General features: G+C 41.6%; 2 protein-coding genes, 1 long non-coding RNA gene and 2 pseudogenes across 8 annotated transcripts; 4 read left to right on the top strand and 1 right to left on the bottom strand.

The window, feature by feature from the left end:
* The first annotated feature begins 143,176 nt into the window (after positions 1 to 143,176).
* On the top strand, positions 143,177 to 390,443 carry pcdh15b (protocadherin-related 15b). The gene is made up of 37 exons (XM_088323283.1): positions 143,177 to 143,224; positions 143,310 to 143,367; positions 159,316 to 159,475; positions 193,595 to 193,609; positions 193,770 to 193,835; positions 209,418 to 209,578; positions 209,679 to 209,834; positions 219,741 to 219,860; positions 224,049 to 224,159; positions 229,038 to 229,208; positions 236,244 to 236,352; positions 245,760 to 245,872; positions 249,443 to 249,649; positions 256,190 to 256,324; positions 261,336 to 261,485; positions 261,563 to 261,654; positions 261,940 to 262,041; positions 282,596 to 282,728; positions 285,044 to 285,123; positions 286,608 to 286,701; positions 295,529 to 295,657; positions 311,745 to 311,864; positions 311,938 to 312,123; positions 312,202 to 312,438; positions 313,102 to 313,218; positions 320,165 to 320,305; positions 323,601 to 323,713; positions 350,407 to 350,516; positions 352,965 to 353,105; positions 364,392 to 364,519; positions 372,887 to 373,117; positions 374,328 to 374,416; positions 377,144 to 377,320; positions 377,388 to 377,606; positions 378,508 to 378,516; positions 379,814 to 379,924; positions 388,243 to 390,443. The coding sequence occupies exons 1-37, from the start codon at positions 143,190 to 143,192 to the stop codon at positions 389,786 to 389,788; spliced, it is 6,072 nt and encodes a 2,023-aa protein (XP_088179409.1). The 5' UTR covers positions 143,177 to 143,189; the 3' UTR covers positions 389,789 to 390,443.
* Positions 390,444 to 416,093: 25,650 nt separating this feature from the next.
* LOC148347849 (uncharacterized) lies at positions 416,094 to 425,842 on the top strand. Its single transcript, XR_015847840.1, has 3 exons — positions 416,094 to 416,232; positions 423,076 to 423,187; positions 425,473 to 425,842. It is a non-coding gene; the product is annotated as an uncharacterized LOC148347849 (long non-coding RNA).
* Positions 425,462 to 556,966, bottom strand: plce1 (phospholipase C, epsilon 1). 6 transcript variants are annotated; one of them, XM_088323056.1, is made up of 46 exons: positions 556,858 to 556,966; positions 539,287 to 539,510; positions 538,486 to 539,000; positions 536,369 to 536,719; positions 533,647 to 533,856; positions 491,516 to 491,706; positions 488,604 to 488,749; positions 468,886 to 469,043; positions 467,570 to 467,737; positions 458,248 to 458,393; positions 458,022 to 458,169; positions 456,489 to 456,599; positions 456,325 to 456,434; positions 454,917 to 455,030; positions 453,288 to 453,329; positions 451,296 to 451,424; positions 451,074 to 451,210; positions 448,993 to 449,099; positions 448,789 to 448,913; positions 448,475 to 448,619; positions 448,247 to 448,411; positions 448,072 to 448,186; positions 447,838 to 447,997; positions 447,651 to 447,773; positions 447,448 to 447,584; positions 447,143 to 447,381; positions 445,440 to 445,501; positions 445,204 to 445,369; positions 444,608 to 444,715; positions 444,407 to 444,523; positions 443,394 to 443,552; positions 442,126 to 442,261; positions 441,934 to 441,975; positions 438,567 to 438,685; positions 438,373 to 438,490; positions 436,416 to 436,553; positions 434,618 to 434,887; positions 434,381 to 434,547; positions 432,673 to 432,934; positions 432,490 to 432,608; positions 432,288 to 432,416; positions 432,025 to 432,222; positions 430,679 to 430,870; positions 430,403 to 430,615; positions 428,795 to 428,998; positions 425,462 to 425,605 (listed from the first exon to the last, which is right to left on the bottom strand). In XM_088323056.1, exons 3-45 carry the CDS (start codon positions 538,993 to 538,995, stop codon positions 428,834 to 428,836), a joined length of 6,867 nt encoding a protein of 2,288 aa, XP_088179182.1. In that variant the 5' UTR covers positions 538,996 to 539,000; positions 539,287 to 539,510; positions 556,858 to 556,966; the 3' UTR covers positions 425,462 to 425,605; positions 428,795 to 428,833. The 6 variants fall into 6 exon arrangements, with proteins under 6 accessions (XP_088179182.1, XP_088179185.1, XP_088179184.1 ...); XM_088323057.1 differs by lacking the exon at positions 425,462 to 425,605 and adding an exon at positions 425,651 to 426,385; XM_088323059.1 differs by lacking the exon at positions 441,934 to 441,975.
* LOC148347848 (U2 spliceosomal RNA) lies at positions 522,458 to 522,577 on the top strand (annotated as a pseudogene).
* Positions 522,810 to 522,974, top strand: LOC148347847 (U2 spliceosomal RNA; annotated as a pseudogene).
* Positions 556,967 to 564,918: the final 7,952 nt, after the last annotated feature.

The raw sequence follows: 564,918 nt of genomic DNA, 5'->3' as shown, positions 1-564,918 counted from the left end.
AAAAAATCCCTTTCTTGTGTCTATAGACAGACAGAAACAAAACAAGCACACAACAGGACAAAAATAAACTAAACAGGACAACGCAAAACCCAAAACCCAAACCCGTGTCCTTGATGGATCCGCTTGAGGAATCTCCTCGGCCATAAAATCCAGACGGGCTGCCAATAATCACGCGACGCCGAGACCTCCACAAAGGAGAGAACGCCAACTGTGTTATTATTATTATTATTATTATTTTTTTTGCAGGGGACTCAAGGTGAATGCAAATGTCTGTCCGTGTCCTGACTTGCTAAATGGCATCCGTCTCTTCCAATGTCGGGACTACCGGAACAGGAGGAGAACCCAAATGCGTGAAAAGCAGGTCCGTGTTACAACCTGTACTACAATTTGACAGTTTTTGCTCATGAAGTCACAAAAAAAAACTGTTTTCCTCCAGAATGTTTATTTCTAACTGTGGTGGCGCTGTTTCAAGTACAAGTACCTAATTTATCCTTACTCTTAAGGCCCAAATGGTACTAGTACACAAATGTGCCAGACACCCAAAGAACAGATTTACAGACTCCAGAAGTTGTCATGATTATTGCTTTGGATCACCTGATTGGTTCCCTGTTCTTTTTGAGTCCCGTCCTGTCACTCTCTGGTTGTCAGTCCGTCTACGAACCTCTGTTGTTACAAGGCAAAGCCTTTTTTGACCCTGACTCCCGTCTGTCCCGTTTTGGCACCCGTTTTTCCACCTGTCCGTCCCTGATCTTCCCGTTTGTCTCCAGCGATGACCCGTTTTTGATCCCCGACCACGTCTGCTCTCCCGTCCCGGCTTACGACCCGTTTTTGACCCCGACTCCCATCTGTCCCTTTTTTTCCACCCACTTTTCCACCTGTCCGTCCCTGATCTCCCTGTTTGTCTTCGGCGATGACCCGTTTTTCATCTGCTCTCCCGTCCCGTCTTACAACCCGTTTCTGACCCCGACTCCAATCTGTCCCGTTTTGGCACCAGTTTTTCCACCTGTCCGTCCCTGATCTCCCCGTTTGTCTCCGACAATGACCCGTTTTTGATCATGACCACATTTTTGCTCTCCTGTCCCGGCTTACGACCCGTTTTTGACCCCGACTCCCGTCTGTCCCGTTTTTGCACCCGTTTTTCCACCTGTCCGTCCCTGATCTCCCCGTTTGTCTCCGGCGATGACCCGTTTTTGATCCCCGACCATGTCTGCTCTCCCGTCCCGGCTTACGACCCGTTTTTGACCCCGACTCCCGTCTGTCCCGTTTTTGCACCCGTTTTTCCACCTTTCTGTCCCTGATCTCCCCATTTGTTTCCGGCGATGACCCGTTTTTGATCCCGAACAACGTCTGCTCTCCCGTCGCGGCTTATGACCCGTTTTTGACCCCGACCTCGGCTGCTTTTCAATCCTGGCTTACGACTCGTCTCTGGCCCCCACCACGTTTTTGCTCTCCTGTTGGCCTGTTTTTCCGTCCCTGACACCGCCATCGCTCGCTGCAGAAGATCCACTTCCGTATTCAAATCACAATCTGATTGCGAGAGCGACTTGCTTCCCGCGTCTAGCGAGCACCGAATGGCGAGAGCTACCCTTCCTCTCTCTACCTCAATAAACTTGTGAGAAACGTTACGCGATTGGGTCTCCCCTTTGTTCTGGACGTGACACAAACAAACCAGCCCAATACACGGACAACAGCCACAGCAACGGCAAATCTCAAGGAGGAACTAAGAAAACCAACAGAAAAACAAAAAACCTAACATGAGCAGATAGAGTAAATAGTGTCACGGTTGCCATGTCACCCAATTGGCCCCGCCCGTGTGGCGCCAGCTGCGGCTCTTTGAAAGATTGGCTTCCCTTCTATTCAAGCATAGTGCTCTCACTCACCCTTTGTCAGTTCGTCAAAAAACCTCTGCCCTGCAAGACGTGGGTTTTGACTCTGTCCGGTTTCCTGCCTGTGTTTCCTGTCCGGTATCATTCCCGTCTATTTTTGTCCTGTTTATTTTCGATCTCCGGTTTTGTTCCCGTCTAGTTTGTCCCATTTAATTTCGATATCCAGTTTCGATATCAATCCTGTCTGTCCCGTCCTGTCCGGTATCGACCCCATCCGTCCCGTATCTGCTCGGCCTCTGGCTTCCTGACATTCCACGCCAGACTGCTGCCCCTATGTGCATGACTGCCCCATTTCCCGTAAAATAAAAGCTTGTGTGAGAAACGTCACGCATTTGGGTTCTCCTCCAGTTCCAGTTCCCGTTGAAGAAGGTGGCTCCCTACACATGAGACACCTGAATTTATAATTGTAAAAGGAACAAAATAGATGAAACAGGACAGAGTCAAAACCCACGCCTTGCGGGGCTGAGGTTCGTTGACGGACTGACAAAGGAACAGTGAGAGCACTGAGCTTAAACAGACGGAAAGCCAATCTGTTAACCAGCCGCAGCTGGCGCCACACGGGCGGGGCCAATTGGGCGCCATGGCAACCGTGACAAGATTTCCGTTTCGGTAAAAGTTTTCCACTTGTGGTTCTTGTTTTTTTTTACATAGAATTTGACCTTGCAAGGAGAACAGGAGAGGACTGTGCCCAAAAAATAATCCAAAAAAGAAAATTCCAAGCTGTTCCCCAACGTTCTCCCCCGCATGAGTTTGTAGCCAGGCGGTATCGGTGCTTTCCTTCCATGCCAATTGCAGCATGCCTTTCCCCTCATCAACATATTTTGTTACCCGAGTTCCTGACAACGCACGGCTCACCGTCCCCGAAGAGACCGGTGCCATTTACCGAGTCGGGAGACGAAAACACATTGGCATTCACCTTGAGTCCTCTGCAAAATAATATAAAAGTGACGCCGTTGGTGTTCTCTCCTTGATGGAGCTCTTAGTGATTATCGGCATTGTTGGGCAAGGAATGAGGTACAGGCATTGTTCCCTCTAAGCTGCGTGTGTGCGCAATTGGGCACTACCCTGAGCTTTTTCCACGCACAAGAAAATCTAGCCAGCTCACAAAAATCAAGGGCTCGAAATCGCTAATTAAATAAGTCAAAGTTATAGTGCATGAAGGTAAAAATACATATTTTGAAGTCAAGGTCGAAGTAGAACGAAGTTGAGTAAAGTCAGTAGAGTTTTTCGAGAACCGGCTTCTTCGGCTCGGCTCACTAAAAAGAACCGGCTCTTTCGGGTCCGAAACGGCTCTTCGGGTTGTTTTTGCTTCTTTCATCCCAACATGACCAACTATGATGTAAACTCATGCACAAAATGACTTAAAGTAAGAGGGGAATAGAACAAAAAAGAAAAAAAATACCAAAATGAAAAAGTAGTGAAAAGCTGAGGAAAAAAGGAAACAAAAGGAAGAGAAAAAAAGAAGGAAAAATTTTAAAAAAAGCCAGAAAAAAAGAAAAGAAAGAAACAAAAAAAAAAAAGTAAATAGAGAACAAAAAGAAAAAAGGAACAGGTATGAAAAAAAAACACAATGAGATTTTAAATATGTTGATGAGGGGAAAGGCATGTTGCAATTGGCATGGAAGGAAAGCACGGATACCGCCTGGCTACAAACTCATGCGGGGGAGAACGTTGGGAACAGCTAGGGATTTTCTTATTTTGAGGATAAGCGGTGTAGATAATGGATGCATAGATGGATGGGTTCGGAAAAGAGGTCGGCACCGGGACTCAGACGGGAAACAGGGCAGGATTGAGTCAAGAGTCAAAAAGGGCTTGCCTAGCGTGTAGCTGAGGTTGGCAGACGGACTGACAACCGGTGACAGGAAGACGGGGGTTTAAAACCAGGTGCCCCGCATCAGTAATCATGACAGTTATCAGTTAATGCGATTAATTATTCGCCAAGTGTTGCGCAATAGGGAACCTTCTTTCAAGGAATCTATTACTTCTTAAAGATGGCTTCAAACAAACCTAGAAAAGACACCGGCGTTGGGTAGGGTTACTTTAACTGGATTACTTTCTTATTACTTATGGATGACTCCAATACCAAATATGCTAATAAAAGACAAACCAAAATAAATAGGAATCAAATGATGACTCACAACACGTGGTAAGCTTTCTCTCCTGGCTTTGATCTCTTGGATCTCCAGGAAAACGAACATAAAATGCCACAGAAACAAAATGAAAATGGAAGTTCTTCTATTACAATATACCACTTGGAAACGCGACCTTCATTTTTGCATAACCCAAAATAAATGTCCATACATGATGCATAATACAGCAACAAATACACATATTTATTCAATGCGTGGTCTATTAAGTCAGACTACCGGGGACATGGCAACAATTTCAAGCGTTTACAAGCACTTTGTCCCAAATTCAAGCCATTTTCAATCCGTGAAAACACATTAAACTACCAACTATTTCCAGGATTTCAAGCACCCATACGAACCCTGATTAGAATCAATGCAAAATGAACTCTTCGCAGTTATTATTATCAGGGTTGGGTAGGGTTACTTTCACTAGATTACTTTCAATGACTTTTGGATGACTCCAATACCAATTATGCTAATAAAAGACAAAAGAAACTAAATATGAATCCAATGATGACTCACAACACGTGGTAAGCTTTCTCTCCTGGCTTTGATCTCTTTGATTTCCGGCAAAACGGACATCAAATGCAACAGAAACAAAATCATTTTTGCCGTTCCATGTATTCCGTTACCCCCCAAGGCTGCACAAAATGTAGTCATTTGATTCATATTTAGTTTCTTTTGTCTTTTATTAGCATATTTGGTATTGGAGTAATCCAAAAGTCATTGAAAGTAATCCAGTTAAAGTAACCCTAGCCAACCCTGCGGATCGACTCGGATTCCCCCCGGCTAAACAGTAATCGATAGGTCGACAGGTTCAAAACAACACGGCTACCGGATATTCACGTCGTATCGATGTCACCGACCGAAAACGACAACAAAAAAAAGACGTAAAAGTGATGAAAAACACAAGATTAAAAAGAAGAATATCGCGATTATCTTGAAAGGAATTCTTGGCCGGATTACTTTGTAAATCAATGTGGCTACTGTTAGGAAATAAATATTAACATTGTATCGTTTACCAAATTATTCGAATTCGTTATCTGACTCCATTAACCAAACACGACCTGCATTCTCCTAACAATGCATGCTCATTTCTTGATGGGAAAATATGGACAAGAGACCGGCATTTCCACACGGGACAGAATTAATCTCATCTCATCTCATTAGCTGCACCGCTTATCCTCGGTAGGGTCACGGGGGTGCTGGAGCCCATCCCAGCAATCATCGGGCAGTGGGCAGGGGACACCCTGAACTGGTTGCCAGCCAATCGCAGGGCACACAGTGACAGACAACTCGCTCGCTCATTCACACGTAGGGACAACTTGGACCGGCCAATCCACCTGAAATGTGGGAGGAAAACCCACCCAAGCACAGGGAGAACATACAAACTCCGCACAGGAAGTCCGGTAGATTACTTTGATCTAATAGTGAATTCCAAATATTACTTTATTTCATTGTCACAGTTACCATGTGGCACCATCTGAGGCACAGATTGGCTTTCCGTCCATTTAAGCTCAGTGCTCTCACTCTTCCTTTGTCAGTCCATCAACGAACCTCTGCCCTGCAAGACGTGGGTTTTGACTCAGTCCTGTTTCCTGTTGCTATATCCTGTCCAGTATTGTTCCCGTTTATTTTGTCCTGTTTAATATCGGTTTCCAGTTTCGTTCCCGTCTGGTTTGTCCTGTTTAATTTCGATATCCTGTTTTGATATCAATCCAGTCTGTCCCGTTGTTTAATATCGGTTTGCAGTTTCGTTCCTGTCTAGTTTGTCCTGTTTAATTTCAATATCCTGTTTTGATATCAATCGCGTCTGTCCCGTTGTCTAATATCGGTTTCCAGTTTCTTTCCCGTCTGGTTTATCCTGTTTAATTTCGTAATCCTGTTTTGATATCAATCCTGTCTGTCCCGTTGTTTAATATCAGTTTCCAGTTTTGTTCCCGTCAAGTTTGTCCTGTTTAATTTCGATATGCTGTTTTGATATCAATCCTGTCTGTCCCGTTGTTTAATATCGGTTTCTAGTTTCGTTACCGTCTAGTTTGTCCTGTTTATTTTCGATAACCTGTTTTGATATTAATAGTGTCCGTCCCGTTGTTTAATATCGGTTTCCAGTTTCGTTCCCGTCTAGTTTGTCCTGTTTAATTTCGATATCGTGTTTTGATATCAATCGTGTCCGTCCCGTTGTTTAATATCGGTTTCTAGTTTCGTTCCTGTCAAGTTTATCCTGTTAAATTTCAATATCCTGTTTTGATATCAATCCTGTCCGTCTCGTTGTTTAATATCGGTTTCTAGTTTCGTTCCCGTCTAGTTTGTCCTGTTTAATTTCGATATCGTGTTTTGATATCAATCGTGTCCGTCCCGTTGTTTAATATCGGTTTCTAGTTTCGTTACCGTCTAGTTTGTCCTGTTTATTTTCGATAACCTGTTTTGATATTAATAGTGTCCGTCCCGTTGTTTAATATCGGTTTCCAGTTTCGTTCCCGTCTAGTTTGTCCTGTTTAATTTCGATATCGTGTTTTGATATCAATCGTGTCTGTCCCGTTGTTTAATATCGGTTTCTAGTTTCGTTCCCGTCAAGTTTATCCTGTTTAATTTCAATATCCTGTTTTGATATCAATCCTGTCCGTCTCGTTGTTTAATATCGGTTTCTAGTTTCGTTCCCGTCTAGTTTGTCCTGTTTATTTTCGATATCCATCCTGTCTGTCCCGTTGTTTAATATCGGTTTCCAGTTTCGTTCCCGTCTAGTTTGTCCTGTTTAATTTCGATATCGTGTTTTGATATCAATCGTGTCTGTCCCGTTGTTTAATATCGGTTTCTAGTTTCGTTCCTGTCAAGTTTATCCTGTTTAATTTCAATATCCTGTTTTGATATCAATCCCGTCTGTTCCGTTGTGTAATATCAGTTTCCAGTTTCGTTCCAGTCTAATTTGTCCTTTTTTTCGATATCCTGTTTCTTTATCTGTCTGTCCCGTCCTGTCCAGTATCAACCCCATTTGTCCGATATCAACTCAGGCAATTGGTATTGATCTCGTTAGCTATTGGCTTCCTATCATTCCACGCCAGACTGCTGCCTAACGTGCACGACTCCCCATTTCCCGTAAAATCAATGGCTTGTGTGAGAAACGAAACGCGTTTGGGTCCTGACCCTGTTCTGGTAGAGTATGAAAAGGGGATAGAGTGAACTCGTAATTATTGCCCCAGACTTTAGCACACTTTGTTGAATATGGTTTAAAGGCTTACCAAAAAGATACAGTTCGGAAAAGGGTCTCATTCGGATGTTTTGCCGTAATAAAGAGGACGACGCAAGTTCATCCTTTCTTTCGTCGTCTGATTCACATCACGAGCGGGGAAAGGACAACAAGCGTGCAATTGGATGAGATTTATAGCGTGCGGCGCTTCTCAATAACAAACATGGCCGTCGGCGCGCCGCTCTCAGACAATTACATGCTACACGGTCACGATACGCGTTCTCTACGTTCGTCATGTCTGGGTCCTGTTTCCAGTAATTGAAAAGAGCCTACGATGGGTAACGTGTTACTTCCAACACTGACAATGATCACATTATGTCATGAATCGGAACAGGATTAGAACCCAAATGCGTGACGTTTCTCACACAAGCCTTTATTTTATGGGAAATGGGGAGTCATGCACGTTAGGCAGCGGTCTGGCGTGGAATGACAGAAAGCCAGAGGCCGACGAGATCGATACCAATTGCCCGAGTAGATATCGGACTGATAGGGTCGATACCGGACAGGACAGGACAGATTGATATCAGGCACTGAAGACTGGAGTCCGATAACAAGCAGGACGAGACAGACGGAAATGATACCAGATATTGGAGATCGATAACAAACAGAACAAAATAGCCGGGAACGAAACTGGAGATCGATATTAAACAGGACAAAAATAGACGGGAATGATACCGGAAAGGAAACACGGGCAGGAAACCGGACAGAGTCAAAACCCACGGGTGCAGAGGTTTTGTTGACGGACTGACAAAGGGTGAGTGAGCGCATTGAGCTTAAATAGAAAGGAGGCCAGTCTGTCAACGAGCCGCAGCTGGCGCCACACGGGTGGGGCCGATTGGGCGCCATGGCAACCGTGACAGGACGGAACATACAGGATTGATATCAAAACTGGATATCGAAATTAAACAGGATAAACCAGACGGGAATGAAACTGAAGATCGATATTAAAGAGGACAAAATAGACAGGAAACCAGCAAGAAACCGGACAGAGTCAAAACCCACGTCTTGCGGGTGCAGAGGTTTTGTTGACGGACTGACAAAGGGTGAGTGAGCGCATTGAGCTTAAATAGAAGGGAGGCCAGTCCGTCAACGAGCCGCAGCTGGCGCCACACGGGTGGGGCCAATTGGGCGCCATGGCAACCGTGACAGGACGGGTCATACAGGATTGATATCGAAATTAAACAGGACAAACCAGACAGGAACAAAATTGAAGATCGATATTGAACAGGACAAAATAGACAGGACAGGAAACGCAAACAGGAAACCGGACAGAGTCTAAACCCATGTCTTGCGGGAGCAGAGGTTCGTTGATGGACTGATAAAGGGTGAGTGAGAGGACAGAGCTTAAATAGAAGGGAAGCCAATTTGTCAAGCTTGTGTGGGCCAATTGGGCGCCCTGGCAACCATGACACAAAGAGTCTCAAAGAAGGACTTGAATAACTTCTCCGTGGAGCGATCTAATCCCCAATCCACCTGTCACGATTACCGATGCGAGGCATCCGCCTCGGACACTGATTGGCTGTTTATTTCTTTTCAAACCCTCTGTCTTCCTGTCACCCTTTGTCGGTCCGTCTGCAAACCTCAGCTTCCGCTAGGCAAGCCTTTTCGACCTTGAATTTCTCCCGTCCCGATTTTCGCGTGATTCCCGGCTCCGACCCCTTTCCTGAACTCGTTTTTGCTCCCCCGCGCGCAAGTGGGTCCTGTCTCTGTTTCTGGTCTATGACACAACCTAATATAGAAGAACACCGACCTGGCCGACAACCACGGAACTCGAATGAACTCATCTGAGCCGAAAATGATGCAAGCGCCTTTCCAGGCGCGGCTCCTGTCAGATTTACACGTCACGCCGACACGCCGGCTATAAAAATGCGTAATTACGTGCCAAAAACTGATGCAAGCTCATTTAAAAAAGAAGAGGATCTATAGTGAGTCAGGGATGAGGAACTGTCTCAGCACAGAGTTTGCAAAATGCAGTTTTCTTAGTGAGGAAGTAGACTTCCAACAGGAGCCAGAACCGTCCTCTAGACCAGGGGTGTCCAACTCGTTTTAACTCGGGGGCCACACCATAGAACAAACATTCTGTCGGGGGCCGGACGAGTAGATTCAAGAGACAGAAAAAGAGAGATAAAGAAATGAGAGAAAGAGGGAGGGAAAAGGAGAGAGGGCGGGACAAAGAGAGAAAAAGAGGGAGAGAGCGTGAGAAACAAAAGAGATAAAAAGTCGTGAGAGAGGGGGGAAAAGAAAGGGAGAGGAAGAAAGAAATCCAAAGAGAAATAGAAAGACAGACGGAGAGAAAAGAGAAAAGAAAGTGCGAAGGGTATGAAGAGAGAAAGAGAGAAAAGGAAAAAAGGAAGTTAGAGCAAAAGAGGTTGAAAGACACAGAGAAAGAGAAAAAGAGAGACATAGAGAGAGAGAGACACACAGACAGAGAGACACAGACAGAGAGAGAGACAGAGACAGACAGAGACACAGAGAGACAGACAGACACAGAGAGACAGAGACACAGAGACAGACAGACACAGAGACACAGAGACAGACAGACACAGAGGCACAGAGACAGAGAGAGAGAGAGAGAGAGAAGGAGAGAGCGTGAGAAACAAAGGAGATAAAAAGAAGTCGTGAGAGAGGGGGAAAAGAAAGGGAGAGGAAGAAAGAAATCCAAAGAGAAATAGAAAGACAGAAGGAGAGAAAAGAGAAAAGAAAGTGCAAATGGTATGAAGAGAGAAAGAGAGAAAAGGAAAAAAGGAAGTTAGAGCAAAAGAGGTTGAAAGACACACAGAGAGAGACACAGACAGAGAGACAGAGACAGAGAGAGACAGAGACAGACAGAGAGAGAGAGACAGACAGGCACAGAGACAGACGGACACAGAGACACAGAGACACAGAGACAGAGAGACACAGAGACAGAGACAGAGAGAGAGAGAGACAGACCAAGAGAGACAGAGACAGACAGACAGACAGACACAGAGACACAGAGAGAGTACAATGTTGGCAACAAATGCAACACAAACTTTTTCTTCTTTTTCCCTGTTTTTTCTAAAAAACATATAATCCCTTTTAAAAAAATCTCATTGTGTTTATTTTTTCCTAGCTGTCCCTTTTTGTTTTTGTTCTTTATTTACTTTTTTCCTTTGTTTCTTTTTCTTTTTTTTCTTTTTTTTCCTTTTTTTTCTCATCCTTTTGTTTCTTTTTTTCTCAGCTTTTCACTTCTTTTTCATCTTGGTATTTTTTTCTTTTTTTGTTCTATTCACCCTTCCTTTAAGTCATTCTGTGCATAATTTTACATCATATTTGGTCGTATAGGGATGAAAGAAGCAAAAACAACCCGAAGAGCCGTTTAGGACCCGAAAGAGCCGGTTCCTTTTAGTGAGCCGAGCCGAAGAAGCCGGTTCTCGAAAAGCTCTACTAACTTTACTCAACTTCGTTCTCCTTCGACTCGACTTCAAAATACCGCATTTAGGACACAACGTCAGGGGAACCCGTGTATTTTTATCTTCATGCACTGTAACTTTGACTTGAGTCGCTTCTTAATTAGTCATTTGGAGCCCTGATTTTTGTGCGCTAGCTAGATTTTCTTGTGCGCTGAGAATGTGCGGGCATTCGAGTAAATCGAGTTTGAGACCCCTGACATAGTCAAATAGAGACCAACACAAGCTTCGCAATCCAATCAAGAAAGCCTTTGTGTCTGCAGATGGAACCACTTAAGAGGACCTTATAGGAAAGGAAAATATGACGCAGAACAAGAGAAAAAAAACCCTCCACTGCAACAATTGCCTATTCAACGGAGGTGTTGATTTACAAGTACTGGCCGCGTTTTGTTTTTCGCGTCTTTTTTCGTGCGATGAGATTCAGGAACACAGCTGGTCAAGATGTGGACGTGATTTATGAGGTTTGTTTTTTTCCCCAGCCTATAAAGATTTGAGACAAATCATTTGGATGCACTGTCAAACTAAACCTGAAATAAAGGTTTTACAGATATATATTCAGGGTTGGGTAGGGTTACTTTAACTGGATTACTTTCAATGACTTTTGGATTACTCCGATACCAAATATGCTAATAAAAGACAAGAGAAAACTAAATATGAATCAAATGATGACTCACAACACGTGGTAAGCTTTCTCTCCTGGCTTTGATCTCTTTGATCTCCGGCAAAACTAACATAAAATGCAGGGTTGGGCATGGTTACTTTAACTTGATTACTTTCAATTACTTATAAATGAAATCCATGCACTGCTGTAAATTAGGCTTAAACGTACTCGCTCAAAAGTGTGTATTTCTAATCAGCTGAATGGCCCCTTTAAGCATCGATACATAGAATTAGCAAGATGAGGGATTACCTATCACTCATTCTATAGTTTGGAGCTGAGGTCATAGTTTTGGGAGTAAAGAGTTACATTTACCCCGTTACATTTACCTGAGTGAGTTTTGAGACATTTCATTCTTCTAGGAGTAGTTCCAAGATACCACTTGGAAACGCTACCTTCATTTTTGCATAACCCAAAATAAATGTCCATACATGATGCATAATACAGCAAGAAATACACATATTTATTCAATGCGTGGTCTATTAAGTCAGACTACCGGGAAACATGGCTACAATTTCAAGCAATTACAAGCACTTTGACCCAAATTCAAGCCATTTTCAATCCGTGAAAACACATTAAACGACCAATTTTTTCCAGGATTTCAAGTACCCATACGAACCCTGATTAGAATCAATGCAAAATGAACTCTAGATTATATTGATTTGGATCAGATACTAATTTGGTAGTCCCCGGCAGAGAGATATGACAAATTTAGTTTTCTTACATTAACTTATAAATGAAATCCATGCACTGCTGTAAAGTAGGCTTAAACGTACTTGCTCAAAAGTGTGTATTTCTAATCAGCTGAATGGCCCCTTTAAGCATTGATACATAGAATTAGCAAGATGGAGGATTACCTATCACTAATTCTATAGTTTGGAGCTGAGGTCATAGTTTTGGGAGTAAAGAGTTACATTTACCCCGTTACATTTACCTGAGTGACTTTTGAGACATTTCATTCTTCTAGGAGTAGTTCCGCTCTCCTGGCTTTGATCTCTGGCAAAACGAACATAAAATGCGACAGAAACAAAATGAAAATCAATCCAAACATCATTTTTGCCGTTCCGTGTGTTCCGTTACTCCCCAAGCCTGCACAAAATGGAGTCATTTTATTCATATTTAGTTCCTTTTGTCTTTTTTTAGCATATTTGGTATCGGAGTAATCCAAAAGTCACTGAAAGTAATCCAGTTAAAGTAACCCTACCCCACCCTGTATATATCCATTGACGACTATGAACCTCAAAACGATTGTCTTTTGCTAGCTTGATGCTGACAAACATTGCTAACTCCGAAGACGGGAATTTGAAGAGCTTGAAGATGAAATGCTATTTAATATCAAGTGTTTTTACATTCCAGAAACAAATGGAAGCCCAATTGCTCATTTTCTTATTTTACCTACTTGTCTTCCCTAGCGAGTGATGGCGGTGTCAGGGACGGAAAAACGAATCAGTAGTCAGAACTGGGAGACCAAAGCGTGGTCGGAGGCAAGTCGTAAGCCAAAATAGGAGAGAAGACGTCGTCAGGGACAAAACGAGGTCGAAAGCCGGGACAGGAGAGCAGACGTGGTCAGGATAAAAAAACGGGTCGAAGCTGGGGACAGACGGGAGCAAAAAACGGGACAGGCGGGAGTCAGGGTCGAAAAAAGGCTTGCTTAGTATTCACTGAGGTTCGCAGACGGACTGACAATAGGAGACAGACGGGACTGGGTTTAAGTCAGGACAGGGAGCCGATCAGAACCTGCGGCGGTTGGAGCCAAATGACTTTTGAGACATATTAAAAAGGTTCTTGTGTTTAAACTAATAAATAGCTAGAATGCTAAAAAATTGAATTGGTTCCTTCCTTGGAAAGAAAGATAGACGAATACATCACGGCGGCGCAGTGGTTAGCGCATGTGCGGCACAGTTCATGTCTTGGGAACCTCCTGCGCGGGTTCAAATCCAGCTACCGGACTTCCTGTGCGGAGTTTGTATGTTCTCCCCGTGCTTGCGTGGGTTTCCTCCAGGCACTCGGGTTTCCTCCCACATTCCAAAAACATGCATGTCAGGTGAATTGGCCGGTCCAAATTGTCCCTAGGTGCGAATGAGCGAGTGAGTTGTCCGTCCCCGTGTGCCTTGCGATTGGCTGGCAATCAGTTCAGGGTGTCCCCCGCCCACTGCCCGATGATTGCTGGGACGGGCTCCAGCACCCCCGCGACCCTACTGAGGATAAGCGGTGTAGCTAATGAGATGAGATGAGTTGTCAGGACCAAAACGGAAACAGGACCCACTTGCGTTATGTTTCTCAACTGGGACAGGTACACCGCGGTTACAGCTATCATAAAATCATTTATTCAAAAACTTGATTAAAACAACTTATTTAGAGGGCCGAGAATTCTTTCATAGCATGCAAAAAATGGATTTTTATTTGCCCTTGCACCAAAACAGTTTGTTGTGAAATATTTTCTCGGTTTACCTCGTGGGAACTAGAGGAGTCTCGGCCTTCTGGAGAAACAAATCCTAGTCTGTATTCTCAACCCGAGGCCTTTTGGTGTTCAGTCACTTATCTTAAGTGGAGACAGCTAGCGGCATTTCTCCTTGTCGGGGTTTCAATGTAAATCTCTTGAATTTCTGTCTCAAAGTTATTAGCTTGTTTTTATATTACTAAATATAAAAACAATGTTTCTCATACACACACACACATATAAAGTACCGTATTTTCCGCACTATAAGGCGCACCGGGTTATAGGGCGCACCCCCAAAAAATAGTTTTCGGTCCTATATCTTCCATAGATAAGGCGCACCGGATTATAAGGCGCTACAATGGGAACGTCGACACGTCACTCAAATGCATCGTTCCATCATTCGGAAGGTTAAAGTCTTGGGATTCAAGAAATGCCAACCATTCCTTAGTTTCTATTTTCTTTTTCGCTTGCAACTTCACTGTGCATATGACAATAAACACTTGGAATTGAGTTGAATTTAAAAATAGACACTCCGTTCCATCCATTATCTGCACCGCTTATCACAGAAACATCGAGTTTCATGGTCCTCTTATATCCGTGAGTGTAGTAAACCCAGGAGAGTAAAATATTTACAAATACAGTACAGAATAGTAAAATACTGTTTTCTCTATGCCGTCAACCCAACATGCTATTCACATTCATCTTTTTCGGCCAATCGCAGGCTTTGTTTCGCCCCTTTAGCCTATGCGAGCCTGTAAATGATAAAAAGGATTCCGAGGCTCCGAATAACTTTAGCCAATAGCGATCGATTCAAATGATGATTGACACATTGGTTAGCCAATGAAACGCCGGTATATAAATCCCAGCATACACCGCGGACGACTTCGCCTTCGGGGGAAAAAACTAGTCGGCGGCTGCAAGTTAGTTGGAAAACTTTGCAATTTTAAAAAACTTTAACCTTCCGAATGATATTTGGAACGATGGTGCGCCTTATAGTGCGGAAAAATACGGTACTCCAAGAGCAATCAGTCCAATGCGTCTCAGCCGGTGTCAATGGGCAGGGCCAGCTGGGCACCATGACAATCGTGCAGGACATGACAATTACTGTATTTTACGGACTTTGCGACTTAATATCGATCCAAATAAAAGGCGCACTGTATTATAAGGCGCATGGTCAGCTTTTGAAAAAAATAAAGGCTTTTAGGTGCGCCTAATAGTGCGGAAAATACGGTACTATTGTTGTTATTATCATTGGTGTATTTTATAGCTTCTTACTACCCCTTTTCGAACATATTATGTAACATTATTTTGTCGTTGAGTTATTGTTTTTGTTCTGTTTTTATTTTGATGTTCGAATAAAGTTTTCATTCATTCGTCCATTCATACAAAGGATGAAGCGAGAGCCTGGGAGAGGCCGGTTTTGTGGCAGCCGCCATTAGCCTGGGTAGAAGCAACCGTGATGACCTCTCCTTCGGTAGAAGGACTGAGAAATCTATTCTAGATCGTCTAACCTGCCTTTTGTGTGTGTGTGTGATTATATCCTAGATATATTCTAGGTTTTAAAGAAAAAGGTGGATGGACTCTGGGGAAATTAGGGGTTCCGTTTCTGCCCTCGGGTTCAATTTAGCATCCAATCCAAGTAGAAAGTGGAATGTGAATGGCCTTAATCAGAAGAAGAAGGCTAAATTAAACACTATGTTTCCAAGGGGAAAAACCTTTAGAGGTTCATTTATTTTATCCAAATACTGAAAACAGAAAAGAGCTGAAGCCTATTTTGTCAGGACCGGAAAAGGAAACAGAACCCACTCGCGTAACGTTACTCACAGGTTTATTGGGGAGAAGGGAATGGAGCGCAAACACGATCCGGAGATCGCTGGTCACGTTGAGTAGGTTGCTCTGACGGGCGATGACGGTGTCGGGAACGGAAAAAAACGGGTCAGTAGCTGGTGTAGAAGAGCAAAAAAATTATTCGGGAGAACAGACGTGGTCGAGATCAAAAGAGGTCTTAATTCGGGACGGGAGAGCAAACGTGGTCGAGATTAAAACAGATCGCAGCGAGAGACAAACAGGAGCAACAAACAGGACAGGTGAAAAAGGGCTTGCTGTGTAAGATTCGCAGACGGACTGACAAAAGGGGACTGACTAGACAGAGGTTAAATACTGACAGGGAGCCAATCTGTCAACAAGCTCAAGCAGGTGCCACCCGGGTGGGGCTAATTGGGCGCCATGGCAACCGTGACATGCAGGCGGGGCCAATTGGGCGCCATTGGTAACCGTGACATATTTAAACCCATGCAAAGACAGAGAGTTGGTATTTTCTATGTTTGGTATTTTTAGTATCGCTCTAATCAGTGTGTCCGTGACTTTTGTTTGAAATAAGATAACATCAGGATGGGTTCTCAATGTTCTCTGGTTGATTAATGGTAGTCGGCAATTAGCAGAGCTTTCAGCCGCTCTGCCCCTCGTCTCTGGAACTCATTGCCGCCTGACCTTTGGAATTCTGCGGCCTTGTTCACCTTCAAACCCGGACTCAAGACTCACCTCTTCAGACTTGCCTATTCTTGATCATATGCCTCACACACTGTCCCTTTTTAACTATGATTAGTTTTATTGGCTATTCATTAATTGCTTGTTTTTGTCATGATTACAGATTTGAATCACCTGTCGCAGGTTCTGATTGGCTCCCTGTCACTATTTTAACCCAGTCCTGTCTGTCTCCTGTTGTCAGTCCGTCTGCGAACCTCAGTGTATACAAGGCAAGCCTTTTTTCGCTGACTCCCACCTGTCCCGTTTTTTGCTCCCGTTTGTCTCCGTCTACAACCCGTTTTGATCACGACCACGTCTGCTCTCCCGTCCTGACTTATGACCCGTTTTTGATCCCAACTACGTCTACTCTCCCGTCCCAAATTCCGACCCGTTTCTGACCCCCACCACGTCTTTTGGCTCTCCTGTCCCGGCTGTCGACCTGTTTTTCTGTCCCCGACACCGCCATCGATCGCTACGGAAGATCCATTTCCGTATTTGGATCACAATCCGAGTGCGAGAGCGACTTGCTTCCCTTCTTTCAATAAAATTGTGAGAAAACGTTACGCGATTGGGTCTACCCCGTGTGCTGGTCGTGACAGTTTTACTCTTGTTTTACTTTTCGTTTATTGTTTTGTCCTGCTCATATGTACACCGACCTTGGGTGTCCCAAAAGGCGCTTCGAAATACACTGTATTATTATTATTAGTAGTATTACAGCTACATCGGGTACTCTGCTAGTGTTACCTAGTTTTGGCGACGAAATATATAAAACTGCAAGTCATTGACAAGATGCAGCTCTTTTTTTTCTCTTGTGCTTCTCTCAGAATCGTCTCAAGGTCACATAAAACAACAGGCCCAAATTTGAAATAAGAGAAAGAGGGAGGGAAAGGGGGAGAGGGCGGGACAAAGAAAGAAAAAGAGAGCGAGGGAGAGAGCGTGAGAAACAAAAGAGAAAAAGTCATGAGAGAGGGGGAAAAGAAAGGGAGAGGAAGAAAGAAATCCAAAGAGAAATAGAAAGACAGAAGGAGAGAAAAGAGAAAAGAAAGTGCGAAGGATAGGAAGATCGAGAGAGAAAAGGAAAAAACGAAGTTAGAGCAAAAGAAGTTAAAAAGACACAGAGAGAGAAAGAGAAAAAGAGAGGCACGGAGAGTGAAAGAGATAGAGACAGAGAGTGGGAGAAAAGGGGTGGAAAAGACAGAGAGAGAGAGAGAGAAAGAGAGAGAGAAATAGCAAGACAGAAGGAGAGAAAAGAGAAAAGAAAGCGCAAAGGGTAGGAAGAGAGAAAGAGAAAAGAGAGAAAAGGAAAAAAACGAAGTTAGAGCAAAAGAAGTTAAAAAGACACTGAGAGAGAAAGAGAAAAAGAGAGGCACGGAGAGTGAAAGAGATAGAGACAGAGAGTGGGAGAAAAGGGGTGGAAAAGACAGAGAGAGAGAGAGAGAGAAAGAGAGAGAGAAAGAGCAAGACAGAAGGAGAGAAAAGAGAAAAGAAAGCGCAAAGGGTAGGAAGAGAGAAAGAAAAAAAAGAGAGAAAAGGAAAAAAGGAAGTTCGAGCAAAAGAAGTTAAACAGACACAGAGAGAGAAGAAGACAAAGAGCAACAAATGAAGAGAAAAAGAGAGACAGAGTGAGAGAAAAAGGCTGGAAAAGAGAGTGATAGAGAGAGAGAGAGAGAGAGAGAGAGAGAGAGAGAGAGAGAGAGAGAGAGAGAGAGAGAGAGAGAGAGAGAGAGAGAGAGAGAGAGAGAGAGAGAAAGAAATACAATCACAGTGTTTATGTTCTAGGACCCTGGCTTTGGCAACATCAAGTTGCCATATTTCAACCTGCAGCTTGTTTTTCTCTTGCGCTTCTCTGAGTGTCGTCTGGCGGGCCGGATTCCATCCCTCAGCGGGCCTGATTTGGCCCGCGAGCCGCCTTTTTGACAACAGTGGTTTATAAAGACGCATGATTTATGAATCTTGAGTGAATGGCGGTATTTGTTGATTTCTCCTCATTATGACAGTAATATGTAACTTACATTTTCAGGTACGGGAAATTCTTGTTAGGGTCTGGCAGTCCTCCCACCACCAGAGGGCGCTGGTTCGCGTTTTAAACTGATCACACACCTGTGCTTAATCATCTTGAACCCTTTAAAAAGGGCGGTTTTGTTTGGGAATCTCTGTTGAGTGATTGCCATTGTTTCCTGTTTTCTTCTTTGTGTCATTTACACTTTAATGCCAGTTTTGTTTGTTACTTTGTTACTTCCATTTTCTGGTTACCAGGTTTTTGCTTTTTGACATTTTGCTGTTTTGTGCTTACTTGATTGTTTGATTCAATGGTCATGTTAATAAACATGGGCTCACTGCACAAATATGACAGGAAAAGCAACGTATATCATTCCCTGTTTAAAGTTTTCTTTCATTGTTAAAAAAATAATTAAAAATTCTTATTGCATTCGCTGTTTTTATCAGTTTTTGATGAATGTCAAACATTTTCACGAAAGTATTCATTGTGGCTATGATTCTAAGTTCTTAAAAGTTCAACAAAAACAAAATGATTACTCAACAAATTCATTGAGTGGCTAAGTGTTTATTGATGTGTGATTATATCTCCGGTCGTGTTCAATCAGCCAAGACAATCACGATTACCCATTAGTCAAATGCAAACTGTGTGTGTGGTCCTACCAAATTTTTAGTCCAAAAGAACTTGGAGTATCCTTGACAGACGATGGGGTGCTGTCTGGGCGGTATTTAAAGATTGGTTCTCATGCTGAAGAGTGAAACGAAAAAAAAAACAAATATTTACATGTTTGCATTCGTATACGCTGGTTAAAAATGTTTATCTATGGGACTGAAATGGTCTCATAGACCCATGTCAAAAGCTTACGCACGTACTGCTCAAATGCTTTCATGTACACTGCTCAAAGGTTTGCATTCATATACGCAGGTTAAAAACGTTCATCTATGGTATTGAAATGGTCTCATAGACCCATGTCAAAAGCTTACACACGTACTGGTCCAATGCTGTCGCAGACACTGATCCAATTTGCTCACTTTCACTACTGAAATGGTCTTAAACCAATTTCAAAAGGATACACACACACACACACAGCTCAAATGCTTTCATATACACTGCTCAAAGGTTTGCATTCATATACAAAGGCTAATGACCTTAATCTATGGTACTGAAATGGTCTCATAGCCCCGTGAAAAGCTTACATGTGTACTGCTCAGACGCTTTCATGTACACTGCTCAAATGTTTACATTTGTATAGGCAAGTCAAATGCATTCATTTATAGTGCTTAAATAGTCCCATAACCCTATGTCAAAAGCTTACAAACGTACTGGTCAAATGCAGTCCCAGACACTGATTAAATTTGCTCACTTTTACTACTGAAATGGTCTTAAACCAATGTCAAAAGTGTACACACAGGCACAGCTCAAATGCTTTCATATATACTGCTCAAAGGTTTGCATTCGTATACACAGGTTAAACACGTTCATCTATGGTACTGAAACGGTCTCATTGACCCATGTCAAAAGCTTACACACGTACCAGTCAAATGCTTTCATGTACACTGCTCAAAGGTTTACATTTGTATAGGCAAGTCAAATGCATTCATTTATAGTACTTAAATAGTCTCACAACCCTATGTCAAAAGCTTACACACAAACTGGTCAAATGCGGTCCAAGACACTGATTAAATTTGCTGACTTTTACTACTGAAATGGTCTTAAACCAATTTCAAAAGCTTACACACATGCACAGCTCAAATGCTTTCATATATACTGCTCAAAGGTTCGCATTCGTATACGCATGTTAAACACGTTTATCTATGGTACTGAAATGGTCTCATAGACCCATGTCAAAAGCTTACACACGTACTGCTCAAATGCTTTCATGTACACTGCTCAAATGTTTACATTTGTTTAGGCAAGTCAAATGCATTCATTTATAGTACTTACATAGTCTCATAACCCTATGTCAAAAGCTTAGACACGTACTGGTCAAATGCTGTCGCAGACACTAGTCAATTTCGTTCACTTTTACGACTAAAATTGTCTCAAACACATTTCAAAAGCGTAGACACACACAGCTCAAATGCTTTCATAAACACTGCTCTAAGGTTTGCATTCGTAGACGCAGGTTAAACACGTTCATCTATGGTACTGAAATAGTCTCATAGCTCCGTGAAAAGCTTACATGTGTACTGCTCAGACACTTTCATGTACACTGCTCAAATGTTTACATTTGTATAGGCAAGTCAAATGCATTCATTTATAGTACTTAAATAGTCTCATAACCCTATGTCAAAAGCTTACACACAAACTGGTCAAATGCGGTCCAAGACACTGATCTATGGTACTGAAATGGTCTCATATACCCATGTCTAAAGCTTCCACAAGCACTGCTCTAATGCTTTCATGTACACTGCTCAAATGTTTACGTTTTTTTAGGCAACTGAAATGCATTAATTTATAGTACTTAAATAGTCTCATAACCATATGTCAAAAGCTTAGACACAAACTGGTCTAATGCTGTCGCAGACACTGATCCAATTTGCTCACTTTCACCACTGAAATGGTCTTAAACCAATTTCAAACGCTTACACACACATACACAGCTCAAATGCTTTCATATATACTGCTCAAAGGTTTGCATTCGTATACACAGGTTAAACACGTTTATCTATGGTACTGAAATGGTCTCATAGACCCATGTCAAAAGCTTACACACGTACTGCTCAAAGGTTTACATTTGTATAGGCAAGTCAAATGCATTCATTTATAGTACTTAAATAGTCTCATAACCCTATGGCAAAAGCTTAGACACTTACTGGTCCAATGCTGTCGTAGACACTGATCAAATTTGCTCACTTTCACTACTGAAATGGTCTTAAACCAATTTCAAAAGTGTACACACACACACACACACACACACACAGCTCAAATGCTTTCATAAACACTGCTCAAAGGTTTGCATTCGTATACGCAGGTTAACCACGTTTATCTATGGTACTTTAATGGTCTCATAGACCCATGTCAATGTCAAAAGCTTACACACGTACTGCTCAAATGCTTTCATGTACACTGCTCAAATGTTTACATTTGTATAGGCAACTGAAATGCATTCATTTATAGTACTTGAATAGTCTCATAACCCTATGTCAAAAGCTTACACACGTATTGGTCAAATGTTGTTGCAGACACTAATCAAATTTGTTCACTTTTAGGACTAACATTGTCTCAAACACATTTCAAAAGCGTAGACACACACACCGCTCAAATGCTTTCATAAACACCGCTCAAAGGCTTGTGTTGGTATACACAGGTCAGACACGTTTATTGGTCAAATGCTTTACTCAGAAGCTCTCATTCATTTAAGTGTCACTCGTTCATTCACATTACTGAGATGCATGTATAGATATCGGGGACATATACGTTTTCACAAACGCTGGTAAAAAATTTGTTCTCATAGAGAAAAATATGAAAAAACAATTGATTGGTTAGGCGTATATAACTGCACTTCATCTCACAAAGTCACTTTAATGTATGAGATCCTTTCGGGTGCAAATCCATGAAGTTGCAAAATTGTGAGTACCCCGCGTTATAACCAGGGATCACTTCACATCTCACGGGCCAAGCACAAATCAGCTATGTTTTTAATCAATAACCGCACAAACTAATGCCTTTTAATTCGTAGTTGTAGTTCCGCAATCAATACAAGCTTTAATTATTAAGTAAGTGGAGAGATGTGCATTAACATCCCTGGTGGTGCTTAAATAATTTAATTCCGCTGTGTGAGAGAGTAAAACAGGAAAATTAATCCTTGAATTGTAAAGTACCTGCAGGATTACTAGTTTTTGGAAAATGTGTTATTATTTTTTCTGTCATATACAATATTCCTTTGCCATAATAAAATAAAATAAAACAAAAACATTTTAGGAATAAAGCTATGTCAGGATTCCCACGGATCCATAAAGTGTCACGACCAGAACAGCAGTAGAACCCAGATGCGTAACGTTACTCACAAGTTGATGTCACGAAGCGGAACGGGACTGTCTTGAAACGGGTCGGGCAAAGGAGAGTTCCAAAAGGCGCGTTTAAGAACCCGTAGAAGTAATCAGGAAAATGCAGGTCGGCCAGTGTCAAGGGGCGGGGCCAATTGGGCGCCATGGCAACCGTGACAATATATTCATCCCGGAGCGCCACATCTAATGTTTCTGTCATGAAACGGAACGGGACCGTCTTGAAACGGGTCGGGAAGCAGGAAGACGGAACTCATCTGCGTAGACGATCCGTCACTTTAATTGAGAAAGAAAAATTGTCCGACACACAAACGGACCGAAAACAAAACAAAGCAGGCTCAAATGCGGGCAAAACTACAGACTAGGCATTTAACAGGATTAAACAGAAGTTGCAGGAATCTCTCAGAATGTTACAATCAGGAAAATGCAGGTCAGCCGGTGTCAAGGGGCGAGGCCAATTGGGCGCCATGACAACCGAGCAGGACATGACAGTTGATTGACAGTTAGATGCGGGAAGAGAGTAGCTAACGAGATCGGAACGTGTTCCGAATGCGGAAGTAGATCTTCCGGAGCGGGAGATCATAGTGTGGTTAGACAGAAAAACAGGCCGTTAGCCGGGTCGGGAGACCAGAACGTGGTCGGGGTCAAAAACGGGTCGTTAGCCGGGACGGGAGATCAAAACGTCGTCTGCGGACCATGCCTGAAAAGTGGACCTTTAATGACATTTGGCTGTCCAACAAAAATATTTCGCCATAGCTTAAAGCTGTGCCGGGTACTGTGAGCAGGCACAAAGTATTGTATGCAAGAAAATTTTGTTTTTGTCTTTTTTTTCTGTGCATAAGACAACTATTAGTCATTCTCTAAATACAAATCAACCCATTATGTTTAGCAAAAGAGTAACACTGCACATCACCCTGAAAACACCATCCTCACTGTCAAACATGGTGCTGACCAATGCAAAGGTGTCAAGGCAAAGTCCAGACCTCAATCCTATAAAGCTTTTGTGGAAATATCTGAAATTTTGTGTGTTTTAGCGCAATATATTGTCACGGTTGTCATGGCGCCCAATTGGTTCCCGCCGTATGGTGCCAAGTTCAGTCACGGTTGCCAGGGTGCCCAATTGGCCCCGCTTATGGACACAAGCTGAAACACGTTGACAGAATGCTCCCTGACTACTTAAACGCTGTCTTGTGAGTCACATTTTGTGGGAGCGTCTGCAAAACCCCAGCTAAAATCCCCGTTTTGCCTGTGTTTTTGCTCTTGTTTTGCCAAACCCTGTGAATCCCCGTTTTTGCCCGTGTTTTGCTCCTGTTTTGTTCTCGCCCCGACCTGTTTGATTTTAACCACGTCCTCGGTCCAATCAATCACCGCCATACTTTTGCAAGACGCTGTAGTAACTCTTCATGCCGAGACCTTGATGTCACGGTTGCCATGGCGCCCAATCGGCCCCGCCCGTGTGGCGCCAGCTGCGGCTCATTAACAGATTGGCTATCTGTCTTTTTAAGCTCAGAGCTCTCATTTTTCATTTCTCAATCCGTCAATCAACCTCTGCCCCGCAAGACGCTGGATCTGACTCGGTCCTGTTTTCCTGTTGGTGTTTCCTGTCCGGTATTGTTCCTGTTTATTTTGTCCTGTTAAATAACGGTTTCCTGTTTTGTTACCGTCTATTTTTGTCCTGTTCATCATTCTCTCCAGTTTTCGTTCCCGTCTAGTTTGTCCTCTTTATTTTTGACATCCTCGCCCCGACCTGTTTGATTTTGACCACTTCCTCGGCCCAATCAATCCACTTTCGCGACCCCCGAATCGAGTGTGCGCTCATTCCTCTTATCCCCAATAAACTGTGAGTATCGTTACGCGAGTGGGTTCTGCTTCCTGTTTCCTGTCCTGGTCCTGACACATATAATATTGAATATGTCTGTTTACTTGTCACAATTGTGTCTCACATGTTTTTGATTCCAAAGACATGCATTTCAGGTGGATTGGCCGGTCCAAAATTGTCCCTAGGTGTGAATGAGCGAGCGAGTTGTCTGTCCCTGTGTGCCCTGCGATTGGTTGGCAACCAGTTCAGGGTGTCCCCTGCCCACTGCCCGATGGTTGCTGGGATGGGCTCCAGCACCCCCGCGACCCTACTAAGGATAAGCGGTGCAGCTAATGATGTTTTTGATTCTTAGAAAATATTTTTCGTCAAAGTTTGAATCCTGAAATATGGTTATACGTGTCACGACCAGAACGGAATCAGGACCCAAATGCGTAGCGTCAACCACAAGTTTATTGCTAGAAAGCTATCTGGTGCTCGCTGGACGCGGGAAGCAAGATGCTCACGCAATCGGATCGTGTTCGGGATACAGAAGTGGATCTTCTGATGCGGGAGATGGCGGTGTCAGGGACGGAAAAACAGGTCGATAGCCGGGACAGGAGGGAAAGAACGTGGTCGGGATCAAAAACGGGTCGTAGGATGGGAGAGCAAACGTGGTCGCGATCAAAAATAGGTTAGAGCCGGAGACAAACGGGAAGATCAGGAACGGATGGTTGCAAAAACGGGAGTCAGAGTCAAAAGGCTTGCCTAGTAACAACAGAGGTTTGCTGACGGGCTGACAACAGGCGAGTGAAAGGACTGGGCTTAAAAAGGACTGGGAACCATGTCAAAGTTCATAGGGCGGCCAATCCTTCTGCAAGCCACTCCATATAGTTTCCCCCTCAATATTTTGCAATCTTCCATGCTAGCGAAACGCAAACCTCAACCACTAAATTTAAATTCCCATTTCCTTCAACAAAACACTATAATGTAGGTCAGGACACCAGTCTGGAAGTTCACAAACACGCCGAAAACGATTTGCATTCCCTCGGCACTTCCTGCCAAGCGCATGTATAATTTCACTGTTAAGCCACGTTGGCCTCCAAAAAGCAAATTTGGGCGCCATTTTATGCCGATTTACACCCGAGTGAAACCAAATATTCTCGTCACGCGTCGCCACGGGGTCAGCGCCTCCCTCCGGTCTCTTTTCCATTCTTTGACGTCCCTGGAGGTTTAACTGTGGGGCCCGGGAATAAAAGTTTACAAAGATGCCTCTACTTATGAATTTCTTTCCTTCTGGGAGTAGCTTTGTAAGTAGGGACGCCTTTTGAATGTAAAGGCGCTCATCCGTTCCAAGCCCAGCAAAAGTACCGTATTTTCCGCACTATGAGGCGCACCTAAAAGCCTTTATTTTTTTCAAAAGCTGACCATGCGCCTTATAGTACAGTGCGCCTTATTTATGGATCAACATTAAGTTTTCCAACTAACTTGCAGCCCCCGACTAGATTTCCCCCCGAACGCCAAGTCGTACGCGGCGTATGCTGGGATTTATTTACCGGCGTTTCATTGGCTAACCAATGTGTCAATCATCATTTGAATCGATCACTATTGGCTAAAGTTATTCGGAGGTCAAGAGGCGGATCCTTTTTATCATTTACAGGCTGCCATTGGCTTAAACGGCGAAACAAAGCCTGCAATTGGCCGAAAAAGATGAATGCGTATAGCACGTGGCTGACGGCACACAGAAAGCATTTTTTTTCTATTCTGTATTTGTAATTATTTTATTCTCCTGGATTTACTAAACTCACGGATATAAGATGACCATGGCTGCACATTATTATGAACACAACGACTTCGGTGAGCTACTCCGGGTTTTATATTGTCCCTGTATCTTGTTTCAGACTGAACTCGATGTTTCTGTGATAAGCGGTGCAGATAATGGATGGAATGTCTATTTTTAAATTCAACTCAATTCCAAGTGTTTATTGTCATATGCACAGTAAAGTTGCGAGCGAAAACGAAAATAGAAACTAAGGAATGGTTGGCATTTCTTGAATCCCAAGACTTTAACCTTCCGAATGATGGAACGATGCATTTGAGTGACATCGTACGGACACCGCATCCGCACGTGTCTACGACACGTATTTCCTACTTTGCAAGCTTTGGGAATGTTAAGGGGGTAATCAGTTGGACTGAACTATCTGACTGTTTTGTCCACGTTCCCATTGTAGCGCCTTATAATCCGGTGCGTCTTATGTATGTCAAAAATAGGACCAAAAAACTATTTTTTCTGGGTGCGCCCTATAACCCGGTGCGCCTTATAGTGCGGAAAATACAGTAACTGGACTGAGGTTCAGGCTGATGGTATGTATTTTTTTAATAAATAAGAAAAGCGCATCAGAACATGAGATTAGATTACCGCACAATAAACAAAACAAAGAATTTAAATAATAAAAATATGAATTCACATTATAATTGGTCCTTAGAGGTTTCTTCCCCGCCTCTGGCGTTTCTTGAAAAACTGATCCAATGACGTCTGCTTCAACCGGCTTTTGACAATCTGTACCTGTACTGTCAACACTTTTTCTAATTGATACATTTCCAAAAATTCAAACTGAATTTTGCCAAAATGTCTTTAATTTGGGCTGATGTGATGATAACTGCTTCTTGTCTCTAAACTCCCCCTGCACGGTGATGTCTTTTCATACCTTTCTAATATCTCTTTGTGATATGCATCACCTGTGCCTGCTCCTTTGGCGGCAACTGCCTCGGACTCTGATTGGCTCTCTGTCCCTTTTTAAACCCGCTCCTATCTGTCCCCTTTTGTCAGTCCGTCTGCGAACCTCAGTTAACACTAGGCAAGCCATTTTCGACCCTGACCCCCACCTGTTTTTTGCTCCTGTCTGTCCCCCGTTTTTTTTATCCTGACCACGTCTACTCTCCCGTCCCGGCTTTCGACCTCTTTTTGTTCCCAACCACGTCTACTCGCCTTTCCTGGCTTCCAACCCCGACCACGTTTTTGCTCCCCTGTCCCGGCTACTGACCCGTTTTTCCGTTCCCGACATCGCCATACTTTTGCAAGACGCTGTATTAACTCGTCATGCAGAGAGCTTGATGTCACGGTTGCCATGGCGCCCAATTGGCCCCGCCCGTGTGGCGCCAGCTGCGGCTCATTAACAGATTGGCTTTCTGTTTTTTTAAGCTCAGTGCTCTCATTTTTCATTTGTCAATCCGTCAACGAACCTCTGTTTCCTTAAGACGCTGGTTCTGACTCGGTCCTGTTTTCTTGTTGGTGTTTCCTGTCCGGTATTGTTCCTGTTTATTTTGTCCTGTTAAATAACGGTTTCCTGTTTTGTTACCGTCTATTTTTGTCCTGTTCATTATTCTCTCCAGTTTTCGTTCCCGTCTAGTTTGTCCTCTTTATTTTTGATATCCTGTTTCATTATTTATCCTTCCGTCAACGAACCTCTGCCCCACAAGACGTGGATTTTGACTCAGTCCTGTTTCCTGTTGGTATTCTCTGTCCGGTATTGTTCCCGTTTATTTTTTCTCCTGTTTATTGTTCTCGCCAGTTTTGTTCCAGTCTAGTTTGTCCTGCTTATTTTCAATATCCTGTTTCATTATTATTCCTGTCTCTCCGTCCTGTCCGGTATCGACCCCATTTGTCTGATATCTACTCAGGCAATTGGTATCAATCTTGTCAGCCTCTGGCTTCCTGGCTTCGTGCACGACTCCCCATTTCCCGTAAAACAAAAGGCTTGTGTGAGAAACGTCACGCGTTTGGGTCCTGATCCTGTTCCGGTTCTTGACACTTAAAGGACTGCCATTGAATTGTTCATATTTGTCTACATACCTTGAGATCAATTATAGGTAAATATTCAGTGAAGGTCAAGAAGTCTCAACAGGCTTGTTTTTCTCCAATTTTGCCCTACTCATAGATTTCATCGACATTCTTCATCCTCCTTTAAAAATTTTCGAGAGGCGTCGAATTAAAATGGGGGAAGACACCCCGCAGGGATGATTTAAGACCCCTTTCCACATCAAGTGGACTCCACCATCCAAGACTTTCCTGAAAAACAGAAAAATAAACATGCGTTCACTTGTAAGCAGCCTACTGGTTTCTCTTATAATTTCGACATTGTCGTGTGAAAAAAAAAATCTGAAATTCGGCTCTCTAGGTTTGTTTTTTTCCCTTTAAAGGGGCACTGTGAACTATATGACCACGCCAAAACAGGTCAGTAGCCGGGACAGGAGAGCAAAAACGTGGTCGGGGTCGGAAGCGATTCGTAAGCCAGGAAAGGAAATTAGACGTGGTCAGGATCGAAAACGGATCGAAGCCGGGGACAGACGGGAGCAAAAAACAGGTGGCAGTCAGGGTCGAAAAAGGCTTGCCTACTGTTAACTGAGGTTCACAGACGGACTGACAACAGGGGAAAGATAGGAGGGGGTTTGAATAGGGACAGGGAGCCAATCAGAGTCCAAAGCAGTTGGCGCCAAAGAATCAGGCACAGGTGATTCCCATCAACAATCACGATTAAACGATTAAAAGGAAAGAAAATGTAATAAAGAGAAACAAATGATAAAGAATAAAATCAAAATCACAAAAAAGAAAGCAGAGATAAACAAAGAAAAAAGAAAAAGAAAATGCAGGGAAAAAATGGAAATCAAAAAGAGAAAAAAGAACAACAGATAACGATAAAATCCCTGAAAAAACATGGTTTTCAGTGGAGGTTGGCTCCTAATAGATATAAGTATAGAAGTATAAAGTTTGTTTAAGCTTCCATTTCCTTTTTATTTTTTACTGTCTGTCACACAACACCTATTTAACACCCACTCTTCTTTTCGCTGTTTTCGGCTCCTGGATAAAATCTGTCATTATTCAAAAGCAATTCCAGAACAACTGTCTTTTCTCAAATTGTCCAGTCGCTTACTGATATTGGCTTTTTATCTTCCCAGTTGTCCTCAAGTCGTCTAAAAGCCTGTCCGAGAAATTGGGTTTTTGTTTTTTCCCTCGATGGTAATAAATCTCCCGTGTTTAAGCTAGCCCACCGGAAGCTAATCATCTCAATGGCATTTTTAGTACTTTTAGAGATGAATAGTACCACCATTAATCTCTCCATCTTTTCTCTCATGTTTTTCAATCCTGAGATTCCGCAGGGCTCACTGCTGGGCACCTTTAATATTTCAACAAGCCTGACTCTGGGACCTTCATCGTACATTTCTAATTCATGCCGCGGCAATCTCGTGTCAACTTTGCCGGCTTACTGGGGTGATGACGGCTAATAGGAGACTTTTTGGGGTTTTGCTTTGCTGATTTATAGTGTTTTCTGGATTTTGTCAGGACCAGAACGGAGACAGGACCCAATTGAATTTCTCACAAGTTTTATTGGAAAGAAGAGAAAAAGCTGCGCCCACGATCCGGTGTTCGCTCGGCACAGGAAGCAAGTCGCTCTCATACATGGAAGAGGATCTTCTGTAGCGAGCGATGGCGGTGTCAGGGGCGGAAAACTAGTCGGTAGCCGGGACTGCGAGAGCAAGACGTGGTCAGGGTCGGAAACGAGTCGTAAGCCAGAACGGGAGAGTAGACGTAGTCAGGGACAAAATGGGTCGTGTAAGCCCGGACGGGAGAGCAGACATGGTCAGGATCACAACAGGTTATAGCCGGAGACAAACGGGAGCAAAAACGGGACAAGTGGGAGTCAGGGTCGAAAAAAGCTTCGCAGACGGACTGACACATGGAAATTGACAGGACTGGGTTTAAATAGCGGGGAAGCCCATCCGTCAACGAGCCGCAGCTGATGCCACACGGGCAGGGCCGATTGGGCGCCATGGCAACCCCTCAGTCTGTTCGTTCAAGATCTGAACCAACAGCCCGATGGTAGTATTTCAAAAGACGGTTACTAGCAATGTCCTCCAGGCTGGGCAGGGGGCAGCCGGTGATCCTTTGGTCTGTGTTTTATTATAACCATTTGTAAGGCTGTCTTGTCCAAAGGGGAGCATCCTGCTCATTGTGTCAGGACCAAAACGGACACAGGACCCACTTGCGTTACGTTTCGCCCAAGTTTTATTAAAGGAAAGAGGAAGCCGGTGTTCGCTGGGCGCGGGAAGCAAGTTGTCTCTTACTTGGATTGTGATCCGAACACGGAAGTGGATCTTCCGTAGCGAGCGAAGCCGGTGTCAGGGACGGAAAACAGGTCGATAGCCGGGACAGTAGAGTAAAAACGTGGTCGGGGTCAGAAACGGGTCGTAAGCTGGGACGGGAGAGTAGACGTAGTCGGGGACAAAAATAAGTCATAAGCTGGGACGGGAGAACAGACGTGGTCAGGAGCCAATAAAGGTCGTAGCCGGAGACAGACTGGAGCAAAAACGGGACAGGTGGGAGTCAGGGTGGAAAAAAAGGCTTGCCTAGTGTTCACTGAGGTTGGCAGACGGGAGAGGAGTAGTGGTCAGGATCAAAAACGGGTCAAAGCCGGAGACAAACGGGACTAAAAACGGGACCGGCGGGAGTCAGGGTCTAAAAAGGCTTGCCTTGTATAAACAGAGGTTCGCAGACGAACTCACATCAGGGGATTGACAGGACTAGGTTTAAATACAGGGAGCCAATCAGAGTCTGAGTCAGGAGCAGGCACAGGTGATTCATATCGGTAATCATGACACATTGTTGGATTAGCATGACATTTATGCTAACAATTCAATAGCTTTCCCTTTTCATCGACACGTCTGGAGGGTTGACGCAAACTTTGCCAATTCTGCGAATTTCGGCCATGCTTTTACATCTTGGTTTCAAAATCCCCCCCAAAAATCTTTAGCTTTGTCATTTTTGGGGAAGTTTGACTTTCAAACACGCCAGCGAGACAGGAAAGGGAAACCATGATGAAACCCGAGTGAAACGTTCAAGGCTTCCCCAGCAAAGGAATGACAAACGTCACTCACTCCTCAAAGAGAGTCTTTGTAAAAGCGTGTCTGACGGAGAAGTCATAAAAGGCACTTGAAAAGTGACAAGATCCCGGCTCTACGGGGGTCACGGCAGAAACTTGAGCGATGTCGGAGAAAAATTGAGGCCAACGGCGCCGTTCTGAAGAACTCTGAAGACGCTTTTTGCTTCTTAACCCTTTATTGACCGGAGTTTTGGGGTTATTTTGGCCCTTTTTCCCCCGAACTGTTATGATTACCGATATGAATCACCTGTGCCCGCTGTCCGTTGGTCAGTCCGGCAGCGAACCTCAGTTAACTCTAGGCAAGCCTTTTTCAACCCTGATTCCCACCTGTTTTTGCTCCGGTCTGTTCCCCGGTTTCGACCTGTTTTTATATCCTGTCCACGTCTACTCTCCCGTCCCGGATTTCGACCTCTTTTTGTCCCTGACCACATGTACTCTCCTTTCCTGGCTACCGACCACGTTTTTGCTCCTGTCCCGGCTACTGATCCGTTTTCCGTTCCCGACACCGCCATCGCTCGCCACGGAAGATCCACTTCCATGGTCAGAGCGACCTGCATCCCGCGTCCAGCAATCACCGGATCGTGAGCGCAACCCTCCGGTCTGTTCCCCGGCTTCGACCTGCTTTTGATCCTGTCCACGTCTACTCTCCCGTCCCGGATTTCGACCTCTTTTTGTCCCTGACCACGTCTACTCTCCTTTCTTGGCTACGGACCCCGACCACGTTTTTGCTCCACGGGGGTCACGGCAGAAACTTGAGCGATGTCGGAGAAAAATTGAGGCTAACGGCGCCGTTCTGAAGAACTCTGACGCTTGTTACTTCTTTTGCTTCTTCCTTTGGCACCAATTGCCCGTTGGTCAGTCCGGCAGCGAACCTCAGTTAACTCTAGGCAAGCCTTTTCCAACCCTGATTCCCACCTGTTTTTGCTCCGGTCTGTTCCCCGGTTTCGACCTGTTTTTATATCCTGTCCACGTCTACTCTCCCGTCCCAGATTCCAACCTCTTTTTGTCCCTGACCACGTCTACTCTCCTTTCCTGGCTACCGACCACGTTTTTGCTCCTGTCCCGGCTCCTGACCCGTTTTCCGTTCCCGACACCGCTCGCCACAGAAGATCCACTTCCGTGGTCAGAGCGACCTGCTTCCCGCGTCCAGCAATCACCGGATCGTGAGTGCAACCCTTTCTCTTTCTTCCAATAAAACTTGTGAAAAACGCAACGGCAAGTGGTTCCTGTCTCCGTTCTGGTCCTGACACGAACAACCCAAACTTAAATATCTGGCAACATATACCATAGCTATGTGCTAAGAAAGTAGTAAAAGTCCTAGAATTATTCTTTATACGAAGCAAATTCGCCACTAGAGGGTGCAAGGTTTTAACATTTGTTAAACTGAAATCTGGCTCCAAAGACACTTCAAATGTTTTGTCCAAACCCTTACAGTTGGAGCATGCCCAAAAGTTGGAGAAGTTATTGAGCCGAGTATCGTCCACATATTAATTTATTAGCCGAATCAAAGAGTAAAATTCATCGTATCTTTCTTCCTTGTCAATTACAATAGTGTGTCGAAAGAGAGCGACGGGGGTATGACACATGGCGATGAAATGTTAACGCCCCATGACCAAGCCTCTGGCTGATTGGTCCGCACCATCGTCGATTCAAATTTCCCAACCATAATGGAAGAATTGGAGAAGGGTGCTAGGTCATCGCCCTACCCCCCCAGGCGAGGTGTTAAATCATTATCTTCATAAACGGAAACCAAAGACACATTCCAAAGCAAAGTGGTTTAGACACCCTTCTTAAGAAATGCACACTAGGCTGAGGTCAAACTTAGGACAAGTATTTTTGAGTATAAGTGGAATAAAACAGCGGATGAAATAGTATATAACTTCCAGGGCGATAGCGATTCGAGGAAGAACTTACTACATTAATTTGAGTTTTATTTTTTTATTTTTTTTGCAATTAATTCCGAAAAGAGTCATTTATTCGAAAGGAATGAGAACAAAACAGAATGCTAATGTTTGATATAACATACACTAGGATTTATTGACACATAAAATCATTGCCAAGAAGATGGAGCGGTGTTAGTGAATTGGAGAGTGGACTGCTTATGGTAGCGGGAGTACTTGAGTAAGATTACTGTAATTAAAAAAGGAACTGTATTCTCTTTGATGATTATAATTAAAGAGATACACTCGTACAGGCAATTCCACTCGAATTAACCACCCATGAAGCAAAACAGCATGTGTTTAATTTGAAACCGTCACCTTGAAGCGCAGCGTCTGGGGTCAAAATTCATGTTATGGCCATTGGACTTACTGATGGGGGCCGCATTCACTACAATTGGGGCAGGGGGTTGATTGCTTCTTTGAGTAGGCAGTCCCATTTTTAAAGGGCCATTGACGTTCAATTGCAATCAGTAATGGCGTAAACACAACATATATTGTATTCATGGAGCATATCTATCATTTCCTCATGATGAATTAGTAGCCATGAATGTTTTAATTACTGTAAAGTAGGCTTAAACGTATTTACTCAAGGTGTGTATTTCTAATCAGTTTGATGTTCCCTTTTGGCGTCTCTTAGTGTTCCTGTCTTTGTTTAAAGGTGTGATATTAAACAACGGACGGACGGGATTGATATTAAAACAGGATATTGAAATTAAACAGGACAAACTAGACGGGAACGAAACTGGAAACTGATATTAAACAGGACAAATTAAACGGGAACAATACCGGACAGGAAATACCAACAGGAAACGGGACTGAGTTAAAACGCACGGCAGAGGTTCGTTGACGGGCTGACAAATGAAGCGTGACAAGACTATATAAATAGCAGTGAAGCCAATCTATCAATGAGCCGCAGCTGGCGCCACACAGACGGGGCCAATTGGGCGCCGTGGCAACCGTGACAGCCAAGACGACAAGTTTCTCCTACCGAGATTTTCTTTTTCACTTTCCTCAAGCTATCTCATTAAATGTGCTTGAAAGTTACCCTCAGCCGTTCAGGTAGCACACTCCCATTACTCCTAGTAAAGTTTTGTTGTTGTTGAAGGATTTAATGCATTTGACTATAAAAAAATGTATATGATTGAATACAAGTTACTTTAATTGAGTGCAATGAAGATTTTCAACGAGTAGGCTTAAGTTCAATGACAGGTCACGCTGATCCGAATGCGGAATGTTTTGTCTAGTTCCGTTGATAACGGGACTCTGACGCAGGACGGCAGGCATTGTTCGTAAAAGTTGTTTTGGTTAATTCCAGACATCGCGGCGCTCTTCTCCGAGATGATGGAGCCCCCTGCTTTTTACCCTCTACACCTCCGACTGCTCACCGACCCACCTCACAAACACAATTGTTAAGTTCGCCGACGATACCACCTTGATCGGCCTCATCTCTGAAGGGGACGAGGCGGCGTACAGGGATGAGGTGGAGTCACTGACAACGTGGTGTTCGAAAAACTACCTCATACTGAACACCACAACAACAAAAGAACTGATACTGGCACGCCCATGGGAGGAGCCGGCACACCAGCTTGCGGAAAAAGGTGGGCCGAGAGAAGGAAGAGAGGAGATCGAGAGAGGAGGTTTGACAGAGACTCGAGCGACACTAATTCGGCTAAATCGGCCATGTATTCGATGGAGTTCACTTGGGGGCTGATGAGGGGGGTGAGGGACAAACAGAGTTGGTGGATACAACCGAAATGTTTGTTGTTTGATTTTACGTTACACATAGTCCAGTGTTTTGCTCTGTCCACATATTGAATGGATTTGGGAGTACAGTCCATAAACATGCCCGATTAAAGTCGCCGTCGACGCTAAAGCTCCGTTGGGGTGTGCAAGCTGCTTTTTATTGATAGCAGCGGGCAGGAGATTTAGCGCTATGCTAACGTTAGCATCCGGTTAGCGGTGGAAAGTAAACAGCAAACACAAAGACCACAGTTAACTCTCCCGGTGCATAGAAGTGTCTGCACGATACTGCTAGAACAGGGATGTCAAACTCATTTTAACTCGGGGGGCCACACGATGGAACAAACGTTCTCTCGGGGGCCGGACTAGTAGATTAGAGAGAAAGAAACAAGAGAGGAAGAGAAAAAGAAAGAGGGTGGGACAAAGAAAGAGAGAGAGAGAGAGAGAGAGAGAGAGAGAGAGAGAGAGAGAAAAAGAGAGAGGGAAAGAGAGAACGTGAGAAACAAAACAGATACAAAGAGAAATAGTGAGAGAAGGGAAGAGAAAGAAAGAAAAATAGAAAGAGAGAAAAGAGAAGGAGAGAAAGAGAAAAGGGGAGAAAGAGAGGAGGGTAAAGCAAGATAGAAAGAGAGAAAAAGAAAAAAGAGAGAGCAAAATAAGGTATTAAGACACAGTGAGAGAAAGAGACAAAGAGGAGAGAGAGAGAGAGAGAGAGAGAAAGAGGGAGAAAAGACAAAGAGGAGAGGGAGAGAGAGAGAGAGAAAGAGACAAAGAGGAGAGAGCGAGAGAGAGAGAGAGAGAGAGAGAGAGAAAAAAGAGAGAGGGAAAGCGAGAGACAGAAAGAGAGAACGTGAGAAACAAAACAGATACAAAGAGAAATAGAAAGAGAGAAAAGAGAACGAGAGAAAAGAGAAGGAGAGAAAGAGAAAAGGGGAGAAAGAGAGGAGGGTAAAGCAAGATAGAAAGAGAGAAAAAGAAAAAAGAGAGAGCAAAATAAGGTATAAAGACACAGTGAGAGAAAGAGACAAAGAGGAGAGAGAGAGAGAGAGAAAGAGACAAAGAGGAGAGGGAGAGAGAGAGAGAGAAAGAGACAAAGAGGAGAGAGAGAGAGAGAGAGAGAGATAAAAAAGAGAGAGGGAAAGCGAGAGACAGAAAGAGAGAACGTGAGAAACAAAACAGATACAAAGAGAAATAGTGAGAGAAGGGAAGAGAAAGAAAGAAAAATAGAAAGAGAGAAAAGAGAACGAGAGAAAAGAGAAGGAGAGAAAGAGAAAAGGGGAGAAAGAGAGGAGGGTAAAGCAAGATAGAAAGAGAGAAAAAGAAAAAAGAGAGAGCAAAATAAGGTATTAAGACACAGTGAGAGAAAGAGACAAAGAGGAGAGAGAGAGAAAGAGGGAGAAAGAGACAAAGAGGAGAGGGAGAGAGAGAGAGAGAGAAAGAGACAAAGAGGAGAGAGAGAGAGAGATAAATACATACAAGTACATCGTCTTTGTGAGAGGCACCTGGCTTTGGCAACATTAAGTGGACCTATTTCAAACTTCAGCTTGTTTTTCTCTTGCGCTTCCCTCCGCGTTGTCTCGCGGGCCGGGTTCAATCCATTAGCGGGCCTGATCTGGCCCGCGGGCCGCCCGTTTGACACCCCCGTGCTAGAAACTAATTCCTAACATTGTTAAATAAACGTCCCTCTATTGAGGTTTGATCTGCATTTGGGTCCGTCTGACAAATGATATCGCAATCAGTAACAGCCGAAACCGATTTCATTTGTTCATTAGACAATGCTATCCGGGATGTCTTAATCAACACGGTTCATTGAATGCAACATTAGCAAACTACCGGCGAGTAAATAATCGAATCTCTTCTGTTACGACGAGCAAAAAAAACGAACTATGTCGGGATAACTCATCAAAGAAAATCTGATGAGATTGACTTTTGATACCGGCGTGCGTTGGAGTTCAGGGCCCGGTCAGATCCTAGGAATGCGGAGGTGTGATCCGACTCTAATTGCACTAGCGAATAATAAAGAAAGCGATTCAACAAGGGGACGGATGTGTCCCACTTCAGGTGATTCATCACGCAATTAGACAAGACGGGAAGGAAAGGGACGAGGGTTGCGTTAATGCATGTCTAATGAGCCAGGCCGTGCCGTGATAAATCGCTGCGCGGGCGTCCGGACCCTCGTGCCATAAACTCGGCTTGTTAGGTAAAGCGATTCGTTTCGACTCGCTCGCACTTACCCACTGACACGACTGCTTCAGGCGTTACGATCGCGTGATTCAAATTTAAACAACAAATTTTTTTTTGATTCGACTGGTATTTTATTCCACAGCTTATTCACACCTTGAGTAAATACGTTTAAGCCTACTTTACAGTAATTAAAACATTCATGGCTACTAATTCATGAGGAAATGATAATGATGCTCCATGATTACAATATGTGTTGTGTTTCTGCCATTACTAATTGCAATTGAACGTGGCCCTTTAAAAATGGGACAGCGCCAGTCTCTTTTTGACTGCCTACTGGACGAAGCAATCAAAGAAACTGCTCCAACTAATGCATTTGACATCCAATTGGGTAAAAACCCATAGAACTTTTAACAAGCACTATCCATCCAGTAAGGTCCTGATTCCTTCCCCTCCTATTGAAAGTCTGTACTCTCATTCCGTCAGCCAACCTCCGCACTTGCAAGGCAAGCTTTTTTTTTACTCTGGCTCCCGTTCTGTTCCCGACCTGTCCTATATCCTGTATCGATCCCCTGTCCCTGGCTTCCCGATCGTCTCCGATTACCTGACTTGTTCCGATCTCAGACCACGCTCCGATCTCCTGTCCCGGCTGCTCGACTCGTTTCGGTCCCCCGACCACGATCCGATCGTGTAGGCTTCCTGCTTCTCCTGTGATGGCCGAATCGCTGGCGTTTGTTTTCCTCCGCTTCCTCAATAAAGCTTGGTGTGAAACGTTACGCGTTTGGGTCTACCGTCTGTTCGGGTTCTGGAAAACTAAAAGTTCACATCAGGGGTGTCAAACTCATTTGAACTCAAGGGCCACGCGAGAGAACAAACATTCTGTCGGGGGCCGGACTAGTAGATTAAAGAGAAAGAAAAAGAGAGATAAAGAAATAAGAGAAAGAGGGAGGGAAAAGGAGAGAGGGCGGGACAAAGAAAGAAAAAGAGAGGGAGGGGGAGAGCGTGAGAAACAAAAGATAAAAAGTCATGAGAGAGGGGGAAAAGAAAAGGAGAGGAAGAAATAAATCCAAAGAGAAATAGAAAAACAGAAGGAGAGAAAAGAGAAAAGAAAGTGCGAAGGGTATGAAGAGAGAAAGAGAAAAGAGAGAAAAGGAAGTTAGAGCAAAAGAAGTTAAAAAGACACAGAGAGAGAAAGAGTAAAAGAGAGGCACGGAGAGTGAAAGAGATATAGACAGAGAGTGGGAGAAAAGGGGTGGAAAAGAGAGAGAGAGAGAGAAAGAGAGAAAGAGAGAGAGAAATAGCAAGAGAGAAGGAGAGAAAAGAGAAAAGAAAGCGCGAAGGGTAGGAAGAGAGAAAGAGAAAAAAGGAAAAAAGGAAGTTAGAGCAAAAGAGGTTAAAAGACAGAGAGAGAAAGAGACAAAAAGCAACAAAGGAAGAGAAAAAGACACAGAGAGTGAAAGAGACAGAGACATAGTGGGAGAAAAGGGGCGGAAAGGAAGAGAGAGAGAGAGAGAGAGAGAGAGAGAGAGAGAGAGAGAGAGAGAGAGAGAGAGAGAGAGAGAGAGAGAGAGAGAGAGAGAGAGAGAGAGAGAGAGAGAGAGAAATAAATACAAGTACAGTGTCTTTGTTCAAGGCACCTAGCATTGGCAACATCAAGTGGACCTATTTCAACCTGCAGCTTGTTTTTCTCCTGCGCTTCTCTGAGTGTTGCCTCGCCGGCCGGATTCAATCCCTTAGCGGGCCTGATCTGGCCCGCGGGCCGCCTGTTTCCATAATCTAGGGTGACCAATTTTCACGACAATTTTCTAGTTTTTCGAACAGAGCTGCAAATTCCACACGTGGTGAAAAACTACTAAAACAAAGTTAGCTTGTAAAAACATAAATGGGTGGTTGTTTTTGTGCCGTTATCAAGGATTTCTGGGACTGATCCAGGACCATCTGCTCGTTTCCAAAATCTGTTATCACTTATTCATCGCACAGCCCTAAAATATTATCTCCCGTCTCCATTGCCTTTAACGCTAAATAGATATTTCTCCGACGGAGATGGTTCCCATGGCGACCGCTTTTGTTGTTGACATACGATATAAAAGTTATTTGCTTTTTTTTGATTTCCCAATAGAGCGGAAAATAAGACAGGAGATGTGGATTTTGGAGAGCAGGAAATGAAGTTAGGTAGAGAGGAGGGGAAAAAAAAAGACGATCGAGAAAAGCGAAGTGGGAGCACTGACGAGCGTAGAAAGTAGAAAACGGCGATTGTCGTCGGAGGGAAAATTAATTGGATGAAACGCGGTGGGTACTAGGCAGCACGGCGGCGCAGTTCATGTCATGGAAACCTGTCGTGGGTTCAAATCCAGCTCCAGACTTCCTGTGCGGAGTTTGTATGTTCTCCCCGTGCTTGCGTGGGTTTCCTCCGGGCACTCCGGTTTCCTCGCACGTTCCAAAAACATGCATTTCGGGTGAATTAGCCCGTCCAAATTGTCCCTAGGTGTGAATGAGCGAGTGAATTGTCTGTCCCCGTGTGCCCTGCGATTGGCTGGCAACCAGTTCAGGGTGTCCCCTGCCCACTGCCCGGAGATGGCTGGGATGGGCTCCAGCCCCCCCCGCGACCCTAATGAGGATAAGCGGTACGGCTAATGAGATGAGGGACGAGATGAGACGGTGGGTGCTTGTTTTTCATGCCGGGAGCTTGAAGACGGTGCCAAGTGGATTGTTTATGCATCCGCCCGGCCGGTCCTCCACCCAACCCTGCATCCATCTGTCCCTTTTTGGCCGTCCCTTCCTTCTTTCTCCTTTGGGTAAAAAGGAGCACATTTTGATTGTTGTTTCTTTGCTTTCTTGGTCTCTGGGAATTCTCCTGCAAGATGTTGTTTATCACTCGGACTTGGCCTCGCCGAGATGAAAAGTAGAGGGGAAATCGAGAATCACATACACTGGTACTTCTATTTAGAAATGTCTCTATAGAAAAAAAGTTTCAGGTTACAAAAGAAATGATTTCCTCTCGTTACAAACACGTTTCAGGATACAAAGTAAAGGATTTTATACAATTGACTATTTTCAGGAATTTAACTATTAAAATGTACCGTTTACCAAATTGTTCGAATTAGTTATCTGACTCCATTAACCAACATCAGGGTTGGGTATTTTGTCATTTTATTCATATTTAGTTTATTTTGTCTTTCATTAGCATTTTTGGTATTGGAGTAATCCAAAAGGAATTGAAAGTAATCAAGTTAAAGTAACCCTACCCAACCCTGCACAACATACATTCTGTCCTAACAATGCGTGCTCGTTTCTTTTGGGAAAATATGGACAAGAGACCGGCATTTCCACACGAGGGCAGATTTAATTTCTTAAAGTATTTAACTAAGTGAACGGCATCGAATTAGCCGAATAAGTGCCGCTCGAGTCTTCGTCGAGCCTCTTCTCGATTCTCCCTCGATGTTCTGAAGTTCTCCCAGCCCACGCCATTTTTCGCAAGCCGGCGCGCCGGCTCCACCCATGGGCTGGTCAGGAAAACCCCCCACGTGGGCTCCACAGCTCCACCACCTCGCCTCGATGTCTGAAATGGTCAATACATCAGAGCGCTTATCAGAACAACTTCTCCAAACAATGCCTGCCTTCTGCCTCAGAATTCTGTTCATTGTACTCGATAAATGTAACTTGTATTATAAAACCCTTTATAGTAAAATGTATAAAATCCTTCACTAGAAAGGATTTTATACGATCGACTACAAGTTACATGTATTCAGTTTAATGTAATAAAGATATTCATTGACAGGGCAGGCTGTGTGGAATGCCTAAATGGAAGTTGTTTTGTCTAGGACACTTATGATAAGGCCTGGATGTGCTGACGCAGGACGACCAGAGATGTTGGGCACAAATCAACTGCCTTGGCACGCCCATGGGAGGAGCCGACACGCCAGCATGAGGGGAGAAGATAACCAATAAGAGAAAGCTAAAGTTAGCTGCAGAGGGCACATAACCAATAGAGGAATAGTAGGATGTCTTTGCTTTGTTTTTTTTGTTTTCATGTTTACATTTAGATCTGCTGTTAGGAATAATAAAAATCCGCCCCCGTGTGGTCCTTCCTGGTCATTTCTCTCTCAAAATACAAGCGTGCATAATTGTTGGATGAATGTAGGGCGTGTTCGGTTCATGGAGTCAGATACCTATTTCAAACCATTTGGTAAACGGTACATTTTGATAGTTAAATCCCAACAAAAGTCAAAAATATAATGTAGTAGCTGCTGCCTTCAGCGCTCCCAGAATTCTACCCGGCAATCTAGTGCCAATTTCGTAAATCCCAGCATGCTTTTCGTGTCCCTTTTTCCGCTCCACTATGACCCCACAAAAGACATGGGGAAAAGAAGAGGAAGAGACTTTTTCTGGCCATCAGAACAAAGGGAGGGAGTTTGTTTGGCAGAGGTGAGCAGGTACATGGGCGTAGTAGGCGAGCAAAATCGTGGTTAGGGTCGGGAGCGAGTCGTAAGCCAAGAAAGGAGAGTAGACATGGTCGGGGACAAAAGAGATCGAAAGCCGGGACGGGAGAGTAGACGTGGTCAGAATCAAAAAACGGGTCCGAAGCCGGGGGGACAGACATGAACAGGTGCGAGTCAGGGTCGAAAAGGCTTACCTAGTGTTCACCGAGGTTCGCAGACGGACTGACAAAAGGTGATAGGGGTGGGTTTAAATAGGGACAGGGAGCCAATCAGAGTCCGAGGCAGTCGGCTTATTCTAACCTCCCTTTTCTCTCGAGACTGACACAAACTGGAATAAATTATCAAGCGGAGCCCGTAAGCTCAAGTGCAAGCAATTACCTTCAGAATAGAGCTGTTGACGACGTGACATTTAGTGGCGTGTCCAAGATGCCGGAGCTTGGCCCCTCTTATCTTGAGTGAGTAATGGGTGCCCCGTCCGTCTCAGAGACAAGTCCTCGTGAGACCCGAGACGTGTCCAGTCTTTAATAAGGACAACTTTTAGAATAGGGCTGCAACTCCATCCATCCATCCATTATCCGCTTATCCTCAGTAGGGTCGCGGGGGTGCTGGAGCCCTATCCCAGCTATCGTAAGGCAGTGGGCAGAGGACACCCTGAACTGCTTGCCAGCCAATCACACACAGGGACAGACAATTCTCTCTCGTTCACACCTAGGGACAATTTGGACCGGCCAATTCACCTGAAATGCATGTTTTTGGGATGTTGGAGGAAACCCACGCAAGCACGGGGAGAACATGCAAACTCCACACAGCAGGTTCAATCTCATGACCTCAGAACTGTGCCGCACATGCGCTAACCACTGCTCCACCGTGCTGTAGGGCTGCCACTATCAGCTTTATTACATTTTCTTATGGAACTGAGTGTCTAAAGTACATTTGCTTGGTATTATGCGCGCTGCATTTGCATACACGGCCAATTTTCCCTTTTTTAAATTTTCTTTTTAGTTTATCTCTCTCACACAGTGGACATGCACCTATGATGAAAATGTACGACCCCTCCATGATTTCTAAGTGGGAGGAATGGCATAATAACAGGGTGTTCAAATTGGCATGGTTATCATGGCGCCCAATTGGCCCACCCGTGTGTCGCCTGCTGCGGCTCGTTGACAGATTGGATTCCCTTACATTTAAGCTCAGTGCTCTCACTCACCCTTTGTCAGTCCGTCAACGAACCTCTGCCCCGCAAGACGTGGGTCTTGACTCTGTCCGGTTCCCTGCCTGTACGGTATTGTTCCTGTCCTGTTTAATATCGATCTCCTGGTTCGTTCCCGTTTAGTGTATCCTGTTTAATTTTGGTGTTCAGTTTTGTTATCAATCCTGTCTGTCCTCTCCTGTCCAGAGTTTTGTCCCGGTCCTGTTTCCTGTTGGCATTTCCTGTCTGGTATGGTTCCCGGTTTTTTTTGTCCTGTTTAATATCAGTTTCCAGTTTCGTTCCCGTCTATTTTGGTCCTGTTTATTATTCTCTCCAGTTTTCGTTCCCCTTTAGTTTGTCCTGTTTGATCCCCATTTCCCGTAAAATAAAAGCTTGTGTGAGAACGTCACGCATTTGGGTTCCTGACTCTGTCCGGTTCCCTGCCTGTGTTTCCTGTCCGGTATTGTTCCTGTCTATTTTGTCCTGTTTAATATCCATCTCCTGGTTCGTTCCTGTCTAGTTTATCCTGTTTAATTTTGATATTCAGTTTTGTTATCAATCCTGTCTGTCCCGTCCTGTCCAGAGTTTTGACTCGGTCCTGTTTACTGTTCAATATCGGTTTCCAGTTTCGTTCCCGTCTATTTTGGTCCTGTTCATTATTCTCTCCAGTTTTCGTTCCCATTTAGTTTGTCCTGTTTGATTTTGATATCCTGTTTCTATATCATTCTTGTCCGTCCCGTCCTGCCCAGTATCAACCCCATCTGTCCTATATCAACTTGGGCAGTTGGAATCTGTCTCTGGCTTCCTGTCCTTCAACGCCAGACTGCTGCCTAACGTGCATGACTCTCCATTTCCCGTAAAATAAAAGCTTGTGTGAGAACGTCACGCATTTGGGTTCCTGACTCTGTCCGGTTCCCTGCCTGTGTTTCTTATCTGGTATTTTTCCTGTCTATTTTGTCCTGTTTAATATCGATCTCCTGGTTCGTTTCCGTCTAGTTTATCCTGTTTAATTTTGATATTCAGTTTTGTTATCAATCCTGTATGTCCCGTCCCGTCCAGAGTTTTGACTCGGTCCTGTTTACTGTTCAATATCGGTTTTCAGTTTCGTTCCCGTCTATTTTGGTCCTGTTTATTATTCTCTCCAGTTTTCGTTCCCATTTAGTTTGTCCTGTTTGATTTTGATATCCTGTTTCTATATCATTCTTGTCCGTCCCGTCCTGCCCAGTATCAACCCCATCTGTCCTATATCAACTTGGACAGTTGGAATCGGTCTCCGGTTTCCTTCAACTCCAGACCGCTGCCTAACGTGCATGACTCCCCATTTCCCGTCAAATAAAAGCTTGTGTGAGAACGTCACGCATTTGGGTTCTTGACTCTGTCCGGTTCCCTGCCTGTGTTTCCTGTCCGGTATTGTTCCTGTCTATTTTGTCCTGTTTAATATCGATCTCCTGGTTCATTCCCGTCTAGTGTATCCTGTTTAATTTTGGTGTTCAGTTTTGTTATCAATCCTGTCTGTCCTGTCCTGTCCAGAGTTTTGACCCGGTCCTGTTTCCTGTTGGCATTTCCTGTCTGGTATTGTTCCCGTTTATTTTTGTCCTGTTCAATATCGGTTTCCAGTTTTGTTTCGGTCCTGTTTATTATTCTCTCCAGTTTTCGTTCCCGTTTAGTTTGTCCTGTTTTATTTTGACATCCTGTTTCATTATGTATCCTGTCCGTCCCGTCCTGTCCGATATCTACTCGGGCAATTGGTATCGATCTCGTCGGCCTCTGGCTTCCTGTCATTCCACGCCAGACTACTGCCAAACGTGCATGACTCCCCATTTCCCATAAAATAAAAGGCTTGTGTGAGAAATGGCACGCGTTTGGGTCCTGATCCGGTTCTGGTTCATGACACAAATACTTATTGTCTTCACTGTATATGGCTTTTCAGTCTTGCAGATCGATTGCAGTGATTTCAAAACTCTTTCCATTGTTTTATTTCACATTCGTCACTTAAACACCTCCGGGCTTGGGCGGCTGACAGCTAAATTCCATTTTCTTGCATAGTTACTCTCTCAGATGATGCGTGCCGTTTTAATTCCGCTTATGTTCCCGACCACGCTTCGTCAAGCGGAGGCTTGTCCAGGAGCCACCACGTACGGGCGAACAAATGAAAGCGCCGACAAAAGAAATGAAGCCGGTGATGCGAAGAAGGGTGACGGTGTTCATTTGTTGCTTTTCTCCATTTTATTACTGCCTCACCTCCAGTATGCTGGATCAATTGCCATAAGAACGTGTAATACTGGCGTGTCGGAATGAGCCAAAAGTAAGCAGGGTGAATCAAATGAACTAAGAGTGGGGTTCTGTATTCTGCAGCTTGTGGCCCTTTCGTGGTGTCGTAGTAGTTCCGTGCAGGGTTGGGTAGGGTTACTTGAACTGGATTACTTTCAATGACTTTTGGATGACTTCAATACCAAATATGCTCATAAAAGACAAAAGAAACTAAATATGAATGAAATGATGACTCACAACACGTGGTAAGCTTTCTCTCCTGGCTCTGATCTCTTTGATTCTGTTACTCCCCAAGCCTGCACAAAATTCAGTCATTTGATTAACTGAAAAAGACTAACTCCAATCCCAAGGTTAGGTCCCAGGACCAGTACAGGAAACAGGACCCACTCGCTTAACGTTAATCACAACGATGGCGGTGTCGGGAACGGAAAAAAAGTCGAAAACCAGGAGAGGAGAGTAGACGTGGTCGAGATCGAAAACGGATCGTAATTCGGGGCGGGAGAACAGACGAGGTCGAGATCAAAACAGGAGCAAAAACACAGGACAGGCGAAAAAGAGCTTGCCGTGTAAAAACAGAGATTCGCAGACGGACCGACAAAAGGGGAGTGACAGGACAAAATAGGATAAACAACTGAACATATGTTCCAGGAAATAACATGCGAGTGTCACAACCCAGATCGGAAACAGGACCCACTCGCGTAACGATTCTCACAGTTTTATTAGGAAGAAGGGAAAGGAGTCGGGTGGTCGCGGGGAGCATGTCGCTTTGAACGCGGAAGTGGGACTTCCGTGGCGAGCCGTGTCGGGAATGAAAAAAAAACGGGACAGTAAATAAAGGAGCAAAAACGTGATCGGGATCGGAAACAAGTTAAAAGCCAGGAGAGGAGAGTAGACGTGGTCGAGATCAAAAAACGGATCGTTATTCGGGCAGAGAACAGACGTGGTGGAGATCAAAACAGGTCGTCATTTGGGACGGGAGAGCAGATGTGGTCGAGATCAAAACAGATCATAAAGGGAGACAAACAGGAGCAAAAAACAGGGCATGCGAAAAAGGGCTTGCCGTGTAAAAACGGAGATTCGCAGACGGACCGACAAAGGGGAGTGACAGGAAAAAACAGGATAAAAACTGAACATGTTCCAGGAAATATCATGCGTGTCACAACCCAGATCGGAAACAGGACCCACTCGCGTAACGTTTCTCACAGTTTTATTGGGAAGAAGGGAAAGGAGTCGGGTGGTCGCGGGGATCATGTCACTCCGAACGCGGAAGTGGGACTTCTGTGGTGAGCGGTGTCGGGAACGGAAAAAACGGGACAGTAGCCGGGATAGAAGAGCAAAAATGTGATCGGGATTGGAAACAAGTCAAAAACCAGGAGAGGAGAGTAGATGTGGTCGAGATCAAAAAATGGATCGTTATTCGGGAAGAGAGGACGGACGTGGTCGAGATCAAAACAGGTCGTCATTTGGGACGGGAGAGCAGACGTGGTCGAGATCAAAACAGGAGAGACAAACAATAGCAAAAAACAGGGCATGCTAAAAAGGGCTTGCCGTGTAAAAACGGAGATTCGCAGATGGACCGACAAAAAAGTGACAGGACAAAAGAGGATAAAAAACTGAACATATATTCCAGGATATAACATGCGAGTGTCACAACCCAGATCGGAAACAGAACCCACTCGTGTAACGTTTCTCATAGTTTTATTGGGAAGAAGGGAAAGGAGTCGGGTGGTCGCGGGAAGCATGTCGCTTTGAACGCGGAAGTGGGACTTCCCTGGCGAGCCGTGTCGGGAACGGAAAAAAACGGGACAGTAGCCGGGATAGAAGAGCAAAAACGTGATCGGGATCGGAAACAGGTCAAAAGACAGGAGAGTAGAGTAGACGTGGTCGAGATCAAAACAGGTCGTTATTCGGGACGGGAGAGCAGACATGGTCGAGATCAAAACAGATCGTAACGGGAGACAAACAGGAGCGAAAAAAGGGCTTGCTGTATAAAAACAGATTCACGGACGGACCAACAAAAGGGGATTGACAGGACAGTTTAAATACTGACACGAGCCAACCTGTTACCAAGCTTCAGCTGGTGCCACACGGGCGGGGCCAATTGGGCGCCATGGCAACCGTGACAGTGAGACAAAATCTACAAAAGAAAGGAACTTAATATCAAATTTTATATTGTGCTGACATAGAAAAAAAACGGAGATTCGTATATGGACCGACAAAAGGGGACTTACAGGACAGAGTTCAAATACTGACAGGGAGCCAATCTGTCAACAAGCTGCAGCTGGCGCCATGGCAACCGTGACAAAAATCAAATCAATGGATTGCCACGTTTTGTGGAAACATTTTTGAAAACGGTCAGAATAAACCTGCCGATGCATTGAAATATTGTAACGCAGTCTCAAATTCAACCACCTGCTTCAAGGTTTTGACTCTACTCTACTCTTAGAGTCTGCAGCATCGTTTTTTCCATTCATCCAGCACTTCATTGGGAGTAATGGTCCTAAAACCAACCTTCGTTTTAACGCCCACCTTCACAGTAGCATGCTGGGAAAAAACAGTCTGTTCAAATTTCTACTAATTCCTTATAACACAGCACACTATCAGCCTCACAGCATGACGTGGAGCTCTTTCCTGCCACGTTCGTTTCTTATTTTACCGTGAAATAGAAACCGGGACACGCAGTGTTCTAGTTTGCCCGCGTCCCTGCGTCCTAGACGCATCATTTTTGCTTGGGACGCAACGTTTTTGACAAAAAATTGTCATTCTTACCCGATGACTTTTTGTTTTTGTCCCCAACTACGTCTACTCTCCCGTTCTGGCTTACGACCCGCTTCCGACACCGACCAAGCCTTGCTCTCTCTGTCCCGGCTACCGACCTGTTTTTTTCCGTCCCTGACACTGCCATCGCTCGCCACAGAAGATCCACTTCCGCGATCACAATCTGAGTACGAGAGCGACTTCCCGGATCGTTGGCGCAGCCCTTTCTCTTTCCTCCAAGAAAACTTGTGAGAAATGTAACGCTATTGGGTCCTGTTTCCGTTCTGGTCCTGACACAAAGGGTCACAAAACAACAAGATATCCAGACAAAGCTTAAACTAACACGATTAAAACCAGAAAAAAAGACCAAAATGGAAAGGCAAGTTACAAACAAACAAATGGGCACTTCTTCCAGGAGCAAATCACCCTCACTCCTCCTGAGTCCTCACAAATATAAAATGAAAATCTGGGGAAAATTAAGTTTATTTTTCGGTTTGGGATGAATACCTAGAGTAGAGTTGGTTTTTTTAAGCCCAATCTTACCTCTACTCGATCCTAACACCATCTCCAAAACTGATGCTAACCCTGGAGCTAACCTTGATGCCATTGGCATTGTCAAATCAACTCGTTTGACACCAAATTGTCATTACTACCCGATTACTTTTTTTTTTTAAACAAAGATTTACCGCACTCCAAACATTTCGGTGTTGTTTTGGTCTCGCGCCGATCTCGGCAAACGAAATCTCGTTGCTTTGAGATGACGTCATTGTTTTGGTGGTTGTCGAGTAAAAGAGAAGATTTCTTCTTTCCACTCTTCCATAAAGGGCAGATTTATTCAAAGTAAAAAAGTTGTCTTAAGCACAGATTGTCTGCAGGTCATCCAATGTAAACATGAGCCTCCTAGTTGCTTCTCTGATTAGTTTTTTCCTAGTTTGGGCTGAAAGTTTAGAGTTATAGCGTCATGATTACTGATGCGAAGTACCTGTGCCCGTTCCTTTGGCGCCAACTCTTCACACTGATTGGCTCCCTGTCACTATTTAAACCAACTCTTTTCTGTCTCCTGTTGTCAGTCCGTCTGTGAACCTCAGTTTACGCTAGGCAATTTTTGTGACCCTGACTTCTGTTTTGGCTCCCGTCTGTTTACCGGCTTCGACCCATTGTCTGATCTCGACCACGTTTTTGCTCCCCTGTCCCGGCTATTGACCTGTTTTTTCCTCGCCATTGCTCGCTACAGAAATACCACTTCCGTGTTTAGAGCAACCTGCTCCCCGCAACCAGCAATCACCGGATAGGGTGTGCAATCCTTTCCCCTCTTCCAATAAAACTAAGAGAAACATACACAAGTATTGTGCGGCAGTAGCTCAGGAGGTAGAGCGCTCGTCTTAGGATCAAGGGATCCCAGTTCGAATCCCGGCTCGTCCGTGTTACATGTCAAAGTGTCCTTGGGTAAGACACTGAACCCCTAATACCCCCAATAAGCAGGTTAGCTCCTTACATGGCTGCAAGGCCGCTATTGGGAAATGTGGAGCACATTGTAAAGCGCTTTGGGAAGTCATAGACTTGAAAAGCGCTATATAAATGCAGATCATCATAAACATACACAAGTGGGTCCTGTCTCTGTCCTGGTTTTGACATACAGCCAGGTTTTGGTAGGTTTGCAGTAGTTTTAGACTCTCTCCATTTTGGTATTGCTCGTACAGTACTCCTGGAGATGTGTGAATGTTGCAGAGACTTCTTGTAGCCCATCACATAAGCAAGTGCATTTTAAAGCAGGATGTAATGACATAGTGTCAAGAACCGGAACAGGAGGAGGACCCAGATGCGTGACGTTTCTCACACAAGCTTTAATTGACGGGAAATGGGGCAGTCATGCACGTTAACCCAAAACGCCAGTGATTCGGCAATCGTTGGGCAGAAGACGTAAGTGTGGAATGACAGGAACACAGAGGCGGATGAGATCGATACCAATTGCACGAGCAGATATCGGACGGATGGGGTCGATACAGGACGGGACTGACAGGATTGATATCAGGCACTGGAGACTGGAGTCCGATAACAAGCAGGACAAAATAGACGGAATCGATACCAGACACTGGAGATAGAAATTAAACAGGACAAACTAGACTGGAACGCTACCAGACACTAGAGATCGATAACAAACAGAACAAAATAGCCGGGAACGAAACTGGAGATCGATATTAAACAGAACAAAATAGACGGGAACGATACCGGACAGGAAACACAAGCAGGAAAGCGGACAGAGTCAAAACCCACGTCTTGCGAGTGCAGAGGTTCGTTGACGGACTGACAACAGGCGTGTGAAAGGACTGATCTTAAGTAGGACAGGGAACCAATTATATTCTGTTTGTCATTGTTAGTCATTTAGGCCAATATTGGGTCATTCGGAAGTCATGGAACTCCCAAAATGAATAAACGGCTGTTTTATTATTTTCTGAGGTAAAGCATTTTCGTGACACATCTTTAACATCTTTGAACGACAGCAAGGCATAACATTTTACTTTTCCTCCATTTAGTCAACACGCAAAAAAACGTCTGATACTGTTATGGTAAATTAAACGTTAGTGCAATCGCAATATAGTGACACTCCTAATGTGCAAAAACAATAACAAGTGCAAAACAATAACAATAAAGCAATAATATACTAACTGTTAAACGTAAACAGCTCATCCTCATGGTTCTTCCACTTCCGCAACATATATTCATTAATGTTAAACTCTCTTGCTGCTGCTCTATTTCCGTGTTCTACTGCGTGACTGATCGCCTTGAGTTTAAACCAGGGGTGTCAAACATGCGGCCCGCGGGCCAGATCAGGCCCGCTAAGGGATGCAATCCGGCCCACGGGACAATGCTCGGAGAAGCGGAGGAGAAAAATGAGCTGCAGGTTGAAAAATATGCACTTGCCAAAGGCAGGTGCCTCTCACAAATGCTGTACTTGTATTTCTTTCTTTTTTATCTCTCTCACTCTCACTCACTGTTCCACCCTTTTCCTCTCACTCGCTATCTACCTCTCTTTCAGTGTTTTTTCCTTTTCCCCCTCTTTCTCCATTGCTTTCCTCTTCTCTCTTTCTCCCCTTCTCTCTTTCTTTCCTTCTCTTTTCTCTCCTTCCCTCTTTCTCTTGTTCTATTTCTCTTTCTCTCTTTTTCTTTCTCCCTCTCTCATTATTTCTCTTTTTATCTATTTTGTTTCTCATTCTCTCTCTTTCTCCCTTTCTCCTTTTTCTCTCTTTCTTTGTCCCTTTCTCTCTTTCTTTGTCCCACCCTCTACTTTTCTCTCCTTTTCTTTCTCTCATTTCTTTGTCTCTTTTTTCTTTCACTCTAATCTACTAGTCCGGCCCCCGACAGAATGTTTGTTCTTTTGTGTGGCCCCCGAGGTAAAATGAGTTTGACACCCCTGGTTTAAACTATGCGTATAAGCGTGTCTCTTAATAGGAGCCATTTCAGGGTCTTTATACAAACGCACAAATAAAAAAGTATCGTTGTTTAAGATTTCCCAGTATGCACAGCGCACTTCTTCTACGCGAAAAATTGAGTCGGTGGCTGCTTCGCTTAGTTGCGAGACCTTGCAATTCAATATTGATCCATATATAAGGCGCACCGGATTATAAGGCGCATAGTCAGCTTTTAAAAAACAAAAAAATTATGTGCGCCATATAGTGCGGAAAATACGGTAATTCTAATTGAATATTTAGTTTTAAAATTTTGTAAAATAATGTTATTTCTAATTTTAATTGAATATTTTTCATTATTATTAATTTTTGGGAAGGCAGCTATGGTAACCACTATACCACCAGTGCCACAATTTTTTATTTTTTTTTATTACCAGCTCGGTGGCCTTGGGGGTATGGCGCCCGCCCCGAGACTGGGAGGTTGTGGTTCAAGCCTCGGCCGAGTCATACCTAAGACTTAAACATTGGTTCCCGTTGCCTCCCTGCTTGGCGTTCAGCATTAGGGGTTGGAATTGGGGGGTTTGGTCACCTAATGACACCCAACACCTCAGTTGGGTTGAGCGAGGGGGCTGGGAATCCCCTCCTCTAAATCAATTTCCCAAAAAGAGTCTGAAATGACTCTAGCCACCTCCCACTAGGGGGATATGGCTGTGGTATATATATATATTAGATATATATATATCTATTTAGATATATATATATATTTTTTTAATATTTTTTGATATTTTTAATTTTGGAATATGTTTTAGACCCGCGAAGCTCCGAACCCGCGAAAGTGGAACCGCGAACTAGCGAGGTTCCACTGTATTTGCAACACTTTCCACTTTGTACTAAAACATATTTTTCATGTATCTGCAAACAGTTGCCCGGTTGAATTGACCCGTTCGGAACATTTTGAAGAAATAGAATTCATATTTTCAACGGTTTGACATGATTGGGTCAAAATGACCTGAGAAGATTGTGGAAAAACAGCACAACAGGAGTGTTAACTGCAAATGATAGAAGTGCCGGACTAGGAGATGACTTCTCATCTCATCTCATCAGCTGCACCGCTTATCCTCAGTAGGGTCGCGGGGATGCTGGAGCCCAGCCTAGCAATCATCGGGCAGTGGGCAGGGGACACCCTGGACTGATTGCCAGCCAATCGCAGGGCTAGGAGATGACTTATAATCTTATCTCATCTCATTAGCTGTACCGCTTATCCTCACTTATCCTCAATTAGGGTCGCGGGGAGCTGGAGCCCATCCCAGCCATCTCCGGGCTGAACGAAAAATGAGGGGCGGAACAAACGCGGGGTGCCGAGTTTAAGTGGGGACCGCTAAAGGTGAGGGACAGACAAGGAAAGAAGAGGGGGTAAAAAGTTGGTTAAAGAAAAAGGAGTTGCGTGAGTAAATGTCTTCATCTGATATATTTTTCCCACCCTTAACTTTGGACCGGATCGGAGGCTGGAGGCAGGAAGGGAGAACTCATTCGCGTTAACGATCAGATACTTTTATTAAGGAAATAAAAGTCGTCCAACACTCAGGGACAAAACAAAACAAAAACAGGCTTACAGGCAAACAGGAACTAAGACTAGGGATACTCACAAAACAGGCTTTTACTCAAAACGTGCAAACACAGGTTTCCTCCGAACCAAACAAAACAGTACAGAGCAAAACAGAACAGAAAATGCAGAACAGAAAATGCAATGAACCAGCAACCCGCAATACCCACAACCCACCCTTAAGAAGCCCACACGCAAATTAGACGATCTGCTCCAGCCGGTGCCCAGGGGGCGGGGCCAGCCGGTCGCCACGGCGACCATGCTGGACATGACACCGGACTCTGCGGGTCTGCATCAAACCTTAAGTACCGGTATCATTTTCCATTAATTTTGCCGGCTGTGATTTTTGGACTGTGTACTTTTATGAAGGTCATTCCGTTTCAATTGTGGGACTTGAAGTCGGGTTTGGGTTCATTTTGTGTTACATGTTTAAATGTGGGCGCATGCGGCTTATATACAGGTGCGGCTTGTGTATGTACAATATCGGTTTTCCTCTTACAATGTGGTGGGTGCGGCTTATAATCAGGTGCGCTCTATAGTCCGGATTTTACGGTACTAATAATCTGCTTATGAGGTAGTACAGTGAAATATTTGACATCACTTCATTTTCAAACATTTACGACGGTGTCATGGCCAGCATGGTCGCCGTGGCGATCGGCTGGCCCTGCCCCCTGGGCACCAGCTGAAGCAGATCGCCTAATTTGCGCTTTTGCTTCTTAAGGGTGGGTTGTGGGTATTGCGGGGGCTGGTTCATTACGTTTTCTGTTCTACATTTTCCGTTCTGTTTTGCTCTGTCCTGTTTTGTTTGAGTCGGAAGAAACCTGTGTTTTCACGTTTTGAGTTAAAACCTGTTTTGTGAGTATTCCCTGGTCTTAGTTCCTGTTTGCCTGTAAGCCTGTTTTTGTTTTGTTTGTCCCTGAGAGTTGGACGACTTTTATTTTGCTAAATAGAAGTACCGTATTTTCCGCACTATAAGGCGCACCGGGTTATAGGGCGCACCCCCAAAAAATAGTTTTTGGCCCTATATCTTCCATAGGTAAGGCGCACCGGATTATAAGGCGCTACAATGGGAACGTGGACAAAGCAGTCAGATGATTCAGTCCAACTGATTACCCCCTTAACATTCCCAAAGCTTGCAAAGAAGCAAATACGTGTCGTAGACACGTGCGGATGCGGTGTCCGTACGATGTCACTCAAATGCATCGTTCCATCATTCGGAAGGTTAAAGTCTTGGGATTCAAGAAATAATAATATAATAATAATAATAATTTCCTTGTATTGTCATTCTGTGTAACAATGTACACAAATGCCAACCATTCCTTAGTTTCTATTTTCTTTTTCGCTCGCAACTTTACTGTGCATATGACGATAAACACTTGGAATTGAGTTGAATTCACTCAACTCATCACAGCAACATCAAGATCGTTCTAAAACAAGATACCGGGAAAATATAAAGCCGCATAGCTCACCTAAGTTCTCACGTTCAATAATGATACGCAATCATGGTCTTCTTACAACCGTGAGTGAAGTAAATCCAGACTAATGAAACATGTTTCTTTATGGCGTACTTTAGCAAGCTTGCTAAGCTTGCTACGCCATTGCTAAACTCGGCCAATTGCAGGGTTTGTTTTGGCCATATAGCCAATCCGAGGCTCCGAATAACTTCAGCCAATAGTGATCGATTTAACAGATGATTGACACATCTTTTTCGGCCAATTGCAGGGTTTGCTTCGGCCCTCTAGCCAATCCGAGGCTCTGAATAACTTCAGCCAATAGCGATCAATTCAACGGACGATTGACACATCTTTTTCGGCCAATTGCAGGGTTTGTTTTGGTGCTCTAGCCAATCCGAGGCTCCGAATAACTTCAGCCAATAGCGATCGATTTAACAGATGATTGACACATCTTTTTCGGCCAATTGCAGGGTTTGCTTCGGCCCTCTAGCCAATCCGAGGCTCCGAATAACTTCAGCCAATAGCGATCGATTTAACGGATGATTGACACATCTTTTTCGGCCAATTGCAGGGTTTGTTTCGGCCCTTTAGCCTATCCGAGGCTCCAAATAACTTCAGCCAATAGCGATCGATTCAACGGATGATTGACACATCTTTTTCGGCCAATTGCAGGGTTTGTTTCGGCGCTCTAGCCAATCCGAGGCTCCGAATAACTTCAGCCAATAGCGATCGATTCAACGGATGATTGATACATCTTTTTCGGCCAATTGCAGGGTTTGTTTTGGTGCTCTAGCCAATCCGAGGCTCCGAATAACTTCAGCCAATAGCGATCGATTTAACGGATGATTGACACATCTTTTTCGGCCAATTGCAGACGGACGGCGTGCTTAGGAACGTTTTTAGAAATAAAAGTGTGCCTTGGTTCAAAAAGGGTTGAAAAACACGGAGTTCTACCATTAAAATGTCTGTCCATGTTTTATATTTGGACCGGATATTAAAAAAATGTCTTTAATCTCGGTGTGGCAAGAAAATCTGACGCTCGACGACGAATAGGTTGCTGACCCCTGATCTTCTTAAAGTAAACCAGTTAGCGATGGTGTCTCATGTGTGTTTTACTGATGGCGGCTGTCATGTGGCGAAGCTCAGGTTACTGTCACGGGGGATTAGACCCCGCAACCGTTTTTTTTCACTAATAGGATTTGTCAGAGAGGGGCAACTTTGAACCTTTGTGTGTGTGCGTGGACAGTGCACCAACGTGGTCACAGACAACCAGTGTTCCCTCTAAGCTGCTCGCACATTCTCAGCGCACAAGAAAATCTAGCCGGCTCACAAAAATCAGGGCTCGAAATTGCTAATTAAGAAGAAGTCAAAGTTACAGTGCATGAAGGTCAAAATACACGGGTTTCCCTGACGTTGTGTCCCAAATGCGGTATTTTGAAGTCGAGTCGAGGTAAAAAGAAGTTGAGTAAAGTTAGTAGAGTTTTTAGAGAACCGGCTTCTTCGGCTCGGCTCACTGAAAGGAACCGGCTCTTTTGGGTCCTAAACGGCTCTTCGGGTTGTTTTTGCTTCTTTCATCCCAACATGACCAAATATGATGTTAAATGATGCACAAAATGACTTAAAGGAAGGGGGGAATAGAACAAAAAAGAAAAAAAGTACCAAAATGAAAAAGTAGTGAAAAGCTGAGAAAAAAAGAAACTAAAGGAAGAGAAAAAAAAGAAGGAAAAATGTAGAAAAAAGCCAGAAAAAAAGAAAAGAAAGAAATGTAGGTAAAAAGTAAATAGAGAACAAAAAGAAAAAAGTAACAGCTCGGAAAAAATAAACACAATGAGATTTTTTGGGGAGGAATTTAAAAAGAAGCAGAAAAAGTTTGTGTTGCATTCAAATCATTTCCAATGATATCAAGTGAATCTTGTTGCCAACATTGTACTTCCACTCAAAAATGTGATTAATAAATGTCAGGTTTAACCCAACAGATGTAAACAAAACCTATATACAAAAAAGACACAGAGAACGTGAGTTTAAACTTACTTGCAAGGAGAAATGGCCATAGTCTACATAATGTAGACTTCTGGACACTCTAAAAAATTCTTATGCTCCTTGCCTTTTTATTGTGTTCGGAAGGCCCTAATTTACATAAGGTCTCTTCTGCTAAAGGAAGGGGGAGTGACAAAACAAACAGTTGAAACCTGTTTATACGATAACATGTTATCTATAGTAAACGAAACTAGGTGAGCCTGCGGTCAGAGAGGTCCCTTATCTCGCCGCAGATAAGGTGTCGGCTGTTTAGTGAACATCCTGTTTCCTCCTTCTCCAAACACAAGCAAGAAAGGCACACAGTATGCAAAGAAGATAATGCAACAGTAGAATAACATATTTACAGTTTAAATCCATCAAAGTAGAGTTCTGGTTCTTACAACCGACTCAATAAGCCCCCCAAAATGTTAATATTATGCGACAAAATATATCAGTGTGTGTAGCGAGTGTGGGACTTTCCATGTTATAATCCTCTGACGGTAAACTGTGCATCTGTCAAACCCAGTGAGGGATCAGGGGATCCTTTAAGAGCATCAAGTGTCAAAAAATAGACATATCTACTGCTAGCATGCATGTAGGGTCCGTAATGGTGCTTCAACTCCTCGAAAATTGGGTTTTTAAAGGTTAAAATTTTGGCCAAAGTGCTTGTAAATGCTTGAAATTCACTTTCAGGGTTGGGTAGGGTTACTTTAACTGGTTTACTGATTTCCCCCTATGTTTGCGGGGATTATAATTCACGCGTTTGTTACCTCCCGTCTCGATGACTGTAATGCACTACTCTCCGGTCTCCCGAAGTCCAGAATCAAGAGTCTTCAGCTGGTACGAAATGCTGCAGCGAGGCTATTAAATAGGACAAAACAAGTCACGCCGATTTTGGCTAACTTGCATTGGCTCCCTGTTAGCCTAAAATGTGATTTCAAGGTTCTATTCGTATTATACAAAATCATACATGGACTTGCTTCCTCATATCTTTCAGATCTGATTTTGAGTTTTTCCTTGCCCTCATGTTGGTTCCAGATCAGGGGATGGTATAATAATAGTCTGAAAAAAATTGTTTGTGTAATAACCTGTGAAGCCCTTTGAGACTCTTTGTGATTAAGGGCTATACAAATAAAAATGACTTGAACGACTTTTGGATTAGCAGCACGGCGGCGCAGTGGTTAGCGCATGTGCGGAACAGTTCATGTCTTGGGAACCTCCTGCGTGGGTTCAAATCCAGCTCCAGACTTCCTGTGCGGAGTTTGTATGTTCTCCCCGTGCTTGCGTGGGTTTCCTCCGGGCACTCCGGTTTCCTCCCACATTCCGAAAACATGCATTTCAGGTGAATTGGCCGGTCCAAATTGTCCCTAGGTGTGAATGAGCGAGTGAGTTGTCTGTCCCCATGTGCCCTGCGATTGGCTGGCAACCAGTTCAGGGTGTCCCCTGCCCACTGCCCGATGATTGCTGGGATGGGCTCCAGCACCCCCGCAACCCTACTGAGGATAAGCGGTGCAGCTAATGAGATGAGATGAGACTTTTGGATGACTCCAATACCAAATATGCTAATAAAAGACAATATAAACTAAATAGGAATAAAATGATGACTCACAACACGTGGTAAGCTTTCTCTCCTGGCTTTGATCTCTTTGATGTCCGGCAAAATTAACATCAAATGCGACAGAAACAAAATGAAAATAAATCCAAACAGTTAGCCAACATCATTTTTGCCGTTCCGTGTATTCCGTTACTCCCCAAGCCTGCACAAAATTTAGTCATTTTAACTGTTAGCAAGTAGCTGTTAGCATAATTTGTAAGCAAGAATCAGTTAGCATTGACCAATCAGCGTTTAGAGCTAGCATGAGTAAGCATAGCATCAGTCAATCCCAGAAAATATTTGGGCTGGCTGTGCCAGCCCAACTCATCACTGACAGTCTTCACAGCTAGCATGAGTTAGCATAGCATCAGCCAATCCCAGCAAAAATGAGAATTTTTCTTTCATTTTTGTCTTTTTTTTTTTCTTAAATTCGTTTATTTTATTTCCTTTTTTGGTCCCTTTTCCCTACTTTTTCCTTTTATTCGTGTTGTGTTTTTTTCCTGATTATTTTATTTCATCTTCACTATTTTTTTCTTTTTCTTTTTTGTCTTTCTTTGAAAGGCTGGGTAAGGGTGTTTTAGTCTTTCTTGGACTCTTTTCGTTTACTACAGCGACATCTAGTGGACAAATATAAAACACTGTCACTGAAACAACAGCGGAATGTGTTAATCAGCACTGCTTTTGTGGAAAACCCCATTTGTCCCAACCTCACCCGGTTCCTAGATTCCAGGACCCTCAACTCAAATGAGTTTGAGACCCCTGAGTTAGACATTTATTATGGGCCATTCAAGAAATTAAGGTTGTGTTTTCCAATAGTAAATTGTAATAGGGAAAACACAGATTAGTGAAGAAACGGATGTCTTCGTATCTAGATTACCAGAGGCAGCAGTCGTGGTCCAAGAGGCAGGAAAGGGGGCAGTGATCCGCTGAACTCACTTAGGCAAAGGCCAGAATCCAAGGTTTCCGCAGGCGGTACTCTTGGTCAGGAGAGGTGGCAAAGAATCAGTACTCCAGAGAAAACAAGACTGTGATAAAAGGGGTTACGACGTGGCAAAATAGGCAACAATTTAACACTGAGCGGAGGAAACAGAGGGTTTAACAAGTGAAGAGGGAGAGGTGTGATTGGAGGGTAATTAGGACACGCAACAGCAGGGGTGGGGTGGAACTAGGAGGTAAGGACAAGCGGGAGAGAGAAAGAGAAAGAAAACTGATTGAAGGACTCTGACACTGGAATTGTAAGCTACACATCACTGTCCTTTTTCCTTCATTTAATGGTACCAGAAAATGTGTAAAATTGGCTTTAAAATTTCTTATAAAAGTGCTTGAATTTTGACCATATTAAAGGTGTAGGAACCCTGTGTGCGCGTCCCTGATTTAATGAAAAAAATTAGCATTTTCTTTCAAGAGTTACGCTCCGGGAAGATCCAATGCTTATTATCGACGTTGATTGGGATAATCACTACTTTGTCATTCATTGCGCTTGATTAGATTCTAATGAGGCCTAATCAAAATTTTTATCTGAGAGATTTTCAAAGAACCTATAAGACACTTTTTCAGCATGTGGGCTACTTAGAAAAAGACCAAGTGAGAAAAAAAACATCCGTATTAGTAGATACTTAAATAATATCAAATATGTTTAATAAAGGATTTTATACATTTGACTATAAAGGATTTTATACCATTGAATACAAGTTACATTTATTGAGTGCAATAAGGATTGTCACCGAGTAGGCTATAGTTCAATCGAAAAAACATCGGTTATTTGCGTGATCTTGAATGAAAAATGTAATCAATACTCAGAAACAGATTTTGGGCATGTTTTTGGGGTTGTTCAGTCACGCTGTTCCGAATGCAGAATATTTTGACTAGGAAATTTTGATAACAGGACTCTGACAAAGGACGGCAGGCGTTGTTTAGAGGACAAGGCCCTGATGACGTAGAAACGCTCGGTGTTGTTTTGAGTTTTCCGGACACAGTGACGCCCAGGGGGGGGCTTCCTTGGCACGCCCATGGGAGGAGTGGAGACGCCATCTTGCGGGGAGACGTGGGCCGAGAGGAGAAAGCTAGAGGACTTCAGAGAAGGCTACACAGAGACTCAAGCGACAATAATTCGGCTAATTCGGCCATATTCGATGGAGTTCACTTAGTTAAATTGCTAATGAAATTAAATCTTGTTTATTTTTCCATCAAGAAACGAGCGCGCATTGTTGGGTGAATATTGTTTGTGTTTGGTTAATGGAGTCTGATAACTAATTCGAACAATTTGGTAAACGATACAATTTAATATTTAATTCCTAACATTAATCATAATAAAAATATCTACCAGACGAAATTAAATACCCTGTACTCAAACCACGCAAATAAAAAATTGGTGGTTAATAATCAAAATTCCAACATATACCTAAATAGTTACTTAATTAACAGTATATTGATAAACAGTTTAGGTCTGGTGCTTCCTCTTCCACCAGAGGGCGCCTAATGGGTTTGAAATTGGTGCGTTCTACCACCACACACCGGTTCTCAATTATCCTAAGCCTTCATTGTCACGAACCAGGACAGGAAACAGGTAAAGAACCCACTCGCGTAACGTTGCTCACAACCGGCCGCAGCTGTCACCACACGGGCGGGGCCAATTGGGCACCATGGCAACCGTGACACACATGGGCGTGGTCAATTGAGCACCGCCCATGGACACCAGCTGAAACGCGTTGACAGATTGCTCCCTGACTACTTAAACGCTGTCTTGTGAGTCGCCTGGTGTCGGAGCGTCTGCCAAACTCCTGCTAAACTCTTTTTGTTTTTTTGTAAACAAAATCATGCGGTTTACTCCTTCCTGGGGTAACACACTAAATGATGAAAATAACAAAATATTTTGTAATTCAGCATGCTGCAGAGAGTATCTTGTCACTGTTGAGGTTCTTGTCTTTTTGTGAGTCTCTTCGTCATTGTCATGATTACTGATTCGGGGAACCTGCGGCTGATTGGTTCCCTGACTCTTTTTAAACCCCCGTCTTCCAAGAGGAAGCTGTCAGACCGTCTGCAAACCTATGCTTTCAGCTAGGCAAGCTCTGTACTATCCGACATTTTCCTGCCCTGTTTACTCCTGCCTGATACCTGTTGCCGACCTGTTTCTGGACCCGTTTCTGCTTTTGCTCCTCCGTCCCGGCCATCGACTTGTCTTGGCCTGTTTCCTGCCTGATCCCTGTTGCCGGCTTGTTTCTGGACCCGTTTCTGTTTTGCTCCTCCATCCCGGCCATCGACTTGTTTTGCCCTGTTTCCTGCCTGATAGCTGTTGCCGACCTCTTTTCTGGACCCGTTTCTGTTTTGCTCCTCCGTCACGGCCATCGACTTGTTTTGCCCCGTTTCCTGCCTGATACCTGTTCCCGACCTGTTTCTGGATCTGTTTCTGTTTATGCTCCTCTGTCCCGGCCATTGACTTGTTTTGCCCTGTTTCCTGCCTGATACCTGTTGCCGACCTGTTTCTGGACCCGTTTCTGCTTTTGCTCCTCCGTCCTGGCCATCGACTTGTTTTGCCCTGTTTCCTGCCTGATACCTGTTGCCAACCTGTTTCTGGACCCGTTTCTGCTTTTGCTCCTCCGTCCCGGCCATCGACTTGTCTTGGCCTGTTTCCTGCCTGATCCCTGTTGCCGGCTTGTTTCTGGACCCGTTTCTGTTTTGCTCCTCCATCCCGGCCATCGACTTGTTTTGCCCTGTTTCCTGCCTGATAGCTGTTGCCGACCTCTTTTCTGGACCCGTTTCTGTTTTGCTCCTCCGTCACGGCCATCGACTTGTTTTGCCCCGTTTCCTGCCTGATACCTGTTCCCGACCTGTTTCTGGACCTGTTTCTGTTTATGCTCCTCCGTCCCGGCCATTGACTTGTTTTGCCCTGTTTCCTGCCTGATATCTGTTTCTGGACCCGTTTCTGCTTTTGCTCCTCTGTCCTGGCCATTGACTTGTTTTGCCCTGTTTCCTGCCTGATACCTGTTGCCGACCTGTTTCTGGACCCGTTTCTGCTTTTGCTCCTCCGTCCCGGCCATCGGCTTGTTTTGCCCTGTTTCCTGCCTGATACCTGTTTCTGGACCCGTTTCTGCTTTTGCTCCCCCGTCCTGGCCATCGACTTGTTTTGCCCTGTTTCCTGCCTGATAGCTGTTGCCGACCTCTTTTCTGGACCCGTTTCTGTTTTGCTCCTCCGTCACGGCCATCGACTTGTTTTGCCCCGTTTCCTGCCTGATACCTGTTCCCGACCTGTTTCTGGACCTGTTTCTGTTTATGCTCCTCCGTCCCGGCCATTGACTTGTTTTGCCCTGTTTCCTGCCTGATATCTGTTTCTGGACCCGTTTCTGCTTTTGCTCCTCTGTCCTGGCCATTGACTTGTTTTGCCCTGTTTCCTGCCTGATACCTGTTGCCGACCTGTTTCTGGACCCGTTTCTGCTTTTGCTCCTCCGTCCCGGCCATCGGCTTGTTTTGCCCTGTTTCCTGCCTGATACCTGTTTCTGGACCCGTTTCTGCTTTTGCTCCTCCGTCCCGGCCATCGGCTTGTTTTGCCCTGTTTCCTGCCTGATACCTGTTTCTGGACCCGTTTCTGTTTTGCTCCTCCGTCACGGCCATCGACTTGTTTTGCCCCGTTTCCTGCCTGATACCTGTTCCCGACCTGTTTCTGGACCTGTTTCTGTTTATGCTCCTCCGTCCCGGCCATTGACTTGTTTTGCCCTGTTTCCTGCCTGATATCTGTTTCTGGACCCGTTTCTGCTTTTGCTCCTCCGTCCCGGCCATCGGCTTGTTTTGCCCTGTTTCCTGCCTGATACCTGTTTCTGGACCCGTTTCTGCTTTTGCTCCCCCGTCCTGGCCATCGACTTGTTTTGCCCTGTTTCCTGCCTGATATCTGTTGCCGACCTCTTTTCTGGACCCGTTTCTGTTTTGCTCCTCCGTCCCGGCCATCGACTCGTTTTGCCCTGTTTCCTGCCTGATCCCTGTTGCCGACCTGTTTCTGGACCCGTTTCTGTTTTGCTCCCCCGTCCCGGCCTTCGACCTGTTTTCTCGCTGTGACCGACGATCATCGGATCGTGGATGCAAGCACTGCTCTCTTTTTTAATAAAAACTGATTAAAACGAACGCTATTTTGGTCCTGTCTCCGTTCCTGGTCCGTGACAGTCATTTCCAATGCAGACTCCATCGCTTCCGGTCCCGGTTGAGAGTTGAGCCTCGCTGATCGATTCCTATTACGCGGCTCACCTCTGACATGTTCAATCTTGTTTTTGCTGCGGCAGTTATTATCCCTCTGCTCTTTTCTTTTTCTTCCGCTCTCTTCAGTTTGTAAAATTCATCGTTTAAAGATCGCTCGTCGTACTCTCGGAGACTCCCCGGGCGGTGGCGGTGGGAAGCATACGATAAAAAAAAAAAAAAAAAAATGGATTTTTCTTTACGAGCAACAGATGAGGTTTCTTGTTTGGGTTTGGGACATTGATGCGGTCTAAGAAATTCTTGCATTCGATTATTTTCGAATTGGAGGCGGTTTTAGGTTCAGAGCTTTGGGGATGCTGAGCACCGAAGGCGAAAGGCATTTTTGAGTCTGGACCAGACCGTGTCATGAACCAGAACAGGATCAGGACCCAAACGCGTGACGTTTCTCACACAAGCCTTTTATTTTACGGGAAATGGGGAAATGGGGAGTCATGCACGTTAAGCAGCAGTCTGCCGTAAAATGATAGGAAAGGAAGCCAGAGGCTGACGAGATTGATACCAATTGCCCGAGTAGATAGCGGACTGTGGGGTTCGATACCGGACAGGACGGGACAGACAGGATGATAATGAATCAGGATTTCGAAAATAAACAGGACAAACTAGACAGGAACAAAAACTGGAGAGAATAATAAACAGGACAAAAATAGACGGGATGGAAACTGGAAACCGATATTAAACAGGACAAAAATAAACGGGAACAATACCGGACAGGGAATACCAACAGGAAACAGACCGAGTAAAAACCCTGACGGACTGACAAAGGAAGAATGAGAGTACTGAGCTTAAATAGACGGCTTTCCATCTGTCAATGAGCCGCAGCTGGCGCCACACGGGCGGGGCCAATTGGGCGCCATGGCAACCGTGACAGACCGAGTATTCGGACTTTGGAAAAAAAAGAGCTAGAGAGAAGCAATGCGGTTGAGGACACTTATTACAAAGTTTTGATTCAAGACAATATCAGAGTGCACTCTGGACCAATCGATGAAAGGTATCGAAATTTGGTTTGGTCCCTCTCTTAAAGGAGAAAGACGTGAATTATGCAAAACCTAAAAATGAAACTCTAACAAGCTCTCCGGGGAATTCGGATTCCGAGATAAAAGGAAAAGACTTGTGTTAAAACTGCACACAGCTAGATTGTGAAGGTTGTATATTAAGATAATGGTGGAAGACCATTGCTGGGAAGGTACTGCTACGAAAGGATGCAGTAAGTAAATGCTTTATTTAAATATGTGGATGAACATAATCAGATTATTTGAGTTGTTATAAATGTACTCATAAATATTATGGTGACAACATACTCTGTGACCTATTTGAATAACATTCCCTCTCTGGGGGCTCTTTAAAGAGCTACAGAGACCAACACTGCACCATCCATCTATCCCCTGATCTGAAACCGACATGAGGGCAAGGGAAAACTCAAAAACCTCAACATGAGGAAAATGAAGAAACCTTGAGAAGGGGATTGCACATGAGGTATTCAGTGTGTGGCTAGTTAAAAACATTTTATTTTCATTTTACTTAATGTGAATCAGGATTAGCGTTTGTGGGGCACACATTGAACCTTGCTGTGCGGAGTTTGCATGTTCTCCCCGTGCTTGCATGAGTTTCATGCATTTTAGGTTAATTGGCCGGTCAAAATTGTCCCTAGGTGTGATTGAACGAGCGAATTGTCTGTCCCTGTGTGCCCTGTGACTGGCGGCCAACCAGTACAGGGTGTCCCCTGCCCACTGCCCCAAGCTAGCTGGGGTGGGCTCCAGCACCCCTGTGACCCTACTGAGGATAAGCGGTGCAGATGATGGATGGATGGAAGGATGGATGGATGGATGAAAATAATAGGATAGCATGGCGGAGCAATGGTTAGCGCGTGTGCAGCACAGTTCTGAGGTCGAACCTTACTATGGGGAGTTTGCATGTTCTCCCCGTGCTTGCGTGGGCTTTCTCCGGGCTCTCCGGTTTCCTCCCACATCCCAAAAACATGCATTTCAGGTTGTTTGGCCGAACAAAATTGTCCCTAGGTGTGAATGGCTGGTAACCAGTTGAGGGTGTCCCCTGCCCACTGCCTGAAGACAGCTGAGATGGGCTCCAGCACCCCCGCGATCCTACTGAGGATAAGCGGTGCAGATAATGGATGAATGAATGGATATTGGGAGGGAAAATAGTTGTTCAACATACTCTCACCGTAGTCCCCTAGTCGAGTGAAAGAGGAGCCGGGGAGTAGTGCTAGGAATCAAGTGGACTGAACCATTTCAAGGCAGCGGTGTTGTTCAGATTTTCAGTTTTTTTACCTTTTACTTTTTATTTATTTTTTTCATCATATTTAAGCCTGTCTTTTATTAAGGGAAAGATACTTGTATTCTAATTTTTTTTTTGGGGGGGGGGGGGGGAGCTTGGGCTGATGACTGAACAACCCCAAAAACATGCCCAAAATCTGTTTCTGAGTATTGATTACATTTTTCATTGAAGATCACGCAAATAACCAATGTTTTTTCCATCTTGAAGCAAGGTTGGGTCAAGTCTCCAAGAGCTTGAATAGTTTATTTTACCAACTCAACATTCTTTGAATATACATTCATACATTATTTCATTCTTGGTCAAATACAGACCTCACAATCCTGAGGCAACGCGATGATGTGCATTTCTAGCATAGTGACCCTTCTCAGACGGTTCAAGTTTGTTCGTTAGCGGGTTTCTTTCCATAATTTATCCGCAAGCACTGCAAAAAATATAGAAAACTGAGGAAACAAAATGAGTAAATTATTGATTGTATATTTTTTTGTTAGATAATGATTCCTAGTTGCTTTGAGGACTTCTATTACAATGAAACAAAAGAAGAAATAAACTGAATATTCTGGGCTTGTCCACGGGACAAAGTGTTTCCCAAACAAGCGTCGACATAATGGCTGACCGTCAATCTTATAGGAAAGGGTCGTGGTTAGACAGATACAGGGTTGGGTAGGGTTACTTTAACTGGATTACTTTCAATTACTTTTGGATTACTCTAACACCAAATATGCTAATAAAAAACAAAAGAAAGTAAATATGAATAAAATGACTCAATTTTGTGCAGGCTTGGGGAGTAATGGAACACATGGAACGGCAAAAATGATGTTTGGATTTATTTTCATTTTGTTTCTGTTCGTTTTGCCGGAGATCAAAGAGATCAAAGCCAGGAGAGAAAGTTTACCACGTGTTGTGAGTCATCATTTGTTTCATATTTAGTTTCTTTTGTCTTTTATTAGCATATTTGGTATTGGAGTCATCCAAAAGTCATTGAAAGCAATCCAGTTAAAGTAACCCAACCCATTTCTGTGGCATTTTGTTAGTTTTGCCGGAGATCAAAGAGATCAAAGCCAGGAGAGCAAGCTTACCACGTGTTGTGAGTGATACTTTTATTCATATTTAGTTTATTTTGTCTTTTATTAGCATATTTGGTATTGGAGTAATCCAAAAGTCATTGAAAGTAATCCAGTTAAAGTAACCCAACCCATTTCTGTGGCATTTTATGTTCGTTTTGCCGGAGATCAAAGAGATCAAAGAGATCAAAGCCAGGAGAGCAAGCTTACCACGTGTTGTGAGTCATCATTATGCAACATTATCTTCTTTAAACTCTCTTTTTTCATTCTTTGACTTTAAATCTTCGTTTTAGGGTTCTGTAAATTTGTCTTCAACAGCGCATGCTTTTGTATCGGGTGGAGAAGACCCCCGTGGCTAATTTTTTCACTCGGCACTCCACTTGAAATTCATGGATCCCCGCGCTGATTGTATGATTACCAAACCAAACGAGCTGGCTAATTGCTCCGAGGGATCTTAATGAAAGTTCTAATTGAAAACATAGCATCTCTGACGGAAGGGGGGGAAATAACCTAGCTTAAGCTAACGCGCTATGCTATTTAGCATCCGTCGCCCGTGCAAAAACTGCCCGTTTTGAATTTCTTCCCCGTATTATCTTCATAACCGAGATGGCGCCGATGACCGCGGCAGAAAACGAATTTGAAATCGATGGGCATCGACCTTGCACGGGAATGAAGGACAAAAGAGAAACTCCGGTCTTGCTCACTAATAGAAGACTAACTTCATCACGGAGGCAGACCGGGAGAGAAATTTGAAAAAGAAATCTGATTACATATATTCGTTTAAAATTGAGCGTCGGAGCAGAAGAAAGACGTGGAAAAAAAAAGACGAGTTTTGAGGTCTCGTCGGCCCGTTTCTAAATCGCTGCCGGTTCTTCAAGGGCGTTTTTGATTGTGTTTTTAATTCCTTATTTTTGTGGAAGGTCAGGTTGTTTGTGTTCGATGTGATGCCGCATTCCGAGTGAATAAAAAAAATACATTCTGTGGATTTAACAAAGAAAGTTATGAGCGACTTAAAGATTTATGATGTTTGTTTTTTTTGTCATTGAATTTTTGCATGGGATCGGTTACTGTGCATTTGGGGGTGTCAAACTCATTTGAACTCGGGGGCCACACGATAGAACAAACATTATGTCGGGGGGCCGGACTAGTAGATTAAAGAGAAAGAAAAAGAGAGAGAAATAAAAGAAAGAGGGAGGGAAAAGGAGAGAGAGGGCGGGACGAAGAAAGAAAAAGAGAGAGAGGGAGAGACAAAAGATAAAAAGTCGTGAGAGAGGGAGAAAAGAAAGGGAGAGGAAGAACGAAATCCAAAGATAATAGAAAGACAGAAGGAGAGAAAAGAGAAAAAGCGCAAAGGGTATAAAGAGAGAAAGAGACAAAGAGCAACAAAGGGAGAGAAAAAGAGACACAGAAAGTGAAAGAGAGAGAAAAGGGGTGGAAAGGAGAGAGAGAGAGAGAGAGAGAGAGAGAGAGAGAGAGAGAGAGAGAGAGAGAGAGAGAGAGAGACAGACAGAGAGAAATACAAGTACAGTGTCTTTGTGAGAGAAACCTGGCTTTGGCAACATCAAGTTGACATATTTCAACCTGCAGCTTGTTTTTCTCCTGCGCTTCTCTGAGTGTTGTCTGGCGGGCCGGATTAAATCCCTTAGCGGGCCTGATCTGGCCCGCGGGCCGCCTGTTTGACACCTGTGCCTTGAGGTTTGTTGTATTCGGTACTCTTTCTTCCTTGCCGATTATAATCGTGTGGAGAAAGAGGACGAGGTTCTTATCACCCATGCTGATGAAATGTTCACCCCCCATGACCAAGCCTCTGGCTGATTGGTCGCACGGTGTCGATGCAAATTTCCCAATAGTCCTTTGAAGCTTGGGAGAAGGGTGATCGGTCATAACCCTACCCCCCAGGCGAGGTGATAAGTCATTGTTATCTGCACAGACTGAAACCAAAGACGCATTCCGAAGCAAAGGCGGATTACGACACCCTTCTGAAGAATTGCACTAAAGGCTGAGGTCAAACTTAGGACAAGTATTTTTGAGTATAAGTGGAGTAAAACAGCGTATAAAGTATATATAACTTCATCATCAACGCTTCTGTCACTCGAAATGGAGCAAGGGTAGCAACGAGTCTAGAAAAGAGGTCGGCAACAGGTATCAGGCGGGAAACAGGGCAAAACGGGTCAATGGCCGGGACGGAGGAACAAGGCAAAAACGGGTCTGTAAAAGGTATCAGGCAGGAGAAAACAGGGCAGGAGAATGTCTGATAGTACAGGGATTGCCTAGCTGAAAGCGTAGGTTCGCAGACGGTCTGACAGCTTCCTCTTGGAAGACGGCGGTTTAAAAAGAGTCAGGGAACCAATCAGAGACCAGGGCTGTTGGCGTCAACAGGGCAGTCGCAGGTGCCCCGAATCAGCAATCATGAAAAATGTCTTCAGCTATTTACCTTTCTTTTGTTTTTACTTCTTTTACAAAAGTTATATTCAGTCAATTTCACTTTGCACTGTCATTTCCTACAGCCATTAATCCGTAGCTCTTTTTGCCTGGAATATTCTGTAGTAAAATGTCATCAGAATTGTTCATCTCCAGTTCATATAATTGAACACACGAACCAACAGACTTGATTTTTCTATTAATTGCTAATCTTACATCTCATGCTATCTAGCATATCCCATTTAGTCAGAATTTTATGATTTTTTTGATACCGGAAAAAGACACACTCGTTAAAGTGTTTTGTCGCGGTTACCATGGCGCCCAATTGGCCCAGCTACGGCTCAGTAACAGATTGGCTTTCCATCTTTTTAAGCTCAGTGCGCTCTCTTACTTTTTCAGTCCGTCAACAAACCTCTGTCCCGCAAGACGTGGGTTCTGACTCGGTTCTGTTTTCCTGGATTACCACATGTGAGGTCCTTTCTCAAGGTTTCTCTTTTTCCCTCACACTGAGGTTTTTGAGTTGTTCCTTGCCCGCATGCTGGTTTAAGATCAGGTCATTGTGCAATTGTGTAATTGTAATCCTGTGCAGTCCTTTGAGACATTTTTTTGATTAAGGGCGTCATAAAAAAATGTGACTTGACTTGACTGTTGGTATTTCCAGTCCGGTATTGTTCCCGTTTATTTTTGTCCTGTTTAATATCGGTTTCCAGTTTCGTTCCCGCCTGTTTTTGTCCTGTTTATTATTCACTCCAGTTTTCGTTCCCGTCTTGTCTGTCCCGTTTATTTTCGATATCCTGTTTCATTATCTATCCTGTCTGTCTGTCTGTCCCGTCCTGTCCGGTATCGACCCCATATGTCCGATATCAACTCGGGCAATTGGAATCGTTCTCGTCGGTCTCTGGCTTCCTGGCTTTCCACGCCAGACCGCTGTCTAACTTGCATGACTCCCCATTTCCCGTGAAATAAAAGGCTTGTGTGAGAAACGTTACGCGATTGGGTCCTGATCAGTGTTCTCTCTAAGCTGCGCGCGTGCGCAATTGCGCACTGCTCGCTCATTCTCAGCGCACAAGAAAATCTAGCCAGCGCACAAAAAATCAGGGTTCGAAATTGATAATTAAGAAGCGACTTAAGTCAAAGTTGCAGTGCATGAAGATAAAAATACACGGGTTCCCCTGACGTTGTGTCCTAAATGCGGTATTTTGAAGACGAGTCGAAGTAGAACGAAGTTGAGTAAAGTTAGTAGAGTTTGTCGAGAACCGGCTTCTTCGGCTCGGCTCACTAAAAGAAACCGGCTCTTTCGGGTCCTAAACGGCTCTTCGGGTTGTTTTTGCTTCTTTCATCCCAACATGACCAAATATTATGTAAAATTATGCACAAAATGACTTAAAAGAAAAAATACACTGGTTCCCCTGACGTTGTGTCCTAAATGCGGTATTTTGAAGTCGAGTCGAAGTCGAACGAAGTTGAGTAATTTTAGTACAGTTTGTCGAGAACTGGCTTCTTCGGCTCGGCTCACTAAAAGGAACCGGCTCTTTCGGGTCCTAAACGGCTCTTCAGGGTTGTTTTTGCTTCTTTCATCCCAACATGACCAAATATGATGTAAAATGATGCATAAAATGACTTAAAGGGAGGGGGGAATAGAACAAACAAGAAAAAAAATACCAAAATGAAAAAGTAGTGAAAAGCTGAGAAAAAAAGAAACAAAAGGAAGAGAAAAAAAGAACGAAAAATGTAGAAAAAAGCCAGAAAAAAAGAAAAAAAAGAACAAAAAGAAAAAAGTAACAGCTCGGAAAAAATAAACACAATGAGATTTTTTTAAAGGAATTTAAAAAAAAGTAGAGAAAAAAAACACGGAAAAAAGAAGAAAACGTTTGTGTTGCATTCAAATAATTTCTAATGATATCAAGTGATTAAGTACAGTTCTTTATCTTACAACCGACTCAATAAGCCCCCAAAAATGTGAATATTATGCGACAAAATATATCAGGAAATAAAAAGAAATGGATATCTTGTGAAATAATTGTAAGAACAAACGACGTTTGTAGGCAATAGTACATGAGTCAATTCATTCAAAAGAGAAAAATAATTTAGAATTGCCGGAAACTCAGCAAAATGTAACGTGATGTCAAGTTTTGGACATGTTTGATTATGACTCAGTTGCCTCACTTGGGATTGCCGTTCCTCACTGCTGTTTCAAGCGTTGCTCACCGACTTTGTGTGAACGCTTAGACCCGTAAGGAAAATGACAGGGAACACTGGTCCTGATCCTGTTCCGGTTCTAGACATGTTTCGCATATGCCGCCGAATTTCGTCTGATTGTAGGTGTGATCTTGTTGAAAGGCTAACAAAAAAAAAAAGAAGAAAATGCTACCATGGTATATTTGCTCTTCCGGAACACGCGAACCACGATAATGAATCGACACAATAGCGCTAAGTGAATCCAGCATCGCCCTCAGTCACAATTTCCACCTTTCATTTAGCATCCGCCACCTCGCTCTTCGCAAAGCAAGATATGAATTTAACGATTTGTCAGTACGTCTTTTCGCCCTCTGGATTCCTTCGCTCTTTTTTTTTTAGTCTTTTCCTCTGCGCCTGCCTATTCCATTCTCTCATGTGATAGACAGCTAACGCGGGCAATGCTAGATGATATCAGGGAATAGCGTATTTTCTCAGAGAGCGGTTGTTCGACCGGGGAAATGGACTTCTAATTAGCGGGCAGACACCGATACATCGTTTTCATAGTTCGACTCAATCGTTGTCACTGTTTCCTTCTTCTTATCACTAATAAACCCATTATTCTGGACAGAAAAAGGAAATAAAACCAATGAAATCCCAATAAAGAAAGATGTTGTCCCTTTGACCGAACTGAAAGAGATTGAGCAGAATATTATTGCCATCTAGTCCTAAGTAGCTGGTCGTTTTTTCTTCTTCTTAGCATTATTTGGCAACGGCATGAATGGCTATAGACGACGAAATTGTGATGAAGATAAGACCAATTTGTTGAATCGTCTCATACGCGTTCAAAGAATGCAGGAATCAAAATGACATAAGAGGGAGTTCTTTTTTATTGATACACAATTTCAACAAGAGACTCAGCGAATCAAAGATATGCGTGTGTCTTTATAGTTTTCAACATAGCACGTGTACCCGGTTTGGCCCCGTCCCTTTTCACGCCTGAAGGCGTACATGCCCAGGGTTCCGTCCTTATTTGGAAGTGTTTTTAAGTTTATACCAGTTTATGTCACCTTGCCCTTTGCCGTTATCTGTTGTCCTCCCTTAAGGAGGATTGTTTATACTAATTCGTCCGCCGAGACCTTCCCGAGATGTAAACAACATTTCTCCCAACTGTAAGCAAGTCTTTCTACATTTCTTTCTAAATGTATGCAAATCTATTCTACAAATGCAAGTTTATTTTCTACAACACTTGACGGCTATAATCATCAAAGATCCATTTTAGCTTTAGAAGTCAATGATCCATTTTAGCTAGGCTGCAATCTTCGGCTAAAGATGACAAAGATCCATTTTAGTAAGGATGGCTTTGTAAGAGCTGTAAGAATTGAGTGAATTGGATGTTGAAGAGAAGTTGTGGAATGCATTAGTAGGCTATACGCTAAACATGTTAAGAACCAGAACAGGATCAGGACCCAATCGCGTAACGTTTCTCACACAAGCCTTTTATTTTATGGGAAATGGGGAGTCATGCACGTTAGACGGCGGTCTGGCAGGGAAAGACAGGAAGCCAGAGACCGACGAGATCGATTCCAATTGCCGGAGTTGATATCGGACAGACGGGGTCGATACCGGACAAGACGGGACAGACAGGATATCGAAAATAAACAGGACAAATAATTCGGGAACGAAAACTGGAGAGATTAATAAACAGGGTTGGGTAAGGTTACTTTTAACTGGGTTACTTTCAATTACAGTATACGCTAAGCAAGCCTTTTGACCCTGACTCACTCCTGTTTTGGCTCCCGTCTGTTTCCCGACTTCGACCCATTTTCTGATCACGACCACGTTTTTGGCTCCCCTGTACTGACCTGTTTTTTCCCGCTTCCGACACCACCATTGCTCGCCACGGAAGTACAACTTCCACCTCTAGAAAAACCTGCTCCCCGCGACCAGTGATCACTGGATCGTGTGTGCAATCCTTTCCCTTCTTCCCCATAAAACGGAGAGAAATTTACGCAAGTGGGTTCTGTTTCTGTTCTGGTCTTGACATCTTCCCAATCAGCCAGTAAAACGAAAAGTGCAGAGAATTATCTAACCTCACAGCTCGTTTTGAATATATCTTTTCAACAGTTGTTTGAAATCTATCAATTTTTTACTCCGAAGTGAGAGGGCGTATGAGAAAACAGTCCTATTGATTCTACATGAAACACTGGCAGTTAACCAAAAGAGCAAAGGATTTCCATTAAAAAGGGAACTGATCGAGGGGCGAGATATGTTGGAGTGGCGTAAAACCGGCGACGCGATAAAGATGATTGACGGCTTCGGATAGGAGGAGATTCGCGTTTCAGCACTCGTACAGGTAGATCCAGGTAATTAGATATTCAAAAGAAGGAAACGAAGCAAGAATCTCGCACGGGGTGTTTAAATGTTCGCATTAAAATCGAGTTATTTATCACCTGTGCAGGATAAGAGAATATGCAGTGCCTGGCAAAAAGTAGTACTTTTTGACCCATTGCCATACTTCAGGCTTTAAACTTAAAGATAAAAAACTGAACATATGTTCCAGGAAATAACATGCGAGTGTCACAACCCGGATCGGAAACAGGACCCACTCGCGAACGTCGGGAACGGAAAAAACGGGACAGTAGCCGGGATGGAAGAGCAAAAACGTGATCGGAAACAAGTCAAAAGCCAGGAGAGGAGAGTAGACGTGGTCGAGATCAAAAAACGGATCGTTATTCGGGAAGAGAGAACAGACGTGGTCGAGATCAAAACAGGTCGTCATTCGGGACGGGAGAGCAGACGGGGTCGAGATCAAAACAGAGCGTAGCGGGAGACAAACAGGAGCAAAAACACAGGACAGGCGAAAAAGGGCTTGCCGTGTAAAATCAGAGATTCGCAGACGGACCGACAAAAGGGGACTGACAGGACAAAATAGGATAAACAACTGAACATATGTTCCAGGAAATAACATGCGAGTGTCACGACCCAGATCGGAAACAGGACCCACTCGCGTAACGTTTCTCACAGTTTTATTGGGAAGAAGGGAAAGTAGTGCACACACGATCGGGTGGTCGCGGGGAGCGGGTCGCTCTGAACGCGGAAGTGGGACTACCGTAGCGAGCGGTGTCTGAAACGGAAAAAACGGGACAGTAGCCGGGATGGAAGAGCAAAAACGTGATCGGGATCGGAAACAAGTCAAAAGCCAGTAGAGGAGAGTAGACGTGGTCAAGATAAAAAAACGGATTGTTATTCGGGAAGAGAGAACAGACGTGGTCGAGATCAAAACAGGTCGTCATTCGGGACGGAAGAGCAGACGTGGTCGAGATCAAAACAGATTGTAACGGGAGACAAACAGGAGCAAAAAACAGGGCATGCGAAAAAGGGCTTGCCGTGTAAAAACAGATTCGCAGACGGACCGACAAAAGGGGACTGACAGGACAATTTAAATACTGACAGGGAGCCAACCTGTCAACAAGCTTCAGCTGGTGCCACACGGGCGGGGCCAATTGGGCGCCATGGCAACCGTGCCACACGAGCGGGGCCGGTTGGGTGCCATGGCAACCGTGACAGTGAGACAAAATCTACAAAAGGAAGGAACTTAATAACAAATCTTATATTGTGCTGACATAGAAAAAAATAGAAGAGAAGATTTTGCAAAACTATTGCCCCCCACAGCCCAGGTCTTTTTAGGTTTGTCTCCATAAATCATGCAAATCTTAAAACAGATATTAGCCAACTATTCCTTAAAAACGACTTAAGTTCCTAAATGTACTAACTATCTTCTCAGTCTCTGCTGAAGAAAGGAAAACTCAGGACATGATGCTGGCTCCCCCATGTTTGACAGTGGAAATCATTTTTGGGATAATGTGGTGTTTGTCACGGTTGCTATGGCGCCCAATTGACCCTGCCCGTGTGGCACCAGCTGCAGCTTGTTGACAGATTGGCTCCCTGTCAGTATTTAAACTCTCTCCTGTCAGTCCCCTTTTGTCGGTCCGTCTGCGAATCTGTTTTTACACGGCAAGCCCTTTTTCGCCTGTCCTGCTTTTTGGCTCCTGTTTGTCTCCCGCTAGGATCTGTTTTGATTCTCGACCACGTCTGCTCTCCCGTCCCGAATAAACACCAAACAAGCCTTTTTATGGTATTCTTTCAGAAAGGGCTTTCTTCTTGCCACTCCTCCATAAAGGACAAATGTATCCAGAATTTGACTTACAGTTGTCTAATGCTATATTGTCCCACCTCACCTGTGTATGCCTGCAGGTTATCTAATGTGATAATGCCCCTCTTGGTCGCTTTTCTGAATAGTTGTTGTTTGGGCCGAAGGTTTAGAAGGAAGGGGATGGTTTTATGCTGTCTCAATTATGCTCCGGGAGATGTGTGAAGGTTGCTAAATCTTCGTTTCCTATTCCTGCTTTTAACTTCCTTTATACCCAGGGTTGGGTAGGGTTACTTTAACTGGATTACTTTCAATGACTTTTGGATTACTCCAATACCAAATATGCTAATACAAGACAAAAGAAACTAAATATGAATAAAATTACTGAATTTTGTGCAGGCTTGGGGAGTAACGGAATACATGGAACGGCAAAAATGATGTTGGCAAGCTGTTTGGATTTATTTTCATTTTGTTTCTGTGGCATTTTATGTTCGTTTTGCCGGAGATCAAAGAGATCAAAGCCAGGAGAGAAAGCTTACCACGTGTTGTGAGTCATCATTTGATTCCTATTTAGTTTCTTTTGTCTTTTATTAGCATATTTGGTATTGGAGTAATCCAAAAGTCATTGAAAGTAATCCAGTTCAAGTAACCCTACCCAACCCTGATAATAATAACTGCTAAGAGTTCATTTTGCATTGATTCTAATCAGGGTTTGTATGGGTGCTTGAAATCCTGGAAAAATGTGGTCGTTTAATGTGTTTTCACGGATTGAAAATGGCTTGAATTTGGGACAAAGTGCTTGTAAACGCTTTAAATTGTTGCCATGTCCCCGGTAGTCTGACTTAATAGACCACGCATTGATTAAATATGTGTATTTGTTGCTGTATTATGCATCATGTATGGACATTTATTTTGGGTTATGCAAAAACGAAGGTAGCGTTTCCAAGCGGTATATTCTAATAGAAGAACTTCCTTCCATTTTCATTTTGTTTCTGTGGCATTTGATGTTCGTTTTGCCGTAGATCAAAGAGATCAAAGCCAGGAGAGTAAGCTTACCACGTGTTGTGAGTCATCATTGGATTCATATTGAGTTTCTTTTGTCTTTTATTAGCATATTTGGTATTTGAGTCATCCAAAAGTCATTGAAAGTAATCCAGTTAAAGTAACCCTACCCAACCCGGTCTATAGTACACAATTTATTTCTGTCTCGCTCAAATCGGACTGGAGCGGAATGTATTAATAATGTGCTGAGATGGTATTGTTATTTGTCATCGGCAGGGAAGGAGGAAAAAAAAAAAAGTGACAGAAGAATGCGTGGGAGGAGACAAAACATTTTAGGAACGCAAAACAATGTTGGCCTAAAAACTAAAAAAGATCTGACGGCCCGAGAGGTTATTTCACACAAAGAAACACAAAAACACACAACAGCAACACACGAGGCAGCAACTCTTAAGAGGAAAAAAATGCAAGATGCATCAATTATTCTGCAGTCAAACATATAAAACCCTTTGCATCAATTATTCGTGACGATAATAATTTTCGTGGATTTTTTTGAAACAGAACAATATATCCTACCCGACAAATATTTACTTGTGCTGTGCAAAAAAAACAAATAAGAAATAAACAACTGATTTCAAATCATGTGTAACAAAGAATTCCGTGCTTCTAGCATGCTCTTCGTGTCTCCGTCCTGGTTCGGAGTTCAGAGACGAGGGAGAAAGCAGGGTGGAGGATGCCGCCCAAATTAAAAACAATATAGCAAAATTCCATGAAGTTTCAAATGAATTAAAAAAAAAGTTAGGCTATCGCTACGTCTGTCTCGCATTTTTGACGGATTGTCAAAAGCCGGCAAAAGCAGACATCATTGGATCACTTTTTCAAGAAACGTGAGGTAAAAAGGTCAATAATTATTTTTTAATTTCCTTTATTCTCCTTATTTCAACCCAGTCCTTTCACTCTCCTGTTGTCAGTCCGTCTGCGAACCTCTGTTGATACAAGGCAAGTCTTTTTTTTTTGCATTATGTTTATTGTGCAGTAATCTAATTTTAACATTTATTTTCATGATCTGATGCTCTTTGATGATTTACTGGAACGGTGTCATGATAACTCATCGCACTCACCTGTGCCCGCTAGATTGATTCCCCTCCTATTTATACTCCAGTCACTCCTGGTCAGTCCGTCAACGAACCTCTGCATACGCAAGGCAAGCGCTTTGACTCGGTCCTGTTTCCTGTTGCTACTTCCTGTCCAGTATTGTTCCCGTTTATTTGGTCCTGTTGAATATCGGTTTCCAGTTTCGTTCTTGTCTAGTTTGTCCTGTTTATTTTCGATATCCTGTTTTGATACCAATGCTGTCCGTCCCGTCCTGTCCGGTATCGACCCCATCCGTCCGATATCTGCTCGGGCAATTGGTATCGATCTCGTCAGCCTCTGGCTTCCTATTCCAAGCTAGACTCCTGCCTAACGTGCATGACTCCCCATTTCCCGTAAAATAACAGGCTCGTGTGAGAAACGTCACGCATTTGGGTTCTCCTCCTATTGTGGTTCATGACAATGCTCCTCTTGAAATATTCATATAACAAACCTGGGTCTCTTTGTGGTATTTTGCGGCATATTAAGACAAAATATTAGCTTTGAGTCTTATTCTCAAAATTGTGTTATTATATTTCCGGAGGCAGACAAATCAATATTGGATCTCATTAGTATGTGAAACCGCTGGAACAGGTACAGCCTGTCTTCGCATTCTTCCCTCCATCCCGAAGAGTCCCATAATGATTTTTTAGTATTTTTTCTTATTTTTTCTGCGTTTTGTTTTCTACTTTTTTTTAAAATTCCTTTGAAAAAAAATCTCATTCTGTTTATTTTTTCAGAGCTGTTACTTTTGTATCAACAGAGGTTCGCAGATGGACTGACAACAGGAGAGTGAAAGGACTGGGTTGAAATAAGGAGAATAAAGGAAATTAAAAAATAATAATTGACCTTTTTACCTCACCTTTTAAAAAACTGATGTCTGCTTTTGCCAGCTTTTTCTATTTACTTTTTTCCTTTGTTTCTTTCTTTTCTTTTTTTCTGTCTTTTTTCTAAATTTTTCCTTCTTTTTTCTCTTCCTTTTGTTTCTTTTTTTCTCAGCTTTTCACTCCTTTTTCATTTTGGTATTTTTTTCTTTTTTGTTCTCTTCCCCCCTTCCTTTAAGTCATTTTGTGCATCATTGTACATAATATTTGGTCATGTTGGGATTAAAGAAGCAAAAACAACCAGAAGAGCCGTTTGGGACCCGACAGTAATAACACTCCAGGACTGTATTTCTTTATGTTAAAGTCAATCATTATTAAGACTATTTCGTGGCCATATTTACCCAAATAAAATACATATATATTGTTAAAATCTAATCATAGCAAGAGCAGATTTCACTCACGTCCTCCATGATCTTGAAGAAGGGAAAGAGACCCCGCCCACAACGTGGGCGTAATTATTATACTTCAGGGAGAAACAGTACACATGAACATTTCACAATAAAAGAATATAAGATTGACAAACGCACAAGAGATGCAATTAGACTGATTATTGAAACGTTACTTCACGTGTGTGTGTGTGAAAGATTGTTTTTATATTTAGTAATATAAAAACAAGCTAATTACCTTGAGACAGAAATTTAAGAGATTTTAAATTGAAAACCTGACACTTTATAACGCACTGGATGCCAGCCGACGGTTCAGTTTCAACTCCCAAAAATGTTTTGGTTTATTTACCCTCGCCAAACAAATCTTCTGCAAACGTTTTTAAGACTTTAGCAAACTGTCGATGGTATTTCTGGAGTGTCAAGCCTCCAAATCGGGAACGATGGCGTAACCCGAGAGCGCCCACGTCGGAGAGCCCTACCTCGGTTTAACCTCCCGACTCCGAACAGTCAATATTACAACAATTACCAGCAACGCGCAAAATGTCAATACGTGACATTTTGCGGAGGTCAGTCTCCGAAAATCAAAACTAAAATGACGTTACCCGGGGCGATGATGACCTTTTGCGCTTGAATGGAAAGAGAAAATTGTAGTTTTTTTTTTCCACGATCGAACTTACGGCTTTTTATTGTTATTGTCGAAATGGATCCGGCAGTGAGGATATCGTATCATTTGTACTGAGGCAATATCGGACTGCAGTTATTTGTGTAATCCTACAAAGTTGTTATCCTGACCCAGCAGGAAAGGATTGAGTAAAAAATGTCTGTTCTTGAAAGGTAGACAATTTGTACTGGATACCGATTAACATTTTTTATTTTGTTTGGATATTATTTTCTTTATTTTTTACCTGTTTCTTTCTGTCAAGACCAGAACGGTGACAGGCAATGGTCCCTCAATCGCGCACTGCCCGCACATTCTCAGCGCACAAGAAAATCTAGCCAGCTCACAAAAATCAGGGCTTGAAATTGCTAATGAAGAAGCGACTTAAGTCAAAGTTACAGTGCATGACGGTCAAAATACACGGGTTACCCTGACGTGTCATAAATGCGGTATTTTGAAGTCGAGTCGAAGTAGAACGAAGTTGAGTAAAGTCAGTAGAGTTTGTCGAGAACCGGCTTCTTCGGCTCGGCTCACTAAAAGGAACCGGCTCTTTCGGGTCCCAAACGGCTCTTCAGGTTGTTTTTGCTTCTTTAATCCCTACATGACCAAATATGATGTAAAATGATGCTCAAAATAACTTAAAGGAAGGGGGGAAAATAGAACAAAAAAGACAAAAATACCAAAATGAAAAAGTCGTGAAAAGCTGAGAAAAAATGAAACGAAAGGAAGAGAAAAAAGACAGAAAAAAAGAAAAGAAAGAAACAAAGAAAAAAAAGTAAATAGAGATCAAAAAGAAAAAAGAGAAAAGCTAGGAAAAAAATAAACACAATGAGATTTTTTAAAGGAATAAAAAAAATAGAAAAAAAACAGGGAAAAAGAAGAAAAAGTCCGTGTCGCATTCAAATAATTTCCAATAATACCAAGTCAATTTTGTTGCCAAAATTGTACTTCCACTAAAAAATGTGATTAAGTAGAGTTCTGTATCTTGCAACTGACTCAATAAGCCCCCCAAAATGTTAGTATTATGCAACAAAAGATATCAGGAAAAAAAAGAAATGGAAATCTTGTGAAAGAATTGTAAAAACAAATGACGTTTGTAGGCAATCGCACATGAGTCAATTCATTCAAAAGTGAAAAATCATTTTGCATTGCCGGAAAGACTTCCCAAAGCGCTTTACAACGTGCTTCACATTTCCCAATAGCGGCCGTGCAGCCATGTAAGGCACTAACCTGCTTATTGGGGGCATTAGGGGCTCAGTGTCTTACCCAAGGACACTTCGACATGTAACACGGAGGAGCCGGGATTCCAACTGCGGTTTCTTGATCCCAAGACGAGCGCTCTACCTCCTGAGCCACCGCCGCCCCGTAAAAAAATGCCAATAGCGGCCGTGCAGACATGTAAGGCGCTAACCTGCTTATTGGGGGCATTGGGGGTTCAGTGTCTTACCCAAGGACACTTCGACATGTAGCACGGAGGAGCCGGGATTCGAACTGCGATTTCTTAATCCCAAGACGAGCGCTCTACATCCTGAGCCACTTGTAATTGTGGTATATTCTGTTGCTTTTGGTGCATGGATGTACTGCCCTATATCGCTCGGAAAATGCTGGTTTAATAGTTTTCCCAAGAGCCAAGAAGAAATCAGCAGGTTTGACCACCAGTTTATGCACCCTACACTAAAACTAAGCTACCGTATTTTCCGCACTCTAAGGCGCACCTAAAAGCCTTTATTTTTTTCAAAAGCTGACCATGCGCCTTATAATACAGTGCGCCTTATATATGGATCAATATTAAATCGCAAAGATTTCCAACTAACTTGCAGCCGCCGACTCGATTTTCCCCCGAAGGCGAAGTCGTCCGCGGTGTATACTGGGCTTTATATACAGGCGTTTCATTGGCTAACCAATGTGTCAATCATCATTTGAATCGATCACTATTGGCTAAAGTTATTCGGAGGTCAAGAGGCGGATCCTTTTTATCATTTACAGGCTGGCATTGGCTTAAACGGCAAAACAAAGCCTGCAATTGGCCGAAAAAGATGAATGCGTATAGCACGTGGCTGACGGCACACAGAAAGCATTTTTTTCTATTCTGTATTCGTAAATATGTTATTCTCCTGGATTTACTGCACTCACGGATATAAGAGGACATTGGCTGCACATTATTATGAACACAACGACTTCGGTGAGCTACTCCGGGTTTTATATTGTCCCTGTATCTTGTTTCAGACTGAACTCGATGTTTCTGTGATAAGCGGTGCAGATAATGGATGGAATGGAGTGTCTATTTTTAAATTCAACTCAATTCCAAGTGTTTATTGTCATAAGCACGGTAAAGTTGCGAGCGAAAAAGAAAATAGAAACTAAGGAATGGTTGGCATTTCTTGAATCCCGAGACTTTAACCTTCCGAATGATGGAACGATGCATTTGAGTGACATCGTACGGACACCGCATCCGCACGTGTTCTCGACACATATTTGCGTCTTTGCAAGCTATGGGAATGTTAAGGGGGGAATAAGTTGGACTGAACTATCTGACTGTTTTGTCGACGTTCCCATTGTAGCACCTTATAATCCGGTGCGCCTTATGTATGTCAAATATAGGACCAAAAAATATTTTTTCGGGGTGCGCCCTATAACCCGGTGCGCCTTATAGTGCGGAAAATACGGTAGTTGTCAAAATGGATCGCTAAGAAAAAGCAATGTCATCCTTGAGTAGACAATGACTTTCCTCAAGACTTTTCAGGTCAACACAAAGACAAAAAGTGACAATGGCCGACGTTTGCCTGAAAAAGAAAAGAATTTTCATCGTATGCAGCGAAAATCGCTTCTCGGGGAACAAAGGTCAAATTTTTGTTTTTGTCGCGCGTTTATTGTTCTTGGGAAAGCTACCGGGAACCGGAGACATGAATAAAACATGTTTTTGCACACAAACACTGCGAAGTAGCTAGCGTGTTATTTGGAAAAGTGATTGACGCATGTTAATGGCGTGTAGTGTTTGATGTCAGCCTCTCGTTTGATGTTATAAAAAGCGAAGAAAACTCAAAAACCTGGAGAGAATTCAATTTGGGTTCAAACTTCCATCCATCTATCCATTATCTGCGCTGGTTATCCTCAGTAGGGTCACGGGGGTGCTGGAGCCCATCCCAGTTACCTTCGGGACACCCTGAACTGGTTTTTGGAATGTGGGAGGAAACCGGAGTGCCCTGAGGAAACCCACGCAAGCACAAGGAGAACATGCAAACTCCACACAGGAAGGTTTGATCTCATGACCTCAGAACTGTGCTGCACACACGCTAACCATTGCTCCGCTATGCTATTCTAGTATTTCCATCCATCCATCCATCCATTATCTGCACCGCTTATCATCAGTAGGGTCACGGGGGTGCTGGAGCCCATCCCAGCTATCTTGGGGCAGTGGGCAGGGGACACCCTGAACTGGTTGCCACCCAATCTTAGGGCACACAGGGACAGAGAATTCGCTCGCTCATTCACACCGAAGGACAATTTTGGACCGGCCAATTAACCTAACATGCATAAAACCCGCGCAAGCACGGGGAGAACATGCAAACTCCACACAGGAGGTTCGATTTCATGACCTCAGAACTGTCTCATACAAGTGCTAACCACTGTCTGGAGTCAGATATCAGACAAGACGAGACAGACGGGATCGATATTGGATACTGGAGACTGGAGTCAGATATCAGACAGGACGAGACAGATGGGATCGATACCGGAGACTGGCGCAAGATATCAGACAGGATGAGATAGACGGAATCGATACTGTATACTGGAGACTGGCACAAAATATCAGACAGGATGAGACAGGCGGGATCGATATCGGATACTGGAGACTGGAGCAAGATATCAGACAGGACGAGATAGACGGGATCCATATCAGATACTGGAGTCTGGAGTCAGATCTCAGACAGGATGAGATAGATGGGATCCATACCACATACTGGAGTCAGATATCAGACAGGACGAGACGGACGGGATCGATACCGTATACTGGAGACTGGCACAAGATATCAGACAAGATGAGACAGACGGGATCGATACTGGATATTGGAGATTGCCGCAAGATATCAGACAGGACGAGATAGACGGGATCCATATCAGATACTGGAGTCTAGAGTCAGATCTCAGACAGGATGAGATGGATGGGATCCATACCATATACTGGAGTCAGATATCAGACAGGACGAGAAGGACGGGATCGATACCGTATACTGGAGACTGGCACAAGATATCAGACAAGATGAGACAGACGGGATCGATACTGGATACTGGAGACTGCCGCAAGATATCAGACAGGATGAGACAGGTGGAATCGATATCTGATACTGGAGTCTGGAGTCAGATATCAGACAGGACGAGACAGACGGGATCGATACAGGATACATAAGCCGATACTGCACAGACGGAATCGATACCGGACAGGATGAGACAGACTGGATCTATACCAGACAGAGTCAAAATACACGTCTTGCTGGTGCAGAGGTTTGTTGACGGACTGACAAAGGGTGAGTGAGAGGACTGAGCTTAAATAGGAGGGAAGCCCATCGGGCAACGAGTCGTAACTGGCACCAAACTGAGGGCAACCGTGACATGGAGTGCCATGTCCAATCTCAATGCATACAACGTTTCACTACTCTGATATCCAAGTTTTTGTCCGCCTTCTAAAAAGACAAGACACATGAGTCTTTATTATGCAGCTAAGCAAGTGTAAAATTGACTTTTAGCCGGTATGCGGGCACACTGACTAATGCCGGTCGGAGTCTGCGGGATGAGTGAGTGTGAAAAATGAGAAATAAACGTGTTATTTTCTCTTTATGGAGAAAGAGAGATGCTGGAAGGGCGAGCAAAATGCTCATTATTTGGATGTATCATTTGAGAGGATCGGACAGTTCAAACAAATTCAAACGAATGTGCTCGTCGAGTTCCTCTGCTCGCCTCTCCGGAGGATTTTACAAGGAGAGTGTGCTGTGCATTCCTCCATATGTAGAAATAAACGAGTACCGTAAATTCCGGACTATAGAGCGCACCTGATTATAAGCCGCACCCACCACATTTTAAGAGGAAAACCGATTTTGTACATACACAAGCCGCACCTGTATATAGGCCGCATGCGAACCCAAACCCGACTTTAAGTCCCGCGATTGAAACTAAACGTCCTTCATTAAAGTACACAGTCCAAAAATCACAGCCGGCGAAATGAACGGAAAAGGATACCGGTACTTAAGGTTTGATGCAGACCTGCAGAGTCCGGGTCCCGTTGAAAGTAATCCAAGGAAAAAAGTGTATATTTCCAAAGGTAAGGGTGGGAAAAAATATATATCCACTATTTCCGCCGCGTCCACAAACAGGTTTTGTCTGTTCCTCACCTTTACCCCACTTCCCGTCACCCCGCGTTTGTTCCGCCCCTCCTTTTTCATTCGCCCGTGCAAAACATATCCGAATAAGTGTCTAAAATAAATGCATTACAAAAATAAACAAACTAAATATGAATCAAATGATGACTCACAACACGTGGTGAGCTTTCTCTCCTGGCTTTGATCTCTTTGATCTCCGGCAAAACGAACATAAAATGCGACAGAAACAAAATGAACATAAATCCAAACAGCTTGCCGACATCATTTTTGCCGTTCCGTGTGTTCGGTTACTCCCCAAGCCTGCACAAAATTGAGTCATTTTATTCATCTTTATTTTCTTTTGTCTTTTATTAGCATATTTGGTATTGGAGTAATCCAAAAGTAACTGAAAGTAATCCAGTTAAAGTAACCCTACCCAACCCTGTTTGCCAGATTACTAAGTACCAAAGACTACTCTTGCTTGATTCCTGCCTGCCTTCTGTTTTTGACCTGTTTCCGTTCCAAGTTTTCGACCTGCTCTCCCGCCTTGGCCATAGACCTGCCTGCTAAGCTTTACCGATTCCACCTACCTGTCACGGAACTGCCATTCCGTCCGAAGCGGCTGATGACCGACAAACGACGCAATTGGGTCCGAGATTCCGTCCTGGTTCATGACAGAATTAGTCGGATTAGTGTCATCGGAGTCTCTGGGGAGCCCTCTCTTCAAGTCCTACAGCCTTCTCCTCCAGGCCCACGTCTTTCCGCAAGATGGTGTCCCGGCTCCTCCCGTGGGCGTGCCAGGGGACTCCACCAGAGTCAGAGTCCTGTTATGAAAATTCCTGAGTCATTTTATTCATATTTAGTTTCTTTTGTCTTCTATTAGCATATTTGTTATTGGAGTCATCCAAAAGTAACTGAAAGTAATCCAGTTAAAGTAATCCCTACCCAATGCTCCTTCCTTTCTTCAGGTTCTCAGGTAATACAAGTTGAATTCTGCCAGGACGGGTGTCCCCCGAATCCTCAATTAAATTTGAGCTTTTGAGTCTTTGAAGTATCTCCGGCTCCCGTTCAAAGACACGGCTCATCGCCAGGGAGCCGCTTGGCTGTATGCCGACTGCTCTCCAACTTCAATTGCCACTTGTTCAATTTCGATTTGTTTTTTGTCTTACTGAGATTTGATTTGATCCTAATCTGTCGTTTCAGTCGCACGTGAAAACTATTACTAGAATAGCTTTCTACAGTCGGATGCGGAAATTATAATCCATGCGTTTGTTACCTCCAGTCTCGATTACTGTAATGCGCTACTCTCTGGTCTCCCGAAGTCTAGAATCAAGTCTCTTCAGCTGGTACAAAATGTCGCAGCGAGGCTTTTAACTAGGACCAAAAAGTACGATCACATAACACCAATTTTGGTTAACCTGCATTGGCTCCCAGTTAACCTTAGATGTGATTTCAAGGTTCTCTTAGTATTATACAAAATCATACATGAACTTCCTCCCTCTTATCTTTCGGATCTGACTTGACTTACCACCTCCGTAATATTGCGAAGATTCGTTCAATGCTGTCCCAATCACATGCAGAGGTTTTAATTCATGCGTTTATTACTTCTCGGCTCGATGACTGTAATGTATACATCGAGTTCGGTCTGAAACAAGATACAGGGATAATATATAGCCCGAGTAGCTCACCGAAGTCGTTGTGTTCAATAATAATGTGCAACCATCCGTGAGTGTAGTAAATCCAGAAGAATAAAATATTTACAAATACAGTATAGTAAAAAATGTTTTCTCTATGCCGTAGTGCAACCCAACGTGTGATTCGAATTCATCTTTTTCAGCCAATTGCAGGCTTTGTTTTGCCGTTTAAGCCAATGCCAGCCTGTAAATGATAAAAAGGATCCGCCCCTTGACCTCCGAATAACTTTAGCCAATAGTGATCGATTCAACTGATGATTGACGCATCTTTTTCGGCCAATTGCAGGCTTTGTTTTGCCGTTGAAGCCAATGCCAGCCTGTAAATGATAAAAAGGATCCGCCCCCTTTAGTGATCGATTCAAATGATGATTGACACATTGGTTAGCCAATGAAACGCCGGTAAATGAATCCCAGCATACACCGCGGCTGCTGCATCAGTTGGAAGACTTTGCGACTTAATATTGATCCATATATAAGGCGCACTGTATTATAAGGCGCATGGTCAGCTTTTGAAAAAAAATAAAGGCTTTTAGGTGCGCCTTATAGTGCGGAAAATACGGTAATTGATCAAACATTTGAGGGTATTTGTTTTGGGCGAGAACGTGAAGATGAGAGAGCTGTCCATGCACGAAAAGCTTCGAAGAGGAGCGAGGATGGAAAAATCGATTGGAGCTACAATTAGGGATGTCCTGGGGGGAAAAAAGAAAGAAATTACTGGTGGAATGAGCAGCACTGCAGAAAGTTCTGCTCGAAATGAAATAAGCAGTCATTATTCCGAATCCAGTGCCTATCCGGTCTGTATTGTTAACGATACCGTACTGTAATCATTGAGCAGGTTCCATTGTATCTCCAGGGCCTTCCTACTCATTAAAAGAGCCACCCCTGCTTGACACGGTTGCCATGGCGCCCAATCGGCCCCGCCCATGTGGCGCCGGCTGCAGCTTGTTGACGGATTGGCTTCCCCACTATTTAAACCGGGGGTGTCAAACTCATTTGAACTAGGGGGGCCACGCGATAGAACAAACATTCTGTCGGGGGCCGGACGAGTAAATGAAAGAGAAAGAAAAGGAGGGATAAAGAAATAAGAGAAAGAGGGAGGGGAAAGGAGAGAGGAAGGGACAAAGAAAGAAAAAGAGAGAAAGAGAGAGCGTGAGAAACAAAAGATGAAAAGTTGTAAGAGAGGGGGAAAAGAAAGGGAGAGGAAGAAAGAAATCCAAAGAGAAATAGGAAGACAGAAGGAGAGAAAAGAGAAAAAGAAAGCACAAAGGGTAGGAAGAGAGAAAGAGAGAAGAGAGAAAAGGAAAAAAGAAATTTAGAGCAAAAGAAATTAAAAAGACACAGAGAGAGAGAAAGAGACAGGGAAAAGGAGAGGGGCGGGACAAAGAAAGAAAAAGAGGGAGAAGGAGGGAGAGTGAGAAACAAAAGATGAAAAGTTGTAAGAGGGGGGAAAAGAAAGGGAGAGGAAGAAAGAAATCCAAAGAGAAATAGAAAGACAGAAGGAGAGAAAAGAGAAAAAAAAGCGCGAAGGGTAGGAAGAGAGAAAGAGAAAAGAGAGTAAAGGAAAAAAGGAAGTTAGAGCAAAATAAGTTAAAAAGACACAGAAAGAGAAAGAGACAAAGAGCAACAAAGGAAGAGAAAAAGAGAGACACAGAGAGTGAAAGAGACAGAGACAGAGTGGGAGAAGAGGGGTGGAAAAGAAAGAGAGAGAGAGAGAGATAAATACAAGTATAGTGTCTTTGTTCCAGGCACCTAGCATTGGCAACATCAAGTTGACATATTTCAACCTGCAGCTTGTTTTTCTCCTGCGCTTCTCTGAGTGTTGTCTCGCAGGCCGGATTCAATCCCTTAGCGGGCCTGATCTGGCCCGCGGGCCGCCTGTTTGACTCCTGTAATTTAAACACTGTCCTGTCAATCCCCTTTGGTCAGTCCGTCTGCGAATCTCCGTGTGTTCAAGGCAAGCCTTTTTCGACCCTGACTCCCACCTGTCCCGTTTTGCTCCCGTTCGTCTCCGGCTACGACCCGTTTTGATCCCGATCACTGGTTTCGTGTTATGCTCTCTCGTCTTGGCTCACGACTCGTTTCCGACCCCGATCACGTCTGCTCTCCCGTTCTGGCTTACGACTCGCTTACGACCCCGACCACGTTTTTTCTCTCCTGTCCCAGCTAACGACTCGTTTTTTTCTGTCCCGACACCGCCATCGCTCGCCACAGAAGATCCACTACCTTGTTCGGATCACAGGTCGAGGACGAGAGCGACTTGCTTTATGCGTCCAGCCAACTTCGAAGGGTGGCCCCACCCCTTCCTTGTACCTTCAATAGAACTTGTGGTAAACGTCTCTCTCTCTCTCTCTTCCACACCTCTTCTCCCTCCCACTCTCTGTCTCTTTCACACTCTGTGTCTCTCTTTTTCTCTTCCTTCGTTGCTCTTTGTCTCTTTCTCTCTCTCTGTGTCTTTTTAATTTATTTTGCTCTAAATTTCTTTTTTCCTTTTCTCTCTTCTCTCTCTCTCTTCCTACCCTTTGCGCTTTCTTTTTCTCTTTTCTCTCCTTCTGTCTTCCTATTTCTCTTTGGATTTCTTTCTTCCTCTCCCTTTCTTTTTCCCCTCTCTCATGACTTCTCTTTTTTATCTTTTTTTGTTTCTCACGCTCTCTTCTTCTCTCTCTCTTTCTCTTCTACACCTTTTCTCACTCTCCCACTCCGTCTCTTTCACTTTCTGTGACTCTCTTTCTCCTCCTTTGTTGCTCTTTGTTTGTTTCTCTCCCTGTGTCTTTTTAACTTATTTTGCTCTAACTTCCTTTTTTCCTTTTCTCTCTTTTCTCTTTCTCTCTTCCTACCCTTCGTGCTTCCTTTTCTCTTTTCTCTCCTTCTGTCTTTCTATTTCTCTTTGGATTTCTTTCTTCCTCCCCCTTTCTTTTCCGCCTCTCTTACGACTTTTTATCTTTTGTTTCTCACGCTCTCTCCCTCTCTCTCTCTTTTTCTTTCTTTGTCCCGCCCTCTTTCCTTTTCCCTCCCTTTCTCTTATTTCTTTATCTCTCTTTTTCTTTCTCTTGAATCTACTCGTCCGGCCCCCGACAGAATGTTTGTTCGTGTGGCCCCCGAGTTCAAATGAGTTTGCCACCCCTCTCTTTCCACAGGTAGTTTGCGCGAGAAGTTTTGTCAAAGCAAAGGAAGGCTAACGCGACCGCACTCGCTAATGAAGACGATCCCGACGGCAATGGAAGCAATGTTTGCTCTATTAGCATTGTGAAGACTGCGCTCCCATGAATTAAGCTCTCCCATCCCCTGCACCCCCAGCGCACACACTTGATCCGAGATTGGGTTCGACTCCTTAACATCTCTGGTCGGTTGGTTTCCCCTCTAGATCAGGGGTGTCAAACTCACACGATAGAACAAATATTCTGTCGGGGGCCGGAGTAGTAGATTTAAGAGAAAGAAAAAGAGAGATAAAGAAATAGGAGAAAGAGGGAGGGACAAAGAGAGAGGGCAGGAGAAAGAAAGAAAAACAGAGGGAGAGAGAGAGTGTGAGAAACAAAAGATAAAAAGTCCTAAGAGAGGGGGAAAAGTAAGGGAGAGGAAGAAAGAAATCCCAAGAGAAATAGAAAGACAGAAGGAGAGAAAAGAGAAAAGAAAGTGCGAAGGGTAGGAAGAGAGAAAGAGAAAAGAGAGAAAAGGAAAAAAGTGAAAGACACAAAGAGCAACAAAGGAAGAGGAAAAGAGAGACACAGAGAGTGAAAGAGACAGAGTGGGAGGAAAGGAGTGGAAAAGAGAGAGAGGGAGAGAGTGTGAGAAACAAAAGATAAAAAGTCGTGAGAGGGGAAATAGAAAGGGAGAAGAAGAAAGAAATCCAAAGAGAAATGGAAGGAGAGAAAAGAGAAAAGAAAGCGCAAAGGGTATAAAGAGAGAAAGAGAAAAGAGAGAAAAGGGAAAAAGAAAGTTAGAGAAAAAGAGGTTAAAAGACACAGAGAGAAAAAGAGACAAAGAGCAACAAAGGAAGAGAAAAAGAGAGACACAGAGAGTGAAAGAGACAGGGTGGGTGAAAAGGAGTGGAAAAGAGAGAGAGATAGAGAGAAAGCGTGAGAAACAAAAGAGATAAAAAGTCGTGAGAGAGGGGAAAAGAAAGGGAGAGGAAGAAAGAAATCCAAAGTGAAATAGAAAAACAGAAGGAGAGAAAAGAGAAAAGAAAGCGCAAAGGGTAGGAAGAGAGGAAGAGAAAAGAGAGAAAAGGAAAAAAGGAAGTTGAAGCAAAAGAAGTTAAAAAGACACAGAGAGAGATCCCAAACCGAAAAATAAACTTAATTTTCCCCAGATTTTCATTTTATATTTGTGAGGACTCAGGAGGAGTGAGGGTGATTTGCTCCTGGAAGAAGTGCCCATTTGTTTGTTTGTAACTTGCCTTTCCATTTTGGTCTTTTTTTCTGGTTTTAATCGTGTTAGGTTAAGCTTTGTCTGGATATTTTGTTGTTTTGTGACCCTTTTTCCAGGACAGGAACGGAAACAGGACCCAATAGCGTTGTATTTCTTGCAAGTTTTATTGGAGGAAAGAGAAAGGGCTGCGCCCACGATCCGGTGTTCGCTCTTGTACTCGGATTGTGATCCGAACGCAAAAGTGGATCTTCCGTAGCGAGTGATGGCGGTGTCAGGGCCGGAAAAAAACAGGTCGGTAGCCGGGACAGGGAGAGCAAGGCTTGGTCGGGGTCGGGAGCGAGTGGTAAGCCAGAACAGGAGCAGGGACAAAAAGAGGTAGTACGCTGGGACGGGAGATCAGACGTGGTCAGGATCAAAACAGGTCGAAGCCGGAGACATACGGGAGCAAGAAACGGGGCTGGTAGGAGTCAGGGTCGAAAAAGTATATACTGAGGTTCGCAGACGGACTGACAACAGGGGACTGACAAGACTGGGTTTTCAGCAAGGTTTGCCCTCAGAGGTGTGTAGATTCCAGAAGGCTTTTGCTCCAGGGGTTCGCCCTGCTCGCTTATCCAATCAGAAGGCGTAGGAGCGAAGGAGAGAGAGTCTCGACTGCATCTGAGCCTAAATAACCGTCCCGTCGAATAAATAACAATACTGATACCGATATCCACCTGGTTTTCCGATTATTATTCAACCTCTACTTTGAACTCCCTTGGGCATTGTTACCCATACTGATGAGAGTAAATATTTAAAAAAAAACTTCAAACAACACACCCCCACTATCTTTTAAATGGTATTTCCTGCAGAACATTTGTTGGGGAAGGTCATAAAACTACGTACTAGAAAATAATATGCGTGATATTACAGCTATTGCTTTGCGGATACCCGTTCCGCTCGACATCTACATCTATCTAAGTGACGTCCGGTGCACGTTTGCCAAAGATTCATTTGAAGAGTCGTAAAGATTAGCATGCTAATCACATGACCTTTGCAGAGTCAATCAAAAGGATTTGATATTTTAAGAGGCGCTAAGCCGCTAATAACCACGGCGGCGCTTTCAAAGTGATATGTGCGCCCTCTTCGCCGTTCTTGGTGTCTTTGATGACTCAACAATGAGGGAAATTACCACAAATGAAGACAATTGAGTCGATGACATCAATTTTTATGATTATGTATTGTGGGAAAGGCAAAACATGATTGGCTGATGAGCTTGTTGACCGTCATCCTGATTTCTGATGTCTTTTGTGTTTATTTTTTGGCGTGTAAATATATTTAAAACTGCCTCGGACTCTGATTGGCTCCCTGTCCCTATTTGAACCCACTCGTATCCGTCCCCTTTTGTCAGTCCGTCTGCAAACCTCAGTTAACACTAGGCAAGCTTTTTCGACCCTGACTCCCACCTGTCCCGTTTTTGCTCCCGTCTGTATCAAGCTACGACCCGTTTTGATTCTGACAACGTCTGCTCCCCCGTTCGGACTTACGACCCGTTTCTGACCCCGACCACGTCTGCTCTCCCGTCCCGACTTACGACCCGTTTTTGATCCCAACACCGTCTGCTCTCCCGTCCCAGCTTACGACCCGTTTCTGGCCCCGACCACGTTTTTAGTCTCCTGTCCGGCTATCTTTGTTTTTCCGTCCTTGACACCGCCATCGCTCGCAACGGAAGATCCGCTTCCGTGTTCGGATCACAACCTGAGTATGAGAGCGACTTGCTACCTGTCATGTCCTGCACGGTCGTCATGGCATCCAGGGCGTGTAAATATATATAAAACTGCCTCGGACTCCGATTGGCTCCCTGTCCCTATTTGAACCCACTCGTATCCGTCCCCTTTTGTCAGTCCGTCTGCAAACCTCAGTTAACACTAGGCAAGCTTTGTCGACCCTGACTCCCACCTGTCCCGTTTTTGCTCCCATCTGTATCAAGCTACGACCCGTTTTGATTCTGACAACGTCTGCTCCCCCGTTCGGACTTACGACACGTTTTTGATCCCGACCACGTCTGCTCTCTCGTCCCAGGTTACGACCCGTTTCTGACCCCGACCAAGTCTGCTCTCCCGTCCCGACTTACGACCAGTTTTTGATCCCAACACTGTCTGCTCTCCCGTCCCAGCTTACGACCCGTTTCTGGCCCCGACCACGTTTTTGGTCTCCTGTTTTTCCGTCCTCGACACCGCCATCGCTCGCCACGGAAGATCCGCTTCCGTGTTCGGATCACAAACTGAGTACGAGAGCGACTTGCTACCTGTCATGTCCTGCACAGTCATCATGGCATCCAGGGCGTGTAAATGTATATAAAACTGCCTCGGACTCCGATTGGCTCCCTGTCCCTATTTGAACCCACTCGTATCTGTCCCCTTTTGTCAGTCCGTCTGCAAACCTCAGTTAACACTAGGCAAGCTTTGTCGACCCTGACTCCCACCTGTCCCGTTTTTGCTCCCGTCTGTATCAAGCTACGACCCGTTTTGATTCTGACAACGTCTGCTCCCCCGTTCGGACTTACGACACGTTTTTGATCCCGACCACGTCTGCTCTCTCGTCCCAGGTTATGACCCGTTTCTGACCCTGACCACGTCTGCTCTCCCGTCCCGACTTACGACCCGTTTTTGATCCCAACACTGTCTGCTCTCCCGTCCCAGCTTACGACCCGTTTCTGGCCCCGACCACGTTTTTGGTCTCCTGTCCGGCTATCTTTGTTTTTCCGTCCTTGACACCGCCATCGCTCGCCACGGAAGATCCGCTTCCGTGTTCGGATCACAAACTGAGTACGAGAGCGACTTGCTACCTGTCATGTCCTGCACGGTCGTCATGGCATCCAGGGCGTGTAAATATATATAAAACTACCTCGGACTTCGATTGGCTCCCTGTCCCTATTTGAACCCACTCGTATCTGTCCCCTTTTGTCAGTCCGTCTGCAAACCTCAGTTAACACTAGGCAAGCTTTGTCGACCCTGACTCCCACCTGTCCCGTTTTTGCTCCTGTCTGTATTAAGCTACGACCCGTTTTGATTCTGACAACGTCTGCTCCCCCGTTTGGACTTACGTCCCGTTTTTGATCCCGACCACGTCTGCTCTCTCGTCCCGGCTTACAACCCGTTTCTGACCCCGACCACGTTTTTGGTCTCCAGTTTTTCCGTCCTCGACACCGCCATCGCTCGCCACAGAAGATCCGCTTCCATGTTCGGATCACAACCTGAGTACGAGAGCGACTTGCTACCTGTCATGTCCTGCACGGTCATCATGGCATCCAGGGCGTGTAAATATATATAAAACTGCGTCCGACTCTGTCTCCCTGTCCCTATTTGAACCCACTCGTATCTGTCCCCTTTTGTCAGTCCGTCTGCAAACCTCAGTTAACACTAGGCAAGCTTTGTCGACCCTGACTCCCACCTGTCCCGTTTTTGCTCCCGTCTGTATCAAGCTACGACCCGTTTTGATTCTGACAACGTCTGCTCCCCCGTTCGGACTTACGACCCGTTTTTGATCCCGACCACGTCTGCTCTCCCGTCCCGACTTACGACCCGTTTTTGATCCCGACCACGTCTGCTCTCCCGTCCCGGCTTACGACCCGTTTCTGACCCCGACCACGTCTGCTCTCTCGTCCCAGGTTACGACCCGTTTCTGGCCCCGACCACGTTTTTGGTCTCCTGTCCCGGCTATCGACCTGTTTTTCCGTCCTTGACACCGCCATCGCTCGCTACAGAAGATACGCTTCCGTGTTCGGATCACAATCCGAGTATGAGAGCGACTTGCTTCCCGCACCTAGCAAATGCCGGATCGTGGGCGCAGCCCTTCATCTTTCCTTTAATAAAACTTAACGCAATTGGGTCCTGTTTCCGTTCTGGTGGTCCTGACAAAAACAAGTACTATTATGAAGATAGTCTGACCTACAGTGCCTAGCAAAATGATTGGCCCATCAAGACTTTTTGTCATTTTGCCACATTTTAGGCTTTAGACCTAAAGCTAAACTGTTTTTTGTTTCCTAAAATCAAAAACATGTGATACACTATAGTGACATCGAACCGAATCATTTCAAAAAACAAAAAAAAACTGAAAAGTAGATGTTGCAAAAATATTGCCCCCCTGTTCCCTCAACTGACTCCAGAAGTTCCCTGATCACTTCTAAATAATCCAATGTCCACCAAAATGACTAATAACTACATACTGACCAGACCTGTGTTTCTTTAAGTCTCAGTTTAATTGCCTCTGCTTTATAATGGGCTAAGTGGTCTGTGAAAGGAAACACTGGAGAACAGAGTGCATTAAGACCAAAGAACGTGTCAGGACCAGAACAGAGACAGGACCCATTTGCGTTGCGTTTCTCACAAGTTTTATTGGAAGAAAGAGAAAGGGTTGCACCCACGATCTGATGATTGCTGGATGCGGGAAGCAGGTTGCTCTGATACTCGTGGAGCTTCCGTGGCGAGCGATGGCGGTGTCGGAGACGGAAAAACGGGTCAGTAGCCGGGACAGGAGAGCAAAAACGTGGTCGGGGACAAAAAGAGGTCCCACTTCCGCGTTCAGAGCAACCTGCTTCCGGTGACCAGAGATAAACAGGTGCACTGAGAGAAACGTAACGCAAGTGGGTCCTGTTTCCGTTCCTGTCTTGACATTGTACATAATTTAAATACAATTTTGGTTTCTTAAAATGAGAAAAAAAATATTAATTCTGTTTGTGTTAATGAGAAAAAATATGATAATGATCACAGTGATGGTGAGAATAGTGAATGAAAAATACATAATTTTTGTCAGGACCAGAACAGAAACAGGACCCAATTGCGTTACGTTTCCTAAGTTTTATTAAAGGAAAGAGGAAGGGCTGCGCCCACGATCCGGTGTTCGCTAGGCGCGGGAAGCTAGCCGCTCTCGTAGTCGGATTGTGATCCGAACACGGAAGCGGATCTTCCGTGGCGAGGGGACGGAAACACTGGTCGAAAGCCGGGACAGGAGAGCAAAAAAACATGGTCGGGGTCAGAAACGGGTCGTAAGTCAGGATGGGAAAGTAAACGTGGTCGGGATCAAAAACGGGTCGCAAGCCGGGACCGGAGGGTTGTAGTGGTCAGGATTAAAAACAGGTCAAAGCCAGGACGGGAGAGTTGTAGTGGTCAGGATCAAAAACGGGTCGAAGCCGGAGACAGATGGGAGCAAAAACGGGAAGGGTGGGAGTGAGGGTCAGAAAAGGCTTGCCTAGTATTCACTGAGGTTCGCAGACGGACTGACATCAGGAGACAGACAGGACTGGGTTCAAATACTGACAAGGAGCCAATCAGAACCTTGGAAATCTCGCTTTCCGTAAATTTTAGACTTGTTACTCGGGGTTTGTCTCCTTGGAAGTTTTTGTCTTTCATTTTCTTAAGGGAATACACAAACTCAATCGCAAGTTGATTTTCTCAGCTTAATGAAGGTTTATTTACAAAAGTCGACTTAAAACTTTTTGCCTTTTGCTCAAAGCCTTTGAGTTTTTTCACTTTCGACCCGTGGGAACGGACGGTTCTTTTGTGTTGTTGTTTTTGTTTTTTTTGTTTTTTGTCGTCAAACATTCATTAAGATGAATCCTTGCCGACTTTTAACGGGCAGCCACAGAAATCGGCTGAAGCACTTTCAATTATTTTTAAAAAATGTCGCTTTTCGGATGGATAAGTTCAAGGTCGGAGCCTAATCGCAGCCGAGAGCTCGTGACTGCCCCCTACAGGACTGGAGAATATTTGTTTAAAGAAACTTCATTTATCGAAACAACAATATGGATTTGAATGATAAGCCAAACGACGTGGATATAATCAACCAATCTAAATGTATTTCATTCTTTTTTTATTTTTTTCAAGTCTTTCTAAAAAATTGATCCAGGTTTCTGACCCAGAGTACGTGTAAATTGTGTCTCCCATGCTTTTTCTATCACGAAGCTGGTCGGGAAGCAGGAAGTCAGAACTCGTTTGCGTAGACGATCTGTCGCTTTGAGAAAGAAAAGTTGTCCGAGACACAAACGGACCGAAAACAAAACAAAGCAGGCCTAAATGCAGGCAAAACTACAGACTAGCCATTTACAACAAGCAAAACAAGAATAAACAGGTATCAACAAGTTTTCAACAAGGGTAAACAATGATCTGGCAAAGGGCAGTTCCAAAAGGAGTAATCAGGAAATGCAGGTCAGCCGGTGTCAAGGGGCGGGGCCAATTGGGCGCCGTGGCAACCGTGACAATATATTCATCCCGGAGCGCCACATCTATTGTTTCTGTCATGAAACGGAACGGGACTGTCTTGAAAAGGGTCAGGAAGCAGGAAGTCGGAACTCGTTTGCGTAGGCGATCTGTCACTTTCATTGAGAAAAAAATTTTGTCCGACACACAAACGGACCGATAACAAAACAAAGCAGGCTCAAATGCGGGCAAAACTACAGACTAGGCATTTAACAGGATTACCGTAAAAGATAGAAATAGAGCGCACCTGATTATAAGCCGCACGGACTCCATTTTGCGGGCATTATTGGTTTAGTCCTTACACAAGCCGCACCTGCCCACGTTATAACATGAAGAAAAATCAAAAGCTTATCCCAAATTTGACTGGGTGCCGCGACTGTAACTTTAAATATAGTATACAATCCAAACACCACAATCGGCAACATGAACGGAAAATGATACCGGTACTTAAGGTTTGATGCAGACCTGCAGAGTCCGGGTCCCGTTGAAAGCAATCCAATGAAAAAAATGTATATTTCCAAAGTTAAGGGTGGGAAAAATATATACCGGTATCCACTATTGTTCGCTGCAACAACAAACAGATTTAACTCAGCTTCACCCCACTTCCCGTCAGCCCGCGTTTGCTCCGCCCCTTCTTTTTGATTCGCTCGTAGAAAACATATCAGAATAAGTCTCTGAAATAAATACATTACAAAGAAAAAGAAATCCAAGTACAGTGTCTTTGTTCGAGTCACCTGGCTTTGGCAACATCAAGCTGACATCAACCTGCAGCTTGTTTTTCTCTTGCGCTTCTCTGAGTGTTGTCTCGCGGGCCGGATTCAATCCCTTAGCGGGCCTGAACCGGCCCGCGGGCCGCCTGTTTGACGCCTGTGCTCTAAACCATCTATGTATACAGTATATGTTGCTTTCCTTATAAGGGTTTCAGAAAAGTCTTCATTTTTTTATAGCGCCCAGCATATCTTAGTTTGTTTTTCTCCAATATGGCTTTTTCAACATTTTGGGTTGTCAACCTTTGACGAACAGGGTTGGGTAGGGTTACTTGAACTGGATTACTTTCGATTACTTTTGGATTACTCCAATACCAAATATGCTCATAAAAGACATAATAATAACTGTGAAGAGTTCATTTTGCATTGATTCTAATCAGGGTTCGTATGGGTGCTTGAAATCCTGGAAAAATGTGGTCGTTTAATGTGTTTTCACGGATTGAAAATGGCTTGAATTTGGGACAAAGTGCTTGTCAACGCTTGAAATTGTTGCCATGTTTCCCGGTAGTCTGACTTAATAGACCACGCACTGAATAAATATGTATATTTGTTGCTGTATTATGCATTATGTATGGACATTTATTTTGGGTTATGCAAAAATGAAGGTCGCGTTTCCAAGCGGTATATTGTAATAGAAGAAGTTCCTTCCATTTTCATTTTGTTTCTGTGGCATTTGATGATCGTTTTGCCGGAGATCCAAGAGATCAAAGCCAGGAGAGAAAGCTTACCACGTGTTGTGAGTCATCATTTGATTCCTATTTAGTTTCTTTTGTCTTTTATGAGCATATTTGCTATCGGAGTAATCCAAAAGTCATTGAAAGTAATCCAGTTAAAGTAACCCTACCCAACCCTGATAGTACTTAATACAGAGAAAATTCATTTCATTCCAGGGATGTTTTCCTTTGTTCCGTGTTAGTCCCAACACTGATGCTAAACAAAAAGAAAAAAATATTTTCATTTTGTTTCTGTGGCATTTTATGATCGTTTTGCCGGAGATCCAAGAGATCAAAGCCAGGAGAGAAAGCTTACCACGTGTTGTGAGTCATCATTGTATTCCTATTTAGTTTCTTTTGTCTTTTATGAGCATATTTGGTATTGGAGTCATCCAAAAGTCATTGAAAGTAATCCAGTAAAAGTAATCCTACCCAACCCTGCTGACGAAACCAAACATAGCAGTTTTCTTTTCACACTTTTTCCCTTTTAAACAGTTGAATAGTTCCCCTCCAGGGGGCGCCTTTTCTAGAAGCACTTAGGCCTACCACTTCCTACTGAGTCACTCCGCAGTTTCCCCGGAATAACTCTATCGGCTTTTTTGTGTTTGGAAAAAAGGAAAAAGGCTTGAATAGAAAAGTGGAAAAAGCCCACCCACTAGGTTTGGTTTTGAGTTTTTCTTTTTTTCATAAAAGACTTTCGGACGAATCTATGTTTCTTCATCAATACTTCACACTTTTGTGTGTTTTCCGTCGCCTTAATCATCGTTAGAAGCATTTACACCACACGTGTCAAAAAGGCGGCCCGCGGGCCGGATCAGGCCCGCTAAGGGATTGAATCCGGCCCTTGAGACAACACTCAGAGAAGCGCAAGAGAAAAACAAGCTGCAGGTTGAAATAGGTGCCTTGAACAAAGACACTGTACTTGTATTCATTTCTCTCTCTCTCTCTTTCTTTTCCACCCCTTTCCTCCCACTCTGTCTCTTTCCCTCTCTGTGTCTCTCTTCTTCGCATCCTTTGTTGCTCTTTGTCTCTTTCACTCTCTGTGTCTTTTAACCTCTTTTGCTCTAACTTCCTTTTTTCCTTTTCTCTCTTTTCTCTTTCTCTCTTCCTACCCTTCACAATTTCTTTCCTCTTTTCTCTCCTTCTGTCTTTTTATTTCTCCTTGGATTTTTTTCTTCCTCTCCCTTTCTTTTCCCCTCTCTGACGACTTTTTTCTTTTGTTTCTCACACTCTCTCCCTCTCTCTCTCTCTCTTTTCCACTCCTTTTCTCCCACTCTGTCTCTTTCACTCTTTGTGTCTCTCTTTTTCTCTTCCTTTGTTGCTCTTTGTCTCTTAACCTCTTTTGCTCTAACTTCCTTTTTACCTTTTCTCTCTTTTCTCTTTCTCTCTTCCTACCCTTCACGCTTTCTTTCCTCTTTTCTCTCCTTCTGTCTTTCTATTTCTCTTTGGATTTCTTTCTTCCTCCCCCTTTCTTTTCCGCCTCTCTTACGACTTTTTATCTTTTGTTTCTCACGCTCTCTCCCTCTCCCTCTCTTTTTCTTTCTTTGTCCCGCCCTCTCTCCTTTTCCCTCCCTCTTTCTCTTATTTCTTTATCTCTCTTTTTCTTTTTTTTATATCTACTAGCCCGGCCCCCGACAGAATGTTTGTTCTATCGTGTGGCCCCTGAGTTCAAATGAGTTTGACACCCCTGATTTACACACAGATGCGTGTTCGTGTGTAACATATAATTTTCAGAGAGTGGATTTTTTTTTATTCTAATACGAAAACACATACTGTAACATTAGCAGTACTACTGTCAGGACCAGGACAGGGAACAGAACCCACTCGCGTAACGTTACTCACAGTTTATTGGGGAGAAGATAAAGTGGGGCCAATTAGGCACCCTGGCAACTGTTACAGAAGCTGGCGCCACGCGGCAGGGCCCATTTGGGCGCCCTGGCAACCGTACATATATATAGTCGTTTTTTTTTACATTAGAGTATTATGTATTGGTATTTTTTTTAAGTATTTCAGTAGAAGTATAATTGATGTATTTCCAAAACAGATTTTTTTTTTTTTGGTAGTATTTCGATCATAGTATGTTTGTCATATGTCCGTAGTATTTTTGCAATTTTACTGTAGTTGTCTTTTTGTCGTACTTTCGGATTAATCATCCTGTAGTAGTATTTTGTAATATAGGGTTTCTGTAGTAGTATTTTTGGAGTAATTCTATACTATTTTTTGATATTCAGAATTAAAGCAAAATAATTGATGAGGTTGCTGTTTTTAGACACTGTATTTGATAGTTATTGCAGTTATTGCGTAGTATTTTTGGAGTATTTTTGTAGAAGTATTTTTGAGTGGACACACAGTTTTTGGCACTGTAGTTTTGTTTAAGTGATATTTCCATAGGAGAATTAATGTAATTTGCAGTATTTATGTTGGAAACCTCTTGTAGTAGTGTTTTGTAGTAATATTTATAAAGTAGTTTTTTACATTATGTATTTTTTTTAGTATTTCAGTAGAAGTATAATTGATGTATTTCCAAAACATATTTGTTTTTGTAGTATATCGATCATAGTATTTTTGTCATATGTCCGTAGTATTTTTGCAATTTTACTGTAGTAGTATTTTGTAATATAGGGTTTCTGTAGTAGTATTTTTGGAGTAGTTCTATACTATTTTTTGATATTCAGAATTAAAGCAAAATAATTGATGAGGTTGCTGTTTTTAGACACTGTATTTGATAGTTATTGCAGTTATTGCGTAGTATTTTTGGAGTATTTTTGTAGAAGTATTTTTGAGTGGACACACAAAGTTTTTGGCACTGTAGTTTTGTTTAAGTGATATTTCCATAGGAGAATTTTTGTAGTATCGCATTAGGTGTAATTTGCAGTATTTATGATGTAAACCTCTTGTAGTAGTGTTTTGTAGTAATATTTATATAGTAGTTTTTTTTACATTATATATTGGGCATTTCAGTAGAAGATCATAGTATTTTTGTCATATCTCTTTAGTATTTTTGCAATTTTACTGTAGTTTGTAGTACTTTCAGAGTAAATAATTCTGTAGTAGTATTATGGATTATAGTGTTTCAGTAGTATTTTTGGAGTAATTCTATACTATGTTTTCAGAATTAAAGCACAATAATTGATGAGGTTGCTGTTTTTAGTCACTGTATTTGAAGGTTGTTGCGTAGTATTTTTTTGAGTAGTATTTTGAGAAGTATTTTTGAATGTTGGCCCCCAAAAAAATGAACCACTTTTGGGAGCCCCCTAGTGGTTGCAGGGCCCTAAGCGTACGCAGGTATTGTATAGTACCCCTAAAAAAATCGAACACGTATGTTTTATCTATCAGTACATGTTCATACATAACACAGTGTGTAGGAAAAAAACGGGACGACGTTAATTTAAAGCCGTACACACACATATATACCGGCGTTGTATATGTACCCATTCTCTGGTAAACAGCCTGTGGCACAGTGCCGCCATTACCTCTTGCTCTCATTAGGGAAGAAATGTGGAGCATAAGTCAGCCCTGAGGGCCGGCTCTCTTCCAAAACTCAACAAACTTTGTAGGATCCAACATGACTCAAAAACAATAAAACAAACCTCGGAAAGCAAGCGGGACGGGAAAACACCGTCCGAATGTTTGTTATGGTCAGGGTTGGGTTGGGTTACTTTAACTGGATTACTTTCAATGACTTTTAGATTATTCCAATAGCAAATATGCTCATAAAAGACAAAAGAAACTCAATATGAATCAAATGATGACTCACAACACGTGGTAAGCTTTCTCTCCTGGCTTTGATCTCTTTGATCTACGGCAAAACGAACATCAAATGCCACAGAAACAAAATGAAAATGGAAGTTCTTCTATTACAATATACCACTTGGAAACGCGACCTTCATTTTTGCATAACCCAAAATAAATGTCCGTACATGATGCATAATACAGCAAGAAATACACATATTGATTCAATGCGTGGTCTATTAAGTCAGACTACCAGGAAACATGGCAACAATTTCAAGCGTTTACAAGCACTTTGTCCCAAATTCAAGCCATTTTCAATCCGTGAAAACACATTAAACGACCAAATTTTTCCAGGATTTCAAGCACCCATACAAACCCTGATTAGAATCAATGCAAAATGAACTCTTAGCAGTTATTATTATCAGGGTTGGGTAGGATTACTTTTACTGGATTACTTTCTGTTACTTTTGGATAACTCCAATAGCAAATATGCTAATAAAAGACAAAAGAAACTCAATATGAATCAAATGATGACTCACAACACGTGGTAAGCTTTCTCTCCTGGCTTTGATCTCTTTGATCTCCGGCAAAACGAACAGCAAATGCCACAGAAACAAAATGAAAATGGAAGGAAGTTCTTCTATTACGATATACCACTTGGAAATGCGACCTTCATTTTTGCATAACCCAAAATAAATGTCCGTACATGATGCATAATACAGCAACAAATACACATATTGATTCAATGCGTGGTCTATTAAGTCAGACTACCGGGAAACATGGCAACAATTTCAAGCGTTTACAAGCACTTTGTCCCAAATTCAAGCCATTTTCAATCCGTGAAAACACATTAAACGACCAAATTTTTCCAGGATTTCAAGTACCGTATTTTCTGCACTATAAGGCGCACCGGGTTATAGGGCGCACCCCGAAAAAATAGTTTTTGGTCCTATTTTTGACATACATAAGACGCACCGGATTATAAGGCACTACAATGGGAACGTCGACAAAACAGTCAGATAGTTCAGTCCAACTTATTCCCCCCTTAACATTCCCAAAGCTTGCAAAGACGCAAATACGTGTCGAGAACACGTGCGGATGCGGTGTCCGTACGATGTCACTCAAATGCATCGTTCCATCATTCGGAAGGTTAAAGTCTCGGGATTCAAGAAATGCTAACCATTCCTTAGTATCTATTTTCTTTTTCGTTCGCAACTTTACCGTGCATATGACAATAAACACTTGGAATCGAGTTGAATTTAAAAATAGACACTCCATTCCATCCATTATCTGCACCGCTTATCACAGAAACATCGAGTTCAGTCTGAAACAAGATACTGGGACAATATAAAACCCGGAGTAGCTCACCGAAGTCGTTGTGTTCATAATAATGTGCAGCCAATGTCCTCTTATATCCGTGAGGGTAGTAAATCCAGGAGAATACAATATTTACAAATACAGAATAGAAAAAAATGCTTTCTCTATGCCGTCAGCCACATGCTATACACATTCATCTTTTTCGGCCAATTGCAGGCTTTGTTTCGCCGTTTAAGCCAATGGCAGCCTGTAAATGATAAAAAGGATCCGCCCCTTGACCTCCGAATAACTTTAGCCAATAGTGATCGATTCAACTGATGATTGACACATCTTTTTCGGCCAATTGCAGGCTTTGTTTGCCGTTTAGGCCAATGGCAGCCTGTAAATGATGAAAAGGATCCGCCCCTTGACCTCCGAATAACTTTAGCCAATAGTGATCGATTCAAATGATGATTGACACATTGGTTAGCCAATGAAACGCCGGTAAATAAAACCCAAGCCTGCACAAAATTTAGTAATTGTATTCATATTTATTTTCTTTTGTATTTTATTAGCATATTTGGTATTGGAGTAATCCAAAAGTCATTGAAAGTAATCAAGTGAAAGTAACCCTACCCAACCCTGCTTATTGTTCTACTTGATCAAGGTGCTTCTATTTTGACTATTGAACACCTGCAAAGAAGATTGCTTAAAGCCCCAGTGTGTAATAATTGACCAATAGGTGGCACTGCATTGTCTAATGAGGAAAAAAAAGAAAATTTCTAATGAGCACTGTGTAGCAGCAAGTCCAAGACAATCATGGCAGTAACTTCTATGTAAAAAAATGTAAAATTTCTGCACCTATAATTTCATAAAAATTACCATTGGTATGATTGTTTTGACCCATTTTGACCATTGAACACCTGCAAAGACGAACCTCCTGTTTGGAGTTTGCATGTTCTCCCCGTGCTTGCGTGGGTTTCCATGCATATCAGGTTAATTGGCCGGTCCAAATTGTCCCTAGGTGTGAATGAGCGAGCGAGTTGTCCGTCTCTCTGTGCCCTGCGATTGCCTGGCAACCAGTTCAGGTTGTCCCCTGCCCACTGCCCGGATATGGCTGGGATGGGCTCCAGCACCCCCGCAACCCTACTGAGGATAAGCGGTGCAGTTAATGGATGGATGGATGGTTGTTTGTGTAGTTTTTTACCAAATTATTCGAATTAGTTATCTGACTCCATTAACCAAACATAAACTTCATTCACCCAACAATGCATGCTCTTTTCTTTTCGGGAAAGTATGGGAAAGAGACCGGCATTTCCACACGGGCGCAGATTTATTTTCTTAAAGTATTTAACTAAGTGAATTCCATCGAATTAGCCGAATTATTGTCAAATTAATCGAATTAGTCTTCGTCGGGCCTCCCTCTCGATCGATCTCCTTATTCTGAAGTTCTTCTGCCCACGTCTTTTCACAAGCCGGCGTGTCGGCCACCCCCATGGGCGGGCCAGGAGATCCCCATGTGGCCTCCACCTAGTCTCCTCGATATCTGGACCGGTGCGTCACGAAGGCCCCTCTTGCGCCGGGAAGTGCTGATTATGGAAGTGCTGATTATCAAATCAGGGCCAGAACTAAACAAAACATTCGCATTTGGAACTTTTGGTCTTGACAGCCTGTTAAAGCTTAGCTCAGTAATATGACTCATTTAATGAAATATTCATCTTGTTTTGTGAAGATCTGCACTTTTAAAAAAGAAAGTGGATTGAGAAAGTACTATTGAATAAATATTTAGTTTCCGTGATGACAGTTAAGCTACAGCCACACCTGCCTCCCCTGACTTGATATTATAACCTTAAATAACAGGACCAGAACGGAGACAGGACCCACTCTCTTAGTTTTTTGGGAAGAAGGAAAAGGATAATATACACAATCCGTAGATCATTGGTTGCGGGAAGCAGGTTGCTCAGACTCCCAAGTGGTATTTCCGTGGCGAGCGATGGCGGTGTCAGGAACAGAAAAAAACGTGTCAGGAGCCAGGACGGGAGAGCAAAAAACGTGGTCGGGATCAGAAAATGGAGCCGGGAATCAGACGGAAAACAGGGCAGGAGAGAGTCAGGGTTGAAAGGCTTACCTAGCGTGAGCTGAGGTTCGCAGACGGACTGACAACCGGCTCAAATAACGTCCAGCCTTTCGATTCCAGAACCAGAACGGAGACAGGACCCACTTGCATGCGTTTCTCTTAGTTTATTGGGAAGAAAGGAAAGGATAGTATACACGATCCGTAGATCAGCTGGTTGCGGGAAGCAGGTTCCTCAGATTCTCAAGTGGTATTTCCGTGGCGAGCGATGGCGGTGTCAGGAACAGAAAAAACGGGTCAGGAGCCAGGACGGGAGAGCAAAAAACATGGTCGAGATCAGAAAATGGAGCCGGGAAACAGAACAGGAGAGAGTCAGGGTTGAAAAGCTTGCCTAGTGTGAGCTGAGGTTCGCAGACGGACTGACAACCAGTGACAGGAAGACGGGGGTATAAAAAGTGTCAGGTAGCCAATCAGCGTCCGAGGCAGTATCTATCCCTATGTTACTGCGGTGTACCTGTCCCACCAAATATCCACATTCACGCTTGTCTGGATGATGAGGTTTTTATTACAGTTGCTGCAAATGAATGAGTCACAACATTAGCTTTTCTGCTGGCTTTGATCTCTTTGATTTCAGTAGCAGTTCCCTCTGAAAACTGCCCAACAAAGCATATCAAAGAGCTTTCTTTTCAATTTACATAAAATAGATTTTAGAATATCACAATACATTTTTACATCCATTTTAACAAGATACTTTTAACAAGAGATCGTATAGTGTTTTTTTAACGATTACAATGAATTCAACATATTTTTCTTTAGTCTGAATTTTAACCAACATCATCCTTTTTATATATATGAGAAAATAGAAATAATAACAATAAAGAGTATAAAAACGGGTACAATTTACCTGCAAATGAATGAGTCACAACACAAAACGTGGTAAGCTTCTCTGCTGGCTTTAATCTCTATAAGGGGAATTAGCATTTTAGCACAACATGCAACGCCCGGCAAAACTAACATAAAAGGCGACGGAAACGAAACGAAAATAAATCCAAACAGCTTGACAACATCAATCACATTGACTGCCAAAAACCCTTACCCTCCTGTCGCAAATTCTAAAGCCAAACCAAACCTTACCCCATGGACTCATCATTGCAGGACACTTACACAGAAACTATACAACATATTTCAGCAGGAATTTCAATAAAACAAAAGTTATTATTACACCTATAGCTGTCATTTCACACAGCAACCACCAGGGTGGTCTTTCTTCCCCTTTCTCTTAAACATTCCCTCATTCTTATCAGAAGGAAATTGGCCTCCCTCACACACTGCGCCATTGTTTGATGAGAATGATGAAGGAGAGCACGTCTGCAGTTGCACACAATATTTAACAAAGTCCCCGCGGGGGCAATTTTATTTCGATTAAGAGAAAACCTTTTTGAAAAGGGAACAATGCAGCTTTTCATTCCGAAAAGAATACTTTTGAAGCTTGGATTCTTGGACGTGAACTCGGGGCAAAATGGACCAACTGCCTAAATTTTCTCTTCGTTCCATTCAAAACGCAGAGTTTATGAGACTTTTGAGGAGAAAATATCATGTTTACCTGATCTGTGGCCGGGACGGGGAGCAAAAATCGTAGTCAAGTTCAGAAAATTGAGACGGGAAACAGAACAGGAGAGAGTCAGGGTCGAAAGGCTTGCCTAGCGTGAGCTGAGGTTCGCAGACGGACTGACAACCGGCTCAAATGACGTCCAGCCTTTCGATGTCAGGACCAGAACAGAGACAGGACCCACTTGCGTACGTTTCTCTCAGTTTTATTGTCATGTTCAGCATGGTCGCCGTGGCGACCGGCTGGCCCCGCCCCCTTGGCACCGGCTGTAGCAGATTTTTTAATTTGCATGTGTGCTTCTTAAGGGCGGGTTTTGGGGATTGCCAGTGCATTATTCTGTTCTGTTTGACTTGAGGAAACCTGTACTTGCCCCTTCTGAGTAAAAGCCTGTTTTGTGAGTATTCCTAGTCTGAGTTCCTGTTTGCCTGTAAGCCTGTTTTTGTTTGTGTCCCTGAGTGTTGGACGACTTTTATTTCCTTAATAAAAGTAACTGATCGTTAACGCGGATGAGTTCACCCTTCCTGCCTCCTGCCTCCGATCTGGTCCGGTCTCGTGACAAGAAGATAAAGGAACAAAGAAGATAAAGGTTTTAATTTACACAATGTTTACACAAGAAAGTGTGGGCATGTAGGATGTCATTGTTACAAAATGGGTTGAACATATCGTGACAACAAAATTGGACGTGGCACTCCAGTTTTACATTTAACAGTGAGGATAAAAGAAAACAAAGAAGTGTCATGTCCAGCATGGTCGCCGTGGCGACCGGCTGGCCCCGCCCCCTTGGCACCGGCTGTAGCAGATTTTCTAATTTGCGTGTGTGCTTCTTAAGGGTGGGTTTTGGGGATTGCCGGTGGCGGGTTCATTGCATTACTTTGCATTATTCAGTTCTGTTTGACTTGAGGAAACCTGTACTTGCCCGTTCTGAGTAAAAGCCTGTTTTGTGAGTATTCCTAGTCTGAGTTCCTGTTTGCCTGTAAGCCTGTTTTTGTTTTTGTCCCTGAGTGTTGGATGACTTTTATTTCCTTAATAAAAGTAACTGCTAAATGTATTGCACCCTGGTCATCCTGGATGGGGTATTCTGAGGCCCCTTCTCAAGGTTTCTTATTTTCTTTTCTTTCTTTTCTTTTCTTATTTAGTTTTTGAGTTTTCCCTTGCCCGCATGTCGGTTTAAGATCAGGGGATGGTGTCCTTTGAGAGCCACTGTACCTCACACGAGTTTGATCCATAGGCTTCGGTTAAATTCCTGCTTCAATCTTGACAAAAAAAGAGACAAAAATCGTAAAGATAGAGGGCGGTATTGTGCCAAAACAATAAATGCAAACTACCGTTAAATTCAAAGAAGAAGAGTAAGACCATCTGTTCTGTTTGAGACTCAGTCACAGAAATTTGATCCCCCAGGGCTTCAGTTTAATTCCTGCTTCATTCTAGACAAAAAAACAGAAAAAAAATCCATAATTATAGGGGGTAGTATTGCACCAAAAAAATAAATGCAAACTACTGTTAAATTCAAAGAAGAAGAAGAAGAAGAGGAAGAACATCTGTTCTGTTTGAGACACAGAAATGTGATCCCCCAGGGCTTCAGTTAAATTCCTGCTTCATTATGGACAAAAAAAAAAGAGAAAAAGAAAATCCATAACGATAGGGGGCAGTATTGCACCAAAAGAATAAATGCAAACTACCGTTAAATTTAAAGAAGAAGAAGAACAGCTGTTCTGTTTGAGACTCAGTCACAGAAATTTGATCCCCCAGTGCTTCAGTTAAATTCCTGCTTCATTATGAACAAATAAAAACAGAAAAAATCCACTGTAGGGGGCAGTACTGCACCAAAAGAATAAATGCAAACTACCGTTAAATTCAAAGAAGAAGAAGAAGAAGAAGAAGATCTGTTTTGTTTGAGACTCAGTCACACAAGTTTGATCCCCAAGCTTTACATAAACTTCAGGACAAAAATGAGATAAAAAAATCCGTAACGATAGAGGGCAGTATTGCACCGAAACGATAAATGCCAACTACCGTTAAATTCAAAGAAGAAGAAAAAAATGCAGCTTCACTTGGGAGTGAGTAGGAAGAGTTTGATCCCAGTTTATATAAAACTCCTGCTTCATTCTGGACAAAACAAGAGGCCAAAATCCGTAATGAATAGGGGGCAGTATTGCGCCAAAACAATAAATGCCAACTGCCGTTAAATTCAAAGAAGAAGAAGAAATTCTGCTCCACTTGAGAGTGAGTCACACAAATTTGATCCCAGTTTCAATTAAATTCCTGCTTCATTCTTGAAAAAAAGAGAGACCAAAATCCTAATGATAGAGGGCAGTATTGCGCCAAAACAATAAATGCCAACTGCCGTTAAATTCAAAGAAGAAGAAGAAATTCTGCTTCACTTGAGAGCGAGTCACACAAATTTGATCCCAGTTTCAATTAAATTCCTGCTTCATTCTTGAAAAAAAGAGAGACCAAAATCCTAATGATAGAGGGCAGTATTGCGACAAAACAATAAATGCCAACGGCCGTTAAATTCAAAGAAGAAGAAGAAATTCTGCTTCACTTGAGAGTAAGTCACGCAAATTTGATCCCAGTTTCAATTAAATTCCTGCTTCATTCTTGAAAAAAAGAGAGACCAAAATCCTAATGATAGAGGGCGGTATTGCGCCAAAACAATAAATGCCAACTGGCGTTAAATTCAAAGAAGAAGAAGAAATTCTGCTTCACTTGAGAGTAAGTCACACAAATTTGATCCCAGTTTCAATTAAATTCCTGCTTCATTCTGGACAAAACAAGACGCCAAAATCCGTAATAAATAGGGGGCAGTATTGCGCCAAAACAATAAATGCCAACTGCCGTTAAATTCAAAGAAGAAGAAGAAATTCTGCTCCACTTGAGAGCGAGTCACACAAATTTGATCCCAGTTTCAATTAAATTCCTGCTTCATTCTTGAAAAAAAGAGCGACCAAAATCATAATGATAGAGGGCGGTATTGCGCCAAAATGATAAATTCCAACTGCTGTTAAATCCAAAGAAGAAGAAGAAGAAGAAGAAGAAAATGTGCTTTCCTTGAGTCACAAAAGTTTGATCCCCAGGCTCCAGTTAAACTACTTCATTCTGGACCAAAAAAGACAAAAAAATCTGTAATGATAGAGGGCAGTATTGCGCCAAAATGATAAATTCCAACTGCTATTAAATTCAACGAAGAAGAAGAAGAAGAAGGAACATGTGCTTTCCTTGTGTCACAAAAGTTTGATCCCCAGGCTCCTGCTGCATTCTGCTCATAAAAGGACTTTGGGACTTATTTTAACAGAAAAGAAGACAACTTAACATTAAAGCAGTGAGGTATGTCTATTTTGTTTTGTCAAATTTGTAAAAAATTGGACTTTTTACCAGTGTGCATGAAAAAAATTGAAATATTGATACAAAATACTTGAAATGTGTACTATGAAGAGGGTCTTGAACTAATGTTGGGCAATAATAGGATTTTTGGTATCGATCCGATACTTTTTGCTTGTAAATATCAAGATCAATGAATCATGGTACCCCCTTGAGTATGATAATTATGATTAAAACAGCAATACAGACTTTACTGTGTCAATAAATTAATATACATATTTCTATTACAACTGTTTCTGAACAAAATTCCAGCGAGTCATGTCGAAAAAAGCAACAATGTAAGGAAAATACAATAACAAAGTCAACATGACAACTAAAATACCTTCTGTTGCATAATATTTCTAAAATGAAGTGCAAACAGTATAAACAAAACAATGTAAATAACCTAAAATATTTCTATTCCAACTGTTTCTGAACAAAATTTGAGTGAGTCATACCGAAAAAAAAAGCAACAATGTAAGGAAAATACAATAACAAAGTCAACATGTCAACTAGAATACCTTCTGTTACATAATATTTTGAAAATGAAGTGCAAACAGTATAAACAAAATAATGTAAACAACTTAAAATATTTCTATTACAACTGTTTCTGAACAAAATTCGAGCGAGTCATGCCGAAAAAAGCAACAATGTAAGGAAAATACAACAATAACAAAGTCAACATGTCAACTAGAATACAATCTGTTGCATAATGGAAACAGATAGATAGATAGATACTGTAGAGATAGGTAGATAGATACTGTAGAGATGGATCGATAGATAGAAAGATAGATACTGTAGAGATAGATAGAGATAGCTACTGTAGAGGTAGATAGATAGATAGATAGATAGATACTGTAGAGAGAGAGAGACATAGAAAGATACTGTAGAGAGAGAGAGACATAGAAAGATACTGTAGAGAGAGAGAGACATAGAAAGATACTGTAGAGAGAGATAGATAGAAAGATACTGTAGAGAGAGATAGATAGATAGATAGAAAGATACTGTAGAGAGAGAGAGATAGATAGAAAGATACTGTAGAGAGAGATAGATAGATAGAGATAGATACTGTAGAGGTAGATAAATAGAGATAGATACTGTAGAGGTAGATAAATAGAGATAGATACTGTAGAGGTAGATAGATAGATAGCTACTGTAGAGGTAGATATATAGATACTGTAGAGATAGATAGATAGATACTGTAGAGATAGATAGATAGACAGATAGATAGGTAGATCGATACTGTAGAGATAGATACTGTAGAGATACATAGATAGATAGACAGATAGATAGATACTGTAGAGATACATAGATAGATAGACAGATAGATAGATACTGTAGAGATACATAGACAGATAGATAGATACTGTAGAGATACATAGATAGACAGATAGATACTGTAGAGATACATAGATAGACAGATAGATACTGTAGAGATACATAGATAGACAGATAGATACTGTAGAGATACATAGATAGACGGATAGATAAATACTGTAGAGATAAATAGATAGATAGAAAGAGATAGATAGATATAGATAATATAGAGATATATAGATAGATAGATACTGTAGAGATAGATAGACAGATACTGTAGAGATAGATAGATGGATAGAGATAGATAATGTAGATATATAAATAGATAGATCGATAGATTTATAGATAGATCGATACTGTAGAGAGATATTGTAGAGATAGATACTGTAGAGATAGATAGACAGATAGATAGATACTGTAGAGATAGATACTGAATAGATAGATAGACAGATAGATATATACTGTAGAGATAGATTGATAGATAGAGATCAATACTGTAGAGATAGATATTGTAGAGATAGATGCTGTAGAGATAGATACATCGGAAGGTTACTGTAAGTAGTAAATAGGTTCATTTCCATAACGCCAAATCACGTCTGCATTTCCAAGCATGAGAACAGGGGCCTTATTTTCACGGTTTCCGGGCCCTTCGTCTCGGAGCCTCGCCTCGCCCGCACCGTTAAAACCTATCGGGGCGAAAGAAGAAAATGAATCTTCCTTTCACAGATCGTAACTCCTTCGCCATTCTCTCCATTTTTTGCCGCTACGTTCTTCCAAATCGTCGGCCGAGTAGATTTCACAGTTCTTTAGGTTAAATGGGGTGCAAATTGTTAAAAAGGTCACGGCGGGGGTTTTATGAATGCGTTCCTAGGAAATTACGACTCCGGAATAAAGAAATCGTTCGGAGACTGATCTAACTCGTGACATTATATTAAAGGGGTGTGAGAGAGAAAGAAAATGTAAGGAAGAAAGACAGGGATAGAAACAACTCGAGATGAAAGAGAGAAACCGAAAAAGAGACCAAGATAATTAAAAAGGTAGAAAAAGAGAGAAAGAGTAGAAGAGGAAGAAGGGATGAGAAAAAGAAAAAAGGAAGGAAGGGAGAAAGAAAGACAGAGATAGAAAGAAATAAGGAAGAAAAAGAGATAAACTGAAAAGAGACAAAAGATTAAAAAGATAGAAAAAGAAAGAAAGGTAGAGAGAGAGAGAATATAAGAGTAAAAGAGGAAGAAAGGGGTGTGAAAAAGAAAAAAAAGAGAGAAAGAATGACAGAGATAGAAACAAATAGAGATAAAAGAGAAAAACAGAAAGAGAGAGAGAGAAAAGATTAAAAAGATAGAAAAAGAAAGAAAAAAAGATGTGAAAGAGAAAGAAAAAAGTAGGGGAGGAAGAAAGATAGAGATAGAAACAAATGGAGATAAAAGAAAAAAACTGAAAAAGAGAATAAGATAATCAAAAACGTAGGGAGAGAGAGAGAGAGAATAGAAGAGAAAAAAAGGGATGTGAAAGAGAAAAAAAAAGTAAGGGAGGAAGAAACATAGAGATAGAAAGGAATAAATAGAAAAAGGAGATAAACCAAAAAGAGACAAAGAATTAAAAACATAGGGAAAGAAAGGTAGAAAGAGAGAACATAGAAGAGTAAAAGAGGGGAAAAGGAGTGTGAAAGAGAAAGAAAATGTAAGAGAGAAAGAAAGACAGGGATAGAAACAAATTGAGTTAAAAAAGAGAAACTGAAAAAGGCTAAGATAATTAAAAAGGTAGAAAGAGAGAGTCAAAGAAAAAAGGGATATGAAAGAGAATGGAAAAAGTAAGCGAGAAAGAAAGACAGAGATAGAAAGAAATTAAGACAAAAAAGAGATAAACCGAAAAGAGACAAGGAATAAAAAGTATGGAAAAAGAAAGGTAGAGAGAAAAGGAAAATTGAAGAATGAAAGAGGGAAAAAGGGGTTTCAAAAGAGAAAGAAAAAGTAAGAGAGAAAGAAAGACAGAGATAGAAACAGAGATAAAAAAAGAAACCGAAAAAGAGACTAAGATAACTAAAAATATAGAGCGAGAAAGAAAGGTAGAAAGAGAGTGCGAGTTAACGAGAAAAAAAGGAGAGAGAAATATCGAGAAAAAAGACCGATAAATAGAGAAAGATTGAAAGAAAGAAAGAAAAAGAAGAGAAAAAGAGAAAAGGATAGAGAAAGAGGGAGAAAGTGAGAGAGAGAAAAAAAAAATAGAGCATAGGAACAAATCTTACATCCATGAATCTTAATTTAATGTCGAGCCTCCGAAGGGATCTCCAGCTTATTCACCGGTTCCATGCTTTTAATTGACTATTCCTGCCCCGGTGAGGTTTTCTTCTATCCTCTGAGCTGGAAGGGGTGTCTGGATTTCCAACAAAACAAACCTCCTTGTGTTTCCATAATGAGCTGGCTGATCTTTTGCTCGCCATTCCCGGAGCTCAATAGGATTTTGTTGGTAATTCCCGCAGCAGAGACGGGACCAGATGGACACACTGTCCTGGGGGCGCTCTCATTGGACTGCCCCCAAGTTGGCCCTGCAGCTTCACTCGCTCGGAGTTTTCTCAGCCTATTGAGGACATCATCTGACTTCCGATTGGTTGGGAGACTGTTTTTAAGCTGTTCCTATGGTAAGGTTGAGAAAGTTTCATTTCAAGAATGGTGGTTATCAAGTGTAAAAACCAGAACCTGGACTTTTTCACCATGTTTGACAGGGGTCCACCTCTTGCCACTCTTCCACAAATAGCAGCTTTATGAAGAATAAGACTAAAAGTGTTCCAATGCACACACCTCAGCTGTGTATGTCTTGCAGATAATCCAATGTCCTAACGGGTCTCTTGGTTGCCTCACTGATTAGTTATCTCCTTGTTTGGGCCACAAGTTTAGAGGGACGGCCAAGTCTTGGCAGGTTTGCAGTGGTTTTATGCTTTTTCGCACAGTATTTTGGGGGACGAGTCAATGTTGCAAAATCCTGTATCGCATTCCAGCTTTGAATTTTTCACACAATTCTATCCTGGGCTGGTTAGTGTGTTCTTTGCTCTTCATAATGGTGTCGTTTCAGAGGCATTTCATCAAGTTAATGACGCACAAGTGTACTCTGTTTAGATAGATAGATAGATACTTTTCATCCCAGTAGAGCTATCCAAAGCTACCCTGGTTTCAGTTAGACAGAGACACGAAAGCCTGCGGGAAGCGGAGAGGAGGTGGACTCGCTATCTACGTGAACACGAGGCGGTGTAACCCTGGGCACAAAGATTTCCATCTGCCGCAGGGACGTCGGACTTTTGGACTAGCGTGTGATGTCATCCACTCCGCTGTTGCTAAACTACAACACAGCACCCTGAAGCCATCCTGTTAATCTGTTAATAAACAACCAAGGAGACTGCTGGAAGTGTGAATTTGTTATTGTCAGTCATTTAGATTGACATTGGAGCATTCAGAAGTCATTCGGGAACTTCTGAAGGTCAGTTGGCTGAGCTGAGAGAACAGGGGCCAAGATTTTTGCATTACTTTCCAGTTTTATGAAGCTATAAATTTAATATAAAAGGTTGAAATAATTTAGTTAAACATTTAGGATTGTGTCTCATGTGTTGATTCTTAGAAAATCCTGATTCTTAGTTTTTTAGCTTTAAGTTCGAAGCCTGAAATGTGGATTTCAGGACCAGAGCAGAGACAGGACCCACTTGCGTACGTTACTCTCAGTTTTATTTGGGAAGAAGGGAAAGGATTGCACACACGATCTGGTGATCACTGGTCGCGGGAAGCAGGTCGCTCTGAACGTGGAAGTGGCACTTCCGTGGCGAGCGATGGCGGTGTCGGGAGCAAAAAAAACCGGGTCGGTAGCTGGGACAGGAGAGCAAAAAACGTGGTCAGGATCAGAAAACGGTCAAAGCAGACGGGAGCCAAAACAGGAGTGAGTCAGGGTCGAAAAGCTTGCCTAGCGTGAACTGAGGTTCGCAGACGGACTGACAACAGGTGACAGATAGACCAGGATTGGCGCCGAAGGAGCGGGCACAGGTGCCTCGCATCATTAATCATAACAGTGGAAACATGACAATAAGATGGGGGCGATACTATCCCGCGGCACTGTTAATAGCGATTCCTGACTTCAGAAATTTGTTACTCGGCGCACAAAAATCAGGGCTCGAAATTACTAATTAAGAAGTGTCTTAAGTCAAAGTTACAGTGCATGAAGGTAACGTCGTTGTGTCCTAAATGCGGTATTTTGAAGTCGAGTCGTAGTAGAACGAAGTTGAGTCAAGTTAGTAGAGTTTGTCGAGAACCGGCTTTTTCGGCTCGGCTCACTAAAAGGAACCGGCTCTTTTGGGTCCTGAACGGCTCTTCAGGTTGTTTTTGCTTCTTTCATCCCAACATGACCAAAAATTATGTACAATTATGCACAAAATGACTTAAAAGAAGGGGGGAATAGAACAAAAAAGAAAAAAAACACCAAAATGAAAAAGTCGTGAAAAGCTGAGAAAAAAAGAAACAAAAGGAAAAAAAAAAGAAGGAAAAAAAGAAAAGAAAGAACTGTAGGAAAAAAGTAAATAGAGAACAAAAACAAAGTAATAGCTGGGAAAAAATAAACACAGTGAGATTTTTTTTAAAATAATTAAAAAAAAAAAGTTTTAAAAAAAAAAGCATGAAAAAAAGAAATGACTTATGACTTAGTTGCCACACTTGGGATTGCCGCTGCTCACTGTTGTTTCAAGCGTTGCTCCTCGACTTTGTGTGAACGCTCAGACCCGTAAGGAAAATTCCAGGGAACATTGCTCGGCGGAATTTTTACTGCAATCCCCAGAACAGATGGATGGACGAATAGTGATTAGACTGCTTGGGCTCACTAGCGCCATCCATCACATGGCAAGTTTGACATGAAATTATAAAATAAAGAAAGCAATATCTCGGAGCAGATGGTCTTCTTTGGGCTATTACTCATTCCATCACAATTTACTGGCAGCAGAAATAGTGACACATCCCTGTTAGCCTGCGGAGCACCTTTTGTTTTTTTCCCCCCCTTCGCAGCTTCAACCGGTTATTATTATTATTAATAGACGGCGGGACATTTTTCATCTATTCATTGTTACTCTGCGACTATAACTCAGTTAATATGCTAATAAAGCACACGTTTTACTGGCCGTTTGCCAAAAATGATCTGACGCGCTGCCAAAATCTCCTCCAGTAAAAAAAAAGAAAAAAAAAGAATTAACTACCCAATAGGCTTTACGCTGGCTCGAAATGCAAAGTTGTATGAAATAGACTGATTAATAAAACAACGCGGCGATAAAATAGGCCACGTCCCGGCGTCGAAGCAACTGCCCTTGTCATTTGCCGTGTACCTGTTACCAGTTTTATGACAGTTGAGTTTAAACGACCCTAAAAAGCCGCCGTGCAAAAAACTGCCGACTCTGCGCTTTGCTTTTAATGGGGATTCCGCTTAAAACCTGTATCCGAGTCGAGTCATGGTTATTTGCATAGGCCTTAATCACGAGAAGTCTCAAAGGGCTCTACAGACTACTATGAACCCATCCCCTGATCTAAAAAACTCAAATAATGAACAGACAGTAAACAGTCAACACGAAGTATAGGTAGTACCGTATTTTCCGCACTATAAGGGGCACCTAAAAGCCTTTATTTTTTTCAGTGCGCCTTATATATAGATCAATATTAAGTCGCAAAGTCTTGCAACTAAGGCAGCAGCCGCCGACTAGATTTTCCCCCGAAGGCAAAGTAGTCCGCGGTGTATGCTGGGATTTATTTACCGGCGTTTCATTTCCTAACCAATGTGTCAATCATCATTTGAATCGGTCACTATTGGCTAAAGTTATTCGGAGGTAAAGGGGGCGGATCCTTTTTATCATTTACAGGCTGGCATAGGCTAAAGCGACAAAACAAAGCCTGCATTGGCCGAAAAATGAATGTGAATAGCAAGTCTGGTTGTTTACGGCATAGAGGAAACAATTTTTACCATTCTGTATTTGTAAATATTTTACTCTCCTGGATTTACTACACTCACTGATATAAGAGGACCATGGTTGCACATTATTATTGAACACAACGACTTTGGTGAGCTACTCCGGCTATATATTTTCCCTGTATGTATGTATCTTGTTTCAGACTGAAATCGATGTTTCTGTGATAAGCGGTGCAGATAATGGATGGAATGGAGTGTCTATTTTTAAATTCAACTCGATTCCAAGTGTTTATTATCATATGCACAGTCAAGTTGCGAGCGAAAAAGAAAATAGAAACTAAGGAATGGTTGGCATTTCTTGAATCCCAAGACTTTAACCTTCCGAATGATGGAACGATGCATTTGAGTGACATCGTACGGACACCGCATCCGCACGTGTTCTCGACACGTATTTGCTTCTTTGCAAGCTTTGGGAATGTTAAGGGGGTAATCAGTTGGACTGAACTATCTGACTGTTTTGTCCACGTTCCCATTGTAGCGCCTTATAATCCAGTGCGTCTTATGTATGTCAAAAATAGGACCAAAAACTCTTTTTTTCGGGGTGCGCCCTATAACCCGGTGCGCCTTATAGTGCGGAAAATAAGGTATTTTTAATGGGAAAAATGATTTCGGTGATCTAACAAATCGGTTCTCGAACAGGGTTCTGGAACGGATTATGGTCGAGAACCGAGGTTCCGCTGTATCTTCTCCCACTCATGTAATGGTCAAGCCCCCTTCGCCCCAGGAGAGAACGAATCATAGAGCTGTGTCTTCCCTCACTCTCTCTCTCTCTCTCTTTTTCTCTCCCTCCCCTTTTGCTTCACTCCCTCCCCCACTGCCTTCTAGCTCCGGTTTCCCAACCAGAAGAGGAGGTGTCCTGTTGCTTGCTCAGCTCCCCTCCAAAACAATTCGACTCTCTTCGTTGTGAAAAGCGTCTGCCCAGTTTCTCCAAAGACCCCCCCCTGTCACGCAACCCCCCTGGATGACTTGCGTGGATGTTATATCCCGGATTTTGTCCACCCGGAGCGGCTGACGACGCGCGGGAAAGTGGATGTTAACCTCATGGCTGCGACAAGGAGAATGACGAGGTAAAATATGCGAAAGTATTTTCGTATAAGTCGCACCGGGTGAAGTGTCGCGACGGGGGAGCTGTCCGCGGTGCTGAAAACAGCCTCGCGGCTCATCAGACGCGAGATGACTTGTTTAGAATTCATTTTTTTTGCTTCATTAACTTCCCCGGACAAGTTTGCGGGGCGAACGCACACTCGGTTTTCTCCCACGAGGGCACATGTGTGCGTTTTCAACAAGTAGGCGAGCGGGCAAGCCGGTTACCTAACGGCAGCCGGTGTCTTGGATTAGGGAGGAAGGGAGAGTCATCCGATTAGCTAAACGAAGGCAAGCTGTCACCACGGGAGAAAGCCAAAGGTTACTGGTACATGTGTGTAAAAAACATGGGCGTGCTACTGGTAGTGATTGGTCGCTACTTCATTTAAAAATTAACTCCAGATTACGAACACCCAAGAGGAGCACAATATTCTCAACGTAACTATCGAGTTACAAATTACCGTGTACGCCTGCATAGAAGCCAATCATCTTAAACTGTTTAAAAATAGTCACATAATGAAATAAATGGAAGAACATGTGTACACCAATCTGTGGTGGCAGTGAAGTCTTTATATTTCTTGGCTTGTGCCATCTTGGGACCTTGCAACCCAACACTTAAGTTCAAAGTCTGAAATGTGGATTTCAGGACCAGAGCAGAGACAGGACCCACTTGCATACATTTCTCTGTTTTATTTGCGAAGAAGGGAAAGGATTACACACACGATCCGGTGATCACTGGTCGCGGGGAGCAGGTCGCTCTTAACGTGGAAGTGGCACTTCCGTGGCGAGCGATGGCGGTGTCGGGAGCAAAAAAAAAAAAAACGGGTCAGTATCTGGGACAGGAGAGCAAAAAACGTGGTCGGGATCAGAAAACGGTCAAACAGACGGGAGCCAAAACAAATAACCGTGTATGCCTGCATAGAAGCCAATCATCTTAAAGTGTTTTAAAATAGTCACATAATGAAATAAATGAAATAAATGGTGTACACCAATCTGTGGTGGCAGTGAAGTATTTATATTTCTTGGCTTGTGCCATCTTGGGACCTTGCAACCCAACACTTAGGCGAGAGAGTCCATATCCAACTTGTCCTTGGGCTTCAAACCACTCAAAGTGCTCCTTCTCCGTTTCTGGGAACTGTCAAGGATGTTTTATTTTTTCATTCTTCGGATGACAGCCAAACAATTTGGAAAGCTCATTTTTAACCCCGAATCCAAACTTGATGAATCAGCATCTCATTTCTCTCTGTCACTATCTCTACATAGGGGCTAGGTGGTGATAGTCAGAAATCTAAACCACTGGTAATTGATTTGATATTTATCCATTTGATTATCTTCTCCCCTCACATTATAGTCAAGCTTTTTTAGCTCCAGGAGAGAACAAATCATAAAGCTGTACAGTCAGACGTCTTTTTTCTCGAGACATGATGTATTGCAAAAATTCTATGGATACAATTATCAAAATTCACTTTTACTGTAGATCATGTGATTCGGGTTGCCTCATTTAGGTACCGTAAATTCCGGACTATAGAGCGCACCTGATTATAACCCGCACCCATCACATTTTATGGGGGAAACCGATTTTGTCCATTCAAAAGCTGCACCTGTATATAAGCCGCATGCACCCACATCAATCAAACACGAAATTAATCCAAGCCAAACTTCAAGTCCTGCGATTGAATCTAAATGTCCCTCATTGAAGCACACAGTCTAAATATCACAGCCGGCAAAATGAGCGCAAAACGATATAGGTACTTAAAATTTGCTGCAGACCTGCAGATTCTGGGTGCCCGTTGATAGTATTCCAAGGAAAAAAAGTGTATATTTCCAAAGGTAAGAGTGGGAAAAATACATATCCATTTTTGTCCGCCGTGTCCACAGAAACTCACCTTTACCGGTCCCCACTTTCCCATCAGCGTTGGCGTTTGCTCCGCCCCTCTTTTTTAATTTGCTCGTGCAGAATAAGTGTCTTAAATAAATACATTACAAAAATATACATTTGCTAATACATATTACACATATTTACAAAGAAAGACGGTACATCGAGAGAGTTTTCAAAGCTTTAATAATAATAATATAACTTTCATCCTTAACTGTGCCTTTGGGAGGTAGCCTCACGCTACTAAAAAGACGCTCGCACACCTACAAATTAATCTGTTAAAGCCGTAATCGTAAGAATTGCAGCAGACCATCCGCTTTTTCCTTCTTGGTAAAGACATCTAAGTTGTCTTTCTCAATATTGAAAATAAATTTTATCATAATATCAATACATCCCAGTAATATGCCCGTTAGCTTTTAACATAGTGGCTGCGTCATGAGCCTTATTTTGTGCAATTTGCACGATGAGGGTATGTTTACGCTCATAAATTGTGATATTCCTCGGCATTTATATTCCACCGGTCTAAATCTTACCTCTCATACTCGAGCGCCGCTGGCGGCCTGTTAGAAAAATGACATAAATTGGCCGCATCTCTGAATAAGCCGCAGGGTTGAACGCTTGGGGAAAAAAGTAGCGGTTTATAGTCCGGAATTTACGGTACTTTGTTGTTAAGTCAAGTCAAGTCATTTTTATTTGTGACGCCCTAAATCACGAAGAGTCTCAAAGGGCTTCACAGATTATTACACAGACTATTTTCCATCCGACGAGAAGAGTAGGTTATTCATATGCTATGGAGTAGAAGTGCGTTTTAAGCTTAGATTTAAACATTTCCACTGAGGTTGCAGATCGGATCTCAGGGGGAAGAGCATTCCACAGCACTGGTGGAGAACGCTCTCGAACCAACAGAACACTTCTTTGCTCTTGGGATCACCAGAAGACCGGCACTCTCAGATCGTAGGCTTCGGACCGGGACATGGGGGCAAATCAGATCCGAAAGATAAGAGGGAGCAAGTCCATGTATGATTTTGTATAATACTAAGAGAACCTTGAAATCACATCTAAGGCTAACTGGGAGCCAATGCAGGTTAGCCAAAATCGGTGTTATGTGATCGGACTTTTTTGTCCTAGTTAAAAGCCTCGCTGCGGCGTTGTTCACATATAAACCATGCCATCCGTTGTTTACTGGGAACATACAACAAAATATAAGCTGACCCCCTGATTTGAGTATCTTGTAGTTGTAAATTTGGCTCGGATGTGAGTATATACAGTAGTAATAATATCCGCATGAGGAAAAATCCGGGCTTTTTTATATTCCGTGAGACAGCGTTCCAGGAAAGTGTGAAACCCAACATTGGTTTATAAAAGTTGTTGGCGTCACTTTGGGAATGGCTAAGCTAGTCGGCTAAATAATTGATTATCATTCAAATTGAGTGCCGTGATCGATTAGATCAATTTAGATTGAGGGCAAAACACATCAACAGAGTGTGGTTCTTGATGAGTTGATTCAGTAATCTCAAAGAATTGCGATTGTATACTGACTGATTTAATCTGACACTCTAAAAACAACAATAACCCGATTTGGACCGACCCAATACGTGGATTTATTCAACTAATTTTGCTGTTATGAAGAAAACCTTCCTCATTTTTTTTTTAAATAACTAAAATAGAACTCCTACTGGATTGGATTGCATTGTGGTACGTTTATAGTTTAGAAGATGCTCAAAATACATGAATACATTTTGAATTTGCAAGAACGGGACTGTCCAATAAAAAACCTTCATCTGCTTTAAAGGTCCTTCCCCTAAGATGTCTCATCTCATCTCATTAGCTACACCGCTTATCCTCAGTAGGGTCGCGGGGGTGCTGGAGCCCATCCCAGCAAGCAGTGGGCAGGGGACACCCTGAACTGGTTGCCAGCCAATCGCAGGGCACACAGGGACAGACAACTCACTCGCTCATTCACACCTAGGGACAATTTTGACCGGCCAATTCACCTGAAATGCATGTTTTTGGAACGTGGGAGGAAACCGGAGTGCCCGGAGGAAACCCACGCAAGCACGGGGAGAACATACAAACTCCGCACAGGAAGTCTGGAGCTGGATTTGAACCCACGCAGGAGGTTCCCAAGACATGAACTGTGCCGCACATGCGCTAACCACTGCGCCGCCGTGCTGTCCCCCTAAGATGTATTCTTATTAAATTCTCTAGGTTACAAAAACAGAAAAACTCTAAAGGGTGTGGAATTGACTGCAACATTGGGCGATCGGGAAAATGATCTATATCAGGATAACCGATGTAATGCACCTGTGCTCTCTCCTTTGGTGTCAACTGCCTTGGACTCTGATTGGTTAAATGTCCCTATTTAAAGCCTCTCCTTTCTGTCAGCCGTTGTCAGTCCGTCTGCAAACCTCAGGGAATACTAGGCAAGCCTTTTCGACCCTGACTCCCGCCTGTCCTGTTTTTTCTCCCGTCTGTCTACGGCCCGTGTTGATCTTGACCACGTCTGCTCTCCCGTCCCGATTTACGACCCGTTTCCGATCCCGACCACGTCTGCTCTCCCGTCCCGGCTATCGACCTGTTTTTCCGTCCCCGACACCGCCATCGCTCGCCTTCCGAGAAAGTAACAAACTGGCATCCTATGCAATCTCCTTTGCGGGAATTTAATATTGAAAACAGAAACAGAATACAGTATCTATCAAACAAGGGAAAAGGATCATACTGTACAAAACAACTACAGAGCATAGATCAGTTTATTAATAGCAAGGTTGTTCCTTTTTTCAGCATGTTTGTGAGTGTTTGCTTGTATTTGTTGAAATGTCCATACAGTTTTGGCTATTTTAGCGCATTTTCAACTTGAAAAGTCAAGAAACAGGTAGAGGTTAAAGGCAGGTGTAGTAATATGTGTTGCTATGTGATAGTCCATCCATCCATTATCTGCACCGCTTATCCTCAGTAGGGTCTCTGGGGTGCTGGAGCCCATGCCAGGTATCTTTGGGCAGGGGCAGGGGACACAGGGACAGACAATTTGCTCATTCACACCTAGGGATAATTTGGACCAGCCGATCAACCTGACATGCATGTTTTTGGAATGTGGGAGGAAACCCACGCAAGCACGGGGAGAACATGCAAACTCCACACAGGAAAGTTCAATCTCATGACCTCAGAACTGTGCCACACACGCGCTAACCACTGCCCCACCGTGCTACCCTCATATGATAGTCATTAATTTCAAACCCCTGCTCAAAAAATTGTCATTTGGTCCAAAAGAACTACGGAAACATTTTTATTACTACTTTTATTTACTTTCCTCTGAAAATTTTGTTAATTTGTACCAAAAACTTGTAGTTTCCTAAAAAAAAAAAAACAGGAAGTTGGATCAAATTGATCCAAGTGATAGATTGGCCATTTTTACCCTTTTTTTTTTTTTTACAGGCCTGTTTGGATTAAATTAGGTGGAAAATCAATCATTCATTCATTCATTCATTCATTCATTGATCCATGGATTGAAACCTACTACTGGTTAAATGCTCAAGTGCCCTGCGATTGGCTGGCAACCAGTTCAGGGTGTCCCCTACCCACTGCCCGGAGATAGCTGGGATGGGCTCCAGCAATCCCGCGACCCTACTGTTGATAAGCGGTACAGATAATGGATGGATAAATGCTCCGGTAAAACGATCATTTGTAGCTCAATCAACTCAGAGGATGATATCGATCGATGAATCAAGTTTTTTTTAAATATTTTGTGTGTCAACCATATAAATAGAATGATGGAAGAGAAACAAATTGAGTTTTAATTAGAGATTGATGACCAGATTCAACCACTGATTGGATAAATATGGAAGAAGGTTAGTCCGTATAAATGACTCATTGAGCCCGTGTGTTGCATTGGCAGGTTTAGTGATTAATTCCGCACCCCCATGTTTTGGACTGAACAGATTGACAGAGAGCTGGATATGAATTTTAAATAATGGATTACAGTAATTGAATATTGTTTCATTGGCTGAGGGAGATCGGAATGATGGACAGTCGGGATTAGTAATCTGGCGAGACATGCAATTTATCAGTAATGCAGTACCAGGGTGGGGTAGGGTTACTTTAACTTGATTACTTTCAATGACTTTTGGATGACTCCAATACCAAATATGCTAATAAAAGACAAAAGAAACTAAATATGAATCAAATGATGACTCACAACACGTGGTAAGCTTTCTCTCCTGGCTTTGATCTCTTTGATCTCCGGCAAAACGAACAGCAAATGCCACAGAAACCAAATGAAAATGGAAGTTCTTCTATTACAATATACCGCTTGGAAACGCTACCTTCATTTTTGCATAACCCAAAATAAATGTCCATACATGATGCATAATACAGCAACAAATACACATATTTATTCAATGCGTGGTCTATTAAGTCAGACTACCGGGAAACATGGCAACAATTTCAGGCGTTTACAAGCACTTTGTCCCAAATTCAAGCCATTTTCAATCCGTGAAAACACATTAAACGACCAAATTTTTCCAGGATTTCAAGTACCCATACGAACCCTGATTAGAATCAATGCAAAATGAACTCTTAGCAGTTGTTATTATCAGGGTTGGGTAGGGTTACTTTAACTTGATTACTTTTAATGACTTTTGGATGACTCCAATAGCAAATATGCTAATAAAAGACAAAAGAAACTCAATATGACTAAAATGACAAAATTTTGTGCAGGCTTGGAGTAACGGAATACATGGAAAATGATGTTGGCAAGCTGTTTGGATTGATTTTCACTTTGTTTCTGTCACAGCAAGGAGAGAAAGCTAACCACGTGTTGTGAGTCCTCATTGGATTCATATTTAGTTTCTTCTGTCTTTTATTAGCATATTTGGTATTGGAGTCATCCAAAAGTCATTGAAAGTAATCCAGTTAAAGTAACCCTACCCAACCCTGGAGTGTAGCATGGGCATCCTAGCTGGAAAACAGGTGAGACAAAAGCTTGAAGCCTTACCTGGTACCCTGTCAAATGTGATCTCAATCTGATAAACAGATCATGTATTTCACACATCATTCCAAGGAAACAACCAGATTATGGCACTGTGTATTTTATTTTGGCCATTTTTTTTTCTGAAATTTTGCAAGAGTTGTAAATGTTTGACTTCTCTTTTCGCATCTCTATCACTATTGTGCACACTTGCACATATTTATGGTGCGTAAAAATAATGAAAACGTCATGATTACTGATGTGAATCACCTGTGCCCGCTCATTTGGCGTCAACCCCCGCGGGTTCTGATTGGCTCCCTGTCCCCTGTTGTCAGTCCGTCTGCTAACCTCCGTTTACACTAGGCAAGCCTTTATTTCCATTTATTCCGTTACTCCCCAAGCCTGCACAAAATGCAGTCATTTGATTCCTATTTAGTTTCTTTTGTCTTTTATAAGCATATTTGGTATTGGAGTAATCCAAAAGGAATCGAAAGTAATCAAGTTAAAGTAACCCTACCCAACCCTGTACTGTACTCACTTCATATTGCATGACGATAAGAGGTGGAACTGATTATGGTGGCTAGAATAAAACCTCATCACGTTTATAAACATTGGATCTCGTGGTATGCTTATTCAGTTGTATCGATTCCAATCCAATTTTATAATATTCCTTTTAAAAAATGTTGATATGTCGCAGGTTTTATGTACTTTATATGTGCCCGAGAGTAAGATATTTAGAGGTGTGGTCTTCAATAAGCCTGTGGCTTCAATCTGTCATCCTGTTTGATGAAGGAGCACTATGTATTACCGTAAATTCCGGACTATAAGCCGCTACTTTTTTCCCTAACTTTCAACCCTGCGGCTTATTTAGTGATCCGGCCAATTTATGTCATTTTTCTAGCGGCGCTCGAGTGTTGCTACCATTAACTGCCCTGTCAAAGCTATATTATTATTATGAAAGCTTTGAAAACTCTCTCGGTGTACCGTCTTTTTTTGTAAATATGTGTAACCTGTGTATAATATGTATTTGCAACTGTATGTTTTTGTCATGTATTTATTTGAGACACTTATTCTCATATGTTTTGCACGGGTGAATGAAAAAGGAGGGGCGGAACAAACGCGGGGTGCCGAGTTTAAGTGGGGACCGCTAAAGGTGAGGGACAGACAAGGAAAGAAGAGGGGTTAAAAAGTTGGTTAAAGAAAAAGGAGTTGCGTGAGTAAATGTGTTCATCTGATATATTTTTCCCACCCTTACCTAAGGAAATATACACTTTTTTTCCTTGGATTGCTTTCAACGGGACCCGGACTCTGCAGGTCTGCATCAAACCGGTATCATTTTCCGTTCATTTTGCCGGCTGTGATTTTTGGACTGTGGACTTTAATGAAGGACATTTAGTTTCAATCGCGGGACTTGAAGTCGGGTTTGGGTTAATTTTTTGTTTGTGTAACATGTTTAAATGTGGGCGCATGCGGCTTATATACAGGTGCGGCTTGTGTATGTACAAAATCGGTTTTCCTCTTAAAATGTGGTGGGTGCGGCTTATAATCAGGTGCGCTCTATAGTCCGGAATTTACGGTATTTGCCAACTAAATGTCGCTCTATTGTGTAGTGCAACCAACAACGATTGCTACAAAGCACAAGAAATAATACAAACTCTGTTGACCAAAACGTAAGAATGTTCTTATTTTTTCACACAAGTGTCATTGTCAAAAACTCAAGATCGGGCAAAAACACAATGCAGAAGGATATAAGTACAACAAATCCTTGTCTTTTATTAGAGCAGTGTTCGTCACAAGGATATGCAGGCGGCGAGGCAATGTTATCCAAAACACCAGCGGCAAACGAGTTTAACCAAATAGACCGGTGAAAAGGTTGAGGTCCAGTGAGTCCAAGCAGCAAAGTCGACAGACCAAAACTTCATTAGGAGATGGTTAGATAAGAGTGTTTGTAACATTAGAAATGCCACAAACTAGTAATAATGCACTGGGGCGGAGTACTAGTAAGGGAAATGGGACGAGTTGTTATAGGAGGGAAAACGCGCTTAAATCGAGACGATGACAAAAGCTCCTGGGAAGGGAATCGAACTCGGAAGTGAGTGACCAAATACGGTGACGTTGAGAGAGAGAGGGTTAAAAGATAGAGAAGGGGTGAGAGGGGGAAAAAAGAGAAAACACAGAAAAACATAACTCAGAGTGCAAGATCGTTTCAATCGTTTTTAGGGGTTCCACTCACGGCAAGGAACAGAAACTCTTGACCGGAACTCTGCAAATGTCAGATCTTGTGGAAATCTTATAAGCAGTCAATTGTCAGGACCAGGACAGGAAACAGGAAGCAGAACCCACTCGCGTAACGTACTCACAGTTTATTGAGGAGAAGAGAAAGGAGCGCAAACACGACCCGGAGATCGTTGGTCCCGGGGAGTAGATTGCTCGGAACGCGGAAGTGGTCAAAATCAAACAGATTGTGGCGAGAGCAAAACAGGAGAAAAACACGGGAAAAACGGAGATTCTCAGGGCTTGACGTGTCAAAACAGAGTTTTGCAGACAAAAGGCGACTCACAGGACAGCGTTTAAGTAATGCTAGGGAGCAATCTGTCAACGCGTTTCAGCTGGTGTCCATGGGCGGGGCCAATTGGGCGCCCTGGCAACCGTGACAGATTCTGGCGCCACTCGGCCGGGGTCAATTAACCCTGACAGCCAATGGCAAACCTGGGACATCATCACAACGTGTATCGTGAGTAGGGGGGGTAGGACAATCTAGGGCACAGGTGTCAAACAGGCGGCCCGCGGGCCAAATCAGGCCCGCTAAGGGATTGAATGCGGCCCGCGAGACAACACTCAGAGAAGCGCAAGAGAAAAACAAGCTGCAGGTTGAAATATGTCCACTTGATGTTGCCAAAGCCAGGTGCCTCTCACAAAGACACTGTACTTGTATTTGTTTCGCTCTCTCTGTCTCTCTGTGTCTCTGTGTCTCTGTGTCTCTGTGTCTCTGTGTCTCTGTCTCTCTGTCTCTGTCTCTGTTTTTCTCTCTCTGTCTCTGTTTTTCTCTCTCTGTCTCTGTTTTTCTGTCTCTGTCTCTGTTTTTCTGTCTCTGTCTTTGTTTTTCTGTCTCTGTTTTTTGTCTCTGTTTTTCTGTCTGTTTTTTGTCTCTCTCTCTCTGTCTCTGTTTTTCTCTCTCTCTCTGTCTCTGTTTTTCTCTCTCTCTCTGTCTCTGTTTTTCTCTCTCTCTCTGTCTCTGTTTTTCTCTCTCTGTCTCTCTCTCTGTCTCTGTCTCTCTGTCTCTGTCTCTCTGTCTCTGTCTCTGTCTCACTGTCTCTGTCTCACTGTCTCTGTCTCACTGTCTCTGTCTCTGTCTCTCTGTCTCTGTCTCTCTGTCTCTCTGTCTCTCTGTCTCTCTCTCTCTCTGTCTCTCTCTGTCTGTCTCTCTCTGTCTCTCTCTCTCTGTCTCTCTCTCTGTCTCTTTCACTCTGTTTTTCTCTTCCTTTTTTGCTCTTTGTCTCTCTTCTCTCCTTCTGTCCTTCTATTTCTCTTTGGATTTCTTTCTTCCTCTCCCTTTCTTTTCCCCCTCTCTCAGTTTTTATAATTTGTTTCTCACGCTCTCTCCCTCTCTTTCTTTCTTTGTCCCGCCCTCTCTCCTTTTCCCTCCCTCTTTCTCCTATTTCTTTATCTCTTTTTCTTTCTCTTTAATCTACTAGTCCGGCCCCCTACAGAATGATTGTTCTATCGTGCGGCCCCCGAGTTACAATGAGTTTGACACCCCTGATCTAGGGGAATGCGTTTGTCCAAATTGGGACACGTCCAACTCTCAGCGAGCTAAAAGCCGGTTGGTCACGCTGGATGACAAAAGCGGCAGGTTTTAGGTTTAAATAGCGGCTGACGCTAAAGTGCTTAGACTGACAGTTCGGCCCACCAAAGAAAAACAACGAGAATACTCGAGTGCATTTCCAGTCATGTCCTGATCGGAGAAGAAAATCAACTTGGACTGGATAGAGAAATGATGTTTGTATTTTGAAATGAAGTTTTCATAAAGTGATCGATTTGCAGAATAGTCACCAACTCGTTCGATATAGAGTAGTGGTTCTAAACGGTTAGGAAAAATACACGGGTTCCCCTGACGTTGTGTCCTAAATGCGGTATTTTGAAGTCGAGTCGAAGGAGAACGAAGTTGAGTAAAGTTAGTAGAGTTTGTCGGGGAACCGGCTTCTTCGGCCCGGCTCACTAAAAGGAACCGGCTCTTTTGGGTCCTAAACGGCTCTTCGGGTTGTTTTTGCTTCTTTCATCCCAACATGACCAAATATGATGTAAAATGATGCACAAAATGACTTAAAAGCAGGGGGGAATAGAACAAAAAAAGAAAAAAATACCAAAATGAAAAAGGAGTGAAAAGCTGAGGAAAAAAGGAAACAAAAGGAAGAGAAAAATGAAGGAAAAATTTAGAAAAAAGCTAGAAAAAAAGAAGAAGAAATGTAGGAAAAAAGTAAATAGAGAACAAAAAGAAAAAAAGTAACAGCTCGGAAAAAATAAACACAATGAGATTTTTTTTAAAGGAATTTTTTAAAAAGTCGGAAAAAAAACACGGAAAAAAGAAGAAAAAGTTTGCATTTAAATAATTTCCAATTTTATCAAGTGAATCTTGTTGCCAACATTGTACTTCCACAAAAAAATGTGATGAAGTACAGTTCTGTATCTTACAACCGACTCAATAAGCCCCCAAAAATGTTAATATTATGCAACAAAATATATCAAGAAATAAAAAGAAATGGATATCTTGTGAAAGAATTGTAAGAACAAACGACGTTTGTAGGAAATGGTACATGAGTCAATTCATTCAAAAGAGAAAAATCATTTTGCATTGCCGGAAACGCAGCAAAATGTCACTTGATGTCAAGTTTTGGACATGTTTGATATGATTTAGTTGCCACACTTGGGATTACCGTTGCTCACTGTTGTTTCAAGCGTTGCTCACCGACTTTGTGTGAACGCTCAGACCCCTGGAAAATTTCAGGGAACATTGGTTAGGACCCACGATCCCTGTCTAGTTCCAAGCTACAACCCAAGTCAGGAAAGCGTTTCCACTTCCAGAATGTATCCTATAAATGGATTGAGTAGTTGAAGGGTGTATACATCAGTGTTCTGGTTTGCCCTGCGTCCTACACGCATCATTTTTGCTGGGGACGCATCGTCTCAAATCGACGTCTGTCCCCGGGACGCAACTTTTTTGACACCAGATTGTCATTTTTTGACAAAGATTTACCGCACTCCAAACTTTTCGTTAGGCAGATCCGCCATTGTTGTTTTGGTCTCGCGGTTCGAGTTTTCGTCTGCACGCCGATCTCCAGTTCGAGTTGTGTAGTGAAAGTCTGTTTCTTTTTAGAGAACCGGCTTTTTCGGCTCAACTCATTCAAGAGAGCCGGCTCTCCAACGGCTCACTTGCTTTGATGCATTATATTCGAATGATGATGTTGTATAAAGAAGTTAAGTAAAAAAGGAAGTATAAAAGGAGAAAATGAAAAAAAGACAGGTTTGTGGTTATCCCTTCAATCGGTATATTACCGACAATAATTTGATGCAGAAAATGAATTCATAATTTGATGATTAAAACGGAATGAATATATAGATTTTTATTATATATTTGTCGCCGATTCACAATTTCAACCTGGATAAGACTAAATTTTGGGGACCCATAGATCTCTGTTGGGACCCATAGATTTTTGAGCAGACTCATCACTTTTGTTTTATTGTGATTGTTACAAAATGGGTTGAACATATTGTGACAACGAAATTGGACGTGGTACTCCAGGTTCACATTTTACAGTGAGGATAGAAGAGAACAAAGAAGATAAAGGAACAAAGAAGATGTTTGTATTGTCCTTGTTGCAGGCTTTGTTTTTCTCCAGAGGGGGTGAGGGACAGACAGAGATGGTCGGATCCAGCTAAGTGGGGGGGAGCTCTGTACGTATGTTTGATGTTAGTACAAAGTCACGACCACTCAAACACAAAGCCTTCGCTAACCTGCCCCCGGGATACCATTTGCTGTCCGCTGTCTGCTCAGAACACAATGCACTATACAATGAAATTGTTGGGAATTAAATATGAAAATGTACCGTTTACTAAATTGTTCGAATTAGTTATCTGACTCCATTAACCAAACACAACTTACAAATAAAAAGAATTTAGTGAAACAATGCGCGCTCGTTTCTTGATGGAAAAGATGAACAAGAAAAGCCGACATTTTTCACACATGGGCAGATTTAATTTCCTAAACAATTTAACTAAGTGTACTCCAATAAATATGGCCGAAGTAGTCGAATTAGTGTCGTTGGAGTCCCTCTTCAAATCCTCTCGCTTCTCCTCTCGGCCCACGTCTTTCCGCAAGATGTTGTGCCGGCTCCTCCCATGGACGTGCCAATGAAGCCCCCACGTGAGCTCCGCCACTTCGCCTGTCTGGAACACTCAAAACAGCAGAGAGCGTTTCTCATAACAATGCCTGCCGTCCTCCGTCATCAGGGCCTTTCTGCGTCGTCGGATGTGCTGACTATCTCATCAGCCATTCCTTTAAACCACAGGTGTCAAACAGGCGGCCCGCGGGCCAAATCAGGCCCGCTAAGGGATTGAATCCAGCCCGCGAGACAACACTCAGAGAAGCGCAAGAGAAAAACGAGTCAAAGCCAGGTGCCTCTGACAAGGACACTGTACTTGTATTTCTCTCTCTCTCTGTCTCTCTGTCTCTCTGTCTTTCTGTCTCTCTGTCTTTCTGTCTTTCTGTCTTTCTGTCTCTCTCTGTCTCTGTCTGTCTCTCTGTCTGTCTCTGTCTGTCTCTGTCTCTGTCTCTGTCTCTCTCTCTGTCTCTGTCTCTGTCTCTGTCTCACCCGTTTTCTCCTTCTCTGTCTCTATCTCTTTCCCTCTGTGTCTTTAAACCTCTTTTGCTCTAACTTCCTTTTTTCCTTTTCTCTCTTTTCTTTTTCTCTCTTCAAACCCTTCGCGCTTTCTTTTCTCTTTTCCCTCCTGCTGTCTTTCTATTTCTCTTTGGCTTTCTTTTCCCCCTCTCTCACGAGTTTTCATCTTTTGTTTCTCACGCTCTCTCCCTTTCTCTCTTTTTCTTTCTTTATCCCGCCCTCTCTCCATTTCCCTCCCTCTTTCTCTTATTTCTTTATCTCTCTTTTTCTTTCTCTTTAATCTACTAGTCCGGCCCCCGACAGAATGTTTGTTCTACCGTGTGGCCCCCGAGTTAAAATGAGTTTGACACCCCTGCTTTAAACAATATTCTCCACTAGGTTGCACTGACCTCGCACCGCAGCCCCGCCAGTAAATATCTTTTGCATTAAATGTAATTTATATTCGATTGTACAAAATCCTTTACAGTCAAACGTATAAAATCCTTCAACATCAACGACAATAAAGACAATTCGGACAAAGTAGCGAGGAGTCTTTGTCTATATATAAAAGTTTATCAACTGGTTCTTTATTTCGCAAATAAATTAGATTTAGGCTACACATTGCGTAGCCCCAGCCTTAATGGACAGATTTCACAATTAGCATATGCAATTCGAGTCCCATAGCAACAGGCCACTTATCACAGCGCTAACATTCCGAAGAACAACATGGGGCTAATTATCCATGTAGCCTTTCCAAATTTTTCACTAATGAAACCAGATCCCTCGATAGCTCTTGAGATAGCCTAATTTGCCCGAAACGTCATATTCACGAAGCGGTAAAATCGAAGAAAATCGATCTTGGGTTTTTTCAGGCGTTCATTTTTAAGGCCGTCAAAAGCAGAAAGAGGGTGTTAGGCATGGGGGTGATTAACTCGTCTTTGAGAGAGGATGGTGCTGAAAAGATGTGCAAAGCTGGACTTAAATATTTTCCTTCCAGGGTTCTTGCACCTTTTCCGAGATCAAATTCAAGCACTTTACAAAAAATTTCAAAACAATTTTTCTAGTAGTATTAAGACATCTGGTTTTTAATATCTTCTGTAAATCGGAAATTCACGGTATATGTTTTTGAGACAAATCTCTCCTCATGAGAGTAATATGTAGCTTACATTTTCAGTTTGTTGGGAATTAAATATTAAAATGTATCGTTTACCAAAACGTTCGAATGAGTTATCTCACTCCAATAACCAAACACTACCTACATTCACCCAACAATGCGCGCTCATTTCTTGATGGGAAAAATGAACAAGAGAAGTTGACATTTTTCACACGGGGGCATATTTAATTTCATTAACAATTGAACTAAGTGAACTCCACCGAATACGGCCGAATTAGTGTCGCTCGGGTCTCTGGGTATCAGATTAATATGGGATATTAATCTCTGGCTGATATGAGAGTCAAGGAAGATGCAGATTTGATATCAACAGGAGGCCCCCAGTTACCGCGGGGAGAAAAACGGACCCACTCCTCTGAATGACTCCTCTTTCTCACCGTGGCCCGGTGACGCGATTCTTTTTATTAGAAGAAGTCAAGCAGTTGTAAAAACATACCCTGGTGAGTTTCCTGTACCCTTCAAAATAAAGACTGAAAGTATGCGTGTTTTCGAACAGAATCATAAAAAAAGAGTACAAAAATAGAGAACAAGTAATAAAAAACAGCATGAAAGCAAGTATATTCCATCAGAGCCATTTGTAACGTGAGTAATTGAGAAAATTACAAATAACTAAATGTAATGTACCTTACACTGGGAAACCCTCTGTTCAAGTTCTCTTCTCCGCCCACGTCTTTCCGCAAGTTGGGTTGCCGGCTCCTCCCATGGAGATCAAAGAGATCAAAGCCAGGAGAGAAAGGTTACCACGCATTGTGACTCATCATTTGATTCCTATTTAGTTTCTTTTGTCTTTTATTAGCATATTTGGTATTGGAGTAATCAAAATGTAATTGAAAGTAATCCCGTTAAAGTAACCCTACCCAACCCTGCTGGTAACTTGTTTGGCACGTAACAAAAAATATATACTAAAAACCAAGATACTGGTATAATATCGATCCAATCCATATCCATATGTAGATCGACCCTTAATAGGAACCCACATAATGCGTTTTAAGTACCGTAAATTCCGGACGATGGAGCGCACCTGATTATAAGCCGCACCCACCACATTTTAAGAGGAAAACCGATTTTGTACCTACACAAGCCGCACCTGTATATAAGCCGCATGCGCCCACATTAAAAAATGTAACACAAACACAAAATTAACCCAAACCCGACTTTGAGTCCCGCGATTGAAACTGAATGCCCTTCATTAAAGTACACATCCGGCATAATGAATGGAAAATGATACCGGTACTTAAGGTTTGATGCAGACCTGCAGAGTCCGGGTCCCGTTGAAAGTAATCCAAGGAAAAAAGTGTATATTTCCAAAGGTAAGGGTGAGAAAAATATATATCCACTATTGACCGCCGCATCCACAAACATGTCTCGCGTTTACTCCACTTACCGTCAGCCCCCGTGGTTTTCGCCTCTTCTTTTTGATTCGCCCGTACAAGACATATCAGGATAAGCCTCTAAAATAAATACATTAGAAAATATACAGTTGCAAATACATATTATACATGGTTGCACATATATACAAAGAAAGACGGTACACTGAGAGAGTTTTCGAAGCTTTATAAATAATAATATAACTTTCATCCCAAACGGTGCCTGTGACATGTAGCAACACGCTAGCAACACGCTCGCTACACAGTAAACGGGTCTGGTAAAAAAACATACCGTACTTGTAAAAATCACGGTAAACCGGTAAACCGTCCTCATCTTCCTCTACCGAACTGTGAGTGAACTGCAGCATGCTTACTCCGAGTGCATTTTTATTGCGGCGGGGGACTTTAACCAGGCCAATATGAAAACAGTTCTCCCGCATTTCCATCAGCATGTAAACTTTGCTACAAGAGGTAGGAACACATTAGACCTGGCCTACACAAACATCAAAGGTGCATATAAAGCAGCCCCCCGCCCCCATCTTGGCTCATCAGATCACCTTTCTATTATGCTAATTCCAGCATACAAGCCCCTGCTGACCAGAGAAAAACCTACAGTGAAGCAGGTGAGGGTGTGGTCTGAGGGGGCAATGGAGGCACTACAGGACTGCTTTGATTGCACTGATTGGGACATGTTTAAATCGGCTGCCACTTACAACAACAAAATAAATATAGATGAGTACGCCATTTCTGTGTCAGCCTACATCAGTAAATGCGCAGAAGACGTCAGCAATAACAAAACTATATGCACCCGTGCCAATCAGAAGCCCTGGATGACTGCTGAAATACGAAAACAACTAAAAGTACGGAACCTTGCCTTTAGATCTGGTGACAAGGAGGCGCTGTTATCAGCGAGGGCTAACCTGAACCGGGCTATCAGACTAGCAAAGCGAACGCACAGTCAAAAAATCCAGGAACGTTTCCTCAGCACAACCAACACCAGGGATATGTGGAAAGGCATTCAGGCCATCACCAGTTACAAGTCAACCACCGCCCCAGTGCAGAACACTAGCATGGACTTTCTGAATGACCTCAACAAATTCTTTGGAAGGTTCGAGGCACAAAACGGCACCCCTGCAGCGAAAGCGGTTCCAAATCAGGGCGAAAGAGCACTCCACCTGGACTCATCTGACGTGAGGAAGACCCTGAGAAGGGTCAACACAAGGAAGGCTCCAGGCCCGGACAACATTCCGGGGCGGGTACTTAGGGAGTGCGCCGATCAGCTGGCTTGTGTACTAACAGACATTTTCAACACCTCGCTAGACCAAGCCAAAGTACCATCATGCTTCAAATTTGCCAACATCATCCCAGTGCCAAAGAAACCCCAGATCTTATCACTCAACGATTACCGGCCCGTTGCACTGACTCCTATCATAATGAAGTGCTTTGAGAGACTGGTTAAAGAGCACATCACCTCCAGTCTCCCCTCCTCATTCGACCCCTTTCAGTTTGCCTACAGGACAAACCGCTCCACCAGGGATGCCATCTCCTCTGCGCTTCACCTGAGCCTGACACATCTAGAGGAGAAGAACACCCATGTGCGGATGCTGTTCCTGGACTTCAGTTCAGCATTCAACACCATCATCCCACAACATCTGGTAGACAAGATGAGACTCCTGGGTTTCAACACCCCCCTGCGGAACTGGCTGCTGGACTTCCTCTGTGACAGACCCCAATCAGTGCGGATAGGTCAGAACAGTTCAGATGTCATCTACCTCAGCACGGGCTCCCCCCAAGGCTGCGTCCTAAGCCCCTTGCTGTTCACCTTGATGACACACGACTGCGTCCCTAGGTCCGCCACAAACCACATCGTGAAGTATGCTGACGACACAACAGTGGTGGGCCTCATCAGGGATGACAACGACCTGGCCTACAGAGAGGAGGTGGAGCAGTTGGTGGGCTGGTGCAGGGACAACAGCCATCATGGACTGTTCACTCTGCTAGCCTCTGGGAAGAGGTACTGCAGTGTGCGGTGCAGGACCACCAGGCTCCGCAATAGTCTAGTCCCCCTGGCCATTAGACTGTTAAATGGTCAATCTAACATATAGTTAACTTAAATCTAAACGGCTGCTAATCTGACTTTTGCACTACTGGCAGTTTTTTTTTTATAGCTTGCCACTCCTTGCACATTGCTCTCTGCACTATTGTAATTACAGCGTTATTGTTACAGTGTTAATGTTACTGTGTACCTGACTTGTTAACCTGACTGCCCATTTTGCACATCTGGTTAGCTACTCTTCTTGCACTATCGGCACTATGGTAAAATACTATACGTAGCCAAAATACAATACAACATTATTTATATCTGTACATTCAAGGAAACTGTGGGGGTCAGATGCATCGACATTTCGTTCTGTATACACGTGTACTAGAATGACAATAAAAGTAGATCTGATCTCTGATCTGATCTGATGTGCTGCGTCATGTGCCTTTCTTTTAGCATTTTGCATGATGAGGGTAAGTTTACGCTAATTTAATTTATGCACAAGCTAAGAAGTTGCAGTCTTCCTCGGCGCATATATTCCACCGGTCTAAATCTTACCTTTTGTACTCGAGCGCCGCTGGCGGCCGTTAGAAAAATGACATAGATTGGCCGCATCACTGAATAAGCCGCAGGGCTGAACGTTTGGGAAAAAAGTAGCGGCTTATAGTCCGGAATTTACGGTAATTCAGGAGACATTTAATAAATGTGACTAATGGAAGCCCGTGTCTGTCCCCAGCCACTTCATGCTAAATACAGTAAATAGATGACATTAACATGAATACGATTTCCTCACTTCCTGCTCAAGCGCTTTCACAAAGCTCTTAGGCAAAAGCGGACTGAATTTACCGCGAAGCGAAACGTTGTTCAAGGCTCCACTGGAGTGACGTTTTCATTTGCATCCGGATTCATTATGCTAATGCTATTTTTTTTTTTCTAATCGCTACATCTTGTTTTTGTAACCCCCCCCGAACCCCTTCCTCCCAAGAGAGACTCAAGTCCATTGATCTATGCTCGTCCCGAGCCAAAAGGAGAACAAATGACGAGTAAATGTCGTCCATTTGCTGATTGCTAAGACTAGAAAACCGGGAACTCATCCATCTCCTTTGTAGGACAGTCTACTTTGTTTGGGATTTTTCTTTTTTTTTTTTTTAACGTCTGCCCGGACCCCCGGGGCGTGCATTTTTATGTCGGGCGTACTTTTTAAAAGAAGGGAGAAAAAATCAAACATTTGCTTTATTCCCATTTCAAAATCTTCGTTCGTTTTGGAAATATCTGTATTTCGGTTTGTTTGGCAATTTGCATACTCGGCAGCCAATCGGAAGCCTGCATCTAATAACTTCCTGCTTCCGCACTTTCCCGAGCCTTATAAGGTTGCGCAATTGCATATCATTTTCCAAAGTAGACGCACAGAGAACACAAGAAAAATGGAGAAGTGGTTAGGAATCAAGCCAAAACCTCAGCCCCAGAAGAAAGATTCAAAAGAAGCTAACACAATTGATGACGCTACAAAACGTAAACGTACATTAAAAGCATCATGAAAAGATGAGTTACATACTGATGGCAGATGGAAATTGGAAAAAAAAATGGAGAAGTGGTTAGGAATCAAGCCAAAACCTCAGCCCAAGAGGAAATATTCAAAAGAAGCTAACACAATTGATGACGCTACGGTAACTTATTGTCACGAGTTTCAGACACTGTCTAGAGTATTCAATGATAAAAGTCAAGTCCCATTTAATGGTTTTGCCCTTGATCACAAGATGTCTTAAAGGATTGCACAGGTTACAATGAGACCATCCCCTGATCTTAAACCGACATGCCGGCAAGGAAAAACTCAAAAACTTCAGAATGAAGGAAAGAGGAAACCTTGAGAAGGGGCCACACTCTCTTTCTCTCTTTCTCTCTATCCCTCTATCTATCTATCTATCTATCTATCTATCTATCTATCTATCTATCTATCTCTACAGTATCTATCTATCTATCTCTACAGTATCTATCTGTCTATCTATCTATCTATCTATCTATCTCTACAGTATCTATCTATCTCTACAGTATCTATCTGTCTATCTATCTATCTATCTATCTCTACAGTATCTATCTCTACAGTATCTATCTATCTATCTCTACAGTATCTCTCTATCTATCTATCTATCTCTACAGTATCTCTCTATCTATATCTATCTCTCTCATTTAGCAGATAAACAGTACACAGAACATAATCAACATCAATAAAATAAAACAATTGGTAAAATGTTGAAATTTGTCCAAAAATTCCATAACAGCAAAGACTCAGCTTCCCATTGATGCAAGAGTTGACATGCTTCAGGTCCAGACGCTGGTACCTTGAATCATCTTAAATGGTCCTTCGCCCTCATATCACCACAAACCAGGCAGTCGGAAAAAGACAGGACAATACAAAATATTTGGTGGGCATCAATCGTAAGCCATTGAATAGAAGTGGGTCTTAAGTCTAGATTTGAAAACTCCCACTTAGGTTGTGGACCTTATCTCCAGAGCATTCCACAGCACTGGGGCACTGGATGGAGAACGCTCTGGAGCCTGCAGACTTCTTCTTGGCTCTTGGAGTCAAAAGTAGACTGGCAGGTCCTGAGCACAGGCTCTGTGCAGGAACGTAGGGGGAAATCAAATAGGAGCGATAAGACTGGACAAGTCTCACATTTATATGCTAGCTTGACAATCTTAAAGTCACATCCTAAGCGGACTGGGAGCCAGTGCAAAATAGCTAATATAAGAGTAATGTGCTTAAACGTTTTTGTCTTAGTCAAAAGTCTCACTGCCGCATTTTGGGACCAGAAAGCAATACTTTACAGTAATTCAGCAGGGAAGTAATAAACGCATGAATTATAATTTCGGCACCCGATTGAGACGGTATCGAGCAAATAACAATATTGATTTGAATACTGAACAAAAATAAACAAACTATACATATCATGAGACTCACCTAGAAGAAACTGATACGATTGTTCGCCATTTTGCAACTAAGGGTACCCCAAAAGACCAAAAACCTTGTGCTGGACCAAAAACAGTGCAGCTAGGTCACTTTTGAGTCTATGCATCGTATTTTCTGCACTATAAAACGGTCCAGAGTATAAGTCGCACCAGTGAGAAAATGCATTCCTTTCAAATTAGTGTCTCACGTGTTGTTGATTCATAGGAAATATTTTCCGTTTTTTACCTATATGGCAAAAATTTATGGGGGCCAATACTTTTGCAAGGCACTGTCTGTTTTTTTTTTTGTGTTGTCATAATTAAAGTCATGGTGCTTTAACTCCGAGTAAAAGCTTTGCCTGACTTTTTATTGAACCGAATACTCCTTATTTGCATAAAATAATTACAAAAAGTGAAATAAAATTGAAAAAAATACAATTTACTAGTCAAAAAACACTTTTAATGATAACCTTTATGTCAATACGCCCGAGGACTACTTTCCCAATGTGTTTTTCAATTTTTCGGGACAATTCGGTGCCCTCGGAGTGCCTGACTCACATACTAATAAGCGACTCAAGTGCCCGACACTCGTTTTCTCTTTTTTTGCATTTAAAACGTGTTTAAAGGTCCGTTTCGCTAATCAAAGGCTTCGTGGTACAAAGTCGTAAGCTGTCTTCTTGTCTACGCTGGCTTGTTTTACTCGGACGTTGTTTGCCTTCCGATTGTCGGACGATTACACGTCAATTAAAGGGAGGTATGTGTATTTTTTCAGTGCCTACTAGGAGTAAAACCACTTTATTCGTTTAAAAAATAATAATAATAATTTGAATAATAATCGAAAGTACTATTACCGTAAATTCCGGACAATAGAGCGCACCTGATTATAAGCCGCATCCACCACTTTTTGAGTGATTTGACACTTTTGTACTTACACAAGCCGCACCCCTGTATAAGCCGCGGGCACCCGCAGTAAAGCTTGCGACAGTCACAAGTTTAACCAAAGCTTGCAACACACAATTGTAACGGGGTTTTGTAGAGAGTTATTTTTTTATATTCTTTATCAATTATCCATTATCGGTCAAATCTAATACACTGCAAAGCCAAGAGGCCGAGACACTTGTTCCCAGCCAAGAGGCTGAGTCAAGGTCCCAGCAATACAGGGCCGATGCGTGGAGTGGTCAGAGCAAGCTCTTATTCCTTCTCCCAATTGCAAAAAATCAACTGAGCTTGTCATTGGGGGGGTGATTTTGTAAGGTTTATTGTTTTATATTCTTTATCAATTATCCCTTATCCGTTATCGGTCAAATCATAATACGCTACAAAGCCAAGATCCTAGCCTCGAAGCCTTGCTGCGATCATTGCGAATGCACCGCTCCCGGAAGTATTACTGCAATACCAGGCCGATGCGTGGAGTAGACAGAGCAAGGACATCACAAGTAGAAAATGATACCCGTAATTAAGGTATAATGCAGACTTGTAAAGTCGGGGTCCCGTTGAGAGTAATCCAAGGAAACAAAATGTATATTTCCAAATTTAAGAGTGGGAAAAATATATATCCACTATTGTCCGCTGCGACGACAGACAGATCTACCGGTAACTCAGCCTTACCACATTTCCCATCAGCCCGCGTCTGCTCCGCCCCTTATTTTTGATTCGTCCGTAGAACACATAACAGAATAAATCTCCTCATTATCAGAACGTACCTTGACTTTACAGAAAGTATATGCTAAATCTTAGAGATTGCAGTTTTTCTTGGCGCACATATTCTACTGGTCTTAATCTTACCTTTTAAACTCCTGCGCCAGCGGCCGTTAGAAAAATTCCATAAATTAGCCGCTCCATTGAATAAGCCGCAGGGCTGAACATTTGGGAAAAAAGTAGCGGCTTATAGTCCGGAATTTACGATACATAAAAGTGCATTTTTTAAATACTGGTAAAAATAAGAGATTTGTTGCGGTTTGGTCATTTTGAGTCTCGGTAGTTTGTATTTGTCCTTGTGCGTTTAAGCACACTTACTCGATTGCACTGCACAATACAGCTCCATCTAGTGGTCAAATAGTATACTGTGTTCTTGTGCCGACTGGATATCGTCATTGTCATGTGAAGAGAGATTGAATTGAATAATAAGCAATAAACTATCTTTTATACACGCATTTTTTAGATAGTCGTAGGCTCAGATAATTTCTGGTCATCTTGCTGCTACGGTTAATCTATCGTTTACCAAATTGTTCGAATTAGTCATCTGACTCCATTAACCAAACACAAACTTTAAGAGATTGGCATTTCCACACGGGGTCAGATTTATTTTCTTTAAGTATTTAACTAAGTGAATTCCATCGAATTAGCCAAATTAGTGTCTCTCTTCGTCAGGCCTCTCTTTCGATTGTCCCTCTCATGATCTCCTGAAGTTCTTCTTCCCACGTCTTTTCACACTCCTCCCATGGGCGTGCCGACTCCTCCCATGGGCGGGCCAGGGAAAAGCCCGACACGTGGGCTCCACGTCTCCGATGTCTGTCATAATAAACTTTCTTTTATATACACATTTTTTAAATATTCGTAGGCTCACATAATTTCTAGTCATCTTGCTGCTACGGTTACCCCCCAAAAAAACAAAAGCTTGATAAACAGAGAAAAAAACTTTGCTTTTTGGTCACTGAGTTTCTGTAGTTTGTATTCTTCCTTGTGCTTTCTAGCACTTGTTTTCAGTTGCAGTCAAAGTTACAGTGCCTGAAGGTAAAAATACACGGGTTCCCCTGACGCTGTGTTCTAAATGCGGTATTTTGAAGTCAATGTCGAAGGAGAACGAAGTTGAGTAAAGTCAGTAGAGTTTTTCGAGAACCGGCTTCTTCTGCTCGGCTCACTAGAGAGAACCGAATTTTTTTTTGCATTTAAACTCAGCAAAATGTAACGTGATGTGAAATTTTGGACATGTTTAATAATGACTTAGTTGCCACACTTGGGATTGCCGTTGCTCACTGTTGTTTCAAGCGTTGCTCACAGACTTTGTGTGAACGCTCAGACTTCTGGAAAATGACAGGGAACATTGTCTACGAAACCCTGATAACTTTCAAATTATACTCGGATACTAAAAACCACAATGGCCTAGAAAATTATGTTAACTGATGTTTAAGTTTGTTTATTATGGAATAATATTCCTGACTGTTTTAAATTCATATTAATTTCATTTTTTTTTTTTAAAGTAAATTGTATTCAATAAATATTCATCCTGTTCAGCCCATGACCAAAGGTGTGGTTTGAGTTATGGCCCTCTGTATAATTGAGTTTGACACCCCTGCAGTAGACTGTTTATAAATCGGGAAGGGGACACGAAGAGCATGCCGGGATTCACACATACGCATCGGGTGGCCAGGTAGAACAGCGAGTGGGAGCGTGACCTGTACTGTATATTTGACTTTGTATCCTGAAACGCCTTTGTAACTAGAGACTGTTCACAGAGCTGGAAGGGGACACGAAGAGCATGCCGGGATTCACACATACGCATCGGGTGGCCAGGTAGAACAGCGAGTGGGAGCGTGACCTGTACTGTATTTTTGACTTTGTATCCTGAAACGCCTTTGTAACTAGAGGCAGTATTTTTCAGTTCAGGTATTTTCTAACCTGGAACTTCTATATCTATGTATATTTCAGTCCCTAAAAAATACAATTCCATTTGATATTCCGAAATTTTCGCTGCCCGTGTCTCGTTTCCCAACAGCCCGTGCTCAAGATTGGATTTACATTCGACAAAAACAACCAAGTTAATTGTTTCTAACGAGATTATGCGCCCGCCGGCCAAAACACAGCCGGGAATCTGCATATCTGGCAACCCGAGCCGGAGAAACGGCAGCGGGGAAAATCAGACTAACTCTTTCTCGGGTCTCGAGACAATCTCTCCCATTCTCTCGTGCCGATTTCTATTTACGGGCTAAAACGAAGACGTTGAAAGTTCGCTCGGTCGATCCGGTGAAGCAATTAAGAAGTTGTGCCTACCCCAGACTTTACCCCCTTAAAATCTATGAAATAGGTCAACTGTTTTCGTCGGGCTACCTTTTGAAAAAAAGTTTACGAGTGCTCTTGAATCCTGACGGGAGATTAAATGAGCAGAGTTTTTAATCCATTGTGGTAAAAAGTTGCAAGCGGATGCCCCAGTTTAGATATCTTAAGTAGCTTTCTCTCTAATCAGCGAATCCCCAAAAACATTCTCAGTCCTGGACCCAAATAAGAAGGAATTAGTCGATACAAACTAATGCATGATTCGACGACGACTAAGGACCAGTCCAAACCTTGAAGATGTAGCTTAGAATGTAAAAATCGGAGGGGTTCTACTTACACAGCAATTACCAACCAAAGTGTTTAATGTATTAATTGTATCTTAGCCGAATAAGAAATTCCATTTTTTTATACATTAGTCAAGGTTAAAACTTGAAATTGTAATAAGATAAAGAAAGGAGGATTACATGTTTAAATTAAGATGGCGTGTGAGCATAATAAATCAGCAATAAGCAAAGTGAAACTTTATAAACCAAAAGGTACAATGTGTCATTATGAAGTCAGGGAAGTAGAAAAAGGGAGGCAAGCTCGCGACCAGACCTCCCGGCACCAAAGCGAAGGCCATCTTGATTAATACGGACAATGAGGATACAATTGTTTTATGTATTCATTGTATCTTAGCCGAATAAGAAATTCCCTTTTTTTATACATTAGTCAAGGTTAAAACTTGAAATTGTAATAAGATAAAGAAAGGAGGATCACATGTTCAAATGAAGATGGCGTGTGAGCATAATATATCAGCAATAAGCAAAGTGAAACTTTATAAACCAAAAGGTACAATGTGTCACTATGAAGTCAGGGAAGTAGAAAAAGGGAGGCAAGCTCGCGACCAGACCTCCCGGCACCAAAGCGAAGGCCATCTTGATTAATACGGACAATAAGGATACAATTGTTTTATGTATTTATTGTATCTTAGCCGAATAAGGCATTCCAATATTTTATATATTCGTCAAGGTTAAAACTTTGTATTAAGAGAAAAAAAGGAACACACTCTGAGTCAGAATTGAGGTTTTTGATAGCCCTTCCATCAGAGGCGCGTCCCACCTGAGCTCCCCCCAGGTCTGCTTCCGAGATCGGCTCAGGAAGGTATCACACACACCTAATAGCTAGAGACAAATTGGTGGAAAACATAAGCATAAAACAACACATCTGATTGGTGTAAACGAGGTCACATGACTACATGAAACAAATCTGAATTGGTTTAGACAGAAATCACACGTTTGAATGAAGTGCTGGTCGCTAGATGGCGTGTGAGCATAATATATTAGCAATAAGCAAAGTGAAACTTTATAAACCAAAAGGTACAATGTGTCACTATGAAGTCAGGGAAGTAAAATAAGGGAGGCAAGCTCGCGACCAGACCTCCCGACACCAAAGCGAAGGCCATCTTGATGAATACTTAGCGGACAATGAGGATACAATTGTTTCAAGAATACAAACAGCACCTGGATATGATGTTTGGCTTCGATAAGGTACTTTTGATAATAAAATCATAGGCAAGCACATACAAACTACAATTCCCCTTTTAATATTTGCTATTTTTCCAGTAATCAGTCAAATATGTATGTAATATACTAATTATTTGTTTGTGTTGTCGCACAGTATATTTAATAACTTATTTTGTTTAATAAAGTTTTTTTTAGGATCACACTGCAAAAAAATAATCAAATGAAACAAATACCATGAAAATATTGCATAGAATGTTGCTGTTTATTGATTTAATTTACAAAAAAAATAATTGGGAACATAGTAAAAAATGTTTTTGTTCTATTAGCAGATATCTTTTTAGCTAACATGTCTAGCAATCTTCGCAGTCCCTACTGAAGAAGTGCAATTCTAGAGCAGGATGCTACCACTACCATGCTTGACAGTGGGGTTTCAGATTGATTTGCAGTGTCACTCTACCAGACGTAACGTTTTGCATTCAGCCCAAAAATGTTACTTTTTGTCTCATCTCAGAGTACGACTAATAGGTGTCTTATGCACAGATATTCCTATCCTAGCTGTGTATGGCTGCCTGTCATCCAGTGTAGTAAGGCACCTCTTGGTTGCTTCTCCAATTAGTTTTCTCCTTGTTTTGGCCGAAAGTTTAGAGGGAAAGCCAGTCTTAGTCAGTTTGCATTTTGATACGATGGCTTGCATAGTACTGAGATGGGTAAAATGCCATTCCTGCTTTGAAGGTTTCCATTATCTTATCTCGGACCTGGCGTCTTTGGCCCTCAAAATGTCCACTTTTTTTTTCCTAGCCTAGTACAGAACAGGATCGAACATCCTGTGTGGAGTTTGCATGTTCTCCCTGTGCTTGCGTGGGTTACCTCCGGGCACTCCGGTTTCCTCCCACATTCCAAAAACATGCATGTTAGGTTAATTGGCCGGTCCAAATCGTCCCTAGGTGTTACTGAGCAAGCCAATTGTTTGTCTCTATGTGCCCTTTGATTGTCCCCTGCCCACTGCCCGAAGATAGCTGGGATGGGCTCCAGCACCCCGCGACCCTACTGAGGATAAGCGGTGCAGATAATGGTTGGATGGATGGATAGTACAGAACAGGTGCGTTTTAACTGAGACTTAATGACCCAAAGTTGCTCTCTGTCATTGCTTGTCATTTAGGTCGACATTGGATCATTCAGAAGTCAAATTTTGAAGTTATTCAGCTGTGCTGAGCAGGGGTCCAATGTTTTTGCAACACTGTTTTTTTCATTGTAAACAGAATTTAAAATTTAGATTCACTTCACGATTGTGTCTCAGGTGTGTTTTAACTGAGACTTCATGACCCAAAGTTGCTTTCTGTCATTGCTTGTCATTTAGGTCGACATTGGATCATTCAGAAGTCAAATTTTGAAGTCAGCTGAACTGAGCGGGGGTTTGACATTTTTGCAACACCGTTTTTTTCATTGTAAATAGAATTTAAAATTTAGATTCACTTCACGATTGTGTCTCAGGTGCGTTTTAACTGAGACTTCATGACCCAAAGCTGCTTTCTGTCATTTAGGTCGACTTTGGATCATTCAGAAGTCAAATTTTGAAGTCAGCAACACTTACATTTCAGTTTTTTTCATTGTAAACAGAATTTAAAATTTAGATTCACTTCACAATTGTATCTCAGGTGCGTTTTAACTGAGACTTAATGACCCAAAGTTGCTTTCTGTCATTGCTTGTCATTTAGGTCGACATTGGATCATTCAGAAGTCAAATTTTGAAGTCAGTCAGCTGAACTGAGCGGGGGTCCGATGATTTTGCAACACTGTTTTTTTTCATTGTAAATATGATTTCAAATTTAGATTCACTTCACGATTGTATCTCAGGAGCGTTTTAACTGAGACTTCATGACCCAAAGTTGTTTTCTGTCATTTATGTTGACATTGGATCGTTCAGAAGTCAAATTTTGAAGTCAGCAACACTTACATTTCAGTTTTTTTCATTGTAAACAGAATTTGAAATTTAGATTCACTTCACGATTGTATCTCAGGTGCGTTTTAACTGAGACTTCATGACCCAAAGTTGCTCTCTGTCATAGTTTGTCATTTAGGTCGACATTGGATCCTTCAGAAGTCAAATTTTGAAGTCAGCAACACTTACATTTCAGTTTTTTTCATTGTAAACAGAATTTAAAATTTAGATTCATTTCACGATTGTATCTCAGGTGCGTTTTAACTGAGACTTAATGACCCAAAGTTGCTTTCTGTCATTGCTTGTCATTTAGGCCGACATTGGATCATTCAGAAGTCAAATTTTGAAGTCATTCAGCTGAGCTGAGCGGGGGTTCGTTGTTTTTGCAACACCGTTTTTTTCATTGTAAATAGAATTTAAAATTTAGATTCACTTCACGATTGTGTCTCAGGTGCGTTTTAACTGAGACTTCATGACCCAAAGCTGCTTTCTGTCATTTAGGTCGACTTTGGATCATTCAGAAGTCAAATTTTGAAGTCAGCAACACTTACATTTCAGTTTTTTTCATTGTAAACAGAATTTGAAATTTAGATTCACTTCACGATTGTATCTCAGGTGCGTTTTAACTGAGACTTCATGACCCAAAGTTGCTCTCTGTCATAGTTTGTCATTTAGGTCGACATTGGATCATTCAGAAGTCAAATTTTGAAGTCAGCAACACTTACATTTCAGTTTTTTTCATTGTAAACAGAATTTGAAATTTAGATTCACTTCACGATTGTATCTCAGGTGCGTTTTAACTGAGACTTCATGACCCAAAGTTGCTCTCTGTCATAGTTTGTCATTTAGGTCGACATTGGATCCTTCAGAAGTCAAATTTTGAAGTCAGCAACACTTACCTTTCAGTTTTTTTCATTGTAAACAGAATCTAAAATTTAGATTCACTTCACAATTGTGTCTCAGGAGCGTTTTAACTGAGACTTCATGACCCAAAGTTGTTTTCTGTCATTTATGTTGACATTGGATCCTTCAGAAGTCAAATTTTGAAGTCAGCAACACTTACATTTCAGTTTTTTTCATTGTAAACAGAATTTAAAATTTAGATTCACTTCACGATTGTGTCTCACATGTTGTTGATTCTTAGAAAAGTTCTGAGGTCATGAGATCGAACCTCGTGTGTGGAGTTTGCATGTTCTCCCTGTGCGTACGTGGGTGTCCTCCGGGCACTCCGGTTTTCCTCCCACATTCCAAAACATGCATGTCAGGTTAATTGGCCAGATGGATGGATGGATAGTACAGAACAGGTGCGTTTTAACTGAGACTTAATGACCCAAAGCTGCTTTCTGTCATTGCTTGTCATTTAGGTCGACATTGGATCCTTCAGAAGTCAAATTTTGAATTCAGCAACACTTTTCAGTTTTTTTCATTGTAAACAGAATTTGAAATTTAGATTCACTCCACGATTGTCTCTCACATGTTGTTGATTCTTAGAAAAGTTCAGTTTTGAATCTTAAAGTTTGAAGACACGAGAAAATAGAACGCTTTGTAAAGCCTTTCTTTTTTTTCCTTTTTTTAATAAACACCGAATTGAACTTTTACTCGCACGCGTGTAACCGTCAGCGAGGATTTCCAATCTAGATAGTAGGAAAAGCAATAAAACACAGACTTTTTCTTTTTACTTCATCGGAGAATAAATCGACGTTTATCTCGACGGGCAATTGTGCTAGCGAGAAGCGACAACACCTCGTTCCTCAGTGCGTTAGCGCCGTTAAGTCTTGCCCCCGCGGCGTCGTGTTTTTGTATGCGCCAGGGAGATTACAGTGCCGACTTCAAAGTGCATCCTGGTGTTGAGCCAGGTCAGCGTGTTTACACAGGGGAATGTGTAGTGACAAATACACACGCTAGGAAAAATTCCTTACTCCAAATACGAATGGCCCCCGAGTGCATTGCTCTTATCGTCGGTCCCAGCGAGTGAGGCCAGGCATTTAATCGGGGTCAACCTGCCTCTCCGGGCAACAGACTTCTTCCCCAAAAATATTTTCCCTTCCTCTTGAGACTGAGAAATTGCTTGATTTTTTTCGGACTTATTTACAAGTATCGGCATGACCGTAAATACATTCTTATTAAAAGGCGATGTGTCAGTGTTCCAGTCCCTGCAGTAGAAATGATAATAAATGAGGAGATGTAAGGGTGTTTAGGGGATGATTGATCTCATTACTTCCCCTTACAACTTGCTACTTTGTCTTACCCCTTTTGTCATGAACCGGAACGGGATCGGGACCCAAATGCGTGACGTTACTCACATAAGCCTTTTATTTTACGGGAATTGGGGAGTCATGCACGTTAGGAAGGAGTCTGGTGTGGAATGATAGGGAGCCAGAGACCGACGAGCAGTGTTCCCTCTAAGCTGCGCGCAATTGCGCACTGCTCGCACAGTCTCAGCGCACAAGAACACAAGAAACTAAGGAATGGTTGGCATTTCTTGAATCCCAAGACCTTCCGTATGATGATGATTTTGTCCACGTTCCCATTGTAGCGCCTTATAATCCGGTGCGTCTTATGTATGTCAAATATAGGACCAAATACTATTTTTTTTCGGGATGCGCCCTATAACCCGGTGCGCCTTATAGTGCGGAAAATACGGTAATTAGCCTGATGTTTGAAACGTGACTTTATGTGTGTGTGTGTGAGAAAGATTGTTTTTATATTTAGGAATATAAAAACAAGTTCTTTTCATTGCATTGAATTCTGAGAAATCATTCCAAGAAAATCACAATGACCAAATGCTAGTGAGGTATTTCCAAACGCTGTGTCACTCCTGGAATATAGGTTTTAAGTGTGAAACGGAGACAGAAATCTTATTTTGTTGAGCGAACTTGGTAAAAAGCAAAGCAGTGATGCAAAACACAGCATTGAAGTGGACAGTAAACGGCATCTGGCATGAAATGGTCGAAAGTATCGCCAGCTAGGTTCATCGTAAAGCGCAGAATTACACATCGGACCCCCGGAAAAAGGACTTTAATGAAATAAAGCACAGGTGTCAAACAGGCGGCCCGCGGGCCAGATCAGGCCCGCTAAGGAATTGAATCCGGCCCGCGAGACAACACTCAGAGAAGCGCAAGAGAAAAACAAGCTACAGGTTGAAATATGTCAACTCGATGTTGCCAAAGCCAGGTGCCTCGAACAAAGACACTGTACTTGTATTTATTTTTCTCTCTCTCTCGCTCTCGCTCTCTCTCTCTCTCATTCTTGTCTCTCTCTCTCTCTCTCTCTCTCATTCTTGTCTCTCTCTCTCTCTCTCTCTCTCATTCTTGTCTCTCTCTCTCTCTCTCTCTCATTCTTGTCTCCTCCTCTCTCTCATTCTTGTCTCCCTCTCTCTCTCTCTCTCTCTTTTCCTCCCCTTTTCTCATACTCTCCGTCTCTGTCTCTTTCACTCTTTTTCTATTCCTTTGTTGCACTTTTTTTTTCTCTCTCTGTGTCCTTTTAACTTATTTTGCTCCAACTTCCTTCTTTCCTTTTCTCTCGTTTCTCTTTCTCTCTTCCTACCCTTTCGCGCTTTCTTTTCTCTTTTCTCTCCCTCTGTTTTTCTATTTCTCTTTGGATTTCTTTCTTCCTCTCCCTTTCTTTTCCCCCTCTCTCCTGACTTTTTATCTCTTTTCTTTCTCACGCTCTCTCCATCTCTCTTTTTCTTTCTTTGTCCCGCCCTCTCTCCTTTTCCCTCCCTCTTTCTCTTATTTGTTTATCTCTTTTTCTTTCTTTTTAATCTACTAGTCCGGCCCCCGACAGAATGTTTGTTCTATCGTGTGGCCCCCGAGTTCAAATGAGTTTGACACCCCCGAGATAAAGACAGATTTGTTCCTCTGCAGGGCAGTAAGAATTCCGTCCATACATTACTGCCTGACTCTCTTTGACTCTGTGGTTTTTCGTTTTTTGCTCCCTCTCCGGTCGTAAAAGCGCCACTTCTTCACGCCGAGGCAAACGCGCAGCCAATTATTTTCACAACGTCATCAATTATTAGCGCGCAATCTCTGCCTTCCAGTTCTCCCCGGTGTCATGAATATCAGAGAGAGTTGTCAGTCTCTTTGTTGCTTTCGTCTGCCCACGCTCTTGACTTGAAGTTTGTCCGAATCAAAAAGACGCTCTGTTGCTATTGTGTGTTTGTTGTGTCCTCTCTTGCATTTCAATTGAAATTGGGAGGTTTTTTTGCCCGTTTCGGTCGAATGCGTACCAGTGAGGTGCAGTCAGAGGAGAATATTTACTGTCATTGTTTAACTCGGGGGCCACACGATAGAACAAACATTCTGTCGGGGGCCGGACCAGTAGATGCAAGAGAAAGAAAAAGAGAGATAAAGAAATGAGAGAAAGAGGGAGGGAAAAGGAGAGAGGGCAGGACAAAGAAAGAAAAAGAGAGAGAGGGAGAGAGTGTGTGAAACAAAAGATAAAAAGTCCGTGAGAGGGGGGGGAAAGAAATGGAGAGGAAGAAAGAAATCCGAAGAGAAATAGAAAGACAGAAGGAGAGAAAGGAGAAAAGAAAGCGCAAAAGGGTAGGAAGGGAGAAAGAGAAGAGAGAGAAAAGGAAAAAAAGGAAGTTAGAGCAAAAGAGGTTAAAAGACACAGATAAAGAGACAGAGCAACAAAGGAAGAGAAAAAGACACAGAGAGTGAAAGAGACAGAGTGGGAGAAAAGGGGGGAGAGAGAGAGGGGGGGGCTGGTCAAAGAAAGAAAAAGAGAGGGAGGGAAAGAGCGTGTGAAACAAAAAATAAAAATTCATGAGAGAGGGGGAAAGGAAAGGGAAAGGAAGAAAGAAATCCAAAGAGAAATAGAGAGACAGAAGGAGAGAAAAGAGAAAATAAACCGCGAAGGGTATGAAGAGAGAAAGAGAAAAGAGAGAAATGGAAAAAAGGAAGTTAGAGCAAAAGAGGTTAAAAGACACAGATAAAGAGACAAAGAGCAACAAAGGAAGAGAAAAAGACACAGAGTGAAAGAGACAGAGTGGGTGAAAAGAGGGGAGAGAGAGAGGGGGGGGAGAGCTGGACAAAGAAAGAAAAAGAGAGAGAGGGAGAGAGCGTGTGAAACAAAAGATAAAAAGTTGTGAGAGAGGGGGAAGGGAAAGAGAGAGGAAGAAATAAATCCAAGGGCATGAAGAGAAAAAGAGAGAAAGGGAAAAAAGGAAGTTAGAGCACAATAGGTTGAAAGACACAGGGAAAGAGAAAAGGAGCAACAAAGGAAGAGAAAAAGAGAGACACAGAGTGAAAGAGACAGAGTGGGGGGAAAAGGGGTGGAAAAGAGAGGGAGAGAGAGAGAGAGCGTGTGAACCAAAAGATAAAACCTCGTGAGAGAGGGGGAAAAGAAAGGGAGAGGAAGAAAGTAATCTAAAAAGAAATAGACAGAAGGAGAGAGACGAAAAAAGAAAGCGCAAAGGGTATGAAGAGAGAAAGAGAAAAGAGAGAAAAGGAAAAAAGGAAGCAAAGGAGCAACAAAGGAAGAGAAAAAGAGAGACAGAGAGAGTAGATCACAGGTGTCAAACAGGCGGCCCGCGGGCCAAATCAGGCCCGCTAAGGGATTGAATGCAGCCCGCGAGACAACACTCAGAGAAGCGCAAGAGAAAAACAAGCTGCAGGTTGAAATATGTCCACTTGATGTTGCCAAAGCCAGGTGCCTCTCACAAAGACACTGTCCTTGTATTTGTTTCGCTCGCTCTCTCTCTGTCTCTGTCTCTGTCTCTCTGTCTCTGTTTTTCTCTCTCTGTCTCTGTTTTTTTCTCTCTGTCTCTGTTTTTCTCTGTCTCTGTTTTTCTGTCTGTTTTTGTCTCTCTCTCTCTGTCTTTGTTTTTCTCTCTGTCTCTGTCTCTGTTTTTCTCTCTGTCTCTGTTTTTCTCTCTGTCTCTGTCTCTCTGTCTCTCTGTCTCTGTCTCTGTCTCTGTCTGTCTCTCTCTCTCTGTCTCTCTGTCTCTGTCTCTGTCTCTCTCTCTGTCTCTTTCACTCTGTCTCTTTCACTCTGTTTTTCTCTTCCTTTTTTGCTCTTTGTCTCTCTTCTCTCCTTCTGTCCTTCTATTTCTCTTTGGATTTCTTTCTTCCTCTCCCTTTCTTTTCCCCCTCTCTCATGACTTTTTATCTCTTGTTTCTCAAGCTCTCTCTCTCCCTCTCTTTTTCTTTCTTTGTCCCGCCCTCTCTCCTTTTCCCTCCCTCTTTCTCCTATTTCTTTATCTCTTTTTCTTTCTCTTTAATCTACTAGTCCGGCCCCCGACAGAATGATTGTTCTATCGTGCGGCCCCCGAGTTACAATGAGTTTGACACCCCTGGAGTAGATGATCCTGAGTTTTTCCCAGCCTTTTACAATGCTCCGATTTATACCCCAGTGGAGGTTGATACCGGTATTGGCAGCAGCAAGACGCGTGCCAGACTGCCGCCTGCTCGAGGGCAGTGTGTCAAGCCCGCCTGGCGGGAATAGGAATTAGTTCATCCACCAATTAGCTCGCCGGGCAAATGGCTTCATGCCATCACGGTTGACAAAATACTAACTCACAAGTCTGGAAGTGTAAATATGATTACCATCTGACTTAACCGCGTAATGTTCCTGTAAAATCCGCCTGGAATCCCGATCCAAGACGTACCCGAAGTAAATTTGGAGATAATGGTGTCATGATTGCCAATTCGGGACACCTGTGACTGCCCAATGGGCGCCAACCGGCCATGAGAACTGATTGGCTCCCTGTCTCCTTTTAAACCCCCGGCTTTCAAGAGGACGCCGTCAGATCGTTGTGCGAACTGTTGCTCCCAGCTCAGGAAGCGCTCACGTTTAGACTCTGTTCCTGCCCTGTTTTTCTCTGCCTGATACCCGCTGCCAACCTGTTTCCTGTTTTCGTTCCCGTTCTGGGAAAAAAAAAGACGTGGGTTTTGACTCTGTCCGGTTTCCTGCCTGTGTTTCCTGTCCGGTGTCATTCCCGTCTATTTTTGTCCTGTTTATTATTCTCTCCAGTTTTCGTTCCCGTCTAGTTTGTCCTGTTTAATTTTGATATCCTGTTTCAATATCAATCCTGTCTGTCCCGTCCTGTCCGGTATCGACCCTATCCGTCCGATATCTGCTCGGGCAATTGGTATCGATCACATAGGCCTCTGACTTCCTGTCATTCCACGCCAGACTGCTGCCTAACGTGCATGACTCCCCATTTCCCGTAAAATAAAAGGGATGTGTGAGAAACGTCACGCATTTGGGTTCTACCGCTGTTACGGTTCATGACATCTATATGTTTAACTGTATCAAGATAATTTTTAGTCAAAAAGCTGTTGATCGTCCATTTTTATGTAAAACAAAGTATAAATCAAACCCACACCTCGTGGCGGCCCATTTCCGTTCCCATTTTTGTGCCTGTTGTGCTGGGTCTTCTGGGAAAAAAAAAGACGTGGGTTTTGACTCTGTCCGGTTTCCTGCCTGTGTTTCCTGTCCGGTGTCATTCCCGTCTATTTTTGTCCTGTTTATTATTCTCTCCAGTTTTCGTTCCCGTCTAGTTTGTCCTGTTTAATATCGATATCCCGTTTCGATATCAATCCTGTCTGTCCCGTCCTGTCCGGTATCGACCCCATCTGTCCGATATCTGCTCGGGCAATTGGTATCGATCACGTCGGCCTCTGACTTCCTGTCATTCCACGCCAGACTGCTGCCTAACGTACATGACTCCCCATTTCCCGTAAAATAAAAGTCATGTGTGAGAAACGTCACGCATTTGGGTTCTACCGCTGTTACGGTTCATGACATCTATATGTTTAACTGTATCAAGATAATTTTTAGTCAAAAAGCTGTTGATCGTCCATTTTTATGGAAAACAAAGTATAAATCAAACCCACACCTCGTGGCGGCCCATTTCCGTTCCCATTTTTGTGCCTGTTGTGCTGGGGCTTCTGGGAAAAAAAAAGACGTGGGTTTTGACTCTGTCCGGTTTCCTGCCTGTGTTTCCTGTCCGGTGTCATTCCCGTCTATTTTTGTCCTGTTTATTATTCTCTCCAGTTTTCGTTCCCGTCTAGTTTGTCCTGTTTAATATCGATATCCCGTTTCGATATCAATCCTGTCTGTCCCGTCCTGTCCGGTATCGACCCCATCTGTCCGATATCTGCTCGGGCAATTGGTATCGATCACGTCGGCCTCTGACTTCCTGTCATTCCACGCCAGACTGCTGCCTAACGTACATGACTCCCCATTTCCCGTAAAATAAAAGTCATGTGTGAGAAACGTCACGCATTTGGGTTCTACCTCTGTTCCGGTTCATGACATTTATATGTTTAACTGTATTAAGATAATTTTTAGTCAAAAAGCTGTTAATCGTCCATTTTTATGTAAAACAAAGTATAAATCAAACCGACACCTTGTGGCGGCCCATTTCCGTTCCTATTTTTGTGCCTGTTGTGCTGGGGCTTCTGGGAAAAAAAAAGACGTGGGTTTTGACTCCGTCCGGTTTCCTGCCTGTATTTCCTGTCCGGTGTCATTCCCGTCTATTTTTGTCCTGTTTATTATTCTCTCCAGTTTTCGTTCCCGTCTAGTTTGTCCTGTTTAATTTCGATATCCTGTTTCAATATCAATCCTGTCTGTCCCGTCCTGTCCGGTATCGACCCCATCTGTCCGATATCTGCTCGGGCAATTGGTATCGATCACGTCGGCCTCTGACTTCCTGTCATTCCACGCCAGACTGCTGCCTAACGTACATGACTCCCCATTTCCCGTAAAATAAAAGTCATGTGTGAGAAACGTCACGCATTTGGGTTCTACCTCTGTTCCGGTTCATGACATCTATATGTTTAACTGTATCAAGATAATTTTTTGTCAAAAAGCTGTTGATCGTCCATTTTTATGTAAAACAAAGTATAAATCAAACCGACACCTTGTGGCGGCCCGTTTCCGTTCCCATTTTTGTGCCTGTTGTGCTGGGGCTTCTGGGAAAAAAAAAGACGTGGGTTTTGACTCCGTCCGGTTTCCTACCGGTGTTTCCTGTCCGGTGTCATTCCCGTCTATTTTTGTCCTGTTTATTATTCTCTCCAGTTTTCGTTCCCGTCTAGTTTGTCCTGTTAAATTTCGATATCCTATTTCGATATCAAACCTGTCCGTCCCGTCCTGTCCTGTATCGACCCCATCCGTCCGATATCTGCTCGGGCAATTGGTATCGATCACGTCGGCCTCTGGCTTCTTGTCATTCCACGCCAGACTCTTGCCTAACGTACATGACTCCACATTTCCCGTAAAATAAAAGGCATGTGTGAGAAACGTCACGCATTTGGGTTCTACCGCTGTTACGGTTCATGACATCTATATGTTTAACTGTATCAAGATAATTTTTAGTCAAAAAGCTGTTAATCGTCCATTTTTATGGAAAACAAAGTATAAATCAAACAGACACCTTGTGGCGGCCCGTTTCCGTTCCCATTTTTGTGGCTGTTGTGCTGGGGCTTCTGGGAAAAAAACAAAGAACAAAGGAGGGGTCCTTCGAGGCAGTCACGTGGAAATCTCACAAATTGCTAGAATGATTCGTCGGCACTCGAAACCGCGTCGCCGCAACAAGTGTCTGCTCTGTTGACACGTTGCCAATTTGTTTCCCGGCTGTTGAAAATATTCCAATTACGGCTCGAGTGCTACAAAACGGGGGAAAAGTTAATGATGAGATATGATAGCAAGAAAGCTATTAAATAAAAGTACTTTTACTCCTTTTACACTTCCTGATTTCTGTATTTGTTTGCATTTTATCACTCACAGCGTTTTCAGATCGGTCTTTTTATGTTATCGGTTCAGATTCGATGAGGTTGATGTCACCTTATAGTCAACCAATGAGAACAAGGTATGGTCCCTGTCTGTCTGCTGATAAAACCCAAGACCCCAAACATATCCTGTCTCACACTCTGTGTGAATGTCCCCATGTTTAAACTCATGATTCAGCTGTCTCTCGCGACAGGAACTGCATAAGAAGGCGAAACAAACAATGACTAACACATTTGGCCGGTGTCCTTCTTGCAAGAAGACAAAAAAATGTTACTCCTATCCAAACTCAGACTTCTGTCTTTTTATTTCACATTTGGGCGGACTGAACCTAAGTAATAGAGGTTTGGATCCCACATAGATTATCAAACCAATTTGAATATCACTCAGACAACCTGTAAAAATACAAAATGTGGTTTTGAAATATTGATTTCAATTGTAAAGTCTCAAAAATTAAAACCTGGCCTTTTGTGTTATAATAATTGCCCCCTGAGGCTAATAGGAAGTTGGGTCTCCTTTTGCAGCGATAACAGAAATCAAACATTTGAAATAATTCGTTTTTCACAAGGCTGTATAGCAGGGGTGTCAAACTCATTTTAACTTAGGGGCCACACGTTGGAACTAACATTGTCTCAGGGGCCGGAAGGGTAGATTAGAGAGAAAGAAGAAAAGAGAAAGAAATAAGAGAAAGAGAGGGAGAGAGAAGTATAGACGGTAGGTAGGACAAAGAAAGAGAGAAAAAAGCGCGAGAGGGAGAGAGAGAGAAAGCATGAAATACAAGAGATAAAAAGAGAAATAGAAAGAGAAGGGAAAAAAGAGAAATAGAGCAAAAGAGAGAAGTAGAGAAAGGAGAAGGAAAGAAAGACAGAAGGAAAAAGAGAAAAGGAAAAAAGGAAGAGAGCAAAAGAAGGTAAAAAGACCAAGAGGAACAAAGAAAGAAAAAGAGAGACAGAGAAAGTGAAAGAGAGAGAGAAAGAGTGAAAAAATGGGAGGAAGAGAGAGAGAGAAAAAGAGAAAGAAAGAAATACAAGTACAGTGCCTTTGTTCGAGGCACCTGGCTTTGGCAACATCAAGTTGACATATTTCAACCTGCTGCTTGTTTTTCTCTTGCACTTCTCCGAGTGTTGTCTCGACTCAATCCCTTAGCGGGCCTGATCTGGCCCGCGGGCCGCCTGTTTGACACCCGTGCTGTATAGGATTTTTTTTGCCCACTCTTCTTTGCAAAATCGTTGGAGGGTTTTCCAGCATGAACTGCCCTTTTAAGGTCACCCCGCAGCATCTCATTTGGATTTGAATCTGGACCTAGACTTGGTCACTCTAGAACCTTCATTTAGTTTTCAGAGGTGGTCTTGCTGTTGTCTTCAGGATTGTTGTCCTGCCGCATGATCCAACTGATGTCATTCTCCTTCTGGGTCTTCCGGTAAACATCAGAAGTCTTTATTCTGTTAACCACAGCGAGTAGTCCTGGACCTGGGGCAGGAAAGTAGCCCCAGGCTGACTCCACCCTAGGACAGACACTGGGCAAAAATGACATCCATGGGAGAGTTCCCAGGCACAAACCACTGATGTTCAACAGTACACAAAGAGGTTTGCCAAAAAGCATCTTGATTATCCTCAAAACTTCTGTGGACTGATGAGTAGTAACATTATGCTTACAGTAAAGCATGGAAGCGGCAGTAGGATGGTCTGTGTCAAGCACCAGGACGGAATCTCGGACCCAATTGCGTTTGTTTTAAAGGAATCTTTATTGGATTGAGCTGACAGAGCTTGCTTTGGAAGCCGATGGTTGTCGGTCGCTAGCAGCGTTGGACGGAATGGCAGCTCCGTGTCAGGTAGGCAGAATCGATACGGCTTAGCGGCTAGGTCGATGGCCAGGGCAGGAGAGCAGGTCGTAATCGTGGGGCAGAAACAGGTCGATACCGAAGGCGGGCAGGAATCAAACAGGAAAGGTCTTTGGTACTGGAATCTGGCAAAACACACAGAGAGACACAAGTACGGTCTGACACCCTCCTCTGGCCGCTGACAGCTTAAGAGGAGAGTGCCAGCCAATCAGAGAGATTGCCACAGGTGTCTTCATTTTGGCAATCATGACAGTCTGGGGATCCAACTTTTCGATATTTTTTTTGTTAGCATAATATAAAATGTTGTTTTCTTTTCATTATTCTGGCTCCGATGTTGTTGATTTTTTTTTTTTATGTTTGAGTTTTAAGCCTGAAATCTGACAATATGTATAATACTTTAGCAGGGAACTGTAGATGTATGACTGTATATCTTTCCCTTTTACAGTCGGGCAGTGGGCAGAAAACGGGGATGAAGATGGCCGCCATGCGCTTAAAAGGACCCCTGTCCCAAGCCGGGGTCAAATGTCCCGGGAAGACGGGAAGGAGACACATTTATATGCTGCTATTGCTGCTGCTATCGTCTACTCTGGGCCAAGACACTGACGGTAATTGATTCATTAATTTATCTCTGAAATATAATTTGTTCTTATTGGTTGATGATGACTGCTTTAGAGTGCCCCGTTGTTGGAAAAATGGTGAGGAAAACAAATCATTAGAGCAGGGGTCCCTAATGTGGTACTCGTGAAGACCAGGTAGCCCCATAAGAACACCTGTGCCGCCTGCATGTGTGAGAAACGTCACGCATTTGGGTTCTCCTCTTATGCCGGTTCTTGACATATTCCCGCTTCTTGATTTGGGTCGCATTTACTCAGACCAGTTAAGAACAACCGCCTTAGAGTGCCTCGTTGTCGGTGTCGATAGGCAAATGAGTTATTTTTTGTCAGCACCAGAACGGAAACAGGACCCAGTTTTATTGAAGGAAAAAAGGAATCCGGTCGTCGCTGGACGCGGGAAGCAAGTCACTCTCGTACTCGGATTGCGCTCCGAACGCGGAAGTGGATCTTCCATAGCGAGCGATGGTGGTGTCAGGGAGGGAAAAACGGGTCGGTAGCCGGGACAGAAGAGCAAGGCGTGGTCGGGGTCGGAAACAGGTCGTAAGCCAGGTCGGGAGAGTAGACTTAGTCGGGGGACAAAAAGAGATCATAAGCCAGGACGGGAGAATAGACGTGTTCAGGAGCAAAACAGGTCGTAGCCAGAGACAGACTGGAGCAAAAACGGGACAGGTGGGAGTCAGGGTCGAAAAAGACTTGCTTAGTATTCTCAGAGGTTTGCAGACGCGTTACGTTTCTCACAAGTTTTATTGGAGGAAAGAGAAAAGGCTGCTCCCACGATCCGGTGTTCGCTGGACGCGGGAAGCAGGTCGCTCTCGTACTCTGATTGTGCTCCGGAAGCGGAAAAGGGTCTTCCAGAGCGAGCGATGGTGGTGTCAGGGACGGAAAAAACGGGTCGGTAGCCGGGACTAGGAGAGCAAGGCGTGGTCGGGGTCGGAAACAAGTCGTAAGCCGGGACGGGAGAGTGGATGTAGTCGGGGGACAAAAAGAGATCGTAAGCCGGGACGGGAGAATACACATCTTCAGGAGCAAAACGGGTCGTAGACAGAGTCAGGGTTGAAAAAGGCTTGCCTAGTATTCACTGAGGTTCAGAGACAGACTGACCACAGGGGATTGACAGGACTGGGTTCAAATAGCGACAGGGAGCCAATCAGAACCCGAGCAGTTGGCGCCAAATGAGCGGGCACAGGTGAAGTCGTAAGCCGGGACGGGAGAATAGACGTCTTCAGGAGCAAAACAGGTCGTAGCCGGAGACAGACAGGAGCAAAAACGGGACAGGTGGGAGTTGGAGTCGAAAAAGGCTTGCCTAGTATTCACAGAGGTTTGCAGACGGACTGACAACAGGGGATTGACAGGACTGAGTTCAAATAGTGACACGGAGCCCCGGCGGGTGGCGCCAAATAAGCCGGCACAGCCGAGTCACATCATGAAAATGTTCTATATTTAACACACCTTCATTTACTCAAATTGGAAGTCAAAAGTTGAATTTGAAAGAAGTGTGTTTAAAATAAATGAATGATTTTGAGCCCAAGAGAAGCGATTGCCTGTGGCGCCGGTAAAGCTCGGCCATTTGCTAGAACATTAATATCACATTTATCGGCGGGTCCTTCAGATTTATCCGCTTGGCATTTAGCCGACACGAGTGCGCTGATATTCAGCTCCAAGAGAGCATCGAACGCACTCGTGTGTGCGCGGCCGGGGTTTTTTTTTTTTTTTTTTTCAGACGTTTCATTTCTTTTCTCTCTATCCATTAATTCTAAAGCACTATGATAGCGCCAGCCACCTCGATTTACTTTCTCTTGACGGGGCCTGAATTCTCAGGATAACCTAAATACAGTGCTGCACTTGACAGGTCTTTTATACAGAAACGGAAAGTTGTCCGGGTGAACTTTTTTGTCGAGGTATTCGGCTCGCAAATTGGCCGAGTTGGCAAAAGTGAAGAAGAGTTGAGCAGGGAAGACACCGGCTATCGATTCCGGGGGGGGGGTTCGAATTCATGGGGGGGAACAACTAATATTACCCCCCAAAAGCCCACCCAGCAAAAGCTTACATCGGGTTTCATTATTCTAGTTTCGTTTTTCCCCTTGATTACCTTTTTAAATTCCTGGGTGTGCACATCGACGACGACCTCTCCTGGTCTGCAAACACCAGAGCGGTGGTAGGGAAGGCCCAGCAGCGACTCAATTTCCTGAGAGTGCTCAGGAAAAACCATCTAAAACAGCAGCTGCAGGTGTCCTTTTACAAAGCCACCGTGGAGAGCATTCTAACATACTTTATTACGGCGTGGTATGCTGGGTGCACAGCAGCAGATAGGAAAACGCTCCAGAGGGTCATCAAAACCTGCTTTTAACAAAGGGTAAAAAAGAAAAAATATGCTTAAAAAATCATAAAAATATGTAAGGTTTCCAACAAAAAACGTGCTAAGTATAGCCAGAATCTAGAGTAGTTTTGCATTGATTTAGCAGAAGGTGTAGAGGAGGGAGGGAGTTCAGAGTCCTGATGAAAGAAGCTGTCCTTGAGCCTGCTGGTTCTGGCTCTGAAACTCTCTAGTCGTTTCCCCGATGGCAGCAGGTTGAGGATTTTGTGCGATGGGTGGGTGGGGTTACTCTAACTTGATCAAGTTAAAGTAACCCTACCCAACCCTGCATGTGCTAATGAAAGAGAGATAGCTATATAGAGAGAGAAACAGAGATATATATAAAGAGAGAGACTGAGATAAATAGAGAGGGATAGGGATAAAACGATACATATAGAGAGAGATAGAGAGAAACACAGGTATAGAGAGAGAAGGAGAGACATTGAAATGGCACGGTAAAAAAAGGATTTTTCTTTTTAAAGCGCATTTTTACCTCAAATGTAAACATTTTCCGTTGCGCGCCACTTTGTATCGAGGCTTTACGGTACCGCTCCTCCTCCTCTGCTCTGTATGACCGCGCAGCGGCGAGGAGAAGAGGGGAGATCTGAGGTTTAACCCAGCCAAAGAAACACCAGCGCCCGATAATTGAAAAAATCTCGTTCTTTCCAGCCAGCGTGGCCAGATGACTGTGCAAAAAATGACCATGCTGTTTGTGCATTGTGCCTCGCAGATCAAGTGTTAAACGTCATTACGAGATGAAACATCAACATGAATTCAAGGACTAGTCTGACAAGGCGGATACATTAAAACGCGCCTTAAGGATTGTTTGTTGGTCATTACTTTTGAGTTCTTTGAGTTCTGATATGAATTACTAATCCCAAGAAAACTGCGTGCTTGGTCCAGGCGATTGAGCAGTTCTCTGAGTTCCTGTTTTTCTCCTCAGCGGAGGTTAGTGATGTGGTCCCCCCCAATGCTGACGACCTTCATATTGGTGTAGGGCTTAGGTCATGGTCCTCTCCAGGAAGTTCAGTTGGAGAGAAAATGGAGCCGTGTATCACACCGACTGTCTTCTGAAACTATGCTCCAATGTTTGAGTAGGGCATACAAACTTATTTGGTTCCTCAAGCTCAAATTAATGATGCTGGTCAGGACCTTTCTAGCTAATGAGCAGTTAGCTATCCAGGAACCTTATCATAGTCGAAGGTCATGGTAGTTATTTCTGTTGCACTTTGCACAACTTGGTGCATCTTATTCCGCTCTACATTTTAGTGGAATTCAATAAAAGCAGCCGCAGTGGTGTCGACTATGTCACGGTTGCCATGGCGCCCAATTGGCCCCGCCCATGTGGCGCCAGCTGCAGCTCATTAACAGATTGGCTTTCCGTCTTTTTAAGCTCAGTGCGCTCTCTCTTACTTTGTCGGTCCGTCAACGAACCTCTGCCCTGCAAGACGTGGGTTCTGACTCGGTCCTGTTTTCCTGTTGGTATTTCCAGTCCGTATTGTTCCCGTTTATTTTTGTCCTGTTTACTATCGGTTTCCAGTTTCGTTCCCGTCTATTTTTGTCCTGTTGATTATTCTCTCCAGTTTTCGTTCCCGTCTTGTTTGTCCTGTTTATTTTCGATATCCTGTTTCATTATCTATCCTGTTTGTCCGTCCTTTCCTGTTATCAACTCGGGCAAATGGAATCGATCTCGTCGGTCTTTGGCTTCCTGCCTAACGTGCATGACTCCCCATTTCCCGTGAAATAAAAGGCTTGTGTGAGAATGTCACGCGTTTGGGTCCTGATCCTGTTCTGGTTCCTGACAGCCTATGCAGCTCTAACTTCACAGGAATTCTTAATCGGGTGCAGGAATTCACCAGAGCAGCGGAGCATTTGCCGTTCCACGCCGCAGGGCCCATTGTGCGGTTTGCCTCGGGATTATACGTAGCCAATCGAGGCAATAAATAGCATTTTAGTTTTTCGGTTACAACGATTTCCGGTGAGAAAAAAACAAATCGTGCTAAATTGGTTCAGAGTTGACGTGTGTGAATCCTCACACACCAGCTTCATTAAAAATGTACCAGTACTGGCGTCATTACGGGACCGGAAAATGTGGAAAAAATATCATTTCTCGGCCAATTAAAGGATAGTACTCCGGCTCATCGTACACGAGGGCCTGAAACTGCTGGGAACATTCTGGAACTGCGGCTCATTAAGGCAAAATCTCAGCGCTCGGGTTGAAATGAGGAAAGTGCCGGCTGCCTCGTTACAATGCAGTTGTGATTTAAGGTACGCGTTCATGTCGTTTCACAAAAATGCTCGGAACTCAAAACGTACCCTCCCAAATCCCGACTGACTGTGATGTAATTGCCGATATTGAGTGGTGGCCTCCCCATAATGAAAAAGGAATGCATATTTTTAGGGGTAGGGTTACTTTAACTTGATTACTTTCAATCACTTTTGGATTACTCCAATAGCAAATATGCTAATAAAAGACAAAATAAACTAAATATGAATCAAATGACTCCATTTTGTGCAGGCTTGGGGAGTAACGGAACACACGGAACGGCAAAAATGATGTTGGATTTATTTTCATTTTGTTTCTGTCGCATTTGATGTTCGTTTTGCCGGAGATCAAAGAGATCAAAGCCAGGAGAGAAAGCTTACCATGTGTTGTGAGTCATCATTTTAGTCATATTTAGTTCCTTTTGTCTTTTATGAGCATATTTGGTATTGGAGTCATCCAAAAGTCTTTGAAAGTAATCCAGTTAAAGTAACCCTACCCAACCCTAAGCACATTATATGCTCCTCGTGGGAATACAGTATTTACCGTAAATTCCGGACTATAGAGCGCACCTGATTATAAGCCGTACCCACCACATTTTAAGAGGAAAACCGATTTTGTACATACACAAGCCGCATCTGTATATAAGCCGCATGCGCCCACATTCAAACATGTAACACAAAATGAACCCAAACCCGACTTCAAGTCCCGCGATTGAAACTAAATGTCCTTTATTAAAGTCCACAGTCCAAAAATCGCAGCCGGCAAAATGAACAGAAAATGATACCGATACTTAAGGTTTGGTGCAGACCTGCAGAGTCCGGGTCCCGTGGAAAGTAATCCAAGGAAAAAAGTGTATATTTCCAAAGGTAAGGGTGGGAAAAATATATCAGATGAACACATTTACTCACGCAACTCTTTTTTTCTTTAACCAACTTCTTCTTTCCTTGTTTGTCCCTCACCTTTAGCAGTCCCCACTTGAACTCGGCACCCCACGTTTGTTCCGCCCCTCATTTTTAGTTCACTCGTGCAAATCAGAATAAGTGTCTAAAATAAATACAAACAAATACATTACAAAAATATACAGTTGCAAATACATATTATACATGGGTTACACATATTTACAAAGAAAGACGGTACACCGAGAGAGTTTTCAAAGCTTTAATAATAATAATATAGCTTTGACAGGGCAGTTAATGGTAGCATCATTCGAGCGCCGCTGGCGGCCGTTAGAAAAATGACATAAATTGGCCGCATCACTGAATAAGCCGCAGGGTTGAAAGTTAGGGGAAAAAGTAGCGGCTTATAGTCCGGAATTTACGGTAATAGTATTTGTGGTTGGTAAACTCGCAAAAAACAGGCTTTATATTGGCAATCTCTACTATCATCATCTATACGTAATATAGAATAGAATAGAATATGCCTTTATTGTCATTGTTACAACATGGGATATGCTGTGACAACGAAATTGGACGACTCCAGTTCCACATTTACAGTGAGGATAAGGAAACAAAGAGATAAAGGAACAAAGAACTAACTGTCTTTGTTGTAAGTAGGCTTTGTTTTCCTTAGGAGGGGGGGTGAGGGGGTTGAGGAACAAACAGAGTTGGTGGATACAACCGGAATGTTTGATATTTGATCTTTCATTACACATAGTCCAGTGTTTTTCCCTAATTGCTCAGTCCACATATTGAATGGATTTGGGAGTACAGTCCATAAGCATGCCCGATTAAATGAAAATATTTTTTTTTCAGTAGGGCTGCCTGTGCTGCGCCTCAGCTCTAATTGAATACAACTAAAATATGGAGCGAAAAAAAGCAACAAGTTGAGGAAATAGCAAAACAAAGAACGAACATGACCTTTGAATATAATGAGGTTCCCGTATAACAAACTACTCATTAGCTATTAAGGCCCACTAACTGACTAGCCTCATTAATTGGAGCTTGCCGATATTAATATTGTATGATATGATAAACAGTCTTCTGTCTTTTCAGTCAAATGAGATCCATTACTTGATCCAATGACGCTTAAATTTAAAGAAAAAAGTTTGCATTTCACCCAGAGCGATATAGCGGGTCGGACCAAATAAGCATGTCCTCTACACTCTTCACCTTTCGTGCTTTATTTTGCCACCTTTTTATTTTTTTTAATTTTTTTTTTGTACTATCAATATTTGAACTGAACTGAACAATAACACTAAACAAAAATGTGTAAACCAGGGGTGTCAAACTCATTTTAACTCGGGGGCCACACGATAGAACAAAAATTCTGTTGGGGGCCGGACTAGTAGATTAAAGAGAAGGGAAGAGAAAAGAAAGAAAGAAAGAGAGAGAATGAGAAAGAGAAAAAGAAAGAGAAAAAGAAAGAGAAAAAGAAAAAGATAGAGAAAGAGAGGACGAAAGAAGAGAAAGAAAGAAAGAAAGAAGGGAAAGAAAGAAAGAAGAGAATGAAAGAAGAGAAAGAAAGAAAAGAAAGAAAGAAGAGAAAGAAAAAGGAGAAAGAAAGAAGATAAAGAAAAGAAAAAAAGAGAAAGAAAAGAAAGAAGAGAAAGAAAGAAGCGAAAGAAGAGAAAGAAAAGAAAAAAAGAGAAAGAAAAGAAAGAAGAGAAAGAAAGAAGCGAAAGAAGAGAAAGAAAAGAAAAAAAGAGAAAGAAAAGAAAGAAGAGAAAGAAAGAAGCGAAAGAGAGAAAGAAAGAAAGAGAAAGAAGAGAAAGAAAAGAAAAAACAAAGAGAAAGAAAGAAGAGAAAGAAAGAAGAGAAAGAGAGAAAGAAAGAAAGAGAAAGAAGAGAAAGAAGAGAAAGAAAGAAAGAAGAGAATGAAAGAAGAGAAAGAAAGAAAAGAAAGAATAAGAGAAAGAAAAGGAGAAAGAAAGATAAAGAAGATAAAGAAAAGAAAAAAGAGAAAGAAAGAAAGAAGAGAAAGAAAGAAGAGAAAGAAAGAAGAGAAAGAAAGAAGAGAAAGAAAGAAGAGAAAGAAAGAAGAGAAAGAAAGAAGAGAAACAAAGAAGAGAAAGAAAAGAAGAGAAAGAAAGAAGAGAAAGAAAGAAGAGAAAGAAAAGAAAGAAAAGAAAGAAGAGAAAGGAAGAGAGAGAGAAATAAATACAAGTACAGTGCCTTTGTGAGAGGCACCTGGCTTTCTCAACATCATGTTGACATAGTTCAACCTGCAGCTTGTTTTTCTCTTGCGCTTCTCTGAGCCTTGTCTCGCGGGCCGGATTCAATCCCTTAGCGGGCCTGATCTGGCCCGCGGGCCGCCTCTTTGACACCTGTGGTGTAAACGGATGGATGGACTGATGGGTGGATCCATCTATCTCTCTGTCTCTCGGTTTCTTTTTTGCTCTTTATCTCATTAGCACATATGCTCCTCATAGGAAGACGGTATTTAGTAGTGATTGTGGTTGGTAAACGTGCAAAAATAGGGTTTATAAAAGCAATCTTTCGATATTTAATGTCATGGAATAATATATTAGATAATACATTTTAAAATAACATTACACAGATCTCATCTCATCTCATTAGCTGCACCGCTTATCCTCAGTAGGGTCGCGGGGGTACTGGAGCCCGTCCCAGCAATCATCGGGCAGTGGGCGGGGGACACCCTGAACGGGTTGCCAGCCAATCGCAGGGCACACGGGGACGGACAACTCACTCGCCCATTCACACCTAGGGACAATTTGGACCGGCCAATTCACCTGACATGCATGTTTTTGGAATGTGGGAGGAAACCGGAGCGCCCGGAGGAAACCCACGCAAGCACGGGGAGAACATACAAACTCCGCACAGGAAGTCTGGAGCTGGATTTGAACCCACGCAGGAGGTTTCCATGACACGAACTGTGCCGCACATGCGCTAACCACTGCGCCGCCGTGCTGCCCATTATATTATATTCATTCATATCAGAACTCAAAGAACTCAAAGTAATAACGTCGATTTTTTTTTATCAACACCTAGAGGCAAATTCGTTTACTGATTGCAGTAAACAATCATTTGTTTCAACCCTCACGATTTTCAAAATTCAAGCCAGAAAAATCCCTACATATGTTAAAAATATTGACTTTTCAGTATAACAAATGAACTGCAAATTACAATAAGAAACTAATCAGTTTAAAAATAAAAGCTATTCGTTACTTACTCATTAGCTAGTAAGACCCTAATTCCCACTGACTCTTCAAAAGAATGACTTCAATAATTGGAGCTCGCATATCCAATTAATTTGTATGTGCTCAACTCGAAAAATAGTGCGTCTCTTCAGTCAAATGAGATCCATTACTTGATTTAATGTTATAAATTAGTGGAGTGACACAAATTGTGATGAAATATAAAAAAAAAAACTAAGTTTGATTCCGCCTATTACCTGGAGCAATAACAACACTGAAAATGTGTAAATGGGTGGATGGAAGGATGGATCTCTTGGCCTCCCGGTTTTTTAACCCCCGACCAGTGTTCCCCCTAAGCTGTGCGCAATTGCGCACTGCTCGCACATTCTCAGTGCACAAGAAAATCTAGCCAGCGCACAAAAATCAGGGCTCAAAATTACTCATTAAGAAAGGACTTAAGTCAAAGTTACAGTGCATGAAGGTAAAAACACACGGGTTCCCCTGACGTTGTGTCCTAAATGTGGTATTTTGAAGTCGAGTCGAAGTAGAACGAAGTTGAGTCAAGTTAGTAGAGTTTGTCGAGAACCGGCTTCTTCGGCTCGGCTCACTAAAAGGAACCGGCCCCTTCGGGTCCTAAACGGCTGTTCAGGTTGTTTTTGCTTCTTCCATCCCTATATGACCAAATATGATGTAAAATTATGCACACAATGACTTAAAGGAAGGGGGGGAATAGGACAAAAAAGAAAAAAAAACAAAATGAAAAAGTAGTCAAAAGCTGAGAAAAAAAAAACAAAAGGAAGAGGAATAAAGAAGGAAAAATTTATAAAAAAAAAAGCCAGGAAAAAAAGAAATGTAGGAAAAAAGTAAATGGAGAACTAATCTAAAAGTGATCCTTGAACTAATCTATGTGCCACAAAAACAAAACCTTGTGAACAAGTGAACCTAGCTAGCACCTCCAAACCGCTAATCCACAAACTCTTCACCGGGCGGCAAAAGTCGTAGACCCCGGAGTTGACTCGTAGACTCAAGACTTGAATAGCGTTAGCAATAAGCATCTGCGCTTTTGGAAGCGCCATTGTTTACTAAGCGCACGACGAGCTTGGCTCGCCGGTGTCGCCGGCTGTCAATTACCGCAAGCGTGAAGCGTCACCTGTTTGCCAGCCGGTGCCGCCGCCGGGGAATCGTACGTGACAGACTTTCGAAAATCTTTTTGTTCCTGGATCCTCACAAGGATAGCCTGGCAAATTGTTGCTGAAAGTTGACTATGCACACTAAACGACCAACCCGATGCCGTATTTTCCGCACTATAAGGCGCACCGGGTTATAGGGCGCACCCCGAAAAAATCGTTTTTGGGCCTATATTTGACATACATTAGGCGCACCGGATTATAAGGCGCTACAATGGGAACGTGGACAAAACAGTCAGATGATTCAGTCCAACTGATTACCCCCTTAACATTCCCAAAGCTTGCAAAGATGCAAATACGTGTCTCAGACATATACGGAAACAGTGTCCGTACGATGTCACTCAAATGCATCGTTCCATCATTCCGAAGGGTAAAGTCTTGGGATTCAAGAAATGCCAACCATTCCTTAGTATCTATTTTCTTTTTCGCTCGCAACTTTACCGTGCATATGACAATAAACACTTGGAATTGAGTTGAATTTAAAAATAGACACTCCATTGCATCCATTATCTGCACCGCTTATCACAGAAACATCGAGTTCAGTCTGAAACAAGATACAGGGACAATATAAAACCCAGGGTAGCTCACCGAAGTCGTTGTGTTCATAATAATGTGCAGCCAATGTCCTCTTATATCCGTGAGGGTAGTAAATCCAGGAGAATACAATATTTACAAATACAGAAGAGAAAAAAATGCTTTATCTATGCCGTCAGCCACATGCTATACGCATTCATCTTTTTCGGCCAATTGCAGGCTTTATTTCGCCGTTTCAGCCAATGCCAGCCTGTAAATGATAAAAAGGATCCGCCCCTTGACCTCAGAATAACTTGAGCCAATAGTGATCGATTCAAATGATGATTGACACATTGGTTAGCCAATGAAACGCCGGTAAATAAATCCCAGCATACACCGCGTACGACATGGCGTTCGGGGGAAAATCGAGTCGGCGGGTGCAAGTTAGTTGGAAAACTTTGCCATTTAATATTGATCCATAAATAAGGCGCACTGTATTATAAGGCGCATGCTCAGCTTTTGAAAAAAATAAAGGCCTTTAGGTGCGCCTTATAGTGCGGAAAATACGGTAACCTCTACTTGGTTTGAAATTGTTGCGATTTGATACGGTTTGGGTAAGTGTGGTGCGATTCAATGACAATAAAGGTATATTCTATTCTATCTATGTAGGCTGCTTTTCAACCAAAAACGAGTGCTAAATGCACAAGGAAGAATACAAACTATGGGGACTCAAAGTGACCAAAACATAAGCAAATGTTACCCTCAATTTTTTGGCCTTTTTTTTCACAGTCACACTGGATTTCTTCTGGGAAGAAAATCAAAACTTGGCTATAAACAAGGTGTACGAACCCTGGAATTGGTTATTAAGTAATCCAGGTGGTAAAAAAAGTACTTTTTAAATGAAGTACCTACAAACTAAGCATTTGGTTTCCAGTTTTTGCGCCCAACACTGTTCACCAACCAGGGTTGGGTAGGGTTACTTTAACTGGATTACTTTCAATGACTTTTGGATGACTCCAATACCAAATATGCTCATAAAAGACAAAAGAAACTAAATAGGAATCAAATGATGACTCACAACACATGGTAAGCTTTCTCTCCTGGCTTTGATCTTTTTGATTTCCAGCAAAACGAACATAAAATGCGACAGAAACAAAATGAAAATGGAAGGAAGTTCTTCTATTAGAATATACCGCTTGGAAACGCTACCTTCATTTTTGCATAACCCAAAATAAATGTCCATACATGATGCATAATACAGCAAGAAATACACATATTTATTCAATGCGCGGTTTATTAAGTCAAACTACCGGGAAACATGGCAACAATTTCAAGCGTTTTTAAGCACTTTGTCCCAAATTCAAGCCATTTTCAATCCGTGAAAACACATTAAACGACCAAATTTTTCCAGGATTTCAAGTACCCATACGAACCCTGATTAGAATCAATGCAAAATGAACTCTTAGCAGTTATTATTATCAGGGTTGGGTAGGGTTACTTTCATGGGATTACTTTCAATTACTGTTGGATGACTCCAATATCAAATATGCTAATAAAAGACAAAATAAACTAAATATGACTAAAATAATGACTCACAACACGTGGTAAGCTTTCTCTCCTGACTTTGATCTCTTTGATCTCCGGCAAAACGAACATCAAATGCCACAGAAACAAAATGAAAATGGAAATCCAAACATCATTTTTGCCGTTTCGTGTATTCCGTTACTCCCCAAGCCTGCACAAAATTTAGTTATCTTATTCATATTTAGTTTCTTTTGTCTTTTTTTTGCATATTTGGTATTGGAGTAATCCAAAAGTAATCAAGTTAAAGTAACCCTATCCAACCCTGTTCACTTATATCTCAACTATTACAAGATATACAGGGTTGGGTAGGGTTACTTTAACTTTTTTTTCAGAGCTGTTACTTTTTTCTTTTTGTTCTCTATTTACTTTTTTTCCTTTGTTTCTTTCTTTTCCTTTTTCCCGTTTTTTTCTGGATGTTTCCTTCTTTTTTCTTTTCCTTTTGTTTCTTTTTTTCTCAGCTTTTCACTACTTTTTCATTTTGATATTTTTTTTCTTTTTTTTCTATTTCCCCCCCTTCCTCTAAGTCATTTTGTGCACAATTTTACATCATATTTAGTCGTGTCGGGATTAAAGAAGCAAAAACAACCCGAAGAGCCGTTTGGGACCCGAAAGAGCCGGTTCTCTTTAGTGAGCCGAGCCGAAGAAGCCGGTTCCCGACAAACTCTACTGACTTTACTCAACTTCGTTCTACTTCGACTCGACTTCAAAATACCGCATTTAGGAAACAGCGTCAGGGGAACCTGTGTATTTTTACCTTCATGCACTGTAGCTTTGACTTAATTCGCTTCTTAATAAGCAATTTCGAGCCCTGATTTTTGTGAGCTGGCTAGATTTTCTTGTGCGAACAAAAACAAGGAACGATTCGAGGTTACCGATACCGGCACCGGAGAGTATCCGACGTGACCCGCAGACAAGTGTTAGGACGCCGCTGCTGTTGTTGACAAATCCAACACTAAGCCCCTCGACGGGGGTCGGCCTTCGGCCGGCGTCTGATTGGGCCCCGCCGACACTCACAGGGACAGGGAGCCCGACGAATGGATAAGCCGGCACGGTGGCAGAGTGGGATGTGCTGCTGATTTTGTGAGCGCTCAGGTCAACATGCCGTCGCCTCCGGAGACGCATCAATCCAACACAAGGTCGCACAGTCTCTTGTCGCCCAACCTTTCCTTTTTCTGTAAATCCCAGGACTTACCGATTAACTCACTCGATGCCAAACTTTTCCATCATTTGGGAAGTTCTGGTATCAGAATTGTTATTTAGTTATATAGTGTTAGGAATTAAATATTAAAATGTACCGTTTACCAAATTAATCGAGTTATCTGACTCCATTAACCAAACACAACCTACATTCACCTAACAATGCGCGTTCATTCTTGATGGTAAAATGAACAAGAGACCGGCATTTCCACACGGGGGCGGATTTATTTTCTTTAAGTATTTAACTAAGTGAATTCCATCGAATTAGCCGAATTAGTGTCTCTCTTTGTCGAGGGTCTCTCTCGATTGTCCCTCTCATGATCTCCGGTTCTTCTTCCCACGTCTTTTCAAGTTTTTATTCATTCATTCAAATTGTTGACTAGTCGACTTAAAAATGACGTGACACTGGTTTCTGGTGGCTCTGCCATTGCATTTCTTCTTGCCTCGTGATAGACAGCAGCTGACTTTAGTTTGTATGGCGTTTCTCGTTTCTTGATGGAAAAATTAACATTGGCATATTTACCTGGAGGCAGATTTAATTTCTTAAACAATTTAACTAAGTGAACTCCATCGAATTAGCCGAATTAGTGTCGCTCAAATCTCTGTCAAGCCTCCTCTCTCGATCTTCTTCTTTCTCTCGGCCCACATTTTTACACAAGCTGGTGTGCCGGCTCCTCCCATGGGCGTGCCAGGAAAGCCCCAACGTGGGGTCCACCATCTCGGGGAAAAGCGTCCCAATATCTGAAAATCTCATAACAAATCAACAAAATTTAATTTCTAATTTCTTCAGTGTCTGTAATAAGTCGAAACATAACACAGGAAGTGGTAACAACGGCAATAATTCCGGCACGAAAACACGGCGGAGATATTCTTCAGAACACCGCGAAGGCAAGGAAAACACGCGTGTTGAAGCAATTGATTCGACAAAAGAAAATAAACAAAAGAATACTAGCAAGAAAAGGACTTTTCTGCAAAAATGGATTAAATTATATTCCTGGTGACGCTATGAGGAGGATGATAATGGATTGGACTTTGAGAAAGCATTACAACTATGGCGAGACAGCAAACCACAAAGAATATATGAACTGAAAAATTTGAAGTAATAACTGCAAACCTTTTTTTCTTTTTTCCGTGTTTTTTTTCCTACTTTTTTTAAAAATTCCTTTAAAAAAATCTCATTGTGTTTATTTTTTCCGAGCTGTTACTTTTTTTCTTTTTGTCCTCTATTTACTTTTTTTCCTACATTTCTTTCTTTTCTTTTTTTCTGGCTTTTTATCTAAAATTTTCCTTCTTTTTTTCTCTTCCTTTTGTTTCTTTTTTTCTCAGCTTTTCACTACTTTTTCATTTTGGTACTTTTTTTCTTTTTTGTTCTATCCCCCCTTCCTTTAAGTCATTTTGTGCATAATTTTACATCATATTTGGTCATGTTGGGATGAAAGAAGCAAAAACAACCCCAAGAGCCGTTTAGGACCCGAAAGAGCCGATTTCTTTTTAGTGAGCCGAGCCAAAGAAGCCGGTTCTCGACAAACTCTACTAACTTTACTCAACTTCGTTCTCCTTCGACTCGACTTCAAAATACCGCATTTAGGACACAACGTCAGGGGAACCCGTGTATTTTGACCTTCATGCACTGTAACTTTGACTTCTTCTTAATTCGCAATTTTGAGCCCTGATTTTTGTGCGCTGGCTAGATTTTCTTGTGGGCTGAGAATGTGCGAGCAGCTTAGAGGGAACACTGGTTGGAACCCATAGATTTTTGAGCATGCGAGTCCCTGGGACCCATCACTTTTCACAGGTTAAATCAACACTGCCTTTGTTTTAATTAAAGAGTCAGAATCCCTGGTCCGCACCAGTTCTGAGCCAGCTCCAAATACTTCATATTTAACCCCACAGGATTTAAAATGGAGGAAAAAAGCAGCGTCGAGGTTTACTCGCCCGATGGTATCCGACCCCTCCCCCTGTCCTCCACGGCTGAGTGGAGAAGGGACGGACGGTCGGATTGCACAGAAAAATGATGGATGGCTGGCAGGCCAGCCGGCGAGAGGAATTGGACCTCGGGGAGCGTTTGAGAAAAGTGTACCTGCTGATGGAGGCTTAAAAAGGACATGACACGAGACAGGACATGAGAACTTTTCCAAGGGAAAACTTGAAGAGGATAGAGAAAAACCAAAGATATTTCCACCTCGTAGTCTGATAATAACTGGGGAAATTTGCTTGTTTGTAGCATATTTGTGGTGCTGAGTTCCTTGGAGGCACAGGTGTGAAACAGGCGGCCCGCGGGCCAGATCAGGCCCGCTAAGGGATTGAATCCGGCCCGCGAGACAACACTCAGAGAAGCGCAAGAGAAAAACAAGCTGCAGGTTGAAATAGGTCAACTTGATGTTGCCAATGCTAGGTGCCTCGAACAAAGACACTGTACTTGTACTTATCTCTCTCTCTCTCTGTCTGTCTGTCTGTCTGTCTGTCTGTCTTTTTGTCTGTCTGTCTTTTTGTCTGTCTGTCTGTCTGTCTGTCTTTTTGTCTGTCTGTCTGTCTTTTTGTCTGTCTGTCTGTCTGTCTGTCTGTCTGTCTGTCTTTTTGTCTGTCTTTTTGTCTGTCTGTCTGTCTGTCTGTCTGTCTGTCTTTTCTTTCTTTTCTTTTCTTTTCTTTTCTTTCTTTCTTTTCTTTTCCTTTCTTTCTTTTCTTTTCCTTTCTTTTATTTTCTTTTCTTTTCCTTTCTTTTATTTTCTTTCTTTTCCTTTCTTTCTTTCTTTTCTTTTCTTTCTTTCTTTTCTTTTCCTTTCTTTTATTTTCTTTTATTTTCTTTTATTTTCTTTTCTTTTCTTTCCTTTTCTTTCTTTCTTCACCCCTTTTCTCCCACTCTGTCTCTTTCACTCTCCGTGTCTCTTTTTCTCCTACTTTGTTGCTCTTTGTCTCTTTCTCTGTGTCTTTTAACCTCTTGGGGGAGGCAGTGGCTCAGGAGGTAGAGCGCTCGTCTTGGGATCAAGAGATCGCAGTTCAAATCCCGGCTCCTCCGTGTTACATGTCGAAGTGTCCTTGGGTAAGACACTGAACCCCTAATGCCCCCAATAAACAGGGTAGTGCCTTACATGGCTGTAGGGCTGCTATTGGGAAATGTGAAGCATATTGTAAAGCGCTTTGGGAAGTCTTGACTTGAAAAGCGCTATAGAAATGCAAATCATTTCATTTCATTTTCTCTTTTGCTCTAACTTTTTTCCTTTTCACTCTTTTCTCTTTCTCTCTTCATACCCTTTGCGATTTCTTTTCTCTTTTCTTTCCTTCTGTCTTTCTATTTCTCTTTGGATTTCTTTCTTCCTCTCCCTTTCTTTTCCCCCTCTCTCACGACTTTTTATCTTTTGTTTCTCACGCTCTCCCCCTCTTTCTCTTTTTCTTTCTTTGTCCCGCACTCTCTCCTTTTCCCTGTCTCTTTCTCGTCTCTGTGTCTTTTAACCTCTTTCGCTCTAACTTCCTTTTTTCCTTTTCTCTCTTTTCTCTTTCTCTCTTGATACGCTTTGCACTTTCTTTTCTCTTTTCTTTCCTTCTGTCTTTCTATTTCTCTTTGGATTTCTTTCTTCCTCTCCCTTTCTTTTCCCCTTTTGTTTCTCACGCTCTCTCTCTTTTTCTTTCTTTGTCCCGCCTTCTCTCCCTTCCCCTCCCTCTTTCTCTTATTTTTTTATCTCTTTTTCTTTCTCTTTAATCTACTAGTCCGGTCCCGACAGAATGTTTGTTTGTTTCTTTTAACCTCTTTCGCTCTAACTTCCTTTTTTCCTTTTCTCTCTTTTTTCTTTCTCTCTTCATACCCTTTGCGCTTTCTTTTCTCTTTTCTTTCCTTCTGTCTTTTTATTTCTCTTTAGATTTCTTTCTTCCTCTCCCTTTCTTTTCCCCTTTTGTTTCTCATGCTCTCTCCCTCTCTCTCTTTTTCTTTCTTTGTCCCGCCCTCTCTCCTTTTCCCTCCCTCTTTCTCTTATTTCTTTATCTCTTTTTGGTTTAAGGGTGATAGTGTGGTCAGATCATTTGTCTCATTATGGTTCTTAGCATAATCATTTCAAAACATCCTGCCCCCCCCTCACACCTTTGAATCTTAATTCCCCATTCAGTCTTTTCAAATGCATTTTAACGACATGGCCAAAAATTGCAAAGCGTGTCGATGACTCATCCGTCTCCGTCCGATTTTCTGCCTTCCGAATATCGATCCTTGCGTCTTTGTACCTGGTTTTTTTTCAATAATCGACGTTTGAATTAGGAATTAAATATTAAAAATGTACCGTTTACCAAATTGTTCGAATTAGAGACCGGCATTTCCACACGTAGGCATAATTTTAATTTATTAAATAATTTCACTAAGTGAACTCCATCGAATTAGCCGAATTAGTGTCGCTCGAGTCTCTGTCAAGCCTCCTTTCTCGATCTTCTCTATCTTCTTACTATCCCTCGGCCCACGTTTTTTCCCGCAAGCTGGCGTGCCGGCTCCACCCATGGGCGTGCCAGGAAAGCCCCCTCGCCTCGATGTCTGAAAAACTCATAACACAGAGCGCGTAGCCTAGATGGTAGTGTGCCCGCTTTGAGACTGGGAGGTCGCTGGTTCGCGCCTCGGCCGAGTCATACCTAATTGGTAAAATGGCGGCGCCCTCTGTTGGCTGCGGCTGCATCGGCTCGCTACAACGGGTCAGGTGTATCGACATTTCGTTCTGTGTACATTGTTACAAAGAATGACAATACAAAGGAAATTATTATTATTATTATTATCAAAACAAGGCCTGACGTCCTTCGTCAGAGTCCTGTTATCAAAATTCCCCAGCCAAAACATTCCGCATTTGGAACGGCGTGACCTGTCATTGAACTTAAACCTTCTCTGTGAAAATCTTCATTGCATTCAATAAATGTAACTGTCATGTCCCGCGCGGTTGTCATGGCGCCCAGCTGGCCCCGCCCCTTGACACCGGCTGAGACGCATTGGACTGATTGCTCTTGGAGTACTTAAACGCTCCTTTTGGGACTGCCCGTGCCCAGATCATTGTTTAACACTCGTTGAAACCCTGTTCATTAGTAATGCCTAGTTTGGAATTTTGATTGCCTTTGAACCGGTTTTGTTTTGGTTTTGGTCCGTTGCTTCCCGGTCCGTTTCGTGACAGTAACTTGTATTTAATCGTATAAAATCCTTTATAGTAAAATGTATAAAATCCTTCAACTTCAATTCCGTGTTTCACGCCATCATTCCGGAGATCCTGGTGGAAAAACTCTCCCACCTGGGGCTCTCCTCCTCCATCTGTAGATGTTTTATGGACTTTCTCTCCAACCGCCCGCAGGCTGTGAAACTGAGCCACCATGTCTCTTCCTGCATCCTCTATATGAATGTGTGCTGGGCCCTCTACTGTTCACCCTGTATACCTTGGACTGTTCACCAATCTATCTTCAAACACGATTGTAAAGTCCGCTGACGACACCACCTTGGTCAGACTCATCTCTGATGGGGATGAGACGACATATAGGAAGGAAGTAGAGAAACTTGATGACATGGTGTTAAAAAAGTAAACTACTGTATTTTCCGCACGATAAGGCGCACCGGGTTATAGGGCGCACCCCCAAAAAATAGTCTTTTGTCCGATATTTTCCATACATAAGGCGCACCGGACTATAAGGTGGTACAATGGGAACGTCGACAAAACAGTCAGATAGTTCAGTCAAACTGATTCCCCCCTTAACATTCCCAAAGCTTGCAAAGTAGCAAATACGTGTCGTAGACACTTGCGGATGCGGTATCCGTACGATGTCACCAAACAAACATTTCTTAGTTTCCATTTTATTTTTTGCTGGCAACTGTGTGGACAGCAAAGTAAGAATTTTATTGTGCAGGGAAACGGGGTTCTTTACTGTGCATATGACAATAAACACTTTGAATTGAATTTAGTTTAAAGATAGACTCATCACAGAAACATCAAAATCTAAAATATAAAGCCACATAGCTCACCTAAGTTCTCTTGCAGCCATCACATTCAATAATGATACCTAACCATGGTCTTCTTACAACCGTGAGTGTAGTAAATCCAGGAGAGTAAAATATTTACAAATACAGAATAGTAAAACATTTTTTCTCTATGCCGTAGTGCAACCCAACGTATGATTCACATTCATCTTTTTCGGCCAATCGCAGGCTTTGTTTCGCCCCTTTAGCCTATGCGAGCCTGTAAATGATAAACTTCCGAATGACTTTAGCCAATAGTGACTGATTGATGATTGACAAATTGGTTAGGAAATGAAACGACGGTATATAAATCCCAGCAATACACTGCGGATGACCTCGCCTTCGGGGAAAAATCTAGTCGGCGGCTGATTGCTTTAGTTGCGACTTAATATTGATCCATATATAAGGCGCACTGTATTATAAGGCGCATGGTCAGCTTTTGAAAAAAATAAAGGCTTTTAGGTGCGCCTTATAGTGTGGGAAAATACGGTAATTCTTGACACCACAAAATCCAAGAAAGTCCTACATGATTTCTGGAAAGCAATTACCAACCCAGCCCTAGAGTTCAAACTCCTGGGCATTCACATTTCCGATGACCTCTCCTGGTCTGTTATCACAAAGTCTTTGCTAGGGAAGGCCTAGCAGCAACTCCACTCCCTGAGGGTTCTCAGGAGGAACAACCTGAAACCGAAGCTACTAGTGTCCTTTTACAAATCCGCAGTAGGGAGAATGATGGCATACGGCCTGACCTTGAAGGAAAAACATACAGAGTAAACAACACAGCCCAGAAGATCATTAACTGTTCTCTGCCCAGTCTAGAGAACATTGCTGCATTGCCATACAGCAGCAGAGCCATCAAGGTTTTAAAAGAAATTCCCGGCCAGCATCTCTTTGATCTGTTGCCCTCTGTAACAAGGACAAACAGCAGTGTTCTGGTTTGCCTGCGTCCTAGACGCATCATTTTTGCTAGGGAAGCATAGCCTGGTGTGGAATCTTCTGAAGTTTTGGAAGATCTAAACCTAGACCTTAAAAAATATTGGTACATATTTCCTCAATATTCGGTTGATTTTTCATTTCTATTTGTCACCTTTTTCAGAATACTGTGCTTTGAGGGGAAGTCTTGGAGTAACACACTGCCCAATCGGTCTTTCACCTCTTCTAGTTTGTTCCCTACATAAGTCTTCTGAGAGTCTAAAATACGCAAGAACAGCCAAAGATCTGTAAAGATATGTGCTGAAATTCACAAGTTTGCGCACACACTTCAATATATAAATACAGTCACAAACAAATAAATGAAGCATTAAGGCGATGAGAACCGATCAAAGGTCCGTGTAAAACGGTAATTAAACAGAGCGTGTTTATTTCTCAAAAACAAGACTTAAAAACAGATGGCATCGCATGCTGATGAAACCAACAAATTCCCCCCCAAAATCCCAGGGTCAGACACAACAGGCTGCTGCTCTGCTGAACTGGACCGATTCCCAAAAAAATCCGCTTTTAATAGGTGGAGTGTCCGACTATACTCGATTCAACCCGGGCCCAATTCAAACGCAAAGGGTGAAAATGATTAAAGGATGTATTAATTCAATTGGAATTCTATGTAACCGCGGTGTACTTGTCCCACCAAAGATCCACATTCACGCTGGACTGGATGATGAGGTTTTTATTACAGTTACTGCAAATGAATGAGTCACAACATTAGCTTTTCTGCTGGCTTTGATTTCTTTGATCTCAGTAGCAGTTCCCTCTGAAAACTGTCCAACAAAGCATATCAAAGAGCTTTCTTTTCAATTTACATAAAATGGATTTTAGAATATCACAATACATTTTTACATCCATTTCAACAAGATACTTTTAACAAGAGATCGTATAGTGGATTTTTAACGTTTACAATGAATTCAACATATTTTTCGTTAGTCTGAATTTTAACCAACATCATCCTTTTTAATGTATATGAGAAAATAGAAATAAAAACAATAATGAGTATAAAAACGGGTACAATTTACCTGCAAATGAATGAGTCACAACATTAGCTTTTCTGCTGGCTTTGATCGCTTTGATCTCTACAAGGGGAATTACATTTTAGTAAAACAGAAACAAAACGAAAATAAATCCAAACAGCTTGACAATATCTATCACATTACTGTGCATGTTAAGAGATTTGTCAGCTGGGGTTATACTGTTTAAAATTAACTTTTGTGGAGCACCAAAAAATGTGTCTTACCAGTAGCAGTTCCCTCTGAAAACTGCCAACAAACCCCGCCTCCCGGTCACATGTCAAAAGCCAAAACCAAACTCCACCCCATACCAGCAGGTGGCACTGTTGGACTCATCCTTGCAGGACACTTACCAAAAACTATACACATATTTCAGCAGGAATTTCAATAAAACAAAAGTTATTATTACACCCGTTACATATATTTACTTTCATTGATATATGTTTTGAGACATTGTATGCAACAAAATGAGACATGGCATTGGAGGGTAAACATAGTAAAGATATCTCATCTCATTAGCCATACCGCTGATCCTCATTAGGGTCGCGGGGGGGCTGGAGCCCATCCCAGCCATCTCCGGGCAGTGGGCAGGGGACACCCTGAACTGGTTGCCAGCCAGTCGCAGGGCACACAGGGACAGACAGCTCATTCGCTCATTCACACATAGGGACGATTTAGGCCAATTCACCTGAAATGCATGTTTTTGGAATTTGGGAGGAAACCCACGCAAGCACGGGGAGAACATACAAACTCCGCACAGGAAGTCTGGAGCTGGATTTGAACCCACGCAGTAGGTTCCCATGACATGAACTGTGCCGCACAAGCGCTAACCACTGCGCCGCCGTGCTGCCCGAACCTGTATTTATATTCCTAGATATAAAAACAATCTCTCTCACACACACACACATACATATAGTCACGTTTCATTTCATTTTTCATGTCTATACGTTTTTCCTTTTATTGTGAAATCACGCTTATGTATGACTCCATTTCCTGTTTATATCTCATCTCATCTCATTAGCCGTACCGCTTATCCTCATTAGGGTCGCGGGGGGGCTGGAGCCCATCCCAGCCATCTCCGGGCAGTGGGCAGGGGACACCCTGAACTGGTTGCCAGCCAATCGCAGGGCACACAGGGACAGACAACTCATTCGCTCATTCACACCTAGGTACAATTTGGACCGGCCAATTCACCTGAAATGCATGTCTTTGGAATGTGGGAGGAAACCGGAGTGCCCGGAGGAAACCCACGCAAGCACGGGGAGAACATACAAACTCCGCACAGGAAGTCTGGAGCTGGATTTGAACACATGACAGGTTCCTTCCTGTTTATGTGTTAAGTCAAAATAAACCACACCTCCTGACCGGAAGTAGCCAGTTCTGTCGGAGAGATTTTGGCGGGATGGCCTCCCGACAGTGCTCTCTCCTTCGCAAGGGAGATTTTATAACTTAATGACTGATTTCATCTGAGTAATTGTGCCAACAGAGAGTTTATATAATATATAGCTTTAACACATGCTCAAAAATCTATGGGTCCCAACAGAGATCTATGGGTCCCCAAAATTTAGTCTTATCGAGGTTGAAATTGTAAATCGGCGACAAATATATAAATAACTATAAATCTATCTATTCATTTAGTTTTAATAATCACACTTATGGGTAATACAAAGCAGTTATCACTTCAGATTTTTCAGTTCACAAAAATAGTGTACATTATACAAAATAATATTGCTGAAATGTTAGTCTATATATTCATGCAGTTTTAATCACTTCAGATTTTTCAGTTCATATATTCTTTGTGGTTTGCTGTCCCGCCACAGTTGTAATGCCTTCTCAAGGTCCAATTGCAGCAACGGAATTTCCATAGCTAATTTGTGGTTTTCATTGTCGTTGTGCCGATCCAATGTGCTTTTCTGAAAGTTCGAATTGCGAAATGATTTATGCGATCCAGTTTTTTTGTCACGCTGGGTGCATGCATCACAGTACATGTAGCCTCCATTATCATCCTCCTCATAGCGTAACCGGGAATATAATTGAGTCCATTTTGGCAGGAAAGTCCTTTTCTTGCTAGGAGTATTCTTTTGTTTATCTTTCGTCGAATCGTTCGCTTCAACACATGTGTTTTCCTTGCCTCCGCGGTCTTCTGAAGAATTTCTCTGCCGTTTTTTCGTGCCGCAATTATTGCCGTTGTTACCCCTTTCTGTATTATCTTTCGACTTATTACCGACACTGAAGAAATGACCAATTTTTTGTTGATTTGCACCTAATACCAACTGTTTTTACGGAGGCATACTTCTCTTTCACTCGACAACCGCCAAACAACGACGTCATCTCGAAGCAACGAGATGTCGTTTTCTGAGATCGGCACGAGACCAAAACAACAATGGCGGATCTGCCTGACGAAAAGTTTGGAGTGCGGTAAATCTTTGTTAAAAAAAAAAAGTAATCGGGTAATAATACTGCTAACCCCGTTGACTCATGACTGAGTTTGTGTACTGAAAGATGGTCTTGGTCAACCAGATGCTTCACTGAGTCATGGTCCTATCATGTATATTTTATGGTAACGGGAGTGTCTTTGTGTTGAATGTCCACCGGACTGTGTAATGTTTGGCTGGTGTCCATTGGTTTGGTCGTCATGGTTACCCCTCACTGTCTTCTCCGTGTCTTAACCTAGAGCTCCTTGACTGTCATTCATGGAATAAAGTGCCTTGCAAAATGATCCAAAGAATTTGTTGACATAGTGACATATTTCAGGCTTCAAACTTAGATTAAAAAAAAATCTGCAACATATAAACCACAATCCTAAAAGGAAAACAAATGTATTCCAAATTGTATATTGTGCTAACAAATAAAAAATGAAAAGTAGGTGTTGCAAAAATACATTAAAAAAATCCCCAGAAAATAGACCCAGAGCATGATGCTTCCACCACCATGTTTGACAGTGAGGATGGTGTTTTCAGGGTGATGTGCAGTTTTACTCATACGCCAAACATACATGGTCATAAGCACATGGTTTCACATGTTATTCGTGTCTCCCATGTTGCTTCTTGCAAACGCCAAACGCACCTTTTTTACGGTATTCTTTCAGAAAGGGCTTTCATCTTTCCACTCTTATATAAATAGAATATGTATGCAGAGTATGACTAATAGTTGACTTATGCAAAGAATGTCCCACCTCCGCTGTGTATGCCTGAGGTCATTCAATTTGATCATGGGCCTTTTGGCTGCTTCCCAGATTAGTTTTCTCCGTGTTTTAGCTGAAAGTTTAGAGTTATAGCCAGGTCTTGGTAGGTTTGCAGTGGTTTTATGCTCTTTCCATTTTAATATCATTGCACGCTCAGTGCTCCAGGAGACGTGTAAATTCTTGTATCCCTTCCCTGCTTTGAACTTTTCCGCAACTTTATCCCGGACCTGCTTGTTGCATTTCTTGATACTGCTGTCTGTTCTCTAGTGTCTATTTTCATAAACCCATGGGCTCATCCAAGGGAAGGTGCCTAGTAACTGAAACTTAATGACACACAGGTACACTATGTTTGTCGTTTTTGGTCATTTAGTTAGATATTGGATCATTCAGAAATCATCAGGGATCTTCTGGAGTCAGTTGGCTGAGCTGAGGGAACAGGGGTACTGTTGTGGAATGTGGATAATAACTAATGATGAGGATGGAGGCATCTGGTGAAGGTCGTGGGATGACGCTGTTGAAAGAGGTCACAAGCTGATATGCTGAGGGAGCCGGGGCGGACGACCTTCACGAGATATCTTAACTTTATTTGAGAACACTTATAAAGACCGATATTGAACGTCTGGAACTTTGAACGTGTCCCGAATGCAATAAAGCACGTTCCCTTTTTGCCATATCTCCTCTCTGCGTATTTTTTGGCAAATGCAATAAAGCACGTTGCCTTTTTGCCATATCTCCTCTCTGCGTATTTTTTGGCGGATGCAATAAAGCACGTTCCCTTTTCGCCATATCTCCTCTCTGCATATTTTTTGGCGAATGCAATAAAGCACGTTCCCTTTTCGCCATATCTTCTCTCTGCGTATGTTTTGGGGCGACGCCCGACGCAGTCCCTCTAAAATACTGCCCACACATTTATCATTAGTTATTATCCACATTCCGCAACAGTATACATATTTTTCCAACACTAACTTTTCTGTGTTTTCGTTGTAAATATAGTATAAACTGTTTTAAATAACAGTTGTCACACATGTTGATTCTTAGGAAATGTTTTCAGTTGTTTAGCTCCATGATGGAAGCCTGAAATGTGGCAATCTTTGCTTAATATTAGCTACACCTTGAGAACACGGCCTCATTCTCTTCACGTCTGCATAGCGTTTCATCAGCCTGACAGAAAGCTGGCATCAGATGGATTTATTCAATTTGCTCGCACAAAGTCATTCCGCTGATTATTTTTTTGGGGATGCGGCGAAGTCTCCAGTAGTTCACAAACTGAGGGAATAAGCATAATCTTCTCGGGATGGTGAAATGAGTGATGAGGCAGCGCATGCAGATTGTGTTTTTCAACATGTGATCATTGAAAGTGGACAATTACGAAAAACAGACACTTCTAGAGTCGAGCAGTTCCATTGAAGTTTTTATTCGATATATTTCAGGCAAAAATTAGGTAAAAGGCAAAGCTGGTTGATTTTCAACAATCACTTTTGTGCTACAAGGTTGGGGGCTTTGACAAAAACCAAACTTAAGAAGTAGTGGAAAAACCCCTACTTCACACCGGCCCGTAAATTCCGGACTATAGAGCGCACCTGATTATAAGCCGCACCCACCACATTCTAAGAGGATAACCGCTTTTGTACTTACACAAGCTGCACCTGTATATAAGCCGCATGCGCCCACATTAATACATGCAACACAATCACATATAAATCATGTATATTTTATGGTAACGGGAGTGACTTTGTGTTGAATGTCCACCGGACTGTGTAATATTTTGCTGGGGTCCATTGGTTTAGTCGTCATGGTTACCCCTCACTGTCACTGGGGAAATATATATATCCACTGTTGTCAGCCGCGACAACAAACACGTCTCACCTTTACTCCACTTCCCGTCAGCCCGCGTTTGTTTCGCCTCTTCTTTCTTATTCGCCCGTGGAAAACATATCAGAATAAGTCTCTAAAATAAATACATTACAAAAATGTACAGTTGCAAATACATATTATACACGGTTACACATATGTACAAAGAAAGACGGTACACCGAGAAAGTTTTCAAAGCTTTAATAATAATATTCTAACTTTCATCCCAAACCGTGCCTGTGAAGGGTAGCAAAACGCTACTAGCAACACGCTCGCAACACTGTAAATGGATATGTTAAAAAAAAGCATACCGTACATGTATAAATTACGGTAAACTGTCCCCATCTTCCGCCTTACAACTGACCTCGTCAAAGTCGTCTTCCTCCAGTATGGGAAAGAGACATCGTCAGATGGACGTCGTCCCACGCTCCCTTATTCAAAAACACGCTAGCAACACGCTCGCATAGTAAAGTTTACGTACTGTAGCTGCATTTCGCTTGAAATCTGCGTCATGTGCCTTTCTTTTTACAATTTGCATGATGAGGATATGTCTACGCTAATTTAATTTGTGCACAAGCTAAGAAGTTGCAGTCTTCCTCGGTGCATATATTCCACCGGTCTAAATCTTACCTTTTGTACTTATAGTCCGGAATTTCCGGTATATAAGAGAAGGAGTCAGAAATGACTGAAATAATCGAAAGGTTATGAATAAAGAAATCATGAAATAACAAAACAAAATCTCCATAAGTGTTATAGGTCTTGAGTAATTCATCAATATAGCACAATCAAAATCGGTTATCCCTGAAGGTTTTTAAACCGCCAATCGTTTTAGGCCACGGTGTCTAATGTCGGCGGAAAATAGCATGGGCGTTTGAAGATTCTCCGTGAATAAAAAAAAGGCAGTGCGAGGGGCCCGCTCCTCTCCACTTTAATTAATAGCGTTTCTGCTTTTATAGAGCTCTCAAAAGTTTCTGCATCGTTTGAAAACTCTGCCATTTTTTTTCTTTTTCCGATAGTTAAAGTGAAACCAATTACCTGCGGGTCAAACTTTGGACTTCTACTTTCTAAACTTTGAAATGAATCGTAGCATCACTCTCTGAACATTTCGAGACGGGACAACTACGAGTGGGCGGATCGATCCTAATATTGATATTATTGATACTGAGGAAGTCCTTGGATCGTTTTGACACTGTTGTCCTGGGATTGATACTTCCTGTTTGAACAATCACATAATTAATCATTTTAGTGAGTATAAGTGTCAAATTGTTTTTACGCTTTATTTGTATCACTGACTTTATTTTCAAAGTATTGTGATATGGAAGGTATTTAAATTGCCCTGTCGACATTTTTATCCAGTATTTGTATGAACTCTACATTCCAGCTTTTTTGGGGGGTTTGACTCTCATACTTTCAGTTGATTTAACAAAAGTATCTCATTTTTTAAGGGGTTTAAGCATTTATTTTTTACATCACATTGGCACGGTTGCCATGGCGCCCAATTGGCCCTGCCCGTGTGGCACCAGCTGCGGCTCGTTGACAGATTGCCTTCCCCTCTTTTTAATCTCAGTGATTTTACTCTTTGTCAGTCCGTACTGTCATGAATCGGAACAGGATCAGAACCCAAATGCGTGATGTTTCTCACACAAGCCTTTTATTTTACGGGAAACGGGGAGTCATGCACGTTAGGCAGCAGTCTGGCGTGGAAAGACAGGAAGCCAGAGACCGACCGGACCGATACCGATTGCCCGAGCAGATATCGGACAGAAGGGGTTGACAGGACAGGACAGGACAGGACCGAGAGGATTGATATTGAAACAGGATATCGAAATTAAACAGGACAAACTAGACGGGAACAAAAACTGGAGAGAATAATAAACAGGACAAAAATAGACGAGAATGATGCCGGACAGGACTTATAGCAGAATTTGTTCACCTTTTAAAAAAAAAATTAAATACCCACAATACCAAAACGACCTCTAGTACAGTATATACTTCTTGACCCCCCCAAAATTGATATAATAAATAGCCACATACTAAAAGAAGTTGATACCGAAAATATTTAGGTTTGAAAGACTCATTACTCCTCGCCTTGCCGACGGTTCGGATCCCGCGAATCCCGAATAACCAGACTGAGGGATAGCTTTTTCCCCAGAGCTGTAAACACAAAAAAACAGCATTTTGGAGTACAGTTTTAAGTGCAATATCTTGGTTTTAATTGCAATATCCCGATTGTAAGTGCAATATCCAGTTCTAGGTGCAATAACCCGGTTTCAAGTGCAATATCCCGGGTTATAAGTGTAATATTCAGGGTTGAAAGTGCAATTTCCCAGTTATAAGTGCAATATCCCAGGTTTTAAGTGCAATATCCTGGGTTGTAAGTGCAGCAACTCGGTTCCAAGTGCAATACCCGGGTTCCAAGTGCAATATCCCGGGTTCCATATGCAATTTTCCAGTTGTAATAGCAATATCCCGGTTCTAAGTGCAATTTCCCAGGTTGTAAGTGCAATATCCTGGGCTGTAAGTGCAATACCCCATAGCTTTTCCCCCAGAGCTGTAAACACAAAAAAACACAATTTTAGAGTACGGTTTTAATTGCAATATCCCGGTTTCAAGTGCAATATATTGGGTTCCAAGTGCAATATTCGGGGTTCCAAGTGCAATATTCGGGGTTCCAAGTGCAATATCTCGGGTTCCAAGTGCAATACCCAGGTTCCAAGTGCAATATCCGGGTTCCAAGTGCAATATCCGGGTTCCAAGTGCAATATCCGGGTTCCAAGTGCAATATCCGGGTTCCAAGTGCAATATCCGGGTTCCAAGTGCAATATCCGGGTTCCAAGTGCAATATCTCGGGTTCCAAGTGCAATACCCCGGGTTCCAAGTGCAATACCCCGGGTTCCAAGTGCAATACCCCGGATTCTAAGCGCAATATCCTGGGTTGTAAGTGCAATACCCCGGGTTGTAAGTGCAATACCCCGGGTTCTAGGTGCAATACCCCAGGTTGTAGGTGCAATATCCCGGGTTACAAGTGCAATATCACGGGTTCCAAGCGCAATATCCCGGTTCCAAGTGCCATATCCCGGGTTCCAAGTGCAATATCACGGGTTCCAAGTGCAATATCCCGGGTTCCAAGTGCAATATCCCGGGTTCTAAGTGCAATACCCCGGGTTCTAAGTGCAATACCCCGGGTTCCAAGTGCAATATCCCGGGTTCCAAGTGCAATACCCAGAGTTCCAAGTGCAATACCCCGGGTTCTAAGTGCAATACCCTGGGTTCCAAGTGCAATATCCCTGGTTCTAAGTGCTATACGCCGGGTTCTAAGTGCAGTATCCCAGCCGTGTTTCATTTATATTTTCGATGTGAATATTTTATTTAAGAGGTGAATTATATTTCACCATTTCTTACTTTTTTTTCTAAATCATAAACATTGCCAACTGGAGTGCAACCAAAATAATGATGCAGCAACATAATGATAATCAATGTTCTTTTGATACCAAAATTCCAAGTATCGCCCGTCCCGACGATAACACAGTGCTAAATCCACCCCGGCTATTATAAAGAATCATTAAGTTTCTTGTTTGAGTACAAGGGGTGATAATCATCACTGCAATAATCTCCTGGGTGTGCACATCTCCGACGACCTCTGCAAACACCAGAGCGGTGGTAGGGAAGGCCCAGCAGCGACTGCATTTCCTGAGAGTTCTCAGGAAAAATCATCTAAAACAGCAGCTGCAGATGTCCTTTTACAAAGCCACAGTGGAGAGCATTCTAACATACTGCATTACGGTGTAGTCTGCTGGGTGCACGGCAGCATATAGGAAAACGCTCCAGGGGGTCATCAACACAGCCCAGAAAATCGTCGGTTGCTCTCTGCCCAGTCTGGAGGACATTACCTGCTCTTGCTACCTCAGCAGAGCAGAAAACATCATCAAGGACTTTTCTCACCCCGGCCCCCACCTCTTTGACCTGCTGCCTTCCGGCAAGCGCTACAGGTCACACAAAACAAAAACAGACTCAGAAACCGTTTCTTCCCAAGAGCCATTACCACCCTGAACACACACCGCACAAAAAAACTGAAAACTCTTGCAAACACACTACCTTATTGTTTTATAACCTTATCTTCTCTGTTCCTTATCTTCTGGGTTTCTTTACCTCACTGTGAATGTGTGAAACTGGAGTGTCATGCCCAATTTCGTTGTCACAACATGTTAACCCATTTTGTAACAATGACAATAAAGGTATATTCTATTCTATTCTTGGGAGGATTTCCAGAAGTTAATTCCACTGTCATGGCCAGATAACCTGCATGATTCAGTTCGGCGCCGATTGCATCACCCATGATCTCATCTTCCTTGTATTACTCTGGGCTGATTTGGCCCATCTTTCCCCTCCGAACAAGATGCAAATTTTCCAATCACGCCCGGCTTTTATGATATTCGTCCTTTCCAGGAAGTAACTGTGATCTCATTGTGTCCGACCGTCACTTTAGATTACAACCACGGCTGATACGCTTCTATTCAATGTCATGGGAAGGCCTGCAGACGCCGAGAAGAGCGGCAGGTAAAAGCTGGTGAAGGAATGAGAAAAAGGGGAGAAGCAGACGAGCAAAAAAAAAAATGAACACAGTATATTCCAATAGTCCGGTGCTTCTCAATTACGGTAGTTTCTCTAATGCCCCCCTTAGAAGAAGAAATCCTCTCCCTCCCCGTTTATTATTTCTCCCAAAAACTGGCCAAACGAGAAAAGGCGAGAGGAAGACGAGCAAAATAATATTAAAAAAACACAGTATCTTCCAATAGTCTGCTGCTTCTCAATTAGTTTTTATCATGCCCCCCTTAGAAGAAGAAATCCTCTCCCCCTGCCCACGTATTACTTCTCCAAAACTGGCCGAACGAGGAAAGGCAAAAGGAAGACAAGCAAAAAATGAAACAATAAACACAGTATCTTCCAATAGTGCAGGCTTCTCAATTAGTTTCTCTCATGCCCCCCCTCAGAAGAAGAAATCCTCCCCCTCCCTGTGTATTATTTCTCTATAAAACTGGATGAACAAGAAAAGGGGAGAGGAAGACGAACAAAAGACATATAAAATGAACACAATATTTTCCAATAGCTTCTCTATTAGTTTGTCTCCCGCTCCCCCTCAGAAGAAGAAATCCTCTCTCCCTCCCCGCGTATTATTTCTCTATAAAACTGGACGAACGAGAAAAGGCAAAAGGAAGACGAGCAAAAAATAAAGATAAACACAGTATCTTCCAATAGCCTGCTGTTTCTTAATTAGTTTCTCTCACGCCCCCCCTCAGAAGAAGAAATCCTCTCCCTCTTTGCACATTATTTCTCTATAAAACTGGACAAATGAGAAAAAGCGAGAGGAAGAAAGCAAAAAAATAAACACAGTATCCAAACACACAGAGAGAGAGAGAGAGAGAGAATAAAAAAGAGAGAGAGAAACAAAAAAAGAGCGAGAGAATAAAAGAGAGAGATAGAGAAAAACAATAAAAGAGAGAGAGAGAATAAAAAGAGAGAGAGAGAGAGAGAGAGAGAGAGAGAGAGAGAGAGAGAGAGAGAGAGAGAGAGAGAGAGAGAGAGAGAGAGAGAGAGAAACAATAAAAGAGAGAGAGAGAAAACAATGGTGGTGCAAATCCTGGAGTTCTTTGGGGCTGCCAGTCCCTCCCATAGATTTCAGATATCTGCCTCTATCAAAAGGGAAACGATCATACGCCAAACTGGGCTTAGAACCTTGCCAGTTCGCACAACCCACCGCACATCAAGAAATCACCATCATAAAAAGTCGTGGTTATATTTTCCGTCGCGGTTATTGATATTTCTTTCAACCCAACTGCTGTCTGCTCAGGTGCTTTAGCCGTCCGTCATGGTGCTAAAGACGAAAGGGGGCGTGGTCTTTCAGTGAATATAGAGGCACTGGAGCGCAACCGCACTCCCAAACAAAGACCAGATGGTCCCGCTAACTAGCGCGCTATTGCTACATGCGCAATTACCAAAGCTGGAAAGGAGCGGGACCAAAAAAAAACCCTTCCGGCGTTTAAACTTCGAGTGTCGGTTGACTGAACAAACCAAATACGCTTTTTGCCATGTCTGCCATCTTGCCTCCAAAGCTAAAACTAAGGAATGAGTTCAAAACCAGCTAATGACTTTCACATTCCATCCCAAACTTTTGTCATGGAGACGTTTTTAAGATTGATTTCCAACTCTGGTTTTATTTTATTCAAGTTTAAAGGGACAGTGTGTATTATTATTTTTTTAATTATTGATTTATATAATAAGCAAAAATATATGAACTATCTTGTGAACGTGTCAAGAACAGGATCAGGACCCAAACGCGTGACGTTTCTCACACAAGCCTTTTATTTTACGGGAAAAGGGGAGTCATGCACGTTTGGCAGCGGTCTGGCGTGGAATGACAGGAAGCCAGAGGCCGATGAGATCGATACCCATTGCCCGAGCAGATATCAGACAGATGGGGTCGATACCGGACAGGACAGACAGGATTGATAATGAAACAGGACATCGAAATGAAACAGGAGAAACTAAACGGGAATGAAAACTGGGGAGAATAATAAACAGGACAAAAATAGACGGGAACAACACCGGACAGGAAATATAGGCAGGAAACTGGGAACGAAAACTGAAGGAAAGAATTAAAAGAAGGACAAAAATAGACAGGAACGAAACTGGAAACCGATGTTAAACAGGACAAAATATACGGGAACAATACCGGACAGGAAATACCAACAGGAAACAGGACGATTCAAAACCCACGTCTTGCGGGGCAGAGGTTCGTTGACAGATTGACAATCTCATGGTTGGGTAGGGTTACTTTAACTGGATTACTTTCAATGACTTTTGGATGACTCCAATACCAAATATGCTAATAAAAGACAAAAGAAACTGAATATGAATCAAATGATGACTCACAACACATGGTAAGCTTTCTCTCCTGGCTTTGATCTCTTTGATCTCCGGCAAAACGAACATAAAATGCCACAGAAACAAAATGAAAATGAATCCAAACACCTTGCCAACATCATTTTTGCTGTTCCGTGTATTCCGTTCCTCCCCAAGCCTGCACAAAATTGAGTCATTTGATTCATATTATTGGAGTATTGGAGTAATCCAAAAGTCATTGAAAGTAATCCAGTTAAAGTAACCCTACCCAACCCTGTTCACTTATATCTCATGGTTGGGTAGGGTTACTTTAACTGGATTACTTTCAATGACTTTTGGATGACTCCGATACCAAATATGCTAATAAAAGACAAAAAAAACCTAAATATGAATCAAATGATGACTCACAACACGTTGTAAGCTTTCTCTCCTGGCTTTGATCTCCGGCAAAACGAACATAAAATGCGACAGAAACAAAATGAAAATCAATCCAAACAGCTTGCCAACATCTTTTTTGCCATTCCATGTGTTCCGTTACTCCCCAAGCCTGCACAAAAATGAGTCATTTGATTCATATTATTGGAGTAATCCAAAGGTAATTGAAAGTAATCCAGTTAAAGTAACCCTACCCAACCCTGAGTAGGTTTACACGACATGTATTTTTGATTTTAAATGGGTAGCATTAAAAAAAAAAGCATTTTGATTGTTTTGACATGTCTGGACTTCACTACCGGGAAAAAAAACGGGTCGGTTTTGTGTCCCGAAGCGCCTTTGAATGTTACCGAATGTCCCTGGGACTCCTGCTCGGGTGCAAATGGTTTCACAGCAGTCCCTCTTTTTTCCTTTCAAAGAAATGAATGCCGAGTATAGATCCAGGTGAAAACATGTCAGGCGGTCAATGACGCCTCAGAGTGCACTTCTCCTCGAAAGCTCTAAGGCGCTCGCTGCCCTTGCGATTGATTCCTAATTTGCAAAACCCTTTCTTTCCTTTCCTCCCCCGTGGTGGTGGGTCGTCTGCTGCAGACTGGCAATATGAGGGTGAGAACTATTTCCGCTTTCCTCCTCGTGTTTGTGAGCTTCCGTATACCCTGCGACAGTTGCTTGAAACGCTGGATGGTGTGTGTTAGCCCCTTGCTCGATTTCACAAGATGGAAGCCTCGATGATGCTCACCGTCCTGTTTTTGTCTCTGTCTTGCAGAATGTAAACTCTCGCGATCGGGTCCTCCCGCCACCATCGTGGCCATCGACGAAGAGAGCCCCAACGGTAATGTCCGCCCTCCAAGATCGGTGTCTGAAACTCGTGACAAAAAGTTAGCGGACACCAGGACACCCATCCATCCATTATCTGCACCGCTTATCCTCAGTAGGGTCGCGGGGATGCTGGAGCAGGGCACACAGGGACAGACAATTCGCTCGCTCATTCACCCCTAGGGATGATTTTTGTTAGGCCAATCAAGCTGACATGCATGTTTTTGGAATGTGGGAGGAAACCGGAGTGCCCGGAGGAAACTCACGCAAGCACGGGGAGAACATGCAAACTCCGCACAGGAAGGTTGGTAGCTGGATTTGAACCCATGACCTCAGAACTGTGCCGCACAAGCGCTAACCACCGCGCCGCCGTGCTGCCCACCAGGACACCCGTTGTTGCAAATTATTGAGGATTGATGATCAGAATATATAACAGAACAAAACTTTAAATTTAAGTTTATTATCAATCTACTTGTAACATTCATTGCATGTATATGACATGCCATCAGTATGTACCTGGTTTGACTCATCTTCATTCGTGCAATGTTTGCGTTGCCTAGTCCGTTATAAGCCACGTGAACTCTTCTTTCCATGATGCTTTTAATGTATGTTTACATTTTGTAGCGTCATAAATTGTGTTAGCTTCTTTTGAATCTTTCTTCTTGGGGCTGAGGTTTTGGCTTGATTCATAACCACTTCTCCATTTTTCTTGTGTTCTCTGTGCGTCTACTTTGGGAAATGATATGCAATTGCGCAACCTTATAAGGCTCAGGAAAGTCCGGAAGCACGTGATGAAGATAAGACCAATTTGTTGAAGAAGATAAATCGTCTTATACGTGTTCAAAGATTGCAGGATTAAAATGACGTCAGAGGGAGCTTTTTATTGATACACAATTTCAACAAGAAACTCAGCGAATCTCAGATATGCGTGGGTCTTTATAGTTTCAACATAGCACGTGTACCCGGTTTGGCCCCGTCCCTTTCACGCTACACCCTTTCACGCTACACCCTTTCACGTGTACATGCCCAGGGTTCCGTCCTTATTTGGAAGTGTTTTTAAGTTTATGCCAGTTTTTGTCACCTTGCCTTTTGCCGTTATCTCTTGGCCTCCCTTAAGGAGGATTGTTTATACTAATTTGTCCGCCGAGACCTTCCCCCAAAATGTAAGCAACATTTCTCCCAACTGTACGCAAGTCTTTCTACATGTCAGCAAGTCTCCTGAACAAATGTATGCAAATCTATTCTACAAATGCAAGTTTATATTCTACAACACACGAAGTTATTCGATACAGGCTTCTGATTGGCTGCAGAGGATGCAACTTGCTAGACGAACCAAAATTCCGAAATTTACAAACCGAACGAAGATTTCGAAATCGGAATAAAGCAAAGGTTTGTTTTGCAAATAAATCTTTTTTTTTTAAAAGTTGACGGCCACCTGGGCGGTTGTACGCCGGAAGTAAAAGATGCACGCCCCAGGCGTCCGGGCAGACGTTATTTCAGACACTGCCAAAATCCTTGAAAGAGTCGTCTCCGCCAAACCTCATGCTCATCTCACTGCCAACAATTTATTTGAACCCTTTTGGTGACAAGAAAGGAACTGCACTTAAAATCACAAAAAACTTCCTCACTGCAGCTGATTTCGGTTTACTATCCGTTCTCACTTTCCTCACCTTTGAAACCATTTCCCAACCTGTTCTTCTTAACAGAATCTCTTCACACAGCTTACTCCACCCACCCCTCTCTCCAATAGTTCCATTTGTACCTCACAGGCTGCAATCAATTCATTCAACTCAAGTTCTTCTCCTTTAACCTATCTCCAGTCACCCTAGGTGTGCCCCAGGGCTCTGTCCTGAGGCCCCTTCTTTTTATAACCTCCCTACTTTTCCAACATGTCCTTCCACTGCTTCGCGGATGACACCCAACTCTACCTTTTCGTACAAACCCAACTCCACCACCCTACCTCACCTTCTGCCTATTTGAAATCACGGTTCACTGTCAACTTCTTAAAACTAAACGGCAATAAAATGGAATTACTTCTCAATGGCACCAAATCCACCCTTTCTAAAGTTGACACCTCTCGTTTTTCCCTCCCTTTTAGCTCATCCTCGATAGTACTCTCCTTCAACTCTCTTAAAAATACCATCATCCAATCAGCTTACTTTCACCTGTGCTCCATCAACCGTCTTTGCTCCTCCTTCACCCCCACACCACCGCTATCATTACCATCATTATCAAGGATGAACCCTTAATAATACGGTGACTTTTCGTATCGCTCCGATTCAAGTAAATACAAGGTAGTAGGGTAGCTCTAAAATGTCATGATCATTGAAAAATTTAACCATTCCGTTTTTCTCAACTAGGTGGGTCGGGACTCGGGAACAAAAAGTGGGGCACGGACCCTGATTCCAACGAGTTGTGGACCTTAACCTTGGCAAAATAATAAAAATAAGAAAAAACAAAAGGGTCAATTACACTCCTTAGAAATAGACGGCCATAAACACTTGTTCATTCTCTTCTACTTGTTCTTTCAATTGGCATGTTTGAGAGGAACCACATCTCATTTTTTGTAATTTTTTGGGTTTTATTTCCTTTTTCTGAAAAATCGAGTTGATTGGGAAAAACGAAATTTGTGTACAGGTGTCTGCCATTGAAGGCTTTTGTGAGAAATGTCACGTTGTTGGGTCCTGATCCTGTTCCGGTTCTTAACACGTTCACATGATAGTTCATATATTTTTGCTTATTATATAAAGCTGGAAGGTACAGATGGTTTCAAAAACTTATATATTAATCTGTATTATCTATATAATGAAATTATTATTCATGTTTCAGGACAAAAAGTGACTTGATACTCGTCAAGGCAGTTTTTCAGTGTAGCATGAAAATGGTGAAAGTCAGAAAAGGCCTGTTTCAATCACAGTGCAAACGCCAACCCAAACCCCCAGGCCAGAAGATGGCGTCAGCGAGCAAGTGAGTTCCAAATTCAGTAGAGTAGCTTCAAGCGAGAAGTTTTTTTAAGATAAGCCTTCGCCAAACATTTTGGCAAACGCTGAGAGGAGTTCTTGACCTTTTGGCAGCTGCCAATCGGAAAGCCGGGCAAGGCCATGCTCATTAATATTCATGAGGTCTTGGCTAGCTATGCTGTTGCTGCAGGCCTGACTCTACTCCAGAATTTCAGCTCAGGAGGGGAGAACGGCAAAATCGTCCTGTTCCGCCTGTATCCCTTGACAAGAAGTTCTTGACCAACCATAAGAATATTTATTCAATTGCCTAGCGAAAGTATTAAACCCCCTCCAGAACGTTTTTTTCATATTGCTATATCAGACTCACCTTTATTGTCATTATACTGCTTGGAGACTCATGCTACAGTATGAATTCTCATGAAAAGAAAAATATAAAGTGTTCGCCTCAAATATAAAGTATTCACTACCAGTGTTCCCTCTAAGCTGCGCGCGTGCGCAATTGCGCACTGCTCGCACATTCTCAGCGCACAAGAAAATCTAGTCAGCGCACAAAATTCAGGGCTCAAAATTACTAATTAAGAAGCGATTTAAGTCAAAGTTTCAGAGCATGAAGGTAAAAATACACGGGTTCCCCTGACGTTGTGTCCTAAATGCGGTATTTTAAAGTCGAGTCGAAGTAGAACGAAGTTGAGTAAAGTTAGTAGAGTTTGTCGAGAACCGGCTTCTTCGGCTCGACTCACCTAAAGGAACCGGCTCTTTCGGGTCTTAAACGGCTCTTCGGGTTGTTTTTGCTTCTTTAATCCCAGCATGACCAAATATTATGTAAAATGATGCTCAAAATGACTTAAAGGAAGGGGGGAATAGAACAAAAAAGAAAAAAATACCTAAATGAAAAAGTAGTGAATATCTGAGAAAAAAAGAAACAAAAGGATGAGAAAAAAAGAAGGAAAAAAGCCAGAAAAAAAGAAAAGAAAGAAATGTGGGAAAAATAAACACAATGAGATTTTTTTTAAAGGAATTTTTAAAAAAAGTTGAAAAAAAACCATGGAAAAAAGAAGAAAAAGTTTGTGTTGCATTCAAATAATTTCCAACATTGTACTTCCACTAAAAAATGTGATTAAATACAGTTGTGTATCGTGCAACCGACTCAATAAGCCCCCAAAAATGTTGTTATTATGCCACAAAAGATACCAGGAAAAAAAAAGGACATTTTGTGAAAGAATTGTAAAAACAAACGACGTTTGTAGGCAATCGTACATGAGTCAATTCATTCAAAAGTGAAAAAGAATTTTGCATTGCCGGAAACTCAGCAAAATGTAACTTGATGTCAAGTTTTGAACATGTTTGCTCATGACTTAATTGCCACACTTGGGATTGCCGTTGCTCACTGTTGTTTCAAGCGTTGCTCACCAACTTTGTGTGAACGCTCAGACCCTTGCAAAATGACAGGGAACATTGTCAGGCTCTCTGTTTTTTTTTTTCAATGCAGGCATTGTATTCCCACTAAAATGTGTTTGATGAAAGACCATCTTTGTCAATAAACACAAAAAAACGAATCCAAAAAGCTTACGAGTGTAAACAGCTCAAAGGCTTACTAGGCCTGTCACTGTCGTCCTGCGTGTTGGGATATCGCGAAAAAGCAAACCCGCAGGCTCTGCAGTTTTTTCCTCATTTGTGCGCACGTTGCGTCTCTGCAGCAAAATAGATTTCACTCAAAATGACTGCGGTAGATCAAATGAATATATTTATTACGCCCTCCACGGATATAATGCTAATGGTGTAGCCACGCCGCTACGACTACGTTTTACAGACGAGTACATGCTTTCCCGCCTGACGGTTGACCAATAATATACCCACATTGGTTATCTATTTATAAAACACGGAAATTGGGTGAGCTTTAAAACAATAATGGATAGTTTTGGAGGTGATGGACCCATGCGGGGGAGGCGTGAACTGCTCAAAAAGAGAGGTGGTGTTTAATACCAAGGGCGGCAGTGGCTCAGGAGGTAGAGCGCTGTAAAGCTGACTGTTTTTGGATGTGTATTTCTCAGACTTCTATGCTATGGAATTTATGTTTTTACATTTAGGAATATGAAAACCATCATCACTCACACACACATGGTCACGTTTCAAAGATGAGTCTAATTCCATGTTCTTTGTAAATACGTTTCTCAATCGTATTTCCTTTTATTGTGAAGTCGCGCTTGTGTGTGACTTCATTTCCTGTTCATCTGTCAAGAAAATCAACGCCTACTGAGCGATTGGGGGGTGTTCGGCCGAGGATTGTGGGAAGATGGCTGCTCGGTCGTCCACACTCCATTCGCGAGGAAAGTTAAAACCTAAATGAGTGTTTTCATCTGAGTAATTCTGCCAACAGAGAGTTTATATCTTATATAACTCTCACAAGCGCTCGTCTTGGGATCAAGAGATCGCAGTTCGAATTCCGGCTCCTCCATGTTACATGTGGAAGTGTCCTTGGGTAAGACACTGAACCCCTAATACCCCCAATAAGCAGGTTAGCGCCTTACATGGCTGCACGGCCGCTATTGGGAAATGTGAAGCACACTGTAAAGCGCTTTGGGAAGTCTTGACTTGAAAAGCGCTATATAAATGCAGATCTCATCATTAGCTGCACCGCTTATCCTCAGTAGGGTCGCGGGGGAAGTGCTGGAGCCCATCCCAGCAATCATCGGGAAGTGGGCAGGGGACACCCTGAACTGGTTGCCAGCCAATCACAGGGCACACAGGGACAGACAACTCGCTCGCTCATTCACACCTAGTGACAATTTGGACCGGCCAATCCACCTGAAATGCAAGTCTTTGGAATGTGGGAGGAAACCGGAGTGCCCGGAGGAAACCCACGCAAGCACGGAGAGAACATACAAACTCCGCACAGAAAGTCCGGTAGCTGGATTTGAACCCACACAGGAGGTTCCCAAGACCTTAGAACTGTGCAACACACGCGCTAACCACTTGTTCAATAACAAAGAGGAGTAACAAAGTCACAAAAAAGGGTTGACAAAACAACAAAACGTCCCAAAAAACAAATCTGGCAAAGATCAACCCGCAAACCAAGACCGAAAGCAGAAATTGAAAAAGCAAGGAACAAAGTAACAAACTAACAAGTGGACACTAAACCACTGACAGAATATCCAAACAAGAAACCAGAAACAAGTACAGTGGAACCTCGGTTCTCGACCATAATCCGTTCCAGAACCCTGTTCGAAAATAGATTTGTTCCAACACCGAAATCATTTTTCCCATTACAAATAATGTAAATCGTTTTAATCCGTTTCAACGCCCTGAATGTTTATCTTTGTTTACCTTCAAGACACAAATAACATAAATGTAACCCAGGCTAATCGTACGTTCGCGTTAGCGTAATCTTCCGTACGAAAGATTAAGCTAACATGAACGTGTAAAAATAAAACAAAGGATAAAGAAAATAATTATAGGATTTTTTACCTTTGTGGTGGTCAGCAGAAGGCGCAGAGGGATGGAGGAGGAAGGAAAATGATTGGTTGGAAGGAGAGTCCCCTTCCATAAAAACTTCAGGGAGCTCTTCTGTCTGAGGGGTGCTCACACCTTCAAATCTATTTGCTACAGGATGTTCTTTTCTCTTAAAATATCTATCCAATGACACTTGCTTCTGCCTTCTTTTTAGCACTTTTCGGAAGTGGTTCATGACAGTGTCGTTAAAGTCATGATGACTCTGGTGGCTGCAGCTTCATCGGTGTGGTGAAATTCTGTAACTCGGCCCATTTGCTACACATTTGTTTCATCTCGGACGTCCCCTAGTGTATTGGAGGTGCAATTGCACCTGAGAAAATGACAAGGAGTAAAAAAATGTGATGTGATATCTATCTATCTAGACATGTATCTATCTGTCTATCTATCTATCTATCTATCTATCTATCTATCTCTTTCTCTGTCTGTCTGTCTGTCTGTCTGTCTGTCTGTCTGTCTGTCTGTCTGTCTGTCTCTCTCTTTGTCTCTGTCTCCTTTTCTCTCTCTCTCTCTCTCTCTCGACATCTAGACATCTATCTATCTGTCTATCTATCTCTATCTATCTATCTCTCTTTCTATCTCTATCTAGACATCTATCTCTCTTTCTATCTCTATCTAGACATCTATCTATCTTTCTTTCTTTCTCTATCTGTCTGTCTGTCTGTCTCTAAAAAAATGTGATGTGAAACATCCACCCCGGGATTCGAACTCCGATTTTTGTTCGGACAACGAAGCAAGAATTTCTCGAATTTTTTTGTCCGAACTGAGAGTCTTTCGAAAACCGAGGTTCCACTGCAGAGGACAATAAGCAACATTGTGCACAGTAAGCATTTATACCTCTCTATGAGGTAGCGTGTTCGCAGTATGAGGTGGTGTGTTTGAAGTATGAGGTAATGTGTTTGCAGGTATTCCTCCTTAGAGAGCATTTGTAGAGTTTCAGTTTTTGTGCAGTGTGTGTTTAGCGTGGGGAAGGAACTATCTCGGAGTCTGTTTGTTTTTGTTTTGTGTGACCTGATGCATTTGCCGGAGGGCAGCAGGTCAAACAGGTGGTGGCCAATGATTCTCTGGGATGTGTTGATGACGAGGTGTTCTGTTCAAAATGTCCTCATAAAGGGTGGGGATGATAAGGGATAGGTGAATGGATATTGGACACATCTGTGTCCAGTTCCAAAGCCACCACTTCTCACTTAAGGGCCGGATATCAGCTAGATAGATAGGACCCACTTGCGTTGCGTTTCTCACAAGTTTTTATTGGAAGGAAGAGAAAGGGCCGCGCCACGATCCGGTGTTCGCTGGACGCAAGAAGCAAGTCGCTCTGGTACTCGGATTGTGCTCCGAACGCAGAAGTGCATCTTCCGTGGCGAGCGATGGCGGTGTAAGGGACAGAAAAAAGCGGGTCGGTAGCCGGGACTGGAGAGCAAGGAGTGGTCAGAAGCGAGTCATAAGCCAGAACGGGAGAGTAAACGTAGTCGGGGGACAAAAAGAGATCGTAAGCCGGGACGGGAGAACAGACGTGGTCAGGAGCAAAACAGGTCGTAGCCGGAGATAGACTGGTGTCAGGGTCGAAAAATTCACTGAGGTTCGCAGACGGACTGACCACAGGGGAATGACAGGACTGGGTTCAAATAGTGACAGGGAGCCAATCAGAACCGGTGGCGGTTGGCGCCAAATGAGTGGGCACAGGTGATACACATCGGTAATCACGACAGTTCTATTTAGATTGATCTAAATATAATTTGCAGATATTTTAGAATTGAAACCTTGTGTATTTTTATACGCATACATGGTCGGGGTCGTAAGCGAGTCGCAAGCCAGGAAAGGAGAGTGGACGTTTTCGGGGACAAAAAGAGGGCGGAAGCCGGGACGGGAGAACAGACGTGGTCAGGAGCAAAACGGGTCGTAGACGGAGTCAGGGTTGAAAAAGCCTTGCCTAGTATTTACTGAGGTTCGCAGACGGACTGACCACAGGGGATTGACAGGACTGGGTTCAAATAGTGACAGGGAGCCAATTAGAAAACCCGCGGCGGTTGGCGCCAAATAATTGGGCACAGGTGATACACATCGGTAATCACGACAGTTCTATTTAGATTGATCTAAATATAATTTGCAGATGTTTTAGAATTGAAACCTTGTGTATTTTTATACGCATCCATGGTCGGGGTTGGAAGCGAGTCGTAAGCCAGGAAAGGAGAGTAGACGTGGTCGGGGACAAAAAGAGGGCGGAAGCCGGGACGGGAGGGCAGACGGAGTCAGGATCAAAAACGGGTCAGACGGGAGCAGAAAACGGGACAGGTGGGAGTCAGGGTCGAAAAAGGCTTGCTTAGTGTTCACTGAGGTTCGCAGACGGACTGACAAAAGGGGACGGATAGGACCGGGTTCAAAAACTGATCGGGAGCCAATCAAAACCCGCGCCAAAAGAGCGGGCACAGCGGAGTCACATCAGTAATCATGATGAAGTATTTTTTTTTTACATTTTCATTAAACCGAATGAAAAAGTCTGACGGGTCCATAATTTGTCCACCTCTTCTTTTGTTCTGCTTTTATTTTGTAGAATCGGATTTAATTAGTATTTCTTAGAGGGGCAGAAGTTTCAAAGCTCGGACTGTAAAACAAAAAATCTTAAAAATCTTGGCTTTATTTACTAATTGCAAAATAAACCGGCTTAAAAAGATAAGCAGAATTCCCTACGACCAAAAACATCAATTTGACCTGAAATCTAAATGCAAGAATTTAATTATTGAGAGAATACAACGACCCAAATTACTAATTCCCGTCTTTATATTTGAGGCAGCCTTTTAGCGCTTTTCTGCACTTTAACTAGAAAAAAAACTTCTTTGTGAGTTAATGCGACAAGCGGGAAGTAGAAAACGAAACGGATCGTAACCTTAATTAATGTATTCACTCAGACCGACTGTTAATCATTTTAGCACGCGATGGAAGGCTCCATTAAGACAATAAATACCTTTTGAATTCCACGTGAACTTTAGGTTGAGAAACTAATTAGCCGAAAAATTAATCTGCTTCTCTGCGCGTGAATGAATAATAACTACGGGTGCATTTTTTTCTTTTTTTGCAATATTGATGTATTTCAGTCATTAACTTACATCTTGATGCAAATACACACGCTTATATTGTTGTGAGGATTTCCGTCATGGTAGTGTACTGCTCACAAATAGCACATAGTTTCCTGTCCTGGCTGCTAGAAAGTCCTTTGGTTTCCTGTCCCGGCGAAGAGGAGAAAGCCCCTAGGCCGCACCTGATTTCCTGTCTCTGCAGTGAAGGGCGAGGACGTTCAGCCGTCTTGTTGCTGCGGCCTTTGCATTTGTTTTTCTTTTGGGCTTCAACATCCACTACACAGTATCATCTCCAAACAGAAGAGCAGTTTCCGCGACAGACTACTGTCACAGTCTTGTTCCATGAACAGAATGAGGAGATCATTTCTTCCTCATGCCATGAGGCTCTTTAACTCCACCCGGGGGAGTAGAAGCCCACATTAAACCCCACATTTGTATCTTACCCTATTTTTATGACAGTATGTATTTTTTGTAACACTATTTAAATGCTCTTTATTAACATGCTATATTGGGTATTTTTTGTATTCTATTTCTTTTGTTTTATCATTTTATTTTTCAACACAAGGATACTGCTGGAAGTGTGAATTTCCCTATGGGGATGAAGAAAGTATCTACTATCTATCTATCTATCTAGACATCTAGACATCTATCTATCTAGACATCTATCTATATATCTAGACATATATCTATCTGTCTATCTCTATCTACCTATCTATCTCTATCTATCTATCTATCTATATCTATCTCTCTGTCTGTCTCTCTCTCTCTCTGTCTCTGTTTCTGTCTCTCTCTCTCTCTCTCTCTCTCTCTCTCTGTCTCTGTCTCTGTTTTTCTCTTTCTCTCTCTCTCTCTCTATCTAGACATCTATCTATCCGTCTATCTATCTCTGTCTGTCTGTCTATCTATCTCTATCTATCTAGACATCTCTATCTATCTATCTCTATCTATCTGTCTATCCATCTCTCTCTCTCTCTCTCCCTCTCCCCCCCACCCCTTTTCTCCCACTCTGTCTCTTTTTTTCTCTTCCTTTGTTGGTCTTTGTCTCTTTCTCTCTCTGTGTCTTTCAACCTCTTTTGCTCTAACTTCCTGTTTTCCTTTTCTCTTCCCCTCTTCATACCCTTTGCACTTTCTTTTCTCTTTTCTCTCCTTCTGTCTTTCTATTTCTCTTTGGATTTCTTTCTTCCTCTCCCTTTCTTTTCCCCCGTTCTCATGACTTTTTATCTTTTGTTTTTCACGCTCTCTCCCTCTCTCTCTTTTTCTTTCTTTGTCCTGCCCTCTCTCCTGTTCCCTCCCTCTTTCTCTTATTTCTTTATCTCTTTTTCTTTCTCTTTCATCTACTAGTCCGGGTCCCCCACAGAATGTTTGTTCTATCGTGTGGCCCCCGAGTTCAAATGAGTTTGACACCCCTGTTCTAGAGGTAGGTGAGAAAGCAAGGGGGGCAATATTTACGCAACACCTACTTTTCAGTCTTTTTTCATTGCGAATCGTGGCAAAATGACCACGTATGCGTGACTGACTACCGGATTAAAATGAGCCACTCGTAGAAACGGAGAATAACATCTAGCGAGTAAAACAACCGTGACGATAGAATAACAAGCAGCCGCTGCAATTGGAACACGAGATATAATAACGGTGTTTTTAAAGGCTTGAGGGCGATGCACTGATGTGTCATTTTTACAGAACATTAGCTTTACCGAAAGAGACAACACAGCTGGGGTGGCAGTCAGGTACGGCGCACACAGCAAATGTGGTCAGGTAGGCATTTTTGGGGTTCTGCTCGAGGGAATATCAGTGGGGATTTTGGTCTCCGATATAATTGTTGCTATTGATACGTTTGTTATCATGGCAACCGTGACAGAAGTAGATTCAGTCACACAGGTATACAACAAAATCTATCATGGTGAACCAAAATGGAGAAAAATCTTAATTGCAAAAATGCATTGATTTAAATGGAAGAGTGGATTTATTGGTAGGTCACGCGTCCAAGGGTTAACAATGCAAGACACCAGCTACGACAATGGGTCTCTGAATACTTGCTGGACAGCAAATATATTTTCAAGTAATTCTCACTTGAAATTGCATTTCGGTTCCTGAGCTTGTTTTTCTCTTGCGTCTCTCTGAGTGTTGTTGTCTCGCGGGCCGGATTATATCCTAGAGGGCCTGATCTGGCCCGCAGGCCGCTTGTTTGACACCTGTGCTCTAGAAGTTCCCTGATGACTTCTAAATGATCCAACGTTGACCTAAATCACTAACAATGACAGTGTGTACTTCTGAGTCATTAAGTCTCCTTTTAAATGCACCTGTACGGACCGCATTATAACAGTATTACGAAGTTCAAGAAACACACCAGGCAGGTCCGAGATAAAGTTATAGAAAAGTTCGAAGCAGGAATGGGATACAAACATTTTTGAAACATTTACACACCTCCCGGAGCACTGTGCAACAATATCAAAATTGAGAGAGCAAAAAAACACTACCTGACCTGGTTGTTGTCAGGAACCGGAACCTGATCAGGACCCAAATGCGTGACGCTTCTCACACAAGCCTTTTATTTTACGGGAAATGGGGAGTCATGCACGTTAGGCAGCAGTCTGTCATGGAATGACAGGAAGCCAGACCGACGAGGTCGATACCAATTGCCCGAGTAGCAATCGGACAGATGGGGTCGATACTGGACAGGACGGGACAGACAGAATTGATATTGAAACAGGATAGCGAAATTAAACAGGACAAACTAGACGGGAACGAAAACTGGAGAGAATAATAAACAGGACAAAAATAGACAGGAACGATCCCAGTCAGGAAATGCAGGCAGGAAATCGGGCTGACAAAGGGTGAGTGAGAGCACTGAGCTTAAATAGAAGGAAAGCCGATCTGTACACGAGCCGCAGCTGGCGGCACACGGGCGGGGCCAATTGGGCGCCATGGCAACCGTGACATGTTATCAAAAAATCTTACTGTCTTTTTCGCTAACAGTATACTTAGCTAACACAAACAGACACGTCAGGTTTAAAATAAGCCATACCTATTTACTGTTTACCTTTGTCTGAGTCTTCCCTTGCCCTCATGTAGGTTTTAGATCAGGTGATGGTGTCATAATAGTCTGTAATTTGCAATAATCTGTGGTTTGTGCAGCCATTTGAGACTCTTTGTGATTAGGGCCAAAAACCCCCCAAAAAATCATTGATTTAAATGAAAGAGTCTATGTATTGGTAGGTCAAGCGTCCAAGAGTTAACAATGCAAGACACCAGGTACAATAATAGTCAGTGGTCTGTACGGTCGTTTGAGACTCCTTGTGATTAGGGCCAAAACAGATAAACAGGACTTGACTATTGTACCTTCAGATTTGGCAAGGATTGTGGTTGTTTCCCTGTCTTTGCAAGAATCTGGGGGAAAACACTATCTGTGAATTATGAAGTAAAATCAGTCACACAGGTAAAGCTCACCAATGACAACAAAATGTATCATCTCGGAACAGAAATGAAAAATATCTTCATTGCAAAAAAATCATTGATTTAAATGGAACAGTCTATGTATTCGTAGGTCAAGCGTCCAAGGGTTAACAATGCAAGACACCAGGTACAATAATAGTCAGTGGTCTGTACGGCCGTTTGAGACTCCTTGTGATTCAGGGCCAAAATCGATAAACAGGACTTGACTATTGTATCTTCAGATTTGGCAAGGATTGTGATCGTTTCCCTGTGTTCACAAGAATCTGGAGAAAAACCTTCAGACACCACCAGACCACATCGACTGAACCACTGTGAATTTTTGAATCTCATTTCAGACGTAATAAAAACTATTTTACAAAACTTACCCCCCCTTGTCCCTGCACGTATTTTCCGAGGCAATGAATCACGACGGCCATTTGATGGCGGTTTCCATGGGAGCCTCGAAGGTGCCGTTGCCAAGTTTTGTGTTGGATATTAGATTGGGCAGATGTTGGACGTGGAAGGGGGTCAAGAAATCAAGGATTTCATCACCCCAGTCAGTCGGACTGCCAACGCTATAAAGTGCATATATTAGAGGTGATGCAAATGCTTTTGGGTCATTCATTTTGGGCGATAGCAGATCGATACCGGACAGCAAGGGACAGACGGGATTGATATCAAAACTGAATATCGAAATTAAACAGGACAACCTAGACAGCAACAAAACTGGAAACCAAATTGAACAGGACAAAAATAGACGGGAACAATACTGGAGAGGAAACACATGCAGGAAACTGGACAGAGTCTAAACCCAGAGGTTTGTTGACGGACTGACAAAGGGAGATTGTGAGCACTGAGCTTAAATAGAAGGGAAGCCAATCTGTCAACGAGCCGCAGCTGGCGCCACACGGGCGGGGCCAATTGGGCGTTATGGCAACCGTGACAGAAGTAGATTCAGTCACACAGGTAAACCTCACCAAATACAACAAAATCTATCATGGTGAACCAAAATGGAGAACAATCTTAATTGCAGATTTATGTAGGTCATGCGTCCAAGGGTTAACAATGCAAGACACCAGCTACGATAATGGGTCTCTGAATACTTGCTTGACAGCAAATATATTTTCAAGTAATTCTCACTTGAAATCGCATTTCGGTTCCTGGAGGGGGCACTTATGGGCGATTATTTTTTCATCTTTTAGCTGATGACTACTTCTCCGAGCTTCTTGTGAAAATAATTTGCTGCAAGTTAAGAGACTATAAGACGACCGATGCAAATACGGTCTGAGTCAGTGTTTTTCAACCGGTGGCTCTGGACCCAGAAGAGGGTCGCACAGCTGTTTTCAGTCATTTGCCTTTGCAGAAAAAACGCAAAGAAGAAGAACAAACACAGGGTCAACTACACTCCTAATAGGTAGGCCGCGCTAATGCCCTGCTCGAATTCTTTCCTGCTCAGTCAATCGCTGTTATGCCAATTGCTTTTGAGAGGGAACACATCTCACTTTCGTGTGATTTTGTCCGTTTTCTTTCCTTTCTATGCCCATCGTAATGGGTCTCAAGAAAGTTACATATAAGGGGAAGAACAAGTGGAAAACAATGACAACAACGATGGAGGCGAAGAACGGAATTATTGCGAAGTATCCAAATTATACACGCGTGTCTGTAGTTGACCTGCGGCTGGAAGTTACAGTATAGCATACATATGTCATGATTACAGATGCGGGGCACCTGAGGCTACCCCATTGGCGCCAACAGCCACGGACCCTGATTGGCTGTTGGACTCTTTTTAAACTCCCGCCTTCCTGAAAACACTCATCAGATCGTCTGCGAACCAATGCTACCCGCTAGACAAGCTTTTGTGACTCTACGACTCTATCCTGCCCTGTGTTCTGTCTGATTCCTGTTGCCGACCTCTTTTCTGGACCCGTTTATCCGACTCGATCCTGCCCCGTGTTCTGTCTGATTCCCGTTGCCGACCTCTTTTCTGGATCCGTTTATTCGACTCGATCCTGCCCCGTGTTCTGTCTGATTCCCGTTGCCGACCTCTTCTCTGGACCCGTTTATCCGACTCGATCCTGCCCCGTGTTCTGTCTGATTCCCGTTGCCGACCTCTTTTCTGGCCCCGTTTATCCGACTCGATCCTGCCCCGTGTTTTGTCTGACTCCCCTTGCTGACCTCTTTTCTGGACCCTTTTATCCGACTCGATCCTGCCCCGTGTTCTGTCTGATTCCTGTTGCCGACGTCTTTTCAGGACCCGTTTATCCGACTCGATCCTGCCCTGTGTTCTGTCTGATTCCCGTTGCCGACCTCTTTTCTGGACCCATTTGTCCGACTCTATCCTGCCCTGTGTTCTGTCTGATTCCTGTCGCCGACCTCTTTTCTGGACCTGTTTATCCGAATCTATCCTGTCCTGTGTTCTGTCTGATTCCTGTTGCCGACCTCTTTCTGGACCCGTTTATGTTTTGCTCCTCCGGATCGTGGATGCAAGTCCTGTTCTCTTTCTTAATAAAAACTGAGTAAAACGAACGCAATTGGGTCCTGTCTCCGTTCCTGGTTTGTGACAACAGATGACACGCAACAATGTTGAATACACCTTTAATATACATCCACATGGTTTTTCTTCAGGAACGTTGTTGGTGGAGAACATGCAAATCAACGGTGTGGCGGAGGGTCCGGACCAAACCATCTCCTTGGCTCTGAGGGACAATCACAACCACTGGGTCATCCTGGACCCTTCCAAAAAAGCCCTATACCTCAACAGCACTGGACGTGTTCTCGACAGAGATGTAAGAACTGTTTTTGGTGCTGATCCAGAACATTGTTTTGTATAACTGAAAAACCTGAATCCAACAGAAAAATATGCTTCCGTCTCCTTTTATACTGCAGCCTCCGTCGTACATCCAGTCCATCGTGGTCCAGGTTCAGTGTACCAACGAGCTGGTCGGCACCGTGATCCTTCACGAGGTCCGGATCGTGGTACGCGATAGAAACGACAACAAGCCGCGTTTCCAGCAGCCCAGATACTACGTTGCTGTGAACGAGGTAACATGACGACCATTTTTTAGCTAACGGTGTTTTACCTGACACATATCGGGGACGGCACGGGTCACGAACTGCTATTTTGTTGCTGATTACATCGAAGGGCTACCAGTTTGATATACAGTGCATCCGGAAAGTATTCACAGCGCTTCACTTTTTCCACATTTTGTTATGTTACAGCCTCATTCCAAATTGTATTAATTTAGTCTCTTATCTCCAAATTCTACACAAAATACTCCATTATGACAATGTGAAAAAGTTTTTTGCATGTGCATGTCAGAGCACAAACACCAAGCATGAAGTCAAAAGAACTGTCTCGATTGGAAAATAGAGTTGAGTGTCATCTGCATAGCAATGGGACTTAATAGTATGCTTGAGAATAATATGACCTAACGGAAGTATATGAAGTATATGAATGCTAAAAAAGAAGGGGACCGGGTACTGAGCCCTGCGGGATGCCTGCAAACAGGTCGATAGAGCAAAAACGTGGTCGGGGTCAGAAATGAGTCGTAAGCCGGGACGGGAGAGCAGATGTAGTCAGGATCAAAAACGGGTCGTAAGTCGGGATGTGAGAGCAGACGTGGTCAGGATCAAAACGAGTCGTAGCCGGAGACAGACGGGAGCAAAGACAGGACAGGTGGGAGTCAGAGTCGAAAAAGGCTTGTCTAGTATACACTGAGGTTCGCAGACTGACTGACAACAGGGGATTGACAGGCCTGAGTTCAAATAGTGACAGGGAGCCAATCAGAACCCGCGGTGGTTGGTGGCCAATGAGCGGGCACCCAGTAATCATGACAGATACAGTATCATCAATCAGTTCTTCTGAGGGATATTAATTAAAGCGTCAATAACTTTGAAACGTCGGAATACCCCAAACTATCACAATATTGAAGGATTTTATACATTTTACTCTAAAGGATTTTATACGATTAAATACAAGTTACATTTATCGAGTGCAATGAAGATTTTCACCGAGTGGGCTTCAGGTCACGCTGTTCCAAATTCGGAATGTTTTGGCTGGGGAATTTTTATAACAGGACTCTGACGAAGGACGTCAGGCATTTTTTTGATAGACGCTCGATGTTGTCTTGAGTTTCTCGAGACATCGAGGCGAGTGTGGACCCCACGTGGGGGCTTTCATTGGCACGCCCATGGGAGGAGCCGGCACACCAGCTTGCCGGCAGAGGAAGAGAAGCAGAAGATCGAGAGAGGAGGCCAGAGGAGGAGCAAAACATAAACGGGTCCAGAAAAGGGGTCGGCAACGAGCAACACTAATTCGGCTAATATTCGATGAAGTTCACTTAGCTAAATTGTTTAAGAAATGAAATCTGCCTCCGTGTGAAAATGTCGGCTATTCTTGTCCATCTTTTGCCATCAAGAAACAAGCGCGCATTGCATTCTAATATTTGGATGAAAACTCCTCCAAAATTTGGAAAGTTGAACCATCTCCACAAACAAAACTCAGTTTTAAGTTGACTTTTCCCCGTCACGCCAGAATGAAGCCAATCCCCGATGAGCTGGGATCGATTCCACTTCACCTAATGTCGACGAGCGATAACGGAAAATATTGGCCGGGTGGATTTTGTTCCACTTTGGAGGGTTTCATAAGCGTCCAAAAGACGGGTCCACAAACGAGTGGCTCGGAGGGCCCCCCCGGAATAGTCTTTGAAATGCCAAACCTGTTGTTCTGGTGCTCTCGGGAGTCCGCGAAGCATCATTTAAAAGGTCCAACTGGACGGGGACGGCGTGTTGGCGGAGAATATCTCATTATGCAGTTTTCCTCAGCCTGTCCAACTCAATCTGTCCTCTGGAGCCCTCTCTTTCTCTCCCCTCGGTCCGTCGGCATCCATTTTTTCTCTGCGGCTCTTCTTCATACCCTCGCCAACTCACCTCTGGCATTTCTACATCCTGTCACCTTTCCTCAACCTCGCTGCCCTTCCTCTGACACACTTGATATACTTCCCACTGTCCTGGTCTTCCTCCGCCTCATCAGTGCCAACAAAATTCGCCCTCTGCCGCATCATTAGGAGGCTTCATTATTAGAATATGCATCGGAGATTTAACGGGTCCGTGCCGGGTGGAGGTACAATAGCGCTCAAAAGTTAGAAAGGTCCTTATTTTTGAAGGGAAAACACAATCGTCTTCAATAATGATGACATGAAGATAATCAGAAATACACCCAATACATTGATAGATAGATACCATAGATACCATCAATAGATAGATACCATAGATGCACAGATAGATAGATACCATAGATAGATACCATAGATCAATAGATAGATCAGTATATCTATCTATCAATAGATAGATAGACTGACTGACAGACGGACTGACAGTCATAAATAGATAGATGGATAGATAGATAGATACACTGACTGACTGACAGACTGACGGTCGGGGATAGATAGATAGATACCATAGATACCATAGATGGATACCGTAGATACACAGATAGATAGATACCATAGATAGATAGATAGATAGATACCATAGATCAATACCATAGATCGAAAGATAGATAGACTGACAGACTGACAGTCAGAGACAGACAGATAGATTGACAGTCTGACAGTCAGAGATAGATAGATACCATATATACCATAGATACAGTAGATACCATAGATGGATAGATACCATAGATCTACAGATGAATAGATACCATAGATAGATACCATAGATAGATAGATAGATAGATACCATAGATCAATACCATAGATCGAAAGATAGATAGATAGACTGAGAGACAGACAGTCAGAGATAGATAGATAGATAGATAGTTTGACAGTCTGACAGTCAGAGATAGATAGATACCATACGTATATACCATAGATACAGTAGATACCATGGATGGATAGATACCATAGATAGATACCATAGATAGATACCATAGATAGATACCATAGATAGATACCATAGATCGATACCATAGATAGATAGATAGATAGATATACTGACTGACAGTCAGAGATAGATAGATAGATAGATACCATAGATGGATACCGTAGATACACAGATAGATAGATACCATAGATAGATAGATAGATACCGTAGATCAATACCATAGATCGAAAGATAGATAGACTGACAGACTGACAGTCAGAGACAGACAGATAGATTGACAGTCTGACAGTCAGAGATAGATAGATACCATATATACCATAGATACAGTAGATACCATAGATGGATAGATACCATAGATCTACAGATAAATAGATACCATAGATAGATACCATAGATAGATAGATAGATACCATAGATCAATACCATAGATCGAAAGATAGATAGATAGACTAAGAGACTGACAGTCAGAGATAGATAGATAGATAGATAGTTTGACAGTCTGACAGTCAGAGATAGATAGATACCATACGTATATACCATAGATACAGTAGATACCATGGATGGATAGATACCATAGATCTACAGATAGATAGATACCATAGATAGATACCATAGATCGATACCATAGATAGATAGATAGATAGATATACTGACTGACAGTCAGAGATAGATAGATAGATAGATAGATAGATAGATAGATAGATATACTGACTGACAGTCAGAGATAGATAGATGGAACGATGGATGGATGGATAGATAGATAGATAGATAGATCGATACACTGAGTGACTGACAGACTGACAGTTAGCGATAGATAGATAGGTAGATAGATAGATAGATACTTTATTCATCTCCATAGGGAAACTCACACTTCCAGCAGTATCCTTTTGTCGTTTATTAACAGATTAACAGGCTGGCCTCGGGGTGCTGTGTTGTAGTTTAGCAACACCGGTATGGATGACGTCACACGCTAGGCCAAAAGTTCAACGTCCCTGCAGCAGATGGAAATCTTTGTGCCCAGGGTTACACCACCTCGTGTTCACGTAGATAGCGAGTCCGCCTCCTCTCCGCTTCCCGCAGGCTTTTGTGTCTCTGTCCGTCCTAACAGCTCTGAAGCCGGGTAGCTCCACTTTAGCGTCCGCGATGCTAGACGTGAACCACGTTTCCGTAAAACACGGCAAACTGCACTCCCTGTACGCTTTGATGTTTTTCCCCTGCACAGCTAGTTTGTCTGTCTTATTTGGCAGAGAGTTCACATTTATCATGATTCCGAACGATACCAAAGGCTTATAGCGCCGCTAGCCGCTTAGCCTTCACCTAAGCTCCGACTCTGCATCCACCATTGGGCCCCCTCATCACGCCGGCACGAGAATCCTTCTTGGCAAGGAGTTGATTCCTCGAATGAACGCATTTTTGTGTGTTAAAACCCATAACCATAGGATAAAAAAAGCAATCCAAAGTGTAGTTGTCAAACGGGACGAAAAACACTGAAGATAGAAGCAGACACTTAAAACAATAAATCACAAAAAGAGCGAAATAACAAGGAGCTGCTGGAAAGGCTGCCGCTCGCTATCATGTCATGAATAAGGGCTATACAAATAAACATGACTTGACAGGTGTATAGAGGCCAAATTCCAGCAACCAACACTCCAGTGTTCAAATAGTACATCGTTAGAACCAATGTTCCCTCTAACCTGCGTGTGTGCGCAATTAGGCACTACCCAGAGCTTTTCCGCGCACAAGAAAATCTAGCCAGCTCACAAAAATCAGGGCTCGAAATTGATATTTAAGAAGCTAATTTAGTTAAAGTTACAGTGCATGAAGGTAAAAATACACGGGTTCCCCTGACGCTGTGTTCGAAATGCGGTGTCGAAGTAGAAAGAAGTTGAGTAAAGTCGGTAGAGTTTTTCGAGAACCGGCTTCTTCGGCTCGGCTCAGTAAAAAGAACCGGCTCTTTCGGGTCCCAAACGGCTCTTCAGGTTGTTTTTGCTTCTTTAATCCCTACACGACCAAATATTATGTAAAATTGTGCACAAAATGACTTGAAGTAAGGGGGGGGGGGGAAATAGAACAAAAAAGAAAAGATACAAAATGAAAGTAAAAAGCTGAGGTAGAGAGAGAGAGAGAGTGAGTGAAAGAGGAAGAGAAAGAAATACAAGTACAGCGTTTGTGAGAGGCATCTGGCTTTGGTAACATCAAGTGGACATTTTTCAACATGCAGCTCGTTTTTCTCTTGCGCTTCTCCCAGCGTTTTCTCGCGGGCCGGATTTAATCCCCTAGCGGGCCTGATCTGGTGCCGGGCCGCGGGTTTGACACCCCTGATCTACAGTGAAGAGGTGACTCGAAATGCTGGACTTCAAGGCAGGGAGGCAAAGAAAAACCTGTATCTGAGCCTGGCCAAAATATGGGAGATGATAATGGGCAAAAGAACACAGATAAATAAATGTGTGACTTTTTCCTGGAAAAATCACAAATTGTCTGGATGACCCCAAACATTTGAGACTGTCCCTTCTCAAGGTTTCTTCATTTTCGTCATGTTGAGGTTTTTGAGTTTTTTCTTGCCCTCATGTCGGTTTTAGATCAGGGGATGGTGTCATAATAGTCTGTGGTTTGCAATAATCCGTGGTCTGTGCATCCCTTTGAGACTCTTTGTTATTAAGGGCGTCACAAATAAACATGACCTGAGGTTTTTGAGTTTTTCCTTGCACTCATGTAGGTTTTTAGATCAGGGGACGGAGTCATAATAGTCTGTAGTTTGCAATAGTCTGTGGTCTGTGCAGCTTTTTAAGACTGTCCCTTCTCAAGGTTTCTTCATTGTCTTCATTCTGAGGTTTTGAGTTTTTCCTTGCCCTTATGTAGGTTTCAGATCAGGGGATGGTGTCATAATAGTCTGTAGTTCGCAATAGTCTGTGGTCTGTGCATCCATTTGAGAAAGTCCCTTCTCAAGGTTTTTTAATTTTCCTCATGTTGAGGTTTTTGCGTTTTTCCTTGCCCTCATGTCGGTTTTAGATCAGGGGATGGGGTCATAATAGTCTGTAGTTCGCAATAGTCTGTGGTCTGTGCAAATTTTTGAGACTGCTCCTTCTCAAAGTTTGTTCATTTTCCTCATGTTAAGGTTTTTGAGTTTTTCCTTGCCCTCATGTAGGTTTTAGATCGGGGGATGGTGTCATAATACTCTGTGGTTTGCAATAATCTGTGGTCTGTGCATCCATTTGAGACTGTCCCTTCTCAAGGTTTCTTCATTTTCCTCGTGTTGAGGTTTTTTTGAGTTTTTCCTTGCCCTCATGTACGAGAACATCCCCCAAGGAGTCGATTGCGTTATTCTTGAAGTTTTAGGCGAGAGGTTAAGATTTTCACAAGGCGTATCTTTAAACCGATCCCCCGTCCGCTATAACGACAGCGATCATAATTATGCAGGACATGAAAAATGGCGTCGCCAAATATACTTTATCTCACATGTTCATCGTACTGTTTGGAGATTACATTCGCATCCTGGCAGGCATCTCCAAAACTTTTGGCTGCTAGAAACAAAAACAAAACAAAACAAAAAAAAAAGAAAAATGTAGCATGGAAAATCATTGTTGGCAACATTTTAGCTTTCATGTTCTGTGGCAAGTGTTCAGCTGGAGCAGACTGTTTTATTCAAATTCTCTGGGAAGAGAGTTCCCCTGCTGGGCTCTCAATTAAAACATTGGAAAGTAATAGATATAAACAAATAAACTTGTCATTTTGTTGAATTAGTTGGTGTATTCTGTCCCCTTTTGTCAGTCCGTCTGTGAACCTCAGTTAACACTACGAAAGCCTTCTTGGACCCTGACTCCCACCTGTTTCTTTGCTCCCGTCTGTCCCCCGGCTTTGACCCGTTTTTGATCCTGACCACGTCTACTCTCCCGTCTCAGCTTTCGACCTCTTTTGTCCCCAACCACGTATACTGTCCTTCCCTGACTTGCGACTCGCTTCCGACCCCGACCTTTTTTTGCTCTCCTGTCCCGGCTCCTGACCCGTTTTTCCGTTTTTGACACCGCAATCGCTCGCCACGGATGATCCATGTTCAGAGCGACCTGCTTCCTGTGTCCATCAATCACCGGATCGTGGGCGCAACCCTATCTCTTTCTTCCAATAAAACTCGTGAGAAACGCAACGCAAGTGGGTCCTGTCTCCGCTCTGGTCCTGACAGTTGTTACTATTATGTTGTATATTTTGTACATTATCATTGAGGTTAAAATGGAGTTAGCCAACCACTTAAGTATCTACCTTTTATAAGGCACTTAGAGTTGATATTTATAAATCATAGGCTACTGTATGTACTTGCATATAAGCCTACATCGCTCATTAGCTGAACCTTTAAAACTGCATTTAAAAAACTTCATATTTAAAGAGAAACATACCGTAAATATTAATAGAACGTGTACTTAAACAACAATATCTGAAGGGGCTGAACATGACTGGTTATGACATAAACAAAACTTAAGTCAGTGGAAACAGTGAATCATGTCACGGTTGCCATGGCGCCCAATTGGCCCGCCCGTGTGGCACCAGCTGCGGCTCATTGACAGATTGGCTTTCCGTCTATTTAAGCTCAGTGCTCTCACTCTTCCTTTGTTAGTCCATCAAAGAACCTCTGCCCGCAAGACGTGGGTTTTGACTCTGTCCGGTTTCCTGTTGGTATTTCCTGTCCGGCATTGTTCCCGTGTATTTTGTCCTGTTTGATTTCGATATCCTGTTTTGATATCAATCTTGTGTGTCCTGTCCTGTCCAGTATCAATCCCATCTGTCTGATATCTGCTCGGGCAATTGGGATCGATCTCGTCGGCCTCTGGCTTCCTATCATTTCACACCAGACTGCTGTTTAATTTCGTTTCCAGTTTTGTTTCAGTCTATTTTTGTCCTGTTTATTATTTTCTCCAGTTTTTGTTCCCGTTTAGTTTGTCCTGTTTATTTTCTATATCCTGTTTCATATTTTATTTAAGCTCAATGCTCTCACTCTTCCTTTGTTAGTCCATCAACGAACTTCTGCCCGCAAGATGTGGCTTTTGACTCTGTCCGGTTTCCTGTTGGTATTTCCTGTCCGGTATTGTTCCCGTTTATTTTGTCCTGTTTAATATCGGTTTCCAGTTTTGTTCCCGTCTAGTTTGTCCTGTTTAATTTCGATATCCTGTTTGGATATCAATCTTGTCTGTCCCGTCCTGTCCCAGTATCAACCCCATCTGTCTGATATCTGCTCGGGCAATTGGGATCGATCTCGTCGGCCTCCGGCTTCCTATCATTTCACACCAGACTGCTGTTTAATTTCGGTTTCCAGTTTTGTTTGTCTATTTTTGTCCTGTTTATTATTCTCTCCAGTTTTTGTTCCCGTTTAGTTTGTCCTGTTTATTTTCTATATCCTGTTTCATATTTTATTTAAGCTCAATGCTCTCACTCTTCCTTTGTTAGTCCATCAACGAACTTCTGCCCGCAAGACGTGGCTTTTGACTCTCTCCGGTTTCCTGTTGGTATTTCCTGTCCGGTATTGTTCCCGTTTATTTTGTCCTCTTTAATATCGGTTTACAGTTTTGTTCCCGTCTAGTTTGTCCTGTTTAATTTCGATATCCTGTTTGGATATCAATCTTGTCTGTCCCGTCCTGTCCAGTATCAACCCCATCTGTCTAAAATCTGCTCGGGCAATTGGGATCGATCTCGTCGGCCTCTGGCTTCCTATCATTTCACGCCAGACTGCTGTTTAATTTCGTTTCCAGTTTTGTTTCCGTCTATTTTTGTCCTGTTTATTATTGTCTCCAGTTTTTGTTCCCGTTTAGTTTGTCCTGTTTATTTTCGATATCCTGTTTCATTATCTATCCTGTCGGTCCCTTCCTATTCAGTATCGACCCCATCCGTCTGATATCTGCTTGGGCAATTGGGATCGATCTCGTCGGCCTCTGGCCTCCTATCATTTCACGCCAGACTGCTGTTTAATTTCGTTTCCAGTTTTGTTTCAGTCTATTTTTGTCCTGTTTATTATTGTCTCCAGTTTTTGTTCTTGTTTAGTTTGTCCTGTTTATTTTTTATATCCTGTTTCATAATCTATCCTGTCTGTCCCTTCCTGTCCAGTATCGACCCCATCTGTTTGATATCAACTCGGGCAATTGGTATCGTTCTCGTCAGCCTCTGGCTTCCTATCATTTCATGCCAGAATGCTGTTTAATTTCGGTTTCCAGTTTCCATCCTGTCTATTTTTGTCCTGTTTATTATTCTCTCCAGTTTTTGTTCCCGTTTAGTTGGTCCTGTTTATTTTTGATATCCTGTTTCATTATCTATCCTGTCTGTCCGTCCTGTCCGATATCAACTGGGGCAGTTGAAATCGGTCTCGTCGGCCTCTGGCTTACTATCATTTCACGCCAGACTGCTTCCTAACGTGCATGACTCCCCGTTTCCCGTAAAACAAAAGGCTTGTGTGAGTAACGTCACGCGTTTGGGTCCCGATCCTGTTCGAGATGATAGATTTTGTTGTCAGTGGTGAATTAATATAATATAATAATATAATTATATTAAATATAAAAGGAGACTGTGTAGAGAGAGTCCACTCTTTTCAAATTTCTGGGTGTCCGACGACCTCTCCTGGTCTGCAAACACCAGAGCGGTGGTAGGGAAGGCCCAGCAGTGACTACATTTCCTGAGAGTGCTCAGGAAAAATCATCTAAAACAGCATAGCCATTTAATTTCCACCCTAATTCGACAATGTCCATTTGGTGTCACTCTCGTGTAAACCCTAACGTGTCATGAAATTATATCAAAATCCCTCAAAAACATGAGTTCAAACCTTTACTCGAAAAACAAAAGATTATCATCCAAATCAAATGTGTTTATAAACATCATCTGCCCTCATTATGAAAACCAAAATGAACAAAGGCTGGCTAAAAATGGCTTTCCTTAAAGTCAGATATTATTAGCCCCGAAACGGATTCATCTTCTTCGTCAACTCTTGCTAATGTATTAATAAAAAAACACCAACTACATGAAGAAGGTTTGTCCTAGCTTAGACCAGGAGGAGCTGTCAAAGGTCTACCAGAATTGTCTCCTGTGTTTCAGTTAACTCCGGTGGGCACCACCATCTTCTCGGGCTTCTCGGGCAACAATGGAGCGACCGACATTGACGATGGTCCGAACGGACAGATCGAATACACCATCCAGTACAACCCCATTGACCCGGTGAGTTGACGTCCATTTTATATGCCGTAAAAATATCATTTGATATCGTTTTTAACACATTCCATGCCATAATGCCTAGATTTGTTGTCAGAAGCGTGGTCCATAATTGACAAAAGTATATAATACATTGTTGTTGTTTTTTTTTAACTATAATAAACGGTTGAGTACATCTTATCAGTAAGTATCAAGCCTCTGGGAATGAAATGAAATGATCTGCATTTATAAGACTTCCCAAAGCGCTTTACAGTGTGCTTTACATTTCCCAATAGGCGCTGACCTGCTTATTAGGGGCTTTAGGGGTTCAGTGTCTTACCCAAGGACACTTCGAGAATGTAACACGGAGGATTCGAACTGCGATCTCTTGATCCCAAGACGAGCGCTCTACCTCCTGAGCCACTGCCGCCCCTAATGAAATGATTTGCATTTATATAGCGCTTTTCAAGTCAAGACTTCCCAAAGCGCTTTACAGTGTGCTTCACATTTCCCAATAGCGGCCGTGCAGCCATGTAAGGCGCTAACCTGCTTATTGGGGGCGTTAGGGGTTCAGTGTCTTACCCAAGGACACTTCGACATGTAACACGGAGGAGCCGGGATTCGAACTGCGATCTCTTGATCCCAAGACGAGTGCTCTACCTCCTGAGCCACTGCCGCCCCTAATAAACAGGACAGACTAAACGGGAACAGAATGATTTCTGTGTTTAAAATTACAATAAGTTTGGCTGGAGTGGTTTTCTTTGTCCACACATCAAGAAAGCCCCCACTGTCTACTGTTGCTTCCTGTATCCAGCAATTGAGTGTGTGTAGGTGGCCCCACGTACCAACTAGTGTCATTATTACTGATGTGACTCAGCTGTGCCCACACATTTGGCACCACCCGCCTGGGGTTCTGATTGGCTCCCTGTCACTATTTGAACTCGGTCCTGTCAATCCCCTGTTGTCAGTCCATCTGCGAACCTCAGTGTAAACTAGGCAATCCTTTTTCGACCCTGTCTCCCGCCTGTCCCTATTTTACTCCCGTCTGGGACCCGTTTTTGATCCAGACCACGTCTGCTCTCCTGTTCTGGCTTACGACTCGTTTCGAACCTGACCTCGTCTTGCTCTTCTCAAATCCACATGCCAATAAGTTCCCCAAAATAAAATGCTTCAACTTCACTTATATCTCAACCGTTACAAGATATTGTAAGGTTGTATCGTTTACGAAACTGAAATCTGACTCCAAAGACACTTTACGTGTCTTGTCCAAACCCTTACAGTTGGAGAATCATACATCGGTTATTGCCAATTACAATCCTGTGTAGAAAGACGAGGGGGTTTCCGGGTGTTCCTCTGCTATAATTCCTGCCGATGAATTGTTCACGTGTCATGACCAAGCCTCTGGCTGATTGGTCCGTGCCGCCGTGGATGCAAATTTCCCATCCATGGTTGAAGAATGGGAGGAGGGGTGATAGGATGTACCAGGCATATCCACCCCCACTCCACGCTAGGTGATAAATCATTGTTATCTGCACAGAATGGAAGAAAAAGGCACATCCCAAGGCAAAGTGCGGTTCACGGCAAACCTTCTCTCATAGTTTGCCCTCAAAAACTGAAGTCAGATTTTAGAACAAGTATATTTGACTTTATGTAAGATAAAACATTGTACAAAATAGTATATAACTTAAAGCTAAAATAAACACAAACTATCCACCTAGAAATTTTCTGTCGTCCTTTAAAGACGAGTCTTTCCATTTGAGAGAAACTTCTGGCATTGAATGACCGAATAAACAGAAATCACAGCATCTTTGTTTGTGTCCTACACGGCCTGGATCTCAAAACAAACACAGAACATGACAATCACTCGTTTCCCGGAATGAACCCTAGGGCGCACGCAAAGAATTTTCTCTTTTAATCGACGTTTCAAAGATTCGCTGATGATTTTGATGGACTCCGTCCAATCAGTTTCACTCAACGTCTTCCCTTTTTTTTGTTATTTTTGATCCGCGTCGATTTGCCGGGAGCGATATTCCGAACACGAGGGTGGCCATTTTTAGCCCTGCAGCAAAAAAGTATTGAATTCCTAATGGAAAATCTATCACTTAGATTTAGTTTTGGAGTTTAGTTTCGACGCTATGTACTCGAGCTAATCAACCATGCTAATTCTCTGTGTGGGCTTAAGCAACCTTAACACAGTAGCGCCGAGGTCTGAAACTCGCGCCCCGGGGGCAAATTGTGGCCCTCGGGATGATAGTTTAAAGGGACAGTGTGTATTAGCTTAATGGTAGAAAAACTTTGTACTCTAAACCTATAACGTTTAATATTTTATATGCATATTTTTTTTTGCGTCTTATTTATTGCATGTTTGCATGTCAGGAAGAGGAAATAATTTAATTTGTGCTGTTTGTTGTGCATATAGAATATTTAAAGTGGAAGGTTGAAATTTAAAAAAAAATAAACATAAACTATGATCTAAACATGCATTTTAATGTACTTGTAGGTTGAGAAATTTGTGTTTATTTAACTTAACATAAGGCTCCCCTTGAGGATCTGACATAATGGCCGCTATCTTGCTGCTACGGGTACCCTTTAAATACCAACACCTGTTTTTTTTTCCTTTTAGTTTTACTCCATTTTTCCCTTTTTCTTTTTATTCCTAGGTTTTTCCCTTTTTCTTTCTCATCCTTTTTATATTCTTTCTTTACCTCTCCCTTTTTTCTATTTTTTCTTTTTATGTCTTTTTTTCTTATAACCCCCCTACTTGTTTTCCTCTCTTTTTTACCTTTTGATTTCTTTTCCTTTCCTTTTTTCCTTTACTAAAAGGTGGGCACAAAAAAGGGGAAAAATGGTGCTTTATGTGTATGTTACCTTCCATCCAAAGCAACTACTTAGTTTACCACAACGAGGTTTGAGTCTCTGTAGTTTGTATTCTTCTTTGTGCTTTGTAGCACTCGATGAAAGCTCGAGGTCAAATAATACACACTTTCCCTGTCATATAATTTCAGCAAAAGTGAATTACTGAATCGTTTCCTACTGATTGGTTGAAATAAGTGAATAAAAAATGAGAACAGTGGAAAGCCCTGTTTGGTCCAACCCCAGACCCTAGCTCCAGCGGCTACCAAGTCAATTGGGTATGAGACCCCCGCACTAGCTTATATTTTATAAGCAAGTCAAGTCATGTTTTTTTTGTGACACCCTTAATCACAAGAAGTCTCAAAGCGCCATACAGACTACAGACTGTTATTGTACCTGGTGTCTTGCATTGTTCACTCTTGGACGCCTGACCTACCAATACATAGACTCTTCCATTCAAGACAAAGGTTTTTTGCAATTAAGATATTTTTTCATTTCTGTTCGAGATGATAGATTTTGTTGTTAGTGGTGACGTTGACCTGGATGCCTGAATCAACTTCATAATTATATTCATATAATTAATATAATATAATAATACAATTATATTAAATATAAAAGGAGACTGTGTAGAGAGAGTCCACTCTTTTCAAATTTCTGGGTGTCCGACGACCTCTCCTGGTCTGCAAACACCAGAGCGGTGGTAGGGAAGGCCAGAGCAGCGACTACATTTCCTGAGAGTGCTCAGGAAAAATCATCTGAAACAGCAGCTGCAGGTGTCCTTTTACAAAGCCACAGTGAAGAGCATTCTAACATACCGCATTACAGTGTGGTATGCTGGGTGCACGGCAGCAGATAGGAAAACGCTCCAGAGCGTCATCAAAACAGCCCAGAAAATTGTCGGTTGCTCTCTGCCCAGTCTGGAGGACATTGCCTGCTCTCGCTACCTCAGCAGAGCAGAAAACATCATTTTCTCACCCCGGCCACCACCTCTTTGACCTGCTGCCTTCCGGCAAGCGATACAGGTCACACAAAACAAAAACAAACAGACTCAGAAACTTCTTCCCCAGAGCCATTACCACCCTTAACACACACCGCACAAAAAACTGAAAACTCTTGCAAACACACTACCTCATACGAACGTAAAATGGTACTCATGTCTATGTTTCTTGCACAAAGTTGACTGCACTATGTTTACTGTTTACCTTGCACAATGTTGACTATTTTTTGGCACTATGGGTACAACAGATGTAGCATTAACAAACAATACACAGACATTGTCATCATGAAATATAGCTCATTCATAATCTATAGCATAGAAGTGTGTTTCAAGGCGAATAATTCTGTGTTTTTTGGTCTCCGCAGACGGCAAACAGAACCTTTGACATCCCTCTGACGTTGTTCGGATCCGTGGTGCTCAGAGAACGCCTCAACTACGAGGAGATAACGCGCTACCTGGTCATCATACAAGCTAACGTGAGTCCTTTCTCCATTCGGAATCCAAAGCGCATGAAGGTATCCCGGGACCAATAACGAAAAAGCTTGAAGGCTAGCCTTATCATGCTAACATTATTTACATAGTCTGGGAGTATTTATGCTCTCTGGAGCCAGCCTTGGGGGAATCATGAGCCCATCCTTAATTATCGCTAATGTCTCCGCTAATGCTTTTGTTTTCCCGTTTTTATTTCCGCGGCTCTGTTTGATTTGCAAAGAAATACATCGTAGGATTCATCCATTTAGGCTATACCGACAAGACCGGCACCTTTAAAACTCTTCAACAGAGCAAATAAACATTTATAGTCCTGAAGGTTGTTTATAGGACCGGCGGTGAAGCCATCTCCGGGAATATCTTTTATCCTCTGTGAAAAAGAGAGAAGTAATTTGTTGCCGCGTTTCTTTAAAAATACACGAAGAGGTAAAGACACAAAGGAATGGAGTCCTGCTATGAATAAGATTTAGTTTTTCTGAAGAAAATCTTAACAAGGCAATGGGAAGTCTAATAATACACTGCAACAAAAATGCATTCTCACCCCATTAGCAGAAGCCATTTTGGTTTTATGACAATAGAACTTTTTTTTCCGAGTTAAATTTAGGACAAGTGTCGTGACTACTGATGTGCAGCACCTGTGCCCGCTCATTTGGCGCCAACTGGTTGGCTCCCTGTCTCTATTTGAACTCAGTCCTGTCAATCCCCTTGTGTCAGTCCGTCTGCGAACCTCAGTGAATGCCAGGCAAGCCTTTTTCCGACCCCGACTCCCGTTTCTGCTCCCGTCTGTTTCCGGCTACGACCCGTTTTTATCCTGACCACGTCTGCTCTACCGTCCCGGCTTACGACCCGTTTTTGATCCCGACCACGTCTGCTCTACCGTCCCGGCTTACGACCCGTTTTCTGACCCCGACCACGTTTTTGCTCTCCTGTCCCAGCTATCGACCTGTTTTTCCGTCCTTGACGCCGCCATCGCTCGCTACGGAAGATCCACTTCCGCGTTCGGATCACAATCTGAGTACGAGAGCGACTTGCTTCCGCACCTGGCGAACTCCGGATCGTGGGCGCAGCCCTTCCTCTTTCCTTGAATAAAACTTGGGTCTGGTTTCCGTTCTGGTCCTGACAATAAGGACAATTATGTAGCATCTGGTAGATCATGCTACGCTCTAAAAATACATTCTTAACCCATAAGCAGAAAGAAATTGCTTCATTTAAGTGTTATATTTTTTAAAATTGTCCATTTAAGGGTCTTTGTGAACTATGTTTTGTTTGTCTTCAGGTGTCGCTGTTTTAAAGGGCTTCATAAATAAAGTTGAGTCGAGTTGAAAAGTTTAAATTGTCTAATTTCGAGTTCAGTTTTAACTTGTTTTTCAGGTGAAATGAGAAAACCTATGCTTAAGATAAGCATAATTCTCTTATCTAGCTAGCATCTGCTAAATTATGCTACTTAGTCTCAAGCTACACAACAAAAATACATATTCTCACGCTATTGACAGACAAATTGGTTGACTTATTCATAAGTTTTCTAGTTTCAAGTTATTTTCATTTGTTTTTTAAGTTGTATATGGAAACTCATGCCTAAAATAAGCATAATTCTCTTATCTAGCTAGCATCTGCTAAATTTTGCTACTTAGTCTCAAGCTACACAACAAAAAGACACATTCTTACGCCATTGATAGACAAAATAGTTGACTTATTCATAAGTCTTCTAGTTTCAAGTTATTTTCGTTTGTTTTTCGAGTAGTATATGAAAACATATTCTTAAAATAATAAGCACAGTTATACTATCTAAGTAGCCTCTGCTAGCTAGATAGTACAACAAAAAGACATATTCTTATGCCATTGACAGACAAAATGGTTGACTTATTCATAAGTCTTCTAGTTTCAAGTTATTTTCCTTTGTTTTTTAAGTTGTATATGAAAACTTATGCCTAAAATAAGCATAATCCTCTCATCTAGCTAGCAGCTGCTAAATGATGCTACTTAGTCTCAAGCTACACAACAAAAAGACACATTCTTACGCCATTGACAGACAAAATGGTTGACTAATTCATAAGTCTTCTAGTTTCAAGTTATTTTCATTTGTTTTTCGAGTTGTATATGAAAGCTTATGCCTAATATACGCACAATTATATTATCTAGCTAGCAGCTGCTAAGTCATGCTACTTAGTCTCAAGCTACACAACAAAAAGACACATTCTTACGCCATTGATAGACAAAATAGTTGACTTATTCATAAGTCTTCTAGTTTCAAGTTATTTTCATTTGTTTTTTAAGTTGTGTATGAAAATGCATGCCTAAAATAAGGATAATTCTCTTATCTAGCTAGCAGCTGCTAAATGATGCTACTTAGTCTCAAGCTACACAACAAAAAGACACATTCTTACACCATTAATAGACAAAATGGTTGACTTATTCATAAGTCTTCTAGTTTCAAGTTATTTTCGTTTGTTTTTCGAGTAGTATATGAAAACATATTCTTAAAATAATAAGCACAGTTATACTATCTAAGTAGCCTCTGCTACCTAGATAGTACAACAAAAAGACATATTCTTATGCCATTGACAGACAAAATGGTTGACTTATTCATAAGTCTTCTAGTTTCAAGTTATTTTCATTTGTTTTTTAAGTTGTATATAAAAATGTATGCCTAAAATAAGGATAATTCTCTTATCTAGCTAGCATCTGCTAAATGATGCTACCTAGTCTCAAGCTACACCACAAAAAGACACATTCTTACGCCATTGACAGACAAAATGGTTACCTTATTCATAAGTCTTCTAGTTTCAAGTTATTTTCATTTGTTTTTCGAGTTGTATATGAAAGCTTATGCCTAATATACGCACAATTATATTATCTAGCTAGCAGCTGCTAGGTCATGCTACTTAGTCTCAAGCTACACAACAAAAAGACATATTCTTACGTTATTGACAGACAAATTGGTTAACTTATTCATAAGTCTTCTAGTTTCAAGTTATTTTCCTTTGTTTTTTAAGTTGTATATGAAAACTTATGCCTAAAATAAGCATATCCTCTCATCTAGCTAGCAGCTGCTAAATGATGCTACTTAGTCTCAAGCTACACAGCTAAAAGACATATCCTTACGCCATTGACAGACAAAATGGTTACCTTATGGATAAGTCTTCTAGTTTCAAGTTATTTTCATTTGTTTTTCGAGTTGTATATGAAAATTTGTGCTTAAAATAAGCACAGTTATATAATCTAGCTAGCAGCTGCTAAATCGTGCTACTTAGTCTTAAGCTACACAACAAAAGCTTAGTTTTAAAAAAGTATTAAAGAAAAAAGTCTGTAATTTGTGGCGAAAATGAATTCACAGTACCCGGTGACACTCGTAGAGAGAAACTCTCCACTCCTACGGTATATCTTGTCAAGTGACACCTTATCTGACGTGCCGGGGCTGCAATCGCCCTTGAGGAAGTTGACAAGGACATATTTCCCCCGCTCCTCGTACTTCAGTTCATCTTGACCTAATCCAACTCAACCAGACTTTAAAATCAATTTTTTGGAGCACGACGGGTCCTAAACCAAGTGGAATATTCCCGATAGTAATACATACAGACTGGAGTCTCCTTCTCTGCGATGTAAATGTGTTTTCAGAAGCATTGTTGCAGAGTGCCAAAACGTAAGTATCATGCCTCTGGGAATGGTTTCGGTATGGTAAATCACCATTAGATGGCAGGAGTGACTTTGATCAGTTCTTTGTACACACTTTGAGGAAGCCCCCACTTCCTTGTGTTGCCTCCTGTATCCAGTGATTGAGAGTATGTAGGTGGCCACATATGGCGAGTAGGCACAGCGAAGCAGTGTGGTCAATGGCAGGAGTGGCTTTGATCAGATGTTGGTCCACACTTTAAAGAAGCCCCCGCTTCTTAGTGTCGCTTCTTGTATCCAGTGATTGAGAGTATGTAGGTGGCCCCATATGGCGAGTAGGCACAGCGAAGCAGTGCGGTCAATGGCAGGAGTGGCTTTGATCAGATGTTGGTCCACACTTTGAGGAGGCCCCCACTTCCTAGTGTTGCTTCCTGTATCCAGAGATTGAGAGTATGTAAGTGGCCACATATGGCGAGTAGGCACAGTGAAGCAGTGTGGTCAATGGCAGGAGTGGCTTTGATCAGATGTTGGTCCACACTTTGAGGAAGCCCCCACTTCCTAGTGTTGCTTCCTGTATCCTGTGATTGAGAGTATGTAGGTGTCCACATATGGCGAGTAGGCCCAGTAAAGCATTGTGGTCAATGGCAGGAGTGGCTTTGATCAGATGTTGGTCCACACTTTAAAGAAGCCCCCGCTTCCTAGTGTTGCTTCCTGTATCCTGTGATTGAGAGTATGTAGGTGGCCCCATATGGCGAGTAGGCACAGTAAAGCAGTGTAGTCAGGGTACCAGAGTAAGTAAAGACATGTGAATTCTTCGACAGAGCTATTTCCTTTCTAAATAAAGATGACAAAGTCCCGAGTCAAGGCAGAGAGGGATGACGTTTAGTGCACGTTTGCAGGAACCCGATCGCCATGGTGACTATAATCGTCAAAGTCCCGAGTCAAGGCAGAGAGGGAGGACGTTTAGTGCACGTTTGCAGGAAACCGATCGCCATGGTGACCATAATCGTGTGATCTTTTCATCAACATTAAAAAGTTCTTGCAAAGTTCATGCATGGTTCATTTTGCTAGTCTTTTACCTTTTTGCTCATTGAAGTCTTTATTTCATATTTGACCCTGGAGTGCCATGTCCAATCTCAATGTTTAACAACGTTGATATCAAAGACGATTCACTTCAATTCAAGTACCCGATATCGCCTTTTGGATTGATCCGCCCTCCTCCCTATCATTATTTAAACGTGTCTTTTTTTGCGCAGGATCGAGCCCCGAACCCAAGCGAGCGGCACACCGCCACCACCACGCTGACAGTGGACGTCCTGGACGGGGACGACCTGGGCCCCATGTTTTTGCCCTGCTCCCTAGTGGGCAACACCCGCGACTGCAGTCCCATCACGTACAAGTCCAATGTCCTCGAGCTGACTGAACCGGTGAGGGCGCTCGCTCTTTCGTTTGCTCTGTTTCTCTCTCTTTCCTTTTCTTTTCCACTTTTTCATTCTCTCTTTTTCTGTCTTTTTCTCTTTCTGACTCTTTATCTCTTTCTTTCTCTCACTCTATCTTCTTCTCTTTCTTTCTTTCCCTTTCTTTCTCTCCTTATCTTTCTCTCATTATTTTTCTCCTATCTTTGTCTTCCTTTTCAGTCTTCTCCTGTCTTTGTCTCTTTCTTTCAGTCCGTTCCTCTCTTTCCCTCTCTCCGTTTCTATCTTTCTCTCTCTCATTTTCTCTCTCTGTCTCTCTCTGTTTCCTCCTCTCAGTGTCCTTATGTGTCTCCGTACGTTTCTTCCTCTCTTTTTCTTTCCGTCCCTATCTTTTTAGCTTTCTGTCACCTTCTCCCTCTTTCTTTCTTTCTTTCTTTCTTTCTTTCTTTCTTTCTTTCTTTCTTTCTTTCTTTCTTTCTTTCTTTCTCTTTTTGTCTCTCTCTTTCTCTTTTTGTTTTTTCTCTTTCTCTCAGTTGCTCGTTTTTTCTCTTTATCTTTTTCTCTCCCCCTATGTTTCCATGTCCCTCTTTTTGTATATATCTTTCTTTTTCTTTCTCTTTGTTTCTCGTTTTCTCTCTCCCTCTCCATTTCTTTCTCCCTTCCAGTATCTCGGTCTTTTGCTCTCTCTGTCTTTCTTGCTCTTTCTCTCTCTCTATTGCTTTTTTTCTTTCCCTCTCTTTCTCTCTTCCATTATTTTTTTTCTTTCTCTTTATTGCTTCCTTTCTTTTCTTTCTTTCTTTTTTCCTCTCTATTCATTTCTTTTTTTTCTTTCTTTCTCCTTCTCTCTTCATTTCTTTTTCTTTCTTCCTCTTTTATCTCTCTCTTCCGTTCTTTATTTCTCCTTTTCTTTTCATTTTTTTTTCTTTCTTTCTTTCTCCTTCCCTCTTCTTTTTTTTCTTCCTTTCTTTCTCCTTCTATCTTTATTTTTCTTTCATTCTCTTTTATCTCTCTCTTCCTTTCTTTCTTTCTTTCTCCTTCTCTCTTTCTTTCTTTCTTTTTTTATTTCTTTCATTCTTTCTTTCTTTCTCTCTCTCTTTTTCTCCATCTTTCTTTTTCTTTCTTTCCCCTTTGCTGTCTTTATTTCCATCACCATTATAGACATTGATTCAATTCAGCGGGTTTGTCTTTACGAGTCGTTTCCCTTCGCTGCAGAATATCTTCCCCGAGCCGCACTTTACTTTACATTTCCGGAGCGTTTATATTGTAATAATCCCTCTTTGTAAATATGACAAAGTCTCTACGACCCTCCAGCTTGCCTTTGATAGCCTGTAGAGGAGTCTGGCTTTTATTGAACTGCCCTCCTTCTCTTGTTTATCCGGTCGTCTTTGTGGCGCTCGACGGCAACGTCGTGAAAATCCCGGAGAAAACGGCGCCGACGCGGCGGCCGTAAATCGGGTTTACGAGGCGCACGTCGGAAAAGCCGGTAGATGCCGAATTTCCTTCGAACTTGGCCCCATGTTTAGGGTCCTTGTCCTGGTAGAAGGTGAACCAGTGCCCCATTCTCAGGTTTCTTCCAGACTCCAACAGATTTTCAGCCAGAATTTCCCTCTATTTGGCTTCACCCATCTTCCCAGTGACTCTGACTTCCCAGTCCCTGCTGAAGAGCATGATGCTGCCAGCACCATGTTTGACAGTGGCGTTGTGCAGTTTTACTCATACACTTTGAATTGAACCCAAAAAGTTCAATGTTGGTCTTATCAGACCAGAGTACCTTGTTCTATGAGTTATTTGTGTCTCTCACGTGGCTTCTTGCAAAACAGAAACAGAACTTTTTATGGTATTCTTTTTAAAAAGGGCTTTGTTTTTGCCACTCTTGCATAAGACTATAAAAAATACTTTTCTTATGCGAATATTGTCTCAGCACAGTTAAGTATACTTGCAAGTCATCCAATGCGATCCTGGTTGCTTCTGGTTTTTGTGGTTCTTCTGTCGTTCCTCTCTTGGGCCGAAAGTTTAGAGGGACGGAAGTGGTTTGATGCTCCCTCTATTTCAGTATCACACGGTGCTCCAGAAGATAAATAAATGCTGTGGAATTTTCCTGAATCCCATTTGTTCTTCGACCGTTTCATAACTTTGTCCTGGACCTGCCTGGGTTGTTCTTTGGTTTTCTTAATGCACTCTGTTCTCCAGTGTTTCCTTTCACAGACCTCCGAGCCCATCACCTAGTATGTGCATTCAAACTGAGACTTATAACACACAGGTTCACTCTTTTTGTTAGTTTTAGTCATTTAGTGCGACATTGGATCATTCAGAAATCATCAGGGAACTTGTGGGGAGTCAGTTGGCTTAGCTGAAGGAACAGGGGGGGCACTACTTTTGCAACACCTAATTTTCAGTTGTTTTTCCTTGTAAATATAATAATTCGATTCCGCTTTACCATTGTGTCTCACATGTAATCATTTGTTAGAAAATATTTTCATTTTTTAGCCATGAGTGAAGTATGAAATATGGCACTTTGACAACCAGTTCTTAAAGGGCCAGGCACTCGAGATGCTCCAGCAGATATTTCACCTACTGTATACTTTCTTGTTCTATCCTAAAAAGTATTTTGAGTATGATACCTAGAAATACTTTTTATATCAAATGTCCTGTGAGATAGCTGCTGTTGCCAAGGTGAAAGGCGAAGAGCTGGAGTGATGAGAAGAGTTAAAGCTCTTTATCGGTTTCGGAGCCCTCGTCCGATTAATCAGTCCGGACCCGACCGGTACTGATACCGGCTATCAATTTTGAGCTGATAACAATCTTATTTTAACAAGTATTCATGGGGGCTTTTGATACTGATCGTAGATACTGAAAAAAAAAAACGTATCTTCAGCACAGGTTTGCACTTTGTTTGCCTTGGACACATCAATGAGTCGGCATTTATGTCACAAAGACAGGTCGTGTTTAGGGGAGTATGATCATATATTTTTTACCCTTACACAGTGTTAGGAAATAATATTAAAATGTATCGTTTACCAAATTGTTCGAATTAGTGATCTGACTCCATTAAACTAACACAACCTTCAATCACCTAACAATGCGCGCTCTTTTCTTGATGGAAAACTGAACATTTATCCCTAAATGAAAAGTATATATATTATCATCATCTCATCAGCCGTACCGCTTATCCTCATTAGGGTCGTGGGGGGGCTGGAGCCCATCCCAGCCATCTCCGGGCAGTGGGCAGGGGACACCCTGAACTGGTTGCCAGCCAATCGCAGGGCACACAGGGACAGACAACTCATTCGCTCATTCACACCTAGGTACAATTTGGACCGGCCAATTCACCTGAAATGCATGTTTTTGGAATGTGGGAGGAAACCGGAGTGCCCGGAGGAAACCCACACAAGCACGGGGAGAACATACAAACTCCGCACAGGAAGTCTGGAGCTGGATTTGAACCCCAACAGGTTCCCATGACATGAACTGTGCCGCACAAGCGCTAACCACTGCGCCGCCGTGCTGCCTTATATATTATATATTATATATTATACAATATATATTATATATTGTATATTATATATTATGTATCATGTATCATATATCATACAGTGAGACCTCGGTTATCGCGGTTAATGGGGACCTTAAAAAAATAAATAAATAATAATAATAATTTTATTATTATTATTTTTTAGACACGGTTAATGGGGACCAGAACCACCCGCGTAAAGTAAAAATCTGCGAAGTAGCGACACCCCTTCAAAAATGCTTAAAAAACAAAAACAAATGTATATATATATATTTTTTAAAATTTAATTTTATTATTATTTTTTTTAGACCTGCGAAGCTCTGAACCCACGAACATGGAACCACGAAGTAGCGACGCCCCTTGAAAAATGCTTAAAAAAAAAATATATATATATACATTATTTTTTAAATTATTTTATTTAATTTTATTATTTTTTTAAGCCCGCGAAGCTCTGAATCCGCGAACGTCGAAGCGCGAAGTAGCGAGGTCCCACTGTATATATTCCCCTCCCCTCATGGCTCACAACTCAATTGCAGCTGTGATGCGTTCATGTACATTTGGGAATATGGCCTTCCTCTCCCGCTTGATTTTCAACAACTTTAAATATTTTGTGGAGTTACCGCTTCTAATGCGCTAGGATCAGCATTTTTCACTCGTTTCAGTTAGTTTTATTTCCCCTGTATTTGCTGAGTGTGCAGGTTTGTTTATTTATACTTGCATTGAAATGTGTGTGTACTTTCACTTTTAGCGACGTTGTATTTTGAGTTTTTAATATCGTGTTTACCCAATTTAACTGCGTCCCCTTGATCGTATTTTGAATCCTGATATCATAAATATAAATATTGATTTTAAATATAATTTACGTCTTCCAGTTTTTCCTCAGTGGAAAAACACAATATAATAATATTTTACCTCCCTACCTTAACTAATGTTTTATGATTTATTCATTTTTTTGATGAAAGTATGCGAACAATAAATAATACTTCTCATTATTAAAAAAAATACATATTTTAACTTTAAAATTCGTTTTAATATTAATTGTGAACAGGGCAATACAAAAGCGGGATAAACCACAATATCCCAAGAAAAGGGGTGATTCTGCTTGGTACCCTGGGCTATCTCCAGTCTCCTAATGCCCTCCTCCCCTCCTAGTGGTATGTTCCATTATTTGCAATTTAGTGAACACCTGTGGGAACATGGCTTTGAAACGGCAACAAGAGTCTGGAGCGGAGGAAGTAACAAAAAAAGAAGAAATAAGAGGAAGCTCATGCGTCGCCTGACGGTAGTTAATATTAAAATGAAAATGTTCATTATTGTACCGTATTTCCACACTCATTTGGAGCAGTGTTTTAAAGGGCGTTCGAATTCTTTTTTTGTCGGCTCATACGACTGACCAATTGGATGCGACCGCTCCGGCGCACTGGCCAATGAGATGCGAGTCTCACTCGACCGCCTTTAATATCAAAACAAGTGCCCGTATTAAATAAAATAAATTATTGTGGTTTATTCAAGTTTTTAATCATAAAGTAAAGCATCATATTACACCAAAATTGTAAAAAATAGTTTAGTAATCACATTTTCAAACAAAGCCCTCAAACTCCAGCCAGTGGATAACATGACTGTCCGCCATTTTGTTGCTAATGGTACCCACCAACAAAACCTCGTGAACATTTTGAATGATAAGTAAAAGTACATGAATTATCGTATGAAAGTACATGTTTTTAAAATACTAGTAGGTCGAGAAATCTGCTGTAGTTTGGTCACTTTAAGTTTCGGTAGTTTGCGTTCTTCCTTGTGCTTAGTAGCACTCGTTTTGGGTTGCTCTATGCACAACAGTGACATCTGCTGGTTGAATATTACAGTGTACTGATTTTTTTATTACATTACGTAAACTTCATTGTAAAATAAGTCCTCCAGTTGTAAACGATTGATTTCTTGAGTTATTTGTCTTACATTTGCTTATTAAATAAAGTTTTTTTGTATTACTGTATTTGCATTTTAATAATTTCCTAGGAAAATAAGAAAATTTTTGAGACATGAGTCAGACAGCGAGAGAAACATGAGACGGAGAGAGAGAGAGAGACAGACATACAAAGATGAGAAAGACAGGCAGAAATATGAGAGATAGAGAGAAAAACATGAGAAAGAGAGAGAACATAAGAAACACGAGAAAGAGAAAGACACACAGAAAGAAGAAAATGAGAGAGAGGGATAGTCACACGGAAAAATATGATAGAGACAGAGAGAGAAATGTGAGAAATAGAGAATTGGAAAGAGAAAGAGATGGAGAGAGAAACATGAGAAAGACAAAGACACACAGAAAGAAGAACATGAGAGAGAGAGAGAGAGCATAAGAAAGAGAGAGAAACACGAGAAAGGAAAGACACACAGAAAGAAGAAAATGAGAGAGAGAGGGATAGTCACAGAGAAAAAATATGATAGAGACAGAGAGAGAAACGTGAGAAATAGAGAAACACGAGAGAGAGAAACTTGAGAAAGAGAGGGAGACAGAGACACGAAAGAAAGAGAGAAACAGAGTGACAGAGAGAGAAACATGGGAGAGAAGGAGAGAGACAGACATAGAAAGATGAGAAAGACAGAGAGAGAAACATGAGATGGAGAGATAACCATGAGAAAGAGAAAGACACACAAATAGAAGAACATAAGAGAGAGAGAGAGAGAGAGTCACAGGGAAAATATGATAAAGACAGAGGGAGAAATATAAGAAATAGAGAAACATGAGAGAAAATTGAGAAAGAAAGAGAGAGCAACAGACAAAGACAGAGAGACATGGGATAGAGAGACATATGAGAGAGAGAGAGAGAGAGAGAGAGAGAGCGAGAAGACTCAAGTCAATGTTTTTGTCTTAAATTTCTTTTTTTTAATTTAGTTTTTTTCCTGTAAAAAAACAAGTAAATATTGTATACCATGAAACCGACCCGAGCATGATGGGTAATTATTTAGCTTATCATAGTTAATAATATCAAAATGAAAAATGAATGATAATTATCTTGCCGATGCTTTTTAATACCTCTCAGTGAAAGATGTTTAACAAAAAACATAGTATTTATTTTCATAATTCTTTAGAGAGTCATTTTACCATTATCTAAAATTGAAGGGTATAGTAGCGAAAAAGGCACAGAGACGACAGAAAGAAAATAAAATAATGGATGAGGAAACATAGGTAACCAACATTTAAAGAAAACAAATATATATAATTTTCAGTGTTTTTTTTTTCTTACAGCTGATTTAAAACACGAGTTGCCACGGAAACCGCTAACATAGAGCGTTTTGCCTGAAAGCTAACACAGAAAATTCTGCTTTAAGCGAGCCCGATTATCGGCCTGGAATTTTCCGTTGTAGAAACTGTTCGTTTTCAAACTCCGCACGCAAATGTGAATGCTAAGCTAATGCTAACACAAACAGGATTTATGTTGATTGATATTCGAACGCAGCAAATTCGGAAGAGCACCGAAATACCGAAAGTCATGTATTCTTGATCCTCCGAATTGATCCCTGTAACTTTTGGTTTCCAGAATAAGCTCAACCCCCTCAACGTGACTCCGCCCATTCAAGCCGTGGATCAAGACAGGAACATCCAACCTCCGTCCGACCGGCCCGGAATCCTCTACTCCATTCTCGTAGGTGGGTGCCGAAAATGCCAATCCGGAGAGTCGAAAATACAGCCCGCGGGTCGAATCCGGCCCGCCAACTGATTTATTCCGGCCCGCGAGACGACGCTAAGAGAAGTGCAAGAAAAAAATAAGAATAGAAAAACGACCTGCAGTTTTATATATGTCCACTTGATGTCGCCATAGCCGGACAGCTCACGCGAAACAATTGTAGGTGTATTTCTTTTTTACTCTCTTTCTTTCTTAAACCCTCTTACTTAGACCCTCTTTGTTACTCTCTCTTTCCCTCTTTCTTGCATTTATCTCTCTTGTTTCTTTATTCCTCCTTTTCTTTCCCGTTTTCTGTTTCCTTCACTCTTTTTCTCTCATTCTCCCTCTATTTCTCTTGTGTTTATTTCTCTTTTTTCTTTACTTCCCTTTTTCTTTCTCGTTTTCTGTTTCTATCTTCTCTCTGTCGTTCTCCATCATTCTCTTCTTCCTTTCTTCTGTCTATTTACTTTCTCTTTTTTGTCTTTATTTCTCTTTCTCTTGCTCTTTTTTCTTTCTCCTCCCCTCTTTCTCACTCTTTCTTTCTTATACTTTCTTTCGCCTCCCCTCTTTCTCACACTTTTTTTAATCCGTTTTTATCTATTACTTTCATTCTTTCTTACTCTCTCTTTTTCTCTCTTTCGTTTCCACTATTCCATTTTCTCTTTCTTTCTCTTTTGCTTTCTTCCTCTCTCTTGCATATATCTCTCGTTTTTCTTTATTTCTCTTTTTCTTTCTCATTTTCTGTTTCCTTTACACTTTTTCTCTCTGTCATTCTCTACCTATTTCTCTGTCTTGTGTTTATTTATCTTTTTTCTTTACTTCTTTTTCTTTCTTGTTTTCTGTTTCTATCTTCTCTCTGTCTTTCTCCATCATTCTCTTTTCTTTCTTCCTTTCCATTTATTTTCTACCTCTTTTTCTGTCTTTATTTCTCTTGCTCTTTTTTTGTCATTTTCTTTCTCTTCCCCTCTTTCCCACTCTTTCTTTCTTTTACTTTCTTTCTCCGCCCCTCTTTTACACTCTTTATCTGTTTTCCTTTCTCACTCTTTTTTACTCTCTCTTTTTCATCTTCTATTTTCCCTTTCTTTCTCTCTCTCTTTCTTTATCCGTCTGTCTCTCTCTCACTCTGTCTCTTTTCTCTTTCTTTCTCTCTTGCATTTATCTCTTTTCTTTATTTCTCTTTTTCTTTGTTTTCTGTTTCCTTCACTCTTTTTCTTTCGGTTATTCATTCTCTCTCTTTCTCTCTCTTGTGTTTATTTCTCTTTTTGCGTTTTTTCCATTTCTTCATCTGTTTTTCTTTTTCACTTTCTTTCTTACTCTCTCTTTTTCTCTTTCTTTCACTATCATTCTCTTTTCTTTCTTCATTTCTTCTGTCTATTTTCTTCCTCTTTTTTTGTCTTTATTTCTCTTTTTCTTGGTCTTTTTTTCTTTCTCTTCCCCTCCTTCTCACTCTTTCTTTCACTTTTTTTCTCCTCCCCTCTTTCTCACCCTTTCTTTATAATTTCTTTTCTCACTCTCTTTCTTTCTGACTCTTTCTCTTCCTTTCCCCCTCTTATATTTTCCCTTTGCTTCTCAATCTCTTTCTTTATCTGTCTCTCTGACTCTTTCTCTATATCTTTTCTCCCTCTTTCTTTCTCTATATCATTTTCTTCCTTTCTTCCTCTCCAAACTACTAGTCCGGCCCCCCGCGAGAGTGCTTTTTCTACCGTGTGGCCCCCTGAGCTCACCCCCTGCTTTAAATGGCCTGACATGCCTGACACGGACCCGATTGCATTCCTCACTCTCCCCAAAGCGAAACTAATCCCGTCTGAGGCCCGATTGCGAAATATATCGTCGGGGGGGGGTGGAACGGAAATCCTCGTGGCTTCGCAACATTTTGCTATTTAAATAGGAACGAAGGAATCAAGTCAACTCCTTAATGTTCGTTCCATGCGCCCCTATTATTAGCAGTGTCGGGCGCGGTACTGAAAAAAAGCTCATTAGTTACGGTTACTAGTAAAACTGTAATCACCCCAGATTGACACTGAAAAATAGCGTGTTATTCTGAAAGTCAAGTCAAGGCATGTTTATTTGTGAGGCCCTTAAGACCTGTAAGAGAAAGAGAGAGAGAGGACTCTGAAATATGTCAATAAAAGGTATGATTTATTACAATTAGAGAGAGAGAGAGAGAGAGAGAGAGGGTGAGAGGGAGAAAAAGGCATGTGAGAAAGAGAGAGAGAAGCATAAGGGAAAGAAATTACGAGAGAGATAACCGTGAGAGAGATAACCTTGAGAAAGATAAAGAAGCATGAGATCGAAAGAGAGAGACATAGAGAGAAGAATATAGAGAAAGAGTCAGAGAGACAGATAAAGAAAGAGATTGAGAAGCAAAGGGAAAATATAAGAGGGGGAAAGGAAGAGAAAGAGTCAGAAAGAAAGAGAGTGAGAAAAGAAATTATAAAGAAAGGGTGAGAAAGAGGGGAGGAGAAAAAAAGTGAAAGAAAGAGTGAGAAGGAGGGGAAGAGAAAGAAAAAAAGACCAAGAAAAAGAGAAATAAAGACAAAAAAAGAGGAAGAAAATAGACAGAAGAAAGGAAGAAAGAAAAGAGAATGATAGTGAAAGAAAGAGAAAAAGAGAGAGTAAGAAAGAAAGTGAAAAAGAAAAACAGATGAAGAAATGGAAAAAACGCAAAAAGAGAAATAAACACAAGAGAGAGAAAGAGAGATGGGAGAGAAAGAGAGAGACATATGAGCGAGAGAGAGAGAGTGGACTCCAAAATTTGTCAATAAAAGGTATGATTTATTACAATTAGAGAGAGACAGACAGACAGAATGAGAAAGAGAAATTGTGAGAGAGAGAGAGATAAACACGAAAGAGAGATATACATGAGAGAGAGATAACAGTGAGACAGAGAGATAACCTTGAGAAAGAGGAAGAAGCATGAGATAGAAAGAGAGATACATAGAGAGAAGAATCAGAGAGCAACAGAGAAAGAGATACAAACAAGGGAAAGAGAGTAACCAAGAGAGAAAAGAGAGAGACATATGAGGGAGAGAGAGAGAGAGAGGGGACTCCAAAATTTGTCAAAAGGGGTGATTTATTACAATTGGAGAGAGAGCGGAAGAGAGTGATAGAGAAACAGAGAGAGAAAAACACGGGAGAGAGCGACATAGAGAAAAGGAGACATGGGAGAGAAAGAGAGAGACATACGAGGGAGACAGACAGAGTGGACTCCAAAATTTGTCAATAAAAGGTGTGATTTATCACAATTAGAGATAGGAAGAGAGAAAGAGACAGAGGCATGAGAGAGACGGAGAGAGAAACATGAAAAAGAGAGAGACATGAGAAAGAGAGAGACACAGAGAAGAACATGAGAGACAGACAGACAGACAGACATGATGGAGAGAAAGAGAAACGTGAGAAAGCAAGAGAGAAACATGAGAAAGAGAGAGACATGAGAAAGAGAAAGAGAAAGACACAGAGAAGAACATTAGACACAGTCACAGACAGACATGATGAAGAGAAAGAGAAACGTGAGAAAGCAAGAGAGAAACATGAGAAAGAGAGAAACATGAGAAAGAGAGAGACATGAGAAAGAGAGAGACATGAGAAAGAGAAAGAGAGAGACACAGAGAAGAACATGAGAGACAGACAGACAGACAGACAGACATGATGGAGAGAAAGAGAAACGTGAGAAAGCAAGAGAGAAACATGGAAGAGAGAGCGACAGAAACATGGAAGGGAGAGAAAGAGAGACATATGAGAGAGAGAGAGAGAGAGAGGACCCCAAATGTTCTCAATAAATGGTGTTATTTATCATAATTAGAAATAATTTTAAAATAGTATATACTTATTTTTACCTGTAATTTATTTAGTACTTCATTGATTAATAGTTCAAATGCAATGTAATATTTACATTAATGGATTGCAAAGGAAATGACTATGGGGTTCATCTAAATGCCTTACAATAAAGAAAAAAAGAATGGTCATTATTTCTATTTTAGTATATGTTGGAATTTTGGATTATTAACTACACGTGTAAGTACAGTATTGCCTATATTGACCGCAGGGTTTTAATCCTTTCCGATGAATCGACCTGTTGATTAATTAATCGAGTGTTACTTATCTATCGCAAGAGTAGCTGTTGTGATTGTGCAGTGGACCCAAATGCAGGAAGCAGGAAACATGTCAGTGGTATCAAAAAGATGGAATTTGATAAAGTCACTAACAATAATAAAATTGCCCGAACCAAAAAAAAAAACATCTTAAAGCAGAATGCACTGACAAAAGTTGATGGTTGAAAACAAATGTTGTGAATTCTAATGAGCAGTGTTCCCTCTACCCAGAGCTTTTCCGCGCACAAGAAAATCTAGCCAGCTCACAAAAACCATGGCTTGGAATTGCTAATTAAGAAGCAAATTAAGTCAAAGTTAGAGTGCATGAAGGTAAAAATACAATGGTTCCCCTGACGTTGTGTTCTAAATGCGATATTTTGAAGTCAAGGTCGAAGTAGAACGAAGTTGTGTAGAGTTTTTCGAGAACCGGCTTCTTCGGCTCGGCTCACTAAAAGGAACCGGCTCTTTCGGGTCCCAAACGTCTCTCCAGGTTGTTTTTGCTTCTTTAATCTCTACACGACCAAATATTATGTAAAATTGTGCACCAAATGACTTAAAGGAAAGGGGGGAAATAGAACAAAAAAGAAAAAAAATACTGAAATGAAAAAGTAGTGAAAACCTGAGAAAAAAAGAAACAAAAGGAAGAGAAAAAAGAAAGAAAAATTCAGAAATAAGCCAGAAAAAAAGAAAAGAAAAAGAAACAAAGGACAAAAAGGAACAGAGAACAATAAGAAAAAAGTAACAGCTAGGAAAAAATAAACACCATTTTTTTAAAGGAATTAAAAACAAATTGAAAAAAAAACGGGGAAAAAGAAGAAAAAGTTTGTGTTACATTCAAATAATTTCCAATGATACCAAGTCAATCTTGTTGCCAACATTGTACTTCCACTAAAAGATATGATTAAATACAGTTGTGTATCGTGCAACCGACTCAATAAGCCCCCAAAAATGTAAGTATTATGCGACAAAAGATATCAGGAAAAAAAGAAATGGATATCTTGTGAAAGAATTGTAAGAACAAACGACGTTTGTAGGCAATAGTACATGAGTCAATTCATTCAAAAGAGAAAAATAATTTTGCATTTCCGGAAACTCAGCAAAATGTAACGTGATGTCAAGTTTTGGACATGTTTATCATGATTTAGTTGCCACACTTGGGATTGCCGTTGCTCACTGTTGTTTCAAGCGTTGCTCACCGACTTTGTGTGAACGCTCAGTCTCCTGGAAAGTTACAGGGAACATTGCTAATGAGGACGCTTTTTTTTTGTAATGCTAGACTGCTCTTGTATTTCCTTTTTTATAATATTAATAATAATAATTTCCTTTGTATTGTCATTCTTTGTAACAATGTACACAGAACGAAATGTCGATACACCTGACCCGTTGTAGCGAGCCGATGCAGCCGCAGCCAACAGAGGGCGCCGCCATTTTACCAATGTTATAAGTCTTAGGTATGACTCGGCCGATGCGCGAACCAGCGACCTCCCAGTCTCAAAGCGGGCGCCCTACCATCTAGGCTATGGGCAGGTAGATCCTTTTGACTTGGACATTTTGTAAGTTAGCGATAGCTCACATGCTAAAAAATTGCCAACACCCCTGGTTTAACTGTTCCTCCTCGTCTGACCTATAAATTCAATTGTCCAATTTCCATTGACATTTCCAATGAATGTCCCTGTTGTCCATGACAGTCCATAATATCGATCGTTAACTTCTCAGGAGACGCATTAATAAGTCCTAAATGTCGTTTCTATTAGCGTTTGATGCAATCGGAGCGATTACGAATTGAGAAGTTTCTTTGTGGAGGACGGAATGCAGTCGATTTCTCGGAGAAAATGTTAAAACGCGACCGGAGTCACCGCGGGAAAATGAGAGCAGGCGGTTGTTTTCATCCGAACCACGAAATACTTTCATCATTTCCTCCTTACGGGTGTCAGTTGACTAAATTCAAAAACTATTTTTACTGGCGTATTATTTCAGAACAGCAAAAGACAGATATTTCTCCAGGAACCCGAAACCTCGCTGATGAAAAATGTGTCAATCTTCACAATCTTTGAGTTATTCATTGTTAAAAAAATACAATAATTAAAAAAAATGCTATTTGTTTTACCCCCAAAATGTATTTTTTTTCCTTTGCTCTTTTGGCCCTGAGCTCTTGTCAATAGTTAACCGGAGATAATGGATCCTAGCCCGGACAAAGCAGTTCATTTCAGGCAGGCCACAATGGCAGGGTTCCGCGGCTGGAGTTGGAAAAATAATGTTCTCTAAAGGCCCCAGCTAGCAGAAGAAGTCGACCGGGGATAATTGATCTTGGCTGCACAGGCACTATTCATTTAAGGCAGAAAGAACGAGACGCCAAAATGTCTTCTATCGGCTTCAGCTCTCAGCAATTTTTGACTGGGGATAATGGATCCTGGCTCAAACAAAGCTGTTTATTTCAGGCTAGCCACAATGGCACGGTTCTGCAGCTTAAACCGAAATAATAAGGTTTTCTAGTGGCTCTAGCTCGAGAAGTATTCGACTGGTGATAATTGATCTTGTCTCTACAAGCGCTATTCACTTTAGGCAGCAAGAACAAACAGTCAAAAACGTCTTTTATCAGATTCAGCTCTCAGCGATTGTCAACTGGAGATAATGGCTCCTGGCCCAAACAAAGTAGTTCATTCCAGGTGGGCCACAATGGAACGGTTCTGTGGCTCAAACTGAAAAAAAATGACAATTATAGAGAAATCAGGAGAAAGAAGCAGAAAGAGAAAGAGACAGAGATAGAAAGAGAGAGAAACATGAGAAAGAGAGAGAAACATGAGAAAGAGAGAGAAAGAGAGAAACATGAGAAAGAGAGAGAAACATGAGAAAGAGAGAGAAACAGCAAAACACAACACCATTCCCTTGTAGACTTTTCCTTTATTTTTAGGGTCATCCTTTTGTAGGTGAACCCCACAGAATCGCCCTCTATTTGCCACCATCCATCATCCCATCAACTCAAACAATATTCCCAGTGCCCGCTGAAGCAAAGCAACCCTAGAACATGATCCTGCCACTACCATGTTTGACAGTGGAGGTTGATTTGCAGTGTTACCCTTAACCCAACGGAACGCTTTGCATTCAGCTCCAATAAATCGATTTTGGACTCGTAGAGACCAGAGCAACTTTGTTTCTTCCATGTTGCTTCTTTCAAACACTGTTTGCACTTTTTTGTGGTATTCTTTCAGAAATAGCTTCCTTTGTGCCACTCTTCCATCGAGGATAGATTTGTGCAGAGAACGACTAATAGTTGTCGAATGCATAGTTTGTCCCACCTCTGCTGTGTATGCCTGTGGGTCTTCCAATGCTCATGGGCCGCTTGGTTGCTTCTCTGATTAGTTTTCTCCTTGTTTGGGCCAAAGGTTCAGAGGGACAGCTAAGTCTTGGTAGGTTTTAGTGGTTCTTTGCTCCCTCTGTTTTGACATTTTAGCTTGCACAGGGCTGTCTTCATGTATTTCTTTCCTGCTTTGAACTTTTCCACAACTTCATCCCGAATCTGAATCTGGTGTCTTCTTTGGCCTTCCTAAGGCTGTCATAAAGCTTCATAATGTCTGCTTAGGTGCATTTAAAGGTTTAATGACACACAATTGCACTAGGCTTGTCATTGTTGGTCATTTAGGTCAACAGTGGATCATTCATCAGGGATCATGGGGCCAGTATTTCCGTAACACCTACTTTTTAGATTTTTACGTTATAATTATAGCATAAAATGTTGAAATAATTAGATTCCGCTTCACACATGTATCTCGCTGTGATGATTACCGATGTGATGAACCTGTGCAGGACTCTGATTGGCTCCCTGTCACTATTTGAACCCACATCTATCTGTCACCTGTTGTCAGTCCGTCTGCGAACCTCAGTTTACTTTAGGCAAGCTTTTTCGACGCTGACTCACTCTTGTTTTTGCTCCCGTCTGTTCCTCGGCTTCGACACGTTTTTTGATCTTGACCACGTCTACTCTCCTCTCCTGGCTTTCGACTCGGTGCTGATTCCGACCACCTTTTTTTGCTCCCCTGTCCCGGCTACTGACCCGTTTTTTCCGTTCCCGACACCGCCGTCGCTCGCCACGGAGGTGCCACTTCCGCGTTCAGAGCGACCTGCTTCCCAGCCATCACCGGATCGTGGGTGCAATCCTTTCCTTTCGTCCCAATAAAACAGAGAAATGTAACGCAAGTGGGTCCTATGTCCGTTCTGGTCCTGACACTCCCATGTTGCCATGTTTTAGTTGGAAGCCTAAAATGTGGTAATACGACAAAATGTCCCGGGGGGAATGGGGAATGTTAATACTCGTGCTAGGCACTGTCACTGAGAACGAAACGGACATAGTACACTGTCGCCTTGCCAACAAAGCTTTTGCTGTCTCTCAGAAGACGGCGTCCCTAATTAGGAAGCAGTGGAATAAATAAAAGCCGTAAAGGTGCCACACGCTGGTCAAAAGCGATTGCGCACGTGTGATTTTTTTTTGCTGCCTGCGTTTGATTTCCCTGCAGAGCAATGCAGCACTCCAAAGTACCGCATACGTCTTAAGAGCGCCCCACCTGTGGAGAACTGCATTAACCATTCATCTATCTCCTCCTTGCTTTCTTTCCCACTATACTTCTCCGCATAAAGACACTCGTTTATTGATTTTTTTCACTGTTTACTGATTTTTACTGCCTTGGTCTACATCAGGAATGGTTCTTTTCACAGGTTCGTATTTTCGGGGAATAAATCGCTGTGTTTTTTCATAGTTTGGCCGGGGGTGCGACTTATATTCTGGTGCATCTCCATCCGTCCATCCATTATCTGCACCGCTTATCCTCAGTAGGGTCGCGGGGGTCCTGGAGCCCATCTCAGCTATCTTCGGGCAGTGGGCATGGGACACCCTGAACTGGTTGCCAGCTAGTCGCAGGGCACCCAGGGACAGACTATTTGCTCGCTCATTCACACCTAGAGAGAATTTGGACCAATTAACCTGACATGCATGTTTTTGGAATGTGGGAGGAAACCCACGCAAGCACAGGGAGAACATGCAAACTCCACACAGGAGGTTCGGTCTCATGACCTCACAACTGTGCCGCACACGCGCTAACCACTGCGCCGCTGTGTTGCCCCATTATTAGATAATTGAGTTTTAATTTTGTATCACATGTTATTTTCACGGTAAACCGCAAGAGGGCGCCTATGCCTCTGTTGATCGTTTTAACCCTGCCGAAAAATGTTCGCCCCCCTGCGTGAAACGTGTTGGATTTTACCAAATAATAGTTTTGGTCTACATAGTTTTGTTCCCTTCTTACAGGTAAACCAGAAACCTACTTAGAATATTTCAGCTTGAACAGAACCACTGCGGAACTCTTGTTGCTGAAGCCCATTGACAGAGAACAGTACCACACATTTGATTTGGTCGTAAAGGTAAGTGTCTTCTTTTTCCACATGCAGGCAGGTTTTTGTCTAGTGAGGCACAGTCAGATTTCAAAATAAATCAACCTACATCGTCATTTGAGCGGCGAAGCAAGAAAGCCATATATCAGTGTCTGAAAGTCATGACAATATTTACCGGACACAATAAGATGACTAATCACAAAAAATATTAAGAATTGATAATCAGAATATATAACAGAACTACGCTTCAAAATTCAGTTTATTATAAATCTACTTATAATATTCATTGCATGTATATGACATGGCTGTTTTCCATCTGCCATCAGTATGTACCCGTATTTACTCATCTTCATTCATGCAATGTTTGTTGCAAGCCACGTGAACTCCTCTTTCCACGATGCTTTTAATGTACGTTTACATTTTGTAGCGTCATACAATTTGTTAGCTTCTTTTGAATCTTTCTTCTGGGGCTGAGGTTTTGGCTTGATTCCTAACCACTTCTCCATTTTTCTTGTGTTCTCTGTGCATCTACTTTGGATAATGATATGCAATTGCACGACCTTATAACGCTCGGTAGAGTCCACAAGCACAAAGTTAATCGATACAGGCTTCTGATTGGCTGCCGAGTATGCAAATTGCCAAACGAATCAAAATTTTGTCGGCCACTGGGGCGGAGACGTTTTGTAAGTAGTACGCCCGACGTAAAAGATGCACGCCCCGGGCATCCAAGCAGACGTTTTTTCAGAAACTGCATATATGAACTATAGCATAGAAAAAAAATGTTTTATTGTCTTAAAAATACTGGACAACTTACTTGCTGTTAGCTTACTAACACTATCCAAATAAATCAATTGTTCGCGGCTGAAGTGTGGACCAAATGAGAATCCTTGCTCTCTTTATCGCCCTCTGTCGTGAGGCAAGAGAATTCCGTGCCTCAATCAGCATCTGCGCATACTTCGCACAGTGATACTTGATAATATATTGCGTGAAAATTCAGTGATTTTGAAAAAGGTAAATCCAAAACTGGTGACTATACAAAAAAAATAACTTCAATCCATCCATTATCTGCACCGCTTATCGTCAGTAGGGTCGCGGGGGTGCTGGGGCCCATCCCAGCTATCTTCGGGCAGTGGGCAGGGGACACCCTCAACTGGTTGCCAGCCAATCGCAGGGCACACAGGGACAGACAACTCGCTCGCTCATTCACACCGAGGGACAATTTGGACCGGCCAATTAACCTGACATGCATGTTTTTGGAATGTGGGAGGAACCGGAGTGCCCGGAGGAAACCCATGCAACCCACGGGAAGAACATGCAAACTCCACACAGGTAGCTGGATTTGAACCCATGACTTCACAACTAACCACTGCCCCAGAAAATAACAAATATAAACAATTTATTTCTATTTAATATATTTTTAATTTTATATTTTAATGACTGCATGTTCCTGAGCCTCAATAAAGCACTGACAATTTGAAACAAAAAATTAAAGTTAGATTTCTGCTCATTATTCTAATAAAGCCAATTAAACTTGAACGTGAAATATTGTTTCTCTCTGCCACTATCTGCTGGCTTACGATCATGATCAGAGTTTGCTTGACCTCAAGTACAAAAAAGACTTTAAAGCCTGTTGGCGCCTATAAGTCCCAGGCCCAACATACAACACACACATATAAAGCATAGATTTTCCCACCTCAATGCTCATGGGCCTCTTGGTCGCTTCCCTAATTAGTTTTCTCCTCATATATATATATATATATATATATATATATATATGTGAGCAAATCAAATTTGAATTTAAACCTGGCCTTGTTTCTGTTTTGTTTCACGCAAACAAAAGGTACTAAAGTTTGGACTCCTTTTCTGCCACTTTTGGGTTTGCATCTCATGTTAAAACAGTTAAAAGCAAATCTAAGCCAATCTTGGACTCCTTTTTGGTTTGTTCTATGTAAAAATCACATACATTAGGTTTGACAAATCCTGGTGGTATTATTTTAATACCTCGGCATGACTTAAGAACAACCATATTTGCTATAGGCATTGAAAACCAGCAGAAAGATAACAAGACTGGGGGAAAAATCCTTTGATTAAATAAGTGACAAAAATAATGACAACACATGCTAGAAATAATAAGCCGCAATTAATTTTTGCACAGCGTGAATTGTACAACGGCATAGTCGCCTTGAGGCCAATATTTATCGAACAAAGTGTTATCATAAAACATCAATGTAGCATGCGGTCGATGGTGTACAATTATTTCTCATCCATATTGCAACGTGGCTTCCAACAACACAATCCCGATCCAAGGTTTTAATTATCATGCAGCACCCCGTCGCGGGCAAACCGATGCTGGCAGAAGAAATCTTTTACTTATTTCATGCAGCAGATTAAAAAAAAACATTGTTACGGGGCTTAGCGAAGTACGGTGTGTTATTGAGTCTCAGACAGCAATACAGGAAGCATCATGACAGCATTATGAAGACCGAAGAACACACCAGGCAGGTCAGGGATAAAGTTATGAAGAAGGAATGGAATACAATACATTTTGCAACATCTACACATCTCCCGTAACACTCTGCAAGCTAAAACATCAAAACGGAGAGAGCATAAAACCACTGCAAAACTACCAAGACCTGGCTCCAGCTCTACACTACAGAACAAGGGATAACTAATCAGAGAAGCAACCAAGAGATGCCTTACTACACTGGATGACCGGAAGGCATACACAGCTGAGGTGGGACAATATGCATAAGACATCCATTAGTCATACACTGCATACATCCACTCTTTTTGGAATAGTGCCAAGTAGAAAGCTCTTTCTGAAAGAAGCCACATGGGAGAGACATATAACTTGTGGTAAAAAGTGTGAAAAAAGACCAAAAGTAACATTTTTGGGTTGAATGCAAAGCGTTTGGAATCAGAGTGACACTGCAAATCAATCTGAAACTCCACTGTCAAGCATGGTAGTGGCAGCATCATGCTCTGGAATTGCACTTCTTCAGTAGGGACCGCGAAGATTGCTAGACAGAATCTGTTGGGGTTTGTAACAGACCTGAGAATGGGGCGCAGGCTCACCTTCCAAAAGGACAACAACCTAAAACATAAAGCAAAATCTACAATGGAAAGGTTTAAATTTTACAATATACGGTGTCAGAATGACCAAACTAAAGCTCAGTCCTTAATCCAATTGAGCTTTTGTGGAAATATCTGAATAATACTGTATTCAAATGCTCACTATCAAAGCTCAAGTTACTTGAGCTGTTTTGTGAAATGAAATGAAATGTAAGGAAAAATGGGCAAAACATTCTGTTTCAAGATTTGCAAAACCTTTAAAGACATACCCAAAAAGACTTAGCTGTGATTGCAGCAAAATATCAATGTATTAATACAAAGGTGGCCAATACTTTTGCAAAGCTTACTTTTTAATGTGATATGTCAGCTGGCTATAAAACGTTGAATACGTTTTGGACATGTTGTGGATTCCGAGTTTTTTATTTTTATCTTAGAAGCCTGAAATACGGCAATATGTCAACAAGTCCTTGGGGGGACACTACTCCTGCTATGCACCGTATATCATCTCGTTCCCGTCTGTGATCGTAGGCAGAGCAGGACAACGGCCACCCGCTGCCGGCTTTCGCCAACCTGCAGATTGAAGTACTGGACGAGAACAACCGGGCGCCGTACTTCGCGGAGAACGCGTATCACGGCTTCGTGGCGGAGGGTTCGCCGGTGGGAACCACCGTGGCCAGCCGGGCCAGCCTGTCGGAGCCTTTGGCCGTGGTGGCCTTGGATAACGATGTGGAGGAGGTGAGTTGTGAAGCATCGGGGCGTGTGATTCACCAGAGGCCATGAATGGATGATCTCGGGCTTATCAGATAAGAGGCAAAGGAATATTTCGAGGAGGGATCATTAGAGTAGAGTAGCACTGCTAAACCAAAGGCTATTTTAATCAGCGGTGTGCAGTCAGGGGAGGCAAGGGAGGCATGGCCTCACCTGTCATCATTGAATTAGAAAATCATATGATACGATATGGTTATATTTATTCAGTTCTTTCTCATTGAATTCACAATATTCTTTTTCAAAATTACTTAAAAAAAACAGTTTTGCGCCTTTGACCGTCATATTAGAGGTAGGATCTTAAGCCCGAGCCCCATTAGGCCCCACAAGGCTAAAATGTCAATCATTATGTCCGGGTTTGGGCTGGGCTCGACTTCCCTCTCGCTGACTTTTTCAAAACAATGATCCACTTGTCATTGTTCTTTGTTTTTGTGTCTCGCAGTGAAGGATGGAGTCAAGTCCCCCTTTCGCGCAGTGGGGGACGCTTGGACATTGCGAGAGGGGACTGAACCACTGCGTGACACAAAAAAAAGAAACAAAGAACAATGACGAATGGATCATTTTTTTAACAAAAAAATCAGAGGCCCTCGCGAATAAAATCTGAAAATTTGCGTTTCCCTCTAGCATTATGTCACATATTACCGTGCTGAGAATCTGCAGATCCAGACTGAGGCACGCCATTCCCTTGCCTCATGGCAGAGGGCGATACTGATACCAAGGTTTCTGATTGGGCGCACTCTTCAGCCCTAAAATATTGAATTCGTAACAGTATAAGCAAGCTAACAGCGAGTCAAGAGGATTATCTATTGATACTTTTGTTTGAAAGAACCAGCACTTAGATTTCATTTTTTAGTCAAGGTACCACAATAAAACCAGTTTATTTCATAGTACAGTCCATATATTGTTTTCTTGCTCTGTCGATGAAATGACGAGAAATAATGGTTATTTTATTTGTAAATCTGACCGTGCCTCGCCAGACTCCATGATTTCAATGGGAAAATAAATCAAATAGTCGATTCAAAGCACAAACACAATTCGAGCGCTAACAATCAACCGGTTTAAAAAAAAAAAAAAAAACGTCACTCTGTGGGACAGTCCCCTCTATCAGAATTTACACCCTCGAGCGTGAAATATGATTTAGTTCTCCGGACGGTCTGTGTTATTAGTTTCTCGGAAAGAGTGAAAAATGATGATGGAGAAGTCACTCTCTACGCACGGTTTGTTGAATTATTCTATTTATTGTTTATTTTCTCGGTGACGGCCAATGAGATGCCTGTAGGTACCATTTGAGTTCATTCTCTTTTTCTTTTGAGTGCTTTAAGGTGTCCTTAAAAAGTTGAAAGTTAAATATTTTCTCCGTTAAGAATGTGTTAACAATACCCTACTGAGTTCGAAGAGCCCTTATGCTTTATTTTCTATTACGTCTATCTGCTTTCATTTTACTTTTACCAGGCCTGCTTAGAGTGGAACAAACCCCCAAAGAGATGAAAAAGAAGAGTTCATTTGAGCTCAAAAACATGATAGCAGCCCTAAGTTTTAAATTTGTCAAGAGAGCGAGAGAAAGGGAGATATGAGAAAGGGAGATATGAGAGAGGGAGTATGAGAGAGGGGGATTTGAGAGAGGGGGATATGAGAAAGGGAGAGAGGGATATATGAGAAAGGGAGAGAGAGAGAGAGAGTGAGCGAGAGAAAGGGAGATATGGGAAAGGAAGAAATGAGAGAGGGAGATATGAGAGAGGGAGAGAGGGAGATATGAGAAAGGGCGAGAGAGAGGGAAAGAGAGAGAAACCTGAAAAAGAGAGCAACAGAGAGTGACATTTGTGAGTGAGATTTATGAGAGACAGAGGCATGAGAGAGAGAGAGAGAGAGAGAGAGAGAGAGAGGTTAAGAGAGAGAGGGAAATTAAGAGAGACTGAGGCATATGAGAGAGACAGAGAGAAAGCGGAATGAGTGAGACAGAGAGAGAAACATGAGAAAGAGAGCGACAGAGAGTGACATTTTCATGAGATTTATGAGAGAGAAAGAGGCATGAGAGATAGAGATTGAGAGAGAGACAGAGAGAGAAAGAGGAATGAGTGAGACAGAGAGAAACATGAGAAAGAGAGAGAGAAACATGAGAAAGAGAGCGACAGAGAGGATATGACATTTAACATGCACTGTGCCGTATTCGTTGGACTATAAGCCTCACCTTAAAACCAAAGATTCGCTAGGAAATTGCAATCGTTTAACCAAGTGTTTTTCACAGTCCAGATTGTTAAACTTAAAGGGACAGCGTGTATCAGTCGACCACTTTACATTGCTGCATGGTTCAGTGCAACCGAAAACGAGTCATAGAAAGCATCAGGAAGAATACAAACCACAGAGACTTTAAGTGATCCAAATGCATTATTTGACTTCTCTCTTTTTTGAGTATCTGTAGCAGCAAGATGGCGGACAATTATGTCAGCTCATTTTATGGTACATAAAAGCTGATTCTTCTTACCTAGAAGTTCCAGAAGTACCCCGATGACTTCTGAATGATCCAATGTTTACCTAAATGACTAACACCACAAACATAGTGCAACTGTGTGTCAATGAAGCTTCGTTTTGTTAGGAAATAAATATTAAAATGTACTGTTTACCAAATTGTTCGAATTAGTTATGATTCCATTAACCAAACACAACCTACATTCACTAACAATGTGCGCTTGTTTTTTGATGGGAAAATGAACAAGAGACCGGCATTTCCACACGGAGGCGGATCTAATTTCTTGAATAATTTAACTAAGTAAACTCCATCAAATATGGCCAAATTAGCCGAATTAGTGTCGCTTGAGTCTCTGTCAAGCCTCCTCTCTCAATCTTCTGCTTCTTCCCCGGGCCCACGTTTTTTCCGCTAGCTGGCTCCTCCCATGGACGTGCCAGGAAAGCCCCCACGTGGGGTCCACCATCTCGGAGAAGAGCGTCCTGATGTCTGGAAAAACTCATAACAGCAGAGCGTTTATCAAAATAACTTCTCGACAGTGCCTGCCGTCCTGCGTCAGAGTCCTGTTATCAACAGAACTAAACAAAACATTCCGCATTCGGATCAGCGTGACCTGTCATTGAACTCAGCCTACTCGGTGAAAGTCTTCATTGAACTCGATAAATGTAACTTGTATTTAATCGTATAAAATCCTTTATAATAAAATGTATAAAATCCTTCAGTTTAAATGCACCTGTACAAAAAAACGTTATAAAGCATTATGACAGCATCAATGCAGGAATTGGATACAAGACGATTTCATATTTACACATCTCCCGCAGAATTGTGCAAGCAATAATATCAAAATGGAGAGGCTTCGAACTACTGCAAAAACCACCTACACCTGGCTGTCTCTCTAAACTTTTAGCCCAATCAAGGAGAAAACTAATCAGAGATGCAACCAAAAGGGCCATGGTCACATTACCTGAAGGCATACACCACTATGGTTGGGTGATATGTTCATAAGACTACTATTAGACATATTCCACATATTTTCTCCCTTTCTGGAAGAATGTCAAGAAAAAAAAAACCTTTCTGTAAGAATACCTTAAAATAGACCAGTTTGGCATTTTTAAGAAGACACATGGAAGGACACAATAAGGTGCACTCGTCAGATGAGCCCAAAGTGAACTCTTTGGGCAAAATGCCTAGTTAATACTGCAGATTACTCTGAAACCACGATCTCCACTGTCAAACATGGTGGTGGTAGCATCATGCTCTTGGGTTGCTTTTCCTCAGCAGCAATGCTTTTACAAGGCACTGCTTTAGATTGATGAAAACTAATAACGAAATAAAAAACTATATAGAAAACATTTTACTCAATTGGATGATGTATTAAGAAATCGTTTTGCATGAATTAATCCCCAGATGTGGAGGCGTACAAGAAATCGTGGTGCACTCCTCCCGTCTTTTCCTCCCTTTTCCTCTGGAATCGTGTTTCCCGAGTGTTTGTTGATTCCTCTCCCCGATGCGACTTCAAACGCATCACGAGTGCCTTTCACACGTGGGATGAAATGTATTCTGCCTTGACATCATTAGCACTGATTTGCTAGATTTTCCTAATACGGGGGTGTCAAAGATGAGGCCCGCAGGCTGGATTAAAACACTTTGTGGGCCTGTTTGGCGCTAAGAGAAGCACAAGAGGAAAACAAATGAGCTGCAGTTTGAAATAAGTCCACTTGATGTTGCCAAATCCAGGCGTCACTCGCAACTGGATCTGTATTTCTTTCTCTCTTTCATTCTTTCTTTCACTCTTTCATTCGCTCTTTCTTTCTCTTTTATTCTTTTCTTTCATTCTTTCATTTGTTTTTTCATCTTCTCTGTCTTTCTCACTCTTTCTCTGTCAGTCTCTCTCTCTCTGTGTGTCTTTTTCTTCAACTCTTCTTTCTCCTCCTCTCTCTTAGTCTCCATTTTTCTCTCTATCTCTTCATTTCTTTCCTTCTCTCGCTCTTGCTCTTTGTCTGTCTTTCTGTTTTTTCTGTCTTTCTCATTCTCTCTTCCTTTTTTTACTCTAACACCCTTTATTTGCTTTCTCCCCTTATATCTTTCTCTGCATCTCTGTCTCTCTCACTCTTTCTCTGTCAGTCTTTCTCTCTGTGCTTCTGTCTTTTTCTTCAACTCTTCTTTCTCCTCTTCTCTTAGTCTCCCTTTTTCTTTCTTTCTCTTTTTTTTTCCTTCTCTCTCTGTCTCTTGCTCTTGCTCTTTTTCTGTCTTTCTTATTCTCTCTTCCTTTTACTTTAACACCCTCTATTTGCTTTCTCTCCCTTATATCTTTCTCTGTATCTCAGTCTCTCTCACTCTTTCTCTGTCAGTCTCTCTCAATGTGTTTCTCTGTCTTTTTCTTCAACTCTTCTTTCTCCTCTTCTCCTACTCTCCCTTTTTCCTCTTTCTCTTCCTTTCTTTCCTTCTCTCTGTCTCTTGCTCTTTGTCTGTCTTTCTCTTTTTTTCTGTCTTTCTCATTCTGTCTTCCTTTTTCTTTTTCTTTAACACCCTTTATTTGCTTTCTACCCCTTATATCTTTCTCTGTCTCTGCGTCTCTCTCTGTCTCTCTCTGTCTCTGTGTCTCTCTCCGTCTATCTGTCTGTCTGCCTGTCTGTCTGTCTGTTTCACCTACTAGTTTGTCCCAATCCAAATCGTTGTGCAGATCATCTGTTTTGGATTGCTTGTTGCCACTGATATAGGAGGGCCGTTGATAATGGCCATGCCTTTTAAGCGTGCACGCTTATTTATGACTCAATATTCACAACAGCTACATTGACAAAACTGCCACACACCTCCGGCCTGCTGAAATTGCTTTATCTTGGATGAAAGCACACAAACACACACGCACTATTGCAGGGGTGTCAAACCTGGACTAGTAGATTAAAGAGATAGAGAAATCAAAAGAAAAGAAATAGAAAGAGAGGGAGAAAGAGAGAGGGGGAGGAAAAAGAAAGGAAAGCAGTGGGAGAAAGAAAGTGTTGTGGGATGGATAAAGAAAGACAGAAAAAAACAGGGAAAAAGAAAGAAAGAAAGAAAAACAGGGAAATGGAGAAAGAATAAAGACAAACGGGGAAAAAGAGAAAGAAATAGAAAGATATACTGAAAGAGGGATAAAAAATAGAAAGCGAGAAAGAAATAGTTTGAGAGAAAGAAACAGAAAAATAAAGAGACAGAAAAACTGAGACATAGAAAAATAAAAAGTGAGAGAAAAAATAAGAGGGAGATGTAAAAATGAGAAAAAGAGAACAGATATATGGAAAGGATGGATAGATAAAAAGAAAAAGATGAAAATGGAGAAATAAAAATAGAACGTGAGAGGGAGAAAGAGTGGAAGTGAAATTGGAAAGACAGATAGACAGAAAGTAAGAGACAGAAAGAAATACAAGAGGGAGGGAGGAAAAAAGTGAAACAATAAAAGAGCAATAACTAGAAAATGAGAACCAGAGAGATTAACTGAGAGAGTGATAGAAAAAGAGAGAAAAGAAAAGATAGAGACAAAAGAAAAAAAAGGAACAGTGATATAAAAACAGAAAGAGGGAAATAAAAAATAGAAAGACAGAGAAATAAGACGAGAGAGAGAAAAAAAGAGAAAAAAGATGTCAGGACCCGAACGGCAACAGGACCCACTCGCGTAAGTTTTATTGAACGAACGAGGAAGGGGTGTGCCCACGATCCGGTGTTCGCTCTTGTACTCTGCTTGTGATCCGAACACGGAAGTGGATCTTCCGTAGCGAGCGATGGCGGTGTCACGGGCTGAAAACTGGTCGGTAGCCGGGACCGGGAGAGCAAGACGTGGTCGGGGTCGGAAACGAGTCATAAGCCGGGTACGTGAGAGCAGACACGGTCGGAATAAAAAACGGATTGTGATTCGAGACGGGAGAGGAGACGTGATTGAGATCAAAACAGGTCGTAGCCGGAGACAAACAGGAGCAAAAAACGGGACAGGCGTGAGTCAGGGTCGAAAAAGGGCTTGCCGTGTAAAAACAGAGATTCTTGGCCTAACGATCGCCTGTCCGTCAAACCAGGCCAAGGACCCTCAGCTGCTGCTCTCCTTGGACAGCTACGCTAACGTCTTCGCCGTGACCGACAGCGGCATCTCCAGATACCTGACCCTGGTGCGGCCGTTGGATCGAGAAGATCAGGACTCCTACACCTTCACGGTGAGTCCGAGTGATGTTCCTAAATGATTTAGGATTTTTGGTGCGGAATTTGTATCTTGTACTCACTCGATGCCAGATGTTTCTCTCAAATGGCCATTTTGACCCATTTTTGAAGGCCTATAGATCATTCAGTTTGGTAGCTCTTGGACCTATCAGAAGAAAGATTCAACCCTCCTCTTTCATTAGAAAAAAAATAAGTTTCTAGCTTTTACCATAGTTTAGTAAACAACAGTTAAGCAAGTTTCTTAAAAATACTAGTTTACTACAAGATTACTTCTGGGTAAAACAGATTTTTGCGAAAGGATGCATTTCAAGCAGGACCTTCACTTGGGTGTTTTGTGATACCTCCAATATCTAAACAATTCTTTCTACAAACACAAGTCATGTTTATTTCTGACGCCCTTAATCACAAACAGTCTCAAAAGGGTTGTACAGACTACCGACTTTTATGACACCATCCCCTGATCTAAAACCTACATGAGGTCAAGGAAAACTCAAAAACCTCAAGTCAAGTCAAATCCTGTTAATTTTTTGGCCCTTATTTACAAGGAGTCTCAAAGGGCTGCGCAGACTATTGTGAACTACAGACTATTATGACACTATCCCCTGATCTAAAACCTACATGAGGGCAAGGAAAAAGTCAAAAACCTCAACATGAGGAAAATGAAGAAACCTTGAAAACACCGAACAAGAGGATGACCAGGCTGCAACGGATGTTGCAACAACAAATAATACACAGATATTGTCAACGTGAAATATAGGTCATTCATAAGCTATAGAATAGAAGTGTGTTTTAAGCCTAGATTCAAACAATTCCACGAATGGAGAACGCTCTCTGCATACTTCTTCTTGGCTCTTGGGATCACGAGTAGACCAGCATTTTCAGAGCGAGGGCTCCCGAACGGAACATAGGGGGAAGTTAAATCTGAAAGATTAGAGGGAGCAAGTCCATGCATGATTTTGTATACTACCAACAGAACCTTCTGTGTTTTGGCCTTCTCCGTCAGAATCCCGTTATCATAAGAACTAAACTAAACATTCGCATTCGGAACGGCGTGACCAGTCATTGAAATTAAGCCTTCTCTGTGAAAATTCTTCATTGCATTCAATAAATGTAACTTGTATAAAATCGTATAAAATATAAAATCCTTCACCTGCGAACCTGAGCATTTTTGATGCGCGCCTTTTCGCTTTGATGCATTTAACCACAACTCTCTTCTTTTTTCTTTGATCAGGAGTAGCCAATGGGATCCCGTAAATTTTCAATTTACAATCACTAACATTTCATCTCTCACATGAACACACAACATGACAACAACTAGCAGCTACGACAGCTTTCTTTTCCTCTGTTTCCTGACCAGTATTGTTTTGCCACCAGGCTAACCCTTCCCCACGGAAAACTTCACAATATTTGCAAACCAATGAAAGGGTCTTTACTCAGTTAAAGTAAATGTACAGAACTGATATTAGAATATAACATCGATATTTCGATATCGTGTTAAATCGGCGACTTCCTGCCCCGGAATGGTCAAGGCACAATCCACGCCGTCTTCTTTTGTTGTGTCTGTCAGCCTCCTCCCGGCTTTTCGCTCTTATTGGCGAGCAATCTCGTTTAGCCGTGTCTTTTCCGACGGGGGCACGTCCAGGCCGCCCCGCCGCCGCGTAATATAGAGCCCGACTGGAAGCCAGCCGATCTCCGGTCACGGCGTTTTGCGCGTTCCTGAAATTGCATCTGATGCCTCGTCCTTGAGAGTCCATGTAGATATTCGAGGGAGATTTAGCGAGGAATAGCTATTGATTGGACGGGGGAGTACGGCGCAGTAATCAGGAGCCGCGTCTCCGAAGGTGGATGAAATACCGAGGGAGGAGATGTTAGGTCTGCTGGGTGACTTTCATTCCAGCAAGTCCATCAGGCTTTCAAACAATGAACCCAGCCAGTAGATTAAACATACACGCAGTTGCTCATTTTTATTGGAGTTGGATGTCAGACAGCCGATATCGTTGGAATGATCATAATCTTATGGAAATCAGGCTACTATCGAGTCGTACAGTGCCGTGAAAAAGTAGATCCTTCCCTCCATAATTCTGTTTTTTTTTCTGCATATTTATAACTCACTACGGTTTCAGATCATCAAACCAATTTCAGTATCACACAGAGACAACCCCAAAAAAAATACAAAATGCAGTTTGTAAGGTAGGCTTAGGGTACTTCCCCAAAAGTGTGTATCTCTAAACCAGATGGTATCACGTTTGTTTCAAATATTGGTACCGCCCAAAGGGGCATTTCTTTCTTTCTCTGTCTTTGTTCTGCCTGAATAAAGGCAGTTTGGTGGGGGTAGGGCCCCCCAGAGTTAGGAGCGCGGCCAAGGAGATGGACGTAATTTCCTCCTCTTCTGGCCCCTACCCCTCTCCAACTGCCAGTTGTAACAAGTCGAATGCCTGGTGTATCTTTTTTAGCGTTAGCAACTTGCAAATAGCTCCCCCACATGTAAGAGGTCGATTTAGACCCCACAGGTTTTGCAACGATTCCTCTCACAAAAATGTAAACCTACCTGGCCCTATGTGAAAACATAATTCCCCCCTTCTTAAATCACCTATAACTGTGTCCAACCGCAGTTTTGGAAAACCAGAGTTCAATTCCACAGGCAACACCTCAAATCATTTGATTGTTGAATCAAGAAATGACTTACATTAGATCTGTTGGACAAAGTGAAGTAGACTACGAAATCTCAACACACAAACTAAAGAAATTCCACAAGAAATCATAAAAAGTGATTGCCATCTATTAGTCCAGAAAAGTTCAAAAAGCCATATAGGGCTCCAGCGAACCACTGTCAGAGCCATTATCAAAATAGATAGATAAATAGATGGATAGATACTTGATTCATCCTCGTAGGGAAATTCACACCTCCAGCAGTATCCTTGTGTTGAAAATAAAATCATAATAAAATAAAAGAAATAGAATGTGTCATAATAGTCTGTAATAATAGTTTGCAATAGTCTTTGATCTGTGCAGCCCTTTGAGACTCTACATAAATACCCAATATAATGTGTTGATATAAAGTATTTAAATAGTGCTGCATAAAATACACGCTGTAATAAAAATAGGGTAGTATGCAAATCTGGGGGGTGGGGTTTCATGTGGTCTTTTACTCCCCCGGGTGGAGTTTAAGAGCCTCGTGGCATGAGGAAGAAATGATCTCCTCAGTCTGTCCGTGGTACAAGACTGTGACAGCAGTCTGTCGCTGAAGCTGCTCTTCCGTTTGGAGATGAGAAATGGAGAACAGTGGCAAACTTTCCCAGTAGTGTTCGACCGACTAAGATTATTCCAAGAGTGTGACGACGGCTCATCCAGGAGGTTACAAAGAACCTCGAAAAACATCCAAGGAACTACCTCGCTGGCCTCAGTTAAGGTCTTTTTTTCATGATTTCAAGAAAGACATTAGCGGAAATAGAGTTCCCACTGTCACAACAGAACACAGTCGTCTCATATTTGCCAAAAAGCATCTTGATTATCCTCAAGACTTTGGAGGAAGTGCTCGGTAAAATGTGAAACTCTGGAAGCCTTTCTCAATTCATCGCTTGCGTCTTAACCCCGAAAAAAACAAAATTCTAATCATCTGTCCAGCAATTTTCTGACTTGTTCTCAAATACTGCTCTGAACCTTGATAAATGTAATAGCATCCGGAGTGACTCGGTCAAAAATGTAGGTGTCACATTTGACCCAAATCTGTCGTTTCATTTACACGTTAAGATTACTTCTAGAAAAGCTTTTTCCCATTTTTGCAACGTTCCAAAGCTTCAAGCTATGCCAACCTAGTCTGAAATTGAGATTATAATCCGTGCGTTTGTTACTTCCTGTCTCAATTTGTGAAATGTAATTACTCTCTGGTCTCCTGACCCTAACCCTGTGAGTTAAAGATTTTTAAGGTTCTGATGATAACATACAAAAGTTTACATGGACTTATCCTTTATTTAAATGCACAAGGAATTGGTTTGGTTGTACTTGTCAGCTGTGTGACTATCAAGGGACAGATCACTAAAACATTAGAAATCACAGAACACCTTCCCCCGCATGTCAAGTCAAGTTATGTTTATTTGTGACGTCTTTAATCACAGGGCTGTACAGACTATTGCGACACCATCCCCTGTTCTAAAACCTACTTGAGGGCAAGGAAAAACTCAAAAACCTCAACATGAGGAAAATGAAAAAACCTTGAGAAGGGACCGCACATGAGGTCATCCTCCTTCCAGGATGACCAGGCTCCAACAGATGTAGCCATAACAAATAATACACAGATATAGTCATCAGGAAATCTTGGTTATTCATATGCTATAGAGTAGAAGTGTGTTTTAAGTCTAGATTCAAACAATTCTACTAAGGTTGTAGATCGAATCTCAGGGGGCAGAGCATTCCACAGCACCGGGGCCCGAAAAGGGAATGGTCTCAAACCTGCAGATTTCTTCTTGGCTCTTGGGATCACTAGTAGACCAGTGTTTTCAGGCTTCAGACAGGAACATAGTGGGAAATTAAATCTGAAATATATGAGGGGAGCAAGTCCATGCATGAGTTTGTCTACTACCAATAGAACCTTGAAATCACATCTTAATTATTATATTATTATTATTATTGTATTATTATAGTATTCATGCCTATGCTCGCTTTGCACAATGCTGGCTATTTTTGCACTACCGCATATTGCACTAATACGATCCCAAAACTGTATGTAACATCTTGCATGCCCACAACAATGTAAATATTGTGTGAATTATAACCTTTATCTTCTTTGTTTTCTTTTATCCTCACTGTTAAATGTGAAACTGGAGTGCCACGTCCAATTTCGTTGTCACAATATGTTCAACCCATTTTGTAACAATGACAATAAAGGTATATTCTATTCTATTCTATTAAGCTAACAGGGAGCCAATGCAGATGATCTAATATCGGGGTCATGTAAATCCCTCAGAACTTCAAATGTTACTGTTTTCTCTGTGTGTTTTTTTTCTACAGTTGCAAGCGTCCGACGGAGTCCAACAGAGTACCCCGGTAACCGTGACGATAACCGTGCTGGATGCAAACGATAACACGCCAACGTTTGCAAACGTGTCCTATAATGTGCACCTGTACACCGACATGAAGCCCGGAGAAACAGTGCTGCAGGTAGGTGCCGTGCATCCACACTGATCTGAGTTTTCTTTGTTTTGGTAGTAATGTGTGGGGTCTTTCGGGTGGGGTAGCTTTCAGCTGTGGACCAGGATGAGGGTCCCAACGGAAAGGTGACCTATCGGATTTTAGCAGGGGATCAGGGCCAGTTTCGTATTGGAAACAGGTAAGCTAGGTTTTATTCCACTTATTTATATTTTAATATTAATTCTGATGTAGATGATGATGCTATTATTGATCATTCAAAAGAGAAAAATAATTTTGCATTGCCGGAAACTCAGCAAAATGTCACTTGATGTCAAGTTTTGGACATGTTTGATAATGAATTATCTTGCCACACTTGGGATTATGGTTGCTCACTGTCGCTTCAAGCGTTGCTCACCGACTTTGTGTAAACGCTCAGACCCGTGACAAATTATCTGACTTTATGTCCTGAAAATGTTCCCGCCAGCACTGGAATCCTTACCGTAGCCCCGGCAACGGTGCTCTCCGTGGGCCGAAGTTACGCCTTGACAGTGGAAGCCATGGATAACGGAGACGAACCTCACAAAAGGTAAAAGAAACAAAAACCGCGCCTCTATTTTTCATTCAAATACCGTTTTTTTTTTTGTTGTTGCTCTTGCTCCACACTTTCGAGTGCAACCTTTCTGTTTTGCGACTGAACCTATTCCACTTTCCCCCCGCGCCGTCATGAATTATAGATGTGTTATGGAAAATAGGGAGAAAAGCTTTTTTGGCGGCCTCTCAGACGTGCGAAGGGAAAAAGACGAAATGAAACGGAAACTCGACGGATGGTAATGAGAGGGAGACACACTACTAGTTAGCTTCTCTTTTAGGGCGGCGGAGGAAATGCGCTGTGAAAACGGGAACGTTTGACACGGAGGAGAAATGCGGACCCGCCTTACGCATGAGGGTTGTTTTTTGTTCCGTTTCATTCGGAAGGACACGCATGAAACTTTAGAGAACAGTTATGTGGGGGTGAGGTTTATGTCAGATTTACAGATAAATGGACCGACATCTGTCCATTATTTTATTGGCAGAGCAAGAAAGCAATATAAAGTACCTCTACTTACAAATTGAATTCGTTCTGGGAGTATCTTCGTAAACTAAAAACTTCGTAAGTTGAGACTCATTTTGAATGAAAATGGGCTAATCCGTTCCAAGCCTCGCAAAACTACAGTACAGACGGTCCCCTACGGACAATCGTTCGGAAGTAGAATTTCTTCGTAAGTTGCTTCAGTGCTGTATTTTGTATTTTTAAGGTTTATATAAGTATGTTTAATCTCTATTGTTTTGAAATGAAAAATAAACATCTCATAATTAATATGCTCTATAAAGATACATGAAGTGAAGTTTAACTTACTTTTGGAAGATGGGCTTCAAGAGTTAAGGGACTTCCTCGACCGTGGTAGAAAGTGGCCGAAAAAAGCGTTCCAACCATTTTCTCAACCGCATCAAGCTTTCTTATTCCACTTTCGTTTTAAATGAAATGGCTCATCTCTTCTTGACACTTTACACCATCCGTATTGACTGGATGCACGAGATATTTAACTTTGAAAATGTCAAAGATCTTGGCGCGCTGGAGATACGGTATAGTATCTTTACACATGAACTGGGACTGTGACAGGAAGAGGAAGCCGGTGGAGTCTGGGTGAGCTTTCACACCGGTAAGGATGGAAAGAAGCACTACAGTACTGTCCTGTACTCCGAAAAAGGTGCTCACAATACAAACAGCAGTGTCCGTAATTTTTTTGACATCCCGTAAAGAAATGTTCGTAGGTACCATTGTTTGTAACGAACTAGCCAAGTAGAAGAAAAGAGGACGAGCTATCGATCAGCTCCTTTTTTTGAATGGACCAGTGACGCTTGACCATATCATGCCTCTTTGGGTGTGGTATCAGATATCTAGTACCACCAGTATTGGATGACGGTGTTTGAAGTTACTGAACTTGTCAAAAAGACAGAGAAGTGAGAAATTTGCGTATTCTTCTGTACATGAGAATGCCCCTCCAATCGACATAATTACGCACCATGAGAATATTATTTTATCAATACATTGCCTTGGATGTTTGAATTACATAAAAACAATTCAATTCAATAAGATTTGTATTAAAAATGTTCATAATATAACGTGAAATCGCAAATTGTGAAGTTAAATGAGAAAGAACTTTAAAATTGAATTAATATAACCATATTTTTTAAATTGAGTATTTCCATGATGACAGATGTGAAGAAGTCTCACCGCCCTCCCCTGAATGCGCGTCACTGTCAAAGAAGCTGTTTAATAAACCCCAAAATATGACAATACACCGCATTTTATTTCTTAAATCAAGTATACAGTGGGACCTCGCTACTTCGCGGTTCCACGTTTGCGGGTTCAGAGCTTCGCGGGTCTAAAAAAATGAAAATAAAAAAATAAAATAATAATTAAAAAAAAAAAAAAAAATATATATATATATATATATATATATATATTTATTTTTTTAAGCATTTTTGAAGGGGCGTCGCTACTTGGCGGATTTTTACTTTTCGCGGGTGGTTTTGGTCCCCATTATACAAAATCATATCGACCATGGCAAAATAACTCAAAAATAATTTAAGAAAAAAAAAAAAAAAAAGCATTTTTAAAGGGGCATCGCTACTTTGCAGATTTTCACTTTTCGCGGGTGGTTATGGTCCCCATTAACCGCGATAACCGAGGGATTACTGTAGTCCTTGGGGGATTTGCCAAGGCCTCCTATTACTATGTCACAAGTCGTAGTCATTGAGGGTGGAAAATGATGAAATGTCCTTTTGCGGTCGTATAGGTTTTCCAAATTCAAAGACCAGCCTGCACATGAGCAAACCCGTCCTCTGCGCCGCAGCAGAGAGTTTCTTTCCGGCGCTCTTTTTTTCGCCGCAACCGAGACTTCACGAGCGGCGTGCGGAGCGGCGTCGAGCCGAGCCGACGCGCTTTGATGCTCGCTGACCTTCTTTCTCCTTGTTCTCTCTGCGTTCTCTTCTGGGGGTGAATCATCTGATACGCTAGCGCGGCATCCGGAGGATGCGAACAATAGCTAGTATCAAAATAGGTACCAAAGCACAACGCCGGCGAATCAAGCGACGCCGCTTGTTTGCCGACTCCCGGAACACGAGCTGAACGCTTTGTCATTCAAAACTAAAGTTAACAAGAAAACTGACGGGCAAACAACTCTCGGTATGATGCAATATTTTTTTCGACTCGACTGAAAAGCGCAAGAACAGGTAGGGAACTGCAATTCCGCCGTTTTTAGAATGGTATCTGTATCAATAGCACTTTTGAATGACTTGTCTTCATTGTTATTGATTAAAACGTAGTGAACAGATTTTGCAAAGAGGTCAGACATGGCTATCTATCTATCTATATCTATCTATATCTATCTATCTATCTCTAATATATCTATCTCTCTCTAATATATCTATCTCTCTCTAATATATCTATCTCTCTCTAATATCTCTATCTCTCTTTATCTCTCTCTCTATCCATTTATCTATCTCTATTTATCTCTATATCTATCTATCTATCTCTATATCTATATATCTCTATATATCTATCCATCTCTATCTATCTCTCTCTATATCTATCTATCCCTCTATATCTATCTAGATATCTCTCTATCTCTCTATCTCTCTATCCATTTATCTATCTCTATCTATCTCTATTCATCTCTATATCTATCTATCTATCTCTATATATATCTAGCCCTCTCTATATCTATCTATATCTATCTATCTTTCTATCTATCTCTCTCTCTCTATATCTATTGTATCTCATCTATCTCTCTATCTAATCTATCTATCTCCCTATCTCTCTATATCTATCTATCTATACCTATCTATCTCCCTATCTCTCTATATCTATCTATACCTATCTATCTATCTATATCTATCTATCTCTATCTATCTATATATATCTATCTATCTTGGTGATATCCCTCGAGAGGGGTGATCGACAGCAAGACATACACAAAAACAAAGAAGATAAAAAGGAAAAAGTAGCAAAAAACACAGAAAAAAAATGACCATGGCCAACCCAAATACCCAAACACCCCCAACAAGTTAAGTACCTCGGCACCCAAGTTGGTCATGTTTTCGTCCCTCCAGGTGAAAACGGGACAAACGAAAGCAGGTCAGGGTGACAACACACTCTTCTGTTCAACAGCAGAGCCCATTAGCTTTCGCTGGTTTACCCCTCCTGCATCATACGGGTGCCTTAGAACGCGCCTAAACATCCCACTATCCTTTAACAACACCTCTCCACTTGTTCCTATCGCCAACAATCAGACATGGCACTACAGGTTTAAACACAATTTTCAAGACGTCTATAGTATTCCAATGGAATGTGTTTTTAATTGCACAATTTTACAATTGGCCAATAATCGTATTCTCATTGATTACAATGTACTAAACATTGTACGCAACAATATTAAACATTGGTAATTCAGGTAAAAACATTATTTTTAGGACCGATATTCCCATGAAATTCGTTTTTTCTAATTGCACGAATTGACAATTTGCTGTTTATCGGAAAATGGTCCTAATTGTCATTGATAAACTTTTGATAAAAAAATATGTGTCTGCGATGTCACCAATCACTGAAATAAGTCATGCCACATATCATTTGAAAGTTTAAACCCTTGGGATTCAAGATATGATGACCATTTCAAAACATACCCATGAGAGAAAGATCTTGATCAGACTGAAACAAGATACCCGAAAATTATAAAGCTGGCGTAACTGGTCAGTATCCAGTGTTCATTTTACCTCTGAAAAGTGATGGGTCTCGCATGCTAAAAAATATATGGGTCCCAACAGAGATCTATGGGTCCCCAAAAGATAGTGTGCTCCATGCCCTTACAAACTGTCATATTTTCCCTTACAGAATACAATTTTTTTTTTTTAAATCCAAACATGTTTATTTATGTAATTTAACACGTTATATTGTACATGTTTCCTTATATCATATATATTGTGAATGAACATTTTGTTGTGAGACACTGAGTTGCTGGACATGAATGAGGTTTATTATAAAAAAGTTAAAAAAATGAAGTCGCTTGGACGTTCACTGCAGAAGGAAAAAATACATGCAAATAGAATTAAGTAGAATAATACATTTTCTTAGTCAAATTATGAATTCATTTTCTGCATTAAATTATTGTTGGTAATATACTGATTAAAAGGGATCACCACAAACCTGTCTTTTTTTCCTTTTTTCCTTTTATACTTCCTTTTTTTCTTCACTTCTTTATACATCATCAATCGTAATATAATGCATCAAAGCAAGTGAGCCGTTTGAGAGCCGGCTCTTTAATGAGTTGAGCCGAAAAAGCCGGTTCTCTAAAAAGACACGGACTTTCACTACACAACTCGAACTGGAGACCGGCGTGCAGACGAAAACTCGAACCGCGAGACCAAAACAACAATGGCGGATCTGCCTGACGAAAAGTTTGGAGTGCGGTAAATCTTTGTTAAAAATGATAATGACAATTTTGTGTCAAAAAAGTTGCGTCCCGGGGACGCACGTTGATTTGACACTATGCGTCCCTAGCAAAAATAATGCGTCTAGGACGCAGGGACGCGGGCAAACGAGAACACTGGTATCTAACTTATACGAATGTCCGGGAAAATAGCTTGGTCACATCAAGGACCAGCCATAGAATCCAACCATGTAAAATATTTACTCCAAATCACACGATAATGCTGACGGATAACGCTGGACGTTGCTTCTAGTAATCGGTTGGTTTCCGTTCACAAATAAACAGAATTGTAATATTATTCCCACTATGTTAGTTAGCCCTCCCCTTTCGATTGACACCTTGTCCATTATGAGGGTCTGTCCATGCTAATTTCAGCGCAAAGTCACATTAATTCGACACATATATTCCACCCGTCTCACTCTTACCTATACTGCCCCTGGTGGCCGTTAGACAACATGCAGAAATTAGCCGCATCGTTGGAAAAAAATGTGCGCCTTATAGTCTAATTTATATATTTAGAAATATCGTGAGTATTCAATTCCACTAATGAGTACACTGTTTATGAATGCTAGATTGAGCTTGAATCTCAAATTTTGGGGAGTTGAGTAGATCATTTTGTAAGTAGCTTGCATGCTGAATAAGTGCGAGTACCCCTGCTCTAAATGATTCGGACATATTGAAATTTTGCATTCATGTGCCGTGGCTGGCCGACCGCTTTTATTCCATGTGGCGTTACATTATGAAAACGCAGACTGAGAAAACCTCTTGAATACAGTAATCCCTCGGTTATCACGGTTAATGGGGACCAAAACACCCGCGAATAGTGAAAATCCGCGAAGTAGCGAGGCCCCTTCAAAAATGTTTTGAAATATTTTATTTTATTTTATTTTCTTTTTTTCTTTTTTTAATTATTATTATTTTTGGGACCTGCGAAGCTCTGAACCTGCGAACGTGGAACCACGAAGTAGCGTCGCCCCTTCAAAAATGCTTAAAAAAATTTATATTTTTTTTATTTTTTAATTTTATTTTATTATTATTATTTTTTAGACCTACGAAGCTCTGAACCCGCGAACGTGGAACCACAAAGAAGCGACGCCCCTTCAAAAATGCTTAAGGAAAAAAAAACATTTTATTTGCTTATTTTTTATTTTTTAAATTATTTTATTTTATTATTATAATTTTTTAGACCTGCGAAGCTCTAACCCCGCGAACGTGGAACCACGAAGTAGTCGGCCCCTTCAAAAATGCTTAAAAAAAAAAGATTTATTTTTATTTATTTTTTTTAAACTATTTTATTTTATTATTATTTTTTGGACCCGCGAAGCTCTGAACCCGCGAACAGGGAACCACGAAGTAGCGAGGTCCCACTGTACTATTGAAGCTCAAGTGTGGGAGAAGGATTCGCAGGCAGAACTTATTATTGCTTATCTTCAAAACACGGTTTGTACGGGTGCTCTAAGTCCTTGAAAATACTTGAATTGTAATGTGTTTTCAAGGATTGCGAAGTGCTTGAATTTTGGGTCAATGTCTAAAAATGCTTGAAATTGTTGCCATGTTTCTCGGCAATCGGACTTGTTAGAATAAGCATTAAATAAAGAAAATTCCAACAGGTCTGCTTAAAAATGACACCGACACTGATTTATAGTGGCTTTGCTTTCTTCATCCCTTGTGATTAACGGCAGCTAGCATTAGTTTGTATGGCACTGTCATGTAAAGCGCGCTACCCCAACAAGTGTGACGTAGTCAAGCTGTGCAAGCATGGCTGAGGCAGAACGATGGAATACATGTCAGTTCATACCAGCCGATTGACAGAAAAAGATTGTGGATCGTAGATAGTAACGTTTCAAAAAAGCACAAAGTATGTGCAAGAAGCAAGAACTTTATTTTCAGCCATCAAAGTCAGCAAAAAAAACTCGTATGAAGTAACGAATAAAATACATTTGAAAGTAAATGTACATGGGAAATTAACTGCACTTTATACAGTGCTTTAAGCAGTCACTGAAGACCTCCAAGGCGCTTTACAATGCACTTCACACTTTACCCATTCACACACACTCGCAGAAAGATAGTGAGTTACCGTAAATTCCGGACTATAGAGCGCACCTGATTATAAGCCGCACCCACTACCTTTTAAGTGATTTTCCACTTTTGTACTTACACAAGCCGCACCTGTGTATAGGCGGCTTGCGCCAGCATTGAAACTTGTGACACGATCACAAGTTTAACCCAGACCAGGCTGTAAGTTCCACGATTGTGATTTTGTAGAGATTTATTGTTCTAAATTCTTTATCAAATATCCATTATCCGTCAAATAATAATACACTACAGAGCCAATAGGTCGAGACACTTGCTTCCAGCTAAGAGGCTGAGTCAAGGTCCTAGCCTCCTACCAACACAATCCAAAAGTCGATAGTACACAATCCTAGAACCACAGTCGGCATCATGAATGGAAAATGATACCCGTAATTAACGTATGATGCAGACTTGTAAAGTCCGGGTCCCGTTGAAAGTAATCCAAGGAAACAATGTATATTTCCAAAGTGAAGGGTGGGAAAAATATATATCCACTATTGTCCGCTGCGACAACAGACAGATCTACCTGTAACTCAGCTTTACCCCACTTCCCATCAGCCCGCGTTTGCTCCGCCGCTTCTTTTTGATTCGTCCGTAGAACAGATAACAGAATAAATCTCTAAAATAAATACATTACAAAAATATACAGTTGCAAATACATATTATACACGGTTACACATATTTACGAAGAAAGACGGTACACAGAGAGAGTTTTCAAAGCTTTAATAATAATATAACTTTCATCCCAAACCCTGCCTTTGAAAGGTACCAACACGCTAGTAGGATCACGCTCGCAATGCATCAAACGTGAATAAGCCGCAGGGTTGAACGTTTGGGAAATAAGTAGCGGCTTGTAGTCCGGAATTTACGGTACATTTGATTCCTCGGAAAGGTAAAATCAAAGTTCCACTTGGTGGAGACCACCCCACTATTTGGAACCACAGTTTTAACAGTGATGTAAATTACGTTTTGAAAGTCCTTAACAAGTGCTTGAATTTGGCCTTGGAAAAGGTCAGACTTGCCCAAGCCCAGCGAGCACCCCAATTTTCTGTCGTGTCGACTCCAAAAATGGCGTTGCTATTGCTGAAGCCACGGCATATATTTTTCATCGGAGCAAGATGCAAGGCCGCTTCCCTCCAATGATTTGGTCCAGTTATCAGCCGTGTGGTCTCACAATCAATACGGAGTGCAGATTGGGGTTGTCTCCACATGGAGACGGAGAGATTGTCTGCACATTTCCCCAGACTCCCCTCCCCCATGTTTATCTCGGGAAACATAACCCACACTGCAAATCAATATCCATCTCTGCTAGCTGATTTGTTATGGGTCAAGACCCCAAAAATGAGTTACGTGTCCGCCTTCAGGCAGGGCCCTAACGAAACTTGACTTTTCATGCATGCCGATGACGTACCTTTGACTTTTTGCTGTCATGGCGATGGAAGTTTTCAATGATTACTGATGTCTTATTTGGACCATCTACCAGCGGGAGCTTGTTTCCTTGTTTCAATTTGCCTTGAATCATGATTTTTTTTTTGTCGAATTCAAATGACTAAAACTCGGAAAGTCAATTGCCGTAAATTCCGGACTATAAGCCGCTACTTTTTTCCCAAATGTTCAGCCCTGCGGCTTATTCAGTGAAGCGGCCAATTTATGGAATTATTCTAACGGCCAACAGCGGCGCTAGAGTATAAAAGGTAAGATTAAGACCAGTAGAATATGGGCGCCAAGAAAGACTGCAACCTTTAAGTTTATGCATACATTGTCTGTAAAGTTAAGGTACATTCTGATAATGAGGAAGACCCCCTTGATGGCGATAGTTATGAGGAGGAAGTTGAGGACGATCTTTCGTGAATTTCACAATTATGGGATGCTTTTTTTTTAACAGGCACGTTTGATACTTTGCGTGTTGGTTACCTTTCAAAGGCACGGTTTGGGATGAAAGTTATATTATTATTATTAAAGCTTTAAAAAACTCTCTCGGTGTACCGTCTTTCTTCGTAAATATGTGTAACCATGTATGATATGTATTTGCAACTGTATATTTTTGTAGTGTATTTATCTTAGAGATTTATTCTGTTATGTGTTCTACGGACGAATCAAAAAGAAGGGGCGGGGCACACGCGGGCTGATGGGAATTGGGGTAAAGCTGAGTTACCGGTAGATCTGTCTGTTGTCGCAGCGGACAATAGTGGATATATATTTTTCCCACCCTTAACTTTGGAAATATACATTTTGTTTCCTTGGATTACTTTCAACGGGATCCGGACTTTACAAGTCTGCATCATATGTTAATTACGGGTATCATTTACCATCTATGATGCCAACTGTGACTCTAGAATTGTGTATTATCTATGCAGTTACACTCGTGGAGTTTACAGCTCGGTCCGGGTTAAACTTGTGAATGTGTCAAAGGTTTTAATGTGGGCGCAAGCGGCTTATACATGGGTGCGGCTTGTGTAAGAACAAAAGTAGCAGATCACCTAAAAAACGGTGGGTGCGGCTTATAATCAGGTGCGCTCTATAGTCCGGAATTCACGGTATTATTAATGTTGCTATATGGCAGGACCAGACGGCAACAGGACCCAATTGCGCTACGTTTGTCACAAGTTATATTGGAGGAAAGAGAAAGGGCTGCGCCCACGATCCGGTGTTCGCTGGGCGCGGGAAGCGAGTTGCTCTCGTACTTGGATTGTGCTTCGAACGCGGAAGTGGATCTTCCGTAGCGAGCGCTGGCAGTGTCAGGGACGGAAAAAACGGTCGGTAGCCGGGACTGGGAGAGCAAAGCGTGGTTGGTGTCGGAAGCGAGTCGTAAGCCAAAACGAGAGAGTAGACGTAGTTGGGGACAAAAAGAGTTCGTACGCCAGGACGGGAGAGCAGACGTGGTCAGGATCAAAACGGGTCGAAGCCGGAGACAGACGGGAGCAAAGAACAGGGCAGCTGGGAGTCAGGGTCGAAAAAGGCTTGCCTAATATTCACTGAGGTTTGCAGACGGACTGACAACAGGGGACAGACAGGACCTGGTTTAAATAGTGACCGGGAGCCAATCAGGACCCGCGGCGGTTGGCGCCAAATGAGTGGGCACAGCTAAGTCACATCAGTAATCATGACAGCTATATTTGTATCCTGCCTTAATGCGGGCAGAAAGGTAAAAGATATATGCTTGTGAGTGTTTCACTTCTGGTTTTGTGTCCCAACGTCCATTTTGCTTTGCATTGGATTTTCCGTTTACTAAACGGATCGTTGTTGTCAAAATTACCGATGCGAATCGCCTGTGCCCCGACCACGTTTTTGTTCTCCTGTCCCGGGTATCGACCTGTTTTTCCGTCCCTGACTCCGCCATCGCCCGCTACGGAAGATCCACTTCCGTATTCGGATCACTATCCGGTTGCGAGAGCGACTTGCTTCCCGCGTCCAGCGAGCATTGGATGGCCCGTCCTCTTTCTTTCAATAAAACTTATGGAAAACGTTACGCGATTGGGTTGTGACAGTTGTATCGAAAAATACACAATTTCCTATGATATACGGTAAATTTACCGTATTTTCCACACTATAGAGCGCACCGGGTTATAGGGCGCACCCCCAAAAAATAGTTTTTGGTCCTATATCTTCCATAGATAAGGCGCACCGGATTATAAGGCGCTACAATGGGAACGTCGACAAAACAATCAGATAGTTCAGTCCAACTTATTACCCCCTTAACATTCGCAAAGCTTGCAAAGACGCAAATACGTGTCGAGAACACGTGCGGATGCGGTGTCCGTACGATTTCACTCAAAATGCGTCATTTCAAATATCATTCGGAAGGTTAAAGTCGGCGGCTGTTGCGTAAGTTGCGAGACCTTGCGAATTTAATATTGAGCCACATATAAGGCGCACTGTATTATAAGGCGCATGGTCAGCTTTTGAAAAAAATTAAGACTTTTAGGTGCGCCTTATAGTGCGGAAAATACGGTAAATTGTTTTCATTTGGATTTCAATGAATCTTGACAGAGTGTTTTTCTCTATAAATTCTCTTTCTTTTTAATTAAAATGGACTGATTAAAATAAACAAATCAAGGGAACACAAAGAAGCTCATTTGTAAAGGAGTTTTGTGAGTTTTGCCACTGTTTTTAAGTAGTGCGCCATCATCTATTCTATTTGACATTGTGTGTTACAGTTAATTAATTGATTTTGCAAAGAAAAGTCCGTAATGTACGTAGACATTGAAATCTTTTTGTTTTATTTTGGTTTCTAGTCTAATCTTGACAAAAAGGTATTACGGTAGTTGAGCCTAAAAAGATGGAACAGATAGAAAAAGTAGCGTGATAAATACAGCCATAACACTAAGATCAGTAAATAAGCCACTGTGGTATCAGAAATTCTTTGTAGAGGATAAATAATATATGCTTGTGAGTGTTTTCAAACTGTGCCCCAATGCCTATTCCGTTTTGCATTGTGTTCCGTTTGATTAACCAAATAGATTTTGCACAGAAAAGTACGTCACTAATAGGCATTTAATTAGATTCGTTTTACTTCGGTTTTGTATTGCATCTTGATTTTTTTCTTAAAAATATAAATATATAATAAAAAATATATAAATGTGCTTAAAAACGTGGAAGGATTAAGGGCACCAAAGCAAAGAAGTGTAACTAATTAAACATTTAATTGTCATAATGACTGATTCGACTCAGCTGTGCCCGCTCATTTGGCGCCAACCGCCGCGGGTTCTGATTGGGCCTCGTCACTATTTGAATCCAGTCCTGTCAGTTCTCTGTCGTCAGTCCGTCTGCGAACTTCAGTAAACATTAGGCAAGCCTTTTTCGACCCTGACTTCCACCTGTCCCGTTTTTGCTCCCGTCTGTCTCCGGCTTTTGATCTTGACCACATCTGCTCTCCCGTCCCGACTTACGACCCGTTTTTGATCCCGACCACATCTGCTCTCCCGTCCCGGCTTACTACCCGTTTCCGACCACGACCATGTTTTTGCTCTCCCGTCCTGGCTACCCACCAGTTTTCCGCCCCTGACACCGCCATCGCTCGCTCCAGAGGATCTACTTCCATGTTCGGATCACAATTCGAGTACGAGAGCGACTTGCTTCCCACGCCTAGCGAACACCAGATCGTGGGCGCAGCCCTTCCTCTTTCATTCGATAAAACTTGTGAGAAACGTAACGCAATTGGGACCTGTTTCCCTTCTGGTACTGACATTAATATTTTAGTCCAGGCTTAAATCTAAGCTCAGTAAAATATACTATCAGAGACTCTTTGCAGAGGATAAATAATATATTCTTGTGAGGGTTGCCATGTTTTCAGTTTTCATAATGTGCCCCAACATATACCGTATTTTCCGCACTATAGGGCGCACCGGGTTATAGGGCGCACCCCCAAAAAATAGTTTTTGGTCCTATATCTTCCATAGATAAGGCGCACCGGATTATAAGGCGCTACAATGGGAACGTCGACAAAACAGTCAGATGATTCAGTCCAACTGATTACCCCCTTAACATTCCCAAAGCTTGCAAAGAAGCAAATACGTGTCGTAGACACGTGCGGATGCGGTGTCCGTACGATGTCACTTAAATGCGTCATTTCAAATATAATTCGGAAGGTTAAAGTCTTGGAATTCAAGAAATGGCAACCATTCCTTAGTTTCTATTTTCTTTTTCGCTCGCAACTTTACTGTGCATATGACAATAAACACTTGGAATCGAGTTGAATTCACTCAACTCATCACAGCAACATCAAGATGGTTCTAAAACAAGATACCGGGAAAATATAAAGCCGCATAGCTCACCTAAGTTCTCACGTTCAATAATGATACGCAATCATGGTCTTCTTACAACCACGAGTGAAGTAAATCCAGGAGAGTAAATTATTTGCAAATACAGACTAATAAAACATGTTTCTTTATGGTGTACTTTAGCAAGCTTGCTAAGCTTGCTACGCCATTGCTAAACTCGGCCAATTGCAGGGTTTGTTTTGGCCATCTAGCCAATCCGAGGCTCCGAATAACTTCAGCCAATAGCGATCGATTTAACGGATGATTGACACATTTTTTTCGGCCAATTGCAGGGTTTGTTTCGGCCCTCTAGCCAATCCGAGGCTCCGAATAACTTCAGCCAATAGTGATCGATTTAACTGATGATTGACACATCTTTTTCGGCCAATTGCAGGGTTTGGTTTCGGCCCTCTAGCCTATCCGAGGCTCCGAATAACTTTAGCCAATAGTGATCGATTCAAATGATGATTGACACATTGGTTAGCCAATGAAACGCCGGTAAATAAATCTCAGCATACACCGCGGACTACTTTGCGTTCGGGGGAAAATCTAGTCGGCGGCTGCAAGTTAGTTGCAAGACTGCGAATTAATTTTGTTCCATAAATAAGGCGCACTGTATTATAAGGCGCATGGTCAGCTTTTGAAAAAAATTAAGACTTTTAGTTGCGCCTTATAGTGCGGAAAATACGGTACTCTGTGTTGTATTGCTTGTGAATATTAACTAAACAAAAACATATTCCACTTCATTTTTCTGAGCCAATCCGCTTTAGATTCCGTCTTTGGCTTATTCTTCTATTCTTCATCTATTTTCTTCTTCTATTCCCTCATTTCTAAGCCAAGGAACGCAAACCGATTCTGCTCCAGTTCATCTTGAACTTTCCCTGACATTAAGTGCACACGATCACGAGTTACTTTATGTCGCCATTTTATATTTTTGTCTGAATCTTAACTTCTTCTTTGGCTTTGACTTTGGCCTTCACCCTCTTTGGGGAGATGGTGATCCTTGCCAGGTAGCGTGCGGTGGGCGTTGAGATGCTAAAGGCTGCCCGGCAGCTGTTTGCTAACAGACGCTGAGAAAAGCATTCTGGCAACGTTTTTTGTGTAAACGCGAGAGGGTCTCGCTCCTTGTGTGATTCTGAAGCTCGCGTTCTAAACATAGTAATCCCTCTGTTATCGCAGGAACCGGGACCGGAAACACCCGCGAAAATGAAGCAGCGTCCTTCAAAGCGATTTAGAGAACGTCTGGCTGGAATAGGGTATCCTCAGATTGAGCCAGGTCTCATTTATTTAGTGTTTTTCAAGTCTCTGAAGACCTTCCAAAGCGCTTTAAAATGTGCTTCACACTTCCCCATTGTTAGGAATTTAATATTAAAATGTATCGTTTACCAAATTGTTCGAATTAGTTATCTGACTTCATTAACCAAACACAACCTACCTTCACCTAACAATGTGCGCTCGTTTCTTGATGGGAAAATGAACAAGAGACCGGCATTTCCACACAGGGGCAGATTTAATTTCTTAAATAATTTAACTAAGTGAACGCCATCGAATATGGCCGAATTAGCCGAATTAGTGTCGCTCAAGTCTCTGTCAAGCCTCCTCTCTCGATCTTCTACTTCCGTCTCTCAGCCCACGTTTTTTCTGCTAGCTGCTGTGCCGGCTCCTCCCATGGGCGTGCCTGGAAAGCCCCCACGTGGGGTCCACCACCTCGCCTCGATGTCTGGAAAAACTCAAAACAGCAGAGCGTTTATCAAAACAATGCCTGCCGTCCTTCATCAGAGTCCTGTTATCAAAATTCCCCAGCTAAAACATTCCGCATTTGGAACAGCGTGACCTGAAGCCCACTCAATGAAAATCTTCATTGCACTCAATAAATGTAACTTATATTCAATCGTATACAATCCTTTATAGTCAAATGTATAAAATCTTTCACAATTCACACACACTCACACATCAATAGCAGCATCAGCCATGCAAGGCAACTACCTGCAATGTGCTGGACCTGCAGCCTCGCTATTGCCTTCTCTCCAATAACAATTCACGAAGCACCCGCTGGCCAGCAGTATTTCTTTGCACTCTTCTGACTTTCCGATTTAGCTGAGTAATTTGTCTTCATTGTAACAAACTGCTAAAAGCTAGCTGTCGCCGTGCTGATAAATAGAGGTAAGATCGGGCCTAAAAAATAATTCAGCCTGTATCTGACCAATTAACTGAATTTGAGGGACGGAGCCCGGAGCAAACCCAAAGTTTTATATCGTATTTGCTAGGAGGAGGGAAGAGTGTGCCACAGACGAGAGAAGAGGGAAGGAATCGTGAGAAGGGGAGGGAATCCATTGCACGGATTCTCAAAAACGAGCGAGAAAAAAAGTATAACGACGGTTTAAAAAAGAAAGGCAGCAAAAGAGAAGCCCGGCCTGAACCCAAACACAATGATTGATATTTCACCTAACTTTTTACGCTCGTCCTGCTGTTGGACTGAGAGCTTTCACTAGCCAATCACAGTCACTCACACAGACAATTACGCCCTCCCAACACAAAAACCCTCCCAAACCTGCGTCTGTGATAGCATTTTCTGTGTGCTGTCTGCTCAAATCACAATGCATAAAACGTTGATATCAATGGCATGAAAGACAATTGAATTCAAAATCTGTGAAGTGAACCACTGATATTCGAAGCGCCAAATAGCGAGAGGGGTCACAGTAGTCTGTTTCTACGGGAACAAGCTGTCACTTAGCGTTAGCTTCTCTCATATAATAAACATCTGCGAGAGGCATTTAGGAGAGAGGTTAGGTGAGTAATGCGTAATTAAGACTTAATTAAGTGACCTTGTGTTGTTCCATTGTGTTAAATTAGCTTACAGCCTGGATAGCACTTGGGAAGACTGCCTAGGGGATATCCAGATGACATTAGAAGCAAGTTCATTAGGTTGAAGACCCCCTAAGGATTACCTTACACCGTATACCGACCCTATATTGCCTTTTGAAAGCCACAAATTAAAAGAAATATATGTACACAAACTACCGTAAACTCCGGACTGTAGAGCGCACCTGATTATAAGCCGCACCCACCACATTTTAAGAGGAAAACCGATTTTGTACTTACACAAGCCGCACCTGTATATAAGCCGCATGCGCCCACATTAAAAAAATGTAACACAGACACAAAATTAACCCAAACCCGACTTCAAGTCCCTCGATTGAAACTAAATGTTCTTCATTAAAGTCCACAGTCCAAAAATCACAGCCGGCAAAATGAACGGAAAATGATACCGGTACTTAAGGTTTGATGCAGACCTGCAGAGTCCGGGTCCTGTTGAAAGTAATCCAAGGACAAAAGTGTATATTTCCAAAGGTAAGGGTGGGAAAAATATGTATCCACTATTGTCCTCCGCGTCTGTTCCTCACCTTTACCCCACTTCCCGTCACCCTGTGTTTGTTACACCCCTCATTTTTCATTCGCCCGTGCAAAACATATCAGAATAAGTGATAGGTGATCTGATCTTACACAAGCCGCACCCATGTATAAGCCGCTTGCGCCCACATTAAAACCTTTGACACATTCACAAGTTTAACCCAGACCGAGCTGTAAACTCCACGAGTGTAACTGCATAGATAATACACAATTCTAGAGTCACAGTTGGCATCATAAATGGTAAATGATACCTGTAATTAACGTATGATGCAGACTTGTAAAGTCCGGGTCCCGTTGAAAGTAATCCAAGGAAACAAAATGTATATTTCCAAAGTTGGGAAAAATATATATCCATTATTGTCCGCTGCGACAACAGACAGATCTACCGGTAACTTAGCTTTACCCCACTTCCCATCAGCCCGCGTGTGCTCCGCCCCTTCTTTTTGATTTGTCAGTAGAACACATAACAGAATAAATCTCTAAAATAAATACATTACAAAAATATACAGTTGAAAATACATATTATACATGGGTTACACATATTTACAAAGAAAGACGGTACACCGAGAGAGTTTTCAAAGCTTTAATAATAATAATATAACTTTCATCCCAAACGGTGCATGTGACAGGGCAGTTAATGGTAGCAACACGCTCGCAACACGGTAAACGGATCTGGTAAAAAAAAAACATACCGTACTTGTAAAGATCACGGTAAACTGTCCTCATCTTCCTCCTTAGAACTGAAGCCATCAAAGTCGTCTTTCTTTAGTGTCGGAAAGAAACTTTGTCATATAGACGTCGTTCCACGCTCCCGCAGCCTCACTCGCGCTGTCTCTGTCGCTGGAACTCTCATCCACTCCTTATTCTGTGCTCTGTTTCCTTCTTTATCGGACTGCTCAATTGCTTTTAGCTTAAAAGCTGCGTCATGTGCCTTTATTTTTGCATTTTGCATGATGAGGGTATGTTTACGCTAATTTAATTGATGCACAAGCCAAAAAGTTGCAGTCTTCCTCGGGGCATATATTCCACCGGTTGAACGTTTGGGAAAAAAGTAGTCCAGAATTTAAGGTATTAATAAAACATAGCTAAAACAAAATGTGCATGATAATAAAGATGAACACAACAGTAGTTAAAAACAAAAAAACACAAGTTCAGGCCATTTACTGTAGTCACGCGTACACCATTTTTGTAGTTTGCAATCATTTCCTTCTTTGATTTGATTGATGTTACTGTTTTCCACTTTTCATAATCACTAACTTTCTTGCGACCTATTATTGTTGGCAATAAAACACACTAAACTACAATAAAATGAGATGAGGTCCCTCTCAAATACATTCAGGGCGGAGCCAAGTTTGTTTTGGGTTAAAGTTTGTTCTGTGGCTTTTCATCATCCTTTATATACTGGACTGAACCCTTTCATACATTTGTATCGTCTCGGCTACGCATGAGTGGTGCCTGGCTCTGCATACAATGATATATTTAAAAATCGCACAAGTTCTATTTTCTCTCCGAGCCATATGTTCTCATGAAAAGAGCCATATATGGCACGTGAGCCATAGGTTCCCTACCCTCTTACTATAGAGCTAACTTACTACAGTTGAGCTGTTTAAATTCGTAAACAGAAGTCGATTGGCTAGGGCTAAGCCATGTACGGCGAAAGCTTAAGTTGCTGTTATCATTTGTCCAATAATATTGCATTAGACTGCGCAAACTACCGCGTCGTCATCATCATCAATTCCTTCCTACTCCCGTTTTCTTATCACCACTCTCTCATGGTAGCAAAGGCACTCTCGTTGGAGCTGGACTGGTAAATTAGAGAGAAAGAGATGGGAAAAAAATGAGAGACAGAAAGAGAGAGAGGGATGAAGACAGAAAGAGAAAGCATTTAAGAGAGAGAGAGAAAAAGAAAGATGAAAAATAAAGAGGAAGAACGAAAGAAAGAAAGAGCGAAATAGCGAAAGAGAGAGAAAAAGAAGGAAAGAAAGAAATGCAAGGAAAGTAAAATATCGGAAGAGAAAGTGAGAGAGAAAAGGTTTGAAAGGGGAGATAAAAAATAATTACAGGGATTAAAAGATAGAAAGAAACAAAGTAAGAGGGAGAAAGTTGGAAAGAGATGGATAAAGAGAAAGAAAGAAAAAAGAGAAAGAGAGATGGATATATAGAAATACAGAGAGAGTTAGAAAGAAAATGGGAAAGAGAGAGAGAAGGAGAGAAACAGAGGGGGAAGGGGAGCTAAGGAACGATTAAAAGATAGAAAGTTAGAGGGAGAAAGTTGGAAAGAGATGGATAAGGAAAAAGGAAAAAAAGAGAAAGAAAGAAGGATGGATAGATACAAATACAGAGAGACAGAGTTATAAAGAAAAAGGGAAAAAGAGGTAGAAAAAAGAGAGAGAAAGAGATTCATAAAGACAGACAGAAAGAACGAAAAAGAGAATGAAAGAAAGACAGAGAGGGCTGGGGGTAGAGAAAGAGAAAGAACTACACCTACAACTGTTTCGGCGACATCAAGTAGACATTGTTAAAAGCGCAGCTTGCTTTTCAACTTTTTTTTCCTCTTGTGCTTCTCGGCGTTGTCTCCCGGGCCGGATTCATTGCGTTATGTTTGACTTGCATTTTTGTTATTGTTTTTAAATGAAAATTGAGTTTCATTTTCAGTTTTGGTCCCAGATATTATTTTCTGCACTTCCGTAGTATAGAACTGTGCCTCTTTAGGTTATTTGGATAACGTTCTCTTCTTTGTCTTCATATCTTGTTCCTTGAATTCCCTCCAACCTAAAATAATCCACCAATTAACTTTGTAGGCCTTTCAAAAATGGCCTCCAATCGATGCTTACACATTTATCTTGACCCTGTAGCGGAGTTCCGAAATGTCTTTCGATCTTATGTGGTGCATAATAAAAAGAATGACCGAGTATAGATTCCTCATTTTGTAGGAAGCAGGGTTCGAACGGGTGCTTGAAATCCTTGAATTTTAGTGTGCTTGAATTTTGCATAAATGTTTCCATGTTTCTCAACAAGTCTGCTTAAAAACGATGCTGACGCTGATCTCTGGTGGCTTTGCCTTGCCGTTGAATTTTTCCTCGTGAATAACGGCAGCTGGCATTATTTGGTATATTTGTATATTTTGTGTCATCGCCCTCTACAGGTCCCGCCAAAGAGGATAGGTGCGTGCTAGACCTAAATGGGCACTATGAAGGATTACATATAAATTATGGACATCGATTATAGGCCATTCACAAAATTAGATTTTAGTTTTGAGTGATCAATTGTGATAGGAAGAAAATTTGTGGGTCTGCAAAGTACATGATTCAAACCAGATTTCTTCTCTTAATGGTCTTGGGGAAATGAAATATTTGGCTTTGAAAGTTCTTAAAAGTGCTTGAATTTGGCCACGAAAAGGTGTATGAGACTGAGGAGATCATTTCTTCCTCATGCCATGAGGCTCTTTAACTCCACCCGGGGGAGTAAAAGCCCACATGAAACCCCACCCCCAAGTTTTCATATTACCCTAATTTTATTACAGTGTGTATTTTGCATAGCACTATTTAAATACTCATTTACTTTATTTTTATTATTTTATTTTTCAACACAAGGATACTGCTGGAAGTGTGAATTTCCCTACGGGGATGAATAAAGTATCTATCTATCTATCTCTATATCTCTCTCTCTGCAGTATCTATCTATCTCTCTGCAGTATCTATCTCTCCATTTCTCTCTCTGCAGTATCTATCTATCTATCTCTCTCTCTGCAGTATATCTATCTCTCTCTCTCTGCAGTATCTATCTATCTATCTCTCTCTCTGCAGTATCTATCTATCTCTCTCTCTCCCTCTGCAGTATCTATCTATCTATCTATCTCTATCTATCTATCTCTCTGCAGTATCTATCTCTCTTTGTCTCTCTGCAGTATCTCTCTCTCTCTCTCTGCAGTATCTCTCTCTCTTTCTCTCTCTCTCTCTGCAGTATCTCTCTCTCTCTCTCTCTCTCTCTGCAGTATCTCTCTCTCTGCAGTATCTCTCTCTCTCTCTCTCTCTCTCTCTCTCTGCAGTATCTCTCTCTCTCTCTCTCTGCAGTATCTCTCTCTCTCTCTCTCTCTCTCTCTCTCTCTCTCAATCTCTGCTGTACCTCTCTGTCTATCTCTGCAGTATCCATCTATCTATCCATCTATTCTATTCTATTCTATTCTATTCTATCTATCTATACATCTATCTATCTATCTCTGAACCTTAAGGACGTTCAAGAATACAAAAGCAAAGGCTTTCCTGGTTACCTCACGTACCTGAATCGATTGCTTAGACGGCATAAGAACACCAAATCCGGAACGGATGTTTTTCAGTCTCAGAGTGTCTTCTTCGTGTCGCCCTTGAAGGTCCTCCATTACGACGGTGTACATTGAAGTTTTGCCGCCCAACAACCAGAGCCCTCCACGATTTCCCCGGGAGCGATACAGCCTCGAGATAAGCGAAGCCATGAGGACGGGGGCCACGCTGCTTAACCTCCAGGTACAATACCAATACTCCGAAAAATACTTCAAGAATCATGAAATTCATCAATGAAACTTCACAAAAGCAATATGTGGAAGATCGTTTTTTTAAATGAGCGGTTCTCAACTGGTCTGATTGAGGACCCACCATTCCATCCCAATGATGAGCTGCGACACAAACAAGAAAGAAACACGAGCCAATCAAAAGTGTGTGATACAAAGCACAGATAGTATAAGATATTTCACTTTTTTCTTCATTGAAAAAAACAAGTATGAATGAAAATTTGAACAAGTGATTAAGTGAATAGTTTGAAATGATTTGATCTTGTCTTCTAAATTGTTCCAAAGTTTGACTCCGCACACAGACACACACATACTTTTCCTGGTGGTTCTCACCTTTGGGATTATGAATTTCCCCCTTTCCGAATGAATAATTTATGGATGTTTTCTGGCACTATGTTTTTGCTGACCTTAAATAGCAGTTGTGCAGTGAAAAAATTGACTAAATCATCCAATTTTAATAATTGTACTGCAGGAATAAAATATCTGTATGATCTCGATATCCTAACCTGTGTATGGCATATAAGTACCGTATATACTCGCATAAAAACCTACAAAACATTCTGTTAGAGACCCTCTAAAACTGCTTTAAAATAGCCATATACTTAAATAAATTCAAACATTGATAAATTTTCAATAATGTGGTTGATAAAGATTAATATACTGGTAAAAAGTTAAAAATATAACAATTTTAATCCATTTACTGTACCTTTCAGCAGCGCTTCAATGGCAGACTCGTACATTATTTTCGTATTTGCAATTATTTCCTTCTTAAACTCGATCAATGTTATCACCATTTTCCACTTTTCTTTCCTTTTATTACTAATTTTCCTGGGACCTGTTACTATCTGCAGAGAACGGTAATAAAACCAAGAAAATCACAATAAAATAAGATAAGTTCCCTCCAAACAGGCATTATCAAGGCATCATCGCCACCTACTGTTAAGGAGTGGAATCGCCCCTCCATTTTTCTTCTTCTTAGTATTCTTTTGCCATGGCAAAGACCCACCAAAAATGGTTTTGGACCCACCAGTTGAGAAACCCTGATCTAGATCACAGCATTGAATTTGAAGAAAAATACCTTGACTCCAAAAGGTTTCTGCAATAACATTTTGTTGGGTGAAATAGTGTTGTGCCTACTGATTAATCTCTACCAAGCATTCTCGTATAGGACAGGGGTGGGCAAAATGCAGCCCGCGGGCCACATGCAGCCCGTCAGGCTTCTTTTATCTGACCTGTGAAACAAAAATGGTCAAAATATAATGACTCTCTCGCTCTCGCTCTAGCTCTCTAGCTATCTTGCTATTTAGCTATCCCTCTAGCTATCTAAGTATCTCTCTCTCTCTCTCTAGCTATCTCTCGCTATCTCTCTCTCTAGCTATCTCTCTCTCGCTCTCTGGCTATCTATCCAGCTATCTCTCTTTCTCGATCTATCTGGCTATCTCTCTCTCTAGCTACCTAGCTCTCTCTCTCTCTCTCTCTCTCTCTCCTTAGCTATCTAGCTATCTCTCTCTCTTTCTCTCTAGCTCTCTCTCTCTCTCTCTCTAGCTATCGCTATCTATCTCTCTCTCTTTCTCTCTGTCTCTAGCTATCGCTATCTATCTCTCTCTTTCTCTCTGTCTCTCTCTTTCTGTTTCTCTCTCTCTCTTTCTCTTCTCTCTTCTCTCTCTCTCTCTCTCTCTCTCTCTCTCTCTCTCTCTCTCTCTCTCTCTCTCTCTCTCTCTCTCTCTCTCTACCTACCACTAGCTACCACTCTCTCACTCTTTATCTCTCTAGTTATCACTATCTATCTCTCTCTTTCTCTCTCACTTTCTTTCTTGTCTCCTCTCTCTCTCTCCCTCTCTTTCTATCGTGTCCTCTCTCTCTTTCTCTTTCGCTCTCTCTCGCTCTATTGCTCTCTTGCTCTCTCTTTCTTTCTCTCTCTACCTAGCTATCTCTTTCTCGTCTCCTCTTTCTCTCTCTCTCTCTCTCTCTCTCTACATATATATATATATATATATATATATATATATATATGGTAAATACAGCACTACTAATGCCATTGTCCCTCTGTGTGTCTACAACAAAAATGCTACAGTACTACAAAAAATGCTACAATATTACTACAAAACTATCAAACTTAGTGCTTAAAAAGAGGGACCAAATTCATTATTATGTTTTGATTCTGAACGTTTTAAAATTTTAGATTTTAAAGTTTTAGTATATTTTATGCGGAAATTGTTTTTTTTTTTCGGTAAGTATTTATCGCATCATAAATTGTTATCGTGATTTCAGGCAGTAGATCGTGAGCAGGACCCCATCATCTACCGGATCAATCGTGGAGATCACCATGGACAGTTTTCACTGGAGCACAAGTAAGCATCCACATCGTTTTTTTGTCTTTCTCATCTATTCTGTGTATATCTGGGACTCAGAAAACTGCAGTTCTTGGCCTTTTCACGCTCACTTCTCAAGACGATAAACTTGAAATGAAATCTGATATAAGATGTCCGCCTATGCAACGATAGCACTGGTGCAGTGGAGTTTGCACCAGCGTAGTAAGTTTTGCCCCACGGGGACGGTGTTTCTAATTTTTTGGTCTATTTCTGTGGGCATAATATTAGCATCCGGTTCTCCGCATTATCTCCGAATCAGTAGGCACCACCGGAGAGACAATAATAGCTCCAAAAGATCCTGGAGTCTCAGAGTGCCACCTTAGAGAATTGGGCTCCAACAAGAACTCCAACAAAGGCGCCCTGCTCTATTTATTCATTTATATGTCATCAAAAATGCATTTTCCACCACCAGGGGGAGGTCTGTTTACATTTCTTAGGGGGTGAGGAGAAACCTCGGGAATTCACTTCTGAAATGGAACTGCGGAGATACAAATGCAAAGTGACGAGTCGTCGAAGATGATGGACCTCGTGTTGAACAGCATCCGGGAATGTCGTGATTACAGATGCGGGGCACCTCCAACAGCCCCGGACTCTGATTGGCTGTCGTACTCTTTTTAAACTCCCGTCCTCCAGCAAGCACTCGTCAGATCGTCTGTGAACCTATGCTCCCAGCTAGGCAAGCTTTTTGTGACTCTCCGACTCTATCCTGCCCTGATATCTGTTGCTGACCTCTTTTCTGGACCTGTTTTTGCTCTTCCGCCCCGGCCATCGACCTGTTTTTCTCCCCGTCTACGACTACCCTCGCTCGACACGGAAGTGCCACTTCCGCGTTCCTTCTATCTGCTACCCGTGCCCGACAATCATCGGATCGTGGATGCAAGCCCTGTTCTCCTTCTTAATGAAAACTGAGTAAAACGAACGCAATTGGGTCTCGTCTCCGTTCCTGGTCTGTGACAGGGAAGCAAAGACCCGGGATTTAAGGATTTCAGAACACAATGTACACAGATATATTCAAAAATGTGAAACAAGCACTTTAAGGAGCTTTCATCTCCACGTTGGAGGAATATTAGATGGGCTTTGTCAGACTCGACGTCGGCTGAGCCTTCCATGTATGATTATAGCGCGACTACAAAGGTGTGCTGACTAGCGCTTTCACGCATATTCTGTTACGCCCTTCGGCTCACGACGCAAACTCGAAGAATATTTTTACAATGACCCACTTTGCAAATTAAAGAGTTGGATTTCTTCAACCGGAAATAAGCTGACGTTGTGCCGTCAATCGGCGGAGGTGCACCCAAGAATCAATGGGCATCGCGTCAAATACTAGCTTATTCTGAAAGTATTTTCAAGACACTGTGAAAAACTACGCTACCGTACAGTTAAAATACTGTCCTTGCATTTGGGTTGTTCTGCTTGTTTAGTTTGAAATTCTCATAATTGTGTTCATGCTCACTCTGTTCCAGTTCTGGGTCTTTGGTGTTAGACAAACCTCTAGACAGGGAGTCCGTGGACTACTATACACTAGTGGTCACAGCTTCGGATGAGAGACCAGATGGGGTAAGGATTACTCTCATTCATTAAAATGTCAAAAGTGGGTGTACGGTTTTCACTGTTGACAATGGTTTGGGTCATTTTTAAGAATCATTGGCTCTTTAAATCAGCAATTTCAGTTAAATGTATCATAGATCGGAATATTTCTCAAATGGTGGGTTGGCATATCAAAGTGGGTCATGGACCTGTTTTCTGTGGGTCGCGGGGGTTTTACCTTGGCAAAATAATTATAGGAAAAGGAAATATGTAGTGCAATTACACTACCTAACAGTAGATGGCGTTAGTTTTGGAACACATTGTTCTTCTTCTGCCATGCAGGGTCCCTTGTTATGTCCAAATACCTGAATTTTCTGTGGGTCGCGGGCTTTTACCTAGGCAAAATAATGCTAGGAAAAGGAAATACGAAGTGTCAATTACACTACTTAACAGTAGATGGCGACAATGCATTCATTTCATTGTGATTTTGTTGGTTTTCTTTTGTTTTCTGCTCATAATAATGGCTCCTTACAAAGTTGGCTACAAGGGGATGGAAAAGTGGAAAATGTTTCAGGACCCGAACGGAAACAGGACCCACTCGCGTAACGTTTCTCACAAGTTTTATTAGAAGAAAGGGAGGGGATTGCTGGACGCGGGAAGCAGGTCATATGTCAATGATCACATTTTTTCATACGACTGTACATGATTTGCTGTACGGAATTTAGGACTTTGTTATTCCCTTCCGCCATCTCCTGGCAGGAAGTCATGATCGCGGAATGGGTCAGCTGATTCATGATGCGCGTGCGAGTACATGCATTTCTTAGATGTGGTCAAATAAAATGTTCTCTTTTTATGTTTTGGGGGGTTTGGGTTGACGTTTTGCAGTCTACTATAGGCATATATTTCACAATTTTTGTGCTACATGGATGAATAGAAATTTAAAAAAAAACAGTGGGGATCAGTATGGAACCACTCTCCAGCACTCCGTCCATCTACCCTTCCTCACACCTAATATATCCTGCCCCAAACAGCACTGATATTGGTAAGATAAGAACAATTGACTGCAGTGGAAAATAAAGCATAAGGCCTCTTTGAACGCAGTTGTAACATATAACATTATCATATAACATATGTAACATATTTCATCTCATCTCATTAGCTGCACCGCTTATCCTCAGTAGGGTTGCGGGGGTGCTGGAGCCCATCCCAGCAATCATCAGGCAGTGGGCAGAGGACACCCTGAACTGGTTGCCAGCCAATCGCAGGTCACACAGGGACAGACAACTCGCTCGCCTTATTCACACCTAGGGACAATTTGGACCAGCCAATCCACCTGAAATGCATGTCTTTGGAATGTGGGAGGAAACCGGAGTGCCCGGAGGAAACCCACGCAAGCACGGGGAGAACATACAACCTCCGCACAGGAAGTCCGATAGCTGGATTTGAACCCACACAGGTGGTTCCCAAGACCTTAGAACCGTGCTGCACACGCGCTAACCACTGTGCCGCCTTGCTGCCCCGTATGTAACATATAATACGTGAAACTGGAGTGTTAATATGTGAACCTGGAGTGCCATGCCCAATTTTGTTGTCACAATAACAGTGTTCTCGTTTGCCCGCGTTCCTGCGTCCTAGACGCATCATTTTTGCTGGGGACGCATAGTCTCAAATCAACATGCGTCCCCGGTACGCAACTTTTTTGACACAAAATTGTCATTCTTACCCGATCACATTTTTTTTTAAACAAAGATTTACCGCACTCCAAACTTTTCGTCAGGCTGTTGTTTTGGTCTCGCGGTTCGAGTTTTCGTCTGCACGCCGATCTCGAGTTGTGTGGCGAAACGTCCGTCTCTTTTTAGAGAACCGGCTTTTTCGGCTCAACTCATCAAAGAGAGCCGGCTCTCAAACGGCTCACTTGCTTTGATGCATTATATTACAAATGATGATGTTGTATAAAGAAGTTAAGAAAAAAAGGAAGTATAAAAGGAGAAAATGAAAAAAAAAACAGGTTTGTGGTTATCCCTTTAATCGGTATATTACCAACAATATGATGATGATTAAAACTGAATGAATATATAGATTTGTAGATGGTAAGGCGCCCGCTTTGAGACTGGGAGGTCGGTGGTTCGCGCCCCGGCCGAGTCATTCCTAAGACTTAAAAAGTGGTCGGCGGCGCCCTCTGTTGGCTGCGGCTGCATCGGCTCGCTACAACGGGTCAGGTGCAATCGACATTTCGTTCTGTGTACATTGTTACACAGAATGACAATACAAGGAAATTATTATTATTATTATTATATATATATATATATATTTGTCACCGATTTACAATTTCAACCTCGATAAGACAAAATTTTGTGGAGCCATAGATCTCTGTTGGGACCCATAGATTTTTGAGCATGCGAGTCCCCGGGACCCATCAATTTTCACAGGTTAAATGAACACTGCAATATGTTCAACCCATTTTGTAACAATGACAATAAAGGTATATTCTACTCTATTCTAACATGAACTTAATCGAGAAAATATTTACCTTTTCAACTGACTCACCCCACCTTCTTAAATGACCTTCAACTTTGAATACTTCAGAAGGCACATTCATGTCAGGTCGCCCGAATCGAACGCTATAACCTAGCCTTGTCTTTTCTTTATCTCGTTAACTCCTCAGGGGACCTCAATGAAAGGAAATAACTGTATGTTCTCCTTTTTTCTTGAAAGAGAATTACAAGCCCATCCATAAGCCTTGTTTAAGGGCCTTGGGGCCTTACAATAAGAAAACCTTTAAAATAACTACAACTATTCTTCCTGCAGAGCTACCAAATACAGTGCCTGGTGAAAGCATTGACCCTGAATAACTTCATTTTCATATTGCCACATTTTTGGCTTCAAACCTAAAGCTAATAAACAGAAAACATTTTTTTAAGAATCAGTAACACGTAAGACAGGATTGTATACCGGAACCAAATATTTTTAAATATAGCCCCTCTGTTCTCTCAGCTCAGCCAAACGAGTCTAGAAGTGCCCTGAAGACTTCTCAATGATTCAATGTCAACCTAAATGATTAACAGTGACAAACAGGGTGTACTTCACGTCATTTATTCTCAGTAGGAATGCATCTGATTTGTAATTGGCTCAGAAGTCTGTGAAAGGAGAACAGACGGCATTGTGAAGACCAAAAAACACATCAGGCAAGTCCGGGATAAAAGTAGGAAGCAGAAATGGGATGCAAAACGATTTAGCAATGTTCATACATCTCCTGGATTAATGTGCGAGGAATAATATAAAAATGGAGAGAACATAAAACCTCTGCAAACCTACCAAAACCTGGCTATCCTAAACTTTTGGCCCAAACAAGTAGAAAACTAATCAGAAGCAACCTAGAGGCCCAGGATCAGATTGGATGACATGCAGGCATACACAGCCGAGGTGGGACAATCTGTGCATAAGAAATGTATTAGTCACACTTGGCATAAATCTGGGAGACACAAGTAACATGTGAAACCAGGTGCTCTAGTCAGATGAGACCCAAATTGAACTTTTTGGGCTGAATGCAAAGCATTACGTTTGCCGGGTAACACTGCACATTACCCTGAAAACACCATCTCCACTGTCAAACATGGTGGCGGCGGCTGCATTATGCTATGAGGTTACATAGAATAGAATATACCTTTATTATCATTGTTACAAAATGGGTTGAACATATTGTGACAACAAAATTGGACGTGGCACTCCAGTTACACATTTTGACTGTAAAGATAAAAGATTAAAAAGAGACAAAAAGATGGAAGAATTTGGATATATATGAACACAAAATACTTACACAAGAAAGTGTGGGCATGTAAGAGAAGAAGATATTTACATTGGGTGTTTACTTACAGGGGATCGTCATAGTGCAATATGCAGTAGTGTAAATAGGCCACATTGTGCAAAGTAAGCACAATGGGAAGATGAATAGAGCCAAATACAGGGCGATTCTGGCAGAGATTTGTGTTGGAGTCTGCAAGAGACTTGAGAATGGGGTGCAGGTTCACTTTCGTCCAGAACAAGGGCAAACTAATCGGAGAAGCAACCAAGAGGTGCCTTACTACACTAAATGACATGCAGGCATACACAGCTAGGGTAGTATATCTGTGTGTAAGACACGAATTAGTCGTATTCTGCATACGTCTGCCCCTCTTTGGAATAGTTGTAAGTCGAACGCTCTTTCTGAAAGAAGCCACATGGGAGAGACTTAACATGTGGGAAAAAAAGTGCCAGATGAGACCAAAAGTAACATTTTTGGGCTGAATGCAAAGCGTTACGTTTGGCATAAGAGTGACACCGCAAATCAATATGTCACTGTCAAGCATGGTAGTGGCAGCATCATGCTCTGGAATTGCACTTCTTCAGTAGGGACCGCGAAGATTGCTAGACATGATGGGAAGATAGATGGAGCCAAATAGATTGCGATTCTGGCAGAAAATCTGTTGGGGTCTGTAACAGGACAACGACCATAAATATAAAGCAAAATCTAAAATGCGAGGGATTAAAATGAATAATACAACGGTGTTAGAATGACCAAACATAATAATCCAGAACTCAATCTTTTAGAACATTTGTGGAAAGATTTGAAAAATGCTGGGCACAAACAATCATCATCAAACCTTATGGAACTTAAGCTGTTGTGTAATGAAGAATAATATAGGATTCTGTTTACAGATGTGCAAAACTTATCGAGACATACCCAAAAAGACTGTGTGACCGTGATTGCAGCAAAGTAGGTTGTACACCTTCGTCCCAGCCTCCGCGCTGGTAGAAGACATTTTGAACAGCGTTCGCGCCTCTCATTTAAAACTGGTACTGTCAGTCACCGGAGGCGTTCCAGTTCATGCTTTTTAAAATTAAGTTATCCAATTGGTGGATGAAGTCGAGTCGAGTTGTGTTTATTTGTGACACAAAACTCAAAGGGCTGTACAGACTACAGACTATTATGACAAGTATTAACTCAAAGAGGGGCAATATATTGCAATTTTCGTTTTTTTATTTGTTCGCACGAAATAAAATGTTGAATAAACTAGGTTTCTTTTCACGCGTGTGTCTCACATGTTGTTAATTCTTGGAAAATATTTGTGTTTTAAGCCTGAAATATGACCATACGTCCAAGTGTTCTTGGGCGTGGGATCGATAATTTTCTAAGACACTGTACATACTTAATAAGGAACCTAATAAGGAACTGTGCTGCAGTAAAGACAGTTGGAAATTTGTGGCGCATTTAGTTCACATGAATGAATGCAGTGGCTCAGGAGGTAGAGCGCTCGTCTTGGGATCAAGGAATCGCAGTTCGAATCCCGGCTCCTCCGTGTTACATGTCGAAGTGTCCTTGGGTAAGACACTGAACCCCTAATGCCCCCAATAAGCAGGTTAGCGCCTTACATGGCTGCACGGCCGCTATTGGGAAATGTGAAGCACACTGTAAAGCACTTTGGGAAGTCTTGACTTGAAAAGCGCTGATGATTTCATTTCATTTCATGAAACCTTTATTCGAACATCAAAATAAAAACAATAACTCAACAACAAAATAACGTTACATAATATGTTCGAAAAGGGGTAGTAAGAAGCAAATGCTTATATTACCTAACCCACCAAATACACCAATGATATAACAACAATTGTAATGATATTAATAATAACAGTTATGATATAAGAATAGCAACAATAACACAAAGTTAATAACTAGACGCACTATTCCCAATCTCTCGTATCACCCATTTTCTTCATCTCTGTATTCCGCCAGTAATGTTTTTTTGTATTTATATTTGAACATGTGAATAGTTGGACAGTGTTTGATCTTTTCTTGTAAATTGTTCCAAAGTTTGACTCCGCACACCGACACACACATACTTTTCCTGGTGGTTCTCACCTTTGGGATTATGAATTCACGACAGTCCCTTAAATTATAATTTCCCTCTTTCCGAATGAATAATTTACGGATGTTTTCCGGCGCTATGTTTTTGTTGACCTTAAATAGCAATTGTGCAGTGAAAGATTTTACTAAATCATCTCATTTTAATCATTTGGACTGCAGGAATAAAATATGAGTTGATATCCTACCCCGTGTATGGTTCTAATTGCACGTTTTTGGAGGATAAAAAGGGGCTGTAGTCAACTTTGGTAATTATTGCCCCAGACTTCTGCACAATACATATTCTTTCAGAGTCTCTGCAGACGGCCTTGGCTCGCTCTCACATATACGTGCATACACACATTATTGACTCTAACAGCGTCAGACTACAAGGTGTCTAATTGGCTATTTGGCCAGTGAATCCATCATGCTGCCACTGGTCATGTAGGTTGTGAATAGGCTGGCGCTGACCTGCCGAGAGCATGACACTCTTGGTCCGACTCGGCAGTTTTGCAGCACTTCATGGGGTGAATAAATCATCTCCTGCTGCAGTAGTTCTGCACAAGCATGCTCGTTTCCTTCTGGTGAATGCCAACCGTTACAGGACAAGGAATCCATTTTAGATGAACAAATCACCCAAAAAAGGAATACTGGACGTTTTACAGCCCGGGTGCTCGCACCTTTTTATCGTGCAAGCTACTTACGAAATAGCTAATTCAAAATGATGTACTATCCTCAAAAATGTCATGACCCGGAACAGGACGAGAACCCAAATGCGTGATGTTTCTTACACAAGCCTTTTATTTTATGGGAAATGGGGAGTCGTGCATGTTAGGCAGCAGTCTGGCGTGGAATGACAGGATTGATATTGAAACAAGATATCGAAATTAAACAGGACGAACTAGACAGGAACGAAAACTAGAGAGAATAATAAACAGGACGAAAATAGACGGGAACGATTCCGGACAGGAAATGTAGGCAGGAAACCGGACAGAATCAAAATCCATGTCTTGCGGGGCAGATGTTCGTTGTCGGACGACTAAGTGAGAGTGAGAGCACTGAGATTAAATAGAAGGGAAGCCAATCTGTCAACGAGCCGCAGCTGGCGCCTCATAGGCGGGGCCAATTGGGCGCCATGGCAACCGTGACATAAAATGCTTTTTAAAAAAAGATTATTTTTAAAATGTGTAACACAAATCCGATCATTTCCAGAAGGGAACTTCATTTAGTTGTGCAATTTCGACTGAAATCCCATTTCCGTTTCTTTGTATTTTAATACGTGCATTTTATTCTTTGTTTGCGCTTACTTAGCATAGTTAAACCTACGGTAGCTTGACACAGCGGAATGGCGGAAAGTTAGCTAAAGAGCTTCGACAGTAATTTATTTTGTTTACAGTGGTAAGAAGGTTTAATTTTAGCCAGTCCGTTAGATTTGAGTTTTAGAATGTTAGCAAAATTCTCAAATAGTTTTTAAATGTTCAATTATTTCAGCACCTATGTTGTCTAGCTTAGCTGTTATTTTGGCACAAGACCTAAGCGTCAAAATTGTATGTTTATCTGACTCAGTGCTACCAAATACTACGAATCTTTTGTTATTTACTACGCCAGTTTATAGCAAATTACGAAATAGGCCTTTTCTGTGAAAACCATGAAAATATAATAAGCAAGCAATGATCATTTTATATTGGCAAAGTTGATTATCCCCCTGTTTTTTGTGGCGTATTAGTGCCATCTGCTGGACTTATGCAGTATCAAGATTAGATTTACGGTTATTGCATTGTCTTAAGAACCATTTTGGACTTAAACAGACAGTGTGTAATATGTAGTGCCTCCTAGTGGCAAGAGCGTAACCAGCTTACAAAAATGCTAGCATTTTTTTTTGGCTCTTTTCCTTTCTAAATGCTTTAATAAGCTTAAATATAAAGAAAAAACACTAACTAAAATATAGAGAAATTCCTTTTCGACAGTTTGACCTTATATATTGGGCTGTGACGTCCCCAGATGACATCGAGAAGCAAAACAAACGGTGTGTCCCGTTGAAAAGCAGACAGCGATTTTAGCAATCAGGGAATGCATTGCGCTCTCTTTAGCTTGGAGTGACTGGCTAGAACTTTGCTTACCGTGTCCCTGGGGAACTTCTGATTTTATTGTATGAGTTCGTTATTAAAGGAAAATTTTACCTGCTATTGTGTACAGCGTGTGTTCCTTTTTTTACTTCGCCTCATTTTAGGTATGTGATTGTGACTTTTCATCTTGTGTCTTTTGCAACTTGTCTTGCAATTAATATACTATTGTCCAGATAGCTCCCAGTGAGTGTGCGGGCTCCAGAGGGCTTCCAGTTTTGTCTGGTCTACGTTAGCCCCGTTAGCAATCGTCTAGTTGGCCAACCTGCTTTTTTTTCACCAGACAGGGTTTGTGTTTGTTGCTGCTGTGACTCGTGGTTATCCTGGCTTCTTACTGCATGTTTCCAGTCAGCCAGCCTCCCATTTTCTCCCAGTTCTAAATAGCCGTGTCCCAGCTGGTTTAACACCTGTTAGCTCTCTGTGTTATTTTTGCTAGTTCACCACATTTTGGCTGCTCGCTATTTGTTGTACCATTTCTGCACATACCTGCGAAACAACGCCTAGCCATTCTCCACAAAAACTATCAAAACTTGGCTCAACACATGTTAACCAATATGGTCACTGGCTTGCTAGGGTGCTGGTGTGCTTCACGTGACGTCAGAGCTCAGGAAGTCAAAGACGAGACAGACTGTCTTCAAAACGATCGGAAAATAATCGGACCATACCAATGACATATATGTAGATATTATGCAAAAACATGTACTATTTGTTTTCATATGTGGTATGTTTTAGAATCTGGGGATCCCTTTCAGTGTCTCAAACAGGAAGCTGTCAGGAAATTGAAATTGGAATACTTGCAGCATATTTGCAAAAAACTCAGGTGTTCATTGAGAAAACTTTGATGTGGTTTGTGTAGACCTCCTCTGCGACGGTGAACATCGTGGTGACAGATGTTAATGACAACGACCCCCAGTTCGATACCTCATTGCCGGTGAATCTCACCGTCATCGAGAAGCAGGATCACGCATTTGTTGGGCAGGTCAAGGTAAGATTTAACACGCTGCGATCGTGACTTGATTTCATCGCGGGTTGAAAGTGCGTGATGAATGTGAATATAAAATGACAGATGACAGAGGTTCTTGTTTCCCCACTAAGCTCCACCCAAAAACATTTGCAAAAGGACATGAAAATGCATACTAATCACACACATCGACACATGAGACATATTAAATGCATACATTTGCAAATTTAGGCACAAGAGACATAGCCATTACATTGCAACTACAAACGACACAGTGAGAGTGACTAGCCAAACCAAAAGTGCCTTCAGCATCATCCCAAAGGACATAGCAACTGTGTAACAGACATCAAATATAAACATCACAAATAACATAGCAACAGCACAAAAGCCCTAAACACAGCCGTAAGGGAGACCACAGATAACTAAAAGTGCCTTCAAGCTCACCAAAAGAGAAATGGCAACTGCATACCAATTATAACTAAACAAACCAAGAGTGCCTTCAACAACCTTAAAGTAGACATAGCGATTGCACAGAAAATCCAAATATCATTACAAAGGACCTAGTAACTGCATAATAACCCTAAACACCAAAATAAAAGTAACAAACCAGCACAAAGGACATGGCAATTGCATAGCAACTACATATACTACATTAAGCATCATTACACAAACCAAAACTGCCTTCAACGTCATCACAAGATACATAGCAACTGCATACCAATTATAAATATCACAATAATAAAGACTAGACAAACCAAAGGAGACATAGAAACTGCACAGCAAATACAAATGTGACCAAAAAAGATATGACAACTTCATACTAGCCACAAACACGACAGTAACAGTGACTAAACAAACCAAGAGTGCCTTCAACAACCTTAAAGGAGACATAGCGACCGCACAGAAAATCTAAATATCATTACAAAGGACCTAGTAACTGCATGATAACCCTAAACACCACAATAAAAGGAACACATCAGCACAAGGGACATGGCCATTGCATAGTAACTACAAATACTACATTAAGTTTCATTCACAAACCAAGACTGCCTTCAATGTCATCACAAGATACATAGCAACTGCATACCAATTATAAATATCACAATAATAATGACTAGACAAACCAAAGGAGACATAGAAACTGCACAGCAAATACAAATGTGACCAAAAAAGATATGACAACTTCATACTAACCGCAAACACGACAGTAACAGTGACTAAACAAACCAAGAGTGCCTTCAACAACCTTAAAGGAGACATAGCGACCGCACAGAAAATCCAAATATCATTACAAAGGACCTAGTAACTGCATGATAACCCTAAACACCACAATAAAAGTAACACATCAGCACAAGGGACATGGCCATTGCATAGTAACTACAAATACTACATTAAGTTTCATTTCACAAACCAAGACTGCCTTCAATGTCATCACTTGATACATAGCAACTGCATACCAATTATAAATATCACAATAATTATGACCGGCCAAACCAAGAGTGCTTTCAACAGGAGACATAGAAACTGCACAGCAAATACAAATATGACCAAAAAGGACATGGCAACTTCATATCAACAGCGAACACGACTGAAACAGTGACTGAACAAACCAACAACATTAAAGGAGACATAGCGACAGCACAGAAAATCCAAATGTCATTACAAAGGTCCTAGTGACTGCATCATAACCCTTAACATCATAATCAAAGTAACAAACCAGCACGAGGGACATGGCAATTGCATAGTAACTACAAATACTACATTAAGTTTGATTACACAAACCAACACTGCCTTCAATGTCATCACAGGATACATAGCAACTGCATACCAATTATAAATATCACAATAATAATAACTAGACAAACCAAGAGTGCTTTCATTATCACAGGAGACATAGAAACTGCCGAGCAATTACAAATATGACCAAAAAAAGACATGACAACTTAATATCAACCGCAAACATAACAGTGACTAAACAAACCAAGAGTGCCTTCAACAACCTTAAAGGAGACATAGCGACCGCACAGAAAATCTAAATATCAGTACAAAGGACGTTGTAACTAGTAACTGCATAATAACCCTAAACACCACAATAAAAGTAACACATCAGCACAAGGGACCTGGAAATTGCATAGTAACTACAAATACTACATTAAGTTTCATTACACAAACCAAGACTGCCTTCAGCTGTTTTGCAAGTTGGAATGGGCAAAAATATCAGTTTCTCCATGTGCAAAACTTATAGAGACATACCCCAAGCGACTTGCAACTACAGGTGGCGCTACAAAGTATTAACTCAATGGGGCTGAATCATTTTGCACACCCACTTTTTCGTTTTTTATTTGTTAAAGATTAATATATCCAATAAAACGCGTTCCACTTCTTGATTGTGTCCCACTTATTGTTGATGCTTCACAAGAAATAAGAGTTATATATCTTTATGTTTGAAGTCTGAAATGTGGCAAAAAGTCACAAAGTTCAAGGGGGAAAGAGGCCATGTAAAAACAGTTGGTATCAGGTGCAAATCAACAAAAAAATGGTAATGTCTTCAGTGTCGGTAATAAATCGAAACATAACACAGAAAGTGGTAACAACGGCAATGATTCCGGCACAAAAAAACGGCGATGAAATTCTTCAGAAGACCGCGAAGGCAAGGAAAACACGTGTTTTGAAGCGAACGATTCGGCGAAAGATAAACAAAAGAATACTCCTAGCAAGAAAAGGACTTTTCTGCCAAAATGGACTCAATTATATTCCTGCTTACGCTATCAGGAGCATGATAACGGAGGCTACATGTTCTGTGATGCGTGCACCCAGCGTGACAAAAAAACTGGATTGCATAAATCATTTCGCAATACGAACTTTCAGAAAAGCACATTGGATCGGCACAACGACAATGAAAACCACAAATTAGCTATGGAAATTCTGTTACTGCAATTGGACCTTGAAAAGGCATTACAACTGTGGCGGGACAGGAAACCACAAAGAATATATGAACTGAAAAATCTGAAGTGATAACTGCTTTGTATTACCAATTAATTGTGATTATTAAAACTGAATGAATAGATAGATTTATAGATTTATTTATATATTTGTCACCGATTTACAATTTCAACCTCGATAAGACTAAATTTTGGGGACCCATGGATCTCTGTTGGGACCCATAGATTTTTGAGCATGCGAGTCCCCGGGACCCATCACTTTTCACAGCTCAAATGAACACTGAGGTTAAAAAGTTTGAAAAGCCACTGTAGCAACTGACTTCCAATTACAAATATCAGCAAAAGGAACCCCTGAACTCCGCTGGCTATACTAACCTCAAAGCAGCATTTCCAACCAGGCATTTCATATAAGTCAGGAATGGTATTTTCCACCTGCGAAAGGTCACATTATTCCAAACACTCTACTTTCCAGTGTCTCCTCCCACTCGGGAAGTTCCGCCGAGACTCTTAATTAAACCGCTACCTTTTTCCAGCAGGGGATCGACAGTCATCAACATAAGTCTCCGAAACCTCTCCGACTTTCTAATTAGGTCCGCGAGTTATCGCGCTCACGCTCCGCATTCGTATACACGCCGCTCATTTCGAGTCGGTTATAAGCTCTCATGATCGCGATATGTAAATCGGGAGAAGGTTTATTATTGTTATGAATAAATACATTTGGGAAAAACTATCGGGCGATAATAAAGGTTCCTACAGTTCCTCGGAGGATTCGTTTGTTGTAATTGCGTGGCAAGCCCGGGCAAATGCTCTCGCGGGTGGCAGATGGTCTATTGGCGTGCTTTGGGTTGTTCAGGTGTATCTCATGATGAGGCTAGTTAGCATATATCGAGAAAACGTGCTTCATTTTAGATAGATAGATAGATACTTCATTCTTCCCCGTAGGGAAATTCACTCTTCCAGCAGTATCCTTGTGTTGAAAAAGAAAATAATAAAACAAAAGATATAGAATACAAAAATACCCAATATAATGTTTTGCTTTAGAGTATTTCAATAGTGCTACGGAAAGTAAATAGGGTAATATGCAAATGTGGGGGTGGGGTTTATTAAATTTGTGTTATGATGCATTTTTTTCAATGTGGGTGCATGCGGCTAATATACAGGTGCGGCTTGTGTATGTACAAAATCTGTTTTCCTCCCGAAATGTGGTGGGTGCGGCTTAGAATCAGGTGCGCTCTATAGTCCGGAATTTATAGGTAGATAGATAGAAACATAGATATAGCTGGATATTTAGATAGATAAATACTGTAAATAGATAGAAACATAGGTATAGATAGATAGATAGTTTATTCATCCTCATAAGGAAATTTACACTTCGAGCAGTATCCTTGTGTTGAAAAAGAAAATAATAAAATAAAAGATATACAGTAGAATACAAAAATACCCATTATAATGTTTTGCTATAGAGTATTTCAATAGTGCTACGGAAAGTAAATAGGGTAATATGCAAATGTGGGGGTGGGGTTTATTAAATTTGTGTTATGATGCATTTTTTTCAATGTGGGTGCCTGCGGCTAATATACAGGTGCGGCTTGTGTATGTACAAAATCGGTTTTCCTCCCGAAATGTGGTGGGTGCGGCTTATAATCAGGTGCGCTCTATAGTCCGGAATTTACGGTAGATACAGTAGATAGAAACATAGATATAGCTGGATATTTAGATAGATAAATACTGTAAATAGATAGAAACATAGGTATAGATAGATAGTTTATTCATCCCCATAGGGAAATTTACACTTCCAGCAGTATCCTTGTGTTGAAAAATGAAATAATAAAATAAAAGATATAGAATACAAAACATACCCAATATAACGTTTTGCTATAGAGTATTTCAATAGTGCTACGGAAAGTAAATAGGTTAATATGCAAATGTGGGGGTGGGGTTTCATGTGGGCTTTTACTCCCCCGGGTGGAGTTAAAGAGCCTCATGGCATGAGGAAGAAATGATCTCCTGAGTCTGTCCGTGGAACAAGACTGTGACAACCTCATACGGCAGTGGTTCTCAACTGCTCTGATTAGAGGACCAACAATCGCACTCTAATAAAAAGATGTGATCCAAATCAAGGAAAAAAACTCCACTTATCAAATGTTATGAATGGAAAGGATTATGCAGTTTAAAACAGGGATAGCTGAGTATATTCACAGTTTTTTTCTTTTTTTTTTTCAAAAACAAATGACCAGACAAAACCAAAACAACTTCAAGTACAGTATATACTCTCATATAAGCTGAGCCTGTCAGGAACCAGAACAGAATCAGGACCCAAACTCATGTGATGTTCTCACACGAGCCTTTTATTTTACGGGTAATGGGGAGTCATGCACGTTAGGCAGCGGTCTGGCGTGGAAAGACAAGCCAGAGCCGACAGGATCGATACCAATTGCCCGAGTTGATATCGGACGGATGGGGTCGATACCGGACAGCACGGGACAGACAGGATTGATATCAAAACTGGATATCAATCAATTATACAAGACAAACTAGACGGGAACGAAACTGAAGATCGATATTGAACGGGACAAAATAAACGGGAACAATACCGGACAGGAAACCAGACGGAGTCAAAACCCACGTCTTGCGGGTGCAGGGGTTCGTCGACGGACTGACAAAGGGTGAGTGAGAGCACTGAGCTTAAACAGAAGGGAAGCAAGTCTGTCAACAAGCCGCAGCTGGCACCACACAGCGGGGCCAATTGAGCGCCATGGCAACCGTGACAATAACGGGCAAAAAAGAAAACCAAATGATAATAAAATGAGATGCGGTCCCTCCCAAACACAAATAAGGGGCAGCATCGATTAAAAGGTAAGAAGAGATCAATCGGGGCATTATCACCATGTACTGTTAAGGAGTCTAATTGGTCCTCTGTTTTTTTATCTTATTCTTAGAATTATTTTACAAGGCAAATGCCCACTTTTGGGTCCCAACCCACCAGTTTAGAAATACTGTCATACGGTGTACTTGTCATGATTACTGATGTGACTTACCTGTGCCCACTCATTTGGCGCCAACCACCGCAGGTTCTGATTGGCTCCCTGTCACTATTTGAACCCAGTCATGTCTCTACCCTGTTGTCAGTCCGTCTGCATACTAGGCAAGCCTTTTTTCGACCCTGACTGCCATCTGTCCCGTTTTTGCTCCCGTCTGTCTCCGGCTACGACCTGTTTTGCTCCTCACCACGTCTGTTCTCCCGTCCCGGCTTACAACCTCCTTTTGTCCCCGACTACGTCTACTCTCCCACTCTGGCTTACGACTCGTTCTGACCACGCTTTGCTCTCCTAGTCCCGGCTACCGACCAGTTTTTCCGTCCCTGACACTGCCATCGTTGGTTACGGAAGATCCACTTCTGTGTTCGGATCCCAGTTCAAATCCGAGAGCGACTTGCTTCCCGCGTCCAGCAGAGCCGGATTGTGGGCGCAGCCCTTCCGCTTTCTTTCAATAAAACTTGTGCTAAACGTCACGCAAGTGGGTACTGTTTCCGTTCTGGTCCTAACAGTACTTAAAACGTTGCAAACCTCATGAAAATGACTTTTAATTCCGACCGTTTTGCAATCTGTGGAATTCCTCCAAGACCAAACAGACGGTGAAAATCCCGAGAGTACGCTAGGCATGCTAGCCGTGACTGTGGGCCTGGTTCCAAACCAGGGTCGCCACCTGTAGTTATTAAACATATTTTCCGGAAGAATGAATCAACATGAGCTAGGTGTGCTGCCGACAGAGAAATATGGAAGAAAAATACGAATGCAAATTGAAAAGAACCTGCTTGCGCCGCTGAAATGATTCCCATTTATAGAAAATCATCGACTGTCACGTCCAGCATGGCACCTGGTAATTTTGCAATGACGGGCTGTGAGATTGGTCCCCGGCCTCTCGGTGGGGACTTGCACAACACCTTCTTTAATATCCCGTTGCAATTAGGAAAACGATAGTGACAATAGGTATCGGTTTAGTACTGGACCTATTTTCATAGTACAGTGGAACCTCGGTTCTCGACCATAATCCGTTCCAGAACCCTGTTCGAAAACCGATTTGGTCGATCACCGAAAATCGTTTTTGCCATTGAAAGTAATGTAAAGTCATTTTAATCCGTTCCAAATCCTTGAAGGCTTACCATGAACGTAAACATGAAGCTAACCCTGGCTAATCGTACGTTTGTGTTAGCGTAATCTTCCATACGAAAGATTACGCTGACATGAACGTGTAAAAATAAAAAAATCAGGTCGTTTACACGTCATTTAGCACCGGGGTCTCCACAACAAGTGGTGAGCGGTTAAAGGATAAAGAAAAGATTTATGAATAGGATTTCTTACCTTTGTGGTGGTCTGCAGAAGCCATGCTCTATTCCCTCGAAAGAAGGGAAACTCGCACATCTTCTTCATATTTTGCTATTATTTCTTTCTTAAATGCAATAGTTGTACGCACTACTCTTCTTTTTTCACCTGTAGCAACTTTGCTGCTTGCACCGACCTTCTTCGGAGGCATAATTAGGGGTTAAAACACTCCGTTCACGGATATTCAAAACGAAAGCAAAAAGAAGTGCATGCTCACGTGACAACAGTTCTTCACGAGGGGTGGGGGCAATCTACACCCGTACGCCGCTCAGCATCGCCCGTATCGTACCGGCGTTCGAACTCCGATTTTTTGAACGAAAAGCAAAGCAAGAATTTCTCTAAATTTTTGGTCGAGAACTGATTTGTTCGAACTGAGAGGCGTTCGAAAACCGAGGTTCCACTGTATCTGTAGTCAAAAACTATCCATCGGAACAGGGTCAACGAGGCTAAAGCTACCTCAGTTCGGTTCCGACCAGTAAAGGGTCTTTATGATTTATTAGGAATTCCTTGTTAAAATGTTTGTAATATTGTTAGTTACTCTCCAACTAACCTAAGAATATATTTACATTACCAGCAGTGTTCCCTCTAAGCTGCGCACATTCTCAGCACAAGAAAATCTAGCCAGCGCACAAAAATGAGGGCTCAAAATTACTAATTAAGAAGCGACTCAAGTCAAAGTTACAGTGCATGAAGGTCAAAATACACGGGTTCCCCTGACGTGTCCTAAATGCGGTATTTTGAAGTCGAGTCGAAGTACAACGAAGTTTGTCGAGAACTGGCTTCTTCGGCTAGGCTCACTAAAAGCAACCGGATCTTTCGGGTCCTAAACGGGTCTTCAGGTTGTTTTTGCTTCTTTAATCCCAACATGACGAAATATGATGTAAACTTAGGCACAAAATGACTTAAAGTAAGGGGGAAATAGAACAAAAAAGAAAAAAATACCAAAATGAAAAAGTAGTGAAAAGCCGAGAAAAAAAGAAACAAAAGGAAGAGAAAAAAGGAAAAATTTAGAAAAAAGACAGAAAAAAAGAAAGAGAAATGTAGGAAAAAAGTAAATAGAGAAATAAAAGAAAAAGAAACAGCTCGGAAAAAATAACAATGAGATTTTTTTTAAAGGAATTTTAAAAAAAGTAGAAAAAAAACACGGAAAAAGAAGAAAAAAATTGTGTTGCATTCAAATAATTTCCAATGATATCAAGTGAATCTTGTTGCCAACATTGTACTTCCACTAAAAAATGTGATTAAATACAGGTTCTGTATCTTACAACCGACTAAATAAGCCCCCAAAAATGTTAATATTATGCGACAAAATATATCAGGAAATAAAAAGAAATGGAAATCTTGTGAAAGAATTGTAAAAACAAATGACGTTTGTAGGCAATCGTACATGAGTCAATTCCTTCAAAAGTGAAAAATAATTTTGCATTGCCGGAAACGCAGCAAAATGTCACTTGATGTCAAGTTTTGAACATGTTTGATAAATAATTATCTTGCCACACTTGGGATTATGGTTGCTCACTGTTTTTTCAAGCGTTGCTCACCAACCTTGTGTGAACGCTCAGACCTGTGGAAAATTAGAGGGAACATTGATTACCAGTATCTTTACATACTACATGAACTGGTTTCCAGCCAGCTGCAGGGCACACAGAGACAGACAACTCACTCGCCCATTCACACCTAGGGACAATTTGAACCGGCCATTTTAACCTGACATGCGAGGGAATTCACATAAATGTGGGGAGAACATGCAAACTCCGCACAGGAAGGCAAGTTGCTGGATTCACACCCGTGACCCTGCAAAGAGCAACGGGCAGCAATCTAAAATGTTAACATAATACTGTTCCTGAACAAAAACCTGTAAATTTGTTGTCACTATGGCAACATAAACAAGCCTTTTTTGTTTTTGTTTTTATTGTCAACTGTTGGTTTTACTTTTTTGTTTATCCCTCACTCTCACTCAATTCTTCTTCCTTCATCAGTTTTCTTTTATTTTGTTCTTTTTATTTCTTTTTCCTTTTTCCCCCCCCGCGCTTTCTCACTCTCTTACTCTTTTTCTTTTTTCTCTCTCAATTTCTCTTTCTCTTCACTCTCCCAATTTCCCCCCTTCTCTCTCTCTCTCTCCACTCTTTCTCTTCCTCTGTCTCTCTTTTTCTCTGTCTTTACTATTATTTCTCTTTTTATCTCTTTATGACCTTATTTCTCTTCATCTCCTTTTTTTGTCTCCTTTTATCTTTATCTCTCTATCTTTATCCCTCTCTTTATCTCCTTTTAGCTTGATCTCCTTATCTCTTTTTCTCTTTATCGCTGTTTCCTTGCCCTCATGTAGGTTTTAGATCAGGGGATGGTGTTATAATAGTCAGTAGTCTGTAATAGTCTGTGTTTCTGTGCAGCCCTTTGAGACTGTCCCTTCTCAAGGTTTCTTCATTTTCCTCATGTTGAGGTTTTTGAGTTTTTCCTTGCCCTCATGTAGGTTTTAGATCAGGGGACGGTGTCATAATAGTCTGTAGTTTGCAATAGTCTGTGGTCTGTGCAGCTTTTTAGGACTGTCCCTTCTCAAGGTTTCTTCATTGTCTTCATTATGAGGTTTTGAGTTTTTCCTTGCCCTCATGTAGGTTTTAGATCAGGGGATGGTGTCATAATAGTCTGTAATAGTCTGTGCAGTCCTTTGAGACTGACCCTTCTCAAGGTTTCTTCATTTTCCTCATGTTGAGGTTTTTGAGATTTTCCTTGCCCTCATGTAGGTTTTAGATCAGGGGACGGTGTCATAATAGTCTGTAGTTTGCAATAGTCTGTGGTCTGTGCAGCTTTTTAGGACTGTCCCTTCTCAAGGTTTCTTCATTGTCTTCATTATGAGGTTTTGAGTTTTTCCTTGCCCTCATGTAGGTTTTAGATCAGGGGATGGTGTCATAATAGTCTGTAATAGTCTGTGCAGTCCTTTGAGACTGACCCTTCTCAAGGTTTCTTCATTTTCCTCATGTTGAGGTTTTTGAGATTTTCCTTGCCCTCATGTAGGTTTTAGATCAGGGGACGGTGTCATAATAGTCTGTATTTTGCAATAGGCTTTGATCTGTGCAGCTCTTTGAGACTCTTTGTGATCAAGGGCATTACAAATAAACATGACTTGACCTCAGAACTGCGCTAACCACTCAGCTGCCGTAAAATTACCAATCAACCTAAATTTTAGCTAACTGACCCCCCCTGTACAGTCATTTCCTGTCTTCAAAGTAGCAGTTCTGGAAATAAACGAGCGAAATCTGTATTCACACAAAAAAACAAAAAACAAATCTCCACTTACTGGCCCCTGGCAGTGCTATGGATCCCCCGCGGTGCGATCGTTAGCTCCCTGCGGGTATCCTCACTTCACTTCAACCGAGTCTTGATTAAGACGCATCGCCTTCAAAGTTCTTCTCAAGTAAATTACAGATGTTTGAATACAAAAGCCAGTGACAGGGAAGACATAGGGAAGCAAAGCTCGTCTGTATGCAGATAAGCGTAGTAAATGCTTCTCGGGCTATCGCGACACCCAGCTGCCTGCGCTTATTTGCTAATCGTACAAATGTCCATTGTTGGAATTTAAATATATTACAAATGTATCGTTTTCCAAATTGTTCGAATTAGTTATCTGACTCCATTGACCAAACATAAACTTCATTCGCCCAACAATGCATGCTCGTTTCTTTTTAGGAAAATCAACAAGAGACTGGCATTTCCACACGGGGGCAGATTTAGTTTCTTAAATAATAAGCTAAGTGAATTCCATCGAATTAGCCAAATTATTGTCGCTTGAGGCTTCATCGAGCCTCCTTTTTTAATTGTCCCTCTCATTCTCCGATCTTCTGAAGTTCTTCCTTCAGCCCACGCCTTTCTCCCACGCTTGTGTGTCGGCTACGCCCATGGGGCGTTCCAGAGACTCCCCACGTGTCCTCAATGTCTGAAGAAACTAAAAACACCACCAAGCGTTTCACGTCATCAGGGCCCCTCTTGTGCCGGTAAGCGCTGACTATCAAATCAGTGCCTGGCGCCTTCTCCGTCAGAGTCCTGTTATCAACAGAACTAAACAAAACATTCGCATTCGGAACGGCGTGACCGGTCATTGAACTTAAGCCTTATCTGTGAAGAATCTTCATTTAAATGTAAATTGAATAAAATCCTTTATAGTAAAAGGTATAAAATCCTTCACCATCCATCCATTATCTGCACCGCTTATCCCCAGTAGGGTCGCGGGGGTGCTGGAGCCCATCCCAGCTATCCTTGGGCAGTGGGCAGGGGACACCCTGAACTGGTTGCCAGCCAGTCCCAGGGCACACAGCGACAGACAATTCGCTCGCTCATTCACACCTAGGGACAATTTGAAACCGGAATGCCCGAAGGAAACCCATGCAAGCACAGGGAGAACATGCAAATTCCACACAGGAAGTTCGATCCCATGACCTCAGAAATGTGTTATTTAGCGAAGCGCCAAGGTCTTTGCTTATTGTTCCGGAGACGTAGCAACTTCCGAAGGCTGCCGACTTGGGATTCTGTTCCAGCTTTAAAATGGACCAGTGTTCATTTGAGCTGTGAAAAGTGATGGGTCCCGGGGACTCGCATGCTCAAAAATCTATGGGTCCCAACAGAGATCTATGGCTCCCCAAAATTTAGTCTTATCCAGGTTGAAATTGTAAATCGGCGACAAATATATAATATGAATCTACCAGTATATATTCATTCAGTTTTAATCATCACAGTTTATTGGTAATACAAATCACTTATCACTTCAAGATTTTTCAGTTCACAACAATATTGTACATTATACAAAATAATATTGCTGAAATAATTATATTAATCTATATTTTCATTTAGTTTTAATCATCAAAGTTAATTGGTAATACAAAGCAGTTCTCACTTCAAATTTTTCAGTTCACAATATTGTACATTATACCAATAATATTGCAGAAATATTAGTCTATATATTCATGCGCTTTTAATCATCACAATTGTTAATACAAAGCAAGTTATCACTTCAGATTTTTCAGTTTATATATTCTTCGTGGTTTGCTGTCCCGCCACAGTTGTAATGCCTTCTTAAGGTCCAATCCATTATCATCCTCCTCATATCGAACCCGGAGTATAATTTAGTCCATTTTGGCAGAAAAGTCCTTTTCTTGCTAGTAGTATTCTTTTGTTTATTTTCTTTCGTCGAATCGTTCGCTTCAACACACGTGTTTTCCTTGCCTCCGCGATCTTCCGAAGAATTTCTCCGCCGTTTTTTCGTGCCGGGATTATTGCCCCTTGTTACCACGTTCTGTGTTATGTTTCTTCTTATTACTGACATTGAAGAAATTACCAAAAGAAAAGAAAACTGATGAAGGAAGAAGGATTGAGTGAGAGTGAGGGATAAACAAATAAGTAAAACCAACAATTGACAATAAAAACAAAAAAATAAAAGGCTTGTTTCTGTTGCCATAGTGACAACAAATTTTTTATTTTCACCTTCCCTGGACGACAACCACCACAACAATGACGTCATGTCGAAGCAACGAGATCTCGTTGGCCGAGATGGGCATGCAGACGAAAACTCTAACCGCGAAACCAAAAAAAATGGCGGATCTGCCTGACGAAAAGTTTGGAGTGCGGTAAATCTTTGTTAAAAAAAGTAATCGGGTAATAATGACAATTTTGTGTCAAAAACGTTGATTTGACACTATGCGTCCCCAGCAAAAATGATGCGTCTAGGACGCGGGGACGCGGGCAAACCAGAACACTGTGGACTCCCTTTTTTGTAAAAAACAGACATATTCATCCTTTTGTTTTTGTGGCTTTTACTTCGTGACGATGTAATTACGCCGAGAGACAACGCCGTGAGCGAGCGATGCGGGTCTTCAATGGTTTTAATGCCGAGCCGCAGGCGGTTTTATTCAGGGTAATGCTTCCACGTGTTGCATCGGACATTCGTCTCTTTACTAGCCGGCACGACTGTATATCAGTTTCTCACCATCGTTCTATGGCCTTGCCGTTTAGCGCCGACTAAATTATCTGCGCAAACTTGGACAGAGTTGCTTTACGTCTTTGGACTTTTTTATGAGCCGTTTTGGTGGTTCTTCATATGCACCTGATATCAAACTAATATAAAGCCGATTTCTTCTCAAATCAGACCACTAAATCGAAGAAAAGAAAACATAAGAGATCCAATAAAACGTTTATACCGATTTGCAATTGGTAAAAACACCTTCCAAAACTCTAAACTGGCTTGCTAGTTAGGAAAGTACCTCCTAGGCCATTGTTTCTCAATTGATGGATCGGGACCCAAATGTGGGCCCTCTTTTCAGTGGGGCTCAGGTTTTTGCTTTGGCAAAATATGCGAAAAAAAAAAAAAAACGGAGGATCAATTACACTCCGGTCCGCTTTCATGTCATTTTTTGTAGAAACTATCTCGCAACAGGACCCTACTCAGTTTTCTTAGATGAATTCTCTGAACTGTTGTCTGACCTAGTAACCTATGCAGACAAAATAATAATTAAGGGGGACTTTAACATTGAAAATGAAATGAAATGATCTGCATTTATATAGCGCTTTTCAAGTCAATGACTTCCCAAAGCGCTTTACAATGTGCTCCACATTTCCCAATAGCGGCCTTGTATTGCTTGTAACCTGCTTATTGGGGGTATTAGGGGTTCAGTGTCGTACCCAAGGACACTTCGACATGTAACACGGACAAACGACGTTCGTAGGCCGTAAACCTTTGCCATAGTACATGAGTCAATTCTTTCAAAAGAGAAAAATAATTTTGCATTGCCGGAAACTCAGCAAAATGTTACTTGATGTCAAGTTTTGGACATGTTTGATAATGAATTATCTTGCCACACTTGGGATTATGGTTGCTCACTGTTGTTTCAAGCGTTGCTCACCGACTTTGTGTGAACGCTCAGACCCGTAAGGAAAATTACAGGGAACATTGTCTACCAGTAACATTCTGTTATCAAGTCTTGTTTATTTGTATGGACCCTCATCACAATGGGTCTCAAAGGCCACAGACCATTATAACACCATCCCCCTGATCTAAAACCTACATGAGGGCAAGGAAAACCTCAACATGAGGAAAATGAAGAAACCTTGAGATGGGACCTACATGAGGTCATTCCCCTTCCAGAATGACCAGGCTGCAATGGATGTCGTAATAACACATAATACACAGATATTGTCAACAGGAATTATAGGTCATTCATAAGCTATAGAATAGAAGTGTGTTTTAAGCCTAGATTCAAACATTTCCACTGAGGTTGCAGATCAAATCTCAGGTAGCAGAGCTTTCCACAGCACTGGGGCCCGAATGGAGAACGCTCTCGAGCCTGCGGATCTTTTCTTGGCTAATACAGTATTTCTGATCCTGTCCAAAATGGATGTGTTTATAAATCAACTTTTCCTTGAAATATCGTCAACATGTTGTGTTCGGTTTCAGGAAAACGCACCAAGACTAAAAAAACAATCCTTAACACACATCGTTTTATCTGTTTTCAAGTGATGCACTTCTCAATTTTGCCATTTTGTTGTGCGGGCTGAGCGAGATTCCGCAGAGGTGTACACTTATCTGAAGACCATTCCATTTGCGGAAATAAACGAAGCACATCGAAAAGCAGTAAGACGCTGTTCCTCTGAAAATTGAAACAGCCGTCTCATTAACTCCAGACGTTTGATGTTTGAACAATGGCCACTGGTAATAAAGCTCTTTTGATACTCGCTGCCTTACTATGAAAAGAAAAGATGTTGAGAATAAAAGAGATCCATATTTCTTTTGTCTGTGTCCTAAAAGAAGTACTAGAGTAGAAAAAATGGCACAACATGAGACAGGAGGAAACCTTGGTTCGTATAAGAATCATTGACTGACAATGGAAGATATTTTGCTGTCTTATCCACAAGTTCATCCAGCATTGTATTCGTGACAAAGGTTTTAAGATAGATAGATAGATACATTATTCATCCCTGTAGGGAAATTCACACTTCCAGCAGTATCCTTTTGTTGTTTATTAACAGATTAACAGAATGGCCTCGGGGTGCTGGGTTGTAGTTTAGCCACAGCGGAGTGGATGACGTCACACGCTAGGCCAAAAGTTCGACATCCCTGCCGCAGATGGAAATCTTTGCGCCCAGGGTTACACCACCTCGTGTTCACATAGATAGCGAGTCCACCTCCGCTTCCCGCAGGCTTTTGTGTCTCTGTCTGTCCTAACAGCTCTGAAGCCGGGTAGCTCCACGTTAGCGTCTGGGATGCTAGACGTGAGCCACGTTTCCGTAAAACACGCCAAACTGCACTCCCTGTACGCTTTGATGTTTTTCCCTAGCACAGCCAGTTTGTCGGTCTTTTTTGGCAGAGAGTTCACATTTATTATGACTCCGAACGATACCGAAGGCTTACAAAGGCGCTTGCCGCTTAGCCTTCACCTAAGCTCTGGCTCTGCATCCATGATAGGGCCCCCTCATGACGCCGACACGAGAATTCTTCAGGGCAAGGAGTTGATTTACTCGAAAAAACGCATTTTTGTGCGTTAAAACCCATAACCATAGGATAGAAAGTAACCCAAAGTGTAGTTGTCAAACGGGACAAAAAACACCGAAGATACAAACAGACACTTAAAACAATAAATCACGAAAAGAGCGAAATAACACTGAGTTGCTGGAAAGCCTGCCGCTCGCGGCGGCGCCTATGAAGTCAACAATGATGATGTTTAACAAAAAATGGTCAATTTGGGGAAGAAAAAAAATCCTGAATTGGTATCAGATCATCTAACTTCTGGATCTTCTGTGCACTAGGCCACTGATCCAGATCTGGGTGGGAGCGGTCAGGTTCACTACCGACTCGTCAACCATCAAAAGCTTTTCTCCATCAACGCAACAGGAGCCATCAGAACCGCATTGCCTCTCGACAGAGAGGTAAAAACGAATGCTTTATTCAGACACTATCAATATAAATCTGAGAGTGACGTCTTGAACTCTCACATCTAAGGTGAAGGGTCACTACTTTCTGATAGTGGAGGCTTGGGACGGAGCCGTGGACCCGAGACGATCCAGACTGACCCTGTCGGTCACGGTTCTGGACGTGGACGACAACAGTCCTGTATTCAGCCAACAGACATACAACGTCAACTTGCCGGAAAACAGCCCCGAAGGAACTGTGATTCTCAAGCTGCATGTGATTGGACCAAAGACTACAATACATTGTATTTCCAAAAACTTTTCTCTCTGGTACTGACTATTTTTCTCTCGCTAGGCAATCGACGAAGATCTCAGCTCCAACATTACCTACCACATCCGAACAGACGACTCCAGCAGGGAGATTCTAAGACTTTTTCGCCTCGACCAGATGACAGGGGAGCTTTCTGTCCTGAAAATTCTGGACTTTGAGGCTTTGACCCCCCATAATTTGTCCTACACCTTCACCGTGGAGGCTTTGGATGCTAAGGGCACCATGCCTCCAGGCCTGGCCTCCGTTACCGTCACCGTCACGGTGAGTTTTGTGTTTTTGTTCTCGGATAGCCTTGCAGTTGTATAAAAATATTTGTAGTCTTACAAATGTTTTAACAATCTGTTTTTTTCAGTGTAATCAGGATTATGCTAACAAACATTCGTGCGATTTGATGAAGGCGTTCAGGCCAAGGTAGAGCTCATTAAATCATGGCCAAACTGCTGTTGTTTTATGCTGGCTTTGGCAAAAACATGACCTTCTGTTAGCATACTAAACAAATGCCAAGGTACTTAACCGAAAGGCTGGACTGGATTGTAATCGTAAAAGTAAAAAAGAATCGGCTCGTGGGGTAGAATCAACTTGTATGTTTAGCTGTAAGCAATCAACTCCACTAATAATGATTTCTATGACATTTTTACATGTATTTACAATTTCATGTTACATTGATATCATTTCCCCCCCTGTCTCATTTTGCTTTATAAACCTCAGTAGCTGTCTTTTGCAGTTCAATTTCAAAAGCTAAACCGGATCTGTGTTTTTTTCTCATGTAATCAGAATGTAAGACACTTCTGATGGATGGTCCTTGACCACTCAACATTTTCATGTTCTCCTGTTTGTACGGAAATCATTTTCTTTTTCATGTTTTCATTTTAATGAAATGCGGCCACCTGCATGATCGTCCATATTGTATTCATTTCTCCACAGGACGTGAATGATTTTGCCCCGGTGTTCAGCCAGCCAATGTACCGCGGCATGGTCGCCCCTAATGCCGTCAAAGGAACTGTCATAACTACCGTCTTGGCCAATGATTCTGACCCAGTGGTAAGCCTCTCCTGCTTGCTCGTATTACACTAGGCCAAGGGTGTCAAACTGGTTTTAGCTGGGGGGCCACAAATGCGATAAAAAAATCTCACGGGGGCCGGACTAGTTCAAGAGAAAGAGAGAGGGAGAGAAAGAGAGGGAGGGAAAGAGCGAGCGATAAACAGATAGGGAGAACAAGGGAGACAGAGTAACAGTGAGAGAAAAAGAGACAGAATAATAGAGATAGGATTGGAGAAGAAGGGGGTAATGAGAAAAAAAGAAGTGAAAAAAGAGAAAGATAAAAAGAATACGAGAAGTGAAACGACAGAAAGAAAAAGAGTCAGCAGGAGAAAAAGAGACAGTGAGGTGAGAGAGAGAGAGAGAAAGAAAGAGGGTGAGAAAGAAAGAAAAATAGAAAGAAAGAGAATTAAAGTGTAATTTAGAGAGGGGAAATAGAAAGTGAGCAAGACAGAGAAAAAGAGTTAGAGAGTGAGAGAGAAACTGAGAAAAGAGAAAAAGAGAGAGAAAGAAAGAGTGAACAGGAGAAAGAAAAAGAGGGAGAAATACATAAAAAAGAAGTGAATCAGAGAGAAATGGTGAAATACTACCACAAGTGTTTTGCAAGTGTTAACTGGCTTTGGTAAGAACCGGTGGAAATATTTCAAACTACAGCTCATTTTCCTCATGCGCTTCTCTCACTGTTGTCTTGCGGGCCGGATTTAAACCATTGGTGGGCCTGATCCGGCCCTCGGGCCGCCTGTTTGACACCTGTGCACTAGGCTGTTGTTTGTATGGATAGTTTGCATCCTAGTGGCACTTAAAATCCTCTGCGTGTCCATCAGAGTTTCAATTTTTTCCCGTTTGTTGTGGGCTCTCAGGGTGTACAGTGGAAGCTCGGTTTTCGAATGCCTCTCAGTCCGACCAAAAATTTAGAGAAATTCTTGCTTCGCTGTTCGGTCAAAAAATCGGAGTTCGAACGCCGGTAATGCGTGAGCGCGTACGCTAGGGTGCGATGCTGAGCGCCGTACGGGTGTTTTAGCCCCTTATTATGCCTCCGAAGAAAGTCAGTGCAAGCAGCAAAGTTGCTAGAGGTGAAATAAGAAAAGCAGTGCGTACAACTATTGCATTTAAGAAAGAAATAATAGCCAAATATGAAGAAGGTGTTCGAGCGCCTTCTGCTGACCACCACAAAGGTAAGAAATCCTATTCATAAGATTACGACAAAACGAATGTACGATTAGCCCGGGTTAGCTTTAAGTTTACGTTAAACATTCAGGGTGTTGGAACGGATCCCAACATTGAGGGTGTTGGAACGGAGCCCCCTTTCCAATGAACCGCTCACCACTTGTTGTGGAGACCCGGGTGCTAAATGATTTGTAAACGACCTGATTTTTTTATTCTTACACGTTCATGTCAGCGTAATCTTTCGTACGGAAGATTACGATAACGCGAATGTACGATTAGCCTGGGTTAGCTTTATGATTACGTTAAACATTCAAGGTAAACATTCAGGGTGTAGGAACGGATTAAAACGATTTACATTATTTTTAATGGGAAAAATGATTCCGGTGATTGAACAAATCGGTTTTCGTACAGAGTTCTGGAACGGGTTATGGTCCAGAACCGAGGTTCCACTGTATTTACTAGGTGTGTCAGTTGGGCTTTTAGTACAGACATGATGAAGTTTAATCACATCTTAAACTCAAAATCTCATCATTAGATTGTAGATCAAGTAAATCAATGTAGATCAAGATAAATAACAGTTGTCAGTAGGGTTCGCACAGGTTCTTGAAATCCTTGAAAATGCTTGAATTTGAATGTTCTGTTTCCAGGGATTTAAAAAGGCTTGAATTCCGGGTGTTGTTCTTATAAATGCCTGAAATTGTTTCGCCTGCGGGTTCCACCCAAAAGGACATGTGCATGTTACACCTGAACAGGGCACTATGAAATGTGTATTAGTGCAAGGATTATGTATCAATAATGGCCATTTATTATAGGACATGTAAAATTAAAGTAGCTTTTCCCAGTAGTTTATTGTAATGGGAAGAACTTCTTGTAACTGAAAATTCAAGATAAACATCAGTGTAATTTTGATCTCACGCCTGTATGAGAAGATATTCCTCTCAAAAACAAATATATTTATGACTTATTAAGGATCTAAAAATCGCATGTCTTTTGTGGAATCTAAACTTCTATTACTTTGGTTCAGTCTGTCCACATGTGAAATAAAAAGACAGAAGTCTGAGTTCGGATCAGAATGAGACTTTATTTTCTTCTTGCAAGAAGGACACCAGCCAAATGTGTGCTAGTTACGGTTTCTTCCGGCTTTTTATGAAGGCTATGACTAGAAAATCAATCATTGAAGACAGTTGGATCATTAGTCTAAACACAATGAACAATGGTGACCTTCACACAATGTTTGAAACAGGATATGACTTATGACATATCCGTTTGAAAACAGCCCTGCTCATTTAAACTCAAGCAGAGATGGCTGGATGCAATTTTGCTATCTTGAGCTAACTTTAACTGGAAAGTCAATCATTGAAGTCAGCTTATTTAAACTCAAGCACAGATGCTGTTTGGTACCAAGGGTTTTATCGACAGGTCAGGGAGACCATCACCCTCAGCGAATCTGAATTGATAACATAAAAAGACACACATTTATAGTTTAATTTACTCTACACTTGATAAATGCACACGCAAGATCACAAATCGAATACTTAAATCACAGATGTGTCTCTTCAAAATACATGATTCACATCGTTTTTTGCTTTTAATGGTACTGGAGAATTTTGGAAATAGCTTTAAAAGTGCTTGAAAGTGCATGAAAGGGTGTACTAACCCTGTGTTCGTTAATAAGTCCCTGTAACATAATACAAAAACACCACTAAAATAACCCGTCTATCCTTATCTTCCCGCTACACTAACAGAACAAAGAAAAAAAAGCATATTTCCAGTTTGAGTTCTTTTGTGTACCCTGCCTAGTATTCACGCCATGGTTTGAGAATCACTGCAGATAGACCCAATTTATCTCTTAATATTCTGAAGAACGCCTTGAAAAGCATCGGCTGAGTCATATAACATTTGATTCAAATGCATCTAATGAAGGCGTTATTGTATCTGATTGAAAAGGTGCTGAAAAGTCGGAGGAAATGATGAATCGGAATCATTTGCAGTTGAAGCGTATCGGAAATCTCGTATTCAAATATTAATTAAAGAGGACAAAAGAGAAGCAGCTCGCTTTAGCAATGTTGAGAAAAAAACGTATAGTGTCAAAATTGTCTAACATTGAGAACACCCGCAGAGAGACATCTGACGTTACGACCATTTTCGACACCTATTGGAACCTAAGCAGTTGATTTTTGGGCTGTTATGATGGTGAAACGTTTTATTTTGACAGACATGGAAAGGGGAAGGGCGGCGCAGTGGTTAGCGCGTGGGCGGCTCAGTTCTGAGGTCATGAGATCGAACCTCCAGTGTGGAGTTTTCGAAGAAGGACGTCTATCGGCCCCGCCCCAAAACATATACAAGAGAGCCGAGAGAGTCTAAATGAGAGGGGACATGTTGTTTATTTCATCAAAACATTCAGTCGTGTTCCAAAGTTATCCGGGCGACAGTGGCATTTATACAGTGTTCGGTTGGCGATGACGTGTTTTTTTACCTTCCAAATGCTTCTACTTTCCACAAAATATCCTCCCCTTGGGAGTTTATCTCCCACACGTCCAGTCAGGTAAACAAAAACCACCGGATAAATGAAATCCAAGAAAAATACAGAGTAACGGTAAAGTGTACTAAATCATAGCTATACTTTTAAAACACGGACATAATGACCCGAATTGTATTCTTAGCTGCTAGCGCATCAGCCTGCTGTAAGTGATTCATTTTAACTTTAGTGTTAACGCTTTGCTTGAAAATCTCAGACACTTCAAACATTGACTTGAACATACCATCAAACCATGCACTAGTCCAACCCCCCCCCTTTTTTTTTCCAAAAACATGCATGGCAGGTCAATTGGCCGGTCCAAATTGTCCCTAGGTGGGAATGAGCGAGCGAATTGTGTCGCTTGGAACCAGTTCAGGGAGTCCCCTGCCCACTGCCTGAAGATGGCTGGGATGGGCTCCAGCACCCCCGTGACCCTATTGTGGATAAGAGGTGCGGATAATAGATGGATGGGGGGAAGTTAGGATTTTACAAGAATAAAATTGTTTGATTTCTTACACATCCCTTGCAACATGACAAATTTCCTTTCTGGGTAGAGATACTTACTCAGATCATACTAAACGATAGCGGTTAAGACAATCCCAAGGCACCATTTTCTTTCGAGTCCCGTTCGCTGTCATCTTACATGAGTTGCGTTGATGAAATGTCAGTTTGCGTCATTTAGGGTCAAGGAAAGCAAAAGTATTCCCTCGGCAAGACACAATAAAGCTGCGCCCCCGTCCTCTGTTGATACATATAAATATATATTTAAGTACTTTCTTTTATAGTCCTTCGAGTTACTTCTAAACTTCTACTGACTCAGCAGCCTTGACGCCAGCTGAAGTACTTGCTCAGAAGGTAGCAAACGGTTTTACGCTATACTTCTGGTGGCATTTTACACTTTGCGATATCATAAATGAGTGTTTTAAGATGTGTTTGTGCAGTAAAACTGAGTAAAATAATAAATTTTACCAGATGACGGGAAAGTGCTGCTTGGAGGTACAAAACCGGACTTTTTTTTTTTACTAATTCTCCATCCTATCTATCTATCTCTCTATCTCTCTATTTCTACAGTATCTATCTATCTATCTCTACAGTATCTATCTATCTATCTCTACAGTATCTATCTATCTATCTCTACAGTATCTATCTATCTATCTATCTCTACTCTATCTATCTATCTATCTATCTATCTATCTATCTATCTCTACAGTATCTATCCATCTATCTATCTATCTATCTCTACAGTATCTATCCATCTATCTATCTATCTCTACAGTATCTATCTATCTATCTCTACAGTATCTATCTATCTATCTCTACAGTATCTATCTATCTATCTCTACAGTATCTATCTATCTATCTATCTCTACAGTATCTATCTATCTATCTCTACGGTATCTATCTATCTATCTCTACGGTATCTATCTATCTCTACGGTATCTATCTATATCTATCTATCTATCTATCTATCTATCTATCTATCTATCTATCTATCTATCTATCTCTAGTATCTATCTATCTATCTCTAGTATCTATCTATCTATCTCTAGTATCTATCTATCTATCTCTATAGTATCTATCTATCTATCTCTATAGTATCTATCTATCTATAGTATCTATCTATCTCTACAGTATCTATCTATCTCTACAGTATCTATCTATCTCTACAGTATCTATCTATCTCTACAGTATCTATCTATCTATCTATCTCTACAGTATCTATCTATCTATCTATCTATCTACGGTATCTATCTATCTTTCTATCTATCTCTACGGTATCTATCTATCTCTACGGTATCTATCTCTACGGTATCTATATATATCTACGGTATCTATCTATCTCTACGGTATCTATATATATCTATATCTATCTATCTAGGTCATATCCCTCAAGAGTTGTGACCGACAGCAAGACAAACACATACAATAAAAAAGAAAATTAAAAAAGGGAAAAAAATAGCAAAAAACACACATAAACATTTTTGGACCATGGCCAACCCAAACACAAACAAGTTAAGCACCTCCCTCAAGATGAAACGGGACACACGAAAGTGGCCATGTCACTCGGGTCAGGGTGACGCAACACACTCTTCTGTTCATCAGCAGGGCCCGACAGCTTTCACTGGTTTACCCCTGCCGTATCATACAGGTTGATGTGTTAGCCTTGAGTGAAACAAATTCTCCATCCTACCATGGTTTATTTTATTCCAGTATACATTGACAGTAGAGAATCTAATAAAGTGACTACATGATACATTATTTCACTGGCAGTTTAGACCAGGTGTTTCAAACAGCTGTCAGCCGAATCTGGACCTTTGGATTATTTAATACAGCACACTATGAATTTCTAAATATCTCAAAAATGAACCAAATTTCCAGGTCATTTCCATCAAAAGTTTTTTTTTTTTTTTCTAAATGCATTCCAAGTGCTCTCTCGACAACCAGAGGGCAGTGTTGAGTTTGCATAGATTGGTGTTTGGTTCAGGTGTTAAACTGCATTCACACAACTGTTAAAATAAACCAGTGAACACATGCAATGCAAAAGCGTGCGCTTATTTAAATCCAGAAGAACTTTTACCAAAACGTAAATCTAATGCGATCATTGGAGCGGTTTATTCACGCACAAAGACTTTGTCTCGCTTAAGAATAGCTCTCCAGTGATGAGCCATTGTGATTTTCCAGGATGTTGGATTTCTAACTTGCATAAGCAATCATCGACTGGATCGGTGTCTTTGAAATGAAAATGAAATGATCTGCATTCATATAGCGCTTTTCAAGTCAATGAAGACTTCCCAAAGCGCTTTACAATGTGCTTCACACTTACCAATAGCGGCCGTGCAGCCATGTAAGGCGCAAACCTGCTTATTGGGGGCATTAGGGGTTCAGTGTCTTACCCAAGGACACTTCGACATGTAGCACAGAGGAGCTGGGATTCGAACTGCGATCTCTTGATCCCAAGACGAGCGCTCTACCTCCTGAGCTACTGCCGCCCCGTCTTTGAATGAAATCAACTCTTCCAGAATTACTTTAAAAAATGACCTTTTGTGCATATAAGTCTGTTAGAACCTTATTTCTAATTATTACTACCTGGTCATTTAATAATAACAACATGGTAACAACATAGTAATTACATGTTAATTTGATATTTCAGAAAATTACTTAACCTTTCACGCTACTCAGTAACAAAAAAGTAGCTCTCTGTTCAAGAACGCAGGTCATTTAGCAGTTGTTTACATCCCTAAACCCTGTTTTGTGTCTCCGTAGGGAACACCAGCTGGTCTGGTGCGCTATAAAGTGAACCAGGAGGCCCATTCCTACCCTGCCAGTATATTTGAGGTGGAGGAATACACCGGAAACGTGCTAACAAGAGTCAACCTCAATGAGGAACCCAACCACAAATTCAGCGTAAGTATACGAGAGAATAATTTGAATCATAACATTCACGTTTTTTTTTCGTGTAAAACCTCATTTTGACCACCGTAGTGCTCTGTCATATGATAATTAAAACTAAAAAAATCATATTAACCCAACCCACTCTAGTGTGGTATCTTATCAAGTACAAAATAGCCCTTTTTAAAGTGTTGTGTGTGTTGGGGCTCTGGGCTATGTTAATTCCATTTTCTGCTGCGCTTTAATTAACACAACGCAAATTCAAAATCCTCTCAAGAATTCCAATTTTATCACAGCTCTTAGCAAATGAACCAATCGCTGACAAAATGTGCTGCTTGGAAAGCCACCTGAGGTACAAGGACTGAAAGAACCACAGTATATTATAGGAGTTTTGTTTCTTTTTTGTTTTTTTCCAGACTGAAAACATAACCCCCTAGTGGGAGATGGTTAGAGTTAAAAACACTCACATTTACCAAACATTCATTCATTTTCGCTCTTCCCAACCTGACACCGAACATTAAGCCCACAGTGCAACAAAGGGTGAGTTGCTGTGTCACGCAAAGCCCCATTAGCAGAGAGGCCCGACAGCATACACTGGTTTACCCCCTCTGCATCATATCCATTGCCATTAGTCATTCTTAACTATCCTTTGCCATTCACATCTCTTGCATCCATTAAATTAACCGACCTCACATCCAGAGCACATCTCACCCCATCGGTCCAACCATATTTAGATCTTCCTCTCATTCTATTTTTCACCACTTCTGCAATCCATGCTCTTAATCAAATGACGCTCATCCATTCAAACTATCTCAAAACATTTCCTCCACCCTCTCAGCAAGCTCTTGCACCACACCAGTTCTTCTCCTTACTTCCACATTCTTTAACCGATCCATTACTCCACACATACTACGCATCTCATTTCAAAGACACTTATTTCAAATCCTTTCAGCAAATCCATTGTCTTGCACTATTCACCTAGAGTTACATCTATCTTAAAAAATTGATAGCTATGCAACAGTGTTTCTCAACTGTTGGTTCATGGACCCAATTTTAGTTGCTCACGGGCCTTTGCCTTGGCAAAATAAATCGGAGAAGAAAAAAACGTAAGGTGAATTACACTCGTTAACAGTAGATGGTGTTAATGTCCCGTTCAGTCAAAAGAGTTAAAAACTTGAAAAAAGTCTTAAATATGATAACCGCAGAAAAAGTCTTTAAGAGGTCTTACATTCTGTCTAAGTCTTACATTGTTGTGGATTAACTGCAAGTCGGCTTGATGGAAAACATCTGGATGTTATGAAGCAATGTTGATACAGGAAATACCACGGTGTTGACTGAGCCAAGTCATGGCGGGAAAAAACACTGTCGATCCTGAGAAAGAATACTGTCTGTTAGAGAAAAACATTACGTAATTACGTAAAAAGCTGAGCGTCTCCCAGATGGACTTGAACGCAGATGGAATGTATGTTGTTGAATAAACAACATTCCCTTTCCGTCATATCTCGGCTCTGTTTATGTTTTGGGGCGACGCCCAACGACGTCCTCTCCAAAAACATTTAGCTCTCAAAGGCCTTAATTTTTAATAAATATCCATGCTTAGGTACACACTTTATGAATATTGATAATAATAATAATAAGAATAAAACATTATACTTTAAAGCGCCTTTCAGGACACCCAAGTTCACTGTACATGTAGTAGGACAGATTCTAAATTTCTTTTACTTTTTAGCTGTTTTATAGCAGTTTTGGGGGGTCTCCTGTATGCAATGTAGGGTTGTATGTGAGTACATGCGGTACTTGAAGTCGTTTTGCTTTTAAAATTTTGACAACAAGTGAATTTGTCTACTATCTCTGCATTAAACTGTTTTGTTTTTTTTTTGATCAATTTGAGAAGTACAAATGTTCTCTTGTTTGGGTCACAGCTTGTCATTAGGGTGGAATTTTGTATCCTGAAGTCAGGACAGTTGTGAACCACTGCTATAGAAGGTTCCATCCATCCATCCATCCATTGTCTTCCGCTTATCCGGTTCGGGTCGCAGGGGCAGCAGCCTTAACAGGAAAGCCCAGACCTCCCTATGCCCAGCCACTTCTTCCTGCTCATCTGACGGGATCCTTAGGCGTTCCCAGGCCAGCCCAGAGACACAGTCTCTCCAGCGTGTCCTGGGTCGCCATAGAGGCCTTCTGCCGGTGGTACATGCCCAGAACACCTCCCGAGGCATCCTTTATCAGATGCCCGAGCCACCTCAACTGGCTCCTCTCAATGCGGAGGAGCAGTGGCTCTACACAGAGTCCCTCCCGGATGACTGAGCTTCTGAAGTCAGAACAGTTGTGAACCACTGCTATAGAAGGTTCCATCCATCCATCCATCCATTGTCTTCTGCTTATCTGGGGTCGGGTCGCAGGGGCAGCAGCCTTAAAAGGGAAGCCCAGACGTCCCCTATCCCAGCCACCTCTATCAGCACATCCGACGGGATCCCGAGGCGTTCCCAAGCCAGCCGAGGGACGTAGTCTCTCCAGCGTGTCCTGGGTTGTCCTCGGGACCTCCTGCGGGTGGGACATGCCCGGAACACCTCCCGAGGGAGGCGTCCAGGAGGCATCCTTTATCAGATGCCCGAGCCACCTCAACTGGCTCCTCTCAATGTGGAGGAGCAGTGGCTCTACACAGTGTCCCTCCCGGATGATTGAGCTTTTTATGTCAGAACAGTTGTGAACCACTGCTATAGAAGGTTCCATCCATCCATCCTTTGTCTTCTGCTTATCTGGGGTCGGGACGCAGGGGCAGCAGCCGTAAAAGGGAAGCCCAGACGTCCCTATCCCAGCCACCTCTATCAGCACATCCGACGGGATCCCGAGGCGTTCCCAAGCCAGCCGAGGGACATAGTCTCTCCAGCGTGTCCTGGGTTGTCCTCGGGGCCTCCTGCCGGTGGGACATGCCCGGAACACCTCCTGAGGGAGGCGTCCAGGAGGCATCCTTTATCAGATGCCCGAGCCACCTCAACTGGCTCCTCTCAATGCGGAGGAGCAGTGGCTTTACACAGAGTCCCTCCCGCATGACTGAACTGAGGTTGTGAATGCCTAATTTACAACACACTGGACTTTCTAAACAAGGACTGAATGCTCTAATGATATGTTTTTACGGTTTAGCTCTAATTCACATTGCTTTGGTCGCAGCCTAGGAAGACATCATGTTAAGCAGGAAATAATACGCAGTCTATTGGGACACTGACTCGCAAATGTTTGCTCCAAAACAATTATCCTGGTAATTGAGCGTATTCACTGTTCCGTTAATTTTATTCCATTTGTGTATCAGCTTATTGTGGTTGCCTACGACGACGGGGAGCCGGCCAAAGAGAACACCACGCTCGTAGAAATCACCGTTCTCCAACCTTCCATCATTCCCGTTTTTACTCAGGAGGAATACAGGTACGTGTTATTGGAATAGGATGACTTTTATTCACAGCACTGCAGTTTTTACCATTGACCATCTGTGGTGGGTTGTCAGTCTTTGGGAGTCCACTGGCATGCTACTTCGGCAGAAAATATTGTACATTTTGAATTCAAATGCGTTTTTTCCAGCAAAATCAAGAAGCTAGATCTATGAGGAACGTGTGCCCTTGTAAACTATTTAATCATAAATACGCTATTTATGAAACGCAATAACACAAATTTTGCTATTATTTCTTTCTTAAATGCAATCGTTGTACGCACTACTTTTCTTTTTTCACCTGTAGCAACTTTGCTGCTTGCACTGACTTTCTTTGGAGGCATAATTAGGGGCTAAAACACTTCCTACACCTATATTAAAAGCGAAAGCAAAACGAAGCACGTCCGCATGCGATAACAGTCGGTCACGAAAAGAGCCATCTACACCCGTACGCCGCTCAGCATGGCATCCTAGCGTACGCACTCACGCATTACCGGCGTTCGAACTCCGATTTTTTTGACCGAACAGCGAAGCAAGAATTTCTCTAAATTTTTGGTCGGACTCCGATTTGTTCGAACTGAGAGGCGTTCGAAAACCGAGGTTTCACTGTACTTGTAGTCATAAATACTGCATTTGGGTTTCCTATTATTTCTGCTTCTGCAAAGTGTTTTTCCCTCCCCGACAGTGAGCGAAGAGGTGCGATCTTAGACAATTTTCTCCTACGAGCATTCCATCCTCACATCTAACGTATATTTTTCAATTATACGACAACCTCTTTTTCCCCGCTGTTTCCCGCCCACCTTTTGTCCTGCCGTACGCACGTCATCTCTGCTCCTCAGAATGCTGCCACGGTGAAAGCATTGATCTTACTTCTAAACCGGATGCGCTACTTTGCTTGATGTTGAAGAAACCCTATTTAGGTAGTGGAATATATTCTGTAGCTCTTTTAGGAAATGGAGAATGAATTGTTTTGCATGAGTCAGAGAGGTGGTTATTTCAACTGTTGAAACTCTCGCAACTGAAAGTGTTATTTTCAGCTAAACAGGCACAGTTTTCACCGAGTCAGTGAAGTCATGAGAGGGTAACATGTGGGGTGTGAATGAATTGTGAATTTCTCTTTGAAAATAAATGGGGAATTCAAATGGTCCGACCTATGTCATAGTTATAGCAATATCTGTATTGCCCTGCAAACCCCTTGCAAGCTACTCTGGGGCAATGTTCCCTCTAATTTCAGCGCACAAGAAAATCTAGCCAGCGCACAAAAATCAGGGCTCAAAATTACTAATTAAGAAGCGACTCAAGTCAAAGTTACAGTGCATGAAGGTAAAAATTCACGGGTTCTCCCGACGTTGTGTCCTAAATGCGGTATTTTGAAGTCGAGTCCAAGTAGAACGAAGTTGAGTCAAGTTAGTAAAGTTTGTCGAGAACCGGCTTCTTCAAGTCCTAAACAGGTCTTCAGGTTGTTTTTGCTTCTTTAATCCCAACATGACCAAATATTATGTAAAATTATGCACAAAATGACTTAAAAGGAGGGGGGAATAGAACAAAAAAGAAGAAAAATACCAAAATGAAAAAGTGAAAAGCTGAGAAAAAAAGAAACAAAAGGAAGAGAAAAAAAGAAGGAAAAATTTAGAAAAAAGCCAGAAAAAAAGAAAAGAAAGAAATGTTGTAAAAAAGTAACAGCTCACAAAAAATAAACACAATGAGATTTTTTTTAAAGGAATTTAAAAAAAACATGGAAAAAAGAAGAAAAAGTTTGTGTTGCATTCAAATAATTTCCAATGATATCAAGTGAATCTTTTTGCCAACATTGTACACTAAAAATCTGATTAAGTGCAGTTCTGTATCTTACAAAACCGACTTGATAAGCCCCCAAAAATGTTGATATTATGCGACAAAATCTGTCAGGAACTAAAAAAAAAAATGGATATCTTGTGAAAGAATTGTAAGAACAAACGACGTTTGTAGGCCGTACAACCTTTGCAATAATACATGAGTCAATTCATTCAAAAGAGAAAAATAATTTTGCATTGCCGGAAACTCAGCAAAATGTAACTTGATGTCAAGTTTTGGACATGTTTGATAATTAACTATCTTGCCACACTTGGGATTGCTGTTCCTCACTGTTGTTTCAAGCGTTGCTCACCGACTTTGTGTGGACGCTCAGACCCGTGGAAAATTAGAGGGAACATTGCTCTGGGGCTACCCCAAAGGGATACAATTACTTGTCACAGGGTTTGTACAGGTGCCTTAAATCCTTAAAAATGCTTGAATTATAATGTTGTGCTTTTAAGGGTTGAAAAATGCTTGAATTTTGAGTCAAGAGCTTGTAAAAGCTTGAAATTGTAGCAATGTTTTTCAATTCTTTAAAACGACACCAACACTGCTCTCTGGTGGTTTTGTTTTCCCATTGTATTTTCTTGTGATTAACAGCAGCTGGCATTAGTTTGTATTGTCCTATGAGGCATTGTCTCTCCCTACAGCACAATTGCATGCTACACCGAAACAGAACACTATGTAATGTGTCTTAGTGCAAGGATTACTTTTCATTTATGGACATTTATTACTTGCCGTGCCAAAAAATTAATTTAGAATTTCCCAGAGGTAAATTGTAATGGGAAGAACTTTCTGCAACATATGTAAGCTACTTATCATTTTTACCCAAAACCTACATAGAAAGAGATTTGTGCAGGTGCAGAGTGATGCTTTTGGAGAGCACGTCGTTGGGCGTCGCCCTAAAAAATACGCAGAGAGGAGATATGACAAAAAGGGAACGCGCTTTATTGCATTCTGGACACGTTCAAAGTTCCAGACGTTCAACATTGGTCTTGATAGTCTTCTCAAATAAAGTTAAGATATCTTGTAAAGGTCAGCATATCAGCTTGTGACCTCTTGCAATAATGTCATCCCACGACCTTCACCAGATGCCTACATACGTATCATTACTTATCATCCACATTCCACAAAAATGCTCAAATGCAATGGGAAAATTTGAATACCTATACATGCACACGTGATCAGAAAATTAAAGGAATACCCGAATCATTTCAATCGGACTACTCGTAAGACTTATACCATGATTAGATTTTTGTGTCCATTTACATGTTACACAGCCGTAATACAGACTCTGCCCTACTTCAGTTGAATTTGTTGGTAAGTTGCTTCAGTGCCATATTTTGTATGTTTAAGGCTTTTATAAGTAACCTGTATTGTTTTGTACTCCATAAAATAAACATTTCATAAAATAATATGCTCTATAAATGGTAAATCGTCTGCATTTCTATAGCGATTTTCAAGTCAATGAAGACCTCCCAAAACGCTTTACAATTAGCTTCACACTTACCTATTAACACACACACTCACACACCAATAGGGAGTCAGCCTCCAAACGTTTTGAGGTTAATCAAGATTCTAAATGGTAATAGGACAGCATTTCTATAGCGCTTTTCAAGTCAATGAAGACCCCCGGAAGCGCTTTACAATGCGTTTCACACTTTCCCATTTACACACACACACACCAATAGGGAGTCAGCCATGCAAGGCCCTTACCTGCTTATTGGGGGCATTAGGGATTCAGTGTCTTGCCCAAGGACACTATAAAGAGAAATAAAGTTGAGTTTAACTTACTTTTGAAAAATGCGCTTCAAGAGGTCCTCCTCCGTGGTAGAAAGTGGCAAAATAAAAAGTGTTCTGACCATTTTCTCAACCGCATCAAGCTTTCTTATTCCACTTTCATTTCAAAAGAAACGACTCGCCTCTTCCTTACACTTTACACCAACCGTATTGAATGGATGTACAAGATAGTAAACAATAAAAATGTCAGTTCTTAGCGCGCTGGAGACACAGTATAGTGTGTTTACACAGTAGGAAGAGGAAACCGGATTTCTTCTTCAGGATGGACTCTGGGTGACCCCCCACAGTTCCACCGTACGCCGGTAGCGGTGGAAGGAAGCACTACAGTCATGATCTGTTCTATAGTCATAAATAGATGGCTTTTTCTGTGTATGATCTACATCAAGTGTTGAATGCGTGTTATTAAATAGCAGTTTCATTAAATGACGACATTTTTAGCCATTTTTTTTAGTAAATTAAAAAAGGAACACAGTCCAGGGAACTTTATTTGGTGGTCGAAATAAACAAGAAAAAAAAAGTAACATTTCCCAGCCAATTCAGGTCGTGCAGGTCATCTCCCTCCTGGAGCAGAGTGGAACTCTTCTGGATTTAAATTAGAAGAGCAATTTCATGTGGTTTTATGATGTGGCTGTGATGACTCTATAGATTTCCTGCAAGCTAAATGAACATGAAGTTACATTGTTTTGCTATAACTCTTTTCATACACTCGTGTATGAATATCTACACTACATGTGTTCTCACAGCTCGAATTAATTAGCCCGCTCTTATTGAACAGAGGCTTACCTTTGCACCATTTGTGGCTTTGAGGGCTTACTAAAGCAGCCTAATGAATATTTATGCTTTCAAGCGACAGTCACTGAGCCACTGGCACGGCTGGAAATCTAATATTGATTTGTATACTGAACAGTAGAACCGCAAGGTATGGTATCGTTAGTTGTGTGCAGCTTTGTGTCGTCTTCCATTTCTGCTTTGAAGAATTGCAATATCTTTGTGCTGACCAATGTTCCCTGTAATTTTCCCCGGGTCTGAGCGTTCACACAAAGTCGGTGAGCAACGCTTAAAACAACAGTGAGCAACCATAATCCCAAGTGTGGCAAGATAATTGATTATCAAACATGTCCAAAACTTTACATTTTGCTGAGTTTCCGGCAATGCAAAATGATTTTTCTCTTTTGAATGAATTGACTCATGTACTATTGCAAAGGTTGTACGGCCTACAAACGTCGTTTGTTCTTACAATTCTTTCACAAGATATCCATTTCTTTTTATTTAGTGATATATTTTGTTGCATAATAATAACATTTTGGGGGGCTTATTTAGTCAGTTGTAAGATACAGAACTGTACTTAATCATTCTTTTTTCCGTGTTTTTTTTCTACTTTTTTTAAAAAATTGTGTTTATTTTTTCCGGGCTGTTACTTTTTTCTTTTTGTTCTCTATTTACTTTTTTCCTACATTTTTTTCTGGCTTTTTTCTACATTTTTCCTTCTTTTTTTTCTCTTCCTTTTGTTTCTTTTTTTTCTCAGCTTTTCACTCCTTTTTCATTTTGGTATTTTTTTTCTTTTTTGTTCTATTCCCCCCTTCCTTTAATGTCATGTTGTGCATAATTTTACATAATATTTGGTCATGTTGGGATTGAAGAAGCAAAAACAACCTGAAGAGCCGTTTAGGACCCGAGCCAAAGAAGCCGGGTCTTGACAAACTCTACTAACTTTACTCAACTTCGTTCTACTTCGACTCGACTTCAAAATACCGCATTTAGGACACAACGTCAGGGGAACCCGTGTATTTTTACCTTCATGCAACTGTAACTTTGACTTAAGTCGCTTCTTAATTAGTAATGTTGAGCCCTGATTTTTGTGCGCTGGCTAGATTTTCTTGTGCGCTGAGAATGGGCGAGCAGTGCGCAATTGCTCATGCGCGCAGCTTAGAGGGAACACTGGTGGTGACCCCCTTCTGTTTTGTACGGGTGCTTGAAATTTAAAATGATTTTAAGTTAATGTGTTTCCAAGGATTTGAAAGTACCTGAATTTGGGTAGACATGCTTGTAATAGCTTGAAATTGTTGCCATGTTTCTTAAAAAAGTCCGCTTAAATGTGATGCCGATACGGCTCTTTAGTGGCTTCGCATTCCTTCTTCCCTTGTTAACGGCAGCTGGCATGGGTAAATTGTAACAGGAAGAACTTCCTGCAACTGAAAATATAAGTTACATATTATTGTAATAGCTTGAAATTGTTGCCATGTTTCGACAAAAAGTCTGCTTAAACGTGATGCCAACACGGCTCTCTGGTGGCTTCGTTTCGCCACTGTATTTCTTCCCTCAAAGATGAGAGCTGGCATGAGTTTGTATTGCACTGTCCTATGAAGCAACATCAAGACAGATGCATGCTAAAGGGGGAACTATGTATTAGTGCAAGGATTACATATAAATTATGGACATTTCTTACGGGTTAGGCGTAAAATGAAGGTAGCATTTCCCTGTGGTAAATTGTAATGGGAAGAAGTTCCTGCAACTGAAAATACAGGCTACATATTACCGTATTTTGTATGGGGGCAGACTTGTCTCAAAAGCCAATTTCTTTGCAATTTACTCAAGATCTAATAATCACATGTCTTGATAAATGCACTCGCAAGACTAAAAATTGCAAAAAAATAAAATTAAAAGACACAGAACGATTACAAAAACAGACCTCGCGGAACAAGGTACCCGTCATTTTTTTGTCAAGACGTAGGTGTTCTGACAACTAAGATGTCAAAGATTAAAAGCTTATAATCGGTTTACAGGACAAATAGTTACCACTTAAAATTACAAGGTTAAAACGGTACAACTGCGTCTTGGAGCTAGAGGTAATACACACATACCTAACTCATTTGCAATGGTAAAAGGGTGAACCTCATTTCAAAAAATAATAGATGTGACTTTGGGACCGACAATCACCAGTTGATTCATTTACTGATACTGGACAAGGGAAATATCTATTTTTTTAAAGCATCAAAAACCGTACAGTCAAGTCATGTTTATTTGTTTGGCCCTTAATCACAAGGAGTCCTAAAGGGCTGCACAGACTCCAGACTAATATGACACCTTGATATAAAACCGACATGAGGGCAAGGGAAAAACTCAAAACCTCTGTCAAGTCATGCTTATTTGTGACGCCCTTAATCACAGAGTCTTAAAGGGCTGCACGGACGACCAATTTTGGAAAAAAAACCTAACTGCGATTTTCCAGACCTAAATTGCAATTTCGATGCGATTATTGTTTTGAACAGAAAAGTGCATTTTTTGTGCTAGTTTTTTTTTTTACTTTTCGGGGAGAACATAAACATAGTGGCATGAAAACAAAACTTGAGATGATGTACTAGGAGACAGAAAGTATACGCCCATAACAAAATATCAACTATAGATGTACAAATAAAAACAAACAATTGCAGTTGAAGAAATGATTTTTTTACTGTGATTATAGAAAAGGACAACAAAATTGAAGGGCTACTCCTGTCACGGTTGCCGTCCAATTGGCCCCGCCCATGTGGCGACAGCTGCGGCTCGTTGACTGATTGGCTGCCCTCCTATTTAAGCTCAGTGCTCTCACTCACCCTTTGTCAGTCCGTCAACGAACCTCTGCACCCGTGGGTTTTGACTCTGTCCGGTTTCCTGCTTGGGTTACCTTTCCGGTATTGTTCCATTCTATTTTGTCCTGTTTAATATCAATCTTCAGTTTCGTTCCCGTCTAATTTGTCCTGTTTAATTTCGATATCCAGTTTTGATATCAATCCTGTCTGTTCCGTCCTGTTTTGTATCGACCCCATCAGTCCGATATCTGCTCGTGCAATTGGTATCGATCTCGTCGGCCACTGGCTTCCTGTCATTCCACTCCAGACAGCTGCCTTACTTCTCCCGCCCAACGATCGCCGAAGAACTGGCGTTTGGGTTAACATGACTGCCCCACTTCCCGTAATATAAAAGCTTGTGTGAGAAATGTCTCGATTTGGGTTCTCCTTTCATGACAACTCCTTTCAGTGGAAGAAAACGATTAAGAGAGCGGCTAGCAGGCTACATGCTAGAGTCGGGTCCCTGCGACTTCTGCACTGTCTTTGCCTAGCTTAATTGGAGGTTTTGTTTTATGTACGAGTTTGGTTATCCTCCCAGCACCAACATGGACATTCACAGTTTTTTCTGTTAAACAGCAATGCACTCTTCATTTTTAGTCATTTAGGTCAACATTGGATCGTTCCCATGTCCTCAAGTCAAGTCATGTTTATTTGCATTATCCCTTAACCACAAAGAGTCTCAAAGGCCTGCACAGACAACAGATTATTGCAAACACCATTCCCCCTGATCTAGAACCTACATGAGGACAAGGAAAAACCTCAAAATGAGGAAAATGAAGAAACCTTGAGAAGGGACAGTCTAAAAAGGTTACACTACAGAATACAGACTATTATTTCACCATCCCCTGATCTAAAACCTACATGAGGGCAAGGAAAAACTCAAAAACCTCAAGTCATGGTTATTTGTATAGCCCTAATAACAGTCTCAAAAGGCTGCACAGACCACTGATTATTGCAAAGCACAGACTATTATGACACCATCCCCTGATCTAAAACCTACATGAGGGCAAGGAAAAACTCAAAAACCTCAACATGAGGAAAATGAAGAAACCTTGAGAAGGGACCGCACATGATCTTCGGGAGTCCGTTTGCTGAGCAGGGGGCATTAATTTTGCAACACCTACTTTGCATTTTTTTTTCTTTGTAAATATGATATAAATAGTAGAAAAAACGGTTCCTATTCACAATTGTGTGTCACTGTATGTAACTGTCTTCGCCCTTGGACATTTTCATGTGCCGCGGCCGCTATGAAAGCGTCTTTGTACCTGCAAAATCGGTATGCGGACCGAGTCGCAGAACGTTGAATTGTTAACACAGCCCTGTGGCAATTAACAGTGTGGGGATTAAGCGAAAGAGAAGCACAAAGAAAATATTGCCCTCTGAGAGATTATTTTAAAAAAAGAAAAATAAGCCATGCTTGTGCGTGTCAATATGTGCTATTGGACTTTAGGGTACGTGCGGAAAAGCAGGTTCCCCGTCGCGCCGTCAAAATGCCCTACAGTCTGTCATTATCCTAATGAATATGACAATCCCGCTGTTGCAAGCGTGAAATAGCCACTCATAGCGAGAAGCGATGTGATCACACCTTACAATCTGTCGCTTTGTCCTGCGCCAAAGATAAGAGATAATACGCCAAAACACGGCAAGAGCGTCGGATAAACCTGCCGCCGACGCGCCGATTCGCACCGCGTGGTCTGTTCAGGAATCTCTTTTCAGGCAACGGCCAAACTGCAGCTTGTATAATTATAATAATAATAATAATTATAATAATTTAATAATAATAATTTCCTTTGTATTGTCATTCTGTGTAACAATGTAAACAGAATGAAATGTCGATACACCTGACCCGTTGTAGCGAGCCGATGCAGCCGCAGCCAACAGAGGGCGCCGCCATTTTACCAATGTTATAAGTCTTAGGTATGACTCGGCCGAGGCGCGAACCAGCGACCTCCCAGTCTCAAAGCGGGCGCCTTACCATCTAGGCTACTGAGCTGGTACCAGGGTTTGCAAACTAACGCTAAGGTAGTGTTTACCAGAGGTACCGTAAAATCCAGACTATAGTGCGCACCTGATTATAAGCCGCACCCACAACATTTTAAGAGGATAACCGCTTCTGTACTTACACAAGCCGCACCTGTATATAAGCCGCATGCGCCCACATTAAAACATGTAACACAATCACAAAATTAACCCTAACCCTATTTTGAGTCCTGCGATTTTAACTGAGGGGGGGTTTTGTAGAGGTTTATTGTTCTATAGTCTTTATCAATTATCCATTATCCGTTATCGGTCAAATCATAGTACACTACAAAGCCAAGAGACCGAGACACTTGCTCCCAGCCAAGAGGCTGAGTCAAGGTCCTAGCCACAGGGCCAAGCAGCGATCAGTGCGAATGTACAGTTCCCGGAGGTACTGCAATACCGGGCCGATGTGTGGAGTGGACAGAGCCAGCTTTTATTCCATCTCCCAATTGCAAAAATCAACAAGTACACAGTTTGAAAACCACAGCCAGCAAAATGAATGGAAAATTATACCGTACTTAAGATTTGATGCAGACCTGCTCAGTCCGGGTCCCGTTAAAAGTAATCCAAGGAAAAAAAGTGTATATTTCCAAAGGTAAGGGTGGGAAAAATGTATATCCACTTTTGTCTGCCGTGTCCACAAACACTCACCTTTACCGGTCCCCACTTCCCGTCATCCCCCGCGTCTGTTACGCCCCTTCTTTTTAATTGGTCAGTGCAAGACTTATCAGAATAAGTGTCCGAAATAAATACAAATAAATACATTACAAAAATATACAGTTGCGAATACATATTATACATGGTTACACATATTTACAAAGAAAGACGGTACACCGAGAGAGTTTTCAAAGCTTTCATAATAATATTATAACTTTCATCCCAAACTGTGCCTGTGAAGGGTAGCAAAACGCTACTAACAAGACGCTCGCAATACGGTTAAAGTACCTGTTAAAAAAAACTTACCGTACATAATGAAACCACGGTTAAACGTTCTCATCTTCCCCCCTATAACTGTCGTCATCAAAGTTGCCCTCCTTTAGTATGGGAAAGAAGATTTGTCATATAAACATCGTCCCACGCTCCCTTAATCAAAAACACGCTAGCAACACGCTCGCAAGGTAAAGTTTGCTTGCAGTAGCTCTGTTTCCTTTATCGGACTGTTCGATTGCGTTTAGCTTGTAAGCTGCGTCATGTGCCTTAAACTCGAGCGCCGCTGGCGGCTGTTAGAGAAATTACATAAATTGGCCACATCACTGAATAAGCCGCAGGGTTGAACGTTTGGGAAAAAAGGAGCGGCTTATAGTCCGGAATTTACGGTAAATTGAAATGGAAAGAACTTCCTGTAAAAAGTACGCTCCATATCGCTGTCATGTTTAGATAGATAGATAGATACTTTATTCATCCCCGGAGGGAAATTCACATTTCCAGCAGCATCCCTGAGCTGAGAACAATACAATAATAAAGCAAAAAGAATACAATATACAAATACCCAGTGTGACGTGCAAATGCCCACTGTAGCGTGTTATATAGAATATCTAAATAGTGCTACACAGAATACATATTGCAATAAAATTCGGTAATATGCAACGTAAGTGGTGTGGTTTAATGTGGGCTTTTACTCTGCCGGGTAGAGTTAAAGAGCCTCATGGCATGAGGAAGAAAAGATCTCTTCAGTCTGTCCGTAGTACAAGACAGTGACAGCAGTCTGTCGCTGAAACTGCTCTTCTGTCTGGAGATAATGCTGTGTAGTGGATGCGATGGATTGTCCATGATTGACCGCAGCGTTTCCAGTGCCCGTCTCTCAGCTACTGTTGTTAGGCTGTCCAGCTCTTTGCCCACAACAGAGCTCGCTTTCCTAGCCAGTTTATTGAGACGGGAGGCATCCTTCTTCTTGACGCTGCCTCCCCGACACGCTGTCGCATAGAAGAGGGCGCTTGCCACAACTGTCTCATAGAATATTTTCAGGAGCTTTTTGCAGATTTTGAAGGAGGCCAGCCTTCTGAGGAAGTAAAGTCGGCTTTGCCCTTTCCTACATAGAGCTTCTGTGTTGGCAGTCCAGTCCAGTTTGTTGTCCAGCTGCACACCCAGGTATTTGTAGGTCTGAACAAATTCCAAACAAATTTACCCAACATTGATACGGGGAGAGATTGTTGTGGATTAACTGTAAGTCCGCAACTTTCGAGCTGACATCAGACATCTGGCAGGATGTTATGAGAGAATGTTGATACAAGAAATCACAAGTTGTTGACTAAGCGAGCTGATTCCGAGAAAAAAAAAAAAAAATACTTTTGTTCCGAGAAAAACATCATGTGATCTTGTTGAACACAGTATAAAAAGCCCAGCATCTCTTGGACGAATTTTGAACGTGGCTTGAATGTTGCTGAATAAAGGACGTTCCCTTTCCGCCATATTTCTGTCTCCGCGTATATTTTGGGGCGACGCCCAATGACGTCCTCTCAAAAAAGATTTGTTTCAAAAACTAATATATTTGTTATTTACTCAAGATCTAATAAATCGATGCCTTGATAAATGCACACCCAAGATTAAAAGTCGCATATGTAGATCGCAGGCATCTTTGTGTACCTGCAATGATTAACACTAGATTCTTTCATTCAATAGTACCGGATAAATTGGAAAATTAGCTCCGATAGTCCTTAAAAAGTGCTTCGATTTGGCCACGAGTAAGGTCTACCAACCCCGTTGTACGTTGAGTGATGCCTCTATTACCTCCGGCAAATTGATTTGGTGTTAATTCATTGCAACACCACAAGCGTAATCCTTAATCTCGCTCTCGGAACTGATTGAATGGTTCGGTTTTTGCAGCAAAGAACACTCAAGAAGGTAATCCGTTCTGATACGACGAATTAAGGGGAAGAATAAAAGAATTACGGTGGATAACAATCTCAAACTATTTAATGACCTCATGATCTCATTTAGATGTTGTGAAGTTTACGTATAAACACACAAACAATAAAGATATATAGAATATAATAGAATATACCTTTATTGTCAATGTTACAAAATGGGTTAACATATTGTGACAACGGAATTGGGCATGACACTCCAGTTTCACACATTCACAGTGAGGTAAAAAACCCAAGAAGATAAAGGAACAGAGAAGATAAGGTTATAGAACAAGGAGGATAAGGTTATAGTTATAATTTACACAAAATTTACCCAAGAAATGTCTGCATATAGGATGTTACATACAGTTTGGTATCGTAGGGTTTGTGCAATATGCATTTGGTGCAAAAAAAGTCATCATAGTGCTCTGCTGAGGTAGCGAAAGCAGGCAATGTTCTCCAGACTGGGCAGAGAGCAACCGATGATTTTCTGGGCTGTTTTGATGACCCTCTGGAGCGTTTTCCTGTCTGCTGCTGTGCACCCAGCATACCACACCTTAATGCAGTACATTAGAATGTTCTCCACTGTGGCTTTGTAAAAGGACACCTGCAGCTGCTGTTTTAGCTTTTTTTTTCCTGAGCACTCTCAGGAAATGCAGTCGCTGCTGGGCCTTCCCTACCACCGCTCTGGTGTTTGCAGACCAGGAGAGGTCGTCGGAGATGTGCACACCCAGAAATTTGAAGGAGTGGACTCTCTCTACACAGTCTTTTTATGATGAGTGGTGCTGGATTCCTGCCATATATATATATATGTGTATGTAGTGTTGAAAAAGACGCCTCCCGACATATGTACATTCGACTTACGGATTCCGGCAGATACGATCATTTTTTGGGGGATAATAATATCAGTACCTTGCTGTAAGTTACTCTTTGTATTGTGTGCACCTTTTTCCGAGTAGAGGACAGTGCTCTAGTGCTTCTTTCCGCCCCGTGGCGCTGTGAAAAGACACCCAGCATCCACACCGAAGAAGAAATCTGGCTTCTACTCCCTGGTTCGTGTGTAATTATAACAACGTGTACTGTATCGCTGGCGTGCTAAGAACTTTGACGTTTTCATTTAATATCTCGTGCATCCATTCAATATTTTGGGTGTAAAGAAGAGGCAAGCCGTTTCATTAGAAATGAAAGTGAAATAAGAAAGCCTGATGCGGTTGAGAAAATGGTCGGAACGCTTTTTTTCGGCCGCTTTCTACCACAGAGGAGGAAGACGCTTAACTCTTGGAGCCCACCTTTCAAAAGTAGGTTTAACCTCACTTTATCTTTATAGAGCATATTATTTTCTGAAATTTTAGTACAAAACCTTGCAGGTTACTTATACAAGCCTTAAACATACATTATATACCAAATATAGCACTGAAGCAACTTACAAATTCAACTTACGAATGATCGACCAGAACCGTTCGTAGCCGGGCAGCGTCTTTTGGGGGTAGCCCCAAAATATACGCAGAGACGGAGATATGACAAAAAGGGAACGTCCTTTATTGCATCCGTTCGGCAACATTCATTCAAGCCACGTCCCCCGTTTCTCTTCTCCAACGGCATTTATAGTGTGTTCAAGAGATCTCGTGATGTTTTTCCGGCCCCGACTCGCTCAGTCAACATCTTGTGACTTATCCCCTGACTCCCGCCAGATGTCTTCACAAAATGGGCTACTGTCAGCTCGAAGGATGCTGACTTACAGTTAATCCACAACAAAACTAGCACTAAAATGCATTTTAGAATTGAAAAATTGCTTTGAAATTGTAATACTGGTCTTAAATATCTCAATTAGATTTATTCCCAAAATCATGCATGACTAATTTCCGTTTCATATAAAACATTAACATCTAAGCTAAACACAACCGGGATTTCAAACTTAAAACTGTGTTCCACGTGTCTTATGTGTGCTTTTGGTTTAGTATGTCAATAGCTCTGAAGAAGCGAGGAATCAAAAATAACTCAGTTTGATATTCTACCTGCAAAAGTATAAGTAGCGTATTCTTCCATGCATTGATTTTACATTCTTTTTTATTCTCACTAGTTTTGCGGACCCTTAGTAGTGAAAGAGTAACCAGCGAATAGTTCTCTGTAGACTGCCCAAAGCATATCAAAGAGCTTTCTTTTCAATTTACGTAAAATACATTTTAGAATATCACAATACATTTTTACATCCATTTTAACAAGAGATCGTATAGTGTTTTTTTACCGTTTACAACGAATTCAACATATTTTTCTTTAGTCTGAATTTTAACCAACATCATCCTTTTTATATATATGAGAAAATAGAAATAATAACAATAATGAGTATAAAAACTGATACAGTTTACCTGCAGATGAAATGAGTCACAACATTAGCTTCTCTGCTGGCTTTGATCTCTTTGATCTTACAAGGGGAATTAACATTTTAGTACAACAGAAACAAAAGGAAAATAAATCAGCTTGACAACATCAATCACATTACTGTGCATGTTGAGAGATTTGTCAGCTGTGGTTATAATGTTTAAAATGAACTTTTTTTTTGGAGCACCAAAAGATGTGTCTTACCGTTGGCAGCTCTCTCTGTAGACTGCCAGCAAACGGCCAATCAGAAGCCTGCATTGAATAACTTTGTGCTTCCAGACTTTCCCGAGCGTTATAAGATCATTTTCCAAAGTAGACGCACAGAGGACACAAGAAAAATGGATAAGTGATTAGGAATCAAGCCAAAAACTCAGCCCCAGAAGAGAGATTCAAAAGAAGCGAACAAAATTGATGACGCTACAAAACGTAAACGTACATTAAGAGCATTGTGGAAAGAGGAGTTCACGTGGCTTGTAGCAAACATTGCATGAATGAAGATGAGTAAATACAGGTACATACTGATGGCAGATGGAAAAAAGCGATGTCATACACATAGAATGAATGTTATAAGTAGATTTATCATAAACTTAATTTCAAAGCGTTTGTCATTGTCTCTAAACATCTCTGTCGTCTCTGATTCTAAAACAACCGCAAACAGACTCTTTAACCAGTCTGTTTTTCGAGTGAGGGACTTAAAAAGCCATCGCGAGATGGAACGTCAGTCAAGCCGGAGTAAAACGACGGGCGAGGGCGCCACAATCGAGACATAATAGTTCGAATGAAAGCGCCCAGGACAGATTGAAACGCAGATTGAACGTTTAAGCGGGCGGACGATCACGAAGGCTGTCGTGTTGCTGCGCGCACGAGAGAAAGGTGGAAACTCTACAAGATGGCCACAGTCGAAATTGACATTAAATGCCGTACACTCTCTTGTGCGAACCCTTCTCGCCTGTTTTGTGTTTCGCCTTTGAATTTGTGGCTGAGGGCACTCTGTAGTGACATCGAATGAAGCCGATGGAAAATCTGTTGGGTTTTTTTTTTAAATTAGGGGCCATATGCTAAAGAAAAAGAGAAAAAAGTCACTGGGCAGGACCAGTGGCTTACAGAAAAGAGACAGTAAGGGACTTACAGAGAGAGAGGGAAAAACAAAGAAAGAGAGCAAAGGAGAGAGAAAAGGAAAGAGAGAAAAAGAGAGCCAGAATGAGAAATAGTGAGTGGAAAAGTGAGAGAGTAACAGAGAGTGAGAGAAGAGAGAGAGAAGAGAAGAAAATAGAAGAGAGAGAAGAGACGAGAAGAGAAGAGAGAGAAGGGACAAGAATAGGAAAGAGAGAGAGAGAAAGATATGAGAATAGGAATGAGTGAGAGAGACGAGGATAGGAGTGAGAGAGAGAGACATGACAATAGGAGTGAGAGAGAGAGAAGAGACAGAGAATAGGAGTGAGTGAGAGAGAAGAGACGAGAATAGGAGAGAGAAGATACGAGAATATGAGAGAGAGAGAGAGAGAGAGAGCTGAGAATAGGAGTGAGTGAGAGACGAGAATAGGAGTTGGTGAGAGAGAGAAAAGATTAGAATAGGAGTGAGTGAGAAAAGACGAGAATATGAGAGAGAGAGAGATGAGAATAGGAATGAGTGAGGGACGAGAATAGGAGTGAGTGAGAGAGACAATAGGATTGAGTGAGAGAGATGAGAATAGGAGTGGGTGAGCGAGAGAAGAGATGAGAATAGGAGTGAGAGGAGACGAGAATATGAGAGAGCGAGAGAGAGAGGGATGAGAATAGGAGTGAGTGAGAGAGACAATAGGATTGAGTGAGAGAGATGAGAATAGGAGTGGGTGAGCGAGAGAAGAGATGAGAATAGGAGTGAGAAGAGACGAGAATATGAGAGAGCGTGAGAGAGAGGGATGAGAATAGGAGTGAGTGAGAGAGATGAGAATAGAAGTGAGTGAGAAAGACAAGAATAGGAGTGAGAGAAAGAAGGGACGGGAATAGGAGTGATTAAGAGAGAAGGGACGAGAATAGGAAAGAGAGAGAGAGAAAGATATGAGAATAGGAATGAGTGAGAAAGACGAGAATAGGAATGAGTGAGAGAGACAAGGATAGGAGTGAGAGAGAGACATGACAATAGGAGTGAGAGAGAGAGAAGAGACAGAGAATAGGAGTGAGTGAGAGGGAAGAGACGAGAATAGGAGAGAGAATATGAGAGAGAGAGAGAGAGCTGAGAATAGGAGTGAGTGAGAGAGACGAGAATAGGAGTTGGTGAGAGAGAGAAAAGATTAGAATAGGAGTGAGTGAGAAAAGACGAGAATATGAGAGAGAGAGAGACGAGAATAGGAATGAGTGAGAGACGAGAATAGGAGTGAGTGAGAGAGACAATAGGATTGAGTGAGAGAGACGAGAATAGGAGTGGGTGAGCGAGAGATGAGAATAGGAGTGAGAAGAGACGAGAATATGAGAGAGCGCGAGAGAGAGGGATGAGAAGAGGAGTGAGTGAGAGAGACAATAGGATTGAGTGAGAGAGATGAGAATAGGAGTGGGTGAGCGAGAGAAGAGATGAGAATAGGAGTGAGAAGAGACGAGAATATGAGAGAGCGTGAGAGAGAGGGATGAGAATAGGAGTGAGTGAGAGAGATGAGAATAGAAGTGAGTGAGAAAGACAAGAATAGGAGTGAGAGAAAGAAGGGACGAGAATAGGAGTGATTAAGAGAGAAGGGGCGAGAATAGGAATGAGTAGGAGAGAGAATGGATGTGAATAGGAGTGAGTGAGGGAGAGAATGGACGTGAATAGGGAGAGAGATGGAAGAGATCATAATAGGAGAGAGAGAGATGAGAATAGGAGAGAGAATAGAAGAGAGAGCAAATAGAAGAGAGACAAGAATAGAAGAGAGATGATATTAAAGGAGAGTGAGACACAGTATTCATGAAACTACAGTGTCTTTGCTGCCCGGGTTCGGCATCATCAGTTGGGCAAATTTAAAGGTGCAGCTCGTTCCTTTCTTGTGCTTCTCTGTGTTTTCTTGCGGGGACGTTAGACACTCCCACTTTAAAGGGCACACGGTAATGAAAGGCCACGATGAGATATTTTTCCGGGGTTCTTGCTGCTCTCATCAGGAAGGTTCAAGGCCCCCCGCTGCCTGTGACCCACGTCCCCTTTCCCTTTCCCTTCCCCTTGCCCTTCCATGTTTTGACTTGATGAAACTGGCGATCATTTGTGGAGCTGTTGTTGATTGTGGACGACTGAGAAAACCTAGCGAGGAACCTGATTGCAGCATGACCCCAGTAAGCGAAGCGCAGACGATGCTCGGCTGTCAAGTGCCCACGTCAACTTGGCGAGACCGGATCATGAAAACTGACAAAGATTGATGAAGCGGAGTGCTGAGACAAAGCGATTTTGATTCAAGATAAGAAGAAAGGGAGTCTTTTGGAGGCTTCTTCTGAGGAAGGAAATGAATTCCTATGCATTAACGTCTCTGTGTGTACAATTTAGAAAGAGCGCAGAACAGACTTTTCATTTACGCGTCCTAGAAGTTTCGACAACACTTTCACGTCTTTGTAGATTTCAAGAAAGTGTTTGAAAGAGTGCAGTAGTAAATGGAAGGGGACCAAGAGGAAGGCCGAGATTGACGTGGATGGATGGTGGAAAGAGGTCTAAATATAGTGGAAGCTAGAGCTCTTGTTGGTGATAGGAATGAGTGGAGAGGTGTTGTCAAAGGATAGTGGGATGTTCAGACGTGTTCTATGATGCGGAGGGGGTAAACCAGCGAAAGCTGTCGGGCCCTGCTGTTGAACAGAAGAGTGTGTTGTGTCACCCTGATTCGAGTGACACGACCGCTTTCTCGTGTCCCGTTTTATCTGGAGGGACGAAAGCATGGCCGACTTAGGTGCCAAGGTGCCTAAAATTTTGTATTTGTTTTTTTTGCTACTTTTTTCCCTTTTTTAATTTTTTTTTTTTTGTATGTGTTTGTCTTGCTGTCAGTCGCCCCTCTCGAGGGATATGACAAGGGTTGATAGATGGATAGTTTGGCAAGCCGGTTTATCGGCCACCACGCGGAAGTACATAGGCCAGAAACTTGTTCAGACTACAGTTTTGATTATGGGCCGGGTTCGGGGTTCATAAAATGTCAATCGTTAAGTTGGGCCGGGCGGAGCCCTTATCTCGCCTTTTTCTTATTGGAGGATCTGCACAGTATGCACTCACTTTTACTCAAGTAATTATTTGGAAGACTACTTTTACTTCTACTTTATTACTATTATTCTGAAGTAACAGTACTTTTACTTTAGTAACAACACATCAGTGCCGCAGATACTTCAGCGCCTAAGTACAGCTTCGAATTTACTTCGGGCCTGGTCCCTTAAATCAAGTGAATCTGTTGGGTTGGGCTGGTTCGGGCTTCTGTACCCGCAGGCTGGAATTTTGAGGATCGATCTTACCTTGAGTTCAGAACATGGAACAGCTGTATGCCAACATTGCAGTACTGATCAACGGTACCTTTAGAGCGTGGTTTCAGTCGGTGTGAGACAAGGCTGTAATCTCTCCAGCTTTACTCAACATCTTCCTGGAGACTGAAGCTCTGGACCAACATGAAGGTACAGTCAGCATAGGGGTGCACAACGTGTCAGGACCAGAACGGAAACAGGACCCTACTGCATTACGTTTCTCACAAGTTTTATTAAAGGAAAGAGGAAGGGCTGCGCCCAAGATCCGGTGTTCGGAAGCAAGTTGCTCTCGTACTCAGTTTGTGATCCGAGCGATGGCGGTGTCAAGGACGGAAAAACTGATCGATAGCCGGGACAGGAGAGGAAAAATGTGGTCGGGGTCAGAAACGGGTCGTAAGCCGGGACGGGAGAGGAGACGTGGTCGGGTTCAAAAGTGGGTCGTAAGTCGAGACGGGAGACCAGACGTGGTCAGGACCAAAACGGGTCGTAGCCGGAGAAAAACGGGACAGGTGGAAGTCAGGTTCAAAAAAGGCTTGCCTAGTATTCACTGATGTTCGCAAACAGACTGACAAAAGGCGACAGATAGGAGTGGGTTCAAACAGGGACAGGGAGCCAATCAGAGTCCGAGGCACAGGTGATTCACATCGGTAATCATGACACAACGTCTCAGACCTCCTTTTTTCTGATGGTATTTTCGGGTTGGCGGGAGAAGAACAGGAACGCAGCGATTTAGCCAAATCGCCTGGACAACGCATCAACCCAGCATGAGATGAATATCAGCACAAAAAAAACAAAAGTAATGACCCACAACAGTAGAACTGGATCGACAACATTAAGGATTTTACCGGTGCTAACTTTGCCACGGACAAAAAAGTAGCCAGGGACTATCGACAGTGTCGTATACTCCTAGGAGTGTCCAATTACTTCATTCCTTTAAATAAAACACTAATGGTTCCAGTATTAGGCAAAACCACACGTTACTATCTAAAGATTGTATAGAAATGTGTTATTACATTACCCAACTTAAGAAGACCTTTGAAGAAACTGACATGCTTGGCTGCTATTTTAGTTCTAAAGAAGCCTGAACTTCAGACTTTTACTTTGGATCATGAGAGAGTGTACATTTAATGAGAAGTGGCTGTCCAACGAACAATTTTTGCCATGGCTAAAAGCCGTGACAGGTAATCTGAACAAGGCTCAAAGAAATAATTGTGGTGGGTTTTTTTTTTGTTTCAATTGTAGGTTTTTGTCGACTTGGTTTTACATTTTACTTCAAAAGTCTTGAATTTAACTTGCCTTAAGCTGTAGGAACCCTGAAAAAAAAAAATTGATTGGTCTCTCAGGAATTGTCCTCTTATGGTTCAGATCCTACCTCTCAGATAGGACGCACTGTGTTAAATACGGTGAAATGACAAGTGAGCCCTTTAGTGTTACCTGTGGTGTTCCGCAGGGTTCAGTACTTGGCCCCCTTCTTTTTAGCATTTACATGCTTCCATTATTCGCAAGTATAATATCAGTTTTCATTGCTACGCAGATGACACTCAACTATATATTCCGATGGAGGAATCTGCCACACTGAACTGTAGTTGACTTATTGAATGCCATGACGTACAAATACGTTTTCAGAAGGGAACGTAATCGCGATGGTGACCAAAATCGGGTGTATTTGGGCAGTTCCACTCAGGTTCAGAGCAACTCTTGAGCCGTTCGGAAATTACCGCCACGTAGCGTGGCATGGGGGAAGACAAATGTTGAGGTGGCGACTGCGTAACAGAAACAAAAAAAAGAGAGTCACGTTGAGAGGAAGCCGCAACCCGGAGAAGCGTGATTGACAGAGCAAAATGAAGACGTCGTGTCTGAGCAAAAGTGGAGTGGAGACGGGAACGTGATGGCAAGAGGGGAGCACAGAACAAAGGGTTGTATTTTTATCAGGTAGACACAAATATGACAGCCTTTTTGGCACTCCTAATGGGGGACTACTCCCGGATGAATTTTCAGATCTTGCCAAAACCGTTTCCAAGATTCATATTCTGTACAGATTGAATTGAAAAGTCTCAATTGTCGTTGATATCAATGTTGTGAAATATTGTATGCAACTAGATTGGATATGGCACTCTAGGGTAAAACACGGAATATATATTCCAAAAATAAAGAGTATCAGGATAAAAGGCAGGACATAATTATTTACAACGTAGTGCTTAGAGACTGGCTTAAGTTGTAATAATGGTGCAATGAAAATGAATAGTTCATCATACCCATATTGCAATGAAAAGAAGGGTAATAACATTCAACAGCAATGAAAAATAAAACCAAATAGGTCACATGGTATAGATTATCAGTTTTGTACTTTTGGAGAGGACCTCGTTGGGCGTCGCCCCAAAATATAAGCAGAGACAGAAATATGGCGGAAAGGGAACGTCCTTTATTCAGCAATATTTAAGCCATGTTCAAAATTCGTTCGAGAGACGATAGCATTTATACTGTGTTCAACAAGATCACGTGATGTTTTTCTCAGAGTCGGTTTGCTTAGTCAACAACTTGTGATTTCTTGTATCAACATTATCTCATAACATCCTGACAGATGTCTGCACACAACAGGCCACCGTCAGCTCAAAGGCTGCTGATTTACAGTTAATCCACAACAGTTTTTCATTTAGCAGTAGCAACAAAAGAAAAAATTAGCAAGAGAAAGCCCACATTGTTTTTGCCAATGTGCGCCAGTGTGCCAAAGTGTGCCAATGAATCAAATGATGACTCACAACACGTGGTAAGCTTTCTCTCCTGGCTTTGATCTTTTTGATCTCCGGCAAAACGAACATAAAATGCGACAGAAACAAAATGAAAATTAATCCAAACAGCTTGCCAACATCATTTTTGCCGTTCCATGTATTCCGTTACTCCCCAAGCCTGCACAAAATTGAGTCATTTGATTCATATTTAGTTTCTTTTGTGTTTTATTAGCATATTTGGTATTGGAGTCATCCAAAAGTAATTGAAAGTAATCAAGTTAAAGTAACCCTACCCAACCCTGATACTGACTTATAACCTTTAACTTTTTGGGGCCCATATAAGTCAAACCTATGACAGTTGATCTATGTTATAAATGGTTAAGAAAAAGAAATTTTCAATAATATTTAGGTTGTATCGTCCATCCTTGGACGAGCCAACTCAGGTAAAGGCTGGCCCATAGAGAACTTTCTTCAATCTCGTCGTAAATGAAAAAGTACAAGAGGGTGAAGTGTGAAGAGCGACATCAAGAATAATGACAAGAGGGAATTACGATGGCTCGTAAGCAAAGAGACAATCTTGTAGTAATGAGTGACACAAAACCAATAAGAAAGACATCCGCCTAGAGCTGGCTTATCATTGCCGACATTTATCAACACCCTCATTATTCTGCTTGTACCTCATAATGAAACGGCAAAAGGGAAGACCTCCCTTCATCTCCGATTTTCATCTCCCGACTAGCTCGCTCCACTTGGTGCAGTCTGTCTGGCGTCAAGCAACCTGTGTACGAAATCAAGGGGCTGTTTTCTGTTTTCGGTAACTCCGCTAGCGCGACAGAGGTCTTGTCTCTTTTAATTAAGCAGTGTTCATTTGAGCTGTGAAAAGTGATGGCTCCCGGGGACTCGCATGCTCAAAAATCTATGGGTCCCAACAGAGATCTATGGGTCCCCAAAATTTAGTCTTATCGCGGTTGAAATTGTAAATCAGCGACAAATATATAATCTATATATTCATTCAGTTTTAATCATCACAGTTTATTGGTAATACAAATTAGTTATCACTTCAGATTTTTCAATTCACAAAAATACTGTACATTATACAAAATGATATTGCTGAAATATTAGTCTATATATTCATGCAGTTTTAATCACTTCAGATTTTTCAGTTCATATATTCTTCGTGGTTTGCTGTCCCGCCACAGTTGTAATGCCTTCTCAAGGTCCAATTGCAGCAACGGAATTTCCATAGCTAATTTGTGGTTTTCATTGTCGTTGTGCCGATCTAATGTGCTTTTCTGAAAGTTCGAATTGCGAAATGATTTATGCGTAACAGTTTTTTTGTCACGCTGGGTGCACGCATCACAGAACATGTATCCTCCGTTATCATCCTCCTCATAGCGTAACCAGGAATATAATTGATTCCATTTTGGCAGAAAAGTCCTTTTTTTGCTAGGAATATTCTTTTGTTCATCTTTCGTCGAATCGTTCGGTGTTTTTCTTGCCTTCGCGGTCTTCTGAAGAATTTCTCCGTTTTTTTCATGCCGGAATTATTGCCGTTGTTACCACTTTCTGTATTATGTTTCGACTTATTACCGACACTAAAGAAATGACCAATTTTTTTGTTGATTTGCACCTAATACCAACTGTTTTTACGGAGGCATACTTCTCTTTCACTCGACAACCGCCAAAACAATGACGTCATCTCGAAGCAACGAGATCCCGTTTGCCGAGATCGGCGCGAGACCAAAACAACAATGGCGGATTTGCCTGACGAAAAGTTTGTAGTGCGATAAATCTTTGTTAAAAAAAAAAAAGTAATCGGGTAATAATGACAATTTGGTGTCAAAAAAGTTGCGTCCCGGGGACGCACGTTGATTTGACACAATGCGTCCCCAGCAAAAATGATGCGTCTAGGACGCAGGGACGCGGGCAAACCAGAACACTGATTAAGTTGCTGCAGAAGAACTATCTATCTACTTTGGTCATATCCCTCAAGAGGGGTGACTGACAGCAAGACAAACACAGACAATAACAAGGAAAATAAAGAAAGAAAAAAAACACACACAAACATTTTCGGACCATGGCCAACCCAAATGCCCAAACACCCAAACAAGTTAAGCACCTCGGCAACTAAGTTGGTCATGCTTTCGTCCCTTCAGATGAAACGGGACACAAGAAAGGTCAGGGTGACACAACACTATCACTTGACTTGAATTGACTCTTTGTTCAACAGAAGGGCCCGACAGCTTGCGCCGGTTTACCCCCACCGCATCATAGAACACGTCCAAACATCCCACTATCCTTTCACTACACCTCTCCACTCGTTCCCATCACCAACAAGAGCTCTAGCTTCCACTAGATTTAGACCTCTTTCCTGCAGGGCACCCATAACGCCATCCATCCACGCCAATGGCGGCCTTCCTCTTGGTCTCCTTCCATTGACTTCTGCTCTGTAGATCCTCTTCAACATTCCCTCCTTATCCATCCTGTGTCCAAACCAACCGAGTACTCTCTTATCCACACGCTTGCTGAGTTCCACTACTACTCCAGTTCTGTCTCTCACAATTTCATTTCTCAATCTATCCAATCTTGTCACTCCTAACCAATGTTCCCTCTAATTTTCCAGGGGTCTGAGCGTTCACACAAAGTGACTGAGAGTATATGACTGTAACAGTATTACAACTACAGATCTGCAAAGAGAAACACAGAATTGCTATTGAATACACATTTTATATTGCCATACCAAAGTACAACAAAATTGGAGGACTTCTCCTTTCAGAGAGAGGAGCTGTGTAGCTGTACGCTAGCATCAGGTATCATCGAGTTAAGCCAGGTCCCTGCTGTGATTAAAATACAACCGTCCTGAATGTATCTGTTTCCCACAAGCTTTTGCTCCAGTTAATCTGATTCATGGATAATGGAAAAAAGGAAGTTAGAGCAAAAGAGGTTAAACGACACAGAGAGAGAAAGAGAAAAAGAGCAACAAAGGAAGAGAAAAAGAGACACAGAGACTGAAAGAGACAGAGACGGAGAAAAGGGCTGGAAAAGAAAAAGAGAGAGAGAGAAATAAATACAAGTACAGTGTCTTTGTGAGAGGCACCTGGCTTTGGCAACATCAAGTTGACATATTTCAACCTGCAGCTTGCTTTTCTCTTGCGCTTCTCTGAGTGTCGTCTCGCGGGCCGGATTCAATCCCTTAGCGGGCCTGATCTGGCCCGCGGGCCGCCTGTTTGACACCTGTGCTCTACATTGTGGCCTTTTTCAATAGGTTATTTCGTTTTGATTTTGGTCTGTACTGGTTTCCCACTCGCGAATTTTGCCAAGCGGTATCCTTCGGGTGTCTTTTTCCAATCCACACGTTTCAGATCCGGTGTCCGGGGGTGAAATATTACACACTATCACTTTAAGAACACAATTTAGATATGTAACCGTGACATGTAGATTATCGCCCAAGAAGAAATGTCTTTTCCACTGCCCTCTGATTTTCCCTTGTCACAGATGAACAAAAAGTATGTGGAGCATTTGACAGAAAGTCATTTTCCAATGTCACCTTGGGTCTAATTGGAGAAGGCTATTTTTTTCTTAGTTCTGACATTTGGCTAAGCGTACGCTAATTCATTGTAAACCCCAATTTCTCCATTACAGCGACCACATTCAAGCTGACATGTCTCTATTGACGTAAGAATTCATTATCCACTCACGATTATCGGTGGTTTGCTGGAACATTATGAAAATAGCGTTTTTCCCATTCCAAACTCAATTTGATTTTCAGTCACATGCCCTTATCTTACTTATCTTAATGAGCTTTGCCGTTGATTTATTCGATAGGTGTTAGATCATTATTGGTTCTTGGCCGGAATCATCCGCCGTGTGCTAAATTGACATACCGTAAATTCCGGACTATAGAGCGCACCATTACTTACCCATTAACACACACACTCACACACACCAATAGGGAGTAGCATCCAAACACTTTGAGGATAATCAAGATGCTAAATGGTAAATGGTCTGCGTTTCTATAGTGCTTTTCAAGTCAATGAAGACCTCCCAAAGCGCTTTACAATGTGCTTCACACTTATCCATTCACACACACACACTCACACACCAATAGGGAGTCCGCCTCCAAACGTTTTGAGGATAATCAAAATGCTAAATTTTAAATGGACTGCATTTGTATAGCACTATTCAAGTCAATGAAGATCTCCCTAATCGCTTTACAATGTGCTTCACACTTACCCATTCACACACACGCTCACACACCAATAGGGAGTCAGCCTCCAAACGTTTTGAGGATAATCAAGATGCTAAATGGTAAATGGTCTGCATTTCTATAGGACTTTTCAAGTCAATGAAGACCTCCCGAAGCACTTTACAATGCGCTTCACACTTACCCATTCACACACACACTCACACACCAATAGGGAGTCAGCCTCCAAACGTTTTGAGGATAATCAAGATGCTAAATGGTAAATGGACTGCATTTCTATGGCCCTTTTCAAGTCGATGAAGACCTCCCTAAGCGCTTTACAATGTGCTTCACACTTACCCATTCACACTCACACACTCACACAACAATAGGGAGTCCGCCTCCAAACGTTTTGAGGATAATCAAGATGCTAAATGGTAAATTGACTGCATTTATATAGCGCTTTTAAAGTCAATGAAGACCTCCCTAAGCGCTTTACAATGTGCTTCACACACACACTCACACACCGATAGCAGCGTCAGCCATGCAAGGCAACTACCTTCTCATCGGGGACATTAGGGTTTTGGTGTCTTGCCCAAGAACACCTCCACATATAACTGGGAGGAGTTGGGAATCGAACCTGCGACCTCTTGATTCAAAGATGAGCGCTTTACCTCCTGAGCTACTGCTCTCAAATATGTCTCAGCTCCTATTTAAAAGCTGCTGCATCATAAGTACTCAAGAGACTGTAAATCTCATCCGATGATGGCAGAGCCACTGGAGGAAAGAGGAAGCCCGGAGTAGCAAAATCCATATTTAATGTTGCTAAAGGCGTCCGTTTCCCGACTGATCCCTTCCCAGGTTCCCGCCCGTGAGTGAGGAAGCTTCGGTGGGAACACCCGTGGGAGTCATCCTGGCGGCTGCCGTCAATCAAACCATCGTGTACTCTATCGTGGAAGGCAACCGGGACGGTGAGTTTCCAGCCATGTACCCTATGCATTCGTCAACAACGCTCCTTCCCGATTTTTAAGTGCCATAGACGTATTTTGACGTCATTTTGACATATTTTGCGCATTGCAAAACCACAAAATGTCATTTTTATTATTTTTTTCACTTTATAGCTTAAATCAAATACCGATGCATGATTAAATACACCAAAGAGTCATTTTGCTTTTCTTTAAATCTAGGGTTTGTAACAGTGATTGAAATCCTTTAAAATGCTTGAATTATCATGTGTTATGGACAGGGTTGGGTAGGGTTACTTGAACTGGATTACTTTCAATGACTTTTGGATGACTCCAATACCAAATATGCTCATAAAAGACAAAAGAAGCTAAATATGAATCAAATGATGACTCACAACACGTGGTAAGCTTTCTCTCCTGGCTTTGATCTCTTTGATCTCCGGCAAAACGAACATAAAATGCGACAGAAATGGGTTGGGTTACTTGAACTGGATTACTTTCAATGACTTTTGGATGACTCCAATACCAAATATGCTAATAAAAGACAAAAGAAACTAAATAGGAATCTAATGATGACTCACAACACGTGGTAAGCTTTCTCTCCTGGCTTTGATCTCTTTGATCTCCGGCAAAACGAACATAAAATGCGACAGAAACAAAATGAAAATGGAAGGAAGTTCTTCTATTACAATATACCACTTGAAAACGCTACCTTCATTTTTGCATAACCCAAAATAAATGTCCATACATGATGCATAATACAGCAACAAATACACATATCTATTCAATGCGTGGTCTATTAAGTCAGACTATCGGGAAACATGGCAACAATTTCAAGCGTTTACAAGCACTTTGTCCCAAATTCAAGCCATTTTCAATCTGTGAAAACACATTAAACTACCAAATTTTTTCAGGATTTCAAGTACCCATACGAACCCTGATTAGAATCAATGCAAAATGAACTCTTCGCAGTTATTATCAGGGTTGGGTAGGGTTACTTTAACTTGATTATTTTCAATGACTTTTGGATGACTCCAATACCAAATATGCTAACAAAAGACAAAAGAAGCTAAATATGAATAAAATGATGACTCACAACATGTGGTAAGCTTTCTCTCCTGGCTTTGATCTCTTTGATCTCCGGCAAAACGAACATAAAATGCCACAGAAACAAAATTAAAATCAATCCAAACAGCTTGCCAATAACATTTTTGCTGTTCCATGTATTCCGTTACTCCCCAAGCCTGCACAAAATTTAGTCATTTGATTCCTATTGAGTTTCTTTTGTCTTTTATTAGCATATTTGGTATTGGAGTCATCCAAAAGTCATTGAAAGTAATCCAGTTAAAGTAACCCTACCCAACCCTGGTGCTTGAATTTTGGGCAAAGTGCTTGTAAATGTTTGCAATTGTTGCCATGTGTCATGATTACTGATGTGACTCAGCTGTTCCCGCTCTTTTGACGCCAACTGCCCCTGGTTCTGATTGGCTCCCGATCAGTATTCGAACCCAGTCCTGTCTGTCTCCTTTTGTCAGTCCGTCTGCGAACCTCAGGCAAGCCTTTTTTGACCCTGACTCCCACCTGTCCTGTTTTTTGCTCCCGTCTGTCCCCGGCTTCGGCCTGTTTTTGATCCTGACAACGTCTGCTCTCCCGTCCCGGCTTTTGACCTCTTTTTGTCCCCGACCATGTCTACTCTCCTTTCCTGGCTTACGACTCGCTTACGACCCCGACCACTTTTGCTCTCCTGCCCCGGCTACTGACCCGATTTTCCGTTACCGCCACCGCTTGTCACGGAAGATCCACTTCCGCGTTCAAAACGACCTGCTTCCTGCGTCCAGCAATCACCGGATCGTGGGCGCTGCCCTTTCTCTTTCTTCCAATAAAACTTGTAAGAAACGCAACGCAAGTGGGTCCTGTCTCCGTTCTGGTCGTGATACCATGTTTCTCAACACAGCGGCTTAAAAATGACGCCAACAATGCTCTCTGGTGGCTTGGCTTTGCCATTTCTTCTACCCTTGTGATTATCAGCAGTTGGCATTAGTTTGTATGTTATTTTCCTTTGAAGTCTCATCACCCCCTACAGGATAAGTGCATGCTTAACAGGGCTCTATAAATTGTGTTTTAGAACAATTATGGGAATTTATTGTAGACCATACAAAGAATTAAGGTACCGTTTCACGTTGGTCCTCGCATCGGTGCAAGAGGGGAATGAAATCCATTACGCGGATCCTCCACAAAGAAGTAGAAACAAATAACAATGACGGGTGGATAATTATTGTTTCTTTTAAAGTCAGCAAAAGAGAAGCCCCTCTTGGCTTAAACCCGTACGTTATGATTGACGTTTTTGGGCTTAAGATCTTAAAGAACTGAATTATTTTTTAGAAAAATACAAATTTGCGTTGTACACTAATATTGCTCTTTGAAAATGTTCTTTCCTTTCTGGCATATTTACAGGAGTGTTCGCATTAAACAACAAAACGGGATTAATATCCACGGCCAAATCTCTGGACTACGAATCCAATTCCAGCTACGTCCTCAAGGTGGAAGCAGACTCCATGAGAGTGGTTTCCTCCAACCTCCGAGCTCCCTCCAAAAGTAAGCCCACCTCGTTGACACAGGGTTCGTACGTGTGCTTGAAATCCTTGAAAACGCTTGAATTTTAATATTGTGTTTACAAGTGCTTGTAAATGTTTGAAATCGTTGCCATGTTTCTCATCAAGTCTGCTTACAAATGATGCAGACACTGCTCACTGGTACCTTTGCTTTGCCATTGCATTTCTTCTCTCGTGATTAATAGGAGCTGGCATGAGTTTGTATGGAATCGTCCTATAAAGCATTTTCGCCCTCTACACAATCAGGCCATTATTAAATGTGCAAGAATTACGTATCAGTCATGGATATTTATTTCAGGGCCATTCAAAAATAAAGATAGCGTTTCCCGGAGGTAAATTGTAATTGGAAGACCTTCCTGCAACTGAAAATGAACATCTACAGTATATGGGGAGAGATTCAGCTCATAAACAAATATATTTTCGATTAACTAGAAATGTAAAAGTCATATCATTGATATCTCTTTGGGGGGCTGATATCACTCAGCCCTACAACCGTCCATTTATGTTCTCTCTATCTTAAATTGCATTTTCAAATGACGGGTTGGGACCCAAGCGTGGTTTGTGGAACTATTTTCAATGTGTCGCAGGCTTTTTCCTTGGCAAAACACTGCTAAGAAGAATTACACTCCTTAAAATTCTATCTCTTCTACCTGTTTAGTCAATTACCACGTTTGAGAGGGACCACATCTCATTTTATTGTGATGTTCTTGGTTTTATTTCCTTTTTTTCTGATCATAATAGGTTAGTGATAACAGGAAGGAAAAGGTAAAAACTGTAACAACAATCTAGTTGTAGAAGGAAACAATTCCTGGTGATTTTGAATATATTCTATCTCTGCTCTAAACTGCACAATCCATCCATATGTCTTGATAAATGCACACTTCAGATTGAAAAACCCATTGGCAAATTAGCAAAAAATGCTAACTTGCATGTCTACCGTATTCCTCCTACCTAATGTGTTCCACCCCGGTTTTCTTCTTTTGATAGTACTGGAGGAATTGGAATTTTGGCTTTGGGAGTACAGTGGAACCTCGGTTCTCAACCATAATCTGTTCCAGAACCCTGTTCGAAAACCGCTTTGTTCGCTCACCGAAATCATTTTTCCCATGAAAAATAATGTAAATCGTTTTAATCCGTTCCAACACCCTAAATGTTTACCTTGAATGTTTAACGTAAACATAAAGCTAACCCAGGCTAATCTTACGTTCGCGTTATCGTAATCTTTTGTACGAAAGATTGCGCTTACATGAACGTGTAAAAATAAAAAAATGAGGTCGTTGAAAAGTCATTTAGCACCCGGGTCTCCACAACAAGTGGTGAGCGGTTCATTGGAAAGGGGGCTCCGTTCCAACACCCTCAATGTTGGGCTCCGTTCCAACACCCTCAATGTTTACCTGAATATTCAACGTTAACAGAATGCTAAACCAGGCTAATCGTACGTTCGCGTTATCGCAATCTTCCGTACGAAAGATGACGCTAACATGAATGTGTAAAAATTAAAAAAATCAGGTCGTTTACAAGTCATTTAGCACCTGGGTCTCTACAACAAGCGGCTAGCGCTTCATTGGAAAGGGGGCTCCGTTCCAACACCCTGAATGTAATCATAAAGCTAACCCAGGTTAATTGTACGTTTGCGTTATCGTAATCTTCCGTACGAAAGATTACGCTAACATGAACGTCTAAAAATAAAAAAAAAGGTAAAGAAAAGAATTATGAATAGGATTTCTTATCTTTGTGGTGGTCAGCAGAAGGCGCAGGTGGACGGTGGGGTATTCCCTAGCAAGATAAGCACACCTCCTTCATATTTTGCTATTATTTCTTTCTTAAATGCAATAGTTGTACGCACTACTTTTCTTTTTTCACCGGTAGCAATTTTTCTGCCTGCACTGACTTTCTTCTGAGGCATAATTAGGGGGCTAAAACACTCCGTTCACCGATATTAAAAGCGAAAGCAAAAACGCGATAACAGTCGGTCAGGAAAAGAGCCATCTACACCCGTACGCCGCTCAGCATCGCATCCTAGCGTACGCACTCACGCATTACAGGCGTTCGAACTCCGATTTTTTGACCGAACAGCGAAGCAAGAATTTCTCGACATTTTTGGTCGGACTCGTTCGAACTGAGAGGCGTTCGAAAACCGAGGTTCCACTGTACTGGAGGAATTGGGAGATTGGCTTTGGGAATACATAAAGAGTTTTTGAATTTGGCCGTGAAAAAGGTGTGCCAACCCTGTTTTACATCAACTCTCTTCCATTCAAGGCAGGACGGGTTACAAAGGCCGTGCCAATTAACTCTGGGCTGACTTTTGGTTTTCTAATGAGGGCCAAGGAGCAAACACGTGGCATGAAAGCATCGCCTTCTATCTCCAAGTCAGACACCGTGTGTCCTTGCAGCCATTTCCGCACTTAAGCATCCTAGGTGGCAATTAACCCTGACATGCTGGCATAGCCTCGGTTCAATCGGGCACGGCACGTCTTTCTACTGCGCAGGTAGGACGCCGGAACTTGAGAAATCGGAGTGTCCGGTCTTAAAGGAGCTGTACATAAATTGTTTTGCTGCTGCCGTTTCCTCACTTCAGTCAGCTCGTCCATGATGCGCGTGCTAGTACGTTGTTAGGGAAAAAAACTATATTACAAATGTAGCGTTTACCACATTGTTCGAATGAGTTATCTGACTCCATTAACCAAACCAGACTTCATTCTCCTAACAATGCATGCTCGTTTCTTTCTGGGAAAAGATGGAATAAGAAGAGCCGGCATTTTCACACGGGGGCAGACTTATTTTCTTAAAGAATTTAACTAAGTGAATGCCATCGAATTTAGCCGAATTATTGTCGAATTAGTCTAATTAGTCTTCTTTGAGCCTCCCCCTCATTGTCGATCTGATCTCCCGTCTCTTCTTTCGTCTTCTGTATTCTGTCCACGTCTTTTCAAAAGCCGGCGCGTCCCCCCCCATGGGGCGTGCTGACTCCTCCCCCGGGCATGCTGACTCCACCCCTGGGGCGGGTCAGGTGCCAGCTTCACCACCTTCTCGCCGAAAGGCGCCGCCATGTGTAAAGGAAACTCATATCAGCAAAGCGCTTCTTAAAACAATGCCGACGTCTTTGTGCGTCTGGCCTTCTCCCGTCAGCACTCACAGGAATTCTGTTATCAAAATACGTCTGATGCATTCCAGACAGCCTTGAAGAAAAACAGTCAGTGAATCTCTCTACGGCATCAAACTGACTACATGTACTTACTTTGTAGTTAATTTTTTACTATCCGTTATAGTCAAATGTATAAAATCTTTCAACGTGCATTTTTTTAAACGGACTTGAATAAACACTTTTGTTCAATTTTCTTGGGGTTTGGGTTGGCATTTCCACTTGAAGCAGGCCTTTTCTTACTTCACTAGTTTCATGCTACTCTAATTATTAATAATTATTAATAAGGCATACCTGATTCCTCCTACCTAATGTGTTCCACCCTGAACAGCTTTGCTAAAAGCAGATAGGTGTCGTGAAAAATAAAGCATTGTTAATCATTGTTAACACATATTCAATAGACTAAACTTTTAACTTTTTTATGGACTCTTCGAATGACAAACCCCTCCTTTACTATGTTACTGTAGTAATATTTGACTTCCCAACCACATAGTTTAATCCCGTTTCTGCACATTTGCCGTCTTTGAATCTTAGCAGTAGACATGTAAGTTAGCTTTTAAGTGAAACCTGCTTTCATGCGAGAGTTAATGCAACTCTAATACTGCATTTCGAGATACAAAACAGCTTCCAAACTTAAACTCTGAGTTATAAACTTTTAATTCAAGAGATATTCTAGTTTTCTAGAATTAAAGCTGACCATTGAGAAATCAACCAAGTATATAAGAGCCTTTTTTAGCGAAGGGATCAGTACTTATTATTTTGGTTTCATTATAGACCTTGGGTTTTTTTATTATTTTGATGTCTGAATACATCGAGGCGTTTTTTTATGACGTTGAACAGGGATCGGGAACCTTTATGACCCAAAGAGCCATAAAAACATAAATATTTTTATTTTATTTTTTATTTTTGGAGAGAGAGCCACACCATATACAGAAAATAAGTATTTGAACACCCTGCTATTTTGCTATTCCTCCCACTTAGAAATCATAGAGTGGTTTCCAATTTTCATAGCATGTCCACTGTGAGAGAGATAAACTAAAAAGAAAAATCCAGAAATGATGATGCATGATTTTTTTCAACGATTTATTTGTGTGATACAGCTGCAAATAAGTACTTGAACACCTGTGTATCACCTAGATTTCTGACTCTGAAAGACCTTTTCGTCAGCCCATGAGAAGTCCACCTGTGTTCGTTGTGGAATGTGGATAATAACTAATGATAAATATGTAGGCATCTGGTGAAGGTCGTGGGATGACGTTGTTGCAAGTGGTCACAAGCTGATATGCTGAGGGGCGGACGACCTTCACGAGATATCTTATATTTGAGAACACTAAAAAAGCCAATGTTGAACGTCTGGAACTTTGAACGTGTCCCGAATGCAATAAAGCGCATTCCCTTTTTGCCATATCTCCTCTCTGCGTATATATCACCCTGAATCAGATGCACCTGTTTGAGGTGGTTAGCTGCATAAAGACACCTGTCCACCCCATACCATCAGTAAGACTTGAACTTGTAACATGGCGAAGACCAAAGACACCAGAGACAAAGTTGTACAACTCCACAAGGCTGGAAAGGGCTACGGAGTAATTGCCAAGCAACTTGGTGAAAAAAGGTCCACTGTTGGAGCAATCACTCAAAAATGGAAGAAGCTGTACTTGCCCAAGACACACCATGGGAAGTAGTTCTCCGACAACCCTGGCAGTTAAGGGATCCCTGAACTTGTTTTTAAATTAACACGGCTAGTTTCACCCTGTTTTCATGTTTACTTGAATCTCCGACGTAATGATGTTTGACAGTTTTTCCTCTTCTCATAATTACTTATTCATCAAATTGCAACGTTTGCATGTTTACGATCCCCCGTCTATGGATTCCTTCTCTTTTCCCGACGAGAGCGTCCCCGCTCCGCCCGTCCTAATTAATGCTCGGCTCCTCGGCTTTCTTCTTTAATTATAGTGTTTACTCGCTTCATCTACACAATTTAACTCTTCAGTATTCCGCATGGTCGTTTTCGTCGGCGGCCCCTCGATTTTCGTCAGGCCGCTTTTTTAATCGAGCAACAAATCGATGGCGCTCTCACATTTTCTGACCTGAGTGAAGCTTTGAATCCTAAATAAGGATTTGAGTTTTGTTGATGAACATATTTGGGCGGAGGAAGAGACTGCTGTTTGGGTTTTCACTGAGGGACAGTGTGTCTGAGTGCTACAAAGCACAAAGAAGAATGCAAACTACTTGTGTTACTAAACTTCAACTCTTTTTTTCTAAATTTTTTGTCCAGCCTTTTCTCAAGGTTGTTGAATTTGGACTCCCGTTGCAGCAGGTTGGCAAATAATTTGTCAGCTCGTGTAATGTTGATTTTGCAATATTTTAAAAAGGATATATGATAGTTCACGTATTTTTGCCTGTTATTTAGATCCGGGGTGTCAAACTTATTCGAGCTCAGGGGCCACATGGTAGAAAAAACACTCGCAAGGGCGGAGTAGGAGAGAGAGAGAGAGAGACAGAGAGAGAGAGGGGGACGAGAATTGAGAGAGGGGGGGGGACGAGAATTGAGAGAGAGAGAGAGGGGGGGACGAGAATTGAGAGAGAGAGAGAGAGGTGACGAGAATTGAGAGAGAGAGAGAGAGGTGACGAGAATTGAGAGAGGGACGGACAGAGGTGACGAGAATTGAGAGAGGGACGGACAGAGGTGACGAGAATTGAGAGAGGGACGGACAAAGGTGACGAGAATTGAGAGAGGGATGGACAGAGGTGACGAGAATTGAGAGAGAGAGGGGGGGGGCGAGAATTGAGAGAGGGACGGACAGAGGTGACGAGAATTGAGAGAGGGACGGACAGAGGTGACAAGAATTGAGAGAGGGACGGACAGAGGTGACGAGAATTGAGAGAGGGACGGACAGAGGTGACAAGAATTGAGAGAGGGACGGACAGAGGTGACGAGAATTGAGAGAGAAAGAGAGGGGGGGGACGAGAATTGAGAGAGGGACGGACAGAGGTGACGAGAATTGAGAGAGGGACGGACAGAGGTGACGAGAATTGAGAGAGGGACGGACAGAGGTGACGAGAATTGAGAGAGGGACGGACAGAGGTGACGAGAATTGAGAGAGGGACAGACAGAGGTGACGAGAATTGAGAGAGGGACGGACAGAGGAGACGAGAATTGAGAGAGGGACGGACAGAGGAGACGAGAATTGAGAGAGGGACGGACAGAGGAGACGAGAATTGAGAGAGGGACGGACAGAGGAGACGAGAATTGAGAGAGAGAGAGAAAGAATGAAAGAGAGAGATAGAAATAAATACAACACAGTTGTTTTGTGAGTGTCTTGTCCTAGCTTTCTTGCGCTTCTCTCAGCTTTCAATCTGTTGCCGGGCCAGATCCGGCCCACCGGCAGTATTTTTGACACCCTGATTCATATGCTTTTTTGTCTAACGAATAGTTAAAGTTTTCATACCAGGAGGCACTGAATAATACACACTGTCCCTTTAAAATATCCGACACTATTCACTCCAATTTCTCATTCTGGTCATAGTGCGTTTTAAGTGTTCTGGTACATCCGCGCCATGAGCTTCATCTTTAACGTTCCTTGACAAGGAACACATGGCGTCTTACCACAAGATGTTCCGATGTTCCGGGATCCTCATCCATGCTAATTAACAGATGTCTTCGTGTACTTACGCTCAAGATTCATTTACTTTTATTTATGCTAGGAGATTAAAGTGTATCCAGGACAAAGATAGGGGGACGATGTTGTCTCTGTCAACCCGGAGTAAATAAAATGCAGTCAATCTAACTATTTTTTAACCTTATTTTGTAGATAAAGGACAAATACATTTATTGAAATCATTTTCACCTAAGATTTGGAAAAAATTGTGTAAATGTGTCTATATTTTAGCAAAGAAGAAAGCCCCAGAAGAAAGTTTCAAAAGAAGCCAACAAATTTGATGACGCTACAAAACGTAAAATATTCTCAAATAAGATAAAATCCCATAAACCAGGGATGTCCAACTCTGTTTCGCTCTGGGGTCAGGTCCAGACTTTGATTTGTGGCGTACCGGGTGGATAAAATAATGTCAACCCCATATTTTAAGCTTTGTTTTTCAGTATTAGGCTTTATCATTCAGCCTACATCAGTAAGCCACTCTACATATTATAGTCACGGATGACAGATCTGTTTTCAACATGCAAGAGGTTCTGGTCCCCATTAATTGTGATAACTAAAGGAAAACTTAAACAAAATAATTAAAAATAATGAGGATTATTTTTTTTAAAATGCGCATTTTTACCTGAAATGTAGACATTTTCAGTTGCGCGCCGTGTTGTTTAGAGGCTTTACGGTAGCGCCCCTCCTCTAAATAATGACAGCTCCTTCAGCGAAAAAATCTTGTTCTTTGACTGACGACTGGCGGGTTGTGCAAAAAATGACCGTGCTGTTTGTGCATTATACTTTGAGAGCATGTCAACCCCTGCATTTACCAGCTGGCAGAGACGGGAGGCAGCGTCGTGGCCGTCATAGACTTTCTGGACTGGTTTGCAGGCTGGGGGCGTCGTTGATGTCATGCACTTTCCGGACATTTTCAACATCTTACCTAGTGTTTACTATTATGTGTACAGTAATGCTAATTGTAATTCACCCTGGTCAATCCTGGAAGGGGGATTACCACATGTGAGGTCCTTTCTCAAGGTTTCTCTTTTCTCCTCACACTGAGGTTTTTGAGTTGTTCCTCGCCCGCATGCTGGTTTAAGATCAGGTAATTGTGTCATTTTGTAATTGTAATCCTGTGCAGTCCTTTGAGACATTTTTGTGATTAAGGGCTATATAAATAAATGTGACTTGACTTGAGAGCGTTGTACCTCGCACATCAAGTGTTAAACGTCGTTACGAGACGAAACATGAACATGATTTCAAGGATGAGTCTGACACGGAGTAGACATTAAAACGCGCCGTGTCTAGGTACGGCAAACAAACACAGACCCTGAAAACCATTCTCACTGCTAAAAACACCACCACTGGAGCAAGTTATCACATTGCTCACTGCATACATAGCAAACCACGGAAAACCATTTATATCTGAGACCAAATCAGCTGTTATTTCTGTTGCACTTATTGCACTTGATGCTGTTATTTCAAGTTTTGATATTTTCTGCAATAAGATTTCATTGATGAATGGTATGATAGCTGTCTACATAGCTTATTTTTTGATTGTAGTTCATTGTTGATGAAGAATGGTTGATTCTTGTGGTAAAAAGTTGAAGTCATGGGTGTCTACAGGCCTTTCCACATGTTGCTTTTTTAGTCTATTAATGAACAAGAATAGTGCTTGATAAATAGGTCAGTTATAAGATTTCAATGTCTATGTTGTATATTTATTTGGACTAGTGTAAAACGACAGCTCAGTTGGCTATAAAAAAAGTCATTCATCTTGGTGTGGCACACTGATTTACAAGGAAATTTGAAAGTGGCACTCCATGCCGAAAAGGTTGCTGACCCCTGCTGTATAGGATGTAGATAAAGTCATTGGTATTGGCGTCTAGAAACAGGATCTTATCGGTTATTGCTAGAAAAAAACAGTAATCGTGCATCCTCAGTTGACAGGTATGATAATGCGATATTGATCATAAGCCACTACGTGTTGAGGTCAAGAAAAACAGACTAGAATTAAGATGTCTTCTCTGTGGAAGTGCCCCTGATGTTCTAACGGAGATTCCTTTTGATGTTTGCGCTCTGGAACTTCTTTGTCGTCGTCAATAAAACGGGCGAAACGACGCCGCTTTTCTTTGCGTTTAATTGAAAGAGACGGCGTCTGATAAAACAATGCGCGCTGATGTTGCAACCACTTGAGAGACTGAGACTGACGCAATGCAATAGTAAGACTTTGTTAGCAAAGGAGCAAATGTCAACTGGATTTAGTCGTTCCTTGTTCGCCGAGGACTCGGAGAAAAGAATGCGAAGTTGTGGCATTTTCAGTCGAGTCCGAATGTAAACATATCTGTGCTGTCACTTGCAGGCACTGGCGGTAATAGCTACCGAGTTCTGTTTTGCCAGGGGCCTTTAATGTGATGTTCCTTGCCAGCAGGCATTTCAAGTTGTCTTAATCCGTTGGCGTTTTTTTTTGTCAGTTGTCAGGATGCGCCACAGGTCTCAATGGAGGCTTATCTTTTATGGTGACGAGCGATCGCGATTGTCAGTGTCCAACCAGACTGGCTTTCGAATGTCTTCATGTGCCGGGTCGCCATTGCTTAACCCAGGATTGTCAAACTCAAATTCAAAACATACTTAAGGTCGCGGGCCAACCATGATAAACATTTATTGAACACATTTAAACTGAATGTTTTGGAAAATAAATATGAATAAAAACCGACAAGACTATTAAATTTAAACCTTAAATCACTTATACAGTATTATTTTGCTGTAAATAAAAATAGCTTGTTAAATGATACAACTTAGAACTTAACTTAAACAACTTAACATTAAAATAACATTCAAATTCCTTTGCTCTTATGTCAATGTATATATTAAAAAAAAGAAATATCCCGAAAGATTTTGCTCTCCTTAATATATCTCCTGTCAAAAGTAGAAATATGAAAATACTACACAAATTATTTTGTAAAAACGTCACAACATTCTGAGAACAGGGAGCCTGGTGTGCTTACTTTTGGCGCAGACGGAGTAGGGCGAGAGATGGGAGGGAGTGCTTGCACTTTTTGCATAGCTCCACCCATCCCTCCCACTCTCCCAATCAAATAACTTTAAGTTCTCTTCCAGTGTTTTGGCGTATTTACAATTTGTTCCGTGGATTCATCAAAAAGTATCTGAACCCTGAACACAGATTATATAGAGAGATTTTATATAAAGGATTCTTTAGCGTTGTACAGCCAAACGAGTTTTTATTGTGTGACACCTTGACTGTAAATCGTAGTGAAAACGTGCCCTATATATTCTGAAAAGTACTGCTTTGTAAATCAGCTTTGGTTTGGCTTTGCGTGTATCTGAACAGGATCAATGGCTCAAGTTTTGAACAAGATGGAGAAAATTTGCATGCAATTCAATTTGTCTCTGAGCCATAGGTACTCATAGAAAGAGCCATATCTGGCTCGCCAGCCATAGGTTCCCAACCCCTGGTATATAGTATAGTATACGTCATATATGAAGGAATAGGTACAGTGACTAAAACGTCAGAATATGATATCCAGGGATGAGACGGCTTTGTTCATATTGACGGGCCATTAATAACAATAATGTAAAATGGTCTTGCGGGCCGGATATGATTACACTGCGGGCCGGACGTGGCCCGCGGGCCGGACGAGGCCCGCGGGCCGGTAGTTTGACACATCTGGCATAACCCTTGAACACTCCATCGGCCCACCACTGGGCTTATGAGACATATCTTCACGATGTTACCAGTCCCTGAAATAAGACATGCCACATATCAATACAAAGCTTAAACTCATGGGAGTTATGATGTACTCAATACTCATCACAGAAACATTACAATCAGTCTGAAATGAAATGATCTGCATTTCTATAGCGCTTTTCAAGTCAATGAAGACTTCCCAAAGCGCTTTACAATGTGCTTCACATTTACCAATAGCGGCCGTGCAGCCATGTAAGGCACAAACCTGCTTATTGGGGGCATAAGGGGTTCAGTGTCTTACCCAAGAACACTTCGACATGTAGCACAGAGAGTCTGAAACAAGCTTCCCGAGTCGGTATAACGCACTCAAAAAGTTCCGTGGTATTCCATTAATAAAGCGATTCTCCACACTCCAGTGAGTCCAACCATGTCAAACATTTACTCCAAAACACACGATAATAATGCCCACAGATAAAAAAAAATCCGCCTAAAAGCATTCCCGCATTGTTTGAAGATCCTTGTTGTAATCTGTCCGTTTCGCCCCATGATTCAATTTTAAACAGGTTGTAAAATGATTTCCAATATGGCCGTGAGCCTCCGACCTTTGGAATGACACCACTATCAACCAAGCTTTTATAAAAACCTTCCGTTTCTATGTGTTCCAACTTAGATGACTCAATGTTTGTCACTCAGTATTGAGTAAATACTGTCTTTTATGCAACTGTTTAGATGCAAATCTCTCTAACTCCTCTTTTTTTTTTTTCAAATCTGTTACAGGTAACACGGCCGTTGTGGTCATTGACGTCCAGGACGAGAACGACCACCCACCAGTATTCACCACCTCGCTTTACATCGGAGGAGTAGCAGAGGATGCAAAGACATTCACTTCTGTCTTGCAAGTGCAGGTATTAGAAATAGAACGTTCTTCGTTGATAACACGTAGTGCGCATTGTTTACAAGCATGTCATAACTCAATTTCAAGCCAACTTCATATTAAAATATATTATATGCACAACATAAAGAACAAAATAAATTACTACTGCTTTCCTTTGTGCAAACATGCAACAAGTAAGGCACAATAAAAATAAAAAAGATAGCAGCAAGTCAAAAAATAAAGAAGTATGCATCTAGAATTACAAAAATAGGAGACGAGAATGAGAGAGGGAAAGAGGAGACCAGAATGAGAGAGATAGGAACAGAGGAGATGAGAATGAGAGAGATAGGAACAGAGGAGATGAGAATGAGAGAGATAGGGACAGAGGAGACGAGAATGAGAGATGGAGGGACAGAGGAGATGAGAATGAGAGAGAGAGGGACAGAGGAGACGAGAATGAGAGAGGGACAGAGGAGACGAGACTGAGAGAGGGTCAGAGGAGACGAGAATGAGAGAGGGTCAGAGGAGACGAGAATGAGAGAGGGACAGAGGAGACGAGAATGAGAGAGGGACAGAGGAGACGAGAATGAGAGAGAGAGCGGGACAGAGGAGATGAGAATGAGAGAGACAGGTACATAGGAGATGGAAACGAGAGAGAGAGGGACAGAAGCGACGAGAATGAGTGATGGATCGACAGAGAAGATGAGAATGAGAGAAGGACAGAGGAGACGAGAATGAGAGCGAGAGAGAGGGAAGACGAGAATGAAAGGGGAGATGAGAATGAGAGAGAGAGAGAGAGGGACAGAGGAGACGAGACTGAGAGATGGAGGGACGGAGGAGATGATAATGAGAGAGAGAGGGACAGAGGACATGAGCATGAGAGAGAGAGAGGAACAGAGGAGATGAGAATGAGAGAGGGACAGGAGACGAGATTGGGAGAGAGAGAAAGAGAAGATGAGAATAAAAGGGGAGATGAGAATGAGAGAGAAAGGGACAGAGGAGATGAGAATGAGCGAGAGAGGGGCAGAGGAGATGAGAATGAGAGAGGGACAGAGGAGACAAGAATGAGAGAGAGAGAGGGAAGACGAGAATGAAAGTGGAGATGAGAATGAGAGAGAGAGAGGGACAGAGGAGACGAGACTGAGAGATGGATGGACGGAGGAGATGATAATGATAGAGAGAGGGACAGAGGACATGAAAGAGAGAGAGGGGAACAGAAGAGATGAGAATGAGAGAGGGACAGAGGAGACGAGAATGGGAGAGAGAGAAAGGGAAGATGAGAATAAAAGGGGAGATGAGAATGAGAGAGAGAGGGACAGAGGAGATGAGAATGAGCGAGAGAGGGGCAGAGGAGATGAGAATGAGAGAGAGAGAGGGAAGACGATAATGAAAGGGGAGATGAGAATGAGAGAGATAGGGACAGAGGAGACGAGAATGAGAGATGGAGGGAAAGAGGAGATGAAAATGAGAGAGAGAGGGACACAGGAGACGAGACTGATAGAGAGAGGGACAGAGGAGACGAGAGGGAGAGACAGAGGAGACGAGAATTAGAAAAAGGGACAGAGGAGATGAGAATGAGAGAGAGAGGGACAAAGGAGACGAGAATGAGAGTGAAACAGAATAGACGAGAATGAGAGAGGGACAAATGAGAAGAGAATTGAGAGAGGAGATGAGAATAAGAGAGAGAATAAAAGAGAGAATGAGAGAGAATGAGAGAGATAGAAATATACAAGGTCTTGAATGAAAAAAATTCGAAGTATAGTGGCAGTCTAAATAGAACATTTTTACATTGATTTGCCAGAAGGCAGAGGGGTTGAAGAGGATCGAGTGGGGACTCCTGACAGCCTGATTCAAGGGTATGTCCTTGAGCCTGCTAGCTCTAGATTTGAGACTCCGTAGTCGTTTCAGCAGGTTGATGACTCAGAACAGCAAAATAAGATAAAAGAGACTTGCCAATACTTTAGCAGCAACCTCTTTCCAAAATAAGAGTCGCAAAATAAAATACGAATACACATCTGCCGTACATGGTCAAGATATTTTTTCACAGTTTTGTTTATGCTGGTGATAGCTCTGGAGGGAAACTGATTGTGACCCTATTAGTCTATTAGTGAACAAACCTGTAGCATCCACTAGAGGGCAATCTTTTTCATATATTTCATATCATTGTGACATTGTTTACTATTCAAACACCCTGCTATTTTGCTATTCCTCCCACTTATAAATCATGGAAGGGTTCTGAAATGTTCATCGTAGGTGCATGTCCACTGTGAGAGAGATAAACTAAAAAGAAAAATCTAGAATCACAATGCACGATTTATTTGTGTGATGTAGCTATAAATAAGTATTATACACCTGAGAAAATGAATCTTAATATTTGGGACAGTAGCCTTTGTTTGCTATTACAGAGGTCAAACGTTTCTTGTTGTTTTTCACCGGGTTTGCACACACTGAAGGAGGGATTTTGGCCCATTCCTCCACACAGATCTTCTCCAGATCAGCTCCCTCCAAAGATGTTTGTCATGTGGCATACACTTACGTGAGCTCCCACTGTGTCTTGAATTGGAATTAAATTTTACCTCATTTGTATTATTATCCATTCTCTCTCATGGGGTTTTCACCCACCGGATCATCACAAATTAGATTTTTTTGTTTTTAAATCCTGTATTTTGCGTCTTCTGCCAAATAACACGGCTGTATGAGAAAATCTAAACTAAATTAATTAAAAGTACATCGAGTGCGGTGCACCGCAAGTGCGTGACATTTATTTAACTTTTATTCAGTCATACGATTCCCCGTAAGGTTCTCTCTCTGTGCTAGCGACTTCGGTTTATGAACTAATTGGCTCAACTGTGTTGGAAGAGGTGCACATCAAAGTGAGTCCAGTACTCTTAAAATAGCTTCCAAGATGCAATATGTGCTGTCGTGCCTGTTTCCTTGTAACAATTTCCCTTTTGAGGGGATATTCAGTTATATTTGACCACCAGATGTCGCTGTATTATGTCTTGCAACACAAGGAACAATATTAACTAGTGAGAATCCAAGGGACCATAAAGCACCTTACGTCTCGTAGGTATTCTATTTATTTTGCTAAGCCTTTCTCAAGCTTTTTTGTTCCTTTCGGGTACCCGTAGAAGCAAGATGGCGGGTACTCTCATCCCTCATCTCTTATTAGAAAAAAAAGTACAGTGTTTTCCGCACTACAAGGCGCACCTAAAAGCCTTTATTTTTTTCAAAAGCTGACCATGCGCCTTATAATACAGCGCGCCTTATATATGGATCAATATTAAGTCGCAAAGTCTTGCAACTAAGGCAAGCAGCCGACAGGTTTTCCCCCGAAGGCGAAGTCGTCCGCGGTGGGATTTATATACAGGGGTTTCATTTCCTAACCAATGTGTCAATCATCATTTGAATCAGTCACTATTGGCTAAAGTTATTCGGAGGTAAAGGGGGCGGATCCTTTTTATCATTTAGAGGCTCGCATAGGCTAAAGGGGCGAAACAAAGCCTGCGATTGGCCGAAAAAGATGAATGTGAATCACACAGTTGGGTTGCACTACGGCATAGAGAAAACATCTTTTACTATTCTGTATTTGTAAATATTTGACTCTCCTGGATTTACTACACTCACGGTTGTAAGAAGGCGTACGTATCATTATTGAACATGATGGCTGCAAGAGAACTTAGGTGAGCTATGCGGCTTTATATTTTCCCGGTATCTTGTTTTAGAACCATCTTGATGTTTCTGTGATGAGTCTATTTTTAATCTAAATTCAATTCAAAGTGTTTATTGTCATATGCACAGTAAAAAACCCCGTTTCCCTGCACAATAAAATTCTTACTTTGCTGTCCACACAGTTGCCAGCAAAAAATAAAATGGAAACTAAGAAATGTTTCTTTGGTGACATCGTACAGACACTGTTTCCGTACATGTCTCCGACACGTATTTGCTTCTTTGCAAGCTTTGGGACTGTTAAGGGGGTAATCAGTTTGACTGAACTATCTGACTGTTTTGTCCACGTTCCCATTGTAGCGCCTTATAATCCGGTGCGCCTTATGTATGGAAAATATAGGACCAAAAACTATTTTTGCGGGGTGCGCCCTATAACCCGGTGCGCCTTATAGTGCGGAAAGTACGGTAGGTTTCTAGCTTTTACCATTGTTCAGAAAATAAAAGTTTAAAATAGCTAAGCTTCGGAAAATACTGATTTCAAGGGAAAGTTTTTGAGATGTTTCTACAGTGTTGTTCTATTAAATATTATAGTAAAACTTTTGCAGAAAAGTGAGGGGTTGCCAAACGAACCGACATTCCGAAATTTCCAAACCGAAGGAAGATTTCGAAAATCGGAATAAAGCAAACGTTTGATTTGAAAAAAATCTTTCATTTTTTTCTTTTATTTTTTTCTTTTTTGAAAAAAGTTGTCGGCCACCCGGGCGTCTGGGCAGATGTTATTTCAGACACTGTAAATTACCAGAATCTTTTGCGTGTTAAGAACAAAGCTGTCATCTGTGACGATAATCTGTAGAGTATTTTACTGATGTGTGTTGAATGATAAAGCTTAATCCTGAAAAAAAAATCTAAAAATATGGAGTTTACATTATTTTACTCACCGGTCCGCCTCAGAACAAAGTCTGGATCCGGCCCTAGAGCAAAACAGAGTTGGACATCCCTGGTTTATGGGGTTTTATCTTATTTGAGAATATTTTACATTTTGTAGCGTCATTAATTTTGTCAGCTTCTTTTGAAACTTTCTGGGGCTGAGGTTTTGGCTTGATTCCTAACCCCTTATCCATTATTTTTGTGTTCTCTGTGTGTCTACTTTGCAAAATGATATGCAAATGCACGACCTTATAATGCCCGGGAAAGTCCGGAAGCAGGAAGTTATTCGATGCAGGCTTCTGATTGGCTGCCGAGTATGCAAATTGCCAAACGAACCGAAATTTCCAAACCGAACGAAGATTTCGAAATTCGAATAAAGCAAATGTTTGATTTGAAAAAAATCCGTCCGGGCAGATGTTATTTCCGACCCTGCATTTAGTAGCATATGACTCCTTTTTTTTCAAGCATTTCAAAGCCTGAACTGATGTTCGAATCCCAAACCGAAAAAAACTGTTTTAAACTGAATGAACAGATAGGAGGGATGCTGAATTCTATGAACCCATATGGCCTACAAAATAGCTGGAGAAGTCGGTGCATTCTTCTATGAGGATATAAACAATTTCCAGCTGTGCATTTTCTGCCTCTATAACACCTTGGGGGCCAGTTCGGCCGTTTCCAGATTGTGTCATGAAAGATAAATATACATGAAGCAGTGCTGGATGAAATCTTGAATAGATTTAAGGCCTTCTTTGTGAGCCCAGCAAAATCTTGCCAGTTATTTCTTCCTCTTCTATAAAATGTAACTATTGAGGAGCTGGAATAACTTTTGGCAGATTTCACAGATAATGTTGTAAGGCATACTTACAGATCTCTGGTCAAAGTGGAGTTTTCAGGTACAGTAAGTCTTATTGTCTGGAAATTACGGTAATTAAAAAAAAAACATGATGTTCATCATCATATATTGACACAGTTAACATATTCAGTGCCGTAACGTATGAATAATAACTTTTCCCAAAACGTAAACAGTTTTTGTCTTATTATTATTATAAAGGGGTTACCACAACTGAGTATTAAGTCTCTGGAAATGAATCACCGTTAAATGGCAGGAATGGCATTAATCAGATCATGAATATCCCCACTTCCTAGTTTTGCTTCCTGTATCCAACACTTGAGAGTGTGTAGGATGACAGATAAATGCTTCAAAAAACCTTTTTTTCTTTTTAAGAAAAAAGATGACAATGTCCCTTACTCATCGTCAGGGCATAGAGAGATGACGTTTTGTGCACATCAGCAGGAATATAATCGCCACGGTCGTGTGATCCCGTTACACGGCACTGAAATGTTTGTGCATTACCATTAAATGGCAGGAATGGCATTAATCAGATCATGGAAATCCCAACTTCCTAGTTTTGCTTCCTCTATCCAGCACTTGAGAGTGTGTAGGTAGACAGGATAAATGCTTCAACAAAGCTTTTTTTCTTTCAAAAAAAAAGATGACAATGTCTCTTAGTCATTGTCAGGGCAGAGAGGGATGACGTTTTGTGATCGCCACGGTGACCAAAATTATGACATCATGTTACAGATCACTGAAATGTTCATGCATCACCATTAAATGGCAGGAATGGCATTAATCAGATCGTGGAAATCCCCACTTCCTAGTTTTGCTTCCTGTATCCAGCACTTGAGAGTGTGTAGGATGACAGGATAAATGCTTCAAAAAACCTTTTTTCTTTTTAAGAAAAAAGATGACAATGTTCCTTAGTATTCGTCAGGGCATAGAGAGATGACGTTTTGTGCACATCAGCAGGAATATGATCGCCACGGTCGTGTGAGCCCGTTACACGGCACTGAAATGTTTGTGCATTACCATTAAATGGCAGGAATGGCATTAATCAGATCGTGGAAATCCCAACTTCCTAGTTTTGCTTCCTCTATCCAGCACTTGAGAGTGTGTAGGTAGACAGGATAAATGCTTCAACAAAGCTTTTTTTCTTTCAAAAAAAAAGATGACAATGTCTCTTAGTCATTGTCAGGGCAGAGAGGGATGACGTTTTGTGATCGCCACGGTGACCAAAATTATGACATCATGTTACAGATCACTAAAATGTTCATGCATCACCATTAAATGGCAGGAATGGCATTAATCAGATCGTGGAAATCCCCACTTCCTAGTTTTGCTTCCTGTATCCAGCACTTGAGAGTGTGTAGGATGACAGGATAAATGCTTCAAAAAACCTTTTTTCTTTTTAAGAAAAAAGATGACAATGTTCCTTAGTATTCGTCAGGGCATAGAGAGATGACGTTTTGTGCACATCAGCAGGAATATGATCGCCACGGTCGTGTGATCCCGTTACACGGCACTGAAATGTTTGTGCATTACCATTAAATGGCAGGAATGGCATTAATCAGATCGTGGAAATCCCAACTTCCTAGTTTTGCTTCCTCTATCCAGCACTTGAGAGTGTGTAGGTAGACAGGATAAATGCTTCAACAAAGCTTTTTTTCTTTCAAAAAAAAAGATGACAATGTCTCTTAGTCATTGTCAGGGCAGAGAGGGATGACGTTTTGTGATCGCCACGGTGACCAAAATTATGACATCATGTTACAGATCACTGAAATGTTCATGCATCACCATTAAATGGCAGGAATGGCATTAATCAGATCGTGGAAATCCCCACTTCCTAGTTTTGCTTCCTGTATCCAGCACTTGAGAGTGTGTAGGATGACAGGATAAATGCTTCAAAAAACCTTTTTTCTTTTTAAGAAAAAAGATGACAATGTTCCTTAGTATTCGTCAGGGCATAGAGAGATGACGTTTTGTGCACATCAGCAGGAATATGATCGCCACGGTCGTGTGATCCCGTTACACGGCACTGAAATGTTTGTGCATTACCATTAAATGGCAGGAATGGCATTAATCAGATCGTGGAAATCCCCACTTCCTAGTTTTGCTTCCTCTATCCAGCACTTGAGTGTGTGTAGGTAGACAGGATAAATGCTTCAACAAAGCTTTTTTTTTTTTTTTTTTCCTTTCTACAAAAAAAAAAAAAAAAAAAAAAAAAAAAAAAAAGATGACAATTTCCCTTAGTTCTTGTCGGGGCATGGAGGAATGACGTTTTGTTTCTCGGAAGTTTCCTTGGAAACGGGTGTTTCCAAGAAGTATATGTTAAACTGTTGTTTACTAAGCTATGGTAAAAGCTAGAAATGTACATTTTTCTAAATTAGATAGATAGATAGATAGAGATAGATATTTAGATAGATAGTTAAGGTAGATTGACAGATAGAGATATTTAGATAGATAGATGGAAACATAGAAAGAAACATGGGTAGATAGATAGATAGAGATATTTAGATAGATAGATAGATAGAAACAGATACAGATAGATATTTAGATAGATTGATACTGTAATTAGATAGATAGTAACATAGATAGAAACATAGATATAGATAGATATTTAGATAGATAGATAGATACTGTAGATATAGATACATAGATAGAAAGATACTTTATTCATCCCTGTAGGGAAATTCACACTTCCAGCAGTATCCTTGTGTTAAAAAATAAAATAAAATATATAGAATACAAAAATACCCAAAGAGCATTTAAATAGTGATACGAAAAATAAACACTGTCATAAAATTAGGGTAATATGCAACTGTGGGTGTGTGGTTTAATGTGGGCTTTTACTCCCCCGGGTGGAGTTAAAGAGCCTCATGGCATGAGAGAGAAGTCTGTCTGTGGAATGCTTATTGAAGTGGGATTTTGCTGACGTCAGGGTTTCCACTCATTGTAATTTGGCAGGCCGGGGACAAAGACACGGGCAACTACAGCTCCATGACGTACCGCCTCATCAGCGCCCCCTTGGCCGGGAAAGACGCCAAAGAGAGTAAAGACGGCTTTGTCATCGAGCCCGTAAGCGGCGTGGTGAAAACGGCCATCATGTACCGCAACATGCGCCGATCCTACTTCAGGTTCCAGGTGGTTGCCACCGACGACTATGGGCGAGGACACAGCAGCAAGGCGGACATTGTGGTGGGTATTGTGAGGGTTCACGCTTAAACAGTGGCTTCCCGACTTTTTTTGCATATACACCACTCGCAAAGCTTTCAATTCCTTCATCGAAGGTGTTTTAATATCACAACCCAAGAGACAACCCAAAGTAATAGAAAATGAGGGTTCTGGCAGGTCAAGGCATCAAGTCTCTCTCTTCTCTCTTCTCTTCTCTTCTATTCTCTTTTATTTTCTTCTTTTTTCTTTCATTCCTGTCTCTTCCTTCTCTCTCTTATTCTCGTCTCTTCTATTCTCTCTCTTGTCTCCACTTTCTTCTCTTTTCATCTCAGCTTTTTTCTTCTCTTCTCTTCTCTTCTCTTCTCGACTCGTCTAATTTCATCTCGTCTCGTCACTTATCTCTTGTCTCCTCTCTCTCCTTGTCTCTTCTCATTTCTTCTCTTCTCTACTCTTCTCTTCTTTTCTCTTTTATTTTCTTCTCTCTCTCAATCTTGTCTCTTCCTTCTCTCTCTCTCTCCCCCCTCCCTTTCTCTCTTTCTCTCTCTCTCATTCTCATCTCTTCTCTTCTTTCTCTGTCTCTCGTCTTATCTCTCACTTGTCTTTTCTCTCTCCTCTTCTTTTTTATTCTATTCTCTTTTATTTATTCCTTCTCTCTCATTATTGTCTCTTGCTTCTTTCTCTCTCTCGCTCATTCTCATCTCTTCTCTCTCTTTCTCTCCCCCATTCTCCTCTCTCCTTGTTTCTTCTCTTCTCTCCCTCACCCTCACCCTCTCTTCTCTCTCCTCTTAAACTCTCCCCCCATTCTCGTCTCTTCTCTTCCTTTGCTCTTTTTTCCTCTCTTTCTTTCACTCTCTCTCTCCTTTATTTATTTCTCTCTGTCTCTCTGTCTTTCTCTCTCTCTCTCTCTCTCTCTCTCTCTCTCCCCCTCTCTTTAATAAAGGTGAGCTCCCAAAAAAGAAACTCATTAAAAACCCTTTAAACCTTGCATTTGTTCTCTTTTACTCTCTTTACCTCTGCTACCCTCCATCACTTACTCTCTCTCACCCGAGAAAAAAAGGTTCATTAATACTTTGCTGATTTTCATGTTTCAGGCTTGGTTCTGGTCCCATTCATTGCAAAGACGGGGGGATCACTGTACTTCTTTTTTCTGTGCACGTGTTGTATTATTATTTGCGGGTAAATTGGTTATTTAACCCCGGTTAATCTAATCTCCTCTTCATTTTTCTACTTGAAGGTTTCCGTGGTGAACCAGCTAGACATGCAGGTGATCGTATCCAACGTCCCCCCGACGTACGTGGACAAAAACAAAGACAAACTGCTCAGGTAACTCTCACTGTTGGGTCTCACCATCGCTTTTGAACATTTACGGGCAGATGGATTTTTACGGAGCCTGACGGGAGCTTGATCATATTTTTAAACGGGTACAGATAGAAGAGCAGCTCCCCCGCTGTGAGCGGCTGTTTCCAGGGGACACCAATCAATGTTGCGCAGCAGGTGGCGTGTCCTTGCCGTCAGGACTCGAAATCAGATGAAGGAAACGGTTCCTGCGCTAAATTCTCATAAACAGTGTGTTTAACGGGACGGTGTGTTATATTTGACAACTAGATGCCGCTGTGTTGCGCAGTGAAACAAGGCAGGAGAAAAAAATACAAACTACTGACTCTCAAAGTGACCAAAACGCACTGTTTTCCTCCCTTTTGTTAATGTAAGAGTAAAAGAGAGAAGAGAAGTAAAAGAGAAGGAGAACGATGGGGAAAAAATATATGAAATGAAACAGGAAAAACAGAAAAGAAGAAAGGGAAAAGAGTAAGAGGAAAGCAGCAGAGAAGAAATAAGGAAAAGGGAGAAATACAAAAAGCAGAAAGAAAAAGGAGGGAAAAATAAAAATAGAAAATGAATGAAAAATAAAAGATGGAAAAACAGAAGAAAAATAGAAAATCAAAGAAAACAACAGAAAAACGGAGAGAAAGGGAATAGCAGTGTTGGCAAAATGAATGAAAGTAAGATGAGAAATGGAAAAACAGAAAAGAAGAAAGGGAAAAGAGTAAGAGTAAAGCAGAAGAGAAAAAAATAAAGAAAGGGGAGAAAAAAACAGAAAGAAAAAGGAGGGAAAAAACAAATAGAAAATGAAAATAAAAAAATAAAAGAAAAACGGAAGAAAACAGAAAATTGAAGAGAAAAGAGAAACGGAATAGCATTGTTGGCAAAAAGAATGAAAGTAAGGGAAAAGAGTAAGAGCAAAGCAGGAGAGAAAAAAGAAGGACAAGGGAGAAATACAAAAAGCAGAAAGAAATGGAGGGAAAAACCAAATAGAAAATGAAAGAAAAATACAAGATGGAAAAACAGAAGAAAAATAGTAAATCAAAGAAAACAACAGAAAAGAAACAGAGAGAAAGGGAATAGCAGTGTTGGTGAAATGAATGAAAGTTAGATGAGAAATGAAAAAATTATTTGAAAAAACAATACAAAAAAAATGAAAGAAAACAAGAAAAACCGCTTCAGCGACAGACTGCTGTCAGTCTTGTTCCACGGACAGACTGAGGAGATCATTTCTTTCTCATGCCATGAGGCTCTTTAACTCCACCCGGGGGAGTAAAAGCCCACACTAAACCCCACCCCCACATTTGCATATTACCCTATTTTTATTACAGTGTGTATTTTTCGTAACACTATTCAAATGCTCTTTATTAACACACACGCTATATTGTGTATTTTTGTATTCTATATCTTTTATTTTATTTTTTAACACAAGGATACTGCTGGAAGTGTAAATTTCCCTATGAGGATGAATAAAGTATCTCTCTCTCTCTCTCTCTCTCCAACTCTATATATATCTATATTTATCTAAATATCTATCTATATCTATGTTTCTATCTATCAATCTATCTTCAGTATCTATCTATCTAATTATCTATCTCTCTATACAGCTATATCTATCCATCTCTATGCATCTATATCTATCTATCTATCTCTCTATATATAAATATATGTATATATATATATACTGTATATCCCTACCCAACTCTATCTTTCTCTATCTATAAATATATCTATATATATCTAAATGTCTATCTATCTCTATCTATCTAATTATCTATCAATCTATCTCTCTATACAGCTATATCTATCCATCTATCTTTCTCTATGCATCTATATCTACCTCTCTCTCTCTCTATCATCCATCCATCTAACTATCTATCTATCTCTATCTCTATCTATAGACCTATATCTATCCATCTCTATCGATCTATATATATATATATATATATATATATATATATCTGTCTCTATCTATCGATCTATATATATATATATATATATATATATATATATATATATATATATATGTCGTCCAATTTCGTTGTCACAGCATATCCCATGTTGTAACAATGACAATAAAGGCATATTCTATTCTATTCTATCTCTCTCTCTCTATATCCATCTATCTATATATCTCTATCTCTATCCATCTATCTTGATATTTCTATCTCTATCTATCTATGTATCTCTATCAATAGACCTATATCTATCTCTATCGATCTATATAATATATAAATATACATATATTTATCCATCTATCTGTCTCTATCTCTATCTTTCTATCTTTATCTATCTCTATCGATCGATCGTTCTATATATATATATATATATATATATATATATATATATATATATATATATATACATATAGTTATCTCTATATATCTATCTCTATCTATCTCTATCTTTATACATCTATCTATATCTACCTATATCTATCTCTATCTGTATCTATCTATATCTATCTACCTATCTCTATATCTATCTTTCTATCTTTATCTATCCATATCTATATATATATATATATATATATATATATCAATCTCTATCTCTATCTTTCTATTTCTATCTATCTATATCGCTATCGATCTATATACATCTATCTATACTTATCTCTATATATTTATATCTATCTATCTATATCCATCTACCTATCTATCTATATCTATCTATCTATCTAACTATCTATCTATCTAACTAACTATCTAACTATCTTTTTCCCTTTGTCAGTATATTGGAGCACTACGTTCAAGAGCAGATCCCGGGCGCCAAAGTATTCGTGGAAAGCATCGGTCCCCATCGTCACGGCGAGGGACTGCAACAAGAAGACTACGGCAAATCCGACCTGATGATTTACGCCATCGACCCGCTGACCAATCGAGCCGTGGCCAGGCAGGAGCTTCACAAGTAAGCTCCGCGGACGGCCGACGAGCCGGGACGCGCTCTCACTCGGACGTTTCCGTGTTTGTCCAAGGTTCATCGACGGGAAACTCCTGGATATCAACAAGGAATTCCAGCCTTTCATGCCCCCCGGAGGGCGCGTCCTGGAGATCCGGACCCCTCAGGCGGTGACCAGCGTCAAGAAGGCGGTGCAAACTGTCGGGTACACAGAGGGGGCGCTGTTGGCATTGGCAGTGATTATTATCATCTGCTGTGTGCCTGCCATCCTCGTCGTTATCATCACCTACAGGCAGTGCGTAGAATATTATCTTCAAGTCCCTCTCATTCTCGTCTCCTCTGTCCCTCTCTCTCTCATTCTTGTCTCCTCTGTCTCTCTCTCTCTCTCTCTCTCTCTCATTCTCGTCTCCTCTGTCGTTCTCTCTCTCTCATTTTCGTCTCCTCTGTCCCTCATTCTCGTCTCCTCTGTCGCTCTCTCTCTCATTCTCGTCTCCTCTGTCGCTCTGTCTCATTCTTGTCTCCTTTGTCGCTTTCTCTCTCTCTCTCTCTCTCGCTCATTCTCATCTCCTCTGTCATTGTCTCTCTCTCTCATTCTCGTCTTCTCTGTCCCCCTCTCATTCTGGTCTCATCTGTCCCTCTCTCTCTCATTCTCGCCTCATCTGTCCCTCTCTCATTCTGGTCTCATCTGTCCCTCTCTCTCTCATTCTCGTCTCATCTGTCACTCTCCCTCTCTCTCATTTTCGTCTCCTCTGTCCCTCTCTCATTCTCATCTCTTCTGTCCCTCTCTCCCTCTCCCATTCTTGTCTCCTCTGTCTCTCTCTCTCATTCTCGTCTCCTCTGTCGCTCTCTCTCTCTCTCATTTTCGTCTTCTCTGTCCATCCCTCATTCTCATGTCTTCTGTCTCTCTCTCTCTCATTCTCATCTCCTCTGTCCCTCTCTCTCTCGTTCTCATCTCCTCTGTCATTCTCTCTCTCTCATTCTCGTCTCCTCTGTCCCTCTCTTATTCTGGTCTCATCTGTCCCTCTCTCTCTCATTCTCGTCTCATCTCTCCCTCTCTTTCCTTTTTACAAAAGGGTGGTGATCACTAGACTGTTGAATAACTCCATTTTGAAACAATTGTCCCCGGTGTGATTGATGCTAATTTGTCTTTTTCTCTTTTTCTTCCCTCGTTTCTCCATTCGACGTTTGATCGGCAGATTTAAAGAGTGAGTATAGTTTTTATGCAATGGTGTCAACTGGGAATCGGTGACCACTTGAAATTGTATTTGGAGGCTAATAATAAAAATATTAATATCCCGGGAATATAAAATAAAATAAAACAATTTAAAATATTAAATTAAATTAACAATTTACTTTACCTTCAAGCAGCGTTCCAATCTTACAAGAATTTCCTTCATTGACTTGATCATTAATGTCATGGTTTTCCACATTTTTTTATCACTGACTTTTTATACCTATTCCTATGGGCAAAAAAACACTAAATCACAATAAAATTAGATGTGGTCTCAAACACAATCAGGACAGGGCTGACTGACCAGGAAGAAGAGATAGGGGCGAGGGGGTAGCATGAGGACAGGGCGCGGCCGTGAGCCATTAGGTTGCCTGGGTGGTAATGCATGCCTCTTTGTGTTCATTTTGTTTTATGCATGTTGTGGATTAACTGTAAGTCAGCAGCCTTGGAGTTGACAATAGGCTATTGTGTGTAAACATCTGGCGGAAGTCATGGCAGCATGTTATTGCAGGAAGTCACGGGCTGTTGTGCTGAGCGATCGGGGCTGGAAAAAGTTTGTTTTGAACACACTATGAATGCCCAATGTGGGGCGCCACTTATTTTGGAGAGAACGTCGTTGGGCGTCGCCCCAAAATATACGCAGAGATGAGATATGGCAAAGAGGGAACGCTCTTTATTGCATTCGAGCAGCAACGTACATTCAATATTCGAGCGATGTTCGAGCCATGTTCATCGTTTCTCTTTTCACGTCAGCATTTAAATTCATTATTCTAAAAATATGGCATTAAAATATCTAAAAATGTAAACGCATTAACAAGATTTATATTTGTTTGAACTGAAAGGGTTTAGTAACATTTATCAATTGTATTTTTCAATAATTTAGCACATTAGCAGAAGTGTCAAAACGGTGATGTGGTTTCAGTCGGACGCATGTCTTAGGTCTACCCACAATATTTGTGTTTTTTGGGGTTTTGTTTGTTTCAATTGTGTTTCTCTGTAGACATGGTCTTGAACTTGATTTCCAAAGGCATTAAAATTGTCTTTAAAAAGTCTCGAATTTAACTTGTCCTAAGATTTAGGAACCCTGTTCATTGCCTCACGATCTACCCACACCATCGTTGGGATCAACTGTTAGATCACGAGCCACATATTGGGCACCCCTGATTTAGAGGATTTCCCGTCTTTGGCATGGAGTCCTTGTCAAGGACACTTGCATTCACTGGCCGTTTTTAAGATGCTGATTCAGATTTTAACTTCTACATCCTCTGCAGACGGCAGGAAGAGTGTGCCAAAACTGCCCGCATCCAGATGGCGATGCCGAGCTGCAAACCCGGAGGGGGCACCGCCAACAACTTGTACGAAGAACTGGGTGACAACGCCATGTAAGTTTTGAAAAAGTTGTCGAGAATTTTGGGGCTTAACTCTCTTTTGTTATGCGTTCTTTTGATGATTTTCAGTGTGATTTTACTGTTGGCCATTAGATGGTGCTACACATTTACCCCATTCAATGTCGACTAAATAGACTTTGAACATATCAAAAGAAAGCTTCAATCCTCATCTTTCATTACAACAAAAATAATGTTTCTAGCTTTTACTGTTGTTTAGTAAACAAAACTGGGACGTTGCTAAGTTTCTTGAAAATACTCGTTTCGAAGAAAGGATTCATTTCAATCACAAATTTCACTTTTTTGCATACCTCCAATATCTAAACAATTATTTCCCAAATAACAATTTATTGCTAAAACACTGAACTTCGAAAGACGTTTTCAGCATCCGATATTTCCGCTGATGTGATCGCACAATTTCGGTCTCCATGGCGATTGTGTTCCCGCAGACCTGCACAAAACTTCATCCCTCTCGGCCCCGACAATGATGAAGAAAATTGCTTAAATAATAATAATAATTTCCTTGTATTGTCATTCTGTGTAACAATGTACACAGAACGAAATGTCGATTGCACCTGACCCGTTGTAGCGAGCCGATGCAGCCGCAGCCAACAGAGGGCGCCGCCGACCACTTTTTAAGTCTTAGGAATGACTCGGCCGGGGCGCGAACCCGAACCTCCCAGTCTAGCGCTCGCGATCTGTACTCATCCATATATTTGCTACTCCGACCACACTATTTCACTATGCCTGTACTCACCATACAGGTTGCCTACACACTTCAGGAAGAAAGACTGGAAAGTGGGGGGTCCCCTTAATGTGTGGACAATGTATCAGCCTTTGTGTATCTAATAGGGATAAATCATTCCCAGTGGCTTGATAGCCACTGATGAGCTGCGACAAAAACGTAATAATCATTTTTCTTTTTAAAAAAAACGCTTCGGGACAATGCTTCTGAAAAGATATTCATAAGTTATGGTTCTGAATGATTTAGGTTCCATATTTTCTAGAGAATAAGGAGCACCCGGTCATAATGGGCAAGTCTTAAAACATTCCTCTGTGAACCTGTTTTTCAGCACTGGACTATAAGACGCATGAAATTAAAAAGTACAGTAGTCATTGGAACATAAATATTAGGAAATGTGGTTTTACAATGAACACAAATTGATTCATTCATAAATAGTTACCAAATGTATTTCCAATTTTATTAATAAATAAATAAATAATTTCCTTGTATTGTCATTGACAGTATCTCCGCTCTGTAAGGCACACTGGATTAAAAAACACACTTTTCTAGCAGATTTTAAGGTTCAAGGTGCCTTTAGAGTACGGAAATTTATTTTCCATGTTTTCCATTATCCTATTTTCCCAGGCCTCCAAACCTGATGATTGAATACAAATCCAAAGAATAACGGATAAGTTAAATAACACATTTATATACCAATTTAGAGGCCCCTTTTCAAGGTTTCTTTATTTTCCTCATGTTGAGTTTTCCCTTGCCCTCATGTCGGTTTTAGATCAGGGGATGGTGTTAATGAAACCTGTGCAGTCCTTTGAGGCATTTTGTGATTAAGGACGTCACAAAGAAATGGGACTTGACTTGATCAAAGAGGGAGAGGGAGAGTAAAGAGTAGGTGACAGAGAATAAAAGAGAGAAATAGATATAGAAAAAAAATGTAGCAGGAAAGAAAGAGTGAGCAGAGCATAGAGACAGAGAAAGAGGGAGAAAGAAAAAAAGTAAAAAAATAGAGAGTTGGAAAGAAAGCAAGAGCGAGAAAGTGAAAGAGCAAGGGAGTAAAATAGAGAAAAAAAGAGAAAGAAAAGGAAAGCAAGAGAGTAAAATAGAGAGAAAGAAAAAGAGAGCAAGATAGTAAAAGAGAGAGAAAAAGAAACTACAGCAAAGGAATGAGAAGAGAAATAAAGAAAAGAGAAAAATGGGAAAGACAGGGGAGAAGAGAGAAAGATAGGGTAGAGAGAGAGAGAGAGAGAGAGAGTGACAGAGACATATTTGGAGAAGGAGACATAGAAAAAAAGAAAATGAGGAAAAAAGAAGGAAACATGAGTAGAAAAAAGATCGGAAAAAGACAAAAGAGAAAAAAGACGGGAAGAAAAAAAGACAGAGAGAGATACTGCGAGAGAGAGTTAAAGAACTAAAGCTCCAGTTTTTTTGTGAGAAGCTTGACCTTGTTTTCACATCAACATATTTAAAAATGCAGCTTGTTTTTTCCGCTTGCACTTCTCAGCATTGTTTCGCATGGCCAGATTTAATCAGTTGGTGGGCCTGATCCGGCCCACCGGCTGTAGTTTGCCCACCCCTTGCTTAAAAGGGGTCTTCCGAAGTCATTACCTTTGCGTATTGCTATTTTTTTTCCACGTGACCTCACAACCTAGTTTTCCACCTTTACCAATAGGCTTACCATTGGTTGCATCTCCCTCTGTAGGTTTACGTCATCTTGACATTTTCCTCTTTCCAGCGATTCAAACAGCCGTGCCTTATTAATTTCCATCCGCAGGTTTTAACGAGCCAGCCCACTCGAGGCGCCGCGTGCGATAGTTTCATTTTAATTTCGATTCCGAGACACAAAGACGAAGTTTCGAGGAAGCTCTTATCAGCATTCCGCGCATCCCGCTCTCCCGTCTGTTTTTCACACGCTTTCACGCCGGCATTGACATGCGTGTGCATCCTAAATTAAAGGACAAGGCAGACTCAACGTGAAGTAATCAACATCGAGATAGGATAATGGAAATAAATGCCACTAATGTTTAAGAAGGCGGCGAACATTAGTTCCACTGATAAGACACAGACTTTGTAAAGTGAGCATGACGGTATTTTCCATAACACACAGTTCCTAACGAAAGTATTGGCCTTTCAAGAACCTATGGCCACATTTCAGACTTCAAATTTCGAGATAAAAAAATGAAAATAACCAAGAACCAACAACATTGATAAAACTGAAAAGTGGGTGTTTCACTTTTTTGCATACCTCCAATATCTAAACAATTATTTCCAAAATAACATTTTATTGCTAAAACACTGAACTTTAAAGGCGTTTTCAGCATCCGATATTTCCGCTGACGTGATCGCACAATTTCGGTCTCCGTGGCGATTGTGTTCCCTGCACAAAACTTCATCCCTCTCGACCTTGACAACGATGAAGAAAAAAGCCTAAAGCGCTTGCGATCTGTACTTATCCATATATTTGCTACTCTGACCACACTATTTCACTACACACTTCAGGAAGCAAGACTGGGAAGTGGGGGGTCCCCTCAATGTGTGGACAAAGTATCAGCCTTTGTGTATTTAATGGGGACTTTTCATTCTGAAATCATTCCCAGAGGCTTGATACTTACTGATAAGCTGCGACAAAAACGTAATAATCGTTAAACCCAAATACTCTCAGCTCAGCCAACTGACTGAAGTTTCCAGATGAATTCTGAATGATCCAACACCAATTAATTGACTAAGAATGACAAATAAATGCACCTGCTCCGTGATGGGCTCAGAGGTTTTTGGAGAGGGCGTCGCCCCAAAATATACGCAGAGACAGAGATATGGCAAAAAGGGAACATCCTTTATTGCATCCGTTCATTCATCCAAGCCACGTTCGAAATCCGTCAAAGAGACGCTGGCTTTATACTGTGCTCAAAAATATCACTTGATGTTTTTCTCGGATTCAAAAGTGTTTTTTCCGGCCTCGACTCGCTCAGTCAACAACTTGTGACTTCTTGTATCAACATTATCTCAAAACATCCTGCCAAATGTCTGCACACAAAGGGTTACTGTCAACTCGAAGGCTGCTGACTTACAGTTACTCCACAACAAGGTCAGCAAAAGCAGACACTGGAGAACAATGATCATTCTGAAGACCAAAATTACACAGCAGGGAGGTTCAGGATGATGTTGTGGAAAAGTTTAAAGCAGATAGAGGATACAAGAAGATTTTGCAATATTGACATATCTTCCGGAACAGTTTTCAATCAATAATGTCGAAATGTGTTGAGCATAAAATCACTGCAAACCTACAAAGACCTGGCCATCCTTATAAACTTTCGGCCAAAACAAGGAGAAAACTAATCAGGGAAGCAACCAAGAAGCCCATAATCACATTGGATGACCAGCAGGCATACAAAGCTGAGGTGGGACAATCTGTGCATAACACAACTATAAGACATACTCTGCATACTTCTGCTGTTTATGACGAGTGGCAAGAAGAAAGCTTTTTCTGAAATAATACCATAAAAAGGCTCCTTTGACGTTTGCAAGAAGCCACATGGTGGACAAAAATCACATGCGGAAAAAGGTGCTCTGGTCAGATGAGACCAAAATTGAACTTAAAGGGCTGATTGGAAAGCGTTATGTCTGGCGTAATAGTACCATTGCACCTTAATACCATCCGACTGTCAAACATGGTTGTGGCAGCATCATGGTCTGAGGTTATTTTTCTTCAGCAGGGACTGGAAGATTGTTAGAGTTGATGGGAAGATTGATGGAGCCAAACACGTTGCGATTCTTTTTAAGAGACTTGAATATGGGGAGCAGGTTCAACTTCCAACTGCAACCCTAAATATAAAGCAAAATCTACAGTAGAATGGTTTAAAAATAACAAGGGGTTGGCATGGCCAAGCCAATGTCCAGACCTCATTCCTTTATAGCGTTTGTGGAAAAGATCTGAAAACTGCTTAGGGAACTTGAGCTGTTTTTTAAGGAAGAATGGGCCACTTTTTTTCGTTTTAAGATGTGCAAAAACATAGAGATACCCTTTTTGGGGGTGGTGGGGTCAATACTTTCGCAAGGCATCATATGTGTGCACAATTAATCAAAGAACGATGCAGAATTTTAAACAGGCAGACTCACACGAAATAATCAACATGGAGATAGTATAATTGAAATAAATGCCGCTAATAATTCAAAAGTCGACTCACTCGGGCGACCATTAGTTCCACTGATAAGACGCAGACTAATTGTTTGCTGAGTTTGTGTCTAAGTGAGCGTGATATTCTTTTCCATAACTGAATACAGCAAGACATATTACAAAATGCCAGCATGTCCTAATGTTTGCGTATTCGAGAATGAATTTGCTGAACTGTCTGTCAGATTACTTTAGAAACATATGATAACTGTAATAGGGACACTTGAGGATACTCTAAGTGAGTAGCTTGTCATATTTGTTGCCTATCTTATAAATCATCTTTGTTTCACTCAAGGCTAACACATCAACCTTAATTTTAGTCATCATCCTTCCGATCGCCTCTTACTTCCACTCAGTCGCTTTACTTCCACATCCTCTCACATTTAGTGACCCTATAACTAGGGTTTGCAAGACTTTTCAGTGTTCCGCCCCCTTAAGTTGCCTTGCTGTCTCTTAGAAAGTAGAGATAGAGAGGAGAGGATCCCCATCCCCTCGCTCCCTCCAAGATAGATAGATAGATACAATCTTATAAATCAACTAAGAGAAAAAACATTTGTATGTTGTATTCAGAAAGTTCTTGCAATTGGTGGATTCAATTTAATAACTTCCCCTCTGCATCATTTTTACCCCTCATTTTAGCAAATGGGGTTCACGATGGAAGTAAAAATGTCTGAATCCTTCCCAATGTGTAAAGTAGGTGTAAGAGTGAGAGACACCACCCTCTTTTCACCAAGTCAGCTTGGGAGCGGCCTAGTTACTTTGTAACCACACACTCCGGACCAGGTGAAAGCAATTGTGGGAGGGAATGAACCAAGTATATGTGTTTATTCTGTGTTATGATATTGAACATAAATTCCTACAGAGGGTGCAGAAAGACAATCACAGAGGTGCAGGAATGGTGAATGAATGAATGAAAACTTTATTTTGAACATTAAAATAAAAACAGAACAATAACAATAACTCAACAACAAAATAATGTTACATAACATGTTCGAAAAGGGGTAGTAAGAAGCAGATGCTTATATTCCCTAGCCCTTCATCTTCCCTATTAAATACACCAATGATAATAACAACAATAGTAATACAACAACAAAGTTAACCATGATTCTAGACGCACTATTCCCAATCTCTCGTATCACTCATACCCATATTTTCTTCATCTCTGTATTCCGCCAGTAATGTTTTTTGTATTTAAATTTGAACACGTGAATAGTTGGACATTGTTGGATCTCGTCTTGTAAATTGTTTGACTCCGCACACAGACACACACATACTTTTCCTGGTGGTTCTCACCTTTAGGATTATGAATTCTTTAATTTCCCTCTTTCCGAATGAATAATCTTTGGAGTTCCAGAGAGGAAGAATGAACAATAGTGAAGCGCAGCATTAATTCGGCATCAGGTTTTTTTTGTTTTTGTGTTTACAGTTTAAACACGTCATCTTATTTTTGCAGCCGGTTCCAATGTTTCTAAATCAAAAGAAAAAGAAAACAAAGGGAAAGAACAATGGTTGAGTATGATACGTCACACCAAAGTGATGAGGTGGTTTTCAGTAAAGATGTTCCTAATTCCTACACTAATCGTTTCAATGTCCCAACAAAGAGTAGAAGGGGGAGGAGAACAGTAAACAAATCTGATTGGTTAGGTGAAAATGGAAGTAATGAGAATGAGCCTTGGGGTATGTTATATCCAGCGTTTTAAAAAAAATGTGTTTTACTATATGGGCAGCACGGCGGCGCAGTGGTTAAGCGCGTGTGCAGCACAGTTCTGAGGTCATGGGAACCTCCTACGTGGGTTCAAATCCAGCTCCCGGCCTTACTGTTCGGAGTTTGTATGTTCTCCCCGTGCTTGCGTGGGTTTCCTCCGGGCACTCCGGTTTCCTCCCTAAAAAACTTGCATTTCAGGTGGATTGGCCGGTCCAAATTGTCCCTAGGTGTGACTGAGCGAGTGAGTTGTCTGTCCCTGTTTGCCCTGCAATTGGCTGGCAACCAGTTCAGGGTGTCCCCTGCCCACTGCCCGATGATTGCTGGGATGGGCTCCAGCACCCCCGCGACCTTACAGAGGATAAGCGGTGCAGCTGATGAGATGTGTTTTACTATTTGAAACCTGTGCTCCATAACCGATTTTTCTTCTCCTGTTTGTTCTCAATATTATCTATAACCCTTCTTTTTCTCCTACTGTCTTTCCGAAAAATGGACAGACAAAAGTGAGTAAAATGTTCATAGTGTTCGTCTCCTCCTCTCTTAGCTTTTAGTCTGTAGATTGTTTAGTGTGTCCTGTCATAGGTTGTACTTTAGATACATACGTAGAACAAGGTTGAAGAAACTTTTCAAGGTACTTTGGAAGTCTGCAAAGTTGAGTTGTCCATCGGCGAGAAGCGATTCTCCAAATAACGGAGAGCGCATTCATTTGGTCGTTTGTCAAAAGGAAATCTGCAAACTCTCAGAGCACGGCGAAAAACCATTGATCCTTGTTGTCATTGATAGCTTTAGTGCACCTCTTGCAGTCTACATTGTTTGCATCCATCATCCGTTAGATGCGAGGTTGTAGCAATGATATTGAGTTTTATACCCTTTCGACTGCCATTGTAACTTTCTCAGTCGAACGGAGATGTCCTCCAAAGGGGGGAAGAATCCTAATTTGGATGGATGTCCTCACAGATTCAGACACAAGTGTTTGATAATGTTGTCTACAGAATTCCCCATAGTCTTGAAAGTTTGACTCTTCTTGGTTGTTGAAATTGTTCTACCATCAATCTTTGGGCGGTGGTAAACAACTGATGGTGTGCCTGCCTAGCTAAAATTATTTGGCCACCCTTGCCATAGGGGTGAGAGTTTATCTTGGGGATTAAAGGAGCGTGAATGCCTTGGACCAGGGGTCGCTAACCCGGTCCTGGAGAGCCGCACATCCAGGTGACGCCAACTTTCAGCTTGTTAGCAGGCTTTGTGAGAGCTTGATAACGATCCAGGTGATTGGAATAACCTGCGTATTGTTGTGGATTATTGGAGTCGAGCTTGACATAAGGAGAACGCATTAGTTTAAAACGGGAAATTCCAGGCTTGTTTCTCCCGAGTGTAAATGTCAGCAAATGTTATTTTTAATCGCCTTAAGCTGCCGAGTAATAACATTCTTCTTGGCTTCGAACATGTGGTAAAGCCAGGAATTTGGATGTCAAGCCGACCCCAATAATCCACAACACCTCCAAAATATGCAGGATGTGCGGCTCTCTAGGACTGGGTTAGCCACCCCTGCCTTAGACATTAATAGACATCAACAATGAAGAACAGTCAAGTTGAGTCTATTCCACTTTGGCAGTGTATCACTACTTAGATGATTTAGAATCTGACAAATCATTCTCATCATTCCAACTTTCATTTCTACTTTCTCCTTCCCTGCCTCCTTGCGCCAGTCGTTCCGGTCGCAGTGCTGGTAGCGTGGATGAAAGCGATCGCCAACGACTCATCTCCGATTTTGCCACTCGGGCGATCGCAGCCCACCGGCAGTGTGTCGCGAACGGAGGTGTTCTTAACAAACTTCCCAAGTCCGAGTCCAGTATCACCTTTCTGTCCGACGAAAACCCTCTCACCATTAAAAATCCCATCTACCACGAGGATGGAACCTTGAGCAGTCCAGAGACCCTCGGACGAAGCCAGAGGAGGAGAGATCTTCTCGGTCACTTCTCTCCTTCTGGAAAAAGTCTTCGAGAGGCCTGGTTGAGGATTAGTTCCCCTGGAGGAGACAGGGGATTCAGTGTGTGCAGTGGCAGTGACAGCGGGAGGGGGTCAGGGGGCGGCCACAGCTGGACCCTCCCGTCGAGGCTACATCGCAGAGAGATGTACGATGCTTTGAGAAGACAAGTGGTTATGGATCCCGTGCAGTGGGAACTGGAGCTTCTAAAAGCCGAATTCAAGGAAAGCAGAGACGCCGGCCTGGATTCAGGATTCGAACACGGCTTGGACTCGGATCAGATGGCGAGCCCGGGCCTCGAGCCAAAGTTAACCGTCAAACAACAGGCTCGACAGTTCGAACAGCAGGCGGTGCAGGAAATGAGACAAAAGCTCAACCGAGACTTGCGGGCGTCTCTCTCACCTGATATCGTAGTTTCTGTTTTCCCGGACTCCCCTCAAGATACCAAGCGCATCTCTATTCCTAACATTTCAAATCTCCAGCATAGAGAGAGTCCCCCATGTATCATTGTCACCCAAACGGATGGAGGGACTCCTCCGCCGAGTCACAAACCAACTCCTCCTGTGTTAAGACGCTTTGTGGCCGGTTTGACTGAAAAGCAGAATCCGGAAGACAGACTACAGGTGCACTTAGACATTATCCCCGATCCTCCTTCCACACCACCTCCACCGCCCCCGTCTGCTCCGGCACCTTTACCGCCACCTCCACCCCCTGCCCCTCCACCTCCCGTCCACCCACCATCTCCACCTCCTCCTCCTCTTTCGCCATCATCTCCCTCAAGACGACCTCCTCTCCCTCAGCCTCCCCCTCCGCCACCGCTCCCTCCCTCGCTGTCGCCTTCGCTCCTGAGACCCTCTACCTTTGTGCTCCCTTCGTTTTCGGAGGCACCAGCCCTCCGACCGGTGTCCCTCCGTCGTCCGCCGCCGCCGCCCCCGCCCGTGGAGCCAGAACCTCCTCGCAAAGAGCTGAAAGGCATCTTGAAAAATATCCAGAATATCGCAGACATTGAGAAGTCCGTCGCCAACATGTTCAGCCAGATTGATCAGAAGCAGATCCCTCTAACGAGGGTCATGAAGAACCGAGCGTCTTCTGATACCCCGGAGTCTCTCGACTCTTCAGAAGTATTAGCCGGGAGCCGAGAAGGGGCGGAGGCAGGGGAAGGAGGCGAGGTTCACCCGCCGACTCCACAGATTCAGACAAACTCAAACATGAACTCTGTTGTGGTTGAGCTTGAAAAACGGTTCCCACCTCAGTCTACAGTTCTCTAGACTCTGGATTTTGCCTTGCTATCCTGAACTTATGCTCTTTTGACTTTGAATCATTACTTTTTAGTGATGGAAGGAAAATCACACCCTACCAGACCCTAACGAGCCCACATATACATTTGAGATCTGATGTTACGGTAAAAGAATATCACATAAAATAGGAGTCAATTATATTATTACGAAGCTTTCTGCTCACCACAACTCTGAACTGGCCAAGGACTAACAGCCAAAGGGCCATTATTTCCAAACGGAGCACTGAGTGGGTTCTTCACTGTCAAGTATCTAAAGGATAGTCTCTCAAACTGAACTGAACCGTTTTAAGGTTCTCATGATTTCCTGGGAACTTTGCTGAACTGGTTTTTATTTTTTCTGGATGATGATTTCGTTTCGATTTTTACAATTCGATTTATACTGCATTATTATGCTGTTGTTTTTTGTTTTGTGACTTAGTTTCTGTCCTGTCCAATGTCCCAAATACTTTTCATTCAAATTGCATTTGAACACACTTTTTGGAGCTAACTACGAAGAAATTAAGTTATCCAGTAGTTTTTGTCGCATATTTATTTATTTAGCATAGCATTTTTCGTGACATTTTTCGATTGTTCCCTATTTTGATCAGTTGTCTCAGATTTTTTGTCAATAAAATGAATGGACCTCATCTACCAACATCAGTTTATGACTTTCTCAGCTATTAGGATGGAGATATCAGGACCAGAACGGAGACAGGACCCACTTGCGTGCGTTTCCGTAGATCACTGGTCACGGGGAGCATCTTGCTCAGACGTGGAAGTGGTATTTCCGTGGTGAGCGATGGCGGTGTCTAGAGCGGGAAAAAACAGGTCAGAAGCCGGGACAGGAGACCCAAAAATCGCGGTCGAGATCAGAAAATGGGTCGGAGCCGGGAAACGGACGTGGGCCAGAACAGGAGTGAGTCAGGACGCGGGAAGCTTGCCTAGCGTGAACTGAGGTACGCAGATGGACTGACAACCGGTGACAGAAAGACTGGGGTTTAGATAGTGACAGGGAGCCAATCAGAGTCGGAGCGGGCACAGGTGAATAACATAGGTAATCATGACAGGAGAAGGTTTGAGCACGTGCTTTTAAATTAATAAAGACAATACAGAATTCAAAGCTGTTGTGTCTTTAAAGTCAGGACACTTTAAAAATAATTGCTTTTATCACATGTATCGGTGATTGTCAAACACAATACAGTTGCTTGAAAAATGTTTTCGTGTTCATGTTTACAGAATTTTAGTGATTGTGGGTTCATTTCAGAAAGAAGGTTTAGTTAGAACCCTGTTTTTTTTAACCCTGAAATGAGAAAAACACGAGTTTTTCCTTTCATAAAGCTGGGTAACCAGAGAAATAGGGATTAGGTAACTCGAGCTCTAGACCAGTTACTGTTACGATTTCTGGTGAACTCATTTGTGGGGAAGCAGGAACAGAATGAGGCATGCTAAAAAAGATGCTTGTTCAATAACAAACCCAGGTACAAAAAAACAAACGGGTGGTCACAAAACAACCAACAAAGTCTCCAAACAGAAAACAAACCAAGGAAAGAGACAATGACCCAACAATTTCTGGTATCAGAGCCAGTCAATATAAGGAACTGCAATAATGAGGTGCAGGTGTGGACCCTGATCCACTGCAGGAGGGCACTTTCCAGCCACTCCCCTCCTTAATTTAGAATGGAATGCCAGATCCTGACAGTTACCATAGTCACAGTATTTTTAAAACTACCTTCTTCCTTTTTATGTCATTTTCGGGACTCTGTGTTAGCTTTCTTGTTCAGCAGGAGTCAAAAACGGCAGTCTTAGCTTCCCGGTTGCTCTGAAGACCAGTCTATTTATGCTTCATTTTATTAAGCACCAGTGATCCAGTTTTAAATACACTGACTTGCATGAAGTGACTCAAATTTTCTGCCTTGGACTGTGTGTTTTCTATCTCAGGCTGGTTGAAAGCAGACCCCAGGGTTAGATTAAGGGCACCTTGAACCTCTTTTGTGAACTAGACCCCAAAAACAGGAACTTGCATTAAGAATGTCTGTCAAACTACTTTTTCCGGGATTTTCAAAACAACTACACTAATCTGCAAGGTAGCGTCACACCTTCATAAAAGCCCCAAGGGCTAAACTTACCCTGAGATGAAATCTTACCGACTGAGAGTATACAAATGTAGCAAAGTAGCAACTATACATGTGTAAAACGGCACACAGAATTGCAGTGTAATGAATGTTCTTTATTAGCATGATACAAAAGTACAATCAAACTAGAAGGTTTCTCCTTTCAGAGTATGAAAGTGATTTAGAGAGCGGCTGGCTAGGTGCACGCTACCATCAGGTAACTTCGAATTCAGCCAGGTCTCCGCGAAGATTAAAATACAACCATCCAACTCGTTGTCGCTCCAGGTCATCCGTTTCATGGGTAATGGATATTGCATTGGTAAGATGGGTGGCTTACGAGAGTTGTTAGCCTAGCCTTAGCTGTAAGCCGAACCTGCAGCTTCGCTATTGCATTTCCCGACGACGCCTCAGACTCTTCCCGAACCCATTAACACCATTTCTTTGTGCTCTTCTGGCTTTCTCCAGAGTCCAATTTCATTGATGAGTTCCTTTTCATTGTAAAGAGTTGCTAAAAGCTAGTTGTCGCCATGCTTCTCAGTTAATTTTGGGTGAACACATCGACTTCTGCGCCAGCTCTGTTAATGTTGGGTCAAAAGAGACCTGATGTTTGGGAGAGCTATGAAAGTTAGCTAACTCTAGAATGAAATTCAGGCAAAGACTTGTTTTGTTTTTTAACAACTGCAGCTGGAGAAGAAGCATAGCAGGAACGGATAAATTACTCACTCTCGTCTCGCTGGTCACGCTCATTCTGGCTTTTCCCCAGTCTGCCTTTGTGTTTATTGAAATAAGAAGACATGGAAAAGTACTGGTATGTTGAAACAAAAGGCAAAAGACCACCCCCTGGAAAAGTACCAACGCTTTCAAACAAATACAGGAAGACCAAGAGATGCCAAAAGGAACATCAAACTGATTAGAAATACACACCTTGAGTAAATACGTTTAAGCCTACTTTACAGTTAAACTGACAGCGTACACCAGGCTATCACAGTCACACACACCCATAAAGTCTTGACTAACCTGTCCCTCTGCTAGCGTTGCGCAGAACACAATGCACGATACGTTGATATCAATGACAATAAAGACAATTAAATTCAAAATCCCCGAAGCATTGGACCGAAGCACGAAGTAGCAAGGGATAAAATAGTGATTGACACTTAAAATGACAAAATGAAAGAAGGCTCAACCTTATGCCCCAACCGAAGACCTGTGAAAGGTGTGGAGAATGAAAGAAAAATGACATGCGAAAGAGCACGACTTTCAGGGCATTGTAGTCTGTTCTGAAGAAACTAATAACGTTTTACGTTATTGTGTCTCTGTCACTCGCAAAAACACACAGCCGGCGAAGGTGGAGAGGATATAAAAGAGTCAATCATTCCAGGAGCGTTTGCGACAGAGCACAGATTGTCTGCGGGGATTTTGTCTCCAGAGGACCTCATAATGTGCCTGTCAGAGCAATGAGGGCACAAGGATAGACTCATCTTAGCGTTCACAGACAAAGACACGCCCAAGTCAAGTGTTTGTTTATGTTTGAAATGGAGACTGACCTGTGAAACATCTTTTAACCCTCCTCTTGTCACCCGTGTCTTCAATCAGCTGTTAGATACGCGAAATGGTAAATGGTTTGCTTTTCTATAGCGAGTTTCAAGTCAATGAAAGCGCTTTACAATGTGCTTCACACTTACCCATTTACACACACACACACCAATAGGGAGTCAGCCTCCAAACGTTTTGAGGATAATCAAGATGCTAAATGGTAAATGGACTGCATTTTTATAGCGCTTTTCAAATAAATGAAGAGCTCCCAAAGTGCTTTACAATGTGCTTTACACTTACCATTTCACACACACACACACACACACACACGCACACACACACACACACACACACACACACACACACACCAATAGGGAGTCAGCATCCAAACGTTTTGAGGATAATCAAGATGCTAAATGGTACATGGTAAATGGTCTGCATTTCTATAGCGCTTTTCAAGTCAATGAAGGCCTCCCAAAGCGCTTGACAATGTGCTTAACACTTACCCATTCACACACACACTCACACACCAATAGGGAGTCAGCCATGCAAGGCGCCTACCTGATTATTGGGGGCTTTAGGGATTCAGTGTCTTGCCCAAGGACACTTCAACATAGTTGGGAATCGAACCTGTGACCTCTTGATGCCAAGACGAGCGCTCTACCTCCGGAGCTAATGCCAATCTTTTATCTAATCTTTTAGTTACAGTACCTTAGTAGGCTTCCTTATCCATGAAAATGATGTAGGGGTTTCTACCTTTGTTGAGGGTCTTTGGGTTTATTCGATGCCAGTATACAAAGCCCCTCAATCTCAAGTTTGAAACATCTTAAAATTAACCTTAAAATATTGATATGAATAAAATGTTTTTTTCTTGTTATCTATTCCTTAGGGGTATTTTGACAGATCTACTAGTGCTTTCCGTAAATCACCATCGCAGCCTGTGTCAAGCTCCTTTAGTTGCGCGTGCTAGTATGTGAAATTCTTAGACGCCCTCAAATAGGTGGTCATTTGGACTGCATCTCAAACAACCCCTTTCTTACTTTCACTATTTTCATCCTAGAATAAAAGAAAACAGTGAGCATGCGCATTAAATCACTTGACTCCCCTCGTCCCACCGCCTCCTTTCCTATAGCGTATTGTACTCTAAACACCGATGACAAAACTAAGATAAAAGCAGATAAACGTTGTGGTGGAAAAAATATTAAGGCTTTTTGAACTCAGGCATTCAGTAGAGAAGATGCATGTGTGGCAAAAAAGTGACACTTTTAGAGATATTACTTCCAGTCGATGTACAATATGTCCAGTACACTTAGGATTACAGCTGTAGCTAGCGTTTTATAATCTTGTTTTTATAGCCGGGTCGAAACAGACCCTAACAATACCAATGTAGTCATTTCAATTACATCGTTTTATATCGTAGAGATTTTTGTTTGTTTGTCTTGACTTGATTTTTTATTTTTTTTAATAGACATTCCTGACAAAGTTGATCGGCCTTGATACAATAAACAAATGTATATGTTTTTATATGCATTTAAGGCCCAACCCAAAACTGGTCTTGCAATTTCATCATCCTCGTCCGAACGTCCTCCATCTTTGCCCTTCGTACCTTTAATTCAGCACATTCAGATTCAGATTCAGATTCAGATCTACTTTATTGTCATTCTAGTACACGTGTATACAGAACGAAATGTCGATGCATCTGACCCCCACAGTTTCCTTGAATGTACAGATATAAATAATGTTGTATTGTATTTTGGCTACGTATAGTATTTTACCATAGTGCCGATAGTGCAAGAAGAGTAGCTAACCATATGCGCAAAATGGGCAGTCAGGTTAACAAGTCAGGTACACAGTAACATTAACACTGTAACAATAACGCTGTAATTACAATAGTGCAGAGAGCAATGTGCAAGGAGTGGCAAGCTATAAAAAAAACTGCCAGTAGTGCAAAAGTCAGATTAGCAGCCGTTTAGATTTAAGTTAACTATATGTTAGATTGACCATTTAACAGTCTAATGGCCAGGGGGACTAGACTATTGCGGAGCCTGGTGGTCCTGCACCGCACACTGCAGTACCTCTTCCCAGAGGCTAGCAGAGTGAACAGTCCATGATGGGGGTGAGAGGGGTCCCCGGTAATGTTTTTAGCATGGGATAGGCAGTGCTTCTGGCCAATGTCCTGAATGGAGGGAAGTGTAGTCCCGATTATTTTCTCTGCTGTCCTCGTTACCCTCCTCACACTACCCCAGTCGGTAGCGCTGCAGCCTCCACACCACACAGAGATACAGCTGGTCAGGATACTCTCTATGGTGCCCCTGTAGAATGTAATGAGGGAGGGTGGGGGCAGGTGGGCTCTCCTCATCCTCCGCAGGAAGTACAGGCGCTGCTGTGCCCTCTTAACCAGTGATGCAGTGTTTACGGACCAGGTGAGTTTGTTTGTAATGTGCACCCCTAGGAACTTGATACTGCTGACAACCTCCACAGCCTTGTTGTTGATGCAAAGTGGGGCATGGTTGGGCTGGTTTTTCCTAAAGTCGACAATGATCTCTTTAGTTTTGTCGACATTCAGGACCAGGCTGTTGTCCCTGCACCAGCCCACCAACTGCTCCACCTCCTCTCTGTAGGCCAGGTCGTTGTCATCCCTGATGAGGCCCACCACTGTTGTGTCGTCAGCATACTTCACGATGTGGTTTGTGGCGGACCTAGGGACGCAGTCGTGTGTCATCAAGGTGAACAGCAAGGGGCTTAGGACGCAGCCTTGGGGGGAGCCCGTGCTGAGGTAGATGACATCTGAACTGTTCTGACCTATCCGCACTGATTGGGGTCTGTCACAGAGGAAGTCCAGCAGCCAGTTCCGCAGGGGGGTGTTGAAACCCAGGAGTCTCATTTTGTCCACCAGATGTTGTGGGATGATGGTGTTGAATGCTGAACTGAAGTCCAGGAACAGCATCCGCACATGGGTGTTCTTCTCCTCTAGATGTGTCAGGCTTAGGTGAAGCGCAGAGGAGATGGCATCCCTGGTGGAGCGGTTTGTCCTGTAGGCAAACTGAAAGGGGTCGAATGAGGAGGGGAGACTGGAGGTGATGTGCTCTTTAACCAGTCTCTCAAAGCACTTCATTATGATAGGAGTCAGTGCAACGGGCCGGTAATCGTTGAGTGATAAGATCTGGGGTTTCTTTGGCACTGGGATGATGTTGGCAAATTTGAAGCATGATGGTACTTTGGCTTGGTCTAGCGAGGTGTTGAAAATGTCTGTTAGTACACAAGCCATAATCTCTTTTTTCCGTCTACTAAAAAGCCATTACATTTTGTGGCAGTTGCAGTCCCAATATTTATGCAATGTTTGAACGTATGAAGGTTACTCTTCTATTTAGTGACAATGTTCGGATGCGTAAATTGAATTTGTTCGTGTTATATTTCGTATGGAATGTATGTTTAAAGCTTATATAAGTCACCTGTATTGTTTTATTCTAAAAAATAAACATTTCATAAAATTATATACTCTATAAAGCTAAATAAAGGTAAGTTTAACTTACTTTTGGGAGATGGGCTTCAAGAGTTAGGTGACTTCTCCCTCTGTAGTAGAACATGGCTGAAAAAAAGCAATCCAACCATCTTCTCAACCGCATCAAGCTTTCTTATTCCACTTTCATTTCAAAAGAAAGGGCTCGCCTACACCAACCGTATTGAATGGATGCATCAGATAATAAACTAGCGCGCTGGAGATACAGTATAGAATGTTTACACGTGAACTAGGAAGAGGAAGCGGATTTGTTCTCGGTGTGGATGCTGGGTGAGCTCTCACAGCGCCACACGCCGGTAGTGGAGGAAAGAAGCACTGCAGTAACATCCTGTACCCCGGATATTTTTCGACACCCTGAAAAAAATGTTCGTATATACAGTTTTTCGTAAGTTGAACGTTCGTAAGTAGGGCAGCTTCTGTAGCTATGTTGATCATTTCAATTCTATCACATTTTCTGGACTAAAAGTCACCCTGGACTACATGTCGGACCATCCATAAAATGCAATGTAAAGAAGGGAAAAAAATCATACATAAGTTGCACTGGAGTATAAGTCATATTAACACATACCAAGAACTGACATGTTATTCCAAATGTAATTGGGATTTCAAATTAAAGGAGGGGCTACAACCAGGCTAAATAGTATTCTTACATATGTTAAAATGTTAAGACTTATTTAAATATTCATGACATTCTCCAGATATAAGCTTAGATGTAAACAGTTCCACTGAGGTTGCAGAACAAATCTCAAAAGGCAGAGCGTTTTATAGGACTGGGCCCCAGATAGGGATGGTTCTTCATCCTGCGGATTTCTTCTTGGCTCTTGGGAACACTAGTAGACCAGCATTTTCAGAGCAAATGCTCCGAAGGGGGGAATGTAATCTGAAAGATATGAGGGAGCAAGTCCATGCATGATTTTGTATACTACCAACAGAACCTTCAAATCACATCTTAAGCTAACAGGGAGCCAATGCAGATTAGCTAAAATCAGGGTAATGTGGTCAAACTTTCTCGTCTTAGTTAAAAGCCTCGCTGCAGCATTTGGTACTAGCTGAAGGCCCTTGATTGTGGATTTCGGGAGACCAGAGAGTAGTGCATTACAGTCATCAAGACGGGAGGTAACAAGCGCGTGGATTATAATACCCGCATCGGACTGGGACAGCATGGGGCGTATTTTAGCAATGTTACATACATGGAAACAAGCTGTTCTGGTCATATTCTTTACGTGTATATGAAGGGACAGATCGGGGTCAAATATGACACCTAAATTTTTGACTGAGTCACTCTGGGTGATATGACATTTGTCAATGTTCAGAGCCGTTTTTGAGAACAACAAACATTTAGAAGGACCAATTACTATCATTTCGGTCTTTTTAGACTTAAGGCGCAAGAAGTTGTGTGACATCTATCCTTTTATCTCAGTGAGGCAGGCCTCCAAATTTCCACAATTTACTGTGGCAGATTCCTCCATCGGAAGATATAGTTGAGTGTCATCTGCGTAGCAATGGAAACTGATATAATACTTGTGAATAATATCACCTCATGGAAGCATATAAATGCTAAAAAGAAGGGGGCCAAGTACTGAACCTTGCGGAACACCACAGGTAACACGAAAGGGCTCCGATGTCATTTCACCATATTTAACACAGTGCGTTCTATCTGAGAGGCAGGGCGATTTGGGTTTTTATAATAAGGTCCACTCTTTTCAATGTGATTGAATTTGAACAGGTTGGAAATGACGAGACCTTCAATATGAATTCAATCATGTCTTTGCTCTTCTCCCTCCTGTGTGTCCTTTTTTTGATGGCAGTCGTAGGTTCGGACAACAGGAGGTAGGTGCCTGCTTGTCGTCCTTTGCACGTGTTCTTTTCTTTCATTTTTTACTTTTCTTTCCTTCTTTGTTTGTTACTCCATCTTCACTCATGAAATCAATTTTCTTTGCTGTTCCTCATCTCCATCTTGGACCTCGAAATGAGAGGAACCCAACTGCACGTTTCTCATTTAAAATGTTGATTTGTGGCCATATATTCATTATTTTTTTAATAAAATAATCTATTGTGGACATTTGAGGCACAAATCCATTACATTTTTTGACTGAGAGTCTCTATCCCTGTGTGGTGACCTCCTGGTTTTCTTCAACCTGGAAGACACAACAACTTCTCCGACCCTCACTTCTCAGGCCTGAGGTACCATATCTCTCTGTGTTTTCGATTTCTTTTTTTACTTTCCTGACTTATTGAGAGAAGCGATTCACGAGCACGTCTGCCTGCTCTCTCTGTGTCGGCGTTTTATGCACTGTCCGTCCAAACAGGAGTTATCCATGGAGTCTGGCATCGACCCGGGTCAGGACTACTATACCCAGGATTACTACAGCTACGATCACGGGTTGGTATTGTGTTTTGAATTTGGTGTCAGGGACGGAAAAAAACGGGTCGGTAGCTAGGACTGGGAGAACAAGGCGAGTCGTAAGCCAGAACAGGAGACTAGACGTAGTCGGGGACAAAAAGAGGTCGTAAGCCGGGCCGGGAGAACAGACGTGGTCAGGAGCAAAACAGGTTGTCGCCAAAGACAAACGAGAGCAAAAACGGGACAGGCGAGAGTCAGGGGTCAAAAAAGGCTAGCCTACTATACACGGAGGTTCACAGACGGACTGACAAAAGGAGAGTGACAAGACTGGGTTCAAATAGCAGGGAAGCCAATCTGTCAACAAGTCGCAGCTGGCGCCACAGGGCCGGGGCCAATTGGGCGCCATGGCAACCGTGACAATATTCCTGATAAGGTTGAATAATCAAAATAAACCACATACTGCAAAACAGACAATGGCAATGCACATAGTTGTGAGGACCAGAACGGAAACAGGACCCAATTGCGTTACTGGTTGCCAGCCAGTCGCAGGGCACACAGAGACATCCAATTCACTCTCTCATTAGCACCTAGGGACAATTTGGACCGGCCGATTAACCTGACACGCATGTTTTGGGAATGTGGGAGGAAACCGGAGTGCCCGGAGGAAACCCACGCAAGCACGGGGAGAACATGCAAACTCCACACAGGAGGTCCGATCTCATGACCTCAGAACTGTGCCGCACGCGCGCTAACCACTGCCCCGCTGTGCTGCCCACAAGCATTTACAAGCACTTTCCAATTTTTGAAAACACAACATGGAAATTCAAGCATTTTTAAGGATTTCAAGCACCTGTCCAAACACTGTTATTTCTACCCAGCCTCTAATAATCACAACCTTGTAATAACCTATCCAAAATCAGGTAATACTAATCAGTAAAAAATTATTCAATCCATCCATCCATCAATTATCTGCACCACTTATCCTCAGTAGGGTCGCGGGGGTGCTGGGGCCCATCCCACCTATCTTCGGGCAGTGGGCAGGGGACACAGGGACAGACAACTCGCTCGCCCATTCACACCTAGGGACAATTTGGACGGGTCAATGAACCTAACACGCATGTTTTTGGAATGTCGGCTCCTCCCATGGGCGTGCCAGGAAACGTCCCCACGCCTCGATGTCTGAACCCCGAGCGTTTCCACATCATCAGGGCCGTCTGCTTCGAGAAGCGCTGATTATCGTATCAACCCTTTGTCCCAGTTCCCCGCTGTTCCTGTAAACATCATTCTTCACAAGGTCGCAATGACCTCGCCCCAGGGCTCAGCCAGTGAATATCTTTTGTATTTAAATGTAATTTGTATTTGATCGTACAAAATCCCTTATCCCTTAAAGTCAAATGTATAAAATCCTTCAACCTTTTCCCCCGAAGGCGAAGTCGTCCGCGGTGTATGCTGGGATACATATGCCGGCGTTTCATTTCCCAGCCAATGTGTCAATCATCATTTGAATCAATCACTATTGGCTAAAGTTATTCGGAGGTAAAGGGGCGGATCCTTTTTATCATTTACAGGCTCGCATAGGCTAAAGGGGCAAAACAAAGCCTGCAATTGGCCGAAAAAGATGAATGTGAATAGCAGGATTTGGTTGTCTACGGCATAGATAAAACATGTCTTACTATTCTGTATTTGTAAATATTTTACTCTCCTGGATTTACTACACTCACGGATATAAGAGGACCATGGTTGCACATTATTATCGAACGCAACGACTTCGGTAAGCTACTCCGGCTATATATTTTCCCAGTATCTTGTTTCAGAGTGATATCGATGTTTCTGTGATGGGTCTTTTTTAAATTAAACTCAATTCCAAGTGTTTATTGTCATATGCACAGTAAAGTTGCGAGCGAAAAAGAAAATAGAAACTAAGGAATGGTTGGCATTTCTTGAATCCCAAGACCTTAACCTTCCGAATGATATTTGGAACGATGCATTTGAGTGACATCGTACAGATACTGTTTCAGTATATGTCTGAGACACGTATTTGCTTCTCTGCAAGCTTTGGGAATGTTAAGGGGGGAATAAGTTGGACTGAACTATCTGACTGTTTTGTCCACGTTCCCATTGTAGCGCCTTATAATCCGGTGCGCCTTATGTATGGAAGATATAGGACCAAAAACTATTTTTTGGGGGTGCGCCCTATAACCCGGTGCGCCCTGTAGTGCAGAAAATACGGTACTTGTTATTTGAAGTCCATAATTCTGAAAAAGCTTTATTGCTCTTACAATCTTGACGCATGTTACTATAAAAGCCTTCCATTGGCAAAGCAAGGCCAGTGCATTAAACGCAAAAGGAAGCGTTCCATCAAAGCATTTGTGAACAAGACAATGACGGATTACCACCACAAAGTGTGCGCCGGTGCGCGTTCATTTTATGCACCCCGACTGCCAACACGGAGGCATTGTGTGAATTGCGTTTGGGTCTTACACCGCCACCCACATTAATCCACACTGGTGCAACAGAAGTGCGCCAACTGTGAGATTTGCTCATTATTTCTACATCACTTTCTTCGCGCACCCCCATAAACAGACACCAAGCTCATTTAGTCTTGGTAGCGTAGCAGCAGCGCTAATCAGGCTTCCTGCCACGGAGAAACACAAACCCAGACATTCACAATAGGCCAGATGTCGCCCGCTCGCAGCGAAATCCACTTTTCCAACGTCTACATAAACGACCCGATGGCAGGGAAGCGACCCCGCGGGATTCAAATCTAATCGCCGTGTCTGTTGCGTTCGTTGGGGTTCGTGCTTTGCTGGAGTACAAAACCCCTAACCAAGTTGCCCACCGACACAGTACACAACGAAACGCCACCGGACAAAAGGAGTTGAAGAAAGAGATGGACAAAGAGAAAAAGAGATGGATAGCAAATGAGAGAAAAGGGGAAGGAGTGAAAAAGAAAAGGGAGAGCGATGAAGAGGAAAAGAGAGGGAGAGGAAACAGGGAGAAAACGAAAAAGGATAGAGTTAATGACAGAGATGAAAAGAGAGAAAGAGAGCAAGAAAAAAAAGAGTTAAATAGAAAGTCATTGAGAAAAGGAGAGGGGAGAAATAGAGAAAAAAGAGAGTTGAAGAGTGACAAAGAGAAAAAAACATGCTGGACAGACAGAAATTAAGAGAGAAAAATAGATAGAAGAGAAGGGAGAGTTGAAAAGAGAGAGGGGAGAGAAAAGAAGAGGGGCGGGGAAAAGAGAATAATGTGAGAGTTAAAAAAATAGAAGGAAACAGAGCAAGAAAGTGAGATAAAAACAGAGAAAGAGCAAGAAAGAAAAAACGAGGGATAGACAGCGAGAAAGAAAAAATCAAAAGGGAGAAAACAAAAAAAGATAGTTAAAGAAAGAGATGAAAAGAGAGAAAGAGAGCAGGAAAAAGAGTGAAATAGAAGGTCATTGAGAAAAGGAGAAGGGAGAAATGGAGAAAAAAAGAGTTGATGAGTGACAAAGAGAAAAAAAACATGCTGGACAGACAGTAATTAAGAGGGATAAAAATAGATTGAAAACAAGGGAGAAGGGAGAGTTGAAAAGAGAGGGGGGAGAGAAAAGCAGAGTGACGGAGATAACAGAGATAGTTAAAGAAAGCGAGGGAGAAAAAAAAGAGGGAGAAAGAGAATAATGTGAGAGTTAAAAAATACATGGAAAGAGAGCAATAAAGTGAGATGAAAAGAGAAAGAAAGCGAGAAAGAAAAAACAAGAGAGAGATAGACAGCGAGAAAGAAAAAATAGAAAGTAATAGAGCAAAAAAGAGTTGAAGAAAGAGATGGACAAAATGAAAAATAGATAGAAAGAGATGAAGAGAAAAAGAGAGGGAGGGAAAAAGAGGGAGAAAACGAAAAAGGATCGAGTTAAAGACAGAAAAGGAAAGAAGGAGCAAAGTGAGATATTAAAAGAGAGAAAGAGCAAGAAAGAAAAAAAGCGATATAGAAAATATAGAGAAAAGGGTAGGGGAGAAATAGAGAACAAAAAAGAGTTGAAGAAAAAGAGTGACAAAAAGAAAAAAAATGCTAGACAAAGAGAAATAAAGAGAGCTGGAGTAAGCAGATAAAGAAAAATAGATTAAAAACGAGGGAAAAGGGAGAGTTGAAAAGAGAAAAGTAGAGGGAGGGAGAAAACGGAAAGAGCTAAAGAAAATAGAGGGAGGGAAATAGAGAGAGAAAAATATTGCAAGAGAGAGATAGAAAACAAGAAATGAAGAGAGGGAGAAATATAGAAAAGGAGAGGGGAGAAATGAATTCAAACTGGCCTTTGATATATTCACCTTACATATATGTATATTATTTACATTTATGATATTAATTCTATTTCCTGTGCGCCCTTATTACTTATTTCAACTTTTGTCACCTTGCATTTGATTAACAAGAGAAAAAAACATCAAAATGTCAATCAATCACTTCTACGATCAATCAATATGTCAAATCGGGAAACGGCCATTCTACTCATGATTCACAATGTCCCCGCTAACACTTAAAACCCAATTTCTAACCCTAACCTGCAACATTTCCTCCAATGTGTGACTACCCCCTAGTGGTCACCGAGAGAACTCCAATCTATGCACTGATGAATCTGCAATTCTCAATGAGCTGTGATTTCTTTGATTTTTCATTGTAAAGTGAAATTTTTTCACTCTCAAAATCACTATTGTGAGGATTACCAGCTCCTCCTTCCCACGTGCTCGCTGAATTGAACTTATTCGATGCCAGACGTTTCTCTCCAATAATAAGAGCCTGACAATGTTTGCCATTTGGACTCATTTTTTCGAAGGCACAGGACATGAAAATGTACTTTATTCGTACAGCTCTTCACAACAGTCCTGTCAGGGGGTGTACTTACTTCAATCACTGATACAGGAATCAAGTCTAGCAAGCGGGTCACTTAATAAGTGGACATACATCTAATCAGAGACTACTGCTATATAATGGGGATTTTTCCTACTGAAATCATTCCCAGAGGCTTGATGGCCGGCTTGTGACACCGTGACTATCATAAGAGACAATTCCCACCCTCATGACATACAATGTTTCACAATGTTAATAGAAATGAGACTAAAGACCAGGGTTGGGTAGGGTTACTTTACCTGGATTACTTTCAATTTCTTTTGGATTACTCTAATACCAAATATGCTAATAAAAGACAAAAGAAAGTAAATATGAATAAAATGACTACATTTTGTGCAGGCTTGGGGAGTAACGGAATACATGGAACGGCAAAACTGTTTGGATTTATTTTCATTTTGTTACTGTCGCATTTGATGTTCGTTTTGCCGGAGATCAAAGAGATCAAAGCCAGGAGAGAAAGCTTACCACGTGTTGTGAGTCATCGTTTGATTCATATTTAGTTTTTTTTTGTCTTTTATTAGCATATTTGGTATTGGAGTCATCCAAAAGTCATTGAAAGTAATCAAGTTAAAGTAACCCTACCCAACCCTCCTAAAGACTAATCATAATATATATTTTTTTAATAAAACTGATCTTTTGTTTACATTTTGGCGTTCAGGGACAATGCTTTACACGTTATGGCACTGAATGAGATTCCACGACATGGCACATACTCGTCACTGTAAAAGCAAGCCAAAGAACTTCTGGCTTGATTTGCGACTTTAATCACAAGGAATCTATTGTGGCCCCGTCATCCTCTTCCGTGCGTGTCATTGGGGTTCTGGCTTCGGGGCCCCAGGTCTATCAGCGCTGATACACGACCGCGTTTCTTTCGCCAGAAGCGAGACGAAAAGAGAAAAATCGATTCCGTGGGGGGATTTTCCTTTTTATTTATTTATAATGTTAGGAAAATTCCTGCAGGCTGGAAAACGCTCCTTTTGTGATGAATTTGGGTTTAGTCAGAATCCAGGGGGGCTCGTTATGTCAACCGCGATCTACTGGTGGATCCCAGAAGTAGTACCGGTAGATCACGGTAAACTATTCCAGGCCTAGGCTTTGTAGGGAGACGCTTCCATTTAGCAGTCGAATGTCCATCCATCCATTATCTGCACAGCTTATCCTCAGTAGGGTCGCGGGGGCGCTGGAGCCCATCCCAGCTGTCTTTGGGCAGTGGGCAGGGGACACCCTGAACTGCTTGCCAGCCGATCGCAGAGCACACGGGGACAGACAACTCTTTCGCTCATTCACACCGAGGGACAATTCGGACCAATCCATTTACCTGACATGAATGTTTTTGAGATGTGGGAGGAAACCCACGCTAGCACGAGGAGAACATGCAAACTCCACACAGAAAGGTTTGATCTCATGACCTCAGAACTGTGTCACACACGCGCTAACCACTTCGCCGCCGTGCTGCTAGTCGGATGTTGGTTCATTATTATTTCTTTGCAACATCATTTACTTTGAAAAAGACGGACTCGAATCGTTGACACTTTTAAGTTTGAGTGTTGTTTATTTTTTTTATTTCGACTTAAGGCTTGCATTGAGAAAATATCTATTTAAATAATTTCAATTAATGTTTGGGTAAATTAAAGCCCGATATGATGTCATATTTGACCACTAGATGTCACTGTATTGTCTAAAACTGTCACGACCAGCACACAGGGGAGACCCAATCGCGTAACATTTTCTCACAATTTTTTGAAAGAAAGAGAAAGGGCAGCGCCCGCGATTTGATGCTTGCTGGGCGCGGGAAGCAAGTCGCTCTCGTACTCTGATTGTGATCCGAACACGGAAGTGGATGTTCCGTAGCGAGTGATGGGGGTGTCAGGGACGGAAAAACGGGTCGTTGGCCGGGACTGGGAGAGCAAAAACGTGGTCGGGATCGGAAACGAGTCGTAACCCAGGACGGGAGAGTAGACTCAATCGGGATCAAAAATGGGTCGTTAGCTGGGACGGGAGAGCAGACGTGGTCAAAAAACGGGTTGGAACAGACTGGAGCAAAAACGGGACAGGTGGGAGTCAGGGTCAAAAAAGGCTTAGGGTAGATCGTTCATATCCTTTTTAAGTAGCTCCTATGCTGAAAACGTGTGTGGAGCCATGCTGCACTCTGCCCGCCCCTGCTCTCAGCAATAGTCGACCTGGGATAATGGATCGGGGCCGCACATGTACTCTTCATTTTAGGTGGAACGAAAGTGGAGGAACAGTCACATGTCTGAGCATTAGTTGACTGGGGATAATAGATTGTGATCAATCCGTTTTAGGCAGGCCGGAACTACACGCTTTAGAGGAAAAAAAAATGCACTCTGCCGGCCTCTGCTCTCAGTAATAGTCGACCTGGGATAATGGATCGCAGCTCCATAATTATTTTCACTGAAAATAAAGGAAAATAGAGTACAAATTTGCCCCCTCTCTCAGCAAATATTGACCAATATTTCACAAGAGACTCATTTTAAGGTGGGCCTAATAGTTCAGGAAATACGGTATCTTAACTTTGTTTCTGTTTTCTGTTTTTCCTTTGCGTGTCCCCAGTTACGACCTTCCTCAGTACGGCAGTCGACGGAAGCTGATCTCGCCTTCGGGCCTCTATGACGAATACGGGGAGGTTGTGGTGGATGATGACGGGAGCTATTACTACAGCCCGCAGGAATCCGACGCAGAGGTAGGCATAAGAAGCAAGGACTGAATACGAGATGAATTGGCCTATCTCGTCTTCCAATTAGTCCCATTCCATCATTCCATTCCATACGTTGACATCACATGCTGGATTTAGCCCACAAAATAACTCAAAGACACAACCGTGGGGCTAAATGTAGTTTAAAATCCAATATTTTCTCCAATAAATATGTGTTACAATGCACAACTAAGTTCAAAGAGCCTTTATATATGTTTCCCATCTTACTTTTACCCTCGGTGTTCCGGCACCGAAGCGCAGGGAAAGGAAGCGGAAACATTTGCTTTATTAGGATTTCAACATCTTCGTTTAGTTTGGAAATTTCGGTTCGTTTGACAATTTGCTCGGCAGCCAATCAGAAGCCTGCATCGAATAACTTCGAGCTTCCGGACTCTCCCGAGTGTTATAATGTCGTGCATTTCCATATCATTTTCCAAAGTAGACGCACAGAGAACACAAGAAAAATGGAGAAGTGGTTCGGAATCAGGCCAAAACCTCAGCCCCAGAAGAAAGATTCAAAAGAAGCTAACACAATTTATGACGCTCCAAAACGTAAACGTACATTAAAAGCATGGTGGAAAGAGGAGTTCACGTGGCTTGTAGCAGACGACGCAACGCAAACATTGCATGAATGAAGATGAGTCAATGCAGGAACATACTGATGGAGCAATGAATGTTATCATTAGATTTACAAAAAAACGTAATTTTAAAGTGTTGTTCTGTCATATGCCCTGCGATTGGCTGGCAACCAGTTCAGGATGTCCTCTGCCCACTGCCTGAAAATGGCTGGATGGGCTCCAGTACCCCCGCGACCCTACTGAGGATAAGCGGTGCAGATAATGGATGGATGGATGTTCTGTCATTTATTTTGATTATCAATCCTCAATACTTTGCAACAATATTTTTTTTGCGATGAGTCGTCTTATTGTGTTTCTAATTGTGAAAAATGGGGCAGGCAACTTTATGGCTGGGCAGGAGACTTTTCAGAGTTGTCTGCCCTTGTGTTCGCTAATTTTTTGTCACGAGTTTCAGACACTGCCATTATATAGCAATAGGCTTTGATTAGATGTATGTCCACTTATTAAGTGACCCACTTGCTAGTCTTGCTTCCTGTATCCAGTGATCAAAGTAAGAAGGCGGCCCCGTATGGTGTGTATAGGCGTAGCAGTGTGGTAGCAGTAGCAAATATATGCTACAGATAGTTAACACTTCGAGCTTTTTTCTTTCTAATGGCAGAAATGAGGGAGAGGGATGACGTTTCGTGAACGTCTGCGGGTACGTTAAACTGTTTTTATGCCGTCCTGACCTTGAGAAAGCCTTAAAAACTCAAGGTTAGATTATTCTAACGCGCTTTAGGTTGGCATCTCCCAGTCGACAGCTGCAACTTTTCTGCCCTGGTGTCAGGGAAATGCGGTACATAGATCCAACTCTAGAAAAATTAAAACATAGACTAGTCCACATTGAATAATATTGAATCCCTGTTTTAAAATACCGTATTTTCCGCACTATAAGGCGCACCGGGTTATAGGGCGCACCCCGAAAAAATAGTTTTTGGTCCTATTTTTGACATACATAAGACGCACCGGATTATAAGGCGCTACCATGGGAACGTGGACAAAACAGTCAGATAGTTCAGTCCAACTGATTACCCCCTTAACATTCCCAAAGCTTGCAAAGACGCAAATACGTGTCGAGAACACGTGCGGATGCGGTGTCCGTACGATGTCACTCAAATGCATCGTTCCATCATTCGGAAGGTTAAAGTCTTGGGATTCAAGAAATGCCAACCATTCCTTAGTTTCTATTTTCTTTTTCGCTCGCAACTTTACCGTGCATATGACAATAAACACTTGGAATTGAGTTTAATTTAAAATAGACACTCCATACCATCCATTATCTGCACCGCTTATCACAGAAACATCGAGTTCAGTCTGAAACAAGATACAGGGACAATATAAAACCCGGAGTAGCTCACCAAAGTCGTTGTGTTCATAATAATGTGCAGCCAATGTCCTCTTATATCCGTGAGGGTAGTAAATTCAGGAGAATAAAATATTTACAAATACAGAATAGAAAAAAATGCTTTCACTATGCCGTCAGCCACGTGGTATACACATTCATCTTTTTCGGCCAATTGCAGGCTTTGTTTTGCCGTTTAAGCCAATGCCAGCCTGTAAATGATAAAAAGGATCCGCCCCCTTTACCTCCGAATAACTTAAGCCAATAGTGATCGATTCAAATGATGATTGACACATTGGTTAGCCAATGAAACGCCGGAAAATAAATCCCAGCATACACCGCGTACTACTTGGCGTTCGGGGGAAAATCTAGTCGGCGGGTGCAAGTTAGTTGGAAAACTTTGCGATTTAATATTGATCCATAAATAAGGCGCACTGTATTATAAGGCGCATGGTCAACTTTTGAAAAAAATAAAGGCTTTTAGGTGCGCCTTATAGTGCGGAAAATACGGTACTAACTTTGGTTTTTGGGATGGTGTCCCTCCGACAGCAGATTAGAAGACAATTTCAAAGAGGCAAATTTCCACCCCAGTTGCCCTACCACCAGACTCGTCCCCCGCCTCCCATCGGTCATGCAGAAACGACCCCGACTGAAAAAACCCAGCCCCGTGGAATTGAGACTGGGCCTGAGCGTCCAGGAACTGCAGCCAAACTAAAGTCTTTCATGAGTTTGCTGCTTCCCTCGGCCGTCCACTTGCCGTGGAAAAAAGCCAGAATCCAGCCGGTGGGTTCTGAAGTTAAGAGAGATAACGGCACTGGAAGACGGGAAGAAGACGGGAGGATTAAAATGGAAACTTGGGCCAGGATTAAGGCAGGGGAGGGATTAAGACTGGATCACAAGGGAGAGCTTCCCGGTTTGGTTCCTAACGGGAGTTATCGGGGACGGTCCGCCGAGGGTATCCGACTGAAACAAAATCCCAATGGCAAACCAAGTCTTATCTCCCTTAAAAGAAGACTCCAAGGCCCCACCAGGGTGGGTGTCGAAGTGCAGGGCGACGGCAGGGCCAGAACAGGCGGGAGGGTTCGGAAGATTTATGACTCGGTCGGAGATCTGAGCGTCTCTGCATCGGTGTCAAGTCGTGGTAGTGCACCAGGGTGGGGTCGGGATGGGAGAGACTGTCCAGAAGGATGGAACCCCAGGCTGAAACCCGGTCGAAGAGATCCGGGGTGGGAATTTAGCGACTCTGACATTCGCAGCTCGAGCGTTTCCAGCGGACGCGAAGAGACCGAATCGGACACGGAAAGCCAGTCCAAGAGCGGCAGCCGGGACGGGGGAGGGGATTCTGAACGGGAGTCGGGATCAGAGAGCGACGGACGTCAAGACTCGGACGGTTTAAAACCTGGGACCAGAAGTGAAGGTGGACCCAAGAGACGAGGTCAAACTCAGAATAAGACTGAAGGTCCAAGATACTCTACTACAGAAGACCCAAAAGAGAACACGCTACCGCAGACCCTAGACCTCTCGGATGCCTTGTCTCCCATCATGGAGGACACCGAAGAGGAGACAAGTGCATAGACTCTATTCCAGATCACTTCCTTCCTTGAAGATATTGCTCTTTGCTAAGAAGTAAGAGTCTGAGTGTCGCCTTTGATGCTTCTCTTGGTTTGGAATTGAGGTGGCGCATTTGATCCTCTAAACAGTTTCTACCAAGAAGTCCACAAAAACTGAACTTCTTGTTGGAAACCATTTTTGGTGTTTTTTCCTGGTCCTGGGGTTGGCAACTTCCTATTCTATCTTCTCGCATCAGATTGCTCATTGACTTTGAAGCGGAAAACCGTTTTTTGGTGTGTGGTGTGTTTGATGTGAGTTTAGAGCAGGGGTGTCAAACTCATTTTCCCTTATTTTGATTTCGTGCAATATCCCTCGAAACCACAGATGTCGAACAGGCGGCCCGTGGGCCAGATCAAGCCCGCTAAGGGATTGAATCCGGCCCGCGAGACAACACTCAGAGAAGCGCAAGAGAAAAACAAGCTGCAGGTTGAAATATGTCAACTTGATGTTGCCGAAGAAGGGTGCCTCTCACAAAGACACTGTACTTGTATTTATTTCTCTCTCTCTCTCTCTCTCTCTCTCTCTCTCTCTCTCTCTCTCTCTCTCTCTCTCTCTCTCTCTCTCTCTCTCTCTCTCTCTCTCTCTCTCTCCGTGTCTCTCTCTCTCCGTGTCTCTCTTTTTCTCTTTCTTTGTTGCTCTTTGTCTCTTTCTCCCTCTGTGTCTATTAACCTCTTTTGCTCTAACTTCATTTTTTCTTTTTCTCTCTTCATACCCTTCTGGCTTTCTTTTCTCTTTTGTCTCCTTTTGTCTTTCTATTTCTCTTTGGATTTCTTTCTTCCTCTCCCTTTCTTTTCCCCCTCTCACGACTTTGTATCTTTTGTTTCTCACGCCCTCTCCCTCCCTCTCTCTCTTTTTCTTTCTTTGTCCTGCCCTCTTTCCTTTTCCCTCCCTCTTTCTCTTATTTATTTATCTCCCTCTTTCTTTCTCTTTAATCTACTAGTCCGGCCCCCGACAGAATGTTTGTTCTATCGTGTGGCCCCCGAGTTAAAATGAGTTTGACACCCCTGTAAGATTAGTCTTAAAAATCCAGGCCCTTGGGTATTAAAGCCCGAAACAGCCCGAGTCCGGCTGATTAACTTAGTTAGAGGGACCGAGCCCGAAGGAAACCCAAAGAGTAACATTTGATGCCCGAACCTGTCCTGAAATTCACCCCCGCTTAGCCCAAAATCTTACCTGGGTTACCTCTGGGTCTGTAGACTCCTTTACCGTTCCATCGCAAGAATTCGCTGCCCTTGACATGTTATTTTTCCCACTCCTCAGCACATCGGTCGAAAGCGTCGGATTAAGCTGGTGGTGGACCGAGACTACGAGACGAGTTCCACCGGTGACGACAGCGCCCCCGAACCCCTTCGTTCTCGCTCCACCTCCACCTTTACCAACCACGTCAACGGCGGCCTCTACGTAGCCCAGAACGGCTCGGTGATCCGCACCCGGCGCTCCGTCACCCCCACCAAGCCCCCTTCGCCCGTCTTCAGCTCCAGGCTGGCCAAGCACTTTAAAAAACTGGACAAAATGGCCGCCACGCTGGAGGAGAAGCTCCCCTTGAACAGTCCCAGGACTTCTGCGGACGGCAGCGTCAAAACCCTGCGCAGCTTCAAAAGCTCGGCGCCGGTCGGCCCCGGGAGCCCTTCCTTCGCTCACTCGGACATCCATAAGACAGTCAACGTGTTCGACACCCGACAATCCAGCGAATCTTCAGAGTCTGCCGAGGTGGAGCCCCGGGCCCACGTGGGCGACGCCGAGGGGGGAATCGAGGCCGACGGACGCCGAGAACCGGCGGAGGGCGTGAAAGAGTCCCGGGTGGATGCCAGTACCAGCGAAGGAGACGATGGCCTGGTCATGAGGGATCTTCCCAGCGAGAGGGGGCGCTCGGACGAGGAGGAGCTTTGGATGGGACCCTGGAACAACCTTCACATCCCCATGACCAAACTTTAACTGACGCCACCGCGGTTGAGCTCGGGGGATGAGAGAGAGAGAGAGAGAGAGAGAGAGAGCCTGAATGAGAAAGAGAGAGCCTGAATGAGAAAGAGAGAGTGAGAGGCTGAATGAGAAAGTGAGAGAGGTTAAAAAAATAGAGAGAATGAAAGTAAGCAAGAGAGAGAAAGTGAAAGAACAAGAGTAAAAGAGAGAGAAAAGAGAAAGAAAAAAAGAGCAAGATAGTAAAAGAGAGAAAAGGAATGAGAAGAGAAATAAAGAAAAGAGAAAAATGGAGGGAAAAGACAGGGGAGAAGAGAGAAAGATAGGGTACAACAAAAGAGAGAAAGAGAGAGAGACTGAATGAGAAAGAAAGTGGGAGAGAGAGAGAGAGAGCCTGAATGACAGAGAAAGAGGGAGAGAGAGAGAGAGGCTGAATGAGAGAGAAAGTGGGAGACAGAGAGAGGCTAAATGGGAGAGAAAGTGGGATAGAGAGAGAGAGGCTGAATAAGAGAGAAAAAGGGAGAGAGAGAGAGGCTGAATGAGAGAGAAAGTGGGAGAGGGAGAGAGGCTGAATGAGAGAGAATGTGGGAGAGGGAGAGAGGCTGAATAAGAGAGAGAGAGAGAGGCTGAATGAGAGAGAAAGAGGGAGAGAGAGAGAAGCTGAATGAGAGAAAAAGAGGGAGAGAGACAGGGGCTGAATGAGAGAGACAGAGAGAGAGATATATGGGGGGGAGAAAGAGAGCGAGAGAGAGAAAAATGGGGGGAGAAAGCGAGCGAGAGAAAGTAAGTGAGAAATATGACGTGAATGAGACAGACAAAAAGAAAGAGAAAAAGAGAGTACAGAGAGAAAAAAGAAAGAAAATGGGAGAGCAAGCAAAAGACGTAAAGCAAAAGAGAGAGAAAAAAAAACTTATAAAAGAAAGAGAAAAAATAAAACAAAATCCAGCTACAACTGTGACATCCAGTGGACATATTTAAAACTGCAGCTCTTTTTTTTCTCTTCGTATGGGATTCAAACCCTCGGCGGGCCTGATCTGACACCTCTGCTGAACAACCTCCGTCTTCATTTGTGCTCAAGTGCCAAAATCATCAAACCGTACGTCGGGACTTCGTTTTTACCCATCGTTTTTATCAAACTTTCAGCTGCGTGTTCCACAAAATCACACAAGCCATGAAAAGTTGCCTTCTATTGGGTCTTTGTGAAGCACCTTTTGTTTGTTTCCGGGTCACGATTCATCTTTAAAAATGTTTCTCTCTTTGCTCCGACTCCTGCCGTCTTGTTTCATTTTTTGTCGAGGTGCTTGGCAGAAAACGCTATTAAATAAAAATGGGAGAATTCGGGCGTCTACCTCGTCTTTATGGACCTCAATGATTGATTTGATGTTTTTATCTACAAAATTAGAGCTGCGACAAATAGATGGATTAAAATGAGTGATTAAAACCATCTAATTCCATCATTCGTTGTATCGTGCGATTTATAAGCCACTAAACATGTTAAATCAAAGCAAATTAGAGTGCATTGAATTTCATTGTGAAATTGATACTTGTAGTACCACTTTAGTCCAGCAGATGGCGCCTCAGCTGTTTTTCATTAAATAAGTAATTTACTGTTTTGATTAACATTGCACGGTGGAGCGGTGGTTCGCGCTTGTGCGGCACACTTCTGGGGTCATGGGTTCAAATCCAGCTACCAACCTTCCTGTGCGGAGTTTGCATGTTCTCCCCGTGCTTGCGTCCCACATTCCAAAACACATGCATGTCAGGTTAATTGGCCGGTTCAAATTGTGCGAGCGAATTGTCTGTCCCTGTGTGCCCTGCGACTGGCTGGCAACCAGTTCAGGGTGTCCCCTACCCACTGCCAGGAGATGGTTGGGATGGGCTCCCCCGTGACCCTACTGAGGATAAGCGGTGCAGATAATGGATGGATGAATTAACATTGCATCATCATAAAACAAATTTGGCAATGTAAGGTTTTATCATTTATTAGACTGAAATCTGACTTCGAAGACACTTCATGTCTTGTCTAAGCCCTTGCAGTTGGAACATATTCAGAAGTCGGAGAAATAATTCAGCCGAACGACGATTATAATCCACATATTAATTGATTTAGCCTAATCAAAGAGTTGAACAAATCGGGACTTTCTGCCGTGCCAAATTACAATCATGAAGAAGACGAGGGGCTTCTATGGTTTTCCCTTGTAATAACACATGGCGATAGCTGCTGTCGATTGGTCCACGCTGTTGCCAAGGCAGACTTCCCAGTCCTCAGGACAGAATGGGGCAAAACACACACTCCAACCCCCCAGGCGAGGTGATAAGTCATTGTTATCTGCACATAATGGAACAAAAGGCACATTCCATCACAAAGCGCGGTTTATGACACCCTTCTGCCAGAGTTTGCACTCAAAGGCTGAAGTCAGGTTTAGGACAAGTATGTTTGAGTTTAAGTAAGATAAAACAGTGTATAAAATAGTGTATAACTTCAGCATGAAACAGTCTAACACTATTAAGTTAAGAGTTTTCAAGGGGAACAGAATGTGCTCCAAAATATAGAGAAAAAAACAAAATAGATTAACGAAATCAAGTAAAAATATAATGCTGACATGATAAACTCGACACATGGGGCAGATGTTTAAGCATAATACAGATCATTTGCACATTGGGAATGTTTATCATATTCAAATATTTCACACAGAAAACAAATTTGTTGACACCATTTTGAAAAGTGGGCTTACAGTTTTGATATATTTTAGTGCATGACAGTGTTTTTTGCTACATCAAATATTTGCTCTTTTATTTGTAGGAGGTCCAAATGTAAAATTATATTTGAATAAGAATGTTTTACATAGTTTCAGGTCTATAGCATTTATTTGCAAATGCTTTTGTTTTTTTTTAAGTTATTGTTTTATATTATAGAAGATTGTGTCCTATGGTCGCTGATTCATCGATTATTTAAATAATTGTTAGTTGCAGCCTTACTAAAAAAATACAGTCTACAATCGCACACCTCGGCAACACAGGGAAGACAGGAACATTGTCTTATCCAATTTTTTTCTCTTATTTCTAAAAGAATATCTGATTTTTCACCCTATTTCGTAACTATTTTATTCATGCAAAAAAAATCAAAAGAAGACAAGTCTTTTTTTAAATGGCAGCAACAATATACATTTGAAAATTAAGAAACATGCGTTTTATATTTCATTTTTAATCAATGAATAAAATCAAATTGGTTTTGAAACACTCGAAACTAAAGCAAAATATCAAATTACGTTCCTAGTTTAATCACGAACTATGATAATTTGCACTTAGAAACAAGAAATGCAAAATGGCTTACTCAGAAGTGTTTTTTTAAATAAATTTGATATTTTGATAATTAAAATAAGTATCTGATTAGACAAATTGCAAGTAAATGCAAGGAAAATGTGTATTTATATAGATATATATGATTATATATTTAACATTTGCCCACCTCTTGCCGCTAATATAACCACGTTAAAAGGCAGTTAGTAATAAATAAATAAAAGTATAATTTCGACACTATTTGTTAGGAAACACATTCTAGTTCATATTTGATCATATAACAAAATTATATTTAAAAAAACAAAACTATTTACTTAGCTAATTACGACTGCTAACTTCCGGTTTCAATAAAGTTTTGTGGCAGAAAAATCTCCCTCAGCTGCGTTCAAAGGCTTTTGATATAACACCGCCATAATGGAGCAACTGCGCTTAGCAGGACGAAATTTGAAAAAAATGTCATTTTAAAAAAGAAAAACACGTTGTTTTTGCCCCAACCGGTGACTATGCCTTTCGGGGATGACGAGCAGCTCAAACGGAACGAGTTTCGGTAAGTCTTTTTCATTTTTTCCCTCTTGTTTTGAAAAGTTGTTGTGATTTACTAAGCTAATGTTGCTCATGGAAACCCGTTGTATCATTTTAAAGCTATTTTGAGATTTCTTCTTAATATTTGACGTAACTGTTGATTAAATTGTTGTGTCGTTGTTTAGTATATGCGTAAATTAATTACTTTAGCAACTACTGTAACTACACGTAGCTGCCATTTGTTGTCAATTTATTGACAGGGATGACATAAAATGGCGGCTATTTCGAGCGCCGAGCCCTTTTAAACACCTGCTAAACTGTTATAAGTACACCGAAAATAAACGGTGATACGAACATATAATCGACATGAGTGCGATTTTAAACATATTGTCAGTCCTACCAACGGATTTATATTCGCTCCGTGAGACTTTGCTGGGAGCAGTACAAGATAAAATATAAGCCGCATTGTGTCAAACAATGACTGTAGTTTTAATTCATTCGATGCTATACATTATTCCCCAAATGGGAAGAGCCTTGCCAGCTTTTGCAATTTGGACTCTTTTTTTCCAAGGCCTTAATGTGTTGATCCTATAGCTAAATAGGCATAGGACCAGTGTTCCCTCTAAGCTGCGCGCGTGCGCAATTGCGCACTGCTCGCACATTCTCAGCGCACAAGAAAATCTAGCCAGCGCACAAAAATGAGGGCTCAAAATTACTAATTAAGAAGTCAAAGTTACAGTGCATGAAGGTAAAAATACTCTGGTTCCCCCGACCTTGTGTCCTAAATGCGGTATTTTGAAGTCGAGTCGAAGTAGAACGAAGTTCAGTAAAGTTAGTAGAGTTTGTCGAGACCCAGCTTCTTTGGCTCGGGTCCTAAACAGCTCTTCAGGTTGTTTTTGCTTCTTTAATCCCAACATGACCAAATATTATGTAAAATTATGCACAAAATGATTTAAAGGAATGGGGGAATAGAACAAAAAAGAAAAAATACCAAAATGAAAAAATAGTAAAAAGCTGAGGAAAAAAAGAAACAAAAGGAAGAGAAAATAAAAAGGAAAAATTTAGAAAAAAAGCCAGAAAATAAAGAAATGTAGGAAAAAAGTAAATAGAGAACAAAAAGAAAAAAGTAACGGCTCAGGAAAAAATAAACACAGAGATTTTTTTAAAGGAATTTAAAAAAAAGTAGGAAAAAACAGAAAAAGAAGTGTTGCATTCAAATAATTTCCAACTATATCAAGTGAATCTTGTCACCAACATTGTACTTCCACTCAAAAATGTGATTAAGTACAGTTCTGTATCTTGCAACCGACTCAATAAGCCCCCCAAAATGTTAGTATTATGCGACAAAATATATCAGGAATAAAAAAGAAATGGATATCTTGTGAAAGAATTGTTGTAAAAACAAACGACGTTTGTAGGCCCTGCAACCTTTGCAATCGTACATGAGTCAATTCATTCCAAAGTGAAAAATAATTTTGCATTGCAGGAAACTCAGCAAAATGTAACTTGATGTCAAGTTTTGGACATGTTTTATAACTATTTATCTTGCCACACTTGGGATTATGGTGGCTCACTGTTGTTTCAAGCGTTGCTCACCGACTTTGTGTAAACACTCAGACCCGTGGAAAATTAGAGGGAACATTGCATAGGACATATAAAAAAAATGCTCCAACCCTCCTCTTTTTTGTTAGAAAGAAAATATGGCGCTAGATTTGACCATTGTTTAGTAAACAATAGTTCAACATTACGGTTCTTGAATACATTCGCTTACAAGAAAACTATTGAGAAAAAATCAAGTCATGTTCATTTTTATGGCCCTTAATCACAAAGAGTCTCAAACAATGACTTTTATATATATCCAGTGGACGTCACCAAAGCCAGGCGCCACTCGTAAAGCATCCGCTGTAGCTGTATTTGGTGACTCCCCTTAATCAACCAGAAAACATTTAGGAAAACTATAGTTATGTTATTTTACTTAAAATTGAAATCATAGATGTGCTATTAAAGCAATACAAAAAAAAAAAATTGAAAGCAACAGATAACACCTGGGTTTCTTTGCGGAAGTTTATCAAGCTTTAGCTCTTTTATAGTAGATATGAAATCTAGCAGCAGAGTCCCCTTATTCCGGGAAACATGTTCATTAAAAAAAAGCGGACTTTCAAACCAATTAAACAAATCATTTAAATTAGTGTTTGTGTGCGCTCTTATTTTCAAAAAGAACTGTATATTAAACCAAACACGCTTTGCTTGCAAAATTACATTTCATCGCACATACACCGTACCTTTGCCTGAACGAAGCAGTAGCTTAGCAAGAAATTTTCAGCGACAGATGATTCAGGTGACTCGGAGTGGGGACTCCTTGATGTGTAGACAAAGATCTGACCAATGCCATTTTAGTCACCTAGTGGTAATTTATCATGCTGTTGTCATTCCCAAAGACTTGATACTCACTGATCAGCACCGCTAAAGCCTTATAAATGGTCTTTTTATTTTTTTAAACAACATATTTTTACACTTTAGCACTCAGGGAGACTGGTTCTGAGAACATTTGTATATGTTTTGGCACTGAAGTTGTTCCTTGCCCGCATGCTGGTTTAAGATCAGGTAATTGTGTAATTTTGTAATTGTAATCCTGTGCATTCCTTTGAGACATTTTTTGTGATTAAGGGCTATATAAATAAATGTAACTTGACTTGAATCAGGTAAATGTATCTACTGGATGTTGCCACTCCAGAGCAAAACGCCCACTGTAGCTAGAATTGATGACTAGTATTTATCAACCAGAGAACATTTGAGGAAACACCATGTTATTTTACTTAAAATTCAAGCCACAGACGCACTGTATGATTGCACTCACGTGTGGTGTTTGGATGTATCTCTTAAAGGGACAGTGTGTACTATTGGACCACGAGATATCGCCGTATGGTGTAGTGTAAGGGGTCCTCAAGTTTTTTACAAGTTCAGAGCTACTTTTTGTTACTAATTAGGAGGGCAAGGGGCATCCATTTTGGTATGTGTTGTTAAAATAACTTCTTATTACTATGTTGCTAGTATTTTATTACCAGGTTAATTGTTGGAAGAAGGCTTACATAGAATGAGTCAACCTCTATAAAATTTACTAGAAAATCACAATGACCCCTGCACTGGCGAGCTTATTTTCAGAACAGGTCTGCGGATACCTCAGTTGTCCTTAGGGAGCACTCTGGTGCCCGCAGGCACCATGTTGGAGACCCCTGGTGTAGTAAATTGTAAACGAGTAATAAAAAGCATGAGGAAAAATACATACTACAGAGACTGGAGGTGACTAAAATGTACCATTTTACAGCTCAATTATTTTTGCCTCCTTTTAGGTACCCGTCTGGCAAGATGGCGGACGATTATGTCGACTACCTATCGGTGTGGCTCATGTTTATATAACATTTATGCTAATTTTTCAGTATACACATATTCAATAAATGCATGTTTATTTGATCACATATTTTTACCTGATATTCTAATATATAATGCATTTTGTTATAAGTAACATTTTACTTCCGGGAAGTACCAAATAATAAAATGCATAATACACACTGTCCCTTTAAGGCAGGGTTGGGAACCTTTTTGACTCAAAGAGCCATAAAAGCAAAATATATTATTTTTTAGAAAGAGCCACACCATATATTAAGAGACAAATTGACCAAATTGCTAAACCCGCGCCCCAGACAAAAGCTTAGTCTTCAGCACATTTATTTTTGATGATTTGATCAAAATGATGAAAAGAGAATAATGCCAGAGCCCGTGTCCCAAAATCAACAAACTTACCACTTTAAACTTGTCTCTTTTTGACCCTTTTTTCATACATATTGGTTTCAAAACCAGATGCAAGCAGTTATTTTGTAAAAACGTCACAACATTCTGCAAACAGTGAGCCTGACGTGCTTACCTTTGGCGCAGACGGCGTAGGGTGAGAGATGGGAGGGAGTGCTTGCACTTTTTGCATAGCTCTACCCATCCCTCCCACTCATCCAATCAAATAACGTTCTCTTCCGGTGTTTTGGCGTATTTACAGTTTGTTCTGTGGATTCGTCATAAGGTATCTGAACCCTGAACACAGATTATATAGTGAGCTTTTATATAAAGGATTCTCTAGCGTTGTACAGCCAAAATAAGTTTTTTTTTTTGGTGTGACACCTTGACTGTAAATTGTTTTGAACGAGATGGAGAAAATTTGCATGTAATTAAATTTGTCTCTGAGCCATAGGTACTCATAGAAAGAGCCATATCTGGCTCGCGAGCCATAGGTTCCCGACCCCTGCTTTAAGGCAATACGGTTTCAGTCACGCGTTTCATGTGCATAGAATTTTCTCTAAAAGGGACACTGTCATATTGGACCTGTTTATCAATGTATTGTGAAGTGCTACAAAGCACAAGGAAGAATACAAACTATTGAGACTCAAAGTGACCAAAATCAACAATCTTCTAATTGTCTCACAGGATTCTGTTTTTTGGGGGTAACCTCAGCAGCAAGATGGCGGACAATCATGTCAGCTCCCTCTACGTGACGTTCATGTCATGTAAAGTCAAGTCATATTTATTTACAACAGAAAGTCTCAAAGGGCTGTACAGAGCTCAACAACAACAAAATAACTAGTAAAATATAACATCAGCTATCTAAAATATTTTTGGAGGAACGTAAATAAATTAAGCAAAATATGGAAAAACTAAAATGTGTAACTTGTTTACATAGAATCCAAATGCCAAATATGATTATATAAATGGTAATAATATTGTAATGTAAAGTTCATACTCGGATCAAAAACTATTTGGAGCTAGATAGCAAGCCAAGATAGTAGAAAAGATAGTGTTAGCTCGATAGCATGCAAAAAATGTAAAAAGCTAGCTCGATAGCTTGCTAAATAGCTAAAAATGTACGAAGATAGCTAGCTACAAAGCTAAAAAAAGTAGCCAGATAGCTAGCTATTTCGCTTTATGAAACCCAATGACTGGATTGCAGTTTTTTGTACCACTAGGAGGCAGTAAATATGAGACACAGTCCCTTTAAAGACTAACACTGCTCCGTAAAATCAATACAAATTTCTTGACCTGCGAGTATTTAAAAAAAAAAAAGAACGTTTACATGATAATTTATTTGACTGTAGCATTTTCTACGAAACTACAATTTTCGTCCCCAGTGATTGCAAATTATATATACTCAATAAATAGCACCTGTGTGTCTTTGCAGAAGATTAAATCAACTTTAGCTCCTTTCTATAATGCATATGAAATCCTAACAGCGAAATTCCCATATTCAGGTCAGCAGTTTCATTAAAACAATTAAAATGAAAAAAGGACATAAATACCCTAAAATCAACAAATCAATCCATTTAGTTAGTTGCACTTATATAAGTGTTGATGTGCTTTTTCTCCCGTTTGTATGAGGTTCCCAGACTTAAAGGGGCAGTGTGTACAATTTATTGCCTCCTAGTGGTTGAAGAAAAACCTCATTCATAAAAGAATAAACAAAAAAAATAATCTGCCAAGTGATTTCTTAACTTGAAGCTGTTTGGTAAGTAAACACATGAAAACGTGTATAGTTATTTTAAAGGGTAAAAAAAATTTTCATTATACTAGTTTTTTTTTTTACATTTTGATGGCCTGGTGAGGGATGGGCGCCACCAGGCTGTACTTGCCCAAGACTCACCACAGGAAATGGTGCCCCTACGACCCGTGTGGTTAAAACTTAAAAGTACGGCCTGGCGATGAAAAATGAGTGTTCAGGTGGACTATTCTTCAAAGGACAATCCACACGTGTAATGCAAAACAAATCGGAATAGTAACAAATTCCGCTCTAAAATTTGAAAGGGAGGGTGTTTTATTGCCTCCTAGTGGCAGAAATTCCTCAACAAAACAATCGCAATTGATACAAGCCAAAACACATGAAATATCGTATAAACCCATATTTATACTTGTAGGTCATTTAATGTACCATAAGTCTCACCTAGATTGCGCTGACATGATTGTTCGCCATCTTTGATGCTAAGGGAACCCAAAAGGGTCAAAAAGGGTGGGCAAACAAATGGAAAAGGAAATTATTGTGTTTTAGTCAGGGTTTGGTAGGGTTACTTTAACTTGATTACTTTCAATTACTTTTGGATTACTCCGATACCAAATATGCTAATAAAAGACAAAATAAACTAAATATGAATAAAATGACTCCATTTTGTGCAGGCTTGGGGAGTAATGGAATACATGGAACGGCAAAAATGATGTTGGCAAGCTGTTCATTTTGTTTCTGTGGCATTTTATGTTCGTTTTGCCGGAGATCAAAGCCAGGAGAGTAAGCTTACCACGTGTTGTGAGTCATCATTTGATTCATATTTACTTTCTTTTGTCTTTTATGAGCATATTTGGTATTGGAGTCATCCAAAAGTCATTGAAAGTAATCAAGTTAAAGTAACCCTACCCAACCCTGGTTTTAGTTACATTCGAATTCTTCCCTGTGCTTTGTCGCCTTCATTTTCGGTTGCACTACACAATGCAGTGAGATCTGGTGGTCAAGTATTACATTGTCCCTTTAAATTTACTGAAGTGGAAATGGATTTGATTGTTTGGCCTTTTTTACAAATGCGCAGTTCATATACACTTCACGGTTCACTTCCTATGGTGTGTTATGTACAAGTACAACTACAAACCTTGGTGAAGGGAGAAAAACATTTTTAATTGTCTCATACTGGATTCTTACACCTCTGAATAATCCTATTTTAATAGTGAGCCTCCCAAAGATCCCCAGCCCTACAGCCAAGTCACACTTTCAATGCCATTCTTTTTTTTTTTCCTGCCATCAATGCATTAAAAGACTGAATGTATTTCTTCTCTTGGCCGTTTCCAGAGGCCAGGTTTTGTCCCCCCCTCCCGGAGAAATGACTTGGACCATCCTCATGGATCCACCATCAGGACTTGGCGGATCCCCCGATCCATTTGAGTTTCACACCAAGATCACGGTAGGAATCGTATTATTCCTTTGCTCTTGACTTAGCCGAACTACGAGAGCCAAATTGTATTTTAGCTTACAATATCGGAATCCTCTTGTCATATATTTTGAATTTGGCGTTGAAATTTAAAGGGGACAATGTGCTCTATATAGTGCTTCCTAGTGGTGAAAAATATACTTGAATAATAGGCAAAAATACATGAAATATACCAATGATAGTTTTGCTAAATATTCATAGGTCAAGAAATGTGTATTTTTGTTTTATAGTGTAATCCCTACCTAGTAGTCACTGCCATGTTTTTTTTTGTTTGCATTAGACAACATAGTGCCATCTAGAGGTCAAATAGTACACAATTTAAATTGTCTTATTGTGTAATTTTAAATTCCACTTTGGGTTGTACAAAAATAGATTTACGTTGGTTTTAACATCCTAGTTGTGCGCATAAACCAATTTGTATATTTAACCAGAGATTAGACGACTGGCCGTTAAACTGAAATAGAAATAAAGCGACATTAACCAAATTAAGTGTTTTTTTGTATACCATAACAAAATTGGGTGTGATCTAACGCTGTGTTTTTCACCCTTTATTGAGCCGGGGCTTAACTGCAAATTGCATCAATTTGTATGTCCTATGACGTGCCATTGCCCCCTATGGGTCATACCCAAAACAAGGCATTTTGAAACGTGTTTTAGTGCAGTGTTTTTCAACCTTGGAAAAGTTTTGTGGCACACCACTAACTAAAAATGACACTGAACAGTATGTTTAATGACAATATAATTTATAATACCCCCAGTTTTTACAGCACAGGCACTTGATGACATCTTTGCAGAAAATGATTTATACAATTTTAAAAAGTGACTTTGGATCTATTCTCACAGCACACGAGTTGAAAATCACTGACTAAAGTACGGTAAAAGTAGTGTTTGTTTTAGTCTATTGTTGAAATTAATCTCTAGTAATTTCCATTACCTAGAAATAGTCCAGTAGCGTTTCCCCCTCTTTCCAAAAAGGGTACTGTACTCGAAATAAATCCATTAAGTGCTATTATACTTAAATTACTATTTATCTTAACATTTAAATTCGTCCCTTGTTTTTAAAACTAATGTAAACAAATATCAAAACAGCAAGCAATAATTCAATAAAATTGTAAATGAGTTTTGGTAGTTACATGATATTTCAACATTTGATACAAGGTAGCAATAAACGCCCAATATAAGATAATCAGGATAGTTGACTGGGTCCAAGTATTTATTTTTTTGACAAACACAGAAGGTGTCAAGATCACTTTTATTCAAGCGAACAAAAACAGGAGCAGTGATCATGATGTATTTGTATTGTTATTCCACTACACCAAAAATATTCACCTAATGAAAAATTCAAGTAAGAAGACAACCTTTCAGTGAATAAAAAAATGGTTAGCGAGCATTTTTATGGAAATGACAGTGTTACACTTGTCCATCTACTCGACCTATTAATAAAAAAAGGAAAAATCCAGAGGAAAGGATGTCGAAAAACAATGTACACAGTCCTTCAAATAAATTACAATGACACGTACAAAAAAACAGTTAAATGCCAACCAGGGCTTAAACATCCAATAAATAACATTAAATCATCACAAGAGGAAACTAGAGATAATGGATAAGCCCTTTACGATGAAAATGGAGCTAACTATAGTTTTCAAAAAAAAAGTAAAATTCGCTTTTTGAATTGGAATGTGAAATATGCCTCCTATTTCGAATAAACAAGATAGGATTCAACAAAACAAATCAGGCATTGTAGTGTATTTTGATTGATTTACGTCTACTAGCACTTAAAAAGCTTCACTAGGCGTCAAGATGACTCACTCAAACCGAAAACTTCTGGGCTGAATTTGAAATAAATAAATATGAGCTTTCCCTAGTTGACCCTCCAATTACATTCAAGCCTCAGGTAAGCAAGTGAAGACACTCTACATAGAAATAAAAGTGCAAAATGCTGCATTTCTTGATTATTATGACACATTTTTACTTACAATTACTCTGGAATAATCATAAAGCAACCAAGAAATGAGCTTTATATCGTCAGTAACTGCAAAATTCAGGAAATGCAAATGACCCCAATAAGTCTGTTTGCATGTCCGGCGTGTGTCCCTTTGCAACCTAAAATGTCTTAAATTCCGGACACCAATTTAGGTGACAGGGAAATAAACAAAAGTCTGCGTCGCCAAGTCAGTGTGAAAAAATAGCCAGAGAGACGTCACATTGGTGAGTTGGAAGCGCTCCCGTTCTTCTGCTTTTATTTGTGGCTTTTCCAGTTTTGGAGGAGTTGAAGTTTCCACGCAGCCTGGCTGAGGCAGAAGGCGGGAAAGTCAGTTCTTTGCCATCCTATCATTGACCGGGGAGGCCCGGTCTTGTCCTCTGCCAATTGTGCCGTCTGTCCAGCGCTCACTGCAAAAAAACACATAACCGCTAGATGGTGCTGTATTGTCTAATGCGAAGAAAACCCATTGCCTTACAGCAAGATGGCAGACAAACATGACAAGGTATGGATTCTGTTATGTAGAGTATAAGTCACGGTTGAAATGTTTTAACCTATAATTTAAAATTAAAATAGAAAAATAGTATGATAGTTACTATTTTTTTGTACCAATAAGGCTAATTTGGTGTGTCTTAAAACTGGGAAAAACACTATCTTAATTATTTGCATAGCTCATAATATTTATCCCAAATTGCACTGTTTAGGTGTGGCGTGATGATGCTTTATAGGATAATACTGTAAAAACTAATGTAAGCTAGAGTTAATCAAATGGAAAGTGAAGACACCAGCATTGGTGTCATTTTTAAGCAGATTTGTTTAAAATCGTGGCAACAATTTAGTTTTTACAAGCACTTTTCAATCCTTAAACGCGTTAACATTTTCAAGGATTTGTACAAACAGTTCGATATGCATTTTAAGATAACAATTTGTATGTGTTTTAGTGCAGTGTTTTTCAATCTTTTTTGAGCCAGGGCACGTTTTTTTAACATTGGAAACATTTCGTGGCACACCACTAAACAGTATGTTTCATTACAGTACAGACACTTGACAATGACATATTTGAAGAAAATGATTCATAAATGTTTTAATAAAATTTTAAAAAGTGACATTGGATAATTTCTCACCACTTTCTTAGTGCATCAATCATGGACATTTATTATGGGCTGCGCAGGAATTGAAGGTAGTGTTTCCTGGTGGAAAAATATGCATCAGTCCCTCAAGGCTTAGCAATTAGTAAATGCCAATTTTCAGTAGAGAGTAATCAGGTTTTCCTGGGTTCAGGCTACATTAGTTTTTATAGCAGTGAAGAGTTGATATTTTTCAGGGATTCTGTGTTGCTATATATTAAAAATTTCACTTTAGAGTGGAGGGGAAAAAAGCTAGAATAATGTAATACTCTGATACTAATATGCATAAAATAACAGAATTAAAAATATTATCTCAGCAGGAGCTGAGCAAGTTCACAGTAGGATAGTCTATAAAAAACCATTTTATTTCATGTACAAACATTGCAATGATCGAGACATACGGGAATATTATCTAAATTGAAATGTTAGATGCAATTTATTAAGAATTGGTACTTGAACCGATATGCATGACAGTGCTATAAAATACTCAATGTATATTGAAGCGATTCAGGTATTATAGTCTATTATAAATGCAAAGTTAATAATACGAGTCTGAGAAGTTGGTAAACACTTAATAGATAATGTTGTTTGTAAACATTGTGTCACTTAGCCTGGAAATAGCTAGGGAAAGACAATTGGTCAAAATACAAAGATGTTATGGGTAATTCCCTATAAGTCAAAACAGTGAAGAAATTAAGCTTTTCTTTCTGCTGGTTTGACAAGATCCCAGTGGTAACTCCTAGTTCATGAAAAGGATGAGATCAGAGCTTCATATCAGGTAAGAGAAATGAAATGTTTAATTGTTGCTATCTGGGCAAAATATCCTTTACTTAGGTTTAGCTTACTGTTAACATGTAGCCTTACAAAGGTTAGGCACACAATCCATTTTTTGGATGCGTTTAATTACCGATGCAAATATAATTGTATTGTGACGCAGAGAGTTGTAGTACGACTTTGGTAAACCGGAGGGTGCAAAGACCATTTATCATTACAAAAACACTGGCAGGAAAGTGTCCACGAAACAGAACATGCTGCAAAGAAATGTTATAATAATAATAACATATTGAACTTTATACAAGGGGCATATGATTATCATATTGGGAATGACACTCCAGTTTTACACATACATAGCTAGGACCCACTTAAACATTTTGTTAATAAAAATGCGTCCAAATATTAGCAAGTATTTTTGTTGTCGATTTTTTATGCACTATCTGTCCAAAATTTTAATATTGGAATAAAGAGGAAATTATAAGTGTCTAGGAATTTAAGCTTTCTATCCATCCATTATCCTCAGTAGGGTTGCAGGGCGTGGCTCTATATTTAATATTAATGATAGACAATAGAAAAATATATAAACTGTTAGTTTGCTTAGTAGTTATTTAAAAAAAATGGTATCTAAAATGTTTGTGCTGTGTTTATTGTAAATATAAAAGAACTCGAGGCAGGATTTTTTTTAATGTTTCAAAATTAGTCATATTTGCAGATGACACTAACAGTTTCTATTCAAATGATAACTATATTGATTTGGTAACCTGCATTAATCGTGAATTAATTAACCTAAAAGTATGGTAATCACAAGGCAAATCAAGATTTAGAAGTAAAAATGGATGGTGCTGCAATCGACATTGTATCAGAAATTAAGCATCTAAAATAATTAATAAAGCCAAATTCATTTTAAACTATAATGCATTGTATTATATTGTTCTCTAGTTCTGCCATACTTAACATATTGTGCAGAAATCTGGGGCAATAATTCCAAAAGTTCTCTCCAGCCCCTTTTAATCCTTCAAAAACGTGCAATAAGAACAATAGACAGGGTAAGATATTGGGATCATACTCATATTTAATTCATGCAGTCCAAATTATTAAAATTGGATGATTTAATCAAATTTTTCACTTCACAACTGTTATTTAAGGTTAACTTGGTTGTTGTTGCTATTATAAATATTTTATTGCCGTTATCATTGGTGGCATTATGATGGATATTACGAAGATAAGTGAATAAAATATGTAATTATTGATATCTGACCTATGTAATAGGTATATCCATTATTAGATTGTTATATTAGACAAAGGAGGAGAAGGGGATTTCTAAAATGTATTTAATAGGCATCTGCTTCTGACTACCCCTTTTCAAACATGTTATGTAACATTATCTGGTTGTTGCCTCATTGTTTTTGTTCGAAATAAAGTTTTCATTCATTCTTTCAAGCTATGTGGGTTCAGATAAGAAAAATACTTTGCCAAAATAATATAACCCTGATAGCAACAATCAAACGTTTAATGTCTCTTACCTGATATGAAGTATACATTGCAAATCTGTTCAATTTACGATTACTCATGTTTTTCTCCGATTCTGGCACACAACATGCTTGGTTTACTCGGTGTTTTGACTCAGGTTGCTTATGTGAGCTATGAAAGGGTCTGTATGCCATCCGAAACACTGCAAATGGGATTGAAGTACGTTACCTCGGTTTCACTCCTCATGCACAAAGCAGAGTACGAGCTTCACTCGTGCAGCTCGGTAAGCGCCACGCAGCATGCGGCCCTCTCCTCCTTACTGTGGGGGGCGCCGTCCGCACTCGCGCCCGTGGTCATGCTGCGACTGCGGCTCGTCAACTTCTTTAGCTCGCTGGCGAACGACATCATTTTCTTCTTGTCCTCTCGTGCCGCCTGCAAAAGATCAAAAAAGTCCATTTCCTGTGGTACAGCAAGTGACAACAAAAAGGGTATGTAAGTGCTTGAGATTGTTGCAATGTTTAACAATTCAGCCTAAAAATGACACAAACACTGTTCTATGGTGGCTTTGATTTGCTATTGCATTACTGGCATCTGCCATTGGTTTTTCTAGTATTATCCTGTGACCAGGGTTGGGTAGGGTTACTTGAACTGGATTACTTTCAATTATTTTGGATTACTCCAATAGCAAATATGCTAATAAAAGACAAAAGAAACTAAATAGGAATCAAATTACAACATTTTGTGCAGGCTTGGGGAGTAACGGAACACATGATGTTGGAAAGCTGTTTGGATTGATTTTCATTTTGTTTCTATCCCATATTATGTTCGTTTTGCCGGGGATCAAAGAGATCAAAGCCAGGAGAGAGAGCTTACCACGTGTTGTGAATCATCATTTTATTCATATTTAGTTTCTCTTGTCTTTTATTAGCATATTTGGTATTAGAGTCATCCAGTTAAAGTAACCCTACCTAACCCTGACGGTAACATGTCATGCCACCCCTAAACAGAGTACTATTAAATGTGTATTATTGCAAATCAAATCGTATTATTTGACCCTATACCTGTTCGGAGAGATGTGTCTTAAAAATCAATTATTGTTAAATGCACACGCAAGATTAGAAATCGCATCTGACTCTGCAAAATACATGATTATTTTAGAATGGTGTCAGAGAAAAAGGGCTTGAATTTGGCCATTAAAGTATTAGCAGTGACAGTGTTTATTCTTTTAGTAAACAATGATAGTCCTATATTGCCATTTCTCCAAATTGTGGTCTATCTGATTTTAAAGGGACAGCGTATATCATTTAGCACCTCTTATTAGTAATAAAACAAACCGTAAGAATATTTTAAATATATATGAATTGTCATGTAAACATGCATTTATCTGACATAACACGAGTCCTGCCGAAAGGGAGCTAACAGAATTGACTGCCATCTTGCTGTAACATGAAAAAATGAGAAGTCAAGTTTGGTCATTTTGAGTCTGAATAATTTGCATTCTACGTCTCTTAAAAAAGTTATACAAATTTTTCTAATGTTCAATATAAAATGACACAAATATTTACTAAAATGACATCTGTGCTATGGAAACAATATTTCGTTTAGTTTGAGAATATGTTTTTAGATTCAAGAATATTACAGCTTGTCTTGACTATTTTGTCCTAAAAGATGGGTGAGCAAAATAGTGCACCGCCTGGTGAATAAAATACTCCTAATACAATTGTTGTTTTCCGTGCCCCTACTGCTCCTTTAGTTTCCCTCAATGATTGCGGAGATAATTGATTCACCAGCTATTTTTCAAATATTTTAGTACTTTTTGAGGATGAAGTGACATACCTGCTCTTTGAGCTTGAGAATGAACTTGCCGGGGCTCCTCCATTGACTCTGCGCTCGATAGACGCACTCGTGATCTAGGAGCACGCGCTGGACGGGCTTGGCGGCAGACATCTTCTTGGAGCCGGCGTCCTTGCTCACCTCCTCCACGAGAACGTAGTCACCGGGGTTGGGGTTGGACAGGATACTGTACGAGTATTTGGCCTTGGAGAGAGTCTGGAGACGAAAGGAGAGCGAGTTCAGAATGTTCAGGAAACTTGGAGCGTTCTCCGCCCCGACCTGCTGTATAATGTCCTGCGCCGAGCTGTTGCGCAGCGCCTTGATAACGGTGTGCGGCTGCTCCGGGGACACCTCGTGCACCTGGACCAGGAAAGTGTCCTCCTCGGGACTTCCTTCTTCACTGTGTCCTCCTCCACCCGTGACGATCACCTCCTCCTCGCCTCCCGCCGCCACGTTCTTCTCATTTCGATTCTAAAAGCGGCAGACTGTATTAGCTAAGTTTACCACAAGAGGGAGACATCGTGTATGAGCCTCTACTTTATTCTACGTATTACAACACTGGTTAACTGCCAGGGCCCATTCCTATCCAGGCCGGTTGTTTGGTCCCCCACATGAAACGTGGCATAGTACTAGTGATACTTTAATATTTCTGTTGAATTTTTGTGGCAGTGTCATTAAATCGTTTACTTTTGACATATTAAAGGCTCTTTGTACCATACAGGACTTAACATAAAATTGACGATAGAAAAACAATTATATGAATTGCGTTTAAGCCAGGGCTGCAACGAACGATTTTCACCACCTATTTTAGTTTTATTTTTTTTTAATTTGGGGAAAAAAATCGTATTCCTATTATCATTCGTGGTATGCTTTATTTTTGTTATACACCAATCTCCCCCTTTTCTTATTTACTTAGACGTTTTAGTTTTCTGGACGGTGGGAATGTGTTGGTGAAAGAGTTGTTTATATGGGAAATAACATGAGCATTGTTTTTCAAATGGTCTTGGGGCGCCCTCTCTTGGACCCAAGTGGTACTACATGGGCTGAGGGCACCGTCTCAACGAATCGATGATGATGAAAATGTTAGCCAATTTTAACAATCGATTTTACCGATTAAATAACGAATAAAATTGAAATGCTTCTTTCAAAAATGAAAGAAATGATTTGAAGTATCTAATTCCTATTTATGCGTGCTCTTGTGATGGAGCTTACATTTTGTTATACTGTACTTGTATAATGACGATCAAGAGATACTTTAGAAATACTCCAAAGGACTTTCTTTTTAACAACCTTATCAATTAATTTGATATTTTGTTTATGAAATAGTTTTTAAAATATGTTAAAAGAAGATTCAGGTATTTCAGTAAAATCATTTTTATCAAACTGGGTATATGTTGCGCAATTGATTAACAGCTACAGACAAAATTTGCGAACTAGCGTGTTAATTGCTGCAACATGTGTTACTTCCCTGTACTGTACAAATGTTTTAAAATTATTTTTAATGTAAGAAATGAGTTCACTTTTATGGCTGTTCATTATTCAAAAAAGTTCAATTTCTTCTTGAAATCTGCGCATTCGGCTTTTATTTCAATGCGCTCAATAGTCAAGAATTTAGGTACTCTTACCTCCTCTTTGGTCTGAAGACAGATCCTCCCGACAAAGCCGTCCTCGCAGTCCCAGCTAGAGATTAGCGGGACCAGAACCTCGTCGGGCGCTAGGGGGCGACGCTGAGCAAGGCGCTTGGCATCGCTGCGTTCTTTGGACAAGGGAAGCTTCTCCTCACATAGGGAGTAGTTGGACGGGTTGGCCTCTGAGGTCACAATCTATTTGGAATCGGCTTATTTAAAAGGACAATCGCAAAAATCCCATATTTTGAGATTTTTCTGACCGTGTCCAAGAGTTGTTTGCTGGTTGTGTGCTCCGCGATGGTGAAGACGGTGAAGGGTTCGGGTCCGGGAGCGCCGTGCACAGTCACTCTATGTTGTTGCCACGGATGTTTCTCTTCCGAGTTGAGCATCTGATGAAGGAACATAGAATAATCACAACATTACAATTCAAGAACACTGAGTGATGCAGATCAAAACGATTACCTGGGACGTAGGACACGAAGCACTCGATGGACTCTCCTCCGTCCTCTTGCTATAGATGAACAAACTGGACACTTCCATGGCCTCGTTGTGTTGCGTCCTCAGCTGCACGTGCCGATAACCTGAAAAACAGAGCGGACGCGTGAGAAGCTGCGAGAGAGAGCGATTCCCGGTGAGGTTCCCGACCTGGCTTGAGGGCTTTGAGGGGCAGGGTCCTCTGCGCGGTGGTCTGGGAACTGTTGTTCTCCACCACAGCCAAGCGCAGGAAGCACAACTCCCGGAAGTGGACGCTGAACTGGAAGCGCTCGCTCCACATGGGGTTGAGCGTGTTGCGGTGGATGGGCTTGCTGCGGAAGTGGCAGCTATCCGTCGGGGCCCCCAGCACGTCCACCTCCACGCAGGGGCTCCCCGAACCGTTGGCCGGACACACGTTCTGACCGGACACGATCTTGGGCAGGAGGAGAGGCGTGACCCAACCACATTCGTTATTTGAAATAAACGGTACAAGGAGAAAAATTGGCAAAATTGGTTTTGCAGTTTAGGTAGAAGAGAATCAAGAGCAAAGGTCACCCACCTTTTTAAAGCCGAGAACTACTATTTTGTTACTGAATGGCGCAAAGGGATGCCTGCTTGATATGCATTAATAATATGATATTACTATACCATTACCGGGTTGTAATTATCAGAGTTTAAAATAGTCATAAAGCTTTAGGCCCTTGGGTTGTGATGTGGAATGGAGTGCGAGGTATTGCACAGAGTGAATCAAATGAAGCAAGGTTTTGGGCGCTCTGAGGAGAGTGATGAGTATGGATGGTAAGAGGGGACTGTATGAGAGTGTGATTGTGTTGTGTGATGCAGAGACTTGTAGCCTCAACGCAGATTTGAGAAGGAAATTCAATGTTTTTGAGATGAAGTGTTTGAGGAGTATGTTCAGAGGGACAAATTGGATAGATTGTGAGAGACAGAACAGGAATAGTAGCAAAACAGAGCAAGCGTGTGGATAGGAGAGTACTCAGTTGGTTTGGACACATGGAGACGATGGATGAGGAGGGAATGTTGAAGAGGATCTACAGAGCAGAAGTCAATGGAAGGAGACCAAGAGGAAGGCCGCCATTGACGTGGATGGATGGGGTTATGAGTGCAGTGCAGGAAAGAGGTCGAAATATAATGGAAGCTAGTGCTCTTGTTGGTGATAGAAAGGATAGTGGGATGTTTGGACGCCTTCTAAGTTGGGCAGGGCACCTTCATGATGCAGTAGGGGTAAACCAGTAAAAGCTGTCAGGCCCTGCTGTTGAACAAAAGAGTGTGTCCCGTTTCATCTGGAGGGACAAAAGCATGACCAACTTGGTTACCGAGGTGCTTAACTTGTTTGTGTGTTTGGGCATTTGGGTTGGCCATGGTCTGTAAAATTTTGTGTGTTTTTTGCTATGTTTCCCCCTTTTTTATTGTATGTGTTTGTCTTGCTGTCGGTCACCCCTCTCGAGGGATATGACCAGGGTAGATAGATAGAAAATAGTCAACCATTAAACGTGATGCCAGTTAGAAAACGCATTTCCATAGACCAGTGATTTTCAATCACTGTGCTGTGAGAAATGATCCTATGTCACTTTTTAAAATCTAAAATGTTATAAAATATTTATGAATCATTTTGTGCAAATATGTCATTGTCAAGTGTCTGCTGTAAAAACTGGGGGTATTATAAATTATATTGTCATTAAACATACTGTTCAGTGTCATTTTATAACATTTTTGTTTAGTGGTGTGCGCAAAATATTTCCAATGTAAAAAACACTGCCATAGACAATACAGTGCCGTCCAATTAACAATTGACTTCAGAGAACACGCCTATATGTATGCAATCGGGAGCACAAGAGGGTCGTTTTCAGGCACTCACCGTGAAGGAATAAACAGCCGGGGGGCCGCTTCTCTCCACGTCTCTCTCCATAGGACAAAACTGCTGGTAGAGGGGGCAACTGCGGTCCCACAGCACGGCCGGTTTCAGGACGTAGCCGCAACCTCCGTTGGCCTCGAACAGCGCCGCGTTCAATTGCATGGGCAGGTCTGAGGACCGAACAAGAGCGTTTTAAGATCTCCCCCCACCCTGTTATCTCTCGTTTGTTTTTTCTCTGACCGTCCGTCTGGTAGTTGAGCGCCACCAGCTGGATGCCGTGCAGCCAGAAGAGCAGCGGGTTGGGGTTGGCCGAGTCGATGCGCGTGGCGGCCGGATAGGTCCTCAGGAGCTGGCAGGCCGTGTGCTGGATCAGTTTCTGCGAGTAGCGCCTGCACAAGCGCTTGGCGGCGTTTTCGTTGACCGAGGAAATGTGGTAACATTTGGGCGTGCGGATGATGGCGCTCAGCGACGTCTGCTGCTGCTCTTCCCAACTCAGACGCTCGGCGCCACCTGCGGGACGGGAGGGACCTCTCAGGTACGCAGACAAAATACCGGAACCGACGCAGCGCTGTCAAATATGCGGCTTGCTGCGGTCTGAATCTGGCCAGCGAGGCAACACTGAAGAGGGGCAAGAGATAAATGAACTGCACTTTCAGATGAATTAAAGCGAGGGGGCACTAGCAAAGCAACTGGCACCGTTATTCTTTCTATTGCTCGCTTTCCTTTTCTTTCTCACTTTCTGTTTTTATCATGTTCTCTCTTCATCCCTCTCTTGGGCACTTCCATCTTCGTCTCTATCTCTTCCTTCCTTTGTCTGTCCCCATCTTTCTCTACCTCTCTTTGTCACTCTGTCTTTTTTTCTACCTCTCTCTCTTTTCAACTCTTTAACCTAATAGTCCGTCTACAATGTGGCACAGGAGCTGAAACATGTTTGACACCCCAGAACTAACTCCTGAAAGCAAATGTTCAACTGTCAACTACTCTATTCCTCGAGTGTTAATTCACCTACATAATCCATAAATCTGGTCAGATTTAAGCATGTTTTGAAGACTTTCAAAGCCAATTTTCCAACCATTCAAGGCAGAAATAATACATTATTTTATTGTTAGTAATAATATGAATTGATTAACTCGTTGAGGGCAGTGACAGTTCACATGACATTGCCATACAAACTAATGCCAGCTGGCATTAATCAAGACTGGCAATGAAATGCAAGAGTAAAGGAAATGCTGCCGAAGAGCAGATTTGGCGTCATTTTTAAGCACACTTGTTTTATTTTTCTTCATTTAATGCGCGGTCTACTGAGTCAGATTGCCAAAAACATGGCAACAATCTCAAACCTTAGCCAGCTCTTTGCCCATAACTCAAGCACGTGCTAACCTTTAAAACACAACATTAAAAATCAAGTGTTTTCAAGGAATCCAAGCATCCATACACACCCTGATAAATGGAGTCAAACTATATTAACTACTAACTCTTGTTATGAGAAATTTGAGATGTCATTCCAGCTAAAAGCGTTCCCAACATACACCAGAAAATCCAGATGCCACCACTAAAGAGCTGAATAGAGGTCAAATCTCACAGTCGTCCAAACACACCCCTCGCCCCGACTCCTCACAAATGACATATGCATTTCTAATTTCCTTGGGCTTGTTTCCTAAAATTCAGTTCATAAATGAAGATATGGAGAGCTTCTTATGATTTGGACGAGAGAAAAATCTTGCAGGGGAAACGAAGACATCCCGATCAAGCTAAAAGCCGACTTCATCGGAGATGTTTGATGGAAACAAACATTTGAAAAACATTCTGGGATCTAAGACAGAAACAACAATCACTGTATCGCTATTTTAAGTGTGCCAAGACATTTTACTGTTCTTGGCTAATAAAGCTTTGCGCCGTACAGTATCTTCATCTTTCGTATTTCTTGTTTTATTTATAGTATGATTACCTATAGGGTAGTTGATGACCTTGGATCTAATAACATGTTTCGATTCCCAATTCAATTCCGAAGTAGAGGTTCTAGTGTCTGCCGCCTTACTTTTCACAGGCGTACGGTTCTGGTTGGAGACCTCTCCCGTCGGGCCGCTGCGAACCGGAGCCGCACCAAATATGGACTTCCTGCTCTTGCTGCGGTCTTTCCCCCTGCCCGAGCCGGATGGAGATAACGTGGACAAGCCTGTGGGTGTTACGCAAATAATGATATTCCTAGTATGCTAAAATGAAAAAGTAGAAACACATCACCTTTTTGGTATTGTAAACAAAAAAGGGGAGACTTGGCAATGTACATTTCAAGCTTTTAAGAGCGAGCTGCTCACCCCGACAGGTCTTTGCTAGAGCTCAGGTCAATGAAATAAAAGGAACAATTCCAAAGGATACAAACATTTCAGGTAAAAATAAACGATTGAATTTACTAATGTATCGGCATCCATCCATCTGTACCACCCTCAATTTTGGACTACAGAACGCAACTGAGCCACAAAAGATTTTTAATTGCACGCCTCAAAAGCCATAAAAATGAACTCGTTTACGTCCGCTTCTAATATTTTAAGACCCACACAAACGCATTTGGTTGAAGCGCCATGCGTTTGTACACCTTTCATCGTTTTCAGCTCTTCTCAGAGTTGTTTATGTCACGTTTTACCATCATGTGACCATTCAAGATTACGGACGAGAACATATTTACTACTGCCAGCCTCTCATTCTTCACGACAGTGCGAGGGCAGCCGTACTGCGGAGAATGTGCTGTTGTGGTCGACGGTGGCCCCAGTAACAGACTAAATCGCATTCGCCTTTTAACGGTCCTCGAAGATTAAAGGAAAGTTTAACCACCTGACATTTATATTGATGAGTGTAGCATTTTTGGGATACTTTAACTTCCACTGCTGTTCAATTCTAGATTTAGAATTTGAGGACTTGATTTGCGGCTGAAAAAGTTGAAATAACGTATGTTGTAAACCACAGGTGTCAAACAGGCGGCCCGCGGGCCAAATCAGGCCCGCTAAGGGATTGAATCCGGCCCGCGAGACAACACTCAGAGAAGCGCAAGACAAAAATGAGCTGCAGGTTGAAACATGTCAACTTGATGTTGCCAAAGCCAGTTGCCTCTCACAAAGACACTGTACTTTTATTTCTTTCTCTCCCTCTGTCTCTTTCCCACCCCTTTTCTCCCACTCTATCTCTTTCACTCTCCGTGTCTCTCTTTTTCTCTTTCTTTTTCTGTGTCTTTTTAACTTCTTTTGCTCTAACTTACTTTTTTCCTTTTCTCTCTTTTCTCTTTCTCTCTTCCTACCCTTCGCACTTTCTTTTCTCTTTTTTCTCCTTCTGTCTTTCTATTTCCCTTTGGATTTCTTTCTTCCTCTCCATTTCTTTTCCCCCTCTCTTACAACTTTTTATCTCTTGTTTCTCACGCTCTCTCCCTCTCTCCCTTTTTTTCTTTATTTGTCCCGCCCTCTCTCCTTTTCCCTCCCTCTTTCTCTTATTTCCTCTTTAATCTACTAGTCTGGCCCCCGACAGAATGTTTGTTCTATCGTGTGGCCCCTGAGTTAAAATGAGTTTGACACCCCTGTTGTAAACATTGAATATAGTACTGATAAAATAAAAATGCATTTTCCGTGCGAGTTTAACCCGCCCCAAAAATCGCAGTGTCTCGCAATGACACAATCGCACGACCTCACATTGCGATACCGATTTGATTTCGGTTCATCGCCGGCCCTGTTTTGCTGTTGCTATGAATCAATATAAAACCATCGACTCATTTCTTCTCAATCAAGGGCAGCATAAATGTTTTGAATTTATATCGCATGAGTTGTGGAAAACCACCAGGAAAACCAAACAGAATGAGCTGCCCCTATGTTTCTGATATAGCAAAAAAGTAGTGGTTTGTAGCCCGGGATTTATAATAATGAGTGTTCTTCCCCTGGAGAGGGAGGGGAATTCATCCTCATGGTGGGTCTTTCAATGAGAAGTGGAAAATCCCCTTTCGGGCTGGCTCTGACCTGGGAATTTGACGGCCTGGCAGTAGATGACCAGGTCAGACAGCTCCTGAGCGATCTGCCGACTTTCCTTCTTATTTTGCGGGAGGTAGAACTCCTCGCCCAGCTCCATGTCGAAAACCTGCGCAAGTTCCGGGAGAGGATTCAGACAAGCGTCCTTTTCCCTTTGCTGCCGAGAGACGTTCGAGTGGCCCGACCTTTCCTTTGCTTTGAGTGTTGCCCTCGGCCTTCTTCATACGCTTGGGCGCTTCGTCCGCAGGCTGCTCCTCTTTGTCCGCAGAGCTCTTCCCTTCCGATTTTTCTTCCAAGAGGTTGTCTAGCAACAGAAATCGGAACAAAAATAAACAATTTCACCCGGATTCTCTCACGACATTGATTTCGGATTCGGGGATGTTAAGCTCAAACACAACGAGTACAAAACGTTCAAACTCGTCTTGATGACACGGGTGGCGCACTTAGTTAATGGAAAGTATTAAAAAGTAGAAAACCTTACAACCATGAAAACCTGAAATGTAAAAATATTAAAAAAGTAATGAAAAGAATACTTAAAAACCGAAATGTAAGAAGTAGAAAATGTACTGAAAGTATGAATAAGTACTAAATTGTATGAAAAAGTACTCAAAAAAAACAAATTTACTGATACGTATGAAAACATTGAAAGTACTAAGAAGTATGAAAAAGTCGTAAATAATATACTAAAATGGTATACATAAATAGTACACTGAAGTATGGATAAAAACTGAAATGTAAAAAAGCGAAAAATGGACTGAAAGAATGACAAAATTCTAAAAAAATTATATGTACTGAAGAGTAAAAAGTTTGTACGTAAACGTATCAAAACATTAAAGGTACTAAAAAGTATGAATACGTACCAAATAGTATGGAAAAGTATGCACAACTACTGTATAGTAGGAAAAACGACTAAAAAGTGGTACTTAAACTGAAATGTGAAAAGGTTTGAAAATAATTAAGAAGGATTCAAATAAAAGTACTATCAATTATGATAAAGTAGTAGAAACCTGAAATGGGAAAAATATACTCAAAATGATTCTAAATACTGTAAAGTATAAAAACTCACTAAAATTCAGTAAATAAACATATGCGAAAAACCATTACAAATGATTAAGAGTATTAAAAAGTACTAAACAGTCTGAAAAATTACAGAAAAGTAATATATAACAAAGTACTGGAAATTAAGAGTACTCTTGCGACATCCGGTGGGCATTTTTAAAACTGCAGGTTAATTACTATCGTTTGTTTACACGAGGCACCTCATTTTTGCTCGTGGTTCTCTAAACGTGGTCTGGTGGTCTGGATTGAACCTGTTGGCAGTCCTGTTCTGGCCTGCGTGCCTTATGTTTGACACCCATGCTGTATGTTCAGGGTTTGTTCGGGGGTTTGAAAACCTTAAATGCTTACATGTCGTTTTCAAGGTTTCAACAGTTCTTCAATTATAGGTGAGGCACTTGTAAATGCTTGATATTGTTGCTATGTGTCTTGGGTTTGGTGTTGTTGCTCAGGTGGGGCTTCAAATAAGGGTGTTTAATTTATTTTATGGTTCTAAAATAGATTGGGGCTTTGGTTGGGAACTAAGGTTTAGGCTCCTTATTGGGGGTCTTAAACTGAATTTAGGGTTGGGGCTGGAGTTAGGGTATGAAACTGCTGGATTTTTTCTTTTAACGGCACTGGAGGAAAAGGGTGTACGACCCGCCATGTTGCTGCAGTGAACGGGAAAACGGTTACGTGCGTGTTTGGCATCAGGAGCGCGGGATAGGGTAATTTCCCCCGGCCTGTTTTCTGTCGTGGGGGCGGCCTAGGGGCAGCGTAGGGCCTGAGAAAGCAGATGCTTCTGTTTTGTTTCCCAGTGGCAGCCAGGTCACACACAAAAACAGGGCGATGCAGCCGCATGGAAAAGGGGAGGTGAAGAAGGAGCATGGACACCATGTCAGGCTTCAGTTATTGAGTGAGAAGCAGCGTGTCATTCCCATTTTGGGAGGGTGGGGGCGACAGGCAACAACACACAGAACACACAACTATGGCTTCAATATGGCCGACTAACTAAAAACCAACACAAACATTCGATTGCCTAACCATCACAACGTCAAATACATGAACACAACAAATCTGGCATCTAGTCTACTGTATTGTGAGTTCCGTCACACGTTAAGAGGACGTTGTAAAAAATGACCACTAGATGTCACTGCAATTTGTAATGCATTGTGATTGCCATTAACCTCTAAAAGGTATAACAAGTGTTACCATGGTAACAGCATGGCAATTTAGAAACACATCATCAGACTGACAGCCCTCCACACTCATCATCTAACAAAAAAGGAGCTCTCAGTTTCAAAAAGGTAGTAAAGTGTTAAAAAGCACAAGAAGTAATACAAACTACAGAGACTCAAAGTGACCAAAACACACCTTTGTATTTCTTATTTTTTAGCCCGGCCCTTTTGAGGTTTTCGGGGACCAGAGCAGCATGATGGAGGACACATGCTATGTAAATCAATATTGTTGTTTGTTTTTTAAATAGGAAAAATGATGCAGTTTGATCACTAAATCTCCATAGTTTGTATTCTTCCTGGTACGTTGTAGCACACATTTTTGTACACTGTACAATACGGCGACATCTAGTGTGTCCCTTTAAATGACCTATGATCTACAGGCGATTAGCAAAGGGTCTAACACAGGGGTGTCAAACTCATTTGAACTCGGGGGCCACACGATAGGACAAATATTCTGTCGGGGGCCGGACTAGCACATGAAAGAGAAAGAAAAAAAGATAAAAAAATAAGAGAAAGCGGGACGGAAAAGGAGAGAGGGCGGGACAAAGAAAGAAAAAGAGAGAGCGTGAGAAACAAAAGAGATCAAAAGTCATGAGAGAGGGGGGAAAGGAAAGGGAGAGGAAGAAAGAAATCCAAAGAGAAATAGAAAGACAGAAGGAGAGAAAAAAAAAAAGAAAAGAAAGCGCAAAGGGTAGGAAGAAGGAAAAAAGGAAGTTAGAGCAAAAGAGGTTAAAAGACACAGAGAGAGAAAGAGACAAAGGGCAACAAAGGAAGAGAAAAAGAGACAAAGAGACAGTGGGAGAAAAGGGGTGGAAGAGAGAGATAGAGAAATACAAGTACAGTGTCTTTGTTCGAGGCACCTGGCTTTGGCAACGTCAAGTTGACATATTTCAACCTGCAGCTAGTTTTTCTCTTGCGCTTCTCTGAGTGTTGTCTCGCGGGCCGGATTTAATCCCTTAGCGGGCCTGATCTGGCCCACGGGCCGCCTATTTGACACCTGTGGTCTAACATAAGTGGCCAAAATGTACCTACATAAATTTACCACCAGAGTGTGCTAGAAATCATATTTGGAATATAAGAACCTGGCTTTCGAAATTGTAACCTGCTGACTGTGATGCCATTTTGATGAAGCAAATATTAAAAAAAAAATCACAGTGAAGCCATAGAAATGTCTCCTAACACAATAAAAATGAGAGCAAGAAACCACACTGTTAGACGTATGAACTGAAGCACTGCAATAATGAACGACAAGGCAACGGTGGTGCACACAGGGGTTTACCTTCCAGCCCATAGGAGGCGGTAGAGGCATTGAGGACATCGGCTAAGTAGAGAAAAGGTCAAATCAGAATGGACAGACAAACCAAGTTAAAAAGACGAATCGCATTGTAAAAGTATTAAAGGGAGTAGAAACGAGAAAGAACGAAAAGTGGAGTGAAATTTCTAGATGCTATGGCTTTAAACGCGCGCTCACCATCCGATAAAGACTCGTAGTCGTAGTCGTAATCGTCTTCTTCGTCCTCCTCTTCTTCGTTGGTGTTGCTTCCGGGAGAGGTGTTTCCTGGGGAGCCGTTGCAGGCCTGGGCCTGTAAGTGGGCCAATTGGTGAGCCTGAAAGAAAAGAATGAGAAAACGCATTTAAGGGTGGTTTCTGTAAAATATTGTGCATTGCAGCTCCTATTGTTGCGCGTGCAAGTATGTGGAAGTGCTTAAATAAACTCTTTTTACATCTTTTTGGTGAGGTGGAATTTTTTTTTTTTTTTTAAACTCAGTTGGGCACCGTTAACATATGCTTAATAGAGCAAATATTTAATGTTAAATCTCCTGCTGGATTCCATAGCTCGCAAAAAAAAAATTGCCTTAAGAATTGTGCCTCATTGCATTTTCAGTGAGTATTTTAACCAGGAGATTAATTTGGAGAAGTACAACAGCTTCTCGGGCTTCCTTTTTTTCAGACCTTTCCCTTTTGATTATGATTGCACGTCCTCGTCTGTGTACCGCTTACGTAATTCTCTTTTGCCTGATTTTAAACGTGATACACTAACGCATGCTGCCAGAAAGCACCTTAACAAGGACAAAACCAAAGGGAGTGCCTACGGTTTTTTACACAAACCTCACTTGTGCCAGTATGTCTATTGGACTCTATTGGACTTCATGATCGCTTCCCACAATTTTTTACCCAGAAAGGGATTTTTTCTGGCTTGAGACCATCTCCCATGTTTTTCTTTTTCTACATGTATTTACCCATGTCTGTGCGCCAGTTCTCATTGACGTGATCTAGAAAATATTGATCTTGTCGGATTAAGCGCACAACTTCCCTAACACAAGTTTAAGCAAAACTGTTTTTTTTCCTCCCTCTCCATATCCCACCTGTGCCTATCTTCCTAGAGATTTGAAGAAAACAAATTCCTAAGAATATTTGAGTTTGTGTGTCTGGATTAAAATATACAGAAATTTGCATCTTGTAAAAAGGTAGAATGAGAGACGGAAAGGGGGGAGAGGGAGAGAAGAGACAAATAGAAAGAACAATGTAAGAGGGTGAGTAAGAAAGAGAGGAGGGAGAGCAAGTCAAAAAGAAAGAGAAGCAAAAGAGAAAAAAAAGAGACCAAGCAAGTGAACAGATTGTGACATGAAGTGGATATATTTCAAACTGCAACTCTTTTTTTTTTCTCTTGGGCCTCTTTCAGTATTGTCTCGCGGGCCGCATGTTTGACACCCCTGCCGGATCCTTAAAGTGACACACCTTCTGCTTGAGCAGGTCCACCGGGGCCTGGTGAGCTTTGAGCTTCTTGTTTTTGAGCAGGATCCTCCTTCGGAGCTGCAGCGGCGAAGGCAAGTGAGGGTCGTCGCTGAAGTCGCCGTCGAAAAGGAAGCCCGTCACCAGACGCTCGCCGAACACCGTCTGCACGTGACCGAGTAAGAGCAGGTGACAATCGAGAAAGAGAGAGAAAAATAGATAGGGAAAGAGAGAGAGAGAGAGAAAGAAAGAGAGAGAGAATAGAAGCTTCAGACGAGGGCTGCTTCCCAAAAAAAACCATCAGCTTCATTCCAATTCACACCAAATCCGATGAAATCTTTGTCCCCGGTGTCGACAACTCCCCCAATTTAGGAGGGAGACGATAAGCCACTTCGGCCTCTTTTTTCCGTTGGTTAAAATGATGGACACAGACCAGGGGCGCCCTCTTGTGGTTTAGTGTGAAACTAACATGCGAAGTGACGTACAATACTGGTAACACAAAGTTCAACCCAATAATGTACTAAAGTGTTAATAATTTTAGTATCACCAGAGTATAAGTCGTGGCACTGGCCAAACCATGAAAAACATTGACTTATAAGGTGTGTTCAACGTGGTGCCCTCTAAGGGCAGCAGAGGTGCCTGGAGACCCGATCTAAAAATGGCTCACCAGTGCTGGGTCATTGTGATTTTCTAGTAAAATGATTTTTGGAGTTTGTCTATATGACCTTACTTGTGATAATGTAGATACAACACAGTTATAACATTATAAGTTATTATTTTAGAAATGCATATCAAACTGGGTGCCCTTTGAGTTAATTAAGTAGAAAAACTAGCTTTCAGCCTGTCGGACTTGCTTCCGTTGTTGGATTTGAATCGGAATCAGTTGATGTGGAAAAAAATCAAATAGTTTTCTTTCAAGCCAGCCCCTCTGCCAATCGTTTCCACTCCATGCGGCCCGGAACCCCAAATGTCTGCCCACCCTTGCTCTTAAGTGCTTCCGCAATTCTTCACGTCCTAACCTTAAAGATGTCGGCCATCTTGCGCTGCTGCGGGAGAGAGCAGTGGTTCTCGATGGACAAGATGACCGGCATGTCCGAATGGACGAACGCGGAGCGGTGGATGGCTTCCACCACTTCCTAAAGAATCGCAGAATCCAAAAAGAATCAAAAACCATCACACCGTAGGGTCGTAACGGTCCCACTCGGGTATTTGTCGATTACCTTGAAAGGGATTTTAGTGGTGAGCGTGTGCCCGTGATAGATGACCGGCATGCCGTCGTCCCCGTCCCAGCAGTCCAGTTCCACGCTCCTGCAACCTTGCAGAAGGACCTTCCAAAGAAAGCACAATCCATGAGGAAAAAAGTACCGATATGGGTCAGTACTTTTCAGGCCAAATTCAAGCACTTTTTAAATGTAATGTTCCAATTCCCCCAGTACCAGAAATCTAGCGTGACTCATGACATTTGCAGAGCCACAACTATATCTATGATATACATACACAATTTCTTTCATCTTAGTCTTATTCATACTTAATCAAATAGCGCTGTGTTTTGGTTCTAAAACGAGACTTTCTTAATAGTAATAGTGGGTAATCTTCCATCACACCCTTGAAAACAGTACAAACAGTAGTGTCATTTAAGACCAAGGCTCGATTTGATTAAATCTTCTGGGGGTTCATTCGAGTTCACGATACTATTTTGTTATTGGCTCGATTAGTGTATCGTAGTCCTGGCTTCAACCTAGAGTTCAAAATGGCTCCCCGGCTAATTTTCCAAACCAACTCCTTTAAAAGCTGATGTCTCTTCATCTCCTCTGACCTGACTATAGAGCTCAACGGAGGACTCTCCTTTGAGCTGATGGCCGGTCAAGTAGGTGTTGTGAGAGGACTCGATGTAGTAGTAAGACAAAGGGTACTGCAGTTCCTCGGGGTTCATCTGAGATTCCTCGTTGCGAGAAGCAAAGTTCTCCTTGTCCATGAGGTACCTGGAAAAAAGAGAGGGGAAGGGTTTCGGCGACATTGACGTTCCTCAGGGTTTGTTTGCCGTGACCGTACCTCGCGAAGCCTTCGAATGACATCCAGCCCATCGACCTCATGTTTGACGACGGCTCGAATGTCTGAAAAACAAATCCGTCGTCTGAAGTGATGTCCAGCTGCCGTTCATTCCGCTTCCTCTTGAGTATCGTTTGCAATAGACCCTTTTAGTGCGTGCTGAGATCGCTAATGGTACCGTCTAATATTCATAGGGCACATTTTAAACTACAGTCACGGTGTCACACCAAAATACCTCGCTTTAACTGTACATCACTAAGGAATCCTTCATAGGAAAGCTTATTATGTCATCCATGTTCACTGTTGGGACACCTTCCGATGAAAATCCACAGAATAAACTGTAAATACGCCAAAACGCCAGCAGAGCCACCGAAACAATTTGATTAGGTGAGCGGTAGGTATGGGTGGAGCCAGGCAAAGAGCACAATCAGTCCATTCTGTCTCTAAATACGTCGAGATCCTCGTTTTTTGGCATCTTTACAAAAAAACTTTGCTCGCACCTTGAAACCATTATACAGTGGAACCTCGGTTCTCGACCATAATCTGTTCCAGAACCCTGTTCGAAAACCGATTTGTTTGATCACCGAAAATCGTTTTTCCCATTAAAAGTAATGTAAAATCGTTTTAATCCGTTCCAACACCCTGAATGTTTACCATGAACGTAAACATGAAGCTAACCCAGGCTAATCGTACATTCGCGTTAGCGTAATCTTCCGTACGAAACATTAACGCTAACATGAACGTGTAAAAATAAAAAAATCGTTTACACGTCATTTAGCACCCGGGTCTCCACAAAAAGTGGTGAGCAGTTAAAGGATAAAGAAAAGAATTATGAATAGGATTTCTTACCTTTGTGGTGGTCTGCAGAAGCCATGCTCTATTCCCTCAAAAGAAGGGAAACTCGCACACCTTCTTCATTTTGCTATTATTTCTTTCTTAAATGCAATAGTTGTACGCACTACTCTTCTTTTTTCACCTGTAGCAACTTTGCCGCTTGCCGACCTTCTTCGGAGGCATAATTAGGGGCTAAAACACTCCGTTCACCGATATTGAAAGCGAAAAGAAGTGCACGCGCACGTCATAACAGTTCTTCACGAGGGGTGGGGTAAATCTACACGATCTACACCCGTACGCCGCTCAGCATCGCACCCTAGCGTACCGGCGTTACAACTCCGATTTTTGGGACGAAAAGCGAAGCAATAATTTCTCGAAATTTTTGGTCGAGAACCGATTTGTTCGAACTGAGAGGCGTTCGAAAACCGAGGTTCCACTGTATATGACAAAGATAATTTTAAGTGGTATATTATATGAAACAAAGACTCTGGCATTATTGTTTATAGATTTTATCAAATGTCTTACAGTGAAATAAAAAGTGCTGAAGAATAAGCTTTAGTCCGAAGAGCGGGTTTAGTAGTTATGTTGAATTTGGTCTTAAAATATATGGCCTGGGTCTTCTAACCCTCATATGCCAGGAAGACGACTGAATGGGTAGATATCTTGCCCAGTTAGTGCTATTATCAGTTTCTCTAAATTGGGCTTTCTGAAAAAATGAGCCACCTCATATGACAGCTGCATTTGTTTGACTACTCATTGCCAACAGTGTTGAATAGTAGCTGTTTTTGTTGTCGTCAACAGTCTACTGGGCTAACCCCTGAATGGTGACAGTTATGGTCAGGTGCGTGCAATGAGTCCACGGCGCTCCTCACCTGGATGATGCTGAGAATCTCGTCGTAGCTAAGATGCTCTCCCTGGCAGTTGACCAGGAAGTCATTGAGCTGCGGGATGGCCAAACCCAGGACGCCCAGCGAAGCGTTCTCCACTCCCGTCCCGTTGGTCACGATGCTGGCGGCGGCGATGGCGTCAGAGATCTGCTTCTGGTTGTCCGACATTTGCTGCCTGGTCCGAAAGAACATGTCGAGGTCGGAGCCGTTCCGAGTCAGGAGATCTAAAAGAAGAACCAAGTTAGAACCGCGCGGATGTGCGCGTAGGCGGTCCGGCGCAGGTTCAGTACCGAGTTCGGGTTGGAGGCCCGCGTCCCTGTCGTCTATCTTCAGGTTGGTGTAGAGAGGAGCGGACTCTTGAGTGGAACGGCTGCAAGGGACCGCGAACGTGTCAAAAAGCTCCTTCAGGTCCTTCCTGCTCCGAATGCTGGCGGAAAATACATGGAAATGTTAACTCGGATTACTTATAAAACGCACCAATGAAAGGGTCTACCTGAAAGATTTAAAAAGTTCCACAAACTCAATGAAGCTCATGGTGCTGTCGGAGATCATGAGGTTCTGGAAACCTTTGAAACAACCTTTTCCGCGACCGTGCCACGACCTGCTGCTCCACGCCCTGTTCCAAAGAAATATCACCCGGTAAACTAAAATCGACCGAGACCGACCGGGCGTCGACGTACCCCGGCAGAGTCTTTGCGGAACCCGAAAGGACCGGAGAGGATTGCGGGCGGGTCTGGTTGCAGCTGGCCATGCTCGAGCAGGAAGAAGAAGAGGATGAAGAGGCGAGCAATCCGGGACTTCCTTTAGTCGCGAGGGAGAACGGTCCAGGGAAATTCTCATCTGTCCAGCGTGAAACCATCAGAGCTAAGAATACGGTGTCAACTGCAGTTACTAAACTGTAATGTAAATGCCACCTGGGTCATCTTGGTCCATACTGTCGGACTCGGGCCCGTTCCGGTAAAATCCCTCTTTGCAGCTGCGGGTTTTCCGGGAGACCATCTCGTCATCGGTGGCATCGCCGCTGTCTCCCTGCGTTCGGACAACCTCGTCATTCTCGATTCCGTCGATAAAGACGGGAAAAGCACTGACCCTGACGAGCGCTTTCTTCTTCTTCTTAGCCTTATCGTTGATTCCCAGCGGGCTGCTTTTGGGGGTTCCCGACTTCTCCCCCCCGCTCGCGCCCATGTTCCACCTGCGCCCGCCAAACAGCTCGATGGCCTGCGCCAGCGTCGGGCCTTCGTATCGACCGTCCTCCTGGTAGCCCGACGGAAACAGAGTCACGGATCTCCTTTGGGAAAAACCGACGAGCGTCCGTACCTGATAGAGACCGACGTACTGCCTCCTCAGCCAATGCATTCGCTGATCCGGAAACTTCTTCATCTTCCTGGTGGCATTGACCAACTCTGACAAACCCCTGTAGAGCATTTGCGCCGTGTGGTTGGGGGCCACAAAGTGCAGCAGTCTGTCAGATTGAACGGAAGGCCCAAGGATGAGTCAAGACCACAGATGCCAACTTCAAAAGCCAACGTGGCTGGAAAAGTGGCCTAATACCGTAAATTCCTGACGACTGAGCGAACCTAATTAAAAGCCGCGTGCTCAAATTCAAGACTGAAAAGCTGTATGTATGGCACCTGTTATCAGTGGTGGTGAGGCCGTAGAGCAGGCTGAGTCCGTTCTCCTCGACGCTCATCTGGCCCAGTTTGTTCTGCAAACACGCCGCCTGGACGTCCACTCCCTGGTGACCGAGGAACACGGCCTGAAAGCACACAAGGTTGCCCAGTGACCGTCCCGTTTCCCGAAAACAAACTGCTCCGTTCCGGTCCCAAGAGACGGACCTTGGCCACGTTGAGGTCCAGCAGACCTTCCGCCAGTCCCGCCAGCACGGCCTGTCCCAGTCCCGGTGGTTGCTCCGTGGGGTTGACGCCTCCGTTCTGAGGTTTCCCTGCCGTAACATTGACAAGATGTTTGCCAGTGGGCCCCGTAATCCTAAGTACGGACTGTTACAGTAAACATGAACTGCTGGGATTTAAGCAAATATAATTAAAACCGGGTGTCAAATGCAACATAATACTCACAAGACGTTTAGCTTTAAAGCAAGGGTCTCAAATTTAGGCCTCGGGAGCTATTTGCAGCCTCAGGGAGTATTTTACTTAAGTTAAAGGGACAATGTGTCATATTTAGTGCCTCCCAGTGGTACCAAAAACTTTCATTTAGTAAAAAAACAACAACATATTTAAATGATTAAAATAATACCATAATAGTGAACTATCATACCAACGTTAGTTTTTCGTCTATAAATATTCATAGGTGGAGACTCTTGCATAGAATCCAGGGGCGTATCCAGGAGGAGGTGGCCATTGCCCAACCACAGACACGTTGCAGCAAGACGGCAGACAATTAAGTCATCTTAACTCGAGGTGAGGCTCGCAATATGTCAAATGGAAATTTCTCAACCTACGAGTGTTTAAAAAAATGCATCGTTATATGATATTTCATGTATTTATCTAAATAAATGACTTGTTTATACCATTAAGAGGCATTGAATGATACATACTGCCCATTTAAGTGCAGCCCTAGCAAATTATGGATTCTTTTATTACTAATGGATTTGAATTTTTAATGGTGTCGTAATGTTGGTGTCGTAATGTTAATGTCGTTTTTAGATCTTATTTTGTGTGGGAATTTTTAAAAAAAGGGTATTTGAAAACAGTAGAATGTTTTTTAGTCAAACTTTAATGTGGAAAATCCAATTTACCTCAATGTCACCCATTCCCTAGATCTGGAACTAAGTTTGTAAACCGTGCTTTAAAGGGATACTGTGTATTATCTAGCGTCTCCTCGTGTTAAAATAAAACAACTTCATTCATTAAAAGAAATAATGATTTAATAGTAAGAAAAAAATAAATGAACTATAATATTATAAGGCTTTATTTAAAAAAAAAAACAACGAGGGGCTGAAGTAATTAGCATTTATATTACACAAAACAAGCCTCACCCAATAAGAACTGACATAATCGTCCACCATTTTGCTGCTACGGGTACCCAAAAACCTCAAAAAGGCCGGACAACAAATGAAGTAAAATGGTGCAGATTGGTCACTTTTTACGCTTGTATTTGTATAATGCTTTTTAGCACTTGTTTTCTGCCTCACTAGAGTCACTAGACCTAACCGTGACATATGAAAGTCAAATAATTCCCTCCGTTCCTTCGAGTTCTTTCAATTCAAAGTTTGTCATCAAAACAAAAGTTCCTAACACTTTCAATGCCACCGACTGCTTCATATACTAAGCCTATTTTTCCTTTCAGTTGTCTTGGCGGCAAATGGCATCACATATCCAATTAACTCGGTTGTCTTCAAAATCACCCGCCATTGACTTGTGTTTGTTTATACTTTATAACATTTCAGGGAATGAACACAGAAAACGGAGGGTTGTCATGGCCAAATTCAAGCACTTTTTAAGGACTTTTAATTTCTCTAGTACCATTAAAGCAAAAGAACCTTGAATCATAACTATATCTGTGATTTATATATGCAATTTTAATCTTGCCTGTGCATTTATCAAGATATAATAAGTTCTTCCCTTTCAAATTTACCACTGGCACAAAATAAATGGATACGTAATCTTTGCAGTAATACATATACATTTCATAGTGCCCCATTGAGGTGAAGCGATGACGCCCTATAGGCCAATAGCGTACAAATTAATGCCAGATGGAGTAAATCATGAGGGAAGATGAAATGCTAAGGCAAAAAGAAGCATTTTTAAACACACTTTTGAGAAACATAGCAAAAATGTCAAGCACTTCACCCGAATTTCAAGCACTTATCAATCCTTGCCAACATCAGAATGTCAGCATTTTCAAGGATTTCAAGCACCCGTTCGAACCCTGTCGCCGCAAAGGTGTTAAGAATTACCCCAAGTGAGCGTGGTGTTGTCCGGCTGGAGTTTAAGCAAACAGCGGGCCGTCAGGTGACTTTCCGGCTCGTAGTGAATGACGGTTGCCCCTTGCAGCAGGAACTGGTGAAGGTCCGGTTGCAGGGACAACACGTACCTTCAAAAACAAAAAAGGGATCCATACTCCTGATACCGAAGGTCGATATCGATAGCGGCCGTCTGCGAAGGCTTTTTCCTCTCACCAAGGAATGAGCTCAGTGCCGTGGCAAAAAGCTTGGTGCGTCTCCTCTGTCCCCCGGAACTCCATTTCGTTGGCTGAGGGCTCCGACGACAAGTCGCCTTCGGAATCGTACTGCTCGCCCACCGCGAACCTGAAAGGGCGGCAAGAGAATCGGGAGGATTACAAGCCGCCGCCATTTTTTGATGCCGATTTGCGAGCCGTAGCCTTTCCACAAATCTTCCTGGCAGCGGTGCCCGTCGGCCAGTGCCTAGGAACTGGCTTGGACCAGGCGAATCAGACTGTTTCATTAAAGCAAAGCATCATGAGGGCTGCAGGCAGGTGTTGACGCGATTTCTGCCAAGTGCCCTGAATGTCAGTGAAGTATTTCAATAACGCGCAAGTAAACGGCGGCCGTAACTATGTACAAAAAGTAACACAATGTGCTGCAATGCATACACTCGTTTATGGACAATGTTCGCAGCAATCAATATTAACTAATTTGGCGTTTGTAGCCCCGAGAACACCCGCAGAGCTAAGCAGGATCCTGGTTAGTAATCGGATGGGAGACCACCTAGGAATACCGTGAACTGTAAATCGGCCCATGCTGCAACAGCACTGAATTTCCCCACCCGGTACAGTTGAAGACAAGGGATTTACCTAAAGCACAGGTGTCAAACAGGCGGCCCACGGGCCAGGTCAAGCCTCTAAGGGATTTAATCCGGCCCGCGAGACACCACTCAGAGAAGCGCAAGAGAAAAACAAGCTGCAGGTTGAAATATGTCAACTTGATGTTGCCAAAGCCAGGTGCCTCGAACAAAGACACTGTACTTGTATCTCTCTCTCTCTCTCGTCTCTCTTCCACTCCTTTTCTCCCACTGTCTCTGTCTCTTTCACTCTCTGTGTCTTTTTCTCTTCATACCCTTTGCGCTTTTTTTCCCTTTTCTCTCCTTCTGTCTTTCTATTTCTCTTTGGATTTCTTTCTTCCACTCCCTTTCTTTTCCCCTCTCTCACGACTTCTCTTTGCATCTCTTTTGTTTCTCACGCTCTCTTCTCTCTCTTTTTTTGTCCTGCCCTCTCTCCTTTTCCCTCCCTCTTTCTCTTATTTCTTTAACTCGTTTCTTTCTCTTTAATCTACTAGTCCGGCCCCCGACAGAATGTTTGTTCTATCGTGTGGGCCCTGGGTCAAAATGAGTTTGACACCTAAAGGGACCAAGTAGATAAAATAATTGTCATGACAAAATAATAACACATAAGCAGAAACAAAACCCAAATGCACTGTACGGACTAAAATTCAGAAACTCGTACAACCACAACAACCTGTACAGTTGCTGTGCCACGCGACAGATATTAAGCTCTCCCAGTCCTTGCGGACATGACAACTCGATAGAGGAGACCAAGTGTTGCTACTGCTACACGACAGTAGTTCCTAACTCAAGAGGGGTGCTCGATATTTATCAGACTGATAACAGCCTTATATAAAGTCAATCTTTGATCGTAATGGAAAAAAATATATAAAATATAGATATATTTAAAAATTCCAAGCATTTATGTGGAATGACTTGTCGCATTCCTGCATATATTTATAATGCCAATTTTATTAAAATCATCTGCTGCGCTAGTTGATTGAGATTGTCAGCGGTGGACGCAGTGTATTATTTACAGCACCATGTGTTACTTTTCTGTACTAGACATTTCCCCGCTGATTTTTTTCCAAATGTAAGAAATGGACGTAAATGAGTTTATTTTTGGGACTGCTTCTTAAAATGGAGCGCGACTTGTACATAAACAAAGCAGAGTCTCTTCCTTCCGTAGTCCGGAATGTTCAGTACACCATTTCAAAGATTGCACACCGCAGAAACTCATTAGATTGAGCAGGAAGAGCAACGATCCAAAAGGGGGCGCACTCCATGCGAAAATTCTCAACACAGCCAAACAAGCCACAGCGAAACAACGTTAGAAATTCAGAGCATGCTCCAGGCAGCCGGCGAAACTATAGCAAAAAAAAACAACTTACGACGACGCTTTGGATTCTCGTGTCGTCCTAAACGATTGGGAACTGGATCCGAAGATATTTAGGAGCAGAAGGAACACAAATGACAGCAGAATGAGAGGGGGGAGCACGAAAGAGAAAATAACATTCGATAACACAAATCCTCCTGTTATCCCGAAGGCTAACGTCAACAAACACTCAAAGAAAAGCACGCAGGAGCGGGGAAGATAAAACAGGCTTCCTTGGCACAAACGCGGCAGGGAACGCTGTCCAAAATTCCAGACGGTGTCGTCGGCCGCGTGAAAAGGAACAGGGGTCCTCTCTTTCCTGTTCTGACGGGAAACCGAACCGCTTTTATTCTCATTGACACCGTAATGTCTTTTGCGTTCATAAACAGTTCTGTTTGTTAGTCATCATCATCATGTTTTACGTTGGGGACGGTCCTGGAGTCTCTCAAACAAACTGAACTGACCCGGTGGGGGGGGACAAAAAAATTGGGTTTTCCTGCGGTGTGAAGCTAGCTTCCGAGGGAGACAATATTGACTACGGGGAACGCATCCTGGCAGGATTTTATAACTCAAAGACATCCTCATGTTGGATATACCTTTTAAGCACTCTGCATTTCAGACAGACACCGATAGCTATTGAATGCTTCCAGTAGCACAGGGAGTGGAAAAAGTGTGCCTCGTGGATTACTTTTTACATTTCGTAATTTTCATCCCTTAGTTCTTGTTTTGTTTATACTATTCAGTATATTTATGAACATTGACTGAACATGAGTGTACCTCCAGGGCAGTTGCAGTTGATTCAATAGGGGTTTGATTGCGTTGTATGACCCTGGAACGGATTAATCCCGTTTCCATTTGTTTTAATGGGAAAATGTGATCCGATTGACAACGTCCCAGCTGGATCCAATTAAGTAGAGGTACCAGTGTATATCAATACATAGACACTATACCTAATTTGTCAATGGTAACTCCACTAGTGTGCACAAATACTTGGAAAATTTAAACCCTGCTGTTATCCTGTTTACTCTATAACAGTGGTCGGCAAGATTTTCTGTACCACAGACAGGTTAAGTGTGACTATATTCTTGCAACCCGACCCAATAACATTATTAATAAAAACAATATGAATAATAATAACAACCCCAAATTCACTGTTTAATCACTTAAGAGCTAGATGACATGGGAAAAAGCATTCAAATTTATTTCATCTTTAAACTATTATGACTCACGGGTACACTTATGCTGTTTTGGCTGGACTCTTTCCCATAATGCTCCATTGCAATGTCATACATCTTGGCACTGTGTATTAAAAAAAACGCGATGAGATGAAATCTAAGGCGGTTTCCTTTGCCGTCGACAATCCTAGTGGGCTAATGGTCAGGGTTCGGAGGAACGCCGCGTTCCCGGTTCGATTCCCGTTGGATTATATGCTGGGCTAATGAAATTGGTCGACCGATGAATCATGACTCAATAACGGAGTTTCATCAGTTTCGGATGTGGAAAAAATGCATTTACTCTCGAATAATTTTTTGCCTTCGCGTGCGGCCAGTACCGAATGATCCATGGCCCGATACCGGCCCGTGGCCCGCTGGTTGCCGACCACTTCTCCATCAAGCGAAACCCACGTGTCAAATATCGTACTCACTGATAGCGATAGCGGTCCCGGAGAGAACTGTTCCTGGAATCTGGAGCCAAGCCTGAAGAAGGACTGGTGATAACCTCATCGGGATCCTCAGCCTCCAAACTACGATTGCAGGACCTGTGCACCAAGCGGACATATGCTACCAATACTGACTGTGCGAGCTACAATCTTGTGAAAAAGGATTTGCCCCCTCACAAAGTTTTCAGATCACCAAATCCATTTTATATCACGCACAGACAACCCAAGGAAATACAAAACGCACTTAGGAAATGTAGATTCCATTTATTAAGGAACACAATGTGTAAAAGTCAATGCCCCCTGAACCTAAGAGCGAGATAGGCCACCTTTAGCAGCTATAGATAGTCTTTCACAAAGCTGTGGATGGATTTAGGCCCACTCTTCTTTGCAAAACTGTTTTAAATCCGCCATATTCATCAACTGCCCATTTAAGGTCACACACCACAGCATCTCAATTGTTTTAAAATCGGGACATTGATTGAGCGACTTTTTTTTTGAGCAATTCAGTGGTGGACTCGTTGGTGTGTTTCAGTTTCATTTTCCTGCTGCATGGTCCAAAAGCACTTGAGCTGAGGGCACCACTGATGGCTGGACTTCAGGATCTTCTGGTAAACACCAAATTTCATTCTGTCAAGCAGAGGCGGTTTTCCTGGTTGTGAAGCAGTAAAGACAATGACACTGCCACCACCATGCCTTACAGTTCGCATCAAGTTATTCTTGTCAAATGCTGTGCTATTTTTACTCCTGATGTGACAGGCTGCACGCCTTCCAAAAAGTTCAACTTTTGACTCATCAATCCACAGATTGCTTTTCCAAAGGTCTTGAGGATAATCAAGATGCTTTTTGGCAAGTAATAGAAAAATCTTTGTTTTTGTGACAGCAGTGGTTTCGCGTAGGAAATCTCCCATTGAAGGCTTTTTTAGCCAGGATAATTTTTATACATGAGTCATGAACACTGACCATAACTGAGGCCAGTGAGGCCTGCCGTTCTTTGGATGTATTTGAGATTATTTTGTAACCTCTTGAATGAGCCGTCAACACACTCTTGGAGTCTTCTTAGAAGGTTGACCACTCCTAGGAAGGTTTGCCACTGTTCACAGTTTTCTCCATTTGTGGATGATGGCAGTGACTGTGGTGCGACTTGGAAATGGCTTTGTGACGTTTTGCAGATCGAGATTTTAAGTTACTTTGGATCCCTCTTTTTTTAGCTTCTTTTAGTTTTTCCACATAGTGCGATAGTTTTTTTTTATTTTTTTGTGCCTTCTTGAGAAACGATATCAAAATCTCGTACTTGTTTTACCTCGGGCGGTCTGCGTGGTACTAAAACCGGTTTGACGATACACAAATACATTTTCACGGCACCGTACGAACCCCAATTTCCGTGGCGACGTACCTTATGATCTGCAGGATGCTGCTGACCGTGGCTTCTTTTTCCGGCACGTGGAGACCGTCGGTGCCGGCGCGGCACAAGAAGTTGTGCTGGCCGCTGTAATCCGAGAGAAACTGCGCAAAAAGCGGAAGTCAGCCGAAAGCTTGACCCGGCAGGGATGTCGGTACCTCTAAGGAGTCCTGGGAGTTGTCTGCGGGCGTCTGGAAACGGATGATGCTGGCCGTGCCGTCTAACGCCTCGCTGAGCTCCTTCAGGAAGACCCCGCAGAAGGGCACCACCTTTGTTTGGAGAGACAACGTTTGCAGGGGTCAAATAAAGACGGTAAACAAAGATGGGGGATGGGGGTGGTTTTTGTCAACTGTGTTTCAGAAATCCAACCAAAACCATTTCATACCGTAAAGCCCCTGTCTGTGGATCGGAATCCACTTCTTAATCCAAAGGATTGAAAAGTGCTTGAACTTTGGGTGAAGTGCTTGCAAATGCTTGACATTGTGAATTGTGTTTTTTCTTAAATTGCAGATACTAAATGTTGTAGCGCTCATCTTCGTTGCACTGTTACGATGCACTATTCTCCATTGCAGTCTGTTTTTCCTAAGTGCTAAGTATTAACTATTATTTCTTTGACCTATTCATCCTTTTCAAAGTCTCTATATTTCATGTTTGACCCTGGAGTGCCACGTCTAATCTCATTGCATACAATGTTTCGCAACATTGATATCAACGACAATAATGACAGTTGCCATGTTTTTAAAAGAAGTCTGCTTAAAAATGCTGTGAAACTGACTTCTGGTGGCTTGGCTTTGCCATTACATTTCTTATTCCCTCATGATAAACTGCAGCTGGCATTATTTTGTATGACATTGTCCTATGAAGCGTCATCGGCATGTTACACCTAAAAATGGCACCATGAAATGTGAAGTAGTACGTATCGATTATAGACATTTATTATAGGCCGTGCAGAAAAATAAAGGTATTGTTTCCCAATGGTAAACTAACTAACCCTAACTTCCTGCAACTGAAAATATAAGCTACCTATGACATTTGACCAAACACCTATATATGAGAGATTTGTCTTAAAAACATATCTGATAATTATTTTTCTTCATAAATGGCATGCACAAGATTAAGAAAATAACTCAGTAAAATGCGTAATTCACACTGGTTTTCTTCTTTCATTGCAGGTTCGATTCCCGGCTCCTCTGTGTTATATGTCGAAGTGTCCTTGAGCAAGACACTGAATCCCTAATGCCCCCTATAAGCAGGTTGGCGCCTTGCATGGCTGACTCCCTATTGGTGTGTGTGTGTGTGTGTGTGTGTGTGTAAGTGTGAAGCACATTGTAAAGTGCCTTGGGGGTCTTCCTTGACTTGAAAAGCCCTATAGAAATGCAGAACATTTACCATTTTCATTGGTACTGGAGAAATTGGAAACTTGGCTTGTAAAGTCCTTAAAAAGGGTTAGAATATGGCTATGAAAGAAGTGTGAAAACCCCACCCACCCATCTCACAGCCTCTTCAAACTGCTACTATCAGTGAAAAGAGTGTCAGAGTCAGGAACCAGCAGGCTCAAGGACAGTTTCTGGTTGTCTCCTTTAGCCTAGTCCAATCTGTCCCCAGTGAGAATGTTTTTTGAGCAATGTATCCCTCAAGCTAAAATGGTTTGACACCCCTGTCTTAATAAATGTCATTTTTAGTCTGCTCACTTTGCATCCTGGGATATTGAGTGCTCGGGTGACCAGCTTCTTGTACTCTGAAGACGTCTCGTGCTGCGCCATGGCGTCTTTCAAGCTCCTCATGGTCTCGATGTCGGACTGGTCCATGAACTGCCACATCTTCAGCACCTTGCGGGACCTGATAGCGGACCCAAACGCAGAGTTGGAGAAAAGACGATACTACCGGCGAGACTTTCTCACGGGTGCCGCTTCCGACCTCAGCCCGGCCAGGAACTCCATGACGCCGTTGTAGTTGCCCGTGTTCCAGCAGCATTTGGCCACGTGGACCAGGTAGGAGAAGACGTCCCGTTTTTCTTCCATGGAGCTTGCCGTCAGCACCAGCCACGTGACCCATGAGCTCACCTGTGTGAAGCGAGTAGTACCGCAAACATGTTGATACCAAATCCGACACAAAAACAAATTCATTGCCAAATTCAAGTTTTTTTTTAAGGGATTTCAAATAGTAAATGAAATGCATTTATAGAGTTCTTAACCGGTCACTGAAGACCTTCAAAGCGCTTTACCATGCACTTCACACCCATTCGGAATTTGAAATCAACTCCTGAATTTTCCTATTTTCCCTGCAAATTCAAAGTTCGACGTACTCCCCCTTTATTTGGAGTGTCTAGTAAACGATTAACTCACCAATAATTATTGGCGATTCAAATACATCCATTTTTCGAAAATTTCAGCTGCTTTAAGCTCTAAACCGGAGGTCACCAACATGGACCAGTTCCTAAAATAGCTCAGCAAATATAAGTCATTGTGATTTTCTAGAAACTAAAAATATGTATACAACAGAAAGGAGTCATGGAAAGTCTTATACTGGTACTGCAGTATCAAAGTGAGGGTTGTGATCATGTTAGTTACCCTAGATGTGAAAATGACAAAAAAGGAAAGTGGTTGACTCAGTACTTCCGCACCCCAATCCAAGGATTTTGTTCTCGGTTTTCCATTGACATGTCCCAATGACCCTGTCGAAAAGGGAAACGCCAACGAAAAATGGTTCCGCGTCTTAACGAGGGTGATGCTCTCATGGCGCAGAGCCATTCTCGTGGTTTTTAATGTCATTTACTAGAGTAACAACAATTAGGTTTGTTGCCAAATGATTACTGCACTTGACTCTTGTTTATTCTTCCTCATTTCCCCGCAATGTGCAATTGACAAATATAGCTGGCTTGACGGAAAATATAAACTCGATTAGTGTAAACATAGGGCGGGAATATAATATTGGAAACATTTTCACTTACAACCCAAAAATGGTTACGCGTGTGAATGCGGGCGATGCTCTAGTGGTGCACAACTCTTCTAGTTTCCAACTGGCATCAAAACTATAAACATGATCAGTCCAGTCACATACATTCATAATTCTAACTCTTTTTAGAATCTAGTTGAATAGTGTGTGTAGTACTTCACAAACTCCCTGACAAGAAGGAAATTGGCTGCCCTAGACTGTGATCCAAGCAAAACAGCGACATCCGTTATGTCCACATAATTCATGTAGCTCTCATTTTCCGTTATCTATGGCTAAAAACAAACTTTTTGGGCCAACACCAGCCAAAAAGGGTTCATGGGCCTTTGAGGTCTGAAAAAGCAACAAAAACATGACCACAGTTGGGAGGGTTACTAGTTATCTGTTGAAAAATGTAATCAGTAATCCAAATACCACGATATTGCAGTAATGTAACTTGATTACATTCAACGACTTTTGGATTACTCAAATCCTGAAATATGCCAATGAAAGACAAAATATATGATAAGAATAAAATGATTTTGTTTAAGATGAATAAACAATGTAACAGTGAAAAGGAATTGAAGGAAACCAATAGGTAGTTGCTTAAAATCCTACAAAAAAGTGCTCAAATTTTAACTTTATTAAGCAAAAAAAACTTTCTCTCACATGGCAGAAAATATGCTCCATTTTGTTCACAATAAGAGGACACGGAGACATTCCTTTGTAGGTATGGATGCATGTTCCTCCGAAACCCATGAAATGGCATGTGGAGTACCACAAGGTTCAATCTTAGGCCCAGTACTTTTTAATCTGAATATGCTTCCCCTTAGTAATGTCATCTAGAGACACAAAGTCAACTTCCATTATTACGCTGATGACACCCCAGCTCTACGTTGGCGTATCCTATAGATACCCTTTTAGAGTTCAGATTTCAGAATTAATGGATGGCTGAAAACTTCCTACAGCTCAACCAGGACACAACAGATGTTTTACTCATGTCAAGTCAAGTCATTTTTATTTGTATAGCCCTTAATCACAAAGAGTCTCAAAGGGCTTCACAGGTTATTATACAGACTATTTTTTCAGACTATTATTACACCATCCCCTAATCTGGAACCAACATGAGGGCAAGGAAAAACTCAAAAAAGCTCGACATGAGGAAAATGAAGAAACCTTGAGAAGGGGCCGCACATGTTGGTCCTAAAAGTCAGAAAGATTAACTATTACCGAAACTACAAGATTTTAGACCTTTTAGATTATATTAGGGATTTTACGGTCTTGTGTGCTAAATGCTTTGAGTGGCATTTGTTTTTGCCTTGAAAGTGCTTAACAAATACATTGGATTTGATACAACAATTAACTGCAAAATATAAAGAGAAGATATTTAAATTTACTCCCTGAACGCATCCGGCGTTTCCCATTCCATATAAAGTCTGTGGCGGGCGCCAAAGTCTAATTACCCCTGACAGAGTCTCGAACTTGCGTTAGAAAAAAATAATATTTTCAAATACATGTGAATAAGAAGTTCGTCAAAATTAACCTTAAAATATCTAATTTAAAAAAAGGATCGCAATCGCCACGGTGTGCCCACTTGCACCCTTTTTTGTCCTTTTTTGTCACTTTTGGTTAATTTGGTTGATTAGACTCCTCATTAAATAAGAGATGGCGAACGCCAGGGTGTTTATTTGTGCTACGCATCTGTCAATCAATAACATCTTCGACCTTGAAAACAGCCAGGTTGTGTTAGACATAAAGGGACAGCGTGTGAAAAAAGCGCGAGACCCATTCAATGACATTGGCTCCAAGCGTTTTTTGAATTTGAAGCTGCGGTGCCTCCGAAATCTGCCTGCTGGCCTCAGACATAAAGGAACAGTGTGGCGATCACAAAAAGTCTTCTAAACCATATTGGCTCAAAGCGTTTTTCATTTCAGATTGCAGAACCGCCGAATACCGCCAGGTGGCTCCGTCCATAAAGGGACAACATGTGAGACCCATTCACTGATATTGGCTCTAAGGGTTTTTAATTTCAGCCTACAGAACTCTTGAGTATTTGTTTTTGAGACAAATCCTTCCCCGTACAAATGCAACAGAAAAATTATAGTGATGTAACTTATATTTTCAGTTGCAGAAGGTTCTTGTCTTTACAATTTACTAGCTGGAAACGCTTCATTAATTTGTTTGCATGGCCCATATTAAATGTCCATCATTGATATGTAATCCTTGCAATCATAAACATTTCATAGTGCCCTGAACAGGTATAGCATGCACATGTTGTTTTAGGCGCAACCCATAGGGGGCGGTCATGCTCCAAAGGACAATGCTGTAGAGTCTATTTGTAGTGTAGACTAATGCCAGCTGCTGTAAAAGTAAAAAGAAAATGCAATGGCAAAGCGAAACCACCAGAGAGCAGTGTTTTCTTCATTTACTGCGTGGGCTTATTGTGTCAGAGTGCCGAGAAACATGGCAACAATTTCAATCATTCACAAGCACTTCACTGACAATTCAATCCCTTTTCTAGCCCTGAAAACTAGATAAAAATCCAAGCATTCTCAAGGAAGAACTCGTTCGAATCCTGTAATACACATTGCATAGTGCCCTGTTTAGGTGTTGCATGCACCTGTCCTTTTCTTAGCCATACAAACTAAAACCAGCCGCCGTTAATCACAAGGGAAGAAAGTGATAACAAAGCAAAGCGACCAGAGAGCAGTGTCTGCATCATTTTGTAGAAGACTTGTGGAGAAACTCGGCAACAATCTCAGACCTTTACAAGCACTTCACCCAAAATTCAAACACTTTTCATTCCTCGAAAACACAACATCCAAATTCAGGACATTTCAAGGATTTCAAGCACCCGTTCAAACCCTGTATATGGCAGGTGTCAAATGATCGTGTTTGAACTGGTTCTTAGTGATATTTACGCCGGTAGACAGGGGTATCTACATTTTCCCATTGGGGCGCAAAATAATCCCACCAAAAAGGGCCACTATGACTAATTTTGGTAAACATTCATTAAAGCATTATTTTATGGACAAAGCAAGAGTAATGAAATACATAGTTTTAGAAGTCAAAATAGAACACGGAAAAGAAAAAAACATTTGCGTATTTCAAAATAAAAATGTGGTATCCAGAGACACCTCGCTACTTCGCGTTTCGGTTATCACTTGTTCACTGCTTGGCAGATTTGAATGGAATACATTGTATTGCAGCAGACAGCACACAGCAAATGCCATCGCGAGGGGCAGGTTAGGAAGGTCTACAAATTTGGCACGCGCTCTGCTGGTACAGTCAGTAAAACGTTTTTTTTAGCATCTCCTATTCTTTTTTTGATGAAACTATCATCTTTGAAAAATCATATTTGAGAAAATGTTGACTGCAGCACGGTGGCGCAGAGGATGACTACATCAAAGGTGAGCTACAGGTGGCCCTGGACCCTCATGCGGCCCTTTGGCGCTCCGTAGTGGCTCAATTGCGCTTTTTCAAAAACATTTGATAATGGGAAATGATATGGTTTCTGTAGGAGGGCAAACATGACACACACATTCTTAACGTTTCCCATAAAGACAGCTATTCATATATAGATCTATCATATATATCAGAGATAGAGAAATAGAGAGATAGATATATCATATAGATATAGTAAAATAGATATATCATATAGAGGTAGAGAGATATATATCATATAGATAGATATATCTATCTATATCTATAATATATCTATCAGAGATAGATAGATATAATCATAAAGATAGAGAGATAGATATATCATAGAGATAAAGAGATGGATATATCAGAGATAGAGGGATGGATATATCACAGAGAGATAGAAAGATAGATAAATCATAGAGATAGAAAGATAGATAAATCAGAGATAAAGAGATGGATATATCATAGAGATAAAGATATGGATATATCAGAGAGAGAGATGGATATATCATAGAGAGATAGATATATCATATAGATAGATATATCATAGAGAGATAGATATATCATATAGATAGATATATCATAGAGATAGATATAGATATGTACATATGATGAAGGGCTATACAAATAAATGTGACTTGACTTAAGGGTACTGAATAAATATTATAAATTAAAAAATGTGTGTTGGGTGGGTCCCTTCATTGTTTTTACCCGAGCTAACTATCAAGCTACATTTTAGCAGTTTGGGAACCAGAAATGCATACGAAAACGGGGTCCCCTTTGCGCTGATTGGTCTCTGGCCATTTCAATTCAGTGGGAGCCTTCAGACACGGGCGAGCGTCAGGCCAATTTCTGTCAGCGGCCGGCTCGCGTTACTCTCACCATCTCAACTTTTCGCGCCAACTGTGCGGCGGCATCCCTTCTGTCATTCCGTAGGATGAAATAGAGCGTGGGTGTCGAACGTACGGCCCGCGGGGCCAGGTCAGGTTTTCCGTTGGGCCCGCGACAAAATACCAGGAGAAGTATAAGAGAAAAAACAGCTGCAGTTTGAAATATGCACACTCGATGTTGACAAAGCCAGGGACTACCCGCAAAGCAACTGGAGCAGTACTACTTCCTCCCTGTGTTTTTTTTTGTTCTTTCTCTTTCTTTCTATTAATCTGTCTTTTCTTTATTTTGAGAGAGCTCTTTGACTTTTTCGCCCTCTCTTACCTCTTTCTGTCTCCCTTTCTGTCTCTAATGTTCTGCTCCTTTGTTCTCTCTTTCACTGTCTCTCTTCCATTTCTTTATCTCTTTTTTCCCTTTTGTCTCCTCTCTCTCTTGTTTTCTCTCCTTTGCTCTCTGTCCTCTTCCTCTCACTTTCTCTGTTCTCTCTTTTGTTCTTTCTTTCCGTTTGTTTTTCTGTTATGTCTCTGTCTCTTTCTCTATGTCTCTGTGTCCGTGTCTGTCCCCGTCTCCCCGTCCGTCTCTCTTCTCTCCTTGACTTGTTCCCCATTTCTTTCTCATTTTCCGTCTGTCTTTTTTTCCTCTTTATTATTATCCGTCTGTCTCCCTTTCTTGTTCTCCTTCTCTTGAATCTACTAGTCCGGCCCCCATCAGTGGTTTTTCTTACCATGTGCCCCCCTAGCTAAAACGACACCCCTGGGACATATCGTGAAAAGTAATACAAGGCGGGAGATCTCTTGTGAAAAGCGAGCCTCTCGCCACAGAGACGTGCGCTGATCCGCCATCGGCTTCTCCTTGATGCACGCGTTGCATAACCTTTGATGACACAGTGCTATCGCAAACCTGCTTTAGACACCCGAACCGTCGTCCCTCCCAAAAAGAAATATAGAACTATAAATATATAAATAATCTTACACGTGAATCTCCTCAGTGGTCAGAACGAATATCTGTACTTAAACATATTTGGGGACGCAATTACCCATGCCACCTCACAGGTAATTTCCAGAGACCTTTTTTTACTGGCGAGGCAAGATGGATCCCTACTCCTAGGGCAGGGGTGTCAAACTCATTTTAACCCGGGGGCCACACGATAGAACAAACATTCTGTCAGGGGCCGGACTAGTAGATTAAAGAGAAAGAAAAAGAGAGCTAAAGAAATAAGAGAAAGAGGGAGGGAAAAGGAGGCCGGGACAAAGAAAGAGAGAGGGAGAAACAAAAGAGATGAAAAGAGAAGTCGTGAGAGAGGGGAAAGGAAAGGGAGTGGAAGAAAGAAATCCAAAGAGAAATAGAAAGACAGAAGGAGAAAAAAGAGTAAAGAAAGCGTGAAGGGTAGGAAGAGAGAAAGAGAAAAGAGAGAAAAAGAAAAAAGATAGAGCAAAAGAAGTTAAAAAGACACAGAGAGAGAAAGAGACAAAGAGCAACAAGGGAAGAGAAATAGAGAGACACAGAGAGTGAAAGAGACGGAGACAGAGAGTGGAAGAAAGAAATACAAGTACAGTGTCTTTGTGAGAGGCACCTGGCTTTGGCAACATCAAGTTTACATATTTCAACATGCAACTTGTTTTTCTCTTGCGCTTCTCCGAGTGTTGTCTCTGAGATTTAATATCGCTTTTTGCAACCGGATGTTCCTCCCTAATTGTTTTGTGATCAATAAGATCAAACTCTCCTGAAGTACATGTCTTATGCCAAACTCTTCTTCGTGTGTCTCTGCCACACTATTTGCATCATAGCGCCACCGTGCTGCCTGGAGCAGCACAATGTCCGTTGAATCCATGTAAAACAAATGCTCATTAATAGAAGTCACCACTGGAATTGTGCATTTTTCAATGGTCGCCCAATCCCGAAATGAAAAGCGTCCGATGTCGGAGGCACGCTAGGTGACATCATCGCCTATCGGTCTGCCTCTGTTCCCTTGGTTTATCCACTCCTCCTCCGCCCGTGTTTATTCTAAGAGTCACTCGGCAGGCACGGCCAAAAAGCGTGCGCCTCCTTGCCTGTGTACCTGTGAAACTCACTTGCGGGTGAGGGATAACGTCTCACTTTATAGCAAAACGAAGTCACGTTGAGGAAAGTGGTACTGTGAATTTGCTGTATGATATCGACATAAACAGTCTTTCTCTTGTAACTTCTACACCTATCACTTAAACATACTGTTTTCTACGTGTTTGGGGTTGTGTAGTCCCACTTTACACGGATCACATATTTTACAGGTAGGTAGAAAATGGTGTTAAGGTACGGTGAAACCAAAATCTTTGGGTTTTTGGGTGCAAACATATCACTGATATTTACTGAAAGCAGTGGTTCTCAACTGGTCCGACTTCAGGAAACTCCATTCTTTGCAACCCAAATCACAAAACTATTTCCGGATTTAATGAATGAAAGAATTGTGCAGTTTAATCCCAATATAGAACATCCTATCCAGTTTTCTTTTGAATCACCATCTAAGCCAAACAACTTAAAATATTCATATTCCCAGCTCAATTAGCTGCATTTCAGGAGCTTCAGCCATTAACAGATTCAATGTAGCTTATCAGTAAGGTACTGAAACCCGAGTGCACTGAAGAAAATGAAGCAGTACTTATTTACGCATTATCTCTGACACTAACCTGAGTTTTGAGGAATTAAAGGGGGAACCGGGCATGCTTTTGCTCCCGTTTGGCTTCGGTTTTGACTGCTTTCATGTGCAAACGCCTTGCTGCACAAGAACTGAGATTTTTGTCATCAGTATGATAAAATCTTCATTTTAGAAAAGCCCATACAGGGAATGGCTAAGAATCGGATTATAAATTTGGCACATTCAGCCTTTCACCAAACAAAACTGTCAAAATATGATATTTTTTTTAAAAATGTCAAAAAAAAAAGTGTTTTTATTATAGTATGTTGGTTTGGTGCAACTCTTGTCCCCAGTGTCCATTTAAATAGCTGGGTACATGTTTCTTTACATTTTTATTAGATATGTATTATATGCATCTAAAGATGTATCAAATTTCATGAAAAAGGTTTTTTCTGGCATATAATTGAATTTAGTAGCTTAAAAAGGGACATGATTATTGACTTTGCTTTAATACTGAGCTGTTAAAAAACAATTTGATGAAAGGGTTTATTTATAGACCGAAAAGAAAAGATGTATATAACAGAGTGTGTTTATCTATAAATGCATATTGTCGCTGCTATTGTTATTTTTATGGGATGAGCAAAAAAACACCCAATCTATCATTTTAAAAGAAAATAGTGACACTCTCACGGCCAGAACGGAATCGGGACCCAAATGCGTAGCGTTAAGTTTATTGATAGAAAGAGCTGGACGCGGGAAGCAAGCCGCTCACGCAATCGGATCGTGATCTGTATACGGAAGTGGATCTTCCGGAAAGGGAGATGGCAGTGTCAAGGACGGAAAAACAGGTCGATCGCCGGGACAGAAGAGCAAAAACGTGGTCGGACGGCTGCAAAATTGGGACAGGCGGAAGTCACGGTCAACAATGCTTGCCTTGTAACAACAGAGCTTTGCTGACGGACTGACAACCGGAGAGTGACAGGACTGGACTTAAAAAGAGACAGGGAACCAATCAGATAGCCCGTCAAATGAGCGGGCACAGCTGATGCTAATCAGTAATCATGACAGATACATCTTTTTCAAAAGGCCTCCATGATCTTTTCCTTTCATATATTGCTGAAGTATTAGATTCGGGACTGTATCTATGGATACAAAAAAATGAACAATCATTTTTTTGGGTCCTCCGGCCCTTGGGCCAATTGTTTGGACACAATGTAGCCCGCCACTCCAAAGTTTCGCCCACCCCTGCTTTGAAATACCAAACCAATAGTATAGCTTCATCTAATAAGCTTAAAAAATAAACGCCTTTGTTTTCCTATTTTCAAAAACGTTTTTCCTGCCTACACCTTGTATCCAGTATCCTCGAGCTCCTAAATATCTCACCTCGTTGAAGCGGGCCACCAGGTCCTCCACCGCGTTATTGCGCCGCGCCGTCCGTGTGGACATATTGGGCGCCGACAACGAGGCCTTAAGGTCCGGGTGCCGCCTGATTGGACCGTCCGGACTGCCGAGGTCTCGTGTGAGGAAGCGCAGGTAGTCCAAGGGAAACACCTGCGTGGTGAGCCACCAGAAAAAGAAAAACAAGGCCAGAGGTAAATACATTTATCCAAATCGCTTCAGGGATCACCGGTTCACTGCTTCGCAGATTTTGAATCGAATTCCAAGTGACTGTCATTGATATCGACGCATCGCGCATTGTGTTCGGAGCGGACGGTACGTAGCAAATGCTATCACCGGGGAAGGTTGGGGAGAGGTCTGGTGTTGGGTGGGCGTGACTGTGATAGGCTAGGTAAGATCTTTAGCCCGAACCTAAATTCAACCCTCACACCTCCTACTGTGTCTTCATGAAGAAAATCTGAAATTCCGGGTTTGCTTCAGTCTCAGTCCCTCTAATAAAGTGAATTGGGCGGGCTGGACCTGGATCTGACATTAATATCCGTAAGCTGCGGAGGTCAATTGGCCTGGATATTTTAGGCCCGATCGACACAAAAGACTGTGACAGACAGCGTCTCGTTACATAGAAAAGAAAATCAATTAAATGGGAAGCCAAGGAAAAACAGAAGAGCTCCGTGAATTATTATTAGGTCTAGAAAGCAACTAATGCAGGGTCAGCAGAGAAGGCAATAGCAGAGCCACAAATTCGGTCTAGGCTATGTAGCAACTCTCTTGAGCCATCCTTGATGAGCTTGTATCACAACAATACAAGATTAATTACCAATAAAGAACTATAACTTGGAGCTACAACTTGTGGGATACCACTACATATGGGACCATTGTATATTAATCATCGCGGAGACCTGGTTCAACCCAAGGATACCTATTGCTAGCAAGCAGCTAGCCAGGCGCTCTTTTACTTACACTGAAAGGAAAATATGTTTTTATCTGGAGATCTATAGTTGTTATTCTGTTACAGTTTTATACTCGAGGTAGTTTGCCCCTCTCATCTTTGTGTCACTCAAGGCTAACACATCAACCTTCCTTTTAGTCATCCTCTTACTTCCACTTAGTCGCTTTACTTCCACATCCTCTCACATTTAGTGAGTCTAGAACTAGGGTTTGCGAGACCTTTCGGTCTACCGCTCCCAAAGTACGAAGTGGGAAGTACAAACGACTTTGCGGATTTGGACTTTTTGCCAGGGTTTCTGGTCCCCATGAACTGCATTAAGGTATTACCGCAGATAGATTTCAGAGCGTCTCACCCGCTGGTAGAGCTGCTGTTCCTGCTGGGTGAGGATGCAGGCGATCTCCTCAGGGAACTGCACCAGGTGCCGCAGCTCGGCCAGCTCCTTGCTGATGCCGCTCACGCCGGCGGGGAGGGCACCGCTGCCGCTGGTCATGCTGCTGGCCAACTGACGCTCTGCAGGGGGCGGTAGGGTACACAAGACAAAAAAATCTTATCGAGTTGTCTGGAAAAGCTAAGATGACGTGTCGATTTAGTAGGGTTTGGATATAAACAATGTACGTGGTACTGTTCCATCCGTTGTGCCTGACATGTCCGGCAGGGGGCAACTTTTAAAGAATAATACCCGATTGCCACCCCATCAACCATTCATCCATTATCTGCACCGCGTATCTTCAGTAGGGTCACGGGGGTGCTGGAGCCCATCCCAACTATCTTCGGGCAGTGGGCAGGGGACACCCTGAACTGGTTGCCGGCCAGTCGCAGGGCAATTCGCTCGCTCATTCACACCTTGGGACAATTTGGACCGGCCGATTAACCTGACATGCATGTTTTTGGAATGTGGGAGGAAACAGGAATCCCCGGAGGAAACCCATGCAAGCACAGGGAGAAAATGCAAACTACACACAGGAGGTTCGATCTCATGACCACAGAACTGTGCTGCCTCACCCCATACGTTTAAAGTCAAATTTCCTCAAAACTTCCAAACCTGTTCTCCAGAATAATAAATAATGGTTTCAGAAGCAAGCAAAGTTCCTTGGTAAAAATGTCGCAAAATACTGCAAATGACGATGCAGACGTACATACCTTCGGCTGAGACAGCACTGCGCGACACAGAGGGAAGGGAGAGCGTGCGCTGGTACATAACTCCACCCGCCCAATCAATTTGCCCCGGGTGCTTTTCTAGTATTTTCTGGTGTTTATGGTTTGTTCTGTGGGTTATCATCATGAAGTGTCTCAAAACTGAACAGCGTTGAATGAGCTTCCATATAAAGGATTCCTTAGCAATGTACAGCCACTACAGGGTCTGTTGTTGAGACACCTTGATTGTCAACTGTAGTTTAAACTTTTTTATATATACAATGACCGACTTCATAGCATTTTTGGCTTTGCATGTACCTCACTTATACTACAAGTGGAATGACAGAAGTTTGCAAGTGCTTCATTTGAACTCCTGAAAAGAGCTGTATTTTGCAGGCGAGCCATAGGTCCCTGACAACATGGATCACCTCTGCCGGTTTCTGTGTTTACATTTCAGTGGGGTCCAACAGTTGGCATACAAAGCATTCATCGGCAGGATGAACGCGGTATAACGGTTTAGTCCTCCGTGCTCGCACGTTCATTGTTTTTTGTTTTTTTCATTCATATTCACGAGCGGCGCTTTCTGGTAAAGCAGTAATGAGATGCGCATTAAATAGTGCGAAGGCCAAACAAATGACACGCACTGCCTTCTGGTTATTGTCAGCGCACCGGCGCACGCATCAAAATAGTGTTTGCGACAAAGGCGGATGCGCTCCAATGGCGTTCTCTCGCCATGGTCGCCACGGAAATAACAGCCATGATCGAGTGAGTTTGGAAAAAAGATTGATGGATGGAGTGACAAGGATAGCTTTTTAATAGCATTTTAAGGACTTTGAAAGCCAATTTTCAATTTCCCCAGCGAGAAACAAAAATCCGGTGTGAATCATGTATTTTGCAGAGCCACGTATATATATGACATTTACATACCCAATTTTTATTCTTGTGCGTACATTTATTACGACGTATGAATGAATGAAAACTTTATTTCGAACATTAACCTAAAAACAGGACAAAAACAATAACTCAACATCAAAATCAAGTTACATGACATGTTCGAAAATGGGTAGTAAGAAGCAGATGCTTATATTCCCTACCCCTTCATCTTCCCTATTAAATACACCAATGATGATAACAACAATAGTAATAATATGAATAATAGCAGTTATGATATGATAATAGTAACAACACAAAGTTAACTAGACGCACTATTCCCAATCTCTCGTATCACCCATTTTCTTCATCTGTATTCCGCCAGTAATGTTTTCTTGTATTTAGATTTGAACAAATGAATAGTTGGACATTGTTTGATTTCGTCTTGTAAATTGTTTCAAAGTTTGACTCCACACACAGACACACACATACTTTTCCTGGCGGTTCTCACCTTTGGGATTATGAATTTACGACAGCCACTTAAATTATAATTTCCCTCTTTCCGAATGAATCATTTCTGGATGTTTTCTGGCACTATGTTTTTGTTGACCTTAAATAGCAGTTGTGCAGTGAAAAATTTGACTAAATTATCTAATTTTAATCATTTGGACTGCAGGAATAAAATATGAGTGTGATCTCGATATCCTACGCAGTGTATGGTTCTAATTGCACGTTTTTGGAGGATAAAAGGGGGCTGTAGTGAACTTTTGTATTGATTGCCCCAGACTTCTGCACAATATCATAAGTAGGGCAGAACTAGAGAACAATATCATAAATACAATGCATTCTAGTTTAAAAGGAATTTGGGTTTATTGATTATTGAAATGCTTTTAGATGCTTTAGTTTGTATGTGTCTGGTGTGTGTGTTCCAGCTTAATTTATTGTCTATTATGACCCCTAAAAATATTATACTGGGTGCCCTTTGTTCTTATTATGAACAAAAAGTAACTCTCAGCTTGAAAAAGGTTAAAGATCCTTGCAGTAGTGACATGAAATCCTAAATAAATCGCTGTCCATTTTTAGCGACAGGCAAATAGTCATCTCAAGTCAATCCCTGTAAACCAAGAACTGGCTAATTAGCAACAGTAGAACAGTTAATAGAACAAATTTGTCCATTTTGTAAAGTTCATTTAGTGGTCAACTGCGAAGTCTTCAACTTGAGTCCTTAAATTTTCTCAACAGTTTGAAGTCGAACCGTTTTTAACAACTCTCGTTTAACGTTTTGACTGATGTTTTTGTTTCGGACTGCATGCGTTTAACCCCTTTATTACCATGGGGGCGCCGGCGCCCCCGTTTAACGAGCCCTATTTGAAGTCCCATTTCTTTGTGACGGTTATGTTTAAAAAAAAATCCAATCAAAGTCATTCTCCAAAACACCCACTAGTTAGCAACAACTTTCTCACAGGAACGCACATGCGGCAACGGATTAATCACAGGCAAGAAATGACATCATACTAAGTAATGCATTTTTAAATCTTTTCTGTTATCAGTAACCAGTAAAAAAACATTAGAATCCTTTGAACAATACTTTATTAGTTTTGATTGTCAAAGGGGCAATTAATTGGAATACTAATTGGTCATGTATGATGCGGGTCAGCTAAACACGAGGGAAGAAGAGAGGCAATGGCAAAGCCAAGTGACCACAGAGCAGTGTCAGCGTCATTTTTAAGCAGACTTGTTGAGAAACATGGCAATAATTTCAAGCATTTACAAGCACTTGACAATCCTTGAAAACACAATACAGTGGAACCTCGGTTTTCGAACGCCTCACGGTTCGAACAAATCGGTGTCCGACCAAAAATGTCAAGAAATTCTTGCTTTGCTGTTCGGTCAAAAAATCGGAGTTCGAACGCCGGTAATGCGTGAATGCGTACGCTAGGGTGCGATGCTGAGCGGCGTACGAGTGTTTCAGCCCCTAATTTTGCCTGCGAAGAAAGTCAGTGCAAGTAGCAAAGTTGCTACAGGTGAAAAAGGAAAAGTAGTGCGTACAACTATTGCATTTAAGAAAGAAATAATAGCCAAATATGAAGGAGGTGTGCGAGCGCCTTCTGCTGACCACCACAAAGGTAAAAAATCCTATTCATAAGATTACCATAACGTGAACGTACGATTAGCCTGGGTAAGCTTTAAGTTTACGTTAAACATTCAGGGTGTTGGAACGGAGCCCAACATTCAGGGTGTTGGAACGGAGCCCCCTTTCCAATGAACCGCTCACCACTTATTGTGGAGACCCAGGTGCTAAATGACTTGTAAACGACCTGATTTTTTTATTTTTACACGTTCATGTTAGCGTAATCTTTCGTACGCAAGATTACGAAAACGCGGACGTACGATTAGCCTGGGTTAGCTTTATGTTACGTTAAACATTCAAGGTAAACATTCAGGGTGTTGGAACGGATTAAAACGATTTGCATTATTTTTAATGGGAAAAATGATTTCGGTGATTGAACAAATCGGTTTTCGAACAGGGTTCTGGAACGGATTATGGTCGAGAACCGAGGTTCCACTGTATTAAAATTCAAGTTTTTTAAGGATTTCAAGCAACCGTACGAACCCTAATGCATTGACCTACGTTATATGCCTTTGTTTCATTTATCGGCGAGTCTTTTTGATTTGGAAAACAGAGGCCGCCTCAAAGGAGAGATATGAATTTCATGACCATTCATTCCGTGATTTATTCCTTCCTTGCCACTGGCGGACAATAAACATCCTCGGCCGAGACGGCCGAAAGGATAAAACACACTGATGTGTTATTTGTTCAAGACGTGGCTAATGAATAAAAAGCAAGTATTTACCGGAAAGGGGATCCTTGACCTCTCTGATGAGGACGGGCTGATGTTTATGCATCGAAAGATCCCATTCGCTAACGTGCAAAAAACGACAAGTCGGTATTCGTCAGCAGACATTTTGATTGAGAATATTTCAAATTTAGTTGCACTGATGTGAGTTACGTGTGCTTTTCTGCAATAGGGACTCCCGCAACGATGCTTTTTCTTCACAGGTACATATTGAACTACCATTATGTATAATCGCAAAACTTGATAGTTACACAAACACCAGAACGAGGTTTGGTGGATAAAAGTGCAAAAATATGGCATAAGAGAGGTTTGGTGTTTAATAGTTCAGGTTTATTTAAGTACACATTGTAAATTTCTCCTTGAAGGGACTACTAAAACTGTTATTTAAAGTTTATCATATGATTAAACAAATAGGGATTGTTTGTCGGATTTTCTAGATTTGTTTAGCATTAAAATATTTAGTAATTAGAAAGATATTTACAGGCATTGGCAGTACCAAAAAGTTCCTGGACACCAACTCTGAAAAGTTGCCTGCCCCATTTTTCACAACTTGAAACACAATAAGACAACTCATCGCAAAAAAAAAAAAAAAATGTTGGAAAGTATTAAGGATTGATAATCAGAATATATAACAGAACAACACTTTCAAATTAATTATAAATCTACTTATAACATTCATTGTATATTTATATGACATGGCTATTTTCCATCTGCCATCAGTATGTACCCGTATTCACTCATCCTTATTCATGCAATGTTTGCTATAAGCCACGTGAACTCCTCTTTCCACGATGCCTTTAATGTACGTTTACGTTTTGGAGCGTCATTAATTGTGTTAGCTTCTTTTGAATCTTTCTTCTGGGGCTGAGGTTTTGGCTTGATTCCTCACCACTCCTCCATTTTTCTTGTTGCCCTGTGCGTCTACTTAAGAAAATGATATGCAAATGCACGACCTTATAACGCTCTGGAGAGTCCAGAAGCACAAAGTTATCCGATGCAGGCTTCCGATTGGCTGCAGAGTATGCAACTTGCTAGACCAGGGGTCGGGAACCTTTTTAACTCAAAGAGCCATAAAAGCAAAATATATCAATTTTATTTTGGGAAAGAGCCACACCATATATTATGAGACAAATTTACTAAATTGCTAAACTCGCGCCCCAGACAAAAGCTTAGTCTTCAGCACATTTATTTTTGATGATTTGATAAAAATTATGAAAAGAGAATAATGCCAGAGCCCGTGTCCCAAAATCAACAAACATACCACTTTAAACTTGTCTCTTTCTTGCAATTACTCAAGATCGGTTAAACTCATTTTGACCCTTTTTTCATACATATTGGTTTCAAAACCAGATGTAAGCAGTTATTTTGTAAAAACGTCACAACATTCTGCAAACAGGGAGCCTGATGTTCTTATCTATGGCGCAGACGGCGTAGGGCGAGAGATGGGAGTGCTTGGAATTTTTGCATAGCTCCACCCATCCCTCCCACTCACCCAATCAAAAAACTTTAAGTTCTCTTCTGGTGTTTTGGCGGATTTACAGTTTGTTCTGTGGATTCATCATAAGGTATCTGAACACTGAAGACAGATAATATAGTGATGTTTTATATAACGGATTATTTAGCGTTGTACAGCCAGAACGAGTTGTTTTTTTTTTTTTTGTGACACCTTGACTGTAAATTGTAGTGAAAAACGTGCCCTATATATACTGCAAAGTACTGCCACATTGTTAGCTTTGGTTTGGCTCTGCGTGTATCTGAACAGGATTAGTAGCTCATGTTTTGGACGAGATGGAGAAAATTTGCATGCAATCAAATTTGTTTCTGAGCCACAGGTACTCATAGAAAGAGCCATATATGGCTCGCGAGCCATAGGTTCCCGACCCCTGTGCTAGACGAACCAAAATTCCGAAATTTACAATTTCGAAATCGGAATAAAGCAAACGTTTGTAACAAGCTATCATTCCATCCAGTTTAAAAATATTTATTTATTTTGTTGGCCACCCGGACAGAGACGTTTTGTAAGATGTACGCCCGACATAAAAGATGCACGCCCCGAGCGTCCGGGCAGACATTATTTCAGACACTGGCATTGACAAAAAAATCTTAACGTTTCGATCCTATTACAAAAACTTGAAATGCGTGCCGATTTACCACATGAATCTGCTGCTAAATGTTATTGCACTATTGTTACAATTTTGGCCGGTCTCCAATAACTACTTTGTAAATTGTTTTGCCTTATATATCCTGCCATTATCAAGTGTTCATCCTGGAGTGCCATGTCTCATTTCATTGCAAAAAATGTTCACGTTTTTAATCACTGACAATAAAAGCAATTTTAATTCTAATTCTAATCTCATCTAAATTTCCACTAGGAAGACTTCAAAGAGAAAAATTTGGCCCATTCCATCATCTGATCCATCCCAATCAGTCTGCTCTCATAGTCCCACTGTCATATATCTTTTTCAATCTGCTGTCATATATCTTTTTCAATCTGCTAGTTTTTGTAACGTAATGCTTGTTGTTTTCCTCCAGTACAGTCAGTGGAAGTGAATTTCCCTAAGGCAGAGGTCGCCATCCTTATTCAAGCTGAGAGCTACTTTTTGTTGTTAGCGCCAAGGGCACCCAGTTTTATCTGGTTTGCCATTCTGACGATTTCAGGTCAAATTAATTGTGTAGAAACGTACCTTTTCTAATTTTGAACTGAATTTATTGTCATTGATAACTGTAAAGTAGGCTTAAACATATTTGCTCAAGGTGTGTATTTCTAATCAGGTGATGTTCCTTTTGGCCGTCTCTTAGTCCTCCTGTCTTTGTTTAAAGGTTTCTGTACTTTTCCATGGGGGTGGTCTTTTGTCTCTGTTTAAACATACTAGAACTTTTCCTATGTCTTGTGGTTTCAATGAAACACAGAGGCAGACGGGGGGTGACCCAGAGTGACTGAGTGGTGGACAAGCTAGTTGCTTGTCCTCCCGCTACTCTCCCTGCTGCAGCTGGTTCAAAACTTAAGTCTTTACCTGATTTTTTTCTACCGTTAGCCAATTTATAGCTGTCCCACACAACAGTGGTCTGCTTCTTAGACCCCACAATAACAACGCAGTAAACATTGTATGCAACAAGATTACACATGGCGCTCCAGGGTAAACATAATAAAGACTTTAAAGAGAAAAAAAAATAAGACTACCAGGATAAAAGGCAGAATTTTGTTATTACCAGGTAAATTATGGGAAGTAGGAGTGAATAGACTCAGTCAACCCCTAAAAAATAATTTCACTACAATATCACAATGACCCATCACTGGTGAGCTATTTTCAGAACAGGTCCGCGGGCACCTCATCTGCCCTTAGGGTGGCACGTCAGAGACCCCTACCCTAAGGGGACCGATACATTAAAACAAATCAAATTCCATTCAAAGAAAAAAATGCCATTTGCTCAGTATCAACTAACAACATACTCATGCTCAAGTGCTGTTAAGGGACCACTGTTTGGGGGGGATCAATAAATCAACACACGAAAAAACTTTTAGAGTCTTAATGGCCGAGTGCTTTATAACTTATTGATACCATGCAAAAAGCCATTAAACACACACACACAAAAAAAATAATCTCCATTATTCTTCCAGCTATTATAAAATGTCCTCATAGAGCAAAATTTGCATTCCCCAGAACACGTCAGCGAGACCCCCGGACTCCGGTACTGAGAACTGTCTTTTTATAACCCCAAGTTCCTCGCTCCACTTGAAAGAAATACAGTCCCTCGAAAAACTCTCTACACCTTGTAAAACGGAGCTATAAGAGGAATGGTCTGCATACCCGGCGAATTCAATGCTGACACATTTACCCGAGGAGAAAAATCACACCCGCATTGATAAAAACACACGCCATTTCTCCCGCCGTCGTGTATATTTTCATCGGCGCCGTCCGGAGATGCCGAGCACGTTCCGGCATCTTTGAAGCCGTCATAAAAGCGCAACCTCGCTAGTGTGGGTCAACGTGACACGACACTCTGTCACGTCTACTGCTGCTGTCAGTAGGGCAAAACGTGCATGGCAACACTGGCAAAACACAAAAGTCTTCAATGTTTATAGATGATTTACGTCTTTGCCCCCAAAATGTTGGCAAAAATGATACAGTATTATTACTAGGGATCAATGTTTCCTGTAATTTTCCTTACGGGTCTGAGCGTTCACACAAAGTCGGTGAGCAACGCTTGAAAGAACAGTGAGCAACCATAATCCCAAGTGTGGCAAGATAATTAATTATCGAACATGTCCAAAACTTGACATCAAGTGACATTTTGCTGAGTTTCCGGCAATGCAAAATTATATTTCTCTTTTGAATGAATTGACTCATGTACTATTGCCTACAAACGTCGTTTGTTCTTACAATTTTTTCACAAGATATCCATTTCTTTTTATTTCCTGATATCTTTTGTCGCATAATTTTAACATTTTTGGGGGCTTATTGAGTCGGTTGCAAGATACAGAACTGTACTTAATCACATTTTTGAGTGGAAGTACAATATTGGCAACCAGATTGACTTGGTATAATTGGAAATTATTTGAATGCAACACAAACTTTTTCTTCTTTTTTCCGTGTTTTTTTTATTTATTATTTTTTTAACTTTTTTTAAATTCTTTTAAAAAAATCTCATTGTGTTTATTTTTTCCGAGCTATTACTTTTTGTTTTTTTTCTCTATTTACTTTTTTCCTACATTTATTTCTTTTCTTTTTTTCTGGCTTTTTTCTCAATTTTCCCTTCTTTTTTTCTCTTCCTTTTGTTTTTTTTTTCTCAGCTTTTCCCTACTTTTTCATTTTGTTCCCCCCTTCTTTTAAGTCATTTTGTGCATAGTTTTACATAATATTTGGTCATGTTGGGATGAAAGAAGCAAAAACAACCTGAAGAGCCGTTTAGGACCCGAAAGAGTTCCTTTTAGTGAGCCGAGCCGAAGAAGCCGGTTCTCGACCAACTCTACTAACTTTACTCAACTTCATTTTACTCTGACTCGACTTCAAAATACCGCATTTAGGACACAACGTCAGGGGAACCCGTGTATTTTTACCTTCATGCACTGTCACTTTGACTTAAGTCGCTTCTTAATTAGTAATTTTGAGCCCTCATTTTTGTGCGCCGGCTAGATTTTCTCGTGCGCAGAGAATGTGCGAGCAGTGCGCAGCTTAGAGGGAACACTGCTAGGGATACACATTAATTATGGGCATTTATTATGGCAAATGCAAAAAATAAAGTTGTGTTTTCCTGTGGTAAATAAACCTACATGGGGGGGAGAGTTGTCCCAAAAACAAATATATTATCAGTATTGTTATAAGAAATTATAACAAAAGATTTGGCGGAGGTAAGGATCAAGCCTCTGGGAAATATTTCAGGGTGGAAAATCAACAATAGTCAAGTCCTGTTTAAGATTATCGAGTGACAGATCACTAAATCGGGAAAAATTCCCTGGACAGCCACCATGTCGCGCATCTATAGATTTCAACCCTTCAACACTGTCTTTAGAAATTTCTTCCCGTATGCATTGAATCTTCTTATGAAAGAAGACATGGACTGAATGGGTAGAACTATCTGGGATAATCTGTTGCCTAGTTAGCGATGCTACAGTGTCGAAAAGGATTTTGGGGTTATTCTTTTGTGCCGCAATCACCTTCGAAAAATAGGCTGATTTTGCAGAGGCAAGGGCTGCTTTATACTTTAACAAGTTGTCACACCAGGTTTGACGGAAAACCTCAAGTTTGGCAGCGCGCCATTTTCTTTCAATTGATGGCAGGAGTGGCTTTAATCGGATATGTGTCCACACATTGAGGGAGCCCCCACTTAGTACAGGGGTGGCCAGCCCGGTCCTCAAGAGTCACATGTCCTGCATGTTTATCGAGTTTCTCTGCTTCAATGCAGGCATTTCCAATCACTAAGATTGCTATCAAGCTCCCACACAGCTTGCTTACAAGCTGATAATTTGTATCACCTGAGTAGAACAAGAGAGACCTCAAAAACATGCAGAACATGGGGGCTCTTGGGGACCGGGTTGGCCACCCCTGTCCTAGTATGTCCTGTGCGCCCGTATAGCTTAAGAACTAAATTTTCTGTAGTCTTTCAAAATTGAGTAAAAATGGAAAAAAAAAATCGGCTGACACTATTCCCATTTAAGAGAAATACCTGGCATCGAGTGAGTTCATCCAGAAATGGAAAATGTTTCCAAGGAAAGGTTCAGAGCCTACGCATGTGCAACACAGTTCTGAGGTCATGAGATCAAACCTCCTGTGTGTAGTTTGCATGTTCTCCCCGTGCTTGCGTGGGTTTCCTCCCGCATCCCCAAAACATGCATATCAGGTTAATTGGCCGGTCCGAATTGTCCCTAGGTATGAATGGGCGAGTGAGTAGTCTGTCTCAGTTCAGGGTGTCCACTTCCCAAAGATAGCTGGGATGGGCTCCAGTCCCCCCGTGACCCTACTGAGGATAAGCGGTGCTGATAATGGATGGATGGATGATTACATTACTCTCATTTGAGCAATAATCAGTGAATCATTATGATCGTTCCTCTTCTTAAAGGGGCTGTCCAGAATTTGAAACTTTGTTACTCTCTCTGTCATCATTCTCCTGATGTACCATCATGATCACAGCCTCAGTCAGTTCACTCCTCAAGTATGTAAAATTTGTAGACATGCTCTAATAAACTACTTTTTTTATCTTTTAGGGGTTTGGGTTGGCATTTAGCCTGTATTCCAACAGCCCTTTTGCCATTCTCATGCTACACAGACAAAAAACCGCGGGGACGAACATGAACTCACTCTGCACCGCTTCCTCCCCCCTGCTCCCTAATGTGTTGCGCGTTGCTATAAGTAATATAAAAGCAAATTACGAAGGCTTTTTGAAGTAGGCATTGTTAACACATAAGTGACAAAATATTCTACTTTTAACGACACTTTATACATGGCACCCCACTTTACTTCACATTTGGAGGGCCTAGATTGTGAACAAATGGATAAAATATAATCTTCAAAGAAATTGCAAGTAAAATTGTATAAAAGAAAAACATTTTATAATATTATTGCCTGTAGTTCGTCTCAAGGAACATTTTCGTTTGTTAAGTGCCGAGTTGCAACTAGTGATTACTCCGTTACTGTTGCTGCTAATAGTGATTGCACAAAACTGAAAATATATACCTTTGTGACTGATTCTGGATTTTTTGGTGCTGCTAAAATTTATTACATGTTTGTTACAAAGCACTATTAAATTCACAACATTGCACAATTATTACAACTGAAGCCGTTCACTAAGCACTACGCTGTAAATATTTTTTCTGCCTTTTATCGTGATAATCTCTTATCCTTTTTTACTCTCTTTAAAGTCTTCAGTACATGTTTACCCTGGAGTGCCATGTCTAATCTTGTTGCATACGGTGTTGTTATCAATGACAATAAATTCCATCCTGAATTAGAAAAGTTATATTTCTACACAAGTAATGTGACCCGAAATTGGCAGTACGGCAAACCAGATTGAGCCTTGCTATACTCCGCCAACGATAACTAATAATAACAGGAAATATTTGGGGGAGCCATCAACTTACACGAAAGAAATTCACTTTCAATGGGGTTGCAGTTCTTGAATAAACAGTTACCTTCAAGCAGTTTCTTTTAAAAAACCTTTCCTGTACAAAACATTTGACATTAAAAATATGTCACTGTCACGGTTGCCATGGCGCCCAATTGGCCCCGCCCATGGGCGCCAGCTGCAGCTTGTTGACAGATTGGCTCCCTGTCAGTATTTAAACTCTGTCCTGTCAGTCCCCTTTTGACAGTCCGTCTGCGAATCTCTGTTTTGACACGGCAAGTCCTTTTTTCGCCTGTTCTGTTTTTTTGCTCCTGTTTGTCTCACGCTACGATCTGTTTTGATCTCGACCACGTGTGCTCTCCCGTCCTGATCTCGACCACGTCTGTTCTCCCGTGCCAATAACGACCCGTTTTTGATCTCGACCGCGCCTACTCTCCTCTCCAGGCTTTCGACTCGTTTCTGATCCCGACCACCTTGGAATAACTGCTGCTCGCGGTTTTCTTTTATCCAAGGATGAAAATGGTGAAAGTAAGAAACGGACTGTTTCAAATGCATTCCAAAAGGCAACTCAAAGAAGATGTGTTAGGCAAGTGTGAGAATTTTACATGCACACGCAACAAAAAGAGTGCAATGATGATTTCAGACAGAATATGGACAGCACATTTAAAGTTTAAAAAAAGGAAAATGTTTTTTGTTTTTTTTTAACACTATCTACGTTGGCAAAATAAATTCCTGCTGACTGGAAAGTTACACCAGGTTCCATTAATCACAAAAAGCCAAACTTGTCATGATTACCAATGTGATGCACCTGCCTCGGACTCTGATTGGCTCCCTGTCACTATTTAAACCCACTCCTTTATGTCACCTGTTGTCGGTCTGTCTGCGAAACTCAGTTTACTCTAGGCAAGCTTTTTTGACCCTGACTCCCACCTGTTTTTGCTCCTGTCTGTTTCCCGGCTTCGACCATTTTTTTTTTATCCTGTCCACGTCTACACTCCTCTCCTGTCTTTCGACTCGTTTCCGACTCCAACCTTGTTTTTACTCTCCTGTCTCGGCTACTGACCCGTTTTTTCCGTTCCCGACACCGCCATCTCTCGCCACGGAAGTCCCACTTCCGCGTTCGGAGCGACCTGCTTCCCGCATCCAGCAAAACTCCAGATCGTGGGCGCAACCCTTTCCCTTTCTTCTAATAAAACTTGTGAGAAACGTTACGCGAGCGGGTGCTCTTTCCGTTGTGGTCTTGACAGTCACAGCAAACTTAATACCCAGATTAATAATGAACTATCGGATTCCATTTTAGTTCTCTCATCAATATAAAAACCTGCGGCAATATAGGCCGACAAATCCGCCGAATCTTCACGAAGCCCCAGATTTGACACGTTAGTCTCGACACGTGCCCGGAAAGGCGCCCGGGAGCGACTGGACTTACTGAACAGCTTGAGGTCGGTTCTATTTGAGTGCTTCATGGCCGCCCGACGCTTCAGTGGCGAGGTGCCCCGGACGCGCTCTCGGGCTACCGGCGCTTCTCTTTACCCTGCAGCTGCTCTCCCGCTCTCATCTCCTCTTGTGCATTGCTGCCTCTCTCCCTTATTCCCTCTCTCTGCCTCTCTCTCTCTCTCTCTCGCCCCTTCCCATCGACGATAAACACTCTTAACATGTCGGTTCCCTCGACTGCGTTCACTCCCTCTATCGCTTTCCATCTTGCTCCCCCGGGCAACGTGCATAGTTCACAGCCATGTGCTAGAGTTCTACCAAGCAGACAACCAACAACACAACCATGGGACTGAGTGTCAGCTCGGGCACTTAAAGCTTAGGCAGCAGGAGACTCACTACAATGTGATATGGGTAGCTTGATAACGAATATTTTCAAAATAATACATGAAAACCTTCCAAACGATAATAAAATACTCTTATTTTGTTGCTGCAAAAGTCAGTCGCACTATTCCTCCTACGTAATGTGTTCCGCATGGGACAGCTTTGCGAAAAGTAAAACGAACGTCAAGATAAAAGCTGAAGAAAAAACGCATATGAGTCCTTTGAATAAATTCAAGCTCTTTTTAAGGACTTTCAAAGCCAATATTCCAATGTTTCCAGTATTAACAGAAGAAGTCCGGTGTGAAGCATTTTTCAGAGCCACAAATATATCTGTGGCTTCCGTATGAGATTTTTAACTTGGGATGTGAATTTATCAAGAGGCATGAATTTTACACTTTTGAGTAAAATATAAGCAGTGTCTGAGATAACGCCTGCCCGGACGCCCGGGGCCTACAACTTACAAAACGTCTCCGCCCAGTGGCCGAAAACTTTCTCAAGAAAAAAAAAACCGAAAGTTTTTTTTCAAAACAGACCTTTGCTTTATTCTGATTTCAAAATCTTTGTTCGGATTTGAAATTTCGGTTCGTTTGGCAATTTGCATACTCGGCAGCCAATCAGAAGCCTGCATCGAATAACTTCGTGCTTCCGGACTTTCCCGAGTGTTATAAGGTCGCACATTTGCATATCATTTTCCAAAGTAGACGCACAGAGAACACAAGAAAAATGGAGAAGTGGTTCGGAATCAAGCCAAAACCTCAGCCCCAGAGTAAAGATTCAAAAGAAGCTAACAAAATTGATGACGCTACAAAACTTAAATGTACATTAAAAGCATCGTGGAAAGAGGAGTTCACGTGGCTTGTGGCAGACGACGCAACACAAACATTTCATGAATAAAGATGAGTAAATACAGGGACATACTGATGGCAGATGGAAAACAGCCATGTCATATACATGCAATGAATGTTATAAGTAAATTTATAATAAACTTAATTTTAAAGTTTTGTTCTGTAATATATTCTAATTGTCAATCCTTAATACTTTACAACAATAGGTTTTTAACGATTAGTCGTCTTACTTTCAAGTTGTGGAAAATGGGTCAGGTAACTTTATGGCTGGGCAGGCAACTTTTCAGAGTTGACTGCCCTGGCGTCCGCTAACTTTTTCGCATGAGTTTCAGACACTGATATAAGCTAGGATTATTCACCACTGAAAATACACAACCTTAATTATTTGCACGGGCTACAATAAATGTCCATATTTGATGCGTTATCCTCGCAATAATACACACGTTTGCCCTGTTAAGGTGTAGCATCCACATGTCCACCTGAGCGCACACCGTAGGGGGCAAAGACTCTTTATAAGACAATGCCGTACAAACTAATGCCAGGTGCAGGATATCACGTGGGAAGAAGCAATGTGATGGCAAAACAAAGCCAGCAGAAATCAGTGTCATTAGTATTTTAAGCAGACTTGTAGAAACAGGTTGAGGAACCAGGCAACAATTTCAAGCATTTACATGCACTCCTTCCCAAATTTAAGCACTTTTCACACCTTGAAAACATTAAAGTTCAAGCATTTTCAAGGATTTCAAGCACCATGCTAGTTGGGAAATGTCAACACATGCTTATCTATCCATCTACCTTGGTCATATCCCTCAAGAGGGGTGACCCACAGCAAGACAAACACATACAATAACAAAAAAATTAAAGGGAAGAAAATAACAAAAAACACACACATTTTTGGACCATGGCCAACCCAAATGCCCAAACACCCAAACAAGTTAGGCACCTCAGCACCTAAGTGTGTCATGCTTTCGTCCCTCCAGATGAAGCGGGACATGAGAAAGCGGCCATCTCACTCGGGTCAGGGTGACACAACACTCTTCTGTTCAACAGCAGGGCCCGACAGCTTTCGCTGGTTTACCCCCGCCGCATCATAGAACGCCTCCACAATCCCACTTTCCTTTCACAACACCTCTCCACTCCTTCCTATCACCAACAAGAACTCTAGCTTCCCTTATATTTAGACCTCTTTACTGCAGTTCATTCATAACACCATCCATCCACGTCAATCGCGGCCTTCCTCTTGGTCCCCTTCCATTGACTCCTGCTCTGTAGATCCTCTTCAACATTCGCTCCTCATCCATCCTCCCCATGTGTCCAAACCAACCAAGCACTCTCTTATCCACACGCTTGCTCAGTTCCACTACTACTCCAGTTCCGTCTCTCACAATTTCATTTTTCAATACATACTTAAGAGAAACATATTTCTACCCTTACCTCAAACAACGCACTTCATCTTTAAGTCAAACACCTCCACACACTTGGAATAACTGCTGCTCGTAATGACATATCCTTTGGAGTCAAGCTACGATTGATGAATACTATCGACTCCTACTGTATTTTCTTTTTGTAGTACTTTGAAGGACAAATAACTCTTCAAAATCGTATTTCTTTATATTCAACAGATTATAAAACTTCTCTCCGGTGGTTGTGAAGAATGTGAGGGTCATAAATCTTAATAACATTTTGCAGCTATATTACAATTATAGAGCCGATCACCCTTTGCCTCAAGAACATTTGTAAAACCTTTGTGTATTTCGACTCCCCGCATCTTCGCCTTTCAGTGGTTTTGAAAATTCAACCGAACGGGAGCAATACCGAGCTGGCTGGGGATTGCAGGCTGACCGACTTCCTTTTCAGCGGAGCGCTAAATTGTGTTACCAAGGAAATGAGACTTCAACTGCTCCCATTTAGAATTTTGCATGCTGAAATCTGGGTGCCCTTCATTCAGCCTTCTGTGATACTTGTTTGTCATTTTTTAGGATCTAGAGAAAATCTGAGATTTTTTGGGGGTCAACTCATTCGAGTACAGACGTTTCTCTCAAGTGGGAAGAGCCAGTTCCATCCCATTTTTTCCATTTTATTTCCTTTTTGAAGGCCTACAGAAAATGTAGTTCCATAGCTCTATATGGGCGTAGCACATGTCATAAGAAACCATTTCATTAAAACAAAAGCATGTTTCTAATCCTTACCATTGTTTGGTAAAAAAAAAAAAAAAACAGAACATTGCTAGCTATTACAAAAAACTCCTTTACAATAAAAATTCTCAGAAAAACGACTTTTTGTGAAAGGATGCTTTTCATTTTTGTGCTTTTTTAGTTTTATTTAAGAAATTATGACAAAGGATTTGGCGGAGGTAAGGATCAAGCCTCTGGGAATTATTTCAGTGTGGAAAATTATATTCGCTAACACACGGGGCTTTCCATAAGCACGAGAGCATTTTCCTTGCAAAATAATGTTTAATTGCAAGATTTCTGAACTTATGCATGAATGCTGCGTGAACTTGCGCCTGATGTTTCCACTGATGGTCACATGATTTCGGTCACCATGCCGATTATGCTCGTAAGGACGTGTCTTCCTTGTCTGCCCAACAGTGACGAAGGGACTTACTCATCCTTTTTTTTTTTTTTTTTTCAAAAACAAATAAACTGTACTCATACACCCCGTGACCCTACTGAGGATATTTCGCTTCTCTAACACATTGCTTCAATACCTGCTTGCCATATGGGGCCGCTTACACTCTTTAATTGCTAGATACAGGAAGTCACACTAGGAAATGTGGCTTCCTCGATGTGTGGACATAAATCTGATCAAAAGCACCTCTGCCATGGAATGGGGATTTATCATACTGAAATCATTCCCAGGGGCTTGATATCTACTGATGAGCTGCGCCAAACCCTTTATAATACTTTATAACTTTATAGTTATGGCACTGAATGAGTTAATGCATCAGGAGAAAATTAGATGGTTTTTTTTTTTGTAGAGAGTCATAACTCCATTGCATTACCATAATTTATACCTTTTTCATGGAGCCCTAAATCCCATAAATAGGTTAAGACATTGCTTGGAGGCTGCTCCTCATCTAAATTATTAGCCTCATAATTTAGAGAATATATTCCTAGTACGTTTATAAGTCCCATGCCAGCATTTATGTTCCCTCCATTTTTATAAGAATCGTTTCAAGGTCTCTGTGTAGCAATTTGGTATTTAAGTATGAAGCTAAATTAAAGAAGAAAAAATATCAATCTAAGAATTTATAGCGGGATTATGACGGTTGTGACAAAAGGCAGGGCAGTGTCATCCCACAAATAGCGCGGGTTCAATTCCCACTGAAAGCTCAAGGTCTATTCCCGAGCGGCGCACACTGTTTGAACGTGCACATCAAACGAGGTGGGCAGCGGGACGAGGCGGCCGCTGGAAAACCATTACCATACATGGTAAGAGAAAAACTGAAAGCAAAAAACAAACCTGGTAAAATCGACATTTTCTTGCGATTTTTGGGGGTTATCTTTTTTTGTTGCGGCAAAATGTTCTTGCACTATTGTTTTTCATTCACGAACCTTATATTATTATAACTTGAGCACTGCGTTGTAAATATATGTTTTCTCCAACAATCATCCTGATAGTCTTATACCTTTTTGCGCTTTGAAGTCTTTATGACATGTTTACCCTGGGGGGCATCTTGTTTCATTTATCAATGACATATAAAACAATCCAATTCTAAAGGCAATTCCAATTCGGTTTGAAAGATGGGAAAAGTGTAGCGAAACGCATGTTGACAGCGCCGAGGGGCCCCCGCGGAGAGACGGCGTGTCCCCTGGAGCGCTGCCAGCCGGCTTTCATGTCGGTCTCGGCTTACACGGGACTCATACATAACACGAATGCGGAGAAGCCGCCACACGAGCAGCTGAGTAACTGACTGGGCCCTTAGTCATACTGTACTGTCATTTGACTTTGTACGGGAGCTTGCTGTGAAGTCAGGTGGCTTTCCTCAAAGGGGCCAGGGAAGACGACTAATATGGACAACCTCCGCTATCAGAGACCAGAAGGGAGACAGGACCCACTTGCGTTACGTTTCTCTCGGTTTTATTGGAAAAAGGAAAGGGTTGCACCCACCATCCGGTCAGTAGCCGGGACAGGAGAGCAAAAAACGTGGTGGGGACCGGAAACAAGTCGAAAGCCAGGAGTGTAGAGTGTTGGGGCGGCATTAGCTCAGGTAGAGCGGTCGTCTTGGGATCAAGAGATCGCAGGTTCGAATCCCGGCTCCTCCGTGTTACATGTCGAAGTGTCCTTGGGTAAGACACTGAACCACTAATGCCCCCAATAAGCAGGTTGGCACCTTGCATGGCTACACGGCCGCTATTGGTGTGTTAATGTGTGTGAATGGATAAATGTGAAGCACATTGCAATGCGCTTTGGGAAGTCTTCATTGACTTGAAAAGCGCTATATAAATGCAGATCATTTCATTTCATTTCATTTCAGACGTGGTCAGGATAAAAAAAAGGGGCGATGCATGAATGTTTCCAGTGACGGTCACACAATTTCAGTTACCATGGTGAAAACGAGTGCTAAAGCACCGGGAAGAATACAAACCACGGAAACTCAAATTGACCCAACCGCATAATTTTGCCTCTATTTTTTTTTTTTTTTGCCTAGCTTGCACAAAGTGTTTGGGTACTCACAGCAGCAAGATGGCAGCCAATCATGTCAGCTCCTTCAAGTTGAGGCCTATATTAGGCAAAATGGATACAAACTCCTCAATCTACAGGTACTTGAAGCCTGATTGTCTTGGAGTACAGGTGGGTATCTTTTGAAGAACTACAAAAGAACTACCCAAGTTTCCATTAGCTTAGCACAGGGCTAGCATGTTCTCAATCCTCCAGTTGCTTAAAATGCCAATACCACTGTGATTCATTCTGTCCGATCCCTCCTACCATCATCATTTTACACATTATATTGGAAACCTTTTAAGTCAAATCATGACACCCACCTTTCAGCACACCGTAGCTGCTGTTCAGGGACTGTCCCAACGGGCAGGGCGAGGCAGAGCGGGCCCCGAGAGCGGCCGTGGCTTCCAGAAGGGCTCCGGTGAGCAGAGAGCACACAGACGTCCTCTGACCGCACGCTAGATAAAATCTAGAAAGGAACGAAAAAGAAGTGAGTCAAAAAGAGGGAGTGTTCCTTTATATTCACACGGGGAAATGAATGAGTATGTATTCAACATACTAGCTTCAGAATCGGTCTTCGGTATTTGGATTCTATGTTACGATCCAGCTGAGCAGGAGCGGAAGTCAGTTGAATGTACACACTTTTGTTTGATGTCGAGTTTGAAAGCAAAACATGAGCTTAAGAAATAGATAAAACAACACAGACATCATAGCAAGTCTTTCGTCTTTGCTAGTGGCAGGGAAAACGCACGCGCCACATTGCTTGGATTCGGAAAACCAAACGTCTCCATTTCTTCGTTTTGACTCCACCCCGGTGACTGTAATTCACAAAGGACGAAAAACCCCATCTAGAGTTCTGTTTCTGTTTATCTTTGTAGTATTAATAGGTTGCGTTGACGAACTAAGAAAATATTGCTCATGACAACAGATTTATATCCAATTTGGGACTCCCTTTTAATATTTGATGTATTGGTTCATTGTATTTGTACATTGTTACTTGACTTGCCTAATTTCATTGGAAAGTTAAGTTATTTTAACAGGTTTGGGCTGTTTCTTGACACTTAGCCGCAGACGGCTCGTCATTGTACAAAACGTATCCTTTCAAAAAAAATACAATATTTTATATACCTTTTTTTTAATTGCTGCTGCTAAATGTTGTTACACTCATTCTCATTGCACTATTGTTACAATGCACTATTATTCATTGCATTATTATTATTATAACTTAGGACAGTATTCCCAAGCACTATGTTGTAGTCGTTGTTGGTGATCGGAATGAGTGGAGAGGTGTTGTAAAAGGATAGTGGGATGTTTGGACGCATTCTAAGGGATGGGCAGGGCACCTCTATGATGCGGTAGGGGTAAACCAGCGAAAGCTGTCGGGCCCTGCTGTTGAACAGAAGAGTGTTGTGTCACCCTGACCCGAGTGACACGGCCGCTTTCTCGTGTCACGTTTCATCTGGAGGGACGAAAGCATGACTGACTTAGGTGCCGAGGTGCCTAACTTGTTTGGGCATTTGGGTTGGCCATGGTCCAAACATTTTTGTGTGTGTTTTTTGCTATTTTTTCCCTTTTTAATTTATTTGTTATTGTATGTATTTCACCCCTCTCGAGGGATATGACCAAGGTAGATAGATAGAACGTTGTAGTTTTTTTTTGCCTATTCATCCTGATAGTCTTCTTTGTCTTCATAGTCTATTACACCTTTACCCTGGAGTGCCATGTCTAATCTCGTTGCATACAATGTTTCACACTATTAATGACAATAAAGACAATTCTAATTCCAATTTCAGAATACCCTTAGGTGTAGCACACACCTGTCCTCTTGGGCACGACCTGTAGGAAAACACCATACAAACTAATGCAAGCTGCCGTTAATCACGGGGGGAGAAGAAATGCATTAGCAAAACGAAGCCACCAAAGCAGGTTGTCGGCGTCATTTTTAAGCAGACTCGTTTCATTTTTCTTCATGTAATGTGTGTTCGTTTGAGTCAGAATGCTTAGAAAGCATTTCAAGCATTAAGAAGCACTTTACTCAAAATGTAAAAATGTTTCAAACCTTGAAAACACAACAGTAAAATACACCATTTTAAAGTATCTCAAGCACGTGTACGAACCCTGCTAACAGCATAGGAGGCTTTGCAGAAGCCAACGTTTGGTGATTAGGTTGAATATACACACTTTGACGTTTATTTAGACAGCAAATCGTAGGCCTTCTTATTGAAAAAAAGATAATTGCGTCTTCATGCCACGAGGCTCTTTAACTCCACCCGGGGGAGTAAAAGCCCACATTAAACCTCACCCCCACATTTGCAAATTACCCTATTTTTATTACAGTGTGTATTTTCCGTAGCACTATTTAAATGGTCTACTGTATATCAACACGTCAGTGTTCTCGTTTGCATGCGTCCCTGCGTCCTAGACGCATCATTTTTGCTGGGGACGCATCGTCTCAAATCAACGTGCGTCCCCGGGACGCAACCTTTTTGCCACAAAATTGTCATTATTACCTGATTACTTTTTTTAACAACGATTTACTGCACTCCAAACCTTTCGTCAGGCAGATCCGCCATCGTTGTTTTGGTCTCGCGGTTCGAGTTTTTGTCTGCACGCCGATCTCGGCCAACGAGATCTCGTTGTTTAGTGAAAGGAAGTCAGTCTTTTTTTAGAGAACCGGCTTTTTTGGCTCAACTCATTAAAAAGAGCCGGCTCTCAAACGGCTCACTTGCTTTGATGATTGATATTACGAATTATGTTGTATATAGAAGTTAATAAAAAAAAAGGAAGTATAAAAGACAGGTTTGTGGCTATCCCTTTGTTCGGTATATTACCAACAATAATTTGATGCAGAAAATGAATTAATAATTTGATGATTAAAACTGAATGAATATATAGATTTATATTATATATTTGTCGCCGATTTACGATTTCAACCTGGATAACACTAAATTTTGGGGAGCCATAGATCTCTGTTGGGACCCATAGATTTTTGAGCATGCGAGTCCCCGGGACCTTTCACTTTTCAGAGGTTAAATGAACGCTGACACGCTATTATTGGGTATTTTTCTATTCTATATCTTTTATTTTATTTTTTTAACACGAGGATACTGCTGGAAGTGTGAATTTCCCTACGGGGATGAATAAAGTATTTATCTATCTATCTATCTATCTATCAATCTATCTGATTATTACCCTCATTCATTCCCAAGGAGTGTCTGCCCCGAAGCGTACAAACCTTTCTGGGTAAGAAAATCCACCGTCGGGATCAGGAAAGCGGACGGGAGCCGGTTCAGGCGGACGCCCGCTGACTGAGCACAGTAGCAAGCCAGAAGGTCTGAGGCTGACGCATCCGGGCCGGAGCAGCAGCAGCTTCTTGGCCGGGTGAGTCAGGTTAAGTGCGGCAGCATCTTGAACACTGTGTGCTACCTGTCCGACAACACAAGTGCACCACTTCAAGTAAAGTGTTACAGAATGCCGCCAGGGTAGGGAGTCGAGAAGCCTCGGTGAGTGGGGTGGGGGAGGACATAATGGATGGAGGCGGCGGACAAAAGTAACATGACAAAGAAGAACATTTGGAGCTTTTTGAACTCCATCCATTCGAGGCAATTTATTACATCAGAACTGCTCTGGATTACTGTTATTCGTCTTTTTGAAGACCCCAAGCACAAAGCAAAGCCCATTAAGTCAGTTTTTTCTTATCTTTGCGTGAAGCTACACATTTTACATAAGTAAAAAAATCATGATACTTGACCCCCCCCAAAATTACAACAGTATACTTGTAACAGTGTCTGAAATATCGTCTGCCCGGACGCCCGGGGCGTGCATCTTTTACGTCAAGCGTACAACTTACAAAACGGCAGACAACTTTTTAGACAGGATGGAATGGTAGCATGTTACAACCTTTGCTTTATTTCGATTTCGAAATCTTCATTCGGTTTGGAAATTTCGGAATTTTGATTCGTTTGGCAATTTGCATACTCTGCAGCCAATCAGAAGCCTGCATCTAACAACTTCCTGCTTCCAGGATTTCCTGAGCCTTATAAGGTTGTGCATTTGCATATTGTTTTCCAAAGTAGACCCAGAGAGAACACAAGAAAAATGGAGAAGTGGTGAGGAATCAAGCCAAAACCTCAGCTCCAGATGAAGGATTCAAAAGAAGCGAACAAAATTGATGACTCTACAAAATGTAAACGTACATTAAGAGCATCGTGGAAAGAGGAGTTCACGTGGCTTGTAGCAGACGACGCAACGCAAACATTGCATGAATGAAGATGAGTAAATACAGGGACATACTGATGGCAGTTGGAAAACAGCGATGTCATATACATTGCAATGAATGTTATAAGTGTAACGGGTGTAATAATAACTTTTGTTTTATTGAAATTCCTGCTGAAATATGTGTATAGTTTTTGGTAAATGTCCTGCAATGATGAATCCAACAGTGCTATCTGCTGGTATGGGGTGGGGTTTGGTTTTGGCTTCTGACATGTGACCGGGAGGCGGGGTTTGTTGGCAGTCTGAGGGGCCGGTCACACTGCCGTTTGCGGCTGAATCACGGCTACAATTTTGCGTTTTTTTTTTGCCCGTGGTTGCCCGGGATGGAAAATGCGCAAATTTGGCCAACCCGCTGTTCATCTGTGGTATGGCCGGAAAAAAGACGCCGGCGACTGTTCCGCTTCCTCATCGCGTCATTTCTGCGTCATTTTCTCGTGTGGACCACGGGTATAAAAGCTCCCGAGCCGGTGTTGTGCCCAAATCCGACTCCTACGCAACAGGCTCACCCCCCCACCCCCTCGCGTGAACGCGCAATCTGCTGCGATCGCTTTTGACTTTTTCATCCACGTTAACAAACGCATTTTGTAGAATACGATCGCACTTTATTGTTTAAATTAACGCGTTATATAGACTAGGATCTCCCACTTGTTATAATTATCTCGCTTTATAGTTTTAATAAGCGTTTTATATAGAATACGATCGCTTTCGTTGGAAGGGCAGCAGAATGCGCGTTCACGCGATGGGGGGGAGGATTTTATATACGGTGTGCATTACTGTTCAATTACGTTCACAACAAAAGCAAAGACGGAGTGGATTAAGTTGTATTACATTTCCAACAAATGCAAGACGATGTGGTTTTAGTTATATGTTCGCCATTACTTTACTTAAAAGTGAGATAAAACGAGGTAAAGGTGGTTGTATTAGCGAGGGGATGCAAATCACGGCACCGGGCTGTAGCAATCTTAACCGCACAAGACACAGTCCCGTAAAGATCAAGATTTCAAGCTATGGCATCAATTTTATTTTGTTATCCTGAGAAGAAATGCCAAGAAATAAATTTGGATTAATACGAGAACACTACGTTGACGGGGGGGGGTGGTTAGGGGAGATCGTTCTATCTTCTTTATTCATTATCCATTATCGATCAGTTCATAATACGCTACAAAGCTCAGGAGCCGGGACTCTTACTCTCAAACCAAAAGGCTAAGCTAAGGTCCCAAAATTAAAGTTTTGCTGCGAATGCACCGAAAGATTTATTCGAAATGAAGAGAAACTACGCTGACGGGGATCCATGTTCACCCCCTTGACGTCACGAGCACAAATGACGTGTGCTCGGCATTCGCGCTGTTTATACGCGGAGAAAGGCGTTTGACTGTCACACGCGTAACACGCTAATTTCACGTAATAACACCGCGATACAGGCGCAGAACATGCTATTACCATGCTCCACCCACGATTACCCGCTGAAATTTCCCGTCCTACCCATGTGTAAGCACGCCCTGGCCGCGGCCAGAGCACGTCGTTCCGCGTCATTTCTGCGTCATTACCTCGTGTTGACCACGTGTGCGGCACGCGGTTTAACACGTGCTCAAACTTTTGAGCAGCTCAAAAGTTTTGAACGCGGCCAACCACGTGAAAATTTCTGACCGCGAGTAAAGCACTGCTCTATCTCGTCTATATGGCGGTCTCTAAACGTCCAACAGCGCTCAACAGCATCTGCTTCACGGCCAGAAATTTCTGGCCGTGGTCCAGCCTCAGTACGCTCGTGAAAGGCTGTGTGCCCGCGCTCTGAAGATTTGAGCAGCGCCAAATAATTTTGCACTGCCATCCGTGCGCGAATTTCCGACTGCGTGTTAAGCACCGCTGTATCTCGTCTGAATGGCGATCTTAATGCGTCCAATGGCGTCCGCCTCAAAGGCAGAATTTTCGGACCGTGATTCGGCCGCAAATGTCTGTGTGACCGGCCCCTTACCAGAGAGAACTGCAATGGTAAGACACATCTTTTGGTGCTCCACAAAAGAAGTTGATTTTAAACATTATAACCCCAGCTGACAAATCTCTCAACATGCACAGTAATGTGATTGATATTGTCAAGCTGTTTAGGTTTATTTTCGTTTTGTTTCTGTTTTACTAAATTATGAATTCCCCTTGTAGAGATCAAAGAGACAAAAACAACAGAAAAACTAATGTTGTGACTCATCCATTTGCAGGTAACTTGTACCCGTTTTTATACTCATTGTTTTTATTTCTATTTTTTCATATACATTAAAAAAGGATGATGTTGGTTAAAATTCAGACGAAAGAAAAATATGTTGAATCCATTGTAAACGTTAAAAATCCACTATACGATCTCTTGTTAAAAGTATCTTGTTAAAATGTAAAGATGTAAAAATGTATTGTGATATTCTAAAATGTATTTTCTGTAAAGTGAAAAGAAAGCTCTTTGATATGTTTTGTGGGCAGTCTACAACGAGCTGCCAACGAGATCAAAGCCAGCAGAGAAGCTTACCACGTGTTGTGTTGTGACTCATTCATTTGCAGCAACTATAATAAAAACCTCATCATCCAGTTCAGCGTGAATGTGGATCTTTGGTGGGACAAGTACACCGCGGTTACATAAGTAGATTTATAATAAACTTCATTTTTGAGTGTTGTTCTGTTAAATATTCTGATTATCAATCCTTAACACTTTGCAAGAGTGTTTTTTTTGCGATTTCTTGTCTTATTGTGTATCAAGTTGTGAAAAATGGGGCGGGCAACTTTTCAGAGTTGTCTGCCCCGGTGTCCGCTAACTTTTTGGCATGAGTTTCAGACACTGCTTCTAATATTTAAGGCTAGTGTTTCTCAACTGGTGGGTCACAAACCTGCTTTCAGTGGGCCGTGAAGATGACGATAATTTGGGCTGCATGTTTAAATGAAATCGAATTACTATTGCGATGTGACGAAGTGCGATGGTGTAATCGCAAGACACTGCTGTTTTTAAGAGAACCACGTTTGCGAGTGATGGAGTCTTTGGCTAACCAGAATTGTCACAGTTCTGGTTTTAACGGCACTAGCCAATAAAGGAGAGTCAAAGATTGCAAGCGGCAGGCCACGCACCCATGTGTGAGCCTGGTGGACGCAGACGGCCACCCTAACCTTTTTCTTTGTTTGGGTCGTGGCTCGTGATTAAGATGCAATATTGGGTCCTTAAGTTATACTAGCTGAGAACCTCTGTTTTAGGCTAGACTAAGAAAGATACATTAAAAAGTTTGAAAATGACTCAAAATTCTAGATCCAGTCGTAAAATTAGATCCCGCAATCCCAGTATTGTAGTTAATTTATCTGAATGGTTAACAGGCTACGGGACGTTTTTGTACTTTGTTTTTTGGGTAACAGTGACCCATTAAGGGTAATGGTTGAGGCCATTGTTAGGATAAACCTCGTCATGAGCGCCTTATTTATAAAAATATGTATCACAAAAGACTATTTTTGCAGGTGTGCCTCATAATCAGGCGCAACATATAGTGCAGAAAATGCAGTAATATGATAAATTGACAAGTCTGTCTCAATTCTTTCACCATCCTACTGTTTAGATACACTGGCCAAACAGTGTTCTAGCTACCCCCCATACTTCCCCTGTATTAAACAAGCATAGCAGGTCCCAACCACAGGGATGGGTTTCCTGCATGGGGCAGTCTGATCAGATCTGGACCCTCCCGAGGGACGGTGGGAGCTACCAGGATGCACGTTTTCACAGGGCGAGTTCCAGTTATGTCATCTGGAGTGAGTCGAAAATCGTGTCAAAAACAGACTTCAAAGGAATAACCTCTTTAAGTAACGTTTGAACTTCTATTGGGAATCTCTGTTCTTTGAAAACTTGTCAAACACCCGAGAGGCAGACAAAATGAACTAGGTTAACAATGCCTTTTTTCCACATTTGAGAGATAAGCTTTGACGGGAAGTAGTGGACTTGGCCTACATCGTGCATAGCCGGCATGCCTTCGTTAACTCATTCCATGGCAGATACATTTCTGAAGGAAATGTTGTTCTATATCTATAAAGGCACAAGACAAATCAAAAGAAAGCTTCGAACAACAGTTGGACATTGCCAAGTTCCTTGGAAATACTCGTTTCCCCCCCAAAAATGGGCTTTTTGTGAGAGGATCTTTGCAAGAACTTTTCAGCGCCTGATGTTTCCAGTGACGTAATCGCACGATTTCAGTTGTGCACGAAACATCATCCCTCTCCGTCCCGACAATGACAGAGGGACTTATTCTTTAAAAAGCGTTAACAGTTCGTCCTTATATCTTCGTTTTTCTCACTATTCTGCTTCACTCCGCCAACTGGCTGTATGGGGCCACCTACACACTCTCATTCGCCTGATATAGGAAGCAACACCAAGAAGTGGGGGGGGTTGAAGAAAGATCTAAACAAAGCCACTTCATGATGATGCCCCAAACACCCGGTAATAGTTTTTCAAAATAAAACAAAACCAAAACAAAAAACATTTTGGCACTCAGGGACAATGCTTCTGAAAACAATTATACGTCCTGGCACTGAAAGAAATAATTTTGCAGTTTGCTGCTCTGAATACTCATTTTTCAATTTTAAAACCCTGGTGACCAAAACGAAACCAGACTTTGTTTCAGTCCTCGGCAAGTATCAAAACACAGTCCACCCTTTGATTAAATCATAAAGGATTAACAGTTTGTCCACCCGGTGTGTCAATTGTCAACAGAATGACCGTTCAATGACGAATGAACTAAAACGTAAGATGGGTCAGAATGATGACTCAAGTGTTAAAACCACACCCCTGAATCCTAGACCGACCAATCAGGTTTTAGAATTGAGTGACATGTTGTTGTTTTTTTTGTTCCTAGTGAAGGATTTTATACATTTTGCTCTAAAGGATTTTATACGATTAAATACAAGTTACATTTATCGATTGCAATGAAGATTTTCACTGAATGGGCTTCAGGTCACGCTGTTCCAAATGCAGAATGTTTTGGCTGGACAATTTTGATAACAGGACTCTGACGAAAGACGTCAGCCATTGTTTTGATAAACGCTCTGCTGTTTTGAGTTTCTCTAGACATCGAGGCGAGGAGGTGGACCCCACGTGGGGTCTTTTCTGGCACGCCCGGGGGAGGAGCCGGCACACCAGCTTGCGGAAAAAAACGTGGGCCGAGAGAAAGAAGCAGAAGATCGAGAGAGGAGGCTTGACGGAGACTCGAGCGACACTAATTCGGCTATATATTCGATGGTTCACTTAGCTAAATTATTTAAGAAATTAAATCTGCCCCCTTGTGGAAATGCCGGTCTCTTGTCCATCTTTTCACTTCAAGAAACGAGCGCGCATCGTTTGGTGAATGTAGGTTTTGTTTGGTTGATGGAGTCAGGTAACTCATTCGAACAATTTGGTTAACGGTACATTTTAATATAAAATCCTTAACTCAAACTAGGAAGATTTGGACTTGTCACTAGTTTCACTTCCTAAAATGATAAGTCAAATTAAAAGAGTTTAAGAGTGTGTACGAGAAGAGATGCCAACCACAAAAGAAAGTACAGGGGGGCGTGTTCCCACCCTTGATGGACACCCAGCAGCTGCCATCACACACAAGCACCGACAAACATTCTTGTCCTCAGATCGTAAGTGAGCACACTGCATGCAGCTCATCATCACGATGTGCAATGCTAACTGCGATGACAGTGTTTCGTCAATCGAAAACTCCAAAATAAGAGTCATGGGAAGGTGTTCCTATGCCATTAGCAGTCAGAAAAAAAAACCCACATTTCAACAAATAAAAGGGCAATACAGTTTAGTCAGCTGAAGTTGTATCACATTCCTTTCACAGAATAAATGAGGATCACTTAATGCACATGTGTCAAACAGATAAGGCCCACCAATGGTTTAAATCTGGCCCGCAAGACAACAGTGAGAGAAGCGCAAGAGGAAAATGAGCTGTGTTTTAAATATTTCCACTGGATGCCACCCAACCAGTTAACACTTGCAAAACAACCGTGGTAGTATTTTTCTATTTCTCTCTCACTTTCTTTATTTTTTTCTCTCCCTCTCTTTCTCCTGTTCACTCTCTCTTTTTCTCTTCTCTATTTATCTCTCACTCTCCAACTCTTTCTCTTTCTATTTCATCTCTCTGTAACTTATGCTGTAATCGTCTTTCTTTCTTTCCATTTTTCTTTCCTTCTCACCCTCTCTTTCTCTCCCCTTTTTTGATCTCTCTCTCTCACCTCACTTTATCTCTCTTTCCCCCCTACTCACTCTCTCTGTTGTTTCATTTCTCTCATTCTTTTTATCCTTCTCGTTTTCTTTCTCTTCATTTCTTTCTTTTTTTCTCTCTTTATTTCTCCATTCATATCTCAATTCTGCACTCTTTTTCTCTCACTCTGTCTCCCTTGATCTCCCTATCTGTTTATCGCTCTCTCTTTCCTTCCCCCTCTTTCTCTCTTTTTCTCCCTCTCTCTTTTCCTAAACTTACTTGTCCGGCCCCCGTGAGATTTTTTTATAGCATTTGTGGCCCCCAGCCAAACCAGTTTGGCACCCCTGACTTAATGGGTCCATAAGACTACAATTCTCACATCCTATTCTCTTTTCAAGTCTTTATCATGGGTTTATGTGCCCTATATTGTATACTGTAACCCAAAAGGATGTCTACAAAGCACAAGGAAGAATACAAACTACAGAGATTCAATGTGACCAAACCGTGCAGTATTTTCTTCTCATTTTTTGCCCAGCCTTTTCGATGTTTTTGGGGACCTGTAGAAGGAAGATGGCCGACAAGGATGTCAGCTCCTTCGAGGTGAGTCTCATGTCATTAAAGGGTTAATGCAAATTTCTCAACCTATGAGGTTTTTTTTTAAATGCTGGTCATTCATATATTTTTGCTTATTATTCAAATCAAATTTATTTTTTTTACCACTAGCAAGCGTTAAATAATAGTCATGTTTATTTGTATAGCCCTTAATCACAAAGAGTCTCAAAGGGCTGCACAGATCAAAGACTTGCAAACGACGGACTATTGTGACACCATCCCCTTATATTTTCAACATAAAATATAGGTTATTCATATGCTATATAGAGTAGAAGTGTGTTTTAAGCCTAGATTTACACAGTTCCACTGAGTTAATAGATCGAATCTCAGGTAGCAGAACATTCCACAGCACGGGGGCCTGAATAGGTTTTTGAATGATTTCCTCTTGGCTCTTGGAATCACTAGTAGACCAGCGTTTTCACAGCAAAGGCTCCGCAACGGTACATAGGGGGAAATTAAATCTGAAAGATATGAGGCAGCAAGTCCATGCATTATTTTGTATACTACCAACAGAAGCTTAAAATCACATCTTAGGCTAACAGGGAGCCAATGCAGGTTAGCTCAAATCGGGGTCATGTGGTCAAACTTTCTTGTCTTCGTTAAAAGCCTCGCTGCAGAATTTTGTACCAGCTGAAGGCTCTTGATTTTGGACTTCAGGAGACCGGAGAGTAGTGCATTACAGTCATCGAGACGGGAAGTAACAAACGCGTGAATTATCATCTCCGCATCCGACTGAGACAGCAGAGAGCGAATTTAGCAAAGTTGTGAAGATGGAAGAAAGCTTTTCTCGTAATATTCTTCACGTGTGTTTGAAGGGAGAGATGGGGTCAAAAACGACACCTAAATTTTTGACAGAGTCAAAAAAATTACATTTTTTAATGTTCAGAGCCATTTTTTAAAACAAGTCTCGGGATTTAGATGGACAAATAACCAGCATTTCGGTCTTTTTAGAGTCAAGGCGCAAAAAGTTGAGTGACATCCATTATTTTATCTCAGTGAGGCAGGCCTCCAAATTTCCACAATTTAGTGTGGCAGATTCCTTCATCGGAAGATATAGTTGAGTGTCATCTGCGTAGCAATGAAAACTGATATTATACTTGCAAATAATATCACCCAATGGAAGCATGGAAATGCTGAAAAGAAGGGGACCAAGTACTGAACCCTGCGGAACACCACAGAATGTCCCTTTAAGTCCTGATTGCATAAGCAAAAAATTCCAATAAACTTCATGAGCAGTAATTCCAAGCATATTTAAAAATGGAGTAGCTTCATGTATTTGTATCAGTCACGTATCCATTTACATAGCCTGTGACGAAATAATCAATGGTTAGGGAGAAAATAAATATATGGGGAAAACAAACATCGTTTATATAGGCCATTTAGTACATTAAATGCAAAATCTAAATCTATTTCATCCCTAAAAAAAATCACCTAATGAAACTGGCAAGTCATAGTGGTTACATTATGTGTCCAATTTTGTTTAGTTATTAAAGTCACTGCCTACAAACACTAGTCACAAATCCCATTCCTAATTCCAGCCACAAAAATATGCATTTATGCATGTAAAACCTTATTAAAACATAATGACACCGATGCACCAAGAACCCTCCGTACTTCGGTTATCACTGGTTCACTGCTTGGCAGATTTTTGATTGAATCGACCTTTATAGTCTTCAATATCAACGTATCGATCATTGTGATCAGACAGCACACAAAAAATGCTGTCATGGGGACAGGTTAGGGAGGGCTTTGTGTGTTGGGTGGGCAGCCTAAGAATGGGGCGGGCACACAAGTGGCCACCGAAACAAATGGCGAAGGATGGCGTCAGATAACTTAGCAGCTTTACATTGAAAATAAATGTGTTCATTAAATCGAACTCTGGAAGAAAGCCAGAAGAGCGCAAACAAATGGTGCTCTGTGGATTATTATCTGGAAGCGACTAAGGCGGCGTTGGGAGGGAAGACAGCAACGAGGCTGAAGGTATAGCCTACTGCTACAGCTAGGCTAAAAACTCTCTTAAGCCACCCCTTCCGAGCCTGTATCTTACAATTCAAGATCAGTTACTCATTAGACGGATGACCTGGAGCTACAAGTTGAGGGAAAGTGCTGCATTCTGGACGGTTGTATTTGAATCCTTGCGGAGACCTGGCATTTTACGAGGATACTGATGGTAGCGCGCACCTTGCCAGCTGCTCTCTAAATTGCTTTCTCACACTGAAAGGAGAAGCACTCTTATTTGTATAATGACAATGAATACCATGCATTCGTTCAGCTTCTATTATGGTTTCTGCGTTGTTTTTTTGTAGATCTATAGTTGTTATTGTGCTCCAGTGGTATACTCTCAGTCGGTAAAGCCGTCATCTCGAGGTAAGTTTGACCCTTGAGAGCTTTAATGAAGGCGCGACGCTACTTCGCGGATTCTCAAATTTTATGGGGGGGTTCTGGTTCCTATGAACTGCAATAAACAAGGGATCCCTGTATTAGCGATCTAATGCGTTTAATTCTCTGCCCGGTAACAGCCATTCCAGGAGGGGATTAGCGGGGGGCACAGCAGGGCACCGTGCAGATTGACTGAACTTTGAGTTGGAATGCGCGCATGCAAAGATGACCGAATACGCACACGCAAACTCACTCGTCACGCTTGAGCCAATTTGAGCCTCGTGGTGGACTCTCGGAAGCGTCCTCAATGAAACACAACCACCCTCATTTTGACCTCTTGGCTGGGATGAATGTGACCCACCACAAATACTCCCATAACTCCCTCTCCACAAAACACACATTCACATGTATTACTTATTCATGTTACCGGTCCCTGGAGACCAGATTTTAGTATGTCCAGTGACCATTCTGTTGATACACTTGGAATCCCACAGGGATCAGTACTTGGCCCACTTTTTAGAGTGTATTTTAGTTGCCACATAGCAAAATACACAACTATAACATTAGTAGCTAATCGCGAGCGTAAGAGCTAAGTCACCCGGGTATATTTATACAGAAGATTTTCAGGACTGCAAGGCGCACCTTCGAAAAAAATGTGTAGAAAAAAGTAGAAGGTGCACGGCACTATAAGGTGCGTGAAATTGAAATTAATCCAATGGCTCAGGTTGCTCAAAGAAAGAGCAGAAAATGTGGAAACTTGTTTTATAGAACATAAATTATCCTCATGCAATATTGTTTCACCACTAAGATAAATTTTATAAATGGTTACCAACTTAACGAATTAAGTAGCATTGAATTGTCAATTCCCACAGTTTCCAGTCTATAAGGCCGAATTGGTTTATAAGGTGCACCTGCAAAGTTTCCTGGCAAATTGTTGGTTTTAAGGTGCACCTTGTTTTCTGGAAAATACGGTACTCCAATCCACAGCATTTGTTTTTTAGAAAAAAACTCAATTAAATGTTTGAAATATAGGCAAAAAGTAACGGCATTGAGCTCTTGCGGCAAATGTCGTACAATAACGAATTGGAACCGGATTGAATCACTCTTTCGAACGGAACGGTCCTTGTATCCCTCTTCAAAGGGTATTTTATACTCAGATAGTAATTGGATGCATAGAACAGTGTCTGAAATAACGTCTCCGGCCGTGTGGCCGACAACTTTTTCAGGAAAGAAAAAAAAAAAGCGAAAGATTTTTTTTCCAAATCTAACGTTTGCTTTATTCCGATTTCTAAATCTTCGTTCGGTTTGGAAATTTATGAATTTCGGTTCGTTCGGCAATTTGCATACTCGGCAGCCAATCAGAAGCCTGCATCGAATAACTTCCTGCTTCCGGACTTTCCTGAGCCTTATCGGGTCGTGCATTTGCATATCATTTTCCAAAGTAGACGCACAGAGAACACAAGAAAAATGGAGAAGTGGTGAGGAATCAAGCCAAAACCTCAGCCCCAGAAGAAAGATTCAAAAGAAGCTAACAAAATTGATAGCGCTACAAAACGCAAACATTCATTAAAAACATGGTGGAAAGAGGAGTTCACGTGGCTTGTAGCAGACGACGCAACGCAAACATCGCATGAATGAAGATGAGTAAATACAGGTACATACGGATGGCAGATGGAAAACAGCCATGTCATATACATGCAATGCATGTTATAAGTAGATTTATAATAAACCTAATTTTAAAGCATTGTTCTGTTATATATTCTGATTATCAATCAACAGTCATTCTACGAGAAAAGATTCAAAATATAAAGAAGTTCCTCCAGGACGTTTCGAAACCGGTCTTACTCTCCCACGAATTGTATATTCGAAGAAAAAACCTGCAGTTACATCACTTCTCCTCACAGCTACTTTTAGCCGCTTCTTTAAAGTAAGGCCAAAGGTTGGCCCGGCCTGGCGGGAGAGGGGCTCCTTTGAAAGAACTGTTATTCCTGTCGGTAGTCTCAGGCCTGAGGTCAGCTCAGAGACGTCAGCTGTAACCTTTTCTCTCTCACAGGAGGCCCTTACTGGCCGTGTACAGTGGTTAAATATGGTTACCCACGCTTTCAACTTGTTTTGAAAGTCTGAGCAGGGTTATCAAGCGACAGGGCCTAGCCCAGGGATGTCAAACTCAATTGCACAAGGGGCCAAAATTCAAAACACACTTAAGGTGGCGGGCCAACTAGGATAAACATTTATTGAACACACTTAAACTGAATGTTTTGGGAACATAAATAGTAATTAAAAACAGACAAGAATATTCAATTTAAACCTTAAATCACTTATAAAGTATTTATTATTTTGCTGTAAATAAAAATATCTTGTTAAATGATACAACTTAGAACTTAACTTAAACAACTTAAAATTAAAATAACATTCAAATTCCTTTGCTCCTGTGTCAATGTATATATTAAAAAAAATTAAACATCCCAAAAGATTTTGCTCCCCTTAATATATCTCCTGTCAAAAGTAGAAATATGAAAATGCTACACAAATTATTTTGTAAAAACGTCACAACATACTGAGAAAAGGGAGCCTGATGCGCTTACCTTTGGCGCAGACGGAGTAGGGCGAGAAGGGAGGGAGTGCTTGCACTTTTTGCATAGCTCCACCCATCCCTCCCACTCACCCAATCAAATAACCAAGTTCTCTTCCAGTATTTTGGCGTATTTACAATTTGTTCCGTGAATTCATCAAAAAGTATTTGAACAATGAATACAGATTATAGAGTGAGCTTTTATATAAAGAATTCTTTAGCCTTGGTGTGACACTTTGACTGTAAATTGTAGTGAAAACGTGCCCTATATATTCTGAAAAGTACTACATTGTATTTTAGCTTGGCTTTGCGTGTATCTCAACAGGATCAATGGCTCAAGTTTTGAATGAGATGGAGAAAATTTGCATGCAATTAAATTTGTCTCTGAGCCATAGGTACTCATAGAAAGAGCCATATCTGGCTCGCGAGCCATAGGTTCCCGACCCCTGGTATATAGTATAGTATACGTCATATATGAAGGAATAGGTACAGTGACTAAATTGTCAGAATATGATGTCCAGGGATGGGACGGCATTGTTCATATTGACGGGCCATTAATAATAATATAAAATGGTCTTGCGGGCCGGATATGATTACACGGCGGGCCGGACGTGGCCCGCGGGCCGGGAGTTTGACACAGGTGGCCTATCCAAAGTATTGCCGTAACCTGGCTCCCCACCCCAAATATTGTCATGTTGCCACATTTCAAGCTTCAAACTTAAAGCTAAAAACCGAAGATATTTTATACGAACCAACAACATGTTAGCAACAATCGTGAAGTGAAACAAAAATATTTTAACATTTTATAGTATGTATACAATGAAAAGACTAAAAAAAACTCTAGAATTTCTCGGATAACAATGATCCAATGTCTACCTACATGACTTACAATGACCAACAGAGTGCCCCCGTGCATCATTAAGTCTCAGTTTAAATGCACCTGCTCTGTGATGGGCTCAGAGATCTGTGAAAAATAGACACTGGAGAACAGACAGCATTATAAAACAAAGAACACACCGAGCAGGTACGGGGTAAAATTTGAAAAGTTCAAAGCAGGAATGAGACACAAGAGTTCGCAACATTTACACATCACCCAGAGCACTGTGTGATAGTAGATAGATAGCTAGATAGATAGATAGATAGATAGATAGATACTTTATTCATCCCCGAAGGGAAATTCACATTTCCAGCAGCATCCCTGAGCTGAAAACAATCGAAAACAATCGAAAATAACACGGGAGCTGCTGGAGTGGCTGCCATTCGTGACGGCGCCGGAAGAAACGATTCAATTTGAATCATGTACAAACAAACAAACCGGCCGAATATGAACACAAAACTTTCCTGGTTCTCACCTGTAAGGCCTTTATTGTTGACATATTCCTTGATATCATAAAAAATGTTTTTTCACTTACCATTGTTCACCACATGTAATATCTTCATCATGGTTATTAGTGCTACCTTTCCCTGATCCCATTTAGTATCAACATGGAGAGAGCATAAAACCAGCAGGCAAACACAGCTGAAGTGAGACAATCTGTGCATAAGACAACTATTACTCGTACTTTGCAGAAATCTTCCCTTTATGGAAATATCAAGAAGAAATCCATTCCTCGAAGAATACCATAACACTGCACATCACCCTCAAAGCACCATTACCACTGTCAAACATGGGAGTGCCAACATCATGCCCTGGGTTTGCTTTTTCTTTAGCAGAGATTGGGAAGATGGTTAGAATTAATAGAAATGTGAATGGAACCAAATACAGGATGATTCTGGCAGAAAATCTGTTGGAGTCCGCAAGAGACCTGAGAATGTCTTCCAACAGGATAACAACCTTACACATAAAGCAAAATCTGCAATGAAAGGGTTTCTAACTAACAATACAACGGTGTTAGAATGACCAAAGCAAAGGCCAGACATCAATCCTATAGAGCATTTGTGGAAATACCTGAAAAAATACTGTTCACAAATGATCACTATTAAACTACTGAAGAAGCCTGAAATATAGCATTTTGTTCAAAAATTCTTAGGGGGGCAGTTGTTGTATAAGGCATCGCATGCAGAAAGGCAATCAGAAGAGAGAGAGAGAGAAAGAAAAAAAACATTTCTGCCAACACTGCAATAAAACAGAGCGATCCCACCTAAAAGTGGCTTCAGATCAAAAGTGCTTTTAACCTATTTCAAATGGTGCCAGGTATGTTCAGCAGCTTAGGTATTTGAGAGAGCAGACCCTTTTAAGCCCACCTTCCTTGAACAGCCTGCAAAACGGAATTGGGAGACGGCAACCAGGCACGCTCTCACAAACAAATGGCGCAGGAGATACATTTTTTTTTGTCTTACACTCACAGGCATGGGATTTGATTCCGCACTTGTGATAATGTTTGCATGCTGCAGACAGAATCTGGACTTTCTCAACATGTAAGGGGGAAAAAAACAAAAAACGATTGAATGAGGGCTGACCAACCATTTTCAATCAGAGTACTACTTTTCATTTCCAAATTCAAGTACTTTTTAAGCCAATTATTCAATTTTTCTAGTACAGTGGGACCTCGCTACTTCGCGCTACGACGTTCGCGGATTCAGAGCTTCGCGGGCCTAAAAAATAATAATAATAAAATAATGTATTTGTTTATTTTTTAAACCATTTTTGAAGGGGACTCGCTACTTCGTGGTTCCATGTTCGCGGGTTCAGAGCTTCGCAGGTCTAAAAAATAATAATAAAATAAAATAATAAAAATGTATATATATATATATATATTCTTTTTTTTTTTTAATCATTTTTGAAGGGGTGTCGCTACTTTGCGGATTTTCACTTATCGCGGGTGGTTTTGGTCCCCATTAACAGCGATAACCGAGGTCCCACTGTACCATTAATTAAAGACCTGTCTTAATTATATGCAAGGCCCAAAACTTGTGAAGTCCCTTCTCAAGGTTTCTCTTTTTCCTCACGCTGAGGTTTTGAGTTGTTCCTTGCCCGCATGTTGGTTTAAAATCAGGTCATTGTGTCATTGTAATCCTGTGCAGTCCTTTGGGACATTTTTGTGATTAAGGGCTATATAAATAAATTTGACTTGACTTGACCCAAAATATGGCGGTAATTGACACCTAATCTTTGCTCTAATACACATTTCATAGTACCCTGTTAAGTCGTAGCATGCATATGACCTCTTAGACTATGGGGGCCTTTGTGCTTTATAAGACAATGCCACACAAACTAATGCCCGCTGTCGTTAATCGCGAGTGAAGAAGAAATCCAACGGTATAGCGAATTATAGTATCGTTTTGGGCCCCTGGATGAAGTTTGAGCTCAATTCGTAAAGCATTGCTGAATTTCACAAGGAGTTACCTAAGAAGAGGGGAACCGGAGTCCAGACTGTAGCTTGCGGCATCACGCTGTGTACACAGTACACAGTGCTTTTAGGGACACATGTTAGGAGAGTTGGTAAACAGTGGAGCATAGGGAGAAGTACAAACTATTAAGAGGACTGGATGCATTTACAAATGTAATCATTGAATTGGAGGCAAATAACTACTTTTTATTACTGCACATTTAACGGCGCAACGCAGACAATCAGTATAAACCGTATTACAGATGAGGTCATCCTACAGCGCCTGAAAAATGTTCCTCATAAAGTTAACCCAATCAGGGTGTAGGATTTCTCCGACAATCATGCACACTGGATGGAGCCTACTGGTGGCCCTCTTATCCTCAGGGCAGAAGAAAATGTAGTTCGATTTATAAGGGAAAAGTCAAGTCAAGTTTATTTGTGACGCCCTTAATCACAAGGAGTCTCAATGGGCTGCACAGACCACAGATTATTGCAAAGCACAGACTATTATGACACCATCCCCTGATCTAAAACCTACATGAGGGCAAGGAAAAACTCAAAAACCTGAAGTCATGTTTATTTGTGACGCCCCTTAATCACAAGGCGTCTTAAAGGGCTGCACAGACCACAGACTATTGCAAACTACTATTATGACACCATCCCCTGATCTAAAACCTACACGAGGGCAAGGAAAAACTCAAAAACCTTAAGTCATGTTTATTTGTGATCCCTAATCACAAGGAGTATCAATGGGCTGCACAGACCACAGATTATTGCAAAGCACAGACTATTATGACACCATCCCCTGATCTCAAACCTACATGAGGGCAAGGAAAAACTCAAAAACCTCTAGTCAATTCATCATTATTTGTGACGCCCTTAATCAAAAAGTCTCAAAGGGCTGGAAAAACTCAAAAACCTCAACATGAGGAAAATGAAGAAACCTTGAGAACAGATAACTATTTTCCTTCTTTTACACTAATTAGCTGTTCATGGAGGGAGTAGAGGGAAATATATTAAATGACCTATTTTGTTTGATAAATCCGTTTAAGACTGCATTCACAAAACATAACAAAAAAACAAATAAAGTAGAACATTTGCACATCATTTTGTTGATTTTAATTATATGTTCTTGCTTTGCTAAAAAAGGTGGACTAATCTTGTTCCACAAGCAGATTTTTGCCCATTTCAAGTGTCATTTTTGTTATTTTCACAGCAATCGGGATGGAAAAAAAAGTAAAACTTGAAAAAACAAATTTAAGGGACATAGTGTATCATTATTCCTAGAGGTAAAAAACTGAATTTGTTTGAATAAAACAATATTGATTTGAATTATAAGAAAATATACATAAATTATCATGTATATGTGCATTTTTAGAATATATATATATATATATATATATATATATATATATATATATATATATATATATACATACATACATGAAATGTGAAATGAAATGATCTGCATTTCTATAGCGCTTTTCAAGTCAATGACTTCCCAAAGCGCTTTACATTGTGCTTCACATTTCCCAATAGCGGCCGTGATCTGTGCAACCATGTAAGGCGCTAACCTGCTTATTGGGGGTAATAGGGGGTTCAATGTCTTACCCAAGGACACTTCGACATGTAACACGGACAAGCCGGGATTCGAACTGGGATCCCTTAATCCTAAAACGATCGCTCTACCTCCATACATACATACATGTATATATATTACATGGGGCTCACTTAAAGGGAGCTGACATGATTATCCACCATATTGCTGCTACGGGAACCCCACAAAACAAAAAACCTTGTAAAAAGCTGGGCCAAAAAAATTAGAAAAATATTGTTGCCTGATCACTTTGAGTCACTATAGCTTGTATTCTTCCTTGTGCTTTGTAGCGCTCGTTTTCAGGTAAGTGAAAAGTAACACTAGAAAAAGAAAAAATAATCACGCGATTTTCTGATTTTTACCAGAGATTAGAAGATTCAACAACGTTACAAGTAGATACAAAAGGTTAATTGAATCAGTAATAATACTAATAGTAACAATACAGTTAGGAATAGAGTATGATCATTACAATTATTTGGCTTTTTTTTTTATCTCAACTTTATTTAGACGATCTTGTGCCTGGAGGAAAAACAATCTCTCATTAAAATGCAAAATACTGGGAGAGTGAAAGCGGAAAGGAAAAACAGAAAAAACAATCAACACAGCCCAGAAGATCATCGGACACTCTCTGCCCAGTCCAGACATGGCCAGCTTGTGATACAATAAAAGAAGGAGCAACATTATTAAAGATACTTCCCACCCTATAGTAGGCCCTACAGGTCTCTCAAAACAAGGTCAAACAGGCTCTGAGACAGCTCCTTCCCCAGGGCCGTTACCCTCCTAAACAAGCGCACAAAACTCAAAAAATATCTCGCGTCTTATTTTGTTTGGGTTTTTTTTTTCCTTTTTTGTTGCTGCAAAATTTTATGGCACGAAACGAATATCCTGTGACTTTTTGGGGGGATTTTGTTGCTGCTAAATGTTTGTGCACTATTATTATGATGCACAATATTCGTTTCCATTGCACTAGTATTATAACTTAAGTCTCTAAGCACTACGTTGTAACCATCTTTTTCGGCCTTTTATTCTTTTTTCCCCTTCAAAGTGTTTATTACATGTTTTACCTCAAAGTGCATACAATTTCCGAACCTCGTTGCATACAAACTCTTGCAATTCAATGAACTCCCTCCTGTTATGTCTATTATTCACCCGTCATTGTTCTTCTTGGTCTTTCTGCCTCATTCTAGATTTTTAAGGACGTATTTCAAATTTTAAACCCGTCAAATTGACGAACTGCCTTAAAAAATTTCCCGTCAACTCTCAAAAAATATCCGTCGATGGAAAATTGTCAGTTAATGTAACCGCTGCAGACAGAGAATGATAAAAAATGCAAATGTTTATGCAGTCTTGTTTAATTTTAATTTTGTGACAATGGACAGGCATTAACATGTTATCAAAAATCACCTCTCCACCTCCTGTTAAGGGCTGATTGAGAATGATGACATTTCAATTCAAAATGTTAGAAATTGTCACTATAAAACCCTTCAGAAAAAAAAACAAATCTTCTCTTTGAATTTAGCAAGAAATATCAGGTCAAAACTATCAATCAATTCCAATTTTTTGAACTTTTGGATCGAATCTTCTTTATTGTCATTGATATCAACGTTGTGAAACATGGGAGGTCGGTGGTTCGCGCCCCGGCCGAGTCATTCCTAAGACTTAAAAAGTGGTCGGCGGCGCCCTCTGTTGGCTGCGGCTGCATCGGCTCGCTACAATGGGTCAGGTGCAATCGACATTTCGTTCTGTGTACATTGTTACACAGAATGACAATACAAGGAAATTATTATTATTATTATTATTATTATATTGTATGCAACAAGATTAGACATGGCACTCCAGTGGAAAACATGAATACTTTATAGAGAAAAAAAAACAAGATTTTTAGGTTAAATGGGCAAAAAATAATGCTTGGAAAAACTGGTTATAATAATAATAACGCAATATTATAGAGAGCCTTCAGCTGGTACAAAATGCTGCAGCCAGGCTTTTAACTAAGACAAGAAAGTTTGACCACATGACCCCGATTTTAGCTAACCTGCATTGGCTCCCTGTTAGCTTAAGATGTGAGTTAAAGGTTCTGTTAGTAGTATACAAAATCATGCATGGACTTGCTCCCTTATATCTTTCAGATTTAATTTCCCCTCCATGTTCCGGTCCGGAGCCTTCGCTCTGAAAACGCTGGTCAACAAGTGATCCCAAGAGCCAAGAAGAAATACGCAGGTTTGAGAGCGTTCTCCATTCGGGCCCCGGTGCTGTGGAATGCTCTTCACCCTAAGATTCGATCTGCAACCTCAGTGGAAATGTTTCAATCTAAGCTTAAAACACACTTCTATTCTATAGCATATGAATAACTTATATTTTATGTTGACAATATCTGTGTATTATTTGCCCTAATGTAGGTTTTAGATCAGGGGATGGTGCCATACTAGTTGTAGTTTGCCATAATCTGTGGTCTGTGCAGCCCTTTGACACTCCTTGTGAATAAGGCCGTCACAAATAATGATGACTTGACTAGAGGTTTTTGAGTTTTTCCTTGCCCTCATGAAGGTTTTAGATCAGGGGATGGTGTCAATAGTCTGTGGTTTGCAATAATCTGGTCTGTGCAGCCCTTTGAGACTCCTTGTTATTAAGGGCGTCACAAATAATGATGACTTAACTCGAGGTTTTTGAGTTTTTCCTTGCCCTCGTGTAGGTTCTCGATCAGGGGATGGTATCATAATAGTCTGTGGTTTGCTATAATCTGTGGTCTGTGCAGCCCTTTGAGACTCCTTTTGATGAAGGGCGTCACAAATAAAACTGACTTAACTTGAGGTTTTTGAGTTTTTCCTTTACCTCATGTAGGTTCTAGATCAGGGGATGGTGTCATAATAGTCTGATTTGCAATAATCTGGTCTTTGCAGCCCTTTGAGACTCTTTGTGATTAAGGGCGTCACAAATAAACAGGACTCAAAAAAATAGTACATTGTAACAACAGTGCAATGAAGAAAAATGCAATAACATTTGGCACAGTTAAAAAAAAACAAAAAGCCACAAAGTATATCTTTTAAAAGTTTCCTGCAATAACATTTCCCCAAAACAAGAAATATAGAACCCGCCAGATGCATTTGTTGTCCGATTTTTCACCACGTGTTTGACACAAACCGGAAAGTACAACCGGAAGACTACGCAGTCCCGGCAAGCTGGAAGCCATTACAGATCCTTTCACACCGAGCCCCCTCCTCAATTTACAGTTCTCATGATGTCATACAACACGGGAGCGCAACATCCCTGCTCAGATTGCCGATGTCACCGTCCCGCACTAAAACGATGTTCTTCGGTTCAACACATAGACAAACTTCAGAAAATCTCCCGCCCGTGAGCTAAAGTACATTAAAGTTCACTCATTCAACAAATCCCCTTCATATGTCCGAGAGAATAAAGACATGTAAAACCCATCCCAACAAAATACAATAATTAAAAAAAACTTACTCCTCTGCAACATTTAAGGACTACTCCATGCAAATCCTTCGTTTACTGTAAAAGCTTACAAAAGGCACAGGAAAGCAGGAGTGATGAAGAAAGTGTGGGAGTGCTCGCTCTCTACATCCACATAGCTCGCAAAGAGAGAGAGAGGGAAAGAGAATGAATGTGAAGGACAAACAAAACAAACAAAAAAGAAAAGAGGCTGACATCTCCGCTTAGGGTAACCCCCATATTAGGTTATAATGCGATGGGCCGGCATGATGCTATCGACCGATGCACGCTAAACACACAAGGACGGAGGGGGGAAGACGCCGGGATTCTATCGATTCTCCTCCCGTGGGTGGACTGGCGAGTTTGTTTTGTTTTCAAGACGAATCAAAAGTCTGGGGCAATAATTACAAAAGTTTACTACGGCCCCTTTTTATCCTCCGAAAATGTGCAATTAGATCCATACACAGCGTAGGATATCGAGATCATACTCGTACTTTATTCCTGCAGTCCAAATGATTAAAATTGGATGATTTAGTCTAATTTTTCACTGCACACCTGCTATTTAAGGTCAACAAAATCATAGTGCCAGAAAGATCCAGAAATGATTCATTCGGAAAGAGGGAAATTATAATCTAAGGGGCTGTAGTGAATTCATAATCCCAAAGGAAAAGTATGTGTGTGTCTGTGTGCGGAGTCCAACTTAGGAACAATTTACAAGACGAGATCAAACAATGTCCAACTATTTGTTCAAATTTAAATACAAAAAAAACATTACTGTCGGAATACAGAGATGAAGAAAATGGGGTATGAGTGATACTGGAGATTGGGACTAGTGCGTCTAGTTAACTTTGTGTTATTGTTGCTATTGTCATATCATAACTGTTATTATTAATATTATGTTTATTTTTATTGTTGTTACTATTACTGGTGTATTTAATAGGGAAGATGGAGGGGGAGGGAATATAAGCATTTGCATCTTACTACCCCTTTTCGAACATATTATGTAACATTATTTTGATGTTGAGTTATTGTTTTTGTGGTGTTTTTATTTTGGTCAGACACTTCATGTCGAAAATCCAGATGAAAAAACTGTAAACATGCCAAAACATCATCAGAGAACCCAGGGCAGTTTGGTAGGGATGGGCGGAGCTATTCACAGAAGGCCTGCACTCCCCTCCGTCTCTTAATAAGTTATGATCGTTGTTTGTAGAATATTGTAACATATTTACAAAAGAACTTTGCTTGCACCTTGTTTTGAAACAATCATTTAGGACATAAATGAGCCTTAACACTCACAAGTAACTGTGGGAGGGGGACACGTTTTAAGTGATATAGTAAATTCTAAATTAGACGCTTAAATTCTTATCATTATCATAAGGGCTCTTTGAACTCAGTTGGGCATTGTTAGCATACTTAATGGAGTAAATATTCCACGCAACTTTTTAAGGGCACCTTAAAAGACACGCCCCACCCCTATTAACACGCTAACAATTTAAAGCAAATGTCTTAAAGTGTGTTGCAAAAATCTGTTTTAATTCAGTATGTTGTTTTCAAAGCAATTGCAGTCAGTCATCATGTAAACAAGACGGCCTTCCCATCACTCTTTAATAAAGGTAGTGTTACTTTCTGTATGTCAGGACCAGAACAGAGACAGGACCCACTTGCGTTGCGTTGCGTTTCTCACAAGTTTTATTGGAAGAAAGAGAAGGTTGCGCCCACAAGCAGGTGTTCGCTTGACGCGGGAAGCTGGTCGCTCTGATACCCGGATTGTGCTCCGAACGCGGAATTGGATCTTCCGTTGCGAGAGATAGCGGTTTTGGGGACAGAAAAAAACGTGTCAGTAGCCGGGACACAAGAGCAAAAACCTGGTCGGAAGCAAGTCGTAAGCCAAAATAGGAGACAAGACGTAGTCGGGGACAAAAGAGGTCGAAAGCCGGGACGGGAGAGCAGACGTGGTCAGGATCGAAAACGGGTCAGACGGGAGAAAAAAAAAGGGACAGGTGGGAGACAGGGTTGAAAAAGGCTTGCTTAGTGTTAACTGAGGTTCGCAGACGGACTGACCAAAAGGGACATACAGGACTGGGTTCAAATAGTGACCGGGAGCCAATCAGAACCCGCGGCAGTTGCCGCCAAAGGAGCAGGCACATCTGAGTCACATCAGTAATCAAGACAGTATTACTATGACTATTTACATAGACTTTTTGGGATAACTAGCTTACGAGCTTACTAGCATCCGCTCATTTCTGTTTTCATGTGACTCGAAAAGCGCAGACAATTTTTACTGTTGGATTCATTTCAAAATTTACCAACTTGTATAAAGAACATGTTTGCAGGAAGACCGTTGTAAATATATTTAGCCAGACATTTCCAATCAAGACATTTTCAAGCACAGCTAATGAGGCTAATCAAGCGCAAACATTAGCATGACATCAAAGTCGCCGCTGTAGACAATGCAAACAGCTGGCAACCCCCTCGGCCTTTTGTTTAGCATGTTTTTGATCAACACTCAGCTAGCTTGCTAATAAGGGCTCATTTTCATCATGGATTGTAAACCACTGGCTGTAATTGTCCACAAGAGAGGGAAAAACTGTGTAAATTATGATGACTAATAACAGTATTGATCCGTATGTAGTATCTAGAGCAGGTGTCTGCAACTTTTTTCAAGCCGAGAGCTAATTTTTGTAAGTAGTTAGAACACATGGCAAGAGTTTGATATGCATTTGGAAAAACCTATGTTGTTACCAGGTTAATTTTTATAAGAGTTATTGGTGGGGTCAGTAGTTTGAGGTGTCCTTAAAAAGTTTCAAATTAAATATGTTCTCTATTGATAATTCCCGACTGAGTTCAAAGAGCCTTTATATTTTGTCCCCACCGCGCACTGCTTTTATCTTTTGTTCTGGCCCCTAAGCGCATTATGCTGGAGGAAACCCATCAATGTTCACGTTAACTGTAGGATGAAAATGGTGAAAGTAAGAAAAAGATGAAAAAGCAAGAGTTTAGTCGAGTGCATCTAAAATGTTAACGTACAAAAAAGGGAGTTGTAATGAGGATTTCAGCCAGAAGAGGGCGTCGGCAAGTAGAATTTTGTGAAGTTACATTCACTACCTTTAAATAGGCTCAGTCAACTGCAAGCTGGAAATGCACCTAGCACTGGTGAGCTATTTTCAGAACAGGTCCGCTGGCACCTCAGCTGTCCTTCGGGGGCATCCTGGTGACCGCCAACACCATGTTGGAGACCCCTGATCGAGAGTAAGGGTCGGGGAACTTTTTCACCCAAAGAACCATAATAGCAAAATATTTTTGGGGGAGGGAGAGAGAACCGCACCATATATTTTAAGATAAAATTCAGCATAACCACAAACCCCCTCTCCAGACAAAATCTAATTTTTCACCGCATTTTGTTCCTCTGTGTGACGTTAGATGACTTGATAAAATAAATGAAATAATAATAATGCCACAGCTTTTGTCCCATATCAACAAATATACAACTTTAAACTTCTTCCTCCCACAGCTATTTCAGATCATTGAGGCTCATTTCACAAGTAATGGTTTCAAAACGAGGTGCAAGCAGAGTTCATTTGTAATATGTCACAAAAAACTGCAAACAAAAAATGTATGGATGCATTTCTCTTCAACGTAGTGGGCGCGTGTGAGAGACGGGAGAGTGCTGTGTAGCTCTACCCGCCCCTTCGGCTCACCCAAATTGTTCCGTGGGCTTGCCAAGCATTTGAGGGTAATTACAGTTTGTTGTCTTAACAGTGAACATACATTATTTAATGAGCTTCCATAGACAAAACGGGGGTCTGTAGGACTTTCACTGTAAACTGTAGATAAAACTGTGCCCTTAATATACCGGATAGAGAATTAGAATAGCATGCACCAAACCAGACATAGAGCTTAACACAAACGTAACGCTACGGAAGAGTTTGCACCAGCAGCATCTTTTAAATCGAGCCCAATGTACTCATGAAAGGAGCCATATATGACTCACGAGTCATAGATTTCTGACCCCTGGATCAAGAGTATTCATTTATCTGAAAAAAACTGAGTTAGTAATTCGTCACAATTTGGTATTTTTTTCCTCTTTCCTCTCAAACGGCTAATAAGGGCATGCATGGATGTTTTCATTTTATGGATTCATTATCGACAAAGACAGGACCCACTTGCATGTGTTTTAGTTTTATTAGGAAGAAGGGGAAAAGGTAGTATACACGATCCGTGGATCAGGTTGCTCAGACGCGGAAGTGGTACTTCCGTGGCGAGCGAAGGCAGTGTCGAGAGTGGGGAAAAAACAGATCGATAGCCGGGACGGGGGAGCAAAAACCTCATCAAGTTCGGAAAAGGGGTCGGAGCCGGTAATCAAACAGGAATCAGGACAGGAGAGAGTCAGGGTCGAAAGGGATTGCCTAGCGTGAGCTGAGATTCACAGACGGACTGACAACCGGTGATAGGAAGACGGGGGGTTTAAAAAGTGACAGGCAGCCAATCAGCGTCCAAGGCAGTTGGCGCCAAAGGAGCGGGCTATGTTGATTGCAAGTATGTTGTGATTATTATTTTCTGCCTTTCATCCTGATAGTCTTTTATCTTTCCTTTTTCTCTTACTTGCGGGTTTACCTTTGAGTGCCATGTCCAATCTCATTGCTTACAATGTTTCAAAACGTTCATATCGATGGCAATAAAGAATGTTCAATTCAGCCAACAAAAAAACAACAAATTGATAGTAGGCAGCTCATGGGGAGGGGCGTGGCGTATAAAGGAACAACTAACTATCGGGAAATCGATGGGGCAGAAGTTAGGGTAAAAATGTGCTGAATTTTGGCGGTTTTTATTCGTAAAATTCTTTTTGCAATACACAATGCCTGGAGAGCAAAAAAAATGTCTTGGACAGTACCCATAAACGGAGAAGATTTTCGAATGGTTTGAAGCCCCGAAAGACAAAATGGATATGGAGTATCTTGGCTCAGTGTTACTTTGCAAGCTCTCAAAATTGCACAAGCCAAGGAATATAAAGACTTTGTCCACAATTTGGTTTGCTTTTTTATTTGGTTCCTTTTAGCGGCATTAGGAGAGAGAGTGCTCGTCTTGGGATCAAGAGGTCGCAGGTTCGATTCCCGACTCCTATGTCGAAGTGGCCTTGGGCAAGACACTGAATCCCTAATGCCCCAAATGAACAGGTAGGCGCCTTGCATAGCTGACTCCATATTGGTGTGTGAATGTGTGTGTAAATGGGTGTGAAGCACATTGTAAAGCTCTTTGGGAGGTCTTCATTGACTTGAAAAGTGCTATAGAAATGCAGACTATTTACCATCTTGATTATCCTCAAAACGTTTGGAGGCTGACTCCCTATTGGTGTGTGAGTGTATATGTTTGAATGGGTGAGTGTGAAGCACATTGTAAAGCGCTTTGGGAGCTCTTCATTGACTTGAAAAGCGCTATAGAAATGCAGACCATTTACCATGTCAAAACCCTGTTAGAATATTGGTTACTTTGAAGCCATCTTGTCACATAGTCCTCCCCTCAAGTCGCCTTTTTTTTCCTCACATGGTTAATCTGTGCCTTGCCATTATCTCATCTATTTATTTCCTAAATCACGATTTTAAAAAAATATATATTTTAACCATTGTGTGAGTCAGTGTATTTCATGTTCTGGGTTGTTGGGTGGGGAAAGGGGAAAGGGTTTTACTTCTTGTACATTGAATGTTTTATATAGTGCACTTTGAGTTGAAATGTATTACCGAATAAGTACTAAAAAATAAACTTTGATTGATTGATACAGGATGGGAAAGGCAAAGCTTGTCCTCACATGTGTTGCCTTCTCGTGGCACACGATAATAAAGGGTCCGGATTTAACGTGCACTGCTGACATTTCTCCTCTAGGTGGCGATATAAGGCCACATTCCATATGCTTGATGAATAAATGGATGGACTTGCGTCGTTCAAAGACGACACACCGTTGTTTAGAATTTTATAAGGGAAAAAAACGGCACAGTAATCGATAACACTATAAATTTCCAGGATGTAAGATGCAGCTCTCGGTCTACTGCCCGAAAGTACCTTATTGATTAAACTAAATACCCATTTCCAAAGACCAGAATTTCCTTCCCAGCTCGTTGCAAATCTGATTTACTGCACACAACCTTGACATCAAACTTTTTCTCTCAATTTGGGTAAAACCCTGAATGGCTGAACCCTGGCGTCACAAGTTCTGGAGCAGAAGCTTTTTTTTTAATTGTGCAATTCATCGAATATGCACAAAAATAAAACCCAGCACAACAAATAATAAACATAGCTATTTAAACCGCTTCAAACTGAACCACAGGGTGTTCACATAAATGGTGGGATACCCTCAAAATTGGCCACAGTACTATATCAGGGAAACTAGTCATTTACATAGACATTGAACTTAACAAAACAAAGCAATTTTTTTGTAAATTTTCCAGTCACTGTCAGCGTGATCCTCGTTATATCAGTATGTGTTTCAGGGAAACGACCATATTTTCAGGATTATAAGGTGCATCCCCAAAAGATAGTCTTCTGTAACCTATTTATTCAATATGCATGCGCGTTGGACTATTAAGTCATGGAAATAAAACTACAGTAAGAGCTAAGGTTGCATTCAAATAAACACATACGTTTAAATTAAAAAATTATTCAATTTACATGATGACATTTGGTTTCACCACTAAAATAAATTTTACAAGTTAACCTCAAGAGGGCACTCAAAGGCAAAACAGTTACCGCATGCAGTAACATTTGACAGTACATAAAAAATGTTGCCATGAACACTTCATTTAACAGAAATCAGTTCAAGTAATCATGTGTGATACTTACGGACAATTATTGTCCAAGGCAACAATAAAATAGGATTTGCTATGAGCATTGGAAAGTTGGCGTTTAAGCTGCTATCGAAGTTTTACCCTTCTTTTTTGTTTCCTTTTAGCAACAAAAAAATTACAAATTAACCACAAGATGGCAGCCATGTTATTTTTTTTTCAGAGGCAGAACAGTTACCGTTTGTCAAGTCATATTTATTTGTTTAGTCATTTATCACCAAAAGTCTCAAAGGGCTGCACAGAGCACAACAACTAGTAAAATATAACATCAGCTATATAAAGTACTTTTGTGGGAACGGGAATATTTTAAGCTAAATATGGAAAAAGTAAATATTTTATTTGGTTTACATAGAATCAAAACGCCAAATAGGATTAATACAATGATAATAATTTTGGAATGAATTAATAATTTTTTCCTCACACTGAGGTTTTGAGTTTTTCCTTGCCCGCATGTTGGTTTAAGATCAGGTAATGGTGTAATTGTAATCCTGTGCAGTCCTTTGAGACATTTTTGTGATTAAGGGCTATATAAATAAATGTGACTTGACATGTAAAGTTCATACTCGGGTAAAAAAAACTATAAAGGAGCCAGACCAAAACTAGATGGCTGGCTAGAAAGGAGGCCAAAATTTAGCTTGATGACTAGCAGAAAAAGATAATATATTAGCTCGATTGATTACAAAAACAAAAATGTAAAAAGATAGGTATCTAGCTTGCTAAAAAGCAAAAAAAATGTAGGATGATAGCTAGCTACGAGGCTAAAAAAGTAGCCAGATAGCTAGCTACAAAAATCATTTTTTGCTCATTTGCTTTATAAAACCCATAAATTAGAATTTAGTTTTTATTTCCTGTAAAATAAGTTTGCAGTATTATTTCATTGTAAAGAAGCATTTCCAAATTTGTTCGAGATTTTAGATATTTTGAGGCATACTTAAATTTGTGGCTAATTTATGGTTTTTAGGTGCGCTTTATAGTCCGTAAAATATGCTAAATGACACCCATTTAGCCCAAAATCAATATATTTGGTGGGCACATGCTCTCTCAACCTGTTCCAAATGGACCTCGAACTGAGCATTTCGTGTTCTGCCAGCATACACAAGATACATAGACCTTTTTCATGGCCAAATTATTAATGAGGACTTTCAAAGCAGTTTTTCCAATTTCTCCAGTACCCTCAAAAAATAATTCAGAGACTCATGTATATTGAAGAGCCACAGATATATCTGGGATTTACATATGCAATTTTTAATCTTGCGTGTAAAGTGATATTTAGATCTCGAGTAAATCAAATATCTGCCGATATTGGTGTTGGCAGTAATTTCTAGCTTACATTTACAGTTGCAGGAAGTTCTTATTACCACTTGGAAACGCCGCCTTAATTTTTTGCATGGCCCATAAAAAAATGTTCATAATTGATACGTAACCCTTGCACTAATACATTTCATAGTGCTCTGTTTTGGTGAAGCATGCAACTGTCCTGTACAAGCCGATGACACTACATTGGACAATGCCACACAAACTAATGCCAGCTATAGTTGATCGCAACAGAAGAAAATGAAAAGGCAAAGAGAAGCCACCAGAGAGCAGTGTCATCGTCATTTTTAAGCAGTCTTGAGAAACATGGCGGCAATTTCAAGAATTTACAAGCAGGGAAAGGACAAAGCCGACTGTACTTCCTCAGAAGGCTGGCGTCCTTCAACATCTGCAAAAAGCTCCTGCAAATGTTCTAAGAGACTGTTGTGGCAAGCGCCCTCTTCTATGCGGCAGCGTGTTGGGGAGCAGCGCTAAGAAGAAGGATACCTCTCGCCTTAATAAACTGGTGAGGAAGGCGGGCTCTGTTGTGGGCACAGAGCTGGACAGCCTGACAACTGTAGCTGAGAGACGGACACTGAAAAAGCTGCGGTCAATCATGGACAATTCATCACATCCACTACACAGCATCATCTCCTAACAGAAGAGCAGCTTCAGCGACAGACTGCTGTCACAGTCTTGCTCCACAGACAAACTGAGGTGATCAAATCTTTCTCATGCCATGAGGCTCTTTAACTCCACCCGGTGGAGTAAAAGCTCACATTAAACCCCACCCCCACATTTGCATATTACCCTATTTTCATTGTGTGTATTTTTCATAGCACTTTTTAAATACTCTATATCGACACGTTATATTGGGTATTTTTGTATTCTATATCTTTTGTTTTATCATTTTATTTTTTTCAACACAAGGATACTGCTGGAATTTCCCTACGGGGATGAATAAAGTATCTACCGTAAATTCCGGACTATAAGCCGCTACTTTTTTCCCTAACTTTCAACCCTGAGGCTTATTCAGTGATGCGGCCAATTCATGTAAATTTTCTAACGGCCGCTAGCGGCGCTCGAGTGTTGCTACCATTAACTGCCCTGTCAAAGCTATATTATTATTAAAGCTTTGGAAACTCTCTCGGTGTACCGTCTTTCTTTGTAAATATGTGTAATCCATATATAATATGTATTTGCAACTGTATATTATTGTAATGTATTTATTTGTATTTATTTTTGACACTTATTCTGATATGTTTTGCACGTGTGAACGAAAAATGAGGGGCGGAACAAACGCGGGGTGCCGAGTTTAAGTGGGGACCGCTAAAGGTGAGGGACAGACAAGGAAAGTAGTGGGGGTAAAAAGTTGGTTAAAGAAAACGGAGTTGTGTCAGTAAATGTGTTTCTGATATATTTTTCCCACCCTTACCTTTGGAAATATACACTTTTTTCCTTGGATTACTTTCAACGGGACCCGGACTCTGCAGGTCTGCATCAAACCTTAACTACCGGTATCATTTTCCGTTCATTTTGCCGGCTGTGATTTTTGGACTGTGGGCTTTAATGAAGGACGTTGTGGAACTGAGTACTTTATGCTATGGATTCATGTTGGCCTTGATGCCAGGTCCTTAGCTTGGCCTTTGCCATGATCTTTGATTTTTGCATTCCGGAGATGGAATAAGAGCTTGCTCTGTCCACTCCACGCATCGGCCCGGTATTGCAGTACCTCCGGGAACGGTGCATTCGCAATGATCGCAGCAAGGCTTTAGGGCTAGGACCTTAGCTTGGCCTTTTGGCTGAGAGTAAGTGTCCCGGCTCCTAGGCTTTGTAGCGTATTATGAACTGACCGATAACGGATAATGGATAATGAATAACGAAGATAGATCAATAACCCTTAAAAACCCCACGTTAAAAAAACATACCATATCTGTAGTAAGACAAGGCTTTGATGCTAGGTCCTTAGCTTGGCCTTGATGCTAGGTCCTTAGCTTGGCCTTGTGGCAAGGCTTTGATGCTATGTTCTTAGCTTGGCCTTTGAAGTCACTATCTTTGATTTTTGCATTTCGGAGATGGAATATGAGCTTGCTCTGTCCACTCCACGCATCGGCCCGGTATTGCAGTACCTCCGGGAACGGTGCATTCGCAATGATCGCAGCAAGGCTTTAGGGCTAGGACCTCAGCTTGGCCTTTTGGCTGAGAGTAAGTGTCCCGGCTCCTAGGCTTTGTAGCGTATTATGAACTGACCGATAACGGATAATGGATTCAGATTCAGATTCAGATTCAGATTTATTGTCATTCGTGTACACGTGTATACAGAACGAAATGTCGATACATCTGACCCGCACAGTTTCTTTGAACGTCAGCCGGGATAGATAAGATTAACCATGTCTTCGTCAGAATTTTAGCGCAGCAGTTCGTCATCTCGCGGTTCGATGCCTCTTCCAGTTGTTAAATGGTCCAGTTTATTGTCCAGAGAGCGAATGTTAGAGGGGTTAGCCTTTAGCCTAGCTGTTAGCCCGGCCCGCTTCGTCGAGGGGTTAGCCTTTAGCCTAGCTGTTAGCCCGGCCCGCTTCTTCTTCGCGCCGCTGTCTTGCCACTCTGCTTCGCTGCTTTGTAGGCCGCTGGTCTTGTAGGTCTTGTTGACATAGCAGTCCGTGGCTAATAAACACTCCCGAGTGGTCGTAGCACCGAGCGCTTGATGTCGAGTGGTCGTAGCACCGAGCGCTTGATGTCCTCGTTCGGCGGTAACGCCGCCGTCTTGCCACTCTGCTTCGCTGCCTTGTAGGCTGCTGGGTCTTGTCGACATAGCAGTCCGTGGCTAATACACATCAAGCGCTTGATGTCTGGATGATCGCATATCCAGCAAAAAAAACTGCGATCGTAACTTAATCTGCAGTTCGAGCCGACTTTGTGCGCCATCAAAACTGAGTCGAAGACTGGATCTTATGGCCGACGCGTAAAAAAACCGTTGCAAGTCGATGCGGCCGCAGCCATCAGGGCGCCGCCATCTGATAATGAATAACGAAGATAGATCAATAACCCTTAAAAACCCCAAAACCCCATTTAGTTTCAATCGCGGGACTTGAAGTCGGGTTTGTGTTAATTTTCTGTTTGTGTTACATGTTTAAATGTTGGCACATGCGGCTTATATACAGGTGCGGCTTGTGTATGTACAAAATCGGTTTACCTCTCAAAATGTGGTGGGTGCGGCTTATAATCAGTTGCGCTCTACAGTCCGGAATTTAGGGTATCTATCAATTCACCCAAAAATTCAAGCACTTTCAACCCTTAAAAACATAACATTAAAACTTATGTTATTATCATGTTTTAAAACACTCATAAGAACCCAATATACCATAAAATACAATAAACATACAGAGTTCTTCTGAAATCAGAATTTGGTTTTATCATTTAGCCTGGAACGATGACCCTGCAGTTTCCCTGTCTATTTCCACTCAATAAAATGGAGAAAAAAAAACACACTCCGATGCAGTTTTGACACTCCAATGTCGACCGGTCCAGCCAAAACAAACTCCTCTACAGCAACCCTTCCCACTGTTTGAAAGCAAAGCAACAGTTAATGGAGCGGTACGGTTGCGTGCTCCGAACAAATGCTACTAAATGATGTGTTAAGTAGATATTTGAGGAAACAAGAGCGCGTTTTGCACACAAATACCGCAAACGTCACGCATACGCGGGCTAATCTCTCGGCTAAGCCGCGACACGCTGCGGAAAGAGAGAAAGTGGCCTGCTCGGCACATTCCTTTGTAGTGGATCAACACCACCAGAGAACAGAAGAATGATAACAATGGTCGCCGGCCGATTACTTCAACTCGAACAATTTTACTGAAATAATTTAGTAGCATACTCTTTATGTTGCCAAGATACCCCAGTTATTTTTAATGTATTTTTTTTTTTCATATTGAAACCGGGCAGAAAGTGCAAATCAACATTGCAAAAAAAACTTTTAAAAAAAATTCAACTTTGATGCCATCTTCTGGCTGAAATCATCCCTGCAGCCTTAGTCAAGCTCCTTTTGTTTCTCGTGCAAATATGTGAAATTCTTAGACGCACTGGCAAAAACTCTTTTTGGGGAGTTTGGGTTGGCATTTCGACTGTATTTGAAACAGTGCTTCTCTTACTTTCGCCATTTTCATCCTAGAATTAAATACAAAAAATGAGCGTGAAATCAGTGTATCACGACCCATTTAGTATCTAATATTATATGTAAATCGTTGAGAAGCTGAAATCTCATATTTGGAGGTTGATTCTTATTAAAACTGTAATAAGCAGTGTTAGTAGGCTTATCCTGATGGGGGGGAAGCACAAGTAATGAATCAGTTTCAGTGCATCGGTTTTCTTATCCATATCGATCATGACCATCTAAATGTGATCTTAAAACACTGACACTAATAGCCTGTGAGAAAGCGCATTTTCCGCCACTTTATTTACTTTCCCATGACAGACTGACAGCAATGGTACAGCTTGACTCTGCTTGCATTGAGAGCATCAACTACAGTCCCTGGAGGGCACGCTCTATTCCTGTATCTCTGTAATAACACAAGCGTAATTATCTCTGCAGAGCGGGATGACGCTGTACACCCAAAAACAACGGCAACCAGATGATGGAGTTGCTGTATCCGATTCAATTCAGGAGGCCTTTCCTGCTATTTATAACCATAAAAACCTGTCCTATTTGTTTCATGTGGGAGAGCAAACCCCTACCCCTAGATGGGTGCAGCCAGGTTGTACTTGCCCAAGACGCACTATTGGAGGTGGTGCAACAACAACCCTGTCGGTTAAGGGTTCCGTGAAATGTGAATCACACGCATGGCTTTCTTGCTACTCCGTGTGCTCACAGTGACTTACCACCAGTGTTGCGGAGTCACGGAATACATGTAGCCGCATAATGTAATTAGGATACAAAGGAAGGATTTTTTTTTTCTGTTACAAGTACAGAAAAATAAGAATTACTCTGCAGGATTACAATTTTATGTAAAACTATTATTTATATATGCATAATGCACCGATAGACAAATCGTATCTATAATCATTTCAATCACACTCAAGAAACCAGAAGAGAAGTGTCATAGTAATGTCTCTTTTGCGCAGACATGCAACTCACAGACTGTGTTACGGGGAAAGACACGTCTCTCTTTGTCTGTATTTCATTTGTCGTTCGATGTAGCACTCATTTTGTTGAATTGGCGTGAGTCTGCAGTTTTGTGAGGGCAGGGCGCCTGTGATGTGTTTAAGGACATTTAGTAAATATGATTGTCTTCTTTTTGTATTTTTCAGTTAACTGGTGTTCAAAATCACTATACGATCACTGTATTGTTGTATTATGAAAATATTATACTTTGTTTAGTTTGTTACCTGCCGTCTCGATTAATGTAAAGCACTACTCTCCGGTCTCCCGAAGTCCAAAATCAAGAGCCTTCAGCTGGTACAAAATGCTGCAGCGAGGCTTTCAACCAAGACAGGAAAGTTTGATCACGTGACCCCGATTTCAGCTAACCTGCATTGGCTCCCTGTTAGCGTAAGATGTGATTTCAAGGTTCTGTTGGTAGTATATAAAATCATGCATGGACTTGCTCCCTCATATCTTTCAGATTTAATTTCCCCCTATGTTCCGATCCGGAGCCTTTGCTCTGAAAACTCTGGACTACTAGTGATCCCAAGAGCCAAGAAGAAATCCGCAGGTTCGAGAGCGTTCTCCATTCGGGCCCCGGTGCTGTGGAATGCTCTTCACCCTGAGATTCAATCTGCAACCTCAATGGAAATGTTTCAATCTTAGCTTAAAACACACTTCTATTCTATAGCATATGAATTACCTATATTTTATGTTGACAATATCTGTGTATTTTTTGCCCTCATGTAGGTTCTAGATAAGGGGATGGTATCATAATAGTCTGTAGTTTGCAATAGTGTTTGATCTGTGCAGCCCTTGGAGAGGCTTTGTGAATAAGGGCGTCACAAATAAACATGACTTGACTAGTAAAATAACAAGTACAACTTGAAACTGGACATAACACATCCCAGAGTTTGTTGGAAATTTAGACTGTACCCCTTTTGTGTGTTTAAAATAATAATTGGTCCTTAATGTGCTCTTATTGCAAAGCAAAACAGCCCATACCAATTCTTTTTCAAGGTTACATTGTTCATTAATCTTAAACAAGTTAGGAATTTTATCTTTTATTAGCATAATCGGTATCGACGTAATCCAAAAGTAATCGAAAGTAATCAAGTGATATTACTGCAATATTAGGGTATTCGGGTTGCGTTCCCAATTACAAAAGGTAACTAGTGTTTGCATCGGATTACATTTCTAAGGTAAATCCTGCTTACCACAACGCCAGACAGTAGTTAAGTTAAAGGATTTCACAGTGCCGCCATCGGTAGAATACACAAAGGAAGAGACTTCAGGTTGAAATGTGACTATTTTGCTTCTACACAGGTGGTGATCATCACTTCCCTTTTGTCTGTTTGACTTCCCTTACCAGAAAAAGTGACATGGGGAACGAAGGTGGTGCGGAAAATCAACGTCCATGACGAGCGCTTATGGTACAGTGGAACTGGAGAATTTGCAGTTCTTGAACCAATGTCATTCCTTAGCAGCGGAGTCACACCAGACTCCATTTAAAGCTCCACAGCCACATAGGTATTGACTCCGAATAACACGGACGTTATGTCAACAGTTAATAACATAGAATCAAACTTCTGACCATCTTTTGGAGATCAGGCAGGAAAACCCAGTCATTTATGTTTGTATGTTAGCAAGAGAAAGAGGAAACAGAGCTTCGGTCTTGATTCTTGGAAACAGTTATGTCGCGGTACGTTTTGTCTTGAATGAATGAATGAAAACTTATTTCGAACATTAAAATAAAAACAGAACAAAAACAATAACTCAACAAAATAATGTCACATAATATGTTCGAAAAGGGGTAGTAAGAAGCAGATGCTTATTTTTCCTACCCCTTCATCTTCCCTATTAAATGATAATAACAACAATAGTAATAATATCAAGAATAACAGTTGTGATATAATAATAGTAACAATAACAGCAAGGTCAACTATAGTTGTAAACGCAGTATTTCCACAATCTCTAGTATCACGCCATTTTCTTCATCTCTGTATTCCGCCAGTAATGTTTTTTGTATTTATTTTCGAACACGTGAACAGTTGGACATTGTTTGATCTCGTCTTGTAAATTGTTCCAAAGTTTGACTCCACACACAGACACGCACATACTTTTCCTGGTGATTATGAATTTACGACAGCCCCTTAAGTTATAATTTCCCTCTTTCCGAATGAATCATTTCTGGATGTTTTCTGGCACTATGTTTTTGTTGACCTTAAATAGCAGTTGTGCTGTGAAAAAAAATTACTAAATCATCCAATTTTAAACATTTGGACTGCAGGAATAAAATATGAGTATGATCTCGATATCCTACGCTGTGTATGGTTCTAATTGCACGTTTTTGGAGGATAAAAAGGGGCTGTAGTGAACTTTTGTAATGATTGCCCCAGACTTCTGAACAATGTGTTAAGTATGGCAGAACAAGAAAACAATAAAATAAATACAATTCATTATAGTTTAAAATGAATTTGGCTTTGTTAATTATCTAATCTATTGCAGCACCATCCATTTTTACTTCTAAATCTTGATTTGCCTTGCGATTACCAAAGAATATTACTTTGGTTTCATTTAAATTTAAAGAGAATTTATTTATATCCATCTATACTTTTAGCTTTTAGTTGTCTTGCTATTGGATTTGATATTGTGCGTTAACAAATAAGTCTTGCCTGTTGTTTGAGCGGAGTTATGTAAACATGTAAAGCAAGTTTTTATTTTGTCAGCTGACTTCCTACAACAATTGTGTGTCAGTTAAGAACATGAAGGACATTTTAGGCAAACTTCCAAGTAGTTATACTACTTTCCTTTTTCGTTTCCCCAAGCATGCCATTATAAGGTCATGCTGATTTTATGAATAGGCGTGCTTAGATCACCTGAAGTGACTCAGTCAATGCCATTAACAGCTATAAACGTAAAATATTCTTTTCTGAATGAGTTAAATTCTTATGAGGAAAAAAAAATCACAAAGATGATTGCAGAAAACCCTTGCTACTTTGCTCTTAGGTTATGAATTGTCTTTATTGTCATTGATGCCAACATAGCGTGAATTGTGTTCAGACGGCACACAGCAAAAGCTAACACAGGAGCAGGTTCCAGAAAGTTTTGTGTTTAGTGGCGTGACTGTGTTCGCGACTAATAGGCTGATTTATGTTGTCAATCAAACAGCTGGGCAAGCGCAAAGGTCAATGTGTTCACCTAAAACAAAGTGGGATGCATGGTGACAGCTCGCTTTTAGCAGCATTGAAAGAAGAAATTAATCAAAATGAACTCTGAGGAAAGTCAGAAGAGCACAGAGAAATGGTGATCACCAGCGAGCGCTCCATTGATCGTCTGAGAAGCAACTGAGGTGGCGCAGAGAGAGAAGGCAATAGCAAGACTGCAGGTCCAGCCTACAACTATGGTTAGGCCAACACCCCTCTTCAATCAACCCTGCCGAACCTGTATTTCACCAACGCCAGACCCATGAAACAGATGACCTGGAGCTACAACTTGTTGGGAACGGCTACATTTGGGACGGTTGTTTTTCAATGATCGACAAGACCTGACTCAATCAGAGTATACCCGATGCTAGAAGTAGAAGCCCTCCACTCTTGTATCTTTGTATGACAATAAAGACAATTCATTTAACTGCATTTCTGTGTTCTTAAGTGTAATTGTTATTTTGTTACAGTGCTATACTATACTCTCAGTCGGTAAGGACGTCATCAGGAGTTTGACCCTTGGGGGCTGTTATGAAAGTTTAACGCTACTTCGTGGATTATCGATTTTCTGGTTCTGGTCCCCATTAACTGCGATAAATGTATTTTGTTTTCTAGTGTTGGTTTCGCACCTTTATTTGCTGTTCCTCCTTCCTCACACGCTCTTTATCTGTCTCATTATTTACAGAAAAGGCTTTCTTGCAACATTATCCAGCAGTCAAATGCAATTTCATTAGAACGCAGCCGCTCTGTCTTGTTCCCCGCTCATATTACACCATCATATAGGTCTGTATTCTTTGGCTTGCCTCATTAGTAGTAGTAATAAACACTAAAGGGCTGTGGGAGGGCTGGGACGAGAAAAAAAATTGCACATGGAGCCTGTGTGCTAAATGTTGTGGAGTGTGAAGGGTTAAGGGGTGATTACCTATAATAAGAAGATGTTTTTGGAAACCAAATGATCTCATCTGAGTGTTAAGCTACTTTATTAACGAGAAGATGGAATTCGTATGCTGTTTGGAAAAGAGGCAAGAGCTGGCAACTCCCACAGAGTTAAACGGGCGCATTATACGACTCTGCTCGAGCCGACAAACCACATAGGCCTCGTAAAAAACACGATTCAGAAACCGGCCGCAGCCCGAGTGTGCACACCCCACACACTTCCACATGCAAGTAACCTTAGAAGGTGTCACAGCTCTGTTGTGGTAGTCCGGAAAAAGCCGCAGGAAAAACGTAAGAACGACTGAAATATTGCCGAGGTCAGGCGCCACTTACTCAGAAAAGTGCAAAAATAATTGATAACTCGATTCGAGGAACCACCAAGTCAACATAATGACAAGCTGCATTTCCACTTCTCAAATGTATCCAATTAAAAACATTCTGCAATTTAAAACGGATGTTACGAAATATTCATCTCCAGGACAACGAAAAAGACTAAGTACTGCCAATACTCTCGTATAAAGGAACCAGTAAAACTGCTTTAAAATAGGCACGTACTAGAAGAAATTCAAAATACCGTACAATTCGGAAAACTTGCCGCAACAATACAATTTTCCCAAGCTTTCAATCCTACCGCTTATGTAATGATGCGGCTAATTTATGCAATTTTTCTAACGGCCACCAGGGGGCAGTAAAGGTAAGAGTGAGACAGGTGGAATATATGTCGAGTTCATGTGACTTCGCGCTAAAATTAGCATTGACAGACCCTTATGGAAAAGGTGTCAATAGAAAGGGAAGGGGTAACGACCATATTGGGAATTATTTTACGAGTCTGTTTATTTGTAAACAGAAATATTGTAGTAAAATGATCGGATTACAAGAAGCAACGTCCAACGAGACAAAAATGTCTAAGGCGGATTCAGATTTATTGTGTAATTTGGAGTCAATATTTGTCACGGTTGGATTCTATGGATCGTTCTTGATGTAACTAAGCCATTTTTGCGGACATTTAGAGAAGTTGAAGACAGCCAGACGTCATGGTGAGTAACGTCGACTTTATAGTTTTCGGGTTTCTTGTGTCAGACTTATCTTAATGGTATTCTGAAGAGTATATTTCTATCTTTTGAAATGGGCATCATATCTTGAATCCCAAGAGTTAAAGCTTTCCAATGATATGTGATTTGCCTTAATGTAAAGTCTGATTTATTTATGAAAACAGTTCAAGTCCTACCAAATACTACGGATCTTCTACTTTGATAACAGATTACGAAAAACACATTTTCTAAGAAAATTACGAAAATGGGGGGTAGGAAAATCATACGGTGCTCGTTTTTTTTTTTGACAATTTTGATTGTTCCTTGGTTATTTATCGTGGATTGGTGCCATCTGCTGGACACTTGCAGTAACAGCAGGTTTGATGTGCAGTTTACATTGTCTAAGAACCACTTTCATCTTAAAAATGGTACTCTTAATTGCTAGTACGAAAACAAACAAAATCTGAACATGTGGCATGACGTTTTTCAGTGATTGGTGACATCGTACAGACACTTAAATTTTCATCAAAAGTCTGGCGGTCCACCGGAACATTACAGTGGCTGGTGATAATGCCCTGTTCAATTTCTTCTTCCTGTTGAGTCAATTTGAGATGGACTATATCTCATTTTATTGTGATTTGGTTGATTTTTTTTCCTTTTTCTGCCCATAATAAGTGGGTCTCGAGAAGGTTCGTGATAACCGAAGGGAAAAGTTGAAAACAGTGACGACGATCGAGGCCGAATGAAGAAACGAAAAAGATGTACGGGTGTCTGCTATAAGGTACGGTAAATGCTTTTAAAATGTTATATTTTTATCTTTTTACAAGTATATTCATCTTTATTAACTTCACAATTAAATAATTATGTATGTTTAGGCACGCACTTTATAAATAATTTGATTTTAGTATGTGGCTTTTTTTTAAAGACGTTATATGTTATGTTATATACTCGTACGTTGTATAGGCTCATATCAGTGTCTGAAACTCATGAGAAAAAGTTACCGGACACCAGGGCAACTCTGAAAAGTTGCCTGCCCAGCCATAAAGTTGCCTTCCCCATTTTTCACAACTTGAAACGCAATAAGACGACTAATTGCAAAAAAAACAAAATGTTACAAAGTATTAAGGTTTGATAATCGGAATATATAACAGAACGACACTTTGAAATTAAATTTATTATAAATCTACTTATTCATTGCATGGATATGACATCGTAGATTTCCATCTGCCATCAGTATGTTCCCGCACTGACTCATATTTGCGTTGCGTCGTCTGCTACAAGCCACGTGAACTCCTCTTTCCACAATGCTTTTAAAGTACATTAACGTTTTGTAGCATCATCAAATTTGTTAGCTTCTTTTGAATTTTTCTTCTGGGACTGGGGTTTTGGCTTGATTCCTAACCTTTTATCCATTTTTCTTGTGTTCTCTGTGCGTTTACTTTGGAAAATTATATGCAAATGCACAACCTTATAACGCTCGAGAGAGCCCGGAAGCACGAAGTTATTCGATGCAGGCTTCTAATTGGCTGCAGAGTATGCAAATTGCCAAACGAACCAACATTTCCAAACCAAACAAAGATTTGGAAATCGGAATTGAGCAAACGTTTGATTTTGAAAAAAAAGAGAAAAGATGCACGCCCCGGGCATCCGGGCAGACGTTATTTCAGGCACTGCTTACACATAAGTATTTAGAGTACTTTAAGTCGTTTTGGTTTTGCGGATTAATATAGTGTAATATCTGCACTTTAAACTGCATTATTTTTACCAATGAGAAGTGGATTTTTTTTCTTCATTTGGGTCGCAGCTCGACATTTGCGTGAAACAGTGGGTCTTGAAGTCAGACCGGTTGAGAACCAGTGACAAAAAGCCTCCTGGTTTCTCAACAAAACTTACAAAGACATCTAAGAATTCATGTCACACTATAACAGCACATGTTGAAACTTTTAGCTGCTTAGCTTAAATATTACACACAGCAGTCGGCTCCTGACGCAGAAATCCAGTTTGGGTAACACACAGCAAAAACATTTAAGTTCTCAACAATCATCTCCCCTCATTCTCATTTGCCTCCTCAATTTTTGAGGCTTTTCCATCGTGAGCACGCACACACAAATGTGCACAACGCTTGGACAGAGAGCTCAGTCATTGGGCTTGTCAGTAATATGGCGAGCGGAGCCAAAAGGGAAATAAATCACTTTTCCACAGCCCGAACAAAGAGCCAGTGTGTGTGAGCGCGTACGCGCGTGCTGGTCTATTAACATACGTCTAGAAAACATTATTCATCTTTTTTTTTTTAATGCGGGCTTCACATTTCGGGCCCAATAGGAGAAAGCAAAAAGGCTGAGATGTAAATAGGTGAAACCGAAAGCATCGGCGGGGCTCTGCTGTAACTTGTGTGAGGAGAAATTTGAGAGGCGAAACCCAAACTCATCAGACGCCTGATCAACAGTGGGAATTTTACCATAACACGCCTTTTCGTGCTAATCTACTTTAAAATCTCATCGGGAGTCAAGTACCTTGTGCATTTCGGCGCAGAAAACGAGCAGCACTCTGTTGGAGACTTTGAGGTCTTTTCCCGAAAGGCGTCCGAGGGTCGGCAGGATCTCTTTCTTGCTCGGTCGCCACCTCCGGCGGCTGACCACTTGGTTGCAGGCCTCCTCAGAGATGCTTCCCGAGGGCAGTGTCCGGACGATAGCTCTCGTTCCCGTGCACACAGACTTGGTCATCTAACAAAAGACAAATTATGTTTTTCTGAGTGCCTGTAGTCAAAAAATGGGAAAATAAAGATTAGCTGGTTAGATTTTTTTTTTTTTTTATGGGGAAATAAAACAGTGAAATTGGAACAACTTCTCATAGGAGGACACCTCATTGGTGGGGAAATCATGCGACTAATAATCAGTGTTGGGCACATTACTTTAAATCAGGGTCTGAAACTCATGAGAAAAAGTTAGCGGACCCCAAGGCAGACAACTCTGAAAAGTTGCCTGCCCAGCCATTAAGTTGCCTTTCACAACATGAAACACAATAGGACGACTAATCGCAAAAAACATTGTTGAAAAGTATTAAGGCTTGATAATCAGAATACATAACAGAACACTCTAAAATTAAGTTTATTATAAATCTACGGATAACATTTATTGCATGTATATGACATCGCTGTTTTCGATCTGCCATCACTATGTACCTGTATTGACTCATCTTTGTTCATGCAATGTTTGCGTTGCGTCGTTTGGTACAAGCCACGTGAACTCCTCTTTCCACGATGCTTTTAATGTACGTTTACTTTTTGTAGCGTCATACATTTTGTTAGCTTCTTTTGAATTTTACTTCTGGGGCTGAGGTTTTGGCTTGATTCCTAACCATTTCTCCATTTTTCTTGTGTTCTCTGTGCATCTATATGCAAATGCAGGACCTTATAACGCTCGGGAAAGTCCGGAAGCACAACGTTATTCGATGCAGGCTTCCGATTGGCTGCCAAGTATGCAAATTGCCAAACGAACCGAAATTCAGAAATTTCCAAACCGATCGAAGGTTTCGAAATCGGAAAAAAGCAAACGCTTGATTTGAATTTTGAATATTTTTTTTCCCCCCTTTCAAAAAGTTGTTGGGCACCCGGGCGGAGACGTTTTGTAAGTTGTACACCCGACGTAAAAGATGCACGCCCCGGGCTTCCGGGCAGACGTTATTTCAGACACTGGTGTTAGGCATGTTACTTTAAATAAGTAATTAGTTATAGTTACTCACTACTTCTTACAAAATGTTAGAACCAGAATTACTCTTATAGTAAAAATAACTAGTTACCAGGGAGGGGGATTTTTTAAGGGTTATTGTTCTATTTTCTTTATTAATTATCCATTATCGGTCAGTTCATAATATGCTACAAAGCCAAGGAGCCGGGACTCTTACTCTCAGCCAAAAGGCCAAGCTAAGGTCCTAGCCTAAAAGCCTTGCTGCAATCATTGCGAATGCACCGTTCCCGATGCGTGGAGTGGACAGAGCAAGCTCTTATTCCATCTCCGGATTGCAAAAATAAATCGTCACACTAGTTACCAGGGAAAGCACCTATTTCCATTACTTTAAAAATAAGTTTATAATTCGAAATTTTCTGAGCAAATACAAAACACTGCAGTAACGTCTTTGATAAGAGTTTACTTGACGAGATGGGAAAAACGACTTTATTTCGAGTTAACTCACTAAAAAGAGTCCCAAATGCCTTTTGAGGTTGTTTTTCTTGCTTTAATGCCTACTTTACCAATTATTGTGTAAAATTATGCACGGAAAGACTTAAAAAGGGTGAAGATAAAGAAAAAAAGACAAATAAAAAAATAAAAAGATACAAAAAGGAAAAAGACATAAAAGAACATAGATTAAACTTTGTATTTTTATCTTAACACAACCACTCAAAAACACAGGAAATGTAATTAAAATATTTATAAATCTACTAACAAAAGATCAAATACAAAACAATTTTTAAATTTATTGAGCATAAAAAAAGTTAAGTCAACAACATGGAATCCCCTAAAATGCATATTGACCAGTATCAAGAGAAAAAAGGTATCTCAGAGGGAACAAGCTGATGATTGGTGGGGAGCCGGCTCCCTTAGTTCACTTCCTGAGCCGGCTCATAGAAACGCTTCATCCGTGAACGACGGCTGCTGTCAAATATAGGACTCATATTTTTCACGAATTAGCCCTCGTTCGCCCTTTCTTTCAGCACATTAGTTAATACGATATTCGTAACCACTGTCTAACTATATGGTAGTTGCTATTTTGACCTGATCAAATAGTTGCTATAGTGACCTGATCCAAATAAACGTGATGTAAACAACCCGAGAGAGAGCGGAAAATGCCGTCAGGTGTGCCAAGGGGGCCGCCGTTGGTGTTCTGCAGCCAAAGCCATCACATCCAGTTCAGGCTGGTCTACTTTTGTTTTTAATCATCCACCAGTCATTGTTCTTCTTTGTCACACTAGACTCACTGCTGCTGTGGTTTATGGCCCAATTTTGATCCCTCAAAATGATGGACGACCTTAAAATTTTTCCGCCAACTCTTAAAGATTGTAATGATGAAAATTGCCGGTAAATGTAACCTCTGTAGACACAGAAATATAAACTAAATATTCATCAAGTCTTAATAACCGCCAACCTAGTTCAGATCAGGCTGGATTATTTTAGGCCCAATCTTACAATTTGAATGAGATTCTCAAAAAAAAAGAAAAAAAAGAAAACAAGTCCATACCTTCTGATTATTCTTAAAGAACCGTCTCACCAAGACGGTAGAACGCTCCTTTCGGTTCCTGACAAATTCGGAGTCTTCTCCGGCCCCCTCCTCGCTGCTGCTGCTGCTCCGCATTCCCCCCTCCGGGGACGACTCTTGGTCGCGCATCAGGGCCGGTGTCATGGATTCAAAAAATTTCTCCAAGGAGCACCCTTGCCTGTCGAGCCGCTCTAAGCTTGAGGAGTTGTCCTTGAGGCATGGATGGCGGACGTGTCCGTTGCCCCAAAACTGCCGGTGGGTGGGCTTGGGGGAGCAGTTGGGGGAGGACGCCAGAGAGTTGGGTTCACTGGAAGGGGTGCACCTGGCGGCAGTCTGGTCGTGGAAAAACATTCCAACAGATGAGCACCAGGTTAAAGCATCATTAAAACTCATACAATCACCTTTTCTTTGGGGGTATACAAAAGAATAGCCCTAAAATATGTCTCCCGCAGTTCTGTACGGTCAAATCGTTAACTTTGTCTAACAAACCTGATCAGCAGGTCAACAAGTGCTGCATGGCCCTGATAGCAATTCTGATTAGAATCAGGTATGTTGGAGTAGAGAAACAACTTGTCTAAACACCTCTCGGGCTGCAGTCTCGCATAATTTAGATCAGGGGTCAGCAACCTTTTCGGTGTGGAGTGGCACTTTCAAATGTCCTTGTAAATCACATTAATGACTCGCACAACATTTTTTTTTAATATCCAACAGAGCTGTCATTTTACACCAGTCCAAATACACAACATGGATATACATCAAAATTGTATAACTCCCCTCTAATATCCTCCACTATTCTTATTCATCAATCAACTAAATATAGAATGTGAAAAACAAGTGGAGAGGCCTTTTTGGCACAAGAATTAACCAGTATCAACCATTCTTCATCAACAATGAACTACAATCAAAAAACAAGCGCACAGACACACGCTTCTTCAAAATATTCGCCATCAGTAAATGGTTTTCTGTGTTTTGCTATTCAGTGAGCAATGTGATAGCTTGCTTCAGTGGTGGTGTTTTTAGCAGTGACAAAGGTTTTCAGGGTCTGTGTTTGTTTGCCATACCTGGACACGGCGCATTTTAATGTCTACGCCTTGAATTCATGTTTCGTCTTGTAATGACGTTGAACACTTGCTGTGTGAGGTACAACGCTCTCGAGGCATTATGCACAAGACAGCATGGTCATTTTTTGCACAACGCCGCATTCGTCTGTCCAAGCTGGCTAGAAAGAACGAGATGTTTTCGCTCGAGGAGCCGTCATGATTCGTTTGTTTATCGCGCGCGTGTGTTTCGTTGGCTGGGTTAAAACATGGATCTATCCTCTGCGAGGCGCCGCGCAAACACACACTGACACACGAAGCAGAAGAGGAGGGGCGCTAACGTAAAGCCTCTAAATAACATGGCGCGCAACTGAAAATGTATAAATTTCAGGGGAAAATTGCGCATTTTTTAAATATACAGTAATAATTACTGTATTATTTTAGTGTTCTCAAAGAGATGAATCCAGCATGTATGTAAGTTAACGCTCCTCCTTCATGGAAAGCTTTGCATGAAGGGGTGTTGGAAGGGGGTGAGCAAATTTTTCAAATCCTTAATGGGTACAGGCCAGCATGTCTCAGAGGTTTCCCTTCTTCCAAGTCAAATTATTATTGCTCAGCAAGGTTTGCAATAACCTGATAATGACATTTATCTTTAGAATCAGGTGGGCTGGAAGAAGGAAACAAATGATCCAAATCCCTCGAGAGCCTAAGTTCAAAATGTTTCAGGCAGCGGTGTTCAAAAGTTGAAAATGTGTGAGGGCCGACTATTCAGCACTCTTTGAAAAGTCTTTAATAAATTCACCCTTCATAAAAGGTTTAAAGTGACTTTTTTAGAGGCTTTCCATTTCACACAGCTAATTTCAAAGATCACACAAGCAATCTTTTTATGGACCTGGCAACAATCCCAATTATTTGACTCAGTTATGTTGTGGGAAGAGAACAACTCGTTTAAAAAACATAAAGGCCTCGGAAGCTGTTCCCCTCCTTCATAACACCTGAGTGAAATGATTGATATTGTCATCGAGATCATGTAAAGTTCTGTGACTGTATTGCCTTTGGTACCTTGCGATAATCCATGGTCGACGTGGGAAGGCTTGAGCGTCGGAGATGATGCCGATATAACCGGCTGAGCAAAGGACTGTGAGCAGGACTGCAACTTGGGCAGGACGGGAGACGCCGGCGAGAGTCTTTTGTGGCGTCCCGGCAGACAGATCGGGTGCAGGGGCAAGCGCCGCCGCCTGTTATTCCTTCATTCGCACTCATTAATTCCAGCTGGCTTATAGATCCTTCGGAGCCGCTGGCAGGCTTTCCATCTATAAACTCCGCTTCGGGTCTATGCCTAAAAGAGCCATACTCTGTGTCCAAAACGGAATAGTTCTCGCTCTCACAGGACAATTTCCTGTAATAAAGGAGAGCGGGGCAACTCCGCTGTTGCGGAAGCCACAACTGGTCTGGGTGCTGGCGGACCTCTTGGCAGTCGTTTGAGCGTCTGGTTTCTCCACCGTGCCTGACCGCGGAGGACGGAGACGTAGCGCGCTTGTCCGAGACCGTTTGATTCTCCCCGGTGGCCATCGTCTCTGAGGGAAGAAACGATTTGAGCTTTTATGGAAGTCAAGACGGCCCACGAGCTAAGTAACCAGCTTGTTGTCTCTATGAAATAACATATTTGCTTCCCACGCACAACCAGTACATTGCAATTATTGACTCCATAAAGCAGCAAAAGGAAATGAGCTCTGCAGAGGAAATGAATTCGGGTTTATCATGTTTGCGAGGAGCGCACGTGTGTTTATTGATTTCGCCGGGCTCAGTGAGAAATGGGCTCTTCCTAAAACGTGGCCGAGGATAAATACCGGAAATACTCACGCGAATGATCGGGCGGATCTAAGGCGACGTCCTTCCTTCACATTTGAGCGTGTGTTATTGGTGGCTGCAGCTGCAAATGCCGACTGATAGCGCAAAGTGGAGGTGACCCGGGAGGCCCTGTGGAATTTCCTTGATAAAACGTGCGCTTCACCATCGTCGCTTATGAGGCCAAGTTTGAGACAGGCCCAGACGCTTTGCTTCAGAGCGGTTATCCATCCCAGGTCCTTAGGAGGAAAACAAAAAGTAAAAATATACAGTTATCAATCAATAGAAGTATTTATAACAACCAGCTATTTGACATTTAGAAGCCATCCATCCATTATTTGCAACGCTGATCCTCAGTAGGATCGCAGGGGGTGGTGGAGCCCATCCCAGCTACCTCCAGGCTGTGGGCAGGGGACACCCTGAACTGGTTGCCAGCCAGTCGCAGGGCACACAGGGACAGACAACTCGCTCGCTCACTCACACCTAGGGACAATACAGACCGGTCAAGGAACCTGACATGCATGTTTTTGGAATGTGGGAGGAAACCGGAGTGCCCGGAGGAAACCCACGCAAGCACAGGGAGAACATGCAAACTCCACACAAGAAGGTTCGATCTCATGTCTTCAGAACTGTGCCGCGGACGCGCTAACCACATTTAGAACCCGAATTTTCTCATTTTATTTTTGAGGAGGACCTCTCCCTCGCCGATTTCTTTTTTATAATTACGCAACCGTAATGGAAGACTTTACCCCTTTGCGAGACAGAAATAATTGAGGTTTCTTCGTGCTGAGGCTTTGCATTTGGTCTGCATTTCAATAGCGCTTTTCAAGTCAATGAAGACCTCCCAAAGCTCTTTACAATGTGCTTCACACTTACCAATTCACGCACAAGGCAACTACCTGCTCATTAGGGGCATTAAGGATTCAGTGCCTTGCCCAAGGACACTTCGACATGACACGGTGGCATCAGGAATCGATCCCAAGACGACCGATTTACCTTCTGAGCTACTGCCGTATGCAGGGATGTGATTTGACCAAAGTGAAATTATCTGAAAATTAGCGGGGGGGGGGGGGGGGTTTGCTAGCTGGGGGGGGGGGGGGGGGGAAACCAGGTAGGACCAGGGCAGTGCCCTGGTGGGGGGAAAAGTGGGGCGAAGCCCCCCCCCGGAGCTCATGGGTTTTTTTAAGTACTTTCAATGCACTCAGATGTACACATGAAAATCTATTATTGTAATTGTTAAATATTTATGGCCATTTTTATTACGTTATAATATTTTCGAAAAAAATGGGAAAACTGTCAAATAAATTTGAAAAGTTTACCACCTACCTCAAAATTCACGACTCTATCAGCAACTGGTACAGGTTGTTGGGGTGGATCACGTCTCTTTATTACCGCTTCCGATTGTGATGTCAATAAGGGATGGAGGCCGTAAAGTTTTGGAGTTTTCGTTTGGGCACCGAAACTTCCAGCGATGGAATAATTTGTCGTTCTTGACTGGAGTTCTTTCACGTGTTTTTTGCTCTTTGCGTGACTTTCAAGAGCTTTGAAACCTCTCCCACCATAGTCGATGGTATCATGACACCAAATGCAAAGTGCTTTCCCGGCACGATCGATCTTCCGAATAAAGTCATTGAACAAATTCGTCACAGTCTTCTTTCCAACATTCGTAGATAATTCCTTCTCCAACCAGTCCCATCGAAACTTGTTTTTTACAATCTTATCAATTTCTTTAGCTCGCGGAGCATCTTTGCGTTCGATCACGGACATCTTTCTTTAAACACCCGGCAAAAACGTGTGAGAAATGAACAATGGCACACTCCTATAACAAGCGCGTTTATTGGTCAACACGAGACTTCAACCAATCGCAAGTACGTTTCATTTCAGTTACGGAAACACTCAAATGGCATGCTGTCGAGACGAAATCGTTTTTTTTTTACCAATTAAAACACCGGAAATTTTAAAATTTTATTTTTGGAGATAAAAAAAGCGGAATTCCGCGAATTAGCGGAAAAATCACATCCCTGCGTATGAGTTTTTCCTTGTCCTCATGTTGGTTTAAGATCAGGGGATGGTATCATTATAACCTGTGCAATGAACCATCGTTAAGTTCTTCAAGACCCTGAAGGTACCGATTGTTTTAATCAGCTATATTGGACGGGAGAGCAAAAACGTGGTCGGAAGCGAGTCGTAAGCCGGGGAAGGAGAGTACACGTGGTCGGGGACAAAAAGAGGTCGAAAGCCGGGACAGGAGAGTAGACGTGGTCGGGGACAAAAACGGGTCGAAGCCGGGGGACAGACGGGAGCAAAAAACAGGTGGGAGTCAGGGCCGAAAAAGGCTTTCCTAGTGTTAACTGAGGTTCGCAGACGTACTGACAACAGGGGACGGATAGGAGTGGGTTTAAATAGGGACGGGGAGCCAGAATCCGAGGCAGTTGGTGCCAAAGGAGCGGACACGGGTGAAGCATATCGGTAATCGTGACATTACCGTTTTTTTTTAAACTCAATAATATATACAGACTATTGTGTCTAAAGATTGCCACCCATACCATGGCCGTTTGATCAAAGTAATTAAGGACACTAGCTTTATTGAGATTAGAAGTTGATTTCACTCATAACAACAGGTTGATGGCTTAAGCTGCAGGAACAAAATCGGTTTGAGTTTGAACGAGTTAAGGTAAGTTAAATCTTGCATCACTGAGATTTTGCTTGAGGTTTGTGCTGACAAAGACTAAATTCCAGGTCAATTAACCAACATTCCTAGCGTGGGAGTGTTAAATACTAATTGGAACATCTTGGAAAATCCTACGACAACACAGGTGAGTCGTACTTTTGTATTGGACAAGGTATAATTTTCATTTCACAGACAATACAAATCCTCGAAACCTAAAAGCACAAGATGGTGTGACAGGATGTTAACACCTCAATGCTATCTGCAGCATACCGCTCTGCACAAGAGCTCCATTCATAAGGAAGGCGGCACTATTCTACAGACACTCGAACTGACTTGACAACCTTTCATGACTCATGCCCGAAAGAAATCCACAGAAACTCATTAACACCTAATAAGACGTTTGGAATGCCACTTAATGGTTGCACCTTGATCTGGACAGGAAGCGCAACACGTGGGAGTTTTGACAGTCAAACGATTTGCTGAAATTTTGGAGTTGTAATAAACTGCCTTGCTGTCTCTTAGGGAGTAGAGATAGAGAGTGGAGTAGGAATGAGTGGAGAGGTGTTGTGAAAGGATAGTGGGATGTTTAGAAGGGGATGGGCAGGTCACCCGTATGATGCGGCAGGGGTAAACCAGTGAAAGCTGTCGGGCCCTGCTGTTGAACAGTAGTGTGTTGTGTCACCCAACCCAAATGACATGGCCGTTTTCTCGTGTCCCGTTTCGTCTGGAGGGACGAAAGCATGACCGACTTGTGTACTGAGGTGCTTGACTTGTTTGGGTGTTGGGGCATTTGGGTTGGCCATGGTCCAAAAATGTTTGTGTATGTTTTTTGCTATTTTTTTCCCTTTTTCTTTTCTTTTTCTTTTATTTTCTTTGTTATTGTATGTGATTGTCTTGCTGTCGGTCACCCCTTGAGGGACAAGACCAAGGTAGATAGATGGATAGAATAGAATAAACTGATTAGAAGTGTGACATCCAAGAGCTGAAGAACCATTACCTAAAGACACTCAAAATCATGTTCTTCCATCCAGTCACTAAGGGTTCACAGTTCATTATGAGTGATATCATGCCCATAAAAACAAGCCCGGCCAGGTTGATACCAAAATAGTCCTTGACATGTGTTTATGTCACCAGAAACTAGACAAGTCAAAGCAAATTTCACCCGAACCAGAAATTTTGTAAAGAGGTGGTTGGGACCACAGCAGCAAAGTCATCCTAGGGCACAATGTTGAAGAACAAACGTTAAAATATGCAAAGTTTGTACCCCTTATGATGGCGAAATTCAAATTAAGAATACATTTATTGATCTGAATAATATGCGTGTAAATATTTTAGCGACATATACTGGAAAATGACCGCAATACGTAGCTTACATTTTCAGTTGCAGGAAGTTCTTCCCATTGCAATTTAGCACTGTGAAATGCAACCTTAATTTTTTTGTATGGCTTATAATAAATGTTATAACCTAATGCAGGCTGCCGTTGATGACAAGGGAAGAAGAAATTCAATGGTAAAGCGAAGCCACCAGAGAGCAGTGTCTGCGTCATTTTTAAGCTTGGGATTTTACAAAAAAAAATAACACGTTTAAAAAGACTGATTTTTTTTGTTCGGTTAATAGCATGCAACTTTCCTGAAATGTGTAATGACAGATATAATAAAACTAAATAGACAATTGTTGTAGGCATTTAATTTTTTACTTGAAGCAACTAATGTGGAATCCTTTGGGTGGGAAATTGGGATCATCTTCAAAAATATTCCCACATTTGTTAGGTCTTAAATGCCAGGCTTTCGAAGTCAAGGGATGAGTTTTAAATCATTTACAACCATTTTACAGCGGTTGTAAATTCTTGAAAAGAAAAGAACTGTCTACATTCATCCACCCATTATCTGCACCGCTTATCCTCAGTAGGGTCGCGTGAGTGCTGGAGCCCATCCCAGCAATCTTCGGGCAGTGGGGAGGGGACACCCCGAACTGGTTGTCAGTCAGTCGCAGGGCACACAGGGACAGAAGACTCACTCGCTCATTCACAACTAGGGACAATTCGGACCGGCCAATTCACCTGACATGCACGATTTTGGAATGTGAGAGGAAACCGGAGTGCCCGGAAGAGACTCACGCAAGCGCGGGGAGAACATGCAAACTCCACACAGGAAGCTCGATCTTATGACCTCAGAACTGTGCCGCACACGCGCCAACCATTGCGCTGCCCTGTCAACATTGATTCATGACAATTTTGACATTCCGCAGCAGATATTTCCTTAAGAATTGAATAACCCCCAAAAGATTCGGAATAGAATAAAATACCATGATTACGACGGCCAATGACATATCACGGTTTGGAGTAAGTATGTTGCAGTTCCACAAATACTGCTTCAATTTTTAGATCTTGAGTAAATCGCAAACGCAATCGCAAACGCAATCGCAAATGGCAGTATTCTGTTGCTAACATTTTCAGTTGCAGGAAGAGTTTCCCATTACAATGTATCAATTGGAAACAATACCTTAATTCTTTGCATGGACCATCATAAAAGTCCATAATTGATGCATAATCCTTGCAGTAATACACAAGTCATAGTGCCCTGTATAAGTATAGAAAGCAACTGTCCTTTTGGAAGCTACCTGTAAGCGTCGATGAAGCTTTCAAGGACAATGCCCTACAAAATAATACCAGCTACCGTCGATGACGAGGGAAGTAGAAATTCATGGTAAAGCGAAGCCACAGGAGAGCAGAGTTGGTGTAATTTTCTAGCAGACTTGTCGTCAACCTTGGCAACATTTTCTAGCATTTCAAAGCACAACAAGAGAATACAAACGTTTTCAAGGATTTCAAGCAGCCGTACAAACCCTGCACATCTATCGGGCCTGAACCAGAGCTGCAAAAAGTCCATCTCCCTTTTTTTGCTATCAGTTGAACTGCCACCCAAAGCAAACAAAGGAAACAAAGCAAACGATTCTTCGGGGCAAAATCTCAGCCTGGAGCCAAAAGCGCAGACAAAACAAACATAGAAAAACATTCAAAATCAGGTCACATGAAGTGACAGGTGCACTGACCAAAAAACCTCCTCATACAGTCTGCCTAATGACATGTACTGAATAGGTGCAGCATTCTATAAAATAAATTAGTAAGATTGTTCCCTCATTTTAAAAAGACATTGCATTACTACTGTATTTTAAGAAGCATGAAATAGAGGGTATTTTTTCTCATCTCTTTTGCACAGGATTTATTTTGGTAATTCATAAAAGAGAGTGTGTAGAATGTTTATTTTTGGAAATCAATAAAGTCATATTTGTCAAGACCAGAACCGAGACAGGACCCACTTGCATACATTTTTCTCAGTTTTATTGGGAAGGGAAAGGATTACACACACACGATTCGGTGATCTCTGGTCGCGGGGAGCACCGAGCGATGGAGGTGTCGGGAGGGGAAAAAACAGGTCAGTAGCCGGGACAGGAGAGCAAACAACGTGGTCGAGATCAGAAAAAGGGTCGAAGCCGGGAAACAGACCGGAGCCAAAACAGGAGTGAGTCAAAAACGTGGTCAAGATCAGAAAACGGGTCGAAGCCGGGAAACAGACTGGAGCCAAAACAGGAGTGAGTCAGGGTCCATCTGTGTTAAAGTCAAGGCCTGTGAACAACATCAGGCCCGAGAAGGATTTTTGGTCCCCGAAGATGATCTTGATTCAGAAATATATACAACAGGGATCAAGGTATTTGTTTTTTACCGTGCATTAAAACTACTTGCGCTGTATTTCATTGTCGCTTAGAGAATAATAGATATTGACTATTATTTTTCTCTTGGAAGTTAATTTAGCTCACTTTTGCCCAAATCTAATCTATAAGCTACTGATGGTGCCTAAAAAATACCCGATTTTTTCAATATTGCTGTATTGATCTCATATTGGAGCTTTCCAATAGTTTCAGTCAGGTTCAATAGACTGGGCGTTATTTCAAAAGCTTTAAACATTTGATCAGTCTGCCCCTCGGCTTGTGTCTGAAATCTTCATATGGCCCTTCCATCCCTTTGACTTTGACAACCCAGGTCTAAACTAATTCACGGAATAGGGATTCTATTTTTCGATTATACCGTCCAGTCTTACCACATGCAATTTATCATCGGGGATAATAGATTACGATAATATTCATCCAGAGGCCAATGCCGAACAGCAATTAAAAATCCAGCATGCATTAATAAAGTGTAAAATCCCACTAAGCCATCAGATTCGGATCCAGAATTTTTATTTTTATTGTCAAAGGCCAAGATACCTTTGTTAGGAGCATCCATTTAACCAAACATTAAAAGAAAAAACGAAATCCACAGAATATCCAAAAGGAATATCCATAAAACCCATGACCAATGGTTAACCAAATGTGAAAAATAAAAATAAAAACTCAACAGCAGCATCACATATCCATTACAAACGTACATCAGAGTTCATATCAATTCCAAAATGATGAGAGTATAAAAGATTCTGCTCTGTATCATCACCATGGAAACGGTTCAGAACCATCATTCCCCTCCACAAGAACTACCCTTCACCCTCACATAAAAGTGTTTTTCTTCCCTTGTGTTTATTCATGTGCATCGTCTCCCAATTCATCCAAATGATGACTCACCCCACAACCGGCTGTGATGAGACAAGAACCTGCACCCCAAAGGAGACCCGAAAACTGGATTGCATATTCTTTGCAAAGTCTTTAGCACATTTGGTCCTCCCTCTCAGGCATTCCTGCAGAGTAATCAGCAGGTCAGTGAGGGCGGGATTCCAATTGTCTATTGTGTGTGGGGGCTGGAAAAGGGGCCGTCGCTGACAATAGAGTGGGGCGACACAAGAGGGAAGCTGCAACTGGTGTCACACGAGCTGTGAACCAGGAATGTATGTCCACGTTATCGTGAAGTGTGTAAGACAGGGGTGCTCACACTTTTGCAACATGCGAACTAATTACAAAATGACCAAGTCAAAGTGATCTACCCACCTTAAAATTATTTTCAAATGGCGATTAAAGAGCAGTCTAATGTTAGAAAACACATCCCAGTGAAATTCAAGGCTCTCAATATTTCTCAATGCACGCCTGAATAAATCAAATATATTTATTCAAATCAAAATAAATAATGTACTGCTTTAGTGCGGATCGATTTATCGGAAAAAATTAAATACCCCGTCTCTGATCCAGGCAAGGAAGTGAAGGAAAAAAAAAAAACAGTCGTCACAAGCAGGTGCTCCATGGATTGTTATCGGGTCCGGGAAGCGACTGAGTCAACGTCAGAAGAGAAAGCAAGAGTGAGACATACGGCTACAGCTAAGCGAACAACTCTCTTAAGGCACCCTGACTGAGTTTGTATCTCACCAATGCCAGATCCATTATCCATGAAACACAAACTAGACCTCAGACTCATGCAAAACTTCGGGACAGTTGTATTTGAATTAACGCGGAGACCTGGCACATCAGAGTATTACCGATGCTAAAGGGCAGCAAGCCAGCAGTTCTCTGAATTGCTTTCTTACACTGAAAGAAGCCCTCCAATTTTGTTACACTTTTGTGTAACGACAATAAAGAACATTCATCTACAGTGGAAGGGGTCTGGTTTGGGGGTCCCAGCATGGCATCTCTGCTTTTTGCAGATGAAGTGGTGCTGTCGGCTTCCTCAGGCCATGATCTTCAGCTCTCACTGGAGCGATTCGAGATGAAAATCAGCACTTCCAAGTCCGAGACCAGGTTTCTCAGCCGCCTCCCTCGGGAGGTGTTCCGGGTATGTCCCACCGGCAGGAGGTTCCGGGGATGACCCAGTACACGCGGGAGAGACTATGTCTCTAGGCAGGCCTAGGAACGCCTGGACAAAGCTGAACAAAGTGGCCGGGGATAGGGAGGTCCAGGCTACCCTGCTGAGGCTGCTGCCCAAGCGACCCCACATAAGCGCAAGATAATGGATGGATGGTATACTCTCAGTAAGTAAGGACGTCATCTCCAGAAGTTTTATGAAAGTGTGACGACGCTACTTTGCAGTTTTTCACATTTCAAAATCATGCATGGACTTGCTCCCTCATATCTTTCAGATTGAATGTCCCCCTATGTTCCGGTCCGGAGCCTTCGCTTTGAAAACGCTGGTCTACTAGTGATCCCAAGAGCCAAGAAGAGATCGGCAGGCTCGAGAGTGTTCTCCATTCGGGCCCCGCGGTGCTGTGGAATGCTCTTCACCCTGAGATTGGATCTGCAACCTCAGTGGAAATGTTTAAATCTAAGCTTATAAGTCAAGTCATGTTTATTTGTACAGCCCTTAGTCACAAGGAGTCTCAAAGGGCTTTACAGACTACAGACTACTAAAACACCATCCCCTGATCTAAAACCTGCACGAGAGCATGAGGAAATTCTCTCCTTTTACATTCTGTTTTCCTCCCTCTCTTTTTATGTTTCTGTCTTCCTTCTCTTTCTGTATTTTTCTTCCTCTTTCTTACTCGCTTTCCCTCTTCCTTTTGCCATTTCTTTCTCCCTTCCTGTCACTACCTCTTGCTCTCTATTTTTCTTTCTTTCAATCTTTCTCCCTCTCTTTCTTTCTCTCTCTCACTGTTTATCACCCTATTGCCCTCTTTCTTTATCCCTCTTTTTATTTTTCTCTATCTTTTTTTCTTTCTATTTTTCTGTTTTCTTTCTCTCTCACTTTCTCGCAACACACTTCTATTCTATAGCATATGAATAACCTATATTTTATGTTGACAATATCTGTGTATTAATTGCCCTCATGTAGGTTTTAGATGAGGGGATGGTGTCGTAATAGTCTGTAGTTTGCAATAGTCTTTGATCTGTGCAGCCCTTTGAGACTCTGTGATTGAGGGCTTTACAAATAAACATGACTTGACTAGAGGTTTTTGAGTTTTTCCTTGCCCTAATGTAGGTTCTAGATCAGGGGATGGCGTCATAATAGTCGTAGTTTGCAATAATCTGTGCAGCCCTTTGAGACTCTGATTAAGGGCGTCACAAATAAATATGACTTGACATTTCGCATGGGGGGGTTCTAGTCGCCATTAAGGCCAATAACCAACCGATTACTGTCGTTATCTGCCCAGTTTTTGCATCTCTGTCACTCAAGGTGGAAAGGTATGCATTGTTGAATCATTGCATCACCGTTCTTAAACATCTGGTCTCGAGAAGAGCTCGTAAAATGGCATCGACGGGTCTTAGCGACACGCGAAGCGTGCAATAACACAAAAGAAATGATGTTTGACAACGAAATTGAATGTGCTGCAGGCTGCCTCCCACTGTCAACAGCGCCGAGCGTTGCAAACACAAGAAACTTTTCACGAGGAACAGCACATATGGCTTGGATTAGAGGGCGGGGCAGAGAGAAATAAGCCAGTGGAAAGAGAGCGACGTGCAAAAAAAAAAAGTGACAAAGAGAGGGAAGAAGGGATGTGTTTTCACCGCAAATGAGCGCTAACGTGTTTGCTAGGTTGCACGGGGAGAAAGATGACTCAAGGATGTGAGGCGTTCAGAATGTGTGGGTATGTGTCCAATGGATGACAAGAAATTGAAGTCAATCCTTATTTAAATCACTTCCTTTATGCTCTGATCATTTAAAACTGTTTCTTAAAGGCACAGTGTATAATATTTTGTGTCTCTAGTGGTGAAAAAAAACCATCATTTAGTAAAATAAAACTGTCAAGACCAGAACGGAGACAAGACCCACTGGTGTGTGTTTCTTTTCGTTTTATTGGGAAGAGGGGAAAGGATAGTCTACACGATCCGTAGGTCGCTGGTTGCGGGGTGGTGAGCGATGGCGGTGTCGAGAGCGGGGAAAAACAGATCAGTAGCCGGGAAGGGGGAACAAAATCGTAGTCAAGATCAGAAAAGGGGTCGGAGCGGGGAAACAGACGGGAATCACAACAGGAGAGAGAGTCAGGGTCGAAAAGCTTGCCTAGCATAAGCTGAGGTTTGCAGACGGACTGACAACCAGTGACAGGAAGGCGGGGGTACAAAAAGTGACAGGTAAGGTCAAGGCAAGAATACCTGAATTATCCTGCCAATGTTATTTTTTATAAAATAGTAGTATGAGAAATGAGTATTTCTTTTACATAGGGGAATCCCGAACTCAGGCCGCTGCCATGTTTGTCTGGCACTGGTTTTGTTTTCATTACACAATACAGTGCCATCTGGTGGTCAAATTTTACACACAGGGGCTTTTAAGTTGGTGTCCGTAACTTAACAGTCTACTTTCTGACACCATCTTCTGGCTGAAATCATCATTGCAGCCTATGTCAAGCCCTTTTGTACATGCAGATACAGTGACTTTCTTAGATGCGCTCCAATAAACTTTTTGGGGGGTTAGGATTTGTCATTTGAAACTGTCCTGTTCTTACTTTCACCATTTTCATCCTAGAACCAAGGAAAACTGCAGACACACACGTCAAATCACCCTCCTCCCCTCCACCCCCTGCCTCCAGCCTATTGCTCTCCATCACCAAAAGCACTGATGATAAAAGATAAAAACAGATAGGCGTGTTAGGAAAAAATAAAAAGGCTCTTTGAACTCAGTTCGACATTGTTAAGACATAATTCTACTTTCAACTTTTTATGGAAACCCCAAATTATGCACCCCGCCTTTATTAAACTTTTAGTGATGTAGCACCAGAAAAATATTGTATATTACTAATGTGTGAAAAGAAAAAAAAATGAAGTACTTAATACTTGGACCAATCTGATCAAACTTTCAAGGGTTGTTTTGATATTAAAAAAATGTGTTAAACAAATTAACACAGTTTTGAATTGGGTATAGATAAAAAGCAAAGTTCCGGGGTTTTAAAATAATTGGGTCAGAAAACACTTTCAAAGGGGTCACCCAGCATCCACCCTGAAGAAGAAACTATACTGTATCTCCAGCGCGCTAAGAACTTTGACATTTGAATTGTTTAATATATCGTGGATCCATTCAATATGGTGGTGTAAAGTGTAAAGAAGAGGCTAGCCGTTACTTTTGAAATAAAAGTGGAATAAGAAAGCTTAATGCGGTTGAAAAAATGGTCGGAACACTTCTTTTCAGACACTTTTTACCACGGGGGAGGACCCAAAAGTAGATAAAACTTCACTTTCTCTTTATAGAGCATATTATTTTATGAAATGTTTATTATTTTAGTACAAAACATTGCAGGTTAATTATACAAGCCTAAAACATACATTCTATACAAAATAAACTAATAATAATTAATCATAAATAAATATAATAAATCCTTTTTCCAAGCTTTATTTTTTTTTTCTTGTTTTACCTCCATTTTTATCCTGCTTGCGTTTGTCTTTTCCTTTTTTTTTTAGCTATTTACATATTTTTCTTGCTTTAGTATTTTTTCCCTTTTTTCTCCCGTTTTCCTTATATGTTTTATTTTTTTCTTCTTTTGTTTCTCTTTCCGACCTTTATTTTTTTTCTTGTTTTTACCTCTTTTTAATATTTTTTCCTGCTTTCTTTAGTTGTTTCCTCTTTTTCCATTCTTTCCATTTTATTATTTTGTTTTCCTTTAGCTATTTACACATTTTTCTTGCTTTATTTTTTTCCTTTTTTTCTCCCGTTTTCCTTATACGTTTTATTTTTTTTTTCTTTTGTTTATTTTTCAGAGCTTTCTTTTTCTTCTTGTTTTTACCTCTTTTTATAACTGTTTTCCTGCTTACCTTAATTTTTTTTAACTCTTCGTTTTTTTCATTTTATTATTTTGTTTTCATTTTTCTAGCTATTTACATATTTTTCTTGCGTTATTGTTTTTTCCTTTTTTTCTTTCCTTTTTTCCTTATACGTTTTTTTTTAATCTTTTTTATAGCTTTCCTTTTTTTCTTCTTTTCCTATAACCTTTTTGTATCTTTTGTTTCTTTTTTCCACACTTTTGACTCCTTTTATTGCTTTGTTATTCACTCTTACCACTACTTCTAGCCTGGAAGTAGCATTTAAGAGTAACACGCACACTAGACCTGCTGTCACTGCAAATGTCCAGCAGATGGCCCTATATATACCAATAAAAAAACAATCTTAGAAAATGTATATCTGTAATTTGCTAACAACTAACTACGGATTATTCGTAGTATTCTATATTTTTAAAGAAATACCATTATAGATCTGGCCAAAATATTTGTCACTGATATTGTATGTTTAAAGGTAATATACCAATGTTCTGAGTGATTTTTTTTTAATTTGCATTCAGGAGACTGAATTGTATCAGGTATCTGCCAGAATCGGTCTAAATAACAGGGCTGGTGTGAATTAGGGATTCTTCCGCTACCTCATAAGTTTTCATTTCATATCGCTTTCTTCCTAGTATAAAAGTGATTGTCAGCCACCTCGACTGTGCACTAGTTGAATGAAAAATCTTCATTTGTTGGACTGCTCGACGACAGCACCTTTATGAAGACAAACTTAATATCAAAAGAAGAAAAATCTTAGAAAAACAAAGAAATCAAGGTTCTGGATTGTTAAATTGCCACCAGGAGGCAGATGATACGGGTACCTGCTAACTAATACCGATACCCTTTCCTCACATACGAGTTACCCATTTAATTTAAAGAAAATATATCTCATCTCACCTCATCTCATCTCATCAGCTGCACCGCTTATCCTCAGTAGGGTCGCGGGGGTGCTGGAGCCCATCCCAGCAAACATCGGGCAGTGGGCAGGGGACATCCTGAACTGGTTGCCAGCCAATCGCAGGGCACACACGGACAGACAACTCACTCGCTCATTCACACCAAGGGACAATTTGGTGTGTGGTTTGGAATGTGGGAGGAAACCGGAGTGCCCGGAGGAAACCCACGCAAGCACGGGGAGAACATACAAACTCCGCACAGTAAGTCCGGTAGCTGGATTTGAACCCACACAGGAGGGTCCCAAGACCTAAGAACTGTGCCGCACACGCGCTAACCACTGCGCCGACGTGCTGCCCATAAGAAAATATATATATTTTTTAAAATAGTCTGTTTTTAATTGTTGAACCGCCACTAGAAGGCAGCTAAAAATACACGTATAAATAAATATTTCAGTGTTTGTACAAATTAATTAATTCATTAATCAATTAACAATTTGGTGATTTTCACAGTAAATTGACAAACATTTTTCTTTTCTTTTTTTCCGAATAGACATAAATCAAGATTAAGTCACCATTTCAGCAAATGTTTTATTTAATAAGTTGTACACAGGGATAACTCAATATGATTTTATATATAATAAATGTGTATTAATTGGAATAATTAGAGTTTCTAATTTGATCATTTTAACAATTAATCGACCAAAACATTTGTTTTGTTTTTTCTTTTTTCATTGCAAATTGACGTTAATCAAGATGCGGTCACCCTTTCAGTTTATTGCGTGTCTTCAGATGTTTTATTTTATAAGTGTCAAGTCAAGTCATATTTATTTGTATAACCCTTTATCACAAAAAGTCTCAGAGGGCTGTACAGAGCACAAAAATGTGAATGTGAATTTCCCTACGGGATGAATAAAGTATCTATCTATCTCTCTAGTAAAATATAACATGTCAAGTCATGTTTGTTTGGACCTTAGTCTCAAAGGGCTGCACAGACCACAAACTATTGCAAACCACAGACTGATATGACACCATCCCCTGATCTAAAACCTACATGAGGGCAAGGAAAAACTTAAAAACCTCAAGTCAAGTCATGGTTACATGTGACGCCCTTAATCACAAGGAGTCTCAAAGATCTGCACAGACCACAGACTATTACAAACTACAGACTATTATGAAACCATCCCCTGATCTAAAACCGACATGAGGGAAAGGGAAAACTCAAAAACCTAAAGTCAAGTCATGGTTACATGTGACGCCCTTAATCACAAGGAGTCTCAAAGATCTGCACAGACCACAGACTATTGCAAACTACAGACTATTATGACACCATCCCCTGATCTAAAACTGACATAAGGGCAAGGAAAAACTCAAAAACCTCAAGTCAAGTCATGGTTATATGTGACGCCCTTAATCACAAGGAGTCTCAAAGATCTGCACAGACCATTATGACACCATCCCCTGATCTAAAATCTACATGAGGGCAAGGAAAAACTCAAAAACCTCAACATGAGGACAGTGAAGAAATCTTGAGAAGGGACTGCACATGAGGTCATCCCCCTTCCTATATAAAACCTTTTTGGGGAATGGGAATATTTTAAACAGAATATGGAAAAAGTCAAAATGTAACTTTGTTGACATAGAATCCAAACGTCAAATATGATTATATCAATGATAATAACATTGCAATGTAAAGTTCATAGCTAGCTAAAAAAGTAAAAACCATCTAAACAGCCAGACCAAAAGCTAACTTGTGCTTGGAAATTATCGGACTATATAAGCAAGTGCCTCTCAAATAGTGGGGGTGCCATTGAACTCACCATTTTTTTTTGTCCTTGAATAAAGTGCAAATGCACCTCCTGTAAACATTAAATTGTTTAAGTATTACGTTTCTAATCACCAATAAAAACAAAAAGAATACTCAAATTAGGAAATTGATACTAAAAAAACTTTCTAAAACATAATAACATTTGAAAAAAAATAATAATAACAAAAAAAAATATATATATATGTATATAAAGTGCTCATCTCATCTCATCTCATTAGCTACACCGCTTATCCTCAGTAGGGTCGCGGGGGTGCTGGAGCCCATCCCAGCAATCATCGGGCAGTGGGCTGGGGAAACCCTGAACTGGTTGCCAGCCAATCGCAGGGCACACGGGGACAGACAACTCACTCGCTCAGTCACACCTAGGGACAATTTGGACCAATTCACCTGAAATGCATGTTTTTGGAACGTGGGAGGAAACCGGAGTGCCCGGTGGAAACTCACGCAAGCACGGGGAGAACATACAAACTCCGCACAGGAAGTCTGGAGCTGGATTTGAACCCACACAGGAGGTTCCAAAGACATGAACTGTGAAAATGCTGTACTTGAATATTATGTCAGGATGTGGGGCTGAAATGCCATGCATTAAAAAATATACTTACTAAACAACAAATTCATTAAAAACAAACAACTGTTGTGTAAACCTGGCTAGGTGTTTGTCGATTAACTCTATAAGATCCAGGTATATGAAAACAGAAAAACATTTTTTAAATACTAAGAAGATGTTAGCAGCACGGCGACGCAGCAGTTAGCGCGTGTGCAGCACAGTTCTGAGGTCATGTGATCGAACCTCCTGTGTGGAGTTTGCATGTACTCCCCGTGCTTGCGTGGGTTTCCTCCGGGCACTCCGGTTTCCGCATTCCAGGTTGATTGGCCTAACCAAATTGTCCCTAGGTGTGAGTGAGCGAGTGAGTGGTCTACTGCCCACTGCCCGAAGACAGCTGGGATGGGCTCCAGCACCCCTGCGACCCTACTGAGGATAAGCGGTGCAGATAACGGATAGATATTAAAGGTGCCTTTTTGAGATTAAAATAAATAGATAGAGATAGATGGGAACATAGATAGATAGAGATAGATAGGAACATAGATGGGAACATAGATAGATAGGAACATAGATAGGAACATAGATAGGAACATAGATGGGATCATAGATAGATGGGAACATAGATAGATAGGAACATAGATAGATAGGAACATAGATATAGATGGGAACATAGATAGATAGAGATAGATGGGAACATAGATAGATAGGAACATAGATAGATAGATAGAGATAGATAGGAACATAGATAGATAGATAGATAGAGATAGATAGGAACATAGGTAGATAGATAGATATAGATAGGAACATAGATAGATAGGAACATAGATAGATAGGAACATAGATAGATAGGAACATAGATAGGAACATAGATAGCCTAGATGGTAAGGCGCCCGCTTTGAGACTGGGAGGTCGGTGGTTCGCGCCCCGGCCGAGTCATTCCTAAGACTTGAAAAGTGGTCGGCGGCGCCCTCTGTTGGCTGCGGCTGCATCGGCTCGCTACAACGGGTCAGGTGCAATCGACATTTCGTTCTGTGTACATTGTTACACAGAATGACAATACAAGGAAATTATTATTATTAGATAGGAACATAGATAGATAGATGGATAGGAACATAGATAGATAGATGGATAGGAACATAGATAGATAGATGGATAGGAACATAGATAGATGGATAGGAACATAGATAGATAGATAGGAACATAGATAGATAGATGGATAGGAACATAGATAGATAGATGGATAGGAACATAGATAGATAGATACTTTATTCATCCCCGTAGGGGAATTCACCCTTCCAGCAGTATCCTTGTGTTAAAAATAAAACAATAATAAACTAAAAGGAATACATAAATACCCAATGTAACGTGTTGATATAGAGTATTTAAAAAGTGCTACATAAAATACACACGGTCATAAAAATGGGGTAATATGCAATGTGGGGGTGTGGTTTAATGTGGGCTTTTAGATAGATACTTTGTTCATCCCCGAAGGGAAATTCACACTCCCCCCGGGTGGAGTTAAAGAGCCTCATGGCATGAGGAAGAAATGATCTCCTCAGTCTGTCATTTTTTGCACAAACAAAACCATGTATTGTTATTGGAAAACAATATTATACTTAATGTACTTATATATGAGCCCATTGAGACTCTTTGTGATTAAGGCCGTCGGAAATTAACATGACACGTATCGGATACCAGTACCGATACTTACTAGCTATCAACACCGATACCGGTATCGTTACTCATTCACCCTCATACAATTAAACCGTTAAATTCGAGGGAATTCAGTCAAATTTAGCCAAATGACATTCAAAAGCCCGTTTTGACTGAATGACATGACATTTTTAAATGTTATAAAAAGTGAAATTAGCCGCCATGGCGTCGACGTCAAAACAAGCATTTAAAAGGTGATAATAAACAACCGAGTCGCTCGAAGAGTGTGGAACAAAACGTGTCCGGTGATTACGTATAGACACTGGTGTTAAAACTTACCGAAAAGTGAAGTTTTATCGCCTTTTGAGTCCAAAAGTTGTCCTCAGGTGCTGAAAGGAAGAAGTGACTTCTCCGTGGCCGAGAGTTGATTGAACAGCTTGAGTTGCCGCCTGCAAAGCTCACTGGCTCTTTGATGCGTTCGAGGACATGTCGACATTTTGTGTTCTTTTCTCGCTGTACCGTGTTACGGGCGATTGGAAGCATTCAGTTTTCGTTTATTTTGAAGTTGTTATTTGATTTTATACATTTATGACAACGAAATGCGGAGTTTGTTTCATTTTAGGTGTTATTTTTGCATTTTAACACAGGATTTATTTGTTCTCCCTTTTTTATGTTAGTCCGTAAATACTCCATCTTTCACAGGAGAGTGATACAGCGGCTAACCCCCTTTACCCGCGATTCTCACCTTTTTTGTTTACAGTATGAATCAAATGATGACTCACAACACGTGGTAAGCTTTCTCTCCTGGCTTTGATCTCTTTGATCTCCGGCAAAACGAACATAAAATGCCACAGAAACAAAATGAAAATGGAAGGAAGTTCTTCCATTACAATATACCACTTGGAAATGCTACCTTCATTTTTGCATAACCCAAGATAAATGTCCAAACATGATGCATAATACAGCAACAAATACACATATTTATTCAATGCGTGGTCTATTAAGTCAGACTACCGGGAAACATGGCAACAATTTCAAGCGTTTACAAGCACTTTGTCCCAAATTCAAGCCATTTCCAATCCGTAAAAACTCATTAAACTACCAAATTTTTCCAGGATTTCAAGTACCCTTACGAACCCTGATTAGAATCAATGCAAAATGAACTCTTAGCAGTTATTATTATCAGAGTTGGGTAGGGTTACTTTAATTTGATTACTTTCAATGACTTTTGGATTACTCCAATACCAAATATGCTAATAAAAGACAAAAGAAACTAAATATGAATCGAATGATGACTCACAACACGTGGTAAGCTTTCTCTCCTGGCTTTGATCTCTTTGATCTTCGGCAAAACGAACATAAAATGCCACAGAAACAAAATGAAAATCAATCCAAACAGCTTTTTGCCGTTCCATGTGTTCCGTTCCTCCCCAAGCCTGCACAAAATGGAGTCATTTGATTCATATTTCGTTTCTTTTGTCTTTTATTAGCATATTTGGTATTGGAGTCATCCAAAAGTCATTGAAAGTAATCCAGTTAAAGTAACCCTACCCAACCCTGTACGTTTTCCCCATGTTTGTTTTTGTAATCATTCCAAAGAGTGTACTCGATATTATAACAATGTGGCTTCCAGGTGTGTGCTTTCATATTTAACCAATCACATTTCAGCTATTACTTGTCGCTAGGGTCAGAAATCTACTCTGATGCCTTCACAATCAGTTCTGCAGGCCCTGAGGCATTAAATAAGTGTCAATAAAGCTATGGGTTAGCCAACCAGATTCGAAGTTGGCAGGCCAACACCTGCTAGCGAAGCCTTGGGAAACAACCATTAGGGGGTGGTAATGCACCAAAATATACAATTTATTATTCTACTAAATTATAAAAGTATCTCTTTTTTCAATCTCCTTTGAGATTATAACTCAAGGACACTTTGAAGTTTTTGATAGTAAGCTCTTAGGACCAGACTGGAAACAGGACCCACTAGCGTGACGTTTACCACAAGTTATATTGAAAGAGAGAGGAAGGGCTGCACCCACGAACCGGTGTTCGCTCTCGTAATCGGCTTGTGAGCCGAACATGGATCTTCCGTAGCGAGGGATGGCGGTGTCAGGGTCAGAAAACTGGTCGGTAGCCGGGACTGGGAGAGCAAGACGTGGTCGGGGTCGGAAACGAGTCGTAAGCTAGAACGTGAGAGTAGACATAGTCGGGAACTAAAAAGGGCTGGTAAGCCGGGACGGGAGAGCAGACGTGGAGAAAAAGAGTGAGAACTAGAGAGAAGAGAAAGAAAAAAATTTGCAGCGAAAAAAAAGAAAAAGAGAGAGGGAGAGAGAGAGAGAAAGACAGAAGAAAGAGAGTAATAAGAAAAAGAAAGAGAACGAGAAATAGATTGAGAAAAAAATTAAAAGAGAGAAAGCGAAAGAAAGGGAGATAAAGAGAGAGACAAAGCTAGAAAGAAAGAAACACAGAAAATAAAGAAAAAGAGGGAGAGATAAAGAGTGATGGAGAAGGATAGAAAGAGTGAGGAGAGAAAAAGAAAACAAAATGGAGAGAAAGAGAAATACAGAAAAAAAGAGTGAAAATTAGAGAGAAGAGAAAGAAAAAAATTGGCAGCGAAAAAAGAGAAAAAATAGAAAGAGAGAGACACAAAGAGAAATAAGGGAGTGTGAAACAAGGAAAAATAGAAAGAAAGGAAGAGAGATAAAGAGAGAAGAATGAGAACGAGATAAAGAGAAAGAATGTGCATCAGACAGACAGAAAGTATGACAGGAAGAATATGAGGAGAGAAAAAAACAAAAGAGAGAGAGAAAGGCAAAAGAGAGAAAGAAGAAAGAAAAAAAAAGAAATAGATTGAGAAAGAGATAATGACAGAGAAAGAAAGAAACAGAAAAAAGGGAGATAAAGAGGGAGACAAAGATAGAAATAAACATTGAAAATAAAGAAAAAGAGGGAGGGAGATAAAGACAGACAAAGAAGGATAGAAAGAGGAGAGAGGAAAAGAAAACAAAATAGAGAGAAAGACAGATAATAAAAAAAGAGAAAAAATAGAGAGCGACACGAAGAGAGAAATAAAGTGAGGAAGAAAAAGAGGAAAAATAGAAAGAAAGAGAGATAAAGAGAGAAAATCGAGTGAGAGAAAGCAAAAAGAGAAAAAGAAAAATAGAAAGAAAGCACGAAAGAAAGGAGGAATAAAAAGCAACTACAGCTCCTTTGGTTTGGGAGTGTCTGCTGGCTTTGGTGACATCAAGTGGACATGTATCAAAGTGCAGCTCATTTTTTTCTCGCCCTTTACCTAGTGTTAGCTCTCAGGCCAGATTTAAACCCTCAGCGGACCGGATCCGGCCCGCAGGCCGCACGTGCGACACCCCTGATCGAATGCACCCCCGCGGGGCAAAGCACAAGTCTCTCTAACCTTGCCAGCGTTGCGGCTCATAAAAATTCAGAAAATGAAGCTTTATTTCCCTCTCCTCTTCACACTGATGGGAAGTATGACGGCATCCGGCAGGAATGTGTAATCCCCCTTCCAACAAAAAAAAAGAACAAAAACCTCCTCCAGCGTTCCTCCCCACTGAGGAGCGTAAATTCTTTGGGATTCCCCCCTAAATTGGCCCAACAAGGCAGGTATTTTCTTCTTTTTTGGCTTCCCTTCTTCGGATTTCTTAATAATAAGCTTCGCTTCCATGGTTAGCATGTTTTTGCGTCTCCCTTTAGCATCGATGCAAAACTTGGGACCCAAAAAATATTTTATTTTATCACACAAACACAAAGTCTTTATGGAGCAGCGCATGCTATTCTGAACCGAAGCAATAGTGGGAGGTAGTTCGACCAATAGCACATTGATTGGCCTATTAAAGGCATGTTTCAACTTCATACGTTTTTGGGCCTAAGGAAAAAATACATAATTTTCGCCATATCCCTGGTGATCTACTGCATATCCAATATATACTACTTATTTAATAATACTTCTGTGATACAAAAATACCACAATAAAAATATTACAAAAATATATATAACTACAGTAATACTACAAAAATACTAGATATACTAAGAAATGATACTGGGGGAAAAGTACAGAAATATTACAAAGAAAATACTACAAAAATACTACTGCAAAATATAGTAATACTACAAAAATATCACTTTAGTATTACCATGATACAAAAATACTACTTCATGGATATTAAAACAGAAATACAATAAAAATACTTCTACAGAAATATTATGACAGAAATACTACAAAAATATAACTACAGTAATACTTCAAAAATATTAAATCTACTACAAAATTATATTGTGGAAAAACTACAGAAATACTACAAAATTAAAATGCTACAAAAATACCCCAAAAATACTATAAAAATCAAACTGCAGAAGTATTACAAAAAAACGAAAATACAACTACATGGAGAAATATTAGAGAAATACAAGATATACTACAAAAATACTACTCTGAAAATACTTCGAGAGAAATACGACAAAAATATCATGACAGTATTACTATGATCCAAAAATACTACCACATAAATATAACAACAGATATGCAATTATAATACTTATACAGAAATATTACAAAAGTAATACTACACAATTATACTGTGGAATAACTAAAGAAATACTAGAATGGAAATTCTATCAAAATACTACTGCACAAATAGAAGTAGTAATACTACAAAAGTACCAAATAAATACTACAAAAATCTGACTCTAAAAAAAGACAAAAACACAACTAGACTGGGTAATAATGCACAAATACAAGATATACTTCAAATATTCTACTACAGTAACACTACAATGGAAATTCTATCAAAATGCTACTGCAAAAATAGAAGTATAGTAGTAATATTACAAAAATACTGAAGAAATACTACAAAAATTCGACTCTAAAAAAACACAAAAATACAAGTATACTGAGTAATACTGCAATAATACAAGATATACTACAAATATTCTACTACAAAAATACAACAAAAATACACTAACAGTAATACTACAAAAATACTAGACATATTACAAAAACTCTACTGTGGAATTACCACAAAAATTACAGAAATACTACCAAAATACAAAAGAAATACTGCAAAAATCCGACTTTAAAAAACACAAAAATACAACTAAACTGATTAATACTGCAAAAATACAAGATATACTACAAATATTCTACTACAGAAATACAACCAAAATACACTACCAGTAATACTACAAAAAACACTACAGACATACTACAAAAACTCTACTCTGGAATCAACACAAAAACTTACAGAAATACTACAAAAATACCAAAGAAATACTACAAAATCCGACTCTAAAAAACACAAAAACACAACTAGACTGAGTAATACTGCAAAAATACAAGATATACTACAAAGATTCTGCCACAGAAGTACAACAAAAATACACTTACAGTACAGTAATACTACAAAAACTCTACTATGAAATTACCACGAAAAAATTACAGAAATAATGCAAAAATACCAAAGAAATACTACAAAAATCCGACTCAGAAAAACACAACTAGACTAAGTAATACTGCAATAATACAACATATACTACAAAGATTCTACTACAGTAATACTACTATGGAAATTCTATCAAAATACTACTGCACAAATACTACTGGAAAAATAGAAGTATAGTAATACAACTAAAATACATATTATCACAAAAAAACACAACTAGACTGAGTAATACTGCAAAAATACAACATATACTACAAAAACTCTACTATGGAATTTCCACGAAAAAACAGAAATACTACAAAAATGCTACTATAGAAAAACTACTAAACCACTAAAAAGATTGAACTACGGTAATAGTACAAAATTAAGTACTTTGATGAAGCTAATCCATTTAAAAACAAGTATAACGAAATATAATATGTACATACCTGTATACTTAATCATAAATTGACAAAAAAGAATATGGTCCCTAAAATGAATGTTAAAAAACCAACCGTCTTAAAGCAAGTGGGCTGCGTCTTGACATGAGGGGATGTTGCCCTCTAGCGGTAGTAACCGTCCCCTACACCCAAGCTCGCGAATACAAAAACACCACGTTTTCCTCACCTGACTCTGGTTTATTTTTCTTCCTTTCGCCCCCTCGCGTCTTCCACTGTAGGGGAAACGCTTCGTCTTTCATTCTGTTTTTATAAAGAAAGACAGTAAAAGATAAATGAAGATAAATGACGTCATTGGGATTTTGTGATCGAACCATGTTGGCGGTTCAGAAATCCACCGAAGCCGTAAAACACACCAAAATAATACTAATTAGTCATATAAAGGAATAACTCATCATTTTGGAAGCAAGCGAGTTTAAAAAAGTAGAATATTATCCGCGATTACCTTAATTAGGTGCGAATGAGCTGAAAGTGGCGGACAAAACCTTTTCAAAAGGCGTGCTCGCTTTGGAGTTGTACTACCTTTTGTTATTGAATCAACACAACAGTGTCTATCCTCGTTTACTGTCAGGATTTGCCCATTGCTCTCATCTGCGCCGTCCCTCGTTTCCTAATTTGTTCTGCACCTATTTAAACACGTCACTTTCATTCACTATAGGTCAGTCCGTCAGCGAACCTCCGCGCATGCAAGGCAAGCACTTTCTGACTCTGGTTCCCGTCTGTCCCGTCCTGTTTCCTCCTTATCCGTCCTTGTGTTCACGATCGTCTCCGGTTACCGGACTTATCCTGATCTCCGACCACGCTCTGTTCTTCCGTCCCGGCCGCCCGACTTGCTTCCGTTCTCCGACCACGTTCCTTTCTCGAGGGCTTCCTGCTCTTCCTGCCCAGCGAGAACCAGATCGCTGTTGTTCGTTTCCCTGCGCCTGACTTCCTCGACTCCCCAATAAAGCTTTGTGTGAATTGTGACGCGTTTGGGTCTGCTGCCTGTCCTGGTTCTGATTAACAGGCAATCATGATATTTGTTGGATTGCCGCATGGCAAAACAGAAAGCCCTTAGCAGCCGGGAAGCTAGTCTCTTTGTCTATTAGTCCTCAGCAGTGTTTTTTGCCCCGCGTTTTTAGAAAAACTGATCCAATGACGTCCGCTTTCACAAGCTTTTGACAATCCGTCGGAAATGCACGAGGCAGACGGAGCGATAGCTGATTTTTCTGAGTGATTCCTTTTCACAAATTCTGAGACTTGAATCTTGCCAAAAAGTCTTTAATTTGGGCTGATGGAATAATGGCTGCATCCTCCTGTCACATTTATGTCACTTGCCTGCCGATTGCCCTCACTCTTTCAACCCCAGCTCCCTCTCGTTTCCTAATTATCCCTCTCCCTATTTAAGCACATCATTCTTGGTCGCTCTTTGTCAGTCCGCCAGTGAACCTCCGCACATGCAAGGCAAGCATTTTTGGAATCTGGCTCCCGTTTTGATTCTGACCTGTTCCTGCATCCTGCCTGACTCCGTCCCCTATTTCCCGAATCGATCCCCTGACCCAGGCTTTCTGATCACCTCCGGCTACTCGACTTGCTTCTGATCCTGGACCACGCTTCGTTCTCTTGTCCCGGCTACCCGACTCGCTTCCGATCCAAGACCACGCTTCATTTTTCCGTCCCGGCTAACTGACTTTCCACCTGTCACCGGGCCGCGAGTGCTTCCTGCTCCTCTCGCCCTGACTTTCCCGATCCCTTGATAAAGCATTGTGTGAAACGTTACGCATTTGGGTCCACTGTTTGTTCCGGTCGTGACACCTCCTCCTCGTCTCTGAACATCTCCTGCACGGCGGTGTGTTTTCATACCTCTCTATGATCTCTTGCTTAGTTTCGATGGACAGGAAAGGTTCCTACCCATAGCAGTCAGATTGCTAGGTGGTTGCGTGTTCAAATCACGTCGGGGTCACCAAAATTGTTGGGAATTAAATATAAAAAATGTACCGTTTACCAAATTGTTCGAATGCGTTATCTGACTCCATTAACCAAACACCACCTAACAATGCGCGCTCGTTTCTTTTTGGGAGAAAATGGACAAGAATAGTCGATATCTTCACACGGGGGCAGATTTATTTTCTTAAAGTACTTAACTAAGTGAACTCCATCGAATTAGCCGAATTAGTGTCGCTCGAATCTTCGTCTCGTTCTCCCTCGATCTTTTCCCAGTCCACATTTTTTTTTCCACAAGAAGCTGGTGTGCCGGCTCCTCCCATGGGCGGGCCAGGAAAAGCCCCCACGTGGCCCCACCATCTCCCGAGCGATTATCAAATCAGCGCCTGGCGTCCTGCGTCTGCCCTTCTCCGTCAGAGTCCTGTTATCAACAGAACTAAATGAAACATTCGGAACGGCGTGGCCTGAAGCACACTCAGTGAAAATCTTCATTGCATTCAATAAATGTAATTTGTATTTGATCGTACAAAATCCCTTATCGGGCAGCACGGCGGCGCAGTGGTTAGCGCTTGTGCGGCACAGTTCAT

Source organism: Urocampus carinirostris, chromosome 19, assembly GCF_059441175.1.
Source record: "Urocampus carinirostris isolate Australia breed hairy pipefish chromosome 19, RoL_Ucar_1.0, whole genome shotgun sequence".
NCBI classification, from domain to species: Eukaryota; Metazoa; Chordata; class Actinopteri; order Syngnathiformes; family Syngnathidae; genus Urocampus; species Urocampus carinirostris.
The sequence above is the reverse complement of the archived record's forward strand: the minus strand, read 5'-3'. Positions and strand labels throughout refer to the sequence as shown.

Coding starts and splice junctions, on each gene's coding strand:
- plce1 (XM_088323056.1), bottom strand. CDS start 538,995: ATGGCCACCGGGGAGAATCAAACGGTCTCGGACAAGCGCGCTACGTCT. Junction 447,382..447,447: donor GGGCCTCCAACCCGAACTCG/GTACTGAACCTG, acceptor TTCTTCTTTTAG/ATCTCCTGACTCGGAACGGC. Junction 445,370..445,439: donor TCATTCGAAGGCTTCGCGAG/GTACGGTCACGG, acceptor TCTTTTTTCCAG/GTACCTCATGGACAAGGAGA.
- pcdh15b (XM_088323283.1), top strand. CDS start 143,190: ATGCCGGGATTCACACATACGCATCGGGTGGCCAG. Junction 224,160..229,037: donor TGGTCATCATACAAGCTAAC/GTGAGTCCTTTC, acceptor TTTTTTGCGCAG/GATCGAGCCCCGAACCCAAG. Junction 295,658..311,744: donor CATTTGTTGGGCAGGTCAAG/GTAAGATTTAAC, acceptor TCTGTGCACTAG/GCCACTGATCCAGATCTGGG.